The following is a 563,273-nucleotide window of genomic DNA, read 5'->3' as shown; positions in this document are numbered from 1 at the left end:
GAACCCTACTCATTCATTTACTCATTTACTCACATTTATTCAAAATAACAACTGTGATCATCAGAGCAATAGTGTGTGGGATGCAATGAAATAAACTGTAAAGGAAGTCATGCTGTCCCTTCAGCACACTTTCTACATCCTCTCTGACCTTCTGAAGTGCCTTGAGGCCTTGCTCCTCAGGTCCAGGGAAGCAGGAAAAGGGAGAATCTTGATTGATAAAAACCAATTCGGAATATTTCATCTTTTATATCAGTGATTCAGAAATCTAGACCTATGTCAATCCGAGTGTGGCATTTTCTCAGAGAAAAGGATTGGTTTAAGGATGGGCAATGACCCGACTCAGTCTGTTGAGGCCCAGTGAGTTAGACAAGGGCTCACAATGTGCAAGATACATTTGTCTCTCGTCTTCTGGACACTGTTGGGTGAGGAAGTGAGGCCAGCACTGAGGCTGTTTTCTCTACAAGCCTGTGAATGAAATCTAGGTGGGACTGAGCCAAGGCAAGTGAGGCAGGAGCCACCGGGTCAAATCAGACTTGAAGTCTACTCTAATCTCGACTCTTTCTTGGATTTGATTAGTTTCCACATTGTTTAAGTCAGTTGGGGGTATGTTTTCTGGTAAAAACAAAAACAAAAACCCAGGAGCATCCTAACTGGTATAAACATGTAGCCTGGAGACCAAACTAGCCATCAAGAGGCAACATAGGATCTTCCCAGAAGAGTAACGTGACCAGATCGAATGCTTTAAAAAGAGCCCTCTGGTGGCAGTGAGGAAAGTGAACGGGATTTAAGAGTAAAGGCAGGGCCATGCCGTAGGATGTCTGGTGTGGGCGTGGACCAAGGACAGTGAAGGTGACACTAGGACTGGAAGCTAAAATACACACATTGACGAGGATTATTCCTCAGACTCCAAATGCTCTGAGACTGTGGGACTGTATGACAGGCCAGGAGAAAATTTGGGAATATTTGTTCATTCATCCAGCATGTTTGTTTGAGCTCTTCTGTTTCAGCACTGTGCTAGCTGTTGGAGATAGAGCAGTGAACGAGACAGACACAAATTGCCGCCCTCGTAGAGCCAACATCTTAGTGGAGGAACAGACGATAAAGAAAATGAATAAGTACACTAATAAAATTAGTTATATGGTGCAGCAGGGAGTCTGCTTCTCCCTCACTCTCGGTGTGCGCGCTCTCTCCCCCCACCCCCTTCTCTCGCATATGAGCACTCTCCAATAAATAAATCTTTAAAAAAATTTTTTTTAAATATTTGATATGGTGATCCATCCTGTGAAGAAAAATTTTAAAAAGGGAAAAGAAATAACGAGTTGGAAGGGATTATTTAGCCAGAGGTTCCTAATCCATGCCCCTGAAAAGTAGAGGTTTTTCTCAACAAAAAGCCTTGAGTACCTTTCTGTATTCTGTGGCTGACCAGAGATACAAAAGTAATTACTATTATGATAAAATAACCCGAGTATTTATTGGGTGCCGACTATATGAAAACCCAAAGCATTATTCCAATCTGTTCACAAATGCTAATTTTACTTAGTCTCCGTTTTATAGATAAGGGAACCAAAAGCCAATAATGAAAAGTAAGCCACCCAAAATGGCATAGTGGCATTAGTTCTGGACCTGGGCCCATTCAACAGCACCCTGTTTTCCTTTTTGATTGTATGATGCTAACTTAGTAGGGTCCAAAGTCCCGTTTCTCAGCAGCTACTAGCGGTAGTATTAGAAAAGACAAGGAAAGAGAAAATGAATTCATTATGAAGGCTCTGTGTGATTAGATGAGTAAAATCTTTCAAAGGTATCCATGAGAGGAAGTATAAAGGTTTTTAAAGGGTGAAGATAGGGGCGCCCGGGTGGCTCAGTCAGTTAAGTGCTGGACTCTTGATTTCAGCTCAGGTCATGATCTCAGGGTTGTGAGATAGAGGCCCACGTGGGACTCTGCACGGAGCATGGAGTCTGCTTGAGATTCTCTCTCTCCCTCTCCCTCTGCCCCTCCTCACCCCTCACTCTCACTGTGTGTCTCTCTCTCTAAAAATAAAGTATTTAAAAACAAAGGGTAAAGGGGCGCCTGAGTGGCTCAGTCGTTAAGCGTCTGCCTTCGGCTCAGGTCATGATCCCGGGGTCCTGGGATCGAGCCCCACATCAGGCTCCCTGCTTGGCGGGAAGCCTGCTCTCCCTCTACCACACCCCCTGCTGGTGTTCCTGCTCTTGCTTTCTCTCTCTGTCAAATGAATAAATAAAATCTTTAAAATAAATAAATAAAGGGTAAAGATGTTACAGGATTTCTTTTCCTTAAGTGCCCAAGGCTCTTGGTCACACCGCTTCAAAGGACGAAGAGGTAGACCAGATGAAGAGTGGTGGGCAACAAAGCAAAGCTTATTGAGTGACAGTACAAAACTACCAAAGAGGGAGGAGAGACCCAAGGAGGTGGCCACCAGAGTTTCTAAGTCTAGGGGTTTTTATGGGCTTGTAGGTAGGTTGTTTTAATCTGATTAACCCTTCATGTGCCTGTCATCCAATCAGGTTTTTGCCATCTGTCACGAGGGAAAGGGTGGAGGGCTTCTTCCAGGGTGGTATAAAATCCTTTTAAGGGTAGTTTCCTCTTCGGGTGGGATGGGGGAGGCTTGTCCCTCCCTGCCTTTCTTCCAACTCTCCATCATCAAAGATAGTCAAGCCTGACCTCAAGAAGTGGCTAGTCTTTTCACCACAATTCTTGCTTATCTCTACCTCTGTGGCCCCCACATTTCCCCATTGAGCTCCCATAGTCATCGCCTCCAGGGGCTGCCTGGGCTTTGTCGGAGGACAGGAACAGACGCAGAAGGTGAAGAGTTTTGGAACTTGGAGTACTGAGTCAACCAGATTTCAGCGAAAGGACTCCTTGTTCCTTTCTCAAACAAACAAATATTGTTATGGAAACCCCTTGGGGGCAAAAGATTCAAGGGCAAAAAGAGCAAAGGGTGCTTTGTGGATACCCTTACTTGGGGCCACTTCACTCCTCTCTCACTCACATGTTTTTTTTTTTTATTGTGAGTTAAATTGTTGGAATGCTACTTTAATTGTATACATAATACTTGAATGGATTCTCCTTTTAAAAAAGAATTAGGGTGCCTGGATGGCTCAGTCAGTTGAGTGTCTGCCTTTGGCTCGGGTCATGATCCCAGGGTCCTGGGATCCAGTCCCGCATCAGGCTCCCTGCTCAGGGAGAGCCTGTTTCTCCCTCTGCCTCTGCCCCGCCCCCCAACTCGTGTGTTTTCTCTCTCTCTCTCTCTCAAAAATAAATAAATCTTTTTAAAAAATTTAAAAAAAAATTAAAATGTGACATATAAGGCTAAAGTCCCCTTTGGTCGCCATCATCAATCCTGAGCTTCTTTTCCCTGCCCTTGTTCAGGGTGTTTGGAGTATATCCTTTCAGATGTTTCTCTAAACAGATCCTTTTCTATAGAATCTATGTACTGTATGCTCTGTGCTTTCTTTTTTAAATTACACAAATAGTGTCATACTGTACATGTAATTCTGCAATTTCCACTCTTTAAGAGGTAGTCAACCCTAGGGGCACCTGGGTGGCTCAGTTGGGTAAGCCTCCAACTCTTTTTTTTTTTTTTTTTTTTTTTTAAAGATTTTATTTATTTATTTGAGACAGAGAGAATGAGAGAGAGAGCACATGAGAAGGGGGAGGGTCAGAGGGAGAAGCAGGCTCCCTGCCGAGCAGGGAGCCCGATGCGGGACTCGATCCAGGGACTCCAGGATCATGACCTGAGCCGAAGGCAGTTGCTTAACCAACTGAGCCACCCAGGCGCCCGGTAAGCCTCCAACTCTTGATTTAGGCTCAGGTCATGATCTCAGGATCATGAGATCAAGCCCCAAGTTGGGCTCCACGCTCAGTGGGGAGTCTGCTTGAGATTCTCTCTCCCTCTGCCGCTCCCCCTCCCATGCTTTTTTTTCTCTCTCTCTCAAATAAATAAATAAATATTAAAAAAAAGTAGTCAATCCTAGATATCTAACACCTCACCAGCAATTGTTCTTCATGAAGACCCAGGGAAGAAAACTAATATTTGTCACAGTTTCAATAGGTGCCAGACACTGCAGTGAACGTTTTATCGCAAATCCTAGAGGTCTCAGATTTGAGTCATTGCTGTATTTACCTGAGGGTAAATTGGTAAAGACATTCCCAACTGCTGTATGTTTAAAATAATAATTTAATAATAATAGTACTATGAAAAAGTAATAAACATACTCTTATGATAGCAAGGTAATTTAGTGAGCTGTGGAGTCTTAGTTTGTTCCCACGAGATTTTTCCCTCCCTTGCTCTAAGAAGAAAATCAGACTTTGTGTTCCCTCACCTGAAGGGGCTTGGGTAGTATGGAAAAAAGCAGAAGTAACCTCTAAACAACCCCCATCTCTGGCTTTGTTCTCCAAAATATTGTTTGTCATGGGACATATGTTGGGTCATCTCTGAGGATGAGGGGAGAAAGAAAAGTAGCTTAGATGGAGGGGAAGCAGGAGGCCCCAGGACTAGAAACGGGCTGGAAACTTGGCAGATCTTTCCACCCTGCCCTCCCCGCCATCCCACCTCTTAGGACACCTGGGAAGGAGGAAGTGCCCCAGGGGAAATGACCTCACGGGCTCGTTTGGACTGTGGCCTGGGGCTCCAGCTTAGCCAAGGCCCCCGTGCTCAGCACTGGAGCAGTCAAGCCCCTTAAAGCCACTTATCTTTAAAAAACCCAACACGTGGACTCAGACGTGGACTCAGACGGTGGTGCTAGCTACAGGGATCCAAAGGCCAGACCTGAGAGCTCTCTGAGGCCCAGCACCCACTAACGGCTGAGCTCACACTTCCAACAGGTCCAGCGAGCTGTTGGGGCTCCCAGGCCTTTCATGTGATGTAAGAAAACCCACAAAGTACTGTGACTTTCCTGGCACCTGAGTGTGCTGGGCCTGTCCCACCAAGCTGGCTTTCTCCTTTGGTAGCTGCAGAAACTGAGATTCTTGGAAGTAAGGTCAGGCAGTTAGCAAGTAGTGGGAGGACGAGTTAGCCTCCAGTTTGTCTGATGCGGGAGCCCTGTGTATAATCACCCCAGAGTACGATGCCTCCCTGTATGAGCTGCAGTGCTTTCATCTGTATTGTGTCACCTCATGAAATGGTCCAAGCATGCTGTACGTAGGTCACAAACCCTGTGACTCTTCTTTTTCTCTGAGTCTCCGTTCCACTTCCTCAGAGTTGGCTGGGTTTTCAGTTATGGTCACCTCCTTGGGATTTCAAGAGGGCGTCCTAAAGTTTCTGAAGCTGTGGCCGTCTTTGTTGACATGCAGCATGGAAAAGCAAGTTTCCTTCTCCAGCATTTCAACCCAAAGCCCTGGGTCGAGTCTTTTCAGCTCTGGTGATTGGTTTCACTGGTGAGGTTTGGTGGCCAAGATGAACATCTCTCCTTGATGCCCACATGCTCTCTCCTGATCCTCTAGGTGCCACAGTGCCCAAGAGGCTGCCACTGGGGTCACTCCCTGAGAACATCCTGGTAACATGCCCAGGTGTTCCCAAGGAGGGTAGCCCCTTTACCATGGGGCTGGGCTCATCAGATTGACCGCCTGTCAACCGGTAATGTCAGCCATTGTGTGGGGGTCGGGGGGAGGAGTGCACGGCAGCTCAGATCTCTTGGGACTCCAGTTCTGCTGACTTCAGCTCATCTATCAGAGCACCAAAAATGCTAAAGAGACTAATAATATGCATCACTGAATAAAAATAACGGGTAGATATGGGCACAGGAACTCACATCTCACAGTATCTTATTTCCAAAGGACATTGCATGGCTCAGAAGCATTCTTAGCCTTGACACTAGTTCCTCGTGCTAAAGCATAAGATTGGTCCAGTTTTCAATCCAATGATTGATTTGGCCCTGAAACAATCTCTAAAAAAAAAAAAAAGAAAAAATATTTAAAAAAAAAAAGAACCAATCTCTAGTTTATTTATTTATTTATTTATTTATTATTATTATTTTTAAAGATTTTATTTATTTATTTGACAGAGAGAGAGATAGCGAGAGAGGGAACACAAGCAGGGGGAGTGGGAGAGGGAGAAGCAGGCTTCCCGCCGAGCAGGGAGCCCGATGTGGGACTCGATCCCAGGACCCTGGGATCATGACCTGAGCCGAAGGCAGACGCTTAACGACTGAGCCACCCAGGCGCCCTATTTATTTATTTTTTAAAGATTTTATTTATTTGACAGAGCACAAGCAGAGGGAGAGAGAGGGAGAAGCAGGCTCCCTGCTGAGCAAGGAGCCTGATGTGGGACTCGATCCCAGGACCCTGGCATCATGACCTGGGCCGAAGGCAGCCGCTTAACCGACTGAGCCACCCAGGCGTCCCAAATCTCTAGTTTAGTGTTGTGGGGCCCACTGATCCAGCTTCAGTTACAGGCTCCACCCCTTGAGCCTGAGGTTGATCAGTTTGCCAGAGCATAGAGGGGTGCCATGAGGATGGGGTGTGGACGTAGTATCGCTCCCTCCAGGCAGTGTCACTGTGCTATTGCCTCAAGAAGGGGAATGGCTGGGTGCCTGGGTGGCTCAGATAGTTAAGCGTCTGCCTTCGGCTCAGGTCATGATCCCAGGGTCCTGGGATCGAGTCCCGCATCGGGCTCCCTGCTCTGCGGGGAGCCTGCTTCTCCCTCTGCCTCTGCCTCTCTCTCTCTCTCTGTGACTCTCATGAATAAATAAATAAAACATTAAAAAAAAAAAAAGAAAATAGTATTAAAAAAAAAAGAAGGAGAATGGCTGATTGAAGGGGGGGCGGTGTGGAGGGGTGTTCTCCACTGCTTTCTTTGTGTATCTGAGAGTTTGAGAAGCTTCCTGGGGAAGAATTCATGCTAAAAGTGTGTCTGGGCTCAAAGACGATGGGTCAGAGGTGAGACTTCTGAGACCAGCCCTCATATTATCCTCCCACCATCCCCCCTTAGACACAGACAGCCCTGAGCCTTGGAGGCAGGAAGATACTATTTTATTAATCCTGTAATCTGAGTGTGACAAGAAGTGCTGTGTCCAGGCCTCTGGGCATAAGCACAGATGGTGGCTGAAATTGCCGATTGCTTACCTAATATCCATTCTTCTCATTCTTCCCTGTTTTGTTTTGCGCAGGATTGTGCACAATCACCTCCTCATCCTTCCTTAAAACTAGTGGTGACCACATGAAGGCATTCTTTCCAATGACCTGTAAGCAGAGCTTTGCTAGAGGTGTGTGGGATAGCTTTGGCTTTTGTATTAAAAAGGTACACTCAGAATTGGCCCTCCCCTTTACCCATCCCCCTTCTTTTTGCCTTGATCACTGACTTGATGGCCGGAGCTGAAGCAGCCATTCTGTGGCTAAGAAAATCACAGAGACACAGATTCTGATAATGTTAAAATGTTAAACCAATGGCAGATATTACCTACCTCTTGGTATCTTTTCATTTTTCTTTTTCATACTCTTTCTAAAAATGTTTGTTTATATGCTTGCTTTTCACAGATTTCTGAGAAAAATAAATCCTTACTGTTTAATTTAGGTCCTTGTCAAGTAAGTGTGATCCGCAGACCCACAACATTGACATCACCTGGGAGCTTGTTAGAAATGCAGAATCTCGGGACGCCTGGGTGGCTCAGTCGGTTAAGCGGCTGCCTTCGGCCCGGGTCGTGATCCCAGAGTCCTGGGATCGAGTCCCGCATCGGGCTCCTTGCTCAGCGGGGAGCCTGCTTCTCTCTCTCTCTCCCTCTGCTTGTGTTCTCTCTGTCAAATAAATAAAAAAATCTTAAAAAAAAAAAAAAAGAAATGCAGAATCTCAGGCCTGCCCCAGATGCCAAATCAGAACCTACAACATCCTGAGTTGATTCATAGGTACATTAAAGTGTGAGAAGCCATGATTTCAGTAATGTGTAGGAGTGTGGCTGAATGCAATTTAACTAATACACAGAGGTTGGCTGGACCCCCGCAAGATTGCATTAGGCGCCATTTTTTAAATCATCATTAGTGGGAGATCATCACAGGCAGCTGGAGTGGGAAAGAGGTAACATGGCAGGGCAGCCAGAAGGACTAGTTTGTGGAGCATTTTCTGGATAAGTATTAAATACTTATATGGTGTTTACAGTTCCAGGCACTATTACAAGTGCTCTGCCCATGGTAGCTTACTTAATCTCCATGGCAACCTTAAGATTCATTTCACAGATAAGTAAAACTGAGGCACAGGTAGGGTAAATTGTAGAGCTGGTAAGGGACTGGAAAATTCTGTTTCTGGGATCTATGCTCTCCCCACTGTCTTTGGGGAGAATATTAAGGGAGCCGAAGAGCCTATTATAGAAAGGGTAGAGGGGCACCTGGGTGGCTCAGTTGGTTAAGCGACTGCCTTCGGCTCAGGTCATGATCCTGGAGTCCCGGGATCGAGTCCCACATCGGGTTCCCTGCTCAGCGGGGAGTCTACTTCTCCCTCTGGCCCTCCCCCTCTCATGCTCTCTCTCTCTCATTCTCTCTCTCAAATAAATAAATAAAATCTTTAAAAAAAAAAAAAGAAAGAAAGGGTAGAAGGTGGATAAGTATTCTTTTATGCTCCTGTTTTTACACCCAGCTAGTGTGGTCTGAGAGGCCTGGGCTAAACAAGTATTATCTCATGTCACCTCCAAAACTTCATTCCTTCAAGACGTATTTGTTGAGTACCTGGTATGTGCCTGGAACTGGGGACACAAGGATGAGCAAGACAACCCTCCAGCCTCCACAGACTTGGGGGGGGGGATGGGCAGGTAGAGAGTTCTGGGTGTGGTGTGATTAGTCCTATGCGGAGGATAAGCGAAGTGGGTAGCACTGTAGGAGTGCAGAAGAGGGACGCCTGACCCAGGAAGTCTTGCAGGAGATAGGAAAAAGCCAGCTGAGGCCTGAAGGATGACCAGGCGAGTTTCAGGCAAAGCTGGGTTGTGTAAAAGGGGCTTCTGAGGGCACAACAAAAAACAGATGGGCAGGAAAGCACCACACTGGAGGGCCACTGATACCATTTCTTCCACAGCCAGCCCTGAGGGCTACAGATTATTAATTCCCATTTTACAGATGTGGAAATAGTCTCCAAGAGGCTAAGCAATGTGCCAGATGTTAGTGTTATATGGCAAATAAGTAGCAGAGATAGGCTTTTAAATTTTTTTTTAAGATTTATTTATTTATTTGTCAGAGAGAGTGCACAAGCAGGGGGAGTGGCAGAGGGAGAGGGAGAAGCAGACTCCCCGCTGAGCAGGGAGCCCAATGCGGGACTCAATTCCAGGACCCTGGGATCACGACCTGAGTCAAAGGCAGACACTCAATGGACTGAGTCACCCAGGCATCCCGAGACAGGCTTTTAAATCTAGACCTGACACCAAATGCTATGTTCCTTCCACTACACTTTATCTAGCCCTTTCTAGAATCAGGGACCCTATACCTCCTGGTGTCCAGAGACTTTGACCGGCAGTAACCCCAGTATCTGATAATAACTGACATCAAAATTGTCCCTGAAGGGGGCGCCTGGGTGGCTCAGTCGGCTGAACATCCAACTCTTGATTTCAGCTCAGGTCACGATCACAGGGTTGTGAGGTCGAACCCCCTGTTGGGCTCCACGCTGGACGGGGAGCCAGCCAGATTCTCTCTTTCCATCTCCCCCTGCCCCACCCCCCCTTAAAAAAAAAAAAGAAAAGGTGTCCCTGACGGACACCTGGCTGGCTCACTTGGTGGAGTGTGCAACTCTTGGTCTCGGGTCATAAATTCAAGCCTCACGTTGGGTGTAGAGATTACTTAAAAAATTTGGGGGGGGCCTCCTGGGTGGCTCAGTCGGTTAAGCAGCTGCCTTCCAGTCATGATCCCAGGGTCCTGGGCTCCAGCCCGCCTTGGGCTTTCTGTTCAGTGGGGAGTCTGCTTCTCCCACTCCCTCTGCCCCTCTCCCACTCATGTGCAAGCTCTCTCTCTCTCTCTCTCAAATAAATAAATAAAATCTTTAAAAAAAATTTTTTTAAGGTATCCTGGAGATTTCCCTCACACTCTTCCCATTCTCTTGCTGCATTCCTGAACTCTCACTGGCTGTGGCTCTCCAGGGTGGAGGTGCTTGGTTGGCTGTGCTCAGTAACTAGGTTCAAGGTGATGGGTGCTGAGCCTATCCAGTGGGCCTTCCCAAATGAGATCCTGGCCCCAGGGAATATCCCACCTATGTGTTTCCATCCCTGATCCCTGATCTCACACCATTAGACATTCTCCACTTCTCAACACATTAATCGTCTTTCCCAGCTTCTTTAACAAAGCTCTGGTCTCCTCCCATCCCATCTTCTCCTGTGCCTAACAAGGAGGACTGACACATTATCACACAGACTTCCCTCTGCTCTTTGGATTTCTTTGGCATGGACCCAATGCCAGGAGGCTGCCAAATGGAATCTGGTCATCTCAGGCTGAATTAATGAAGGCATAGGGCCCAGAACCCGGGAGGTGGACTTGGATCCGTCCTCATCGGGCAAGAACATTCAGTTCTGGGAGGAAGGTTGCCAAAGGCAGCCAGTTCACAGGAGATTGTCCAGAGTGAGAGGCCCAAAGCCAAGATGTATGAGTAACACTGAAAGAATTGGGGTTGTCTGGCCTGAAGCAGAGATGACTCAGGAGGAGGTGGCTCCCAAACAAGGCTGCAGGGAACTGGAGGGGAACCCTTGAGGAGCTGGGTCTCCTGCCACTCCAGAATTCCTTCCTCTGCTGGCCACAGGGCCTCTGATGCTCCCCGAGTCCCCTCGAGTTCCCTACCCACTCCCCCTCCCCTTACTAAACTCTCAGCAACTTTCCGCTCTCCTCAAACCCACCATCCTGCTCTCTCTCCTCTCATTTTTGCAAATGATTGTGCCTCCTTTCCTGAGAAAATCGAGGCCAGTAAGGAAAAAAATTCTCTACACCACCAACTAATTAGTATCTGATCTCATCTGTTCCTCCTTCCTCTGGTCTTTTTTTTTTTTTTTTAAAGATTTTATTTATTTGACAGAGAGAGACACAGCGAGAGAGGGAACACAAGCAGGGGGAGTGGGAGAGGGAGAAGCAGGCTTCCCACGGAGCAGGGAGCCCGATGCGGGGCTCGATCCCAGGACCCTGGGATCATGACCTGAGCCGAAGGCAGACGCTTAACGACTGAGCCACCCAGGCGCCCCCCTTCCTCTGGTCTTATGGAAAAGAGACTGGACTACCTCCAAGGTGATTTCTTCCACCCAGACTCTGGGGTCCATCCATCAACCTCATGCCTATTCCTTCATCTCCCATTCTGCTGGTTCTTTCTCCTTCTCCCATACAGAAGGCCAGGCCTCAGACATAAACTCAATCAAATCTTTAGTCCACACCGGGGCGCCTGGGTAGCGCAGTCAGTTGAGTGTGTAACTCTTGGTTTCGGCTCAGGTCATGATCTCAGGGTCGTGAGATTAAGCCCCACGATGCGGCTCTGTGCTCAGTGGGAAGTCCGCTTGAGATTCTCTCCCTCTGCCCCTCCTGCTCATGCTCTCTGTCTCTCTCAAATAAATAAATAAATAAATCTTAAAAACAAAAACAAAAAACTTCAGGCCATGCCATAGTCTGCCACTGCTATTAAAGACACTGTCAAATATTAGGTTGAACCATATGAAATTGCCTTTTTTCTGGCAACAGCTTTATTGAGATATAATTCATATGCCCCACAATGCACACATTTAAAGTGTACAACTCACGGGCCATTATGGGTCAACTATACTGCAATAAAAAAATAAAGCAGGACACCTGGGTGGCTCAGTCGTTGGACGTCTGCCTTCAGCTTAGGTCATGATTCCAGGGTCCTGGGATTGAGCCCCCGCATCAGGCTACCTGCTCAGCGGGGAGTCTGCTTCTCCCCCCCCCCCCCGGCTTATGTTCCCTCTCTCACTCTCTCTCTGTCAAATAAATAAATACGATCTTTAAAAAAACTTTAAAAAATAAAAATAAATAAAACGTACTATTCAGTGGTTTCTAGTATATTCACAGAGTTGTGCAACCATCACTATCAATTTTGGAACATTTTTATCACCCCAAAAAGAAATCCCAATATCCTTTAACTGTCACCTCCCAGGCCCCCAACTCCCCACCCATACTCTAGGCAACCACTAATTTACACATCTCTATGGATTTGCTTATTCTGAACATTTCATATAAATGGAGTCATATAATATGTGATTTTTTTTCTGCCTGGCTTCTTTCCCTTAGCGTAATGTTTTCAAGATTCATTCATGTTGTAGTGTGTGTCAGTAATTCATTCCCCCCTTTTCTTAAAGATTTTTTTCTTTATTTGAGAGAGAGAGAGAGCACAAGCAGGGGGAGGGAGAGGAGGATAGGGAGAAGCAGACTCCCTGCTGAGCAGGAAGCCCAACACGGGGCTCGATCCCAGGACCCTGATATCATGACCTGAGCTGAAGGCAGCCGCTTAACCAACTGAGCCACCCAGGCATCCCCCAGTACTTCATCCCTTTTTATGGCCAAATAATATTCCATTGAATGGATATACTCCATTTGTTTATGCACTCATCGGTAACCATGTTTAACTTTTTGAGGAACTGCTACACTGTTTTCCAAAGTGGCTGCACCATTTTATGTTTCCAACCACAGTGTATAAGTGTTCCAACTTCTCCACATTCTTACCAGCCTTGTTATTATCTGTCTTTTTGATTATAGCAATCCAAGTGTGATGAGTGATACCTCACTGTGGCTTTGATTTACATTTCCCTAGTGACCAATAACGTTGAACAGATTTTCATGTGCTATTGTCCATTCGTATAACTTCTTGGTGGACTGTCCATACTGATCCTTTACATGTTTCTTATTTGGGTTATGTGTCTTTTTATTCTTGAGTTATAAGAGTTCCTTATATTTAATTTCTAGGTACAAGCCCCTCATCAAACATATGAGTTGCAAATGTTTTCTTATATGGGTTGTCTTTTCAATTTCTTGGTAGTGTCCTTGGATGCACCAAAGTTTCTAATTTTGATGAAGTCCAATTGATCTATTCAATTAATCTATTTTGTTCTTGTGTTTCTTGTGTTTTCAGTGTCATATCTAAGAAACCATTGCCAAATCTGAGATCATAAAGATTTACTCCTATATTTTCTTCTAAGAGTTTTACAGTTTTTAACCCTTACATTTAGGTCTTTGATCCATCTGGAGTTAATGTTTGTATGTGGCATAAGATATGGATCAAGCTTCATTCTTTCACATTTGAATATCCCGTTGTCCCAGCACCATTTGTTGAAAAGACTACTCTTTTCCCCACTGAATTGTTTTAACATCCTTGTTGAAAATCAACTGATCACAAATGTGAGGTTTTACTTCTGTATTCTCAATTTTATTCCATTGATCTGTCTATCCTTGCCTTAGTATCAAACTGCTTAATTACTATGTTTTGTGGTAACTTTTAAAATTGAGAAATGTGAGTCTTCCAACTTTGTTCTTTTTCTAGATGCTTTTAGCTATTCTGGGTCCCTTGCATTTCCATATAAATTTTAGGGTTGGCTTGTCAATTTCTATAAAGAATACAGCTGGGATTCCAATACAGACTGTGTTTTATCTCTTGATCAAGTTGAGGAATGTTGCCACCTTAAAAATATTGAGTCTTTTGGATGTCCTTCCATTATTTAAATCTTTTCTGATGTAATTGCTATTTTTGTAATTCCAAAACAGTTGAATATTTGCAATTTGATATGGTTCAACTTCATATACAGTGAAAAGAAAATCCTTCAAACTTTTCCACAAAGCCAGCATAATGTTGATATGCAAATCAGAATTAGTAGCACCTCAAAACCATAGTGCACCACAACCTGTTAGCAAGGACGGTGGTGGTTTCCTGTGGGGAGGGGTGTAGGGTTGAAGCTGGGAGGAGGATATGGGGATCTTCTGGGAGTGGAGTTGCATGTGTGTTATTAACTTTTATAGCAGTTCATCCAGCTTTGCACTTTCCCATAAATACATAAGTTTATTTATTTATTTATTTATTTAAGATTTCATTTATATATTTGAGAGAGAGAGAGAGCGCGCATGTGCACAAGTGAGGGGGAGGGGCAAAGGGAGAAGCAGACTGCCCGCTGCGCTGGGAGCCTAACACGGGGCTCAATCCCAGGACCCGGAGATCATGACCTGAGCCAAAGGCAGATGCTTAACCAACTGAGCCAGCCAGGCACCCCTGGTTGATTGTTTTATAAAGGAGGGGGCAAAGACACAGAAAAGCTAAGAAAGTTGCCAAGTGGGAAATTGTGAGATCTAGAACATGAACCAGACGGTGTGACCCTCAAATTCTTTGTCACACAGACTCTTTATTGATATTAGAGGAACCCTTAATAATGACTACTGGAGAATGACCACATGACCCTTCTTAGAGACTAAAAGAGTATTTAATAGGGGCAACTGGGTGGCTCAGTCATTGAGCGTCTGCCTTCGGCTCAGGTCATGATCCCAGGGTCCTGGGATCGAGCCCTGCATCGGGCTCCCTGCTCAGCGGGAGGCCTGCTTCTCCCTCTCCCACTCCCCCTGCTTGTGTTCCCTCTCTCGCTGTGTCTCTCTGTCAAATAAATAAATAAAATCTTAAAAAAAAAGTATTTAATAAATTTCAACATCCATTATTGACATGATAAAAACACATTTCAGTTTTAAAATGCATCATGTTTAAGATTGGATGCTAGAAGCATTTTCCATTAAAGCTGGCAATGAGATAAGAGGAATATATTGCCACTATTATTTAACATTATTCTAGATGTAACAAGATTAAAAAATAAGAAGTTTAAGAATTCCAAAGTAGAGACAATCTGATAGTTATTTTTAAGTAATAGAATTGTATATCTAGATAATCCAAGAATACTAATTGAAAGTTTCTTATAAATAGTGAATTTAGTCAGAAAGTTAGTTGGTTATAAAACGAATACCCCAAATCAACAGCATTTCTATGTTTCAGAAAAAAGCTAGGAAAAAAAAGAAAGAAAATATTGTACTTAAAAAAGCGCCAACACCACCTATTACCACATCAGCAACAACAAAAATGAAGGAAAATGAAAGAAGAAACAAATGAAAGACATACCCTGTTCACCAATAAGAAGATTTGATGGTGTTAAAGATGCATGTTTTCACTACACTAAACTTTACGTTAATTTTATATCAATAAAAAGTACACTATGAGGGTTTTTTTGGAAATTGACTCACTGAGTCTAAAGTTCAAATGGAAAAATAAACAAGTGAGACTAGCCAGGAAAATTCTGAAAAAGGAAAGTAATGAAGAAGGATTAACCCTAGTATATATCGAAGCATACTATAAAGCTGTGTTTATGAGAAAAGTTTGGTACTTGCACATGAGGAGAAAGGCAGATTAACAAAACAGATTAGAATCTAGAAATCAACCCAAATATATTTGAGAAGCTAGTATACAGTAAAGCTGTTTTTGAATCAGGGAGGAGGGCACCTGGGTGGCTCAGTTGGTTAAGCACCTGCCTTCAGCTCAGACATGATCTGGGGGTCCTGGAATCAAGTCCCACATTGGGCTCCCTGCTCAGCAGGGAGCCTGCTTCTCCCTCTGCCCCTCCTCCCACCTTGTGCACATGCCCCCTCTCTCTCTCAAAAATAAATAAATCTTAAAAAAAAAAAAAATGAATCAAGGAGGAAAAATAAAATTATAGTGCAGTAATTGGTGTTGGGGTGATTGGCTAGCCATTTGGAAAAACGTAAGTTAATACTGGATGCCTATCTGATTCCATATACCAAATAAATTCAAGACAGATAAATAATTTAAATGAAACAAGGAGGGGCGCCTGGGTGTCTCAGTCAGTTAGATGTCCGACTCTTGATTTTGGCTCAGGTCATGATCTCAGGGTTGTGAGATCGAGCCCCATATAGGGCTTCATGCTGGGCATGGAGCCTGCTTAAGGTTCTCTCTCTCCCTCTCCCTCTGCCTGTCCACCCGCCTCGTGTGTGCATGCACACATGTACACACACAGTCTCTCTCTAAAAAAAGTTTTTTAAATAGCTGCACAGTATAAAAATAGCACAGACTAGGGGCACCTGGGTGGCTCAGTTGGTTAAGCGCTTGCCTTTGGCTCAGGTCATGATCTCAGGGTCCTGGGATCGAGCCCCGAGTCAGGCTCCCTGCTCAGTGGGCTTCTTCCTCTCCCTCTCCCTCTGCCGCTTCCCTCCACTCCTGCTCTCTCTCTCACTCTCTCTCAAATAAATAAATAAAATCTTTAAAAAATAGCACAGACTAAGTTAAAATGTAGGTAGCAAGCTAGAAAAAATAGTTTTAAAATCCAGACAACAGATTAAAAAAACCCAATGTCCTGAATATACAAAGAGTTCTTATAAGTAAAAAGGAAAATAAGAATAGCTTTAAAATTGGACAAAGAATATAAAGATGTAGCTCAAAAAAAAGAAGAAATACAAATTGCTTATAAACACATAGAATGTTTCTCAACTTCACTAGTGACTAAAAAAATATAAATTTAAATGAGATAACAGATTGGCAAAGATACAGGTGTTTCATAGTGCCCCAAATAAGTAAGGAAATAGGTGCTTTCATAAATTGCTGGCAAGAGTATAAATTGGCACAATCTTTTTGAAAGGCAGTTTGGTAATATTTATTATATTTTTAAGTGTTCATATCCTTTGACCCAACTAGTCTACTTCTATGAATCTATGCCACAGAGATCTCAGAAACGATAGAATAATTTCCTTTAACCATCACAAACTAACAGAAAATTTGGAGGTACAGAAAAAGAACTTTTTTCTGGAACTAACTGCTGACACAATCTGGAAATAGACCCAAATACATGTCTCATCACCGTGGAATAAGTTATATTTCGTACAAGCTAGGAAATTCTCCTCAACACAATCACTGAAATCAGGAAATTAACATTGATGTTATCTAATCCTGAGACCACTTTTAAGCCCATAATTATCTTAATAATGTCTTTTTAGCAAAGGGATCCAGCTGAGAATCCCAACATTGCTATTTTTTTTTAAGATTTTATTTATTTATTTGAGAGAGAGAGCAGAGGGAGGGGCAGGAAGAGGGACAAGGAGACTCGAGGATGAGCAGGGAGCCCGAAGTGCTGCTCCATCTCAGGAGCCTGAGATCATGACCTGAGCTGAAATCAAGAGTTAGCTGCTCATTCGACTGAGCCACCCAGGCGCCCCTCCAACATTGCTTTTAGTTGCACCATCTTTCGTCTCTTTCAACCACAAACAGCTTTTCAGTCTTTCCTTGACTTTGATTAACCTTGACACTTGAAAGAATTACAAGCCAGTTATTCTGAAGAATGTGCCACAATTTTGTTGGTCTGAGCTTTCCTCACGATTAGGTTCAGGTTATGCACCTTTGAGAGGAACAGAGCTAGAGCTTCTCACTGCATCCTACCAAGTGCTGCTAGATTTTGAGGTGTCCCATTCCTGACGACATTCACTTTGATGGCTCGGTTAAGGTGGTGTCTCTCAGGCTTCTGTATTGTAAAGTTACTCTTTTCTCTTTAAGTGTCTTGTGGGAGGTGTTTCAATATTATATAAATATCCTGTTTCTCGTCAAACTTTTTGTTTGTGGAAATGGCCTATTGCATATTTTAAAATGTGTAATCTGGTACATTTTGACATATGTATACGGCTGTGGAACCACCACCATGATCAAGATAATAAACCTCCATCACCCACCAATATTTTCTCCTGCCTTTTTGTAATCTCTCTCACCTTTCCTGCGTCTTCCCCATCCCCAAGCAAGCACTGATATACTTTCCATTGCTACAGAATAAGTTATGTTTTCTTTTTTTTTTTTTTTTATTTGAGAGAGAGAGAATGAGAGAGAGCAAGCACATGAGAGGGGGGAGGGTCAGAGGGAGAAGCAGACTCCCTGCCGAGCAGGGAGCCCGATGCGGGACTCGATCCAGGGACTCCAGGATCATGACCTGAGCCGAAGGCAGTCGCTTAACCAACTGAGCCACCCAGGCGCCCCTAAGTTATGTTTTCTAGAATTTTATTTGACTTGAGTGATAGTTTCTTCTTTCTTGAGGTCTGAGTTCTTTCTATCAGCATCATTATTTTAAAATTCATCCATGCTGTGTACAACAATAGTTCATTCCTTTTAAGTGCTGAAGAATATTCCATTATATGGATATACACCAATTTGTTTCCTCTGTTGATGGACAGTCAGGTGTTCCTAGTTTGGGGTTATTACAAATAAAGCTTCTGTAAACATTCACACACAAATCTTTGTATGAACAAATGTTTTCATGTCTCTTGGGTAAGTATCTAGGACTGTAATGGCTAGGTCATATGTCAGATGTGTGCTTATTTTCTTAAGAAACAATCAAAATGGCTTTCCAAAGTAATGGAGTGATTTTACATGCTTCCCAGCGGTGTATGAGAGTTATAGATGCTTCACAGCTTCACCAGCAACAGTTACGACCAGTCTTTTTTTAATTTTGGACACTTTTATAGACGTGTGGTGTTATCTTACTGCGGTTTTAGTTTGCATTTCCCTAATTAAACTAAAGACGTTGAGCATGTGGGTATCTTATGAACTGAAGTGTCTGTTCAAATTTTTGGCCCATTTAAAAAATAGGTTGTTTTCTTATTATTGAGTATTATATCTCCTTTGTATATTCTGGACGCAGATTCTTTATTGGATACGTGATTGGCTGTATGCATATGTCAAAACTTACGTCCCAGTCAGTGGCTTGTTTTTTTCATTCTCTGAATAGTGTCTTTTGAAGAGCTGAATTTCTCAGTTTTTATGCATTATGGATCATGTTTTTGGTAACTATGAAATCATTGCCCAACTCAAAGTCACAAAAATTTCTCCTATATTTTCTTCTATAAATTCCATAGTTTTTGTTTTCATATTTAAGCATAAGGTCCGTTTTGAGTTTATTTTTGTATATGTATTTTGTATATGATATAAGGCACGAGTTGAGGTACTATTTCTTCCATATGGATATCCAGCAGAATTGTCTTTGCACCCTTTGCTGAAAACAGATTGACCATAGGTGTATAGGTTTATTTCTGGATTTCCTGTTCTGTTACATTGACCTATTTGTCTCTCTTGATACCAATAACCTACTGTCTTAATTATTATTGCTTTCCAATAAGTCTTAAAGTCAGGTTGTCTACATCCTCCAATTTTGATCTTTTTCTTTTTTTTCAATTTTTATGTATTTGTTTTATTTTTAAGTAAAGCTCTACGCCCTACGTGGGGCTTGAACTCATGACCCCAAGATCAAGAGTGGAGTGCTCTATGGACTGAGCCAACTAAGAACCCCAGTTTTGGTCTTTTCAAGATTGTTTTGGTCTTTTCAAGATTGTTTTGGCCATTCTTTTTTTTTTTTAAAGATTTTATTTATTTATTTGACAGAGACAGAGACAGCGAGAGCGGGAACACAAGCAGGGGGAGTGGGAGAGGGAGAAGCAGGCTTCCCGCTGAGCAGGGAGCCCGATGTGGGGCTCAATCCCAGGACTCTGGGATCATGACCTGAGCCGAAGGCAGACGCTTAACGACTGAGCCACCCAGGCGCCCCTGTTTTGGCCATTCTGTCTCCTCTTCAGTTCTATGTGAGATTGAGAATCAACTTGCCAATTTTTACCAAGCCAAAAAAAGCCAAGCCTGCTGGGATTTTGATTATTATTGCGTTAAATCTATAAATCAATTTGGGAAAAATTGACATCTTACCAGTATTGAGCCTTCTGATCCTTAAGCACAATATATCTCTCTATTTATTTAGGTATTCTTTAATTTGTCTCAGCTATATTTTGTAGCTCTCTGTGTAGAGGTTTTGCACATGTTTTGTCAGATTTATCTCTATTTCATATTTTTTGAAAATGGTTGTGCTTTTAGTCCCAATTTCTTTTTTTTTAAGATTTTATTTTTAAGTAATCTCTACACCCAACTTGGGGCATGAACCCACAGCCCTGAGATCAAGAGTCATACACTCTACCGACTGAGCCAGCCAGGCACCCCTTTAGTTCCAATTTCTGATTGATCATTTCTATTGTACAGAAATGCAACGGATATTTTTTTTCTGTGTTGCTTTTGTACTCTACAACCTCGTTAAAGTCATTTATGAAATCTAGTAGCTCCTTTGGAGAGGCCATAGAATTTCTGCCAAGATCATCATATCATCTGTGAATAAAGATGGTTATATTTTTCCTTTCCACTCTTCTGCATTGGCGAGAAGCTCCAGAACAATGTTGAATAGAAGAGGTTCAAGCAAGCATTTTTGTCTTGTTCCTGATATTATACGAAAAATATTCAGTATTTCTTCATTAAGTATGATGTTAATTGTAGAATTTTTGTCCATGTCCTTTACCATGCTGAGCAAGTTCCCTTCTATTCCTAGTTTTCTATGAGGCTTTTGCTTTTGGGGGGATTTTTTGTTTTTAAAGATTTTATTTATTTATTTTAAGAGACAGAGCGTGCACAGGCATGTTAGAAGGGGGAGGGGCAGAGGCAGAGGGAAAGAATCTCAAGCAGACTCCACTCTGAGCACAGAGCCCCACACAGGGCTCGATTTCACAATCCATGAGATCATGACCTGAGCTGAAACCAAGAGCCAGACGCTTAACCAACTGAGCCACCCAGGCACCCTGAGGTTTTTGTTTTTTTTAAATCAGTAATGGATACTGGATTTAGTCAAAAGCTTTCTCTGCATCTATTGAGATAAACATATGGTTTTTCTTTTATAGTTTTATAATATGATGAATTATGCCAATTGCATTTCTTTTTTTTAAAGATTTTATTTATTTGAGAGAGAGAAAGAGAATGAGTGGGGAGCGGAGCAAAGGGAGAGGGACAAGCAGACTCTAGGCTGAGTGCAGAGCCTGACACAGGATCCTGAGATCATGACCTGAGCTGAAATCAAGAGTTGGGCGCTCAACTGGCTGAGCCACCCAGGTACCCTAATTGATTGCATTTCTGGAATAATACCACTTGGCTGTGGAATATTGTCTGTTTTATGTAGGGCTGAGTTTGGCAAAACTTTTTAAATTTGTACATTTGTGTTCATTAGAGATATTGGTCTGTAGTTTTCTTTTCTTACAATATCTTAGCCTTTGTCACTGGAGTGATGTGGACCTCACTGAAGGAATTGGGAAAGAGTACCTTCTCTTTAATTTTCTGGAAGACTTTGATAGGATTTGTATTATTTTATGTCTTAAATATTTGGTAGAGTAAATGAAGCCATCTGGACCTGGAGTTTAATTCGTGGGAAGTTTTTAATCACAAGGTCAAATTTTTATTTTTATTTTTTGTTATTTTTATTTATTTTTTAAGGGGGGGAAGGGGCAGAGGGAAAGGGAGAGAGACAATTTTTAGCAGGCTTCACACTCAGCCTGGGCCTGATATGGGGCTCGATCTCATGACCCTGAGGTCATGACCTGAGCTGAAATCAAGAGTCAGATGCTTGACCAACTAAGCCACCAAGGTACCCCACAAAGTCAAATTTTTAAATAGATATGGGACTATGCAGGCCATCAACTTCTTCCCGATTGAGTTTTTTAGTTTGTGTCTTTCAAGGAATTTGTTCCTTTTACTTAAGTCACTGATTTTGTGGGTATAAACTGGTTCACAGTATTTTCTTATTGTCATTTTAGTCTCTACAGAATTTGCAGTAATATCACCTCACCTATTTCTGATATTACTACTTTGTGTCTTCCATCTTTTGTCTTGGCCAAAAGTTTGTAAATTTTATTGATTTTCTCAAAGAACTAGTTTTTTGTTTCATGGATTTTTCTCATTTATTTTTGTTTTCTGTTTCACTTATTACCACTCTGAGCTTTATTACTCCTTTTCTTCTCTTTATTTTGATTTTCATTTGCTCTTCTTTTTCTAGTGTCTTAGGGTAGAAACTAAAGTCATTGATATGAGACCCTCTTTTCTAATATGGATATTTAGTGGCTATAAATATCCCTCTACTGCATTAGCTACATTCTACAAATTGTGGTGTGCTGTGTTTTCATTTTCATATAGTCATACATTCTAGTTTTCCTTTTGATCTCTCCTTTGACCCTTGGGTTATTTAGAAGGGTGTTGTTTTGTTTCCAAATATTTTTTTCCCATCAGGGATTACTGTCTTTCATTACTTGATTTTCAATGTCTTAAAAACTGTTGTTTCATAAATTTTGTGTGGGTCTTTAGTTGTTTTAGGAGGGAGGGTAAATATAGCTTTGTTTGCTCCATCTCGGTTGGAAGTAGAAGTCTTTGTTCCTCATCAAACGTTGGATGGGTGGATGGATGGATGAATAAATGCAATACATTTGTATCTATACAAACATATAGTTTCCTATTTTATTGAGTGGGTTATAATCCCTTACTGTCCTTATTTTTTTTTTTAAGATTTTGTTTATTTATTTGAGAGAGAATGAGAGCTTGCACACAGAAGGAGAGGGAGAAGCAGACTCCCCACTGAGCAGGGAACCTGATGTGGAGCTCGATCCCAGGACCCCGAGATCATGCCCTGAGCCAAAGGCAGATGCTTAACCGACTGAGCCACCCAGGCATCCCCTTTACTGTCTTCATTTATTTTAATGTTAAAATTATCCCAAGTTTGGTCATTGAATATAAAAATTTTAAAATATAAAAATGTTTTCAATGTGACATTTCTCCACCCAAATGAATGGACTGAGAGTGAAGAAGATTGGCCCTCAAGGAAAAGCAGGATGCCATTATCACTTGGTCCATTCATAGAAAAAAAATCAGAAAACAACTGATTTTTTTTTTGAAAGATTCTATTTTTAAGTAATCTGTACATCCAACATGGGGCTCGAATTTACAGCCCCAAGGTCAAGAGTCACACGCTCTACCAACTGAGCCAGCCAGGCACCACAATAACTGATTATTTTAACAGCGAATGTCTGAGGGACTTAGTAAGGGGCAGAAGTGCCCACTTTCTTCTCAAACGGTGAAGGCACCTGGTGGATCTGATGGAAAACAAGTGCATTATAGAAAGAATGTTGTTTGCATCAACAAGATAAAGCAAACCCTAGAAGATCTAAGAAGCCAGGCAGATGTTTAGATGAATCTAGTTCTTGCTGGCAGTCAAGACGGTAACAAGCAAGTACCTGGGAGAACAATGAAGCTCCTTGACACCAGATTATGGAACTCCTTGGAACAAAGGTATTCATTCTTCATCATTCAACAAGTATTAATTCAATGTTTAATACCTCCTAGGCACTGCTGTAGGTCTTGGGGAATACAACACTGAACCCAACAGAGAGGTCCCCACTCTCTGGGGCCTTCCATGCCAGCAGTGTTTGGATAAAATGAGTTATCTCATGAGAACATGTGAAATTCCAGCCATAAATGCTCACGGGGTTCTTTCCAGAGGACTGAGTTTCCACCTGAATAGGAGGGGACAAGAGTCAGCGACGTCTACATTAGTACTGGTACTTGAATCCCATCTACATTGTTATGAGGTCCAGAGAATCCCGGGGAAGGCTAGTCAAAACATTTGAACCAGGCTTTGAAGTAGGAGTTTGTTAGGTGGACGTAATAAGGAAGGTGTTCCACTCGGAAGAAATAACATGTTCAAGTCATAGAGGCATTGAAAAACATGAGAGAGTAGGGATGATTCAGTATCACTGGAACACAAAACAAGAATTCTAAGAAATTGGGCAGGCTTGATTAGTAAGAATTCTTGAAAGGCCTTTTATGCTAGGCAAGGGGGTTCAGATAGTATCCTACAAAATATAGAAAGCCATTCAGGAATTTCAAGCAGCAGCAATACCTGACCAGATTTACTTATTGAAAGACCATTTCGGTGGCATTGTGGATGTTTAGTTAGAGGGAGGGGAGCAATGCATGGAAGAACCACTTCTTCACTTATTATTATTAAGAGCCTAATATGTAGTAGGCATTGTGATAGATGCTAAAGGTACAGTGAGAACAAGGCAGGCATGGTCCTTGCTCTCCTGGAGCTTACAAAGAATCCAGAGAATCGGGACAGTGGGTGGCTCAGTTGGTTGAGCAGCTGCCTTCGGCTCAGGTCATGATCCCAGGGTCCTGGGATTGAGTCCCGCATCCAGCTCCCTGCTCAACAGGGAACAGGGAGCCTGCTTCTCCCTCTGCCTGCCGCTCCCCCTGCTTGTGCGCTCTCTCTTTCGATCTCTCTGACAAATAAATAAATAAAATCTTTAAAAATAACCCAAACAAAGAATCCAGAGAATCAAAGATTAAACAAATAATGATGGAAATACTGCATCACAAATGTGCTCGTGCTTTAAAGAAGTAGAGAATGTCTTTAGAATATGTAACTGGGACACCTAACAGGTGGTGGTCAGGAAGTCCTTCTCGGGTGTGTTACAGAGGGGTTGGAGAATGAGTGGATGGCTAGCAGCGGCCTGGGTCAAGGAGCTGGGCACCTTTTAGAAAGTGAAAGAAGGGCCCTTGGATTACCTGGACTTAAGAGCAGGGGGAATGACCAGAGATACCACTGAGGAGACACCGCAGACCATATTAAAAATGTTAGGCTTTGAATCAAGAGCCTTGGAAAGTCTTTGCATTATTTTAAGCTGGAGAGTCAGATGATTAAGTTTTCATTTTAAGAAAAAATCATGAAGGATGCTATGTGGAGAACGATTTCAAGAGGTGAAGAGTGAACATGTGCAGTCCTGGCCAGGGATGCAGAGCAACAGAACTCTTCCCGGGTTTGGAAGGGTAACCTAGTGTAACCACTTTAGAAACATTCTAGAGTTTCTCCTAGAGTTAGACTCTCATATACACTTATCCTGTGATTCAGTAATTGTGTTCCTAGCTATTTATCCAAGAGAAATAAAAACATATGTCAAATGTCCACAAAAAAAGATGTGTACAAAAAAAAGTTCTTAGCAGCTTTATTCATAATAACCCCAAACTGGAAATAACCCAAATGTCAATCAACAGAAGATGGTGAACAAGTTGTAGTACATTCACTCAATGGAATACTTCTCAATAATCAAAAGAAACACATTTCTGATACTTTCAACATCAATATCTCTCATAGACATTGAGCAAGAGAAGCCAGGCACAAAGGATAGATACATTGTATGACTCCATTTACATGAGTTCTAGAACCGACAATACTCGTTTATGGGGATAGAAGTCAGAAGCACAGTTTGCCGGTGGCAGGCGTACGTATGTGTTGCGGGTAGCAGATGAGCGACTGAAAAGGAGCCCAAGGGAATATTCTGGGGTGATTGACGTGTTCTATATATTGACTGTGGTAGTGGTTACATGTATGTATTTATTTGCCAAAACTTACTGAATTTTTCAGTTCACACAGGTGCATTTTATTTTACAAAAACTATACCACAACCAAAAAATAAAAGAGGGAGAAAGGGGAGAATCTGTGGAGTTTTTAGGGAGGTGGCAGTGGAGAAACAAAGGAAGGGAAATATAAGAGAGAAGTTTAGAGACAAAATAATTTGTTGATGCATTGGGTGAGGGGGAGGGAAAAGTCAAAACTGACTCTTAGGTTTCTGGCTGGGCAGCTCAGTGACTAATAGTGTTATTACTAATAGTGTTATTACCCTTGGGGATATGTTTGTGTGTGGTGGAGGAAGGGAGCAGAGCAGGAAGAAGGAGGCTCAGCTTTGACATGTCAGTCTGAGATGTCTGGGAGGCATCACTTGACCCCATTATACTACACTTACCCTGTTTTTCCTCCTCTCTCATTGGTTTCTTCCCTGGAGTATGAAACTTCCTCAAGACTATTCTCATTCAATAGCAGTGGTTCTCAATAAAATAATACCTCACCTCCATTCCTCAAGGGGTTTGGGAAAACCATTAAAAGTGGTTTCGGTTGTCACAAAGTGGTGGGGGGTGTGCTAAATTTCAGTGGATAGGAGCCGTGGGTGCTGGAGTGTCCCACAAAATGGAAAACTCCCTCTCTCGCTGGACACTCACACAGGTGGAAGGTGTGTTTATAATTATCCGAGGACCTAACTCCTTATGTTTTCAGTTTTAATAGACCCTAACGTTAATGCAATTGCCACGTCAATTGAAGGAGAATTATTGCCTAGTTGTTCAGAACTTGAAAGTTGTTCTGTATTCCAGAAAAATTTTGCCTCCAACATCACTATGGTTCTTGGTGTGTGAGTAATCAATGTGACACCACCATGTCAGTCTGCATTTGTAGTAGGGATTCTACACATAGCTGCTGGCATCTGCCTGCTTCACTGAAGCTTTCAGTGGAGACCATTCCCAAGCATTTACCTAGTGAAGGATATTTCATTTTATACTTACTTTTCTCTTATTTCTCTTTTAAATTAGAGATAAGTCATTATATACATGTTTTGAAATTATGTGTTAGGTAGATTATATTATCTATGATGATCATTTTGGGATAGTAAGGGGTGGTGTTATAAAATATTTGTTATTGGGGCACCTGGGTGGCTCAGTTGGTTAAGCCACTGCCTTCGGCTCAGGTCATGATCCTGGAGTCCCAGGATCGAGTCCTGCATCAGGCTCCCCACTTAGTGGGGAGTCTGCTTCTCCCTCTGACCCTACCCCTTTCATGCACTCTCTCACTCTCTCTCAAATAAATAAAATCTTAAAATAAAATAAAATAAAATAAAATATTTGTTATCAAAGGTCCTGCAGAGTCTACTATGGTTGAGTTATAAACTAGTCTACAATGTAGTGGTTAGTGACATGGGCTCAGGAGTCAATTTGCTTGGTTTTACTACCACAATTTATGTGACTTTGGGCAAGTTAATTATCCTCATCTGTAAAATGGGGATCACATTCCTACCTCATGAAGCCATGTGAGGAAAACAATGAATGTTTAGTTAATATTTGTAAAGCACTTAGAACAATGCATGCCTGACATATATTAAGTGCCAAATAAATTTTAAGAAAATAAGTACTCTCTCCAGGAAATCTAATTCATGTTCATGCCTTCAACTCCCATCTATACATTATTGTGGAAAATTTTCTAAATTTAAAAATATTTTGAGTGAGCTTTGCCTAAAAAATACATATGTAGATATATCATGATGACATTTGGTAAAGACTTGGGAGGAAAAAAAATCATTTTCTTTCAAGCACATGATTTCCCAAGTCAAGGTAGTCATTTACTCTTCCCAGTGAGATAAAGAAGAGAGGGTTGGAGAACACTTATGTTCTGGTAACCTCAGAAACCAAAGAAACAAGAACCCAAAGAAAGACAAATGGAGAAAAGGTCTTATTTAAATTTAAATTTGTATAGCCTCTGTTTCTTATTATGCTCACTAAGAAGAAGCAAGAAGTTTTCTGAGATAGTTACAGGTTATTTCATAAAAAGTTATCGTTGGTTGTTAAACAAACAAAAAAAAGAAGATAGTAGGAAGGGAAAAATGAAGGGGGGGAAATTGGAGGCGGAGATGAATCATGAGAGACTATGGACTCTGAGAAACAAACTGAGGGTTTTAGAGGGGAGGGGGGGTGGGGGGATGGGTTAGCCCGGTGATGGGTATTAAAGAGGGCACATATTGAATGGAGCACTGGGTGTTATACGCAAACAATGAATCATGGAACACCACATCAAAAACTAATGATGTAATGTATGGCGATTAACATAACATAATAAAATAAAATTTAAAAAAAGTTATTGTTAGAAAGGCATTTCATGTTATATCCAAATTCTCAAACTGTAAACTTCAACAATGAGCCATGCAAAATATTCTAATATTCATTGAATCTAGGGAATATGCTTGTTGTAGGAAATGGCATTTGCTTACTTCAATGAGCAGTGGTAATGAAACCCATTACTCTATATACAAGACCTCGTTTCTGGTTTTGTTCCAAATTGATTATGCGAGTAAAAATAAAAATGGTGGCTCCAGTGGATTTAAAGCCAAATACAATGCAAAGCCTGTTTTCATCCACAAGGAGGACGCCCAAATGTAAACTTCCAGCCTGAGAACTTTCCTCTCCTGTTCCCTGGGTCCTGGTTGGCTGCCCCTCACCCTTCTGGTCTCAGGTGAAGCTTGACATTTTCAAAGAAACCTTCTTTGACCACATACTCTATGTTATGCTCCTTTGTTTTACACTTGCTTAGAACAACAGTCCTTCTGTGCAATTGTCATCGTTTGTAATTATACACTTTATAGTTTGCTTTAAAAAAAAAAACCTCTCTGCCCTGTTAGACTTACTCCACCAAAGTAGTCCCTCACATATGGCAGAGAACCAGGTCCTAACACGGTAGCTAGCATACAGTGGGTGCTCAATAAATATTTGTTGCATGGGTGATCCGTTATTTTGGCATTCTGGGGTATACACGTGAGATATGGGCTAAAGCTAGGAATTTGAAAATCATCTGCATTTAAACAGTGTTTAGACACAAGAGAATGTATGAGATCACCGATCCCAAGGAGAAAGTGGAGAGAGAGGGCGAAAAGTCTGGAACAGAGCCTTGGGGATCCCGACATTTATTTGGTATTAATCGGGAAATGCTGGCAAAGGATACAAAAAAAAAAAAAAAAGGAATGGATAGAGAGGTAAAAAGAAATTCGGGGAGAATGTGCTGCCAAAACAGCCAAGAGACGAGGCTCTCAAAAGAAGGTAGGAGTGGCCGGTTGTGGAAATACAGCTAAGAACTAAGACCAGGTGAGAAATATTACCATTGAGTTTGACAGATTCAAGGTCATTTGTGACATTGATAAGAGCAACTTGGGGGGAGGAATAGCAATGTCAGGTGAAAATGGGTTGGGACAGGAGGTGAGCAACTGGAAGTAGCTGGTGTAGAATACTTTTCCAAGAAGCTTTGCTCAGAAGGAGAGCAGGAAAACGGAGCTGTGGAGGAGTGAGGAGGCATCAACTGAGTTTTTTGTTGTTATCGTTGTTTTCATTTATTTATTTATTTTACTCTAACGTCTTTATTGTTTTAAAACAATTGTCTACATGAATTACAGAATGGTCAGCAAATCCATTCAAAGAAATAACCCATTTCTCCATGTGAGGAGCAAGGAGCATTTTTGGAAAATCACTTGAACATGTATCTTTTTAAAAATAAAGTATAATGAACATACGGTGCTATATTAGCATCAGGTGTATAATATAATGATTCAACAATTCTGTACTTTACTCAGTGCTCATCATGATACGACACGTGTACTTTTTTTTTTTTAAGATTTTATTTGTTTATTTGACAGAGACACACAGAGAGAGGGAACACAAGCAGGGGGAGTGGGAGAGGGAGAAGCAGGCTTCCCGCCGAGCAGGGAGCCCGATGCGGGGCTCGATCCCAGAACCCTGGGACCATGACCTGAGCCGAAGGCAGACGCTTAATGACTGAGCCACCCAGGCGCCCCGTGATATGTATACTCTTAATCCCCTTCACCTATTTCACTCATCCCTTTACCCTGTTTTGTATGTTTTCTTTTTAAATTTTAATTCCAGTATAGTTAATATACAGTGTTATATTAGTTTCAGGTGTACAATGTAATGATTCAACAATTCTATACGTTATTCAGTGCTCATTGTGTTAAGTATTTTTTTTAAGTGGAAGTTACTAGAATATGTATGATAATGCGAAATATTCAGTAGAAAGAGAGACTACTTATTTAGTAATGAGAAATGATAATAAGAAGACAACATTCCTTAGAAGTTTACTGATAAGGAATCCCTGCTGGTCTTACAAGGTCATTCTTCTTTGATCTACCTCTATGCATAAGAGCTCATTAAAAAGTGATTAGCATGACTTCATAATGCAGCCCTGGAGGGGTCATGTCAAATCACTCTGGAAAGATCATCAAGAAATGCTACTTTCTCAACTTCCCTGGGGCTGGGAATTAGCTCTAGGGTTTCCCAATCTTAGGTGCTAATGGCATTTTGGTTCAGATACTCTCGTGTTGTGGGGCTGTCCTTTGCATTGTAGGATGTTTAGCAGAACCCCTGCCCTCTACCCAGTAGATAGTAGTAGCTTCCAGTTGTGACAACCCAAAACCAGACATTGCTAAATGTCCCAATTGACAACCAGTGGGTTATTCAAGCCTAAGGAAGTCTAATTTTTTAAAAAATCAGCTAATCTTAACAGCTCTGTAAATGTTGGTAGTTTTCATTGTGTTACGCTGTCATGGAAAATTATTCATAAACCTGGTATGAAAGCATACTGTGCTATACATACATGTTCATATTTTTTAATTCCTAAAGAAGTGATGTAATATAATTTTTAACATTTTAAGTAGAAAGAACCATAAAAGAAAACCAAACCAAATATATGTATGGATGGACCTTAGGGATGATGGCCGGAAAAGGAAAGTCACTTAGCATTTATTTGGTGCCCTTTACATTTTACATTGTGTAAACCTGATTTTTTTAAAAGATTTTATTTATTTGACAGAGAAGGAGAAAGTGCACAAGCAGGGGGAGAGGCAGAGGGAGAGGGAGAAGCAGGCTCCCCACTGAGCAGGGAGCCCCACGAGGACTGAATCCCAGAACCCTGAGATCATGACCTGAGCGGAAATCAAGAATCCAGCCCTTAACCGACTGAGCCACCCAGGCGCCCCACCTGATTTTTTCTTTTTTTAAGGTTTTATTTTTGGGGCGCCTGGGTGGTTCAGTCGGTTAAGTGTTGGATTCTTGATTTCCGCTCAGGTCATGATCTCAGCATTCTGAGATCAAGCCCTGCCTTGGGCTCAGTTCTGGGCTTGGAGCCTGCCTAAGATTTTCTCTCTCCCTCTGTCCCTCCCTCCTCCCTCTGGCCCTCTCCTTAAAAAAACAAATTTTATTTTTTAAGTAATCTTTACACCCAATGTGGGGTTCAGAGTTACAACCCCAAGATCAAGAGTCACATTCTCCACCAACTGAACCAACCAGGCGCCCCTATAAACTTGGTTTTCTTAATTGTGTGTGTGTTTTAACATGCTCATTGTATAAAAATGAAACAAAACAAAAAAGCCAGATACATGAAGAAAATTAAAATCTTCATAATACCATCCCTGAACATTTTGGTGCATATGCTTTAGGACTTTCTGTGCAATCATTCATTTATTCTTTAACTTATTTATTACACATCTCCCTCAGAGAGGATAAAAACGGGGCAGTGAAAGGAGGTTTTGTTTTTTTAATGGGAGAGATTTGGGCATGTTTTAAAGCCAGTGGAAAGAAAGACCTAGTTTAGAAAGAGGAAAATGGGATGATCCTTAGAGTGAGGTTTGCGAGAAGGAATGGATTTTAAGCACAGAAAGGAGGGATCATTTTTTGATTAGAAAAAAAAAAAGGCGTTTTGAGAGGACGGAAAGGAGATCCACATAGACACAGGAACACATGTATCTTATTGTATCTACATGTAAGTATATTGCTGTATCTACCTGCAGGTATGTGTGAATCTCCCATGGACACTTAGGTATTTTTACTTTACTACACATATGTATCGTATTGTATCTACATGTTTCCTACCGTGGGAGCGAGTTTGGAACCCGCTTTCTCACTTACTCTATTGTAACCACTTGCCCCCACGCCGTTACTCTTCCCAACATTTTTGCAGTACCCTAACGCACGCCAGTAGTTCAGTTTTTAAAGCCACCTCAGTGTTGGACATTTTGGCCGTTTACAATTTTTCACCATCATCATTGCCGTGACTTAACATGTTGACGGTGAACTATTTGTAGATATCCAGGATTGTTTTCCGAACAGAAATTCGTGCCAGTGGAATTGCTGAGTCAAACAGTCTGCAAAATTCGGTGGATAAAAATCGCTTTTAAGCCTCATAGTCCGCCTCAGGTATGCATGCTTTACCTGAGGAGGAAGCAGAGGAGCAGAGAGGTTAAATAACTGGCCCAAGGTCAAAAATAATTACAAGTGGCGGGTTTCAAAAGCCGCGCGAGCTCATCTTGCTGCGGCAGGGGTAGAATTTGCGGTTTAGCCTTTTTTTTTTTTTTTTTGGTGTGTTTCGGTGGGGGAGGGGCCGGGCGGCAGGGAAGGAAACTTGTGTCGCAGCAAAGAAGGAGGAGGAGGAGGGGCGGGACTCCAGTCGGATCGCAGCCGGACGAGGCGACAGAGGCTGGGCCCGGGCTCGGCGGGCCCCCCAGCCGCTGTGCGGGGCGCCTCGGAGGCGGTGACCCCCCACTCAGGGAGGTCTGGCCGCTAGCCGCGAGCCGCACCCGGGCGGTTGCCAAGGGCCTGCCCCGGCTGCTGGGTTAGTTGCTACGGCCTCCATCTTGAGGCCGGTGGCCGCGGCGCCCCCGGAAGGGGTTGCCGAACAGGGCATTCACTTCCGGTCTGGGGCCTGCGGCGGCGGCGGTGGCGGCGGCGGCGGCGGCAGCGGGTCGGTGTAGAAAATGGCGCTGGTGCAGCGGCTCGGGCCTCTCCCCGCGGCGCTGCGGAGGGCTTGAGGCTCGCGAGCCTCACTCGCCGCGCCCCACTTGCTCGTGCACTTTACACACATGAGGTGAGTGGGGCGGGGGCCTCCATGCGGGCGGGAGGAGCCTGGGGCACTGCCGCAGGGCCCCGCGACCGCGGGCGGCGGCGGCGGCGGGCGTCCCCGAGACCTCAGGCCCCGGCTAGGGGGGTGCGGGGGCGCCGCTGCGGAGGCCGGGCGGGAGGCCCGGAGGGGCCGCGCTGCGCCCCTGGGGCCGGGCCGGGGGCTGCGGCTCGCCCGCGCCGCCTGCCCGCAGTCCGGGCTGCAGCCCCGCAGCTTTGTGAGCACCCCCGGGCTCCCCTCCCCCCCCATCCGCCCCGGCGCGAGCCTCTGCCGCAGCAGCTCCGTTTTCACGCGCATCTCTCCCTCTCTCTCTTTCTTTTCTCTTGCAGAGAATTGGAAGCTAAAGCTACCAAAGACGTAGAAAGGAATCTTAGCAGGTAAGATGGGCGAGCTTCCGTCTGTCGCCCCATTAATCGTGTGTTTCCACTCTGGTTCGCCCTTTCTGGGTTTAGAAGTTCCCCCGTGTCATTTTCTTTTCGCTCGCAGGGAATAGACATTCGGGAGAAGAGGCCGGAGGGAATATTGGATGGAGGGATTGCGGGGAGATGCGTAATTACGCGTGTGTTCTTTTCTTTGGGGGAAGAAAAAACAGCGAAAAGCAATTCTTGTAAACTTAGTTAAAGCATTCTCACCCTTTTAGAATTTAATTAGGGGACTTGTGCATTAATTACTATTGTAAATGGTTGCAGGCATTGTGTGACTCATGATTGAGGCGGCCCTTATGGCGGGCTGTCAAACTGTTTTGGCTTCCCCGTTATTACTTTGTAACTCAAATTGTTGCCTTTATAAGAAGATACTATGTTCGCATTTTCCCTCCCCAACACGTTGTAGTCAGGCAGATTCTGTTGCACTGGAAACAGTTTTGCCCTTGAACTTTACGGAGCATAAACTGCGTTTTGTTTTCTTTTGAAACTACATTTGTGTCTGTGTTCGGTGTGTGCTCTTTTTTATCAACTGGTAAAATAATTAAAAAATCTGTTCCCAGTAAGTGGTTATCGTTTCTACTGGGCCTGAGTGTTTTTGCACTGGTAACTTAAATCATCACCACAAAGGGAGTTTTTTTGGTTTTTAAACGTTGCCTTTATGGAAACGTTTAGCTTTAGTGAGCTGTAATTGCTTAAAGCTCTGATCAGAGTATTGCACCGTATTTAACTCTTTTTCAAATTCATTTTCTTACGGTCTTTTCTTTATTGGCCGTTTTCTTTTGAATCATATCGGGAGACTCAGAGAAACTTCTAGATGAACCTTATCAGTGAGCTGCTTTCTTTTTCACTTGGACAGGATAAAATAAAATCTCTCCTATCTCAGGTCTTAATGTAGTTTGTCCTTAACGATGATAAGTTTTAGGTTTATGGTGAGGTTAATAACACTCAGTTCAAATCATATGAATATTTTTCACCATATAAAATCATCCCAAATTGCTGGTCTTTTGAGTTTTATAGATATTAATCTGTTAAGGTGATAGTTAAAAATCTTTTCAGTGGGTGAAGGATGGACATCATTGGCTTACCGAATAAGAGATTTCCTTATAGTTATCATTTCTTATAATAATGGGGACTGGTTCAAGGAAATCAAGCCTGACATCACTGATTAAACAACTGTTCTTTGGACATTTAATAAGTTTTGTTGTCAAAAGCTTTAAAAAAAAAATGTTAAGATATGAGACCATTAAAGAAAACAGGTTGAATTTTCAGTAGCAGAAAGGAGCTTGGAGTCTATTTCTCCTCCCATTTTTGCTTTGTCAGGTAACTATATCAGTATAATTTCTATGGAGGTTTTCTGGGGCTTAATTAAAAATTGCCTCTACCACAGGTATAATTTTCATAATCTATTATAGTTGGAGAGAACTTAAGAGTCTCTATATGGGTTATGTATCAGAGTTTGAATCCCAGCCCTGCCACTTACAATATGACCTTGACTCTTGGCAAATCACTTAGCCTCTTTGTGTGTAATCTATAAAACGAGAGGTTTGGGCCAATCAGTTCCTAAGGTGTGTGAGCCCCCTTGGGTTGTATAAAAAGGAGTTAAATGTCATTTCTGGCCACAGAGAATATGTACAATCTGGTAGGAAGACTGTCATATGTCCATAAATAACTAATACAAGGTAGATGGTGTAGAGGTTAAGTTACCATCTCATCCCATATTTGAGGATGGCTCTACAGTAAGTCATCAGGCATGAAAAGGAAGAACAATTACTAGGAGGTTACAAGGCAGCACATCAAGACTGTGAGAGGGTAGCATTGCCTAAAGGTTAAAAGGTTCCAAGGAGGGAGAGGTGTGATTAGGTGGGCAAATGTTTTCCTTCTACTCCGTCTCTAGCTCTCTGCTTCCTTTTTTCCAAATAAGGAGAGTGTGTATGTCTTGAAGCATTTATGCTTTCCCAGGAAATCAAGGCCTTATTCTGTATTCCTTTAGCAAACATTTCTTGAGCATCTTCTATGTTCCAAATGCAAGGCTAGGCACTTGGGAGGGGAAGAGCAGAAATAGCTATATGTACTGAATGCTTACTATCTGCCTGGCGCATTCTTCTGAAGACTTTGCATGGACTCATCCGATCCCTGGATCACTGTGTGAGGTAGGTACTATTATTCCTGTTTTACAGATGATGACTTTGAGGCACAAAGAGGTTAAATAACTTTCAGGAAGCCACATCACTGGTATTGGAGGAGCTGTCAGGCTTCAGATCATATTGTATCGTCTCTTACTAGAGGCATGGTTCTTCATCTTGAAAAATTTGAAAATATCTTTGAGGAGGCAGAACCCACAGGTACATTCGATACTGCTAGATCAGAGTTTCTTAACCTGGGCTCTGTTGACGTTTTTGGACCAGAGAATTTATTATTGTGAGGTCTGCCCTGTGCCTTGTGGGATGGTCAGCAGCATCTGCTTGTAGCACTCCCCGCCCAGTCGTGACATTCAGAAATGTCTTTAGAGGGCACCTGGGTGGCTCAGTTGGTTAAGCGACTGCCTTTGGCTCAGGTCATGATCCTGGAGTCCCTGGATCGAGTCCCGCATCCGGCTCCCTGCTCAGCAGGGAGTCTGCTTCTCCCTCTGACCCTTCCCTGTCTCATGTGCTCTCTCTCTCTCATTCTCTCTCTCTCAAATAAATAAAATCTTAAAAAAAAAAAAAAAAGAAATGTCTTTAGATATTGCTAAATGTTCTCTGGGGGGCAAAATCACCCCCAGTTGAGAACCGTCATTCTAGATCTTCATATTCCCCGAAGATAACCAAACGTATGAACTTTTAATGTTAAATATTTAAATGTTAAATTAATTTTTACATCTTTAATACCATGGAAGTCCAAATCCTATTGTGTGGGCCCCTAGTTTGAGCCCTCTAGTTTCTGAATGTCAGTGTTGTGTTGCCATTCTCCTTTCCCTCTGCTAAGTGGCAAATCTTTTTTTTTTTAAGATTTTATTTATTTATTTGAGAGAGAGAAAGTAAGTGAGAGAGAGCACGAGTGGGCATGAAGCAGAGGGAGGAGAAGAGGGAGAAGCAGACTCCCCACTGAGCAGGGAGCCCGATGCGGGACTCAGTCCCAGGATCCTGAGATCATGACCTGAGCCAAAGGCAGATGCTTGACCAGCTCAGCCACCCAGGCGCCCCAGTGGCAAATCTTCAAGGCAGTGTGCCAGGTAGCCAGGGCCAGTTAAACAAAATTGGCACAAGAGAAATTTAGTTTACTACCTGGGGTAAGCTATATTTCTTAATTCACTGTTGGCCATTAAAATTGTCACTTTATGTCAGTATCATGGGCATTCAAAAGAGGGAACTGTAATGTCTAGATGGGGGTGGTCACCACTGGAACTGAACTTTATTTTTTTTTAATTTTTTTAAAAAAATATTTATTTGAGACAGAGAGAGTGCACAAGCAGTAGGGGCACAGAGGGAGAGGGAGAAGCAGGCTCCCCACTGAGCAGGGAGCCTGATGTGGGTCTCTATCCCAGGAACTTGAGATCATGACCTGAGCCAAAGGCAGACGCTTAACCAACTGAGCCACCCAGGCGCCTCTAGAACTGAACTTTAAAGTATGAAGTCAATTTTGAAAGGCAGAGAAAAGGGCAGTATAAAAACAACAGAACTAATGGCACAAAATCCAGGAAGTACAGGGAGTTTTTGTTTTTTTTTTTTGTTTTGTTTTTTTAAGATTTTATTTATTTATTTGACAGAGAGAGAATGAGAGAGAAAGCACATGAGAAGGGGGAAGGTCAGAGGGAGAAGCAGACTCCCTGCCGAGCAGGGAGCCCGATGCAGGACTCGATCCCGGGACTCCAGGATCATGACCTGAGCCGAAGGCAGTCGCTTAACCAACTGAGCCACCCAGGCACCCGTACAGGGAGTTTTGAAATAGCAGTGGGTGGTTTGGTTGGATTGACGTGGAACAGCAGGGGCAGATGCAGAGGTTCTTGAATATTAAGTTGGGGACTTCTGGCATAGATCTTTTCGGTAGTATGGAGCTATTACATGCTGTTGGGTAGGGTAGTGTGATATGATAGAATAAGGCAGGTGTTGATGAAGACCTGAATTACAGTGGTGGGAGAAAAGAGCTGAGAGTGGGAGATACTGAGGAAGTGGAATCTGGGATTTGGCAGCTAACTAAGCTGGGATTAGTTGTGAGAGGGGTCTAAACACCATCTTGGGTGAATGGGAGATTGACCCAGCCTCTGAACAGAAGAGAGGTTAGAACAGAAATAGGAGTTTGGTGAGAGAAGATGGTAAGTTACATTTTCTAGTTGTAAAAAAAATCTAAGACAACTGATATAATTTAAAAAAAATTATTTTGGAGGCCAGAGCCATAGAATCATTCAGTGTTTAGAGCCGGACCATGACATCAGAGAGACCGGCCAGTATTCTGATCTCTTCCATTTTACAAATGAGAAAGCTATAGGTAAGACAGATCCAGTAACTTAGTCAAGGTTATATTCTCTCAAGTGACAGAGCTGGGATTCCAACAGGCCTTTTGACTCTAACTACTGAGGTCTTACAAATGTGCAATATTTTATACGCACAATAGAAAAACAACTTTGGTTTCTCCTTTCTGAAAATGGAAGAACACTTATCTCAATGTATTTTGTTCCATTTTAGTAATTAATTACTATAATGTAGGGTATATTGTCTAACAAAAAAGTTACACACTTCATGTTAGCTGATTTTTCCCCCAAAACCAACTATTAAAACACCATCATTTAAGAAAAATTGTTAAAGATGCTGTAATGCCATATAATGTAGCATCTAAACTGGGACATTGTTATCTGAGGCACTTTTGCCTGGGACAGGTGCTAAATAAGAAAAGACTAGGGACAACAGGAATAAACCAGAGCATCAGGTCTCTCTAGTTAAGGTGGACCCTACTCTTGGAATTCATCAACCTTTATCTGAAAAAAGAAATATATATATTTATCTTCCAATTTTGTTAAGCTTTTCTGTTGCCTTCCTGCGATAACGGTTTGTAGGCCAACAAATTCATATTGGTAGGTTTCTTTCTAGCTTAATTTGGCAGCTATGTGGTAAGTCAATTGATAGAATAAATGAATCACAAACTGTAAGCTTAATTTAAAAATGCGTAACAACCCTCTGTGGAAAATTTAAATATGAACATCATTAAAAAGTCTGAGTACCACTCTGTAACCCCTTGTGTTTTTGGCATCTGAAGTAAGTCTGCAAGTATAAATTAAAGTCCCTTACAGCTCTGTTTTCTGACAACCTCAGAAGCATTTCCCATGATTGGAGAGACTAAAACAGAATGTGCTGTATGTTTTCTGCTCAGACAGACTTATGACAGTCTCTCACTCAAAGTCAAGAAAATGTCCTCCCATTTAAAATTTTTAAAAAATCATTCTAACCTTCAGCAAAATAGCAAGAATGAGGTGGTGAACACCTGTACCTCTCCCTAGGTTTACCGATTGTTCGTATCTTGCCGTATCGTTCTATCATGTCAGTTCATCCCCAAGTAGGACAACACCCATCTCCTGAGAACAAGGCATTCTATATAACAATCACATTATCACGCGTGGGTAAGTTTAACGTTGTCACAATGCCTTTCTGTCCATATTCAAATTTTCCCAACTGTCCCAGTAGTATCTTTTTAAATATGTTGGGTTTTTTTCCCCTTCATTCCCTTACCCAGGGTTGCTTTTAGTTGTCTGTAATTTCCCTACATCAGGAGCTGCTCCTTACCCTTTTCTTCCCCTTTCATGACATTGACATCTTGGAATAGTCCAGACTAGTTTTTGCAGGCTTCAGTTTGGATTCTTCTGATGGTTTCTGTAGGATTAGATTCAGTGAAACCTTTTTGGCAGGAATAGTGCATAGGTGATGTGCTCTAAGGACATCACGTCAGGCTCCTGCCCCCACTATTTTTAAGCAGATTAGCTGAAAGTGGACCCAGTACTTTACTTTTACCTTCATGCTCACTCTGTTTCTTTCATTTTCAGACATGCCAACAATTAGGTCAAACTGAGATACAATTTTAAATAGTTGAGGTTACAGTAATTACAGGTCTTCGTGTTTAAACTGATCGCTTGTAACGATTGCACTTTTTTGAAGGGTCATTCTGAAGGTAGCTCCCTAATTGTTAGACATAAAAGTTGCTTGTTTTCAACTTTCACCACTGATAAACTGATAACCCGGGAAAGAAAATGAAACCTAGAGCTTGGGCTTCTGATCTGCATCCTGAAAGGATGCCCCACTGAACAGAGATTCTCCTCCTGGATCCCATACGGGAATACAGATGGTATGAAGCAGTTGGAAAGATTGAATGTGTGCTTTAAAAAAAGAGATGGTCCTTAGCATTTATCTGGTTTCAAAGGGTCATGGCTCCCCAGAGAGTAAGAAACAACTTGTTACAGGGAGGATATCAGAGAAGCTGAATAGTAGCAACAAAAAGGGAGATTTTAAGATTGAAAGAGAGAAAGTAACGTTCGACAAAGGCGTAGTTTCTTTCTTAAAAAAAAAAAAAAAAAGAAGAGGACCCATGGAAATAAATATAGTTTAAATTTCCTATGAAGGTGGTCTTATTTTAAAAATGATTTGCATACTCTGGGCGTGTGAGTTGGCTATGAAGCAGAAATCCTAGCCTTTCTACTCTTGTAACTAGGGAAGAGCATTTTGAATCTGCAGCAGTATGTTGTATGCTGATGACTCAGCCGACTTCCAGCTTCAGATGGAATGTGCACAACAGATTGAAACCCGCTTAAGGAATTTTATACTTTGAACCTTACAAGATATTTTCTGCAAACAGCGATTGATTGGATTTGGTATAATAACCAACAAGATTAAACCGAGTCACTTGTTTGCTGTTCTTACTAGGGGTGTTGAGTCAGCTAGCATTTACTGAGCAGCTTGCTGAAGTGATAATTGAATATTTTTATAATTTTGACATCTGTGTTTTGTTGACTTTGGTCTTTTCTTATTCTTTTGAAGTATCCCTCTAAAACACAAGGAAATAGTACTATGTGGTGCTCAAATATGCACTGCTTTTAAATGTGTTTTTCAGCATTACCTCACTGTTTGATAACTGACCATACAAAGGATGTCAGAGAGAGAGGTTTCGCTCAGTATTCTCCTTGTGAAGCTCTAGGTGATGTGAGGCATATGCGTATGTGAGACTCTTCCCATGTGAAGATAGGAAGGGGCGTCATGTGCATCCTCTACACTGCTGCAACTTTTTTTTAAAGATTTTATTTGAGAGAGAGAGAGAGCATGAGCAGGGGGGAGGGGCAGAGGGAGAGAGAGAAGCAGACTCCCTGCTGAGCAGGGAGCCCGATGCGGGGCTCAATCCCAGGACCCTGGGATCATGACCTGAACTGAAGGCAGACGCTTAACTGGCTGAGCCACCCAGACATCCCTACACTGCTGCAACTGAATCAACCTCAAGCCACAGCTCTGAGCTTGTCCCTTGGTATTTCTTCGAAACCTTGGCTAGCTCCCCAGTGACTGACTGGAAGTTAAGCCCAAACTCTTGCTATGCTCAGCTTATCTATCTCTTTAGTTTTGTCCCTTCTACACTTGCCCTATCCTCAACTCTTCCTCTGAATGTTTCTCTCAGTTTCTCCCTCATTTTTTTTTTTTTAAAGTAGATTCCACACCCAGCATGGAGCCCAACATAGGGCTTGAACTCACGACCCTGAGATCAAGACCTGAACTGAGATCAAGAGTCTTATGCTCAACCGACTGAGCCACCTGGGCACCCCCATCTCCCTCAAAAAAAATTTTTTTAAAGATTTTATTTATTTATTTGACAGAGAGATAGAGCCAGAGAGCACAAGCAGAGGGAATGGCAGAGGGAGAGGGAGAAGCAGGCTCCCAGCTGAGCAGGGAGCCCGATGAGGGACTCGATCTCAGGACCCTGGGATCACGACCTGAGCTGAAGGTAGATGCTTAACCGACTGAGCCACCCAGGCACCCCATACCAGGTTTTTTTTTTAAAAGCTTTTCCTTGTTTATTTAAGTAATCTCTACACTCAGTGTGGGGCTTGAACTCACAACCCCAAGATCAAGAGTCCCATGCTTCTCTGATGGAGCCAGCCAGGCGCCCCACTATACCACATTTTCTTTATCCATTCATCAGTTGATGGGCATTATTAGGGTTTTCAGTTTAGGGCTATTATGAAAAACGGTGCTGTGAACATTCCTGGATGAGTGAACATAATGCTTTCAATTCTCTTGACCACATACCTAGAAGTGGAATTGCTGGGGCATATGGTAATTCTGTGTTTAACTTTGTGAGGAACTGCCAGACTGTTTTCAAAGTATCTGAGCCATTTTACTCTCCCACCAGTGATGTATGAGGGCTCTGGTTTCTCCTCACCAACACTTGTTACTGTTTGTTTTTATTGTCATCATCTTGGTGTGAAGTGGTATCTCAATGTGGTTTTGATTTGCATTTCCCTAATAACTAATGATGTGAGCATCTTTTTGCATGCTTATTGGCCCTTGTGTGTCTGATTGGGGGAAATGTCTATTCAGATCCTGTGTCCATTGTAAAATTTGGTCATTTTTCTGTTGTTGAGTTATAAGGATTCTTTTTTTTTTTTTTTTAAGATTTTATTTTTGAAGTAATCTCAAGGGACGCCTGGGTGGCTCAGTCAGTTAAGCGTCTGTGTTCGGCTCAGGTCATGATCTCGGACCCCTGGGATTGAGCCCCATGTTGGGCTCCCTGCTCAGCAAGGAGCCTCCTTCACCCTCTCCCAATGACCCTCCCTCCCTGCCTGTGCTCTTGCTCTCTCTCAAATGAATTAAAAAAAAAAAAAAATCTTTAATCTCTACACCCAACATGGGACTTGAATTTACAACCCTGAGATCAAGCGACATCAAGAGTCTCATGCCCTACAAACTAGCCAGCCAGTGCCCTACTATAAGGGTTCCTTATATATTCTAGATACAAGTCCTTTATTAGATACACGATTTACAAATATTTTCTCCCATTCTATGGGTTGCCTTTTTTCTTGATATTGTCCCTTGAAGCACAAAAGTTTAAAAATGTGGTATATGCAGTTTACCATCTTAACCAATTCTGAGTGTGCATTTCAATGACTTTAACTACATTTTCACAGTGTTGTGCAGCTGTCACCACTGTCTGTGAATTTGACTGTTCTAGGTGCCTCATATGAGTGGAATCATGTAATACTTGTCCTTTTGTGACTAGCTTATTTCCCTTAGCATAAGGTCCGCCAAGTGCCCAGGGGTGGGGAGGATGGCAGAGGGAGAGAGAATCCTAAGCAGACTCCACACCCAGCATGGAGCCGGGTGCTTGGCTTGATCTCACAACCCTGAGATCATGACCTGGGCTGAAATCAAGAGTTGGATGCTTAACTGACTGAGCCACCCAGGTGCCCCAATCAATTGATTATTGTATGTTGATCTTGTATCCTGCACCTGTGCTAAACTTGTTTATTATTTCTAGTAGTCTGTGTGTGTGTGTGTGTGTGTGTGTTTATTCTTTAGGACTCTCTCTCTACAACATCAGTGAATAGAGATGGTTTTATAACTTCCTTTGTGATCTCCGTGCCTTTTGGGTATTTTTCTTGCCCGGTTTTTCTGAATGGAACCTACAGTATTTGTGTATTTTTCTTGCCCAGTTTTTCTGAATGGAACCTACAGTACAGTGTTGGCTAGAAATGGCAAGAGCAGACATTCTTGTCTCAATTCTCATGTTGGAGGAAAAGCATTCAGTTTTAACCATTATGTGTGTTGTGAGCTGTGGGCTTTTTGTCGATGGTCTTTATTAGGCTAAGGAAGTTTCCTTCTATTTCTAGTTTGAGTGTTTTTATCTTGTCATGAAAGGGTGGATTTTGGGGCACCTGGGTGGCTCAGTCATTAAGTGTCTGCCTTGGGCTCAGGTCATGATCCTGGGATCGAGCCCCGCATCTGGCTCCCTGCTCAGCAGGGAGTCTGCTTCTCCCTCTCCCTCCGCTGCTCCTCCTGCTTGTGCTGTCTCTGTGTCAAATAAATAAATAAAAATAAAACCTTTTTTTTTTTTTTAAAAAAAAGGGTGGATTTTATCGAATGCTTTTTCTGTATCTAGTGAGATCATCCTGTAGTTTCTGTCCTTTGTTCTGTTAATATGTTGTATTACATTGATTTTCATATGCCAAACCAACCTTGAATTCCTGGGGTAAATCTCACTTGAGCATGGTGATTACTCCTTTTTATATGTTGCTCGTTCAATTTATTAGTCTTCTGTTGAAGATTTGTGTCTGTATTCATAAGGGTTACTGGTCTTGGAGTTTTGGTATCTTTGTCTTCTTTTGGTACCTGGTACTTGGTTTGGTCTGGTTTGGAATCTGGGGTCTTGAATTGTTCTGGCATCTACCTCATTCTTCATTGTGCTTTAATAATTTTTTTTAAAAGATTTTTTATTTTTTATTAGCGAGAGAGAGAATACAAGCAAGGGGAGCGGCAGACAGAAGGAGAGGGAGGAGCAGGCCCCAAATCCCAGCAGGGAGCCCGATGTGGGCCTCGATCCCAGGACCCCAGGATCATGACCTGAGCCGAAGGCAGATGCTTAACGACTGAGCCACCCAGGCGCCCTTAATAATTGTTTTTATGTATTGAGTTCTGTTTTCATTTTTGCTTTTTAATTTTTTCTGGTTTTATAAGGATATGATTGACGACTCATTTTCCCCCCAGTGGTTAGTGCATTGCCCTTGTGTGCTGTTTTTTTGTTTTGTTTTTTTTTTAAGATACTGGACTCTGTGTAAGTTGAAGGTGTAGAGTGTGCTGATACGATGTTTATGTATTGCGGTATGATTACCACCATAGTGTTAGCTAACACGTCTATCATGTCACGTAATTAGCATTCCTTTTCGGCGAGAACATTTGAGAGCTAGTCTTTGAGCAACTTGAAGTATATAATATAGTATTGTTGGCTATAATCACTATTCTGTTCATTAGATTTCTAGAACTTATTCCTCTTCTAGTTGCAAGTTTGTATACTTTGACGTCTCCCCTATTCCCCCATTCTCTAGCCCCTGGTAACCACTGTTCTGCTTTATTTCTGCAAGTTCAACTTTTTTTAGATTCCATGTATAAGTGATATACAGTATTTGTCTTTCTCTGACTTATTTCACTTAGCACAGTGCCCTGAAGGCCCATCCAGGTTATCGCAAATGGCAGAATTTCCTTTTCTTGTGGCTGAATAATATTCCATCGTGTGTAGAGACACATAACACAAGACACGCGTGCACCACATCTACATCATTCACTGATGGACACTTGGGCTGTTTCCGTATCTTGGCTATTGTGAATCATGCTGCAGTAAACATGGGAGGGCAGATACCTTTTTGATACGTTGGTTTTATTTCCTTTGGATATATACCCAGAAGTGGGATTAGTGGGTCATTGGTAGTTGTATTTTTAACTTTTCAAGGAACCTGCAAACTGTTTTCCATAGTGGGTTCACCAGTGTGCATTCCCAGCAGTGCACACAGGGTTCCCTTCTTCTGTGTCCTCACCAGCACTTGTTACCTTTTGTCTTCTTGATGACAGCCACTCGAAGACTGCATCAGTTCTGTTTTCTACTGTAGGTTCTCCCTTCAGTTGGAACCTTTGTGTCCTAACCTTAGCTTTAGTGCAGTGTTTGTACCTAAGTCTTGTAACTAACAATGAGTGTACACACATTGTGCATCTGTTAAGCACTTTCTCTGCGTTACCTAATTTAATTTTCACAACAGCCCTTGGGAGGAGGTACAGTTGGAGACTTCTCATAAATGAGGAGATGGAGGCTTAAGAAAAAAGAAGGAAGTTGCTTACACAAGTAGGTATTGGAGACTGAAGCCCTTAAGTAGGATGGTCCTTAAGCAGAATGTGGGTAGAAGAGTGAAAAAAAATGCCTCTTTGGTGGTTGGTGATAGGGTTAGAGTGTTAGTAAAAGCAAGGAAGCAGGAATTTAATTGCAGTGCACAATGCTGGGGAGTACAATACAAGTAGAACTGGTTTTTGCCCTCAGAGCAGCAATTAGTCCTATTTGGAAGAGTGAGATTAACATCTGAAATAATTAGAAAATGAGCATTGTTTAATGAGAGGTCAAGGGTGAGGTTTGTGGGAGTTGGAAAGAATCATGAAGGAACTAGTAATTAACTTAAGCCTCAGAAGAAGGTTAGAGTTTAGGAGGGTAGTTTAGCAAACTAGGTTTTGGGTCAGCCTTACCACTACCTTGTACCTACTATACAGGTCACTTCGACTTTCTGATCCTTGGTTTCTAAGTGTCAAATAGGAAGAACATCAGTTCTGTGTGTCAGCATTGTAGGTTCCAATGGATAATCTCTCAGAGCGCTTGCAAACTGTAGAGTGCTTCTGTCATTGTGGAGGGTATCTGTTTTCCTGTTTCTAATCTCACCCAATTGTCCTCCATGTAAGCTTATTATTTTATTTATTTATTTATTTTTAAAAAGATTTTATTTATTTGACAGAGAGAGACACAGTGAGAGAGGGGAACACAAGCAGGGGGAGTGGGAGAGGGAGAAGCAGGCTTCCCGCTGAGCAGGGAGCCCGATGCGGGGCTCGATCCCAGGACCCCGGGATCATGACCTGAGCCGAAGGCAGATGCTTAACGACTGAGCCACCCAGGCACCCCCTAAGCTTATTATTTTAAAATAATTTCAGATATAGAGAAATTTTGCAAGAATAGAGCAAAGAATTCCTGAATAGCCTTCACCTGTATTCCTCAAATGCTAACGTTTAACCGCATTTGCTTTATCATTCTCTCTTGTTACATACATACTGTTTTTTCCTGAACCCTTTTAGTGACATGAAGGCATGATGTTCCTGGGCCCTAAAAACTTTTAAATAGTTACTTCCTAAAATCAAAGACTTTTTATTAAGTAGATTGCCAACGCAGGGCTTGAACTCAAAACCCTGAGATCAAGACCTGGGCTGAAGTCAGATGCTTAACCGACTGAGCCACCCAGGCACCCCAAAGACATTTTCTTAGTAACTACAGTACCATTATCAAAATTGGGAAACTAATATTGGTGCAGTCTTAATAGCAAAGCTGTAGACCTTACTCAAATTTTGCTAGTTGTTTCAATAACCTTTTAGAGCAAATCAAAAAATTGTTTTCTTGTCAGAGATTCAACCCAGGAATACAGGTTGCATTTAGTTTTCATGTTCATTTAGTCACCTGCGTTCTGGAAGTTTCTTTGTTTTTGAAGACCTTGATACTTCTTGAAGAGTCCAGGCTAGTTCTTCCATAGGATGTCTCTCAGTCCATATTTGTGTGATGTTTCCTCTTTATTTATTTATTTATTTATTTGCGAGAGAGAATGAGTGAGAGAGAGTGCACATGAGAGAGGGGAGGGTCAGAGGGAGAAGCAGACTCCCCGCTGAGCAGGGAGCCCGATGCGGGACTCGATCCCGGGACTCCAGGATCATGACCTGAGCTGAAGGCAATCGCTTAACCAACTGAGCCACCCAGGTATCCCATGTGATGTTTCCTCTTGATCGGGTTCGGGTTATGCATTTATGGCAGGAGTAGCCCAGAACCAATGTTGTGTGTTAGCTAGTGCATCTATCAGGCGGTGTGTGGTGTTCATTTATCTCATTACCCGTGATGGTAACTGCATTTACTTGCTTAAGGTGCTATATGTCAGGTTTGTAACCATAAAGTTCAGATTTGTGCTTTTGTAATTAATAATTACTGTTGGGAGAACTTTGAGACTATGTAAAATACCTTGTTTTTCATCAGGATTCTTGCCTGAATCAATGGATCGCCAAATAGTGACTTTCCAGGGTCGTCATTCTTTCTACATTAGTTGACGTTCTGCCTCAAGATCTTTCCCTTTATCCTGTTCCTTCATCGACCCATCCATTTGTTAATATCGTAAGGACTCATGGATTCTTACTTTATTCTATTCAATGGGTTGTAATCCTTTATTTGCCTTATTTTGTTGCTCAGATTATGGGGCCAGTGGAAGCCCCCTTTATGCTCAACCTCTTTGAAGAGATCCAGACTATCATCAGATAAGACACTGCCATCTCTGTCCTATTTTCCTATTTTCCCTTCATTCTTAAGGGGAAGGTTTGCTGACTCTTCACTACCACCCGTGCCTCCAAAGCTAAGCTTTCAGTCTGTGCTTTATGGTTCAAAATTAGATAGTATCTAGAAATATACAGTATTGTTGCCATCCTTTCTCTGGTCCTTTTTGCTCCCCATATTCCTGCCACAAATAGGTATTATTTATTTATGTGTGTGTTTCCAGAATTTCTTCATACAAATACAAACACATGGGGATATATATTTTTATCTCTTCCTTCCTCTTAACACAAAACACAGTGTACTGCACCTTAGCTTTCTTCCAGTTAACTGCACGCCTTCCAGATCCTTTCCTACCAGAACATGGAGGTCTTCTCTGTTACATAGTTGCATAGTATTCCATTTTATGGACGCATCACTTTTATTGAACTCCTTCAGCATTTGTGGAGATTAAACTAGCTGTGACTGGAAACTAGCCTCTCTTGTGCCACCCTCTCTGCCACCACTTCCTCCAGCACTTTTATTCCCTGACCCCTTTTCTAACTACAAATAAGTATTAGTCGTCTTTATTTGTAAAACTTCATTTTTATTGTTTTCTTCATATCACTGCCAAAGGTTTTGAAAACTTCTCCAAACCTCTGAGTTCATTCTTGCCTATTTTTGCTGCAGCTGGGTTTCCGTCTCTACCATGTGGCGAGATCATAGTGTTGACGATTACCGGTGGCTTTGTACTGTGGGGTGCTAGACTGGCTTTGGTGATTAATTTACGTGTAGGAGGACGAGAAGGACAAAAAGAGAAGGGAGGGTTGGCAAGCAGCTAGAAAAGAGGAAGCAGGAAGGCTGGGAGAAAATAGAATAGAGTGTAAGGGGGAAAGTAGGAGAAGAGCATTTTTGGCAGAAGATGTGAAATGTATTTTCATAACCAGCTTGTCACCTAGAGCTGGCTTCTGCCTGGTGACGAGCAGCCTTATGGTAAGTTGCTGACTGATAGGCTAGTTGGGCCCTCTGGAATGCTGCCCTGGGTCTTCTGTTTCATAAAACAAGATCTAACCCCTCGTCCCATTACCGTATGATCAGTTTTAACAGCAGAGCCTCCATTTTTAAATGTTTGCTTTCTAAAATCTGGAGTTGTCATTAACCTAGCTCTCCTGTCGTTCTTAATACTGTCAACCATTCCAATTTCTCATGATTACCTTGGTGTTATTCTTTGCTTTTCTTTTCTTCTTTTTTTTTTTTAAGATTTTACTTATTTATTTGACACAGAGAGACACAGTGAGAGAGGGAACACAAGCAGGGGGAGTGGGAGAGGGAGAAGCAGGCTTCCCACAGAGCAGGGAGCCCGATGCGGGGCTCGATCCCAGGACCCTGGGATCATGACCTGAGCCGAAGGCAGACGCTTAACGACTGAGCCACCCAGGCGCCCCTATTCTTTGCTTTTCATTTCCAGTTCAGTCCACCATTGTGGCTCAGGGCATTGCACATTTACTCAAATAATTACAGCAGCCTTCTCACCCTGTTTAGCAATTTATGTCCTGCTTTTACCCAGCTTTTCCTTCCTTTTTCTTTCCCTGTCAGTCCTGCTCCCTGAAATCACCATGCTGACAAGTCTCCCTGCTTTGCTGGTGTCCGTGCCCTTTTGTGTTCCCTGGCCTGAAAAGGCCCGCCTGTCTATAGAAGAGTCTTCTTCAAGATCCTTTAGGATCAACTTCTTAACTGCTCCTTGAAGCCTTCCATAGCTGAAACAGCTCATGTGCATGTCTTATTTTCCTAAACTTGCTTACAGCCTCTACCAAAAGACTGCTTGTTTCCTTCTTTCAGGTGTGTCCAGTTGTTTCTACAAAATTATTGTTTAAAATCATGTTTTCTGCTTAGGTTCTCCCAGTACACAGAGACTGCTTGGCTTATAGGAATTCCTAAGCACAGTTTTATTGGTTTATTGACTGAACATTGCATAGGTTATCACTAAATAATTTTGGATTCAGAGTCAGCTCATCCAGGTACCTTGAGGGTCTGCTTCCCTACTTTACTGTGGAAAATGTGTACTTTTTAATGGGATTTTCCTCTTGTTTTTCTAACAAATGATACACTGATCTGAATATTGACCTTCTTTTGACTTAGCAGTGTGTCCTAGAGATCTTTATCTGTAAAGCTATATTTGTCAGGTGGTCCCCAAGACCACCCTCAGGTTTGATGATTTCCTGGGATTCATTCAGCACACAGTTATGCTCATGGCCATGATTTATTACATCAGAAGTATCAGCAAAGGGAAAAGGCACATTGGACAAATTCCAGAGGAAACTAGGTGCAAGTTGCCAAGAGTTCTCTCCTTGTCATGTCACACAGGACATGCTTAATTTGTCTAGCATCAAATTATGACAACATGTGTGAAATGTCTACCAGGAAAGCTCATTAGAAATTCAGTGCCCAAGGTTTCTGATAGGGGCCGGTCACGTATGCATCCTCTGTCTAACACGTACCAAAATTCCAGATTCCCAAAAGGAAAGGTTTTCAGCATAAACTGTATTGCTTGTACAGTTTACCCTTATCAGTTAGGGAATGGTGGGAACCTCTCTGAAATCCAGCTTCCTTGACACCAGCCAACGGCCAGCCTTTCTAAGGATCACAGTCTCACACCTGCTGTGTTAATTCTTCCGCACACCATGGAAATCTACAAACCTCCTTCCATTTCTTTGTTTCTTTTTTTTTTTTTAAAGATTTTATTTATTTATTTGACAGAGAGACACAGCGAGAGAGGGAACACAAGCAGGGGGAATGGGAGAGGGAGAAGCAGGCTTCCCGCTGAGCAGGGAGTCCGATGCGGGGCTCGATCCCAGGACCCTGGGACCATGACCTGAGCCGAAGGCAGACGCTTAATGACTGAGTCACCCAGGTGCCCCCCACCCCTTCCATTTCTTAAACTACTGTGTAGGATTCCATGGTATGAGTACATTATGGTTTGTTAACTTTCCTCTACTGACTGGCTGTTAGGCTATTTTGCAGTATCTATTTCTTTTTTTTTTTTTTTAAAGATTTTTTATTTATTTGACAGAGACACAGCGAGAGAGGGAACACAAGCAAGGGGAGTGGGAGAGGGAGAAGCAGGCTTCCCGCTGAGCAGGGAGCCCGATGCGGGGCTCGATCCCAGGACCCCGGGATCATGACCTGAGCCGAAGGCAGATGCTTAACGACTGAGCCACCCAGGCGCCCCAGGCTATTTTGCAGTATCTATTTCTTTACAGTTTCTTTTTTATGGGCTTTGATTGGAATTGATGGGTCATAACGTAGTAACATTTGAAAATCTGATATTAGATACTTCCAAATTCTTCACCAGTGGGCTTTATTAGTCCGTACTTCAACAGCAGTTTATAAGAGTACCCTTTGGAAGTGATTACTTACAATGATAGTCATGTTGGGGATGTAGAAAAAACTGACCCATCAAGCATCAGGAAAAGCAGGACAAGGAGGGGCATTCTAGGTCCCAGCTGTGTCCTGCTGCCATCATGGGCAACTTGCCTTACCCATTCTCTTCCTGCTCCCAGGACTCTTGGTTCTGACACTCTTTTGCTTCTTCCTTTGTCTCTAATCTCCCTTCTTGTTGCCTTTAATCATTCGTGTGGAGGCTTGTAATTTTTTGTCTTTTATTATGGAAAATTTCAAACATACACAGATTAGAAGAGAACAGAATCAGGAAGATACATGCACCCATTACCCAGTCTCAGCAATTGCCAACATTTTGTCAATCATGTTGCATTTTTCTCTTTTCTGTTTTTTTGAGCAGTGGGGTGGAGCCTGGATAGTGAAAGCAAATTCTGGACATTATGGTGTTTTAAACATTACTTTGGTACTAATTTACAAAAATAATGTACACGTAACACAACATTTCAAATTGAAATACATATATATTTATATATATATGTATATATTAAAGATTTTATTTATTTGACAGAGAGACACAGCAAGAGAGGGAACACAAGCAGGGGGAGTGGGAGAGGGAGAAGCAGGCTTCCCGCCGAGCAGGAAGCTGGATGTGGGGCTCGATCCCAGGACCTTGGGACCATGACCTGAGCCAAAGGCAGACGCTTAACGACTGAGTCACCCAGGCACCCCGAGATATATATTTTTTTAAGTTTATTTATTAAATAATCTCTACACCCAACGTGGGACTCGAACTCCCTACCCTGAGATCAAGAGTCGGATGCTCTTCTGACTGAGCCAGCCAGAGCTGAGATGCACTTTTTAAAAAACGTAATATTTCTTTAAATACTTGGTCCAGTTGTGAGGTTACTCTGATATTCCTAGTTCAGGAGGGTGTTGCCTCCTGTCCTTCTCTAAATTTGTATAAAGTTGTTCACATACACATACAGCTTGAATAAAGTATGGGATAACATGTTCACATTTCTGCAACTTGCTTATCATATTTTAAAAATGGAACATTCCTGGGGCACCTGGCTGGCCCAGTTGGTGGAGCATGTGACTCTTGATCTTGGGGTTTTGGGTTTGAGCCCCACGCTGAGTGTAGTGGTAACTTAAAAAAATAATAAAATCTTTAAAAATATTTAAAAAAAGAAATTTCCTTTGAATTAATAAACAGATCAACTCCTTTTCAGTACAACATGCTATGCTATACCATAGAAAAGCCATTTCTTTATTGAGGGACATTCTGTTTTTCTGCTTTTCAGCCCTTGTGAACCTTGCAGTGGACTTTGATGTGCACATGGCCTTGCATTCTAGGGGTTTATTACCATCAGATACATTCTGCAGAATGGGGTGGCTGGCTAGAATGTATATAACTTCAGTTGTTAAAATTCTTACCACATTACTTCCCAAAAGATTGTAGTAGTTTTCCACTGGCAATGTAAGAGAACCTCTTAACTCTCATTCTTGCCAGCACTAGATATTATTACTCTTGAACGTTTTTATCAATAAAATTACTAAAAAAAAAAAAAGAAAGAAAGAAAAATGGTATAACATTAGAGTTTTGTCTTTTAATTTGCATTTATCGAAAAGAAAAACTAGCAGTGTGTTTTTAAAAAATAGTATTTATTTATTTAAAGATTTTATTTATTTATTTGACAGAGAGAGAAAGAGAGCACAAGCGGGGGCGGGGGGGGGCAGTGGCAGAGGGAGAAGCAGACTCCTTGCTGAGCAGGGAGCCCGATGCGGGACTCGATCCCAGGACCCTGGGATCATGACCTGAGCTGAAGGCAGTCGCTTAACAGACTGAGCCACCCAGGTGCCCCAAAAATAGTATTTAGAATTTGGTTTATACTAACAAATGCAAGCTTGGTTCACTACTAGAAAATCGATCAATACAGTTAATCATATTAGCCATCAAAAGATGAAAATCAGATAACCATTTCAATAGATACAAGAAATCGAACAAAGTATAGCATGCACCCGTGACTGAATCTCCCAGCAAACCAGAAACCAAGCGAGAACAGTCTTTTACTTTTTAAATATTAAAATTTACTCATTTAATATTAATGCTTGAAATTTTTTTTAATAATTAAGTTTTTAAAAGATTTTACTTATTTGAGAGAGACAGAGCACAAGCCGGGGGTGGGGGGAGGAGAGGGAGAGGGAGAAGCAGACTACCCACCCAGCAGGGAGCCCGATGCGGGGCTCGATCCCAGGACCCTGAGATCATGACCTGAGCTGAAGGCAGACGCTTAACCTACTGAGCCACCCAGGCGCCCCTAATATTTAATTTTTTTAATGCTGTCATTCACAGATGAATCAAATTAAAATGTATGAAGAGGTTTGTACAGTGAGAGCCTTCCTCCCATCCCCTACCCACCCAGTTCCTCCCTCCTCCTCCCCACAGTCGCTGTTTGTTTCTTAGGTGTTCTTTCACAGTCATTTTGTACACATACAGGGAAAGGGGAGTGCATATCCTCTCTCTTGCTTTTTACACAGATGATAGCATACTATGTTCTCTGTCATGCACTTGGCATTTCCATGAATTTTTCCTCAAGGACATTTTATTTTTTCCTCATTTCTTTTTTTTTTTTTTTAAGATTTTATTTATTTGACAGAGAGAGACATAGCGAGAGCAGGAACACAAGGGGGGGAGTGGGAGAGGGAGAAGCAGGCTTCCCGCAGAGCAGGGAGCCCGATGTGGGACTCGATCCCAGGACCCTGGGATCATGACCTGAGCCGAAGGCAGATGCTTAACGACTGAGCCACCCAGGCGCCCTTTTTTTCTCATTTCTGGTACCATTCTAGCTACCTTTCTATTTCTCTCTCTCTCTTTTTAAGTTATTGAACTCCTCAGATGTGGGACCTTACAGCCATTCACTAGTTGTATCTAGTTGTTTCTCCCACATCGCCCTCCCACAGACATTCACAAAATAAATGCTGCAGTTCTCTCTCATTCTCTCTCTCTTTTTTTTTTAATATTTTATTTATTTGACAGAGACGCAGCGAGAGCAGGAACACAAGCAGGGGGAGTGGGAGAGGGAGAAGCAGGCTTCCCGCGGAGCAGGGAGTCCAATGCAGGGCTCGATCCCAGGACCCTGGGATCACGACCTGAGCCGAAGGCAGATGCTGAACGACCTAGCCACCCAGGTGCCCCTGCAGTTGTTCTCTTAAAGATCACCAGTGCCTGGTCCCCTCTTGAGACCAGTGGCTCTTCAGTCTTTGTCTTTGATTTTTTTTTCCCCCTGTTCTTGCTCCTGATCACATGGTTCTGGGAACTCTAATACTTTGTCTTTCCTGCAGTACATTCTGTTATAAGTGTTCTTGTAAAAGGTGGAAGGAAATAAGGAAAGGATTGTGGAGGCACACAGTCTGGGGAAAAGATATATTGTAAGTAAGAAGATCTGGCAGTTAATCTGTCTAAGGCAAAAGGATTTATTCTCTGTGGCTCCTAAAAGGAGCTAGTACTTTACTGTGGGAGGTTTCATGCTGTAGAGGAAAGACCAGGACATTGAGAGCCTTGATTTGAATCTTGTCTCTATCCTGTACTAGCTATATGACCTTGGACAATTCATTTCACTTTTCTGCACTTCAGTCTCTTCATCAATAAAAGGGTAACATCTTTATCATTTTTTGAAAAGTAATAATGAAATGGGAAAATATACATAAAGTGCCCAACATAGTTACTGACATTTACTTAAATTATTTATTGATAGAGGGAGAGAGAGGGGCGGGGGCGGGGAATCCAAGACTGGACAAGGACCTGTGTCTAATTCACGGGAGGACACAGAGAACAAATGCTGAAGATTCTGATGTTTTTGCATCATAAGTGCCCGTAAAATCTTGACAAAAGTAAAGACAGTCCTGGGTGCCGCTGAGAACTGGTGAGCGGAGTTCATAACTAGGCATTTGAGTGCTCACTAGAGACACTGTGTTAAGAAAGTTCTCTCCATTTAATCCTTAAAAAAATGTTATGAGGTAGAAGTACAGAAATTAATCTCCAATTTTAAGGACACTGAGGCTGTAGAAGGTTAAGTAATTAGAGCTAGTAATCTGCTTTTGATGGATGACATGACAGTGATGTAAGTTCATTTGTTTACTGATTTTACTTTTAATCATATGCTGTGGCTAGCTCGGTCCCTGACTTACCCAGGATTACAGTGTGAGCTCGCTCGCTCACTCTCCTTGCCTCCTTCACACGGAAGAGGCGAGAATGAGTCATGGTTGTGGTTGGCGTGAGTCTGTTTTGCTACTCCGTTTGCCACATGGCAGTTCTACTGGGAACAAAATGACAAGGGAATATAGCAACAGTTCTACTCTCCTTCCAACTTCTAACTGATTTTAGCAGTCACATTCTCAACCTTGCTGGATCACCGGCAGTCATCCAAGATGTCACTCAGTTTGTTTTTCGCTGCCTGCCTACCTGTGGCTCCTCTCAGTTCCTCCGTCAACAAGCCAGCTTAAGTTGAGTGTGATCTCATTGTGCTCCCCTTGTGGCAGCCCTTGCAGTTTCCTCTGTATTTGCTTGTCTTTCTCATTTTCTTTTCTGCATCCCCACTGCCATCTGCATTTCAGCCTTGATAAATTATTTGCAGTTCCCCAAATGTCTAGTTCATGTTCCTTGAACCTTGCCTTGTCTGTCTGTTATTTATAATGTTCCCTCTGGGAAGCTTCCTCGCTTCCTCAGGGCAGAGTTAGGTATTTTCTCTTTGTTGATTTTCTTCAAGTATCTGATTTTTGGTTGTCTGTTGATATTATGGATGAAGGTTTAGGTTCTAGAATCTAGGGTTACTAATGTAGGTAACTGGAGTGAGTCTCCTCTTAACTTTTCCTCCAATTTTCCGCATTCCCTAGAGGCTCCTGCCTTGACCAGAATGGCTGGTACTGAGCTCTGTGTCTGAGAAGTGTGGTGATTGGCAGGCTTCACTCTAGGGTGTGATGGAGGAGAGTGGTGGAAGTTTCCAATAAAAAAGACTTTGATCTGGGGCACCATACCCCTTGCAGGAGCCCTGCCTGCCTCCTGCGTAGGTTTTGTTTCTTTAGAGAGTGTTTCTTTGGTTTTAGGCTGGATCAAGTGTAGCTGCTATGCATGGCCATGTCGTCAAGGGGTGGAAGGTGGATAGGAGGGGTTGAATAGTTTCGGCCTTTCTATTCCTTAGGCAGTCTTTTTGCTCCACACCTCTTTCTGCTCTCCTAGCTCTGTTGGAGCCTCTTTAGAACTCCATGGGAGGATGGCACATACATCCATTTAAGACTTCTCTCCTGTTTATTCTTGGGTTGTAGCTTTCTTTGCTCTTGTATATATGCCTCAGCTCGGAAGAGATATATTACCTTGTTTCCTATCATTTCAATAAGGTGGAGTGGAAAGGAAGAAGCAGACCCATTTACCCAGTCTCTCTATCATTTTGAAATCCTGAACCAGGGGTTCTGTTGACAACTTTCAGCATTTGTGATTTTAAGAATTGAAACAAACTTATATAATGAGTGTATTATTGATTCCCAGAATAGTTTGGAATGTTTATAGGGTATGAAATTATTGTAAAGCTGAACTACGTGATTTTTTTAATGAATAACTTGTGTTTAAAAAAATAGTTAATAAAGCTTTTTAGAGCACGGAAAGCCAACGATACCCCCACATACCTGGGCAGAGAGGATTGTGGGGAGGTCTGAGGCATTGCTACTAGCTACTAATTGATAATTGGGGCCAGAAGCAAGGTAACTCTGGCTCACACGGTGTTTACATTCTAGAATCAGAGAGAGTAGCTTGTTTCCCAGAGTAAAATTTGCTCATTTTAGGTTGTCTTTGACATGAAGATCAAAGCTCTGCTACTTGTGACTTACTAAAACAGAGTACTAAATAGTAGCTCCAGAGTTAGGTGGAGGTTGCAAGCTGGGGTTTATTTCAATGAATGATAATAAAAAGAGTAATTTCCATGTCTTCTAATAAGAGTGAAAATGAATCTGTATGCAACATTATTTTTATTTCTTAATACATTTTGGGAAAGTTAATTGCAACTGTGTGGTTCAGGGATTTAGTGCAAGAAGAAGAACAGTTGATGGAAGAAAAGAAAAAGAAAAAAGACGACAAGAAAAAGAAGGAAGCTGCTCAAAAGAAGGTAGTATATATGTATCAACTATCTATATTAAGCGGTCTAAACAGATTTAAAAAGAAAACTACTCTTATTGGATTTTTTAAAGCATTTGATTGAATGTTTTAATTTCAGTGGAGATTCATTTTAATATTTAATGTTTCTGATTATGCATATGTAGTAACTTGTCAAGTGTGTACGATTTAATGCATAGTTATTTAATCTTGCCGATAGTTTTTTCAAAGGTAAGTGCTTTATATAGGTCATTATCTTTCAATTAGCTGTTCCTAGGTTTTCATGATATATGCATCTCTCTATACGTGAGAAGAACATGGAATTTGTAGCTGCATAGAGAGCTGCATTGAAATCTAGCTCTCCCACATGGCATACTGCATGGTGTGTCCTTCAGCTTTGTTTAGCCTCTCTGGGCCTTAGTTTCCTTATGTTTTGTAAGATGAGAATTTAATTAAATGAGATAATGTAATACACATAATGCACGTAATAGGAAATAAAATGTCAGTTTCATTTTCACTTTTTGTTTAGTACCTGGGCTGATTTCAAGAATTTGCTGTTTACAGTAAGATATTTGAAAATAACCCTAGGACATCATTTGCTGCAGAAGATCTCTAGCCCATATGTTGTCAGAAACTGTAACCAAAACAATACAAATTGTAGAAAAAGAAAAGATTATGTTCGTGATTATAAAGATTTTTTTACAAATTAATATGAATCCTGATGACAGCTGGGCACTCATCTCCTGCTATATCAAGGTTTCAAGGACCTTGAAAATGTTCTAAAAGATCACGTGAAATTACTGTTCCACTTCCGTATTCAGTGACAGTTCTGACTTTAATTTCTGACCTATACCTCTTTTGTGCCAGGCACTGTGTTACAGCCGCACACTTCTCTGCACATTATTTAATAGGGAAAAACACAGCAACCAAATCTGCGGTAGGTAGGGAGCTGTTGAAACACAGAGAACCGCTTCACTCAGCCTGGAATGGGGCCGACAGAAGGGAAAATTTTCTTAGAGTAGAAATTAGCCAAGTGAACAAGGAGTGGAATAGAAAGGGATTCCAAGCAGAGTAAATTCAGCGGTAAGTGCCCACGGCCTTATAGAAGTATGGGTTTTGATTGGTGGGGGTGGGACGCCAAGGGCAGAAGTGTCAGGATGAGACTGCAGAAGGTGGTGTTAGCTGTGGACTCTTATCTGGGTTTCAGCTGCTAAGTGTTGGGGAAAACACTGAAGGCATTTCAGTAGACTGATGTAAAAGTTTGTGCTTGAGAATGTTTACCTTAGCAAACTGTGGGCTTGGATTGGAGGAGGTAGAAATTAGAGGCTCAGATGCTGGTGGAGGGACTGTGGAAAGAACCCACAGAGTTTGTTGGAAGGATATGAAGGGAGAGTGACTTCGATTGATGCTCTGGTTCCAGATTGAGTGACGGGAGTATATCTCGGGAGCAGTTAACCAGGTTAGAGAATAGAAAGGGGAAAGAGAATTTCCGTTCTGGAGTGCTGAGCTGACAGCGTGATCAGCCAGTATTGGGGGGGGGGGACGGGGATTAGAACATAGAGCATTGGACGATTGAGAGTGAGGAGGTGATAGGTGGCCTTAGCATGTGGCCTTTTGCTTGCTCTCAGGAGTGACTGGGAGGGATGCATCTGTAATTGTCATAGTCATGGTTTAGCATGGGTTTCTAGTGCAGAGTTTTGGCATTGACGATGCCATAGACCTGTCAGAGGCCTGTTGATACAGGTTGGTCTTTGCAATGTGATAGTCTCTAGCTGAGGATTTGTTGTGGAAAACGTTGTATCCTCTGTGAGTTAAGGTTGGGGGAGGCTTATGAGACTCTTGGTCTGTGCTGTGAAGGCCATTTACTGAGTGAAGAGAGCTTCTAAGAAACTTCAGAGACTTGTTGAAGAAGATGCTCAGACGTACTTTATGTAGAATCGGTAGTTTGGCAAGCATCTGAGTGTTGCATTAGCCCCTGTTGATTCCTGCTTCTGAGGTATTCAGAATGTAGCTGGTAAGTTAGGATGTCTGCGAAATGGCTAGAGAAGAAGCCTAAGGTACTATATAATGAAGCATGTTTATTTAGGATTTACCCTATTTACTGAGAAAATTCTGAGAAAGGGAGGAGGTCACTGGAATGATTTTTTAAAATTTACAATTTTAAAATGTGTGATGTGAGTAAATTTTTTAAGGTTGTAACAAATTAGAATGGCTCTAATTGCTAAGGTTCATCTTTATATTCTTTCATAACTAAGTCTCTGACTCACCAAGTCAGTGTCTTTAACACGTGAATGATGACTTTTGTGTCATTTGGCCTCTCACCAGATCTGAAATGACAGCTTTTCACACTCTTTCCCACCCCATCCCTGCCTCACCCCGTTCCAGGCTCTCACCCTAACCACATTCTACTGGAATCATCACAGAGCCTTAGTGGTAATGGGGAGTGTTTTCTTCCTTTTCCAGATCTTCAGCATTGGTAGCGTATTCCTTGTGTATCCTGTAGACACAGTAATATCTAGCCACTGAAAACAATATATATATTTTTTAAGATTTTATTTATTTGAGAGAGAGAGCACAAGTGGGTGGGGGGGACAGAGGGAGAAGCAGACTCCCTGCTGAGCAGGGAGCCTGATGGGGGACTCCATCCCAGGACCCTGAGACCATGACCTGAGCCAAAGGCAGATGCTTAACTGACTGAGCCACCCAGGCGCCCTGGCCACTGAACACAATATAAAGGAAAAGTTTAATACCTCTAATAAATGTTAAGCATAGTAGGGGACACTGCCACTGTAAATAAGACTGTTCTTCAAATTCCAAATAATCAGTTTACAACTGAATTTGAATAATACACATTAGTGAAGCGAGGACAGCTGGTATTTCTATACGCGGTTACCAAATAGCTATTAAAAAAAAACAAAACAAAAAAGAATCCCAAGTTGGCACACTTACAGCCCATACGAAAGATTGTGAGTCACAAGAGTTTTAAGACAAGTTTACTCAAGCTTGTTTTTTGTCTGTAGAAGGAGCCAGCAGGTGTATGCAGGTAGGTGGCAGACATTACATAAGACAGGTAGGCAGGCCATTTATATGAATGTTGGAACATAAATTCACTACAGTAAAACAGTCTGCCTGTTTTATGTAATGTATGCTCATGTTAAAAACCTATATATTTTTATTTCTGAAGAAGACTTCAGATAACTATTCTGATCTGTTCATTTTTAATTTTTTTTTTAAGTTAGAAAGAGGTCAAGCATTAAAATGAGTTAAAGTGGCCAACCATGGTTTTGTCAGGGTGACAGAACTAGGAATAGGATGGTAAGCTGCTTAGACCCCCAGCTGACACTTTTCCAAAATTAGGTTGCCATGGTGTTGTCCTTTTTTTTTTTTTTTTAAGATTTTATTATTTTTTTTTTAAAGATTTTATTTTTATTTATTTGACAGAGAGAGAGAGCGAGAGAGGGAACACAGCAGGGGGAGTGGGAGAGGGAGAGCAGGCTTCTCACCCAGCAGGAAGCCCGATGTGGGGCTTGATCCCAGGACCCTGGGATCATGACCTGAGCCAAAGGCAGATGCTTAATGACTGAGCCACCCAGGTTGCCCCTTAAGATTTTATTGTTGAGTAATCTTTACAGTGCATCTAGGGCTGGAACTCATAACCCTGAGATTCAGAGTCGCATGCTCCACCGACTGAGCCAGCCAGGTGCCCCTATCTTTTATACTTTTTGCTTTATTTTTCACAACCTAAAGGTGAACTTTAAAGCCACAAATAATATATCGTGGTAATTTCTGTAAAGCATTTAACAAGTCTTTATTCCATGTGTACAGAAACTTGGTCCCCAGTGCCACTGTAGTATTTTTAAGGAATTCAAATTCAGATCACAGGTTATTTTCTATTTTAAATAAAAGCCAGGTAACACAGCTTCTATAGATGATGAGACATCAGCAAGGCTCACTGTAATGTTTTTACTATCATAGTTTTTTGTCTACTTAAATATAAATTTTAAGTATCTAAATTCCTCTTTGAAGAAATTGTACATGAAAATTACATGCTTTTCATTATATTTCAGCCTCGGTACATCTCTCACAATGAGATCAGTGACTGGATGGCTTTATTTTTAGTTTTTTTTTTTTTTTTTTTTAAAGATTTTATTTATTTCACAGAGAGAGACATAGCGAGAGAGGGAACACAAGCAGGGGGAGTGGGAGAGGGAGAAGCAGGCTTCCTGCTGAGCAGGGAGCCCGATGCGGGGCCCGAACCCAGGACCCTGGGATCATGACCTGAGCCGAAGGCAGACACTTAACGACTGAGCCACCCAGGCACCCCTTTTAGTTTTGTTTTTTGAAAAGCTTTCTATTTCATATCTAAGAGTCAGGGCTGTTTACTTATTTCTTCTAATTCCAAGACTTAGGAAATAATTTGATACAGTATGGGAATGTAGCTTCTGCACTTAAAAAGGGCAACAGTGGTAGCAGTAGCTTGTTACCATGGATTTATCTCCAGGTTCTGTTTTTAGAAGAAATTTCTAGAAGGAATCTTGAGAGAAATGTAGTGAAGGGAAAAGGAGGTTGAGAAATAGGTTAATTATAGAGGGATAATTTAGTATAACCTTTACTTTAAGCATGTAATTGTTCCTAGAAAGCGTATAATGGTTGAGGGGCCAGAGGGAAGCAACAATACAAATTGGGATCTTTTAGTGTTAAGAATGTTTTAAAGCCAGTGTTCATTACTATTTTTGTTACTGTGTTAGGAGCTGAGGGGATTGTTATAGGCTTTGTGGATTTAAATGTACTCAGTTTGGGTTTAAGCGAGACTTACATTACAGAAAATGTCGAACTTCCGTTCCCCTTTTCAGAAATTTTAGTATCAATCATCATGTCTCCCGAAGGCCATGTTGGTCTGAGGCTACGGATCCTGTTCAGCGGTGCAGGGAGCTAGGGTGGTAACATCATCAGGCCTGGAGCACTGCAGCCCTCTAGGGCAGCCAAGTGTTGGCTTACAGTCCTGCCGCCGATTTCAGCTCACTGGTCTCCACTGGTCTTGGTTCCTTTTTTTAAAAAAAAAACTCTGTATGCAGCCGACCAGAGGTCTAGGCTGAATGCTGCTTGCTAAGTCCTAGAAAAGCTTTCTGACCCCTAATTACCTTATTTAAAATAGGCGAATTTAGCCATCAATTCTTTATTCCTGATGTTAGTTTCTGATACCTGGCACTGTGAAGATACGGTAGATGATTAGGAAAAGAGAAAAAAAAAAATGGGACTTGGGAACCTGGAGTGTGTTTGAGTTGGGCCATTTCCCAGGGTGAAAAGACTGAGCCAGGGCACCAGCTCTTGCATGCTTCTTGCGTGCCAGGCAGGGTCCTTAAGCGTGCGCCCCCCCCACCCCAACTCTTCATGATTTAGATACTTCTAGGCTCACAACTGCTCTGGGGTAGGTGTTTTTGTTCCAGTCTTACAGATGAGGAAACTGAGCTTTGGAGAAGTTAACTAATTTTAACCAAGGTCACATCAAGTGGTGGAGCCAGGATTCAGAGTCTGGCTTCAGACACTGAGCTCTTAGCCACTCAAGTATGCTTAGGGAGCTTAGGGGTCAGGGGTTGGGACGAGTGGTGCGGAGCCTGACAGAAACAATGTGGCATGCTGCGTGTCTGCCAGTTGTCTGATACCTTCCTTTATGAACTGAGGCAGTTGTAGTAATTGCTTGTGGAATCACAGCTCAGGGTTTTTTTAAGTAGGCTCTACGCCCAACGTGGGGCTCAGACTCATGAGTTGCATGCTCCACTGACTGAGCCAGCCAGGTGCCCCTGTTTTTGTTTTTGTTTTAAGAAAAAAGATATTCAATATGGAAATAATTTTGCTTCTAGATTTGACAGAATTCTTTAATTCTGTTGTACAAGAGGACCTACAGTGATACCTCACATTTAAATAACATTGTAAAAAAAAAATCTTTCTGTTGTACTTGAGCCTCATAATAGCCCTGAAAGGTAAGCAGTACGTTGCCCCCCCCAACGCCCCCACTTGAGGAATTAGGAACCTGAGACCCAGAGGGTTTAAATGACAACATGTAAAAGTAATAAAGAAATTTGAAGTTAGTTTTAACATATTTTATATAACCAAATATATCCAGAATATTCTAACATATAATCAGTATCGAATATTATTAATGAGATATTATACCATTTTTAAGTATAAAAAGTAAAAATCTGGATTTTACACATAGCAGGTTGGACTCAGTTTACCTCAGGGGTCAGTAGCCACATCTGGACATGGCTACCATTTTGAACAGTGTAGACAGATACTCTGTTTTTCTTTCTTTTTTTTTGAGACAGATACTCTTAAAATCACTGATCCCCAGTTTGGAAAATTATCTTTTGAACAGTTTGAGTAATATGCTAGGTCCCTGGACTAACCCACAAAGACTTATTTTAAAGAAGTGGCACTTGCTGAGTTCTGTTTCCTCTTAATCTGTTAAGAGCTCTTGGGTTCTGTTACTCACATTCCTTCAGTATATGAGTCAGTATTCTGATGGGCCGACACCTTTGGATGTTTTCTCGATGCCATTCTCTGTAGATGACAGAATACTGAATGAGGTTGACTGTTGTTCTTAAGCAATGTGGACTTGTTTTGGAGTTGTTTTTCTGGCCTTTATGTTAAGGCCCGCGAGAGCAACACGGTTTATCTTGGGGATAATGTGATCGTGGCTTCTGTGTATTGTAAGTTAGTTTCCTTTCGAAGTAAACTGTGGAAGAGACTAGGAGAGTTTTTTAAAAAAGATTTTCAGCATGTAAAACAATTTTTGTGCTATAATGTTTTAGCTTCAGAAAATTATGTATTTTATTGTTTGCCATGGTACTTCTCGTAAAGTATTCATATACCAAGTTCTCTCTAATAAGACTGTTTTTTCTACCATCAGATTTTAAAAACAATTTCTCCAGAAGTAAATTAAGTGTTCCAGCTAGTTAACTGGTCTTTTGCCATTGTCCTTCCATCAGTTTTTTTTTGTTGTTTTTTGTTTTTTTTTTTAGTTTTTGATCCATATGAAGTAAAAGATGGGCCTCCATTATTTAGCATAACAGTAGTGCTCTAAAACTTGGTAAAGGAGCTCACTGCCTGACTCTCTGGCTCTCCAGGGAAAGATTGTTAGGTGTGGCTTCAGGATTAGGGTAATTGCCATGTAGTCCTTTACCATCTAGTTCTATAATGATCTAATTCAAAAAAATGCTATTTTTAGTAACAGTAATTTAATATGACTAAGCAAAATTATTGTGCCCCATGGCACTTAAGGAAAGCTTTATCTTTATTTAGGAACAATTCGTGGTTATTTGGCTACGAATTACTCAGTTTTTCCTGCCTATCCTTGTATCTTTTATTTTTAGGACTCCCATGTAATTGGTCTTAACTAAAAAGTTGATTTTTGCTTGTGGCCTCTGTCTGTAATCTGTTCCTTCTTTTTGGGGCCCTTGAAGTTTGAGTGAGGTACCTTGAGGCAGCCCTGTTCCTTGTTATGTCAGAGACAGTGGACAACGGGGCAGGCATGGCAAAGCAGGGCTGGTGTCCGTTTAGCTTCTGAACACAGTAATTTTAATGAATTATCAGATGTGTCAGAAGTGACAGTTTTGTGTGAAATTTTTTCCCCACTCAAAAATACTTAAAAGTTAACTATGTTTAACTGAAAGAGCAGCCTAACCTCCAGGAGTTAAATTTATTACTGATTTGTCAAAATGGTTATATTCAGCTTTTCTTCCAGAAAACTTAATTCATTTTTTTATCATTTAAAATAAGAATTTTTGAAGCCATTTTAAACTTATGCAAAACTCAGTAGATCCATCAAATGTTAAAGGTGACAGTTATAGAAAATTCTTTTAAAAACTAATGAGAAAAGTACAGTACCATTTTTTTTTTATTATTTACTGTCATACAATGATGTCTTCTCTGCTTTGTATCTAAAGAAACATTTCAAACTTTTTTATTAATAAACATTGTATCAGGGACAATGGGGCACATCTGTGGGAAAAGCATGCTTTCTTTGCATATCTTTTCCTATGCAGTTCACCTAAGTGACAAATTCCTTATTTAATAAAAGTGTATATGTCTTATGTAATAGTAAAATATGAACATTTTATCATTAACAATCCATTTCTTTCAGTTTCATATTTACATTGTTTTTTGTTTGTTTGTTTTTATTTTAGGCCACTGAACAAAAAATCAAAGGTACGTTGTTTAAAGCTACTTTTATCCTTTTTTTTTTTTTTTTCATTAAAGCAAGGTTGTTGATATGCATTTTATTCACCTCCAGGATTGGGAGAGCGAAAAGCATGAAAGAACAGAGGGGTGGGGACAGACTTCTTCAGTGACATCACCTTGGAGTCATCCCTTGGGGTTAATGGTTTACTATATTACCACTTTTAAAACATACCTACCTTACGGCTATCTCCTAGGATGGGCACCACTTCCTGATGTACTCCCTTGATTTGAGTCTTTGAGCACATGTACCTTCCCTTCAGTCTTCCATGTAAAAAAAGTCTTCTTGTCTGGGGTTATCTCTGGGACTCTCACCTCATCCCTTGCTTTATTCTTTGGTCTCTGTATTCAGTTGTCCCCCACTCCTTCCTGGAGGCAGACTGTGATACCCACTCTATATTTAATTACTGAGAATAGTATATTGCTAACCTGATGGTCATTTTGCCAGGCTGAACAGCTCCCAGTACACATCAAGCAGGAGCCTTCCGGCTGCTAAGGAAACAGGAACATCATTCCTCTCAGATTCTGAATCAGGAATTCTTCACCCTCCCAGGAGTTCACTGCCTGGTAATGAAAGGTGTAGGGCTCTCAGATGCTGAACTTGTTAGGCTTGAAGATTCTGAATTTTTACGTGTAGCTGAATCAGAAGTATGATCTCTGCATTTGGTTGAGATATACAGCTCAGTACTGCCTATTTTTATTTGAGGTCAGCATTTGTTAAGGTAACCATTTGCTAGGTGCAAGTATGTGGGAGTGAACAAGAACAGTCTTAGCTTATATTTTACCAGAGAAAGTGGCAGTAGAAGGACACACCTAAACAGCATAGTATGTGATTTGCTTCAGGTAGAAATGCCATTGTTGTCCTGGAGCACAGAGGAGTAATGAGTAGCTTATTTGACACAGGGGGTTAAGGAAAATCTCCTTGAGGTTATGAATCGTAAAAGATGAAACAGCCAATCCAAGAAAGGATGAAATGGCAGAGGGATCAATCAGCGTGATTGAAGGTACAAAGACAAGAAATAATTTGGTGATATTTTCAGTAGGTATTCCTAGAGCATTAAATATCCAGCAATAAGTGGATAGGGTAGAAGGGTTTTTCTGAAGAGATAGGTAGGGGTTAGGTCAGAGAAGGCCTTATATGCTCTGTGTACTAAGGAACTTGGACTTCTGTTTTATAGACAGGAGCCACTGAAGAGTTTAAGCAGAAGAGTGACATGGTTTGTTTTTTTTGTTCTTTCTTAAATGCTGTCAGTCACTGTGCATGGAAAGTGTTGGCTGAAAGATGGAGCGAAGAGAAAAAACGCACTCTCTGGGCAGAGGAAGCGGGTGGACAAGAAGAGGGAATATTCAGAGAATAAGTGTGGGGGTTTTGGGGGGAAGGGACAGAATATAGGCCTGGAGGTAGGGGGAAATCGTAGGGCTTCATGCTGGTTAGAGGGGAGCCAGCCTGAGTGATACATGGAATTGGTGAATCACTATATTATACACCTGAAACTCATGTAACACTGTGTGTTAACTATACTGGAATCAAATTAAGTAAACTATCAATTTGAGTCTTAAAAAAAAGAGTGGAGAGCCGGCAAAGGTCACAGTCATAAGCTATGCTTTAGGAGAGTTTCTTTATCAGTAATGTCTAGCATCCCCAACAGAGGCAGTACCAGAGAGGGAAGAGGGGGAGTAGAGAGGGTAAAGATGATTTGAACTGAGGTGTTGGTAGCAGGGGTAGGAGATGGATGGAAGATGTGTGAGGTCTAGAATTCACAGGATTGCAACTGGTGAGATCAGAGGGGGGAATTGAAGGTGACATTGTGGCTTTGAATCTGGACGTGTAAGAAAGTTACAGGGGTGTGGAATGATGTAGGGGGGAACATTGCCAAATTAATTTAGTAGGAACATGACCAAATCCAACTTCTTCAAGCTCCACTTTCTGCATACCACTCCCCTCTATAGGGATGTTAAGTTGTCCCTTTGCTCTGCTCTGCTTCAAGACCAAACTCCTGCTTGGCTTTCAAGGTCTTCTTTAATCTGACCTCTCATGATCTAACCAGCCTGTTGCCCCTCACTCCTTTATACTTTACAGAGCATTCTCATCTCTTTCATGTTCTTTCCTGTTTATTTTTCTTTTTGATCCAGCTCCTCAGCCAAGGAGGCCTTTCAGTGTTTCCAGACCTCACAGAGCTCATCTTCTAATGGATTGCTCCAATGGCCATTGATTCTCCCTTCCTGATTTCTCAGGATGTTATGATGAATCTTAAATTTGGGCCACTTGATTATAGTCCATCTTAGAGTTTTGACTGGCCCATGGGTATTTGTTTCTCCGGCATGATCTTTGAATGCCTACTGTTCATATCATTTCCAAATGTAAAATCATCCTTTTACATCCATACATAAAATATGAATATATTTGAATCTTCTTCATTTTAGACTTTCCACAGTTCTGAGTATGTTAGGCTAAGTGTATGAAAGTCGCTTCAAAATGTATTATGTTGTTTTGCCAGCTATTTTACTCCATCCTTCTTTTGATGACAGCTCCGTGATTGGTCACATTATTCTGATTTATGAAAATGTATTATTTATTTTTTGTGCCGTGTATAATATCTATATGGTATTTGTGATTTGGGGTTCATGGTGATTAGAGATTACAAACTGGAGACTTGTGGGACAGGTTTGGCACACACAGTTGTTACTGTTTACTAAATGTCTGGTTTCAGAATAATTTATGACTTACAGAAAAGTTGAAAAGGTAGTAGAGAGTTTTCCCACATACACCTCACTCCATTTTCCCATGATTGACATCTTGCATTTCTTTGGCACCTTTGTCAAAACTAAGAAACTGATACTGGTATTAATGGAACTCCAGACTTTATTGAGATTTCCCTCTGTCTCCCGTTAACTTATTTTTAAAATCCAGCGCCAGGTACAAAAACGCATCTAGTTGTCTTGTCTCCTCAGTCTCCTCTGGTCTCCACACAGTGTTTTTGTTATCCTTTATGTTTCCGATTGCCAACATTTACAAATCAGGAGGATCTGCGTAATCGAGAATTGCAGTTTCTCTTGCAGTTTTTACGGTCTACATCATTTTTTGTCCTTCCATAGTAGAGTCTGTATCAGGCCCGGGTCTAATAACTTCTGGCTATCAAGTACTTGAAGGAAATGGGGCTGCTGTGACTGAGGAACTGAATTTTTAATTTTATTAGAGTCTTTGTGATTGTCAGGAGTCCTGATCTTAGTGTTCAGACTGAGCATGACTAGTTAGGCTGCAGCACCCTCTATGAATTCTGCCTTCATGAGCTGTTCTTCTAAGGCTCCTGCCATTTCTGGTTAAGTAACACTGATGTTGCTTCCACCCAGTGGTAAGACAATTTGTATAAAAGTGGGATTTTTGTAAAGTATCATAAATTAAATTATTGACCAGCTTTCTTACATGAAGACCAGTCAGTGTTTATTTCTTGGTGCAATGGATTCATAACTCATCTAATGAAAATGTGGACCAACATAATGCGAGACATAATGAAATTCTTGAAAGTTTTATTCTTACCTTGTACTTGAACTTTGAAAAACTGTAAGGAGCATGCATATTTGAATGTTTGAATATGTGAAATGTCTTTTAAAAATATGTATGAGTATCTCCTTGAAACAGCAGGGGAGTGAAATGCTGAAAAATTTATGGTGAGCTATAGGAATAGATGGAAACATTTTAAGATGCCCTGTGGCCAACATAATGTAAAGGCAGGGAAGGAGTTAATATTCCCTCTTCAGAATGCCTATGGGAACTTGATTAAGAAAAGCAATTTTTCAAAAACATAGCTCTGACACTGGCTTGTTTTGGAAGCATGCTCATTATACATTTCTTGCAAAAGAATAAGCACTGTTAATTTTTGACAGCTAACACCTCTCTCTCTCTCACCCACCCTCTCACACCCGCCCTCGTCCTCTGTCTCATGCTGGTGCTTTCTTCAGGTGATTTTATAAGCAAGTTAACATTCCAGATAATAACAAACTCCAGAGCTCTGAAGAGATGAGAGGAGGCTGGAATGGAAGCAGGAATGGAGAATAGTGGATAAAGATTTTTTTGTTTTCTGGTGATCCCATAGGGAAGCATAGTTTATTGCTGCTATCCTCTTTCTGGACTAATTAAAAACTCTTAATGAAAATTGAATCAACATGTAAAACACATTTTTGTTCCTTTCCACATTTGGAAGCCATTATTCTTGCTCAGTTCTTCTTTTTTTTTTTTTAATTCTTACTCAGGTCTAGCCTCACAATTTTTTTCAAAGATTTATTTATTTGAGAGAGAGAGAGAAGAGAACCAGTGGGAGGAGGGAGAGGGAGAGAGAATCCCAAGCAGACTCCATGCTGAGCGCGGAGCCAAACACGGGGCTCGATCCCATGACCCTGAGATCATGATCTGAGCTGAAATCAAGAGTTGGACACCCAACTGACTGCGCCACCCAGGTGCCCCACATTTTTTTTTTTTTAAATCAAACATGATTTTATTGTTTAGCTCCATTGCTCCTGGGGAGTGATCAAAATATTCAAGAGCTATTAAGTCAGCGGCATGTCAAATCATATTGGAGACATCATGGTAACTAACTTTGAGCACCTACTATGTGTCAGGCACTGCTTTATATTTACTTCATTTAATCAAGGGGAATATTCTAAATATTTAATCACTAATAATGAATGGTTACCAGTGATTCAGAACACATACTGGAGCAGGGTCCTAAAAGCTTCATATGCTAAGAGTAATCTTTTAGCTATTGAATTTTGGGAAATGTTTGGGACTTAGGGGAGGGGCCAAGGCAGCAGGCTGGGAAGTCTGAGGCTTCATGAAGTAGGATATTTAAAAACTAATATGGGAGTAGGGCTTCATCAGTGTGTACTAGAACAATATAAATCTGCATTTAATCCCTTCAGCAGCCCTATGAAAGTGGATCGTATCATCACATTTAGAAGTCAAATTGAGGCTAAGAAAAGTGACTTGCATTTTGGTTATGCAGCCAGTGTGTCTGAGCCAGGATTTGATGACTAACTCTAGTGGGCTCTACTGCTGCTTTCTCTTTGAAAACAGTCCTGTATTTACACGGAAAACAAAGTAGGAAGGCTACGCCAGTGCTTTAATAATATTCAGGGAATGAACTAAAACAATGCATGTTTTAAAAATATTCCCAGAAAGATCTTTTAACAGGTTTTATGGTATTTCCCCGAGCACAAAGAAATAAATAAAAAGTTGTATCACCAACATAATTTTGTGAATCAGGGAGCATCTGACAACTGCAATGTGTAAAGTGGTTGGCTTTTCAGGAATTATTAGAGAAAGCTCTGAAACTGTTTACTTCATCTTTGCTGATGAAAAAGCGTAAGAGTTTTAAGGACCAAGCAAGAAGCTGATTTTCTAAAAGCTTCCTCCCTGTGTCAGACCTCTACACAGTGAAAACCAGTCCCTTTTTGGGACAAAACCTGACTTCTAATTAAGTTTGAAATGCCTTGCTCCGCCTCTTTTGGGGAGATGTAAAGAGACTTTGACAAAAAACCCACCAAAAAACCCACATCACCTCCATTTCATGCATTCTTCAGAAGGAGGGACGAAGTACCTTCTGAGGAGCTGGGCAACAGACAGGTCTCTGCTTTTCAGTATGCTTATTGACCGAGAAAGCTCATAAAGACGGAGGACACAGTTTAACTGTGGCAGTATGATTGAGATGACTGTTTGAGTCAAAGGAAGAAAGTGTTTAATTTGTTCCCTTCTCATTAATAAGTAAGCACTCTTTCCGTTTTCATCGTCACTGCCAATATCAGCTGTGTTGTGCAATCTCATGAGGTCATCTTGGGAAACAAAGATAAATGAAAAATAATTGTCTGTTAATCCATTCTTCCGAAGTAAGGATCCATAAAGTGTCATTGTTTTGTTTTGTTTTTTTTTCGTTTAACATTTGTGAAATATTTATTGTGTGCCGACCCTGTTTCATGTACTGTTGTGGTCACTGTTATGCATGAACAAAACCAACTCCCAGGTCCTTGTCCCAGCTGTGCTTCCATTCTCATCTTTGTTTTAGTTTAGTAGAGGTAAATATATTTACCTGTGGTCTCAGTGTATTACTTCATAAGGCCTTAAGTCTCTCAGTCGCAGTCCTCTGATAATGAAATTCAGGAACTTCAGTGGCTTGGCAAAGAATTCCTGTGCTACACAGATCTTTCAGAGGAGAAACTGAGGCCTAAATAGCTGTGATTGAAGTGTGTTGCCTGACCTTGTTCACATAGTGGCTCACGTGGAAATTGGTATCTGTGGGACTGTTAGGGAAACAGAAGGGGCTGCCCCCAGCTGACGCTGGCAGGCACTCCTCCCCTCAGCACACCTATGACCGTTTCTGTCACACAGGGAAGTTCTGTTAGAATTGGGGCTTCCGTGCAGTGTTTTCCTCCATAATAGTAGAAACATGACTTCTATGTTATAGGCAGGTATTAAGTAATATTGGGCAGACCAGGTTCTGATTCCAAATATGGCATCAAAGTACGTTCACTTTATGAGAAATGGGGAAGGCAAATGTGTGCGGACCTCTTTGAAGGAGAAGCAGAGTTTCTTGCTGGTGAAGAATTTACTAATGGCAAATGTCTTTCTTCCTATGGAAGATGTCTTTGAGCTTTGTAACTCTGCACTAACAGGAGGGGGGGGAAATGGCCTTCTGCTTCCAAGGGAAATAGTAGAGGTTTAGGTATATCAAAGTCACCATTTTTCCTTTACTTATATTGAGAAAGGAAAGTGATTTGTATAGATTTATATATAAATCTAAATTTATATACTCAATGAGGTAGTGAAGGATGCTAAGGACCCCTTTATGCTTGTAAGATAAGGGCCATTTTATTTCTAGCAGATGTAGGTGTGTTTGCTTATAAATACCAACAAATTAAATAACAATGAAAGATTTTGTAACTTCAGATGTTTGTGATGAGGCTGGGGTGGGGCAAAGACGGGGAAATAGGAGAAAAGCAGAGATCAGTGCAGTCAACAAAGCAAACTATTGTTGGAAAGTAGATTCAGGGACCAATGATCCCATAGTTGTTGGAGGCTTGTGGGAGTACCCTAAGTTGTGTCCTAAGCCCTGAGATTCTGCCTTGGCAACAGTCAGGTCTTCAGTTTCAAAGAAAACAAATCAGGGACGCCTGGGTGGCTCAGTTAAGCGTCTGCCTTCAGCTCCGGTTGTGATCCCGGAGCTCTGGCATTGAGCCCCATGTCCGGCTCCCTGCTCAGTAGGGAGTCTGCTTCTCTCTCTCCCTCTGCCCCTCCACCCCGCTCATGCTCTCTCTCTGGCTCGCTCGCTCTCAAATAAATAAAACCTTAAAAAAAATAAAAAACCTACGGAGGAACAAACACACCTTTAAAAAAACAAAACAAAACAACAGATCAGGAGTCTTCTGGTTTAAATTTTGGAGAAGTCAGGAGAGATTAGCAAGAATAGCTTTATCAGCTATAACCAGGTAAGAGAAAGCTCCAGACTAGGAAATAACACAGTATATGTCCTAATTTGCACTTTTATGTTCTTCAGTTCTAATAAGAGTAGTAGCTGTGCTTCAGAACGTGTACTGAGTGAGAGCGCTCTCTCGGCTATAGCCTCAGTGGAAATGCACTTGATAAAACCAGCTGCAAAGACAGCATTTGGCCTGAAGCAAAAAGTATTGAATCTTCTACTGAAGATGATAATCATGGAATTCTAGCATAAACACAGCATGGTGTTAAAAGTCCAGGCTTCTGAGTGAGATAGCATTGGATTTGAATATTGTCTTTATGATTCTTGTTTCTCTGACCTTGGGCAAGTTCCTTAACCTCCATGCCTCAGTTTGACTCTGTGGAAAGGAGATAATCCAGGCTACTTGATGTGGGAATGAAATAATATAGAACATAAATCACAGGACCGGAGGCTAGTAAATGCTGAGTATAGACATCTTATTATAGAAATTTTTGATTTGCAGCTTTCAAAGAGACTAAGCTATAATTAGTGACTTTCCTATTTTTGGATAGTTTGATTTTGCTCTTGTAAGTAAGGGGAAACTTAATTTATACTAGGAGGAACATTGGTTTGGGGGTCTAATTTGGTTTTAAATTTCAGCTCTGCCATTTACTAGATGTTTGATCATGGGCAGCCTTCTTCTAAGCCTTAATTGCCTCATCTGTAAAATGGAAATAATATTTCAAAATTACAGAATCATGAGGCTAGAGCGATATCAGATATAGTGCCTGGCATTTAGCTGATACTTAGTGAATTTTAATTCCCACCCAGTATTCTAGCAACCTTTCAGCCTCTTGACTGGGCATACCAGCAGTGTCCCTGGTCACTTCAGAGTTCCTCCTCACCCAGATGATGATTAGGTTTTTCCTCTCATTAAAGTAGAGCCCAACCCAGCATGGGTGAATCACAGTGCAGCGTCTCTGCCATAGTGCAAGGAATAGGTCTTGCAACACGAGAATGGGATATATCTTTATAAATTCGGCAGGCCCAAATTGGTACTTTATTGCTTTGATTTATATTTGTTTATTGGTAAAATGGAATATCATGTGTTTAATTACTTGTGCTTTTTTCATTTTATGAATTGCCCATTCTTGTTCTTAGCCCATTTACCTCCTGGACCTTAGAGCTTTTGTTACCAGTTTACATGAGGTCTTTGTATAATATGCTTATTAGCATTCTATCTCATATATTTGATGCAAATATTTCCAACATTATGGACTATATCATATGTTTGAAGTTGTTCTGAGGATGAGATACCAGGCAGAAATATCTAAATTTTGCTCGATAGTAGACCCTGCAAGGGGGTATATATGCAGAGAATGCAAATATATATTTCAGAAGAAGAAAAGCAAAATTAAATAACCTTTATACTTTTAGCTTAAACTCTGGCCCTAAACTCTAGTGACTCTGTGGAATGTTTCCTTGTGTTAGCTTTAGGGGCCTTACCCCAAAACAGTACCTCTTTTCCTTCTGTTAGGGAAAGTTGGGGTAGGCAGTGGGAGGGGAGAGAGAGTGAGTCCCTTTAACTTGTTTTAAAGGGCAAATATTTTTCCAGTTTGCCTTTTAATTTGGAATAAACGCACACACACACACCCTTGCAAAAATAAACTATACTGCATAATTTTATTTGGTCAAACTTAACAATTTTTTATTAATTACTTGACTGACTTATGCTGAGAAAACCTACCGTTTACCCAGATTTAGAAAAAATTTTGCCTGTGTTTTCTAAAAGCTTTTAAAAATGCCAGCATTTTATAGCATTATTAACTGTTTGATTTATCTGAACTTTATTTCATTTTTTTAAGAGAGAGCATGCAAGTGGGGGCGGGGCGGAGAATCCTGAGCAGGCTCCATGGGCAGCTTGGAGCCTGACACGGGCTTGATCTCATGACCCTAAGATCATGACCTGAGCTTAATCAAAAGTCGGATGCTTAACCAACTGAGCCACCCAGGCGCCCCCTGAACTTTTTTTTCTAATTAAAAAAAAAAAAAATCAACTAACCATCCTGTATTTCCTAAATAATTTGTTATCTTCAGTGATTTAGGACATTTCCTTTATTGCATAACTTTTGTGGTCCTTCTTGATTTTTTTTTTCCCCCCAAATTTCAGTGTTTTGGGGACTTTGGTTGTTGCTCCTGTTACTGACTTCTGGTTGAATTGTTAGGTGTTAATCTTTTTTTTTTTTTTTTTTTGAGTCACAAATGGAAGTCAGAAGCTCTCTAGATGTAGCTGCAGTATCTGCCAGAACAGCTTTCCAAATTTACTTAGACACGAGAACCACGTGTGACCCTTGTTTTAAGAAATACAGATTCTGACTTAGTAAATCTGTGAGGCTAAAGAATCTTTTTTTTTTTTTTAACAAGTATCCCATAGCAGTTATAATTAAACAAATTTAAGGATCACTTCTAGAATTGTAAGTTATGAAAGAGACTGCAGGGCAGTCTGACTTTTTTTCTTTTAAAGCATGTGCCTCTCTGCCTGAAAACTGTATCTTTTATCATCCCACTGTTCTGAATCTCATATATTTGGACAAGATGTGATGGATAGGTTAACTACAGATCTTGGAAATACCATGCTGTGAATATTGTGTGGATATCCTCCAGCTGTTAGAAAAGGTCCGTATTTTAGAACAGATTGCTCAGGCATTTTGCTGAAGAGTAGAGGATTGTATCGAGGCAAATCAGCTATGTTTCTCTTTGTGTTAGTAATTTGAGGTGGGAGATGTTTGAGTAGGAAGATCGAGTTCCCAGAGGGATTGGAGGTAGGTGCTTCCCTAAGACCCAGGAAAAGGTATGCTTCCCGTTTCTGGATGATTTGTGAAGTGAATTAAAATTAAATGAATTCAGTGTAATACTTATTTTAAATTCAGTATTTAATTTTGAATCGATTATAAGATATCTTGTTGCATGGTATTTTTCCTTACTTTAGGAACTTTTTAACCAAAATGTTAAGATTTTTTTGTACCTGTGTAAAGTATAAATACGGTGTGTTATATTTCATATTAGTTTTTAAGTCGTATTTTTCAAGTTGTCACAATAGCCATTTAGTTCAACCTACTTGCTAAGGATTAGCAGAAGTTAATGGATTGACAAGCATTTAGGTGTTTTCCAGGCTGACTAGTGGCACTTAAAACTGCAGCCGTTTGTCCACAATGAAAATTCTAGCATTACCTCTGTGTGTATCAACTTAAAAGCCACACTTGCCCCCTCTGTGCCCTTCAGCATTCCAGAACGAACTGAAGTTAGTATAGAACAGGGAATGTGTATCATACAGGGGAATTATATTATAAATCATCCAGGATGCTTATTAATGAATAAGAAGAGGATTTTTATAGTAGTACAATGTTTGGCCAAGTTGTAAATAAATTTGATTTATAGGCTCAATTTTAATCGAACAGTTCGCTCTTCGCATTGTTTAACCGGCTGGCTTCTTGTTTCCCCTCCTGTCCCTCTAAAAATACAAGGCGATGGAATTTGAGTTACTGGGCCTCAAATACAGGGGAAGCTGGTGAGCAGTAGCTCCGTAGCAGTGAAGTGACACTGTACCTTTCCTCCATTTTCTGTGGAAAGCTGTGGAGTTGGAAGGCAACAGAAGTTGGAAACCCCCTGTTTGGAATTTCTTGGTATAGAGAATTTTCTCATCTGCTTGAAGTTTTCATCAGGTGTGTGCTTTTTGAAGCTGTGTCCCGATGTGACATTGCTACTGCCGTTCATTAGGAAAGCTGGAGAACTGATTGTACCCGTGCTTGTTTGCGCTGACTCTGGTCCTGAGGCAGATTCTGTCAGGGGAAGACTAGTGAGAGGTGCAGGCAGCTAGAATGATTGGTTTGAGAGTTTAGGCTTAACAGGATGATTGATTACTTATTGGAAACATTAACTGTAGGGAAGAAAGACAAATCTTATATGTGGTGTTGCTTGATAATGCAGTTACAATTTAAATGTACTACTTGGTAGCATGTTAGCTTTTTTTCCAGAAGTTATTTTGTGGCTTTTAAAAGCATAAAATCATTCTCTGTGATGAAGATTTTAAAGAATGTTTACAGATGACTTTTATTTTTTAAAATACCCTTTGAGCAATGGTAAGGATTTTCCTAAGTATCAAGCATTTGGAGTTTAACCTAATTATTGACAGCTAGAAATGTTGCCTTTTATTTTCTGGAAACACTGGCTTGTTACTCAGTTGCTTTAGTACATTTTTATCTTGTTGATTACACCTACTCATATTTGTTTGAGAAGGTAGGAAATTTTCTCTTAATAAAAATAAGAAATTCTTAGGAAAATCCTGTACTTTTGCTTTTATGTGAGAATAAAACTAGGAGCTTTCATGGGTACTCACCATTTGCCTTCAAAGAGCTTAACATGATGGTTTTGTTTTTCCTGTATAATGACACATTTTGAGATTAGAAATAGTTACTTTTGGTAAATTTAGTTTGCCTAAAGCAGTCTTAAAAAAACACTGTGTATTCCATAGATGTGTATTAAGTATTATTTTAAACTGGTAATTTCAACTATTTCAATTCTTTTAAGAATTCAAACACAAATCTGTATACGGTTTTTATTTTTTGGAGGGCAATTTAATGTTTCATTCTGTTAAAATGAAATCATGTCTTAAAATGACATTTTTGTCTACTATGCTGTTACTTAAGCCAATATTTCTAGAAGATTTACAATGTAGCCAATATGAAAACTCTTACACAAAGCTAAGTTATAGACTTTGGTGGAAAGATACAAAAAAAAAAGGAAGGGCTTGAAGTATTAAGTGGTGGTAATTCAGGATGTTGATGGCTGCTTTATATTTAGACTGTTGTTTCTATTAAACTTGTAGATAGCCAGTAGGGAAGTTCACTCATTTACTATTTTCTGAAATAAATTTATATAAATGGCATTTTAAATGTTATTTTAAATCTTAAAAGAAGTAAATATTAATATAATTTTAATTATTAATAACAGTAAATAAATAAAATTTTTTTACAAATTGAGAACTTGGTATATTTAGGATTGGGGATATTAAATTGTCTCTTATCTAATCTTGGTTTTTTTTTTACCTGAACGTAAGACAGTTGCTGTGGGGTTTCCCCCCCAATTAATAGACTGTTTTTTCGAACAGCTTCAGGTTTACAGAATGATAGAATGTTTATACATAAGAAATATCAAATACATGAAAGTAGCAAAAGTTAATTTAATTGTAGTATTGGTTCTTTTATTGTTTTGCAAAGTGGGAAGTCTTGATTTGGATCATGATTTAGGAAAATGTTGGTTTGAATTCTTTGCATGAGTAATTTCTCCATTCTAAAAACAGTTTTTTTTTAATTGTTTATTTCTGGGCCTATTCAGATTTTGCCCGTCTGCTTTAAACTGTGCGAAAGACCAGTTGGGTCACAGTATGGCAAAAAATGTAACATAAAAAATTTGTAGTGCCTATGTGTGTTTTGTACTGACTGAATGAAATTCCTTTAAGATACTTTTCTGGTGTTATGGACAATATGATGTTATGGCTGATAAGGGTATCTTCCCAGATTAACAGTCATATTAACTTGTTCTCTGGATGCTGGCTTTGGTTGTTTTTGTTTTTGAGCAGAGATCTGTAACCACTGAGTTATCAGCAACATACTAACCAGCTACCATCATCTTCCTTACTCTTTCTGCTTCTCTTTATCATTCTCTCTCTTCTTTACTGGTTCTTAATTATTCCACCTCTTAAATGTTCACGTGCAATGTCATTCGGTATTGTTCTGTGGGTTCACTCATCTCATATGCTGGTAGTTCTTCAGTTGTTCATTCAGCTAGCAGTTCTTGGCCGTTTGCTGTATTTGGTGCTGGGAATGCCAGTGATAAAGGGAAGGAAAAGCCAGCACTTAAAGTAAGCACGTGCAGTGAAAGGGATACATTAAGAAGAGTTTTATGGGAATAGAGGAGGGGAAATTGCTTGTCATAAAATGCTTTTAAGATTAGCAGAACGTAGGGTGGGCGTGGGTGGCGATTAGTTGTGTCCTAGGAAAGGTGGACACAGATTTCCAAGAAATGCATCAAGTCATTTTAGACACAAAGAACATCATGAAAAAGAATGGTACCTTTTGGAGTGTTGCACACACTTGGTGTGAGAGAGAAGGAAACGTGTGTGGACGTAACAGGATATGAATCTGGCCAGGCCAAGGACTTTAGATGATTTCTGAAGTTACTTTAGTGATATAGATAACTTGGGCAGAGAGAAGAGAGATGTGGGGGAGAGGGTGAAGACTGGGGGGGGGGGTGTCAAGATGTAAGCCAAGGAAGACCAATCAGGAGGTTTTTGCAAGAGTAAATTGATGGAGGGCCAAAATCACAGCAGGGACATTATAGATGATAAGGATGCATTTGAATTCTATCAAGGAGATAATCTACTGGGGATAGGGAGAATTTGAGGAAGAAATCCCTGCTTGAGTAAATAGTGAGAGCATTTTCTAAAATAAATGACCCCTTCTCTCCTACCTCTAGCAGTCCTGACTTATCTTGCCTTTACTTCTCTTCTGTCTGCTGTTGGGAACCCATCCTTTAGGTCTTGCCATTTCTTCTCATTCTACTCTCATGATTTTTTTCCACCTGTATGATGAATCCTAAATTTATATTTTTAGTTCATACTTTTACTGAGCTTTAGAACCATATATTCAGTTGCATTCTACACATGGCTATCCTATATCAGTGGTTTTCAGAGTTTTTCTGAAGATTCCAGAGAGGCTGCCTGAAACTGTCATGAGATCCACAAGGTCGAATTATTTTCATAATGATAGGAAGACTTTGTCTTATTCACTTTTTTTCTCATGAGTACATAGTGTTTTCTAGAGGTTCCGTAATGTGGATGTTACAACAGATTGGATGCGGAAGCAGGTGTGAGACTGTACCTGCTTTTCTGTTAAGCCACATATTAAAGAAATTCAGAAGAATGTAAAACAGTGTATGCTTTTCACTGGCTTTCTGTTTTGGAAAATAGTTATTTCAGAAAATATATATTCATTCATGTAAGAGTTTATTTTTTAAATGAATTAATATTTTTTTTAATTTCCCTGTTTAAATATCAAATATGGTAAATATAATTGTAACCCATAGATGATTTTTGGTGTTTTCAATAACTTTTAAAAATGCAAAGGGGTCTTGAGACCAAAATGTTTGAGAGTTGCTGTCCTGGAGTAACAACAAACTAACACATTAAAAACTAAACTCATTCTCTCTCATGCATTTCCCAAACTCAGTTTTTGTCTTCTGTTTCATGTCTTGGTAAATGGTACCACTGACTACCCACCTTCCAGGCCAGAAACCTGAGGGTCATCCTTACTCCTCTTTTTTTAACCTGGGTGGTAATAGTGGTCACTCACATTTATTGAGGTGCCAGGTGCCAGGTACTATTCTCAGTTCTTTACATCCATTATCTTGTTAAAACCTCACAACAACCCTACATGGTAGAGGTATTCATACTTATCCCTGTTTTACAGATAAGAGAACAGAGGTACAGGGTGGTTAAGTACCTGGCCCACGGTTATACATCTAGTAAGATGCAGAGCCAGGATTTGAATCTAGTCAGTCTTTTGAACCTGCACTTCTTTGTTCTGGAACAGTTTATGTAGATTGATATGATATGTTTCTTGAGGATTTTATATGCACATTCCCTATAAAGTCATCTGGGCCTCGTGCTTTTTAGAGGTAAATCTTGGAGTTTTTCAGTGTCTTCTGTTATTATAGGATCTTCTCCTCTATAAGCTGATCTTAGTAAATTATATTTTATAGAGCAGACGCTGGGCAACTATAGCTTGCAAATTTGGCCCATTGCCTATTTTTGTATATCAGGTTTTGCTGGAACAGAGCCACATCCATTCATTTATGTGTTGTCTGTGGCTGGTTTTTGTGCTACAACAGCAGAGTTGAGTAGCTGCAAGAGAGACTGGATGGCCTGTAAAGCCTAAAATGCTTACTATCTGGCCCTTTACAGGAAAGATTTGCCAAGCCATGTTATGGAACATTGTTCCATTTAGCTGGTTTTCTGTTTTACAGGTATAGGTTATACACAGTATTTTCTTGTATTTCCAGAATCTCTACATTTGGAGTTACGTCTTTTTTTTTTTTTTAATCCCTGGAACTATTTATATTTCTTCTTTTTTCTCCCCATTGTTTGGGATTACTAAAATTTTGTCAGACTTAATTTGTAATAGTGTTGGTGTTCCATCTTCTGCTGTGCTCTTCAACAGTTTAAATAGCATTAGACTTAGAGTTCCATGTTTCTTAAAAGTATGCTAGTAAAAAAAAAAAAAAAAACGTATGGCAATATTGATCAAACTGTCTGATCCTGATGGGTGATTTCATCAATTCCTCCATTTCTTCTATGCTAATTAATCTTTATTTTCTTGCCTCTTGTGGGGCCAGTGTTAAATCCTTCCTCCATCTTTTCAAATTATTTATAGAGTTGAGCCTAAAGAAATACCTTAATTTTAAAAAATCATCTCATTTTTTTCCATTTTTGTTTTTTAAAAATTAGGTTAACTAGTTATTTTTTTTCATAAAGTCATGCCTTGGAGTTATTAGTTCACCTCTAAAGTCATTGATTGCTACTTTTATCTTCGCCAATTCCTTCTTCTGCTTCCTTTAGTTCATTTTTTAACTTGAGTAAGATGCTTTATATTCATTCTTGTTTGTTGAAAATAATTAAGACCAGGAGTTTTTCCCTTACTGCTGGTTTAGTCTTATCTTAAAACTTATTATGTGTGTTGCTTTCACTGGTATTTTCTTGATAAACCTGCAGTTCTGGTATTTCTTCTTCAGCTCAATACTTAAGGCATTTTTATTTGCTGGTTTTGTTGTTTCTAATGTGATTGCATTGTAATTCAGAAATACCATCTGTATTATTTGTACTTTTTGTAATTTAGTGATGTTTTCTATAGTGCTGTATGGGGTGTGTGTGTGTGTGTGTGTGTGTGTGTGTGTGTGTGTGTGTGTACACGTACGTACTTTCTATGACTATTCCATGGGTATTTGTCAAAAAAGGTGTTATCTGTTTTCAAGGTAGGTGGTTTTGCTTTTTTTTTCCTTCAGTTTTTCTGTCTCCCATTTGATTTACATTTGATACTAAAGTTTGGTACATAGGATTCTTAGCTGTTTATATCTTTTTAGTTGGTTTCTTTTATCAGTATGAGATATCTCATTCTTTATGATGCTTTTCTGATTGAAATTTTTAAACCTGACATTAATGTTGCTTTTATTTAAATTTTGTTAGCATTTTTGGTCCTATATCTGTCTTTGTACTTCCCCCCCTCAACTTCCTGTATTGTTTTATTTCAGGGCTGATTTTTGCAAAGTATTCCTTAAGTTTTTATTTTCTTAACAAACTAAAGACCCTTTATTAACAAGTGAATTTAACTCATTCACATTTATTCTGATTACAGATCTTTGGGGCCCTATGCTGGGCATCTTTTTTTGTAGTTCTTATTAACTGCAGTTCTGGAATAATTTTTTATTGCCTTTTCTGTATCTGTTGAATGGATCAGGTTTTCTTGTTTTCTCATTTTTTCCCCTCTTTCCGGTGGTTTGGATATTTACGGACATAATTAACCTAAATTTTAACTGCACATACACAATAGCCAAAATTATTCAGTAATTGTATCTGTTACCCAGCAACCCCATCCTTACCTCCCTACCTTACACACACTGTTAACTTCTCCTGTATTCTTCTAGTATGTTTCATGTTTACATCTGAGATTTCACTTCAGATTATTTAGTTCAGTTTTATAATCAATAGTTACATTGTCTTAATGTTTTTACTGGTTTTGGTGAAATTTTCTGGCCCCAGAAATGAGGCCCTATCTCAGCCTTACTTTCCCCCTGACATTTCATCGATAAGTACAGCAGCTCTCTGAATTTGAGGTAGGGATGGGGCTGCTACATGACAGACGTAAATCCTGCTTCTGAATTCCTGGTCATTTTTAAATGGAGTGTTGAGGTTCTTGTACATTCTTCGTGTAGGCCCTTCACAGTGTTTGCCTGTAGGTTATCTTCTAGTTCCTTGAATGTATTAAAGAACATGTTTCTGTTGCTTCTCCTATAAACAATATCTTGTTTGGGTTTTAAATTGTTACAATCTTTTCTTTTCCTGTTAGTAATAAAGTGGCAGGCAAGCCTGTATTTTAGCACTGGATAGTATTATAAGTGTTACAAGGTTACGTTCAGTTGCGAAATGCCAAGCTGAGCCTGGTACTAAACACCTAAAGGCTGAGTTCGAGTTTTTGTGTTCTCTGTGATTTCATAGTTACATGTACTTTATCTTTTTGTTTGTTTCAGAGGTACTTTAGAATATTCTAGTACCTTACTTGTGACAAAGGAATATACATTATTGGTACTTTCTGGAAGCATTAAATTGTCTGGGAGACAAAAGTTTCACACATTAAGTAATTAGACCTAGAGTGTACTTGACTCAAATTCTTAATGTGAGGCTTTTCAGTTGCCTTCAGGAGGAATGAAAAGACTCCAAGCCACAGATAGAATGCTTGTGACTTTTCAGTGCAGGTCCTCCTGAATGACAGTTTGCTTGTATTACTTCAGAAAAATCAGTCATATTTGAAAAAGGCCAGATCACGTATTAAAAATATATTAGTATTAGTGATATAGGCTAAGTCCACCAGTGGCTCAGAAAGAAGGCCATAGTGAGGCCAGACTGCTAAATGAAGGAGACTCTGGGGGTGAGGGGTTGGGGGGAGAGGAGAGGTGACATGGGGTTCAGGTGGCTTATTGGAAACAATACTGGTGACCTTTTGTTTCAGCATCATGCACATTGTAGGCATTGGACAAATATTGCCTTTATTTGGCCCACAGAATAGCTTCTATTTACTTAGTTTTTACAGTGTGCTGGGTACTAGACCAGGACTTCCTGTACTGTGCAGGCAAGGAGAAGGACACAGAGATAACCCAGTTCTGGGGGCGGGCTATTCAAATTTCAGGCCTGGGGCTCTCAACCCTTGAACGGTGCTTTCTCCGAGTGTCCTCACTGGTCACATGGAGACATTGCACTTATTTATCTGACAGTGGCATCTATAAAGATGCATCAGACTCACAGAAACGTTCAACTGTTAACAAAAGTGTAAGGTGGTATTGTGCCGATCATTAAAAAATACCCACTCTTCGTATAGCCTTGTATTTGGTGCTCTGTAAGCGGTAACATACTTAACTTTAGGATAGCCCTGCAAGGTATAGGTTTTATCCCCATCTTATGGAGGAGACCATAGGCTCAGTCAGGTATACACACCTTGCCCAAAGACACAAAGCTTAGTAAAGGCAGCACTGGGATTAAATCCTGGGTCCATCTGGCGCCAAAAGTTCATACACTATGCTGCCTCTCTGTAATTTTAGAGATTGGGTATATCTTCACCAGTTTAAGGCATTTCCATCAGTTTATTTATTTAATCTCTTCTAAGAGTCTAGAAATCCACTGTTTATAATTTCACATTGTTCATACAGTAGACAAATGGCTATTTCAGATTTGCTTAAGACAGGGTATCTAAGTTATTTCTCCAACTTTGATTAGTTTCATAGATTTCACTCTGTAATATTTGTATTGACTTCTGCATTCTGAGTTTGTCCTGTTTGATCCAGACTTTATGTTTTAACAACAAAAATGCTGCTAACTTTGCCTTTTTGTAAAGAAACGGTCAGATTGTTTTCTACCCTTTCTATCTGTTCTTGTGTTATCTTTCAAAGATGAAGAATAGGGACCAAACACATTAAAAATGAGGCAGGTTAGGAATAGTTTCCAGGGAATTGAGGATTCTTTGAGGATGAACAAAACTTGATTCGCCACTTTTGCTCTTTGAGCTGTTGTGAGTTCCATAGTTGTAGAACCAGTGCTTGTTCTCTGATCAGAATAACACAGGCCAGAGCTGGTGAGCAGGAGGTGCCACCCAGGCCAGGGGATGCCATGGCATCCGTGCCCTTGTTGGAGGGGTCGTTGCCGAAGTAAAATTGGACTCTCCCCTAAGACAGCCTGAGCCTGTGAATGAGGGTATCCTCGCACACTTGAACTTTCTGTTCCTTCAGGGTTGTTGTTCTTAGTGCCTTTTTACTTAGATGGCTTACTGTGGAGGTACACTTTACTGGCTAATCTTTTCCACCCCTTTTCTTTTGTTGGGATTAGTGCCAGAACAGATAAAGCCCAGTGTAAGCCAGCCTCAGCCTGCCAACTCTAATAACGGCACTTCCACAGCAACCAGCACTAATAATAATGCCAAGCGAGCCACAGCCAACAATCCGCAGCAGCCACAGCCGCCTCAGCCGCCTCAGCCGCCGCAGCCTCAGCCGCCGCAGCCGCCGCAGCCGCAGCCGCCGCAGCAGCCGCCACAGCCAGCTCAGGCCTTGCCTCGGTACCCTCGAGAAGTGCCACCGCGATTTCGCCACCAGGAACACAAACAGCTTCTAAAGCGGGGTCAGCATTTTCCTGTCATAGCAGCAAACCTGGGATCTGCTGTTAAAGTGTTAAGCAGCCAGTCAGAAAGCAGTGCTTTAACAAATCAACAGCCACAAAATAACGGAGAGGTGCAGAACAGCAAAAACCAGTCAGGTGAGAGAAGGCCTTTCTTACGAGACTCCAACCGTCCGCATTAGCAGCGCAGCAGGGTGACACGTTCATGGCTTGTTGGGGATCTGTCTGTGTCCGCGCAGGGAGAATCCTAAAATGTTCCCTGTGAGCTGACTGCCCATCCTACTTTTTAAGTGATTATTTTAATCACCTTCCCTCCAGGTTCTACCCATTTTCATAAGCAGCTTATAGCTTAAATCGATAAGACTACAGCTAAAATTGAGCACACACACCCCCCCCCCCACAAGCATATGTCCTAAGTGGTTGTACATATCATTGCAATGAATCCTCAACAGCCCTGTGAGGCCCAAGTTGTTCTTATCCTCACTTTTCAGTAGAGGAAACTGAGGCACCAAGACTTTCAGTCACTTGCCCCATGATCGCTCGGTTACCCTGTGCCCGAGAAAGACCACCGCAGGTGGAAATGGTATTCAGACAGCACGTGCATTCAGTGATGGCCACAGAAGGGCCTTTCTGAGCTCCGTAATGATGGGGAGGCAGAAAATGTGTGTGATTACAGTTTTCTCAAAGGCCAGTTTGTTTCAGTATGTTCTGATAGGTTCTGACGGTTTGTTTGTCCATTCTTTCTCAAACTGTTTTGAAGCATTTACTACAAGCCAGATAGAGAATTGAGGAGAATCAAGGTTCCCACGCATGAAACCACTCGCATATACTGGTTAAGAACAAAGTCTCTAGAGCCAAATGGACCAGGTTTTTAAATCCTAGCTCCACCTACACCAGCGTTTGTGACCTTGGTCACAACTTAATTGCTTAATTGCTCCATGGGTCTGCGTCTCATCTGAGCAGCCCTTGCTTACTGTCCCAGCAGGAGTTGCGCTCTGTCTCTGTGCTCTCTTCTGTGTATCAGGACCTCCTCTGTCCGTTCTATTACATACTGCACAGCTACTAAGTAGCAGAGCTGGCGTCACATCAAGATCTGCCTGACTCCAAAGCTGTGCTTGTAACAGCCTTGCTGTACTTTGGCAGCATACTGGATGTCGTAGGTACGGAGGAAGAGGACACAGATGTGATTTTTCTAGCATAGGTAATTAGAGCAGCACATTATTATTGGAAAGGATACAAACTTAAACTATGACCCTGAGTTAATACTACCCCTGTAGCCACTTACTACCGTATGTGGGCTTGGCCAAATCACTTAACTTACCTCAATCCTCTCCTAAGCTGTAAAGTATGGACATTAGTGCCCAACCTATATGGTTGCTTTGAGTATTAAATTATGTGATGGGTTTAAGCGCATAGCTTAGCAGCTGATATTTAGGTACTGAATGAATTATCTTCCCTCAAACTTTTACAGAAGGACCCGTACTTTTCAGGAAGAAGAGTCTGATTTAGACATATGACATGTAACACCAAGCAGTTAATTTGGCTTGACGTTCATCTGAGAAGTGAGATTGAAGGCAGATACAGTGAGTCATCAGTATGTTTTTTAAAAATGTGATCAAAGCCTTAGGAGAGGTTACTCACACAGCGAATGCTTGAGTACCTATAACAAGCTAAACAATCGTGGTATCACACTTAACAAAATGAACAAGGAAGTGGGCTTAAATTTAGAAAATGGTATGTTGAGTACCATTTTCAAAATTTGGAAGATGAAAGAACAAAGCTGTTTCTGAAATGGAAACAATAGGAGTGTAAGAAGGTTTCTCACAAATGGGTATGGGTCAAAAATCCCAAAAGTATTATAGATATGCATTCAGATGAAAAGAAGGCCTATGTGAGCATAGGAAGAAGTCTTCAACAAAGGCTGAGAAGGACAATTACCCTGCCTGTTTCTCAGAGGACTTTACGAGGGGGCACTGCGTTCATGTGGAGGTGGGGATAGAAGCCAGGAGGGTGCAGCAGTCTCTGGCTGAGGTCTGGAATTGATGTGGATGACGAAGGCAGAGCACTCTGCAAGAAAACCTGATTTGTGCTTTTGTCTTTTTTAAAAAACATTTGTGAATCCCCACTTACCAGCATATGTCACATATTTACATTAAAATATCTGTGTAGATGCTACAAGGAGTAGCAACTTGAGCCACATAAGAGGCCGTCGGGTGTCTGTGAACTAGGGAAGGCTTCTTAGACCGTTAGGTCTGCCCTGGCCTCTGAGGTTATTTACAGTGCTAAGGATCGTAGTGACCCTGTGACTAACCCTGCTGGGGTGCTCACTACAGCACACACACTATGTTAACACTCAGTCCTCACCTTACAGGCTAGAGATCGGTGAAGAGCAATGTCGTGTACATTATAAACAGCATCAACGATAGTCCGGAAACACAAAAGTTGTGTGTTGTGAATCACAGGTAGTTCACAACTGTGCAAACATAATCTTAACTGCTTTCATTTTTGTATTTGTGTTTCACTTTTTTGTTTCCTGAGCAAATACAGTTAATGGAGTAGATTTGACGGGTGGGTCAATACATACAGTAAATACATACACAGATATTTACTTACGTTTTCATGATAAAAGTGAGGGGTGCAGTGCTGGATACACCTCCCTTGTCCTCACATAATTCAGTTCTTGTTCATTCCGTGCAGAGAGCAGGGATAGTCCTTAGATGAGAGTAGGTACTTTATAAAATCAATCAGAGGTCCTAAGCTAAGCACCTTCGCAGGCTAGCAGGTAAGTGAAGTAGAAGATGAAAAGGAGTGATGGGAACAGGGGTAAAGATACTGACTTTGTACCCCACCTGAATACCTTTACACGCCTTCAGAGCCCTACTCTGGTCAAACCAGACAGCGCTGCAGGCTCAGCTGCCGGTTTGTGACTAGACCTCAGACACTTAGTGATGCTTTCAGTCAACATCAAGACTTCTCCTGGGCAGTTGATTTCTTAGAGCCTTAGGATGTTGGGCTCTGCTACCGCCCAAATAACTCTTCAAGCTGGGGGACTTCCAGGGCTTCATGTAATAGAGGATCTAGGAGGGAGGCACTCATACACCTAACAAGGCTGGCAGCAGTATTGTTCTTATGGTCTAGAGTGTCCCAACCCACATTTTATCATTCAAATGACATGTACCGTAAAGCTAAGAGTAGAGAAACAAATACCCATGTACCCTGCACCCAGATCCAGCAGTTAATGTTTTCCCATCTTGACTTCACACGCATACCTCCTTCCCACTCCTTCTTCCTTCACCTTCCTCATCATTAAGTACATACATATGCACACATGTGCACATTCATTATACTTCACCTTTAATTTTCCACAGGAAGTTCCCTAAGAATAAGGATAGTCTCCTATACAACCGTGATACCATGATCCACCCTTAGGCAAAAGGGGAGACACATTCAGCAAATCCTGTAATAGGTAGTTTGTGTTCACATTTCCACTGGTTGTCCCAAGAATGTCATTGTTTGTTTATAGTATGATACCATTTATATAAAATACAAAGCTTCTATATTGCTTAGGGATGAGTTCAGATTTTGAGTGGTTACCATTCAGTGACCCACTGGGGAAGGAAGGAGATGTGATCAGAGAAGGGGTACACAGGAGTATTCTTTGTTAGTGTATTAAGGGGAAGAGTATGTGGGTATTGTCTGTATTACTCTTTACAGCCTTTACTATGTTTGAATTTTTCTTTCTTTTTAAAGAACCTCAAGGACATTTGAGCTATATTGGTGAATGACCAAGAAATGGGGCTGTTTTAATGAAAAGAAATGTTAAGTTTCCAGAGACATTTAAAGGTGAAAATATTGTCCATCCGCCTGTGTTCTTTACTGTCTTTTCGCTGTAGTGTCCATCCTTCTTGTCCTGGAACTTCTGCTTCTTGCTCTCTACTTGGACCTCTTCCCCCTTAGTCTATAAACATAGTTACATTTGTATCATTAAAAAAATTAAACCCCCAGTCTCTTGAGGACATTATAGAATTTCTCTCCTCCCCCTTCTTACAGAATAGTCTATGTTTGCAGTCTGTAATACATGACTTCAGTCCTCTGTAATCTGGCTCCTTCCCACTTGACTAAAATAGCTCTTACTAGGGTCATTGGTTTTCTGAATGTCAAATCCAGGCTTAGTGATTTTCAGTTGTAGCTGTGGTAAAAAACAGCCTTTTCCATTTTCATCTTAATAGACACCTACATTTTTTTTATTGTTGATCACTTTCCTCTTCCTTAAAGCTCATTCTTGCTCTCCGACCAGTTTTCAGATTTTATTCCCTCCCATGACTTTGCTTCAGATCTCTCCTGAGTCTTCGATTCATGCCTTCCGGATGTCTTCAGCTGATGCCGGGCCCCTCAAACTCCACACGTCCAAAATTGAACTCCTCGTCTTGCCACATACCAGTGTCATTTGCTGAGTTCTCTTGCTCAGAAGGTTGGCACATCCAGTCACCACCCATCTGGCAATCTTAAAATCATGTTTGACTGGCCATCTCCGTGTCTCATAGGCCACTGGTTTCCCATGTCCTGCCGATTCCAACTCCAAAACGCCTTTCCACTCTCCTCTCTTGTGTGCACGGCCATCACCACGGACCCGACCCCGTGGAGGCCCTTGCCGTCCGGTCTGGAGGGGCAGCCCCTAGATTGTCTTTTATGGCTGTCTCCCCACCACCCTCACCTCATCTCTCAGACCAGAGACCAGTCCTGATCCGTGCCTTGCATTTGGTTGGGAGTATTGCTTTTGTTGTCTTTAGTCTAGAACAGAGGGTGGCTTGCAGCCCATTTTGGTCCGGTTTTATTGGAAGGCTGTCACGCCCACTCATTTACATGTTGTCTCCGGTGGCTCGCAGGCCACAGTGGCAGAGTGGTTGCCGCAGAGACCGCTCTGGCTGGCAAAACTGAAAGCATTCACTAATTGGGCCTTTACAGAAAAAGTTTGCCAGCCCCTGGACTAGAGGCCAGAATAACTGAAAGAAACATTTTGACCTTTGTCACTGAGTGCTGTTTGAAATGGGCATGCCAGGTTCTCTCATATTCCCAAGTGATACTATGTCATACTTCCCAGAAATACTCTAAAACCAGAGTACATTTACTTCTGAAGACTTTGCCCTTCTGGTGAGAATGAAAAGTCTTTAAGGCAGAAGGCACATGTTTAACTATTTTGTTTGTTACATGCTGTATATTTAATAAGAAAAATAAATTATTTTTCCTGTACCTAAATTCTTCCTGAGCAGATTATTACTGTTTCTTTACAAATCACTTGAATCATCGCCAGTCTTCGCTCTGCCTCCACATAACCCCTTTTGATCTTTGGGAATAGGTGCTATGAGATGCACTATTCTTTCTGAGGTGTGGTGCTCGAGTTTCCCCCAGTTCTCATAAGGTAATTTTATGTGAGAATAGGAGCTGATGGTATTATTTTGGATTTCCAGTGTTCTTTAGTAAGGCACAATCTTCCAAATCTTCATTTGCCTACATCAGTGCAGTGTGTGAAAATTTGTATTTTGCACCATGCTTAGTAAAACTCAGCTGCCCCCTTTCCTCCCACCAGCTTGGGGCTTCACAGTCTTACTGTTTCTCACTGTTCCCTGGAAAAACGTAACAGGATTGTTAATTATGTTCCTCTGTGTTTATCCTCTGGATCATTTGTGATGATGGGTTTTGGCTTCCTGTCTGTAAGGGAAACACTAAAATTTTCACCTCTCCCAATTCTGAAAGAGTCTCTGTCTCTGTGAAACGTTTTAGTTGCGATTGCTGAGGAGTCTTTTTTTCAAAGCTTTAGTTAGACTGGGATCTCCCCACCTCTGTCTGAGCTACACGTTTTTCATAACCAAAAGATCCTTGGTAAATGCAGTTTTTGATATAGCCTTTTAATTTTGGGTTTTTTGAAAGTAGCAAGTAGTTTTTAGATTAAAAATGAAATTAAAAAAAATTTTTTTAATGAAATTTTAGCTAATAAATGCTGATGGTGTCTCTCATTTTCTGAAAATACATAAGAATATATTAGCAAAAGACAAATTTAGACCATGCCCCGCCCCCTCCAAACCAGGTCATGACCAGATTCTGAGAGAAATTTTTACTAACATTAAAGGTGATAGAGTTTGGTTTGCAAAATGGATCCTGCTATTTGCTGGGGGTTTTTTGTTTGTTTCCTTGCTTGCTTTTGATGTATTTTGACATAAAATGACTTCACATTTTGGGTAAGTAGTCAAATCTATGTCATTTCTTTTGTGGTGTCTTTGCTTTTATGTATAAAATATTCTCATTCACTGGTAACTTCATGGTTTCATCTTTTAACACATTAATCAGACGAAATTATTTTTGATAAATTGATTTTAAGAAATCTTTTTAAAGTATCAAATATTCCTTTTCTCCTACTGATTTAAAATACTAACATTTGACAAACACTTGGGTCTGTCCCTGGCTTCCTGGTGCCGTTCAGCTGAAGCTTAGCTGCTTGGCCGGTGCGGCGCTCGTTAGCCGTGGCGTGACCCTGCGGCGCCCCCCGCACCCCATCCCACTACTGAGGTTCTCTTTCTTATTCTCTCATGTTTTATATGAATTTTTAAATCACTTTAACCAAGTTGCAGACTCTTGTTAGCGATTTCTTATAATTGAATTATACTTTAAGAAAGAATATTATTCTATCTTCCTATCCAGGAACAAGTTTCTGTACTTAATCAAGTTGTCTTCTGTGGCCTGCAATAAAACTTAATCATGTATGACTTTACATATTTCTGTTAGCTTTATTCCAAGTTGCTTTATAGTTTTTGTGGCTGTTAGGATCTTTTCTCGGTCACATTTTCTCGTCGACTACTTCTGGTATATAGGAAAACTATTGCTTTTTACATGTTAGTCTATTTTGTTTCTTTTCCACTATCCTTACCTTTTTTCTGGGTCTCCATTCATCGGTCAGTACTTCCAGCACAAGGCTGAGTATAAGTGTTGAGGACAAGTACCCTGCCTTTTCCCTGTCGGTATGAGAATGCTTCTGCTGTTTCACTGTTAAATTCCGGGTTTTGTGTTCAGCCTAGGTCGTTTTGTCTGACATTCCCAATCTCGCTTTCTTACTCCTGCTGGGTGGAAGTGGCAAGAAACACTGGCATGTGTGAGAAAACAAATAGTGGCAACAGGTACTTTTACTCACATCTTTGAGGTGATGATAATGGTGATGGTGGCTTGACTGTTAGATCTGGAGAAAAGTGGATGAATTTGGGGCTTGGTGGTGTTTGGGATTTGCCATGCACAGTAAGGTTTTAGGAAACTTACTGAGATGAAGAAAACCATAAAGAAACAGGATTTTTTTTTGGAGGGGGGGAGAGGCATCTGTGGGGGAATAATCCAGGAGTTAGAGTTCTGTTTGAGACCTTTAAGTAGAGACTTAATGTAAGCAGGTTGTATGATTTCTAATTTTGTTCTCCATGAGATAGACGTGGTGGAGTGGAAAATGTGCTTTGGAGACAGGACTGAAATAATCAGGAGAGTCGTCAATATGTATTAATTAGTGATAATAACAGCCCTCATTTATTAAGTACCTAATTTGAATCAGATATGGTTCAAAGCATTTTTAATTATTAACCACTTAGTTTTCCAGTGACTGTTTCAGACAGGTGCTATTATTGCTCCCCCTTTACAGTTGAGGAAACTAAGGTACAGAAAGATTGAGGATCTTGCCTGTGATCACACAAGGAAATGGCGGAGCAGCTTTTAAACGCAAGCAGTCTGGCTGCACAGTTGTGCTCTTAGTCACTGTACCAGACTGCCCATTGCAGAGCCCTTCTTTGAAGCTGGCACTGAGCTAAATACTTCACAAAGGACAGTATAGTTAACAGCTGGGTAAAGAGGTACCGTTGTAGCCCTGTTCTGCAGATTTGGGCATACAACTGCTACATAGAGCCCAGACATGAATCTTGGCGTCTGTGAGAGTTCCAGCCGCGTTCTCAGCCACCTTGCTTTATTATCCAATGCTGAGTCCTGCCTTCCTCATGTGATTTGCTGTAACTTAACCTCTGGGCCTCGATTTCCCCATCTGCAAAGTGAAGGTAGTATCTGTGCTCCAGGGTTGTTCCAAGGAGCCGGTGACAAAAGTGCATAGAGAACACGTGACCCGGGACCCGTGCTGAATGGTGTTGCTGGTGGTGCAGGTGCTGGCGTGTTGGTTTGTCTTTACCCCGCGAGACAGACTGTCCGGTGCCCTGTGTCGGGCACTGAAAGGTGACGCACTCCATTTGGCAGCTTAAAACAATGATTCCCAAACAGGGCGTGGAGATCAGAGTCTCTTATGGAACTTTAAGATTCATGTATTTGGTGAATTATATATACAGTTTTGGTCTCTCTCTAGTCCTTTTTTTCTGCTATTCTTTCTAGCTCATAGTGTTTTGCCGCTTGACAATTGTGCTTTGCGAGAAAATGATGCGAGGTGAACCTGATTTTCCATATTAGCAGTATACCGGTAGTGAGTTACATTTGTTTTCTAGGCCTGCAATCCCTGGCAGTTGGTTCATTAGGTCTGGGATGTGACTTGAATGTATGTGTTACTTAAAAGCACCACGGAGGATCCTGAGTACTACTCTTGTCAAGAACTACAATGTAAGCCACCCCCTAAAGACAGTCTAAAGGCAGACATCTTATGCAGGTTAATATCTCTGAGGAACTTTTAACTACCAGATCCTTAAACCGAAGGAGAGGAATGAATCTGGGGAAGTATTAGAAGCATGAGAACTGCTTGCCTCCTACCTGCAGGAAAACAACTAGATGATAATATATAGCGGTGAGTCCAAGATTATAGGATTCTGTGATTGGTCATTAATGGTGTTTAATATCAACACTTGATTTTTTAATTGTCATAATTCTGTGATCTCCTATAAAACATGGCTATGAAGGTAAATTAAGAATTTTTATGAAGGAGAATGCAACTAAAAATACTTGCGTGCAGTATTTCAGGTTGAATAAAAACACTAATGAAATGGAAATAAAATGGAAAAGGCTTTGTAGTTTTTATAAACTTGTTCTAATACCCAAAGAGTTGCGTGAAAAAGCTCCTCTAAGAAAGGGAAGACGGGAAAGGATTTCTGGTATGTTTCTAATACATGTAGTCAAGTTCATCCTGTTCACTTGTCCTCACACATCTCCTTCCCAGCCCCTTCTTTCCCATGTCAGGCCTCTAGGCTTGGGTTGCTTCATTATCCCAATACATTACTACCACCTAGTTCTTCTTCACACCAAAATTCTTTTACTTGCTGATAAATACCAGTTTGTTCATTCAGCAGTTATCTATTGAGAGGGCCTCTTATGTTCCAGGTACTGCCCTAGGCTCATAGGATAGCATCAGTGAACAAAGCAGCAAAATACCCTGCCCGAGTGGAATTACTAATTGGATAAGAAAAATTGGTGGCTGGGATATAACCAGTGCCCTTGTAACCATACTGCCAAGTTAATGTCGAGGAACCACATACGTTTATAACATTTATCGCCTTTTCAAACACTTCATAAGTTTTTGTACTTCTCCTTTATTCTAGATATAAACCACAATACTTCAGGATCCCATTATGAAAATTCGCAGCGGGGACCTGTGTCTTCTCCGAGTGACTCTAGCACAAATTGTAAGAATGCTGTTGTAAACGACTCCCCCGAAAAAGAAGCATGGCCCTCAGTCCCTGGCAGTGATCCAGAGTTGGCTTCAGAATGTATGGATGCTGATTCTGCCTCCAGTTCTGAATCAGAGAGAAACATCACTATCATGGCTTCAGGAAGCACCGGTGGTGAAAAAGATGGCCTTCGGAATAGCACTGGACTTGGTTCCCAAAACAAGTTTGTGGTTGGTAGCAGCAGCAATAATGTGGGCCATGGAAGTAGTACTGGGCCATGGGGTTTTTCCCATGGAGCCATAATAAGCACATGTCAGGTCTCTGTGGATGCTCCTGAAAGCAAATCAGAAAGTAGCAACAATAGAATGAATGCTTGGGGCACTGTAAGTTCTTCATCAAATGGAGGGTTAAATCCAAGCACTTTGAATTCAGCTAGCAACCATGGTGCCTGGCCAGTATTAGACAACAGCGGACTTGCCCTCAAAGGGCCTGTAGGGAGCGGTAGTTCTGGCATCAATATTCAGTGCAGTACCTTAGGCCAGATGCCTAACAATCAGAGTATTAACTCTAAAGTGGGTGGTTCTTCCACCCATGGTACCTGGGGAAGCCTTCAGGAAACTTGTGAATCTGAAGTAAGTGGTACACAGAAGGTTTCATTCAGTGGTCAACCTCAGAATATTACCACTGAGATGACTGGACCAAATAACACTACTAACTTTATGACCTCTAGTTTACCAAACTCCGGTTCAGTACAGAATAATGAACTGCCTAGTAGTACAGGGGCCTGGCGTGTGAGCACAATGAATCATCCTCAGATACAGGCTCCGTCGGTTATGAATGGCACTTCCCTTTCTCACCTTAGCAATGGAGAGCCAAAAAGCGGAGGCTCTTACGGTACTACGTGGGGTGCCTATGGTTCTAACTACTCTGGAGACAAATGTTCGAGCCCTAACGGCCAAGCTAATGGTGACACTGTGAATGCAACTCTAATGCAGCCTGGCATAAATGGGCCTATGGGCACTAACTTTCAAGTGAACGCAAATAAAGGAGGAGGCGTGTGGGAGTCTGGGGCAGCGAATTCCCAGAGTGCATCGTGGGGAAGTGGAAATGGCGCAAATTCTGGAGGAAGTCGACGAGGATGGGGAACTCCCGCACAAAACACTGGCACTAATATACCCAGCGTGGAGTGGAACAAACTGCCTAGCAATCAGCATTCCAATGACAGTGCAAATGGCAATGGTAAGAAGTTTACAAACGGATGGAAGTCTACTGAGGAAGAGGATCAAGGTTCTGCCGCATCTCAGACAAATGAGCAGAACAGTGTGTGGGCCAAAACAGGAGGTACAGTGGAGAGTGAAGGTAGTACAGAAAGCACTGGACGCCTCGAGGAGAAAGCAACTGGGGAAAATCAGAGTAGAGATAGGAGAAAAATTGATCAGCACACATTACTCCAAAGCATCGTAAACAGAACTGACTTGGATCCACGTGTCCTCTCCAACTCTGGTTGGGGACAGACTCCTATTAAGCAGAATACTGCCTGGGATACGGAAACATCACCTAGAGGGGAAAGAAAGACTGACAATGGGACAGAGGCCTGGGGAAGCTCTGCAACACAGACTTTTAACTCAGGGGCATGTATAGATAAGACTAGCCCTACTAGTAATGATACCTCATCTGTATCGGGGTGGGGAGATCCCAAACCTGCTCTGAGGTGGGGAGATTCCAAAGGCTCAAGCTGCCAGGGGGGATGGGAAGATGACTCTGCTGCTACAGGAATGGTCAAGAGCAATCAGTGGGGGAACAGCAAAGAAGAGAAGTCCGCATGGAATGATTCGCAAAAGAGCAAACAGGGATGGGGTGATGGACAGAAATCAAACCAAGGGTGGTCCGTTTCTGCCGGTGATAACTGGGGGGAAACTTCAAGGAGTAACCATTGGGGTGAGGCTAATAAGAAATCTAGCTCAGGAGGTAGTGACAGTGACCGGTCCGTTTCTGGTTGGAACGAACTTGGTAAAACTAGTTCCTTTACTTGGGGAAATAACATAAATCCAAATAATTCATCAGGATGGGATGAATCTTCTAAACCTAATCCTTCCCAGGGATGGGGAGATCCTCCAAAGTCTAATCAGTCTCTAGGTTGGGGAGATTCGTCAAAACCAGTCAGTTCTCCAGACTGGAACAAGCAACAAGACATTGTCGGGTCTTGGGGAATCCCACCAGCTACAGGCAAACCTCCTGGTACAGGCTGGCTGGGAGGACCTATACCAGCCCCAACAAAAGAAGAAGAGCCCACAGGCTGGGAGGAACCGTCCCCAGAATCCATACGTCGCAAAATGGAGATTGACGACGGAACTTCAGCTTGGGGAGATCCGAGCAAATACAACTACAAAAATGTGAACATGTGGAACAAAAACGTCCCAAATGGCAGCAGCCGTTCAGACCAGCAAGCACAGGTACACCAGTTGCTACCATCTGCAAGTGCCATCTCAAACAAAGAGGCAGGCAGTGGCTCCGGTAAGTTTTCATTTAGTGGAGTCTGACGGTGTTACAAAATACTTCACAGTATTGTTAGCCTCTTTTCAATGTACTGTTGCTGCTGTAAGATTTGTTTAACAGAGTACTTGGATATGCACACAAAGGGCTTTTCCCCTCTGATCCAGGAGGAGCTTCTAGGGAAGAAAATAATAGGGCGTTTAACATCAGGGAACAGAGCTCTGCCTATGGCCGCATTGGTTGTGGGTCTCACATGCTCTGTTCTCTGCTAGGAAGACTTCAGAAGGCAGAGTTGGGAAAGTGATGTCAAGTGGGAATGCCCTACACTTCTCAGTTCTTCTGAGTCAGGCCGTTACTTTTTGGTTTTGTTATTTGATTACAGTGTCCCCAGAAATAAAACAAGCATCCAAGTACAATACTCTCTAAATACCAGGTGCTGTATTTGGCCTTAGAAGGGATTTATTTAAGTAGGCATGAAATCCAAGTCTGTTAGTTATACTGCATGTATGTTTGTGTACTTACAACATTTGATAGTACCTTTCTGACATATTCCCACTCTCATAACAAGGAGCTAGTTCCTATCTGCAGATAATCTTGACAATGACATTTTCATTAAGTGTCATTGGAACGCATTATCTTTGTTAATGGACGTTTTATTGAGTAATAATCAGTCCCTTCGGAAGTAGTGATAGGAGTGTTTTCACGAGCAAACCTTTCAGCATCCAATTTTTTCCCCTCAAGTATAGTTTATTAATTTAGATTCAGTTCTTACAAGAAACAGGTATGTATCTAAGGGAAAGGCTGTTTTGGTTCTTTTGAACAATGTTTATGGCTTTGCTTTGGACAACCTGATACCTCAGAATTTTTAAGAAGCATTGTCCAGCATGTATAAAAATAGGGTGCCTAGGTATTTTTAGTCTTGTAGTTATTTTATTTTATTTTATTTTTGCCCCAGAACAGTGATGTTGAAAGGTTGCACTTCCGGTAAAAATTGTATACACATACCGTTACCCAGCTTGATTACCTGCTTGGAATCAGTAGGTTTGGCTCAGAATGACTTGACTTTTCCAGGAATTAAATTCATCTTCAAAGGAGGATGACTTGCCATAATTAAGGTCATTCAAAACAATCTGCTCTACACCCAGAGGGCAATTATGAAAGAAGAGGTGGGGAAAAAAATTCACACCGTGTAGTTAAATTATGATAATGGGAAATGATTTGTCTTCTTTGCATAAAACAGATGCCATTGTTTTTTGCCCATCGCAGCATCATTATTCGATCTGTGAATGTGAAGGTCTTCATCTTTTCCCTAAGTATTCCTTATTGCCCCTTATTCCACCGCACCACCCTACCATGTGCTGATGACTTCTTTTCCCACACTTTCTAAAGGCTGGGGTGAGCCCTGGGGGGAGCCTTCTACTCCAGCCACAACTGTGGATAATGGTACTTCAGCATGGGGTAAACCCATAGACAGTGGTCCCAGCTGGGGGGAGCCCATTGCTACGGCATCCAACACATCCACGTGGGGCTCCAGCTCTGTTGGTCCTCAAGCATTAAGCAAATCTGGTAAGTTATTGATAATTCCTGGTAGCTATTTTGTCGCAGTGGTGGTCTCTCATTGTCTATAATTAAATAATCGGATAATGCTTATATCATTGATAAATGTATCTGTGTATCATCATACTAGATGATTTCACTATTTGCCTCTTTGAATTTGTAACTTGGTTTGCTCTTTTAGCTTTCTGAATTTTCTTGTCTTAGAACTGTGTTAACTAATAAGGATTTGCATGTACTTCACCAAATCTAAGTTATTATTTTACCAAATAAGATTACCTATTCAAGCAACTTTCATGTTATCCAACATGAGAGACTGGATATATAATCGTGTGGACACATATCCAAACTGTCTGGCTCAGGTTCCAGATTACTCCCCGAATATTATACAGAAAATGAACAAAGTTCAGGAGGGACCTGATTCAGCATTTGGATGAACGTTGTCACTATCCCATAAGTTGTGTGTGGGGTACCCCATAGGAATTCCAAAGGCTGAGTCTAGAGTTGAGATACTTTCTGCTTATGACTTGCAGTACTTTGTGGCTATTCTCTTTGAAAATATATATCAAAATGAATTCTTTGAAATTTCCTCATTCCTCTTTGCCCTGTGTGTTGCCATGCAGATTGTTAAATGAGTATGAACAAGAAGGCCACCATTGTTCCATGTTAGGAGCCTTCTGTTTGTAAAAAGCATGGGAGATATTTCATTGATTTGATTTGATTTTTTTTAAGTAGGCTCCGCACCCAGTGTGGAGCCCAGTGCAGGGCTTGAACTCATGACCTAAGATCAAGACCTGAGCTGAGATAAAGAGTCGGACACTTACCTCACCGAGCCACCCAGGCACCTCTGAAATTTTTAATTTAAAAAAATTTCTTGCTTAGGCGTGCCTGGCTGGCTCAGTTGGTAGAGCAAGCGACTCTTGATCTCAGGGTCGTGGGTTCAGGGCCCATGTTGGGTATAGAGATTACTTTAAAAAAAAAATCTTGCTTAGTGGAACCTTCAACTCAGTATAAAACATACATTCCTACCATGCAGATTTGGGAAGGGAAATAGGGGTTTTTTTAGGGTCCCACCCCCATCCCGCCCCCTTAATGAGTGCTCATCCTCCAGAAAGAATTGTTTGATTAAAGCATGTTTCTCTTTATATCACGAATCCACGATCAGGGCCAAAATCTATGCAAGATGGCTGGTGTGGGGATGATACGCCATTGCCTGGACATCGCCCCACTGGCTGGGAAGAGGAAGAGGATGTAGAGATTGGAATGTGGAATAGTAATTCATCTCAAGAGCTTAACTCGTCTTTAAATTGGCCACCGTATACAAAGAAAATGTCATCGAAGGTAAACATTTCAAGGGCAAAGCCCTTGAAACTTTATTCCAAAGATAGTTTACCCTCAGAAAATTAACGTTCTTCCTGCCCATTTATGGCAGTCAGTACAGCCCAGGCAGTCCCCAGCTTAGGTATAGCCTCTTGTATGGGCAGCCACCTAGACAACCGTAAGACTGCAGGAACTTCCTGTCTCCCCACTGCTACAGCTTGGGATTTCTCTCTTCCTCCCCCTCCACCAGTGCTGGCTGGGACACTCCTCACCCCGGGGTGGTGCCTGCAGTGGTGGGGGTGAAGAGAAGGGCAAATCTCCTTGTTGACTCTTTCCATCGCACTGCCAGTTCATCTCCCGTTCCAACTCACCTGCAGTCCCCGACCTCCCCTTTACCCAGAATCACCATCTTCCTTTTTCATCCCCCGTCTGTAGCCCTTCCCTGCCCCCCCCCCGAAAGGTCCTATGACAAAAATCCCTAGGAATGAGCAGAGTTTGATTTTTCTCTTGTATGTGGACAAATCTTATTCCCAAACCTGTTGGTACATCAGAATCCTATGGCATTTGTTGCAAGTACAGCTTCCTGTACCCCAGGCCTACTATAGTTTTGGAAATTGGACCCCAAATGTCTCTGATGTAGAGCCAGAGCTGAGAAGCACTGATGCAGACCACTGGTTCTTAAGAGGTGGTACTGGATGCTGGTGTCAGATTCCCTTGGGGACCATTTTCAAAATACGTGCCCAGACCCCTAGGTGGTTCTCCCCACCCCACCCTATTTGAGAACCGGTCCATCTCCACCCCACCCCCACCCCCGTCCCCAGACCTTAGAGGTCAAATATCCAGGAGTTCCACTAGCTGCCCACCAGGATCCCTCCCTTTTAATCCTGGGATTCTCAGTCTAGGACCTACCATTTTCATTTAAAAAGATGTTTCATTTGGCTGAATTTGCCTATTGCCTCTCCATATAGCTTATGAAGTGCTTTCCCATATTTTACATAAGCCATTTGGTCCTCATGACCTTCCGAGGTAGAATACCGATGAGGAAATTGAGACCGGAGGTGACTTGCCCAAAGATGCATAACTAGTAAGTGACAGAGCAAGGACTCAAGTTTAGGTCTTCCGATTCCAAAACCTGTGTTCTTCCCACTGGACCATGCTGTTTTGTGACTTTGTCTTTCCTTACAGGGTCTGAGTGGCAAAAAAAGGAGAAGGGAAAGGGTGTGTAGCCTTTTTACTCTTTCTCCTTTGTTTCTGCTAGTAAAAATCTTTTAGAAAGCAACTGCAAACATTTATTTAGCCTCTGCTGTGTGCCAGGTACTGTGCTTGGTGCTGGGGGTTCAAAAACACTAGGAAATGAGCTGTACCCTCGAGGAGCTCAGAGTCTAGTGTGGGGCTGTAGGAGAGCGCTGAGGAGTAGCCACTTGAGTTTGGAAGATGCCTGTGGGTGGGATGTGCCAGGGAAAATAGTAGCCTGATATACTAAAGTGTAGAATTTCTGGAAAGAGGTAACAAGAGATCTGGCTCAATAGTTAGATTAATGGCAGATAGTAGAGTCTTTTCAGTACCATGCCAAAGATAATTTGAACTTTATTCTGTATAAAATATGGAGCCAATGAAATTTCATAGAAGGCAACATGAGTTGGGTTTTTTAAGTTACTTTCTTTAAAGAAAGCTAACCAGTGATCCTATGAAAGATAATTGGCACAGAGGAGGCACCAGAGTTGGGGGATCTCAGTCAGGAAGCTTCTGGTGAGAAGTGAGGGCCTGAATTGGGAAGCCAGAGTGGATATGTAGTGCAAGGGACTGATCGGAGAGGCATTTCAGAATAGAAGGGACAGAAGGCCTTGGCAGCCATATAGGCATAGGGGCGGGGGTGGGGGCCAGAGGAATCAAGGAGGACTTCAGAAACCTTGCAAGGGTTAGGTGCTTGCTTCAGAGACCTGCACTTTGGGGGGTGGGAGGGGGGAGTATGAAGCTGTGTTCTGTCCCACGGTCGGAAGGAACAGGCGGTAGCAACGGGAAAGGGGAATTCAGGCGACAGACCGAGAATGGCTGGCCCCGTGGTCTTCGTATTCACGGGTCTCGAGACCTTGGTCCCTGCGGTGTCCAGCCTCCCTGTCAGCCAGGCTCGTCGTCACGGACCATATCCCCTCAAAGAGTGTCTCAAAGTCGTTTCTGTACTGCCCATGCCCAGCCAGCCATGGCAGCCGGCACCAAGGCGGGGGGCTGGAGGATCCCCAGCCTCAGCTGCCGCTGGGGTACTGTGTTCTCGGCAACACGAATTAAAATTTTAAAATAGCTTTTCATTTGGAAACATGCGGTGCTTTTTCAGTACGGTGCACATAGCATAATTAAATTACAGGTTATGTTGGTTTCTTTGGGCTAACCTGTGGAACCTAACAACCGCTTTTACTTTAGTGTGGTGTCAGAACCCCACAAATCCAGATTATAATTAAGCTCTTAGAACACAGTCCATTTGTAAACTGGAAACCGTGATGAGCAGTTCTCCGCCCTTTGCTTCCGTCTTTTCCTTCTGACTGCTTGCCTTTAGAGATTTCTCTGTACGTTACAGCTATACCAGAGGACTGGAGCAAAGGAAGTTGAAAATCAAATAAGTTGATTTGTAATTGTTAACAACTCTACTAAGAGTTGGTTGGAGGAGAAATTAATTGGCTAAAAATGAGAGTTGGGAATTGTCTTGAAGTTTTATTAATCCATCACTGTACCCAGATAAATAGAGGTGGCCATGGCAGCTTTCTACTCTTTTGTTTTGCAAAGGGAACCATGAAAGGTGGAAACAAACAAGAAGAAGCATGGATAAATCCATTCGTTAAACAGTTTTCAAATATCAGTTTTTCGGTAAGTGTATTTTTCCTAGCAGCCCCCTCCCCTTTTAATGGTGGTCTGTAAATTTACCCTAAGTTCAGTTTTTTATTTTCTTAATAAATTATTATCTTTCAATCCTTATGAATATGCTGGAGGTTAGAGCAAAATTGACCATGAAGCCTTCTTTATTTTTATAGTTTTAGCTAAAAACATTGATCTTATATCTTATTTTTAAAACGTTTTCTTGTTAGGCAGTGAAAAGAGTTTTGCAGCCCACTTGATTTTTGACAAATAAATAAAATTTTTCATTTTTAATTTATTTTCATTGATAAATTAAGGACTGCTAACACGCTGTGTTTTCTTACTTCAGAGAGACTCACCAGAAGAAAATGTACAGAGCAATAAGATGGATCTTTCCGGAGGTAAGGAAAAGTTAAATCAGTTGGGGTTCGTATTCCTCATGGATGGACAAATGTATCTGTGACGTGATGGTTCTAAGTGAGCACTGACCTGGACCAGGAGAGGGGAGATCTGGGTTCCTATCACAGCATTCCTGTGCTCTCAGCGTACACTAGAGTGTGGTGGTGTATGAGTGGACTGCCTTCGAAGTACAAATCACTGTGCAGATCTAAGGTCATGGTGATTTTAGTCTTTGATTGCCTCAGATCTAGTCCTGTCAAGGAGGAGTTATTCAGGTTGGGTGATAGAGTCTTAGTAATTTAGGAAACAATAGGTGCAAAAGCCCAGATCATATGACAGAGACAACTTGAACCGTGCTGGAGAAATGGAAGACGTTACATGCAGTAGGAGAAGAAATGTAAATTGGTTGTGGTGGTGGGAGTGTGGTGAGGAGAGAAGCTTTGACTAGGGGAAGGTGCTAGAAAACGAGGCAGGTGCTGAATCATGAGGAGCTGGGGGGGGTTTGAACTTCTTTCTGAAAGTACGGGATTAAGTAATTTTAAGCAGAAGAATTACATGATTGGGATTTATGTTTTTTAAAAAAATATGGCTACAGGTTGAAAAGATCCTAGGACAGAAAAGATTGGTGGCAGAAGACTGACAAAAAAATACTAAATATACCAAAAGCAGTTCGAGATTTGTTGCAGTAGCCAGTGAGGATTTCAGAGCTCTAAACTAAGATAGTAGGTGGGAAGATTCTTAATTCAGTGGAGATGAGGGAATTAGAATCAACGAAAGTTGATAACCAGTCTGTACCAATTCATTATAGAGGTAGGGGAGTGGGTGTGGTTAAAAGCTGATTTCCGGCTTTTTCTTTTCTTTTTTTTTTTTTAAGATTTTATTTATTTGAGAGAGAAGGAGCAGGGGGAGGGGCAGAGGGAGAGATTTCCAGCTTTCTTGCCTGGATGCTTTAGTAGGTGGTAGTGTTATTCTGTTAGTCTGAGTCCAGTCAGGACAGCGAACTACACAGTGATTTGAACAGGAAGATTTATTGATATAAGTATAAAGAATTATTAGCATAATAAAGGTTTGGCTAGTAAGAGGTAAAGAGACCACAAAAGAAGATAGAGTAGCAGAGGTAAGGAGAAGTCACTAACCTTAGGACAGAGCTAGTGTGCCCATGGAGGAGGGCATCTGAGCCAGGGCTGAGATCCAGACTCCTGGACCGGGCCCTCTGCTCACTGCATGGCAGACACGTCACTGTGGTGCCACCGCATGGAACCGCAGGAGATCCGCCTTCTGGGGCGGTGTCTCACTTGAGCTCTGGTACAAAACCTCCAGAGCGGCTGCTGGGGGGAGCAGTGAGCCCGGCCAGGGCCTGCGGCTGGGGCAGCTGCCTGTGCTGCAGGAGAGAGCACCCGGACCTGGGAGGCGCTGTCTGTCTTCTGGCTGTGTCTCCTGCACCCTCTGCTGTCAGCTGGCAAAGGGAAAAATATGTGAAGGGTCCAGATCCGTTTTCTTTTTCAGGGCAGTGAGAGCTGAGAGGCAGTGGGTCGATGATTGGTGCAGTTCACCCCACCCTCTGACTGCCCATCTTCTGCCTGCACTTTGTTCCACTGTAGTGGCACAGCGACTCCGTCTCTCTTCTTAGCGAGTACAGCTTTCTTTCCTACAAGGGAGGAAGTCTGCCCTCTCACCAAACTGAGGAGACAGATACAGTCCCAAGGGTCGTTGCATTTACCATTGGCAGTGTTATTACTGCTCAGAGTCCGTCACAATTGAGACTGAAAGACTAAGTTGTAAAGCGAACTTTCAACAGCTTGTGAATAAAATAAAAATGGGAAAGAGAAGGAAGAAAGTGGTCAGCCTATACAGACAACCATGCTCCTGTAACGAGCCAGAGAGAGCATGCCGAGCGAGTCCTGCCCTCATTTCTGTCGTGATCACAGGCTGTGGTTGGTGGCCATGGCTTCTTTCTTGCAGCACCCATTCCTAGTGCCCCACTCTCAGCCACACCTCAGCATCCTGGGCTCCTCTGCTGGTCGAGTGATCCAAACCTCTGTTCCCCAGAGGGTCTGAGCCCTTATTCAACTGCCTTTTCTTGATTGCTGTAGTTTTTCATTAGCCTTTACTAGTGGGCCTGGAAATACTAAGGAGCGCCCCCCCCCGCCCCGAGAATCCCCCTGGGTTCCAGAGCCCTCGTGGCCTTCATTTTGTAATAGAAAACCCCTGTCCCCTTGGGATGAGAATCAATCACTCCAGCCAGTAGATAAGCCCCTTTTTGCCTCGTGCTTCAGCGGCACAAAGAAGGCAGAATGTCCAGGTGCAGTGTCCATCTTACAGTTCAGCAGCCTGATGTGTGTCCTGGTAGAAGCATTTTCTCTCTTGAGGAGTAAGATCTCCAAACTTGCAGAGTTGCTGGACCAGGAAGCAAGAATTCTCTGAGTGGCTTATGAGGTATGATGGTGAGAAAAGCCACTCCGACTCCCACCATTTGATTCCCAGACCTCTTTATTCTGGTGATGTGGGAGATACTGTGTCCTGTGAGACAGAAGCCTAACCCACCCCCCTCTTTTTTTAAGATTTGTTTATTTGAGAGAGAGAGCACAAACAGGAGGAGGGACAGGGGGAGAGAAAAACTCAAGCAGACTCCACATGAGCACAGAACCCAACATGGGGCTCGATCTCACAAACCTGAGATCATGACCTGAGCCAAAACCAAGAGTCGGATGCCTAACCAACTGTGCCACCCAAGTGCCCATTCTTTAAGGATGTTGTCCCCTGACTTGCTTTGTAACCAGTTCTACCTATTAGCTTGGCTAGCTGCTTTTGGGTGATGATGTATGCGGTCAGACCAGTTGATCCCATGGGCATGATCCCATTACTGTTCTCCTTTTGCTGTGGAGTGAGTTCCTCGATCAGACGCAGTGCTGTGAGAATAAGGCCTTCTGCGAGATCATGGATGGCAGAAGCTTTACAGGCAGGAAAAGCAAATTCATATCCAAAATATGGGTCTATTCCTGTGAGGACAACACTCTGCCTCTTCCATGGCTCACTGAATGGCAGAGAAGTTGCTGTGCCGCTGTCCTGGTGGAACTTGCTGGAAATCTGCCCTCTAGGGTGCTGGGAAAAGCTGTTCATAGAGAGGTGTCTCACCGTTTGGAGGTATGTGGGAATGCTGGGAGACCTGGCCAGGGGGTGTTGCTGAGCACCCTGCACAGCGGGAGTGGGGCAGTGGAGAAGCTGCCAACTGAGCACATTGAGCTTCCTCCTGCAGCAGCCCTCCAGCGCCCTCTACTGACAAAGCCTTGGTGCCAGGTGGCAAAAGAAAATACATATGTAGAGTCCAGATGTGCTTTCACTGAGCAGTCAGAAAGGGTGAATTTGGAGCTGAGAGACATTAAAGCAATCAGTAAGTCACCATTATTAGAGATAAGAAATATATAGGAATAATAAGCTTGGTAGACAGGAAATTGAGTTTAAAGTTGCAGAGAAATCAAAATGAGAGTAATGGACAGAGGAAGACCCGAGAGAGGGGAAAATGTGAACCGGTCTGGTCTGCAGTTACCTCATCTGCTAAATGGAGGTGATAATAGTAGCATTACCAGCATTAAATTCAACACACATTTCGAACAGTGCCTGGCACATAGAGTGCATCTACCTGATGGTGATTTGTCTTGGCTGTTTTTGTTATTTGTAACTGGGAACTATGTTTTTATTATTACATTAAGCAGATTAAAGATGACCAAAGAAGTCTTAACCATCTTATTACTGGTCTGTTTTCAAGTTAATGGGTTTAGTAAAATAATAGGATCTGCTAAACCCAACTTTACTTCTGAGGAATGCAAGATTTATTGAATCTATTTTTCACATGTTCTTGTCAAGGCAGAAGTCATCTCAGGGGGAGTGAATATTTTGCTTTCTGCTGTAAATTTATCTGAAGCCAATGAGATTGTCTTCCTACATGATAACATAGTTTCCTGCATTTCTTAGGAATGTTACAGGACAAACGAATGGAGATAGATAAACATAGCCTAAATATTGGTGATTACAATCGAACGGTCGGGAAGGGCCCTGGTTCTCGGCCTCAGATTTCCAAAGAGTCTTCCATGGAGCGCAGCCCTTACTTTGATAAGGTAAGTCATTTGTTTGTTTTGTTCTGTTTTACCCCTGTGGCTGATAAAACAGTACACTTAATAGCATAATTTTCCCGTTAGTTGTTTAGGGCATTTAATATAAGGTACTGTAATCCGGTGCTATTACTGGATTTGTAGTTCATTCTCCTCTTTATGTTTCAGTTTAGCATAGGGGTTGCATTTGTATTTTCTTCTTAATCCCGTAAAATGTGTCTGGTTCTTTTTATGTACTCTAGAATTAACACTGATCTCTTCTGTTTTCTACCCGTTTCCTGTTGGTGCTGCAATGTCACGTGACTTCTCTTCTGTTCCTGCAATGATTTCTCCCTTCTGCTTGTTTGCTTGGCTGGTGTTGCACATCTTTCTGTCTGTCCACTCAGGATGGCATTGTAGCAGATGAATCCCAAAACATGCAGTTTATGTCCAGTCAAAGCATGAAGCTTCCCCCTTCAAATAGTGCACTACCTAACCAGGCCCTTGGCTCCATAGCAGGGCTGGGTATGCAAAACTTGAATTCTGTTAGACAGGTAAGTCCACGTGTGTATTTTAGGCTCTCTGTTGATGATTTGTATAAGTAATGAAATCTCTCTTACATGTAGTTACTGTGTTTAAATCAATGAAACAGTGTGGTATTACGATGTCTGCCCCTAAAGAATCCCACTGGTATTCTGTCGCTGTTTCTTGGTTTTGTAGAATGGCAATCCCAGTATGTTTGGTGTTGGAAACACAGCAGCACAACCCCGGGGCATGCAGCAGCCTCCAGCACAACCTCTTAGTTCATCTCAGCCTAATCTCCGTGCTCAAGTGCCTCCTCCATTACTCTCCCCTCAGGTAATCACTCCCGCCCTACTCTCTTCTCTTGACCTGGAAAAACTTGATATTTGAATGAGGTGGCTAATTGCTCATCCTTGTGTCTTTGAGATGCAGCTAATTCAGGATCAGCTGTCCTTACGGAAGGATGTGGGTAGGGTGCAAAAAATGAGTCCAAGTTAAACCTAAAATTTACCATTACCTTCCGTAAAACATCTTAAGGGGAGGAGGACAATAGCAAAGTAAATTGGCTGGTTTAAGATTCACCCCATCATCTTTCAGTTAACCCAGGAAAGTGTACATGAACAATAAAGCAAAGGAAGACAGAACATAACCTGCCCTCCAAGTACTAGTCCAAAGATTTAATTGCTCTGTGGACAGTTCAGAATACACTGTACATTTAGTTAGTTTTGAGTTATTTGATCAACATTATTAACTTGCCGTTGTGATCCTAAGGTTCCAGTTTCATTGCTGAAGTATGCACCAAACAACGGTGGCCTGAATCCGCTCTTTGGCCCTCAACAGGTAGCCATGCTGAACCAGCTATCCCAACTAAACCAGCTTTCTCAGATCTCCCAGTTACAGGTAAGTAGAGTAACAGCCTGAGCCACTGTATGTGTATTGAGTGTCTGCCGTGTGCAGGAAGTGTCGCAGCAAACAGCCGGTGCAGTCGCCCCCAGGGAGCTTACGGTCTGTCGGTGAGGACAGATGGTGAACTCGAAGGGCAGGATGCTCTGCGAGCACCCCCAGAGCACCCCCAGCCGGGCGGGGGGGGCGGGGGGAGGGTGAGCGGGGAAAATGTCCCTGATGAAGTGCAAGTTTAGATCGAACAAGAGACCGAATTGCACAAGGGCTCGAGGCCAGGGAGGCCCAGGAAGAGGGGATGCCAGATGAGGCTGCGCCGTGGGTGCGGGTGTCCGCTGCAGTCGCCTGAAGCTTGCACTCTGGCGCCGCGACACTGACAGCCTTTTCGCCCTCTTCCCTCCAGCGATTGTTAGCGCAGCAGCAAAGGGCCCAGAGTCAGAGAAGCGTGCCTTCTGGGAACCGGCAGCAGCAAGACCAGCAGGTAGATGACATCCTTAACCGGAACTCAGTGCAGTGGAATTGTAACGAGACGCGAGATGTCTTTATTAAAATAGAATGAAATATGTGGTTTGTTAAGTCTCCTGTTTGCCCAGAAGTCCTATTAACTGGTATATGGTGACCGTGTGCCTTCCTGCCGAGGAGGAGGGGGTGAATTCGGCAGTGAGGGGGAATATGTGGCTGTCTGGGAAGCCTTGCTGTCCACCGGGTTTCCCAGTCATCTCGCTGTTTCCAGGGTCGACCCCTTAGCGTGCAACAGCAGATGATGCAGCAGTCCCGGCAACTCGATCCCAGCCTGTTGGTGAAGCAGCAGACCCCGCCATCTCAGCAGCAGCCGCTCCATCAGCCAGCCATGAAATCTCTCCTCGAGAACGTCATGCCCCACACTACACCCGAGCTACAAAAAGGGCCGTCACCAATAAACGCTTTCAGCAGCTTCCCAATAGGTGGGTTTCTCGTTGCCCTGAGCACTCAGCTGATGCTCAGGGGCCACAGGCTCGCTGGGTCTTCTCCCGGAGCGGCACGGTTCCGTCGCCTCAGGAAAACCACGCTGGCCCCAGGACCCGCTCCTCTCCGAGAGCTGCCTTGCCTCCTGCAGGTTCAGCCCATCTTCCTGCTTGGGGGAAGGCCTCTCTCCGTGCAAGAAAATGACACTGTTTCCAAAACTCTTTCACAGAGGGTTAGAATAAAGATGAGGTTGCTCTTAAGCCCCAGGTAGCTTCATCGTTGGGTAGAAGGGGGAGGGTTATCAGAAACCACGTGCCAAAGACACCCTGAGCCGCACTGCTCTGCGGGAGCAGCTGGGAACAGTCACTTCTGTGCTTTTGGAACCTGGAATTGTGAGTCTCGCCTACATACTTAGGGATGGTCTTGGTTTGAGTGTAGAAAATCGAGGCGAGAGAAGGATTGCCCTGGTTGCCCCTGCAGTTGCTCCCTCTTCCCTTTATTCGTTCTGTCCCCAGGCTTTTATTCCCTCTGGAAATTTCAGGCCTGGATATTTTCTCCTTCTTTGGGTCTCTTTTCTCCTTGTGCCTTTGATTCTCTTTTGAGCCTTGATTGTTCACACCCTCTTCATTTTGCTTTTCCTTTCTGTCTTTTCCCTTAACGGTGGTTTCTTGTAAATCAGCTTGGTTGGTTGCTGGCTCAACTGGGTCTAAGATGGTTAGTTAGCTCGCGTGTTCTGGGCTGTGGGCAGGGCCTGGGGCCTGCTGTTGCTTCACTCTGGCTGGACTATACACGATTTGGCTCTCCCCGGTATTGCTGTGGACTCTCAGCTAGGATGTAGGTTGCACATGGAGTCCTTGGGATTGTTAGCAATCTCTCTGTGTTTCTCGAAGGAGTTCCCTTGTCAGTTACCACTGCAGGTGAGTACCTTAGAACCCATTTGTTGGTGACCTGGTGATCCCGGAGACAATAGTAGAGTGGTGAAAGAATACTCAAGTACACTGAGATATTGTGATCTTACCAGTGAAGGGAAGTGACTCTTGCCTTTTGCATACTAGACATATAAATTAGGCCAGTGAGGAGATAAGTTTCTAAATAATGGGATCTCCTGTTCTGACTGGCTTTACAGCAAGAGATACTTCTTCCAGGGGTACCTGGGTGGCTCAGTCCAACTCTTGATTTTGGCTCAGGTCATGATCTCAGGGTGGTGAGATTGAGCTCCATGTCAGGCTCTGTGCTCAGCACAGAGTCTGCTTGGGATTCTTTCCCCCTCCCTCTCTCACCCCCTCAGCTCCTCCCCCTGCGTATGTTCACATGTGCACGCATGTGTGCCTGCTCTCTAAATCAATCCATCTCTATCTATCTTACAAAAAAAAAAAAAAAAAAAAAAAAGAGCTACTTCGTCCTGGTTAAGAAGTTTGCCAAACCCACACAAATGCATATGGTTGTCTAAATCAGGCATTGGCAAACTAGGGCCTATTGACCAAATTTGGCCAGCTGCCTGGTTTTGTAAATAAAGTTTTATTGGTACACAGGCATGCTCTTTTGTTAATGTATTATTCTGTGGAGCTTTTTTGCTACAACAGAGTTGCATAGAGACACTGAGACCTTGTGGCCCACAGAGCCTGAGATAGTTACTGTCTGAACCTTCCCAGGTTCGCAGAAAAAAAATTTGCCAGGCCTTGGGTCTAGTTGAGTCCAGAGAGCAGTAAATGTAATCGTTCTCTCCAAGAATGGGGATGATATTAGAGAATTCACATTGTTAAAGTTTTTAAGTTTGACTGACCTGATATCACATGGACTGTCATGAAACCCAAGTATTTAAAACCATTTGCTTTGAAATTTTAGAATAAGAACCACCTGGCTGTGTGTATTAATCAAAGATTCTGGTTCCCACTGAACTATTTTTTTTTTTTTTTTTTTTTTAACAAGCATCTCAGATGATTATCCTGGCTTAACGGCCAGTTTTCTGACCAGAATATCTAAGATGGAAATTTCCATCCTTGTTCCAAGAGAATATCTGAATTTGATGTGTGTCATCAGCAAAGTTCAAGGAGATTGTGCCTTGAGAGTCTTCTCACCATTAAGTATAATTGTTAGAGCAAGACATTTTTACTTTAAAATGACAGTGTTTTTTGTCTGGCCAGCCAGTTGAAAATTGTTGTTTACAAGCAAAAGATAGCAACTGAAAGTGATTATTAATATTTCTTCATGCGTGGTGCTCTTGGGGGAAAGCTAAAGAGATCTATTTTAGGGGCACCTGGGTGGCTCAGTTGGTTGAGTGTCTTGACTCTTGGTTTTGGCTCAGGTCATGATCTCAGGACTGTGATATCGGGCCCCGTGTCGGGCTCCACGCTAGGCATGGAGACTGCTTGAGATTCTCTCCCTCTCCCCCTACCCGCCCCGCCGCGCCTACCCGCCTTCCCCCATGCACACACTCTCTTGCTCTAATACATAAATAAGTCTTTTTAAAAAAATAAAGATCTGTTTTATTGGAGATAAACTTTAAAATTGTCTCTTTTATCAAGGAATTTAAAAATAATCAAAATTATAAGGAGAAATAGTTTACCACAGTTGATGCAATTATGGTTTTAACAGTTTTATGGTTTGAAAACATTGGGTTATTGAATATTAGAATAGCTGTTTAGGATTTCTATTTGTTGCTCTCTCTCATAATGTAGCCATGGCTCTCTCTTGATGTTATTTCTGCACAACCTTGGCCAGGGGCCCAGAGTGTCTGTTCTGCCTGCCTTGCCTTTGTCTGTAATCATTTGGCTGTGCCACATATGCAGGGTGGTATTTATTAAGGAACATTCACGGGATTGAAAACACATTAGTTACATGTGCTTTTCTAGAAAATGGAAGTTGTGGTATCAGAAGAAAGGAGGAGGAAAGCAAAGCTATAATAGTAGGTGTGGAGCAAATCGCAGACAACTATATTTTATAAAGTGGTTTTTCTATTAAAGTATTGTTTTATTTTTAGGCTTGAACTCTAACTTGAATGTAAATATGGATATGAACAGTATTAAAGAGCCACAGTCAAGACTAAGGAAGTGGACTACAGTGGACAGCATTTCTGTGAACACATCTTTGGATCAAAACTCCAGCAAACATGGTAGGAAATACATTCTTGCATGTTGCACTTAAAAAAAAGCCTGTAGAATACTAAATTTAGGCCTTTGTTTTATTTTATTTATTATTTATTCGTTTGGTTTTGGGGGGTGGTGGGGAGGGGCAGAAGGAGAGAGAATTTTAAGCAGGCTCCACACTCCGTGCAGAGGCCGGCTCAATCTCATGACTCTGAAATCAAGAGTCGGATCCTTAACCAACTGAGCCACCCAGGCGCCCCTAGGCCTTTGTTTTATTTTAAATGTCTTTTCGTAGCCAAATCCTCTTAGAACCTTTCCTCGTTATTAAAAAATGCTTTATTAGTTATTAAATCTTAGTTAAAATCAAAAAGCAAAATTAACCTTTATTACACTACTGCACAAAGTAAAGATTGAATATACATTTGTGTTTTAAAAATTATTCCCCCTTTGATGGTCATTTAGGTTTTTGCAATTGATTTTATTGTTCTAATGTTCTGCTTAGCATTTACTCAATTTACTATGATGGGGAGGGTATTAAAAACTCCAAGCATAATTTGATTTCTGCCAGTTTTTTGTATAATGGCACATTTTCTTCATACATTTTGTTGCTATGTATAAATTATATAGGTTCAATGTTATTGTTTTCTCATACGTTAATTTTTTTAGAAACCTTTTCATCTTATTTATTATCATCAGTGCATCTAGCAGATGTTGGAATATCGTCTTGCTTTCCAAGGACTGTGCTAGGTCACCTGGAATACATAGATACATACGGACACGCATGCACACAGTCGAGCATATGTAAGCCAGGAAAAATACTTACCCTGAAGGAACTCATCTTTTGGTCGCAAAAATAAGCATGTGAACAGCTTTAGTACACTGTGATAGGTGCTATAAACGTGAATCCATATTATGGTACAAGTAGTATGATAACGTGAAGTCCATTGGAAGATGGAGTCAGGAATGAGGAACTGTGAGTGTGGTGGGTGTGGAAGGCTTTACCACACAAAGAACTAGAGAAAGAATAACAAAGAGTATATAGCATTTGAAAAGTTCAAAAACAGGACAGCCTGGTGGGTTCTGTTGTGTGGGCCTATCACGAAGGTGAAGGGGTTAGAGAGGAAGGAGGAGGAAGGCAAAGCTACCATAGTAGGTGTGGAGCAAATTGCAGACAACTTTATGCCATCAATCATTTTAAATTTGAAAGTGGTGGTTATCCAGAGGCACAAAAGACTCAGAGCAGTGTGAGACAGAAGGCAGTGGACATGGAGGGAGTGCACCAGAAAGAGTCTTAGAATTAAGGACAGGAGGGCTGGGTAAGTAACCTAACTCCTTGGGCGAACACATGATCATCCGTGACGTACCTGCGCTTGCGTGGTCGCTCCACTGAGCACGCTGTGGCACTGTGAGCATTCTTGGGGCGGGGAGCGTGCGAGCTTGGGAGTGCAGGTAGTGTGGTAGAAATAGGGGAATCAAAGCAGGCGTGGTGGGACAGATACTGAATTGATGTTAGGCTTGTTGAGTGAAGTATTTTGGGGATGGCACAACATGGAAAAGCCCAGTAAGACATTAGGAATAGAGGCTAGCACTCAGAAGAAAAATCTGAGTAGAGTAAGGTTTGGTATTCATCAGAATGTTGAGGTCATGGGCATAGGTGAGGTTGCCCAGAGGGACAGAGCCTAGAAGAGAACAAGGACAGCATCCCGGAGCCGCTAGTGGTGAAAGGAGTGTCTGGAGAGGTCAGATGTGGAGAGCTAAGAAAATGCTTCTACCGTGTGGTTTTTTGTCTGCTCGAGTTAAAATGGATATTTCTATGTCTGCCTTGCTTATCTGAGCCTCAGTTTCTTTGTAAAAATGACCTGCCTCTTCCCTTCCTTGCGCTGCTGTGGTAGGTGCACCGTCCCTCATACGTTCTCCGGTGTTTGGCATCCTGGCGGATAGCGTGTCATATACAAGGGGTTCTCGGGCAGCGTAGGTTTTGGAGTCAGATAACATCCCCATTTCCACTTAAAAGTCTTTTTTAAACTTAATATCGATCATTTTTTCACTGCATTTTATTGCATACACTGTTTTCTTTTGCACAGATCCGTAGTGTGAGCGGTAAATTGTTTTTAGTAATTAGCTTAAACATTAAATATCTTTGTTCTTACATACATAGCAATCCAGTGAATATTCTAGGAATGTTCTTCTCTTCAGAATAGGAAGGAAGAGGTCAATACTTTTTTTTTACTTCAGTCTAGATCCCTCCCATTCTCCCTCCCGCCCCCCCCCCCCCCGCACTATTCTTCATGTACTTAATTTGACACTTGAAACTTAGTCATTCTTGGGCGCCTGGGCGGCTCAGTCGGTTAAGCGTCTGCCTTCAGCTCAGGTCATGATCCCGGGGGCCTGGGATCGAGTCCCACATCGGGCTCCCTGCTCAGCCAGGGAGCCTGCTTCTTCCTCTCCCTCTGCTGCTCCCCCCTGCTTGTGCGCGCGTGCTCGCTCGCTCTCTCTCTTTCTGCCAAATAAATAAATATAAATCTTTAAAAAAACAAAAGAAAGAAACTTAGTCATTTTTTCTCTTTGGTTTTTTTGTTTGTTTTTAAAGATTTTATCTACTTATTTGACAGAGACACAGTGAGAGAGGGAACACAAGCAGGGGGAGTGGGAGAGGGAGAAGCAGGCTTCCCGCGGAGCAGGGAGCCCGATGTGGGGCTTGATCCCAGGACCCCGGGATCATGACCTGAGCTGAAGGCAGACGCTTAATGGCTGAGCCACCCAGGTGCCCCTCTCTTTGTTTTTTAAAATTATTTTTCTGGGACACCTGGGTGACTCAGTTAAGTATCCGACTCCTGATTTTCGGCTCAGGTCATGATCTCAGGGTTGTGGGATCAAGCCCCACGTCAGTCTCTGCGCTCAGCGTGGAGTCTGCGTGAGATCCTCTCTCCCACTGTCCTTCCCCTGCTTGTGCTTGCTTGCTTGCTGCTCATACACTCACTTCCTCCCAGAAATGGCTCCTTCTTGATCAGTAGCTCCTCCTCCTCTTATTCTCTCTCTCTCCTGGCAGAGACTTAGAATCTTCTCAGGCACATTCTTTTTATTTGTTGGCTTTGTTTTCCCTTTTCCTTACATTAAAAAGAGAGAGAGAAATGTTGATCATCCTGTCCCTTATACTTTGGCATAGATTCCCTTACAAAAATAAAATTCACATCTAGCTGTATTCAGGAGAGCTCCCAAAGCTGCCAGCCCATAACTGATGTTTTGTTAGACCCTCACTATTTTGAAAGTCATCTTTTTGAACCAACATCTATGTAAACATGCAGGAACTTTCATGTACAGATTCAGACTTCTGGCATCTCTTTGGAAATACGGAGGTCTGGCAGCACCGAGCTCCGAAGCAATAAGCACCCAGAGCGGAGCAGCTGCGGCCCGTGTGCTTGCGGCTCGTTGCCCCTCCCCGTTGTCTTCTCTACTCAACTCAGTGATAGCGTCATTTGCTATTTGCCTTTGCACTTAACTGGGGAGTGTGGTTTGTTTTGTTTCATTTCTCTTCTCACTCCCCTCACACCAGTGCCCTCCCCTCCACTGGTGGAGAGAGATTTTCTTATGGTCCCTAACCAGAGAAATATTTGCCTATAGTCATGCTTCTGTTTGGGGAAGGACCGTGGGATTTGCCTGTAGCCAGCCTCCTTCACTTCTTTGTAAACCCCGAGCAGGCTTGTTGGCGTTTGTGTTTCCCTGTCGTAGAGAAGGGGGTCTGTTGTCCTCTGGCGTGGAGCAGTGTAGAGGTCTTTGTCAGGGGCGGTGTGATCGTGCTCTTCAGCCTCACACCAGACCTAAGCTGAGCCCGGGGAGGGGAGAGGCCTACGGGGAAGGCCTCTGGCTGGCACTGACCACTTGCAGTACAGTCTTAGGTGGGTTCTCTTTTTATCACCATTTAGTGAAGCTTAGAGAGCTACTAAGTTAATTGTGGAGCAGAGAAGAAAGGGCAAATGCAGGAGACCTTCTGTGTCAGAGGTCCCCAAGACCACTTTCAAGTTCAGTGATTTGCCAGAAGAATTGACAGAACTCAGAAAAGCTGTAATACTCATGGTTGTGGTTTATTACAGCAGAAGAATCAGATGAAAATCAGCAGTGGAAAAAGGCACATAGGGCACAGTCCAGGAGAAGTTTCCTATTGTCCTCTCCCAGTGGAGTTTCACGGACCTAATTTCTCCAGAAACAATGTGTAAAACCACGTACAAAGTATCGCCAGCCAGAGAAGCTCCCCCAAGCCTTGGTGTCCAGGGTTTTTACTGGGGGTCAGTCACATAGGCATCAGACACCTGCATGACTCAGTCCCCAAGCCCCTGCAGGCCTCTCAGAGGTCAGACATAAACACAGTGTGACCCAGGCCTCAAGCAAACAAAGACAGGCGTGCGCCAGAAGTCGTGTTGCCATAAACTGTCCGGCCTGGCTGAGGCCCAGGGTCTGCAGAGGTGCTCTCAGGCCTGTGGGATGGTCGTGGGCTTAGGGAAGCCCAGCAGTGGTTGAGGGCCAGGCCTGAAGCGCTTCACAGTATGTGTGCCAGGCCTACTGTGCTAGCCCTTTACTGCGCACCCTCCAGAGTAAGAAAAGCCAGATTTGTTAAGGAAAGTAAGGTGGAATGGAGGCCAGGACATCTGACCAGGAAATTGTGCGTCGCAGAAGGCTTGGACTGTTATTTGCGATGCTTTTTGGTCTTAAGGTCCTGTGACTAGAAGGCTGTTTATAAAACCTTTTCCCTTGTAAGCCAGCACCCAGCACAGTGTTCTGGGCAGGGGGCGCATATATAGAGATTCGAATATTTCAGTCTTAGGGTTGAGGGCATGGATTCCGGAAGGCCTGTGATCTCTTAAGCTGAGATACGAAAGATAACGGGAGTTAACCAAGCAGAGGTGATGGGAGGGGACCCCAGGGGTGGTGTGGAGTATGAAGACTTCTAGAGTGTTAGCCCCTCTGTCCTGGAGGGCTCACTGTTGCAGGGTGTTAGGCCGGAAGTGGCGTGATGTGTGTTTGGGGATTACTCTGGCTGCAGTGTGGCCGCCCGGGGAGTGGAGGGAGACGACTGTAGCCTGACCCAGTGTAGCAGTGCTCTGCCATCAAGAACCGTGCCTTCATTTCGCAGTATATGCAAATACCCAATCATCATGTTGTACACTTGAAACTAATACAGTGTTCTATGTCAGCTATATTTCAGTAAAAATATTTTGAAGACAAGATTAAACAAGTTAAAAAGACACCCACTAAAACAAAAATAGAAGCCCTCCACATTTTCAGAAAAGATAGAAACAGATACCATGTTTTCAAAGAGTTTTTAAAGAATCTACAAAGAAATAAAAGGCATCATACAAAATAATGAGAAACTGGGACCAAATATACGTCAAATTGATAAATATAAATGGGCTGAACTAATTTATTAAAAAAAATTCACATTGAATCATAAAGCAAAATCCAACTCTTGGCTGCATACAAGGGACCGAAAACAAAATAATTTAGAAATCTTTACAGTTGTGCCAAAAAACAAAACAAAACAACTGTAGGAAGCAGAATTGATAGGACTTAGTGATTTAAGATAATGGGAGGGGAGCCAGAAGAGCCTCTCTACTTTCAAACTTAAGCAACATCTGTTCCTCTGATTAATACCAAAAGGACATTTTTGTGACGTTCATTCCTTTCTGTTGGATTTTATCCTGAAACTTTATTTGACTAAACTTGGCTTAAAGGTCAGGTCAGTTTGCTGGTTTGTGAACATTGGACTGATGATTATTGGAAATTGAAGGTGAAATTGACATGTGGTAGAAAGAACATTGGACCCTAAATCAAACAGACCTGAATTCTAAGTTGAATTTGCCACTCGGTGGCACATCATATTTGGAATTTTTCTTTTTTTTTTTTTTAAGATTTTTTTTTTTTAATTTATTTGACAGAGAGAGACACAGCGAGAGAGGGAACCCAAGCAGGGGGAGCGGGAGAGGGAGAAGCAGGCTTCCTGCGGAGCAGGGAGCCTGATGTGGGGCTCGATCCCAGGACCTCGGGATCATGACCCGAGCTGAAGGCGGACGCTTAACAACTGAGCCACCCAGGCGTCCCTGGAATTTTTCTTAAGAGTGGGAATTGTAGGGACACCTGGGTGGCTCAGTTGGTTGGGCGTCTGCCTTCGGCAGATCATGATCCCTGGGCCCTGGGATCAAGTCCCGCATTGGGCTCCTTGCTCAGTGGGGAGCCTGCCTCTCCCTCTGCTCCTCCCCCTGCTTGTGCTCTCTCTCTCTCTCTCTGATAAATAAATAAAATCTTAAAAAAAAAAAAGTGGGAATGGCAGTTGACTCGGGTGACAAAATGGCAAAATAAATACAGACCCTGGATTTGAGAGCTTGCTGTGCTGCTTATTAGCTACGGTCAAGTAATTTAACCTTTATCTGCTAAATGGGAGTATAATATAGTACCTCCTGTGATGTTCGAGGATGAATGGGGCGTGTGACGCACTGACGCACTAGGATAGGGTAAGACACTAAGTGGCCCGTCGGTGGGGGCTTCCTTACTGTCGCCGCCTCCACTGTTGGCTCCCCCCCCCCGCCTGCCTCTAAGAACAGTGTGTCCGTGCGAATCCTGCCTGCTTGCATCCAGCTACCCCTGCCACCTGGACACACGTACCTTCCGTTTTCCGTACCTTCTCCCATGTTAATGGGAGCGGTTAATAGAATATGACTGGATCCTAGCTGCCTCTGGGTCAAGCCTGTTTTCCTTTTTAATAAAATCAAGTTTTAATAAGTAGAAATGGATTTTTTGTACTGAAAGGGAGGAATACTTTTATCAGCGCAGGTTCTTACAGTAGAATTAATCACTTAAAATGTGGCATCTGTGCTCGCTTACTGTATTGCTTGCAACTGCTACTTTATTCATACCACTGAGCTCCCAAGTGGTTTTAATTCACTTTACAGAAAAGATACACAGTTCACTCAGATAAAAGTAACTAGATAAGGAAGCCAGAGAAGAGAGGGGTTGGAATTGGTGGAATAACTAGGCCTAGTCACGGATGGGTTAGTGCCCACCAGTGATGGTGCCCTGAGGTCCCATCAGGCCGGCTCTGCCCCCGAATCACTGATACAGAAGCTTGGTGTTGTGACTGCTTCCAGGGGAGTCTTGGTCACTGAGTAAACGAGGCTAAAGCAACATTCAGGGCTCTGCTGTATTTCTCCAGGCGCTCACAGCATCTGTGACCAGGGCTTTTCCTCAGACCTGCGTCAAAGCTGGCACGAGTGGGTGGGTGTTTGGTTTTCCTCTTCACCCTGGCTCCTCCTCAGCTAACAAGTGTGCCTCCTTCTGTTGGGTTATTGAAGCTAGAAGCTTGAGAGAGATCCTCTCTCTCTCTCTCTCTCTCTCTCTCTCTCCTGTAAGTTTATTTACTTACAATACATATAATTTACATATAATACAGTTCTCTTGGTACAGTGTACCATCCGGTGGCTTTTGGTATACTCTTGAGTCGCGGGAGTCGAACGTTTCCCCGGTCCCAGGAGAGTCCCTGGGGGGTTGCTCCTCGCCCCTCCTGGACTTCCCTTCCCTCCCAGCCATGCAGAAACACAAGTCTGTTTTCTGTGGCTTTGCTTCGCTGGACTGCTCGCGTCAGTGGAAGCATGTATTACCCGGTCCTGTGTGACTGGCCTTTTGGGGGCATGTTTTCAAGGTTCATTGGTGTTGAAATGTGCATTAGTGCTCATTCCTTTTACAGTTGTGTTGGATGATGCCGCATTTGGTTTATCCATCCATCCCGTGCTGCCTGTCTGGGTGTAAGATGTTCTCGATTTCTTCCTTTCTCCAACCTCCACATCAGTCCATCTGTGAATAGTGCCCATTCTCCTTCCAAAATGCACAGTCCGAGCATCCGTAGCACCTCGCTGCCTCAGCAGCCGCCCTGCGGTCTTGGCCCCCCTGCTTCCGTTCTCCACACGCCAGCAGCAGGGACCTCAGACGAATCAGGTTGTCTCACTTCTCTTCTTACAGCCCTTGCTGTGTCCTGCAAAGCCCTGCATGAGGGTGTTGCAAAATCTGATGCCTTCAGGGGACAGGCAGGGCCAAGGGCAGCGGGAGCAGGCACTCCTCACCTCGGGACCTACCAGGTCATCCCTGCAGCGCTGTCGTGTCCTTCACTCTCCCGCTGACTGCTTTTCAGACAAAACAGCCTTTCCGTTCCTCACACAGGCCAAGCTGCTTTTCTCCTCGGGTCTTTGTGCAGGCTGTGCCCACTGCCTGGCATCTCCTCCCTGGACCCTTTTTTCACGCTGGCGCGGCCCCCCCACCCCTTCCGTTGCCCTGTCCGTGCTCGGCCCGCTCCCCGGGCTGTGGGGAGGGCCTGCCCCGTCGTCCGCCCGCCTTCCTGGGGCCAGCACTTAGCGTGGCTGCCGGAGCCGGCCCACTGAGGGAGGGGTGTGCTTGCTGCGTGTGTCAAGCTTTCGTCATTTTAAGATGTGTTCAAAGATGAGTGTGGAGAATAAATCGCCGGAAAACAAATGACCATTTCTAAGCGAAAATAAGTTGTCTTTTTGTGGGATTTCACACTCATTTGGATAACAGGTATCTTTACTGATGCTGTGTATAATCATAAGGGGGTGTGTATAGGTAGAAATGTAAACCTCCTGATCGAAAAGGTTATTTGCTTTCATTACATACAGGGGTCAGAGCCATTTCCTGGATTCTTGGGTACACCTCTCTGCCACTTACAACGTTCTCCACCACAATGCCTTCTTTACCGTTGCTGTATTTCATCCCTCTGGTGCTCCTCATTCACCAACAACACACGCAAAATACAGGTGTTTTAATGATTCGGAAATAAACTGGGGCCCATACTCTGGTCGCTTATTGATGATTATGGTCCTTCTTATCCTCCTTGAAATAAAATTCACTATGATAATGTTTAGATCTCAGGACGTAAGAGAGTTAAAAGTGATTGACGTCTGGAAGAGTTCAGAGCTTGCTTTCCTCCTTGACTTTTCACACTGTCTACAGGACGCAGTTTGGAACCCACAGATCTCATACAGGGTATCCTGGTGATATTTGAGAAACTACAAGAAATAAATTCACTCATGTATTTTGCCTCACATTCACTATCATTTTTTCTCTCTTTAGGTGCTATTTCAAGTGGTTTCAGGCTGGAAGAGTCTCCATTTGTTCCCTATGACTTTATGAACAGCAGTACTTCTCCAGCCAGCCCTCCGGGTTCAGTAGGAGATGGCTGGCCACGTGCCAAATCGCCTAACGGCTCTAGCAGTGTTAACTGGCCACCAGGTAAAGTGCTGACCGCGTCTTTCATGAGGCTCTGCTTCCCTTAGGTGTCATTACCGCTAGATGAGCTAGTGATGTAGGCCCGTTTGGGCGGACCGGCCTGAGCTCTGCCAGGGGTGGGAAGGATGCACACAGGACGCACGGAAAGCTGAGCATCGGGGCTCAGGCAGAGGAGCCAGTCTGGCCTGTTAGCAGTGCCTTTATGCTCCAGTCAGTGAAGGGGGAGGGAGTCCCACCGGCCGGTGTGAGGAATAAAATAAAACCTTTGTTCCGGGTTCCTCTTCATCTGCACCAGGGGACGGACTAGACGGTTTCATCTGGACTGAAGCATTACCAGGAATGGACTTACGGCCTTCTTTTCTGTTTGCTTTGCTATGGCTTGTGATTTAATAAAGCACTTTAAAATGTTACCGTTTAGGGGCGCCTGGCTGGCTCAGCCCATAGAGCACGCAACTCTTGATCTCCGGGTTGTAAGTTTGAGCCTCACATTGGGTGTAGAGATCACTTTAAAATCTTTTTTTTTTTTAAGATTTTATTTATTTGAGAGAGTGTGAGAGAGAGAGCACGAGCAGGGGGAAGGACAGAGAGAGATAGAGAAGCTGACTCCCCGCCGAGCAGGAAGCCCAGTGTGGGGTTTGATCCCAGGACCCCGAGATCCGAGATCATAACCTGAGCGGAAGGCAGGCACTCAACCAACTGAGCCACCCAGGCACCCTTATTATTATTATTTTTAAGATTCTATTTTTGGGGAGCCTGGGTGGCTCAATCGGTTGAGCGTCTGCCTTTGGCTCAGGTCATGATCTCAGGGTCCTGGGATCGAGTCCCGCATTGGGCTCCCTGCTCAGCAGGGAGTCTGCTTCTCCCTCTCCCCTTGCTTTTCCCCATGCTCATCCTCATGTGCTTGCTCTCTCTCTCTTTGTCAAATAAAATCTTTTAAAAATAAAAAAATAAATTCAAAAAGCAAAATGTTACTGTTTAAAAATATATAAACCCCGAGAAATGATTTCATTTGCAAAAATACGCAGGTTATTCATAAATAGCAGCTTACGTTACACTAATAGTAGTACTGAATCAGTCTCTTAGAGTGCTAGTATTAACTGGAAAATACTTGAGAATTGCATAGGCTTTAGGAATACAAGTTTTGCTTATTTAATAATGGATCTTTAAGTGATAATTAAGCTTGAACTAATTTTAAGTTTTCGTTTCCAGAATTTCGCCCTGGTGAACCATGGAAAGGTTATCCAAACATTGACCCTGAAACTGACCCTTACGTCACTCCTGGCAGTGTCATAAACAATCTTTCAATTAATACTGTGCGGGAAGTTGACCACCTCAGGGACAGGAACAGTGGTACGTAGGCGGGTACAAGACAGAATTTCTGAATGATGCCGGATGACGCTAAAGTTTAAGAATGGTTCACAGAGGATGTGATACTTTCAGCCCATCACAGCATCTGACATCCAAGGGAGTCATGAAAATAAAAAGTGAATTCTCAATTTTCCCATAGGTGGTTCTTTGCCACTTTAAAAATGATGAGGATTTATTATCATTTGATACAGTAAACATATATATTCACTTAACACAAAGGACCAACAAATAATTTGCTTTCCAGGAATTGTAGTAGCAACTGAAAGGTTGTTACCTACTTTATAACAAGTTTCAGTGTTGTGATTATTAAGAAATGGGTGTTTCATATAAAAGATGTTATATTATCATTCATTTATACACTCTTGTGTATAAAAAGGAACTTTTGTGTGAGGAAGCAATTTAGCTTTCTTTGTCTCTCCGAAAATGTAAATTAAGACCAATTGAAGGGTCCCTCCAGTTCAGATGCACTTTTTAATGGGTTATCAAACACAGTCATCCTACCACCTACCATATAGTTTTCCCTCACCCCAGTCATTTAAAGTATTCTCTGCATGCACCTGAAGGAAGGTGAGGGGAGTGAAAGAAAATCCTTTGTTTCCGTTCGAAACCTACATCCTCCTATTCCTCTAAACAGTTTATAACAAGACATAGAACAGCATTTTATGTTAAGTATATGATTCTGTTAACAGGTGTTTGCCATATCACCATGGTCAGGAAAGAATCCTCATTCTAAAATGGCTGAATTTAACAGACCACTGTGTAGAAGTAGTTAAAGTACCCGTCGCTGTCCCAGCAGAATAGCAGGGACAGAGCCAAGGGGAGAGCCTCCCAGCCTTGTATGTAGTTAATGGAAGAATCTGGCAGCTTGCAGAAACGGGCTTCTTGTTTGTGGAAGATTGTTAGTCAGGAGAGGAGTTTAGATTTGATGTTAGAAGACACGAACCATTGAAGGGATGGAGTGGGAGGCCAGGTCGGAGTTATTACAGATCCAGACGACAGTCCAGCCTGGAGTGGGGCCCAGTAGTCGGGGGTTTCGAACATAGGGGGAAGCCTAGGATTGGGAGGCTGCTGTGGGGCATGATGGAGGGTGGGGGCCTGCTGGTGCCAGGGTGCCCCGGGGGGAGGGGGTGGTCTGGTGAGAAGTCGCTGGAGTTCGGTCGGGGGTTTGGGGGCAGGAGGACCTAGCCCTCCTTCGGGAGCCCAAAGTGGGACACAGAGCCAGAGTGTCAGGCAGAGGAGGGAAGCTACCTCACTGAGCCACGGTCAGAGCAGTGAGCGGGCCCACTGGGCGCCCTGTCGTGAAGGCAGGAAGGAAGGTGCCGTCGTGGGCACCGTCCCGGGACCCCAGCGTCCGTTTCCTTTCTCCTGCACTGCAGCCTCACTGGAAGCTTCTGCTTATTCTTCAAGCGCCGTGCCCCTTGCTCTGGGGATGACTAACTGGGCTCTTCCCCCACATAGGGTCATCCTCATCCTTGAACACCACGCTGCCTTCAACTAGTGCCTGGTCATCCATTCGTGCCTCCAACTACAACGTTCCCCTCAGCAGTACAGCACAAAGCACTTCAGGTGGGCCTCGTCCTGGGCTTGCCGAGGCCCTGTCGGAGGAACGGGGTACTCACCACCGGGGGCTGGGGCTGTTGTGGGGAAGCCTTCTCTTTATCTGAAGTCTTCTCGAGGAGGTAGGAGGGTATATTTCTGAACCTGAGAAAAGACTTGTAACACCATTTGTCCCTTTCTAAAATTGACTAGACCCAGCAGTCATTTCTAAAACAATCCCCTTTCCCTGAGCCGCTCTCACTCTCTCGTCTGAGAGCCAGCTCGTTAAATGCAGCTTCATTCGAAGCAATTCTCAAATGAGGCAGTTTTTATTTTTGTAATTTCTAATCCTTTGCAGACTGATAGTTCTGTAGAGTGTAGCAAACCTGACCTTGGACTTGCTGGAAAAGCGATCATACTTGGGAGCTGTGGCCATGTCCGGTTGCTGTCCACTTATGAACGCTCGCTCTGCATTTCTGTGCTTGTTCTGTCAGAGACCAGTGAGAGCCCGCGTGGTGACCAGGCTTCCCACCACTCCGAGTCTCACTGACTTAACGGATGTTCACTTTATGAATCAAGTACAAACATAGTGAACGGTGACAGAAGTCACAAAATTTTCCATCCACTTCTGCCCCCTCATGGTTTTGTGGGATTATTTTGAACGAGTTTACCGTGTGCCCGCACACCCGCGTTGCCGTGAGGCAGCGCTCTCAGGAAGTGAGCTTTCTCCTCCTCCTCCTCCTCTTTTTTTTTTTAAAGCCAGACAGGCCTGGGGTTGAATCCTGGCTGTGCGCAGGACCCATAGGCAGGTTGTTAACCTCTCAGACCTCGGTAGGATGTGTGTCAGGATTAGAGCTAGTCTGCACCAAGTGCCGCTCGGCACAGAGAGGTGCCCAGGGAACGTCGGCTGTGAGGACTCCCTGAGTTGGGGCTACTTTTGTGGTCCTTTTTCCCGTGTGTAAACCAGAGAGTTCTAAAATCTATTTAATGACCTATGTGACGATCTCGAGTGACTCAGTTATGGTCATAAAGGTAAGGAGTTCCCAGTTGCTGTTTTAGAGCGATTGCAAGCAGTGGTTTTTGTTTTGATTTTGGTTGCAGTATGGTTTTGTACACTGGGCTAAGAATTTCATAAGTCTTGAAATTTTTAATAGACCAGTGGTTTGAGTGTTTTGAGTCAAGGGAGCAGCTTCCTTTTGGCTTTTGTGGGGTTTTTTTGGCAGTTTGAGTTGGGGACTTTTAATATTAAGAGTTTCTTTTTGGGGGAGAATGGGTGCTGTCGTTATTTAAATTTTCTCTTTGCTAAAAGCATTATCTCCCCCCCCCACCCCCCGCTGTTTTTTTTCCCTGTGAGTAGCCAGAAATAGTGATTCCAAATTGACATGGTCTCCTGGTTCAGTTACAAACACCTCTCTGGCTCATGAGCTGTGGAAGGTCCCTTTACCACCTAAAAACATCACTGCTCCGTCCCGCCCACCTCCGGGACTGACTGGTCAGAAGCCACCCTTGTCTACGTGGGATAACTCTCCCCTTCGTGTAGGTGGAGGATGGGGGAATTCTGACGCCAGGTACACCCCAGGTGAGACGAACATGATGCTCGGGATGGTTTCTTGTGGTTTCTTTGCTGAACAGGAATGCACAGTTGAGTCTAACAGAGACCTGTGCGTTACCCACTATAAAGTAGGATTCGAACTTAGACGTGCGACTCCCCGCACATTGCCATCTTCCACAATTTTTAGGTCTTTGTGAGTCTTAAATTTTACTTGAAATTGTACCTGGTTTACTTAAGAACACGTGGCCAAAGCCACACACAGTCAGTGGTCAGGTTAACGGAATGGACGTCACGTCTCTTTTCGGAAGTTCCCCGGAGCCTGAGAACGTCTCCTCACGTCCTGCTCGTGGCAGGCGCACAGGGTCACAGCGTGCCGGGGAGAGAGGCTGGGGAAGGGGGAGCAGCCCAGCTGGGCCTGTTTGGGTGGCAGCTTGGCCTGACCGTGTATAGTTTCAGCAGGGACGTGCGAGAGTGGAAGGAGGTCCTGGGAGTTAACGGTGCGGGGTCAGCAGTCCCAGGAAAACCGCCCCCTGGCGTCCCCTCCCTGCTCCTCCTGCACATGACTCGCACTGCATTTGGACTGGCATTGTGTCCCCACCCTGACACACACACAGGTCGAACTAGCTGTCTACCAGTTGTACCAGTAAACACGGTCTTGGTCTTCATTCTCCTCCGTCCCCGAACTGTAGCAGACTTTCTCATCTCTAGGCTGAAAATAGTAAAACTTCATAGCGATGTCCGAGCTTTAGATAGGTGATTGGCTGAAAGAAAGCTTGCCAGTGTTTCCTTTGGGAAAAAGTTCTAAGGGACGGGGAGTGGAGTTTTGATTCCATGAAAGAATGCAAGCTACTAAATGCACGTGAATGTAGTCGGTGTCCTGTGTGAGCGGTTCTTTCGGGCCGCGGGTGCTTCTGGGCGCCAGCTGCGTGGCCGCTGGTGGCACGGCGACGGGAGAGGGTACAGTGCCCGGGGCCCCGCGCTCAGGGGGCCTGGTGGAACCGAGTAAGGGTCGGCCAGGCAAAGCAGAGAGGACACGTACGCCAAGGCGAGCAGGCCAGGAAAGCGCTAGCACTCCTGTGGGGGTTGCCAGAGACTTGGGGGTGTGGTGAGCCAGTGCAGGGAGAGCTGAGTAGGCAGGCGCCGTGTCACAGCGCAGTCTTTCTCAGGCACGCCGACGCATTGCTCAGGTACCTCAGACGCTCAGGAATGATTGGATCCGAAAGTCTGTGCTGTGGGAGCTCGGGCGCCCTGGGGCTGAGCAGGAAGGCCAGTCTGGGAGCTCCTCGGGAGCCAGCCAGACACAGAAACGTCTGGGTGATTGCAAGCTCACTCTTTCCGATTGAAGTCCAGTGGACACACGGCGTACGGTAGCTTCAGACGTACGACTCAGTGATTCAGCAAGTCTCTACGTGACGCTGTGCGCACCTCAAGTGTAGCTACCATCTGTCCCCACACACTGTTCCAGTACCATCGACTGTATTCCCCATGCTGAACCTTTTCCTGTGTCGTCTTCATTCCCTAACTGGAAGCCTGGACCTCCCTCTCCCCTTCCCATTTTGCCCACCCCCAACCCCACCACCCTTGCCCCAGCAACCTTCAGTTTGCTCTCTGTATTTATAGGTTTGATCCGGCTTTGTTTGTTTTTGTTTTTTTTTAAATTCCACATACAAGTGAGATCGTATGGTATTTGCCTTTCTCTGACGTATTTTAGTTAGCATAATACCTTCTAGGGCCATCCATGTTGTCACATGAGGCAAGATCTCATCCTTGTTTGTGGCTAATACTCCATTGTGTATTTATGCCACATCTTCCTTATCCATTTGTCTGTTGAGGGACAGTGATTGAAGGTTTCTAAATCCCCTTAGAGCTTCACACCCTGTGAGGCATGCCTGCAGTCATCAGACCATACCTTAGATAATCACAAACGAGGCCTTTCCCCAGAGGTGCCATTTTGAGATCGTTTTAGCCTTATAAACCAAAGGATGGCAAAGGGATACGGCCTTTTGTGCTCCCTCGCCTGCTGTGTGATGAGCTGGGGGCTGTCTGAGCTCACTCTCCCCAGAGGCAGAGCCACCTGGCCCGGGAAGTAAGGCCTGGTCAGAGCTGGTGTGAGCGGCCCCCGGAGCCATGGGGAAATGGCCGCAGTAGAAGTGCAGGCGGCTGGGCGGGCAGGGCAGGGCACCAGGGGCCCAGGTGCTCCTCCCAAGCAGCCATCGCTTGACGGGGATGTGTTTGTCCTCAGTGTCATTCGGGCCTCAGCTGTGGAAAACTGACTTGCCCTTCTTTGTCCTTAGGTTCCAGCTGGGGTGAGAGCAGCTCAGGGAGAATAACAAATTGGCTTGTTCTAAAGAACCTTACACCTCAGGTAAGAATATCAGGCACCCTGGCCAATAGGCACAGGCCAGGTAGCACGGGAACAGAGGGTTCCAAGGCTTGTTTGAGAGGAGGTCCTACCCAGGCCTCCCACGGCTACTGAGTAGACCAGGCCGAGGAAGTCACAGAGGATGATCTTTGGATGCCTCAGGCAGGCTGTGGTCTGACCCAGTTTGTTTACACTACAAAATGTGCACGGAGCCGACCAAAATTGATCCCTCAGTCTCGCTGCAGAGATGCTGCTGGAGTATGATTAGGTCCGGGCTAGGATCGGGGTCTGTACTTTCATGCAGGTGGTCCTTGTACTGCAGTCGAGAAACCCTGGTCTGCCCTTGTAGATGAGAAAATCTCCTTAGGCCCCGGACCACCCCTCCTCTGGAGGCTGGATGTTAAGAGCCCACCCCCTCCTCTCCCAGGGAGCAGTGCCTTGATGAATCCTGTCCTCAGGGCAGGGAAGAGAGAAGACATGAAGCCACAGCAGGGGCATGGCTAACTAAGGAAGTGGGGATCTGGGGAGTGTCCAGGAATCTAGAGGCCACAGAGGTATGGCTCTGGGACCAGTGGAGGTGGGGAGGGGGGCACTGGACCCCGTCACAGCAGTGAGTCCCAGTGAAGAGTGTCAGCAGGAGTGCAGAACCTCGGGCAGGAAAGAGAGGAGCAGAGTCCCAGCCTGGGACGACCTCCCTGGATGGTCCTCGTGACGGATCATCTAATTGGCGGCACCCCACACTCTGTCTCCTAGATCGATGGCTCAACTCTGCGTACTCTGTGCATGCAGCATGGCCCACTGATAACATTCCACCTGAACCTCCCACATGGAAATGCTTTGGTCCGTTACAGTTCAAAAGAAGAGGTAGTGAAGGCACAAAAGTCTCTGCACATGTAAGTTGGCCGTCCGGTGCCCTCATGATTGGAAGAGTTTGGGTTCCCTTGTGTGTGGAAACACAGCTGATGACACTGTGTGTCATCTCCGGGCCAGCACGTGGGGCCCTGCGGTGAGAGTGCTTCGTAAGGTGGCAACCTCGCTCTGTCTTGGGTTCCAAGGTCAGTACTCCTAAGGGGAAGCGTCACCCCTCAAAATGGCCCTAGACAAATCTCTTAAATCACCTATAGGAGACAAAAAAGCCTTGATCTGTCTAGATACCACAACCACACGAGTGGGGCAGGTTTTGCGGTGGGCCCTGGAGAGCCCTGGGCCAGGCCTGGCGCCACCACCCCCCTCCGCCCCTCCCCCCTCCCCTTTTGAGCAGAGGCTGAGTGTTCCCCTCACTTCGAATCAGACCCTTGAGACGCCCCGAGTCTTCACCGCATCCCCTCTGTCTCTTCCCTCCAGGTGTGTATTGGGGAACACTACTATTCTTGCTGAGTTTGCCAGTGAAGAGGAGATCAGCCGTTTCTTTGCACAAAGTCAGTCTCTGACCCCTTCTCCCGGCTGGCAGTCTCTCGGGTCCAGCCAGAGCCGGCTGGGCTCCCTCGACTGTTCCCACTCGTTCTCCAGCCGGACCGATCTCAATCACTGGAATGGTGCTGGGCTGTCGGGAACTCACTGTGGAGACCTTCACGGCACTTCACTCTGGGGGACCCCACATTATTCCACAAGCCTGTGGGGTCCTCCCAGCAGCAGCGACCCCAGGGGAATTAGCAGCCCATCCCCCATTAACGCTTTTCTTTCTGTTGACCACCTGGGTGGGGGTGGAGAGTCCATGTAACGTGTCGACGTAGACTCACGAACTGTGACCTCAAGAAGCGTAAAGAAAGGAGCACGAAGTTGGGCTCGCCACCTGTGGGAACAGCTCTTCTCTGCACATTTTCCACTTTGTTTTCCCTGAAACATATCAGTTTGAATACTTGAATCATGCAGGCCAATATTATAATGTGAAAAGGTATCTATCTATTTACACTCCCAAATAGCGCCATACATGCTAAACCGTATAGAATGAGCTCACTTGTGTATATTCATCATGTTTAGCCTTTGGGTTCTTTTTTTTTTTCCTCCCCGCCCCTCCCCTTCTTCCCTTCCCGATTTCCCTCCCCATCCCTCACCCCCCGTTTTCCTTTCTCTCTCTTTTTCTTTTTCTTTTTTTCTTTCTCGCTCTTTTTTTTTTTTTTTTTTTTTTTTTGCGAGACCATTTTTTTGGGCTGATAATGTATGAGCTTTTAACTTTGCACTGAATGATGTTCTCTCGTCTAATCGGCAATATGGGGGGGCAGCTGTTCCGGTGTAAATGTTTACTCAAGGATGTTCTTAAAGGTGTGCGCTCTCTACTATGCCTTGATGTTTGCCTACCTTACTGTGGTGTCGTGGAGTTTAAAAGACCCGAGTTCTGATGCTGACGTAGGACTATAAATGAAAGTATTGCACCAGTGTTTTCATGTTCTAAAACTAAAGAATTTCGCTCTGCAGTTTGAAAAACTGTGGCCACAGCTGTGACTTGCAGCCCCCCTGCCACCCAGGACGGGCCCTGCACTTTGAATAGGCTTTCCATTTTGTTTTGAAGGTTCCCACGGTGAACCTTCTTGTTTACAGATTTTTTTGTTTGTTTTTTGAGAAAAAAAAATGTTTACTCTTCCATCATTTAAAAAAAATTTAAAAGACAAAAAAAAAAAAAACAATGGAGGATGATTTACAAGATGCTTTCTATCTCTGGGAAAAAGGAGCAGCATTTGGCCATGTTCTTTTGTTTTCTATTCCTGTCCTAAATCCAAGAGCATGGTTCTCAGGAAAACCAGTTCCCCAGTTAGGAAAAAAAAAAAAATTTTAAAAATAAAAAAATAAAAAAAATATCTCCTTGTAGTTTCTTATAGGAAAAAAAAAACGAAAACCCCAACTTTTAGCACTGATACTACATATTGGTCTGTTAAAGAAGTTTCTCTGCCAAAAAAAAGAAAAAAACAAAAAAACGCTTAAAGCTGGAGTTGACATTCTGCTTTCAGATGCTGTCTTTTTATTAGTGAGTGATGACGGTTTGCTAATAATCAATAGGTGATAATTTTTTGTAACCCCATCAAGTGGCTCTCTCCGTTTCTGCTCTCCTGTGACTGTGTTAATGTTGAATTGTTGTACCTTAAAGCCGGAATCAGTAACTATGCATACTGTAGCCAAGGTACCGGGCTTACAGAATTGTTTGTTGTATAAAGAAAATTTTAAATGTTGTTGCAAACTAACGAGTTACACCATTTTTAAACTTACTTTCTCCTCGCCCCCTTTTTTTGCCCACAAATGGTATTATAATGCTTGCTTAGTCAAAGAAGACGGGCCAAACAAGGGTAAACATTTTAACAGCGCAGAATTTGCCATCATTTCATTGCCTTGATCTAACTGTTTGTGTCCTAAGATGCAAAAGAAGTCAGTGGCTTTTAACTGTTTACAAATAGAATGTGATTGTAAAATGTACAGTTTGGTTGTGTTTGAATTATGAAATCCCTCCCGATATAATAAACCATGACTTTTTGGCTGCTCAACATTAATTGTCTCTTTTTTGTGAATTTCTTTGTACGCTCTTTTTTACAATGAACGTTCCAACGTTGCTGTATATGAGGGTCCTCATAGAGCAACCGAGTACAAATCTAAGCAAATATTTGAACATTCTATCCGAACTTCTCCACAATTTCACCCTGAAATAATGTGAGAACAATGGGAAACTGTAGCTTGCTCCTTCCTACCCTCTCTGAGCATCTTTGGGATCTTGTTGCTCAAAGCTCTCCTGTGACTTCATCTTCCCCACCATTTGTGCCCATCTCAAGCCTCAGCAAGAGACCATTTGGAACATGAAGCTTAATGACTTGCCAGTGTTCTAGTGTTAAACTCTCATACCTCTGTTACAAAATGAGAAATGCCACAACCTGGACTGGCCGCCTTCTTCCCCCTTCACGGCCCTCTCCTGACCGCGGGAGCTCTGGGGCAAAACCTGTGTGTGTATCCCAGTGTATGACTTCAGATCCTGCTCCGGCTTGCCAGGTGTGAGCTCATGTTGGACACCTTCCTATAAGCAAATGTTGTTCAATGCATTCAATGTATATTGACTTCCATACTGGTTTTTCCAAAAACCAAAGGTAGCTTTGAAAAACCACGTTTGGAAATGTTTGGAACGTTAAGCTGATTGACCTTTTGGGGCTTTGAGTAGTATATAATTGAATTCATAACTGCGTTAATTGTATTGTTAAAGTGTTTGGGAGTTTTTTGCGCTTGTTATGTGGAAATAAAGTGTTTGATTTAAAAAATGAAAAAGTGGTTTTGGTTTTTGCCTGGTCCTTAAATCATTACAGCTCTATTCCCTAAGCCGCCGTAACCTCTCTCAGCTGCTCGGGCCTTTAGTCCAGGCCCTTATTCTGCCCTCGACCTTCCCCTGACCAGGTGGTCTTGAGTCACGGCCGCCTGCGGGAGGCGCTCTAAACGCTTTCGCACATCAGGTCATGCGTTATTCCCACGTACGGCTCACAGCAGCCACGCGGTTCCCGCAGCGCCGGATGCGTGCCTGGCCCGGCTCGCCCGCCCGCGTGCGCGCTGTCCCCAGCACGAGCAGGCACCTCTGTCCCACCGCCAGTCACAGCCGCTTGCTACGGGAGCGTCATCCTCCCCTCCGGTCGGTACCTTGAGGCACTGGGCCAGGCCACCGGCTGGTGACTGAGCTCTTGCTCACCTGGGTAGGCCACATGCTCAGACGCATGGTGGGTGCTGAGTACTGGAAGGAATGACAGCCCGTCCCCCGTTGACTTTTGAAAACCGAAAATCGCCGTAGTGCCCCTGGTTGAACTGGGGGCGCCGGGGAAAGTTGAGGTGAAGTTCTTGACAGGTGGGGGGCGGGGAGTCCAATCCGGGTTCAAGGGTACGGAGAGAACAGCGTGAAGATGGGCTGGGGTGAAGGGGGCAGATGTTTGGATCACCCACAAATGGAGGTCACACTGAGTGAGTTGGCTCGCTGTTGGGTTAAAAGACCATTTCCGAGCATGGGAGCATCGGTCTCTCCCCCCTCTCCAAAGCTGAGACCAATTCCTGCGGAGCCTTTGATGCCAGATGTGGGCAGTGGGGTCACTGAGCCAGAGCCAGAATCGCAACCCCAGTGAGCTTTGGGGGCCCCTTCCAGACACCCAGCCCCGGGCCCTGGCAGGGCTTCCTCCGAGCAGGCATTCACAAGGTCATGGGAAAGGGGAACGACGGTGGTAAGTTAAGGGTCCTCTGCACGCCTGGTGCTTCTAACTCCTCTTTCTCCCCTGGACTTCAGAGCACCCCAGCCCAGCCCTGGAACTGGAAACAAAGTCCTAGCGCGGTGGCTCTCAGGTCACCTGCCAACACACCCCTAAAGGTCAGTAGAGGACGGAGGAAGTGCATCTTGGGATTGGGGGGCAGAGTTTTAAGCTCTGCATTTTAGAGTTAAAACCACACCACGTAGGAATGTTGCATTCTCCGTGGTATCTGTTTTCATCTAGAAATAAGTGTTTCGGGTAGCCAGTTACATTGCCCTGATGCTTGGGAGCGATGGGCCATGGTGAAGCCCAGGAGCCCCACTTTGAGAAGTAGGCTGGACCCTTGGTTCTGGTCGGCTTGAGCGGCAGAGACTGAGCTCCAGCAAAGGGGCAAGAGAGTGACTTCCCCGAGTCTGGGAGCCCCGTCTAAGCCTTGGAGATGCGCCTATCCTGGCTGGCTGTTGACCCGCTAGGTAGGGAAGCACCCCAACATGCTGGTAGAGCAGGACTCAGCTCTGGACAGTGAGGGGAGCTGCATCCGCGGTCCAGCCAACTTACAGGAAAAGACGAAATTCAGGTGACCCTGGGACCTGAGCAGTCCGTAGGCTGAATCCAACTCATGGACCCCCATTACGACATTACCCCACCACTGAACCACCCAGGGTTCCACTGACTTCCTTGGCTTTTTAACCAACTTTTTAAATCAATTTCTTGACGAAGTTGAAAATTGGCCATGTCGTTACTGTGTGGAAAATCAGTGCCGCTTGCCATACACAAACGGGGGCTGTCAAAAACTCAGGCACACAAAAATGTCCTCAGTTCTGCTGTATTCAGTCCAATTCGGTCAAAGTTAAAGGGGGAAATTAGAAAGTTGGGGAGAGAGAGACGTCCTGCCCGACGTGGCTAGACGCACGGCCAGGGCAAAGCAGTATTTGCGTGTGATGCAGTGTTACCTCCTTCGACTAAAAAGCTTTCAGGTTACCCTCAGCCCCAGGGGTGGTTCCCCTGCACTCAGCAGAAACCCCAAGCTGCTTCCCGCGGCCTGGGAGGCCCTGCGTGCCCTGCCCTGCCCCGCTGCCCTCCACTAGCTCAGTGCCCCGGGCCCTGCTGGCTTCCCGCCCATCCTCCAGCACTCCTGACCCTTGCTGTCCTGTAAACTGTGGTGGCCCCGTTGGTGAGGGCTGGCTGCTCCTCACAAGGGGCCTGGGGACCTCCTCCTCCTCCTCCTGTCACAGCCTTCGGGAGCAGCCCCTCCCTGCAAGACTTGCTGAGGAAAACGGACTCGGTCCATATTCAGGGATGGGAGAGATGCAGTTTCCCCAGCGATGCAAGGACCAGCTGGAGCTCCCGCTCTGGAGCTTCAACGGGCAGAGTGTCGGGGGTGAGGGGAGGTTGTAGGAACCCACAGAAGGAAACTGGGTCTGAGCCATCCCACTGTCCTAGAAAGGCAGCCAGCTGGGCGGTGTGTGCGCATGGTGGTGGGGGAAGAGGTCGAGCGGGAGAGGGGCTTGCAGCGAGAGCCTGACAGACCCTGGCAGAGCATGGCCAGGTGAGGGGAGGGCAAGCTGCCCAGAGGAGCCAGGCTTTGGAAGAGGCAGGAAACAGGGTTTCTGGAAACCAGAAGCGGAGGGAGGGTAGGCAGGGGAAGTTCCAAATCCAGATTGAGAGTAGAGTTTCAGAATAAACAAGATGGAATCTGGGATGGTTAATTTTATGTGTCAGCTTGGCGGGGCCATGGCCAAGTATTGTTCTGGAGGTTTCTGTGATGGTGCTTTTGCATGAGATTGACATTTAAATCAGTAGACTTTGAGTAGACTTGAGTAGAGCAGATTGTCCTCCTATCAGTTGAAGGCTTGACTAGAACAAAAAAGGCTGCCCTCCCCCGAGCAAGAGGGAATTGGGCAGCAGACAGCCTTTGGACTTGAACTGCACCATCTTCCTGGAGCTCCCGCCCTTGGACTACCCTGCAGGTTCTGGACTTGCCAGCCTTTATAATCATGTGAGCCAATACCTTAAAATAGGTCTCTTTCTCTCTCTATGTACACATCCTATTGTTTCTGAATTCCTGGAGAACCTTGATGAACGAATCCCAGAGTGAGACCGTTCTCAGAAAGCCGCTGAGCGTGTGGACACTGGGTCAGAACCGCTTGTGAGTTACGGGATGTGGAGTAGTTAGGAAAACAGTACTTAGCAAAACTGAAACTGTTTCAAGCGTATGTCTCCAGTAGGTTGTGACTTCTGCTCCCACTCCAAAAGCATTTACTTCTTTTTTTTTTTTAAGATTTATTTGAGAGAGAGAGAGCATAAGCAGGAGGGGCAGAGGGAGAAAGAGAGCATTTCAAGCAGACTCCGCGCAGAGCCCAACCCGGGGTTCGATCCCACAACCCTGAGATAATTACCTGAGCTGAAACTAAGAGTCGGACACTTAACCCACTGAGCCAGCCAGATGCCCCTACTTCTTCTTCTTTTTTTTTTTTTTATAAGATTTTTTATTTTTAAGTAATCTCTATGTCCAACGTGGGGCTCGAACTCACAACCCTGAGATCGGGAGCTGCATACTCCGCCAACTGAGCCAGCTGGACGCCCCTACTTCTCCTTTGTTAATAACAGCTTTATTGAGATACAATTCACCTGCCATACCACTTACCCACTGAGAGTGTATACACCAGTCACAAAGTTTGTGCCCTCGTGGCTTCAGTCGAGTTTAGGACCTTTCCATCACTGAGTCCTCACTAGAGCACTGACTGCATATTTTCTCTCCAACCGCCCAGCCCCAGGCAACTACTAATCCCCTCCGTCCCTAGAACTCTGCCTCTCCTGGACACTTCGTATCAGCCCTCGAGGGCCTACATTACGAACCTGCGTCCGGTGAGCACGGGTTCCACGGAGCATCGTGTTTTCCAGCTTCCTCCACGTTGTGCCGTGGGCCAGCACGTCCTTCCTCCGATTGCTGAGCAGTATTCCACTGGACGGATGGACCACATTGTGTTTATCCATTCATCGGTCGACGGACCGTTTGGGTTGTTTCCGCTTTTTGGCCGTCGTGGATTAGGCGGCGCTGAACATTCACAGTGCGTGAGCACAGTAGCTTCCCGAGAGCATGTGGCTGTCTGCTTCTCGGCCGTGTGGTTCATGGCGAGCGCGCAGCCAGCACGCAGGACACGAATGCTTGTCCACGGTCCCTAGTATTTCTGAGTCCGCTTCTTCAGCTGTAGACATACGAGCTGAGTCTATCTGAGATCCAGAGAGCGCTGGAAACCAGAGGCTCTTCGGTGAGTCCGTAGCAAACCGTTTGGGGCAAGACTGACCGGAGGCTCTTCACTGGTCTTCTTTATAGCGTGAAAGGTCCTAGGTCTCACTGCAGAAATAGAGATGTGCTCGATGATGGCTGATTGCCCGAGTCCTCACCGAGTGTTCTGTAAAATACAGGAAGCATGACAACAGCGGCATCATCACCACCACTCCCAATGATAATAACGGCGTTATCTGTACAGAACTGAGATGAAACGGAGTCTTCCAGATCCAGCCCCAACAGTTTGGAATGAGGATAAAGCCCACCTCTGGGGTGATGGTGCGGGGATTAGAGGAGCACCGTGTCAAGAGTAGCCATTGTCGGGGGCGCCTGGGTGGTTCCGTCGGTTGGGTGTCTGCCTTCGGCTCAGGTCAGGATCCCAGCATCCTGGGATCAAGCCCCGCATCGGGCTCCCTTCTCAGTGGGAAGCCTGCTTCTCCCTCTCCCTCTGCCTGCCGCTCTCCCTGCTTGTGCGTTCTCTCTCTGTGTGTCAAATAAATAAAAATAAAATCTTAAAAAAAAAAAAAAGAACAGCATTGTCGCCATCGTGGAGTTTGGTGTCAGGTGGGCAGAAGCTCCTGCTTGAGGAAGTTCACAGTCCGCTGGGGAGGATGGGGGAGGCATGCGGCAGGAGTTTTACAACTGAGTCCAGAATGCCAAGCAACAGATAAGGTGAGTAAACTGAGGCTTTCAGATGTTTATGTGCCTGGTCCCAAGTCACGTGGCTGGTGAGCAATGGAGCCAAGGGATCTGAACCTACATCTGCCTGACTTCAGAGCAGCGGTCTTGGGGAGAAGGTCAGAGAAGCCCCCTGAGCCACAGGAGCTCTGTTACCCGCTGGTGAGAATGTGAAAGGGCACGACCAGTCTGGAAAATGGTTTGGCAGTTTCTTAAATAGCTAAATACACACTGACCACGTGATCCAGGCTTTTCCCGCCTAGGTAGTTACTCTAGAGAAAAGAGGAGATGTTCTACTCGGAGACTTGTGCTGTTCGTAGCCCTTTATTTACACTCATCTGAAACTGAAAACAGCCCAGACATCTGTCGACATGGATAAACAAATTGTGTTATCTCCATACAGTGAAACTATTGATAAACATGATATGGATGAACCTCAAAATAATTACGTCAAGTGAAAAGAGCCAGAAGAAAAGAGTGCATATTGTATAATGCTTTGGCGGACAAAGGATCATATCTTGTGACGGTTTCATACATGCACGCATATGTCAAGACTCATCCATTGGACTTTTTTTTTAAAGATTTATTTATTAGAGAGAGCACGCGCATGCGGGCTGGGGGGGCAGAGGGAGAGAATCTTCCAGCAGACTCTGCTGAGCGCAGAGCAGGGCTCCATCCCAAGACCCTGAGGTCATGACCCCGAGATCACAATGTGAGTCCAAACCCAAGAGTCTGACACTTAACCGAATGTGCCCTCCAGCCCCCCCCTCCCCCCCGCCGCTGGACATTTTTAATGCATGGTTTGCGATGCATCTATTATGCTTCCACATAGCCATATTTTTTTAAAGACAAAAGAAAAAAAAACGCTCTCTTTGGTCAGTCTGGCATTATACTGTTAAAAGTACTGAGCAACACTTCTGTGACCTAATCGTTGTAGATGTTCTGGCGGGGAGTGGCCTTGAAGCCACCCAGCCAGCCTCAATGAGAGCATAACCCTCCGTTGCTGTGGGTATTTTCTAGCTCTTAGGTCTGGGATTGCAAGGTCTTTTAACCCAAGACCCACTTGCTTGTAAGTGGAGAAAGCGGCCACCAGGGGGCGCACTGTGACTCCCCTTTTCTGGAAGAAGCCTTGAGAAGCTAACTAGGAGATTAGCTAGCAGGCTTTCCCACACGATCCTACTTAAACCTTTGAAAAGACAAAATCAAAAACGGCCAAGCAAACCACGGTCAAAAACTTTTGTAAAGGGAGACGCCTGGGTGGCTCAGACCGTTAAGCGTCCGCCTTCGGCTCGGGTCATGATCCTGGGGTCCTGATTCTCCCTCTGCCTGCCGCTCCGCCTGCTTGTGCGCGTGCACGCGCTCTCTCTCTCTGACAAATAATAAATAAAACCTTAAAAAAAAAAAAAAAAAAAAAAAAAAACTTTCGTAAAGGGCCGTCTTCCATGGACCAGCAATCCCATGTGGAGGATCTGACCTAGAGAGGGATGCAATCTCTACAGAGCATATTCACTGCAAGAATGGAAACCTGCAAACTAGGGAAACGCCTTTCATTAAATGTATCAGAGCACTTCTTCTCAGACTGTAATGTGCATGGAATCTCCTGGGGATTTTGTTAAAGTGCAGTCGGGGGTCACCTGGCGAGTTCAGTCCGAGGAGCAGGGGACTCTTGATCTCGGGGGCATGAGTTCAAGCCCCATGTTGGGTATAGAGATGACTTAAAAAAAAGAAGAAAAGTCATGCTAGAAACAAAATTTCTCCCTCTTTAAAAAAAATGCAAAGTCGGGTTTCTCAGGTGTGGGGTGTGGCTCAGGCGAGCGAATGCTGCAGTTTGGAAGGCCACGTGCTGAGGGCCACGTGCTCCACCAGCCGGACTGGAGACCCCAAATTGCAGTGGCTTTGACAACAGAGAACTGAGGCCTCTCTGTCACTCAGTGGTCTGGCTGTAAGGAGTCCATGGCTGGTACCCATGCTCCCTCCCTCCTTGGTTTCCATCATCAGCAGGGACTGCGGTATCTCCCTCCCACAGTCACGTGCTAGCTAGTGAGAAGAGAGACAGCGGCCTGGGGAGGGCAGGACCCCGATGCGGACGCATCGATGATGCTCACGGCCCGTGAGGCAGAACTTCATGGCGCCCACCTGGGAGGCTGTGACTTGCGATCTTTATTCTGAATGTCATGCCCTGGTCGAAAATGTGAGTGTTCTGTTATTAGAGAAGAAAGGGGAACTGGATGTTTGGCGATAACCAGCAGTATTTGCTTCAAGAAAGGGCTGGTCAAATATGAACTATATTGTTCATCCAGAAGCTGGAATGTTGGGCCACTAAGTCAACGAGATGGAGCTACGTCCACTACTCCAGAAGGGGTCTCTGACATGGGTAAGCGAAAAAGGTCGTTGCAGAAGACCCTCTAAGTTTGATCTCATTTTTACTGGGGGGGAAATAAAACCAGTGGGTTGCACATGATCCTATGCCTATAGTCTTAGTGTAGAAAGAGTCTGGAAGGGTTCACAGGTGCGTATGGATCCCCAGGGGATTGTGTGCTAGGAAAGGAGTTACAGTAAGAAGATAAAGGCCTGTATCTATCTCAGGCACATCCATCCTCTCCCGGAGTCTGTGGACGTCCGATTTCCGAGAGGGGAAGGATGTGGCTACACATTTGTGGGAAAACCCATCACAAGCCGTGTCCCAGCCAGACGTTTTTCATTCTATCCTCTTAATGAGCCCTGAGCAAAGGCAGTAGATAGATATGCATTGGTTTTGTCTGCCCAGCATACCTTCCCCCTTCTAGAAATTCCTTGGGAACACCCCAAGGATCTCAGGGACAAAGAGCTTGCCTGCCGTGGCCCCAGCAATTGGCTCAGGAATAGGCATGTGACGAGGGTGGACCAGTAAGAGTCAGGCCAAGGACTAGAAGGGTGATTGTCAAGCCTGTTGAGGAAGCTTTGTTTCCTACAGGATTTGAAACTGAGTGGCTGTTAGCTGGGGCTTCTCAAGACCATGATGAAGAAAAAGGCTGCTTGAGGACAAAGATAAGGCAAGAAAGCACAGCTGGAGAAATCAAGTTCTGCTGACATGATCTGAGGCACTGGATCCTGCCGGACCTGAAGCTTTGGATGGTCCCACTGTGTGAGCCAGTATTTTTGCTTAAACTCCTTTGAGTTGGGTTTCTGTAGCTTGTACCCCGAAGAAAATTTAATGATACAACTCCCCATTGCCTGTAGGAAAAAAGGATTTTTAAAAAAAGATTTTATTTATTTATTTCAAGAAAGAGAGAGAGCATGAGGGGGGAGGGGCAGAGAGAGAGAGAGAATCTTTTTTTTTTTTTAAAGATTATTTATTTATTTGACAGAGAGAGAGAGGGAACAGAAGCAGGGGGAGTGGGAGAGGGAGAAGCAGGCTTCCCGCTGAGCAAGGAGCCCGATGTGGGGCTTGATCCCAAAACCCTGGGACCTTGACTTATGCCGAAGGCAGACACTGAACAACTGAGCCACCCAGGCACCCCAGAGAGAGAGTCTTAAGCAGACTCTGCACTCAGTGCAGAGCCCGACACGGGGCTCGATTTCACGACCCTGAGATCATCACCTGAGCCGAAAATCAAGAGTTGGACACTTAACCAGTAGAGCTACCCAAGCACCCCAAGATTTTTTTAAAAATCAACTCTACCCCCAACATGGGGCTCGAACTTGACCCCAAGATCAAGAGTCACCTATTCTACCCACTGAGGCAGCCAGGTGCCCCAGGAAAAAAGAATTTTTTTAAATTACTGCTTGAAAGAGCAGACAGCTAGACCCAGGGAAGACCTTCTTCTGGAAAACCCTACTGAACTTTTGCCAAAAAATAAAAGTATACTTACACACCCAAGGTTCCAGGAACAGAGGAGGGAAGGTAAACATGTGGGAGAATAAAATCCCAGTAGGGTGTGTCATAGGGAATTTGTCCTGAGGACAGTGGGAAGCCTTGGGAGTCAAGATTCTGGCATGAAAGAGAGATCACGCTCAAAAGAACTTAAGTAAAGATAATTTCATAAAGAGACTGTTTATTGAGATTTATACAGCGTTAGTAGCACCAACGAGGGCTGGTGAAGCACCTTTAGTCCAGCTCTCATGGGAGCAGTTATTCGGGGCTGAAGAGGGTTCAGGAATAACCTGCAGAGCCATGGCCTGGAGGAATGAAGCCACCCCCGAACCCCAGGGGGACAATGAGGGAGCAGGGCTGGTGTGGGGCAAAGGGAAGCACAAAATCCTCAGCTACCCTCCTCCACCCTCTGATCTCCTGCTGGTGCCTCCCATTGGCCAAATTTAACTGGATGCCAGATAGCAAAGCAAGGCCAGGTGACACAGCCCATGGGACTCAGCCTCCTGGGGCACAGAGCCCAGCAGGCAGAGCAGAAAAATGATCTAGGATGGGCAATGTGGTTGAACCGTGGAGATTAACCATCTCCCCCAGGATGGTTGTGGAGGAAGAACTGGGATGGGAGTTGAGGTTAACAGGGAAACGGGAATGGAATTAAGGCAAGATATTAGAGCAGTCTGCACCAGGACTGTGGTGTAGAGATGGAGGAGAAGCTAAATGCAGGAGGGAGAACCGTGAGATTGACTTGGCTCTGTGAAGAGTGAAGGAGAGGAATCTAGGGCGGCCCCCGAATTTTTGACTTCTCCAACTGCTACTATCTGGGAAGGGGTCCTTGAGGATAAGAGTGAGTTTCCTGGTGGAGGGGGTAGCAGAGAGTTTTGTTTGGGTCTGGATGAGTCAAGGAGCCTGGCGAAAAACCCAGTGGAGCTATCTAGTTGGAAGCTGGGTGGACACTATATGTGGACATTGTATTTCCTCATTGCTATATCCTTAGCTCCTAGCCCATGGCCTGGCACATAGTAGGTACTCAGAAAATATTTGTTGGAGGGGCGCCTGGGTGGCTCAGTCGGTTAAGCGGCTGCCTTTGGCTCAGGTCATGATCCTGGGGTCCTGGGATCAAGCCCCACGTCTGGCTCCCTGCTCAGCGGAGAGCCTGCTTCTCCCTCTCCCTCTGCCTGCCACTCTGCCTACTTATGCTCTCTATCTATCTGTCAAATAAATAAATAAAATCTTAAAAAAAAAAAGAAAATATTTGTTGGAAAGAAGGAAGGAAGAAAGGAAAACTGGAAGGAAGGAAGGAAGAAGGAAGGCAAGGAGGGAAGGAAGGACAGGTGGATGGATGGACTGGTGGATGGATGTGTGGGTGGATGGATGGATAAGTGGATGGATGGATGGATAGGTGGATGGATGGATGGAGGATGGATGGATGGATGAGTGGAAGAGTGGGTGGAGGGTTGGATAGATATATGTATGTATAAGGAAGAAGTCACAAGTAGAGATATCAGTTGCGGGTAAGGGCTGATGCTGTGGAAATGGCCATGAATGTAGAGTGAGGGTTCAGGTAACACCATCATCTGAGAAACAGAAAGGAGCCTAGATGCTGGAGAAGGGAGAATCAAAAACTCAAAGAGGCATGGGATGGAGGGATGGCAGGAGAAAATGGAATCTCAGAACCTGGGGGGTGGACGGACAAGTGGCCAGTGTAGACGAGCCTCCCAGGGAACTGGTCTACAGAGAGAGAAGAGGGAGAGACTGAGCAGCAGCTAGAGGGAGACAGAGGGCCAGAAAAGCTTCCTTGTGTTTCTGTATTTGATCGTTTGGGAAACACTCGAGTGTGGTTTTTGGCTGGAAGGAGGAGCCCCCGGAGAAGGACGATGCAGTGGGGCCCGTGAGCGCAGGTCTGCCCCGGGCTCTGCTTCATCCCCAGAGCTCCGAACGTGGCCTGGCACAGAGCTGCACTTACCACATGACTGAATCCATGACGAATCCATTCGGGACATTTTAACACTGAAGGAAGGAAACAGAGCACCAATACATATGCCGTTTAAATGTAGAAATGTACTGAAAAGAGGCACCAGGACACCCAAATCCTCTCCACCTTCATTACCATGCCTTGTGGCGTGCACACGACTCCATGGAAGCTCCTAGAAGCCAGGCAGGTACCCCAGCCCTGATTCTCCTATCTGGGCTTCAGTCCTTGCCCTTGTCTTTCATGCTGTGATGGTTTACGTTTCTAAGAATATGGTTATAGAAAGACTTTTATGGGGGCGTCTGGGTGGCTCAGTTGGTTAAGCCGCTGCCTTCGGCTCGGGTCATGATCCCAGGGTCCTGGGATCGAGCCCCGCATCGGGCTCCCTGCTCGGCAGGAAGCCTGTTTCTCCCTCTCCCACTCCCCCTGCTTGTGTTTCCTCTCTCGCTGTCTATGTCACATAAATAAAATCTTTAATAAATAAATAAATAAATAAATAAAAAAGAAAGACTTTTATGCTTCTTTTGTTAAGATTTTATTTATTTATTTGACAGAGTGCGCATGCACGAATGGGGGGAGGGGCAGAGGGAGAGAAGCAGACTCGCCGCTAAGCAGGGAGCCCCACGCAATGCGGGGCTCAATCCCAGAACTCTGAGATCATGACCTGTGCTGAAGGCAGACACTTCACCGACTGGAGCCACCCAGGCGTCCTTAGAAGAATTATATTTACATTAAAATCCTCAAAATAAGGGAGCCCGGGTGGCTCAATCGGTTGAGTGTCCAACTCAGTTTTGGCTCAGGTCGTGATCTCGGGGTCCTGAGATCAAGCCCCGCATCCAGCCCCATGTTGAGCCTCGCCTCAGGCTCTGCACTCAGCACGGAGTCTGCTTGAGATTCTTTCCCCCTTCCTCTCCCTCCCCTTCCGCTCCCCACCCCCTCCGCTCTCTAAAATAGATAAATAAATAAATAGATGATAGATAGATAGATAGATAGATAGATAGATAGATAGATAGATAGTAAGATCTTTTTTAAAAAATCCTCAAAATAACCATGTTTGTAATGGCCTCTTAGTCAAACCAGAGGCTTCCAAGAATGGCTTATTTTGTTCCAAGACAGTCGCTTTGGACTATGTTCCCCTTCCACTCACATTTCTACCCCGAGGATTTTACTATGTTCTGAGAGGAAAAGATGGGGACAAAAGTCTTTGCTGTCAGTGCCTTGTACTCTGGGGACACTAATCCACCAGGTGATGCTGTAGGCAGGAGCGCAGCAAAGGACCAGATAGTAAATATCTGTAGGCTGTGCAGGTCTCTGTCACAAGTACTCAACACTAGTCACTGTAGCACACAAGCTGCCAGAAGCAATATGCAAACAAATGAGCACGGCTGTGTTCCAATAAAGTTTTATTTACAAAAACAAGCAGGGGGCCAGAGCCAGTGGGGAGCTGGGGAGGAGGGCGGAGGCATTGTTTTCTGACCTCTGTAGGTAATGGAATATTGTGGAAAGCCTCCCCTTCTGCTGCTCATGATGGGATGGCTTTATTATGATGATGGGGGTTGCAGAATGTAAAGGACATTAGAGACAATGATATAATAGGTGACCTGAGTCAGGCTTGGATTAAGGTATAGACTAGCAGTGATGGCAACAGGTACTGTGAGCACAGTGACATTTCCTAAGGCATGGCCACTGGGTCCCATTGCCTACCTTCTTTATTTTATTCCTTGTCCCCATGGTCTGTGGCTATGTGGGGACAGGGAGGGACCTGGGACTGGAAGCCAGATGTCTCGGTGATCACCCGCTGGGCAAAACACCTGCTAGATTTGGTGATCAAGTAAAGATTCAGAACGACTGCAACAGGTGGGAATTTATGAGGCAATCTCTACCAGAAAATTCGAAAACAGTCACTAAAATAAGAACACTCACTTCTTTAGCATTTACACAATAAAACTCAACAGTTCACATGGATTATCTCATTGGAGGCTTACCACTATCGTGTGTGGGAGGTACTCTGACTTCTCCCTCCTTTAACAGATGATGAGACCAGGAGTAACTAGGGTAGGTCACTCACTCAGTGGAGTCTAAAAGCAATGTTGGAGGGGCGCCTGGGTGGCTCAGTCGTTAAGCGTCTGCCTTTGGCTCAGGTCATGATCCCAGGGTCCTGGGATCGAGCCCCGCATTGGGCTCCCTGCTCTGCGGGAGGCCTGCTTCTCCCTCTCCCACTCCCCCTGCTTGTGTTCCCTCTCTCGCTGTGTCTCTCTCTGTCAAATAAATCAATAAAATCTCTAAAAAATAAAAAAATAAAAGCAATGTTGGGGACTTCGCGCAGGAGTAAGAATGTGTCACTCATAGGTTTCCTGTAATGAGACAAAACTAGGTGTGTCCTTCTGGAGAAAGACAGCAGGGTCCTAACTGCAAAGTGCACTTACCCAGTGCTTCCTCCGCTTTGCAGAGACGTTGTAGGGTAAAAGGCTGGGCTGTCCTAACAGACCCATTTAGTGCGTGGGAGGCTCCAAGTCAGTGGCTTTTCTGCTCCGTTGGGAGCCCAGACTGCTGGCCTCCAAGGCCTTTCTCCAAGTCACCATCCTGTCCAATGGGAAGGCAGGAAAGAGTGGACGTTCAGGGCCTGGGGCTCCCTCTTAAGCAAGGGAGGCAGAAGTCACGTGGATCACATTGCTCTGGTTCCATCGGCCGCACCCCACCACACTGGGGCTGGCTAGTGGGGTCCGCGAAGGAAGAAGGGCAGATTTTGCTGACCAGACCCCACCCCGGATCATTCTCTTATTTAATCCTTAACAACAACCCCATTTGACAAGTGGAGAGCCCGAGAGGCACGGGTGGGGGAGGAAGTTGCCATAAACCACGGTTAGTAGGGCCGGAATTTAACCAAACACGGAAGGCAGAGCCCAGGCACCCGGATGCACCCCGCTCTGGAACTCACAGCGCCAGTGACAATGGGCCGACCACACAACTGTCTCTTCGAACCCAGGCTTGGGCTGGTGGCAGTTTCGGTCAGGCTGGCTTCCACAGGGCCCTGTTCTACTCTGATAATCTCCAAATGTGTAGAAGTGACGTTTCAAACATCAACCTCTCTGCTGTGAGTGACCCACTGTTAAAGCGTTTAGCAATTATGTTAAGTAGAGTTCTTGTTCATTCATTAACAATCCACTCCACACTGACCAGCTAGGTCTGTGCAGTTGCAAACATCTCTCCCACACGGACCCTCACACCACAAACAGGCTTTCCAAGGAGGGCTTACTTGCAGCAAGACACACCTTTTCACACCTTGCACGGGTTTGGGTTTAAACAGAGAGTTCACAAGAGTTTCCCCCCATGCACAGACTCCTACTAGCAGTTCTCAGACTTTCTCGTCTAGGACTCTTTACAAGAACCCCAAAGAGCTCCTGTCTATGCGGGTTCTGTCTCCAGCAACTTACGGAATTAGACATTTAAATGAGGAAGCAATGTAAAACATGCATTAATTATTTAAAAGTAACAATAACAAACCCATTGCATGTTAAATAACTTTTTTTTTTTTAATGAAAATCAACCATCTTTTCTTGAAAGATTTAGTGAGAAGGGTGGCATTGTTCCACATATTTGCAAAGCTCTTGAATGTCTGGTTTAAGGAGACAGCTGGATTTTCACATCTGCTCCAGCATTCTGTCCGTGGTGACATCTCATGTTGTGTGGCTTCCGGAAAACTCCACTGGACATTCGGGAAATAATGAGAGAAAAAAAGAAAAGTAGCATCTCAGTAGTATAAAGAACATTATAGGAGCGCCGGGGTGGCTCAGTCAGTTAGGGGTCCGACTCTTGGTTTCAGCTCTGGTCGTGATCTCAGGGTCCCGGGATGGGCTCCGCGCTCAGCGGGGAGTCTGCTTCTCTCTCTCTCTGCTCTCCCCAGCCCCCCACTGCTCATGAACTCTCTCTCTCTGACAAATAAATAAATCTTAAAAAAAAAAATACAAAGATGGGGCACCTGGGTGGCTCAGTCATTAAGCATCTGCCTTCGGCTCGGGTCGTGGTCCCAGGGTCCTGGGAATGAGCCCCGCATCGGGCTCCCTGCTCCGCGGGGAGCCTGCTTCTCCCTCTCCCACTCCCCACTTGTGTTCCCTCTCTCGCTGTGTCTCTCTCTGTCAAATAAGTAAATAAAATCTTAAAAAAAAAATACAAAGAACATTATAGGTATTATCTCATTGAGCCTTCCCGATAAAATATCTCAGCACTATGATGACATCTTCACTTTTCAGAGGAGAGAATGTGGGCTCAGAGCACTTGATTCATTTATACCAGAACACACAGCTAAGAGCAGAGAAGCTGGAATGAGGACCAGGGTCTGCCTGCCCTGCCCCCCGCCGCCAGCCCCTCCCTCCCCCCACAGTCCTGCAGCCACTCGCAAATAGAAGTCCACTCAGGTTTGTGAGAACCCTGACCTGGGGAACAACAACAACAACAAAAAAAAAAAAAAAAGAGAGAGGAGAAAAAATGAAAATGTACAATTTTTCCTCGTTGGATCCATCATAAAGAAAAAGGCTTTGAGATTCTCAACTAAATGCAAGGCAAGCAGCTCATGGTTTAACTTAGGTGGGGAGGAGAAGGACGGAGCCAACGTGGACCGAGCACCGTCCCAGGGGAGATGCTTCTCGGGGGATCTTGTTTAATCTTCATTTATTCCCCTGCGAAGTGGGCATTAAGAACATCCCTTTGCACCGGGAGGGAGCTGAAGGCTCCTGGGAGGCACAGAGACTTGCTCCAGGTCTCATAGTTACTAAGTCAAAAAATGTGTCTCGTTTTACTCTTGTGTTTACTTATGGACTTGGTTTTACTGGACTTACCGGGTTTCCTCGGAACCACCCCTGGCCGTCCGCTAGAAAAGCTTGCCTTATCCAGGGGGTAAGTGGGTGGGTGTTGGTGTCTCTAAAAGACTGTGGAAAACCTCAGGTAGGAGTCCCTACCTGGAGTTGAGGTCAGCCTGGATTTCATAGTAGGAGGGGGTGGGACATGAGGGTACTGAGTAAGACTGTGACCCCAAGCCCTCGACCGCATGGGTCTTTCCCCCACACCACCACGCAATTCCATGACACCAGCGGGCGTCCTACAGTTCAGCTCAATTTTGACACCGATCTACTTGGAGACAGTGTGTGAACTCACAGGTGACGGGCTCGGTCCCACGAGACTGCCCCCTCCCCCACTTTGGAAGTCCCAGTCCTCTCCTGTGCTTCTGACCCACCCGCTCTAGATGGAGGTTCCTAGAGCGGCTCACAGAACTCAGAGAAACATTTTACTTACTAGATTAGCTGTCTATCACGTAAGGATCCATAGGCAAGGCAAGGGGGAAAGAGGGGTGGAGTTTCCACACCCTCTCTCTCCACGGACCCCACTCTTCTCCAACCCCCATGTGTTCAACAACCCCAAAGATCTCCAAACCCTGTCCTTTTTGGGTTTTTATAGTGGCTTTATTACACAGTCACGATTAATTAAATCATTGCCACTGGCGATTTATTCAACCTCCAATTCCCTCTCCCGCCGTCCCCAGAGATCAGTGCGTGGGACGGAAGGTTCCAACCCTTTTAGACACAGGGTCCTGCCCCCACCCTTTTGGGTGGGTCCAAAAGTCACCTCATTAACATAACAAAAGTCACCTTGATCTCTCTTATCTGCTCAAAAAATTCCGAGGGTTTTAGGAGCTCCGTGCCCGAAATGGTGACAAAGACCAAGTATCTGTTATTATAAATTACAACATCAGTATCACACAGGGTTACAAATGACAATGTTTTAACTTCTTTTTGTTAATATCAAATTACTTGCCGAACCTTATAAATCAGGTGGGTTCACGTAAAACGCAGACTTACTTTGGCAACATTGGGACTGCATTCTCCAGTGGAGACAATAGGCTGGGACTAGCTCCTGGGAGGTAATATTTGGGCAAGGACCACAGCCTCTGCCACCAGAGAAGCATGGACTGAATTTGCACAACTCCTTGTTGGTACATTCTCTCCTGTTTTTGTTTTTGTTTTTTAAGATTTTATTTATTTGAGAGGGAGAGCGAGCGCATGCAAGCACGAAGGCAGGGGGACAGAAAGGAGAAACAGGCTCCCCACTGAGCAGGGAGTTGATCCTAGGACCCTGGGATCACCACCTGAGCCGAAGGCAGACGTTTAACCGACTGAACCACCCACCCAGGTGCCCCCATCTTTCCTGTTCTTGAATCTCATAGAAATGGAATTGAAAGAGGACTTCAACAACCTCCATTTTGACCTTAACTTTTCTTTTCTTTTTTTTTTTTTTAAAGATTTTTTATTTATTTATTTGAGAGAGAGAGAATGAGAGAGAGCAAGCACATGAGAGGGGGGAGGGTCAGAGGGAGAAGCAGACTCCCTGCCGAGCAGGGAGCCCGATGCGGGACTCGATCCAGGGACTCCAGGATCATGACCTGAGCCGAAGGCAGTCGCTTAACCAACTGAGCCACCCAGGCGCCCTGACCTTAACTTTTCTAATTGATTAAGTTCTTGGGCCTCTGGGTGGCTCAGCCTGCATCTCCCTCTCCCTCTGCAGCTCCCCCCGCTTGTGCTCTCCCTCTCTCTCTGCCAAATAAATAAAATCTTAAAAAAAATAAAATCAATTAAGTTCTTTCCAGCTTATCTCATAACTCAGGCAGAAGGCTGGGCAGGGAAAGCATCCTGCGTCTGACCTGAATCTACCCCCTCCAGCAGTAAGCACGACCCTGAGCCAGCAAGACCCCGCCCACGATTGACCCGAAGACACTGATGACCTGACCTTCACTGCCTACCTTTGTCTCACGTGTTCCTTATATAAACCTGTAAGTATTTTCAGCACTCTGGAGAAAGTTTCTCTGCCTTCGAAAAGATTTGGTCGGCGGCGAGCGGCCGGACCTGGTCAGCGCGGGGACCCTGCAGCCACAGCGCTGTGCCCCGGCTCCAGAATCACAAGGTACGTGTACTCCTTCACGTCTGCCTCAGCTTCTGAGGTCCACCCGTGGTGGTGCCTGCCAGTGGCTCGTTCCTGCTGAACACCAGCACGGTCTTCCCCATCCCTTCGCCCGTGGATGAACCCAGATAAACACCTGAGAGCGGAACTGCTGAGCCACAGAGTAGGGGTGTGTTCACCTGGGGAGTAAGAAACTTCCAAAAAGCTCTCCCAGCTGGTTGCGCCATTGTCCTCTCCTGTTCTTCACAGCCCCAAGAGAGGGTAGAAAATCAGGGTAACGGTCAGAGGGGATGAGCCCGTGGCCAGGGGGCCACGCCTGGCACACACAGATGAACAGTCATGTGACTATACAAAATTTTGGACTTATGTTTCTGGAACAGGTGGAAGGTGTGGCCCCATTGGGTCTGGGTTCCCCACATTAGAGCTGGGTCATGCCCCTCCCCTTCGGCTGGGACACATGCTCTCCAGTGCACGTCCAGCTGGCCGGCCCGGCTCACCCACGGGCCTCTTCTGTAAGTGCTCTGACCCCCAAACATGCCTGTGGCCCCCCACGCATGCGGTCAGGGCTGGGCCCCGGGCTGGAGGAACAATCACTTCTATAGCACCCACTGCCTTCCTATGGCCCCAGACCACAGGTGCAGGCTGGCCCTTCCCTGGCCTCCTGTCTGCTCCCCTTTTCCAGTCCCAGCTGTCTCCTCTGTATGCCCGTCCTTCCAAGGCAGACTCCCCCTTCTCCCCTGCTCCTGTAGGACTCTGGGTTCAGGTGCGAATCCTGCTGTTCACAGCTGGGTGGCCTCGGGCAAGTTACTGGCCTCTTTTTATTTGAGAGCGAGCACGTACGTTCACTTGTGAATGAGGTGAGGAGGGGCAGAGGCAGAGGGAGACAGAACCTCGAGCACATTCCACGCTGAGCGCAGAGCCTGACCCGGGGCTCGATCTCACGACCCCGAGATCATGACCCGAGCTGAAATCAAGAGTCAGACGCTTAACCGACAGAGCCACCCAGGCGCCCCGTTACTGGCCTGCTGTTTCAGTATTTCTTTTCCTTCGGTGCCCGGGGCTCTTGGTCAGCCCTCTTTGAAGAGCGAAGAGGTAGACCAAACGAAGAGTGGTGGGCAGCAAAGCAAAGTTTATTGATTGAAGTTTCTCAGTCTAGGGTTTTTAGGAGGTTATGGGCGGGCTGTTTAATCTGCTTCACCCTCCATGCACCTGTCACCCAATCACGTTTTTGTCCACGTGTTCATCTACATATCAGGTAGTTGTTCACATGGGAAAGAGGCGAGGGCTCCTTCTGGGGTGATGTTTCATAGCCTCCGGGACCAAAAGGGCGGAGGCCACACCTGCCCTAAGGCATGCCAGCCAGCCTCGGGCACCGGATCAAGCTCTTTGTTTAACCCAGTGGCTGTTGAGCTGGCCCCCCGGGGCTTGGGTTAGGCCGCCCAAGGCCATTCCCTTCCTTTCTGGAAAGCCTAGAACAGGATAGGGGGCTTTTTCCTTTTAGGAAAAGGGTAGTTTCCTCTTAGGACGGGGACCCTGGCCCCTGCCTGCCTGTCTTCCCACTGTCCTCCGTTACTGCCTTTACCTCTCCTTCCTCATCAGTGAAAGGGAGATAGTCGGACAATTTGTCTTAGAGGGTCATTGTGAAGACCAAGTGAGCAAAGACATGGAAAGCAAGCCCTTGGAAGGACCGAAGCCTCGTGTGTGGTGACCGTCACTGGCCTTTCAGAATCATGCTGTGCGGGCGGCTGCGCACCCAGGGCCCAGCTGGGGCTACTGAAGGAGACAGGTGGGCTTGAGGTGGCGGTCTGTGGCGACAAAGGGTGGCCATGACTCTGCTCTGGCCAGTTGCTGTCCTGTGACCATGTGGACCTGGCATGGCCAGATCTTCAGAATGTCCTGTGAACGTGGGAAATCAGAGCCTTGTTTCAAGTCTCCTGGTTTGTAAATGCTAGTACTTTTTTTTTTTTTCCCCGTGAAAGCCTTCTGCTGTCCTCCATTACCTGCCTGTCTTGGTGTCATGGGCCCCTGGCCGTGGCTGGGTCGCTCCTGACAGCTCCCCGGGGCTCCAGACGCCTTGTCTTTCTTTTGTCCTGCCTTGGTCTGGAGCACACCCAGGGAAAAGGGGCTGAACAAAGCTTGGGCACTGTCCCTGCGGCCGCGGTGGTGGGGCCCTGGCTGCAAGGGCCCTCCTGGGATTTTTCCGCTGTCCCCGGCCTCCCTCGGCAGCATTCCTCCCCCGCCTCCCGCCAGCCCGTCCCAAGCCCGCCTGTCCCCAGAGTGGAGGCGGGCCAGTGGAGGAGTGGGTGAGTGAAGCAGGACAGTGCGGGGCTCCGGCTCCCCTGCCCCTCCCTGCCATGGGCCCCCCTTCAGGTGAGGGCCCCCCATGGAGGCTGTGGAGGGGCGGAGCTCAGGGCATGCCCTCCTCCCCACACGGGCCTGCGTGGAGTTCAAGTTCAAGGGTTCAGCGCTAGGCCTAGCTACTCCTCTGCCTGGGGAGATCATTCTCTTCCTCTGATCCCTGCTGCAGTGAGGCTGGAATTTGGAGTTTGACCCGCAAGGAGGCTCTCAGCTGTAGGCGGTGCAGGAGAGGGTGGCCCTGTCCTCGCAAGCTCTGGCTGTGAGGGGAGAGGGAACCCAGGCATCCCCCCTTCTCGCAGCCCCCTCCTGCCTCCGAGGCCACGGACCGGCCCCCGGGCAGGCGAGCCCTGCATCTGGAGGAAGGTAAGATTCCTACCTGCACCCCGCCCAACCTGACAGCCATTCTCCAAACTGGGGAGGTTGGTCTGGGGACAGGAGGACGTGGTGGCAGAGAGGACTCCAGCTGTGAGCAGGGGGCCCCGGGCGGGGGGGCATGGCTCCTCTCCTTGGAGAAGGCGCCTCACATACCAGGCCAGTGGAGTGCGTTTGGCGGGGGTGGACAGCCAGGGGCACCAGGCATGGGTCCCTGTTCTTCCACAATCCAAGTTCAGAGACTCAGCTCACTGAGCCTCAGATTCTTACCGTTTTTTTTTTTTTTTTTTAAGATTTTATTGATTTATTTGACAGAGAGAGACACAGCGAGAGAGGGAACACAAGCAGGGGGAGTGGGAGAGGGAGAAGCAGGCTCCCCACCGAGCAGGGAGCCTGATGCGGGGGCTCGATCCCGGGACCCTGGGATCATGACCTGAGCCGAAGGCAGACGCTTAACGACTGAGCCACCCAGGCGCCCCTCAGATTCTTATCTGTTAAAGGGGATTATAAACCCCAGCCCAGCCCAGCCCAGCCCAGCCTCTAGGCGTGGCGTCTCGGAAGGACCCAAAGAGAAATGCGGGTGGAAATATCTATGTAACAGCAGAAGGCTGGCGGGATACGTTGCTGCCACCAGGGCAAATCTGAGTTTCACTGAAACGTGCTGGGCACGTGCAGAGGGCTTCCCTTCCCAGACCTGGTCTCACTGGACAGTCACCCTGGTCTCACTAGGACACAGCCACACTAACTCACAGACGGACGGAAAGCCATTAAGAAACATGCCTGAGTTTGCACAGATCGTGAGTGGCAAAGCCGAGACTCAACCATCAACAGCTGAGAGCTGACCCACAACGTCTGTGTTTCCAATAGTGTTCTGCTGAGTGATCCTGGGGACGCGGAGGAGAGAGGTGTCCTCCCCAGGTCCTGGGGATAGGACTTTGGGGAGGAGGGCCCACAACGTGCAGGGGTATATGTATATAGCAAAAGCTCTGAAAATCCCATATTTGTTACACAGATGTATATTGAGTGTCAGCTTTGGGGACACCAAGTGAGTAAGGCAGACACAGTCCCTGCCTTCAAGGAGCTTCCACGGTCTCGGGCACGGGCCGTGATGACTTCAGATGTGCCGTTTGTTTCTACAGACAGTGGGGAAAAAGTGTTTGCTATGATGGCAGATCACTTAAGGACCCGATTTAGATTGAGGCTGAGAGAATGCTCCTCTGGGGAAGGGACAGTTGGGTGACATCTGAAGGATGGGTCAAGCTGGTCACACTGAGGCTGTAGGGAAGAGCATTTCAGGCAGAGGGGAATGAATTAGGGGCCATCAGATTCTGGGAATCGAGAAAGAGACACTGTAAATGCTTTGGGGGTGTGTTGGCATTCCGTGGCCGCTGCCGTCCTCAGGCACATGGTAGGTGCTCAAGGACCACTGGATGGATGAGTCCGTGATGAACACAGGACTTTAGGCTCGCGAGTGTCATGTATGAGTGTCAGGGTGGGCGAAGTGGCCTCCTGTGTGGGATGGGGGTGTACTGAGGTTGAAGAGCATGGTCTCCAAATAGGATGAGTTTTGTTGGAGAGGCCATGTTTGCATTTGGATGCTCTGTTCTCTAGGAAATTATGAGACAAGGTCATCATCGAAGGTCATCACCCCTGGAATTTTCCCTGCCAAGGGTCCACGTGCCAGGCGGTGGTTATGAGCTCAGGGGTTAAGCCTGGGCTGGACCTGGGTTCAGTCATTTACCAGCACTGTGACCTTGGGCCCAGGGCCTCGGCTTTGTTTTCCTCACCTTTCAATGGGGTTAATCCAAGACCTGACCTCTTTGGGTGCTGTGCATTTAAAATGAGATTCACACATGTAGGTGGTCAGGATCTGCTGGACCACAAAGTCCAGGCTCTTTCTTTTTTTTTTTATAACAAGGACAGGGACAGACCCAAGTATTCTAGACCTAATCATGTTGTAAAATGAACTCACCTAATGCTCTTAACAAACCTGTGACAGGTCTGATTACTATCTCCATTTTTTTTTTTTTTTAAGTAGAGGCTTTTTTTTTTTTTAAGATTTTTATTTCTTTGTCAGAGAGAGAGAGGGAGAGAGAGTACAAGCAGGGGGAGCGGCAGGCAGAGGGAGAAGCAGGCTCCCTGCTGAGCAAGGAGCCCGATGCGGGACTCGATCCCAGGACCCTGACATCATGACCTGAGCCGAAGGCAGACGCTTAACTGACTGAGCCACCCAGGTGCCCCAAGTAAGGGCTTTTTTAATGCAGGGCTTGAACTCAGAACCCCGAGATCAAGACCTGAGCTGAGGTCAAGATCAGACACTTAACTGACTGAGCCACCCAGGTGCCCACAGTGTTTGCTGGCCCAAGATCACGGAGCTAGTAAGAGGTAGAGCTGGGATGTGAACCGGGCCATGCAGTTCTAACATCTTTATTAGAGCACATCTCCTTTCTGGAGAGTTCTTGTCTATAATTAAAACCTGTAGTAAAGCTGTCATCTCTGGTCCCTGCAGGGCCCCTCCCTAGTATCTCTCCGTCTCTCATTCTCTGTCCCCACTGATGTGTTTGACATTCTTCGGCAGATAAGCCTGCAACCTGGCAAAATACTTCCGAGCTATTTTGTGTCTTGGAATGTATTTAACATATGCAGATAGTTTTATGCTGTAAATTTTGTTCTGTTCATTTTTCTTTTGTTATGAAATGTTTCAAGATGCACAAAAGTTAAAGAATGATGTTGCACTCCTCCCCGCCCGCCGTGGACGCACACAGGGGAGCCAACCTACGGAACCAAATGCCCCCACCCCACCTGCAGCCGAGTTTCCCAGTCTTGTCCTCGCACTGGGGCGTGGAAAATTTCCACATCTGCTATGGCAAATTATGTAACGGCTGCAAGGAAAAGGGTGAGCAGCCGTCCCTGGGTGCTGAGCTTCCTTTGTTCTCTGGCCCATCGGTGACCGCGAGGCCAGGGTGTTCTGACAAACAAAGCCGATGTTACAACGCCGGCTTTGTCCAAAGCCAGACTCCCCTTAACCCGGCCCTCCCACACAGAGGGTCCCTCACAGGAGGGGAAGCCGGAGCCCACCCCCAGCTTGGCCATCCTGGAGCAGTGCAAGGGCCAAGGGCTGCCTGGGCCGGCGGAAGAACCCACCAGGACAGGGGACCTGCCCGCCTTGTTCACTACTTTGTCCTCTGCGTCTAGCACAGAGCTTGGCATGCAGCTGGTGCCTAATAAATGTGGAAGAAAACCAGAAGGATGGAGGGAAGGAGTGAGGGAGGGGAGCAGACGGGGAAGGAGGTTGGAAGGAAGGGAGGGAATAAAGACAGAGCAGTCAGTATTGGGTGATGGCGGTGTCTGCAGTTGAGGACCTGGGTTCGAATCCCACCTCCGGCAGTTCTGTGCCCTAGAAGCAAGGGGCTAGGACCCGAACCCCAGCTCACTGTTCCCTCTTCATGCCTCCCTTTCGCACCTGTAAGGGGACTGGTAACTGTGTCTGCCTCACCAGGGTGACCAGATGCAGTAAGAGGCCAGCTGTGAAGGGGGTTCCACGCCTGGCGCACAGTGCTCACGGAATCGCCGAGAAGGGGCGCGTTAGCCTGTGAGCGTGTGGCTGAAGCGGCAGCACCGGGGTTCCCAGCTTCGCTGGTCCCTGCTCCTAGTCCTGCCGTGCAGAAGGGCCAGTCCCTCCTGGTCCCTGGCAGGGCCCCCACCTCCCGGGCACTCAGGAAGAGCCTGGAGTCGGTGCCAGTTTGCCCAGAGCCGTGATGAATAGGTTGTTTATCCGCCCCCACCGCCCTCGGTGCCTGGCGGGCAGAGGCCTGCAAGGGGCAGCTGGGGGAGGGGCTGGCCCCACGGTCGGCCCACTGCCCGCCCCTCCTGCCTCCCTTTCAGACCTGCTGGGTTCTAGAACAATCTACCTTCCTGCCCAGTTCAGCATCAATCTCTACCTTGAACTGCTTCCCAAGCTCCTAGCCCTCACCTTCCCCAAAGCCCCCGGATTTGGAAGCAGCAGGTTGAAGTGTTTAAAAACACAGGCTATGAAACCACACAGATGTGGGTTCGAGCCCTGGCTTTGGACATGATGCCAAACCTCCCAGAGCCACAAGTTCTCACCTCGCCGGTAATGTGCAGTAACAGTACCTAATAGGGATTTCATTCCTGAGATAACCTGACGGACCATCTAGCCCCCTCCTCCCCGAGCCTCCAGAATGCCTTTCCCTCCTTTATTATTTTTTTTTTAAGATTTAATTTTAGAGAGTGTGAGTGGGGGAAGGGGCAGAAAGCGAGAGAGAGGGGGGAGAGAGAGAGAGAGAGAATCTCAAGCAGACTCTGCACAGAGTACAGAGCCTGTCTCGGGCTTGATCTCTTGACCCCAAAATCATGATCTGAGCCAAAACCAAGAGCAGGATGCTCAACCGACTGAGCCACCCAGGCACCCCTTTCCTTTATGGGCCTCTGTTCCCACCCTAGAAATTGCAGCCTCCTTCCCTCTTCCTTGCACAAAGGCTTTGGAAGTGTCTGGTCCAGTTGGGTTCGTCGGGAGCAGGTTATTACCCCATTTCATAGGTGGCAATGATCATGAAATCTAGACTGAGGGGTGAGGGGAATCCCGGCTTCTGCTACTTCCTCCCGCATTAGGGCACAGTAAGTGTCTGAGCTGGGCAAGCCCAGTAGCAGCTGTCTCCCCTCTCTCCCTCCCTCTCCCCCTCTGCCATCATTCCTTTCCATCAGTGCAGTGGATCCCTGCTTGCTTGGGTCCTCCCTTCCCGGGAGAGGGCCACCACGTCCGAGGTCTGAGCAGCCATGAGCTCCCTTGCAACAATACAAAGCAAGGTGCAAACCCCAGGGAGAAGTCCAGAGCTATACTCAGCGTGGGAAGGGAATTCAAGATCCTGGAGCGCCCCCCTGAGGCACCTTGTCTAAATGAACATCCAGCTGCCTCGTTTAGGGCAACAAGACATCTCGTAGCAGGAGGTTGTTAAACATCCTACAGTGCACGGGATAGCCTTCCCACCCCATAACAGAATGATCCAGCCCAAAATGTCAATAGTTTCGAAGTTGAGGGAATTTACTCTAGAAACAAAGAACATCCTGCCCAAGTAATTAGGTAGTTCTGTCTGCGGGAGGCTCTGATCAGAAGCACGAAAGAAGCATTACCCTGTCAACTAATCACCAAGCCTTACTGATTTTAACCCCAAATTACTTCTCAAATCCTCTGTTGCCCCTCTACTTCATCTCAAGTCTGAGTCATTACACCGTGACCTTCCTGCCCCCCTTCTTGCTTCTACTCAAGCCTCCCCCACCCCATCTGATCACACGACTCACTTTTCCTTTAACCTAGAGCACAGGCGTACAGCGGATGCATTGCTGCCCATTGGGAGATGCACTGAGCGTGTATGGGAGCATTTTCGGTTGTGACCATGATTTGGGGGTACAATGGAGGCCAGAGATGCTAGACTCCCTGAAATACACAGAACTGCCCCCATGCAATACAAACTTTCAGATATTCTACCAGACCTTCATGTGGGTGAACAACATGCTTATAACTGAGACTAGAACCTACCTCCAGTTTACGTGAAACACAAAATGTTGGCTTTTTAAAAAAAAAATTTTAAAGCAATGAATGTGCCCGCTTTTATCATGACAACATTGTCTCAGATATTTTTCAGAGTGCTTGGTCTTAAAAAGATGGCATATCATGGCAATTGCTTGGACTTTTTTTTTTTTTTAAAGATTTTATTTATTTATTTGACAGAGAGAGAGACAGCAAGAGAGGGAACACAAGCAGGGGGAGTGGGAGACGGAGAAGCAGGCTTCCCGCTGAGCGAGGGGCCTGATGTGGGGCTCGATGCGGAGCCCGACCCCAGGACCCCAGGATCATGACCTAATCTGAAGGCAGACGCTTAACCAACTAAGCTACCCAGGCGGCCTAGACTTTGGGGGCGCCTGGCTGGCTCAGTCAGTAGAGCATCTGACTCTTGATCTCAGGGTCATGGGTTCAAGCCCTCCATTGGGCATAGAGCCTCCTTAAAAAATAATGAAATCACAAAGTATGCTCACAAATGCAAGCATTTTGGTGTATATACACTCGACCCTTGAACAACATGGGTTTTAACTGCATGGGTCCACTGACACATAGTTTTTTTTTTTATATATAAATACAATGCGGTACTGTAAATGTATTTTCTCTTATGTTTTTTAATATTTTATTTTCTCTACCTTTATTGTAAGAATACAGTATATAGTACATATAACATACAAAATATGTGTTAATCAACTGTTATTGGTAAGGCTTCCGGTCAACACTAGCCTATTTGAAGTGAAATCTGGGGGAGTCAATAGTTACCTGTGGATTTTCGGCTCCACAGGGAGGGGTCAGAGGCTGTTCAAGGGTCGACTGTTCAGTTTCTTTGCTGGTGTTCCTTTGCAGATTCACTTTTTATTCTGAGTTTGGGGAATAAAATGGCTTCTGACTTTATTTATCTTAAATTCAGAACTTACTCAGCATCGTAGGTACAAGTGTGTGACTGCCTCTTAGGGTCTGCCCGTGGAGTGAGACAGAATGCAATTGCATGTTGATGCATTCATCATTTTATCATTAATTGATTTCCTTTTATTTCTCGTGGAGTTAGAGCATCGACTTTTTTTAAAAAATTAATTATTTGGGCGCCTGGGTGGCTCAGTTGGTTAAGCGACTGCCTTCGGCTCAGGTCATGATCCTGGAGTCCCTGGATCGAGTCCCGCATCGGGCTCCCTGCTCGGCAGGGAGTCTGTTTCTCCCTCTGACCCTCCCCCCTCTCTCTCATTCTCTCTCTCTCAAATAAATAAATAAAATCTTTAAAAAAAAATTAATTATTTACTTAATTTTCAATCTTTTTTTGTAGTTTCTTTTATTTAATTTTTTTGAAGATTTTATTTATTTGAGAGAGAGAGATTGAGAGAATGAGTGGGAGGAGGGGCAGAGGGAGAAGCAGACCCTCTGCTGAGCAGGGAGCCTGATGCGGGGCTCAAACCTAGGACCCTGGGATCATGACCTGAGCCGAAGGCGGATGCTTGACGACTGAGCCACCCAGGCGCCCTACTTACTTACTTTAGAGAAAGAGAGAGAGAGTGGGGAGAGGCAGAGGGAGAGACAGAATCTTAAGCAGGCTCCACACCCAGCATGGAGCCCGATGTGGGGTTTGAGCTCAAGACCCTGAGATCATGACAGGAGGTGAAATCAAGAGTCAGCTGCTCAACCGACTGAGCCACCCAGGCACCCCAGAATCTGGTGGTTTCTTAACTGTGACATGCTTAGTCACACCTCAGTGTGTAGATGCTGTTGTCTTGGCCTGGAATGCTCCCTTATCCCTGCTCTCACATCTAGAACCACCGACTCATTCTTCAAAACTCAGCTTTAAAAAAAAAATTTTTTTTAAGGTTTTATTTATTTATTTGACAGAGAAAGACACAGCGATAGAGGGAACACAGCAGGGGGAGTGGGAGAGGGAGAAGCAGGCTTCCCGCTGAGCAGGGAGCCTGATGCGGGGCTGGATCCCAGGACCCTGGGATCATGACCTGAGCTGAAGGCAGACGCTTAACGACTGAGCCACCCAGGTGCCCCCAAAACTCAGCTTTTATGCTACTGTTTGGATCTCTTCATTGACAGTGAGGTGGTCTTTACCTTACTCGCTGAATCTTGTAGAAAATCCTGTTAATCATGATAATAATAGCGGCCAAAATTTATGGGGCACAACTGTGCAAGCGGTGCACCCAGCCCTTCATAGGTATGAGCTCACTGCAGTCTCTCAATACACACTCTTATTGCCCATTTAGAGAATTTGTCCTGGTTCTCAGGATTGCTCAGTGGTGGAGCCAGCTCTGTGGCTTCTAAGCCCCCATTCTTAACACATCTGCCTCTAAGCACCTCTCCTATATGGAACATCTTTATGTTGTTATCTGATGAGTGAATTTCCCCATTACTGGGCTGCCCGTGGTAGAGGTCAGGGACTGAGTCTTTTCATTCCCAACCCCCCAGAGTGGAGTCACACATTAACACAGGAATAAGTCAATGCCTAAATCACTTATGGTCAAAAATCACACTTGGGAATTTTATTAGTTAACAATTACCAGCAGTGTAGCCACTTGAAACAACACAAGGTTATTATCTTATGGTTCTGGAAGTCAGAAGTTCTAAGTGGGTCTCACTGGGCTAACATCAAGGTGACAGCAGGGCTGAATTCTTTTTGGATGCTCTAGGATGGAACGCATTAATTTGTGTTTCCAGCTTCTAGAAGCCGCCTGAGTTCCTTGGTTTGTGGTCCCTATTTTTCCATCTTCAAAGCCAGCAACATTCAGCCAAATCCTTCTCACACAGTCATCTCTGGTTCTCTCTTCTGATTCCCTTTCACTTTGAAGGACCCTGTGGTTGCATTGGGCTCACTCAGATAATCCAGGAAAAAATCTGCAAATTTGATTGTCCTCTGGCCATGTAACTAACATATTCACAGGTTCTGGGGATTAAAATGACACATCCTTGAGGGGGGACATTTACCTGCCTACCACAGAAATCCCTTAAATTACACACAAATGCAGGATACTGAGAAACAGCTTAGGACAATGGTTCAAAGTATGGATTCTGGAGCAAGATCGTTTGCCTTCAAATCCCAGCTCTGCCACTTGAGCTGTATTACTTAAGCAAGTAACTTAACTTCCCTGTGCCTCAGTTTTACCATCTGTAAAATGGGGATGATGACAGTAGCGCTTACTAATAGTAAACACTTAGAATGATGCCCAGCACTTAGGAGGCGCTATATGTATCACTAAATACGTACAATTTTATGGGCCATCCAGCATTGGAATAAGACAGTAGTGTCTAGCTGACCCTCAGACAAAATGGTCAGCTTGACCTTCACCCAGCTCAGAGGTTCCTCAGAAATGGGGAGTAACTCAGGTGTCTTGCTTTACTTACACTCTTGGAGTGGGAAACGATCTGTACTATTCATGCTGTTTATTCTTTTTAATATTTTGCCAAGTGAGTGACTGAATTGCTAAAAAATCAGCAGTTGAGGGGCGCCTGGGTGGCTCAGTCGTTGGGCGTCTGCCTTAGGCTCAGGTCATGGTCCCAGGGTCCTGGGATCGAGCCCCGCATCGGGCTCCCTGCTCAGCGGGAAGCCTGCTTCTCCCTCTCCCACTCCCCCTGCTTGTGTTCCTGCTCTCGCTCTCTCTCTCCCTCTGTCAGATAAATAAAAAATCTTAAAAAAAAAAAAAGAATCAGCAGTTGATTGAACGTGACTTCACTGTATTTGCTGAATGAATGAGTGAACGGATGGACGGACAGATGGGTGGGTGGCTCTGCCTTCCCGGGGGAAGTGTCCCCACCACACATCCTCCCCCCTTGCTGTCCTCTGGTTTGGGTGCTCCGAGGAGGCAGCCGCGGAGAGGGTGAGAAAAGCGCCTCTGGTTCTGGCATCTGATGCACATTTGCACTTCCCGCAGGAGTGAACGTTTGCTCAGGACCATGGAGAGCAGCTCCAGCAGCCCTCAGCCCACCCAGTCAGATCCCCTGGAGGCTTTTCCCCAGAAGAACCTGGAGCCAGGTGACATCGCCGTGCTGGTTCTGTACTTCCTCTTTGTCCTGGCTGTGGGACTATGGGTAAGCCGCCAGGGAAGGCAGGGGAAGAAACTCGCCCAAGGTGATCAAGTAATCTGAACTTGACACTTGTAAAAACGGACCGAGTGTGGATCATAAATCAGGTGCTGTCTTAGGTGCTTGCAAATTTGTGTTACCCCATGTACTTTTGCACAGATGTCTACGAGGAAGACACTACTACTGTACCCATTTTATAAGCAAGGAAACTGAGGCTCAAAAATGTAAGCTCCCGGGGCGCCTGGGTAGCTCAGTCATTAAGCATCTGCCTTCGGCTCAGGTCCTGATCCCAGGGTCCTGGAATCGAGCCCCACATCGGGCTCCCTGCTCTGTGGAGAGCCTGCTTCTCCCTCTCCCACTCCCCCTGCTTGTGTTCCCTCTCTCGCTGTGTCAAGTAAACAAATAAAATCTTTTAAAAAAAAATGTAAGCTCCTTGTATGTTAGTTAGTAACAGAGCTGGAGTTAGAAGCCATATTTCCTTCACTTTGAAGGTCATGTTCTCTTTTCTTTTTTAAAGGAAGGTTTGTTTTTGTTTTGTTTTGTTTTGTTTTTTAAAGGCAATACAGCCTCATGGTTCAAAAATAAAAGCAACTTAAAGTGACATACAGTGAAAAGTCTCACTACTACACTTCTCTTCACAGGTAACTACTGTTGTTAACTTGTTTGCACGTTAGTTTGAGTTTCCTTATGGAAATCCAAGCAAATATTATTGTGTGTATTTACCTCTTTCTTAAATGGGAAATTGCTTATTATACACATTTTTTTTAAAGATTTTATTTATCTGACAGAGAGAGACACAGCGAGAGAGGGAACACAAGCAGGGAGAGAGGGAAAGGGAGAAAACAGGCCTCCCGCAGAGCAGGGAGCCCGATGTGGGGCTTGATCCCAGGACCCTGGGATCATGACCCGAGCCGAAGGCAGATGTTTAACGACTGAGCCACCCAGGTGCCCTGCATGTTGTTTTTTCACCTTGCTATTTTTCACCTATCATAGTCTCTTGGCTATTTTTTCATATCAGTACATAGATGCTTCCTCGCCTTCTTAAAAGTTGCACAGGATTCCATGAGATGATCGTACCGTGATTTATTTAGCCTGTCTTCTTCTGAGGGTCATTTGGATTGCTTCCTATCTTACTGTCACAAACTATGTTGCAGTCAACAAATCAACAAATCTTATACACTCATTATTTTAGATGTGTGCAACTATAATGTAGGATAAATTCCTACAACGTATGAGGTTGTCAGACTGAAGGATGTAGGAGTCTGTAATCATTGAGACCTGGGTCTGAATTCCCGGCCTTTCCGCTATCTAGAAATACGGCACAAGATAAGTAAGTTTGCTTCCGAGCCTCAGGGTCTTCATCTGTTAGATTGTGGTCTAATGACACCAACTTCATAGAAGTTGGTAGGGATTAACATGAGATGAGCTCTAGAAGCTTAGCGTGGTGTCTACCAGCTCTGTTACTGTGACGCTACGCTGCACTGATACTCAGGAAATGGTGCCCATCATGAGCTCTCCTACATAAGCCCTGGGGTGAAAACTCAAATACGTAGGTGAGCCGTAAGTATGCGAAGCAGGGAGTGGCAGGGGTTGTATTGACCCGAAGAATTTATGTCTCCTCTAAAGCATTCAAATTAAAATCCTCTTAAACCATGGGTTTAAAAAAAAAAAAACCTAAACTATATTTGATGTCCAAATCTGGCCTGCTGGACTCGCGGTTGGTAATCCATGGCTCAGGAGCTCTGGGATGCCTCTGATTGTTACCTGCCCTCTTCTTTGTTTCAGTCCACAGTGAAGACCAAGAGAGACACAGTGAAAGGCTACTTCCTAGCTGGAGGGGACATGGTGTGGTGGCCAGTAAGTGATCTTTGATTCAATTAAAGTCACTTCTCGAAGATTCTTCGAGGGCTGATGTTCTGTTTAGCCTTGGGTCTCGCAAGACTCTGGTTGTATGTAGTGTGAAAGTCACGGTCTAGAGAAGGCTTAGCTCCAATGCAAATGTTTGAACAAAAAAGATCCATCAGCTCACCCAAGGGAAAAATCTAGTTAGGCTGGTTTTAGGGATGGCTGAGGGCAAGGGCTCAAGTGATGTCACTAGGACCTGGTTTCCCTCCCCCCCATCCCTTCTTTCCTTCTTTCCTTCCTTCCATCTGTCCATATCAACTTCTCTTCTTCTGGATGGGCACTATTCCCAAACAGGGCCAACTTCATGGCAACAAGATGGCAGACACTGCTCCAGACTTTTCATCTTCTCAAATTCAGTCCAGTATGGGAAGAGCACCTACCTCCATGGCAGTATCCCCAGAAAATATCTTATCTCTGATTGTGTCCCATGCCCACCTCTGTGCCAGTCTCTATCAATCCTCCTGATTACATAAAAGAAAAATTCACAGTTTGGTACTAATATATCTTTATCAACCTTCCATCACTGGCTAATCTCTATGTTTAGCCAAGAGAATGCAGGCCTCAGTGATCGAAACTAGCTAGGATTTAGTAACAGAGATGGTGTCCCAGTTCCAGATTCCCAGGAGAGAAAATGTAATTGACCCAGCTTGGGCCAGGTGCCCAGGGCTGTCTGGTCCAATCAGTTGAGACCAGGGATTGGGATCATTGAATATAAGCTTGGCCACTTAGTGTTCTACCAGGAGGGCTATTTACATTGCTAAATTAGAAGCAGAACTGGAATAGAACACAGGCTTCCTGATTCTCATCATGAAGCACCTTCCACAATACCCATCATCCTTTTCCCTGGGGATGCTGCATACAGTTGTTCATGTTGTGCACTGCACAACCCTATGGCTCACAATTCACATTTTAGCCATCATAAATATACATGTTTATTATGCCAATTCTGATGGTTGGAAGTAAGTCTTGGGGAAGAAGAATCTTTTCCTAATTTGAAAAAAAAGGTGCCAGATAGGCTAGGGATGGCCCTGCCTCCTCTACTTCTCCTTCTGTCTTGGTCCCTCTGGAGCATGGGAAGAACTGAGGGTGGGGAGAAGGTACCATAGACCATCCCTCCAAGATCTGACTTGTCCATCTCCTAACAGGTGGGCGCATCCTTGTTTGCCAGCAACGTGGGAAGTGGACATTTTGTTGGCCTGGCAGGGTCAGGCGCTGCTGCAGGCCTTTCTGTCACTGCTTATGAATTAAATGTAAGTATTTTACCAGGGCGGGTACAGCTCACCCTTTGCCTACTAGGTAGATCCTGGGGGACAGTGTGAATGCCCCGTACTTTCATTTATTTATTTTTGTTAAAGATTTTATTTATTTATTTTAGAGAGAGAGAGCGAGAGAGGGAGCATGAGTGGGGGGAGGGGCGGAGGGAGAGAATCCCAAGCAGTCTCCATTGCTGAGTGCAGAGCCCGAGGTGGGGCCAATTCCCTGACCCCGAGATCACGACCTGAGCTGAAACCAAGAATTGGACGCTCAACTCACCAGGCCACGCGGGCGTCCCTACCCTGTACTTTTTAAAAATAGAGTTGTACTTCATGAGAAAACAAACAAGCACCAAAGGCACCGCTGGTCGGCAAAAATCAGTTTGATCTGCAAGCTTCAGGCTTGTCTGGGTTTGCTTGATCCTGGGACCAGAAGGCTGGGACTCCAAAACACCAATGTGTGGGAGAAGAGGACTCAGAACCTCTCCCTTGTGGATGCAGAAGATAGAAGGACCCGAGGGATACCAGTCGGCCATCACAAAAATGTAGTTCTGTGGTTCAGTGGTTCTTGCCCTTCCTGGCACCCCACAGATACCCCAGAGATAGGACACGCTGTCTTGTGTAGCAGGGCTCGTGCAGGGTATGACCTTCACTGACCGGGCAGGCATGCACTCTTAGTAGTGAGTTTCGTCTTCACAGCGACTAACGGTTTTTTTTAAAAACAAGCTTTATTTATTTATTTATTTTTAAGTCATCTCCATGCCCAGCGTGGGGCTCGAACTCACTACCCCGAGCTCGAGAGTGACTCACTTCACCCACTGAGCCGGCCCCTTAGTGACTAACATTTTTAAAATGCTCATTCTGTGCCGCACACTTAAGTACACTATGCATATTACTGTATGTTGGGGTTCACTTAGGGAGCCCATCCTGGCTCAACGAGGGAGGGCCCACGCCTGGATGAAGGGGGACGACACGAGGTTTTGGGGGACACTGAATGAGGAGTCACAGGAAAGCTTCTATTTCCACGCTTCCCTCCTTCTTCCCCTTCTCCCATTATCAGTGTGGGAATATGATAGCCCAGGGAGGATGAGGTACTGAACCCAAGACGGAGCCAGGCCAGGTGACCTCCAAGTGCAGAGGGAAATCCAAATCAGCACCTCGATGTAGGTGGGAGCTGAGTCCTGACTCTGTTTTCTCGGGCAGGGCCTGTTCTCTGTGTTGATGTTGGCCTGGATCTTCCTCCCCATCTACATAGCTGGGCAGGTGAGTCAGGGTGCTCTGGGATGGGGAGACCATTGGGGAGGGGCACCCTCGAGTTCCCCCCCTCCCACCTGAGGACATCCGTTAGCCAGTCCCTGGGAGCTCCTTGCATGGTGAAGGATGCTGCACAGGCGGGACCGGGGAGCCCTGTCCTCAGCACCTCCCACCTCCTGACCCATGATGAAGATGGGCACAGGCTTTCAGATGTTTCAAATGTTTCAGAAACATTTTTTTCAATGCCTCACACAGTGATAGGTGCGTATATCCGCCCGCACAGAACCCCAGTTCCTCCACACCCCACTCCTCTGCCCCTGTTTCCTCCTTCCTTCTTCTTCCTTTTTTTTTTTTTTTTAAGATTTTATTTATTTGAGAGAAAGAGAGAGTGAGCACAAGCAGGGGGAAGGGCAGAAGGAGAAGCAGGGTCCCCTCTGAGCAGGGAGCCCGACTCAAGACTCGATCCCAGGACGCTGGGATCATGACCTGAGCCAAAGGCAGATGCTTAACAGACTGAGCCACCCCTCTGCCCCCATTTTCTCCTCCCTTCTTAAGTCTATGATTAAGAAGACCGTCAGTGCTGCTGAGTTTGGAGAGGAAGGGGGAGGGGAGGGGAAGGGCCAGTGCCCTGAGGCCATTTGCCCCAAATCAGGTGGGTGGTGACAGCTCAGCTCTGGCCCCCAGGTCACCACGATGCCAGAATACCTAAGGAAACGCTTTGGTGGCAACAGGATCCCCGTCATCCTGGCTGTGCTCTACCTGTTCATTTACATCTTCACCAAGATCTCGGTAAGGCGGGGACACAGCCTGGCCACGTCCCTACAGCCTGGTGAGAAGATTGATTACAGCCATTGGTAGTGTGTCCTGCCCATGCATTTCCTCTCCTTGGGCAGGCTTCAGGGAGCTTGGAGGATGGGAGGGGTGGGGGAAGAGGGTAAGCATGGGGAGAGGAAGTTGGGAGAAAAGGTGGAGGGAAGGACACCTCTTTCCACTCCTGCTTTGGCAACATGTCAGGATGGTGCAGGTCGCACAACAGGACTCTTTGAGAGCCCTGCCAGGCCTTGGTGGGGGGCTCTTCTCTTCCTCCTGGGATCAGGCAGTCATCAGGTATTCATCAGGTGTGCTGAGGCCCATCGGGCCTGCCCCACCCTGGCCTTTGGTTGGATGGGCAGATCTCCAGAAAGAGGCCAAGAGCAGATGCATTGCAGCCTCCAGGCACGTGTGCTCAGCTGGCCTGACTCACGCTGATGCTGTCTCCGCTTCCAGCTGGGGCTGGGGAGAGCTTGCCCCAAGTGGGGGGGGGGGGTGCAGAGAAATTCCATTCAATCCAAACAACAATAATGGACTCTACACCAGCTGCAGGCTTGAAAGACAGACGTTCGATGACAACATCCTTTCAGAACTCTGCCTTTCAGTCTGGTGGGAAGCTATAGATGTGGGGAAGCTTTCACAGGGGAAGTTATGACCGAGGATGATTACCAACTGGGGAGAGGGGGACTGGCATTCCAGATGGATGGGCAGGGCTTGTTAGGGAAGCAGGGAATGTGAAGGGAGTGAAGGAAATGAGGCCAAGGGGCGAGCAGACTGTGGAGCCTGGCATGCAATTCTAATGTATTTATGTAGACGTTATCATGGTGGCCATGGAGGGGGGGCACTGAAGAATTTTAATGAGCAGGAGAAGGATGTTTGATCATGACAGTATTTGATAAAGGTTGCAGTGTTGAGGGTGGAGGGTGGAAGACCAAGAGTAGAAGCAAGAAGACCACTGAGGAGGTTGTTGTATTAGCCCAGTGAATGGGTGTCAAATGTAACAGCCCACAGGGCTCCAGTTGGAGAACCCTGATCTGGGAAGAGGTGGTTGAAGAAAGGGCAGTAGAGAACTCTTCCGTGTTTGCCAGAATCCAAGCTTAGCGGAGCCTGTGCTGAAAATGTCCCTCCTTTCATTCATCCGTCAACTTCCTGTCTCCCCAGGTGGACATGTATGCAGGCGCCATCTTTATCCAGCAGTCTCTGCACCTTGATCTCTACCTGGCCATAGTTGGGCTGTTGGCCGTCACGGCTCTGTACACTGTTGCAGGTGTGTCTGAACAAGGGGTGATGCTTGAGAGACTGTGGCCCACCACCCCTCAATCTTTTCCTGGCCCATCTTCTGATGTTCCCATGTGTTGAAACCATTCATTTATTACACCTCACTCCACAACCCCAGACAAGGTGATTTCTCTTAGCCATTGTCCAAAGGAAGAGGGCTTCCCAATTAGAAGGAGGATTTAAAAATGCACCACAACCGCATCAAGCTATTTCCCATTTGTTTATTGAAGAACTATTTACTGAGAACTATCAGTGCATGTTTATTCACATGCACTCTGTAAAGCTAGATGGTAAGCGGCCCTAATTCTGAGCCTGAGGTCAGGCAGCCTCCTCTTTCCCCGTCAGAGCTGCATTGTAGGAGAGAGACTGGCCTATAGTAGGGCCGGGACAAGTATCTGGTTTGGAATATTTGCCTTTTTATCTTCATTCTGCTCCAGCTTCACCCTTGTCTGCCTCCTCTTGGTGTAATATAATCCATTCTGCAAATATATCTGTATATTACCTAGCATGTGCGAGACATCGTGCTAGGAATGGGGCAGAGCAGTAAACAAAACAGACAAAACCTTTACCCGAAAGGACTTTATATTTTAATGGGGAGACAGACAACGAACAAGGAAATGAAGATATTTCTTGGTATATCATGGTATATCAGGATATATTAGTATAATGTGATAAGTGCTCTGAATGAAGTTTAAGCAGGGCAAGACGGGGAGTGATGGGATAAGGAGGTTTTGTTTTGTTTTTTCACATAGAATGTTCAGGGAAGGCCTTTCTAAGGTGATGTTTGAACCACATTTAAATGATACGAAGGAAGCTCTAAGGAGAAGTGCAGGGGAAGGGAAGTCCAGGCAGAGGGTACATGTAAAGACTCTTAGGATGAGAACATGCTGGTTTGGGAAACAAAAGGGCGGTCACTCTGGCTGACGCTGAGCGAGCAAATGGTGGTTCAGGCTGCGTCCCGCTCAGCTCCGGGGGCCGTTCCCACAAGCCAGAGAGGGATGCAAGGCCGGGCACTGTGTGGTAGAGCAGCCCTAATGAGGGAGAAAGACCAGCCGCCAGCGCCTCGCAGGAGACAAAATGCGCCTGGATTTTGTTCTAAGTGCCGTGGATCTCCACTGGAGGCTCTAAGCGGAAAAGCGACTAAATCAAACATATGCAAAGACCCCCCGAAGGATCTCAGGGGGGGTCAGCACTCACGGAGGCCCTGTGCCTGGAGCCCAGGGAAAGAGAAGGGCGAGTGGCAATAGCCAGTTTATCTTTGTGTTTCCTTGTTTGGGGGTCTCTGTCCCCATTACACTGATCTCTCTGAGGACCGGGGACATGCTGTTTTGTTTGCCTCTCTTTCCCTACCACATAGAGCTCGGCGGGGCGCTCACCAGAGATTTGGTGAACAATTGAATAAAACACTGAACCCAGTGCCAGGCGCATGATAAATGCTCACGCTCGTCAGTGTAGAGATGATGCTGGCTTTTAGTGGCAGGACCTCGCTGCGCTCAGGCTGGCTAATTGCAGCAGAGGGCTGGGGCCAGAACGGACCCTGGGCCTCTCTCCGCGTTTGTGACAGGGCCCTGTTCCCGCTGGCAAGGAGGGAGAATCAGAGTAGAACGCCACAGCTCTGTGCATGGTTTTGGGTTTTTTTTAAGATTTTATTTATTTATTGTCAGAGAGAGAGCATAAGGCAGGGAGAGTAGCAGGCAGAGGGAGCAGGGAGCCTGATGCAGGACTCGACCCCAGGACCCTGGGATCATGACCTGAGCCGAAGGCAGTGGCTTAACTGACTGAGCCACCCAGGCGCCCCTCTATGCACGTTTTTTATTGCACACTGACTTTGCCCACTAGTAAACGTGCTCATATCAGAGAAGCATCTCTTTCCCCTTTGGGAAGAAGGAAGAGGAAGGTATAGTACAGAGAAGAGACTGGAAAGATTGCCGGCAGACTTGCTGCCATTAATTATATGGCCATGATCAGATCTCACCGGGCTCCATCAAGAACAGGAGGTTGATGACATCTGGAACGGCTGCGTGGGGCAAGGTGGCCTCACTCAGGCGGCTGGTGGTTGGCATGGGCTCTCAGCTGGGCTTCCCCCCACCCCGTGTGAACCATCACCCTCCGGGAGGCGAGCATGGACTTCTTAAAGAAGCACGGTGGTCTCAGGACAACACGAGAGCAAGAGCAGAAGCTTCTGGGCCCTTGAGGCTTAGGCTTCGAGCTGCATAGTATCACTCCCGCCATGTTCTGCTGGTCAAAGCAAGCCATCTGGCCAAGCTCCTTGTTAAGAGGTAGAGAAATCAGCTTCATCTCAACATGGAAGGAGCAGCAAAACCACAGTGCAAAATGTGCATGCGCTCAGGAAGGTGATACTGTGGCCATCTTTGCAAACAACACTGAGAAATCTCCTCAGGCAGGGCTTGAACTTGCAGGTTCTGTCTGCTCCCCAGGGTAACTCCTCTCCACCATGGTACCCGACCCTCACCTCGGTGCTTATCCCCACCCCCACCCCCAGGTGGCCTGGCCGCTGTGATCTACACGGATGCCCTGCAGACCCTGATCATGCTTATAGGAGCGCTCATCCTGATGGGCTACAGTAAGTGGGGCCCCAGGGTCACTTGGGTGGATGACAACCCCTTCTCTCAGGGACATCTGCTTTCGTCACTGTGATCAGCAAGCCCAGGGTCAAAAGCATACCACGGGGGCATTCCAGTCATGGGTGATTTGCTTGAGACATGGTTCTTTTAGCTGGAAGAGAACTGGGCTTATGGAAACTTATTGTTTTGTTTTGTGTTTTTTTAAGATTTATTTATTTTAGAGGAAGGGGGAGGGGAGGGCAGAAGAAGAGAGAATCTCCAGCAGACCCCCTGCTGAGTGAGAAGCCCCATGTGGGGCTCCATCCCACGACCCCAAGATCATGACCTGAGCTGAAATCAAGAGTCAGCCTCTTAAGCGACTGAGCCACCCAGGTGCCCCTGAGTGGTATATACTTCTCTATCATTTTACTTTGAACCTATCTATGTCTTTATAAACATAGATATGTGTTTATACATATATATATGTATATATTTCCTATTCTTTATATTTTAAGTGGGTTTCTTGTCGACATCATATAGTTGGGTCTTACTGTTTTATCCAATCTGACGATTTCTATCTATGGGTCAATTACATTTATGTACTGATTGATAGGGATGATTAAAACCTACCATCCTGTCAGCTGTTGTCCATTTGTTCCAAATGTCCTCTGGTTCCATTTTTCTTCTTTTAAAAATTATTTTGGTGGGGCGCCTGGGTGGCTCAGTTGGTTAAGCGTCTGCCTTCGGCTCAGGTCATGATCCCAGGGTCCTGGGATCGAGCCCCGCATCGGGCTCACTGCTCAGCGGGAAGCCTGCTTCTCCCTCTCCCACTCTCCCTGCTTGTGTTCCCTCTCTCGCTGTCTCTCTCTGTCAAATAAATAAATAAAATCTTTAAAAAAATAAATAAATAAAAATTATTTTGGTGTTGGCCCTAAAGTTTACAATGTTCATCTCAGTCTTCCTTCTAATATTATCCTACTGCTTCATGTATCCTTTAAGAAGCTTACAATATTACACTCCCAGATGCTCCCTCCCATCTTCTGTGTTATCGTTATCATACATTTACACATGCCCTAAACCCCGATGCCCTGCTACAAGTTTTGCTTTAGACAGTAGATTATCTTTTAGAGTGATTAAAAAGAAGAAAAAAAGCCTTTTGGAGCATCTGGCTGGCTCAGTTGGAAGAGCATTCGACTCTTGATCTTGGGGTTGTGAGTTCAAGCCCCACATTGGGTGTAGACATTACTTTAAAAAAATCTTAAGGGCTGCTTGGGTGGCTCAGTCGGTTAAGTATCTGCCGTTTGCTCAGGTTGTGATCCCAGGGTCCTGGGATCGAGCCCTGCATCAGGCTCCCCATCGGGCTCCCCCCGCATCGGGCTCCCCCCGCATTGGGCTCCTTGCTCAGTGGGGAGTCTGCTTCTCCCTCTCCCTCTGCCTGCCACTCCCCCTGCTTGTGCGCTCTCTCACTATCTCTCTGTGTCAGATAAATAAAAATCTTTAAAAAAGAGAACAGAAACCAAATTGTTATTACAGGGGAGCCTGGCTGGCTCAGTTGGTGGAGTGTGTGACACTTGATCTCAGGGTTGTGAGTTCGAGCCCCATGCTGGGCATAGAGAGTACTTAAAAATAAATGAATAGTTATTAGACCTGCTGCTCGGTCTTACTGTTTAATGGAGCAAATAACTACTAAGCCACAGTTTTTGTGTTTTGATGATTGCCGTCGCTATATCTGTTTTCCTTTATAATCCTATGTATTTTGTATTATGCATTGGTTATTAATATTCTGAGAAGCAATACATAATCACCACCAAAGGCATAAAAACAAGGCCGAGAACCTTTAAGGTGACTAACTTTCTTTGTTAGCGCTGCTCGAAGTAGGATGTCACCCATCCAGCCATCCCCTGACCACTCCCCATGGATTGCTCTGAGTTTCTGGCAAATTTGGGTTTCCTCTGCGTTTTAGGTTTTGCTGCAGTTGGTGGGATGGAAGGCCTGAAGGAGAAGTACTTCTTGGCCGTGGCGAGCAACCGGAGTGAGAACAATAGCTGCGGGCTGCCCCGAGAAGATGCCTTCCATATTTTCCGAGACCCCCTGACATCTGATCTCCCGTGGCCCGGGATCCTACTTGGAATGTCCATTCCATCCCTCTGGTACTGGTGCACGGATCAGGTACAGGGCACCTAATGAGGGAGCGCCCTCCAGGACGCTTCTTTGCTTGGGGGGCTGGAGGCTGGGCTGGTTTCCTCCATCTCTTCTCTTGTTTGCTTCCCCCCCTCCCCCGCAAGCTCGACTACTCCTTCTTTCCTACTGCTCTACATTATTTTACTTCTTGAGCTTGCTCATGTAATGGCAAATCCAGGGCTACTAATATTTGCAAAGGGAAACTGTTTTTTGTTTGTTTTTAAAGATTTACTTAATTATTTTGAGAGAGAGAGAGAGCAGAGGGAGGGGCAGAGGGAGACAATCTCAAGCAGATTCTGCTCAGCGCAGAGCCCGATGCCGGGCTTGATTTCACGACCTTGAGATCATGACCTGAGCAGAAGGCAGACGCTTAATGACTGAGCCATCCAGGTGCCTGAGATGATACATTTTAAATGGAGTTTAAAATTGATATCAGGTATCATTTATCAACAAATACTCACTGGGTGCCCTCTGTGTACTAGACACTTGGAAATCATGAGTACACACATCAGACAGGGCTCTCTTCTCTCCTGGAGCTCACCTTCTTCTAGTGGGGGGTAGACAGACAGTAAGTAAATTATGTGGAATATTTAAAAATGATAAATGCAATTTTTTTTTAAAGCAGGGTAGGGAAAGAGGGGTTAAGAAGGTGGGAATGCAGTTTATTTATTTTTTTTAAAGATTTTATTTATTCATTTGAGAGAGAGAGAGAGCACGAGCAGGGGGAGGGGCAGAGGGAGAGGGAGAAGCAGGCTCCCCGCTGAGCAGGGAGCCAGACGCAGGGCTCGATCCCAGGACCCTGGGACCATGACCTGAGCCGAAGGCAGACACTTAACCAATGGAACCACACAGGTGCCCCAGGGCTGATGGAAGTTTAAAGTAACCATCACGGAGTAGGGCAACTGAATTTATGCAGGTGACCATGCCAAGAACAGAGCCCAGTTCCCCCCATGGGCCAGAGTTCCTCTACACCCGGGCAGTGGTGGGCACAATACACATGTCCCTTTAAGGCGAGACTATCCTTGGCAAATCTCCTCCCCCATCCCAAGCAAATCTCAGGTAGGAGAGACTTTGGGACACAGTACAAGATCTAGGCTAATAGCATGGGCTTTAAACGTCACAGGCCTGGAATCAAGTTCTAGGGGTATTGGAATACTAACATCTTGTTTCCTTGTTTCCTTACTAACAGTGTGGTTACTAATGGTTACAGAAGAGGGAAGCATGAGGAATTTGGCCATAATCCTTTGGTCACAGGGACAGTTAATAAACCATTAAAAACATTTACATTTTTGCGATGGTTTATGTTAGTGCTCTTGACACAGCTCACCACCAGCTGATACTTCTGAATTTGTACAAATATTTCCTTGAGATGCCCCAAGCCCTTCTTAGCTGGAATTCCAGCATGCACCCTGTGAAACCCACCTCCAACCCACCCGCGTTGTTCAGGAGCCTGGGGACTTAGTCACAGAGGACTCAGTCTCCTTCCAAACGCCAGGCAGGGCAAGAGGGCCTAGAAACCCAAGCCCTCTTGGTCACACGGTGTAGCCGCTGACCTGGGTTCTGCAGAGTCCCGAGACTGCATTGCTTCATTGTGCTGGTCCTGCCCTAGGGAACGTAGAGCTTTGCCAGCCCTATATCTAGGCTAATTTTAAGATTTTATTATTTATTAGAGGGGGAGAGAGAGCTCACGGGCACGCATGTGCGGGGGGAGATGCAGCGGGAGAGGTTGAGAGAATCTCAAGCAGACTCTGCGCTCACCACGGAGCCCCACACGGGGCTCGATCTCACAACCCTGAGATCATGACCTGAGCTGAAGTCAAGAGCTGGAGGCTCAACTGACAGAGCCACCCAGGTTCCCTTAGGCTAATTTTAGAGCAGGAGAAAGGCAAAACTAAGCATTTGTGATTCGCTGACAGAGAATATTCCAGATCTTCCTGGGTCGAGACTGAAAAGATAAGTAACAACGGACAATCGTAATGGCACTTAAACGTTTACTACTGTTGTGCTGTGGCCAGTCCCTGGTCTAACCATTCTACATGAATTAATTCCTTTTCATACCATCCCTCTGAACTGTGGTTCCGTTACTCGGGCCTGGGGGTTATCCTACAGGGGGATCCCCTTCCCCCCAGGCTTGTGGGTTTTCAAGGAACACAGATCTTTTCAGACTTACTCAGCTGCTTCTTAAATTGATGTTTGTATTCTCCACTTCACGGGAATTAAAGCCAGAATTCTTTTTGGTCACAGTTTTGGATCTCTAGTAGAAAGGGCTTTGTTTTCCAAAGCTATAAATGCTCTCCTCTCAGCTTCCAGAGGGACGGGCTAGGATTAAAGCCTGGGTGCCTCTTTGGACACCTTACTGAAGCAACCAGACGTATTCTATAGACCCTGATATCCTCACATTTTACTACCACATTCTAAAGTGTTCTAGAAGGCCGCCTGGGTGGCTTAGTAGGTTAAGTGCCTGCCTTCGGCTCGGGTCATGATCCCATGATCCCTGCATTGGGCTCCCTGCTCGGCTGAAAGCCTGCTTCTCCCTCTCTCTCTGCTGCTCTCCCTGCTTGTGCTCTCTCTCTGTCAAGTAAATAAATAAAATCTTTAAAAAAATTTTTAAAAGAAGTAAAGTGTTCTAGAAAACCTCAGTAGGTATATATCTGGAGTTCTAAAAAATAACATAACAGTTAAACCAAATTCTATAAATTTTTTTAAAGATTTACTTATTGATTTGAGAGGGAGAGAGAGAGAGAGAGCATGAGGTGGGGAGGGGCAGAGGGAGAGGGAGAGAGAGAGCATGAGGTGGGGAGGGGCAGAGGGAGAGAGAGAAACTCAAGCAGACTCTGCACTGAGCAGGGAGCCCAACGCAGGGCTCGATCTCACAACCCTGAGATCACGACCTGAGCCGAAACCAAGAGTCAGATGCTCAACTGACTGCGCCACCCAGGCGCCCCCATTAAACCAACTTCTAAACAAGGATGGTTAACTTCCCAGCTCTGGATTGAGGGCCTCCATGCTCCCCACTTTTCCTCATATAAGCCAATCCTACATTTTAGAGCCTTTCACTTTATGGCATCCAAACAAATATAATTTATGCCTGTCAGGGTACACTTGGTTGCAAGTGACCAAAAAAAAAAAAAAAAAAATCAAACTGAAACTACCTCAGAGAAAGGATGGGGGATATATTAGCTCATGGAATACAAACAGGAAGTTGAACGAGCCTTCAGAAACTACTGGAACATATTCTGGTTTCCCTCTCCATCATCCATCTTTATCGCCTATAACTGTTGCCTCTCACTGCAGACCAATAGGAAAGAAGCTGGGAACTCCCTAAGTCCCAGTCCAAAACTGTTGTAGAAGGGTCTAGCATGGGTCAGGTGCCTACCCCTGGATTAGGCAGCTGTGCCCAAGATGAGAGTGTAGCCATGTAGACAGGGCGTGGGTTTCAAAAGAAGGAGCAGGACACTCTAGGAAGACTACCCCATTAATGCCCACTGTCACAAAAACTGGGAAGAATCCCAACTTTGTCCTGCTCGTCACAGCAGTGGTAATGATGTGACATTTCATTCCCTTTGTCCATAGTTACTGAACCGGCTTGTAAAGGCTCTGGTAACTCAACAAGGCCTCTGTAGCTTCTGCAGATGCTTCAAGACTCAAAGCCGAAAAAAATAGGAGAGAAAGTTCTGGGCTCATGTCGATTCGATCTGAAGGCTGGAGGAGGATTTTGGGGGACCACTCTCCTACTCAGAAAACACTCTGGAACAAGTTATTCCTTTTGAGTAGATAAGGTTTTTTGTTTTTTTTTTACTTATGTGATATACATTTTTAAAGATTTTATTTGAGAGAGCATGAGTGAGGGGAGGGGCAGAGAGAGAGGGAAAAGCAGACTCCCCATTGAGCAGGGAGCCTGATGTGGGGCTTGATCCCAGGACTCGGGGATCATGATCTGAGCTGAGGGCAGATGCTCAAACAACTGAGCCACCCAGGCACCCCAAGATAACTTGAATTTTAAAGAATCTTTCCCAATATGATGGTGGAGGTGCAGCCAGTGGTCTAAGGTCCTCTCATAGTTGGCAATTCTAATGGAGGCTGTAGGTTCTTTCCTTTGCCTCTTCTAGGAAGAAGTTCTGTGGGAAGTTGTAACTGGCCCACCTTGGATTCATACTTTTCCTCAACTGATCATGGTAGCCAGAGAAGTGGAGAAACTCTATGTAGAAATCGAATTGGCCAGGTCCAGCCCCAGGATAAAGGAGTAGGGAGGGGATGGAATGGGGTTCTTAGCTTCCTCAACTGGACCACAGGGATTGCGAATAGGAAAGTGATGTTTCCTCAAAGAGAAGCTAGACAAACCAAGATCCCAAGTCTGCGATGCCTACCAAGAAGCTTTGCACACTTAGCCACTTCAGCCTCCAACCACCCCACTGTTTTCCAGGTGATCGTTCAGCGGTCTCTGGCTGCCAAGAACCTGTCCCATGCCAAAGGAGGCTCTCTGATGGCTGCCTACCTGAAGGTGCTGCCTCTTTTCATGATGGTGTTCCCTGGAATGGTCAGTCGTGTCCTCTTCCCAGGTGAGAAGACAGTGGGGAGAAGAGATCATCTGTCTTTGAGTTGCAGACCCTGTGAAGTGTTCTAAACATGTGACTGCCATCAGAGATTGGGACTGGAGTCCCTGCAGAGTGATTTGGCTGAGGCATCTCTATCCAGACATCTGACTCTCTCCTGTTTCCTAACAGGGCTTCAACAGGAGTGTCTAGTAGATGTCCCAGGCCAGTAGAGGGGAGACCCATTTGGGGCCTTGCCTCAAATGCATTTTTTTTTGAAGCCACAAACTACAGGCTAAGATCTTGTGGTTCCAGATGTCATTTTCTTAAAGACTAATGTGAGAGTTCCTGTTGTGCTTTTTAGTATTTCAGCTCAATGGTTTGGTTAGTTTGGCCCAGTGGAACCCCTTTGGGCGTACATAACAAAAACCAGGGATGTCAAAGCCTCTAGAATATTTGCCTTAGATTTTTTTTTTAATGTGGTAAAGTGATGAGATTTGCACTGTGTGGATAAACAGGACTGGGGGGAGGGTGTTATTGGGAGTCACCATGATGTCAGGAAGTGCTGATCTGTAGGGAAGAAAGCTCCTTTATTCCGAATCACTGAGCTTTCCTCCCGTACCCACCAAGGCTGTTATTAACTCAAAGGGGAGGGTAAGGTAGAGTGCTCCCTCCCCTGCGTTTTATCCTACACAATGTCATGCACAGGTAAAGAAAGGGTAGGATGGCCTAGAAGTTTTGTCAAAATAATTTAGGACAATAAGCCTTAGGAGCAAAAAGCTGGGGAAGGAAGGGGGCGGGGGGGGGGAGCTCTACATGGTGCTAGACTCTGGGCTTCCCGCTCCTCCAGCGCAGAGGGCATGAAGAACTCAGAGTCACTGGTCCTGGTTCCAGGGAAGGTGCACAAGACTTGGGAAAAGCCAGGTCAGAGTGAACTGGGATTTGGGATTTGTGGTGACTTGATGGAAAATACACAGCTTTTGGGTAAGGCTTGACATATGAACAAAGAACGTAGCTTTAAACAACCTACATTCATCATGCTAAGAGTCTTACAGAGAGTGTGGTCTTTCTGAATATGGACTCTGATTTGAATGTTGCAGCCAGAATCCTGGCTCTGCCACTTCCTAGCGGTGTGACCTTGGAAAGCCACTTGCCTCTGTTCCCTCACTCATAAAATGGGGATAATCCTTCATGAGGCTTAAAGCAGTTCTCGGCACGAGGTAAGCACTATAGAAGTGTTTACTCTTATTTTATGTATTATCTCATTTATTCCTCAAAACAACCTTATGAGGTAGGTACTGTTAGGGCTCTTTTCATTTACAGATGAAGAAACTGAAGTTCATCCACTCATTTATTCTTCCATGTGTCCATCAAAGATTCTGAGAGCCAATGATCTGCCAGGCCTTATTCTGGGAGACCCTGGGGATCCATAAGTGAACAAGACAAACAGTATCCCTGCCGTTGGTGGGGCTCACATTCTAGTGGTGGAGGAGACACAGAAAGATAAGGAAATAAGTAAATGAGACATTCATTGATTATGTTGAGAGCTGTGAGCCATTGATTGTGTTGAGAGCTGTGAGTAAAAGGCACAGGGAGACATCAGGGAATGCTTTGTGGGGTTTCTTTTGATAGGGTTTCCAGGGATGGCCTCTGTGAGGAGGATGAGGCAACAGTTGATCCATATGGGTCGTTTTTTTTTTTTCTTTTTTGGGGGGAAGGGCAGAGGGAGAGAGAGACAGAGAGAGAATCTTAAGCAGGCTCCATGCCCAGCACAGAGCCTGATGTGGGGCTCCATCTCATGACCCTAAGATCTGAGACCTAAGCTGAAATCAGGAGTCAGACACCTAACCAACTGAGCCACCCAAGCACCCTGGGTGGTTTCAAAATACATTTCAGAGTGGATCCAACAAGATTAATGATGGGTTGGATGTGGGGCATAAGGAAGAGCAATCTAGACCCCCTCCTAGGTTAAGTGACTTGCTAGAAATTAACCTGGCTAGTGCTGTGTGAGCTGGAATTGGAACCCGGGTGCATCTGCCTCCAAAGCCCAGCTCTTAATGATGTTATTGTCTCTCTTAGCAAATTACACCTTAAGCTTTGGGTCAGTGTCTGGAAGATCAATAGTAAGACCTTGACCATCATTCTTAATAGCCAACGATCATGTCAATCAACAATCATGATTAAGTGAAACATAATGCCATGTTCTATGTCCCTAAGGACTTTTTAATGTAACAGATGAGTATGGTACTCATGAAAAAGCAAGATAAGATATAAATCAAAACACTCTAGCATATGGTACTAACAATAAGTGAAAGGAATTTGAGAGTGAAGTAGGGTGGAGAGGGTGAGGTGGGCATGGTGTGTTTGAAGGCCTGGACAAGTTCTTCTCAAAGTGTGGTCCCCAGTCCAGTAGCATCGATGTCACCTTGGAACTTGTTAGAAATGCTAAGCCAAGATGTACTTCAGTGGATGAATGGATAAAGAAGATGTGGTTCATATATACAATGGAATATTACTCAGCCGTCAGAAAGGATGAATATCTACCATTCACATCAACGTGGATGGAACTGGAGGGTATTATGCTAAGTGAAATAAGTCAATCAGAAAAACGTAATTATATGGTTTCACTCATATGTGGAATATAAGGAATAGTGCAGAGGACATGAGGTAGTGGGGGGAAATTGAATGGGAAGAAATCAGAGAGGGAGACAAACCATATGAGACTCCAGGAAACAAACTGAGGGTTGCAGAAAGGGAGGTGGGTGGGGGGATGGGGTAACTGGGTGATGGGCATTAAAGAGGGCACATGATATGATGAGCACTGGGTGTTACACTGAACTGATGAATCACTGAACATTATATCAAAAACCAATGATGTATTATACCTTGGCTAATTGAATTTAAATTAAAAAAAAAAAAGAAATGCAAACTTTCAGGCCTTGTCCAAGACCTGCTGAATCAGAATCTCTTGAAGTTGAGGCCCAGCAATTTAATAAGCTCCCCAAAAGACTGAGAAGCCCTTGCCTAAAGTGCTAGGCTCCAGGCCAAGCCACTCTACCTTCCTGTTTCCATGTCTCCCTCTATGTCTGCTCTGCCAGTTCCCCCTGAATCTTCAATTGGGTCCAGAAACCACCCAAAAGGATGCTCTAATACTGAGCTATAATGAGCCTGGACAACACCTTCTTCCACTTATCCATCTGATAAATGGTACACACTTTGAAAGGAACCATAGCGGAAATTAAGAGAGAAGCAAAACCACCCTCAAAAACAGTAAAACACAAGTCTAGAAATGTACCCATTTACAAACCCAATCATCCCCACCTGAGCTCTGGAATACATTAAGGGTATGAGACCTATCCATGATATTTACTAGCTGTTTGATTTGGGGAAGCCTTTTCACCTTTCTGGGCCTCAAATTTACTTGTCCTTACAATAGGTGTAATAACCACATCTTCCCCATGGAGTTGTGAAGAATACAGTGAGAATTGTATTGAATTGAATGTTAGCATTTGGAAATAGGAGATTTTGTGTTGTTTGGATCTGACCTTGCCAGAAGCATCCTTTTTTTTTTTTTTTTAAGATTTTATTTATTTATTTGACAGAGAGAGACACAGCGAGAGAGGGAACACAAGCAGGGGGAGTGGGAGGGGGAGAAGCAGGCTTCCCGCGGAGCAGGGAGCCCAATGCGGGGCTCGATCCCAGGACCCTGGGACCATGACCTGAGCCAAAGGCAGACGCTTAATGACTGAGCCACACAGCACCCCCAGAAGCATCCTTTATGTCAACTATCAGAGGGCTTGATAAGAGAACCCACACTATATATGAAATGGTTGATTAATTAGCCCAAGACAGGTAGGTGGTTGTTACCCAATGGTGGGTTAATGATCCATAAGGCTGTTGGTTTCAGTTGTAGCTTAGCCAACTAATATCCTAGGATGAATATATTCTTTTTTTTTTTTTTTTGAAGTAAGCTCCATGCCCAGCATGGAGCCCAATATGGGGCTTGAACTCATGACCTTGAGATCAAGACCTGAGCTGACATCAAGAGTTGGATGTTTAACCGACTGAGCCACCCAGGCTCCCCGGATGAAGCTGAACAGACAAGGACAACTGCCACAAACATGCTTTGTAAACTGTGTATGTCACGTTTCATGGTTGAAAAGTGCATGTCTGGAAGGTTAAACAACCTAAGGTTAACAACCAAAGGTTAAACTATGTAGTTAATTAAATATCCCAGGGAGAGTCTTGCTCCATCTCAGTGTACCTTGAAGAGAGGAGCTTTTGGGGGCACCTGGGTGGCTCAGCTGATTGGGCTACTGACTCCTGGTTTTAGGTCGTGGTCTCAGGGTTCTGGGCTCAAGCTCTCCCTCTTCCTTTCTCTCTAAAGTAAATAAATCTTTAGAAAGAGAGAGAGAGGAGCTTTTGGACAAAAAGAGGTAAAGTCCATATGATCTGAATGTGAATAAGACCTTTGCCTGCCTTTACAATATTCTGGGCATGGGAATGAAACTATTTCCTTATCTTCTTTTAAGACTTCTTAGAAGAATCATAAAAAGCCAAGAACTTTGACCTGTCAAAAGCATTTTTCTCAAGATTGTTTCTGCTCAGGACTTCTCTTCAAATATCACTTTTGATCTACAGTCTTAATTTTGTCTAAGGCTTGAACCAGAGCTTTGGGGGCATCTACTTCTATTCTGTAGCAATTGTATTATTAATTGTGGCCACAACACCCATTGGTGGATGTTCGTGAGTCGAAGGGTCCCAGCCTTTGAGAAGACATAATAATGTGTGGAGAAATTTTATGAAGATCAGTTTGCCCTTGGACTTCCCAGTGGATGAAAGGGGCTAGGGCTATATCCATTTCTTAGGTCTTATATTACATTAAAAAGAAAATGAAGATAGAACAATACTGCATTTTAAAATTGTGGTGTCCTTTAAGTGGTTATAGTTATTAAATTAGCAGTTTCAATGCAGGTAAAAATATAGAGACTAAGTGTACAACCTCACCTGGACATACTGTCAAACATCTACACTTGGGGTCTCAGTTAAATGGTCATCATGACCTTGATAATGCACTGGAACCAGGCAGGAAGTTGGCATGAGCGGTGGAGGGCTTCACGTTCACTTGTAAACTGAGGTTCGAGATGGGCGGACAGGAAGCCCATCACCCTTCAAAATGAGGAGCAAGGACTGAAGACTTTGGATTGAGCAGAGGAGGCCCAGGAGGGATTTTTGGGAGTTATTTCTCAGTCCACCTGGTGAAGGAGACTTGAGAAGTAGTAAGTGCCCCAGCTGGGGTGAGTGGTGTTGGGTAGGCATTGGGGCGTTGGTGAGGAGCACTGGTTAACTCAGATGTCAGGAGCTGAGGAAGTGAGAAGGTGACAAGAAAGGTATCCTTCAGACGCAGGTGCCAAACCATTGAGACCAGAGTTCTGAAGGTCCCAGTGGCCAGGATTAAGTCTTGGATAGGGTGCCTGCCAGACTCATTAAAGACAGAAAAGCATATACTCTCTTGGTCTTCCTTCTCTGAAAAATTGGATTTCGAGTCAGGAGACATGGGTTTCAGTTCTGCCTCTGGCATGACCTTGCTGGGTGTTTATACTCAGGTCTCTCGCCCTGATTCTTCATCTGTGAAATGGTGGAAGTAAGCACTGTGATAGCTAGTTCTGTCCCATAGAAATTTGTTGAGCACCTGCTCCGCCTCACGCTCTGGACTCCAAGCAGGAGTATGGATGTGTATGCTTGGGACGTGTTCATCATCATACTAGGAAGAGATGACAAACTGCAGATGCCAGGAAGGCTGGGTGGCTTTACACCAGAAAATCAGAATGCTGTTCAGGAGAGCAAAGACCCGACACAGAAATGCAGGAAGAGGGGGAGAGAGAGATTCAGCTAGCACAGTTGGGTTGTTAGGAGCCTAATACGCGAACAGCTCTTGAGGAGCTGGGGGAAAAGAGGGATTTGGAAAATATTTGCCCTGTGTGGGGCAATGGCATTCTCCTGTGCATCCCCGAGGAACTGTAGGCAAGATATGAATTGCTTGTGTCCCCATTTCGGGGGCCCGGGGGATGCAGCCTGATGGGGGATGCTGTGGAGAACGGCCGCTAGGTGTCTCAGTTTTATTTGGGTGACAGTAATAACAGCCGAAGTGCATTCAGTGCTTCCTACATATCAGTTTCCGGGCCAAGCACATGACGTCTGTCATCTCGGCCAACCCCCATGATAATCATACAAAGTAGACTTACATTACTGTCCCAGTTTTACAGATAGGGCAAGGTTAAGTAAGAAGGTCATGGTTTATAAAGTCTAGGCTCCTTTTTTATTTCACTGAGCTATACAGGTATAGACAGTCATCCCGTCTCCCGGCACGGGCCTGCGTCAGGCCATGCTAGTGGCTCGGCCTGGGCTCACCCTGGGCCTTGTTGTTCCCACAGATCAAGTGGCTTGTGCAGATCCAGAAACCTGCCTGAAGGTCTGCAGCAACCCCTCTGGCTGCTCCGACATCGCATATCCCAAACTTGTGCTGGAACTCCTGCCCACAGGTAATGTCCACTCGTCCCTAAATGGAGTCCCCGTGGCGCTCCCGGGAGGGAAGACCTTGGCCGGGCCCTGATCTGAGGGAGGGACAGGATGGGAGGGCAGCAGGAGGGAATGCGCTCTGGGCTGAGGGACTGAGCCCCAGAGCCAGGGCCCTCAAATAAAACCCAGGTCCTGGCTATGCCCCCCCTCCAGCCCCCGTCCCTCCTCGTGGCTCCCACCCCTGAGTTCTGCTTCCTCCCGGTGGCACCTACTGGGATCAGCTGGTGCTGTGGGCCTGGGGTAATGGGGTCATGAGTGGAGGCAGCAGCAGTTAGCAGGAAAAGCCTGAGGCCCATAGACCTCCCTTTTGCCCCCAGGGCTCCGTGGGCTCATGATGGCTGTGATGGTGGCGGCGCTCATGTCCTCCCTCACCTCCATCTTTAATAGTGCCAGCACCATCTTCACCATGGACCTCTGGAATTACATCCGGCCTCGGGCATCAGAGAAGGAGCTCATGATTGTAGGCAGGTAAGGTTGTACTGAGTGGGACTGGGGAAGGAGAGTGAAAAGTTTAGAAACCCAGGGAGGAGAAAGCTGAGCCCACCCAGAGGCAAAGCCCGACCAGCCACTCATCCTGGAGGCTCAGCCTCCTCTGATGGCAAAGGTGAGGTTCCTTAAGACTCTGTATGAATAAATCACTCATTCAAGAGATGTTTGCTGAGCACCTACTATGTGCCAGGTGGCTGGACGCAGAGCAGGGAAAAGCAAAGATTCAGTTTCTGCTTTCACAAAGCTAAAGAGAAGATAATTAAAGAGAGAGGATAATTAAAAAGAAATTACAACCCCAATGAGTGTTATGAGGAGGAGCCAGGAGATGTAGGGATTCAGAGGAGTCCCTAGCCTGGACTGGGTGAGACCTGAGGGATGAATAGGAGTTAGCCAGGTAAAAGGGAGGAAGGGGTTCTGGGGACTGGGCTGGGGTGGGGGGTGGGGAAGGTTTCCCTACTAAGGCTTCTGTAAGGTCCTGAAATCTAATGGGGGGGGGGAGAACGGAAGGGACTGAAATGGATGGTATGCAAGTCTTATGGAAAATACATGCTAATAAGCATCTTGGGGCCCTGAGGGCTATCTTAGCTTTCGGTTAGGGAAACAGTTCTTAGGTCTGACACTGAGAACATAACTCATAAAAGAAAAAAGAAAAAAAAACCAAATACATTAGACTTCATCAAAAGCTAAAACTTTTTCATTTCAAAAGACACCATTAAGGAAATGAGAAGACAAGCCACGGATAAGGAGAAACTATTTGCAAGTCATGTAGCTGACAAAGGACTTTTGATCTAGAATGATCTGCAAAATGAGATCATAACCCTAGAAAACTGTAGGGAGATACCACAACGTGCTCACTAAAATGGCTATAATCAGAAAGACAGAGGGACGCCTGGGTGGCTCAGTCAGTTAAGCGTCCGCCTGCCATTCCCCCTGCTTGTGCTCTTTCTGTCTCTGACAAGTAAGTAAAATCTTAAAAAAAAAAAAAAAAGAAAGAAAGAAAGAAAGACAGACAAGGAGATAGAGAAGTTGGAACTTTCTTAACACTGCGGGTGGGAATGTAAAATGGTTCAACTGTTCAAAACAGTTTGGCAGTTTTTAAAAAAAATTAAACATACAACTTATCATATGACCGAGCAGTTGCATTCCCAGAAATGAAAACATATGTCTACATAAAGATTGCATTCCCAGAAATACATAAAGACGCAAACACAAATATTCACTTAGCAGCTTTTGTTTACAAGAGTGGAAAAATAGAAAAAACTCAAGTGTCCACTGACCACTGCAGGATACACAGTGGCATGTCATGGTAGATCCATTCAATGGAGTATTTTTCAACAATAAGAAGGAATGACATACTGTGATCATGCATGATGCATGGATGAACCTCAAAAGCATGCTCCGTGAAGGAAACCGGCTGCCAAAGACCACATGCTGTTGAATCTTATTTCTGTGCAATGTCCAGAAAAGGCAAACCCATAGAAACAGGAGCAAATAAGGAATAAATTGTAAATGGGCGTGAATGAACTTGTTTGGAGTAATGGACTTGTAAAACTTGATTGCATTGCCCGGAGTTACGGGATTGTACTCTTAGAATGGGTGAATCTTGTGGTATGTAAATTCTACCTCAATAAAGCTGTAACAGAGAAAGAGCAGTAAGTGTTTCCGGGGAAGACATGCTAACAAGGGGCTCTCTCCGCCTGGCACTAGGGCGTTTGTGTTGCTGCTGGTGCTGGTCTCCATCCTCTGGATCCCCGTGGTCCAGGCCAGCCAGGGAGGCCAGCTCTTCATTTACATCCAGTCCATCAGCTCCTACCTGCAGCCACCCGTGGCCGTGGTGTTCATCATGGGATGCTTCTGGAAATGGACCAATGAAAAGGTAGCTCATCACCCATGAGGATGTCTTAGTGACATGGGTGGCATTCCAGAGGATGAGTTCTGGGGACGGAGGTGTGGGGAGGGGGCCACCTGGCCTTTGAAGAGCAACCATGGGGGTTCTGTTTTGATGCATTGTGTCATGAAACAGGAAGCTAAATTCACAAGGAATGAGTAAATTATTCATGAATGATTAGTTATGTGTGAAAGATAAACAGATAAGTAGCTGCAATCCTTTTCAAATTACTGACGCCTGCATCGACCGTCCCTAGAAAGGCGGGCTCTTGAAAATGGCTCATCGAGGTCTGCAGAGGCTCAGGCTGGTCGCCCTGTAACCCTGGACGTCTCTAAGATGGCCTTGCTCTGATTTGCAGGGGGCCTTCTCAGGTCTGATCTTGGGCCTTCTCCTAGGCTTGATTCGGCTGGTCCTGGACTTCATTTACCCGCAGCCTCGGTGTGACCAGCCAGATGACCGCCCCACCGTGGTGAAGGATGTCCATTACCTGTATTTCTCCATGATTCTGTCTGCAGTGACTCTGATCACGGTGTCCATCGTGAGCTGGTTCACAGAGTCACCCTCCAAGGAGATGGTACCTTTGGGTTTGATACTATATAACCACTGAGATCCTTGGCCGCAAGCGACAGAAAACTGACCCAAACTGGCCTCAGCGAAGATGGTTTGACTGTTCAAGAAGCTGGGACATCCAGGGTTGGGCTTTAGGGACAGCTTGATTTGGGATGGAAGACCATCCGAATCCATCCTTCATTTCCGCCCCAATTTTCAGGCGCCGTGTGGGGCTGGCAGTTTCCAGGGATTTTATCTTTTCTCATGCTCATCAAGCAAAAGCAGAAACATGTTTGTCCCAGCATTTCCAGCAGGGTTCCTGATTCCCATCGATGCAGTCAGCTCGACACATGTTTACCCATGAACCAGTTCAGTTTCTGTGGCTAGAGAAATGCATGTGCTGAATGGCTGATGGGGGGGGTCCCCCAAAAGCCCCAGGCTAGGGTTAAGCTCTGGGGGGCCAGAATGAAGGAGGGTGAGATCCCAACAGAATTAGGGCTGCTGAAGAAAGCCAGGGGAATCGTGGGGGAAATGTCCATTGATTCTGCAGAGGGCAGGGAGCTGGAACTTGTTGGAGGTGCAGTGATGGGGGGCGTTCTCACATGTGAGGCTGAACATGGGTTCGAGCAGGGGACCCTAATCTGATCCATCTCTGCTCCTTAGGTAAGCCGCCTGACCTGGTTTACTCGTCATGACCCCATGGTCCAGAAGGAACAGGTACCACCAGCAACTCCTCAGACTCTTACCATCTCTCCAAATGGGACACCAGAGGCCAGCATCACCAACATCCAGTTGGAGATTGTTCAAGAAAACAGAGCCAAACCCCACTGCTGTGAGTTGCCTCTCCTCGGTTACATTAGAAGCCCAAGAAGCATTAGGTGTTTAAGGGGAGATTTTTCTACCAAATCACCAGCCAGAAGGGGGATGTCCTTGGAATGTTAGCATCCCCTGACCCCCAGTATCTGTTCTAACTTTCAACAGATGCTCAGTGGGGAGCAATAACAGCAAACGCATGTTGGGTGCTTGCTAAAACATGGCTCACTCAATCCCATGAAATCTCACCAGGTAGGCTGGAATGCTATTGGCTTTCTCTAAATTGCTGGTTTCAGATTGGCAGCTTGCAGACATACCGTGGTGTAGTCCACCTACCATTTTAATAAAAGGTGAGTTAACATTGAAAAATCAGGAGATTTCACATAAAATTCCAGATTTCCATCTCCTTTTGAAACATGGGAAGATGTAACAACACTGGGCCCCCATGTCTGCATGACTCACGTTGTCCGGAGCTTGGAAAGCAGGCCCTTCAGACCTGGGCTGTGCCCTTCAGTGAGCCAAGGTCCCCATCTGCCCCTATTGCCCCATGACCCTGCGGCCGTGGGCTGTCATTTACCATCACACGTGGCCTTTTACATCTACCAATATACATGTACATACGCGTACAAACGTTCTGTGGCTATGTATCCATGTCAACCTAACGAGATAGATCCAGAAGACCGTGTGTTTCAAGAAAAATGAGAGAATCTTTCCTGGTTCATATTTTGACAAGTTTAATAAGCAAGGTGGCTCCCCCTGACCACGTGCCTGGCTCTAAAGGCCGTGGAGCTTGCAGCCCCAGCTTCGAATGGGGAAATAGTGTCCCCACAAGAGTGCCCTTCTCTGCCTTGGGCCTCCTGGCAGGCAATGTGATAGAGAGGAGGGAGACAGATTTGGCTTCTAAACCCACCCCTGCCACTGCTTACCCACTACATGGCCTCACCCAAGTTAGTCAAGTGAGGCTCTGTCTCTTCATCTGAAAATGATAAGTCTGAAAATACCACTCTTCCGGATTAAGGTATTCATGAATACTTTCCAGAAAAGGTATGGAAAATACTCACTGGGCACGGAACACAGCTGGTTGGCCCCTCTGCTCCCTTCTCTGGGAGACACAGCCCACATCCTTATGACCTTCCTTTGGGTTCTTCTAGGTGACACGACCCCAAAGCGGTCCAAAGTGATGCGAGCCATCTTGTGGCTCTGTGGAATGGAGAGCCTGGATAAGGAGCCCCCGAGCAAAGCGGAACCCGTCATAGTTTCCTTGGAAGAAAACCCCCTCGTGAAAACCCTTCTGGACATCAACCTCATCGTCTGCGTTAGCTGTGCCATCTTTCTCTGGGGCTACTTTGCTTAACGTCGGGGGTGAACCCAGGGGTCCAGTCTGTTGTCCGCGCCCTCTTTTTGTAATGAAAGGAAGTAAATAATAAAGCTTCGTTTGTTTACTGTGAGGCTTCAAAGGAGTTCATGGGCCATTTTCAACGTGACATTTAGCTCTTTTCTTCTTAAAAGGGAATGGAGAGTAGAAGGTGGGGGAGAAAAGAAGTGTCAAGGCTGCCTCTTCTCAAAAGGCTATTCACTCTTCTTGTCTATTGTGCAACACCAAGGGCGAAATTCAAACTGATAAACAAATGAAGAGACCTGCCAGGCCTCCGAGCCTGGCAGCAGCCCCATCTCCAGGGCCGAGCACCAGCATTTGGACTTTGCCCGGCTCACGTTCAAAGCGCAAGGAATGGGACCCGCAGGCCACCGCTTGCCTCCACTCCTGCTGGCTTTGGGTGAAGGAATAGCTGGTCCCCAGAGCTTTCCTCGCTGTGACACTTGCTTTTCCATATGATCTCTGGGAAGTAGACCAGAGGGGGCACCCTGGAATCTTGTGCTTTAAGGGAATCAGGGAAATGTGTGCACTTCCCAAGTGCTGACGTCAATTCTCTTTCTCCGCTTAATTCCCACAAGGCTGCTTGCCCTCAAACAAGCGGCCAGAAGGATGGGCAACCCCACAGCAAATCTCTACTGACCGAGGGGCGGTGGGGCTTTGGACCTGAAGAGCAGCCACCCCTGTTCCACGCAGTCCCAGCCATCCTCCTTTCTGTGTTCTGGGCTCTGCTGGGGTCTGCCGGAATGACCCACACAGGCTGTTGGCTGCGTGCACGGCTAAGGTCAAGGGCAGGCCCACAGAGCCGGCCCTGGGGGAGCCTAGCGCCTCGAGTCGTGATTCTGGCCCTGGGATAAAGGGAGCTGGGGCGGACTGGAACCACTTACTGGCATAACAGAACTCGGAACTCTGTTCTCAGAGCAGTCTCTCCAGGGACCCCGATTTCCACACTTGAAAGGAACACGGACAGGAAACCCTGAGGCCGAAGGGCCACTGGCTTCACTTGGTCACCCAACGTGTCTCTGGAGTCCCTGCTGGTTGCTCTCAGGACCTGGGGCCAGCCTTGTCAGAGGCCTGGCTCTGCCACACTGGTCCCGAGGTCAGCGGGGGGTCGGGCGGAGGCACACCCCCGCCTTTGTGGGGAGCCGTTCGCTAACGTGGCCACTCTCCAGACCCTCAGGAACTGTCCCCCGACCGGAGCCTGGGATGGCCTGCGGCAAGTGGGCTCCAGGGGGAGGCTAAGCGCTCCTCTCCAAGGGCCCAAGGCGGGGAGGGGAGGCCCAGCAGGCTCTGCTGGGGTCCTGAGCTCCTTCCCCCTGCGGCCACTCAGCCAAGCCCCAGAGACCTCTGCTGCCACTGGTGGGGCTTGGAAGTGCGTCTCAGTGGGAGCCATCACGACGGACATGCAGGCCGATGCCATCTCTCCCCCGGGTCACTGTCACAGCCTCCTGACTGCTGGCCTTCCTGACTCCAGTCTTGCTCATTGTGCAGCCACGGGCAAAGACAGCGAATCCGACTGCGCCACTCTTCTGCCTAGAATCCTTCAGTGACTCTCCCAGGCTCCCGGGATGAAGCCCACATTCCCTGATGGGAATTACCCCTCATGGCCAGGCCCCTCTCTGGCTTTGACTCTGATCACTCTCCCCTCGCCGCTTTGCCATGCCAGATCTTTCCTTGTCCCCAGCACCGCCACTACGACATTCCAAAGTGGAGGCTTAGAAACATCCGCCAGTGAGCTGCTACCCCATGTGATGCAACAGACTGTGAGTCACAGATGTCACTTGGCCGGAATGAAGAGATGGCAGAACAGGGTCTACGGGAAGAGAGGGAAGGCTCTAGAATATGGTCACAGGCTGCCAGGGCCACGGCGCTGATGGGAAAATGGTGGGAACAGATGTCAGGTGGAGAAGCCGGTGGAGGGTCTGTCTTCATACCTTCAAATATGAGCACCTGTGGAGCTCACTGGACTTGAGGGGCACTGGGAGCTGGAGTCCCAGGAGGGGGACAAGGGTCTCCAAATGCTGCACCAAGAACGGGATAGATGGGTCCTGAATGCAAGGCATGGTGCGAGGAAGAGGGCCTTGACCCTGGTGTTGCCGTGGGTGGGGGAGCAGAAAGAGAAGGCCTGAGCACATAGGGCTAGAACGTTCTACGAGAAACTTCTGAGGGAAGGAAACGGAAACCAGCATCTTCCTAGACACCAGCACCTTCCTGGATGATTAGGGATGGCCACTATGAGTTTAGATTATAAAACCTCTCCTCTCTGATGGTGTTAGTGCCAGGAGAAGGGGACAGCAAGGTGGTGACTGTCCCAGCAGGGGTAATCACGTCTCTGCGGGAGCTCACAGATGCTTCCACCATGATGTGCTTGCGGTTCCGAACGCAAGCCGAGCCCCCATCCAGAAGATGGGCAGTAGCCTTGGTTTGGTATTTACCTTTGACACGCAGACAAAACCAAATTATCATCATTTTTCTTTAGATTGGAGCTGCTGGGGTTGGGAGATTTTAACAAATGAAGGAGAGTGAAAACTGAAACATTCTTCAAATAAAGAGGGTCTGTGTTATGTTTCAGAGCCAGCAATAACAAAACACGTGTGCCACTCTAGGGACAATGTCCAGCACGGACATTCCTGGTCCCCAGACACCCACACCACCTCCTCGGCAAGCACGGCATCTCCGTTTTCTCCTGAGCACCAGCGCTGCAGAGGAAGCACGTCCAAGGTGCCGCCGAGATGCCTCACGGCACACAGCGGGCTCCCTGGAGAAGGGGCTCAATGCCGATGGGCAACCGACACTGAGACCCTTGGTCTCTACGAGGAGCTTGATCTACAGCCAAGGGGGGATGGCTTCTGAGGAGGGAGACGGTCAGCCTTAAGCAAATATAAATTTAAGATACAGGGGGAAATGGGTTCATGGGTATATATTTTCAATGTCATTAGTAAGTGTAGGAAGTGCTTTGGGGACACAGGGATCTTTGATGTCTCACCCAAATTCTGTTTGGTTAAGTGACAAGACAACACGTGCGCGCACACACACACAAGCCACAGTTTTGTTTCCGAGAATTATAAAGTTTTCATATAAACCACAGAATATATTTAATTCAAATTAAACATGAAACTAGAATAATGTTCGGTCCTTATCAAGTAGCAATTACATTGTTTAAAAAAAAAAACACAGTACATTTCTTTCTACATTCTGGCAATCCAACAAGGCACAAGTCACATCCAGTTTGCTGAGGTGACGGATCCAGCAGTCACCATCAATGCTCGTGGGTTTGAGGGGTCGGGGGGGCACGACCATACTTCATACAAAATGATTCTGCAGCAGTTATGAAGGAGAGGAACCTCCCCCCTAATAGAATGAAAGTCCAAGTAGCAGGAAGTAGGCGATTTGCATAATGCATGTATTTTATTAAATAGATAGTTCATGCGCTGCTTCTTCTTCATTCCAAATTGCCTTTCATGCCACCTGCCTCAACGGCTGTGACAAAGATTCCTACACACATCTCGGCAATAATACTCTTTCCATTCTGGGTACTTCTTTTTTCTTTTTCTGTTTTTCTTTCTTTTTAATTTTTTTTTTTTAATTTTTTTGGCATGATTTCTTTCCCGTGTAAAGAAAGCCAACTTCAAGACACAGGTCATTCAGCTTAAAGTGTCAGCCTCCACCTTCTCCTGGGGCTGCGGGGAGGTGAAGGCCTGCATGCCAGACCTTCTTTTCCCTTCACTGAAAGCTCTTCACTGTTTGGTCTGCAGAGAGAAGCGCGCACCTGCCCCTGTTCTGCTCACCAGGGTGAAAGGGGGCGGGGCCGGGGGCGTGGCTTTCTTCACAGGGCAGTGCTTTCTGTATCGTTGTCTATATCCAACAGAATGCGTCCGGGCAGGTCTTTGCTGGCTGAGTCTGAAAGCATGTCAGGAAAGGTGCTGCGAAGCGGCTCTGAAACTCTAGAACTGGTGTCTGGACAAAAACAGGAGACATGCTGTCAGCGTGTGGTAATGCCCACGAGGCCGCCCGAGGGCGCTCTAGAAGAAGAGAAGCTGGACAGTCCGAGTCAGCCCATGCACACACACCCTCGATCACTACAGGCATCGTCAGCCCCTGGAAGTTGGGTCAAGCCTCTCAGACCCCAGGGCAGCCGAGTGGCACAGCCCTGCCTCCTGGCTCTGGTGGCCCTTCCCGGGAGCCCTCAGAGATGCAGCCCTTGCAGGGGGCGCTCGTTCTGACCGAAGAGAGGAAACCTCATTCTCACCAAGCCTCTCATGCACGAACTAAAACCTCCTCACAAATCAGGGCTGAGGGGATAGGTGAGCCTCACTGGAGAGAGCCCCCTCCTCTGGGACCCAGGAGTCTGTTCTCCTGTTACTCCTGCTATGCCAGCCCTGGCACCAGTGACATTTTGGGCTGGATCAATCTGGGTTGGGGGGTCGTCCTGTGCCCTGTAGGATGTGCAGCAGCCGTCCTGCCCTTCATGCATGAGAGGCCAGTGGCAGACAGCCCTCTCTCCCCCAGTGTGACAAAGATGTCTCCAGACACGGCCAGATGGCCCCTTGTCAACCCCTGGGTGACAATCCCTGAGGTAGATCACCAGCCTCTCACAAATACCGATTTCTCTTCTCCTTTTAATACTTATACTCCAGTTCCTTTTTCATGTCTTATTATGTTGGCCGGAATTCCTCTAGCGAGAGGGCAAATGCGGAATCCTCAAGCCGTCGGTCCCTCACTCCTCAACCCACAAGAGACATCTTCACCTGCCATGGCTGGCCTCCTGGTGAGGCTGGGGAGGCTCAGATGCATTCGTTCATGAACAAGTACTTACTGAGCATCTCCCTGAGAGGGCACAACAGTGAACAAGCCAGACACAGCTTTAATGAAGCCGGCAGTCCAGTGGGGGAGACGGCCCCTGATCAAAACAGAATCATTTGTTTCTCTAGGAGGTGTGTGTTTTAGCAAATTGTGAGGGCCTAGTTAGAGGTTTTAGGGCCAGTGCAGGAGAGAAGGGAGAAATTCAGATTTGCTGTAGTTTCACGTTGCCAGGCTGGAGTGTCCTGGGAGTCTCCCCAATATGTTTAAGAACTTCTCTTAACTTCTCTTTCACCTGCTCCTTCTCCACACAGGCTGGGGGCACACATAGGTGCGCTCTGGGGGGCTCACTGCTTTAAGACTGGTTCCTGCTCCTGCATAACCCTACAGTTCTGAGCTGCGAGATCTATTTACTCCCCTTTCTCACAAGGGCTCTTGGGTTGGCGGCCCCAGCCCTCCAAGTTTCCTATGCAACCACAACTCAAGAGAAATTTCTAGATTTATGGAGATGCCAAGGTATGAGAGGTTCAAGTGCTGAATGCACTTGACAGTTCCGGTCTTACAATAATTGTAAAACCAACTGAACTGTGCTGCATTGCACTGTCCAGTGGTGCAGTCAAGGGTGGGCTGTGTGCACAGAACAGGGATCCAAATGTCTCAGACTTGACCTCAGCAGAAAGGAAGTCACGAGAGCAGGGACCGTGTCTGTCTTGTTCAGTGCATCCCCAGTGCCTAGAACAGTGGCTGTTTAACGGTTCAATCTCAAAAAATTTTGTGGCTGGCCAGTTGGATGGATAGATGAGGAAGAGCCCTCCAACCCTCCCATTTTTCCAATCCTCCCCTCCTATAGTCTCAGGCAGAGTAGTCACGTCTCAAAGACAAGACTGGTACAAGAAATCCATTGCAAATTCAATCCCTAACCCAACAAGACAGATGGTGCAACCAGTCAGTGTCTCTTTTTAGCCTGAAGAGTTTACCAGAGACTATGGAACTGCCATGCCTGGTGGGGGACGTGTGATGCAAAGGCACTATACGTACTGATTAGATTTCTACTTGTTAATATGTGGATTTACATGCAAACCAACACCGATCAGCCACAGATCCTTTTCAGAGGACAAACTTTCTTTTCTTTTTTTTTTCCTTTTCTTTTCTTTCTTTCTTTCTTCCCTTTCCTTTTACTTCCTTCCTTCCTTTCCTTCCTTCCTTCCTTTCCTTCCTTCCTTCCCGTCACACATAAATAATTTCTGGTTTTGTACTTTCCTGAAATTCTCTATTTATGATGAATACACACAAATTATACACTCAGGAAAAAAAATGTGTGGTGGGAGCATAAGGGACGTTCCTTCCCTCTGCGTCCTGCCCGCTCCCCTGGTTTGCCTGAAGTTGGCAGGTACATTATTTCCCAGCCCTGCGCCCCCTTACACGAACCACTTTTAGTTTTTATTTTTTTAAAGGCAGTTGATTTAATTTTTATTTATTTATGATTTTATTATTATCTTTAAAGTTTTAAGTAGGTTCCATGCCCAACGTGGGGCCTGAACTCATGACCCTGATATCAAGAGTCACATGCTCCACTGACTGAGCCAGCCAGGCCAGCTGAACCATGTTTAAAAAGAAGACAGCAAATCTGTTCCCACACAAGAAATAGTAAGAATCAGCATGTGTGCAGAGCCAGCTTTCAGAAGGAGACTGCTCTTCATCACAATGGCTGGACAACTGAGCAGCTACCAGACATGGTGCAGGGGGCTCCACACATATCATCGCGTCAGTTCACTGGCCCCCCGTGAAAGGACCCCAAGGCAGCACTAGTGCCACCGTAGAGGTAGAAAGGGGGACTCTGAGAGACTCAGCTCCGCACAGAGGATCAGAGCCAGACAGGTTAGACCCTAGAGTCTGGTTCTTCATTGGCCTAGCGCTCTCCCTCCGCCCCGCAGTAGTCTGTGCATCCTCGGGTGAGGGTCCTGACAGAGAAGACGGCCTCTGAGGATATAATGCGTGAGTCTTAAACACTCTGGTTCATTGTAGCAAAAAGGTGGAAAAGGTTATTTTAGAAAGATTCTATTTTTTAGAAAATCTTTTGAAGGAATTCTATTTTTTAAAAATGCCTCTAGGGGCACCTAGGTGGCTCAGTCGTTAAGTGTCTGCCTTCAGTTCAGGTCATGATCCCGGGGTCCTGGGATCGAGCCCCACATCAGGCTCCCTGCTCAGCAGGAAGCCTGCTTCTCCCTCTCCCACTCCCCCTGCTTGTGTTCCCTCTCTCACGCTGTCTCTGTCAAATAAATAAATATTTTAAAAAAATAAAAAATAAAAAAATAAAAATGCCTCTAGGGGCACCTGGGTGGCTCAGTTGTTAAACATCTGCCTTCGGCTCAGGTCATGATCCCTGGGTCCCAGGATCGAGCCCCATATCGGGCTCCCTGCTCAGCGGGGAGTCTGCTTCTCCCTCTGCCCTTTACCCCACTTGCGCGCTCTCTCTCGCGCTTTCTCTCAAATAAATAAATAAAATCTTTTAAAAAATTATAAAAATGCCTCTAGGGGTGCCTGGGTGGCTCAGTCGGTTGAGCGTCTGCCTTTGGCTTGGGTCATGATCCCAGGGTCCTGGGATTGAGCCCCATGTCAGGCTCCTGGCTCAGCAGGGAGCCTGCTTCTCCCTCTCCCTCTGCCTCTCCCCCTGCCCCTACTCTCTGCTCTCTCTCTCTGTATCTCAGATGAATTAAAAATAAATAAATAAAAATAAAAATAAAAATGCCTCTAAAACCTTCTGGCTGCAAATTTACATAAGGCATCATTTTTCTTATATGCATTCTAAGAAGGGCTGGTCTTTGAGCATAGAGTTTGGAGCTAAGGTCACATGACTGATGTTATATTATAAAACCCAAACCAAAAAGACAGAGACGCCCAGCACGCTGCATCTCCTCTCAGGCAGAATGTTACCCCTGATCGGCAGCTTGGACAAATCTCACCGGGTTCCTTTCTTTTTTTGAGTATCTATATCAAGGAAGTTAGCCCCCCAAGGGCCAGAATGGGCCCTCTATAATTGCGGGTATGGTCCTACAAGGTTTATTTGTCACCTCAACAAGATGTGCTTGTCTAAGGTTATTCGAATGGTCTCTCTGAGAGGTAACGGACCCAAATACATCCTTGAAATTAAACTTTCCAGGCACAGCTGCAGGGCAAATCAATTTCCCCGCTTGACCAATCTGTAACCTGAGGTAAGGACTCCCTTCTGCTGCTCACCAGCGTGCTAGGGCTGTCAGAGCTTTGGCGCCCAGTTTTTATTATTTTAGTCAAAGGAGAGATTCTGTTCAGGTCTCACTGGATATTTACCTTGACATGATTCTGATGTCTAGTTATTAAAAATAAACTGCAAGTAGAAGCAGAAGCCACTGAAATGTCCGGCTATGAGCAAAAATACGCCTGCTTAACGTTAAGGAGTCATTTGAAAAGATGGTTGTCAAAACTCCATCATAACATGGGATGGAGCATATGATGCAAGATCAAAATCTATTTTTGCAAAATAATTATGATCAGGCACCCCCTGGACTTTTAGGGAAAAAAAAACTAGAGTAGAGAAAAAATAGAATATGAATAGCAAACTTCTTCAACTGTAGAAGAGTGCCTTCTTATTAGTTCTAGTTTCCAAATCTCCTTTCATATCCGTGATTAATTTTTTTAAATGTGTTTCTTTTGGGATATAAAAAGAGGTTAGTTTTTTTTTAATTTTTTTTTTAAGATTTTATTTATTTATTTGAGTGAGAGAGAATGAGAGATAGCATGAGGGGGAAGAGGGTCAGAGGGAGAAGCAGACTCCCTGCTGAGCAGGGAGCCCGATGTGGGACTGGATCCCAGGACTCCAGGATCATGACCTAAGCCGAAGGCAGTCGCTTAACCAACTGAGCCACCCAGGCGCCCTAAAAAGAGGTTAGTTTTAAAAAAGAACACTGTGAGAACCAGCAAAGTGTCGCGGTTTTAAGGACGATCCTGAGAGCGACATGGTGTATCCTTGCGCAGAAGATGGGTGTCTTGTGGGTATTCTCAGGCTCATGAAATATCATGAAATATTAAGAAATATCTTCTACTCCTGAGCATTGTCTTTTTCACCCATGAAAGAACCGATATTGGGAAAACCAAGTGGTGGCATCAGAATCTAAATATGGATGCCTGGGCCCCAGCCCTCCCGTGTCTGGGTTCTAGAAGGCTGGGTCTGGGCATATGAATTTTTAAAGCGTTGACCTATGAATCTAATACATAACTCTGAATATCTATTTTTTCCAAGATAAAAATGATCATAAATAGCTACTGTTTACTTAGGGCCCCGTGAATATTAAGAACTGTAAGATGTTTTCTTATTTTATCTGATTTAATCTCTTCAGGAGAAATTCTCACAAACATCACCCTCTTACTGATCAGCCAGGTTGTGCCTTATCTGATGTTACACAGAGAGCTGCAATTCTAATTCGGGCATGTCCGAGTCTACAATGTCTTCTTTCTACTACACCTCAAGCCTGCCTGGTATAGAAAAGAACAGAAGTGAGAGAAGTAACAGGGCCAGCCCCGTGAGCACCTGTCACACGTCTGTGAGCGCACTTCGTATCCAGGGTGATTGACAGCAAGCATGAACGAAGCCAGCCTCCTTCAGTACATGCACTGTTAGTAGGGATGCAAGCAGGCAGGGTTAGGGTGCCCAGTTAGTAACAGGCATGAGTGCACAAACATGATCATAAAGTAGCACAGATGCTTTGGCCAATCAGGTGCCTTTTCCTTACCATTAAATATTCCAATTTCAGTTCCTACTGAATATGGCAGGTCATACATCTAAATTATTTAATAAAATGTTGAAATTAGAACACTCTTGGCTAGAATCTATTATTTTAAAAACAGCAAGATGTAAACTCTCTTACTTTCGAAGCTAAAAGGCTTGTCGTGCTTTCTACAGTAATGATGAAGAAGAGATTCCAGTGACACCAGAATCCCTCTGTTCCCCCCGGGCCGGTGCTGAACTGCTACAGGTTGGCTGCCAAAGGTGCTTGGCAGCAACAATCTCCCCCAAGAGTTTATTCTAATCCCCAAGCCTTAATTCCACTTTTTTGGGATTAACTGCTCTAAACGAATAACCTGTTTCTAGGAATCTGTCTGTGGTTTTCCATGTAAAAACACACGATGTCGTAATAAAGAAACGCCTTCCTTGGAAGTTATGTTGAAATACCCAATAGCCGTATCGGAATGGTTAACACTAGCGGACTCGTGAGTCCTAAATGCTGGCCTTCTGTGTGCTTCTGCGGGTAGTCTGGGCATTTTTAAGCAATTAAAAGTTAATTCTGCAATACAAAGGTCATTGTGGTGACCTGGAATTTCTTGAGTTTAGGAGAATTCATAACATAGATTGGTTTTTAAATACTTAGCTAATATCTTAAGGAAAAGTAGTTTTTATATAAAATTTCCCGGACCTGATAATTATAAAGTACAGAGCCTTATGGGGCTGTACCGGATCAGTAAGATAGCCTTCTGGAATAAATACACCTGGGTGGAGAACGGTATTAAATAACAGACATGATTCTGGTTTGTAGTTTTCTGTCTAAAAAGAAGGAAAGATCTGGGTGGAGGGGGGGAATTTTGGTGTGTCCCAAGTATTGACATGTTAAAAGGCTCAGCCTTGATTAGGGCTTAGTTATTTTACTGTTGTGCATGACTTCCACACCCCATCGGGCAACCCCTGGCTTCTGGGTTATAAGGAGTCAGGAAGGGGGACTCATCCCTGTGTCCTCCTCCGCGTCCTAAAGGTCGCACTCTAGTTTCCCTTTCCGGTTTCTCCAGAAAGTCTTACTCAGACCAAAGCTGTGAATACTCTGTCGAAGTAGCCCACCAAAGGTTTAAGGCTCAGCTCAGTGGATGAGAGCAACAGTACACATAACGAGAGCCTTACGGTGTCCAAATGCGGACCCAAAGGCAGGATGTAGGTGAGCCTCACGGTGCCCTTGGAAAAGCTCATATGGTTTAAGAAAGCAAAATGTAAGCATGCTGGAATGCAAAGGAATTTAGTGTGGGATCTTTGGAGGAAGATTTTTTTTTTTTTTGGTCCGAGAATTTCAAACATCAAATTAAGAAGCTCCATGCGGTTAACTTGCACTTAAAATATACAATTAAAAAATTAAAGCTCAAGACACAGGGAACACAATTTTCTGTGCTGACTGCACCCGAGTCCTCTTTGGTTGGATGTGATGAGCCAATCTATGAGAGGTAAATCAGTGAGAAGAGCAGGACCCTTTAGGAAAGGCTTACCAACAAGAAAGAAGACACTCCTCATATCTTATGAGAGTAGCTTGAAATCGGGTTCTCAATCTACTGACATCTACCTCTTGAATTTGGAGCATTGCAGCTCGGGATGCTTTTGCTAAGAACATAAGGAATGTCTAATGCTACAGAACGGATGGCAGGGGCGTCAAGTAGCTGCTCCTGAGCACATAGTCACAAGCACATATGCAAAACAGGGCTAAGCAGGAGCATTTGGAGCTGTGGTAAGAGCTGCTTGGGGGAGTTACAGACCTTAGTCCTGGGAACCTTCCCCACCTGTGAGGGCATCTATTGGGAAACAAACAAACAAACACACCAATATGGCTTTGTTTTTTAAAAATAAATGCTGGAGTGTCATCAGAAATTATTAATCATTTATAATATGTGCACTTATGTAGTATATTCCTGGAAAAAAAAAATAGGGTTATCAAAAGATAGACTAGTTGGTTAACCCTCATCATTTGGGATACCAGTCCAGGGGATATTGTTGGCTCATTTCAGCAGAGAAGTTGTGCGATACAAACTAGCTCCACATAGGAAATTTAAAACTAAGCTGTTGTGATTCAAAGCTCCTAAGTGCCATTTTTAAAAACACATTAAAAACCCCCATCCACCCCATCCTTAAATCAAATAGTGTATTAGAGTCCTTGGGGTAGAACTTTTTAAAGAAATAATAATTAAATAAAATGATCATGTTCTAGACTACCTGTAAAAAACAAAACAAAAAACCACCCCATTAGGTAGCCCACTGAAATCTATAATCACCACCACCCAAAACAGGTTTCCACAGGAATTATGGGAAATTCTTGATCCTTCCCCTCCCTCACCACTTGAGGCTCACGCTCTGATGTGATCACGCCCCAAGACTTCTCTTCCCGGAGCATCCAAATGGGCACAGATCACGTTTTTTTAAAGTTATACCTGAAATGCTTCACTTACTATGAACATTTTTAGCTTTAGAAGGAAAATAAGTATTTTAATGAGGAATTCGCTAAGAGATGAATTTCATGCTCATGTTGTACAACACCTTCCACCTGCATTAGGTCATTATACTTAGAAGAAGGTAAAGGTAGATAGGTCTTAAACACATATGAAACTATAAATCAGAGGCCAGCTAACTTCAAGGGCCAGGTAGTAAATATTTTTAGGCTCTGTGAGCCAAATACTCTCTGATAGGACTATACCACTGTTACGTTAGCACAAAAGCAGCCAAAGACAGTATGTAAACAAATTAGAGTGGCTGTGTCCCAATAAAACTTTATTTATAAAAATGGGCTATGGGCCGGATCTGGCCAGTGGGGATAGTTTGCTGCCCCCTGCTGAAAACCAAGGCCTAAACTGAAAGGGGAGTCCAGAAGCAATGTAGCATGGATGGGGGGAAAGGTCTGAGCCGGTTTCTCACTTACCCGTTACTATTTTGGAAGCAGTGGGAGCTGCGTTGGTGAGGGTGCCGTCCCCAACCGAGTGGGCGCCAGGAGGATGTGGGGGTGGAGGCACACTGGGCCGGTTCCTCGGCTTTGGTACTGGTCTCGGTCTCGGTAAGGTTCCGGTGTGTGGCTGCGCCGTCTCAGGGTTACTCACCGCCTGGGTCTGAGAAGCTGGCAGGCTGGGGTTCTGTTTTCCTAAAGGTGGAGTCCTGGGGGGCGTTGGAGTCTGGGGAGGGGTGTGAGGCGGCTGCTCAAGTCCAGGCTCACTGGGCAGTGCCACGGGGGCAGGCGGGCCCTGGCTACTGGGTCTGCTGTGCCCCAGCAGCGCGGCCTGCGTCGGGGGCTGCGGCGGCGGGTGACTGGGGGCTTGTATCGGGCACAGGCTGCTGGAGTACCTCCGGGGCGCAGAGGGCTGCGAGGTGGTGCAGGGCTGGCCGGGGGCCTGGCCCGCGTGCTGGGCGGGAGGAGAAGGGCTGCGGGTGGTTGGCTTTGGTGACAGGCTGGGTGGGTGCGGAGATGTTCCTGGAGAGCTCTGGCCCCCGGGGTGGCCAGGAGGTGGGTTTCCTGGTTTCGGGGGTGCAGGAGCAGGTTTTTTAACAGCTGCACAAAGGGGGAAAACACCTTTCAGTAAGAACAGCACGGCGAGAGCCAACACCGCCTTTATCAGGTGAACCTCACCACGGCGGATCCCAAGCGCCCCGTGCAAGGATGCAAATGGGAGGGCACTTCACTCTGTGGTCTCCCTCCCCCAAGCCCCCAGGCCCAAGTCTAACCAGGAGAACAGCAGGTGACAAACTCGAATTGAGGACGTCCTTCAAAATGCCTGACCGGCCCTCCCCCAAGCCATCAAGGCCGCGAAAACACAAGGGAGGACAGAAACTGTCACGGCCCAGAGGAGACTCAGGAGATGAGGTGGCTGCATGCGCCGTGGTCTCCTGGATGGGAGCGAGCCTGGGACAGAATATGGACGTTGGTGGAACTGGTGAAATCTGAACAAAATACGGAGTTTTGTCCATAGTAAAGCAGTGGGGTTGGTTTCTGGGCTGCGATAAACGCACCCTGGGGACCTGGGACGTTAATAGTTGGAGAAGTGGGTGAGGGGCATATGGGGACAACCCACACCGCCTCTGCCACTTCTCTGGAAATCTAAAATTATTCCCAAACAAGAAGTTTATGGTAAAAAGAAAAAGTACCTTATACACATAGGGACCTTTAAAGACCTGCTGTTTATTTTTTAATTTAAAAAATTTTTACTGATCTGGGGTTTGAACTCACGACCCCGAGATCAAGAGTTGTATGCTCTACACACAGAGCCAGCCAGGTACCCCAAGACCTGTCGTTTGAAAAGTTCAATATGAAGAGAACTCAGTGAACGGCTGGGGGGCCGCCTCCCTACACGGAATCGCTGCTCTAAGCCCACTGAGCTGCCCACTTGTCAGTGTCCTTCCCGCGTGATCTGAGAGCCCGGGAAGAATCAGGGAGAAGCAAGAACAGCTAGAAGAGGGTGACCCCCAAGCATGACTGATCTGCCTATACATGCACCATGGCCCCTTGCCCTAAGCCGGCTTCTCTTAGAAGGCTTAGTTTTTTGTTTTGTTTTTTTTAAATAACAGGAATTCTACCAATTCCAGAATCATTTGAATTAACAGATATGCTCTGGATAGAAGTACAAGTAAGTCTGGAAGAGTTGCCTTAGCTAGATTTCTCTAAGGAGAGTTGAAGCGCATCACCATCCTTCTCATACCAGTTGAGATCAGTGTCACTAAGAGGGCTTGGGTGCAGAATTTGTACTGAGGAAGGAGAAATGGAAAACAATGGGTCTGGAGATCAGGTTTTGGGCTGGGAGAGGTGGGTGGAAAGGAGAGATGTTAGTATTTTTCAAATTGTACTGAGATCCTACTAATCTTCCCCAAAAGCGATAGGGAAATTAAGGAGGATCATTTACCCCACATCACCAGCGCATAAGTTAGGCCCCCTACATAAATTGAAGTCCCATTTAAGTCTCATATAAGTCCCATTAGCTCCCTGTAAGACAGGCATTGTCATACCCATTTCACGGTGGAGAAAACCGACGCTCAGAGGAGTCAAGTATTTGCAAAAGATCACACAGCTAATAACTGGCAGAACAGAGGCTCACAACCATGCTCTATGGACTCCTTGAACTCTTTTTCATCCCCTTCCTCCTTCCTACACTGCCTGGCTCCCTGCTCACAGGGCTCAGAATTCAGGAATGAAAAGGGTATAAAGTCTGCTCTGCTCTGCTGGCCTAGAACTTTGACCCTGGACCTTGGAAGACCTTTTCCTAAAGAAACAACCAACCAACCGACAAAGGAAGGACTCTGGAATAGTAGCCATTCTCTGGTTACCATAAGCAACTTAAAAAGAAAAATGTCTAGCTTTCTATTCTGAGCGATATTAATTGTAAATTCCCACTGGATGAAAGACCATTCCTGGCAGGAAAGGATGCCGAGGGAATTAGGAGAGGAGGCAGGAGAGTCGGGTGCCGGGGCCATGGGAGAATGGTGGACCTTGTCCAAGACCACCTGTGAACGTCTGGGGAGGCTGAGGCGGGGGCTGAAGGATCACACTCGTCCTGTGATCCGTGGTTTGAGGAAGCAGGAAAGACCCCAAAGGTGGCCATAAGGAGGGCCTCAACCTGGAAGCAGGGTTATACCCAGAAGCCAGGAAGAGAAGACCTAATTACCCTCCGGGATCAGCTGGGGTACAGATGACGATGATGGTGGCTCAGGAGAGAGGATCGCCTTAAGAAGGACCAGGTGGGGGCTGTAACCAAGCAGTGTCCCTGACTTTGCCTCCTTGCCTGTAACTTATAAAAATTCCATGCATATACGGCCAGCTGATCTTCGACAGGGCACTGAGGATATACAATGAGGAAAGGACGGTTTTTTCAATGGGTGGTGTTGGGAAAAGCGGACGTCCACAGGCAGAATAAAACTGGACCCTTATACCATGAGCAAAAGTCAACTCAAAATGGATTAAAGATTTAAACATAAGAGGGGCGCCTGGGTGGCTCAGTCGGTTAAGCGTCTGCCTTTGGCTCAGGTCATGATCCAGGAGTTCCAGGATCGAGTCCCACATCAGGCTCTCTGCTCAGCGGGGAGTCTGCTTCTCCCTCTGCCCCTCCCCCCTGCTCATGTGCGTGCTCTCTCTTGCTCGCTGCTCCCTCTCAGATAAATAAATAAAATCTTTAAAAAAAAAAAAAAAAAGACTTAAACATAAGACCTGAAAATGTCAAACTCCTTGAAGAAAATACAGAGGGGAAGGCTTCATGACATCGGAATTGTCAATGGTTTCCTGGATATGGCACCGAAAGCACAGGCAACAGAAGAATGGATGTATGGGTCCACATCAAACTACAAAGCTTCTGCACAGCAAAGGGAACGATTGACAGATGAAGAGGTAACCCACAGAATTGGAGAAAACAGTTGCAAACCATCTATCTGATAAGGGGTTAATTTCCAAAATATGTAAGAACACCTACAACTCAATAGCAAAACAACTAATAACCTGATTTTAAAATGGGCTAAACACTTGAATAGACTTTTCTCCAAAGAAGTCATCCAGATGGCCAACAGGCACAGGAAAAGATGCTCAACATCACTCATCGTCAGGGAAATGCAGATCAAAACCACAGTGAGACATCACCTCACCCCGTCAGAATGGCTACTATTAACAAAACCCCCAAAGACAACAAGTGTTGGCGAAGATGTAGAGAAAATGCAACCCTTGTGCACTGTTGGTGGGAATGTAAATTGGTGCAGTCATTATGGAAAACAGTATAGAGGTTCCTCAAAAAACTAAAAATAGAACTACCATATGATCCAGCAAACCCACCTCTCGGTATTTAGCCAAAAGAACTGAAATCAGGATCTCAAAAAGATATTTGCATTCCTGTGGTCCCTGCAGCATTATTCACAATAGCCAAGATGTAGAAACAGCCTAAACGTCCATCGACGGATAATTGGATTAAAAAAAAAATGGGGTCACCTGGGTGGCTCAGTCGTTAAGCGTTTGCCTTCGGCTCAGGTCATGATCCCAGGGTCCTGGGATCGAGCCCCACATCAGGCTCCCTGATCCTCGGGAAGCCTGCTTCTCCCTCTCCCACTCCCCCTGCTTGTGTTCCCTCTCTTGCTGTGTCTCTCTCTGTCAAAAAAATAAAATCTTTAAAAAAAAAGTGGGATATACGGGCAACGGAGTATTATTTAGCCTTAAAAAAGAAGGATATCCTGCCATATACAACATCGTGGATGAAGCTAGAGGACATTACGCTAAGTGACATAAGGCAGTCACAATAAGACAAATACTGCGTGATTGCACTTATATCAAGCATCTAAAGCAGTCAAACCCACAGAGTGGAATGGTGGTTGCCAGGGCTAGAGAGAGAGTACTGGGGAGGGGCTAATGGACAGCTGCAAAGCAACAGACATCAAGTTTCAATTATGCAGGATGAGTAAGTTCTAGAGTCTGCTGCACCACACTGTGCCTATAGTACTCTTAGAGATTTAAGAGGGTAGATCTCATTGTAGGTCTTCTGACCCCAGTAAAATTAAAAAAAAAAAAAAAAAAAGAACCACAAGAAGATGTTGTGGGTCAGAATGTTCCAGAAGAGAAAAAATGGAACGCAGAAGTTCTAAAGAGGGAATGAGGGACACCTGGGTGGCTCAGTTTGTTAAGCGTCTGCCTTCAGCTCAGGTCATGATCTCCAGGTCCTGGGATCAAGCCCCACGTTGGGCTCCTTGCTCAGTGGGGAGCCTGTTTCTCCTTCTCCCTCTGCCTGTTGCTCCCCCTGCTTGTGCTCTCTCTGACAAATAAATAAATAAAATCTTAAAAAAAAGAAAAAAAGAGGGAATGAGCTTAGTGCATCCCAGGAGCAGAGAGCAGACCAGCACCGCTGAAGCTTGGCGAGAGAGGGGGTGTGGTTAAGTGTGGGGCCCAAAGGCAGGGCGGACCACACCGGCCCCACAGGGGAGGTCTGCACAGAAGCCATCGGAGGGACAGTTTCAACGGAGAGAAGACACGATCTGCTGTGTTTTAGAGCAACCCCCCTAACTGCTGGGTGGAGGACGGTAGGGATATGGGTGGGAACCATTCAGATCATACAGCACTCAGGACCCAGAAAGCCCTGACCTCAATCTAGAGGTTACAGCGGCTTGCAGACCCGTAGAGCCTGGTTACGACAGAGGCTACAGTGGCTTCCAAGCAGAGGGACGGCTTGGAATGCCAGATTCCTGGAAAACTGGGAGTGTTGTTTCCAAGAAAAAACTTTTCGTTTGTTAGGCTTTGTGGCTTAAACATATTCTTAAATGCCTGCTTTTCTGCTCTCTATTATTTCATTTCCTTTTAATGATTTTGCTCTTAAACGACTGATTTTTCTGCTTGCCATTTTTTTTGAAGTTTTTTTTTTTTTTAAAGTAATCTCTACACCCAATGTGGGGCTTGAACTTGAGACTCTAAGATCAAGCGTCGCGTGCTCCTTCGACGAAGCCAGCAGGTTCCCCTCTGCTTGCCATTTTAAAACAGACATGGAGATGCTCTGTCAGAAAGCCTTGCAACGTGAATCCCTGTGCTAACCCAAGGAAGTCTGCACATCCCTCCCTAAGGGGAAGGAGTAAAGGTGGCTACTTACCTCGTCGCAGAGTGTGCGGGCTAGGGCCAGCAGAATTGTGCCCCGGGCCAACGGAGAGCTGATGGGAGCCGGCCGCCGTCTGCGCCTGGTTCTGGCCACTGGCCATCTGACTGCCATTTCTCCCTGGGGCAGGGGCAGGTGCAGAGTCCTTGGGTTTTGGTGGACTACGGAGAGCAGAAGTCAAGTTCGATGTCAGGCATTCCCCGCGAGAAAGCTAGTCAACATGCTATCAAAATACCAGATTCCACCCAGAGTTTTCACCTCGGCAGGCAAGGAGGTGATCGGGAATTTTCAACAATTCACACTGGGTCTGCAAACCCACTATTTATTTGTGGCCACACAGGGCTACTTTAGGAGATTCACTGCCTCAATTGTCTTCCAGCTACTCTGTCACTCGAATATCATGAGAGACACTATTTCACAGCTACCAATAAGAAATTTCTAGTTTGAGGGGCGCCTGGGTGGCTCAGTCGTTAAGCGTCTGCCTTCGGCTCAGGTCATGATCCCAGGGTCCTGGGATTGAGCCCTGCATCGGGCTCCCTGCTCAGCAGGGAGTCTGCTTCTCCCTCTCCCCCTGCTTGTGTTCCCTCTCTCGCTGTGTCTCTCTCTGTCAAATAAATAAATAAAATCTTTAAAAAAAAAAAAAGAAATTTCTAGTTTGCTTGTACTTCAATTGGGCAGTATTAAAAAACATGAAAGGGCTTTCGGACTTCAAAAGAACGAGATTTGACACACGCAGTGTACAAAACAAAGCAAAAGCTGTGGCAAGATACTAACACTGTAAATTATACAGTGCTAGGTTATTATCAATCATTTGGACTCGAGGAAAGAGTAACCCTGAGACTCAATGATGGCTCACAGCCCGGAGCTGGTTAGCAGCAGGGTGGACAGAGATCAGAACTCGGGCCGATTCCTGGCTCAGAACTTTGTATACTAAGCTTTACAGCTGCATCTTGTCAGGGTCACTAAAGTGTGAACACCATTCGTGAAAGTACACAAAATACCCACAGGGCACAAAGAACAAAAGCAAATTGAGGACTGACACTCCATTTGTCCTTCTGCAGGGCATCCTAATTATTGTCTTAATGTATTTAGCCTGATTAAGCAACCTGAAGGCTACAGGTAAATGAAAATGTGTGAGTCTGCAAATACTTTTTTTTTTTCCCTCAAACAAAAAAAAAATAAAAGCCCAAACAAAGACATGTGTGGAGCATCAGTTTCGACAAGACAACACGGAGTTATAATGTGCCTAGGAAGCCTTGGGAGGTGGAAGCCTTCGTGATTTTTAACCAAAACGTGAACTTCTGCAAATTCTGTGAGTCAAAAGGAACTCAGGAATATACAGAGCAGTCCGAATGCAGCTGTGAGGCTGGAATGAGATTTTTATCTCCTAAGCAGCTAGCCTCACATCCCACCAGGCACTCCCTCCCCATCCGGAGAAGCTGGATCCTTGTTCTATGCATTTATTTTACTTTATATGTGGTTATCTAGTGCTTTATAGATGGCCATGGTGAGAAAAGGACAAGAAAAATCGTAGCACATACTCTCTAGAGGGGCTCATCTGTCACAGCAGCTTCTAGTCCTGAACTGTCTGACATAGCACCTGGAGTAGGCTCCGGTGGAGAAGTGAATTCATGCAGAGTAGATGAAAATCTCAAGTTCAAAAGTACTCTTTCTTAAAGTTGCTATATATTTGTACCCCACTCCAGACAGCTAATCAAAAGGTTAAGCAACAAAAGAGCCTTTTAAGAAAGTCTATCATATTTTCTACCTTGTATTCACCTATCAATTTGCCTGTAAGACTGAAAGCTAGGGGTGGGGGAGGTCTCAGTCCACCAATTGTGTACTGCATCCGGCACTCAGTTATTCAGGATCTGATTGGACGGATGGACGGATGGATGGATGGACGGGCGGATGGATGGATGGATGTATGGACGGATGGATGGGTGGGTGGATGGGATGCACGGACTGACGGATGGGTGGGTGGATGGGTGGGTGGATGGGTGGGTAGATGGGTGGATGGGTGAGTGAATGAATACCAGGAATACTCTAACTAAGTAACTTGCTACATTCAAGTGTTAACTACTTAGTGTAGAAGATGACAAAAGCAAATGGTAAATGAACACTGAGTGCACATCAAACAGGGAAAAGAGCTTTATAGTACTGCTAGCTGCCTGTTGGCTTCCAGCACCGAAGCAGTATGGTAAAGAATGCAAACAAACGTTGCTTCTTTTGGAAAACAGGAAAGGAAGCAAGCAATTTGCAGTCTTTTCTCCCATCCTTTGCCAACCAGAAGAGTGAAGGCAGATCTGGTTCACTCCCTGCTGAGCGATTCTGTGGGCATGGAGGCCACGCCTACAGGCCAGAGCCTGCAAGAAGGCTGGGGCACTGAGCACCCGCTGCCAGCAGAAGCCGGCCTTCTTACCTGTCGCCCGGGCTTGGCCCCTGCTCCAGTGTGCCCGCAGAGGAGGGGACCGTCCCACCCCCTGCGCTGCTTTCAGCCCTAGAGCTCTGGGGAGGGGGCTCTGGGCCTGCAGGAGCCAAGGTGCTGCCATCTGCGGGCGGGAGTGGCGGCTGGAAAGCTGGGGATATGTGCTTTCTAGTTAGAGTGCCACCCCGCCGGTGGGCCTGGAAGTCCATAAGCTTCACACCAAAGCTACACAGAAAGAAGAAACAGTCAACACAGCATGCAAGCCAACTATAGAGACAGAAGTCCACTGTTCCGCATGTGTTAAAACCCGCGCACGGGGCGAGCCACCCGAGTTGCCCAGCATGCAGTGAGGCGGCGAGGACCAGACGAATGGTCGCTGCTGTTACCAAGGCAAGCAGCTCAACCTGGCTTTCCACCTGAGCAAACCAACAGACCTGGTACTGATCAATGTCCTTTCTCAATTCGGGTGTGAATGGCTGAAAGCACACAGGCAGGCCTCGTCCTGAGTGGGTGACATCGCGTTAGCGCGCCTACCTGCCTACCACCCAATGGCCGCCTTGCGTCTGTGCGTGCGGGGGACGGGGTGGAGGCTGCGGGCAGCGTCGGGATGTCACACCGCCCTGCCTCTACAGCTGAGCTGTACGAGCACTGGTGTGGGCGGATGCAAAGAATGTATCTGAGAGGATTCGTGACCCCGGAAAAATATCATTGCTTTCGGGAAGGAGACGGTGGTTGGAGGATGGGGAGGAGGAAGATTCACTTTTCACGTAAGCCAACTGATGGATGAACTCTCAAGCTTTTCAGTTTGAAAAACAGAGACATGTGGCTCCCTGAGCTCGCGTGTGCCGGGTCAGCTGGTGGGGAGAATCCACCCCGGGAGATAACCGAGAATCGTTTCCTGCGTGCCCACCAGGGCCAGGATGCTGCATTTCGTGACTTCAAATACATGAAGACTAATTGTGCGGTGGCCAGTGTGTCATCAGGAAGCAGGACCTAATGTGTGATCAGGGCTTCAGAGAAGTAAAACTTCTGCCCGTAAGAAATGTGGGTTTCAGAGGGACAGACGGAAAGTAAAGCATGGGCCTTTGCTATGGATTAAAAAACAACAATAAAGCAAAAGGAAACAAAAAAATCAGAGCTCACTATAAGATCAGGCAATGAAAAGAAGAGCTTGTTGTTTAGTTGTAAAACCACGTCCAGTGATATTATTCCGTGTGTACGCGAAAAGCACGTTACTCCGCAGGCCTCTCTGACGTGGCCTTGTGGGTGAGCACAGTGGCATTTCCTCGTACGGACTGAACAGGTTGGCTTCTGAGGGCGTAAGTCACAGACAGCCTTATTAAGTTTTGAAAATCCCACTAAAAGGGCGCCTGGGTGGCTCAGATGGTTAAGCGTCTGCCTTTGGCTCAGGTCATGATCCCAGGGTCCTGGGATTGAGTCCCGCATCGGGCTCCCTGCTAGGTGGGGAGCCTGCTTCTCCCTCTGCCTCTGCTTCTCTGTCTCTCTGACTCTCATGAATAAATAAATAAAACATTTAAAAAAAAAAAAAAAGAAAATCCCACTAAAATCGCCCGTGGAGCACAGTATAGAGACCTGCGTCTCGTCTACGGCCATACCACCCTGAACGCGCCCGATCTCGTCTGATCTCGGAAGCTAAGCAGGGTCGGGCCTGGTTAGTACTTGGATGGGAGACCTGCGTCTCTCACTAAGTCCAAATACGGGAGTATCTCCAGCTGAGCATCGGAGTCAGCGGCTGGCTTCCGCTGAGGGGCCAAGTCACACCCAAAATGTGTCTCTTTGAAAACCAAATCCGACAACTCACTGTGAGAGGTGGATTATTCTCCCATCTGTCCACAATACCTAACGTCCCCCTGCTTTTTCTCTCCCTTCCCCCCTCATCAAGTACGTTTAGGTGGCTTTGTAGCATGAGTATGATGCTTACCACAGACCAAGTGAAGCTCGGATGCATATGGAACAATGTGTACTGACAAGCTACAGAGCTGCCTTGTGGTCACGTTAATGTTTGGAATGAACTAGAGCAGAATTCCCGAAATATCGGGACCTGACAGTCATGGGCGCGCCGTGGGCCACTCTCGTACTACAGGTCCACTGATGCAGTACCAGATCCCAAGGGTTTAGGAATTCTTCTACATGACATCTGCTGTTGGAGGAAAGTGAACAGCTCTAAACACACCTCTCCTTCTTCACCAAGTCCCCTTCCATGACCGCCATGCTGGCAGGCCGCTTCCTCTCGAGGGTCCCTGAGTCAGAGTCATTTCCAGTGTGAGATGAGTGATTGGAATTCGGGGTGACGAGAGGGACGAATGCTTCCGATACGTTAAATTCCACCTCTGCAAGGAGACAGAGAAACAAGCGTGCAGGCACACCTCAGAGATAAGGTAGGTTTGGGGGCAGACCACTGCAATAAGGCGAGTATCGCGATGAAGCAAGTATCGCGATGAAGTGAACATCCCAATAAAATGAATTATCACAATAAAGCAAGTCAAATGACTCTTCTGGTTCCCCAGTGCACATAAAAGTTATGTTTATACTATGTGGCCATGTGTCATAGCAGTATGTCTACAAACACAAGGCACATACCTTAATTAAAAAATACTTCGTTGCTAAGAAATTGCTAACCATCATCTGAGTTTTCAGCGAGTCGTAATCACCGATCACAGATCACTATAACCAATATAATAAGAAAGAAAAAGTTTGAAATACTGCAAGAATTACCAAAATGGGACAGAGACATGAAATGAGCAAATGCTATCGGAAAAAATGGCACCAAAGGACACGCTCAAGGCAGGGTTGCCACCAACCTTCAACTTGTAAAATACTGCAGCATCTAGGAAGCGCCATAAAGTGAGGTCTGCCTGCACATGAGGTGTAGAGCATACGGGTGCATGAGGCTTTAAAACTCCCATCAGCCCTCCCTGTTTCATAGGTGCAACTCCCTGCCCCCTCATCTTTTCAAGAATGGTTTGCCACACCAGGGGGAGGTAAAATGAGGAAACTAGAGATAAGGAGGGGGTGTGATTCAGAATATAAGTTACACAATTCCTCTGCCTTCTTCTTTAAAAAAAAAAAAATCAGGGAATATGGAAGAGGACAATAGCATGGATTACTAAAAAAAAAATGAAAGGTATTTACAGTTTGATATAAAATACAAGTAAAAGGCAACACCAACTCCATAATGCCTATAGCAGTTTTTCTAAGACTTGTTTTCCCAAAGAAATCTTGGGCAAAATGCCGGTATTCATTCATGCATCACGTACTTGTTGAGAATCTACACGAGTGAGGTATGATTCTCGATGATGAGGGGACCCTGGGAAAGGAGAAACGAGCTTGCCCTGGGGTCATGGAGCTCACACTCCAGGGGAGGGGACAGCAGGGCCACAGGTCTGGACTCTCAAAGCTTGCCCTACCAATGCCCCCGAAGGGGGTCATGGAATCTCTGAGAACCCCAGGACTACAACAAACGTAGTCTGGAAACCTATCACCTGTCGGCTGAAATCCTCTTTCTCTGACACGGCCAACTCCCACCTTCACAAAATGGCTCCAGTCAACCTATCCGGCTTCATCTTCCACCTTTACAAAGACACAGCTCTCTGCCTACAGAAACAAAAAGCTGTTTTCCAAGCGGAAAACTGCACATTCAGTGTCACCTCTTCTATAAAGCAGTCCTGGTTCTTTGTGCCCAACATCTGAGTTTGTCAAGCCATCTGCCCTTCCTTCTAACTCGCCACGTACGATGATATCTGTTTATGTGGACTTCTCCAAGGGCCATGGTCCTCCAGGGAAGACTGCACATCTCAGCGGCAGACATATGGTGTCAATGGGTATTCAGTACACACTGGCTGAGTGGACAACTCCAGGGTGAAGGGAAACAAAGCGAAATACAAAATAATGTGGACGCCAATATGTCAAAGATGAAACCAATCACATCCTCACGAAGGGGCTACTGAAGCATTTTCTTCTTTAAAGAATTTTTTATACCGTTATTGTTCTGCTTGGGCGGTCTGTGAAATTGAAAAGGTACGTTACCTTCAGGGAAGAACCAGTCGGCGTGCTGGATGATGGGCTCGATGACTGCAACCACGTGGACCGAGGTGGCCGCTGCCATTTCAGCCAGCGTTCTGCGAAGGACATTCACAAAGTTAGACCGCTTCCCCCGGGCAGCCTCTAATTTCTGCAGGTTGTGTCAGAGCAATTTAATTACTTTATTTTGTTATTTTAAAAAAAAATATTTATTTATTTATTTTAGAGAGAGAGCACAAGTGGGAAGGGCAGAGGGAGAGAGAATCTCAAGCAGACTCCTTGCCGAGCATGGAGCCCAAGGCGGGGCTCGATCCCAGGACCCGGAGATCATGACCTGAGCCAAAACCAAGAGTCCGATGCCTAACCGACTGCGCCACCCAGGCACCCCCAATTGAATTACTTTAAAACAAGAAAATATTTAAGCACAAATGCAAAAACCAGATCCACGGGGCTCTGGCCTCAGCATGTGGCGGTGATGCCCCAGGAGGAAAATCACCCTGACTCAGCTGTCACTCTTTAGTCTGCATGCACTGTGTTAACAGCAAGTGAGCTGGTGAACAATGGTGTGTCCAAATGCTGATTTTAAGTTGGTTTGGAACAGATTTTATTTATTTATTTGAGAGAGAGAGAGAGCACATGAGTGGGGTGAGGGGCAGAGGGAGAGGGAGAAGCAGACTCCCCGCTGAGCAGGGACCCCAACGTGGGACTCGATCCCAGGACCCCGGGATCATGACCTGAGCCGAAGGCCGATGCTTAAATGACTGAGCCACCCAGGTGCCCCCAAATTATCTTTTTAAATGCAGTCTGATCAAGCTTAGAAACCTTGATGCCTCCCCAACCACTGATGACCCAAAATAAGTTCCAACACCTCAGCGAGATATGAGGCCGTTCAGAACCTGGCTCTGGCTTCATAATCCTCTGGCACAGTCTCCTGGCCCCTGCGCTCAGGTTATACAAGACCATGTGACACCACCCCCACCTCCAAATTAGCAACCAGTCCCTTTCACGCCCACACTGCCTTTGCTTATTGGGGTCGCACCTGCAGGGAGCTATTCATCCATCCAAGTACAACCCAAGCACCTTTTCCTCTGCAGGGCTCTCCCTGCACTTCTCAGCTTGAGCCGTGTTCCTTCGGTAAGTACTGTGGCCGTCGTACTTTATAACGTCTATGGCAGCACCCCCACGTGCACGGACATGTGTGTGGGGCTCTGTCACAGTGCCACGGCCGTTCATCTGCCTGACTGCCCAAGAGCGGGGCCCTCTGAGGACTGTGCGCGTGACCAGCATCTGGGATGGGACCCAGCTCACAGCAGTGTTCCGAGAATGTCGGCTACGTGGAAAGACCAGGTTCAGAAGTGCAACTCTGGAAGTGTATCTTACCCTGGAATGGGGGTCTGTCCCCCTGCGGTGCAAAGGGGAGATTAAAATACCGTGAGATGGGGAAAGGTCACTTACCCTTCAGTTTTGGCCCATAATAAGTTAGGGCCTAACACAATTGCAATGTTGCTGGGAGTCATTTTATTGACGTCGCTGGTCTGAGCAAGCTTTGCAAGGAACTTGATTAAATACCTGCGGGAGAAAAGAGAAAGGAAAATATTTGCAGGAACAGCATCCTCCCGCCCCAGTGCTCAGTCCCAGGTTGCTCAGGTGCTAAGTGCAGAGTGGCGCTGAATCAGAATCTGGCTCAGGTTCTGTATCTTACAAAGTCCTGTGCTCTCTGTTTCAGACAACAGGCTCTGTTAGGGGTTGGAAGAGGAAAACAGCTCACAAGAAAACCTCCACAATTCAATCCCTATCTGCTGTGTATTTCCAACCCATTTCTCCTTTATGCCCTATCTATCAACCCCTCAGTAAACTACAATCTGATTAACAGTGGGCTCGATATGTTTTAATACAAACATAAAAAAATACAAGCAGAGGGACATTGCTTAAAGGAAACTGTATTGGAAAATATTTTATGTGGTAATTATGAAAATCTCCAATTGATCATATAGTTATAGTCTCTCCTATACAAGCACAGCAGTATAAAAACAAAAAATTAAGAATAACCCCACTATCTATTAATAGGGGGCTGATTTAATAAAATATATCCATACAGCCATAAAAAATTGTTATGTACTGATATGGAAAAATCTTCAGGATGTCTACTCCGCAAAGAAGGTGAAGAGAATGATGTATACAATATATACTACCATTTGGTTTCAAAATAAAAGGGAGGAGTGTGAGAGCAACAAATATATGTATGTGTGTATATGTGAGAGATTTTTCACTGGACACCTTTTGAATTCTGAACCATGGGAATGTGCTCCCTATTCAAAAAATAATTAGTCAAAATTATAAAGAGTAAAACAAATAAAATAAGAGACCAAATCCCAAATTACCAAGAATTGTAATTCATTTTCCAACATAAGGCACGGAATAATCTAAGACTATCTGTAATTCCTAGCTGGGTGTGCTGAATGAATCAAAGAGGGATATTATAAATATTAACGTATTCGTTAAGGCAAAGTTGATATTTAAGCTGTCCAGAGGGAGTATTTAGCTTAATTTAGTGGTAGAACCCAGGACTGAAATTAAAGGTCAGGTAACATGACAGAAATTTCACCAGTAGAATATTTGTCATTTTGGACCAAGTCCTCTTATGAAATTTTCTTTGGTTTTCAATACTTTGGGCTTCTTCTCTTTATGCTTCTTCAAAGTCACATTTTAGGTCAAAAGGAAAATAGAGGTGAAATTCTAGAAATGTATTCCCCGGTAAATTTTCTTAGAAACAGTAATTCCACAAAGCAATACATAATCTCCAGTTCTAGACATTTCATTTAATAGGATGATTTATGCTCTATTAAAAATAAATTATATAGCATATATGAAAGCTATTGCAGAAAACAGAATTATTGATTAATTTTTTCCTTTCACATACTGGACAATTTATTTTTTTTTAATTTATTTAAGTAAGTTCTATGCCCAATGTAGGGCTTGAGCTCACGACCCTGAGATCAAGAGCTGTAGGCTCTACTGACTGAGCCAGCCAGGAGACCCCCATACTGGACAATTTAGACTCCAAAGCCATCACGCAGTGAAGCCAACTCTGCATGAGAACTTCCTCCTAGTAGCTGCAGTGGTAAACTGACCAGGGGACTTAGCTGTTAATGCAGACGCGATGCAGATGCACCACACGGTGATATGCGTCACAATAACATACATCAAATCCCATTCCCAGCAACCCCCAGTCCTCTCCAAAGCACTTGTTTAGTGGGCTTGGACTGAGTGACCTCTGTTGCAGATGGCACCATTCTTCGCTCCAGAGTCACTGTGGCTTGCTGGCTTAATTTGCAGGGTGCCGGTCATACATACCTAAAGTTAACAAAATTTTGTGGTGGCAACTTTTGACATGTTCTCCATAAATCCTGAAGTTTTTTGTCTTGATCCTGCACACTGAGGGAAAAAAAAAACCAAACCTGTATTCATAACCCTCCATTAAGACACATCATTAGTAACCCCTGAGTAAATAACAGGCTATGTTAACAGCGATGCTTTCATTGACAGAGAAAACACGGCTGGAAAATGGGATGGATTTGGAAGTAAATACATTTGGAGTCAAATACCAACTAAATCTTTCACTCTGAGCAGTGAGTTAGCCTTGCCAAGACTCGGTCTCCTGAAGTGCCCGCCTGGCGATAAGAATGTTGATTCTGGGGACGCCTGGGTGGCTCAGTCAGTTAAGAGTCTGCCCTTCGGCTCAGGTCATGATCTCAGGGTCCTGGGATTAAGTCCCGCATTGGGCTCCCTGCTCAGTGGGGAGCCTGCTTCTCCCTCTGCGTGCTGCTCCCCCTGCTTGTGCTCTCTCTCTCTGATAAATAAATAAAATCTAAAAAAAAAAAAAAGTTGATTCTGCCAAGTGATGGGGAGGTTCCAGAGGCATAACCTTAGAAACATACCTGGCACAGAGGAGACAGACACTGCTGAAAATTCTGTCTAGGCAGGTGCCTATCTCCACGGGCGGCTTGCTGGAGCCCAGATCTCTTGCTGGCCAGCCACAGGTGAGCTGGCCACACTCCCGGGCACCCAGATCCCCTGTGCCTTTCCCTGCCCTTAACTCTGCTCTAAGGCTCCAGGCCCAGCAGCCCTTTCCTGTCGTGAAGCAATCGCAGGGGCTCCTCTGCTCTACGGCTTCCACATGCAAACTTCCATCGACAAAAGAGGGCCAGGTGAGGTCAGTCACCGATGCCCGCCAGCAGGAGAGGGCTTTAGCCGTGGCCCACACAGCACACCCTTGGACCTAAAACGTCCTCCACAACTGGACCCATCTGGAGTGACAGGTAGGGGGTAAACATAATTATACGTTAGAGGCCAGTCGATGGGCCACCGGGATGCTGACATTTCTCACGTATGGAGAATCAAGACATCCATAAACAGATACCTGCTTCGAAGAGAGTATTTTCTCACGGGAACGATGTTGGGAGTCTCAGAGCCGAGAGACGAATCAAGGTGCAGGAGGAGTGGGGCAGGCTACCCAATAGAGGAGACCCCGAATGCTCTCCTACTTGACGCTGCTGTTAGGCTCCGTTTATTCAGCCCCAGAAACATGGACGCTGACAAGGGGCTGGGCCACACGCAGGTTCTAAGGATATGACCGTGACTACAAACGTACTCTGACTTTTTTTTTTTTTTAAGATTTTACTTATTTGTCAGAGAGAGAGAGAGCACACAGTGGCCTCGAGGAGCGGCAGGCTGAGAGAGAAGCAGGCTCCCTGCTCAGCAGGGAGCCCGACACGGGACTCGATCCCAGAACCCCGAGATCATGACCCGAGCCGAAGGCAGACACTTAACCGACGGAGCCACCCAGGCACCCCTTACTCTGACTTTAAAAGCCTTACCAACCAGGGTAGAGCCACCTGCCACTGAAGCCTAACTGAATAGACCCCACAGCCCATCTGCTGGGAACGGGTGATAGGGGAAGGGTAGGAGGGGAAGGGAGATCTGTTCTTCCTCCCTTAGGGCTGAGGAATTAGGCCCCTGAGGGAGGACGTGAGTCAGAACCATGAGGCACAAGCTAATAAGGAGGCAGCCTGGCCGGCCAGAGAGAAGCCTCTGGGACTTGGTGGACAAGGCTGCCAACAGCTCCTAGACACACGGAAGCCGGGGGCGGGGGAGAAGGAGCAAAGGACAGGGACACAGTCTTTGGGGCAGACAGGTCTGGGTCTAAATTCCCGCTCTGCCAATTACTCGCTGTTCCCTGGGCCCCGTGCCTCCCCCAGCCTCAGTTTCCATGTCTGGAAAATGAGGCTAACCACATCTGTCTTTTATGTCATTGATCATGGATGATAGGAGGTAACGGGTATCAAGATTAGTATGTACTGAGCACACAGTAAGCGTTAACAACCATAACTAGTACTGTCAACACTGTTTACTGCACAGCTGAGTTCCCGCGGCTCGCCAGGCACATCGCCGCTGGTCGGTATGACGCCTGTCCCCAAGACAGGGCTTTCTTCCATCTAAAAGGGGTCTATGAACGCAGGTCCCACTATATGTCTTCATCCATAACAGCACGCAAACTGAAGCCAATGCCTAAGTGCTGACTCTCCCACGCTAATAATAATACTCAATATTCTCACCCGACACGTAAGAACTGAGGCACATATTATTTAACACGTGTGCTATTTTAATGTTATTTTATGAGCCCTGGGAGTAAGATGATTCACAAAGGGGACGTAATATCCCATCATTTCCTTTAACTTTGAAAACTCAGTGTTCTTTAAACTTACCTTGCAACTTGTGTCCATTCTTCATACAGATTAAAAGTCATCAAAGGTTCAGGCAGTTCCCGTAAATAGGACTTTAAAGCACCTGAAATTGTTAACACTCACTTTGAGTATGTCAAGGGGTAAGCCTGGGAATCTCAGGACATATTATTTTTTACAAATTGAAATGATCTCAATTACAACCTGCCAAGAATATCTATAACAATCTATGAATCAGCAGGAGCGGTTAGAGCATGGAGTGTTCCTAAAACAAATTCCGGCCCTTGCAAAATAGATTGACGGGTCAGTAGAAAATAAAATTAGCTTCAAAGTCACCTTCTAATGGACATCATTTTCCCAGGCAGATCTAGACTGTGAAGGAGAAAGAAGGGAAGGAAATACAAGCAGGTCTCCAAATGTTTGGGTTAGAAGCTACCTTCATCTTTACTTAATAATCAGGAAAACAAAGAAACCCCCCAAAACAGGAAATGGGGTGTACGTGTGTGTGTACCCTTATTCAGTTTTATTTGTCATTTCAGTTTGTCTAGTTAAACCTACATAGGGAGACCATTTCAATTTTCTCTGAATCTGAAAATGAACATTGGATTTTTAACTGGTGATCTGTCTGAGACGGGACCCACCCCCCAGGGCGACTCCTTGCAGCTCACCTGCGACAGCATGGGGGTCAGAGTAGAACTCATCCAGGTGAGAAGTAGAACAGTCTAAAGCAGCTTTCAGTTTCTTTAACTTGGAGGCCCCAGCCCCAATTCGGAAAAGGCCCTAAAGACAACAAAAAGCCATGAGCATCAAGTTCAAGTTGTGGGCTTTATGCTGAGCAGCAGTACACACCTGATGGAAGAGGCTTCCGTCCCGGCCTGACTCCCACACACCTCATCTCTGAGGGCGGGCGACCGGGAAGGACGACAGGACCAAGCACAGGGCAGATGGACAGGCAGAGGGGCAGACAGACAGGCAGAGAGCAGTTCATTCCTGATCGGTGTGGGCTCTTGCCCTGTCCCGTTGCTAAATTATCTGTGCCTATTAGAAATCAATTTAAATGCAATATTTTATACTTCCATAAGGTTGATTGCTATAGATTTTCTAAATTTAGGATTTTTTTAAGTGACATCTCATTAAAAATTGTTAGACTAGGCTGCTTGTCACTTTCACTGCCCTAAAAATTACTTAGAGAAAAACACATGAAGGTCAAGCAAGAAAGGCAGGACTATGAAGACACTGGTCCAGGAGTTAAAAGATGTAGGTTTTAAGCAAAATTAACCTAGGCAGGGTTTCTCAATCTCAGTAATACTGACATTTCAGGCTAGATAATTCTTCGTTGTGGAGGCTGTCCTGTGCATTCTGAGATGTTAACAGCAACCCTGATCTCTACCCAGAGAGCAGTAGCAAACCCACCTCCAAAACTATGACAATCAAAACTGTCTCCAGACTTTGCCAAACATCTCCCGAAGGGGACAAAATTGGCCCTGGCTGACAGCTCTGATCTCGGCTACTAGAAGTTGGGGTCACATCAGTGGGAGACGGGGCAGTGACTGGAAACAAACACAAGGAGGGCTTCTGGGCTGTTCCTTGATCTGGGTGCTGATCACACAGGTGGGTTCAGTTTGTGGAAACTTATCAAGCTGTTCACTTATGATACATACATTTTCTATGTACATTATACTTCAATAAGGTTTTTAAAAGGGAAAAAAAAAAGACTTAGCGTTTGATTTTGATTGCCCCCTACCATGAACTCATTCACTTATTGACGCGAGGAGTTAACAAGACTTGCCCTGCTTGGTTCATGGGGTTTTGGGGAGTAAGGATTCCATAAAATAAGTATGTAAATACCCCCACCAAAATGCATAGTACTACCCAAATGTAAGATTCTGCTAAAGCTCAGAGAAGCTCTGGTCTATTTAGTGCATCTTGAAATTCAATGTCACAGGGGTGCCCGGGTGGCTTAGTCTGTTAAGCATCTGCCTTCGGCTCAGGTCATGAGCTCAGGGTCCTGGGATCAAGCCCCATGTCAGGCTCCCTGCTCAGGGGAGTCTGCTTCTCCCTCTCACTCTCCCTCTGTGCTCCCCCTCTCTTTCTCTCTCTCTCAAATAAAGAAATAAAATCTTTTTAAAAATTTAGGGGCACCGGGGCGCCTGGGTGGCTCAATTGGTTAAGCATTTGCCTTTGGCTCAGGTTGTGATCCCAGGGCCCTGGGATGGAGTCCCGCATTGGGCTCCCTGCTCCATGGGGAGCCTGCTTCTCCCTCTCCCTCTGCCTCCCTCTCTCTCTCCGTCTCTCATGAATAAATAAATAAAATCTTGTAAAAAAAATTTTTTTTAAATGAAATTCAATGTCACAAATCACAACCAGAGTCGAAAATGAAACAGTCAAGTGGGGCAAAAGAAAGTCAGAGTGTACCGCAAGCAGGAAAGGGAAATGTTCTGTGAAACTCATTTCATTCACAGTGTCTGTTCCAGGTATAGTGTGCAGGGTCCCCATTTAAAATGCGGGTCACGGCGACAGAAGCTGGGAAGCCGTCAGTGTACACAGTGTAGATGGCGACCCGCGGGGCCCCCGAGCACCGCTCACCTCCTCCTTCATGCCGGTCTCCAGGAGCAGCATGACGCAGGCTTCGATGGGGAGTGCGATCTCACGGCCGCTCCGCTTCAGGTGTTCTTCCAAAGGCGTCCCGAAGGCTGGCTTTTCCGCCCACTTATCTAGAGCAGCAAACCATCCATAAGACACCCAGCGATCTCACGGCATCATTGGGGAGTTTTTTTTCTCCCCAAACTAACAAAGGGGATTTTTTTTTTTTTTTTAGCAGACTGGCAGTTGAGGCTTTGGGAAAAGGGGAAGCATCTGTTCTGTTTGCTTTGGTTATTTACCATGTACTAGAGCAAGAGTAGGTCCCAGGCTGGGGGGTTACTTGCGGAACAGAGCCCTGAATGCCCTCCAGGGCGAGCTGCCGGGGCTGCCAGGAGCGCGACGGGGCTCCTGCACGGGACAGGTGGGCTGCCTGGCGCTACCCCGAGCATTCGTCTGAGCATACTGATTTCTCTGGAAGGAAATTTACTCTCGCCATGCAAAGCGGCACCGGCCTTCTATCTCCGGGACAAGAAACAGACTCCTTCCATGTGAAAAAGGAAATAACTTCTTAAGATTTTAAACACAAGCCAAGCATCATCACACAAGACCGGAAGATGGCCGATGTGAACTCATATGAAACGCAGTGTCTCCGTGACATGCCGAGCTTCCGAATGCTGGCGCCCCAGCCAGCTCCCGAACATTCTGAGTAGGAAACCACGCAGTATCTGCAGCCCCAAAGCAGCCGAGGCTGAAGCTTGCACCAGTAGTAAAGTGGTCGTTTATGTTATTTTGGGGTCACATACTCTGCTTCATTCCACAAGAGATGTGAGGCAGCTTAGCAGGAGTACACACAATAGAGCAGTGAAATGCAAACAAGAATTTCATGAATTCCATTAGAACGAGAAGTGTTTGCTTGGGTTTGGGCCGCCGGTGGGTGCGTACAGATCTCGTGCTGCCTGAGACGCCGACAGACGTAGAAGAGGGGAAACCGGTCCGTGGAAGCTACTCTGCTGAGCAACACTTAGGCCTTTCCAGTGACGGGAAGGGTTCATGTCCTTCTCGGCACCATTAATGGGGTTAACGTCGTGCAGCCACTTTGCTGTTCGAACCTTGGGTTCAAAGCAGGCAGGAGGACTCTGATGAGCCCCCTTACCCTCGGCTACACGGAAGAGCGGGGACAGGCCCCATTGCATGATCTGCACGCAGGGGAAGGAAGAGAGAACCCCCCAGGTCCATGGAGCTGAGAGCCTGTACAAGGTTAAAATCAGTGGAAAGAGCAAGTGGGGTCCAGGTCGAAGAGGGGTGAGGGCAAGGGAGGCAGGTGCCCTCCTTGTCTCTGGCCCCGGCCCATGTAATTCCTGGTAGCAAGAGCATCTGGGGGTCTGACCCTTCTCAGAAGACAGAACTCTGTGACAGTCCTCTCAGAGGCCAGTCCTTCCCCTGCATTTGTCCCTTTTATCTAAATGATTCTCAACACAGCAGAAAATGGCCATGAGACCCCTCCCCTGGGGGGTACATCAGAACACCCAGCAGAGTTCTGCAAATGGCACCTGCCATCGCTACCACCACATGCCTGACCCCATGGCGGCAAGATCCGGGCATTCTCTGAACCCCCACTGGAACTTTCTGGGAAACGCTCGGCAGTGTGCCCCACCCCCAACCTTGGAGTAACACTGGCAGAGGGCGGATGTGAGAACCAGTCATCTAGACGACTCCGGTGCCAAACTGCCCAAAGGATGCCGGCATCTCCAACAACGGACCTGCTAGGTGCCGGGCGCTGCAGCAGCGCCCCAAGTTCACAGAGACTCCCCACCCTTCTAACTGGGAAGAAAAGACAAGACATACACGTGAACATACAACAGTCATTAACAAAAGACAAGACATGTTTGCTAAGTCGTGGCCGGAAAATGGTACAGATCAGGGTTGCAGATGCGGGTGCCCACAGGGGCCAAGGAGGCCCCTGAGGTGCTGAGTCAGGCTGGGGGCAAGGGGTCCGCTGAAAGGTAGCCCCCCGCCCCCCCACTTCTCAGTGCCCAACGACCCGTGTCGCCAGACTTTCGTGACTTCAAGGGAAGCCAGAAATCGGATTGTTATGTGAAGGCGTCTGGTGTTCAAATGATGGCAAAATTTTTTGAAAAATGAGATACAGCTGTTTGCGACTTCTGGCGCAGAACACGGACACTAGGGCGACTCGGGAGACAGTGTTTGCTGTTGGCTTCAAGGAGGGGAGCTGGGGGGTCTGAATGAAACAGACCAGGAAGAAGGGCTGAGAAAAGACCAGGGATCTTGAGTCTCAGAATTTACACTTGATTCCATAGCTCTTGCCCAAGGTGACGAGGGCCCAGAGGAGGGGGGATGGTGTGGGCGGAGCAGAAGGCCCAGCAGAGGGCAGAAAGGACAGACCCCAGCTACAGGGTATGGGGAAGGAAGGACAAGACGGCTCCGAGGTCAAGCCTGGATGGTTTGGAGGGAGGTGGCGTCCAGGAGACATGGAGGAGAAAAGGGCAGCTGGTTTTGGGGTAAGAATCAGCTTGCTTTCTGGGATGCATGGAGTTTCAGGGGACAGCTGAAGGAGTCTCTGAGGGAACCAGCAGTGAGGTGGTTATGAGGGTGAAGACACGGGTGACATGGGGGCTGGCACCAGGAGGGGGCTCTGGGGACAAAGGGGTCAGGAGAGGACGTGCACAGCCCTAACAATGAAAGACAATCAGGTGCAATGAGGGGCACACATTCCATCAAGGAAGAGACAGCCCAAGGCACATCAGATGCCAGGATCTGACAATTAAGAGCCTCTGGTCCACTGGGAACTGCAGTATTTTTTTACTCTTAATAGAATCGTGACTGGGAGCAGAAGTGAGACTACACAGTGTGAAGGGCTGGCCGGTGGAAACGAGTCATTCAGAGAGCCTACCAGAAGAACAGAGGAGGATGAGACTTAACAGGGCACCATGTTGCAGATAGGCAGGTACCGAGTCCGGTCAGCTGACTGTGCGTGTGAGATCGGGGTGCACAGGGGTGTGGCAGCTGTGGGGTCAAGGTTTTTTTTTTCCTACTGTAAGGATGCTCTGAGTCTTTCTGAAAACAGAAGAAAAAGGGAGAGGAAGACAGGAACTAAGACAACAGGGAGATGGGAGGACAGGCAGAGGTGGAAGGGACTGAATCCCAAGGCTTGGCAACCTTGGAAAGAAAGATGGATCACATTTCCTTCGCTGGGTTTCTGCTCCTTGCTCCATCCTCAGCCTCCTCCCTGCCCTCTTCCTGTTCCCTGTCACTTGCTGACATACTTCTCTAGGGAAAATAGCCTTGGGAAAAAAATAGTTAAAAAAAAATAACTTGAGGGGCGCCTGGGTGGCTCAGTCGGTTAAGCGTCTGCCTTCGGCTCAGGTCATGATCCCAGAGTCCTGGGATCGAGCCCCGCATCGGGCTCCCTGCTCGGCAGGGAGCCTGCTTCTCCCTCTCTCTCTCTGCCTGCCACTCTGCCTACTTGTGTTCTCTCTCTCTGTCAAATAAATAAATAAAATCTTTAAAAAAAAAATAAATAACTTGGGGAAAAAGTAGTTAAAAAAAAAAAAAGTCCACAGGGTACTTGGGTGGCTTAGTCGGTTAAGCGTCTGCCTTGGCTTAGGTTTTGATCTCAGGGTCCTGGGATCGAGCCCCGCATCGGGCTCTCTGCTCATTGGGGAGCCTGCTTCTCTTTCTCCCTCTGCCCCTCACCCCTCTCGTGCTCTCTCTCTCAAATAAATCAATAAAATCTTTAAAAAAAAAAAAAAGTCCTGCTCATGAAACCCAATCTTCTCTTTTTTTTATGCTTGTTAGTCAGCTCCAAACCAGACTTTAATTCATTCAAAGGCTAAGATGATGATGGTTCCTATTTTGTCCTACACACAGCCAGGCACACGGTATGTATCCCACAGATACACGCTCTTGGCACTTGGAACTTGCCCGGCAGGAGCCTGCCCCTTGCAAGGCTGAATGTTGGCCAGCAGCTTCACTCCTTTGCACTGCGACTCGACCTCGTCATCCACCAACAAGGAGATTAGATCACTTAGGAAAGCGAGGGCAGCTCATCCTAGGAAGAGTCAATCAGACGCATTTACTCAAGATGGCCGAAGATCTGACGATGCAGGTGGGTCAAGATCTAGAATTTTCTAATTCTATCATCCAAAACCTTTCAGGCACAAAGCCAGAAGCTGTTGGGACCTCCTTAAACTGAGAGAAGTGACATTCTTGAGGATGCCAGTGTGTGTGCACACCCCCAACACACACATTCCACTCACACACCTGCTGACTCGCATTCCAGATCATGGAGTCGCCACACTCAGCACCTGGCTTGATCCTCTTCAGCTCAAGACCAAAGGTTCTGCAGGGAGAAATCTAAGCTCCCAATGTGGGGTCTACACAAGCAGAAGAGTACAATAGGGCCATAGAAGACAGAGCAACGTCTGCCTCAACTGTGTTTGCTGATCTCTGCTGGGAGATGCTCTGACAGCAAATCAGAGAATTAAGAGTCAAAAGCTTTAATGTGCAGGTAAAACTAAGCCTCAGGAGAAAGCTCAGTCCACTCACGACTTGTGGTGAAGTTGGCCGAGAGCTTGAGTACGGTGGGCAGAATGTGAGTGCTAAGATCCAGAGCCTTGTAGGACCGCAAGGAAGAGGGGGAAAGAGTGGTCATGGCCTTATGATTCAGTCATGCCGATGAGGGGCTAGCAAGCATTGGCTTCTAAAATTCCTTTTCGAAGGTCCACAATATTTTCCCCAGAATGTATGCTCTTGGAATCACAGGGTCAGAATTAAACCCAAGGGACCAAATAACTGACTCGGAAGAGGAGAAGACAGGAAGACATGTACAAGCACCAGCGCCCCCCACCCCGCACCACCAAGGGTCCAGCTTTCTCTTCAACTGAAGATGTCAGAAGAGCTGCGAATGTCCCATTAGTAGGTTAATTTGGGTTTGGAAGAAATTAGAGAATGCGGCAAGGAAGATGAAATTATGCTGGGAGATAGTACTCTCCTAGGCAGAGAGGCGTTATCCAGAGGAGATGCATGCAAAGGAGTCAGGGGGTAAGAAGAACAGAAGCGGAAGTGGCAGAGGCTTAGGAAAGGGGGCATCAGCCAGCACGCAGGTTACATTACCTTGATGGGCTCGCATTTCGGGAAGGGCCTTTTCTAAGACTGCTAATGCTTTTCTATGGTAATCTGCTTGGGCTTCTAATAACTGAGAACAGACCCACATTCAAAAACAAAAGTAACGTTAGCATCGGATGGACACACACACAATGGCTGAGCAAAACCAAAAATGAAATCTTTTGCAAAAAAAGCTAAAACAACTCAATTTTTACAATGCTTTCATATTTTGGCAAGGCGAGGGGCTTACCGTAACAAAGAATTTGCCATACTCCCCTTCTTTGGCCATAAAGTTGTACATATCTGCAGCAAGTTGATCCTGGTGAAGAGAAAACAGGTCACTGAAGAAAATGGAATCTGAGAATTAATATCCATGGGCCCTTAGAGCAAAATGTCACAGAAAGAGCCACGGATTAAATGTCCATCAACTGATGGGGCGCCTGGGTGGTTCAGTCAGTTACGCGGCTGCCTTCAGCTCAGGTCATGATCCCGGGTCCTGGGATCGAGTCCCGCATTGGGCTCCCTGCTCAGCAGGGAGTCTGCTTCTCCCTCTTCCTCCGCCGCTCCCCCGATTCATGCGCGTGCACTCTCACTCTCTCTCAAAAAATAAAATCTTAAAAAAAATAAATGTCCATCAACTGGGATGACAAAAAAAATAAATAAGGAAGCTTATTAGGGGAACGATGAGGGAGATATCCAAGATATATGGGTAATACTCCTTACCAAGAAGTGACGTATTGAGCATTACTTATGTTATGTTACCATCTGTGTAAAAATAGGGGAGAAAGAAATACTATATTTTTACTGCCACATGTGTATAAAAATATATAAATAAAAACTTGAAAAATAAATTTAAAAAAAAAGGAAGAGAAAAGGCCTGGCATAAGTGGAGCTCAGCAGTGCATGGAAAGACTAGAGTACTTGTGTTTTGCACTGGCTCTGGGGCTGGGAAAGTAGAAACATTTCCCTGGATTTTACAAACACAGATCTGCCTTCATGAGGCTCTGAAGTTTGATGGCCTCGAGGGGCGCCTGGGTGGGTCAGTCGGTTGAGTGTCTGACTTCAGCTCAGGTCATGATCTCAGGGTCTCGGGATTGAGCCCGGCATTGAGCTCCCAGCTCAGTGGGGAGTCTGCTTCTCCCTCTCTCTCTGCCCCTCCTCCCTGCTCATTCTCTCTCCCTCTCTCTCTGCCCCTCCTCCCTGCTCATTCTCTCTCCCTCTCTCTCTCAAATAAATAAATAAAAATCTTTAAAAAAAAAAAAAATGGCCTCAAACTGGTAATACTCTCTGGGGAGAATCACTCCCAATACCTAAGAGTCCCTTAGAGAAAGTCTCTCTTAAAATGAGCTCACAATACATTGCAAAACATATGATACAAAATTGCAAAACACAGGAGGCAACAATCCACCATGAAGCAAACTCCCACCAGTCTCATAGAGAAAAGAGAATTACCAGACTGTTACTATAAGTATATATAAAATGATTAAATATTAAAAAAGAAATAGGCACTAGAAAACAATAATGCACTATCAATAAAGGCTAACTTGGAAGAATTAGAACTGAAATATACAGTAAATGAAATTCAAACCTTGACGTTAGTTATGTAGTAGATGAGACCTAACTAAAGAGAAAATCAGGGAAAAAGAACTTAGATCCCAGGAAATTACCCAAAAGTTAGCCTAAAGAGAGAGACAGAAACTATTTTCACAAGTTTTCACCATCTGAAGATTTTTTTTTTTTTATTTGACAGAGACACAGTGAGAGAGGGAACACAAGCAGAGGGAGTGGGAGAGGGAGAAGCAGGCTTCCCGCGGAGCAGAGAGCCCGCCCCGACGTGGGGCTGGATCCCAGGACCCTGAGATCATGACCTGAGCCGAAGGCAGACGCTTAACGACTGAGCCACCCAGACGCCCGGGTTTCACCGTTTGAAATGCGAAGCTATGGCGTGGAAGTTGAGGGAAGACACATCAGCCAGTCCAGACTCCTAAGACCTCTGCCAAATTTAGGTCTGATAAGTAGCCGACAGCTGAGATCCAGGTTAGACTGGATGTGAGGAAAGCTACGTAAATGACACTAGTAAAGCTATGACTCTTCTGAACAGGAATAAGCCACTATGAAACTATTTTATCAGAAGCATTTATCTGAGTATCATTTTTTTAAATACAAAGGCTATGTATGGTATGACTTTATGAGTTCAGTTTTAATTCCTACCCACTATACACTATATTATTTTAAACAAGTCATTTTACTGCAGTTAACTGATCTTCAAGTTCACTATCTTGAAGAATGAATTACAGCATGACCTGAACAAACTAAAATATATATTCCTAACACTATCTAAAAGAATAGACACCATTTCAGAAAATGATGAATAATAAGAGGAAGAAAAACCCAGATCTTAAGATTCACCAAAAACCTGTTTCTTTACTACCTCAAATAACATTTGGAATAAAGATCTATCTTCACAGATAGATGTATAGAGAATGAGACCACTTAACCATCTGATCTGGAATTTATTTTATGAGATAAAAAATTATATTTCTCCCAATTACAAACCAGTTGTCCTAGCAACATTTAAAAATAATCCTTTCCTTCTCTGTGGATATATGATGACCCCCCCCCTTTACTATATATTCAATTTTTTAAAATGTTAGCATTGATTCTAGAAAACCTATGCTATTCCACAGATCTATTTTTGTGCCTCTTGTGCATTTTTTAAAAAGATTTTATTTTGGGGGGCACCTGGGTGGCTCAGTCTGTTGAGTGTTTGACTCTTGGTTTAGACTTAGGTCATGATCTCAGGGTTGTGAGATGGAGCCCCACGTAGGGCTCTGTGCTCAGTGGGGAGTCAGCTTTAGAGTCTCTCTCCCTCTTCCTCTGCCTCTCCCCCGGCTTGTGCTCTCTAAATAAATAAATAAATAAATAAATAAACAAATAAATAAAATCTTTTAATAAAATACAATTTTAAAAAATTATTTTAAATAATCTCTATACTCAATGTGGGGCTCAAACTCACAACCCTGAGATTCGGAGTTGCATGCTCCATTGACTGAGCCAGCCAGGTGCCCCTATTGTGCACTGTTTTAATTGCTGTAACTTTATATGTTTTGCTATGGTTTTTTTCCCATCCTTTTTTTTTTCACCTATTCTTTATTTTAAATAAGCTCGGACATTTTTGTCATTTTAAAAAACATCCTACTTGAATTTATTTTATTTTTTTAAAGATTTTATTTATTTATTTATTTATTTATTTATTTATTTATTTATTCCGGGGGGGGGGGGCACGAGTGCAGAGGGGAGGAGCAGAGGGAGAAGCAGACGCTCTGCTGAGCAGGGAGCCCGATGCGGGGCTTGACCTGATCATGACCTGAGCCGGAGGGAGACGCTTAACCAACTGAGCCACCCAGGTACCCTCTACTTGAATTTTTTTTTAAAGAATGTTTTATTCTGATTATAAAGTAATGCAGGGTCTTAGAAAATAAAGAAAGAAGAAGAAACTAAAACCCACGTTTCCTATCATTCAGAGTATTCTGATAGGACTTGTGTAAAACACTAAATAATCTGCAGTATTTGGCCTTTCATCTGTCATTTGCAGGAACCAGACTGATGCAACCCACATATTTATCAGGGAAGTCTTATACCTTGCACAGTTCTACTTTATTTCCGGCTTCATCCATCTCTTCCTTTAGGGTATCTATTTTTGACGGAAGCCCCTGGAAGTTGGTTCCTGAAGATTTGTGAGCCTGGTTCCACCTGCAAAACATGGGGACAACCAGCATCTAAGAACCAGCTGCACATTCTCGACCTTGTAGAGTCAAGGCCCTCAGGGAGACAGACTCTTTCTCCAGAACAGATTCTACCTGGGATAGGCAGCATACCTAGGATGTCAGCCTCTCCTGAGTTTATCCTCCAGGAATGGAAGCAAGCAAAAAGAACCAGGAGCTCCCCACCATGCCAGGACTCTCGCTCTGAGAGTCTACCACATCTTGTCTCACACACGCCCCACTGCTGGAAATCATGCCATGAAACCCCTTTCCCGTAGTGTCCAATTGTGATATCCTTGCCATGAAACACCCCTGCGCTTTCCTGCTTTGACCTGGAATGTTCCTGTGCCACTGGGAGTCAGTCCCACTCTTGGGTTCCTATGACTCTTCCTGCTACCATCCTCATCTGAGATTACTTCCAGCGAGTAAAACCTAGAACTTTGGTCAAGCAGCTAGCAATCCATAGCTAGGAAAGCACTTGTAGAATTAAAAACAGTTGTTAGAATTAATATTCTAAACACCAAATTTATAGCAAATCTGAAGCATAATGTGGAATATTTACATTCCCTTTACAGTAGGTCAGAAGGACTGAAAAAAAGGTTATATCATAGCAAGAGTAGGGGAGTGCAGGGGGGGATAATAATCTAAAACAATTTCTGTGTGCTTTGACCTTCTCTTTGAGTATGGATTATGTCTGCTATTCTGGAAAGTTCCAGCAGTGTAAATGTAAACATGGATATTACAGAGATGAAAACCCATGCTAGCAACTCACCAAGCTTCCCAGCTGCTGCACTGCCCCCCCCCAAACATTACACTCCGACTTCTCTCCAGTTCCTGATGTGAGGCACTCCTCCAAAGCGGGGCTTCGGCGAGTCTGCCAAAGCTAAGCTTGGCAATGCTGTGTAGTGTGGACAGAGCATGGACTTCAGAGTCGGACATGCTCGGGTTTGAAGCCTGGCTCTCCCATCACTAGCTGTGTGACCTTGGGCAATGACTTAACCTCTCTGTGGCTTAGTAATCTCATCTGTAAAACGAAGATAACAAACACGGTCTGCCTTGCAGAACCATCATAAGGAATCAGGGAGAGAACAAATATATATATATGTACGCGTATGTGTGTGCAGATAATATCTGCCATATAATGGATTCCTACTTAGAAAATAAGCAGTAATTAGTCATTAGCTATGATCATTTTCCTCCAGGAAAGAGCCACAGGAATAAGAAAAGAAGAAATATTCCACTGTTTGTTTCTCTAATACCTGCTTTGATTGGTTAAGTGAACAAGACCGTGAATGCAGATCAAGAATCTGTGTTGAAATCCCCTCCAGGATACAGGAACTGTAGATGTAAAATTTCTGGCAGATAAGCATCTATAATGTCACTCAACCAACTCCAGTGAGGGAGCATTCTCGGCCTCATTTAATTAACCATTAGAACACACTTCCTTATCTGGAGCAAAAAAAAATCGACCTCAGGGTGGCCTCTACTCCTGGTCCTGACCTGGAGGATTCTAATCACAGGTGTACACGTGATGAGGAGACAAGACGGTGGACTTTAAGACAGGCTCCTAGCCCAGACGTTTATCACCTCGGAAGCATGAAGCAAGTCATGTGGGTAACTCTGTGCAGGTTCCTCCCTGATCCATAAAAGAAGTCTCTTCTCGAGAGGAAGGGGTGTTACCTAACCCACTGACCCGTTCCCTCTCCAGTCCTCACCGAGGGGCCTCTGCACTTATACCCAGCATGGAGTCTGACACAGTAAGCACGCAACTGCGAGCTGTCAAAAATATGAATGAGCAAATGAATGGAAACGGGTGGAGGAATCAAACAAGCTGAGGTACCACGTATGGAGCTCAATGCCTCGCACGTGGCACGTGGCACGTGGCAAGTGTATGGTCGGTGGTGGCAATTATTTTTACCATGTAGCTAATTCCTAGACGTACCTTTTATGATCTCAACATTTCTTAAATCAGGACATGTCTTAACAAGGGATTTGTACATTGAGTGGAGTGGTGTTTCTCCCCCCCGACCAAAAGTAGGTATTAAATCAGTGGTGCATAGATACTCAGTGGTATCTTAGAAATGAGGAAAGGCTGCATTGTAGAATCGCTACCGACGTTCTAAATCTGCAATAAAAAACACGTGACAGGACAAGCTCAGGAAATGATGGCTGTCTCTCCATATATTTGCCAAAGAGGAATCATCATATCCATTTCACAGGACTGCAATGAGAACAAACTTACAAAATAAATAAGTCACAGAGATGAAGAGCACAGCATAGGCAATACGGGCAATAATAATGTTAATAACACTGTACGGGGACAAATGGTGACCACACTTATTGTGATGAGCACTGAGCAACGTACAGAATTGTTGAATCAATGTTGTGCACCTGAAATTAATGCAACATTGTGTGCCAATTATTCTTCAATAATTAAAAAAAAAAAAACCAGAGAGCTAACAACAAAGCCATTTTTTTTTTTTAAATAAAGTTTTATTGGAAGACAGCCACACTTTCATCTACTTATGGTCCAGGGCTGTTCCTGTGCTGCATCAGCAGAGGTGAATGGCTGTGACAGGGACCACCTGGGTTGCAATGCTGAAAATATTACTATCTGGCCCTTTACAGAAAGTTTAGCAACCTTGTGATAAAGTCTGAGAAAGGACGGGGCCGGGGCGGCTGCCTCCATATTCCCCACTCTCATCCGAGGAGAAAGCCACGTAAGTCACTGATACAAATGCCCTTGGGGACAGAGCTAGGCTGGAGTCCTGCCACGAGGCTCTGCAGACCGTCGTCAGGCATCAGCCCACAAGTCAGCAGCCCTCTGGGATGGTTACTTAGTTTTATGGGAGTTTCTCCCTCTTGAGCGCAGCATTCGATTATGAAAGTATCATAACCACATGGCGTCTGGACGTGGCAGGACCCTCAGAACTGCTAAGATCACAGATCTATTTATTCCTACGGTCCCCTATCCTAGCAACAAACACTCAGAACTGTTTGCCACTGACCCCTCTCCCCTTAAAACACTTACTTAGGTTTCTTTCTTTACCTTTTTTTTTTTTCTGTCTCCCTTTACTGCTGGTTCACTAAGAACAGGATGTTCTAACATCATCCCCATTGCCACGCTTGGGAGAATGAGCCCTAAAAAGAGGTGTAAGTGGGCGTGACTTGGTCTATGGGTCAAGTGCATGAATCTGGAAACCTGCATCTTGTCCACCGAGTGGCCTTTCTCTCATCTGTGCTGGGGACAAGGACGGTTGCTGGGGGAGTGACAATAATACTGCATTATTGGTTATTTTTGCAGCTCTACCTTACCTGGCTCTGACCGAATCCCAGTCCAACACCAATTTAGCGAGCTGTTTCCTCTGTTTCTGGATGTTGGGAATCTCCATCTAGAAAGAACATACCACATATCCAACGGCATAAGCTTTGGGGTTTTAAACTTAACATTCGAAAGGGCAATATTTATTCACATTTTTTTTTTCCTCTTAGGCATAGGATTTTGTACCCTCAACTTATTCCCCTTATTTCCAAAAAGAAGCTACGTCAAAGCCACTGGTCACTGTTAAACTTGTAGACGTAAGCAAACCATTCACCACGCAGCCCACACTAGTCTTGGCTCTTCTGTGCCGTCCGGCAAAAGCACCCACCTCTGCTATGCTGCCCAGAGGTTCCACGATCTCTCTCTCAACAAAGACTTCATGCTGAGCAAGTTCTAGAGCCAGCTGATTCTCGGCATCGCCACACGTCTCCAGCATCTTCCTTTAAAAACACAAGACACCCCACAACAAGCATATGGTCATTAAATCAGGTGCCTCATTACCATACTGGGCCAGTTGTGCTCTCTACATGATGGAAACACATTAGGGGGCTGCACAGTAGAACCTCAAAAATGTTGTAAGTTTTGGGCATCACCGAAAATATGAGTCCACAGACTTATGCTTTAAAATGAAAAAGACTGTTCATGTGCATTATGCCTCTGTTAAATTGATAACTATCTTGCTAGGTTAATGTTTCATCTGTTGTTGTACAAAATAGTAAATTTATATAGCCAAAGAATCTGTTTTTTATTTTTTTTTAAAGATTTTATTTATTTGAGAGAGAGAGCACGCGAGAGAGAGAGAGAGGGAACACAAGCAGCGGGGGAGGGCAGAAGGAGAGGGAGAAGCAGACTCTCTGCTGAGCATGGAGCCCAACATGGGGCACGATTCCAGGACCCTGGAATCAGGACCTGAGCCAGAGGCAAATGCTTAACCGACTGAGACACCGAGGCACCCCTAGGAAGTGACTCTTAAGGACCGGAAGGGGCTGGTCAGAGTTTGTAAACTTGAGTCAACAGCTGGAACAGGGAAGGGGTTTGTTCTTTACACCCAAGCTCAGGAGAATAAAAATTGACCCTACCAATGACTTTTGCTCGCAGCCCTTTCAACCCATCTCCAGCCTTGCTCCTACTAAATGGAAGATTCTCTACCATCCCAATGGCCCGGACCCCACTTTTTCCCCACAGAGACTGCACTGTTCTCCTGGGGGATGAGCCATGCCATCACGCTCACGGTCCCTCTGTCACACAGACAGCTGCCACACACCCCACCCGCCTACCCACTCCCACTGCCCCACAGGGCACAGGGCTCTCTCCCTAAAAGCAGCTGACTCTTACCCCAGCAGAGACTCTTCCAGTTGAGTCGATGCTTCTTGCATGTTCTGAGCGAGAGCGGTCAGAGGGAGTTTTTTCTGGAAGGCAGAAGACAGTGTGTTGGTTGCACTATTATTGACACCTGCATTCTCGATGACCTGCTTCAGGTCACCCTTCAGGGATTTCTCCTCCAGGCAAACTGCACAGGTAAGAGACAGCCTGTCTGGGTTCAGATTCTGGTCTCGAAGGTAGAAGCTATGGGACCTCTGTATCCGCGTCCTCATGCCTGGATGACACAGACGCATGGTAATAGCGCAGGTGTCCTAGGGCTGTCCGTCTACGGGGATATTCAGTGTCAAGTGCCCAGCACGTGGTAAGTGCTCAGTAAGTGCTGACTGCTAGTATTATTGTTGTGGTTGCTGTTAGCTGTTATTTTTATTTTTATTTATTTATTTATTTTTTTTTTTAAGATTTTATTTATTTATTTGACAGAGAAAGACACAGTGAGAGAGGGAACACAAGCAGGGGGAGTGGGAGAGGGAGAAGCAGGCTTCCCGCCGAGCAGGGAGCCCGATGTGGGGCTCGATCCCAGGACCCTGGGATCATGACCTGAGCCGCAGGCAGACGCTCAACGACTGAGCCTCCCAGGCGCCCCAGCTGTTATTTTTAATTAATCAAGTGCATGCTGTGTCCCAGACACTGGGAACAGAAGACACAGACTTTGCTCTCTGATGATCTTAACAAATAAGCGCAATAAAATACTCAATTTCAAAAACTTTTGCTAGAATACTCTCTTTTTTTAAGATTTATTTATTTTGAGAGAGAGAGAGAAAGAGAGTGGGGGCAGGGGCCAGAGGAAGAGGGAGAGAGAGTCTTAAGCAGACTCATGCTGAGCCCGACACAAGGTTCCATCTCATGACCTTGAGATCACGACCTGAGCCAAAACCAAGAGTCGGTCACTTAACCGACTTTGCCACCCAGGCGCTCCTAGACTACTCATTCTTAAACTGGCTCTTAATTTGGCTGTAATCATAACGATATAGCTTCAGTTAAGTATCTAAAAGTATCTGGCTAAATATCTAAAAAAGTTTTTTTTAAGGTATTTAAGCACAAAGCCATGCATTTTCCTATCAGAGATTTGTTGTTCAGCTGGAAATGACCATAAGGATCGTGTGATTAATGTTCTACTTGTCCAGTCAAGGGACCTGAAGCCCAGGGAGGTCAGGTGGACTGGCCGGGCACCCCAGTGAGGGGCAGCAGAGCCAGACCTCCGTGCCCACGGCCTGAGCCTCAGGTCAGCACCTTTCCACCACTGGCTGATGGCTCATCTCAGAATACGGGTAGAAGGGGCCTGGAAAGTACCAGGGGTTGGCGATAACACACAGTCTGTTAACAAAAAAATGGGTTCAGTGCTGCAGTGCTCCACGTGGTTTTGACTCCCCAGTAGAAAGGGCCCTCATGGCAAAGACGCAGGGTACATCCTGCTGTGGCGTTGTTGAGCCTTGACCTCTCGCACGTCACCTGCCTTTCCTGCTTTCAGAGGGCTCCATGCGATACAACTTGCACCGCATTTGCTTGCAGTGTAGAGAATATCTCTGGAAGGCTATACGAGAAACTACCAGCACTGGTCACTCTGGAGAAGGCAGCAGGGCGCCTGGGGAACAGGACCGGGAGAGACCTCGCTTTATGTTCTTCTGTGTGTACTGGATTTTGACCATGTAAATAGGCAGCCTATTCGAAACAGTATATTGAAATGCAAAGATAAATAACAGCAACTATATTTACCCATCTCTTGCCTTCTCAAGTTGTTTTCAAATAAGTAAATAACAGGCTTCACCTGCCTCACCTCCCCCACCTGCCCCTCAGTTTCTACACTTCCAGACCAGGAAGAGAGGAGAAAACGGGCAGCGTGCCTTGATCATAGTGAGGGTAATTCATACATTTTCGTAAGGCTGCCTGCCTTTTTTTTTAAAGATTTATCTTATTTTAGGGAGAGAGAGTGAGCGCGTGAGCAGGGGTGGGAAGGGGCAGAGGGAGAGGGAGACAGAATCCCAAGCAGACTCTACTGAGGGCAGAACACAACGTGGGGCCCAATCTCACGACCCCGAGACCACGACCTGAGCTGGACGCTCAGCCAACTGTGCCGGCCAGGTACCCCAGTAATGCTGCCTTTTGGAGGGAATTTAACTCTAGGATAAATGTAATAATCAGGAGAAATATACTTTGTGCAACTCTGGAGCTCTGGACAAAAAGAAATCATAAAAGAGGAGTCTCCATTGCAAGTATCATTCAAGCTCCCAGCTATAAACAGCCTTGCGGTTTCCAGGCTCTGACCCCAAAGCCGCAACAATCCTGTTTCCTGATGTATACAAATAAGGATATTCCGCTTATTTAACCCTGTGCTCCTTGATGAAGATGCTGTCTACCGCCGCCATGCTCCTCCACGAACACGGCTAAGCACTTCCTAGGCACCGACAGCTTTTTTATCACCAGCGATTCATTTAAAAAGTTCTAACGTCTGGGGCGCCTGGGTGGCTCAGTCGTTAAGCGTCTGCCTTCGGCTCAGGTCATGATCCCAGGGTCCTGGGATCGAGCCCTGCATCGGGCTCCCTGCTCACCAGGGAGCCTGCTTCTCCCTCTCCCTCTGCCCCTGCTTGTGTTCCCTCTCTCGCTATGTTTCTCTCTCTGTCAAATAAATAAATAAAATCTTTAAAAAAAAAAAGTTCTAACGTCATAATTTATAAAATGCATGCCAACTGCACAAAAGGCAGGCACTCCAGGTCTCACGTGACGCACGGCAGAAGCTCTGCCGTGTCCATGTCTTGGGCTGAGACCACCCCCTCCAAGTCTTGCCTCTGCACATGCATGGGAGCCTCTCGTGGGGCCTTTGGGGGCTCCTCCTGTGTATTCTAGAGCCCTAGAGGCTGCCGCCATTTTCTCCGCATTGTACGACCTCTGTGGTCGCCTATCTCCTATCGTTTCTATGGTGACTGCCCCTCCCATGTGCACAGTGTAGACAGCCGCAGAGTTCTGTCTTTGGCTCTTCTGTTCCAGGTTGGAAAAGGAAGCCTCAGGCATTAGGTTTTAGAACTGAGGGCCAGGCACCTTTGCCCCTGCTGCCTAGAATATGCCCATCACCTGCCGCTCATTGCCCTCCTTTATGGCTGGACCACCACCTCCTCCAGGCAGCCTCGCCTGACTACCTCTCTCCTCCCGTGATGCCCATTCTTGATCCTCCCATGGTATCCTGTGCACACTTTGTTACGCATGTCATTTTATAATGATCCCTTTGTGTGTCTCTCCCCACCAGGCTGTGAGCACCTTTAAGGTGGAGACTATCTCTTCTTCATTTTCTATCTCTAGCACTTGTACATAGTAGGTGTTTGATAAATACTCATTTAATTTGTTTTTACGGAGTATGTGGGACACCTGGGTTGTGTCTTCCAGCGGTCAGAGGGAGCGACCAGATATAACAACGTGAAGGACAAAGGCACACAGAGGAAGCGGGAGACACCAGGACGGTCAGGGGAAATGGGGTCAGATTATGAAGGGCTTCATGCTGAAGAGCTTAGACTCTAACCCTGCCAATGGGAAGCAGCCAGCGCCCCTCAAAGAGGCACCACGGGCATCGGGGCCACTTCCGGTGTGAAACTATCCCTCCAGGCACCGCAGAATGTTCGGCATCTCGGTCCCCTCCCTCCAAACACCAGTAGTGTCTCCCAGGTCCTACGGCAACCCAAAATGTCTCCACATATTTCCAAATCTCCCCATGGGTGTAATTCTGGTCCCTCTGGAGAACCACGAAGCTAAGACTTTTTTTCAGGCAGGAGGATGAGAGTACTGATGTGTATTTCAGAACATTCTGGTGATCTGGCTGGAGACACGCTGGAAAAAAAAGGAACCAGAGGCAGGAATTGAAGCTCAGGAGGTGACCACACCATCCAGGTGAGGTAATCAGGTTCTGCTTTAAGGTGAAGGTGGCAGAGATGGAGCGGAGGTGAGGAATTCAAAAGATACTCACAATCACAGGACTTGCTACTCAAGCAGCTGTGGGAGGGTGAGGATAAAAGGAAAGGGAATGTAAGGTAACCCTACAGTTTCTGGCTTGCATAATAGGGTGGGTGGAACTTAAGAGTCAACACAGAAGGAAGAACTAGTTACACACACTAAAATAGACATCTAGGGAAGGAAGTGTTTTTGCTTGGTTGAAATGGTTTAGATGTCCCTGGCATAAACACATCAGCTAGAAGCCATGAGAACAGAGGAGGTGGCCCAAAGAATGCGGCTGGGGGAATAAGGAGGAGGACAGAGCCTTAGGGCACCATGTGAAAAGGGTAGGTAGAACAGAAGCCGTGGCAAGAGAAGGAGAGGAGCCGTGGGGACAGGACCAGGGGATTGGGTCTGGTTCTGCGGGACTGGACCTGCAGCAGGCATTCCTGCCATCGTGGGTGCGTACAAAGCTCCACTCTTTGGTCTCTACCTACTGCAGCCAACTAAGTATTACACAAGAGAGGAATAACCCTGTTGTCTAGACATCCCATAAATGTCTGTAAGGAAATATAAAAGAAGGGCGACACAGATCATCTGCATGCTGGTTCTTCCTCGTGAGACATCCGGTGACAGACAAAACACTTTGGCAAATCATAGCTGCCCCTGAAACTATCACCTTAATGGCATGTGGGCTTCCAAGGGTTAGCATATGCTCCTGAGCTAGGATCTCGGAAACCCAAGGATGGGACTGCCCCATGAGCACTGCTGCTCGTGGCACAGGAGTCGGATGCTTTGACCAAATGGGCACATTCGATGGTTCTCCTGGAGTTCATCCCTCTTCCTCTCTACGACAGCATCCTGATTTCTCTTAGGGATCCACCCTGGTCTCAGTAAAGCCCGTGAGCTGTAGGTAGCTCTGCAGCCCACGCTCTAAGGCTGGGCCCTGATTAGCTCAACCAACCAGCACATCCCATTTCCTCACCAACCTCGCCCCTGCCCACGGTGATCAGGGTGGAATGGGAATGTTCCGGAATGGGAAATATGGCTCAGTACGGACCAACGCAATGGAAGGTGGTTTCTACCTGCCAAGGACTTGGAAAAAGAAGATTTCCCACTCCATTAAGAAAACTACTGGAAGACACACGTTCTATTCCTGCCGGACACGCACAAGGAAGCAAGTAGCCCATGGAAGTTGCTGGTAGCCAACCCGCGACCATGAGAGGAGCCCATTTAGGGATAAAGCAGACACTGAAGAAGGCAGAAGGGACAGAAGAAAAGAAAGTGGGGTTTTGGTTACACCACTGAAATGCTAGCCCAAGCTTCACCTCAAGTCCACCCCAGCTTCTGGACGTTTCGGTTAGTAAGCCAATAAATTATGTCCATTTTCTAAGTCCATTTAAGACAGGCTTTCAGCTTTTTTGCCATCAAAGCATTCCTAACAGACATCTCCATTGTCTTATCAACGACAAATGGCTCATTGAGTCTTTAAAAGCACCTGGAGAAAATTCAGTGTGAGCAGGGCTTTCAGCTCAGCAATGTCTTAAGCACAAAAGAATGTTCTGGTCAGGCAGGCGTCACGAGAGTAAATGGCGATATAAGGTACAAATCTGCAGGCAACAGCTGCTCCTGCCTGAGAAAAACCAAGGGTCTACAGGGTACAAAGCCTCACCGAGACGCAAGAACGACGGCCCTGGGTCACACCCGCTACTCACGTATCTCCTCTCGGTGTCGGTCCCATGCTGGCCCTGGAAACATGCCGTCAGACGCTTGTGCGAATGGTGGCACACTGACCGAACCGTGTCCAGGCGCCGCTCGATCTGACAAAACAGAGACAAACGAGCCATTTGCAGGGGCTGAAGAACACACCCAGCCTCCTCCTTTGTGGCGCCGGCCCGTAGGCAGAAAAAGCATCCCGTGGTCTAAGTGTTTAGCTCTGTGATGTACGTGGAAATGGTCCCCATTCACTTACACCAGGGGTTCTCATTATTGACATTTGGGGCCAGATAATTCTGGGGGGGGGGCTGTCCTGTGCATTATGGTGTGTTTAGCCTCATCTCTGGCCTCTCCCTACTAGATGCCAGTAGCACCCCATTCCCTGAGGTGTGACAACCGAAGATGTTGCCACACCTCGTCCAACATCCCCCCAGAGGGCGAAGGCAATAGCCCCTGGTGGAGAGCCTCGACCTCCCTTACACCGAGGGGTTTCGATCTCTCAAGGGCCAAGTCTGCGCACAGGGAGGGAGCAGAGTCCGGACTAAAACCTCCTGTCAGAAAGAGTGGCGGCCGCCGAGTTACACACCACAGGGCCAGCAAAGCCCCGGCTCCAGCCTGCAGGAGTGCAAATGAACACCTCAGGCCCAGGCCCACTGCCAAGTGGAAAAAGCCACAGGGACGTTCAGAAGCGACCTCCTGCACACGGCGACAGGGCCTTCTGCGCACAGGACATCAGGCTGGAGGATCACAGTCAATGTTCCACAGTTTCCACTCAAGGTCAGTGTCTTCACAATGATTCCTTATTGGGTTTAGGGTGGGTTGTTGGCTTTGTTTTTGTTTTCAATAAACCTCTAAAGCAGAAGGGACAGCCAACAGTAAGAAACACTGACTTAGGGGACCCATGCATTACGATTTAGTTTCCCAAAATATTACTGCTGGGATATGGCTGTTTATGGCAAAGAGAGCTGCTTTTCACGAGAAGGAATGCCAAAAATGTGTATTCTGATGACTCATTAAGACCGAGTGCAGGCCCTTAGGGATGCTTTCTATTTTAAAGAAAAATCAACAAATTCAAAGCAGAATGCGTTTTTACCCCACAACGTTTTACCCAGTGATATGGTTCTGTGCTTCTTTCTTGAAGGTCCTCACTGCCCCAGCAGCTTTTCTTCAGAGCCAAGGCCCGACCACCAGGACCCTGATCTGGCAGGCATAAAAGGAGCAGATGCCCCATCACCTCCCCCTAATCTTATAATGACTGGATTTTAAAACACTGGAAAACTAATACACACTCTTTATTTGCCATGAAAACAGGTAAAATCAAAACCAAAACCAAAACCAAAACAACCCTCCCCCCGCCCCCGCCAAACTCCATTTCACTTTGATTCTGATTTCTACTAGAAAACTGTCAAGTCCATAGGGATGGGGACCTTGGTCTGTTTTGTTCACTGATTTCTCCTGAGTGTCCGGAACACTGTCTGGTTCACGAACGGAAGGTGCTCATTTAATATTTGTTGAAAGGGCAAACATGTATCAAGTTCCCGTGCAAGGTATTACAAAAACAACAGTAAATAAGTTGTGCTTCTTGCCCTCCCAGGATTCATAGCCTCCCAGGGAAACTCCACATGAGCAAAATGAACTTACTTATGAGCAAAAAACCAGGCAAAATAGAGCCTCTTGAACTGATCTAAGTGGCAGGAGGACATAGAGCAAGTAAAGGGAAGTTTCACACCAGAAACAAACAAATCTCCGTGGCTTATCCGTCGTGCTCTCCTGTTTAACCCATTAACTCCTGCTAATAACCCAGAGGGGTGGATACAGCCATTATCCTCATTTTAGTGAAGTGGAAACTGAGGCACTTGGGTTTAGGGTGGGTTCAGTAAATCCCTGAGGCCACAGAGCAAGTCAAGGGCAGACCTGGGTAGGGAGGCTCCAGACTCCATACTTTCACCCATTACTCTCCTTCTTTATAGTCAAAGAAGGGGAAAACATCTGTAGCAATGATGGCAGATGTGGAGTAAGTATCCGTGTCATGAAATGAGGTGTTCCTAGAAACCGGCGAACTCTTGGGGCCCCAGTGGATGCTTGTCCCTCAAGCGCAGACAGTTGCCGCCTGCCTTCCACGGGAACTCTGCCATCCTCGAACTGCCTGCGAGGCCCCCTGGCCGCATCTTGGGGCTTCAAGGATTCAATGAGATCGTGTCTATTACTGGTGTGGGATGTGGGAGACAGAACACGGGCGTGAAAACCCAGTCGAGTTAAAGGTTAACTAAGACCGAACAACATTGCTGGAAGTCTGAAAATGAAGTTGAAATATGTGGTAAAAGCCAGTGAGGAAATATTATTAAGAATATGATTGTCTAATAAATCTGGGGGGAAAAAATACCTAATCCTTAATAAAGACTTCTGGTCCTTTAAAAATAGGGGGGGGCTCTTAAAATCTTATACCTGTGGCTGGCTGTCATAATCAAGAAGGATGTTCTGACACGGGGTGGTACAAGTAACATTCTTCTAAACTATGCTGGTTCCTTCTCTCCCTAGGGAGAGACGGGGGGGTCACCTGGGAGCGGATCTTTGGTCTTCAGGGGTCAAGTGCACACACCTGCTGTGGGTTATGGAAATGACACGAGCAAGAAGGCTTCAGAGAAACCTCAGTGCAGGAGGGGCTCTGTCCTTCCCGGTGTGCTCTGGGGTGGCGGGGACGCAGGGGGGCTGAGGTTGAGCGAAGGCATGTGTATAAAGGGTCCAGGCCTTCTGGGAGAAACTCACAGCCCCAAAGTTTGGGAAGCCTGTTGAGAGATAAGTGCAGCGGCCCTGGCTGAGGTCCCCACAGGAAACACCCCTCCCTACGGAGAGGAAAAGACGTCCAGGTGGACGACAGGCCACCTCAGGGCCTCAGAGTGGTTCCACCAGATCTGGTCACTGTCACCGAGACTCTAAGTCCCTGGGGACCCAGCTCAGCCCAGAACTGGAGAACAATAGCGTGAGAGGGAAGGAGAAGTGGAAACTCTAGGTTGGAGCCAGTGGGGCCCTCTGCTGCCACTGGCCGGGCCCGTGCCATCAAGGACGCCATCCCAGCAGTGAACGACGGTCCCTCCGCCTGCCCGGGACCCATGACCAGGCCGCAGTGCCACTGGACCGGCCGGGCCAGACAGGCCCCTCCCCAAACCCCACCCCAACACCTGGCACTTGAAAGCAGGACTAGCCCCATTTGAACTTCATAACATGACACCAAAGTTTCAGATCCCCTTTTTATCACCATGCAACCCAACTGCTTTTCTTTCCCACTCAGAATCACGCGGATCAATTTTATTCTGTTTCAGAGAATACATACACGCATCCACTTCAGTTCTCACCTATGAGGTTTGGTTTGGTTTGGTTTGGTTTTCCTCTTTAAACAAAGTACTTGAAAAAGATTTTTATTTTGTTACCTGTAACAGATCTTCACTGAGGACTTCTGTTTTCTCGGCTCTGTAGGGGAGGGAATCAAAAGTTCAGAGTTAGGAATCCAGAAATGCAAAGCAACTCAGGAAATTCAATAATTCTCATCCTGGAGTTTAAAACAAAATGGGCAGGAATGAATGATAACGTGGGGAGAAACTCCACCGATGTTGACATCAGAGGGCTGCTTAAGCAAAACCAAAGAAAAACCAAAGTTTGCGGAGAATAGCAACCCCAAACAAGAGCCAAGGATCGAGACCAGTTGCTCCCCGACTTGGGCTATACAGAATCCCTGGCAGGGGGGTGGGAGGGGGGTAGTGCGCTGACGTAAAATGCCAGTTTCCGGGACTCACCTCTATTCTAATTCAGCAGGTCCAGAGCAAGATCCTGCTGCGTTCTGAAGAAGCCCCTTCTGCCCAGAATTCCATGGCCCCAGACCCACAGACCACCCTTTGAGAAAAGCCTGCTTAGAGAATCTTAAACTTCATTTCTTAAAATGATCATTTCTGAGTTGCATGAAACAGGTTCGTCACAAATGCAGGAACATGAGTCAACAATACATACTCAAGATAGTAACAACTGAGCATTCCCTCCTTCAGGTATCTCATCCTGCCCTTAAAAAGAAACAAAGTATTTTCACAGCTTTCCCCCACCTATGCCTTCCAACCACCATTAACTACATTAACTCCGCAGACCTTTCCAGAAAGCTGACCTGCAATCAGCACAGGAGCATTCAGAGCTGCTTGAGCCTCTGGTGCCAGATCACAGTACTTTCTTAAGAAGACTTTCCTCTGCAATCCAAAAGGGCAGCATCGTTGCCGTACATAAACCCAGAATGACGGGAACCGAGGTGCCATATTGGGACTTCCGGTTTAAACAGTGATTGAAGCCAAGTCAATGAACATCCCTACCCAACTCCCATCAAAATGAACAAGGAACCTTTTTTTTTTTAAGATTTTATTTATTATTTGAGAAAGAGAATGAGAGAGAGAGCATGAGAGGGGGGAGGGTCAGAGGGAGAAGCAGACTCCCTGCTGAGCAGGGAGCCTGATGCAGGACTCAATCCTGGGACTCCAGGATCATGTCCTGAGTCGAAGGCAGTCGCTTAACCAACTGAGCCACCCAGGCGCCCTGAACAAGGAAACTTTTAAAGGGAAAAGGAAAAGTCTGTTTCAGCCTTGAACGTTGGGGGAGTTGGGGGAAGGGGAAGACCATCAATGAACCAGAATTTTGAAGCCTTTTAATAAGATTTATTGCAGAATGGAAGGCTGCATGATCTTGCCCATGAACGAATCTAATGCAAGAGAAGGAAAAGCCGTTTGGCCAGAAAGTGGATGGGACCCCCTCAGGATGACCTCAAAGCACTGCTAAGCTCAGAGCAGTGCCAGCCAGCTGCCTGAGGTGTGGTGGTACACACCTCCAGCCCACACCTGGCCAATGGCAGGTCAAGTAAAAGCTGGCCTTGTCACTAAGGATTCCAAGACCAGTTGTCACTGCAGTGTCCTCGTTAGCAGAGAGATGCCGATGGCAATGGCTCACGCACCAATTTCTGCAGGCAACCAGAACTCTGACCTAACTCAGATACCTCCCCGGTCCACAGGAGCAGAGCCTGGAGATGAGTTCAGGGCCCCAGCTTTCAGAGGAGGCCAACTTTCAACTCATGAATAAGTTCTGCAAGCAGCGGGCCCAAATACGCCATCCCAGCCCTTGCGTGGCATGCGTGGTGCCAGGCATTGTGGAAGCACCGAACATAAGCAGTCAGGCCAGTTAGGGAAGTGGAGAACGGCCCCAGCTGACTAGGAGCTCAAGCAACCAGCCTCAAAAAGAACCCTGACGGCCAGCCTCGCGGCTGAGCCCTGCGCTCAGTGGGGAGTCAGCTTGAGATTCTCTCCTCCCTCTGCCCCTCCCCCTGCATGTGTGTGTGTGCACGCGTGCTGTCTCTCTCAAATAAATAAACAAGGCTTTTGAAAAAAAGATATATTAGATTTCTTTCCAAAATTAATTTTAGAGACCTCCATAGCTTCACCGTGACTCCTGTTCACCAACAGCCTTGTCCCTCCTCTAGCAACATAGCGCCACTAGATTGTGTCACTTCGGCCTCGCCTTCTCTGGCCAGGGCCCTGTATACCTGGGACAGAACTCTGAAATCTCTTCCTTCTGTAAGTACCAGTATACACAGATAAAAGTCCCCAAGGCCTACTGAAACATTCAGAGTTCAAAAGAAGAGATTCAGAGCCAGTAAGTCCTTTGATGAGACAAAATTATTTTAAAAATATAACAGAAGAAGAGGAAAACTTAATTTTAAAATCCCAATGTGGGCCATTAGCAGGTATGAGAAAGTTACTAATAGCTGAGAACCAACTGTGTGCATCTTTTCCCAGCAACTTGTTCAGTGACCTCACACCGGTAATTTGAAATGAAAAATCAAATACAATACAAACAAATGCAAACAATACAAATCAGGGCTTTTTTTTCGGGGAAGGGGGGGTCCGAACATTTATGAGCATGGCACTGCAACAGCCATAAAGAAAATAAAGCAAATGTAAAAACAAATTAAGTATTAACTTCAGGAAAAAACAAAAAGTCCATTAGAAAGAGTCATAGTACACTACTATGTTTAGCTGCAAATAATTGATTGGATATAATAATGTAAATATCAAACAGAAATATATCCAAAAATTGTAATATAACTGTATTGGAAGGATAAGGGAGCAAAAGCAGAGAAAAAAATCACACAAGAGCACGAAACCCTCATTCATCATGACAGGAAACCAATAAGTAATAACTAAAACTTGATAACTTGAAGGATAGCAGTTTACATATTATCTATAAATGTAGATATGAGTGATAAACAGAAATTTGAAAATAGTTGCCTCTGGGGTTGGGCAATCGCACCTGGGAGAGTGGGATTAGTAGAGAGAGAACCCACTGTGAGAAATCTTTTACTATTACTTAACTTTTTAAACTATATGTATACATAGTTTCAAATTTTAAAAAACAGTATGTTAGTTACATTTTTCAGTGACATGCTTGATATGGTTTCAAGTGATGTGTAACTTCAAGTGAACCATAACTCTAACTTAAAACAGTGGGTCCAACTGCCAATCTGCACAAAAGTATAACAGAACACATACCTCAGAGTATCCAGAATACAAAGCAAATTTGCATAATTTACTGTCCTTTTTTCAAATTAACAACTAAACCCTTTGCTTTAAATTTAGAGGTACTTTACCTAAAAAGCTATCTGGAGGTAGAGATATATATGGAACATATTATATGAAAATGTTAACATATTGCTTAAAAATAAATTCAACCTATGTTTCCTGCCTTTGTGGACAATCTATATTACATTGATAAAATTAATTTTATTTTTTAAAGTTTTTTAAAGATTTCATTTATTTATTTGAGAGACAGAGAGAGAGAGCATGAGCAGGGGGGAGGGGCAGAGAGAAAGGGAGAAGCAGACTCCCCACTGAGCAGGGAGCCCCATGCAGGACTCGATCCCAGGACCCTGGGATCAGGACCTGAGTCAAAGGTAGACGCTTAACCGACTGAGCCACCCAGGCGCTCTGATAAAATTAATTTTAGAGAGAAATCTAATATATCTTTTTTTCAAAAGCCTTGTTTATTTATTTGAGAGAGACAACACGCATGAACACACGCACATGCAGGGGGAGGGGCAGAGGGAGGAGAGAATCTCAAGCTGACTCCCCACTGAGCGCAGGGCTCGATCTCATGACCCTGAGATCATGACCTGAGCCCAAATCAAGAGTTGATGTTTAACCGACTAAGCCACGCAGGCAGCCCCACAATGTATCTTTTTAACCAGATTTTAAAAATTCACCGAAATTATTAAAAATTACCTATTATCAGGAACAATTACTTTACTGAGCTTTACCAGCCTTACGGAGCTATAATTGACAAATAAAACTATATTTATATATATTATATATATGTTTAAAGTGTATAATGTGATAATTCAGTTTGCATATATATTGTGAAATGATTACCCTAATCAGGTTAATGAACACATCCATCACCTTCCACAGTTCCCTTTTTTCTAACAGTAGTTGTGAGAATGCTTAAGATCTACTCTCTTAGCAAATTTCAAGTATATAATATAGTATTATTATAATCCCCAAAGCCTGGATTTCCTTCTTTCTCATGGCTGAATAATATTCCAGTGTGTATGATGTATGTGTATACATATGTATATATGTATCACACTCACACTCCCCACATATTCTTTATCCATTCATCCATCAACCAACACTTAGGTTGTTTCCATATCTTAGTTATGGTGAATAATGCTGTAATGAAGGCAGGAGTTCAGATATTTTTGAGATACTGATTTCATCTTCTTCAGATATATATTCAGCAAGTGGGATTGCTAGATCATATGGTACCTCTATTTTTTAATTTTCTGTGGAACCTCTCTACTGTTTTCCATAATGACTATGTTCTCACCAAAGTATACATGGGTCCCAGTTTCTCCATATTGTCACCAACATTTGCTATCTCTTGCCTCTTTTATGATAGCCATTCTTACAGGTGTGAGGTGATATCTCATTACGGTTTTGATTTGCATTTCCCTGAGTATTAGTGACGTTGAGCACCTATTCATATACCTGTTGGCCGCATGTATATCTTCCTTGGAAAAATGTCTAATTAGGTCTTTCGCCCATTTTTAAACCAGGTTATTCGCTTTTTACCACTGAGTTGTATGGATTCATTATGTATTTTGGATATTAGCCCTGTATTTATAATTTGCAAATATTTTTTCCCATTCTGTATGTAGGTTGCTTTTTCATTTTGATTGCCTCTTTGCTGTGCAGAAGCTTTTTAGTTTGATGTAGACGACAGTGCCTTTGGGGTCATATCCAAAAAATCACTGCCAAGATGGATGTCAAGGAACTTTTTCCCTATATTTTCTTCTAAGAGATTTATGGTTCCAAGTATTACATTTAAGTCTTTAATCCATTTTGAGTTAAGTTTTTAGAGTGGTACAAGGTAGGGGTCCGGTTTGCATTCTTTTCCCAACACTATCCATTAAAGAGACTATCCTCTCCCCATTGTGCATTCTTGGTGCCCTCGCCAAAGATTATGTGACTATTTATATATGGATTTATTTCTGGGCTCTTAAATCTTCCATTGATTTATGTATTTTTTTATGCCAATAGCATACTATTTTGATACGACAGCTCTGTAACATACAGTGGACCCTTGAACAACATAGGAGTTAGATGTGTCGACCCCTGTACAGTGAAAAATCGGCATATAAATTTTAACTCCCCGAAAGCTTAACTACTAATAGCCCTACTGTTGACCAGAAGCCTCACTGATTAACATATTTTATGTCACCTGCATCATTCACTGTACTCTTAGCATAAATTAAGTTAGAGAAAAGAAAATGTTATTAAGCAAATTGTAAGAAAGAAAATACATTTACTGTACTGGGCTGTAAAAAATCTGTATGTAAGCTATTCAAACCCATGTTGTTTGTTCAAGGGTCAAGTAGTTTGGAATCAGGAAGCGTGAGGGCTCCAGCCTCGTTCTTTTTGCTCAGGATTATTTTGGCTATTTGGGCCTATTGTGGTTGCATGTGGGTTTTCGAAGTATTTTTCTCTTTCTGTGAAAAATGCCACTGGAATTTTGATAGGAACTGTACTGAAAGTGTAGACAGCTCTGGGTGGTATGGACATTTTAATAACATTAAATCTTGCAATCCATGAATACAGGATATCTGGGAAAGATTACTTTTAAGTGACAAATCATGATTCTGGAATCTAATATACAAATTGGGGTGGCTCCTTCACACAAAGATACCCCCACTGGCCTATGCTATCCCTACCTTAATTTTAGGGAACCACCACTGTCCCTACCTCCAATATGTGGTCCAAATGACTTGATCTTCCTCATCCCCACTGTGACTGGTCCAAGGCTCAGCCCTTTGTATGCTGAACTGTTTCGAAGTGTTCATCTTTACCAGAGACCTGGAATTTTTACCCAAGGAAAGTCCAGCCATTATTCAGAATACTGGCCAAGGTGCCCATTCAAAGGATTTATATTAGCCACTTGGCTTTTACTGAGATGTGATTTTTTTAAAAAGATTTTATTTATTTATTTACTTGAGAGAGAGCGAAAGTGAGAGAGCACAAGCAGGGGGAGCAGGCAAAGGGAGAAGCAGGCTCTCTGCTGAGCAAGGAGCCCGATGCGGGACTTGATCCCAGGACTCTGGGATCATACCCTAAGCCGAAGGCAGACTCTTAACCGACCGAGCCATCCAGGCACCCCATCTGAGATGTGATTTTTGATCAGATTTTAAAAATTCATTAATAAAGCAAAGAGGGGGAGCAACATATTAAACTTTTCAAGGCACCTTACAAAGCGATCCAAAGATTTAAAAAATAATACTTGCTAAATCAGATTGTTTTAAATCTGACATTTTGCTACGTGGACCTAAACTTTTTATATATGGGCCTTTTTTCTGCTTGGTCAGAGCCCTCTTTGTGTCCAGTGTTCTGTGCTTGAAAACACACTTGAATGTTTCCTGTCTGTAACTGGGAAAACAATACGAAGCAGGAAAGCACTTCCCGCCTGCCATTTTACTCTGGGGTTTGTTTTTTCCTATGCACTCCACCGTGCAATTTCACGAGTCATTCAAACAAGGCTTATAGCAGGCTGCAGTTTTAATTTCTTTATTACTTTTTGGGAAAGCATAACCTTCTTTCCTCATAATTCCCAAAGCCTCGCAGCAGCAGGGCTGTGCAGACCTCGATGTCCCCCCCCTTTCCCTTGGCTGCGGTAACGGCACACCTTGCAGCTGCGGCTAACAGGAGTCTCACTCAGCTCCCTCGCCAGGCCACGAAAAAACGGAAATGCTTCCAATCTGAAGTAGTTCAGCTCACCAAAAAAGACGGAGATGCTTAAACTAGGACACAGGGTCAAAGGAGAATCTCCAATCGGCCCGACAATTTCTAACCCTGATCGCAGACTGATTTCTGGAGAGGTTTCTGCCATGGCTACACTCAAACGCCCGACACCACGATTGTGAACTGCCGTCCTGTTTCCCAGGATACTGACTATGGCACTCGGGCCACCTGTGTGATGCATTTATTATGGGAGCCACGGAAATCAGTGCTCGAGTCCACACCTCCAATGCATGCCGTGATCTTCCAAGCACTACGCATTACTGACCTCATCCCCGCCAGCCAGAGAGTTCCATAGGGGCAGAGACCAAGTCTATCGTAGCCATCACTCCCCCGGCTCCAGCACCCTTCTTGCTAGCTGCCTGCCACACAGTAGGTGCTTCATAAATATACACTGAGTTAGTGAAAAAGTAAAATGGCTGTCCCAACAATAGAATAATGGCTTGAAAAAAAGATCTTCCTAGATTTCAAAAGAGGTAGCAAGTAAAAAAAAATCCAATAGCAGGAGGTAGAAAAGCAGACGTATGTGTAGAATTGCCTTCCACAGTAAAATCCACAATGACTAAAATTCAAAGGTGATAGCGCCTTCCAAAGTTTAATAAAAAAAAAAACCCACAGAAAGTAAACTATCCATATTACCAGGGGTCAGCAAACAATAGCCTACAGGTGCAATCTAGCTCACTGCCTATTTTTGCATGGCCAGTAAGCTGAGAATAGTTTTCACTTTAAAATGGTTGGGGGAGGGGCGCCTGGGTGGCTCAGTTGGTTAAGCATCTGCCTTCGGCTTAGGTCATGATCCCGGGGTCCTGGGATCGAGCCCCATGTGGGGCTCCCTGCTCAGCAGGGAGTCTGCTTCTCCCTCTGCCTCTGCTCCTTTCCCCTGCTTGTGCACTCTCTCATTCTGTCTCTCTCAAATAAAAAAATCTTTAAAAAAATGGTTGGGGGGAAAAAACTCAAAAGAGGAATATATAGTATGATGCGCGAGAATTACTTGACATTCAAGTTTCTGTGTGCACAAACAAAGTTTTATTGGAGCACAGCCAGGCTGATTGGTTGACGTGTTATCAATGGCAGCTTTCAGGCTACAACAGCAGAGCTGAGTTGCTACAACAGAGACCATACAGCCTGTGGAGCTCAAAATATTTACTATCTGGTTGTTTGCCAACCAGTGTGCCAACCCCGGGTGGACACCAGTGACTCTCACAGGGCGTGGTGCAAACCTCGCTAGGAGGGTTTTTGGAATCGCTCCGAGGACTGGTATGTGAGGCGGGGCTGGAGGTGTATTCCGTCTTCTTAGACATTCTGCCTCATGTCGGAGAAGCGGCTGCCCCAGTGAATGGGGGTGGCTGACTGTGTTAATACAGTCCAAATGTGGGGCACAGCCCAGTGCTGGTGATGCTGGTGACAGGGCGAGATGAGAAATTATGTCTCGCCTCCACCCACTCACCTCCCCCCAGACCACTGAAATATTATAACCATTGTTTTCTGATCCCCACTCATAAACATATTTCAGGGCAAGAGCTCAATAAATACAATTGCCTGTGTCAGGCGTCGGCCAGCTTTTTCTGGAAAGGTCAAATAATAAATATTTTCAGCTTGCAGGCCACGCCATCACTGCTATCACTGAGCTCTGCCGTTTTAACACGGTCGCCACAGACAACATAGAAATGAATGGACCTGGCGATGTTCCAATAAACTTGACTTATGGACACTGACAGGTGAATTTGCATACATTTTTTTTTTTTAAGTAGGCCCCACGTCCAGCATGGAGCCCAACACGGGGCTTGAACTCGTGACCCTGAGGTCAAGACCTGAGCTGAGATCGAGTCACATGCTTAACTGACTAAGCCACCCAGGTGCCCCATGCATTCACATAATTTTCATAGGTCACAAAATATTCCTCTTCTTTTGATTTTTTCCCCAACCATTTAAAAATGCAAAAACTCTTCTGAGCCGATTGGGGCTGGATCTGGCCCGCAGGTCACAGTTTGCTGACCCCTGACCTGTGTACAAGTGAAGTGTGGTTTCCCATGAAGCTTCAAGCCTTTCTAATCACTTACAAATTCTTCTTACTTTGAAGGGGGATTTCTGTGCTTTCCCAGCTCGCTCTTCCGAAGGCAAGAGAAGCTAGCTTTTCAAGACTTCACCAGATTGCTCCTTTCAACCTTGTAGCAGCTCACTCACCTCTTCCCACTCAGTCCATCTCAACCCAGCGATGGCAAACACACAGCCCGAGAGCCAGCACTAACTTCAAACATCTGTGTCTTCCCGTTGCCCCAGGATCCCAGTGCTGATGGTTTGGGTCGACAAATCCACACGAGAGATTGTAATTCTGTGGGTTTTTCACTTAAATAATCACTTAGATATATCAATTAAAATGAAAAAAAGGGGGGTGTGGAGAGATATTTTAATAAACTGATTTGAAATTCTGGTTACCTGCAAATATCTAAATGCATGTTTGGTAAGTGATATAAACTGTAACCAATCAGTTGAGGAAGCTCAATATTGTCTATGGGGCAACAACACACATGGTCACTGCCTGCAGTGAAATTTATATGTGCAGGGAAATAACAGGAGCCAGCCCCACAGCTAAGTGGTGTATTTCATCCTGCTGGGAACCAGATTTTGTGCAACGCTGTCATCTCCTGGTACAAGTGTTTACAAAATCCACTTGAGCCTCTGTGCTGAGTTTGGACAGCATTTCGTCTGATTTCACAGCAAGCCAGGGGACTGCTGGGTGAGTTTTTCCTGTTCTATCTCATTAGATTAGCTGTCTTCTTAAATTTCTGGGCAGGGATCTGAAGGCTACTTAATTGGATTTTAAAAATAAAGGAACCCTCTGACACTTTATAAATGAAACAATTTGTTACGCATTCCACAAAGCAGTTTAAAAAGTCTTACAAGAGGGTTTATAGAACTCTAAAGGGAAAGTATGGGAAAAGAAAAACAAAAGATTCCCATGCACTACACTGAAAAGAAAAAGGATATTTATCAGCGGGAAAATGATCAAACAGAAAGTATTTTGGTAATAATATGGGTGAAATACACCTAATACTCTACATTCTATGCTCTGAATTATTTCCCCAAATGATGGAACTCTGGCCACATATTTACAGCTTTTCTGAGTTAAGTAACATTTATTTTTTACTTTAAACAGCAGTAACAACACCCTTATCAATCTTAACTGACTCTCCACAATGTGATTTGAATTCCAATCCACGACTAAGATGAACGTTATATTTTAAAATCAACTGAATTGAGGTTTATTGTCTTCCTGCACATGTAAGCTTATGCTTACAGCTTTTTGTTTGGTCAGTTGGCTTTTCTCCCCGCCTCTGGCACACAAAATGGAATCTCTTTGCTGTCCCTGCTGTAACCACGTGCTAAGTCTGAAAGCTCCACCAACAATTTCTGCTTATGGCAAAGTGGGAAGGAAGCTCCCTGCCGCCAGCACACTGCGCAGACTCTGCCTTCAGTGGTCCCCGCCCAGGGCTGCTCGAGTCAATTACAGTACCCGCTTGGACCTGGAGGCAGCTGGGTTTGAGATTTCAGAATGCATTTAAGCAGGCAGAAATACGAGCGATTTGCAAAGGATCTCAGTGTGGACAAATGCATGTGGAGCTAAATCCTATGGGGGCGGGGGGAGACCCGGGAGGGGGTCCGGTTTACTGGCCAACACAAAGAGGCCGGGCCAGGCGGAGCTGGAAAGCCACACACAAAAATGTAAAGCAGAAGCACCAAAGGCAAGGCCACACAAATTCAAGGGCTCGGCTCTGACTCAGTGCTGTGGCCACTGGTGGGGAGGCCCTCTGCATCTTAAGACAGGTTGTGCAAGCCCTCTTCCAGATGCTTCTTCCTGAGTCAGCACATTTGGACTTTTCAAGGGCATGTTCCCATAAAAGGCAGGTTATAAACGATCATTAAGTTCTCAGGCCGGGATCCGTTTTGCTTGTAGCTTATCTGAAGGACCCATTATACTTACAGCTTATCTAAAAGACAGCCCTAGGAGGTGCCTATTGATTTCTCTGAGCCACAGTGAATCTAGGGAACAGTAGTAAAAAAAAAAAGTCTGAGATAACTGATTCTCAACGATGGTTACACATGGTTGTATGTGATTCCATTTTTAGGAAAAGGCCAGAAAAAGCAAATCTAGGGGCACTTTGGTGGCTCAGTCAGTTAAACGTCTGCTTTCAGCTCAGGTCATGATCTTGGGGTCCTGGGATCGAGCCCCGAGTCTGCTTCTCCCTTTCCCTCTGCCCCTCCCCCCACCCCACTTGTGCTCTCTCTCTCTTCTCTCAAATGAATAAATAAATAAATAAATAAATAAATAAATAAATATTAAAGAAAAAGAAAACCTATAGAGGCAGAAAATAGAGTAGGGCTAGCTGAGGGTGAGTCTGGGAATGAGAATGGACTAGACAGGAGCATAAGGAATCTTATTGGGGTGACTGAACTGTTGTCCAGTCAGATGGTGGTGATGGTTACACAATGCTGTCAGTTTACTAAAAAAAAAAAAAAATCACTGAACTGTAAACTTAAAATGGGTGAATTTTATGACATGTAAAGCATATCTCAATAAAGTTGTTTTAAAAATAATACCTGGAACCCAACCCAGAGTGACTGAATGGGAACCTCGTGGGGGGGAGGGAGGGAAGGGAGGGCCTGGCATTTTGTTTTAAAGCTTCCTAGGCCATTCCAAAGTATGGCGAGGGTTGAGAACCCCCGTGTCAGAAGAGGGTCAGGGTACCCACACTGGCAGGTGGCAGAGTAACCACCAGGACACGACAGAAAGAGGCTCCAGCAGTAAATGGTTGGCAGTAGCAAAAACAATCAGAGGTGTCCCTATAGCACCGGCCACAGACGTGCTTGGTCAAGACTGCCTGCTACGTGGTCTGATGTACGGGACTCATAATTGAGTTTACTCTCCTGCCTTCGCAGGAAGGCTGAGCTGAGTGATGAGAAGGCAGTGGACGGCAGATTCTAAGTTGCATTGTAGGCAAAGGAGAAGGAGACAGAATATGGTACGAGCTGAGTTAGGGCTCTGGGGTCAGGCAGATCTGGATCTGAATCCCATTGCTGTTGCTCGGGGGCTGCCAGTGTGAGTGTCCGTGTCCTCCCCAGTAAGATCGGAATGATGGGAATAATAATACCACCACCACAGTGATTGTTTAGGAACACCACTTATCTCGTTTCTCTCATTACCGTGGTCCCCAGCGCCCCGTGAGGGTTCCTGGTGCGTCAGCGGTTCTGAGCATCACCACGAACCACCACCACCTTTGGAGAACTCCCAAGCGAAGTCGTCCCTGGGAAGGACTTTTCCACAGTGACCAGGCTGTTCTGGCTTCTCCCAGAAGTTACACAAAGACACAGAGCAGCGTCGAACCTCCAGCGGGAGGAGGGCAGCCTGTTCCATCACAACAAAGGGATGGTTGTGGTAACCCCGCGTGGGCTGGAGGCCACCGAAGAGAAGCACGGGCACAGAATGCACAGAAATGTAGAGACCGGGTATGTGGTGAGTTAGCAAAAACCCTTCATCACAGGATCAACGTCTTAGCCCTCTGCACCCCACACCGCTGATCCTGAGGCTGTAAAAATCCCAGCTGCGGCCGTCCTCAGCGCTGCATTCACAGAGGGCCAGAGAGCTCTCTGGACAGAAACCATCTTAGGACGGCCTTGCTACGAGATACTCGGATCTTCATTCACTCAGCCAGTATTCATGGAGCCCTCTCTAAACGTCAAGAATTCGGGAGGAATGAAGGAGAAAAATGAGCCACAGTCCCCACCCTTGGGAGCTAATAGGAAAGACAGCAATGTAAACAACCAACTTCATTCAGCATTTCTAGGAGCAGAGAGAGAAGCCAGGAAAGGCTTCAGAGCGAAACAGCCTAAGCAGATCTCTGATAAGACAGAACACCCAAAGAGGATGGGAGAGGGAATGGGAAGAGGGTCCTGCACCTGGGCCCAGAATCAGGGCTGAAAAGAACCAGGGACTAGGAACTAGGGGGCCATGGGGAGCCATTGATGGTGTCTCCCTAGTGGAGTGGCATCAGATCTCAGTTTTCAGAATGCAAATTCTGACAGCACAGTACAGGCTGGAGGTAGGAGAACATTTGGAGGGCCTCTGCAGTTATTCAAGGAATGAATAAGAACATAGACACGAAGCCCTACCAGTCTGATCCTGGCCAATGTCGTGCTACTATTTCAACAGAAATGATACGGCTGAATCACTGACTATAAATCATCAACTTGAAAAACACTTCTAAAAGTTCAAGAAAAACCCATGAAACATGGAGGTCTCTCTGATCAAGAAATAAATCAGACATAGAAGCTAGAATTCATGGGCCATAACCTAGTTGACTACCAGATTTCAATACTAGATTAAGTTTGCATTTGTACACTTTTCTTTTATGAAAGCACTTTTGCACATACGATTTCATTTCATTATGACACGTACCCTTATGGTGCAATTTTCACCTCTATTTCATGGGTGTGGAAACTGGGCAGAAACCCATTAAATAAATTACATGTGAACCAAAGTCTTTGGACCCTCAGAAAGAGAGCAATTTTAAGGTCACTGACCAAAGCGGACTCTCTTTTATTTATTTATTTATTTATTTATTTATTTATTTATTTATTCATGAGAGTCAGAGAGAGAGAGAGAGAGGCAGAGGCAGAGGAAGAAGCAGGCTCCCCGCCCAGCAGGGAGCCCGATGCGGGACTCGATCCCAGGACCCTGGGATCATGACCTGAGCCAAAGGCAGACACTTAACCATCTGAGCCACCTAGGCGCCCAGCGGACTCTCTTTTAATTCGTTTTCATACTAGACCCTGGTCCTAGGTCCACCACAAACTAACCATATGCTCTAAAAATACAACCCCTGACCTTCCTATACCCCACTTTATTTATATTTCCACCAATGATCTCACACAACTTTTAAGAAACTAGAATAAAACACAATAGTTGAAAGAAAAGAGAATATTTGAAACCTTCAAAACTGTACTTTGTGAATATAGGGCTGTATCTCTATAAACAAGAAATGTTACACATTTTTAAAAGGCATGCAATGCTGAGAATTTGGAATAATTGTGGGTCCTCTAAGTTTCTACAAGGAATACACATCACAGATGTAGCCCAGAAAGTTCTATGATTAGAATGGTGCACAAAATGAAGGGGGAAAATGTTCACCTGGAAAAATGGGGTGAGGCTGCTTTTAACGGATGACAGATAGATTCTGGGTGGAGAACACCATAAATCTTCACTTGCCCTTTTTTAAAGGTCAAAGAAAAGAGTGTTCCAACACCACAGCTTGATGGATGGAAGGATGCTGTTGGTGACTCAAAATAGAATATTGATTTTTTTTTTTTAAATGAGGCTTTTTCTCAAAAGGATATTCAGAATAATGAAACGTTCTCTGAGTGGAGCTATGTGGCCCATCACTGCATTCAACCACAAGTGGGTGTCATGCATGCTTTGCCACTAACCTTTTCATTTGGTTAGTCACTGAACAAATATTTGTTGGGTTCCCTTCCGTGAGCCATCATGAGTAAGAGACACAGCCCCTGCTCTGACAGAGCTCAATGACTGTCGAGGAAAATCAGCAATGAGACTCCAGTGCAGTGAGTGCTCTGCCCCGGGAAGCACAGGGCCTCTGAGGGTAGATGGTTGTCATCACCACCATCACAGATGATGTTTAGTGAGCTCATACCCTGTGCTTGGCCCTGGTCCAGGTGCTTGGTAAGAATTAATCCCCTTGATGTTCGCAAGAACTCCATGAGGTAAGTATCATTGCCTCCGTGTTACAGATAAAGAAACTGAGTCACAGAACAGTGAATGGACTTGCTCAAGGCAGGCTCTCAATCTGGGCGATTTTGCTCCTGAGATCCTGTTCTTAATTTCTGGGTTCCAGGTGCTTTACATGTATTAACTCATTGAATCCTCAAGATAACTATGTGATCGATGCTATTACCGTGCCCTTTTTGGAGATTAGAAGCCTGGGCACAGAGAAGTTAATAACGTGCCAAAGGTTAGAGATCACGGGAGGACATCTGATGCAGACCTAAGATACCAGGAAGGTTTTTGAAACTGGTGATGGCTTTTGAGACCTAATAAGTGAGTTGGAGTTAGACGCTTGGATGTTGGATAGCAGAAGGGTATGTTAAGGCAGTGAGGACAGAGGTAAGAGAGCGAGCACAGGAAGGACACACACAAGGTGATAGTTGTGGGAGAACCCTTGCCCCCACCCCCGGACCCCCTTAGGCTTGGGTGCATGGGGCCTGCTTTAGTCTGAGGACCAAGTAGGAGAATTAAAAGGAAACTTCCAGTACTCAGGGCCTTACACAGAGTAGGATGTAATGGCAGTCCACCACTGAAGGAGGGGATGGGACAGCTGAGACATCCCCCACTCTGGGGCCACCCAAGGCTCAGATAGGCAGAGCCTGCTGAAGAGCAATGGGGACAATTGAGAGGAGCCCTGCGGACTTTGGGCCTTGTAATGAATCCCAGGCACTGGTCCTCTACACCACAGGGAGGGCAAGAGAGCTTGGGAAGTTCTCTTGATATAGGCACACAAGTCCTACTAAATTTGAGGGTAAGGCAGGAGAACTGAGATAAACAAGACCTGACCAGGGGGAAATTTTAATCCCACCCTCATATGAGTTGAAGCCTGTGGTGAACTGAATGTATCCAAAGCAACAAGAAAGCCCAGACTCATGCAACAACAGACTAGATGGATTTGAGTCCTCCCACGAATGGCCTGGCAGAAAAGGCCCACCACTCTCTGTTTCTACACATATTTGGCATTCCACAAAACTCACCACAGGAGAAAAACAGAAAATATGATGCATTAGCAAGACACACAGTCAATAGAACTAGATCCAAAGACAGCCAAGATGTTGGAATTATGATAAACACATTAAAGGATCTAGTAAAAAAGGTCGACAGGATGAATGAGTAGATGATGGGTTTCATCAGAGATCTGGAAGTTGAAACAAATTATCCAAACTAAAATACAGAGAGGAGGGCGCCTGGGTGGCTCAGCCTTAAGCATCTGCCTTCAACTCAGGTCATGATCCCAGGAATCGAGTCCCACGTTGGGCTCCCCGCTCAGTGCGGAGTCTGCTTCTCCCTCTGCCTCTGCCTGCCGCTCTGCCTACTTGTGCTCTATCTCTCTGTCAAATAAATAAAATCTTTAAAAAAAAAATACAGAGAGGAAAAAAATTGGAACAAAGTATCCAAGATCAGTGGGACAATATCAGCCTAGTATACCTGTAATAAGAGTGCCAGAGGGAAAAGAGAAAGAACATGGGGCAGAAGAAATATTGGACAAACAATGGCTGAGAAGTTTCCAAATTTTTAAAAATTCATTTATTGATTTGAGAGAGAGAGAGAGTAGGCATGCGCATATGCAGAGGGGGAGGGAGAGAAGCAGACGCTGCGCTGAGCGGGGAGCCTGACAAGGGGCTCGATCCCATAGCCCTGAGATCATGACCTGAGCCAAAATCAAGAATCAGACGCTTCACCAACTGAGCCACCCAGACACCCCAGAAGTTTCCAAATTTAATGAACAATGAACAATCCACTGATCCAAACTCAGAGAACTCCAAGCAGGATAGACACAAAGAAAACACACCTAAAAAGATCAAGGTCAAACTGTGGAGAAAGAGAAAATCTTGAAAGCAGACAGAAAAAAAAGGGCACTTAACAGGCAGGGGAGCAACATAAGAATGATGGCTGACTTATCATCAGAAACACTATGACCAAGTGACAATAGAATGACATTTTATTTTTTTTTTTTTTAAGATTTTTTATTTATTTATTTGACAGAGAGAGACACAGCGAGAGAGGGAACACAAGCAGGGGGAGTGGGAGAGGGAGAAGCAGGCTTCCTGCTGAGCAGGGAGCCCGATGTGGGGCTCAAACCCAGGACCCTGGGATCATGACCTGAGCCGAAGGCAGACGCTTAACGACTGAGCCACCCAGGCGCCCCTAGAATGACATTTTAAAGTCCTGAAAGAAAAAAAGTCAACCTACAATTGTACATCAAATGCAAATATTTCAAAGATGAAGGCAAAATAACAAGATTTTTTTTTTTAGTAATCCTATGCCCAATGTGGGGCTTGAACTCTGAGATCAAGGGTCGCATGGTCTTCTGAATGAGCTAGCGAAGAACCCCTAAAATAAAGACATTTCTTTCAGAGACAAAGCCTAAAGAGATTTCGTCTCCTGAAGACCTCACCACAGCACTGTTGTGGGGAGGGGAGGGAAAGGGAGGCAGAGAAGGAAAGAATTTAGGCGTTCGACATCTACACTGGACCAGTGTAGGGTGAGGAAATTTCTTAGGGAAGGTGGCAAGAGCTCTTACTTCCCATGCCAACGCTGATTAGTCATAGCTGTCTGCAGCCCTGGTAAAAGGAGAACTGGGAGGCTGCACCCAACCTCCCTGGGAAAGAGAACCAGACAGACTGACAATGATGACAGAAAGATGTACCAATCGTTCCAACTATGGATGTTCCCCCCTCCCCCAGGCTAAGTATCATTCTTGATGTCACATCTTCAGTTTCACTGTGCAGGCAGATTAGGCACAAGAAATGTTAGAAATTTTAACTACTTTCTAGTAAAGTATTAGGATAGTTTAACGTAAAGAAGACTGCCAATTTTCAGCGTGCAGCTTTTAACTTTTTTTTTTTTTTTTTAAGATTTTTATTTATTTATTTGTGAGAGAGAGGATGAGAGAGAGCACATGAGAGGGGGGAGAGTCAGAGGGAGAAGCAGACTCCCCGCCGAGCAGGGAGCCCGATGCGGGACTCGATCCCAGGACTCCAGGATCATGACCTGAGCCGAAGGCAGTTGCTTAACCAACTGAGCCACCCAGGCGCCCTGCAGCTTTTAACTTCTTATGTCTCTGCCATCTTGGGAGATTAAGGAGCAGTTCTGGTTGCAAGTGGCTAGGCAATTTAGAGTTAACTCTTTCTCCACCTTGGCACTTTTGACATTTTAGTCTAAATAATTCCTTCTGTGGGGGGGCTGTCCAGAGCACTGTAGACTGTTCACAGCATCCCTGGCTCCTACCCGCTCAGAAGCCAGGGGCAACATGCCCCCCTCCCCCCAGGGGTGACAATGAAAAATGTCTGGAGATAGTGCCAAATCGAGGGGGTGAGGGGGACCAAACTGTTTCCAGTTAAGAACCATGCAGATAATAATAACAAAAAAATCTTTATGGTTGCCAGAAAGGCAAAAAGATAGTCTTTCTGTGTGAAAATCAACATAACTTAGTCGCATTAATAGGATGGGAGGTTGGCAGGAAGAGGAGGGATGCTCCTCTGATTCTGTAATGACCTAATACATGATTCCTCTTTATTTTATTAGTGCTATTCCTGACAATGTACATTTGGGAGAGTCCCATATCCTGAAAAATGAAAGAACACAGAAACTTGCTTTACTTCCTTTCTAAAGACTGTTTCTTTTTTAGTTCCCTGAGACTTTTTATGAATTGTTGACAGATTTTTTTAAAAGATGTTATTTATTTATTTACTTGAGAGAGCGCACAAGCAGGGGGGAGGGGCAGAGGGAGAGGGAGAAGCAGACTCCCAGCCGAGCAGGGAGCCCGATGCGGGACTCGATCCCAGGACTCCAGGATCATGACCTGAGCCGAAGGCAGATGCTTAACTGACTGAGTCACCCAGGCTCCCAGTGACAGATTTTTTAATTTCCAAGAACTCTATGTCTTTTTCTCAGTAGCCTGCTTTTTTTTTTTTTAATGGACGTAATAGGCTTTCTGAGGATTTTCTTACATCCTATTGTCCTGTGTTGGACAATGAAAGAACAAATAAGGGACGCCTGGGTGGTTCAGTCGTTAAGCGTCTGCCTTCGGCTCAGGTCATGATCCCAGGGTCCTGGGATCGAGGCCTGCATTGGGCTCCCTGCTCAGCGGGAGGCCTGCTTCTCCCTCTCCCACTCCCCCGCTTGTGTTCCCTCTCTCACTGTCTCTCTCTCTGTTGAAAAATAAATAAAATCTTTAAAAAAAAAAAAAAAAGAAAGAACAAATAAAACAGCACTTGCTGCAGTCAACCATAGAGCTACTTCTTAAACAGTCATCTGGAAGCTTTTCTGAATGGCTTTCAGTACTACGTTTTTTAATTCCGAAGAATTTTTTTAAAAATAGCTTTCCTAACATTTCAATGGATTTCAAAGATTTATTTATTTGGGGGGGGGCAAAGGGTGAGGGAGAGAGAAAATCTTAAGCAGCCTCCCCCCTGAGCGTGCAGCCCAGTGCTGGGCTTGATCCCACGGTCCTGAGATCATGACCTTGAGCTGAAACCAAGAGTCGGACACTTAACCGACTGAGCCACCCACGCGCCCCCTCAATGGATTTTAATGAGAGAGAAGAAATATACACATGTTCAGTCAATCACCTCAAACTGTCTCCTGTAATGTCTTAAGTTCATGAGAGAATTTTCCTACCATGGATAATTTCAGGAACCTACCAGTGGAGACAAGAGGTCAACCTGCTGTGCTATAACATGCTATTATGATAGTTGTGTTCCTAAGGGTTCATGAAAAATTCCAAATTACGAAATCAATTCATACAGTGGCAGGAGGGAGAATAGTCAGACTGGAGCATGCTGAACTGGCAGAGGAATTTCTACGGCATTACAGGGCAACGCATTTCACTATTTCTGGATATCACTTGAACACGGTGCTGGTCTCTTATCACAAATGCTCCTATTAGCAAGAACATCTTTACACAAGTATACCTCCTTTGCCACCCACAATTCTAAAAGAACAGAGAAACACTCCTAAAAGTGTGAGTTCGGAAGGTGCTCGCTCCTTGCGGGAGGGTACATTGACTCAGACTGATAGCCTGGAGCACGTTTGCTGAGGGTCGAAGCCCTGTCCACCACCTAAAAGCTGTGCAACTGTGAGCAGTTTACTTAATGTCTCTGTGCCCCCTATTTCCTAGTCTGTAAAAACGGAAATATTAAGAACTTCTAACTTACAGAATTGAGTGGATTGCAAGACATAATATACGCAAAGTGCCAATTCCTCGAAAGCTCAAAACATGGTATTTATTGTTATGACATAAGTGGTTAAGAGTAGAGACTCTGGAGACAGACTTCCTAGTTCTACGACCTCAGACAAGTTATCAAATGTCTCTGTGCCTCTGTTTTCTCACCTGTAAAATGAGATAATACAGTATTGACTTGGGTATTAAATGAGCTAATACATGACTAGCACTTGGAGTAGCGCCTGGCACACAGCACCCAAATAAATGTAAGCTATCAGTATTATTATTTTTTTCGAAGGATCTTTCTGGCAACAGTGTGGAAGATGCGTGGAGGGGGAGGGCAGACATACTGGCAGGCAGGGAAACTGAGGGAGGTGAGTATTAAGAGACCCGAGAATATGAGATCCAAGTAAGAAAAGGGAGGGCCCACCCTAAAGCAGGGAGTAAGGAGAGGCGGGGACGGAGAGCTGTTACAAAGACACAACAAGCAGGACTTCGTGACCCGGCGTGGATGGGAAGGGAGAAGGAATCCCCTAGAATGATCACCTTGTTCCTATCTTGAGTGACTGGCTAGACAGTGAGGCTCTTCAACTGGAGGGACAGTTTGGGAGGCTCTGAGGGTAAGGTCAACAAGGTCAGCTCCGGAAATGCCGGACTTAAGGGGTCTGCCGAACGTGCCAGTGGAGATGTCCGGTGTGTTTTTTGCTGGGCGGTTCTGAAGCACGGAAGACGCGTCCGTAGAGAAAATTCCGAGCGTGCCGCCAGCAGGAGCAGCAAACACCGCTTTTTTGGTTTTGGTGGGGGGGGAAAGGGGGGGTCGCTCGGAATGCAGATCTGCAGAGAAGAGAAGAGCTGGGCGCAGAAACCTGGTGAGGAACACAGTGGGAGAGCAACCGGAGCGGCGAACAGCAGAGCAGCGTCTAGGGAGCGCGGGGAAGAAGCCGGCGTGTGGTGCCCCTCAAGCAAGGATGGCTGGCTGGCTGAAACTGCGAACGGTGGCACAGGGGACAGGAATGCTCACTGAGAGCCAACATGCAGGGCGCTGACGGCAGACGGAGCTGCAAAGCCCCGCGCGGGAGGAAGAGAGCCGAGGACGACAACCTGAACATCGCGAGTGGCTGGGAAGAACCCGTGGAGAGAGGGAAGCTGGAAATGCAGAGCGGACAGGGGAAGCACCTCCGCCCTGGGGAGAGTGGCTCGTGGAGGGGGGGGGGGCAGTGACCACTCAGACCACTTAGACTGATCAGCTTGAGCCTGAGGGACCTGGACGGGGTGGCAGTGGCCAGATTTCTCTGGAAACAAGGAGGCAGGTCATCCGAGGGGAGTGGGTGTGTCTGGAGTCGGGTGGAGTGGGTCTGAGAAAAGTCAAAGTCTGGCAAAAGCACTTAGGAAATGGGACAGGAAACTGAGCCAAGGGCTGAGAGGCGGTCTTCAGAGCCCAGCGGAGCTTGGAGGCCGGAACATCTTGGCCGCCCTGACCTGGGAAGTGGGATGAGCTTTCTGGACCACGCCCTGCATCCCAGGTACAGGCAGGAAGAAGTCCCTGGTGACCTAGTCGGGCTGTCGGGCAGCAGGACCGGTGAAGGAAAAAGGCCGGCTGGACAGAGTGCTGGAAGTGTGGTCAGAGACCCTGCCATGACTGACTGAGGTCAGAGAAGCAAGGGGACTTAAGAAAGCACAGAGGGGGACTCTTTGGGAAGAGGATCCAGAAGGATAAGAGATTGGAGGATGCGATGGACAATTTGGGTTCCGATCTTACAAGTGGTTCTTAAAACGCAATGGCAAATTTCTTTTTGGAAAAGAATGCCAGTTTATATTCCCACCTGGGTATGACTGGATAAACACGGCCCTTGTCAGCTCTCCCAAGACAGTAACGTATCATTATTTGAGCTTTGCCAATTTGGTAAGTGAAACATGCCATCTTGAAGCTTTGTGCTTCTAAAATTAGTTGTAGTTTTGAAATGAGTGTCATACACTTACTGGTCATCTGTGAGCGTTCTGTTGACGGTATTTGCTCATTAGAGTGCACTTCTTTAAACTGATTGATAAGAGAGCTTTATACACTAAGGACATTAGCCCTCCGTTGTGGCTGCTCTCAATTGTTTCCAACTAGTCATCTGTCATCATTTTAATTATGATATACGACAGGCAGAAGTTTAATTTTTGCATGGCTGAATCTATAGGTTACCTTTTATTATTTATTCTCTGTACTCTTGTGCCAGAGCATGAAGAACTTTCCATCTTTTCCTCTATTTTATGGTTCGGTTTTTTACTAGAAACCCTTAATCTGTCCGGAATTTATTTTGGCCCCTGGTGGTGAGGTGAAATCTAACCTGCCTATTCTTTCCAGTGCTAACCTGCTATCTCCTACTGCTTCCCAGTCTTAAAATGCCTCCCTACCTCATGCCAACTTTTTTTTTTTCTTTTTTTACGATTTTATTTATTTATTTGACAGAGAGAGACAGCGAGAGAGGGAACACAAGCAGGGGGAGTGGGAGAGGGAGAAGCAGGCTTCCCGCGGAGCAGGGAGCCTGATGCGGGGCTCGATCCCGGGACCCCAGGATCATGACCCGAGCCAAAGGCAGATGCCTAACGACTGAGCCACCCAGGCGCCCCTCATGCCAACTTCTTACACCTACCAGGGCTGGTCCCCGTGCGGTATCGGGAGCCCTGTCTGACCAGTGTGGGAGCGCAGCAGGGAGGCTGGGGCGGCCAAGGTCAGAGAGAGAGCTGGTGGACAGCACAGACTCACGTCCAGCTCAACTTTTACTATACTCCAGCTGCCCTATAGCGGTTTTAGTTTTTTATTTTTTTTAAAGATTTATTTATTTATTTATTTGACAGAGAGAGACAGAGTAAGAGAGGGAACACAAGCAGGGGGAGGGGAGAGGGAGAAGCAGGCTTCCCGCAGAGCAGGGAGCCCGATGCGGGGCTCGATCCCAGGACCCTGGGATCATGACCTGAGCCGAAGGCAGACGCTTAACGACTGAGCCACCCAGGCGCCACCGGTTTTAGGTTTTTAAAGCCCTCATCTAAAAGCTCTGAAAACATTCTGGAATGAAGTCACTGCCAAAAGGAGCCGATTATTCTAAGGTGACCGCCACATCTCATCATCCAGAATATCCCATTTTGGCTTTTCTGGGGGGGCTCCCACATAGAGGTCAAGTGTGTGTTTTGGAGAACATGTGAGGTGCATGCCTGTCATAGGCACGGGAACTGCAGTTACACATCTCTCCAGGAGCTAGCAGGATTCTTTAATCCTGGGGTTCTTGGCCCTGGGCTGGAAGAGGTGGGTGAAGGCTGGGAAATTATATGCAATTCGTGTGTGTGGATGATTTTTTTTTTTTTTCGGGGAGAGGGCTGTTAGAACCTCCATCTAAATCCATGGGTAGCAAGGTTTCTGTTCCTAAAGACTGCCCCAAGAGTTAAGGCTGCAATTAAGTCCACTTCCCCGTGACCTGCTAACCACTTCTTTAGAAGTTATATTAACATATTGCTACGTCTACTCCATTTCAAATTTCTCTTCCAGTTCCTTCCTCAGTCCAAGTGCACTGCAGTTGTTTTCTCCGTATGGTTGGACTACCACAAATTCAGTATTCTGCCTTTAAGCCACACACCTGCCAATCTTACGACTAAGCTCACACGTCAGGCATACTAAAAGGTGTGTGGCTCCAAGAAGACAGAGGAAAGGCCTGTAGATTTCCATCAGGAAGTACTCAGATTAGGACATCTGCATTTAAACAGGGCTTTACCAGTCCTTATCACATTTTTGGAATGCCTAATGGCAGTGAAATCACATGCCCTTTATACAATATTGCTGCAAACAATTATACAGCTACACATTATTTTGGAGTCTAACCCATTAAATGAGATGAAAGAAATAATAGGAAAAGAAGAAACAAAAACACGACGCATAATATTATATACACAGAAATTCAAAGAAGTAACAAAATGATCAGCTGCAACTAATTTAGTAAAGTAAATAAATATATATACAAACATGAACATCACTCATGTTTGCCAAATAAACTAATTAGGCACTATTTCCAACAATAACAAAATACTTAGGAAGCACATAAAAGCTTCATGTATAGGAAGAGATACATGGCCATGCTCCTGTTGAAAAGACATCAACTCTCCCCAAGGTTTAGCTTACGGATGTGCTAGACCATAAATACCTGGGATTTATTTGTTTTTGTATCCTCAGACCCTACACCATTGCAGGCACCCAATAAATATTATGTGGCCGAACGAACTCTAGACCAATCAAAATCATAAGGGACCTTTTCTAGGAGCTAGAAACAAAGGGATACCAAAATTCATTTCTATACAGAAAGAGGAGCACCTAAGAAAGAAAAGCTGAAGAAGACCAGCTCTGCCAGATTAAAAACACGTTACACATTGGTAGCTATTATTAGCACAGTGTGGTGTCAGCTCGCACACACACACACCCCCCCAAAGCCATACACCAATGAAAGGAAAGCCAACAAAAAGTCAAAGCCGGCATGAGAACTACATGTTTAAAAAAAGAGAAGCATCAGAAACGAACGGAAGTGAAGAATCACTGTGTGACCTATTTCAGTAGATAACATCCAGCCATAACCCGAATCACGTCAACCCTTCCCTTTCTCCCTTCTTCACCCCAAACACCATGGTGCTAAACAGGTTTGCAAGTCAGTCCCCATGCCACGGTCCTACTCCCCCCTAGCCTGTTACAACAGTTTCTTTCACTTTCCCCCCCTCTTCCCCTTCCTCCACAGTCCCAAGTCACCTGCCACCAGAGTGGTCCTCCTAGACCTCCTAGACCACCAACTTTGCTTTCTCAACCTTCTGCATATACGGGCTTCCCCCAATTCTACTGATCTCCCAAAACTGGCACGGAAGCTTTTCTAACCATGGTCTTCCACAGATGAGAACAAAAGCCAGTCAACACTGCCGATCTCTAAAAGTTGGAGTCCACAGTCATAGGTGCTCATGTGTTTTAGTCCTGCCATCCTGGGGTTGTTTGGGGAACGTTATGCATCCTAGTGGGTCTGAGAATGCAAAAGCAATGAGAGTATTGAAAAGGTTGTAAGAGGGGATGAACGAGTATGATGAAAATTAAAGAAATTAAAAATGGCACTGTGAGAAATGATGCCTCCATAGAGTTTCAATGTATAACAAAATTGTCTCTTTTGGAGAAGGATGGCTGTCAGTTTTTATTAGGCAAAGGAAATAAGAGTATGCTGCTTTTAAAGCTTTTTAAAACTTTGTAAAGAACCAACTTATCCATCTATTGGATGGGAATGCATCCAGAGGCTTGTGAATTAAAACACCACAGTCACTCTGGGCTTAAGTACATGTGGATCTACAAAAAACCATTAGTTTACTACCTACTTTGAAAATAAGAGCTAGAGGGGCGCCTGGGTGGCTCAGTCGTTAAGCGTCTGCCTTCGGCTCAGGTCGTGATCCCAGGGTCCTGGGATCGAGCCCCGCATCGGGCTCCCTGCTCCGCGGGAAGCCTGCTTCTCCCTCTGCCACTCCCCCTGCTTGTGTTCCCTCTCTCTCTGTGTCTCTCTCTTCAAATAAATAAATAAAATCTTTAAAAAAAAGAAAATAAGAGCTAGACAGAGTTTTCCCACTGCTAGCAATCAGATTTTGTATTATATTATATTATATATTATATATATTATATTATATTATAATTTATAGACAAAAATATATTATATATATTATATTATAATTTATAGACAAAAATATTAAGTTAATTTGTAGACAAAAACATTAAGTTAAAGGATAAAACTGTCAGTGGGTTAGGTTTCCCGAGAATTTTTCTTCCCTCTGGGAGTTGTCGGTCACCCGTCATCTCTACTTCCTGTTATCAAGATTGCTCAAGTGTCACATGTCAGAGAAATCTTCCAGAACCCCAAGGCAGTGTCCATGCTCCATCTATCTTAGCACCCACCGTATCAAGTGAAGCAGAAACACTTTGGTGTATTTCCCCAAGGTACAGATGGGCATGAGTTCAACTGGCCAGTCCAGCCCACGCATCTGAAAGTATCCAATGACCTCGTGAAATCCAAGCTGGTAGACTTAGAAATGTTCACACTGACAGGTCACAGGTAGCTGGTCATTGCTCAGAAGAATTTCTGGGCAGTTCTGAACATTTATTTATTTAAACTTTCATATCGTTTGAGTACCTATTTACTTAGTCTACCATTTATTATTTAAATTCTTTAGGTGTCATAAGTTTGGCTAACCCACCTAGAAACGATAGAAAACATGCTAATGAAACATTTAAGGAGAGATTAAGTGGACTACTAGACCAAAATATCTCTGATAAGGAAGACACCTAAAAGGAACTGTGGGAAAGGACAGTCAGAGAGAAACATCTTGGGACTATCAAAAGGAAGCAGCCTATGCAAATCATTAATAAGTTGTAATTAACAGGAAATAGCAAGACATTAGAAACAAGTCTTACACTGTTGAATCTCAGATCTGTACCTCTGAAACAAAAAATGCAATATATGTTAAGAAAGAAAAAAAGAAGAAGAATGTAGCAGGAGGGGAAGAATGAAGGGGGGGAAATCGGAGGGGGAGAAGAACCATGAGAGACAATGGACTCTGAAAAACAAACTGAGGGTTCTAGAGGGGAGGGGGGTGGGAGGATGGGTTAGCCTGGTGATGGGTATTGAGGAGGGCACGTTCTGCATGGAGCACTGGGTGTTATGCACAAACAATGAATCATGGAACACTGTATCTAAAACTAATGATGTAATGTATGGGGATTAACATAACAATAAAAAAATTAAAAAAAAAAAAAAAAGAAACAAGTCTTACAGCCCGGAGAGCTTAAGATGAACTTAATATTGTTTTCACATCACTGGCTACAAATAGGCCGACATATTCAAAAGCAGTGTCTTTGGGGCGCCTGGGTGACTCAGTCGGTTAAGCGTCTGCCTTTGGCTCAGGTTCTGGGGTGGAGCCCCGCATTGGGCTCTCTGCTCAGCGGGGAGTCTGCCTCTTCCTTTCTCTCTCCCTCTCCCTCCCCCTGCTTGTGCACTCTCTCTCTCACTCTTTCTCAAGTAAATAAATATGTTTTTAAAAATTTTTTTTAAAAAGCAGTGTCTTCTATAAATCACAGGGTTGGGTTTTCAATAGAATCCACTTTATCTTCTGAAACTTGTATCAAACGTGTACATGGTCATGAACTGGTTCCTTCAAGGTACCATCCCTGCACTCATTATGTAATGTACCCAAGGATGAGAATTTTCACTTGTTTATATTGTGATAAGTGAATAAATCAAGATATGGCATTAATATTTCCTTACTAACACCCAAGATCTGCTAGAATAGGTACAACAGGCTGTATTCGAATTATCTGCTCGTAGGTCTCTCTGCTGACTCAAGTTCCTAGGAATTGGTGATCTTTTTAACCCCAGCCTCTGACAGGTTCTCAGTAGACATTTGTTGAACCAAACTGGTAACAGAACAATGAAATTGACAATGGGACATTAATTCCATGGCAATTAAATGCACAAATGACACAGACAGAAAACTCATAAAGAAATACAAATACATTTCATTCATTTCAACCTTAGTGGAAAAAATTTAAATAGGTTGCAAATTTTTTTTATAAGGCGATATTGATTGCTACTAGCACAATGGTGAACTACAACATTCCTCATGGCGTGCACAATGACGTGCGTTCCGGGGGACATCATTTGTTGCACTAAAACTAAAGGACAGCGCTATCACGTAGAAGGCCATTTAGCAATACTGTGACCACATCCGTATTAATCTCCTACAAATGTCATGATTCTGGACTCCAGAGAATTCATCAGAAGAAAATAATTTAGAGAGGAATGGCTATGATAAAACTGTGACTAGCCATGCCAAGCCAGAGTGGAGGCCTAGATGTCCCACAAAAGGGATAAAATCCAGCTCAAGCTAGCTAAGCCAGTTGGAAGACAATTTCGAGTCCAGGTTTTAAAAAAAAATGAAAGCTTGAACTTAGGCCATGGAGAGGCAGAGACCGAGTCAAAGATGCTCCAGAGGCAGAGCTGCCAGATCATAGGGAGAGCCTGAATTTAAAGAACATGGAAGAGAAAGAGGGGTACTCAGGGATGACAGAGGAGGTGTGGCGTGGCACTCGATGCGCCAGGGCAGGTGTCCACAGACACTCCCTGTAAAGGGCCAGAGAGTAAACAGCATGGGCTCTGCGGGCGGTAGGGTCCCAGGGGAATGGTCTGAGAAAACAGGAGAGAAGGGGCATGTCTCTGTCCAAATACAATGGCCCTTCAGATCACTGGGGCCCTGGAAAGGTAGGAACATCATAGACTAACCCCCCCTTAACCCAAACTTTTTAAAAAGAGGCTCCTATTTTAACAGAGACAAAGCAGATAGGAGTGTAATAATATCTCTAAGTGGATTTATACTTGATTAATTACTGTGGCATCTACTTACATTTGAGAAACAGAAATAGAATGATATATGCCAAACTTCTACAGTCTGACAAGAATGCATGGTGCACATACTAATTCTGGCACCCTACACCAGAATGTCAAGTCCCTCGGGCGGGGGGACGGGGGTGGGAGGGTCTGCCAGGGACATACTGGGAGCCACTAACACAGAGATCATTTCAGATGAGAATAACATGCTGCCTTCACATGTAAAACCGATGCCAAAGGACCACATCTGTTTAGGGTTCATTTTTGTTTCAGTGAACAATGGGTTTTCACGGACCTATAAATACGCTGTTTGATATTCCATGATTTCACAATATGTGAAGTGTGTAACAAGGCCACGCAAGATCAGACTCAGAAGAAGTTGCAAGGATAACAGATTTCTTTCTCCCTCTGCTCTATGCAGACGCTGGATGGGATCCACTCAGATTGAGGCAAACAAAGCATCGCTACCTCCCCTTTCTCAGAAATCCTGTTCAGAGCTCCCCTGGAAAAGGCTGGGGAAATCAGTGTGTAGAGTAGGTGAGGGACGGAGAATGTTCCTGCTGACAAAGTGAAGGATATGGTTTGTGATGTTGAATACAGAAAGGGCTGTCTCATAGAAGAGAGATTGATTCTTCGTGGCACCAGAGGACTGCCCTGGGATGCTCAGGCAGAGATGCATTTTATTATTTTTAAAGGTTCTATTTACTTATTTGACAGAGAGAGAGCGCACAAGCACAAGCAGGGAGAGCAACAGGCAGAGGGAGAGGGAGAAGTAGGCTCCCCGCCGAGCAGGGCGCCCGATCCCAGGACCCTGAGATCATGACCTGAGCCGAAGGCAGACGCTTAACCACAGAGATGCATTTTGACTCGCTGTGAGAATCTGCGTTGCCCCTAATACAATGGGCTACCTCGGGAGGCAGTGAGGCTTCTGCTCCTCGGGAAGGTCATTAGATTTCTGTGATCAGGGAGGGGACTGCAAGGAATGTAACACAGGAAAGCAAGGCAGTAGGGAGTGGGGCAAAATGGATGGCTGACGTCCAGTCCAGAGGGGACGGCAGCTACTCACCACTACTGCTTGTACAAGGGAGCAACTCCTGCCATCGCCAGGTCTTCATGGTGGTAGAAGAACCTGGAAATCCAGGTTTTCATGGGAAAATACTGAATCTTTAAATATGGGCCAAGGATTGAAATAAATACATACTTAAGAATTCAACCAAACAACATATCGATGCCCTGCAAGCAAACAGTTTAAATCTTTGGTTTTGACCATTCGCATATTGAGAATGTAAAAGGACTAGACCAGGGTTTCCCAATCACAACACTCTTGACATTTAGGACCAGATCATTCTGTGTGGAGGCGGTCCTGTGCATGGTAGGATGGTCAGCAGTATCCCTGGCCTCTCTCAGCAGATGCTGGGAGTACCCTGCCCCCCAACCCAAGTCCTACCAACAAACATGTCTCCGGACATAGCCACATGCCCTTGGGGGACCATCCCTGGTAGGAGCTACTGGACTAGAGCAACATCCAACTCTGAGCTTCCAGGATTTTATGAAAGCGTCCCACATAACTCCAAAACGGGGTTTCTCCAAGAAGAGTTGCCCACGTGAAGTCCGGATTTACGGCTGATTTGGAATCCCAGACCTGGTTTCTGGTTCATGACAGCTCTGCCATGAACTAGCCTGAGGACCTCTTTTGAGTCCTCCCTTCCTCATCATTCAACCAGGAATAAATAACATCACCTCTGGGACTTGCTGTGGAGAAGGCAGTGAGATCATTTACGCAAAGCCTCTAGCCCAGCAGCTCAGCCAGCACCAAAGGCACTGAATCCACATTAACCCTTTCTGGTGAATCAGGTGAAAAGGCAGCCAGCCCAGGGTCTGTCCTCAGAAACACGTGGGATGCAGAGTCAGAAACCCTGGCCCCGAGTCCTGCCTCGGCCACTGAGTAGCTGGGCATACTTGGCAAGCCATTTTTCCTTCCTCATAACCTAGAAATGATAAGCACCAGTAGGCGAGAACCAAGCCAGGTGCTCTGGGACAGCACTTGGGAAGCTAACCCACTAGAGAAGTACTGACGAGTATGACTATCAGATCTTTGAAAGATATCTGAAAAGGAAAGAACAAGCTCTTCCACAAATCCAAGACCTGAGAGTGCAGTGGTATCAGGGTAAGGTACAGGAGAGAAAAGGAAAATTGTAACAGGAATCCTTCACCTCCCTATCCTTTTACACACGCAAATGCCAACTGGTGACCCACACACAGACCAGGTCTGGCCACGGACAGATTCTGTTGAGCCCCACGTCGTGTCATGGTGGCGCTTTAATTTGCATTAAATGCCACGAGTTTCACGAAAGTCCAGACTTCAGGCCTTTTTCGAAAACTCCAAAGCTCAGGCCACACTGGGCCCATATTCCCACACGCCCCTCTTTTGAGACAGACACTGGCGAGGTCCCCCTTGGCCCTCAACTGTTCGTCACTCTGCTTTCAGTAGCCTGCAGTCTATAACCTTGACTTCTCTAGAGGCTACTATCTAGGAAAGCATTCGGACCTGCAGGGAGTAGTCCTTCAACCTTGGCACAAACCGACACCCGAAGAGACACTCCCTTCCAGAGCCTCACCTAGGTCATCAGCTCTCCTAGGTGGTGGCTCAGATTCTTTTGCTCCTTGACACTTCTACCTCGCAACTCAACGTTCCTGGGTTTCCTCACCTTGGTATACACCTTCCTCCACTGAGGCTATCACCTCCCCCAAAAGAACCACCTGCATCTGATGGATTATCTGTCTGCACTGGGGATTTTCAAAATACATCTTTCTTTTTAGAGCAGGACTACAAAGACAGGACATGCTACTTACTGTATCCTGACCAGCATTCCTTCTCACCTCCTGCTGGTAACAGCACCCAGTGTTCTCTGGGGGGCCAGCAGTCCCCCATTCCCAGTCCCTGTGGTTTGGGTGGGGCTGACTCCATTCCCATTTCCAGGGCAAGGCATGGGACCCAGCTGGACACATTCAGAGTCAATCCTGCGGCTCTGGCCACAGTGAAAAGTAGTCTCTGTCCCTCTGGGACTTGAACTGAGGAGGAGGGACAACTGGGTGGGGGCGGGGATGTCCCCTTGTGGACACAGCCTATCTAGAGAGTGGAACCCCTGGATCTAGCCCTGGCTGCAGCCATACTCCCTTTTGGACTCTGTGGGTCACATACGAGCTAATGAAATTCCCATCTTGGCTTAAGGCAATTCGGGTTGGGTTCTCTTACAAGCAAAGGAGACCTAATCAATAGGAGAGAAAGTTGAAAGAAGTGCTTACAGATGGGGGGAAAGGCTCTGCTCCAATTTTCTCCTGGTTTGCTGGTTTGGGTTTGGTACCTCTCTCCATCCACTGAGAGTGGAGTGTTGCTCACTGTATTAGCGATCCCTCTCTAAGCACTTATCTCATGGTCTATAATTATTTCTTGTTTGTCTATCTCTTCCACAAATCTATTGAGCCCCTTCAGGGCAGAAACTGGGTTGTGTTCACTTTTGAATCTTTAATACCTTGAACAGTGGCACACAGTGTGGGCTCAACAAGTGCCCCTTGATGAATCAATCAACCATCCTAATTCTCTTCTCTGGGACACCCCTGTCATGAGACCACCGCATTAGCGTGGTGCCTGTGAGACACAAAACGTCTGCTGAAATACGCTCATCCTCCCATTGGAAATACATCGCATCATGAGGACTCCCTCCTTCCAGCCATTCCTGATTCTCCCCCATGTTCGTCCCACGGAACCTCACTGTGGGGTTGCTCGCAAGGTCCTCGATCTTGGGACGAGAACGTGGCCTTGCAATGCTCTATGAATGGATAACACACAGGATGGGCATGCCATTCACACACATGACTTCACTCGTGGGTGCAGGGGACCTTCTTTACCTTCTAGCCTTTCTCTTGTGTTGAATGCACCCAGAATCCTGCTTCTGATGTCTACCAATAGCACGATAACACACAATCACAATTCTAGGCTCTCTCCTGCCTCCGTGTTCCCTCCCGAGGCTTTTACAATGACTTGAGTGGAAGAAATACAAATGTGTTGAGGAAATCGACAGCACTGAACCAAAAGCTCCCCCAGAAAAAGTTTTGATTTGGGAAGCGTAACTGCCACACCCTTCATAGCTCTGTAATAGCCTCGGCTTCCACTGGCATCGAGCAATAAAGATTTTCAAACAGAGTCAAAGGTCAGGGCCGGAATTACAGTCCCAGTATGAATCACCATTGACTCTCTCCAGTTTTCATTTTCCCATGCTTGGGCTCACACCGCCAGGGCAATCTGGTAAGAACTAGATCTACACTGGATGTGACAATCTTTGTGGAGTTTCTACCCTATGCGAGGCGCCACAGCAGATGCTGGGAAATGAAAGAGAAAGACAGCAAGGGCTCTCAAGGCATTTCGTTTACTGGAGAACAGTAACAAGGAAAATGGCCACTGCATTATAGAAAATGAGGTGCTGTGTGGACTTCTGAAACTTCCCCGGGCTGGGGCCATCCAGTCTGTGTTGGAGCATCAGGGAAGGCCTCTTAGAGGCAGACACCTTTGCGTGGAGAGCTGTAGAATGAGTAGAAGGCAACTACAGGGCTGGTGCAGTGAAAGGGGCTCCGGAAAATTGCAGGTGGAGACTAACGGGTAAGAAGGCTCAGCCTGCCCTGGAAACTAAAAGTGGGGCACCTATAGCCGGAATCCAAGTGTGAAGAGAGAAGCTGCTACAGAGGAACTGGGGCCAAAGAGACCCTGCCTGGCTTGGTAGCTTGAAAAGGCTCAGAACTGGGGCATCTGGGTGGCTCAGTCGGTTAAGCATCTGCCTTCGGCTCAGGTCATGATCCCATCGTCCTGGGATAGGGCCCCAGGTCAGGCTCCCTGCTCAGTGGGGAGTCGGCTTCCTCCTCTCCTCCTGCAGCTCCCCCTACTTGTGCTCTCTCTCTGTCAAATAAATAAATAAAATAAAAGCCTCAAAACTTTGAGCAAAAAGAGCAAACACCCCTTTCCTGACAGTGTATAAACAGGCCAGAAAGGCAATGTGACAAATCTGTCTTGACACTCACCGAATATTGATTTCACAAGGCATGTCACTAAGAATATAAAGGAGGGCGGGGTAAGAAAACTCACAAGGAATTATCTTAGAATTCATTTACAGATCTCTGATGAAATGTTGGCCCCCACTACTACCCTGTCTACCACACTCTCAGCATTATTTCTATCATTTTCCTACAAATGACAGAAAAGTAGGCACTGCTAGGGTTTAGGGGACAGGCATCAACTCTGGAAACAGGATAAATGCACACTAAGATAATAGGGTGGCGTAGCAACAAAACTGAACAAAAAAACTAAGCCACTAAGCAAAAAGTTAGGGGGTGGGGAGGTGGGGGGAACCGAAACAGTAAAAAGCAAATTTAGAAAACGGGAGGGGAAGTAAAAGCATTTTGGTACACACACAAAAAGAACTATCTCCACGTGCTTGGGTCAAACCAAACTCCCCCTTTGACTCAATTGTTGAAAAAAAGAAGCAAAAGCTGTGAAAAACTCACACTTTCATATCTCTTCCCAGAATAAACAGTCAGTAGGTCCAGTACAGCCAACTGCCCTAAAAGACCTTGAAAGATATGCCCCAGATAATGGGGCACATGACAAGCACCTCCAGGAGCTCTCAAAACCACCAATGGTTCCTGTTGCAACAGCCTGATGCTCCACAAATTCCTGTCTATTCTGTCATTTCATAATCGATCATGTTTCCTGTCAAGCATTAAAGCAGTCCCAAAGAAACCTGGAGAAGAATCGGCTTCCAAATCCAAAGGGAGAAAGGCTTTTTAAAAACCTCTTCAAAGTTAAACTAAAAGTCGTCCCAAGGCGTTTCCACAGTTCTTTCCTCCCAGTGCCCAATTTCTCAATGTCAAGATCTCGGGCAGTCCGGTCATAGGGGCCCGGGTCTGGAGACCGCGGCACCTGTAGAGTCCCTGGATGGACGCCCGAACCTCCCAGGCGGATCCCAGGGGCTCTGATGGCCCCTTCCTTATTTAGTGCCATCAGACAGTGGGAGGTGGAGGGTCTGCAGCGGCGGGGCGACCCGGAAAGCCTGAGACCATCGCCCGCAGAGCACAGCGTCCGCTCGGCCTGGGGCTCACGGGCTACCCGAGTTTTCGCCCAGGGCAAACCCCGGGGGAGGGCAGGGGAAGGCTCGGTCCAGTTCCCCCAGGGCGATGCTCGGCGGGGCCGGGACAATGGGCGGCAGGGACCCGCTCCGGGGCCGTCTTGGGAGGCCGACCCACCCCGCTGCTCCCGGGAGCTCCGGCGGCGGCTCCGAGCTGGGCTTCAGGCCTCGGCGTGGCGCAGCCCCCGGCCCGGACCCCGCGTGCCTGGTGCGGGGCGGCGGCAGGGGACCGGAGCTGGCGACCCGGAGAGCAGCCGGACCGCCACCGCCCGGCCCCTTCCCCAGCTCCGGGCTCAGATCCCGTACGCCGGTCCCCACCCGGCGCGACCCCGGCCGCCACCCGGCGCACTCCCTGCGGGCCCGGATCCGCGCACTCGCCTGCCCACGGTCTGGTTGGCCAGCTGCTTCATGCGGTTGAATTGCTTCTTCATGGTGGCGGCGGCGGCCCGCGGGGCTCGGGCCGGGCAGCTCGGGGGACGGCCTGGCGCGGCTACATCGCTTCCCGGCCCAGGCGGCGGCGGCTCTCAGGCAGCGCCCCGCCCTCGCCGCGTCACTTCCAGCGGCGCCGCCCGCCGGGTCAGTGCCGGGAGCGGCGGGTCGACCTGCGCCAGGCCGGGGACGCGGTGCGCACTCGGGCCTCCGCCACCCGAGACACCGGCCGCCCTGTACAGACCAGGGGACCCCCTGACCAGGCACCGCAGCCGCCCCCGCAACCGCCTGACGGGACTAGGCCGCACACGGGCTGGAGGCGGCGGAAGGGCGGCGCATGCGGCAGCCAGGGAACCGCCAAATCCGGCTTTGGGGCGCGCTGTCCCCGCAGGGCTGACGGGGCAGGGAGGGCCAGGGCACTCTGCAGGCTCTGGACGCTGGAAATGCCCAAAGTCTCCTTGAGGGCCGTGCCTCTGCGCAGGTGTAGATATCTGTCAAATGCACCTGGGATCTGCTCTCCTAGGTGAATGGATGCGTGTGCCTGTGTACTAGTCACCTCGATTAAAAAGATACTGTTGTGTGGAAAGCACAAGCCGCAGGAGTTGTGTACCGAGATACCACTTAGGGGGAAAGTCCAGGGCCACATGCATTTTCTGTGGGCAGGCACCTGGGGGCAGTCAGGCAGGAGCACTCACTAGGGGCCCACCCAGGAGAGCCAGGAAGCAGGGGCAGAAGGGGAAGGGGCCCAGCCCTGCATGGGAAGTCGTGGGGCTGAGCGGCTGGGACCGGCACCAGTGGCCAGAGTCGGCCCTGGGAAGGCCCGAGGCCTCGGCCTTTCCTAGCAACGTGGCCTGCGCAGGGGAGGCGGGTGCCGGGCCCACGCAGGCGTTGCCTAGAAACGCCTATTGTCTTCTGATTCTTAGCCTGGCGCAAGCAGGGGTTCTGGGACACTTGGCGGGGTAGTCCGACTGCGCTGGACGCTTTTCCACAGCGGACCACGACAGTTCTATGACCCGCGGAGATGTGCTCCTGGGTTGGTGGCCTGGGCTCTGGCCTAGGCCATTCCCAGGGGGGAGTGGATGGCCGTGAGACTTCCTTGACCGGCTACAACTCGGATCTCACGATGGACTTTGCTGATGTCATATTATCTCAGACAGAAATCAATAGACTCCTCAACGAGATCAAAACACTGGAGGCTGATCTTACACTTTGGAAACATTTGTCCAAGGGACCAAATAGCTCAGACTCCAATGCCATCTGGAAACTGAAGAGCACCATCAGGGACCTAGAAGAGAGGCGGCTGAGGGAGATGGAGGAACATCAACTCAGAGTTGCGGTACTGCACAGTGTCCATCAAGAAAAACTGGCCGACATCATTGACAGGCACCGCAAACAACTCGTCGAGTATGAAAAACGGATAGAAGACCTGCAACATCAAGAGTCTGCCAGTCATGGGAAAGATGACTTACTTCAAGAAAGGGAAACTGAGCTTAGAAGGTTGAAGCAACAACTTGAAGAAATGGAGCAGCTGAATGACAATTTAAACAACGTTGCTTCTGAGCTCAGAGCAGAAAACCAAAAGTTGGTTTTGGCACTCCAGGATGTAGGACATCAACTGGAAGAATCTATTCTCCGGAACAATGAGGATTCTCTGGAAAACAACACTGCTGTGAGGGCTTTAAAAATAGAAAAAGGACGGTTAATAGCAAAATTGGCTCGGGCGGAAAAGAAGCTGTTGGAGGAAACAAACAAGTATGAGCAAACTATCAAAGAATTGTCCCCTTTAGAGCATGTGCATTTCATTCAACACAGTCAAGAGAAAGACCTGGAAATAGTACACCTCAAAAAGAGGATCGAGCAGATGGACGCCGACCATAAAGAAACGAAGGAAATGCTGTCCTCTGCTCTGGAGGAGCAGAAGCAATTGACACAACTCATTAAAGAGAAAGAGATGTATATTGAAGAACTTACAGGAAGTCCAGAGCTTCAGGAGGAATTCGGTCAGTCTACCCAAACCTTCAGAAGCAATGACATTTTCCAGCCATCCGTGGAGGACAAAGACAGGTGTCTCCCATCCGTGACAGGCGAAAATCATCATGTGAGAGAAGAACTGGAGAGCCTAAGACAACAGAGTCGCTCTGTTCCTGCGGTCGACCCTAAAATCCTAGACGAGATCATAGAACTAGAGTGTGAGGTGTTTCAACTGCAGGAGTTAAAGGATGATCTCGAGGAGGAAATCAGAGAGCAACAGAAGATCATTCACAACCAGCAGCAGGGGAAGATAGGACTGCTTCATTCTTTACAAGAGCAGAAGCAGAAAGTGGAGCATCTCCAATACCGGCAGGAGCAGATGAATATTGAACACGCTCAGCTCCTTTCAGCGAAAGACGAGGAGATTCAGCATTTGCAGGACACGATAGAACAAATGAAAGCCCGGTTGCCTGACAAAAGCCAGCACATTCCAACAGAAGACTGTGATGATGTGGAAGTCACAACCAGTCAGCCTCTTCCTAGAGAAAACGGAAGCGAAAAGCTTGATTCACATGAAGCCGAAACTCAAAGATTAGTCCTAGGAATCAAAGAACACGAACTGGAGATGAAGCTTCTAACTGAACAGAACATCCGACTGACGGAACAGATCGATCGGCTCTCCAAAGAGGAGATTGGTAAACTAACTCAGATTATCAAGCAGAAAGACTTGGAGATTCAGGGTCTTTCCAGCAGGATCTCTGCGGCTTCTCACAGCCAGAACGGGGACGTGGAGCGACTTCAGCGGCAATTGCAAGAGCATGCTTGGAAAAGCGAACAGGTCTTGGCTGTCTTAAATGAGAAAACGAGGGAGAACAGCAATCTGAAGACAGAGTATGACAAAATGGCAGATAGAATGGCTGCCACAGAAGCAGACCTCCGGCGGATGCAAGAGGAGAATCAAAAACTGTCCACTAGAATTGACAGTAGTGGTCAGGAGCTGTTTAGAGAAACGATTCAGAATTTATCACACATTGTTCGAGAGAAAGACCTCGAAGTGGATGCGTTAAGTCAGAAATGTCAGACTTTATTGACACTCCTGCAACCATCCAGCACTGGTAATGAGGTTCGAGGCGTTAATATGGATCAGTTCAAGCAGCTTCTACAGGAACGGGACACATTAAAACAGCGAGTGAAGATCATGGAAGAGTGGAAACAGCAGGTGATGACCACAGTCCAAAATATGAAGCGTGAGTCACCCCAGCTTCAGAGAGCTCTGGCACAACTCCAGGCGCGGGCTTTCGCCAGCAGCGAGAAGGATTCTGAACTAGAGACGACCTCTAGTGACCTGATCCAAACGTACAAAGGCAATGAAATAAAATTACAACATTTAGAGAAGGAACTGGCACAAATTCAGCTCAGCATCGGGGAGCTTTGCAATGCCAAGGATCTCCTTCTAGGGAAACTGGACGTGATTTTCCTCCAGCCCTCCCCCGACTCCTCAGAGTCAGCGGACTCTCTGGAGGCCATGAAATCTGACAGAGTGAGCCTTCTCAGTTGTTCCCAGAGGAGGTAGAAGAGCTAAGAAAATCAATGCAAGAAAAAGATACAATGATTCGAACCCTCCAGGAAGATAAGCAGAGATGGATTGATTCAGTGGCTGCCATGTGGGAAGAAGGCCAACAGCAGGAACACAGGGATTCCGACATCGAGCAGCTGAAGGAGAAACAGGCCATTCTACAAAACTTCATTCAGGATCAGGAGCTCTGAATCCAAGTGAAAAGTGAGGACTTGCTTTCTTTACAGGAGAACTTCCATAGCCAAGTGAGTGAAAATGAACTTTTGAGGCAGAAGGTCACCAATCTGAAGGCGAGAATAGCAGAGTTGGAAATGGATGTGTGTCAACTGAAAAAGGAAAATGCAAAAGTCGTGGAAACTTCTAGAGAAAAGGAAGTGGGAAATGAGGCATTGCAAGAGACAGGCTGCTTTCAGTGATGCGGAGAGAGGAGGAATCCCAGGGTGCTGCGATGAAAGAGAAGGCACTTGCTTTGGAGCAACTATTGCAAGAGAAAGAAGAGCACGAGACCGGGGTATTGAACCGGCTGGTCAGTGCAGTTACATCAATGCAGGGAAAGACAGTTCTGTGCCAACAGGGGAGAGATGTAGTCCTGTTGGCCCTGAAACAGAAACAAATGGAAACCTGTGCCCTCCAGAAGGAGGTTCACCATTTACGTGAGAGCGAATTACGCCTAACCCAGGAGCTGGAGAGACGGCGGACACCTCGCTCTAGAAGCCGAAGACGCTCATCGCCGGGAAGCTCTGGCCTCAGAAGACAAAGTGGCTCAACTCAGGAAGGAAGTGACGGTCTTGCAGGGAAAACTCGTTTTGTCTTCCACTGCCATGGAAAATGCCTCCGAGGAGCCAGTGTGCAGGTAGAGTCGCTGCAGGAGCAGCTGCACGTGGTGACCCAGCAGAAAGAGGACACCGCGCTCCACCTTGCTGCCTCCCAGGAAGAAGGAAAGCAGTATGGTCACATCCTAGCTGACCTCAAGTTGGAACTCGCCGAATGGATGGAAAAGGCAGACAGCCTAGAAGGAAAACTGAAGTCATTGCAGGGACGATTACATAAAACCAATGCTGACTTGGAGCTGAAGGAAGACCAACTCCAAGAATTCCAGAAACAGAATGAGGTCCAGCAGGAAATCCTGGAGGACACACAGAAGAAACTGATGAACTTAGTAAGTCCAAAGGAATGGTGGACTAAACCCTTCTAAGGAGACTCTTCCTGGGATCTTTCCAAGCACCTGATGCCGAACGGCAGGAAGCCTTAAGGTTGATGGGAAGCATGCTGGGGATCCGAGAAGACCAGATGCGGCAGCTGTTCAATGAAGGGCCAGGTGGTGTTACCAGCTGGATGACTCGTGAGCCTGGATCCAAAAGCGCCCCCAACACACGTGTGAAGCCAAATCACTGACCTATGGCCAAGAATTCTTTTTCAGGACTTTTCGTCCAGTTTCTAGAAGCGGAATCTCATTCAGCTTTGCCACCACCAAAGCCCTCTGCTCATGACGTGAAGCCCCCAGATTCCGGAGGAAGGGGAAGACTGGCTATGAAACAAGGTGCACCACGTCTGAACACTACCCTAGGATCCACATCCCGGAAAAAAGATGCGAAGCCCCGCACCACAACTGTGTCTCTTATTACCCCACCTGGACCGGAAACGGATGGATCGGAGCACCTTCTTCTAAATGCCGTCACTGATGCTTTGCCCACGTACACGCCCCAAATACTGTCACCTGCCAAGAAGGTTGGAATGGCGGCCAAAGGCCTCTCAAAGAAATAGAGGATTCTCAAGCCAGAGATGAGACAGCGCTCGGAAGACCCCAAGTCACTCTGTGTGTTTACCTATCCCAAAATGTCCTTTTGCAAAACGTAATATATTTGCAGTCTTGCTTTCAGCTTAATAAAAATATTCTTTTATGAGTTAACAAAAAAAGGGATCTTTTAATGACTACAGAGGTATTCACCAAAATGAAAACAGTGGCGTCTTCTTCTTCTTCTTCTTTTAAGAGTTTATTTATTTATTTGACAGAGAGAACACACAAGCGGGGGGGCAGAAAGGGAGAGAGAGAAGGAGGCTCTCCACTGAGCAGGGAGCCTGATGTGGGACCCGTTCCCAGGATCCTGGGATCATGACCTGAGCCAAAGGCAGATGCTTAACTGACTGAGCCACCTAGGTGTCTCAACAGTGGTAACTTCTTATGAGGGTAGACATTGGTGAGGTTGGAGGCTGTGGTCAAAGGATACTTAAAATATTGTTTGTATTGCTTTAATGTTTTCACAAGGAGCAGGTACCTACATATATCTTGGGTAAGGAACACATCAACTTGTTTTCATGTTCCAAACTTATCAAATACAGGAGCACACACTCCTTGTATGGGAAATGAGATGAATAGCGTGACTGTACAAGAATATAATTTTTTTAAAAAATGCAATTTGGTTTTCCCAGCTAAGTCCATTCCTCTTTCTTTTTTTTATTTTTTATTTTATATATATATTTTTATCATTTCCTTTTCTGTTGTCTGGGAAACCACTCTATGGGTAACCTGATTTCTCTCCAGCCTTTTAGAAATACATGTATATTTGTCTATTTGGGAGTATAGTATCCTGTAACTTGCTTTTTTTTTTTATTCACTCTGCTTTAGAGATCTTTAGAAATGTGAATGAATTCCATTTAATTCTTTAAATGAAAACCCAAAGTTTATGGATCTACCCTAAATTATTTAACTAGCTCCTATCGATTAACATTTAAGCAGTTTTTATGCAAAATGTCCACGGTCCACTCCCTTGTTCGTTTCCTCAAAAGCCACTCCAAATCTTCATTTGTAGTTCAAGGCTAATTGCTCCATTGTACTCTGGAAACAATTCATTCAGACTTCTTCTTCTTCTTCTTTTTTAAAAAGATTTTATTTATCTGACACAAAGAGCAGGAGAGCACAGGCGGGGAGAGGGTGGCAGAGGGTGGAGAAGCAGGGAGCCCGATGTAATGCTTAATTCCTGGGACCCTGGGATTATGACCCAAGCCGAAGGCAGACGTTAAACCGACTGAGCCACCCAGCGCCCCCCATTCAGACTTCTTTAAAGACCTCATTCCTTCCCTCCCTTTCTGTTGCCAGTGCTCTGGTTCACCCATTCCTGTCTCTTGCACAGACTCGTGCAGTAGACTGCCTACCAATCTTGCTGGTTCCACTCTCGGCCTCCCTTGAATCCATTCTCCACGCTGCTGTCGGGGCAAACTGAGATGAAAATCTGATGTTACTTCACTGCTGTAATTATTTGAGGGTTCCCTCATTGCTTGGAGTTCGACCTTTAAGAGACCTTCCAAGCCCTTGCTTTTGCAGCCTTCCCTTCTGCTCATCATTCACATACAGGCCGCCCTTTAGCCCCAGGTGAATTCTTACAAGCCCCAAATACATTATTACCCAAATAATTTCCAAGTCCATGAACCTCATCATTGTGCCTTGACAAAGGTACGGAGCAGAAGGATTTCATTTTTCTCCTCTTCACCCGTTGGTAAAGGGAGTGATTCCCACCCTAAAGTTATGGGATGTCCGGATGCTGAACAGATGAGCTCGACAGTAATTTATTACCCACGTATACTCATGGCCCACACCATGCAGGGCCACAAGGGGGTTGCACTGGGAGCAGAATGAACAAGGGCTGTGGGGGGGGCAGACCTTGTAGTAACCAGAGAGTGAAGGTGAGCCTTACTTCCTGCAGGAGGGAATGATTGACTTGCTGGATAATTCCACACACTGTCAGGGAAATGGACCTTACTCCTTGGGGAGAAACTGTGCCTGGTCCCTGGGATAAGGAGGGTCGTTTGGCCAGGAGACCTGATCTGTGGGAGCAGAGGGGGAAGGGAACATTGAGTGACGCCATTGGAGGCTCTCTGATGTTCCCTGATACCAAGACAACACTTCCTATTGAATCTTTTTTTTTTTTTTAAAGATTTTATTTATTTATTTGACACAGAGAGAGCACAAATAGGAAGAGCAGCAGGCAGAGGGAGAGTGAGAGGGAGAAGCAGGATCTCCCTGAGCAGGGAGCCCGACATGGGGCTCAATCCCAGGACCCTGGGATCATGACTAGAGCTGAAGGCAGCCACTTAACCGACTGAGCCACCCAGGCGCCCCCACTTCCTATTGAATCTTAATCTCAGGCTTTCCATCACAGTGGACTCCGATATCTGGACACCAATTTCAACCTGGGACTGAGACTTGTAAGGAGTAGGACAGGTGCTTCTCTAGGAAGTGAAATTGTCACGTGACCAAGAGGGGGAGTTGGTCTTCAAAACCAAAATGTATCAACTGCCATTGATGGTCACTCAGTTGATCCCAAGGGAATCCTGAGGTAGCCAAGGGGTAGAAGGAAAGGCTGACGTCCTCCAGCACCATGGAATCTGGCAATGGACTGTGGATAGAAGCAGCCACCCCCACCTGCAGGTTGGATATGCAGACTTTGGCTTCAGCCTGTAGCAAGAAGGCCTTGGTAACTACATTGAGCTGGTGGGGGTATCATGACCCGAGGAACAGCAGACAGCGGGATATGAAGGCTCAGAGTCTGTGAGAGACTCCGTTTCCAGGAGAGCCCAGTGCATGGCCAGCAATTTCTCCTTTCATGGTGTATAACCCAGGGCCAAGGAGGGCCGTTTCTTGCATTGGGAGCCCATGGACAATTTACAGATACCGTGGGTGGTCCAGGGACTCCAGGAAACTGGAGAGGCGGTTGCCTAAGCCTTTTCACTTAGGGCACTAACGGGTGATTTTTTTTTAAAGATATTATTTATGTATTTGAGAGAGAGCTCAAGCTGGAGGAGGAGGTCAAAGGGAGAGGGAGAAGCAGGCTCCCCACTGAGCAGGGAGCCCCATGATGCGTTGCATCTCAGGACCCTGAGATCATGTCCTGAGCCAAAAGCAGACGCTTCACCAACTGAGCCACCCTGTTGCCCTCTCACAGGTGATTTTAACTTGGACAGATCCTAAAGCCTTTTGTTGAGGGGAGCCCCACCCAACGTGGGCTCATTGACAAGTAACAGCCTAAATGGGCTTCTGTAAAATTTATAAACAAGGAATATGTCACCTCCAGAACCCAAAAAATACTGAAAGATGTAGGACTTGCATGTCCCTTTTTCTTTTAAAAGATTTTATTCAGTTACTTGAGAGAGAGCGAGAGCGCGAGAGTGAGAGCACAAGGGGCAGGTAGGAGCAGAGGGAGAGGGAGAAGCAGGCTTCCCAGTGAGCAGGGATCCCAGGACCCTGGGATCACAACCTGAACCAAGGCAGACACTTAACCGACAGAGCCACCCAGGTGCCCCTGAACTTGTATGTCCTTAACAAATGTGTCAAACAAATGTCCTCACAGTAGGATGTCATAATGTGATGTCATACCTATGTTCCTGAAGAAAGATGGGTGCAGTAAGATCTTGCCCGCAAAGATTGCAAGTGATAGCAGAGAGGTTTGGGTGCCCTGTGCATAACGAGGTAAAACGTGTCCCCTTCAAGGTCAAGGCACATGTGACTGAGAGGATGTTGAAATAGTCACTAAACAGAACATATTGGAAAATCTATAATAGCAAAATAACACCATCTTTAAATTTATTGGGATTCAGGGTGGTTTTTTTTTTTTTAAGGTTTTATTTATTTATTTTAAAGAGAGAGAGAGAAAGAGCACAAGCGGGGGCAGGAGGAGGGAAGGGCCAGAGGGAGAGAGAATCTCAAGCCAACACCACCCTGCGCAAGGAGCCCAACAAGAGGCTTGACCCTTGATCCTGAGATCATGACCTGAGCCAAAAGCTTAACCGACTGAGCCACCCAGGCACCCCTAGGGGTCTCAGATGTTTTAAGGGCGCCAGGAAGATATAGAAGTAACTGTCACAATGGATGAAGTTTTGTAGACTCACAGATCCCAAGAAAGGAGGTCCTTAGAGCCATGGAGGGCCTCCCAGGGAAGCACCAGGGTTGGTCAGGAGAAAGAGGGAATGAAGGGAAAATGTGGGCAAGACCCTTTATTGTGGTTTCCATGGGAAGGGACAGGTGAGGCAGGGTAAGCAGGCTTAAGACTGGCTAGTTTGAATAATTTCAGTGGGCTCCAGGCCATAGTGGTGTCTGGAGTAATCTGTCTCTGCCCCTGGGGTGATCAGGGCAGGGGATAGTGGCCTAAGTGTAAGAGCTTCCCGGAGGAGGTGGTTGGGGTGTAAAGGCTCTGTACTGGTTGGTTTAGATGTGAAAGGTGTGCTCACAGGCAAGCTGTTGACCATCTCTAGGAATCAACTAAGCCTGCCAGGGACAGTCCTTCCAAAGTCAGCAAGTCTGAGATGTCAAAGCATTAAATACAGAAGCTAGAAAATATGGTTATTTTACTAGGTATAACCATAATTGGAGCCCTGGTATTGAGTCCATGAAGGTTACCCAACTGGTACATCTTAGCAGACATTAAAGTTAATTCAGAACCTATGTTGTAGAGGGCCAAAAGCCAATCAGCCTCCTTTTATCTTTTGCCATATAAATTATCTTAGTAAATCTTGGTTTTCCAATTGGGTCAAATTGCGAACCTATGGTCAATTAATTTGGGGTGGGAGGGTTCCTCCTCTTGTATCCAGTTTTCTTTCTTCCATTCCTCCTTTTTTTTTGATTTGTTTGTTTCTGGGTATACTTGTGGGGTGGAGGAGGGTCTTTTTACCCTGCTCGTCTTTCTCTGTTTTTTTCTGCCAGGAAGATCATTTTGTCCATGGCCAGAGTGGGAGCCTCAAGCCCCTGGATCCAGAGATGAGTCCCTGGATGCGCTGGGAAGCAACAACACTAAGAGAAAGCAAGTGTGTGGAGGAGGGGTTTTGCACTGGGAGAGAAGTGGAGCACCAAAAGGCCCTCCCTCCACTTTTGTGTTTCTCATCAGCTCCTGAGCCCTGGGCTGCCATGGATGTGCACCTCAGAACCCTGAAGTCTCCAGAGGACACACGGTAACAGGGAGAGGAGCGGCAGCTCGGGAGTCGGGCAAGGCCACTCGCGTTGCCTGAACCACAGTGACTCAGGAGGCAGCCAGGGAACCATTCTTACATCTCCCTGGGGTCGTGGCCTCCTTCCTTTCCACCCACAACACAGAGGGTCATCCCCAGGACGGTGCGTGGGGTGCACTCTCCCCACCTGGATCTGTCTGTCTGCCCCAAGCACTGGCCCAACACCCAGTCAGTGGAACTCAAGCACACCAGTCAGCAGGTTGTGTGGTTGTGGACCTCAGCGGGGAGCCTTGGAGACCGATACAGGCCAGATGGAGGTCACACTGATGGCACCTCCCTCCTAGATACAGTCAATTCACATCTGTACTCACCTTGTTGGCAAGGATGGGACATTAGTTTGGAAACGGATGGCGACCTCCATTTGAGCTAACAGAATATGAGCTAACACACAAGCTGGCCAGGGTTTGCCAGTTCCCTCCCAGATAGTGGTTGTCACTTCTGAATCAAATCTCAGCAAAGAACAGAGGTGTCCTTTGCTTAGAAAATGACAGACGCGTATCAGTATATCCGCCTCCACCTTCTTCCAATTACCCTCAGCCTCACAATCCACACCTAGGGGATTGACACCTTATACTACTAGCCGTTGACACTTATTACTGACTAACACCCATGGGATGTGTCCACTGCCAAGCTGGGAGTCTGTGCTTATTAAGTGGTTTGCATTACCCTCTTGGAAGAGGACCACTCAAGGAAAGTGGTGTATTTGATCTCACCACTCCCCCTGGCAAGCCTCCCTAATCTCAGCCTTCCCCAGTCATTTCTACTTTGGCTGTCGATGAGCTCTTGTCCCTCCATAAAATACTAAGTAAGCTTTTGATATATGATCTTGCTCTAAGATATATACATTGGCTTTTTATTGTTATTGTGCTTGTGCTTGTGTGTGTGTGTGTGTGTGATCCAAGCTTCTTAACGTTTGAGTGGATCCATTCAGTGCTCCAGGCAGAGAAATGGAACATATAAATACACTTCTTTATTTTTCTAGAAAACGTTTTCTAAGAAGTGCAGTACAAAATATATATATAAGGAGCATCTTAAATATGCACAATAATGAAACACCTGTGAACCACCGCAACTTGAGAAATGATTGATGTGCCTCTGTAATCCTTCTCCTCCAGGGTTCTACCCTCCCCATTCCCTAAAGGTCACAATGTGGTAATTCTTGTTTCCCCCCCTCCATTCCTTTCTTCTACTGTACAGTATTTTATCATATATGTGCCTTTCTCTAAACATTCGTTTTGCTTGGTTTGAACTTTATAAAACTGTTCTATTCCCTTCTTTCACTGAATAGTATGTTTCTTAACTTCAGCCATTGATGCTTGTAACTGGCAGCTCTAGTTCGCTTTCACTACTACACAGTTTTGCATTGTACCAGTTTTCTGCACATTCCTTCCTCCAAATTTGAAAGGCGATTATGTGCGCAAAGCCCTTACTTAGCACAACTCCTGGCTCAGAGTCAGCGCTCCATGAACATTTGCTCAGTGGTTGAGACTGAGCCCCGAGTAACTGTAACACTAACACTTGTTTCCTCCAGCTGGATTCTCTGCGCTTCGCCCTAATGCTGAAGATCTTCTAGCTCTTCCCCAGTGAATGACAGGTAGAAAATGTTCTGACCGCAAGAAGAAACCCGGTGCACTCCCCGCGCACCCATGACTACAATTCCCGGAAAGCATTGCGGTGCGCCTTTACGCCCTTTTCAGTTTAGTTCAGCCACCAACCCCCACTCCCTGCCACCTTCCGGGTTTAGTGGGCGGGGCTACATTTTTATCCAGTGACCCCCGCCGCAGTGCCAGTGGGCGGAGAAATTGTCCAATCAGCGTCTGGGCAGAAGCACCAATGAGCGGGAAGGTTGTTAGGGCAGTTGACGTGAGCGGCGTCTCTGAGCCCCGCCCCTGAGCGCAGTGGAACCAAGCCGTCCTTCCTTCTCCGAGGCTGGCTCGTCCCCCCAGCGACTGTGGATCCGGTTTCGTTGTTCTCGGTGGGTACAGCACCCCGGAACCTCCACGGCCATGGGCACTAGTCTGAGGACGCCCTCTTTCAGCTCCTGTTCGTGCTCCTCGACAGACACAGACGACGAGGGAATGCGCGGCACTTGCGAAGATGCTTCTCTGTGCAGAGGTGCCTGCGGGGCGCGGGGTCAGGGGCCGGCGTCCCCGGGGGGCTGGGGCCTCGGTGGGAGGCGGGCCTGAGTCTCCGGAACACGCTTGTTCGCCAAAAGGTAGCCGTCACCTCGTGCGACCCTCGTTTCGTGTGAAGTGCACAGCGCGGGGCTTCATTCACGGAGCGGATAATTATCTCCGTTGTGCTGTGCGCCAGGCCTGGGGAGAGCGTGACTGGGAATGCGGCCTGAACCAGGCCGGCGGGGTCTTGGCCTCCTCGGGGCTAAAGTCTTTATGGAAGACCGACGAGAAGCAAGTAAGTCTGGTGTTGATAGGGGAGGAGGAGTTCAGGTTCTCCCTCTTGAATAGGTTACATTCCATTGGGGATGTCAGGGTCCCCATTGTGCACCTGAGATCAGGTCAGTCAAGGTGTGTTGGGGCGGGGGGATGGTCTGCCCCGGAGCACGTAATACTGGTGCGCAGAGCCAGGACTTTGCAGAGCTGTTGCGTGTCTGCCACAGGAGTCTACATTCTAGGGGTGTAGTGGGGGCAGCGTTGTGAGCACAGATAGGTGTCACATATCGGAAAGCCCAGGTGGAGTGTACTTCATTCATTCGTTCATTCAACAGAAAGTGTTGAGAGTGTACTTTGTGGTAGGCCCTTCCCTTTGGGTGGGTGGTGTGTGTTCAGCCATCGGGAACCCATGGTAAATAGGACAGATACGGTGTCTAACATATCACCACCTGGTTGGAAAAGACTGGAAGCAAATACCCATGAAATACGTAATTACAGTTTTGCTTTGAGTGCTGAGAAATACAGGGTGCATTATAGTTTATAATTTAGGCAATAATGTTTAAGCTGAGAACAGAAGGCTAAGAAAAAAACGGCGATGTGGGAGGGTGTTCACTTAGAGCAGGGAAGGAGTGTGAACTGTTAAAGGAATTGAGAGAATGCCCTTGAAGCTGGGGCCACGTAGGGACTGTAGGGTGGGAAAGCCAAGGTTTGGGGTTAAGACTTGCACTTTTTGTAGGTTCTTGGAGACTAAGCATAGAGATTTAAAACATGGAGTCCAGAGCCAAGCTGATCGTAGCTCTGCCTCTCATGAGCTGTGTTCCTAAACCATTCTGGGTCTCAGTTTCCTGATATGAGAAATGGGGATGATGATAATCCCACTTCATAGATGATTGTAAAGATAAATGATATTTAACGTTAATGAAACACGTGGAGCCATGTCTGACATGTAGTGGGTGTTAGTGGTGGTTGATTAAATAAATAGGTAAATACATACATTAGTATTGAAGACTTGAAGGTAGTGTGTGGTGAAATTTGTGAACCTAAATGCCTTCCAGCCGACTTCATTTCTTCTCCAGTGTTCAGGTGCTGTTGACCACATGTGTAGAACTGTTGAATTAGAAATAATTTTCACATATCGACTGCTACTTGCTAAGAGACTCTGAAGTGCCATTGAAATAATCAGAAAGTACTTTTCAGTAGCATATTATAATTTTATTTAAAATTTATTGATAGTATTGATTATTTAATATGTGTTGGTAAACGTTTTAGCAAACTTGCCTACTTAAAAAAAAGTAAGTTAACTGTAGAGTAATTCAGACACAGCCAAAGGACAGAGAAGTAATATAACTAGAGCTTTCCTTTTCTTGACTCTCTATGGGATAGTTTTTGTAATTTCTCTGTTCTTCTTTGCCTCAGTTTTCGATGCCCCCCTGTGTCTGCAGCCATCTAAACACGGTAGGGGAAGTTTGGGTTTGGAATTGCAGAGACTACAGTGGTACCCAGCCCAAAGTGCACATCAGCAGAGCCTGTGGGGCTCTTTAAAGAAAACACAGATGTTCACGTCCTCCTCTAGACTCACTGAGTCAGAATCTTCTGGGATAGGCCCCGGGCTCTAAAGACCACGTATATTTGTCATCTGGTTGCATTTCATGAAAGCTTTTTTTGCACTGGGCTTTCCTTCATCTGAACAACATGCAAGAAGATTGGGAGAATCCATAAGTTAATGTTTGAAGACATTTTGCAGGGCTCTGTCCTTCAAGTTCTATGATATCTGCGTCTTCCCTGTAGTGTGTTCAACCCTTAAACTTTGTCAGAAAGTCATGTGATTAATAACATAGAGAGATTCCTTGCATGAATCATGGGCAGATCACTTTGTGCCTCAGTCCTCTCTTTGGAATGGGGATGAGAATGGTAACCCACCTTTGGGATGTAAGGATTAAATGAGAAATAGATCCAAGGCAGTTAGCACCGGGTCTGACACAGAGTGAAGCCTTCCATAAATTATTATTCCTTCTTTTGCTTTCCCTCCATTATTTATTTATTTAAATACAGATTTTGTTTACTTCTTTATTTTAGAGAGAGAGTGCATGCCTCTGGCGTGGGGCCAGAAGAGGAGGGAAAGGGAGGGGGAAAGAATCTCAAGCAGAATCCACACTGAGTGTGGAACCCAACTTGGAGCTCAATCTCGGCACCCTCAGATCATGACCTGACCTGAAATCAGGAGTCGGACGCTGAACCAACTGGGCCACCGACGCGCCCCTTGATTTCCCTCCGTTCTGAATATTATCTGGTTCCAGTACTATGTCCTAGCTGTGGGTTAGGCTGGTTCCTGCTGCCCTAGGTTACAGCCATAAAGCCCCTAAAGTCACATTAAGAAAGCCAGTTAGCCTCTCAGGACACCTATGATTCCCTCCAAGAAAGGGAACCATCCCTTCCTCGCGTGACGGTGGTCAGCATCCTCCACAAAGGCCACTGGAAGCACACCTGTCGTTAAACACAGTGGCTTCGTGACTCATCCTGAGGGAGAACCCACGTCATGGGGACTGTGGGGCTGATCCGTAAGAAAGAGGGTGTTAGAAAGAACTTACAGGATTTGGGCTTTGGGCGGATGTTTTTGGGAGTGTTCGGGGAAGCAGGGGTGTGCTCTGGACTGGGTGCTGAGGCGAGGCGAGACAGTTCTGGGATCGGGTAAGTCCATCAGTGTTTTCTAGAAGGAGGTGTGAGGAGCGTGACGGACGGTGTCATTCAGAAGGAAGGCACTCGCTGGTATCAGCCGGGAGAGAGGAGGATTGGCATTTTGGGGCGGGCACGACAAGCTGGTTTTTGTCTGTTTGGACAAAAGAGCAAGTGGTCCTATTTGGTGTCCCTTCATCACCGGGGCCACGGCACGTCGAGCTGCTGTTCTGCGAGGTCATTTGTGTCCAACCGGAGAACCACGTGGCGTCTCCTTGAGCGCCAGGCCCGCTGCGACCAGCCGTGCAGCCCGGCTCATGGTGCCAGGCCGCCTCCTCGATGTCAGCACTGCTCTTCCTTCTTTCCCAGTGGAGGGGGGAAGCCTTCAAAAGACAAATAGGTGTTTGCAGGGCAGAAGAAACTAGCCTGGCCATGGAAGCCCAGGGCTGTGTCATCGGCACCTGACGTTGGGCCAGGGAGCGGGGAGCAAGAGAGAATTCTGGAGAGGTTGTCAGAGAATGATATGTGGGAGGACCAAGGGGTCAAGTGGGGGAGCTGACGTGCTCCGGGTTTTCGGACGGTCCCCAGGAGCCTCGTGGGAGATGCATTGGTGACAAAGAGCAGGTCTGTTCCCCTTTCCTTCCCTGTGGCCACAGCCCTGGCTCAGGTCCCTTCTCCTACCTGCTGTGTTGCAACAGGTCCTTCTTGTTCTGCCTGCTTCTCATCCAGCTCCCTCTCCCATCCACGTGCTCCTGCTCTGGCCAGGGTGATCTTCTTGGAATCCCACATCTTCTCCTGTTACTGCGTTCCTTGAAACCTTTGGATTCCCCATCAGCCACAAGGTGAGAATCTGCACTGCGTGGCGACTCACTTTGCTTTTCCTGATCCTCTCACGGTTCCCTGGGTGTCCCGCTGCCAACTGGAAATCTGTATTTCGATGTCTCAGAATTATGGCAAATCCATTCTTTCCAAAACTTCTCAAGATCTCCTTCCTGTATTTTCCTCCTCACCACCCCCACCCCCCCAACTCCGTGAGTCGGGCCACTGTGTCCTTCAGGTCCCACGTGCAAAAGGGAGGAGTCCTCTTAGAACTCTGCTTTTACTTCCTTACCCCCTTATGTGATCATTCTCCCAGACCTGTGATTTTATCTGCTAAATATTTCTGGAATCTACCTCCTTTTCTCCACCTCTGCTTTTGCCCTCTCATTCCGAGTTAAGGTCATTTGTGGTCTGAGCCATGGTTCTAGTCTGCTTACTGAGCTTCCAGGCGCTTCTACCGCCTCCAAATCCCTATCTCCCCCTGAAGCCAGAGGTTTGTGGAAGGCCTATTCGTTCACGTCACTGCCTAGTTTCGTTGCTTCTTGTTGCCGTTCGAGATTGACCCAAACGTTCCTTCTGTGTGTGCACGGCTGCTCCGTCCTTCTTCTCCAGTCTTTTTTTTTTTTTAATTTTTTTTATTGTTATGTTAATCCCCATACATTACATCATTAGTTTTCGATATAGTGTTCCATGATTCATTGTTTGTGCATAACACCCAGTGCTCCATGCAGAACGTGCCCTCCTCAATACCCATCACCAGACTAACCCATCCTCCCAACCCCCTCCCCTCTAGAACCCTCAGTTTGTTTTTCAGAGTCCATTGTCTCTCATGGTTCTTCTCCCCCTCCGATTTCCCCCCCTTCATTCTTCCCCTCCTGCTACATTCTTCTTCTTCTTTTTTTCTTTCTTAACATATATTGCATTATTTGTTTCAGAGGTACAGATTTGAGATTCAACAGTCTTGCACAATTCACAGCGCTTACCAGAACACATACCCTCCCCAGTGTCCATCACCCAGTCACCCCATCCCTCCCACCCCACCCCCCACTCCAGCAACCCTCAGTTTGTTTCCTGAGATTAAGAATTCCTCATATCAGTGAGGTCATCTGATACATGTCTTTCTCTGTTTGACTTATTTCGCTCAGCATAATACCCTCCAGTTCCATCCACGTCATTGCAAATGGCAAGATCTCATTCCTTTTGATGGCTGCATAATATTCCATTGTATATATATACCACATCTTCTTTATCCATTCATCTGTTGATGGACATCTTGGCTCTTTCCACAGTTTGGCTATTGTGGACATTGCTGCTATAAACATCGGGGTGCACGTAGCCTTTCGGGTCCCTACTTTTGTATCTTTGGGGTAAATACCCAGGAGTGCAATTGCTGGATCATATGGTAGCTCTATTTTCAACTTTTTGAGGAACCTCCACACTGTTTTCCAGAGTGGCTGCACCAGCTTGCATTCCCACCAACAGTGTAGGAGGGTTCCCCTTTCTCCGCATCCCCGCCAACATCTGTCATTTCCTGACTTGTTAATTTTAGCCATTCTGACTGGTGTGAGGTGGTATCTCACTGAGGTTTTGATTTGGATTTCCCTGATGCCGAGCGATATTGAACACTTTTTCATGTGTCTGTTGGCCATTTGGATGTCTTCTTTGGAAAAATGTCTGTTCATGTCTTCTGCCCATTTCTTGATTGGATTCTTTGTTCTTTTGGTGTTGAGTTTGATGAGTTCTTTATAGATTTTGGATACTAGCCCTTTATCTGATATGTCATTTGCAAATATCTTCTCCCATTCTGTCAGTTGTCTTTTGGTTTTGTGGACTGTTTCCTTTGCTTTGCAAAAGCTTTCTATCTTGATGAAGTCCCAATAGTTCATTTTTGCCCTTGCTTCCCTTGCCTTTGGCGATGTTTCTAGGAAGAAGCTGCTGCGGCTAAGGTCGAAGAGGTTGCTGCCTGTGTTCTCCTTTAGGATTTTGATGGACTCCTGTCTCACATTGAGGTCTTTCGACCATTTGGAGTCTATTTTTGTGTGTGGTGTAAGGAAATGGTCTAGTTTCATTCTTCTGCATGTGGCTGTCCAATTTTCCCAACACCATTTGTTGAAGAGACTGTCTTTTTTCCATTGGACATTCTTTCCTGCTTTGTCAAAGATTAGTTGACCATATAGTTGAGGGTCCATTTCTGGGCTCTCTATTCTGTTCCATTGATCTATGTGTCTGTTTTTGTGCCAGTATCATACTGTCTTGATGATGACAGCTTTGTAGTAGAGCTGGAAGTCTGGAATTGTGATGCCGCCAGCTTTGCTTTTCTTTTTCAACATTCCTCTGGCTATGTGGGGTCTTTTCTGGTTCCATACAAATTTTAGGATTATTTGTTCCATTTCTTTGAAGAAAGTGGATGGTATTTTGATGGGGATTGCATTGAATGTGTAGATTGCTCTAGGTAGGATTGACATCTTCACAATATTTGTTCTTCCAATCCATGAGCATGGAACGTTTTTCCATTTCTTTGTGTCTTCCTCAAAGAAATAGATGAAATCTTAAAAAAAATAAGAAGCAATAGGTAAAATTACCTTGTATTGTGTGGGAATTCAGCAAATACATTTCCAAAGAATATACCACTCATATGCCACTTAGATTTGCCATTTTCTTTCTGTCCCTCTTGCTATTGTAGAAGAATGGGGGAAGGGACCTCCTTCTCAGTCTCCCTGCCTCCATCCTTCCCTCCTCTGGGCCATCAACATAGATTCTGATCTTTTCCACTATACCATCCTACTCTTCTAAAATATTGTGTAAAAATGTGTGCATTTTCTTTTCACGTGTCAGGAAGTTGTTCACGCTCTCTCATTGTACAGTTTTCTCTTGGATCCGTTGGTGTTGAAGGATAGACCTTTGGAAGCAGAAGGCGCCGTAGAGTTCCAGACCCTTAAGCTTACAGAAGAGAAGGAAATAATAATCTATTTACCTTGAGAGGCTGTGAAATCAAAGGAAAAAGTCACCTGCTCCCACACCTCAATTGCAGTCAAGAATAACTGACTTTCCTGAGACAGATGTTTCTGAGGCAGATCAGACTTTCTCTGTACTCATATACCACATGAGGGAAGTTTTTTTTATTGTAAGATTAAAAACAAAAAGCAGGAGAAATAAAGCAGGATCTAAGATTATAAAAGCTTTCACAATGTGCCGGACAAGAGGACAAATGGAAACAAGTCCATTCATGAAGCTGCATTAAGAAACCCCAGATATTGTTTGAGTTGAGGCACTAGGAGAGACACATACGGAGAGATGTGTCTCGGATTATACTTTGGTTTCTAGGAACTTCCAGCAGCCACCATCAAATACTAATTTGGAGAATCCGGTTTGAATATTGCCTAGCTTAATGGTTTTCAAAGTATGTTTTGGGGATCTTTAGAATCAGAATCATTGTGGCATGCTTTAACTTGTTACCTTATTTGCATTATTTCTCTCATTATTTACATATACATACTACATACACATATGAATATATACATATGTTTGTATATGTATATACACACACATTTTTTTCTAAACCATTTATTTGAAAGTAAGTTGCAGACATTATTCTCTTCACATTTAAAGTCTTCTGCATTCATCCTTAAGACATAAGAAGGACATTCTTCTGTATAACAATAATACTATTTTCACACCTAAGACAATCATAGTTCCTTGATATCATTTATATCCCTTCCACAACTGAAAATTCTTTATCTCAAAATGTCTTTTCGAGTCTTTTTTTTTTTTTTGAAGATCCAGGATCCAAACAAGATCCATGTCATGCATCTTGTTCTTGTGTCTTGTTGGTCTTTTCTAACCTGGAGGAATTCTTCTGCTTTTATTGCCGTGACATTGCCTTTGAATCCAGGGGAGTTGTCCTGTTGAATATTTCACATACCGCACATGTGTGATTGTTTCCTCATTGTTGTGGTCTGAATCTTTGCGTCCCCTACCCCAAATTTATATGTTGAAATCCTAACCCCTGAGGTGACGGTATTAGGAGGTGGGAACTTTGGGAGGTTATCAGGGATCACCTAATAGTTTAATTGAGCCTACTAGTTTTGAGGCTAATAGTTTACCTTAATGAGGCTTTGCCCTCATGTATGGGATTAGCACCCTTACGACAGAGGCCCGAGAGCTTTCTTGCCTTTTCCACCGTGTGAGGATACAAGAAGAGGACCCACATCCAACCATGCTGGCACCTTGATCCCAAACTTCCGGCTTCCAGAACTCTGAGAACTAAATTTCTGTTGTTTAGAAGCCCACCCCAGTGTGTGGTATTTTGTTATGGCTTCCCAAATGGACTAAGACACTCATGGTATCATTTAACTTGTTAATGTGAATTGGAGATTAGGTTTAGATTGGAGTAGATCAGATTCAGGATCAATATTTTTGACGAGAACATTTCATAGGCAATCCACATACAATACATTGCATCATGTCACTAGGCCTATGTGTCAGATTGTTCCACTGTTAATGATGTGAAATGGGCTTACTTGGTTTAGATGGTGTCAGACACATTTCTCAATTGAAGGTACATTGAGGTAAGCATGTAATTTGTGGGATAATACTTGGCTCTGTGTGAATATCCTATTTCCTAAAAACTTTCATTGAGAAGAGAGAGCGTCCAATAATGATCCTTATCTGAATCAATCACTGCATTGGAGGTTACAAAAGGTTGATTTTCAAATTCTGTCATTTTTCTACATTTACTAACTGCCATTTTCTCTAAAAAGAACTTTACTTCCTCCTCCTAACCTCAGTATCACTACCGAGTCATAGGATTTTAAAACGTCGATGTTCTAAACAGTTGCAATGATTATTCTTTTTGATGTCTAAATTTTCTCAAATTTGGTCAGTGAGAGCCCTTTTAATGGACTTTTGTATTCCTTTGACACGCCCCCATCATTATTTCATTACTTCTTTACTTTCTCATCTAACGAGAGGTCCCAGGCTTACCTGGTATTCGCTCTGCTCTATACTTGGAAACATCAGTGTCTCATAGGATCTCCTTGAATAGGAAATGATCTTTAGAAGTCATGATGTACGCTCAATGTTGATTCATTATTATTAGATGCCATTGTTTGGAGGAACTTTTTAGTACATAGAACTGGGAAAAACAATTTCCAAATCCAATTTACCATTACAATTGCTTTTTAATGTTTGGGGAGCATTTGTTTCTATTTTCCTTGAAACTATCTATTCATGTATTTTGCTTATTTTCCTACCAAGTTTGGTCTTTTTCTTCTTTAAGAAGCCGGGATATATTAGGGATATTAGCTCTATGTCTGTTAGATAAGTTGCAAATATTTTCACTCCGTACCTCATTTGTAATATCTGACCCCCATTCACCAGCCTGGAGCTAACTTCTGAAGAAGGGCTCCTTATTCACACGAGCAAAACATGGACAGAAGAAAATGGAATTCCTGTTTTTTGGATGTCAGGCACTGTTTTGGGTGCTTTGTGAACATTTTCTCATTTGCAGCTTATGAAATATCTTTGAATATTATTTCTTGCCTGAAACCCCTGTGGCTAACGTGTTTTAGAATTCCTTGTTTTTCAGTTTTTATAAAGGTGATACGGTGTATAGAACCATGCTACTCCCCTAACAGGATCTGGAGCTGCATCTTGAAATCATACTAATAAATATTTCTGCATTGAAATATATGAATATTCCTACTGATTAGGATAAATAAATACTATGGGGAGGAGTTTCACTTGCTGATAGGTCAGGTTATGCAGCCAAATGAGATATGAAAAGCACTTTTGTTTTTCAGAGCTTTTCGGATTTTGGAATGGTGGATAAGAGATGTTGGAGCTCTATCACCTTTACTTTGTAGGCAGGGGAAAGGAGTTTTGGTGTTTGTTTTTTAACCAAATACATCCTCTGACTTTCACCCTCTTCTTCTTTTTCTCTTTGTTTTGTAAGGAAGGGAGGAGGGGGCAAGCTGGAGAGCTTGCGGATTCAAGTGAGTACCATGAAAAGCGTGGTGTCTCTCCACTTGTCTTCTCTCCACCTCCCTGCAGCCAGGGTGAGACTGAGACGTGCAGCCCCTCTGGTAGCCCAGTATTCTTTATAACCGATATTTAACCAATATTCTTTATACACTTGTTCAATATCTGTTTGGAGGAAAGGCTGTTTGCTGCATGGGGGAAGGATGAAAAAGAAAGATACAGGTGACAGTGTGCAGCCTCATCCCCAGAGTTCCAAGCACAGCAGCTCTGCCCCCAAACGTGCATGCCTCTCTCAGTCGGAAGGACACTCTGCAGTTGGTCTGATCTCCTCTCCTTAGGTGGGTGGTTAGCAACCACCTCCTTTCATTCACGTGTCTTTTATGGGATTAGTACATAGTATACCAAATTACTTCCAGCCACACACTCTCAGTCTCTCTGAGAGGGATTATGATACTACACATTTTTTTGGTCTTATTCCTTTTCTGGTTCCCTTAACAGACTATGCCCCAAACAAATATGCTGTAGGCCCTGGTCTGTAATGAAATATTTTGCCAAAAGTGCTTGTTTTGCTTCATTATCTCCACTTATCTGGCTGAATACGGCCTCCTTCTGTACTGTGGAGTGTTTCTGTTTTTTTTTCTTTTAAAGATTTTATTTATTTATTTGACACAGAGAGACAGAGTGAGAGAGGGAACACAAGCAGGGGTAGCGGGAGAGGGAGAAGCCGGCTTCCCGCCAAGCAGGGAGCCCGATGCGGGGCTCGATCCCAGGACTCTGGGATCATGACCTGAGCCGAAGGCAGACACTTAACGACTGAGCCACCCAGGCGTCCCTGTACTGTGGAGTTTTATGGTTTTTATATTCTGGTTTTTCATGACCTATCTCATTTTTCCATCAAAACCAAACTCTCCTGTCTCCTTGTGCCTCAGGGTGCTACTGAAAATCTAGTAAGTGATTTCCAGTATAGAGGAAGGACTGGATTCGTGATCCATTCCTCCCACAGTTTTGATCTTTGACATAATACCTTAACTCAAATGGCAAGCAGGTATTATAGGCCATAGCATGTAGGTGGAGGGACTGCAAATTGAGGACTTTTAATTTCATCATCAGCACACCACCCTATGCACAGTCTCAGTCAGCTAGGTGTCTAACTCTCGCTTTAATTTTGGCTCAGGTCATGATCTCATGGTTGTTGGATTGAGCCCTGTGTCAGTGTCAGGCTCCACTTGAGATGGGAGTCTGCTTGAGATTCTGTCTCTTCCTCTGCCTTCCCCACTTCCTCCCCTCCCCCGCCTCGATCTCATGCACTCTCTCTTTTGCTCTCTCTCTCTCATAAAGAAATCAATCTTTAAAAAAATGAGTCAGAGAAAGATAAACATTCCGATTTTAAAATGGAAAAAGGACAGTCGGGGCGCCTGGGTGGCTCAGTCGTTAAGCGTCTGCCTTCGGCTCAGGTCATGATCCCAGGGTCCTGGGATCGAGCCCCGCATCGGGCTCCCTGCTCCGCGGGAAGCCTGCTTCTCCCTCTCCCACTCCCCCTGCTTGTGTTCCCTCTCTCGCTGTGTCTCTCTCTGTCAAATAAATAAATAAAATCTTTAAAAAAAAAAAAAAAAAAGGACAGTAAACATAAGAAAAACTTCAATCTTACTAGTAATCAAAGGACAAAGAAGATTATTCACTTTTCACATTGGCAAAGACTTAAGACCTGATCATATCCAATGTTACTTGCTCCTTTACTGTCTGGAAGGGTTTTTGTAAGTTTCATGTTATTTCTTCCATAAATGTTTGATAGGATTTACCAGTAAAACCACTTGGACCTGGGGCTTTCTTTCTGGTAAGGTTGTTAATAATTATTTCAGTTATTAAAATAGATACTGGATCATTCAGATTTTTGTTTTATTTTGTGTGGTATGTTATATTTTTTGAGGCATCTTTCCATTTCATCTACATTGTTGAATTTGTTGACATAAAACTGTTCATAGTATTTTCTTGTTATTTTTTTTTTTAAAGCTTTATTTACATATTTTAGAGAGAGAAAGTGAGAGACTGGTAGAGGGGGAGAGGGAGAGGGAGAGAGAGAATCTCAAGCAGGTTCCCCACTGAGTGCAGAGCCCAACATGGGGCTCAGTCCCACGACCCTGAGATCATGACCTAAGCCAAAACTGGCTAAGGCCAACACTTAATCAACTGAGCCACCCAGGCACCTCTATCTTTTTAATATGTGTAAGATCTGTAGCGATAACTCCTTTTATATTTCTGATATTGGCACACAAAAATGTTATGTTAAAGGATGATCATCCAAGTGTTTTATAAAGTAAAAAATTGAAAAAAAAAATAAAATCATACCTCCAACAATAAGGGATTAGTAAAGTAAAAAACTTTATCATCTTGACAGAATGAACTACTACATGTCCCTTAAAATTATATGAAAACTATTATGAAATAATACTGCATGCTTACCAGGATGACTGAAGTTCAAAAGATTCATAATAACAAGTGTTGTTGAGGGTATGGAGCAAATAGAACTTTTCTTTTTTTAAAGATTTTATTTATTTTTTGACAGAGACAGCGAGAAAGGGAACACAAGCAGGGGGAGCGGGAGAGGGAGAAGCAGGCTTCCCGCAGAGCAGGGAGCCGGATGTGGGGCTCGATCCCAGGACCCTGGGACCGTGACCTGAGCCGAAGGCAGACGCTTAACGACTGAGCCACCCAGGCGCGCCCAAATAGAACTTTTTTAAAAAAAGTTTTTCTTTAAATGCCAGTTAACATACAGTATAATATTAGTTTCAGGTGTAGGATTTAGTGATTCAACAAACCAAACAACATCCAGTGCCCATCACAACAAATGTGCTTCTTAATCCCCATCACCTGTTTCATCCATCTCCCCACCCACCTCCCCTCTGGCAACCATCAGTGTGTTCTCTATAGTTATGTCTCTTTCTTGGTTTGCCTCTCTCTCTCTCTCTCTCTCTCTTTTTCCTTATGCTCATTTGTTTTGTTTCTTAAATTCCGCATATGATTGAAATCATCTGATATTTGTCTTTCTCTGACTGACTTATTTCGCTTAGCATAATTATGCAAATGGAACTTTGATTTGCTTCCACTGTGGTAGGAGTATAAATTGGGAATTAGAAAACTGTGGTAATATCTTAATCAAACTGAAAATATGCATATCTTATGATTTAGCATCTCCCCTCCTAGATCTCTCTCAATCATAAATCTTTGCATATATTCAGCCACAGACGTGTAGAATAATATTCAAAGCACCTTTATTCATGTTATCCCAGATTGGAATCAATCCCATTCTCTCACCAAAAGTAGAGTGGATCAGTAAATTTTAGGTGTATTCATACAATGGGATTCTACATAGCAATGAAGAAGAATGAACTATTGATACAGATACAGACAATGACGTGGATAAATCTCACAGGCATTATTTTGAGAGAAAGAAGTCAGACACAAAAGAGTACAGACGGGATGATTCCATTTGTATAAGGGAGCAGGCAAAATTAATCTATGGTTTTAGAAGTCAGAATAATAGTTACTGATGGAAAGAGAGGCTAAAGGTAAAACTTGAGACCAGTTAGAGGTGAAGAAAGGAAGTGCTTCATTCAGAGTTAACTCCAGTAGGGAATGCTCAGAGGAGAGACTTCCGGAGCAAAATTTAGTTGAGTTTTTTAAGCTGTGTCAAAACACTGGGAAAGCAGGTTTGCGATTTAGAGAGTGGGATGTTCAAATTGCTTGTCATATTTAACATTCCTGTGACTTTTGTGGTTGGCCAGTTCTGAATTGGGATGGCCCATGGAATCTGCTTGCAGTCATCTGCCACTCAGAATTGATTGCTCTTAGGATTTAATTGACTTTTCCCAATTCCTGAAACTGCTTTTAGGTACAGAAATTTACTTCTAAGTTCATAAAAGGAGGAGTTCAGTTTTCACAGAGGCATGAGGACATGAGGGAGCCTATTAGGGTGCTGGGAATATCTTATGCCCTAATCTAAATGTGATTACAGGCGCATAAACATGTAAACATTCATTGGGCTGTTCATGTAAGATTTGTGTACTTACTGAATGTATGTTTTACTCAATTAAAAATTTTAAAATGGTACTATGTAAGTATGCATTATTGCACAGAACAACATTTCTCTTATATTGCTGAATGAAAAAGACAAGTTATGCTAGAACATTTCTCCTTGAACTCACTTCTACTAAAAAAGTGTTTCTATATACGAAGAAAGAAGACTGGAAGAATATACAGCAAAATATGAGATGGTGAATGACTCTTATTTTTTTATTTTTGTTTATTTGCATTTTCTAAACTTTCTCTAATGCTTGTGTATCTGAGGTGGTCCAGAGCCCTCCCCAGACCACCACAGCCCCACGCTCAATAGCAGTAACCACAAGCATTTACCACCTCTGACCCCAACACATCTGGGACGTCATCAGCTCTACCAGTCCACCGGAGGTAACCATCTTCATCCATGATCCCTCTGTCCCCTGTGAGGTAAGCCATGTGGACTCTCGCTGAAGCATATTCCTCCCAGCTCACCTGAGAGAAGAACAAATTCCGAAACCTAAATTTACATAACTTCCACAATCATTTAATGGTATGAGCTGAGCACTGTGCTAGCCCTGAAGGGAGATAGAGAAAAAGAACACAAAATCTGCACTCTCCAGGTGCTTCCCAGAGAGAAAACACACATAGATCTTTGTTGGTGACTTCTGTTAGCATCAGGTGTTTTTTTTTTTTCTTCCCATCTGGAAACAGGAATAAGGATGGTACTTTACCCAGAGGTTTTTTCCTGAGGCTGAAATGATGCAATGCAAGCATAGCATTTAGCATAGGGCCAGTTGCCGTGTGTGCAAGGGACGCTGGCTGCTATTTTCTTAGGCTCATCATCCATCAAACACAATCACTGCTCTTAAATTGTGCCTTTAATTTCAACACTGTCCATGGCTTTCTATCAGAAGGTGACTTTGGATTTATGTTCTTACACCAGAAACACAATAGAGTGATTAGTACAAATACCCCTTAGCACAGACAACCTCATTTTGCTTGATCATTCTGTAGAGTATCCACAGATTCTTTTTTTAAAAAGATTTTAGGGGCGCCTGGGTGGCTCAGTCGTTAGGCGTCTGCCTTCGGCTCAGGTCATGATCCCAGGGTCCTGGGATCAGCCCCACATCAGGCTCCCTGCTCCGCGGGAAGCCTGCTTCTCCCTCTCCCACTCCTCCTGCTTGTGTGCTCTCTCTCTCTCTCTGTCAAATAAATAAATAAAATCTTCACACACACACAAAAAGATTTTACTTATTTGAGAGAGAGAGAGAGAAAGAGAAAGAACACAGGGAGAGAGCACAGAGGGAGTTGGAGAAGCCGACTCCCCACTGAGCAGAGAGCCCGGCATGGGGCTTGATCTCAGGACGCTGGGATCATGACCTGAGCTGAAGGGAGACGTCCAACCGACTGAGCCACCCAGTGCCCCAGATATCCACAGATTCTAACAGCACTTGACTTGACTGCTATTGAAACCACAAGACCAGTTAGTCTAGGTTCTTGTATCTAAAAAAAATCTGCTTATTAAAGTTCTAATGAATTTTGGTAAAACTCTGTGTAAGCAACTCATTCTCAAGTCGAATAATCCAAATAGGTGTCTGAGATACCGGAATCTCTTATTTGGAATCTCTATATTATGGGGGAGAAAGAGATTTTTTTGGTATCAGTGTGTCTGAGTTATCTTGTCAAAGTTTGAAAATATTAAGCATTATCCCTTAGAGAAATTTGGTAATATTAGAACTTTTAAAAAACAAGAAACAGAATCTTAATTATAGAGAACAAACAAATGATTACCCAAGGGGAGGGGATGAGTGAAGTAGGTGATGGGGATTAACGAATACACCTGTGATGAGCACCAAGCGTTGTATCAAAGTGTTGAATCATTGGGGGCACCTGGGTGGCTCAGTCAGTTAAGCGGTTGCAGCTCAGGTCATGATCCCAGGGTCCTGGGATCAAGCCCTGCCTCAGGCTCTCTGCTCAGCAGGGAGTAGAAAAAAATTACATAGCCTTTAACTCAGAAATTTGGCTTTTGATAATTTTTCATAGGAAATAATTAAAATGGCATTCAAAGAGTTAACAAGGTTACTCACTGAAAAAGTATGTTTAATAGGAAACATTGGAAATGAAGAAAATTTCCAATAATAGGGGATATGTTCAATAAATCATGATATTTCCTTTTGGTAGCATACTGGGAAATTAATAAAATTCTCTGTTCTATAGGGGCGCCTGGGTGGCTCAGTTGTTAAGCGTCTGCCTTCGGCTCAGGTCATGATCCCAGGGTCCTGGGATCGAGCCCCGCATCGGGCTCCCTGCTCAGCGGGAAGCCTGCTTCTCCCTCTCCCACTCTCCCTGCTTGTGTTCCCTCTCTTGCTGTGTATCTCTCTGTCAAATAAATCAATAAAATCTTTACAAAAATTTTTTCTGTTATATAAAAGGATTTACCTATATGTGAAAATCATAAGTAAAAAAGCAAGATTGATAGCCAGTAGGTAGAATGTAATTCCAATTTTATAAAATAATATATGTACATAGAAAACTAAGAGAAGGATATATATCCAAATGTTCACAGTGAGTAGTAATGGTGGGATTATGAGTGAAAAGAATTTTCTTTGCCCTTTTTCTTAGTTTTTCAAAGTTTTCTATATCTAACATAGAGTTTTATTATTAGAAAGGTTGAATAAATAATATTTATATTTAAAAATAATTAAAAGGAGGCTTCCCTTTACAGAAAAAATGGAAATCGCTTTATAGAGGAATGCCACCTAATTAATATGTAAGGAATGACAGGTTGAAAAGCACCATTTTGCATCCTCCATTTTCATAATTGATTCAGGAAAGAATCATTAATGCATGCTTAAAATCATTGGGTGAAAGTTGATTGGAGAATAAGATATTCAGCGAGTCTCAAATCATTACCGCACAGATTCCTTATGAAGTATAAAGGAGAAAATGTGCCTTTACCATGGAGAGAAATGGTAGTACTTTGTTAACCAAAGGACCCAAATTAATAGCTCCCAAAGCGGCACAACACAATGTTTCCCCCAAGATGAGGAAATGAGAAATATGCACCATCTATGAAGTATTTTTGTCAAAAATGTTGATCCCGAGACTCTAGAATGTGGGGCAGTTTACAAGACAGCCGTCCTCTATTCTTTGGAACTGTCTGTGCCATGAAAAACAGAAAAGTTGGCGGAACTTGATTTAGATGGAAAAAAACTCACAAGCCGTTAGAACCAATTAAATGCACAAACCTTGAGTGAATTCTGGATTTAGAAAAGCTAACAAATTTTGAGTAGAACGGGAAAAATATAAATACGGGCCAGATATTAGATAATATTAAAGGATTATTATTATTTTAAAGATTTTATTTATTTATTTGAGAGAGAGAACAAGAGAGAGAACCCAAATTTGGGGGAGGGAACAGAATCCCTGCTGAGCAGGGAGCCCTACTCGGGCCTCGATTCCAGGACCCTGAGATCATGACCTGAGTCAAAGGCAGACACTTTTTTTTTTTTTTTTAAGATTTTATTTATTTATTTGATACAGAGAGAGACAGTAAGAGAGGGAACACAAGCAGGGGGGCTGTGGAGAGGGAGAAGCAGGCTTCCTGCTGAGCAGGGAGCCTGATATAGGGCTCGATCCCAGGACCCTGCGACCATGACCTAAGCCGAGGGCAGATGCTTAAGACTGAACCTACCCAGATGCCCTCCTCTGAGGTTTCTTAAACACACATTCTTTTTTTTTTTTTTTAAGATTTTATTTATTTATTTATTTTAAGAGATAGAGACAGAGAGAGCACAAGCGGGGTGGTGGGGAGAGGAGGGTGGAGGAGCAGAGGGAGAGGGACAAGCAGGCTCCATGCTGAGCGCAGAACCTGATGCTGGGCTTGATCCCACAACTCTGAGATAATGACCTGGGCTGAATGTTCTATGCAACTAATGAATCATTGAACACTACATCAGAAACTAAGGATGTACTGTATGTTGGCTAACTGAACATAAAAAAAAAAAAGAAAAGAAAAGAAAAAAGAGTTGGACCCTTAACTGACTTAGCCACCTAGGCTTTATTTTGAGGCCAGTCCTCAAAATAAATGGTTTCATATGTTTTGGAAGAGTTTGTGAAAGATTGATGTTAATTCTTCTTTAAACTTTGGGTAGAATTTGCTAGTGAAGCCATCTAGGTCTGGGCTTTTCTTTGTGGGAGGTTTTCTTTTTTTTTTTTTTTACTATTTTCTATTTTTTTTATTTAAATTTTTTATTGTTATGTTAATCCCCATACATTACATCATTAGTTTTAGATGTAGTGTTCCATGATTCATTGTTTGTGCATAACACCCAGTGCTCCATGCAGAACGTGCCCTCCTCAATACCCATCACCAGGCTAACCCATCCTCCCAACCCCCTCCCCTCTAGAACCCTCAGTTTGTTTTTCAGAGTCCATTGTCTCTCATGGTTCTTCTCCCCCTCCGATTTCCCCCCCTTCATTCTTCCCCTCCTGCTACATTCTTCTTCTTCTTTTTTTCTTTCTTAACATATATTGCATTATTTGTTTCAGAGGTACAGATCTGAGATTCAAGTCTTGCACAATTCACAGCACTTACCAGAACACATACCCTCCCCAGTGTCCATCACCCAGTCACCCCATCCCTCCCACCCCACCCCCCACTCCAGCAACCCTCAGTTTGTTTCCTGAGATTAAGAATTCCTCATATCAGTGAGGTCATCTGATACATGTCTTTCTCTGTTTGACTTATTTCGCTCAGCATAATACCCTCCAGTTCCATCCACGTCGTTGCAAATGGCAAGATCTCATTCCTTTTGATGGCTGCATAATATTCCATTGTATATATATACCACATCTTCTTTATCCATTCATCTGTTGATGGACATCTTGGCTCTTTCCACAGTTTGGCTATTGTGGACATTGCTGCTATAAACATCGGGGTGCACGTAGCCTTTCGGGTCCCTACTTTTGTATCTTTGGGGTAAATACCCAGTAGTGCAATTGCTGGATCGTATGGTAGCTCTATTTTCAACTTTTTGAGGAACCTCCATACTGTTTTCCAGAGTGGCTGCACCAGCTTGCATTCCCACCAACAGTGTAGGAGGGTTCCCCTTTCTCCGCATCCCCGCCAACATCTGTCATTTCCTGACTTGTTAATTTTAGCCATTCTGACTGGTGTGAGGTGGTATCTCATTGAGGTTTTGATTTGGATTTCCCTGATGCCGAGCGATATTGAACACTTTTTCATGTGTCTGTTGGCCATTTGGATGTCTTCTTTGGAAAAATGTCTGTTCATGTCTTCTGCCCATTTCTTGATTGGATTCTTTGTTCTTTTGGTGTTGAGTTTGATGAGTTCTTTATAGATTTTGGATACTAGCCCTTTATCTGATATGTCATTTGCAAATATCTTCTCCCATTCTGTCAGTTGTCTTTTGGTTTTGTGGACTGTTTCCTTTGCTTTGCAAAAGCTTTTTATCTTGATGAAGTCCCAATAGTTCATTTTTGCCCTTGCTTCCCTTGCCTTTGGCGATGTTTCTAGGAAGAAGTTGCTGCAGCTGAGGTCGAAGAGGTTGCTGCCTGTGTTCTCCTTTAGGATTTTGATGGACTCCTGTCTCACATTGAGGTCTTTCAACCATTTGGAGTCTATTTTTGTGTGTGGTGTAAGGAAATGGTCCAGTTTCATTCTTCTGCATGTGGCTGTCCAATTTTCCCAACACCATTTGTTGAAGAGACTGTCTTTTTTCCATTGGACATTCTTTCCTGCTTTGTCAAAGATTAGTTGACCATATAGTTGAGGGTCCATTTCTGGGCTCTCTATTCTGTTCCATTGATCTATGTGTCTGTTTTTGTGCCAGTACCATACTGTCTTGATGATGACAGCTTTGTAATAGAGCTGGAAGTCCGGAATTGTGATGCCGCCAGCTTTGTTTTTCTTTTTCAACATTCCTCTGGCTATGCGGGGTCTTTTCTGGTTCCATACAAATTTTAGGATTATTTGTTCCATTTCTTTGAAAAAAGTGGATGGTATTTTGATGGGGATTGCATTGAATGTGTAGATTGCTCTAGGTAGGATTGACATCTTCACAATATTGGTTCTTCCAATCCATGAGCATGGAACGTTTTTCCATTTCTTTGTGTCTTCCTCAATTTCTTTCATGAGTATTTTATAGTTTTCTGAGTACAGATCCTTTGCCTCTTTGGTTAGATTTATTCCTAGGTATCTTATGGTTTTGGGTGCAATTGTAAATGGGATCGACTCCTTAATTTCTCTTTCTTCTGACTTGTTGGTGTATAGGAATGCCACTGACTTCTGTGCATTGATTTTATATCCTGCCACTTGACTGAATTCCTGTATGAGTTCTAGCAGTTTTGGGGTGGAGTCTTTGGGATTTTCCACATAAAGTATCATATCATCTGCAAAGACTGAGAGTTTGACTTCTTCTTTGCCAATTTGGATGCCTTTGATTTCTTTTTGTTGTCTGATTGCTGTGGCTAGGACTTCCAATACTATGTTGAATAGCAGTGGTGATAGTGGACATCCCTGCCGCGTTCCTGACCTTAGGGGGAAAGCTCTCAGTTTTTCCCCATTGAGAATGATATTTGCTGTAGGTTTTTCATAGATGGCTTTTATGATATTGAGGTATGTACCCTCTATGCCTATACTCTGAAGAGTTTTGATCAAGAAAGGATGCTGTACTTTGTCAAATGCTTTTTCTGCATCTATTGAGAGGATCATAGGATTCTTGTTCTTTCTTTTGTTAATGTATTGTATCACGTTGATTGATTTTCGGATGTTGAACCAACCTTGCAGCCCAGGGATAAATCCCACTTGGTCGTGGTGAATAATCCTTTTAATGTACTGTTGGATCCTATTGGCTAGTATTTTGGTGAGAATTTTTGCATCCATGTTCATCAGGGATATTGGTCTGTAATTCTCCTTTTTGATGGGGTCTTTGTCTGGTTTTGGGATCAAGGTAATGCTGGCCTCATAAAATGAGTTTGGAAGTTTTCCTTCCATTTCTATTTTTTGGAACAGTTTCAGAAGGATAGGTATTAATTCTTCTTGAAATGTTTGGTAGAATTCCCCTGGGAAGCCATCTGGCCCTGGGCTTTTGTGTTTTGGGAGATTTTTGATGACTGCTTCTATTTCCTTAGTGGTTATAGGTCTGTTCAGGTTTTCTATTTCTTCCTGGTTCAGTTTTGGTAGTTGATACATCTCTAGGAATGCATCCATTACTTCCAGGTTATCTACTTTGCTGGCATAGAGTTGCTCATAATATGTTCTTATAATTGTTTGTATTTCTTTGGTGTTGGTTGTGATGTCTCCTCTTTCATTCCTGATTTTGTTGATTTGGGTCATTTCTCTTTTCTTTTTGATAAGTCTGGCCAGGGGCTTATCAATCTTGTTAATTCTTTCAAAGAACCAGCTCCTAGTTTCGTTGATACGTTCTACTGTTCTTTTGGTTTCTATTTCATTGATTTCTGCTCTGATCTTTATTATTTCTCTTCTGCTGGGTTTAGGCTGTATTTGCTGTTCTTTCTCCAGCTCCTTTAGGTGTAGGGTTAGGTTGTGTACTTGAGACCTTTCTTGTTTCTTGAGAAAGGCTTGTATCGCTATATACTTTCCTCTTAGGACTGCCTTTGCTGTATCCCAAAGATTTTGAATAGTTGTGTTTTCATTTTCATTGGTTTCCATGAATTTTTTTAATTCTTCTTTAATTTCCTGGTTGACCCATTTCATTCTTCAGTAGGATGCTCTTTAGCCTCCATGTATTTGAGTTCTTTCCGACTTTCCTCTTGTGATTGAGTTCTAGTTTCAAAGCATTGTGGTCTGAAAATAGGCAGGGGATGATCCCAATCTTCTGGTACTGGTTGAGACCTGATTTATGACCTAGGATGTGATCTATTCTGGAGAATGTTCCATGGGCACTAGAGAAGAATGTGTATTCCGTTGCTTTGGGATGGAATGTTCTGAATATGTCTGTGAAGTCCATTTGGTCCAGTGTGTCATTTAAAGTCTTTATTTCCTTGTTGATCTTTTGCTTAGACGATCTGTCCATTTCAGTGAGGGGGGTGTTAAAGTCCCCCACTATTATTGTATTGTTGTCAATGTGTTTCTTTGCTTTTGTTATTAATTGCCTTATATAATTGGCTGCTCCCATGTTAGGGGCATAGATATTTACAATTGTTAGATCTTCTTGTTGGATAGACCCTTTTAGTAGGATATAGTGTCCTTCCTCATCTCTTATTACAGTCTTTGGTTTACTTTTTTTTTTAGAAGATTTAATCAGTTCCCTTAGAGAAATCTTTTTTTTTTTTTTTTTTTTTAAATTTTATTTATTTATTTGAGAGAGAGAATGAGATACAGAGAGCATGAGAGGGGGGAGGGTCAGAGGGAGAAGCAGACTCCCTGCTGAGCAGGGAGCCCGATGTGGGACTCGATCCCGGGACTCCGGGATCATGACCTGAGCCGAAGGCAGTCGCTTAACCAACTGAGCCACCCAGGCGCCCCACAGTCTTTGGTTTAAAATCTAATTTGTCTGATATAAGGATTGCCACCCCAGCTTTCTTTTGGTGTCCATTAGCATGGTAAATGGTTTTCCACCCCCTCACTTTCAATCTGGGGGTGTCTTTGGGTCTAAAATGAGTCTCTTGCAGACAGCATATCGATGGGTCTTGTTTTTTAATCCAATCTGATAGCCTGTGTCTTTTGATTGGGGCATTTAGCCCATTTACATTCAGGGTAACTATTGAAAGATAGGAATTCAGTGCCATTGTATTGCCTGTAAAGTGACTGTTACTGTATATTGTCTGTGTTCCTTTCTGGTCTATGTTGCTTTTAGGCTCTCTCTTTGCTTAGAGGACCCCTTTCAATATTTCTTGTAGGGCTGGTTTCGTGTTTGCAAATTCCTTTAGTTTTTGTTTGTCCTGGAAGCTTTTTATCTCTCCTTCTATTTTCAATGACAGCCTAGCTGGATATAGTATTCTTGGCTGCATATTTTTCTCATTTAGTGCTCTGAATATGTCCTGCCAGTCCTTTCTGGCCTGCCAGGTCTCTGTGGATAAGTCTGTTGCCAATCTAATGTTTCTACCATTGTAGGTTACATATCTCTTCTCCCGAGCTGCTTTCAGGATTTTCTCTTTGTCTCTGAGACTCATAAGTTTTACTATTAGATGTCAGGGTGTTGACCTATTTTTATTGATTTTGAGAGGGGTTCTCTGTGCTTCCTGGATTTTGATGCCTGTTTCCTTCCCCAAATTAGGGAAGTTCTCTGCTATAATTTGCTCCATTATACCTTCTACCCCTCTCTCTCTTTTTTCTTCTTCTGGGATCCCAATTATTCTAATGTTGTTTCGTCTTATGGTATCGTTTATCTCTTGAATTCTGCCCTCGTGATCCAGTAGTTGTTTATCTCTCTTTTTCTCAGCTTCTTTATTTTCCATCATTTGGTCTTCTATCTCACTGATTCTTTCTTCTGCCTCATTTATCCTAGCAGTTAGCGCCCCCATATTTGATTGCACCTCATTAATAGCCTTTTTGATTTCTACTTGGTTAGATTTTAGTTCTTTTACTTCTCCAGAAAGGGTTTCTCTAATAACTTCCATGCTTTTTTCAAGCCCAGCTAGTATCTTTAAAGTGATGATTCTGAAATCTAGATCTGACATCGTGCTAATGTCCATATTGAGTAGGTCCCTGGCAGTCGGTACTACCTCTTGTTCTTTTTGTTGAGGTGATTTTTTCCGTCTTGTCATTTTGTGCAGAGGAGAATAGATTAATGAGAGAACAAAATGCTAGCAGGGTAACAACGTCCCCAGAAAATATACTCTAAACAAATCAGAAAAGACCTGAAGCAGTGGGAAAAGAAAGGGAAAGAGAGAAAAAAGAAAAAGAAAGAAAAAAAGAAAAAAGAAAAAGATAAAGATAAAAACAAGAGCAGAACAAAACAAAACAAAACAAAAACAGAATGTGATCAAATATGATCAGGCTGGTTCATAGATCAGTGCCACACACTAGATTTTGGGTGTATTTTGGTCTGTTAAAAGAAAGTCCCTCCCAAAATTTTAAAGAAAGAAAAACTTCTATATGTACAAAAATAAGGGTTGATATGATGAAGGGATGGAATATGACTGTAAAGATGGAAATTATAAAAAATTTTAAAAAAGGATTTGATAAGTTGTTTGAAAAAAGAAAGAAGAGGATTAAAAAAAAAAAGAAAGAAAAAAGGGAGAGAATGTGATCAGGCAGGGGAGTAGAAAAAAACCATACACTAGAGATTTAGAGTATATTTTGATCTGTTAGAAGAAACTATCTCAAGATTTTAAAGAGAGAACAACTTATATATATATGCCAAAAATACGGGTAACTACTATGAAGGGATAGAATATGACTTTAAAAATGAAAAATAAAAATGTTTTTTTTTAAAAAAGGGATTGATAAGATGTTGGTTGAAAAAGGGAAAAAGAAAAATTCAAAAAAAAAAAAAAGACAGTTAAAAAAAATAATTAACTTTGAAAGACTAAAGAATCATGGTAAAAAAGCCATGAATTCTATGTGCAGTATTCCCCTTGTGCTGGAGTTCTGCCGTTCTCATTGATCGGTAAACTTGGTCTTGGCTGGCTGTTCTCGCTGATCTTCTGGGGGAGGGGCCTGTTGCCGTGGTTCCCAAATGTCTTTGCTGGAGGCAGAATTGCCCCGCCCTTGCCGGTCCGGGCTAAGTAATCTGCTCGGGTTTGCTCTCGGGAGCTTTTGTTCCCTGCAAGCTTTCCGTACAGCTTTGGAGGCGGAGAGTGAAAATGGCGGCCTCCCAGTCTCCGCCCCGGAGGAGCCGAGAACTCGGGGTCCCGCTCCTCAGCGAGCCCCCAGAGAAAAGCAGTCAGTCACTCCCGTCTCCCCGGTCTCCGGCCACACTCCGCGCTCACCCGGCCTGTGACCGCGCCTTTCTATCTGGCACCCGACCCCGGGTGGAGTCTCCAAACCCAGCAGATCCCCGCGGTGCGCTCCCGCACCTCTCCTCCCGGGGGAAGAAGGTGTCTCCCCGGATCTGCCGCTTGTTGGGTCCCTGCTGGAGGAGCAGTGGCCCGACTGTGCCGCGGATCACGGTTTATGGCAACCCCGAGCTGAGAGCCCGCGCCTGGGCTCCGTCTCTGCAGCCGGCTTCCCTGCTCCAGTACCTGGGAGCTCTGCCGCACTCAGGCCCCCCCGGTCTTTCTGTGACCCCGAGGGTCCTGAGACAACACTGTCCCGCGAGGGTTCCACCCCCCACTTCGCCACCAGAGTGACGTCCCTCAGCGGAGCCGACTTCTAAAAGTTCCGATTTTGTGCTCCACGGCTCTATCACTTGCCAGAAGTGCCGACGGAGGCCCCTCCCCCGCCGTCTATCCTCCCGAATATCACCTCGGATTCACTTCTCCGCACGTCCTACCTTTCAGAAAGTGGTCGCTTTTCTGTTCAGAGAGTTGTTGCTATTCTTTTCTTCCATCTCCTGTTGAGTTTGTAGGTGTTCAGAATGGTTTGATCCCTATCCAGCTGAATTCCTGAGAGGAGACGAAATCCAGGTCTCCTACTCCTCCGCCATCTTGCTCCGCCCCCCCATTTGTTAATCTTAAAGCTTCTACCAGAGAGGCAGGAAGTGGTAGGGACTCTCTATAGGGACGAAGGTGCTGGCAAGCACCATTTTTGCATTCTCCTGTCTTGTGGGTGACAGTGCTTCTGGGCACCATTTTTGCAAGCCCCACACTCCCAGCCCACTAACTCCTGTGGGAGGACCTTACTTGGCACATCCCAGCTGTAGCTGGCCATCCCAGCTAGGCTGACTGCACACCCTGTCCCCGTGCACCACAGCGTGGCCTGTTCTGCCACAGCCAGCAGGCACATGCAGCCCACACAGGAGATGCCTCTTGGGCACCTGGCTCTGGTGGCCAGGAAGGATTGCAGGGTCTGAAATAAAGAGAGAGTGCTTGACAGGCTATCTTCCCCAGGGCACTGCACACACAGCAGACTGAAACATGCCCCCAGTCTTTGTGGAAAAGGCCTATTTTCTTGTCCTGGAGCTTTAGTCTGAGGGGCAGGCTTCAGGGGTGTCACACAACTAGAAGTTACAGAGGAGCTCCCAGGGAACATGAGGAGGAAGATACCATATGAACATCCTCCCTTGGCCTTGCCACAGTTTGCTGATACGTCCCAGAAAGGAGCTTATCCATAGCTTTAAAGCCACAAGTTTTGATGCTGTGGCCCACAGGACACCCTAGAGCTCCTGTTCTGGAAGTCATCAGGGTTTACAATTGTGGACTCACAAGACTGTATATATTCACATCCTTGAAAAGCTGCTGCCTGAGGATCTGGCTTACAATTAGTCTGAAACTAGGTGCCACCTGAGATCCCTCCTTTTGGAACAGTGACAGGTCTTAGCACACCCTCAACAACCAGGATCTATCAAGAGCAATCAAGTTACTCGACAATTACAAAGGTCCAAGAAATCATCAAAAGCCAGAGCAAGGTTGAAAGATAACTTTCATCTTCTACACAGCCACTCCTTCAAGACTGGGAGAAATTGCTGTTTCACCTAATACATAGAAACAAACACAGAGAGTTAAGCAAATCAGGGGACAGAGGAATATGTTCCAAATGAAAGAACAAGAGAAAAGGTCAGAAATAGACCTTAATGAAATGGAGAGAAGTAAACTACCTGATAAAGAGTTGACAGTAATGGTCATAAAGATGTTCACCGAACTTGGGGGAAGAATGGATGAACACAGGGAAAATTTCAGTAAAGAGATAGAAAACATGAGAAACATGAGTATTAAACAAGTCACAGAGCTGAAAAATACGATAGCTGAGCTGAAAAAATACACTAGATGGGCTCAATAGCAGACTGGACAGAGAAGAAGAACAGATCAGTGACCTGAAGATAGGGCAATGGAAACCACCCAAACAGGGCAGTGAAAAGAAAAAAGAATTTTAAAAAGTAAAGCTAGATAGATTAAGGGAACTATGGGGCAACATCAATCTTAATAATGTTCGCATTATAAGGATTCCAGAAGAAAAAGAGAGAGAGAAAAGAGTGGAAAATTTATTTGAAGGAATAATGGCTGAAAACTTTCCTAACCTGGGAAACAGACACCCAGCTCCAGGAATCATAGAGAGTTCCAAATTAGATGAACCTCAAGAGATCCATACCAAGGCACCTAATTAAAATATCAAAAGTTAAAGAGAGGGTATTAAAAACAGTAAGAGAAAAACAATTTGTTACATGCAAGGAAACCCCATAAGACTGTCAGCTATTTTTCCAGCCCAAACTTTGCAGGGCAGAAGGGAGTGGCATGATATATTCAAAATGCTGAAAGGGAAAACACTGCAACCTGTGAAGGTTATCATTCAGAATTGAAGGAAAGATAAAGAGTTTTCCAGACTGTTATATATATGCAGGATGTTGTATGTGAAACTCATTTGAATCACAAAGCAAAAATCTATTAAATGTTTATGTGCCCGATATAGGAACACCTAAATAGAGGAAGCAAATATTAACAGACCTAAAAAGAAATTGACAGCAAACAATAAGAGTAGAGGATTCTTTTTTTTAAAGATTTCATATATTTATTTGAGAGAGTGGGAGTAGAGCAAGAGAGAGAGCACAAGTGGGGGTAAAGGGCAGAGGGAGAGGGAGAAGCAGACTCTCTGCTGAGCAGGGAGCCCAGTGCAGGGCTTGATCCCAGGACCCTGAGATCATGACCTGAGCCAAAGGCAGATGCTTAACCGACTGAGCCACTCAGGTGCCCCAGTAGTAGAGGATTCTAATACCTCTCTTATATCAATGGATAGATCATCCATACAGAAAATCAAGAAGGAAACATTGGCCTTCAATGACATTTGGAGCCGGATGGACTTATTTGACACAGAGAAAATTCCATCCAAAAGCAGCAGGATATACATTCTTCTCTAGAGCACATGGGAAATTTTCCAGGATAGATCATATGTTAGGCCAAAAAACAAGTCTCAATAAATTTAAGAGATTGAAATCCTATCAAGAATTTTTTTCTGACCACAATGGTATGAGACATGGAATCGATTATGGAAGAAAACTGGAAAAATCACAAATATGTGGAGATTAAGCAACATGCTACTGAACAATAATTGGATCAATGAAGGAATCAAAGGAGAAATTAAAAAAATATCTAGTGACCAAAGAAAATGGAAATGCAATAGTCCAAAATCTATGGGATGGAGCAAAAGTGCTTTTAAGAGGGAAGCTTATAGCAATACAGGCCTACCTCAAGAAACAAGAAAAATCTCAAATAAAGAATCTAACCATACATCTAAATGAACTAGAAAATTAAGAACAAATAAAGTCTAAAGTTAATAGGAGGAAGGAAATGTTAATCAGAATGGAAATCAGTGAAATACAGACTAAAAAGACCATTGAAAAGATTAATGAAACTAGGAGCTGGTTCATTGAAAATATAAACAAAATTGACAAACCTTTAGCTAGACTCACCACGAAAAAAAAAAAAAAACAGTGGGCTCAAATAAATAATGTCATAAATGAAGGAGAAGAGGTTACAACTGATATCATAGATAGAAAGGATCATAAGAGACTACTAGAAAAATTATACACCAACAAACTGGACAACCTAGAAAAAATGGATACATTTCTAGAAACACACAATCTTGCAAGACTGAATCATCAAGATAGGCTATCTGAACTTACCAATTAATATCAAGGAGATGGAATCAGTAATCAGAAACCTCATAAGAAACAGAAGTCCAGGACAAGATGGCTTCACTGGTGAATTCTACCAAATACTCAAAGAAGATTTAGTACCTATCCTTCTCAAACTCTTCTCAAATATTGAAGAGGAAGGAATGCTTCTAAACTTATTTTAGGAGGCCAGCATTACTCTGGTACCAAAACCAGATAAGGATACCACAAAAAAGAAAATTACAGGCCAACATCCCTGATAAACATAGGTGCAATAATCCTCAACAAAACATTAGCAAACCAAATTCAACAATATGTTAAGAGGATCATTTGCTATGACCAACTGGGATTTATTCCAGGGATACAAGGATGGTTCAACATCCACAAATCAATAAACATACACCCCATTAACAAAATGAAGGAAAAAATCATGTCATCATATATATATAGATATATGTATATATATCTATATATATATAATATCTATAAAGTCCTAAAGACTCTACCCAAAATTGTTAAAAGTCATAAATCAATTCAGTAAAATTGCAAACAAAATCAATATAGGGAAATCTGTTGTGTTTCTAAACACCAAAAATGAACTATCAGAAAGAGAAATTAAGAAAACAATCCCATTTACAGTTGCATCCATAAGAATAAAATACCTAGGAATATAATTAGCCAAGGAAGTAAAAGACCTGTATACTGAAAACTACAAGACACTGCTAAAAGAAATCAAAGAAGACCCAAATCAATGGAAACATATCCCATGCTCATGGGTTGGAAGAATTACCATTTTCAAAATGTCCATACTATCCAAAGCAATCTATAGATTCAATGCAATTCCTATGAAAATTCCAATGGCATGTCATGCAACCGCTTTCCTGGGATGAGAGCTGGGGTCTTGGTGTCAGCTGTCTGCTATCAACTGTGAACTATCACCTGGTCCTGCAACTGCTTTCCTGGGACTGGCTGGCAAGTGTGGCAAGATCCTCTCTCAGATCAACAGTGCGGGTGGACACCATAGGAGTCCCTGAAAGGCTCAGACATGGATGGGGTAAATGCAGGGTTCAGATGGAAACCGGGGACACAAATAGGGTGATTCATCGCTCTTCTGTGAGGGCTCACTGAAGAGTAGGGGTGTGAACTTTCAGCTCTTGGGCTTAAGAGCAGGGCGCAGCCATTTTCATCCTGCCCATCAGTGCTGAAAGCCTTCAGGGAACAAAACAGCCACACCTATGGAGGGCAGATCTGTGTACACCTAGCCCCGCCCCCCCGTGCCATGGAGACCATTTCCACTGAAACAAGTCAGCCTGAGAATCAGCACAACTGACCCCTCCCCCAGAAGACCAGCACAAACAGCTAGCTGGCACCAAGTTTATTGATCATAGAATGTTGCAAAGCTTCAGCTCTAGGGGAAATAGGATCTACCTTCCTTTTTTACTTTTATTCTTTTTTATTCTTTTTTTTCATTTATTTTCTTCTATTTTCCAATTCCTTTTATAATTTTTTTAATTTTTATTTTTACATATATAGTTTATATATTTTTAAAATTTTTTGGTTTACTTTTAATTTTTTATTTTGGGATCTAGAGTCTTTTAACAAGCAGACCTAAACACATCCAGGGTCTAGTTATTTTTTGTTTCCTTGTTTTTTGTTTTTTGTTTTCCTTGTTTCCTCCTCCACCCCCACCCCCACCCCCCACCCCCACTTTTTTGTTCTTTTTTCTCTTTCTTCTTTTCTTTTCTGGACAAATGACAAGGTGGAGGAATTCACCCCAAAAGAAAGAACACGAGGTAGAATTCATGGCCAGGGATTTAATCAAGACAGATATAAGTAAGATGTCTGAACTCGAATTTAAAACAATGATTATAAGGAGACTAACTGGGCTTGAAAAAAGCATAGAAGAGACTAGAGAATCCCTTAGTGCAGAGATAAAAGAACTAAAATCTAGTCAGGCTGAAATTAAAAATGCTATCACCGAGATGCAGTGAAGGCCATCAAAATGAGGATGGACAAAGCACAGGAGCAAATCAGTGATATAGAAGAGAAATTATGGAAAATAACGAAGCTGAAAAGAAGAGGGAGAGAAAGGTAATGGACTATGAAGGTAGACTTAGGGAGCTCAGTGACTTATTAAAATGTAATAACATTCATATCCTAGAAATCCCAGAAGACGAAGAGAGACATGCAGGGGCAGAAGGTTTATTCGAACAAATTACAGCTGAAAACTTCCCTAATCTGGGGAAGGACACAGACATCAAAATCCAAGAAGCACAGAGAACTACCATTCAATTCAACAAAAGCCGACCATTGCCAAGGCATATCATAGTCAAATTCATGAACTACACAGAAAAGGAAAGAATCCTGAAAGCAACAAGGGAACAAAGGTCCTTAACCTACAAGGGAAGAGAGTTCAAATTCACAAGGGATCTGTCCATAGAGACTTCACAGGCCACAAAGGGTGGAGGGAGGGCCTGGGGTATGCATGTGCATTTACCCTGTGTGGCCACCAGAGAGCAGTGTGGCCTCAACCATGTGTGACAGAACACGATGCTTGTGAATGTGGCTCGCAGCTGGGGCTGCAAGGTACTGAGCTCTTCCTACCTGCAGGCTCATTTTCCCTCATTAATTAAGGACGCTGAGACCCTTTTTTTTACAGAGAAAGAAACAAGCATAAGGAGATTAAATAAGTTGCCTGATCACAAAGCTGTTAAGTGGTGGAGCCAGAATGGGAATCTGAGCAGTCTGGCTCCAGAGCAAGCATTCATTGATTCACTGTGTGCTGAGCACCTACTCTGGACAAGGCCCTGTGCCCTGTAGAAGCGACACGAATAATAGGAACGCAGTTAATCACCACCATTGATTTAATGCCCACAGAACTCTACCTACAATAATAGTGAAAATGGTGATGATAATGATAGGAATAAAAATCAGTTGAAACGAGCTTCGTGGTTTATATGAATGATCTCGATGAATCTTGAGAGCCATGCCCTGAGGAATGAAGCCGTGCTGTCCCCACATCAGAGAAGGACATGGAGGCTGAGGGAGGTGAAGTAATTTTCCAAGGCAGAGAGTAGAAATTGGAAGTATGGACACTGGTCCTGTTCTTTTCCAGAGGCTCAACTGTCAACTTGTTTTTCCATTTACTTAATACACATTTACTTTTTAGACTCTACACTTGGTTGCCACTCCCCCTGAGCCTCCACTCTGGTTCTGTGCTGCAGGTGGTGAAGGCATTTATTGTCCTGACCCCGGAATTCCTCTCCCATGGCCGGGACCAGCTCACCAAGGAGCTGCAGCAGCATGTGAAGTCAGTGACAGCCCCGTATAAGTACCCCAGGAAGGTGAGTGAGGGCAGAGGGATGGGGTCTGGTCCCCTCCAGTGGGCCCTGGGCTCTGCTGCCCCAAATCTCCTAGGGTCGCTGAGGTGAAGCTGATGTAGCCCATGGAATGAGCATTTTTCTCTACTGAGGAAGCATTCAAATTAGGGATTTGGGGGGGCTCCAACTCAATCAGAGGGAACCTCTATCCTGTGTCAGAAAATGAAAAGGAATCCGTGGCTGGCAAGTCAACCTACATAAAAAATCAGACAAGTGCCTAGAAATATCCAAGAAGTTTATTTGTAATCTTTCTTTAAAAAAAAAAGAAAAAAAGATTTATTTATTTATTTTTGAGAGACAGAGAGAGGATGGAAATAGAGGAAGAGGAAGAGAGAGAATCTCAGGTAGACTCTCCGATGAGCACAGAGCCTGACACAGGGCTTGATCTCATGACCCTGAGATCATGACTTGAGCCAAAATCAAGAGTTGGCTTAAGCAATGAGCCAGCCAGGGACTCCTGAAGTCTATTTGTCATCTTTCCAAATCTGAAGAAGAAATTCAAATCAACAGATGCCACACTTTTTTTTTTTAAATATTAGTCGTAGTAAGAAATACATTTTAACTTGCAACCCAATATATAGAGAGAGATCCATAACAAAGGAAAGTTAACAAAGTAATATTTATTCTAGTCTACATTATGATAGTTTTTATTCTACTTCATTTGTTTTCCATGCCATGTGCAACTTATGAAAATGATCAATGATAGAGAAATGATTAAATTATTTGTGGTATTTGATATTATATAATTTAAAAAGTTGATGCAGACCTTTTATTTGTAACATGAAAATAGCACAGTATCTTATTGAGAGAAAAAAAGCTGTGAATGAATATATATATTATCCTACTTGTTGAAAAACAAAGTTGGAAAGGATATGTGTGCCAAAAATTGAACATGTCCTTCTTTTGTAATAATACGTTACTGAGCTTTCTGAGTGTTTACCTTTGAGACATAAAGGTAGATAGCTAATATTTATTGAACATTTACTATGTGTGGTGAATATTTACTGGACTCAAAGCTTTACATGAATTATTATTTCATTTAATCCCCCCCCAAACCTGAGATGGCATAAGCATCCATTTGTCAGACTGGAAATGGGGGAGGCTGAGAGACTCACAGTAAATGGCCGGAGGTTGGAGTGAAGAAAAGGGCAGAGCTGAACTCAAAGCCAGTGTATCTGAAAACGGAGTTCGTCCTTCACGTGTAAGGCTCTGCTGCCTCCTAGAGAGTAGACTGGAGGCTGCATGCCAGTTAGGATGGGCTGATGTTACTGTGAGGAACTAGGAGCCCCTCGTCTTAGTGGCTCCTACTAGGGAAGTATCTTTCTTGCTCCTGCCACATGTCCGCATGGTCTTCCTGGGACCAGGATAAAGGAGCACCCACCATAGGTAACTGCCAGGTGCTAGAAGAGATGGCCAGAGTGGATGCCAGACCCAGTTGTCCCAAGTGTTCTGTTCGAGGTGGCACGCCTCACTCCCACTCACATCTCACTGGTCAGAGCACGTCACAGGGCTGCATCCAACTTCCCGGGTCAGGGGACACCCTGACATGCCTTGGTGGAGCCTATTGGGGCCGCCACATGGTGCCAGCCCGTCTGGGGGACTGTGCAGGGGCAGAGGAGGAGCCTGGGGCATTGGTAAGAAATGACAGCAGGACTAAGTTGGGATGGGTTTGCTTTATCCTTGACCAGGTGGAATTTGTCTCAGAGCTGCCCAAAACCGTCACGGGCAAGATTAAAAGAAGTGACCTTCGGAACAAGGAGTTTGGTCAGATGGAATTAGCAAAAGCCTCAGAAACCACTGTGTCTTCTTCGCCACATCCCTGGCTGCCTCAGTTTCCTCACTATGGGGAGGGTGAGGAGGGGAGTGTTGGACATTGATTTTAAGAGCATCAGGAGTGCTCACATTCCAGCATTTTTGTTCTTTTAAATTACTATCCGTTACTCTCCTGCTTCCAAGTCCCCGAGTGAGCGCCCAGTATGTGGCTGGGGTAATAAACTGACATCAGCATCCAAGGGGACTCGTGTTGTGCTTTTATTCTGTGAATGAACCAGTGCTAAATGCTGTCCCTCCATGATTCTCCCCAAGCCCCATTGGAGAGGACTCTGGGGCCAGATTCTCCCCCCTGGTTCCAGGGTCCTTGGGTGACTCCTTTTGTCTGTTCAACAAGCACAACACAGAGGTCTGGGGAGGGACCCTTCCTTGGCCCCAGGTGTCCACCTCTGCCTGGCTTGCCCATGCCCTGCTGGAGGGTGAGGTCAGGGCCAGAGCTAGTGAGGTGGCTGGGGAAGGGGGAAGGCGCCGAGGGCAGCCCAGCCTGGTGATTCCACTTGCCTGCCAGACCATTCCTCACCGCTCCATCCAGCATCCCATGGATCTGCTGCCTCTGTATGCTGCTGCTTCCAGGTCCCAGCCTGCACCAGCTTAGGTGTGGGAGGGATCTGCCCTGTGGGGACCCAGGAATCTTGCAAGACTCCTCCAGCCCTTTCCGGGGTGCCCAATCCCCCATTCCTTCCATGGAGCCCAGGAGCTCCGTTCCCCAGCCCTCCGTAGGGTCCCCCAGTCACTCACCCTTCCCCAGGGCCCAGGAATCCCTCAGCCTCCCCAGGGGCCCGGAGCTCTCCCCGCACTAGGAGGTCCTCCTGCCATCTGGAGCCCGAGAGACGATGTGTGCAAAGGGCAGGGCTTAGCACAGGCCTGAAACAGGAGGGACCTGTGCTTGTCACCAGTGTCGCCTTTAGCACCTATGGACGTGAGGCACCGCATCTGGGAAGGCACTTGCCCCATGGAGATGATGCTGCTCATGTCCATAGGTGCTCAGCACGTGGCTTCCGCTTGTCCTCAGCACAGTTATGGACACAGGCTTGGACGCCCCCAGCTCACTGAAGGAAACCAGCCCAGGATCACACAGCTGGTAAGCAGCACAGCTGGATCTCACACTCTAGGCTCCCGGCCCTGTTTCCAGGGGCCACGAAGGGCTTCGTAGACGGGAGGCTGACGCTGGCTTTGGGGACACTTCCTCACCTCCACGAGTGATCTCACCTGTTCGAGGCCCCCAAACTCTGTTCACTGCTTCTTCTTTCCCTGCTCCCTGTTCCACTTATAATCAGGGTGACCCCGGCCATCCTTCCTGGAATTCCCTAGTCCCCCTTAGAGGCTGGGCCTCTCTCCTGTTCACTTTTGGGCTAGTCTGACTCCACCCCTTCTGTAGCTGGTCTCTCCTTCTATAACCAGGACCACCCAACTCTGGGGCTCTGGAAGCGGGCAGCAGCATCTAAACAGAATTTCATACAAATATTTTGCTATCCTTGTTTTGTTTTTGTTTGCGTGTTTTTTATGGTTTCTTTATATTTATGTTAAGATACTGCGTTCCTATTTTAGCAGTGCTAAAATGGTTCCTGTTGACAAGAAATTGACACAATAAGTGGTGGTTTGTAGAGCATTGATTTTCAGCTGCCTTGGACCTGAATGAGTTGGGGAAACATTGTGTTAGTCCTAGAGAGAAACAGTTTAGGAAGTTCAGCTCAGGACAGGGCCCAAGAGAGATGATCACAGGGGGTTTGTCTAGTCACCTGGGTCCCTAGCCCTGCCCACCTGCTTGGCTCTCCCTGCCCAGCACACCTGGAGCTGCCAGCTCTCTGGGTGTTGTCTTGGATCCCCCGGGAGAGAAGCTGGTGAATGTTTTCTCTTAAAATGCTCTCATTCCTGGAGGTCCCAAGAGATCCCATGAGAGTCAGCTTGGATTGTTTCCCCTGTGAGGTTCATAACGTAAAGCCCAAGCTAGTGTGTAGCAGGGTCACATAGGTAAGTGACAGATCTACCGCTGTTTGAGGTTAAAATGTCTCCGTCAATTAGGGATGATTTTGAGGCCATACAGTCTTCTCATACTAATATCCCAGGATATACCAGCCCAGAAGACATACTTGATTACAATTTTCTCATGCTTATTTCATTCGGTTCCAAGGTAGGTTTTTCTTTGGGATTTCTTTACTCCTATTTTATTTATAGAGGTACTTCTCAATTTCTGAACATATGGGAAATTCTAGTGAGCTTTTTATCCATGATTTCTAGCACATTCTATTACCGCAACATGCTCTGTGTGATTTCATGCCTCTGAAACATACTGAAATGTCCCTTATGGCCAAAATAGATCGGGTGCATTTTCGTAAGTGTACCCTATATGCCTAAAGTTAATGTGTCCTCCACAGTGGTATATGGATGTGGACAGACATACAGAGATAGCTGTGGGATTCAGATGGTTTGCTATCAAGGTCTACATGTTATGGATGTTCTGTGTGCTTTGAGTCACTGAGAGAGGGTTGAAACCTCCCACTCTGCTTGTGTATTTGCTTGTTGTTGCAGTTCTGTCCTCCTTTGCTTTATATGTTGTTCAGCCAATGGCTCTAGGATGGGCGTTCTGGAAGGAAGGAGATAGCGCCCAGAAGAGGGGAACAGGGACCCGGGTTGGGAGGGAGCAGAAACAAGAAGGATGGCCAAAGTTCCAGAGAGGACCTGTTATTGGGATGGCACGTGGTGGGGCGCCAGTTGGGAAGGGGCTCTTTAAGTATGAGGTCACGCGGGGTGTCCATTATGATCTAGCAGGGGCAAAGGCAGATGACTGGCTGAGAGAGAGTATAAAGCCTCTGGGTTGCTAAGGAACGGTTCAACCAGGGCAAGGCTTGGAGAAAAGTGTATCGTCCTCCAATCCCTTCACCTGCTACTGTTTCCTGCTGATCTAGTGATTTCCTAACTTGCTGACCTACTACCCTTTTTGAACCTCCCCTCGAGTACTTACTCTGACCCTGACACCGTCGCTGACCCCTTCTTCTCCTGACAAACGCCTTCCCCAATCCCACCCTTTATTTCTACCCTGCTCCCAACCCTCCTTAAAGCCCTGTCCCCTTCCCACCCCTTCCCACCCCTCCCTACCCCACCCATCCCTACCTCCACTCCACCCCCCATCTCCACCTCCTCCCTGACGCCCCAGCACCCCTTGGAAGGACCAAGACATGAAGGTGCAGAGGCTGTTGTTCCTGGTGCTCTTGCTCCGCTGTCCCGGTTCCCCAAACCCAAATGTGAGTAAACATGGCACTTCACTGGTATCTTCACAGGTGTGGGGGGGAAGGGCAGAGGGGGAGGGAGAGAGAGAATCCCAAGCCAGCTGTGCAGTGAGTCCAGAGCCTGAAGAGGGGCTCAGCCTCAGGACCATGAGATCATGACTTGATCCAAACCAAGACGTCGTCACTTAACTGACTGAGCCACCCGGTGACTCAAAGCTGCTAGTGGTGTCTTTGTTCCTCCTGGGTTCTTTCACATGGTGGTGAAATAATAGTTTTTTCATGGGGTCCTTGGTGGGAACTTGAGAAGAACTGCAGTTCTTCCTGAAGACCGAGGACCGCAGGGCAGTTTTCTCGGTCAGCCTGAAGGGGCTGTGGCCACAGCCGTCCACATCAAGTTCTGGGTCCTGCCTGTGCTGCTTGGTCCAAAAAGAGCAGCTCTGGCAGCATGGAAACCTGAAAATACTAGGGTTATGGTGTCAAGAAGGAAGGATTTGAGAAGATATGAAAAGCCATTGAGCTCTTTGTCTTCAATAGGGGGCTTGTATGATATGTACATTAGATCTCATTCAACTTGTCTTTGAAAATGTCAGGAATGCTAATGTCTAGGAGCTACGGGTATTAGACTGACTCCTGGAAGCCCAGTGAAGATCCTGCTTCAAGCCTTGTATGTTTAGGGTCCATCTTCTACATACTTTGATTTCATATCAGCACATTGTTCATATTTGTGAAGTTTGGCAGCCCTGGGAACAGTGGTATCTTAGGCATCGGTGTTGGGACTCGAGTGTTAAACAGTGAAGTGTCCTTTGTGCTCTGTGCTTCCTGGTTGGTTGACTTGTAACAACTTCTGAGTCAGCCCTTTCCTTCTGGCCTTGGAGGCTGTCCCCAGGGGCTCTGTGTCCCACCAGGTCCACGGGAGCCCTGAGAAGCCCAGCAGACACCAAGTGACCGCACCTTGCTGGGACGTCTGTCCCAGGAAAATCTGATGGATTGATGTCATCAGGAAGGGAATGAGTTGTTATCCATTCTTTGGCCCAGTATGTACAGAGTGTTGATTTCCCCAAAGTCAAAAGCTCCTGAATGTCCTTAGGATTGTCCTAATATAAAGAAATACCTAGTTCCTAGTGTGATATTTCACTCCTTAAAAAATAAAACCCTTACCGTCAGGAGAGAGAGACAGACAGGGAACACCCTAGAAATAAGCAGACTTCTTTAGATCCGGCCTACACCAGATTCTTAGAGAGGGCTCTGCAAAGTGGGAGTAGTCAGGAAGGACCCTAGTGTTGAGGCAGAATCATCCCACATGAATACCTCCAGTCAAAAGAGACTCGATTCTGTTTCTTTTGAGTCTTCAAAGGAGGGAATTTCTTGGTAGTCTTTATTGGAAATATTCCCCTCTACCGAGGCTGCATCTCATAGATCACTTGGACTTTCTCACCCTCCCTCATCTCTGAGCTCTTGCATAAACTACCTGGTCTTGCATTTCCCTCCTCCACCTGCTCATGGCCATTGTCTGTTAGAAGCCAGTGTTATTGGCCCCACTGGATGTCATCTAGTTAAGAGTCAGCTACTGGTCAGCATCCCGACAGCTGCCAGACGTACCACGTGGCCACAACTGGGGGTGTTTTCCATTTGTGACAAGATGGCCTCTGTCTTTTGTGCATTTGATCCCCATGATCAACCATTGTGCAGATAGCTAATGTTCTCTTTCAGACAGCGGCTGTTCAAAGACCGTGTATGTTTCCCACCAGCACACATGTTTGTGACCTCAGCTGTGAGGGCTGAAGATGACAATGTTATAGATTTCAGGGGTACTTTCTAGAGAGTTGTGTTTGCACGCAATCCAAGCTTGGTGTGAATGAGTATGAATTGCATTGTGAGCGTCTCGTCTCCTAAAATACTTGGAACTCCAGTTTTTGTAAAATGAGATGTGTTCTTTTTTTTGGTGTCCATATCCAGGAATTTTGTATTCTTTTAGAAATGAAATTTCATGGTCACCTGGGTGGCTCAGTCAGTTGAGCTTCTGCCTTAGCCTTGGGTCATGATCCCAGGGTCCTGGGATTGAGCCCTGCTTGGGCTCCCTGCTCAGCCGGCAGTCTTCTTTTCTGTCCCCCTCTACCCCTTCCCCTGCTCATGCTCTCTCTCTCTTTCACATCAATCAATAAAATCTTTTAAAAAATTAAATATTAGAGTTGGTCTTGACTGATTTAGTTACAATACTGAGAAATAGGAACATGAATGCCTTTCACTGGCTTTTGGAGATAGGTGTTCAAGTAATTTAAAATGTCACAGATATCATCAAAAGAAACAAGATCACCTGATCATGAAAATCTTCATGTACCCCTGAAATCTGACATTTTGGGCTGTGATTCTGAAGCAAAGTGGGCATTGAAAGAAAACATCACTGTTTTCAGAAACTAAGCAGTAATTGTAATTTATTTTTGTTGAAATACTCATCCCATATTATTCTAATAGAAGCCTCCTGTCTCTCTCTCACTCATGTCCTTATCGATAAACATCTGTCCATAGAACATTCTCATTTATATCTCTAGTACATTTTTTATTCTTGCTTTCTCTCATTCTTCCATAAATTTCGGGCATATTTTTGGAAAGGTTCCAGAGGAGTTTATCCAGGTCCTTCATGGATGTACAATAGAAGTCAGTGACTTCTTACCTACTGTAAGTTTACATTTACTTATCTTGTCTATTTTATGTGGGCTTATAAATTCTTAAGTTCTGTTAGCTATAGAAAATTTATTTGCAATGTGTTTGTAGGCAAAATCAAATCTCTTCAGATTTGCGTATTAGATTTTTCCTACAGCTTCAGTGTTCTATAATGTATATATGATCACAACACCTTTTTCAAGAATAGAGTTTGTTGATATTTGACATAGGTAAACACAGTGAAACCCATCAGCACAGTAAGATAGTAAACACACTCATCACTCCCAAAAGTTTGCCCCTGCTCCTTTGGAATTCCTCTGTGCTCCTTCTCCTCCGTGGGGAGGCAGTTGAGAGGTGTGCTTACCTGGGGGAGGCTGGTTGAGGGTTTGTAAAGTTGATTGTTTGGGACAGAGACATTGTAAATCTTTGAGATTCCTCATTGTCTCACGTGTTATTTCAGCTTGTCCATGTTGTGCCTGGCCGTTTCCCTCTTGGCCCTGATGGGGTTGGAGTTCTATGGAAACTTCCCATTATCACTGCCCCCTTGGGAGTTTGTGTCCTTCTCATTTATATCTGGAGAACCATCCTCGCTGTAAGTATACTAAAGTAGCTTATATATACTGTTCTTCATACATAAGCAGAAAATTTTATAGTCATTGGACCTTTTATATCCATTCAGTAATAGAAATATCCCTCTAATACATCAATTTTGATGATCACCTAGATTGAAATAGATTTAAATTTGTGTTGCAGTGCCTTCTGTGATCCATATGTTCTTTTTTTTTTAAAGTTCAAGCATAATTGGCCAACAGTGTAGTAGTCGTTTCAGGTGTACAACATGATTCAGCAAGTCTATACATTTCTCAGTGCTCATCACAATAAGTGTACTCTTAATCCCCTTCACCTCTTTCATCCATCCCTCCACCCTCCTGCCCTCCAACCCATGTGTTCTTTAGAAGTGTGTTGTTTCATCTCCATTTTTTGGTCATTCTCTAGCTATCTTTCGGTGCTTGATGTCTAGTTTGAGTCGTCTGTGGTCTGAGAACATACTTCCTGTGATTTCTTTTCCTTTGGTTGTTCAGATGTATCTTATGGCCCCGAATATGGCCTCTCTTAGTGAATGTTCCATGGGAACTTGAGAAGAATGTCTTTCCTTGGGTTGTTGAATGGATTATTCTGCAGATGTTAATGGATCCAGCTGATCGGTGATGCTTTTCAGTTCACCTGTGTTCTCATGGAATTTCTGTATCTGTTGGATCTGTCAATGACTGATAGAGGATTCTGAATTCCCCAGCTATAATAGGGATTCGTCTGTTTCCATCAGCAATTCTTTCAGTTTCTGCCTGATGTACTTGGACACTCTGTTGTTAATGCATGCACATGAGAAATTATTATGTCTTTTGGAGAATTGACATCTTTACCGTTGACGTCATTCCCATCATTATCCCCGACGGTTTTCCTTCCTCTGTAGTGTGTTTTGCAGGATCATTTCACTGGCCACAGGTTTCTAGTTGGATGTTTCTTTGAACACTTTAAACATTTCATCCTTCTTGATGGCAAGGTTTCTGAAGTGTGATGTAGTCCTTATCCTTATGCCTCTTGGGTAAGGGTTACTGCTCTCCTTCCCCCTTCCACCACCCACACCCAAGCCCTGCTCCAGATTTCCAGAATTGTTTCTTTGTCTTTAAGGACCTGTGACTGAACATTCTGGGTTAGGCATCGTTGGTGTTAGTTGTTTGTGTGTTTCTTTTGGTATTTATCCTGCTTTCCTTGTCTTGAGCTTCCTGGATCTGCGATTTGGTGGCTATATTAATTTAGGAAAATCCGCAGTCATTATTGCTCCAACTATCTCTCTGTCCATTCTCCTGCTGTTTTCCTATTATGTGTGTGTTACACGATTTGTAATTGTCCCACTGGTCTTGGATTTTCTGTGCTGTCTTTTTAATTTTTGTCTTTGCTTTTCTTTTTGGAAGTTTCTGCCGGAAATTCTTTAGGCACAATGATTCTTTCCTCTGGTATGTTGAGTCTCTTAATGAACCCATCAAAGGCATTCTTGATTTCTGTTATGCTGTTGTCCAGCATCCCAGTAAAATCTTAGAGTTTCGTATCTCTGCTTACATTCATCATCTCTTCTTCCTACTGCCCCCTTTTTGCTTAGATCCAAGATCAGGTATGGAAGGGACTTGAAATTCCCAGCCTGCCGATGCCATCGTCTCTGCCTTAGATGCCTCAGGTAGTGTGATTCTAGTGCTTGCTGGCGTGGTTTTTACCTCTAGTATGCCTTGTGAGGTTGTGTTGAAAGCTAGATCTCCTGTTCTGGTAAAGGAACTGAGGTAAATAGGACGTTAGGGTGAGGTTGTCTACTCATCTGTGTGGGGTTAGACTGAGTTTACTCCCACGTGAGACAGGGAGGAGATTGCATTGGAGTGGAGACTTTCCCCCTCACCTCTATTGCTTAGTCTTTGGGAAAGGCCCAGTTAGGCTCTGGGGACATAGTTTCACTTGAAGGCAGACCTTTCTAAGAAGAACAGAAAACTTCTGAGGTTATTTCTAAATGGAATCTCCCCCCCTCTCCCTGCCAATGGAGAAACCTTCCCTTCAAAAGGAAAACAAGTATGTGCTATGGTGAGCGCTGTGAATTGTGCAAGACTGTTGAATCACAGATCTGTAGCTCTGAAACAAATAATGCAATATATGTTAAGAAAAAAAGAAGAAGAAGATAGCAGGAGGGGAAGAATGAAGGGGGGGAAATCGGAGGGGGAGATGAACCATGAGAGACGATGGACTCTGAAAAACAAACTCAGGGTTCTAGAGGGGAGGGGGGTGGGAGGATGGGTTAGCCTGGTGATGGGTGTGGAGGAGGGCACGTTCTGCATGGAGCACTGGGTGTTATGCACAAACAATGAATCATGGAACACTATATCTAAAACTAATGATGTAATGTATGGGGATTAACATAACAATAAAAAAATTAAAAAAAAAAAAAAAGAACCACCATGATGAGGTTTGCTCTTATAAGGACTGGGAAGTATGGTTGATTTCACAGCGAGGTAATGATCACATCATTCAGCCCTGCCCTCCAAGATATGTAGCAAATCCCCACAAGATACTTGAGCGATGAAGGGCGATGGCTGGCCCAACTGTACAGTCCCTTCCTCTCTTAATGCCAAACGGAGCATTTTCAATGTGAATAGGGGAAGATGTGTATATATGTATGTATATGGATATATATATGAATGAAAGCCACTAAGAAAGTCATTTGTGAGTTCTTTGACTTGAACTCTTTTCCACTTTGCTTACTTTCTCCTTCTTCTATTATGCCTTAAGGGCTTTCTTTGTTGCACTGCATGATCCTGTCCTGTTAGGCGCCCTCACGTTGTTGTGTGATCATGATTTCCTGAATGTCTTTTCTCATATCTGTCTTAAAGGCCCAGGATGCATCCGAGGATGGAGAGCAGAGAGCCTTTAGGGCCAAAAAACGAGAACTGCAAGGTATGTTATTTTGGGGGAAGAAATCCCCATATGGTGGCAATGAGTTTGCATTGGGAAGGGAAAGAATGCCTTCCTGCCTTCAAGGTCTTGCCCTTCTCCTTTCCCTATCAAACCAAAGTTCTCAGGTCATGTGCACATACACACACAAAAGAAAACTCATCCTTTCCAGAATATCAACAATGGATGGAAGACCTTTGCAATGCCCTGAGTTCTTTGAAAACCACTCAAGAAGCCGAATTGAAAATACTGAGGAGGAAAGTGGATATCGTGGTGGATTTCTCTAAACAACGACGAGTGGCTGCCAAAGAGTAAGCTATTCTTGTGTGAATTGCCACAGATACTATTGTATGAATTTCTGTGACGGCCAGTCTAGATGATTGTATTTCTTTTAGAATTGGCTCTAGAGTGTTTTTGCCAAATGCATTCTGTAGGATTGTGCCTGCCCTTCCTGCCTTGATGTGTGTGACCTGCATTTCCCTTTGTGTTCTAACTGCTTGTCACGCTTGTTGTGTGACTCCTTGGAGTAGAAGAGGGAAGGTACCATCATTAAAAACTTTGATACCTGGATCCCCTCTGGGTCTGTCTGCATTGTCCTTTTGGTTTCCGTGTCATCCCATGTTCTTATTAGCCCTGAATTCAGTCACTTTTGGTTCAGTACGAGACTTGGGTCAATAATGTGGATAGAAAAATGGAATTGTCCTGCTGCAGAGACACTGGGAGTTTCTTTGTGGAAAGTGGGTTGGGGCTCCAGCAGTCCTGGATCCCTTCATCCAGTGTACAACTGACATCACTCACTGTAGCCCAGTCCCTAAGAAGGCCAGGGTATTTCCCATCCAGCTGATTTTTTTAGGTGTAACTCTCCTGGGTCCCAGCCAAAGCCTGCGGTTTCACTAGGGCTCACCTTTGCTGGCTGACCCTGAACTTGACTCGTTTCCTTCTAAGCCCATGCCCATAAAGTTGTTCAGCTTCTTTCCAGTTCACTTGCCTGTTCCAGAATGTATTGATGTGTCCTGGGGAGATTGGCTCCCACTGCCAGGCTGGCCTTCTCCTAGGCTTCCTTCTTCTCCATCTGGTTCTCGTGTTTCTTCATGTACTCTTTAGAAATTGGGTGCATTCACTCACGAGTTTGCTCTTTTGTCCAGTATTTCCTTGATTTTCTCAGGAGGAGATCAGGACCTTCGAGTCCCTCATTCACGTTGAAAAGCAAAACTGTTCCCTGTCTTCCCTGGAGACTCAGCTTTGTGTTATTCCTTCCCACAGCGGGGGTGGGGGCTGCTCTGTGTCATTGGCATCCTGGTTCTGTTCATTGGAAATTTCTTTTGGGGGTGGGTACAGTGTCCTGACCACCTTTCTGTCTTCTACACCTTACAACTGAGCCACTCCATTACAGCCGCTCCAGAAAGAATTTGCTGAAGGATTGCCTGAGAGACCAGAAGCAAATGCATGTGTCTTTCTCTGTCTGGAGCTTTTGACTCCGTTTCTAAGAGTCTTTTTGCATGTGATCTTGAGTAAATCAGGTGTCCTGTTGAAACCCTTTCAATCAACACCATGAACAAAAGAGTCTGAGGGCAACACAGCAAACCAGCCTTTCTAAGCATCGCACGTTGCTGCCTTCACTATCAGTGAACTCAGTCTTGTTCAAGTCGGTTGACTCCATGCAGTTGATAGTTTTCCATCTGAAATCTATTGCGTGGAGAGAACACACTGACTATGTGACAGTTCACAGCCTTTTACACTTGAGGACATATTGCCGCCACTAAGATTGGCCTCTTCAAAGGAGGAGGCAGGGGTTGTAGTTGTAGACCCAGAGATGTCTGGGAGTGAGTTGCCATGCTGATGAAGCCATATTCTGGAAGGCTTCCTTTCGGGTTCATTGTGTCAGGCACAGCCTTGGTCTGAGGATCAGGGCTCCCCGTGGAGGTGTACGACTAACGATGGTCCCCCGCCTCATCCTATAGTTGGTCAGGCTTGGTTTTTCACTTTGAACTGAAAGGAGCCTTCACCGTCTCCGACAAAAGACCAACTCTGAGAGGACACAAACTGCAATGTTACTTGAGGACTTGATAATGAAGTAGAGAAGTGTAAAGACAGCTCCGATTGTAAGGGACTTGGCAGCATCCGGAGTTTGATTTTTCTTGAACCCTAAATGGGACCTTCAGTTCATTTCCCTCCTTGTGTTGTCAGTCTGTGCATTTATGAGGGACACTGGAATCTAGGCCGTCCAGTGTGCTGGGAGGAATGACGGTAGAACTTCTGGACCTTGGCTACTGGACCATGTCTATACCTTTCCTGTCTTAGGAAGGTCGCAAAGACCTGCTGTGACCTCGAGGCAACAGAGAGTCAGCTGTCAGCTGCCGTGGAAAATCTGAAAGGAATCAAAGAAGAAACGGACAAGTACAAGTGAGTTCAGACACTAAATATTAGCGGCTCCTGACATCCCTGTTCACTTCGTATTTTTCACTTTTCTTCATTGTTTAGACTCAATTCCCATGTAATAGAAACAAAAATTCAGAGGCATATCCAGAGAGAATTAACAGACACAAAAAGTGAAGCTCTAGAAAGAACAAAACCATTTCATTACTAAACATGTCCTGATCCCCAGCGCTGGTCTGATTCTGTGGAAACTTCTTCCACGCCATCGTCCCTGGGGGTGGTGTCAGTTGTCCTAATCTTGAGGAAAGCACTTTGTCGTAGCATGAATCCTACCCATAAAGCCGGTAGTGCCATCTGATGGCGCTGCTCTTTGCAACCCTGGGAACCATGGCGAGGATAGAAGTTTCCCAGCACACTTGATGGCACACTTGTCATGTGATAAATTAGGGAAAGATTGAAAATGGGTAAGGAAATTATGTCAACTCTGAACCCTGCAGGGGAAGAAAAACGATTACGGAAAAGAGGTAACAATAGCTTTGATCCTACTGTGCATTATAACCATGTGAAAAGTGTTTCCTGTGTCAGGATCAATTGTATGAGGGGACAGATAAGAGGAGAATGGCCACGTGGGCAGATGATTTAAAATCACAGCCAATATTGGGTGTTATCTGACGAAAGCAATTATAACTCACAGGCGAGAAGTCGGAGCGTTGCAAGATCAGCTGCGGGAGGCAGAGCTCACCTTCAAACACAAGGTAACCTGAGTTGTGCCCCAACATCCAGGCCCCTTCGCGCCTCCTGCAGGTGATGGAAGTGGCCCTTAGATCCCTGAACATGGGCTCTTGGTGTGTTGACTTTTTCAGATCGCAGCTCATGAGAGAAGTGCTCTAGATAACTGGGTAAGTGTTTTCTTTTTCCTCCTCTTCGTTTGGGGCACAGTCCGGCACAGCTGAAGGCGGATGTGTTTTTCTCCCCCAGACTAAGGCTCGGGTTTGGGAGAGGAAGATAGTGCAGCAGAGCAGGGAGAACGCCTACGTGAGACACAGGTGTGCGAGTTTGACGTGCCCTTTTCTGGGTGTCTTGAGGGGTCAAGGCTAAGCTGTTTAGTGTCTAGTAGAGGACATGGTGTTGTAATTCTTGTAGACGTCCATTCTTTTTCTGTATTCAAGATTGCACATGATGAGGAGAGGGATGCTGCCTGAGGGATCCATGAGGCAGGAACCGATGCCGGGAAGACCTGAGACACAGAACCGTGTGCGGAGAGGTAGGGAGCGTGCTGTGAAATGCAGCAGCCTGATCTCTGCTGGGAAAGCACACGATGTCCTTCCCGTTCCTGTGGGTGATCACTGTGTGTCCTGGAGAGAATCACGAGCACTACCTAAGGACAGCAGGTCGTCTGAAGGGGTGACAGGAGGGTGCTTTCCTCAGGTGCCCACCGGCAGCAGGGCACCTGTCCCTGTGACAGGTGGAGCTCATGCCCCTCCCCTGACTGCAGACCCTCCCACCCCCTCTACCACCCACCTACTGAAGAGCTGAGCCTGGAGGAGTTGTGAGCCCGAGCTCCCTTCCCACCTTGACGCAACGGTGAAGACTTTTTGGAAAAAAACAAAAATTGAGAAAAATGGCATTTATTTACTCTTTATGGAGGTTCCTTGATTTTTGTTTTATTTGTCATCTACAGTAGTCTATTAATCCGTGAAAGTCATGCATTTTACTCCTCTAATGTTATCGGTATAAAGCCACAGCTTTACTTCTCAATCTGCCTATTTTTACTTTGCTCCTGACTGTACGATTAGTCTACTCCAATTCTTCTCTTAAATATTTACGTAATAGCCAGTCACACATGCTAGGCCTCATCTATAGACTGAAGGATTGAACCATCAACTGGCGGCCTGAGAAAAGAATGCATGCCGTTCATGTTGAGGGTTTCTCCATTTTTAGCTGGTTGACCCCAGAGCAGTCTACTGGCGTTCCCTTAGCTATGAAAACACCTGAAGCAAGCTGGGCGATGGTGGTCCCATCCTCGAGGGGGAGAGGCAGAGGTCTCCCCCTTGTCCTCAGGGGTCAGCAGAGACATTTGAGAAATGCTGTGTGTCTGAGAAGGGACCCAAGAGTGGGACAGAGGGGAACGTGTTAGGGGCGGGTTTGGAGGGTGGGTTTGAATTCTGCACAGTCGGTGCTGGTCTGAATCCACCTCCGTCTGTTCTAGGGCTTTGGTCTGATGCTGAAACTGGTGGGTCTCCCATGGGGAACAGGGGCACCGAGCCTCCTAGAGACCCAGGGATGAGCAAGGTAACTACTGTGGCCTCTACCAGGTGTTCCGGAAACTTCTCCCTTTCTGAGCAGCACCCTGTCCTGGCCTTGTGTCTGTTGGGTGGGTTAGGGTTTGTCTGTGGTGTCGTTCACCTTTCAAAATACAAGCAGTTCACCCAGGGGCTGACAGGCTTCTCCATTACAGATCCTCACCTTCGGTGGCACCTCCTGAAGCCACAGGTGCTTAGAGGTGAAGGATGGCAGGGCGCTCACTGTGTGTGTGTGTGTGTGTGTGTGTGTGTGTGTGTGTGTGTGAGTGTGTGTGTGAGTCGACCCCTGCCCACCCACAGTGCCCGGGCGGGGACTTAGCTCGAGGAGGATGACACGTCACTCCACAGTGAAGTCTCTGGCCGGCCTGACTGCCAGTCAGTAGGTTACGATCAGGTGCGATTGGTGTAGTGTTCATGTTGGGGTTAGATGATTTACCTGGGACAACGTCTGTGGTAATCCTCACAACTGGAAACTAGGGGAAACTCTCTCTTCATTTTATATTGCCTGTTTTGCAGTTTGGCATGTTCTTAGATAGGGCAAGTTTCATAAGTCATCCCTGTTTGACTTCTGCTGGTAAAAATGCTGTACAGAATCCCTCTACTTGTACCCTTTCGACGACTATTGTGAATTTCCAAAGCTGTTGGGTGTACTGGCACACACGATCTGAAGGGGGGATGTCGGTGATTAGCTGCATGACCCGGGCCTCACAAGCCCTTCAGTTGGGCTTCTAGGAGCAGGTCTTTTTGGTCTTATGTCACTGTGAGAGCTGGTTTCTTCTCTCATCACACGTTCTGGAGTTGTCCATCAGAAAACATAAACATTTTTGTGAATTCTGTTATTTAGCCTTCCCATCTTAATTTCCCACTGGACAAAATTGCTCTGGAACTCAGTGTGCGGAAAATTCCGAAGACTGTGTTTTAAGAAAAACACAGCCGCTGCACGTAAATAAGGGCTATTGGTATCATGTTCCTCTGGGAAAACCCTTTTCCAGGTCCACTATCAGACCACAGGCCCCTAATTCCTCAAGGGTCTTTGTGGCCTGGACAGAAACTGCAGAGGGTAGAAGACCGCTTTGTCAGGAAGTGAGGCAGGTGGGGACAGTCAGGGGCTTTGCGGGCAAGGGATTCACCTCGAGTGGCTCAGATCCCTTGTGGAGAAAGGGCATTCAGTTTCACCACATTCTGCCTATTCTTTTTTTTTTTTTTAAATATTTTATTAATTTGACAGAGAGAGACAGAGCGAGGAGGGAACACAAGCAGGGGGAGTGGGCGAGGGAGAAGCAGGCTGCCCGCTGAGCAGGGAGCCCGATGCGGGGCTCGATCCCAGGACCCTGGGACCATGACCTGAGCCGAAGGCAGACGCTTAACCGACTGAGCCACCCAGGCGCCCCACATTCTGTCTATTCTTAACAAACCCAAATCTTCTGCGGTGGTTGAAGAGGAACGATGAAGTGTTGTCCACAATGTCAATGCCTCCGTGTCTGGAGTGTGGGCTGCTTTACTCGTTTCCAGTGATCCCTTTTCACCCTTTAAGACACTATTTCTTGGTAGTGAACGTTGGCAGACATGGGTAGTGATGTTTGGTGACAGTAGGTTATTCCTGTAACATCCATTCTCCTTCCCCACCCCACCCCCCTTATTATAGTAGGCAGCTATTGGGAGGGATAAAGTTTTCTAGCACGATGTGGCTCTCCTGGAACATGGTATTGGAGAAGGAGCAGGATGCTGAGAGCTCTCTTGGGTTTCAGCTCTTGGTGTTGCAACTTTTGTGTGTCTTGCCCAGATATTTTCTCCTCTGTTCTGCAGGTCGGTACAGATGTGAGAGGGTTTCCTCATGCTCCAAGGCCCCCCCATATGCCCTACCACATGGGGCAGGGTTTACCAGGCTTCACTGGCTATGGGCCACCTCCACCTCCTCCACATGGGTGGACATGGGGGCCTCAAGCACAGCTCGTTCCTGCTACACATGGTAAGATGATCTGAATTGGATGACGTGAATCGTAAAGCCTATTCATAGTTTAAGGACTTCTGTTGGTGGAGAAGATGTAGAGGAGGTACCAGAAGGCTTTGCAATGCAAGGATTGACCTGAGTGAGGACATAGTAGCATTCCTCACCTTTCTGTGGACATCCATTTCATGGACTGTCTTGTTTCACCCTACAGAAATGGGCAGCAGGTGTCCGCCATCGAGAGGAAAAGTGACAGTTTGCAAAAGACAGACATAAAAGCTTTGCCCATGGGCACTGCCCAGACACAATGTTTTGGGCCCTGGGATGGATGAAGCACAACCTCAAATCACTGTGACTTGTGGAGGCCCCAGTTGTCCAGTGTTATTCATTAGCTCTGAAAACATCTGTCACTGGGTGGACTGATCACATCCTCAGGTGTGGGGGACTTGTGTCTCCTTTGTCCAAAGGGGTGAGAGGAGACCTGTGAGAAACGCTCTGAATCTGGAAGGGATGTGGGAGTGGGAGAGAGTGGAATAGGGTGGGGCAGGTGTAGAGGGTTGGCTTACGTCCTGCATGGTCAAGGCCAGTCTGAATCCACCTCCGTCCCTTGTAGGGCTTCGGTCGTATTCAGAAACCTGTGGCACTCAAGGGGACAACAGCGGCACCCCGCCCAAGAAGGTCCCACAGAAGGACCAGGTAAATACTGTGTCTTTCCTCAGTTGTAACCATTTCTGGAATCCTGTTCCTGTCTGGGCAGCACCCTGTCCTGACCTGTGTCTATTGGGTATGTCCTGGGATCTGTGTGTGGTGTCACTGACCTTTCAATATGCCAAGTCTTCATTCGGAGCCTACAGACTTCTCTGTTTCCAAATCATCACCTTCCGCGGGGCGTCCTGAAGCTCCAGGTGCTTAGAAATGAAGGAGAGAAGGACCCAGCCCTTGTGTGTGTGTGTGTGTGTGTGTGTGTGTGTGTGTGTGTGTGTGTGTGTGTGTGTAAACTCCTGGAGGAGAGCAGTATCTCACTCCACACTGAAGTCGGCCAGTCCCGCTGACTCCTTGCAGTTTGCTTTCCCGCGAGAGCGGTAGTGGTGTTGGTTTTCGGGTCAGGAGACTAAGCTGGGAGAATGTCTGCGGTAATCCTCACAGCTGGAAACGGGAAAAGCCATGCCCTGCCTCACACTTTGTGCCACGTGCTTTGGGCAGCTGTGAGTGTTGGTGGAGAAGGTGAGCTGTGACCTCACGTGCGTTCCATCTGTGTGGGTAAAGACGCGACCCGGAATCCCTCCAGTTGCACCCTGGGTGAGATGAAGGTGAACTCTGCCAGGGGCCAGGTGTGTGGTCGAAAACGCCCCCCGGAGCACAGCCGTGAAGAGGGAATCCCGGTGACTCCCTGCAGGGCCCACGGCTCACACACGTTTCAGTCGTGCTCCCGTGAGCGGGTTCTGATGCGCTTTGGTGGCTGTGCCAACTGATAGCGTCTCTCCTGATCCATCCTGGGAGGGTGACGCCTGCTCTCCAGACACATTGGTTTGCATCCGGGGATGCAGAATCGGCCCCTCAGTGGTTCTCGGCGCCAAGGACTACGACTACGCATTTGCTCTGTGCCTGAGCTGAGGAGCATCGGAATGCCGGTGACGCAGATCCACAGAGCTGGGTCTCACGAACTCCTCGGGATCGTGTTCTTCTCAGCACTTTTCCCGGTCCGCTGCAGGACTCCAGAAACTCCTGTCTCCTGAGCGGTGTCTGTGGCCATGGACAGCACTTGGGAGAGTAGAAGAAGACCCCTTTGTCAGGGAGGGAAGCGGAGCAGGGTCAGGCGGGTGCTGGTGGGAAGCAGTTGGACCCACGAGGGGCTGTGATTCCACGTGTGGACACTGGGCTTCTCCGGACTTCTCAGCGTGTTTTTGTTCTCACTGAGTCACATGGCAAGCCTCTGGGGCCACACTGGACGAGGGGATCAGAGTGGGCCTGGACGCAGATGCCTGCCTGTCTGGCATATGCTGCTTATGGGCCGTTTCTTGTGGCCTCTGGTCACCTGGTAGGAGAAGACGACTTGACGTCCCACCTTCTCAGACATGGATGGTGATGTGTGGGGACACTACGTTCTTTCCTTCCCTGGTCCCTGAGTGTGTGGTGGCACCAAGAGGGGGACTAGGGTTTAGTGGCACTGGTGCTCTGCTCCCTGGAAGCTCAGGGTGAAGAGAGGGCCAGGTGCTGACCCCTGCTTCTGTGGGTTTCAGGTTGGTGGGGGTTCTGCTTCTGTCTGTCATAGCAACATTCCTTTGGTTTCTGTTCTGCAGAACCCTGTGGATGCAAGAGGACCCCCTCCTGTACCCGGCCCACTGGGTCCACCGTACCCCACGGATCCCCCTTCATCACCATCCTGGGGCCCTGGGGCACACCTCCCTCCACCCACCCAGTGGTCTCTGCGTCCTTACCCTGCACCCGAACCTACAGCACAGGGTGGGATGATATGAATCGTATGAATTGACTTACAATGTGTATTGTCTTCTTTCTTATTGAGTTGGTGGGGCAAAGGCTGAGTTTGTGCTGAGGCCTTGACATTGCGAGGGGAAAACCGCCAGGGGGCGCTGTAACATCCTGAGGTTTCTCAGGACATACAGGTGTTGTGCTTGGCTATTTGCACACACTGAGCGGGGGGGGGGGGGGGGGGGGGAGGTGCCGTCGTTGGGAAGGAAGCGTCTCTATCGCACAATGGCGGACATATATTTCTTACCGTCGGGCACGTCCAGAGTCCACAGTTGTTGTTCTGGGTGGGATGAAACACACCTCTCACTTTGTTTTCAGCGTGTTGAGTTTGAGCTCTCATTTCCTTAGTTATAGAAACACCTGAAGCAGGGCTATGGTCCCTTGATTAATCATCAGGGTAGGGGTCTGTCCCTTGTCCTCGGCAGTCAGTGGATACTTGTGGGAAAGCCTCTTGTCCGGTAAGGGAGGTGAGAATGAGAAACAGTGGCAGATGCTGGAGGCAGGTGTAGACGGTTTGTTGGAATGTTGCTCAGTCACTTCCAGTGGGATGGTCTTCCGTCTTTTCTCTGACGTGGGTCAGATGCAGACGCTGGGGCATCCTCCATAAGGAAGAGCAGTCCTGCATGCAGGCCTCTCATGTTATGGGAGAGTGAATGTTGCTAAGGACAGGATCACTTTCTTCAGGTTGCTCAGGAGACGCCTTTGATGGACTTTGTCTTTCACTCACACTGAGGTGGTCGGCAGGGCCCTTTGTGGTGAAGGAGAGCCGCTCTTCTCCAAAAGCTGGGCACAGCAGGTATGCGCATGCACACTGTACAGAGACCATATTCTGTGCTCTGGGAGGGATGAGGAGGGAATTTCAGGGGTCTGAGAGCAGCGAGGGACACATTCATTAAACGACATAGATGTTGTGTTCCGTATAAGGGAAGCACCAGCGATGGATCTGAAGGACAAGAGAGGGAGCCATGAGTCACTAGAAACAGGAGGCTGTGGATGAGAAGGATGGAGGTGCTCAGGGGAGTGGATGGGCCTCTCTCGGGTAGAGCGGAGGCCGTTCCTGCAGGCCAGCAGCTTGAGCAGTGAGTGTGAGGACACCGCGAGATCCACACCGGGTTGCTGCCTGTGTCCGTCACACCGCGTGGATAATGCAGTTATTTGTATCAGAACGTCATTGTTGCCATAAAGCTGTTCGTTCCTAATCTATAAGGATTGTTGTTTCCTCTGAATTTCTGAAGGTTCTGAACTGGGTGAAAGAATGTGGTGGAGACTTGGGAAATTGAACTTGGTTCCTTTGGGGATTCTTGTGTGCCTGAGTTTGTGGGCCTCAGTGAGAAAAAGTGAAGACGGGACCAAGATCAGCAGAGTGGCTGCCTTGGCCTTCAGCCCGAGTCGGACTCTTGGTGGGGAATTCAGGATTGACCAGGAGCCACCCTCGCTGGATCCCTGTCACTACGCCTCTGCATCTGAGTCACCGCTCTGCCTGCACTTTGCATCTCCCTGAACTTTGGTCACAGTATCCTGCGGATTTACCTGTGTTCCTGCCCAAATGCCAGCTCTCCATGGGGCCTACTCAGAGCCTCAGCTTTGTTATCTGTGAAAGGGGAGCCTGTCGGATTCTGAGGTCATTAGAAGAATAGGAGTTGAAGTACATAAAGAATCTGCAGGGGCCCCTGGGTGGCTCAGTCGATTAAGCATCGGACTCTTGATTTCTGCTCAGGTCATGATCTCAGGGTTCTGTGATGGAGCCCCAAGTCAGGCTTGGCGTTGAGTGTGGAGCCTATCTAGGAATTTCTCTCCTCCCCACTCCCCACCCCCCGCCGCCTTTCCAGCACAAATTTGCCCTTTTTTGGTCTCTGTCTCTCTATCTCAAAAAAAGAGAAAGAATATGCAAAATATCTGGGCTGTTGGCCACTCCCCCTTCTCACTGTTTAAATGAAAATAGCTCCATCAGATGATCATCAAAAGATGTTCATTTAAGTCCACAACATTACACTGAGAGTATAACACCTCAGCCCAGAGATTGGCATCCTCATTTCAAAAATAAGGCAAAGACCCCCTTTTTTTTTCTATTAAATTTTAGGTCCTAGCCAAGAATGAAGTAAAAGATCATTCTGAGAACATGTACATGCAGAGATTTATATCTGAGATGTGAAGACAATTATTTTCTATTACATACAGACTCACGGAAGCAGCCACACACTCAGGTGTTCATTCAAGGCCTCAGATATACCAGAGGAAGCAAATGCATTTAGGAAAACATAAGGTCACAGTATACTAACCCAAATCTATCTGCCTTACAGGACAGTACATTTGATATTTGAAGACGTCCCTGAGCAGTAACAACCAGGCTGTGTGTGCATATATTTAGAAAATTGTCAGATCAGCCTAATGTCCTGAGTGTTGTCCCTGCCCATCCTGTCCCCTGTGCTCTGTCTCTCCTGGGATCCCCCAAATAAACCTTTCACGGCTCTGTCCCTGTGTCAGCATCTGCCATCAGGAGGCCCTGCAGTCGCTCCCCTTCGAGTGCACAGTGTGAAGCCGGGACACACAGAAAACAAACCGGCAGCAATGGTGGTGATGGAGGAGAGTAGCAAGATTCCCCTTTGTGGTATCTTTACTGCAAGGGGCGTAAGAAATCCTTCTGGGGAGGCGGACACAACATGTATTTAAGTCTGTTGGTGGTTGTATTAACTCTGGTGCTAGATACTCTTGAGCACATGGCGCCTGCTCGTTTAGGGGGTGTGTGGTGATCAGCAGGACAGGTGTCTGTCCCCAGGCAGTGGTCTGTTGTGATGGTGAGGAATGAATGAAGCATCCCTAGTGGCCCTGGGAGACCGGTGAGGAGGCCCTGCATTAATCCAGATTGTGTGCACTGGTTTCACCTCACCAGCTGCCCCCCAACAGCAGATGGGCTCTGAGCGGGGCTGATGGTGACAGTTTTCTTGGTAAGACCCACGATGCCCCATAATCCTCCCCCAGTTTCCTTGTTGAGGGATGGGCAGGGCAGAGGCCAATGACAGGAGACCCATTCCTCCCTCACCACACGGAGGAGTTGGGTGTATGCTTCTGTCACTTTTTAGGTCCTGTACTCCAATCCATTCTGCACCAGAACTCCTGGGTCTTGCAAAGCCCTCCTCCTTCCCGGCTTGTGGAAGCAGCCATCCCCCAGTAGCTTTGGGGTCGTGGCTGGGCCACCGAGGTGTCCAGGTCTGTCTGTCCACATGCTTCCCAGGAGTGGCTGGGAAGTGCACTGCTGTGGTCAAGGTCAGCCTGAGCAGCCTTTGAAAATGGGATTGCCATGCCCTGTGAGCAGGGTCTGGGCCGAATGATGGCAGGAGAGAGGGGGAGACAGGAGAGGTGGTTCCCTGTGGTCTTGGACAGGGCTGCACAGAGCAGAAGGCCCGAGGGCCTGGGGAGAGAGGGAAAGAGACTGTCAGGGAGAGAGACGCTGAGTGAGTGTTAGGGGGATTGGGCAAGTCCTAGAAAGCGAGAGGAACCAAGAGAGAGACACAGGGTAGAGAGAAGCAGAGACGAAGAGGAATTTCAAGGATGACAAGAGGTTGCTGGTCTAGGTGTATGGAAGTGGACCATGGACCAGGGTGCAGGAGGTCGATGTAGGTGCTTTGAGCATTGGGACCAGAGAAGGTGGGAAAGCCGGTGATCAGATTTCCCTGAGCCCAAAGCTCCAACCTTCCTAGGGCTGAGCTTTGCAGAGGCCGTTTCGCTTGGGAAGATGGGCACACCCCCTTTTGCATGGGGTTGTGGAGCCGAGCCTCAGGATCTGTCATGGAGAGAGATGGCTTGGCTGGACCTGAGCATGCTCTGTGCCTCCAGCTGAGGGGCCCTGGCTTTGAGCATTGTAGGGATTCCCAGTGCGGCCAGCAGAGGGCGCCCGCGCACCTCCACCGGGAGGGGGAGGTTTCTCTGTGTGTGCTGACCCAGGGCATCTCAGAGCAGGAAGGACTTCTGTAGCAGCCCAAGGATCCAGCCCCACTCTGGCTGCCCCACGATAGAGAGCCAGGGCTGTGGTTCCAGTAGGTTCTGCCACCACCCTGTGGGAGACCCTGGGGGCTTTGCAGCAACTTGGTGCCTCCTGATGTGCGACAGAGAAGCTGCTTTATTGGCTGAGTGCTGAGGAGGGGGCTCTGGGTGGCTTCCCAGGACATGCTGGTAGGTGAGCAGCACAGTCGCTTGCATTTTCTGAGCTGTTCCCCTGGTTCATTCGTCCTTTTCCCTGAGGGTATTTGAACAAGACGTATTTTACTCAGGGATCCGTGGATTGAGGGGTCCTGCAACGGCACATCAGAGATGCTGTGGTGGTTTTGTAACAGCTGGAACCAGAGCCCCAGGTAAAAGCACAGAGTGTCCTCCACTTAAACATGCTTTTACTGGAAATGACAAGATTTTGTGTTTTTTGATGGCTGCGTAACATTCCATTGTATAATGTACCACAGCTGCTTTATCCATTCATCTGTTGATGGGTATCTTGGCCCTTTCCCTAGTTTGGCTATTGTGGACATTGCTGTTATGAACACTGGGGTGCAGGTACCCCTTCAGATCACTACATTTGCATCTTTGGGGTAAATACCTAGTAGTGCAATTGCTGGGTCATAGGGTAGCTGAAGTTTTAAATCGTTGAGGAACATACCATTTTCCAGAGTGCCTGCCCCAGTTTGTATTCCCACCAAGTGTGTAAGAGGGTTCCCCTTTCTCCACATCCTCTCCAACATCTGCTCTTTCCAGCCTTGTTAATTTGAGCTATTCTGACTGGTGTGAGGTCGTATCTCATTGCGCTTTTGATGTGTATGTCCCTGATGCCAAGCGATGTGGAGAATTCTTTCATGTGTCTGTTGACCATATGGATGTCTTCTTTGGAGAAATGTCTGTTCATATCTTCTGCCCATTTCTTGACTGGATTCTCTGTTTTTTGAGTGTTGAGTTTCATACGTTCTTTATACATCTTGTATACTAGCCCTTTTTTAAAATTTTTATTTATTTATTTGGCAGACGGTGAGAGACAGCGAGCGAGGGAACACAAGCGGGGGGGGGGGTGGTGGGAGAGGGAGAAGCAGGCATCCGGCTGAGCAGGGAGCCCGATGAGGGGCTCAATCCTAGGACCCCAGGATCATGACCTGCGCCGAAGGCAGACGCTTAACGACTGAGCCACCCCAGCGTCCCGATACTAGCCCTTTAAAAAAATTTTTTTTTATTATGTTCAGTTAGCCAACATAGAGTACATCATTAGTTTTTGATGTAGTGTTCAACAATTTATTAGTTGCGTATATCAACTAAGTGCTCATCACAACACATGCCCTCCTTAATACCCATCTCCTGGCTACCCCATTCCTCCACCCCCTCCTTTCTGTAACCCTCAGCTTGTTTCCCAGAGTCCAGAGTCTCTTATGCTTTGTTGTCCCCTCTAATTTCTTCCCCTTCAGTTTTCCCTCCCTTCCCCTGTAGTCCTCTGTGCTATTCCTTATGTCCCACATATGAGTGAAAAAGCACATGATAATTGTCTTTCTCTGCTTGACTTCTTTCACTTACCATACTAGCCCTTTATCAGATATGTCATTTGCAAATATCTTTTCCCATTCTGTAAGTTGCCTTTTAGGTTTGTTGACTGTTTGCTTTGTTGTACAGAAGCTTTTGGTCTTGATGAAGTCCCAGTAGTTCATTTTTGCTTTTGTTTCCCTTGCCTTTGGAGATGTGTCTAGGAAGGAGTTGCTGTGGCTGAGGTTGAAGAGGTTGCTGCCTCTGTTCTCCTCTAGGATTTTGATAGATTCCTGTCTCCACTGGAGGTCTTTCATCCAGACTCTTAACTCTAGAGAACAAAGTGATGGTTCCCAGAAGGGAGGTGGTTGGGAGCATGGGTGAACTAGGTGATGGGGATTAAGGAGTGCACTTGTCCTGATGAGCCCTGGAGAATGCATGGAAGTGTTGAATCACTCCATTGTATACCAGAAACTAATAGAACACTGTGTGTTAACTATAGTGGAATTAAAAGAAAAGAAAAATAGTTGGCTAACTGTGCTATGCATATGGAAATGCTCGATACTGTCTTTCCTATTTGATTTTGTTGATAAATATAAACCTATTATAAAGTGAAAAGTTGATGAGTAATCATTGCTTTTTATTTTTTAACACATAATGTTGCCTAATTAGTCCTACCATTACTTCCTAGTAATGGACACATATTCTGTTCTATTGTTTCGTTTAAATAATAGAATTTATGTTACAGAAATTGAGTAATACACAACAATATAGAAATCACAGAATGATCTATTTTACATAGTTTATGTTCAGATAAAACATATAGAACATGTATTCTATCATAATGTAGTTGTCTAATCTATAATGGGTGTGTCATCACTCGGTGCTCTATAAAGTTGTTGCCTATCATTCTAGTGGCTAATTAATATTCATGGAGAGAAAAATCATGATTACAATAATAGAAATATTAATGCCAACAAGGGCTCTATAGAGGTTATTGGAGGGGATAAAAGATAGTTGATATGGGGGCGCCTGGGTGGCTCAGTTGGTTTAGCGTCAGACTCTTGACTTTGGCTCAGGTCGTGATCTCAGGGTCCTGAGACTAAGCCCCAAATCAGGCTCCACACTGAGCATGGAGTCTGCTTAAGATTCTCCCTCTCCCTCTAGCCTTCCCTACCCATTCACACTCTTCTCTCTCACTTTTTCTCTTTCTCTCAAAAAAAAAAAAAAATATATATATATATATAGTTGATTTCAAGACACACAGTTAATTGTTAATGTTTATAGGAAGAGAACATGATTAGATTTTTTTATTTTGTCACTAGTGCAACATACTATCAATTGCTGTTAAGCTTGGAAAACTGCACTTGGTTAACACTGATTTCAAGGATAGTGAGCACTCTTAAGCTTCAGGTCCCATGCCTCCTGAGACTCCAGGGAATGGGAATTTTTTCCTGGAGGAGTAAAGTGTTCACTGTTTTACACTCAAGGTATAGACTTTAGGTAGTCCTCTATCCCTTGTTCAAGGGGTATGTCTTTGTCCTTGGCAAGTTTTGAAGAGTGCTTATTAGAAAAGTTGCTTGAATTGAAACTTCTAGACTCCAATAGTGGAGTTGGGGTTTTCATGGGACAGAAGTTGTTATTTAGGAAGTATCAGTGTTGGGACTGTAAGTGATAATAAAAGTAAGGAACCATGCCAGTCATTTTGCGTATGACGTGGAGCACTGCACTGATTTCTCAATGTTTCAGATCCCAGGGGTCATGATATTGAATATACACATGTGAGGAGATGGTTGGTGCCCTGCTGTCTTCACTGGCACCCCCCGTCCTGCACACACAGTGACTGCCTACTGCAGTTGCCGGTAGCTCTTTGCCTGAGGGTGTCCATTGGCTTCCTAATGGCTTCTTTGGCTGGGGCAGTGAGCTCTTCTGCCGGGTAATTCATGTCCACGAGAGCAGCACTCATTCCATGCAGGTCTTTTCATACATGGGCGGGATGACTCAGGGCTGTTGTGCACAGTCTTCTGGACGTTCCCAGTAGACGGAGAGTTGCCCACAGCCGTGACCTCTAAACTAATACCGTCTTGTGTGTTGGCTCGACTCCTTCACGTCTTAGCTCCTGTCATTGCTTCCCGAAGACCCTTCCAGAGAAACTACTTATACCACATCCTTGTCTTAGAGTCACTTTCTGAGGGACCCAACCACTCATAACTCCTGGTGCTGCCAAGAATTGTGGGTATTGTCCCTCTGTGCCCCAGGAGAGAATCTGCTTTGAAAAGACACATGTTCTTGGGAGATCTCAAAGCTGGGTCATGAGAATCAACTTACATTTTTCCCTTGTGTGTGAAAACTTAAAAGCCACACATACAAGGTGGTAGAGTGACATCGATCATAGTGAGATGATTCAACTTGTCACACAAAGTGGAATGCTCAGGCTGGAAGGAGACATTTGTTGTAGGATCATTATCAGTGGCACTATTATTGAGTTCAAAGACCCTATCCTTTGAAGGTTCTTCTCTGACTCCTGTTTTGTCCATAAGGGTACTTCTTGGCTATATGCCCACCCTAGATACATCCCCAGTCCTTATCTTTGTCTCCAGTCCTAGACTCACTCTCATCCAACCCCACCTCCCCTGTTCCCACTTTCTGTGTCACATCCTCCTTTTCTGCTCCCCAAGGTTTCCCACGATCCGTCTTGGCTCCAGACTCCCACCCTTCAGATGTCAGAGGTTCCTTGGGTCCTCCGTCTCTCCTGATCCCCTCTGATTAGTAGGAGGGGATGTGAGTATGACTGAAGGTCCTGCTCTGCCTTTACTTAAGTCCTGGGACTGCACGAGGGAATGGGCCCCCGTCTGGAGTCCTGGATTGCCTGGATATTGACCTATGGCAAAGAAGTCATTGAATTCACAACAATTACGTTGAACTCTAGGCTTTTGCCAGGCACTGGAAAGAGCACCAGCATATTTTGGGGGGTGGGGGGTGGTGGTCGGGAGATACACCCAGTGGTTAGGCCTTGCCCTGAGAAATGGTCCAGTTATAAAGACAGTAGCGAAAAAATGCGAGGAAAGGAAAGGTAAGTAATAGGATGTCATACTTATTGAGTGCTTTATGTCAGGTGTGCTCCAATAATCATTCTGCTCTCAGGCGACAGTGCCCCACAGTACAAAAATCTCATTGTCATCCCCATTTTGGAGATGAGCATGCTGAGGCTCAGAGAAAGGCACACAGCTAGTGAGTGAGGGAGCTAAGAATCCAACCAATGGAGAGCCTTCCCTTCTCCCCAAGACTCTATGAGCTTTTATAGAGCTCCATGCCACTTGATTCTTTCTGGTGAAGGGAGCAAAGGGGTATTTAAATCCTCATAGAACTCAAAATATTCTGCATGGAGAAGAGAAAACAGAATCAAAGGCCTACCCAGGAAAGAATAGATTCAGAGGGCCTGTCTTGGGGGAAGACTCAGCATTGACCTCAGGCCAGTGGCTTCTTACTCCACCTCTGATGAGGTTATTTACCAAACAGAACCTTTATCAGACCCATCAGGTTGTTCCCCAAACTTACTGGACTCTGATGTAGGCTGAGTGATTTTTTTCTCAAGCAGATGTGTATCCTTTCTCAGGCTCTGGGTTTCCATGCCTGAACTTCTGAGGACCGAGAATGAGGACCTCTTCATGTGAAAAGGAGGCAGGAACCAGCTTGACAGGGTCACCACTGTCCAAATCAAGACAACCTGCAGATCAAAATGAATCATGGCAGGAATAGTTTCCCAAGACTGAATGATAATCCATGAGTCTAGAGTACTACTTAAGAAAAGCTTTGAAAATCAAGATTGAGAGAAGGGAAAGATCTTTACAAAAGATTGCTCAGAATTAAAGATAGAAGTAGACAGTGGAAAGAAGAAATCACCTTTAAAAAAACATAACAATTCAGCCACCAGTTATCAGTAGATGGTCTTTAGGTGGAATGATGTTAGGGCACAAGATATGGACTGTGGGAAGCACGCTGAACTTCACACCACTTACTTACAGTGAAACTAGACTGTTTCCATGTGGCTCATGAGGCAGGATCAAAGTGAAGGGCATAATATCAGATAGTAACAGATTTTAAAAAGAGAAGAAAGAGAAGTCTGGACAAATAGAACGCACATCATGAGATGGTCAATGTAAAGTCAAGGAGAAAAAGTCCCATTGAATGTGAATGGACAAAAAGATCCAGATAAAAATCCACAACTTTCTAAACCAACCAACCGACCAACAAGGGCAAACTTTTGCGGCGCCTGGGTGGCTCAGTCAGTTAAGCGTCTGCCTTCAGCTCAGGTCATGATCCCAGGGACCTGGGATTGAGCCCCACATCCAGCTCCCTGCTCAGTGGGAGTCTGCTTCTCCCTCTCCCTCTGCCCCTCCCCCCACTCATGCTTTTTCTCTCTCTGCTCTCTCTTTCAAATAAATAAATAAAATCTTTCAAAAAAAACTGCAGGAAAAATAAAATCCTCGAGTGGCAAATTTTCACAGCCCTCTCTCAGCAGCCCCCAAATTAGTAAGGATACAGAAGATTGGACAGTTAAAACATCTGAATGTAGAGGTAGATACATAATCATATCAAGTCCATATCATATAGAAGGAGATACAAAATAAAGACATCAAATATATGTATAATAATTATACATTTAGATATTAGATAAGATAAAATATGTTAAAAAATAAAACTATTCTACATTCGTATAAAATGAATATATAGATACAGAAATATGTATATATATTAATACATACATTTATACACAGAAATCTATAGGTTATTTTACCAAGAAGATAAAGGAGAGTCATTATTTTTAAGGACATATCATATGTTTATAAAATTTAACCATGAATTGGACATAAAGCAAGTTCAATATATTTCAGAAGAGTGAAACCCACAAAGGATGTTCTTTGATCACAGTTGCAAATGTGCTGGATCATTGAAGAAATGATAACTAGCATTTCCACATATGTTTGGTAATTGAATAGCCTTTTGAACAAAACTACAGAAGGAAATCTGAAAGGAAAAATCAGTGTGAACTGAATGAAAATGATACTGAATCTATGGCAGTAAAAGAGACCTCTTCTGTCTTGGGAATTTGCCTTTGGATAGAAAGCTTTATGGTGTTCAAATCATCCCATACTAACGGAGAAGGTGTCACACGTTAAACATCCCTAGAAATGCCACTTATCTCTGTCACCTTATTAGGTGTTAGTGTGGGGTTTAAATTATGCACATAAATGGAAAAATGCCAAGCTGAATCTCATGCTTGATCTGGGTGGGATCTCCATGACAATTTTAATTCATAAAGTTCATAAGCTTCTCTCTCAAGGGACTTCTGGACAACACCCAGGGAGTGTGGCACCACCAGGAACCTGAGAGAGGGTGAGGAAGAATCAGAGGGAGCTAGGGGTAGAGAGAAGAAGGGACAATGAGGAATTGCAAGGAGGAAAGGGGGAGGTGGTCCAGGTGTGTGGAGGCCATGGGCCAGGGAGCCCTCCTATACCAGAGGGGCCTTGCTCAATTTCCAAAACCAGGCCCCAGATCCTGCAGCCTGGAACCGGCACAGACGCATTGCTGATCTCGACCCAGAGTATTCGAGAATAAGGTCCGTGTTCTCCCTCTGGAGCTAGCAATGTGCAGCAGGATGGGGAGTTGCTCTCCTCATGTCCACTGTGGATCCTGATGCAGGATGGTAGGTGGACAGTTTCCAACCACAAGCATTCGGGGCGCCTGGGTGGCTCAGTCGTTAAGCGTCTGCCTTCGGCTCAGGTCATGATCCCAGGGCCCTGGGATCGAGCCCCACATCGGACTCCCTGCTCAGCGGGAAGCCTGCTTCTCCCTCTCCCACTCCCCCTGCCTGTGTTCCCTCTCTCACTGTCTCTCATTCAGAGTGACAGAGGGAACAAGTCAAAAAAAATCTTAAACAAAACCAAAAAAACGAACCCCAAGCATTCTCTTACATCCAAGCAGAAACGTCATACTTCACCAAGCTTCTAGTTGTGAGCAGATGGCAATTAGTATTTGTAGGTAAAATTGGTTCCTTACCAGACTGATGGAAACGATTGCATCCATCTTCCATGTCTAAATCACTTTTCATTGAAAACATTCTCTCAGGAGACATGCAGTCATTCAGAACGCATGTGTAGCTCCCTCTAGGTTTGCATTTGGACCCTGTCACCTATGTGTCCCCAAACACTTGATTGGCAAAGTCGAAAATACGCTGTCACGATCAAGATCATGGTGCTAGATGATGTCTTGTATAAATAGAAGTTCAATATCCTGACCTGACCAGAAATTATTCTGTTCTTAAGAGGGAGGAGATTGAAAGCAAAATTACAATAGTGTACTGGGTGTCAGTGTTTTATGTACTAGGAACCTTTTGGTGGGTAAACCCAATCATGTGAGTTTGCATTATGTCAATTTGCAGTCTGTATTTTGGAGGGGAGTGGTGCCAGCCCAAGCAGTTCCCTAGTGACCTTGACAAAATCGGTCTAATTCTTCAGTGACACAGAAAGGAGAAGGAAAAGATTTCTTTGTGTCTGAGGCACCGTCACAAAGACCTGTCCCAGTCTGGAGAAGAGGCTTGGCGGGACCGAGCACCCTCAGTGCCTGCAGCTGAGGGGCCCTGGCTTTGAGCATTGTAGGGATTCCCAGTGCGGCCAGCAGAGGGCGCCCGCGCACCTCCACCGGGAGGGGGCGGTGTCCCCGCGCGCGCAGCAACTGCCTGCTGTCAGAAGATGTCATGGCGTTATCTGAGCCAGGGTAGCTCAGGGCAGGAGAGGTTGCTGCTGCCCCCTGAGGACCCACTAGCCCTCCGAGAGCCAGAGCTGCGTTTACCAGCAAGTTCTGCCGCCGCCCTGGGGAGAACCTGGGGCCTTTGCAGCAACTTGGTGCCTCCTGAGGAGCGACGGAGAAGCAGCCTTGTTGGCTGAGTGCTGAGGAGGGGGCTCTGGGCGGCTTCCCAGGACCTGCTGGTAGGTGAGCAGCACAGTCGCTTGCATTTTGGGGGCTGTTCCCCTGGTTTGGTCCTTATGTTCCCTGAGGGTATTTGAACCAGAGGTATTTTCCTCAGGGGTCCGTGGATTGAGGGGTCCCGCGACGCCACGTCAGAGATGCTGTGGTGGTTTTGTTACACATGCAGGCTGGTTTCTGGGGAGAAATCCTGACTCCAATGAAGAGGAAGGGGAGCAGCATTTAGTTGGGAGGTGAACACACTCACTGCTGACTCTCAGGACCTTCTAGAAGAATGAGCTGGGATCCCACTGTCTGATTTCTGCTGGAACCGACCAGAGCCCCAGGTAAAAACAAAGTCCCGTCCAGTGTGTAACCTTAAAGGGAGAAACTCTCAGGGAATTATCAGCCACTGTCGGGTTTCCTTGGGAGGAAAGAGACTTGAATGTAGGACAGAGAAGCTGTGATGAAACCTCAGGCACACTGGGGACTATCAGAGAGGCTCACTGTTTTCAGGAGGAAAGGGGGCAATTTGGAAGGCTGTTAGGAACCAAAGGTCCATTGGCGGCATCTGGTAGTTCCAAGTGTTGTAGCTTCTCATGGGTGAGTCCTGTTGGAGGAGGTGGGGGGGGCATAGAGAGGTGAGAATCGAGTTCTGCTGGCTGGAATAGTGGCGTATCCGTGTGCGCGGTCAAGTCCATGTCTTCCTGTTGGGTCCCCACTGGATCTGGAGTGGTAGTGTGTGAGGGCTCCCCCTGCCCAAACCTCCTGCCTGTGTTTTGTGACGTTTCCCGTTATGAGTTTTCAAAATGACGCTTTTTAAAAAATTTTATTATGTTATGTTAGTCGCCATACAGTACGTTAGTTTTTGATGTAGTGTTCCACGATTCATTGTATTTGTGTAACACCCTTCCTCCTTCTGATCAAGATTTGCTTTGATGAGCAAAATACATCAGAGAAAGATAAATACTGTATGATTTTACTCATCTGTGGAGTTTCTAAGAAAAAAAAAAACAAATGAGCAAAGAGAAGAAAAAAGAGTCAAAGCAAGAAACACTCTTAAGTATAGAGAACAAGCTGTTGTTACCGAGGGGAGGTGTTTGGGGGAATGGGTTGAATAGGTGATGGGGATTAGGTCATGCACTTGTGATGAGCACCAGGTGTTGCCTGGAAGTGTTGAAGCGCTAGATTGTACACCTGAAATGACTATCATAGTGTATGTGGACTAATTGTACATAAAAACTTTAAAAAAGTTTCCTTGGGAGAATTTCTTTTTCTTTTTAGGATTTTATTTATTTGTATGTATGTATGAGAGAGAGAGAGAGACAGAGAGGCAGAGGGAGAAACAGTCCCCGCTGAGCAAGGATCCCAATGTGGGACTCAATCCCAGGACTCTGGGACCATGACCTGAGCCAAAGGCAGACGCTTAATCGACTGAGCCGCCCAGGTGTCCCCGGAAGGCTTCCTGATCAACAGTCAAGTTCTTTGTATTTAGTGGTTTTGTGTTTGAGTGCCAGCAAAGCTTTTTCAGATCGGCATGTCTCACGTTGGAGGGAATGTGCATCGCGGTTGGAAACTACTCAAGTGACACTTGAGGAACAGGGAGGGTTAGATGGGAGAAACTCTCACGAACTTCCCCTGTGAAGTCTGTATCTGCTCAAGATTGAGACCAGTGAGCCAGCATCACTTCATTGGAGACAGCGTTTCTACAGAGGATTGAGAGACAGCAAGTACAGAATCCAAAACAAGATGACAATTCCAAACCATAGGTTGGTTTTAATCCAGGACCCTAGGTCTGAAAGGAGCCAACTGAAAATATTTATTGGCACTTGTTTGGACTGAAGGCAAACCCGGAGTCCTGTATGCCTCCTGGAGGTGTCCTCCCCCAGTGGCTAGGAACAAAAGAGACCAATACTGCAGGAATGCACTGAATGAAATCACTGAGCACATTAGGGAACCTAGAGTACACTGAAGAACATGAAGCAATAGTTAGAGAACTTGTTGCAAGAATAGGAATACTTCTGGGACATTTCAGAAACAGTATTGTTCTTTCAAAAGAACTGTTGAGAACTCTATGGGTTATCAGTAGTGGTGTGTTATGTTGTAAATTCAGAAACCATGCATTTGGATTAGAATCAGGATTCAGTTAGTAGTTTAGGTAAAAGAAAGACTTGAATTCTGAACCTTCTAAACCTCTAGAAATGCTCACAAGATCAAAATGAGGCTATTTTAGGGAAGATCATAATCCAAAGAGGTTTCCTCCTTTTGCAAGAGACTGGGATATGCAGAAAATGGCATGTTCTTTGCACAAAAGAGGTAGAAGGAGCAACAGTGAGAAAAGGAATGCAGGCCTGGTCTGGACATGTGGGGAAAGCTGTCTCCCCAGATGTTTTCTATTTCAATTTGGGAAGTATTTACCTTCTTGTCACCAGATGGTGTACAGGTCCAGTCAGGGTTTGGTGCCTTCTTTCAATGTGTCCCGTGGACCCAAGAGTCCATTCCCTGGGATTTGGCAGCACAAGGTTTGGTTAACAGTATGTGCTAAGGGCCTCTCAAGGGAGGTTGAAGAGAATCTCTGTGGAGGTGTCTTTTCCGATAGAGAGACTCTCCAGGTTGCAAGGTGTGATGATCAAGGTAAGTGTCCCCTGGGAGTGGCCTGTGAAAAGATTGCTCTGCTACAACATGGTTAGTTTTAATAGAAGCAACTAGATCTTTGCACTATTGAAATACATCCCCCTTTCCCACCTGTGGGTCAAAAGGGGCAGTGGTAGAATGCATGGATGTCCAGTGACTGTCTCCAAGGGTGAGAGTCTGAGTTCCAAAGGATATACTCTCAGTGTAATGTTGTGGACTTAAATGAACATCTTTTGATGATCATCTGATGGAGCTATTTTCATTTAAACAGTGAGAAGGGGGAGTGGCCAACAGCCCAGATATTTTGCATATTCTTTCTCTTTTTTTGAGATAGAGAGACAGAGACCAAAAAAGGGCAAATTTGTGCTGGAAAGGCGGCGGGGGGTGGGGAGTGGGGAGGAGAGAAATTCCTAGATAGGCTCCACACTCAACGCCGAGCCTGACTTGGGGCTCGATCACAGAACCCTGAGATCATGACCTGAGCAGAAATCAAGAGTCCGATGCTTAATCGACTGAGCCACCCAGGGGCCCCTGCAGATTCTTTATGTACTTCAACTCCTATTCTTCTAATGACCTCAGAATCCGACAGGCTCCCCTTTCACAGATAACAAAGCTGAGGCTCTGAGTAGGCCCCATGGAGAGCTGGCATTCGGGCAGGAACACAGGTAAATCCGCAGGATACTGTGACCAAAGTTCAGGGAGATGCAAAGTGCAGGCAGAGCGGTGACTCAGATGCAGAGGCGTAGTGACAGGGATCCAGCGAGGGTGGCTCCTGGTCAATCCTGAATTCCCCACCAAGAGTCTGACTCGGGCTGAAGGCCAAGGCAGCCACTCTGCTGATCTTGGTCCCGTCTTCACTTTTTCTCACTGGGGCCCACAAACTCAGGCAGACAAGAATCCCCAAAGGAACCAAGTTCAATTTCCCAAGTCTCCACCACATTCTTTCACCCAGTTCAGAACCTTCAGAAATTCAGAGGAAACAACAATCCTTATAGATTAGGAACGAACAGCTTTATGGCAACAATGACGTTCTGATACAAATAACTGCATTATCCACGCGGTGTGACGGACACAGGCAGCAACCCGGTGTGGATCTCGCGGTGTCCTCACACTCACTGCTCAAGCTGCTGGCCTGCAGGAACGGCCTCCGCTCTACCCGAGAGAGGCCCATCCACTCCCCTGAGCACCTCCATCCTTCTCATCCACAGCCTCCTGTTTCTAGTGACTCATGGCTCCCTCTCTCGTCCTTCAGATCCATCGCTGGTGCTTCCCTTATACGGAACACAACATCTATGTCGTTTAATGAATGTGTCCCTCGCTGCTCTCAGACCCCTGAAATTCCCTCCTCATCCCTCCCAGAGCACAGAATATGGTCTCTGTACAGTGTGCATGCGCATACCTGCTGTGCCCAGCTTTCGGAGAAGAGCGGCTCTCCTTCACCACAAAGGGCCCTGCCGACCACCTCAGTGTGAGTGAAAGACAAAGTCCATCAAAGGCGTCTCCTGAGCAACCTGAAGAAAGTGATCCTGTCCTTAGCAACATTCACTCTCCCCTAACATGAGAGGCCTGCATGCAGGACTGCTCTTCCTTATGGAGGATGCCCCAGCGTCTGCATCTGACCCACGTCAGAGAAAAGACGGAAGACCATCCCACTGGAAGTGACTGAGCAACATTCCAACAAACCGTCTACACCTGCCTCCAGCATCTGCCACTGTTTCTCATTCTCACCTCCCTTACCGGACAAGAGGCTTTCCCACAAGTATCCACTGACTGCCGAGGACAAGGGACAGACCCCTACCCTGATGATTAATCAAGGGACCATAGCCCTGCTTCAGGTGTTTCTATAACTAAGGAAATGAGAGCTCAAACTCAACACGCTGAAAAAAAGTGAGAGGTGTGTTTCATCCCACCCAGAACAACAACTGTGGACTCTGGACGTGCCCGACGGTAAGAAATATATGTCTGCCATTGTGCGATAGAGACGCTTCCTTCCCAACGACGGCACCTCCCCGCGCCCCCCCCCCCCCCCCCCGCTCAGTGTGTGCAAATAGCCAAGCACAACACCTGTATGTCCTGAGAAACCTCAGGATGTTACAGCGCCCCCTGGCGGTTTTCCCCTCGCAATGTCAAGGCCTCAGCACAAACTCAGCCTTTGCCCCACCAACTCAATAAGAAAGAAGACAATACACATTGTAAGTCAATTCATACGATTCATATCATCCCACCCTGTGCTGTAGGTTCGGGTGCAGGGTAAGGACGCAGAGACCACTGGGTGGGTGGAGGGAGGTGTGCCCCAGGGCCCCAGGATGGTGATGAAGGGGGATCCGTGGGGTACGGTGGACCCAGTGGGCCGGGTACAGGAGGGGGTCCTCTTGCATCCACAGGGTTCTGCAGAACAGAAACCAAAGGAATGTTGCTATGACAGACAGAAGCAGAACCCCCACCAACCTGAAACCCAAAGAAGCAGGGGTCAGCACCCGGCCCTCTCTTCACCCTGAGCTTCCAGGGAGCAGAGCACCAGTGCCACTAAACCCTAGTCCCCCTCTTGGTGCCACCACACACTCAGGGACCAGGGAAGGAAAGAACGTAGTGTCCCCACACATCACCATCCATGTCTGAGAAGGTGGGACGTCAAGTCGTCTTCGCCTACCAGGTGACCAGAGGCCACAAGAAACGGCCCATAAGCAGCATATGCCAGACAGGCAGGCATCTGCGTCCAGGCCCACTCTGATCCCCTCGTCCAGTGTGGCCCCAGAGGCTTGCCATGTGACTCAGTGAGAACAAAAACACGCTGAGAAGTCCGGAGAAGCCCAGTGTCCACACGTGGAATCACAGCCCCTCGTGGGTCCAACTGCTTCCCACCAGCACCCGCCTGACCCTGCTCCGCTTCCCTCCCTGACAAAGGGGTCTTCTTCTACTCTCCCAAGTGCTGTCCATGGCCACAGACACCGCTCAGGAGACAGGAGTTTCTGGAGTCCTGCAGCAGACCGGGAAAAGTGCTGAGAAGAACACGATCCCGAGGAGTTCGTGAGACCCAGCTCTGTGGATCTGCGTCACCGGCATTCCGATGCTCCTCAGCTCAGGCACAGAGCAAATGCGTAGTCGTAGTCCTTGGTGCCGAGAACCACTGAGGGGCCGATTCTGCATCCCCGGATGCAAACCAATGTGTCTGGAGAGCAGGCGTCACCCTCCCAGGATGGATCAGGAGAGACGCTATCAGTTGGCACAGCCACCAAAGCGCATCAGAACCCGCTCACGGGAGCACGACTGAAACGTGTGTGAGCCGTGGGCCCTGCAGGGAGTCACCGGGATTCCCTCTTCACGGCTGTGCTCCGGGGGGCCTTTTCGACCACACACCTGGCCCCTGGCAGGGTTCACCTTCATCTCACCCAGGGTGCAACTGGAGGGATTCCGGGTCGCGTCTTCACCCACACAGATGGAACGCACGTGAGGTCACAGCTCACCTTCTCCACCAACACTCACAGCTGCCCAAAGCACGTGGCACAAAGCGTGAGGCAGGGCATGGCTTTTCCCGTTTCCAGCTGTGAGGATTACCGCAGACATTCTCCCAGCTTAGTCTCCTGACCCGAAAACCAACACCACTACCGCTCTCGCGGGAAAGCAAACTGCAAGGAGTCAGCGGGACTGGCCGACTTCAGTGTGGAGTGAGATACTGCTCTCCTCCAGGAGTTTACACACACACACACACACACACACACACACACACACACACACACACAAGGGCTGGGTCCTTCTCTCCTTCATTTCTAAGCACCTGGAGCTTCTGGACGCCCCGCGTAAGGTGATGATTTGGAAACAGAGAAGTCTGTAGGCTCCGAATGAAGACTTGGCATATTGAAAGGTCAGTGACACCACACACAGATCCCAGGACATACCCAATAGACACAGGTCAGGACAGGGTGCTGCCCAGACAGGAACAGGATTCCAGAAATGGTTACAACTGAGGAAAGACACAGTATTTACCTGGTCCTTCTGTGGGACCTTCTTGGGCGGGGTGCCGCTGTTGTCCCCTTGAGTGCCACAGGTTTCTGAATATGACCGAAGCCCTACAAGGGACGGAGGTGGATTCAGACTGGCCTTGACCATGCAGGACGTAAGCCAACCCTCTACACCTGCCCCACCCTATTCCACTCTCTCCCACTCCCACATCCCTTCCAGATTCAGAGCGTTTCTCACAGGTCTCCTCTCACCCCTTTGGACAAAGGAGACACAAGTCCCCCACACCTGAGGATGTGATCAGTCCACCCAGTGACAGATGTTTTCAGAGCTAATGAATAACACTGGACAACTGGGGCCTCCACAAGTCACAGTGATTTGAGGTTGTGCTTCATCCATCCCAGGGCCCAAAACATTGTGTCTGGGCAGTGCCCATGGGCAAAGCTTTTATGTCTGTCTTTTGCAAACTGTCACTTTTCCTCTCGATGGCGGACACCTGCTGCCCATTTCTGTAGGGTGAAACAAGACAGTCCATGAAATGGATGTCCACAGAAAGGTGAGGAATGCTACTATGTCCTCACTCAGGTCAATCCTTGCATTGCAAAGCCTTCTGGTACCTCCTCTACATCTTCTCCACCAACAGAAGTCCTTAAACTATGAATAGGCTTTACGATTCACGTCATCCAATTCAGATCATCTTACCATGTGTAGCAGGAACGAGCTGTGCTTGAGGCCCCCATGTCCACCCATGTAGAGGAGGTGGAGGTGGCCCATAGCCAGTGAAGCCTGGTAAACCCTGCCCCATGTGGTAGGGCATATGGGGGGGCCTTGGAGCATGAGGAAACCCTCTCACATCTGTACCGACCTGCAGAACAGAGGAGAAAATATCTGGGCAAGACACACAAAAGTTGCAACACCAAGAGCTGAAACCCAAGAGAGCTCTCAGCATCCTGCTCCTTCTCCAATACCATGTTCCAGGAGAGCCACATCGTGCTAGAAAACTTTATCCCTCCCAATAGCTGCCTACTATAATAAGGGGGGTGGGGTGGGGAAGGAGAATGGATGTTACAGGAATAACCTACTGTCACCAAACATCACTACCCATGTCTGCCAACGTTCACTACCAAGAAATAGTGTCTTAAAGGGTGAAAAGGGATCACTGGAAACGAGTAAAGCAGCCCACACTCCAGACACGGAGGCATTGACATTGTGGACAACACTTCATCGTTCCTCTTCAACCACCGCAGAAGATTTGGGTTTGTTAAGAATAGACAGAATGTGGGGCGCCTGGGTGGCTCAGTCGGTTAAGCGTCTGCCTTCGGCTCAGGTCATGGTCCCAGGGTCCTGGGATCGAGCCCCGCATCGGGCTCCCTGCTCAGCGGGCAGCCTGCTTCTCCCTCGCCCACTCCCCCTGCTTGTGTTCCCTCCTCGCTCTGTCTCTCTCTGTCAAATTAATAAAATATTTAAAAAAAAAAAAAAGAATAGGCAGAATGTGGTGAAACTGAATGCCCTTTCTCCACAAGGGATCTGAGCCACTCGAGGTGAATCCCTTGCCCGCAAAGCCCCTGACTGTCCCCACCTGCCTCACTTCCTGACAAAGCGGTCTTCTACCCTCTGCAGTTTCTGTCCAGGCCACAAAGACCCTTGAGGAATTAGGGGCCTGTGGTCTGATAGTGGACCTGGAAAAGGGTTTTCCCAGAGGAACATGATACCAATAGCCCTTATTTACGTGCAGCGGCTGTGTTTTTCTTAAAACACAGTCTTCGGAATTTTCCGCACACTGAGTTCCAGAGCAATTTTGTCCAGTGGGAAATTAAGATGGGAAGGCTAAATAACAGAATTCACAAAAATGTTTATGTTTTCTGATGGACAACTCCAGAACGTGTGATGAGAGAAGAAACCAGCTCTCACAGTGACATAAGACCAAAAAGACCTGCTCCTAGAAGCCCAACTGAAGGGCTTGTGAGGCCCGGGTCATGCAGCTAATCACCGACATCCCCCCTTCAGATCGTGTGTGCCAGTACACCCAACAGCTTTGGAAATTCACAATAGTCGTCGAAAGGGTACAAGTAGAGGGATTCTGTACAGCATTTTTACCAGCAGAAGTCAAACAGGGATGACTTATGAAACTTGCCCTATCGAAGAACATGCCAAACTGCAAAACAGGCAATATAAAATGAAGAGAGAGTTTCCCCTAGTTTCCAGTTGTGAGGATTACCACAGACGTTGTCCCAGGTAAATCATCTAACCCCAACATGAACACTACACCAATCGCACCTGATCGTAACCTACTGACTGGCAGTCAGGCCGGCCAGAGACTTCACTGTGGAGTGACGTGTCATCCTCCTCGAGCTAAGTCCCCGCCCGGGCACTGTGGGTGGGCAGGGGTGGACTCACACACACACTCACACACACACACACACACACACACACACACAGTGAGCGCCCTGCCATCCTTCACCTCTAAGCACCTGTGGCTTCAGGAGGTGCCACCGAAGGTGAGGATCTGTAATGGAGAAGCCTGTCAGCCCCTGGGTGAACTGCTTGTATTTTGAAAGGTGAACGACACCACAGACAAACCCTAACCCACCCAACAGACACAAGGCCAGGACAGGGTGCTGCTCAGAAAGGGAGAAGTTTCCAGAACACCTGGTAGAGGCCACAGTAGTTACCTTGCTCATCCCTGGGTCTCTAGGAGGCTCGGTGCCCCTGTTCCCCATGGGAGACCCACCAGTTTCAGCATCAGACCAAAGCCCTAGAACAGACGGAGGTGGATTCAGACCAGCACCGACTGTGCAGAATTCAAACCCACCCTCCAAACCCGCCCCTAACACGTTCCCCTCTGTCCCACTCTTGGGTCCCTTCTCAGACACACAGCATTTCTCAAATGTCTCTGCTGACCCCTGAGGACAAGGGGGAGACCTCTGCCTCTCCCCCTCGAGGATGGGACCACCATCGCCCAGCTTGCTTCAGGTGTTTTCATAGCTAAGGGAACGGCAGTAGACTGCTCTGGGCTCAACCAGCTAAAAATGGAGAAACCCTCAACATGAACGGCATGCATTCTTTTCTCAGGCCGCCAGTTGATGGTTCAATCCTTCAGTCTATAGATGAGGCCTAGCATGTGTGACTGGCTATTACGTAAATATTTAAGAGAAGAATTGGAGTAGACTAATCGTACAGTCAGGAGCAAAGTAAAAATAGGCAGATTGAGAAGTAAAGCTGTGGCTTTATACCGATAACATTAGAGGAGTAAAATGCATGACTTTCACGGATTAATAGACTACTGTAGATGACAAATAAAACAAAAATCAAGGAACCTCCATAAAGAGTAAATAAATGCCATTTTTCTCAATTTTTGTTTTTTTCCAAAAAGTCTTCACCGTTGCGTCAAGGTGGGAAGGGAGCTCGGGCTCACAACTCCTCCAGGCTCAGCTCTGCAGTAGGTGGGTGGTAGAGGGGGTGGGAGGGTCTGCAGTCAGGGGAGGGGCATGAGCCCCACCTGTCACAGGGACAGGTGCCCTGCTGCCGGTGGGCACCTGAGGAAAGCACCCTCCTGTCACCCCTTCAGACGACCTGCTGTCCTTAGGGAGTGCTCGTGATTCTCTCCAGGACACACAGTGATCACCCACAGGAACGGGAAGGACATCGTGTGCTTTCCCAGCAGAGATCAGGCTGCTGCATTTCACAGCACGCTCCCTACCTCTCCGCACACGGTTCTGTGTCTCAGGTCTTCCCGGCATCGGTTCCTGCCTCATGGATCCCTCAGGCAGCGTCCCTCTCCTCATCATGTGCAATCTTGAATACAGAAAAAGAATGGACGTCTAGAAGAATTACAACACCATGTCCTCTACTAGACACTAAACAGCTTAGCCTTGACCCCTCAAGACACCCAGAAAAGGGCACGTCAAACTCGCACACCTGTGTCTCACGTAGGCGTTCTCCCTGCTCTGCTGCACTATCTTCCTCTCCCAAACCCGAGCCTTAGTCTGGGGGAGAAAAACACATCCGCCTTCAGCTGTGCCGGACTGTGCCCCAAACGAAGAGGAGGAAAAAGAAAACACTTACCCAGTTATCTAGAGCACTTCTCTCATGAGCTGCGATCTGAAAAAGTCAACACACCAAGAGCCCATGTTCAGGGATCTAAGGGCCACTTCCATCACCTGCAGGAGGCGCGAAGGGGCCTGGATGTTGGGGCACAACTCAGGTTACCTTGTGTTTGAAGGTGAGCTCTGCCTCCCGCAGCTGATCTTGCAACGCTCCGACTTCTCGCCTGTGAGTTATAATTGCTTTCGTCAGATAACACCCAATATTGGCTGTGATTTTAAATCATCTGCCCACGTGGCCATTCTCCTCTTATCTGTCCCCTCATACAATTGATCCTGACACAGGAAACACTTTTCACATGGTTATAATGCACAGTAGGATCAAAGCTATTGTTACCTCTTTTCCGTAATCGTTTTTCTTCCCCTGCAGGGTTCAGAGTTGACATAATTTCCTTACCCATTTTCAATCTTTCCCTAATTTATCACATGACAAGTGTGCCATCAAGTGTGCTGGGAAACTTCTATCCTCGCCATGGTTCCCAGGGTTGCAAAGAGCAGCGCCATCAGATGGCACTACCGGCTTTATGGGTAGGATTCATCCTACGACAAACTGCTTTCCTCAAGATTAGGACAACTGACACCACCCCCAGGGACGATGGCGTGGAAGAAGTTTCCACAGAATCAGACCAGCGCTGGGGATCAGGACATGTTTAGTAATGAAATGGTTTTGTTCTTTCTAGAGCTTCACTTTTTGTGTCTGTTAATTCTCTCTGGATATGCCTCTGAATTTTTGTTTCTATTACATGGGAATTGAGTCTAAACAATGAAGAAAAGTGAAAAATACGAAGTGAACAGGGATGTCAGGAGCCGCTAATATTTAGTGTCTGAACTCACTTGTACTTGTCCGTTTCTTCTTTGATTCCTTTCAGATTTTCCACGGCAGCTGACAGCTGACTCTCTGTTGCCTCGAGGTCACAGCAGGTCTTTGCGACCTTCCTAAGACAGGAAAGGTATAGACATGGTCCAGTAGCCAAGGTCCAGAAGTTCTACCGTCATTCCTCCCAGCACACTGGACGGCCTAGATTCCAGTGTCCCTCATAAATGCACAGACTGACAACACAAGGAGGGAAATGAACTGAAGGTCCCATTTAGGGTTCAAGAAAAATCAAACTCCGGATGCTGCCAAGTCCCTTACAATCGGAGCTGTCTTTACACTTCTCTACTTCATTATCAAGTCCTCAAGTAACATTGCAGTTTGTGTCCTCTCAGAGTTGGTCTTTTGTCGGAGACGGTGAAGGCTCCTTTCAGTTCAAAGTGAAAAACCAAGCCTGACCAACTATAGGATGAGGCGGGGGACCATCGTTAGTTGTACACCTCCACGGGGAGCCCTGATCCTCAGACCAAGGCTGTGCCTGACACAATGAACCCGAAAGGAAGCCTTCCAGAATATGGCTTCATCAGCATGGCAACTCACTCCCAGACATCTCTGGGTCTACAACTACAACCCCTGCCTCCTCCTTTGAAGAGGCCAATCTTAGTGGCGGCAATATGTCCTCAAGTGTAAAAGGCTGTGAACTGTCACATAGTCAGTGTGTTCTCTCCACGCAATAGATTTCAGATGGAAAACTATCAACTGCATGGAGTCAACCGACTTGAACAAGACTGAGTTCACTGATAGTGAAGGCAGCAACGTGCGATGCTTAGAAAGGCTGGTTTGCTGTGTTGCCCTCAGACTCTTTTGTTCATGGTGTTGATTGAAAGGGTTTCAACAGGACACCTGATTTACTCAAGATCACATGCAAAAAGACTCTTAGAAACGGAGTCAAAAGCTCCAGACAGAGAAAGACACATGCATTTGCTTCTGGTCTCTCAGGCAATCCTTCAGCAAATTCTTTCTGGAGTGGCTGTAATGGAGTGGCTCAGTTGTAAGGTGTAGAAGACAGAAAGGTGGTCAGGACACTGTACCCACCCCCAAAAGAAATTTCCAATGAACAGAACCAGGATGCCAATGACACAGAGCAGCCCCCACCCCCGCTGTGGGAAGGAATAACACAAAGCTGAGTCTCCAGGGAAGACAGGGAACAGTTTTGCTTTTCAACGTGAATGAGGGACTCGAAGGTCCTGATCTCCTCCTGAGAAAATCAAGGAAATACTGGACAAAAGAGCAAACTCGTGAGTGAATGCACCCAATTTCTAAAGAGTACATGAAGAAACACGAGAACCAGATGGAGAAGAAGGAAGCCTAGGAGAAGGCCAGCCTGGCAGTGGGAGCCAATCTCCCCAGGACACATCAATACATTCTGGAACAGGCAAGTGAACTGGAAAGAAGCTGAACAACTTTATGGGCATGGGCTTAGAAGGAAACGAGTCAAGTTCAGGGTCAGCCAGCAAAGGTGAGCCCTAGTGAAACCGCAGGCTTTGGCTGGGACCCAGGAGAGTTACACCTAAAAAAATCAGCTGGATGGGAAATACCCTGGCCTTCTTAGGGACTGGGCTACAGTGAGTGATGTCAGTCGTACACTGGATGAAGGGATCCAGGACTGCTGGAGCCCCAACCCACTTTCCACAAAGAAACTCCCAGTGTCTCTGCAGCAGGACAATTCCATTTTTCTATCCACATTACTGACCCAAGTCTCGTACTGAACCAAAAGTGACTGAATTCAGGGCTAATAAGAACATGGGATGACACGGAAACCAAAAGGACAATGCAGACAGACCCAGAAGGGATCCAGGTATCAAAGTTTTTAATGATGGTACCTTCCCTCTTCTACTCCAAGGAGTCACACAACAAGCGTGACAAGCAGTTAGAACACAAAGGGAAATGCAGGTCACACACATCAAGGCAGGAAGGGCAGGCACAATCCTACAGAATGCATTTGGCAAAAACACTCTAGAGCCAATTCTAAAAGAAATACAATCATCTAGACTGGCCGTCACAGAAATTCATACAATAGTATCTGTGGCAATTCACACAAGAATAGCTTACTCTTTGGCAGCCACTCGTCGTTGTTTAGAGAAATCCACCACGATATCCACTTTCCTCCTCAGTATTTTCAATTCGGCTTCTTGAGTGGTTTTCAAAGAACGCAGGGCATTGCAAAGGTCTTCCATCCATTGTTGATATTCTGGAAAGGATGAGTTTTCTTTTGTGTGTGTATGTGCACATGACCTGAGAACTTCGGTTTGACAGGGAAAGGAGAAGGGCAAGACCTTGAAGGCAGGAAGGCATTCTTTCCCTTCCCAATGCAAACTCATTGCCACCATATGGGGATTTCTTCCCCCAAAATAACATACCCTGCAGTTCTCGTTTTTTGGCCCTAAAGGCTCTCTGCTCTCCATCCTCGGATGCATCCTGGGCCTTTAAGACAGATATGAGAAAAGACATTCAGGAAATCATGATCACACAACAACGTGAGGGCGCCTAACAGGACAGGATCATGCAGTGCAACAAAGAAAGCCCTTAAGGCATAATAGAAGAAGGAGAAAGTAAGCAAAGTGGAAAAGAGTTCAAGTCAAAGAACTCACAAATGACTTTCTTAGTGGCTTTCATTCATATATATATCCATATACATACATATATACACATCTTCCCCTATTCACATTGAAAATGCTCCGTTTGGCATTAAGAGAGGAAGGGACTGTACAGTTGGGCCAGCCATCGCCCTTCATCGCTCAAGTATCTTGTGGGGATCTGCTACATATCTTGGAGGGCAGGGCTGAATGATGTGATCATTACCTCGCTGTGAAATCAACCATACTTCCCAGTCCTTATAAGAGCAAACCTCATCATGGTGGTTCTTTTTTTTTTTTTTAATTTTTTATTGTTATGTTAATCCCCATACATTACATCATTAGTTTTAGATATAGTGACCCATGATTCATTGTTTGTGCATAACACCCAGTGCTCCATGCAGAACGTGCCCTCCTCCACACCCATCACCAGGCTAACCCATCCTCCCACCCCCCTCCCCTCTAGAACCCTGAGTTTGTTTTTCAGAGTCCATCGTCTCTCATGGTTCATCTCCCCCTCCGATTTCCCCCCCTTCATTCTTCCCCTCCTGCTATCTTCTTCTTCTTTTTTTCTTAACATATATTGCATTATTTGTTTCAGAGCTACAGATCTGTGATTCAACAGTCTTGCACAATTCACAGCGCTCACCATAGCACATACTTGTTTTCCTTTTGAAGGGAAGGTTTCTCCATTGGCAGGGAGAGGGGGGGAGATTCCATTTAGAAATAACCTCAGAAGTTTTCTGTTCTTCTTAGAAAGGTCTGCCTTCAAGTGAAACTATGTCCCCAGAGCCTAACTGGGCCTTTCCCAAAGACTAAGCAATAGAGGTGAGGGGGAAAGTCTCCACTCCAATGCAATCTCCTCCCTGTCTCACGTGGGAGTAAACTCAGTCTAACCCCACACAGATGAGTAGACAACCTCACCCTAACGTCCTATTTACCTCAGTTCCTTTACCAGAACAGGAGATCTAGCTTTCAACACAACCTCACAAGGCATACTAGAGGTAAAAACCACGCCAGCAAGCACTAGAATCACACTACCTGAGGCATCTAAGGCAGAGACGATGGCATCGGCAGGCTGGGAATTTCAAGTCCCTTCCATACCTGATCTTGGATCTAAGCAAAAAGGGGGCAGTAGGAAGAAGAGATGATGAATGTAAGCAGAGATACGAAACTCTAAGATTTTACTGGGATGCTGGACAACAGCATAACAGAAATCAAGAATGCCTTTGATGGGTTCATTAAGAGACTCAACATACCAGAGGAAAGAATCATTGTGCCTAAAGAATTTCCGGCAGAAACTTCCAAAAAGAAAAGCAAAGACAAAAATTAAAAAGACAGCACAGAAAATCCAAGACCAGTGGGACAATTACAAATCGTGTAACACACACATAATAGGAAAACAGCAGGAGAATGGACAGAGAGATAGTTGGAGCAATAATGACTGAGGATTTTCTTAAATTAATATAGCCACCAAATCGCAGATCCAGGAAGCTCAAGACAAGGAAAGCAGGATAAATACCAAAAGAAACACACAAACAACTAACACCAACGATGCCTAACCCAGAATGTTCAGTCACAGGTCCTTAAAGACAAAGAAACAATTCTGGAAATCTGGAGCAGGGCTTGGGTGTGGGTGGTGGAAGGGGGAAGGAGAGCAGTAACCCTTACCCAAGAGGCATAAGGATAAGGACTACATCACACTTCAGAAACCTTGCCATCAAGAAGGATGAAATGTTTAAAGCATCCAACTAGAAACCTGTGGCCAGTGAAATGATCCTGCAAAACACACTACAGAGGAAGGAAAACCGTCGGGGATAATGATGGGAATGACGTCAACGGTAAAGGTGTCAATTCTCCAAAAGACATAATAATTTCTCATGTGCATGCATTAACAACAGAGTGTCCAAGTATATCAGGCAGAAACTGAAAGAATTGCTGATGGAAACAGACGAATCCCTATTATAGCTGGGGAATTCAGAATCCTCTATCAGTCATTGACAGATCCAACAGATACAGAAATTCCATGAGAACACAGGTGAACTGAAAAGCATCACCGATCAGCTGGATCCATTAACATCTGCAGAATAATCCATTCAACAACCCAAGGAAAGACATTCTTCTCAAGTTCCCATGGAACATTCACTAAGAGAGGCCATATTCGGGGCCATAAGATACATCTGAACAACCAAAGGAAAAGAAATCACAGGAAGTATGTTCTCAGACCACAGACGACTCAAACTAGACATCAAGCACCGAAAGATAGCTAGAGAATGACCAAAAAATGGAGATGAAACAACACACTTCTAAAGAACACATGGGTTGGAGGGCAGGAGGGTGGAGGGATGGATGAAAGAGGTGAAGGGGATTAAGAGTACACTTATTGTGATGAGCACTGAGAAATGTATAGACTTGCTGAATCATGTTGTACACCTGAAACGACTACTACACTGTTGGCCAATTATGCTTGAACTTTAAAAAAAAAAGAACATATGGATCACAGAAGGCACTGCAACACAAATTTAAATCTATTTCAATCTAGGTGATCATCAAAATTGATGTATTAGAGGGATATTTCTATTACTGAATGGATATAAAAGGTCCAATGACTATAAAATTTTCTGCTTATGTATGAAGAACAGTATATATAAGCTACTTTAGTATACTTACAGCGAGGATGGTTCTCCAGATATAAATGAGAAGGACACAAACTCCCAAGGGGGCAGTGATAATGGGAAGTTTCCATAGAACTCCAACCCCATCAGGGCCAAGAGGGAAACGGCCAGGCACAACATGGACAAGCTGAAATAACACGTGAGACAATGAGGAATCTCAAAGATTTACAATGTCTCTGTCCCAAACAATCAACTTTACAAACCCTCAACCAGCCTCCCCCAGGTAAGCACACCTCTCAACTGCCTCCCCACGGAGGAGAAGGAGCACAGAGGAATTCCAAAGGAGCAGGGGCAAACTTTTGGGAGTGATGAGTGTGTTTACTATCTTACTGTGCTGATGGGTTTCACTGTGTTTACCTATGTCAAATATCAACAAACTCTATTCTTGAAAAAGGTGTTGTGATCATATATACATTATAGAACACTGAAGCTGTAGGAAAAATCTAATACGCAAATCTGAAGAGATTTGATTTTGCCTACAAACACATTGCAAATAAATTTTCTATAGCTAACAGAACTTAAGAATTTATAAGCCCACATAAAATAGACAAGATAAGTAAATGTAAACTTACAGTAGGTAAGAAGTCACTGACTTCTATTGTACATCCATGAAGGACCTGGATAAACTCCTCTGGAACCTTTCCAAAAATATGCCCGAAATTTATGGAAGAATGAGAGAAAGCAAGAATAAAAAATGTACTAGAGATATAAATGAGAATGTTCTATGGACAGATGTTTATCGATAAGGACATGAGTGAGAGAGAGACAGGAGGCTTCTATTAGAATAATATGGGATGAGTATTTCAACAAAAATAAATTACAATTATTGTTTAGTTTCTGAAAACAGTGATGTTTTCTTTCAATGCCCACTTTGCTTCAGAATCACAGCCCAAAATGTCAGATTTCAGGGGTACATGAAGATTTTCATGATCAGGTGATCTTGTTTCTTTTGATGATATCTGTGACATTTTAAATTACTTGAACACCTATCTCCAAAAGCCAGTGAAAGGCATTCATGTTCCTATTTCTCAGTATTGTAACTAAATCAGTCAAGACCAACTCTAATATTTAATTTTTTAAAAGATTTTATTGATTGATGTGAAAGAGAGAGAGAGCATGAGCAGGGGAAGGGGTAGAGGGGGACAGAAAAGAAGACTGCCGGCTGAGCAGGGAGCCCAAGCAGGGCTCAATCCCAGGACCCTGGGATCATGACCCAAGGCTAAGGCAGAAGCTCAACTAACTGAGCCACCCAGGTGACCATGAAATTTCATTTCTAAAAGAATACAAAATTCCTGGATATGGACACCAAAAAAAAGAACACATCTCATTTTACAAAAACTGGAGTTCCAAGTATTTTAGGAGACGAGACGCTCACAATGCAATTCATACTCATTCACACCAAGCTTGAATTGCGTGCAAACACAACTCTCTAGAAAGTACCCCTGAAATCTATAACATTTTCATCTTCAGCCCTCACAGCTGAGGTCACAAACATGTGTGCTGGTGGGAAACATACACGGTCTTTGAACAGCCGCTGTCTGAAAGAGAACATTAGCTATCTGCACAATGGTTGATCATGGGGATCAAATGCACAAAAGACAGAGGCCATCTTGTCACAAATGGAAAACACCCCCAGTTGTGGCCACGTGGTACGTCTGGCAGCTGTCGGGATGCTGACCAGTAGCTGACTCTTAACTAGATGACATCCAATGGGGCCAATAACACTGGCTTCTAACAGACAATGGCCATGAGCAGGTGGAGGAGGGAAATGCAAGACCAGGTAGTTTATGCAAGAGCTCAGAGATGAGGGAGGGTGAGAAAGTCCAAGTGATCTATGAGATGCAGCCTCGGTAGAGGGGAATATTTCCAATAAAGACTACCAAGAAATTCCCTCCTTTGAAGACTCAAAAGAAACAGAATCGAGTCTCTTTTGACTGGAGGTATTCATGTGGGATGATTCTGCCTCAACACTAGGGTCCTTCCTGACTACTCCCACTTTGCAGAGCCCTCTCTAAGAATCTGGTGTAGGCCGATCTAAAGAAGTCTGCTTATTTCTAGGGTGTTCCCTGTCTGTCTCTCTCTCCTGACGGTAAGGGTTTTATTTTTTAAGGAGTGAAATATCACACTAGGAACTAGGTATTTCTTTATATTAGGACAATCCTAAGGACATTCAGGAGCTTTTGACTTTGGGGAAATCAACACTCTGTACATACTGGGCCAAAGAATGGATAACAACTCATTCACTTCCTGATGACATCAATCCATCAGATTTTCCTGGGACAGACGTCCCAGCAAGGTGCGGTCACTTAGTGTCTGCTGGGCTTCTCAGGGCTCCCGTGGACCTGGTGGGACACAGAGCCCCTGGGGACAGCCTCCAAGGCCAGAAGGAAAGGGCTGACTCAGAAGTTGTTACAAGTCAACCAACCAGGAAGCACAGAGCACAAAGGACACTTCACTGTTTAACACTCGAGTCCCAACACCGATGCCTAAGATACCACTGTTCCCAGGGCTGCCAAACTTCACAAATATGAACAATGTGCTGATATGAAATCAAAGTATGTAGAAGATGGACCCTCAACATACAAGGCTTGAAGCAGGATCTTCACTGGGCTTCCAGGAGCCAGTCTAATACCCGTAGCTCCTAGACATTAGCATTCCTGACATTTTCAAAGACAAGTTGAATGAGATCTAATGTACATATCATACAAGCCCCCTATTGAAGACAAAGAGCTCAATGGCTTTTCATATCTTCTCAAATCCTTCCTTCTTGACACCATAACCCTAGTATTTTCAGGTTTCCATCCTGCCAGAGCTGCTCTTTTTGGACTAAGCAGCACAGGCAGGACCCAGAACTTGATGTGGACGGCTGTGGCCACAGCCCCTTCAGGCTGACTGAGAAACCTGCCCTGCGGTCCTCGGTCTTCAGGGAGAACTGCAGTTCTTCTCAAGTTCCCACCAAGGACCCCATGAAAAAACTATTATTTAATCACCATGTGAAAGAACCCAGGAGGAACAAAGACACCACTAGCAGCTTTGAGTCACCGGGTGGCTCAGTCAGTTAAGTGACAACGTCTTGGTTTGGATCAAGTCATGATCTCATGGTCCTGAGGCTGAGCCCCTCTTCAGGCTCTGGACTCACTGCACAGCTGGCTTGGGATTCTCTCTCTCCCTCCCCCTCTGCCCTTCCCCCCCACACCTGTGAAGATACCAGTGAAGTGCCATGTTTACTCACATTTGGGTTTGGGGAACCGGGACAGCGGAGCAAGAGCACCAGGAACAACAGCCTCTGCACCTTCATGTCTTGGTCCTTCCAAGGGGTGCTGGGGCGTCAGGGAGGAGGTGGAGATGGGGGGTGGAGTGGAGGTAGGGATGGGTGGGGTAGGGAGGGGTGGGAAGGGGTGGGAAGGGGACAGGGCTTTAAGGAGGGTTGGGAGCAGGGTAGAAATAAAGGGTGGGATTGGGGAAGGCGTTTGTCAGAAGAAGGGGTCAGTGACGGTGTCAGGGTCAGAGTAAGCACTCGAGGGGAGGTTCAGAAAGGGTAGTAGGTCAGCAGGTTAGGAAATCACTAGGTCAGCAGGAAACAGTAGCAGGTGAAGGGATTGGAGGACGATACACTTTTCTCCAAGCCTTGCCCTGGTTGAACCGTTCCTTAGCAACCCAGAGGCTTTATACTCTCTCTCAGCCAGTCATCTGCCTTTGCCCCTGCTAGATCATAATGGACACCCCGCGTGACCTCATACTTAAAGAGCCCCTTCCCAACTGGCGCCCCACCACGTGCCATCCCAATAACAGGTCCTCTCTGGAACTTTGGCCATCCTTCTTGTTTCTGCTCCCTCCCAACCCGGGTCCCTGTTCCCCTCTTCTGGGTGCTATCTCCTTCCTTCCAGAACTCCCATCCTAGAGCCATTGGCTGAACAACATATAAAGCAAAGGAGGACAGAACTGCAACAACAAGCAAATACACAAGCAGAGTGGGAGGTTTCAACCCTCTCTCAGTGACTCTAAGCACACAGAATATCCATAACATGTAGACCTTGATAGCAAACCATCTGAATCCCACAGCTATCTCCGTATGTCTGTCCACATCCATATACCACTGTGGAGGACACATTAACTTTAGGCATATAGGATACACTTACGAAAATGCACCCGATCTATTTTGGCCATAAGGGACATTTCAGTATGTTTCAGAGGCATGAAATCACACAGAGCATGTTGCGGTAATATAATGTGCTAGAAATCATGGATAAAAAGCTCACTAGAATTTCCCATATGTTTAGAAATTGAGAAGTACCTCTATAAATAAAATAGGAGTGAAGAAATCCCAAAGAGAAAGCTACCTTGGAACCGAATGAAATAAGCATGAGAAAATTGTAATCCAGTATGTCTTCTGGGTGGTATATCCTGGGATATTAGTATGAGAAGACTGTATGGCCTCAAAATCATCCCTAATTGACGGAGACATTTTAACACCTCAAACAGCGGTAGATCTGTCACTTACCTATGTGACCCTGCTACACACTAGCTTGGGCTTTACGTTATGAACCTCACAGGGGAAACAATCCAAGCTGACTCTCATGGGATCTCTTGGGACCTCCAGGAATGAGAGCATTTTAAGAGAAAACATTCACCAGCTTCTCTCCCGGGGGATCCAAGACAACACCCAGAGAGCTGGCAGCTCCAGGTGTGCTGGGCAGGGAGAGCCAAGCAGGTGGGCAGGGCCAGGGACCCAGGTGACTAGACAAACCCCCTGTGATCATCTCTCTTGGGCCCTGTCCTGAGCTGAACTTCCTAAACTGTTTCTCTCTAGGACTAACACAATGTTTCCCCAACTCATTCAGGTCCAAGGCAGCTGAAAATCAATGCTCTACAAACCACCACTTATTGTGTCAATTTCTTGTCAACAGGAACCATTTTAGCACTGCTAAAATAGGAACGCAGTATCTTGAACATAAATATAAAGAAACCATAAAAAACACGCAAACAAAAACAAAACAAGGATAGCAAAATATTTGTATGAAATTGTTTAGATGCTGCTGCCGGCCTCCAGAGCCCCAGAGTTGGGTGGTCCTGGTTATAGAAGGAGAGACCAGGTACAGAAGGGGTGGAGTCAGACTAGCCCAAAAGTGAACGGGAGAGAGGCCCAGCCTCTAAGGGGGACTAGGGAATTCCAGGAAGGATGGCCGGGGTCACCCTGATTATAAGTGGAACAGGGAGCAGGGAAAGAAGAAGCAGTGAACAGAGTTTGGGGGCCTCGAACAGGTGAGATCACTCGTGGAGGTGAGGAAGTGTCCCCAAAGCCAGAGTCAGCCTCCCGTCTACGAAGCCCTTCATGGCCCCTGGAAACAGGGCCGGGAGCCTAGAGTGTGAGATCCAGCTGTGCTGCTTACCAGCTGTGTGACCCTGGGCTGGTTTCCTTCAGTGAGCTGGGGGCGTCCAAGCCTGTGTCCATAACTGTGCTGAGGACAAGCGGAAGCCACGTGCTGAGCACCTATGGACATGAGCAGCATCATCTCCATGGGGCAAGTGCCTTCCCAGATGCGGTGCCTCACGTCTCACAGCTGTTAAAGGCGACACTGGTGACAAACACAGGTCCCTCCTGTTTCAGGCCTGTGCTAAGCCCTGCCCTTTGCACACATCGTCTCTCGGGCTCCAGATGGCAGGAGGACCTCCTAAAGTGCGGGGAGAGCTCCGGGCCCCTGGGGAGGCTGAGGGATTCCTGGGCCCTGGGGAAGGGTGAGTGATTGGGGGACCCTACGGAGGGCTGGGGAATGGAGCTCCTGGGCTCCATGGAAGGAATGGGCGATTGGGCACCCCGGAAAGGGCTGGAGGAGTCTTGCAGGATTCCTGGGTCCCCACAGGGCAGATCCCTCCCACACCTAAGCTGGTGCAGGCTGGGACCTGGAAGCAGCAGCATACAGAGGCAGCAGATCCATGGGATGCTGGATGGAGTGGTGAGGAATGGTCTGGCAGGCAAGTGGAATCACCAGGCTGGGCTGCCCTCGGCGCCTTCCCCCTTCCCCAGCCACCTCACTAGCTCTGGCCCTGACCTCACCCTCCAGCAGGGCATGGGCAAGCCAGGCAGAGGTGGACACCTGGGGCCAAGGAAGGGTCCTCCCCCAGACCTCTGTGTTGTGCTTGTTGAACAGACAAAAGGAGTCACCCAGGGCCCCTGGAACCAGGGGGGAGAATCTGGCCCCAGAGTCCTCTCCAATGGGGCTTGGGGAGAATCATGGAGGGACAGCATTTAGCACTGGTTCATTCACAGAATAAAAGCACAACACGAGTCCCCTTGGATGCTGATGTCAGTTTATTACCCCAGCCACATACTGGGCGCTCACTCGGGGACTTGGAAGCAGGAGAGTAACGGATAGTAATTTAAAAGAACAAAAATGTTGGAATGTGAGCACTCCTGATGCTCTTAAAATCAATGTCCAACACTCCCCTCCTCACCCTCAAAAAAAAAAACTGGGTGTTGCACGCAAATAATGAATCATGGAACGCTATATCAAAAACTACTGAAGTACTATATGGTGATTAACATAACATAAAACAAAAAACAAGAGAATGTGAAAGTCACTCTTTCTCCCATGAAGTCCACAGATAAACCGCTGACCCCAAAGAAGAGCAGAAGGGTCCTCATTTGCTCTTCTCCTGGGGTGGGCTCTGCAGGGATGATTTCCAACCTCACTGAGCGATAGCTTGTCTCTGTCTCTCAGGATATTTTGCTCGAGTCCAAGGCATTAGCCAGCTGCTAAAGGCATTTCTGCGGAAGACAGGATGTCATTATCAAATTCTAAATCTTGGCGCTGGGATAGATACCACCTTCTGGAGATTAAAGGTAAATGAAAATCCCCGTTTTCTTTCCCGAATTGTTTCATTTGTGAAGGTGCCCACCTGGTTCAAAAATGTTAAAAATATATTCAGAAGGAATGCAGTGACTGCCTGTCTCGCGCCCCTGTCCCCAGCTGCTTGCACCTGCTGCCACCCTCAGCCACATATGTGATGTCACCAGGGCCTCGGTGAAGGATAGGTGCCTGGCTTCCCATCCTTTGCTGTTGCAACAGGGGTTATGAAAAAAATCCTTGTAGACATGTCCTCAGCACGTGTGGAAGAGCCCTGCCAGTGGAATTGTGAGACCCAGAGCCCCTGCATCTGCCATATTGACGATAAGGAAGAGGTTTCCTTTTTTTTTTTTTTTTTATGCCTGTATTATTTTTTTTCCTTTTTTTAAAAATTTTTTTTATTGTTATGTTAATCCCCATACATTACATCATTAGTTTTAGATATAGTGTTCCATGATTCATTGTTTGTGCATAACACCCAGTGCTCCATGCAGAACGTGCCCTCCTCAATACCCATCACCAGGCTAACCCATCCTCCCAACCCCCTCCCCTCTAGAACCCTCAGTTTCTTTTTCAGAGTCCATTGTCTCTCATGGTTCGTCTACCCCTCCGATTTCCCCCCCTTCATTCTTCCCCTCCTGCTACATTCTTCTTCTTGTTTTTCTTTCTTAACCTATATTGCATTATTTGTTTCAGAGGTACAGATCTGAGATTCAACAGTCTTGCACAATTCACAGCGCTTACCAGAACACATACCCTCCCCAGTGTCCATCACCCAGTCACCCCATCCCTCCCACCCCACCCCCCACTCCAGCAACCCTCAGTTTGTTTCCTGAGATTAAGAATTCCTCATATCAGTGAGGTCATATGATACATGTCTTTCTCTGTTTGACTTATTTCGCTCAGCATAATACAAGAGGTTTCCTTTTTTATTATGTTATGTTAATCACCATTCATTACATCATTAGTTTTTTTTTTGTTTTTTTTTAAAAGATTTTATTTATTTATTTGACAGAGAGATTGACAGCGAGAGAAGGAACACAAGCAGGGGGAAGTGGGAGAGGGAGAAGCAGGCTTCCCGCTGAGCGGGGAGCCCGATGCGGGGCTCGATCCCAGGATCCTGGGATCATGACCTGAGCCGAAGGCAGACGCTTAACGACTGAGCCACCCAGGCGCCCCTCATCATTAGTTTTTGATGTAGTGTTCCGTGATTCGTTGTTTGTGCATAACACCCAGTGCTCCATGCAGAACGTGCCTTCCCTAATACCCATCACCAGGCTAACCCATCCTCCCGCCTCGCTCCCCTAGAACCCTCAGTTTGTTTTTCAGAGTCCATAGTCTCTCGTGGTTCATCTCCCCCTCCAATTTCCCCCCCTTCATTCTTCCCCTCCTGCTATCTTCTTCTTTTTTTTTCTTAACATATAATGTATTATTTGTTTCAGAGGTACGGATCTGTGATTCAACAGTCTTCCACAATTCACAGCGCTCACCATAGCACATACCCTCCCCAATGTCTTACCACCCAGCCACTCCATCCCTCCCACCCCCCACGACTCCAGCAACCCTCAGTTTGTTTCCTGAGATGAAGAATTCTTCATATCAGTGAGGTCATATGATACATGTCTTTCTCTGATTGACTTATTTCGCTCAGCATAACACCCTCCAGTTCCATCCATGTCTGATAACGATGATTTTATTGTCATCATGACAGTGTCCTTGGTACGGTTTGGGGATGTGCAAGGCTGGGTGATGGTGATATGAAACAAAGGCCTTTTGTAGCTATTCCCTGATTTGGTCCCTCACCTGCTCTGTTAGGGGGCAAGAACAGGTGTATGTAACTACGCTCATTCACAGGAAAGGCGATGGGTCTGGTTAGTGGCAGAACCAGGACAATATGGACTGCAGCTCCTGCAAGTCCGGGTTCCTTCCCTGTTCTCTACACAGGGCCTTGTGCTTGTTCAGGGGGTTCTTTGCGGTCTGTCGATTCACGGTGTGTCTGTACCTCAGGCCCCACGTCTGTGTCCCATGTCATAAGTCATAAAGGCACAGCCACGGCGCTTACTAGGGCAGGTCCTGCTGGGAGAGTCTCTCGTGTATTTATTTCCTCAGGAATCCTCACAACCCCGTGAGGTGCTGTCACTTTCTCTACTGTGCAGACGAGGAACGCTTGGCCCGGGGAGGTTAGTGACTTCCAGCGCCTCACAGCAGACACGTGGTGGAGCTGGGATCGGAAGCCCATTCCCCGGCTCCAGAGTGCCGGCCCTTTTCCCGCACCGTGCTCTCCTCTCACAGAAAAAGTAGTAGTACCACAAGACAGTGCTCGCCCTCACCGTGCCGGGTGCTTTGTGATATTTGCTCTTGTATCCTATTTGATCCCCTAAATGCTGGTCCCACTCCCCCCCCCACATTGGTTTCCTGACCCTCCCTAATCTGTCTCAGTCTGGGTTTTGGAAAACTCTGTTAGGTCCTACTTCCCCAGCACCTCTCAGTGCCTCCCCACGTCCATCCCAGTGGCGGCTCCCCCAGTTCAGGCTCCCCATGACTTCTTCCCTGGACCTTTTTCCTGGATGGCTGTGAGATCCTCCTAACTTTTGTCCTCCATCCGTTCTCCATGCGGAGACCAAAGTCACCTAAAAATACATTTCTGACCATAGTGTTCCTAATTTAAGGCGCTAAGTACACCTTTGCTGTTTGGGGCCTAGTGTTCAGTCCACGAAGATGGTCGGTCAATGTATGAGGGAATACAGAATTAGAAAACGTACTGTGGGGCGCCTGGGTGGCTCAGTTGGTTAAGCGACTGCCTTCGGCTCAGGTCATGATCCTGGAGTCCCTGGATCGAGTCCCGCATCGGGCTCCCTGCTCAGTGGGGAGTCTGCTTCCTGCTTCTCCCTCTGACCCTCCCCCCTCTCATGTGCTTGCTCTCTCTCATTCTCTCTCTCTCAAATAAATAAAATCTTTAAAAAAAACAAAACAAAACAAAAAAAAGAAAGAAAACGTACTGTGTATTCGTCCTCAGGATGAAGATCTTCTCCCAAGTAAGTATTCTGAGGTCGACTTTCCAATGATAGTCACGAGAAAGCTGCACAGCATCAAGTAAGTGTGGCTCGGACCAGAGGACAGAGCCGGGTAGATTCAGAGGCAGCGGTCAGTAGGGGACTGGTCTGCATGCCGGAGACCTCATTTTAGGGGGCTCTCCTTGCAGCCCCACGCCGCTTTCTTGCTGGCCCCAGGATCCTCATTCCAACCTGTCGAGCAGTCTTCCAAATGCAATACACACCCTTCTTTGCGACTGTTCTGTCCATGAACGTCATTTCTCTGAACCTTGAAAAGAAATGACCTACAGTAGTTTAATCATCGGAATTGTTCTGTGTCTTTTGTCTACCTGAATATCTCCAGGGCATAGAGAGGTGCCAGGCCCAGTGCAGATGCCAAGTAAATATTGTTCGTGTGAATGACGAGGAGGCTGAGCTTAGTCATTTACTATACGTGAGATATTCCAGGGACCACTCTGAGGCCAGGTTTTAAAAAGTCTGCAGAGTTGTAGAGGACGAGTTTGTGAATCTGTCTGGGACCTTTTGTAGCACCATGTGAAATGCTTCACTTGGATCATCATTCAGTGCTCAGAGCAGACTCGTGAATTCCGGTGGGGAAGTGAGGCTCAAAGCAGTGAAGCGAATTTCCGTCAGGGCACCTGTGGACGAAAGGGTGGAGCTGAGATTTAAACCCTGGCCTCAAGCCCAAGGTCAAGGTTTCTCAGTGGTTTTAACCTGTACTCCCTCCCTCTTTTTAAATGAGTGATTTCAATAAAATGCCAGGTCTTACATTAAAAAAATTTTTAGTGAACCTAAAAGTTTCAGCTTGTCCTTCATAGATGTCTGATTCTCATCATCTGGAAATAATTTTCAAGTATGAGGTGGTTCTACTTTATCCTATAAAAACAAGGTTTTCACTCTTTCCAAATACAAGATTCTGTTACAGTAAATATGCTTTTTACTTGCCTTCTGGCGTCTGAGGCTGGGCATGTGCCGAGGACAACCTAGCTTGTTGGATCCCCGAGTGAAGTAAGAGTAAGTGGGCTCTCACGTAAGCCCAGAGGTGGCTTCTGGGCTGAAAAATGCTTTGGCCTTTGTGTATGGTTGTTTGATAGAGGATTCGGCTCTCTGAGGTCTGATTTTTGCATATTGTGAAGGAGGAGACTCATCACATAAATGTTACTGACTTCAGGTCTGACTAGGAGTCCGTTTTTCAGTTAACTGTGAGCAATAAGCACTGTGTTAAAAATTTTGTTGGAGAAGAGGCAGGAAACTAGAGACGGCTTGGAAAACACTGGAACATTGGGAACATTCTTGATGACCTATCTTGATCGAGTTCTGAGTCTTCAGTATTTATGATCAGACTGTGACTGGATATCCGATTCGGAGTGTCCTGCTTAGTGACCTCGCCTGAGCCCCGATGCACGTGTGAGTGCGTGTGCCGAGGGCCAGATGTCATGAAGCAGAAGGCCCTGTGCACTGAGTGGCCCTTGCTTTGAACAGGAGCAGGATGTAGTTGCCGTTTCTGGAGTGGGTGTTTGCAGTTTTGCTGAAACTGAGCTCCTGGACTCATTTCTCTCCCTTTCCCATCTCCCCACAGAGTCAAGCCTTTCTTATCACAACCCATTATAGAATTACATTCAGAGGACCCACTTCAAAATGGCAAGTACCCTTAACCTACGTGGTGCAGTACGGACTACAGAACTCTCTTTGCTTTTTTTCCCCTTTTCCTTTGAAATATGGGGTGTGTGTATGTGTGTGTGTGTGCGCGTCAGAATGTGTGTGTGTGTGCGTGCGTCAGAATGTGTGTGTGTGTGTGCGTCAGAATGTGTGTGTGTGTGTCAGAATGTGTGTGTGCGCGCGCGCGTCAGAGTGTGTGTGTGTGCACGCGTCAGAATGTGTGTGTGTGCACGTCAATGTGTGTGTGCGCGCGTCAGAATGTGTGCGCGCGTCAGAATGTGTGTGTGCGCGTCAGAATGTGTGTGTGCGTGCGCCCATGACGTCACACAGCGGGTACTTCTGTGGATACATTTACACCGCATCGCATTTACCGTGGAGGAATTTAAAGCAGATGTCCATAGGTCCCCGTTCTAAAATCTTTTACAAAATGTGTTTCAATGATTTGCAAATGGTGCAAAAATAGATTTTTTTTCTGGAGAATCTCCGTTTCCAGCTTTCCTTGGGAACATCCAGTCTGGCAGCATCAGACCCTCCCTCCTACATGGCTGCCTCGTGGAGGGGGGCTGTCACCCTGCAGTCCCGCCCCCGCTGCTCCCCGCTGTGTGTACCTGACCTGCTCCACCTATTAGGTCACCTCCTTGGCCCCTGTGCTCGGGTTTTCCCCCCTCACGTTTTGATTATGAGTGTTTCCAGCAACGCTCTGCTCACTTCTAAGCCTTTCGAACCAAGGGCAACCTCTTCCAGAATGTTCCATGGTTTTCTGTCTGTGTCTGGCAGAGTAGTTCAAGGGACTTATTAATAATTCAGGTCAGAAGACCTGCCCAGAAGGATGGCCTTCTTGGATGGTGGACACAGATCCCACAGGAAACATCAGACAACTGGACAGGCCTCTGTGCAACCACAGTGCCATAGTCATGCTCCTCGTGAAGAAGCGCCCCCAGGAAAGAACATCTCCCCCATCCTTTGTTTCCTCCTACAAATTATAAGTAGAACCTGTGCAGCTTTGCCATGTGCTGGCCTAGCTGATTTCTCCACACTGGAGCTATAACAGTTTTCTGTGTATTTTGTGAGTACTTGTGTCAGAATGATTACCTGTAATAAAAGAGCTAACACTTTGCATCACCTTTGATCCATCAGTACACAAATGTGTGAAGTAGAAAGTAAAGACCCTCCACAATCTCTCCCCCTATCAAGATAACCAATGTTCAGAGTGTTTTCTCCTGTGGATGAACAATGCACCTAGAGACGGATCAATATCACACATGAGAAAACACACACATAAATAGAATCCAGTGCTGGCACCTAGAAGGTTCGATAAATTTTTGTTGGAAGAATGTATATACACATTGAATAAATACACAGGTTGTAGTTCAATATGTATCTGTTGAATGAGTGAATCTATAGTTCTCAAAATAAATAGATCTATGTGTAAATTTAATAAAGTGAGTAATTTACACATCCTGTTTTGTAACTCGCTCTTTCTGCATCGTTAGTGATTCGTGGCTGTCTTCGTGTCTTCATATATAGGTCTGCCTCATCATTTCTGATGGCTTTCTAGTTCTCCTTGGCATGGAAATTCCAGTTTACTTAATGTATTCAGTACCGATGGTCCTTTAGATAGCTGCATTTTTTATGGTTTTCTATTAAACAGTGTTGTAGAAAGCACAGGGACACGTGCGTATTTGCAGGAATTGCTGGTTCAAGGGATTGTCCTTTATGAATTCTAATAGCTACTGCCAAACTGTTCTTTGAGAACTTCTTCACTAATTTGTCTTTTCACGAGAGTAGATGAGGGTTCTCTTTCCCTACACCCTCACTGACACTGGCCGTTACCATTTAAAAAAATTTTCTGCCAATCTGCCAAACTTATTAATTTAAAATTTTTAAATTAACTTTGAAACTGCTCCTGAGATGGAGTATCTTCCTTCCTTTATCGGCCTGCAGGATTTCCTTGTAAATGTCCATCGGGAATATGTCCGTGGTATCGTTTCATTTTCTCCTCAATTGCTAGGAATCCTTTAGAACATAAAGATACATTCTTCGATAAAAATCCCTCGTCAGCCTTTTTTTTGGGCTGATTTTTTCTTAGTCTTTCATTTGCTTTTGAACTGTGTGTTTATGTCTCATGTAGGCACATTTTCTGGTCCTGTGCTTTTAGTTTTTGATCTTGCCAGCATACTGAGGAAGGAGAATTCGAATAAAAACAGGGGAAATACAAATGTGAGTGAAGGCCTGAGAAAAGTGATAGGTGATTATAAAACTGGCAAAATTCCATTGAAACATTACCCTCCTTCATCAAACCTATGAGGCTGTGATTTTAAGATTCACCGCTATTTCTTTATCATTAGGAAAGACAACTTGCTGGGAAATTAACTGGTGTGTTCTTGACTGTCCAATGCGTCCTGATTTCAGGAATGTTAAAGTGGAAAAAAATATGCATCTTTTGAATTGATACTTTTTAAAAGCTGAACTATGCACAGGTGGAAAATTCAAAGTATATAAATGGGCACACAGGGAAAAGTAAGTCAGAAGTGGTAAATTATGTTCTTAGACATAAGCAATGGACCAAACAACACATCGATACCCTGCAAGCAAACAGTGGAGATCTTTGGTTTTGACCTTACACATATTGAGAATGTAAAAGGACTAGACCAGGGTTTCCCAACCACAACACTCTTGACATTTAGGACCAGATCATTCTGTGTGGCGAGCCGGTCCTGTGCATGGTAGGATGGTCAGCAGTATCCCTGGCCTCTCTCAGCAGATGCTGGGAGTACCCTGCCCCCCAACCCAAGTCCTACCAACAAACATGTCTCCGGACATAGCCACATGCCCTTGGGGGACCATCCCTGGTAGGAGCTACTGGACTAGAGCAACATCCAACTCTGAGCTTCCAGGATTTTATGAAAGCGTCCCACATAACTCCAAAACGGGGTTTCTCCAAGAAGAGCTGCCCACGTGAAGTCCGGATTTACGGCTGATTTGGAATCCCAGACCTGGTTTCTGGTTCATGACAGCTCTGCCATGAACTAGCCTGAGGACCTCTTTTGAGTCCTCCCTTCCTCATCATTCAACCAGGAATAAATAACATCACCTCTGGGACTTGCTGTGGAGAAGGCAGTGAGATCATTTACGCAAAGCCTCTAGCCCAGCAGCTCAGCCAGCACCAAAGGCACTGAATCCACATTAACCCTTTCCTGGTGAATCAGGTGAAAAGGCAGCCAGCCCAGGGTCTGTCCTCAGAAACACGTGGGATGCAGAATCAGAAACCCTGGCCCCGAGTCCTGCCTCGGCCACTGAGTAGCTGGGCATACTTGGCAAGCCATTTTTCCTTCCTCATAACCTAGAAATGATAAGCACCAGTAGGCGAGAACCAAGCCAGGTGTTCTGGGACAGCACTTGGGAAGCTAACCCACTAGAGAAGTACTGACGAGTATGACTATCAGATCTTTGAAAGATATCTGAAAAGGAAAGAACAAGCTCTTCCACAAATCCAAGACCTGAGAGTGCAGTGGTATCAGGGTAAGGTACAGGAGAGAAAAGGAAAATTGTAACAGGAATCCTTCACCTCCCTATCCTTTTACACACGCAAATGCCAACTGGTGACCCACACACAGACCAGGTCTGGCCACAGACAGATTCTGTTGAGCCCCACGTCGTGTCATGGTGGCGCTTTAATTTGCATTAAATGCCACCTGAGTTTCACGAAAGTCCAGACTTCAGGCCTTTTTCGAAAACTCCAAAGCTCAGGCCACACTGGGCCCATATTCCCACACGCCCCTCTTTTGAGACAGACACTGGCGAGGTCCCCCTTGGCCCTCAACTGTTCGTCACTCTGCTTTCAGTAGCCTGCAGTCTATAACCTTGACTTCTCTAGAGGCTACTATCTAGGAAAGCATTCGGACCTGCAGGGAGTAGTCCTTCAACCTTGGCACAAACCGACACCCGAAGAGACACTCCCTTCCAGAGCCTCACCTAGGTCATCAGCTCTCCTAGGTGGTGGCTCAGATTCTTTTGCTCCTTGACACTTCTACCTCGCAACTCAACGTTCCTGGGTTTCCTCACCTTGGTATACACCTTCCTCCACTGAGGCTATCACCTCCCCCAAAAGAACCACCTGCATCTGATGGATTATCTGTCTGCACTGGGGATTTTCAAAATACATCTTTCTTTTTAGAGCAGGACTACAAAAGACAGGACATGCTACTTACACTATCCTGACCAGCACTCCTTCTCACCTCCTGCTGGTAACAGCACCCAGTGTTCTCTGGGGGGCCAGCAGTCCCCCATTCCCAGTCCCTGTGGTTTGGGTGGGGCTGACTCCATTCCCATTTCCAGGGCAAGGCATGGGACCCAGCTGGACACATTCAGAGTCAATCCTGCGGCTCTGGCCACAGTGAAAAGTAGTCTCTGTCCCTCTGGGACTTGAACTGAGGAGGAGGGACAACTGGGTGGGGGCGGGGATGTCCCCTTGTGGACACAGCCTATCTAGAGAGTGGAACCCCTGGATCTAGCCCTGGCTGCAGCCATACTCCCTTTTGGACTCTGTGGGTCACATACGAGCTAATGAAATTCCCATCTTGGCTTAAGGCAATTCGGGTTGGGTTCTCTTACAAGCAAAGGAGACCTAATCAATAGGAGAGAAAGTTGAAAGAAGTGCTTACAGATGGGGGGAAAGGCTCTGCTCCAATTTTCTCCTGGTTTGCTGGTTTGGGTTTGGTACCTCTCTCCATCCACTGAGAGTGGAGTGTTGCTCACTGTATTAGCGATCCCTCTCTAAGCACTTATCTCATGGTCTATAATTATTTCTTGTTTGTCTATCTCTTCCACAAATCTGTTGAGCCCCTTCAGGGCAGAAACTGGGTTGTGTTCACTTCTGAATCTTTAATACCTTGAACAGTGGCACACAGTGTGGGCTCAACAAGTGCCCCTTGATGAATCAATCAACCATCCTAATTCTCTTCTCTGGGACACCCCTGTCATGAGACCACTGCATTAACGTGGTGCCTGTGATACACAAAACGTCTGCTGAAACACACTCATCCTCCCATTGGAAATACATCGCATCATGAGGACTCCCTCCTTCCAGCCATTCCTGATTCTCCCCCATGTTCGTCCCATGGAACCTCACTGTGGGGTTGCTCACAAGGTCCTCGATCTCGGGATGAGAACGTGGCCTCGCAATGCTCTATGAATGGATAACACACAGGATGGGCGTGCCATTCACACACATGACTTCACTCGTGGGTGCAGGGGGCCTTCTTTGCCTTCTAGCCTTCCTCTTGTGTTGAATGCACCCAGAATCCTGCTTCTGATGTCTACCAATAGCACGATAACACACAATCACAATTCTAGGCTCTCTCCTGCCTCTGTGTTCCCTCCCAAGGCTTTTACAATGACTTGAGTGGAAGAAATACAAATGTATCGAAGAAATCGACAGCAGTGAACCAAAAGCTCCCCCAGAAAAAGTTTTGATTTGGGAAGCGGAACTGCCACACCCTTCATAGCTCTGTAATAGCCTCGGAGGCTATAACACTGGAGGCTGATCTTACACTTTGGAAACATTTGTCCAAGGGACCAAATAGCTCAGACTCCAATGCTATCTGGAAACTGAAGAGCACCATCAGGGACCTAGAAGAGCGGTGGATGAGGGAGATCGAGGAACATCAACTCGGAGTTGCGATACTGCACAGTGTCCATCAAGAAAAACTGGCCGACATCATTGACAGGCACCGCAAACAACTCCTCGAGTATGAAAAATGGATAGAAGACCTGCAACATCAAGACTCTGCCGGTCATGGGAAAGATGACTTACTTCAAGAAAGGGAAACTGAGCTTAGAAGGTTGAAGCAACAGCTTGCAGAAATGGAGCGGCTGAATGACAATTTAAACAACGTTGCTTCTGATCTCAGAGCAGAAAACCAAAAAGTTGGTTTTGGCGCTCCAGGATGTAAGACATCAGCTGGAAGAATCTATTCTCTGGAACAACAAGGATTCTCTGGAAAACAACACTGCTGTGAGGGCTTTAAAAATAGAAAAAGGACGGTTAATAGCAAAATTGGCTTGGGCGGAAAAGAAGCTGTTGGAGGAAACAAACAAGTATGAGCAAACTATCAAAGAATTGTCCCCTTTAGAGCATGAGTATCTCATTCAACACAGTCAAGAGAAAGACCTGGAAATAGTACACCTCAAAAAGAGGATCGAGCAGATGGACGCCGACCATAAAGGAACAAAGGAAATGCTGTCCTCTGCTCTGGAGGAGCAGAAGCAATTGACACAACTCATTAAAGAGAAAGAGATGTATATTGAAGAACTTACAGGAAGTCCAGAGCTTCAGGAGGAATTCGGCCAGTCTACCCAAACCTTCAGAAGCAGTGACATTTTCCAGCCATCCGTGGAGGACAAAGACAGGTGTCTCCCATCTGTGACAGGTGAAAATCATCATGTGAGAGAAGAACTGGAGAGCCTAAGACAACAGAGTCGCTCTGTTCCTGCGGTCGACCCTAAAATCCTAGACGAGATCATAGAACTAGAGTGTGAGGTGTTTCAACTGCAGGAGTTAAAGGATGATCTCGAGGAGGAAATCAGAGAGCAACAGAAGATCATTCACAACCAGCAGCAGGGGAAGATAGGACTGCTTCATTCTTTACAAGAGCAGAAGCAGAAAGTGGAGCATCTGCAATACCGGCAGGAGCAGATGAATATTGAACACGCTCAGCTCCTTTCAGCGAAAGACGAGGAGATTCAGCATTTGCAGGACACAATAGAACAAATGAAAGTCCGGTTGCCTGACAAAAGCACACCCCCCACTCCTATGCACACTTGCTTACTCATTCGTTATCTACATACCAAGCACGCATACCAGTGTGGCAGTGTCACTAACATACATATACACATGCATATACACGCGGAGAGAGGGTGGCCACAGAACCTGTCATTCTGACATTCTGCTCTGCAAGGTAGTGGGGATCACATCCCAGTCCTCATATGTCCCCACTCATTGGAGATGCCCCTTGTTCTGTGTTTAGGACACACTCCTTTTTCTGTATTCAGAAAGACATTCAGAACAAGATCAGGGGCTGTACAATGCAACAAAGTGTAAAACAAAATGAGATATCATGGAAGTGCCTATGAAGAGGACCACACCATACTCCACATCCGTAACCACTAGGGTCGCGGACATCTCACGCCATCTGATAGCAGTCTGCCTACTGCATGTTGGGGGCTGCACAGCACTCTAAGAGGACATATAAGGTGATAGAGCCAAGATTAAGAAGACCTCTAAGGCCAAGTGGTATGGGAAAGGCAGGAAAACTTAGAAGCAAGTCTGAGATATGGTCAAATACCCAGCAGGTCACTGCACATTGCCTGACACACAGTAAGTTCTCAGTGAATACGTATTGGATGGAAGGATGGATGGATGGATGGACAGATGGATAAATGGATGAACAGATGCATGGGCAGATAGCATGAACATTCTGTACCCTGCCCCCCCCCACTCCTGGAACTCGACCGCTGGCACAGCAGTAGGCATACAGTAGGTGCTCAAACAATAATTAAGCCAGCTGGATGGCAAATTGGATAGAGGAATAAATGATTCTGAATCTTCTCCATCCTTTTTCGAAAATGAGTGTTTGCTCCAAGCAACATTTTGGGTTAAGTAAAGTTAAGGCCTGGGGAGGGGAGGAAGCAGCATTACTGGTATTTATTCCAGGGTGAACATTTATGTGTGCCATCACATTCAGTTCTCAGAAGAAGCCTGTTAAGGCAGGGTCTATCTGATGAATCACTGACCTGTACCTCTGAAACAAATAATGCATTGTATGTTAAAAAAAAAAAAAAGAAGAAGAACATAGTAGGAAGGGAAAAATGAAGGGGGGGAAATTGGAGGGGGAGATGAACCATGAGAGACTATGGACTCTGGGAAACAAACTGAGGGTTTTAGAGGGGTTTGGGGTGGGGGGATGGGTTAGTCCTATGATGGGTATTAAGGAGGGCACATATTGCATGGAGCACGGGGTGTTACACGCAAACAATGAATCATGGAACACTACATCAAAAACTAACGATGTAATGTATGGTGACATAACATAATAAAATAAAATTTTTAAAAAAAGGAACAACAACAACAACAAAAGGCAGGGTCTATTATTATCTTCTCCATTTTACAGTTAGTTGATAAACCCGAGCCATAGACCTTGCCCAAGGTCACTTGCTCAAACTAGTAAATGGAGAGCAAGGATTTGAACCAGAGCTGTCTGACTCTTGCTTGCAACCATGCCGCACTGTAGAATGCTTTCCCCAAGTGCAATGCACTGTGGAAGCCCAGTTTATGAAACAAATGAGGGAGAAGCAGCTCTGGCTGTTCTGACTCGAGATCCCAGAGCTGTGCTGCACCCCATCACCCTGACCCTGGCTCCTAAGACACCTCTCTGGACCCACAGAGCCCCAGGAAGCATGTTGTGAAAACCACCGTTCTGTGGGATAGTCCGGTGCCCTTTCCTGTGCTCAGGGGCTTCCCAGGCACGACAGCTTCCAGCCCATAGGGAAAAAGCAGTGGGTAGGACACAATGAAAAGAATCCAGACAGACCTGAGCTTTGTTGCCTCACCATGTTGAGCGTCAGCTTCCTCCGATGTCAACAGGCAAAATAACACCTTCGGCCGGGTGACTGAGGATGAAAGAAATGATGCACGTGAAGTGCTGGGCTCTGTGCACAGTGCTCAGTCTAAGTGCTCACGGAAGGTCAGCTGGTGGTCACGGTCACGGAAGAAGCCTTAGAACATCCTAACTTTCTGAACCCTCACAGGTGGCAACTCCTTTTCTTTGTCTCTTTGACAGCAGAAGATGGTAAAAAAAAGAACTCAATTTGATTTAGAATGCCAACCCTGCTATTCACTAGCTGAGGGACTGACCCTGGGCCAGTCACGTCACCGCTCTGACTCTCCTTTCTGTTTACTTAAATGGGGAAAAGATGTCCTACTTCAGGTTGTAAGAATCCAATTAAATAAAGGATGCCACTCAGGAGAAAGAACACATGATGTATGTTTTTGTGCCCTATTTCCCAGGGACCTGGAGGCTTGGAGGGAGAGCTGACAGCACCCACTCTCACGAAGTCCACAGCTGTTTCCTTCAGACAGAGAGCTCCCAGCCGCTTCTCACCCCGGGGTTTACCATCCCTGGGTTGGACTAGCTGATTTTTAGCTCCGTTCCTGAACTGACATTTTACTCTAGGAGGTTTGTTCTCTCTCCATTTGAGGCTGCCTGAACGACTCGAGACAAGTCCCTGCTTTAAAAGTAATGACAAGACTGCCTGTCAGTGGAAATAAGCCCCACACACTATGTCACTAATAGAAGCAGGAGAATTTCTGAGATACCTCTGTGAGTTCGTGAGGCATGCAAGATGAAACGCGAATTCATCTCGGCTCAGTCATACGCGCTCTGAAACCGAATTGCGGGGGATGGAGTTTTCAGTTGTTCAGCTGGTTCAACACGAAGGTGAGGGGGCCCCGGACAAATAAGCAGAATTCTGCCCAGTGGAAGTCAGGGGCTTCTAGCTGCCAACAGCCCGGGACGCCCCGACCGCTTCAGAAACACAGCCCACGGGGTAAACATGCAGACTCTGGAGGTAGAATCTCCAGGTTCAAACCCAGCTCCACCACTTGCTAGATGAGTAGCCTCGAGCAAACTTCACTGCACTGTTCCTCAGTTTCCTCCTCTGTGAAGTGGGGTGAACGATAGAGCCCACACTATCAGTTATTGTGGAGAACAAAGAAATCAATGCATGTAGTTAGTGCAGTCCCTGGTATATAGGAAATGTTTAGTAATCTAAGTTGTACTAGTTATACAGGGCCTTTCCAAAAGTGTCTAGAATGTTCTGTTGCTCACTGGACACAGCTCAAACTCAGGATCATACTTGCATGACCCCATACACTGTGGCCTCTGATGATCCATCCCTGCAGCCTTGCCTCTTGCTTCTGGCATCCTCCCCCATCCCTGCACAATGACGTGCAGTCCCCCCAGGTGTCCCCCACTCTCTCTTCCCTTCCTCACAACTGCTGTCACATAGAAATTTCTGCTCACCTTTCTCCAGAACCCTCTCCCAACCTCCCCAGCAGGCAGGAAGACTGGATTGGGGGCTACAAGAAGAATCTCCATGCAGGTATGAGGCTTGGTCCTTCTGAGCGATGACAGTCCTGGGAAAGTGCCCTTCAATTCACCTCACCCCACTGTCAACACAGAGGAATGTGCTAGGTGTCACCAGGGACCCACCCTGGGTGGGCAGGCAGCCAAAGGGCCAGCTTCTCCCAAAATGTGAAGACGGAGCAGGATGCCCATGATGAGGACCAAAGGAAAGTTCCCTGAGGATCAGACAGCATCCAATTTCCTCTCGGACAGTATTACTGGTAGCTGGGTGCCTTTGTGAGAACGTGGGAGTTACATATCCTGTACGTGATTTTTCTCATTCAGTAAGATATTGTATCCTTTACCCACGACATCTGGCTTCTTCTCCAAACATACCAATGTCACCTCCATTACAACACGCGGTGCCTCTCTTCCAGGAGCGCCTGGCACCCTTGCATTTCTTCTCTTACAGTCCTTCTCATGCTGTATAGGCTACGTGTTGAAGAGTGTGGATTCAAGAACCAGACTGCTTGCGTTCCAATTCCCAATTCTCCATTTACCAGCTGTGTGACACCAGGCAAGTTACTTAACCTCTCTGCACTTTGGTTTCCCCATCTATACAATGGGTAATACTAATCATCCCTTTCTCATAGTGCTGTCGTGAGGGCCAAGTGAGTTCATACATGGGAAGGCCTCGGAATAGCACCTGGGACGCAGAACTTGTTTAATAAACACTAGCGATGATTAGTAGGACTACCAACTTGTGTCTACCTCCCCCTTCCCCATGGGGTTGTGAGGTCCAAGAGACCAGTGGCTATCTGCAGAGTTCATCTTTTGCCCCCAGCACAGGAGGTGACACAAACCAGGTACTCAGTAAATATCTGCGGAAGTCAGAGAAAGACAAAGAAGAGACGAGGGGAGGGTTGGAGTAGGCAGAGTGGAGGAGTGGAATGCCTTGAAGGTTGTTTAATGCAACCTCTATTTTACAAATAGAAAATTATGTATAACTGAAGAAAGCCAGATAAATCAATTTCCACCCAAGTGGAACTGATTACCCTTGTTTAGTCTGCCAAAATCATGTAACTATTTTCAATCACTAAATATTCATCATTCCTTATATGGAGTTCATTATTTGTTATTTGGCAGAGGGGGACCAGGACACATTAGCCGTTCCTTAAAAGACACACTGGATGGCACAAACGGACTCCCTCCTTTGGCCCAGGATTCAGCTGCTCCTTCGGAGAGCTTCGCTGTGGGGACATCTCAATCCCAGCTGCCGTCTCTAGAGGCCCGACAAAAGCCCTGGTCCCCTCAACACTTACCCTGCAGCCCCTCAGATCAACCTCAGCTTTGCAGACGGAATCCCTGATTTTACTACCAAGGGATCTGTTTTCCGTTGCACGTTCACATGACTCAAGTTCTCCAGATTAATGTTTAAAACCAAAAAGTTCATCGAATAGTGTTTCAGTGCAAAATCCTTACCATACGGATTGGCTTCCTCTAGCTCCACATAACCAGCACTTTCAAAGTAACATTCAAAGGTCATGTGATGATTAGCTACTCAGAGCGGCAGGAGCTGGATGAATCAAATCTCGGCCCCATCCTGATAAAAAGGACTGACACATCCATCTTAGAGTAACAGATGGTCTAGCCTCGTATTTCTTCAACTTTATTCAGGGACAATTATATGACTGTGTGCTATACCCACTGGTACTATTATTTACTATCTGCATACAGGGGTCCTGGACAATCCCTTTGTGCACGGGTGGGGCTAGGAGCCTCCAAACTAATACTTCTCTCAATCTAGAGGTTTTTTTTCACTTGCCACCAGATAGTTCCTAATATAGTTGAAGCTTATAGGTCTTCCTTAAAAATAAAACTGGCTCTGCAAGTTATTTTAATCATATGCTGATTGAGGGGAGATACCAGTTGTATGCTGAAATATAAGAATGTGCTTGCCTTTCAGAATTACGTAATGTTCAGGACGGCTGTTTTTATAAACCTGACCAGCCCCACACTGGGTGGCTACGGAGCCACCATTAATTAAGCTTAGGTACGCTCAGATGGCCAATATCCAGGGCAGCTAGAACCTCACCCAGTCCTTCCCATTACTATATAGTGTTCTCTCATACTGAGATCCACTGATAGAAATTCTGATCTTCACTGACTGGACACAGATAAATCACAAGCTTCTTTGGGGACTCACACAGTGTTAGAATGGTCAGTCTGAAGATCAAAAAATTATAGCTCTTTACTCCCCTCTTTGACTAGGGATCTCCCCTTCTTCCTCACTGGTTTTAGGGAAGTTTGGGGTATCATTAAACTTAACATATATTTAATCTACGCCTTACACATCTGCACTCCCTACACAAAGCCCATCTGTTTGGTAAGAAGAGACCCTGCTTCCAACTCCTCTGTGGGTACCAGAAAGTTAGTCCTCAGTCAAACTGATGCACTGACATGACTTTTTAAAGGTCAACTCTCTTGTATATTACTTGAATACACTTATTTTGTAAATAAAACGTTATCCCTCTAATCTATAATTATTTCACAGCTCTAAATAACTGGAAATCTATATCACTTTCCAGAAAAAGAAGGCAAAAAATACAAATAAAATAAGACAATACCATTAAACTCTAAATAGATACTGTCGTTTGCTAAAGGCACTGAAACCAAAATCGGCTCTCTCGTCATAAAAAAATTTAAAAATCACTTAGTGTTAGAAAAGTGTTAAACATGTAGTCGCACCAGACTGAGATGTCCTTGATGATATCATCAGAGGAACTGGAAAAGAATTTTGTGTGAGAAATAAAATCCTGCCAATGGAAGAGTGGGGACTTGGAGTTATTTAAATGCTGTTAGAATGCACCCTCTAAAATCATCTCACATACATGAATGGACATGCCCCACACTCTAGGCAGTTTTTGGTGCCAATGAAAACAGAATATTCAAACAGCACTGGCTGTAAGTCTCTATGTCCAACCTCACTTTAGAGACGGTCTTATCAATACAAAATCCACTGGTCACCTCAACATGATAAAGGCCATCTATGAAAAAGCGATGACTAACATTATACTCAATGATGAAAGGCAAAATGCTTTTCCCCTAAGATCAGAAACAAGACAAAGATGCCCACTTTTACCACTTCTGAGCAATGAGGCAGGAAAAAGAAAAAGGCATCCAAATTGGAAAGGAGGAAGAAAAATTATTTCTGCTTGCATATGTCATAATCTTACACGTAGAATGCCCTAAAGATTCCAGTACACACACACACACACAAATGTTAGACTTAATAAATTCGGCAAACTTGCAGGATACAAAATCAACACAGAGAAATCAGTTGCATTCCTTTGCACTAACAATGAACAATCTGAAAAGGAAATTCAGAAACAATTCTACTTACAATAACATCAAACAGAATAAAATATTCAAGAATAAACTTAACCAAGAAGGTGAAACACTTGTACGCTGTGTTTAAAAAGAGATAGTATGCCCCAAAGGGGGTCACTTGTACTAAACGCCAACACCAGCAAACCAAGACTGAACACCTAACCTAACTGCAGTTTCAACCCCCCAGGAATGTAACCTTTAACCAGTCAACATGAAATTACGAGGTCAGCATTAATGAGATAATCCACCCATTCGACTCCTGTTCCCCTTAAGAAGGTGACCTCCTCTGATACAAGCCATTCTTTGGTAATAATTTCTTTTTTCCACCCCCTTTCCACATTTAAAAACCTCTCCTTTTCCACAGCTCAGCAGAACTCCTTTCCAGCAGCGAGATGGGATGCCGTCTCTGGTGAATTGTTGAGTAAAGCCACTTTGATGTTTAAATTGACTCATTTGAGTCAGTTAAGCCTCTGACTCGGTTTCTGCTCAGGTTATGATCTCAGGCTCAGGTTATGATGTCGGGCTCCATGCTCAGCATGGAGCTTGCTTGAGACTCTCTCCCTCTGCCCCTCCACCACCCCTCTAAAATAAATAAATTAAAAAAAATAAAAAATAAAATAAAATAAATAACATAAAATAAGCACCCTTGTATGTTGAACTATATAAAACTATGTTAGTGTACTTTGGAAGATACAGATGATGTGGATTTGCTAGGTCAAACTGAATACATGATTTTTAGGAATATGTAAAATCAAATTTCTGTCTAGAAAGACTGCTTTCTTATATTCCCAACAATAGTGTATTGGAGGACCTATTGTTCCTATCAAACATTGGCTATGATTAAATTTTTACTGGTGACTAATATTATCTTTGTTGTTTTTAATTTGTATCTTCCTGATAAATAGTAAAGTTGAACTTCTTATTTAAAAAAATAAAAAATAAAAAAATAAATTGACTCATTTGAATTTTTGTTGTTTAACAGATTTGATGGCACCAGTGGGACCACAGGAGACTTCCAAGAGCTTCAGGGACAACAAGCAGCACAGGCGCAGTTCCCCACAGACCCTTTGACTTCATGGTCTTTTTCATCTTTTCCAAGGGTAAGTTCACACTTGATTCTGAGCTCCACTCTCTGTGTCAAGCTCAGAGCATTCTTCCAGCTTTGGGGATTCATTCTATTTGGCAGATGGAAGCTCTCCTGTTAACTCCTTTACGGGATTTAAAGAGCAATTTGGTTGCACTTAATTGCTACCTTAAAATAACTGCTGCCTGACCCTAGAGAGTTTATCCTCAGGGCCAGAGTGGAGGAAGAGGTGACAGTGGGTTTCCAGTGGGATTGAGTGCTTTCAAATGTGACCAGCTTAGGGAAAAGCACCCATCCCCCAGAATTCCCAGGTGGAAGGCAAAACTCCCAAAACCAGTGACGTCACTGGCTTGTTTTCACTGTTTTCAATAATCTGTCCCTATCTACGTGAGGTTGTTTGAATTCCTTCCCAACTGTTCCCGAACAGAGGGTTTTGGAAATCAAGAGGTTTTGAAATAATTGAGCCTCGCCTTCAACATCCATTCACTACGTATTTATTCAATATCTACTCTCTGGCAGACCCTGGGCCAGGCATGAAAGATATACGGCAATGGGTAACCCAGAGAAGGGTGCTGCGCTTATGAGGGCTATGGTCTAGCTGGGATATCAGACCTCCTCAGTAACTAAGCACACAATAAATAGTCATAACCGAGGTGCCTGGGTGACTCAGTTGGTTAAGTGTCTGCCTTTGGCTCAGGTCATGATCCCAGGGTCCTGGAATGGAGCCCCGCATGGAGCTCCCTGCTAAGCGGGGAGCCTGCTTCTCCCTCTCCCTCTGACCCTCCCCCCTGCTTGTGCTCTCTCACTCACCCTTTCTCTCAAATAAATAAATAAAATCTTTAAAAATAATAACGATTGACATAACATAATAAAATAAAAATAATAATAATAATAATGAGTTATTACCTAAGTACTATAAATGAGAAGTACAAACTGCTTAGGAGGGTGTCTTAGTCCATTTGTGCTGTTATAACAAAATACTACAGACTTGGTGGCTTATAAACAACAGAAATCTACTTCTCACAGTCCTGGAGCCTGGTTGTCCAAGATCTGGGGGCCAGCATGGTCGAGTGAGGGCCATCTTCTGAGTCACAGACTTCTCGTTGTATTCTCACAGTGTGGAAAGGGCTAGGTAGTTCTCTGGGGTCTCTTTTCTAAGAGCACTAATCCCATTCGTAAGGGCTGCACCCTCATGACCTTTTGCTGGAGTTTTCCAGGAAGACACATTAAGCCTAATGGAGACAAACCGATGGTCCCGCAGTGACCACAAGCCACCCCTCCATGGCTCGGCTGTTTGGATGGTACAATCATGGATGGAGGCTGAGCAAGTGGAGTCTGGGGAGACACAGTTCAGGTTAGTGATGTCTCAAGATCTTGCTTAGACACAGTAATTCTGAGAAAAGGATTTAGACAGTCCCCCTTCACTGTGGCTCCACACACTCCTCACCACTCAGCCTGGCCACCCAAATTGCCACCCCAGGCTAGACCGCAGGCTCTGGAGGAGCTGGGAGGGGCCAGGACAGACCAGTGCTCAGGAAAGTGGTTCTGGACTCTGACTACTGGATTTGAACAGCTGCTCTCCTACTCGTTAGTTGTGTGACTGAGCACAGCTACTGGGCTGCTCTTTGCCTCATGCCTGGGTGATGATCACAGTGGCTCCTCCTAGGGTGCTTGTGAAATCAAGGGAGTTAATCCATGTAAAGTGTGTAAAACAGTCCTTGGCTGTACTAAGTCCTCAATGAAAGACCAGAGAGACATAGGTACTCCCATGTTTGTGGCAGCATTGTTCACAAGAGCCAAGATATGGAAACAAACTAAGTGTCCATCAACGGATGAGTGAATAAAGATGTAGTAGATACATACAGTGGACTATGATTCAGCCAGACAACAAGGACAGAACTTGAGGACATTATGCTAAGTAAGATAAGTCAGACAGAGAAAGACAAATACTGTACAGTACCTCTTTTTTTTATTTTATTTATTTATAGAGAGAAAGAGAGAGAGAGAGCACGTGTGCAAGTTGGGGAAGGGGCAGAGGGAGTGGGAGAGAGAGAATCTCAAGCACACTCCACGCTGAGCTGGAGCCCAATACAGGGCTTGATCTCACGGCCCTGAGATCATGACCTGAGCCAAAATCAAGGGTTAGACGCTTAAGGGACTGAGCCACCCAGGCGCCCCCGAATGGTACCTCTATATGTGGCATTAAAAAAAACCAAACTTGTAAAAACAGAGTAAAATGCTGGTTACCAGGGACTGGGGCGGGGAAATGGGAGCGCTGTTGTTGAAGGCGCATATTTGTAATTAAAGGATAAATGAGTCCCAGAGACCTAATACACAGTACAGTGATTACAGGCAACAACTGTATCGGAAACATTAAACTTGCCAAGAGACTAGAATTAACTGTTCCCAACACTAGAAGAAATAAGAATTATGTAACATGGTAGAGGTGTTAGTTAACAGTACAATGACAACTGTATTGCAACATAAAAGTATCAAGTCCCCTTAAATTTACACAATGTTCTTTGTCAAATACAACTCAGTAGAAACAAGTAAACTGCAGTTGTTATTACACAATTCTGCATCCACAGGGCTGAGCATATAACCTGGTTCATGACTGGAGTTCTATAAGTAGTTGTTTCATATAATTTGAGGTCAACACCACCACCACCACCACCACCACCATCATCATCACTGAGCCCTTACCATTCCAGTTCTTTGTGAAGCATTTTGCAGACCCTTGAGTTTCTTGGCTTGTGGTGAAGGAAGAACTCTAAGAACATATGTCCAGCACCAGTTTTTCTCAGAGACTCACCACTTTTAGAAGCAGATTTTAGTCTGGCAGCTGGATATGGACAGTGGCAAAGCAAAGGAGAAAGGAAGAATAAACTAGGAGAAAAGGTTCTATAGACTATAGACAGCGAATAGCATTCCAACGGAGTTTAAACTCATGTTTCTTAAATTCTACACAAGTCATATAAACTGAACTAGCATCCTAGCAAAGCATAAACTATGGAGATTCTCTTCTTTTCCTTATTTTCTGTGTTTCCTCCTTCTCCAGCTAACACTAAGTCTGTTGGGGCACCTGGGTGGCTGAGTCAGTTAGGCGTCTGCCTTCGGTGCAGGTCATGAACAAGCATCCTGGGATCGAGCCCCGCATCGGGCTCCGTGCTCAGCGGGGAGCCTGCTTCTCCTTCTGCTTCTGACTGCCTGCCTGTCTGCCTACTTGTAATCTCTCTCTCTCTCAAATAAATAAAAATCTTTAACAAAAACAAAAACACTAAGTAATTGACCCCCACCAACGGAGACGTGAAACCTAGTGGTTAAGAGTGTGGGTTCACCTCTTACACTGTTGGTGGGAATGCAAGTTGGTACAGCCACTTTGGAAAACAGTGTGGAGGTGCCTCAAAAAATTAAAAATAGAGCTACCCTATAACCCAGCAATTGCACTCCTTGGTATTTACCCCAAAGACACAGATGTTGTGAAAAGAAGGACCATATGCACCCCAACGTTCATAGCAGCAATGTCCACATATAGCCAAACTGTGGAAAGAGCCGAGATTCCCTTCAACAGATGAATGGAAGAAGATGTGGTCCATATATACAATGGAATATTACTCAGCCATCAGAAAGGATGAATAACCAACTTTTACATCAACATGGATGGGACTGGAGGAGATTATGCTAAGTGAAGTCAGTCAAGCAGAGAAAGTCAATTATCATATGGTTTCACTTATTTGTGGGACATAAGGAATAGCATGGAGGATATTAGGAAAAGGAAGGGGAAAATGAAGGGGGGAAATTGGAGACGGAGACGAACCATGAGAGACTATGGACTCTGAGAAACAATCTGAGGGTTTTAGAGGGGAGGGGATGGGGGGATGGGTTAGCCTGGTGATGGGTATTAAGGAGGGCACGTACTGCATGGAGCACTAGGTGTTATATGAAAACAATGAATTGTGGATCACTACACCAAAAACTAATGATGTATTTTGTGGTGACTAACATAATAAAATAAAATTAAAAAAAAAAAAAGAGTGTGGGTTCAATGGAGCGCCTGGCTGGCTCATTTGGTGAAGCATCCCACTCTTGGTTTCAACTCAGGTCATGATCTTAGGGTCCTGGGATCATGCCCTACTTCGGACTCCACGCTCAGCAGGGAGTCTGCCTGAGATTCTTTCTCTCTCTCTCCATCTACACCTTCCCATCTCTCTCTCTCTCCATCTACACTTGTTCACTCTCTCTATATAAAATATATCTTAAAAAAAAAGAGTGTGGACTCAAGAGACAACCTATACAAGCTCTTGGTCAAATCATGTCAACCTTCTGTGCCTCAATTTCCTCATCTATAGAATGGGAATAAGGTAATAAGAGCACCAACTTCATAGGATGGTTCTGAGCATTAAATAAATTACTATTTAAAGTTCTTAGAACAGGGGCGCCTGGGTGGCTCAGTTGGTTAAGCATCTGATTCTTGGTTTTGGCCCAGGTCAAGATCTTAGGGTCGTGAGATCGAGCCCCGCACTGGGCTCTGCACTCAGCGTGGTGTCTGCTTGGGATTCTCTTCCTCTCCCTCTACCCCTCCCACCACCCGCACTCTCTCTGTCTCTGTCTCTCTCTCTAAAATGGATAAGTAAATAAAATCTAAATTTCTTAGAACAGTCATTGGCTCATATTAAGTGATCAACAAATGACAGCAATGGTTACTACTACTAGTAGTAGCGATAGTAGAGGTAGGGGTGGTGGGGGTGGTACAACTACTACTACCATCATTACCATTGTTATCCACCCAGACAAATCAAACTACCCAGACTAACATGAAGAAGTGTAAAAATTGGGAAGAGAAAAATGTCAGGTTTTAACTTCTTCAAATTCTGGAAGGAGAAAGTGAGTTACATAGGGAGGAGTTACATGGTTTCCATCTGGGACAGAGTAGATCACAAGAAACCTACGCTGGACAATATCACTGGGTATAATTTGAGGTGGGCCTTGGAACAGAGAGTGAATGTTCAGCCTCTTTATACAGAGAGTCTTCACTGAATGAATGAGTGGTCATGATCCATTTCAGAGAATCCTGGTGGGCAAGAGCTGAACCACCATTCAGGTGATTCCAGGAAAACACCCAAGGATGTGTTAGGAGGGAATTCTCCTGAAAGTAGAAGCAGAATTGCCTAGTTCTGCCTCTGCACCTCCCCCAAGGAGGGGAACTATTCTCCAACTGACCATTGGCTTAGCCTTTTAATGCAATCATGGAGAACAAATCTAGACAATGTTTCCAATGACAGTGTGTTTCTTCCCTGCTCTGCTCACATTTCTGCACTCTTCCTCAAGAGAGAAAAGAATTCCTGCCCTTCTGTACCCATCATCTGTGTGTCACCCAATCCCGGAAGCAGACAATGGCTCATCTAATCTTCATTGGGCCAAGTGTAGCTGCAGGTCACTACACTGAAAGGCAACGTACTTTCTTCTGCTTTATACAATAGACCCAGGAGACTGCTCCTAGAAGTGCTTTCTCTCCACTTTCTCCTCCTCCATCTGCAAGATGGAGAAAGGGTCTTACCTGTCAGAGTAGGCTGGATGATACTCTAGCCTCAGTGGAGAGAGGCCCAGACATTCCCTCTTCCTTTTCTTTTCTCCCTGGGCCTCCATGTGGCCAGCTCCCAGGCAGAAGTCAAAGCCAGCGTCCAAGCCCTGCCAGCTCTGCCTGCACCCAGTGTGGAAGGCCAGTCCACCATTCCCATCTGGGCCATACTATGTGACCCATGCCTCCTCCCCTGTCCACCTCTCGCCCTCCCAATTGTCCTTTGGCTCTTGTTCATGGTATGTAGAAACACATAGTTCAGACCACCTGTGGGAAAGTAGAGATGAGTGAGAGCATCTAGTTACTCAGAAAACCTGACATCAGAGGGCTGATGGGAAGATAAAATGACACTAACTACGTAAGAGGTGGAGACACTCAAGAAGTGGCACCCATTTCCCCTCCACAGGACTTAGGACAGCTGTCACATTAGGATATGCTGATCCCATCATGTGCTTCGTATCTGTCACCCTGGCCAGATTTTGAGCTTGATGAGAGCAGGAACCATCTCTGACCATTTGTCACTGTCCCCAAGTCCCCACCAGAGTGGGTGCTCAAGAAATTGTGGAGCTTGAACAAATGACTAAATGAGGACATCAGCTCCTACCTCGAGGAACTGTGGCAGCAGGAGAGGAGATCACACGCAGGAGAGGTTATTGTAAGTCACTGAATGCCACGAAAACAAGAAAAATGGTTATTTCCATCATCTGTGAGGTGCCGAGGGAATCACAGACCACTGGGTGGGACAGGGGTGAGAAAGAAGAGAATTAGAACTGGGGCAAAGATGCCAGGAGGAGCCGTGAGGAGGTGGCCTGGGGGAATGGAAGGGGGAATGACAGAGAGAGTGGCATCATGGCTTTTGCTAAGCAGGGGCTGAGCATCAATCCATCTGTGCCAACCATGAAGCTGAGGTATTTGTTCATCTTTCCCTCCTGAACAGTGACCTCCACAGAAGGATTTTTTCATTCATTCATTCATTCATTCATTCAATAAATAGGTATTGGTTTCCCACTGAGTGCACTTTACTGAGCACTTACTAATTTCACTTCAAAGTGCAGTGAATATAGCAATGAATAAAACAGACCAAGTTCTGTTCTATGGAACTTCCATGCCAGTGGAGATGGACAAATAATAAATAAATTAGCCCCTACAGATATCATGTCCAGGATAAGTGCCTTGAAAGAAAATAAAACTGCAGAAAGGTATAGGGAATGATGGGAATTGGGGCTATGCTATTGAGAGAGGTCAGAAAAAGGCCTTTCTCAATAGACATGAGCTGTGAGGAAATGTGAGGGAACAACATTCTGAGCAGATGGAACAGCAGGTGTAGAGGCTCTTGAGTGGAAGTATGGTTGACGGGGTGGAGTGAGCAAGGCAGAAGTCGGAGGTGAGATCAGAGAGGTGGTAGGGCACCTGATCATGTGGGGCCTCATTCTCCATGACAAGGAGTAATAAGATGAGTGTGATTATCTGATATATTCTTTACCAGATCACTCTAGCTGCCTTGTGGGAGAACAGATGGAGGGCAAGAGTGGCCGGAGGAGACCACTGAAACAAGGGGATTGCTGTAGTCCAGATGAGGGATGATGGTGCCCGGAACCAGGGTGTGATGGAAGAGGAGGGCAGTCCCTGAAATGAGGCTTTTTTCTACCTGTGAGGACATTCGAGTTGTATCAGAAAGCAGAGGTGGAACTAAAGGGGACCTTGAACCTCAGCTGGTCTAAGCACCTTCATCTGTGGTCACATGGGTAGACACTGCACAGAACCTGGCATGAACCCCCAGTTCAACACTCTTCCACCTCGTGGCTCCTGTTTGGTCATTGTCACTATCCCTTCTATTTCTGTGGCTTTGGAGAAACAGAGCCACAAAGAGCTACTGCACTTTAGAGGCTGAAAGTAAAATTAAGAACAACTTATAATTTAGGCATTATACACCACCTACTTCCCAGAAGAATTTGAGACAGCTTACAGTAACAATCATCTTTAAACCATCTGCACAGCCACTGAAAAACATGTTTTCAGAGAATCCTTAAAGGCACAAGGAAACATTCAAAACACAACGTTAAGTGAAAAAGCTAGAACACGACACTTTCTTTACTATCGTATTGTATAATGTATAATATAAAGACTGAGAGAGGAGAGAGGGAAGAAAGAGAGGGAGAGGGTGGGCAAGAGGAAGGGAGGGGAAAGGCAGGGAATAGAAACAGGGAGGGAAAAATAAATGGAAAGAAATATTTACAGTGGTTATTTCCCTTCTTAAAATTGTCTGGAGAGACCTCATTGTTAATAACATGGTTCCCTGAGATGTTATAACTAAGATGATTTTGAAGGGTAGTAACATCTTTTTCATGTTAATAGTTATACATTTATAGATCGAATATGTATTTTCAAAATATAGCCAATACATCAAAACCATGTGCGCTGGCTCAATCTCATTTGTCCCTCCAGATCCATTCTCCACTTCCCTCTGCCCTGCTCTGTGCAGAAGAAGTTCCTTTCTCCTCTAGCCTTTGGCTGGTTGGAGACAACAGGGACTCCAGTGAAAAACCAGAGGGCAGAAGAGAGGGGTGAGGGTATTCCCTCCCCTCCCCACCCCATGACCTTCCTGCCTTACCCCAGCTATGGACTTACTGTGTCCCTCAGTTGCCTCCTAGGGCTCCAGCTGTCCTTGGGTCCCACTAATACTGTCTGGTTTCCTCTTTGCTAGTTCCTAGTGTTCACTGTCCTTTGCTGCTTCTCTCAACCCAGCCCTCAACTCAACAGCAGTCCCTTTATTCAACTCTCTTTAGTACTTCTTAAAGTTTAATGTGCATCAGAATCCCTTGGAAGGCTTGTGAAAATACAGATTCCTACTCACCCCCCACCCCCAACCCCAACCTGAGACTCTGATTCTGTAGGTCTGGGCAGGGCCTGAGAAGTCTTATTTCACACATGCTCTCAGGAGACACCACACTCCCTATGTGTTGTCTACTTCCTGCCTACCCATACTTGAGCAGAGCAGTCCAACAGAAGTTTCTGCGATGGTGGAAGTGCTCTATAATATTCGGCACTCTCCAACGGGGTAGCCATATGTGGCTTGTAAGTATTCATAAGTGGCTAGTGCGATTGAGGAATTTTGTTACATTTTAATTTTATGCCATTTCAGTTAATAAAAATAATCAGCTCTGAGCTAATAAAAGTAGTTGGCACTCTCAACATTCAACTTGGAAATTTCCTTAATCAGACTGACAGGTTCATTAGGTACTATTTCTACCTCCGTGTTCTTGCAGGGCACATTCTGCTATTGGTTCTGGCAGTTCATTCTTCAAGTCCCATTTTCTTCTGCCTTCAAGAGCAGTGTTCTCACTGCCCTTCCAGCCTCCGTTTACAGTCTCGTTGAGGTACTCCAGCCTCCAACTGATGCCTGGTTATAAGGCCATTGCCATCTGTTTTACATTTATGTGACCTCAGCGCCCTACATCCAGGTACCGATTTCTCTTTCAGTTATGTATTGATGCTCGAGACTTAGTGACTTAAATCAACAACAATTTTACTATCTCTCCTGATTCTGTGAATTGACTAGGTTCGGCTGGGCGATTCTTCTGCTCTATATGGTGTCGGCTGGGGATACAGTTATCTGGGGGGCACAACTGGGATGGAACATCCACGATGGTTTACTCACCTGGCCAGCAGCTGGGGTCAGCTGGACACTCAGGTGGGACTGTCAAGCAGAGTGCCTCACTTCTTATCCATGTGACTTCTCCGTGGAGCCTGAGTTTCTCATAGCATGGCAGCTGGGTTCTGAGAGGCAAGAAGTGGAAACTGCTCAGAAATCTCAGGACATCATTTCTGGTGCCTTCTAGTGACTAAAGAGAATCATGGAACAGCACAGATCCAAGGGACACAAGTTCCGCCCCTTGGTGTGAGGAACGGCACCTGCACAGGGAGAGGGGAGGGATGGCTGGGGCCATCTTTGGAGACGGGCTGCCACAGTGCCTCTACCCTTAGCGAGTGTCCTTCACAGCCAGGATGAACTATGCAGACCACTGCTTCTCAAACGTCAGTGTACCCATAATACCCTGGAGGTTGCGTGACAATGCAGCTGTGATTTACTGGATCTAAGTGGGTCCTAGGAAGCCACGTTTACAAGTTTCACGCGATTGTAGATGCTGCTGGTTCAAAGATCACATTCTGAGTAACAAGGATGCTGTTTCCATAGTGGAGGTAGCCAAGGGTTAAAGATCACAGACCTAAGGTCAAAATCCATCTCTCCCACTTTTTTTGTGGGTCCTTGAGTATCCTCTGGGCTCAGTTTCCCCATCTGTTTAAATGGAATAGTGAAACAATTGCGAGAACCAATAGGAAGAAGTACAATACGGTACCACTGAGTCTCTTGGTAGCTGTGTGTCAGGGGCACTTAACTTCCCCTCTCTGAGCTTTAGTTTCTTTACCTAAAATTAAAGTGGGAATGGGAATGATAGTACCTACGACATACAGTCATTATAATATTTGGGAAAACGTGGAATTAACATATGGTGAATATGTGAGAAGATATGGGATATATACTTGTTTCCCCTTTTGCCTTTCCTCCCCCTCAGCCCCATCAAACATATCCCAGGTCAGCATTCGTTACAATTTGGTGGACAGACAGGGTGGAAGGAAGCAAGGGCTGAGGTTCTGAGGTAAGTGAAGTTGGGAGCTAATCCATGGTCTACATCTAACAATGACCCACTCCATGGAAAAGTAGGAGTTTGCTTCTCCTTCTCCCCCTAGTGGGTTGGAACCAAGAGAATAAGCAAGAACCGTATTTGTCCTACATTGTGGCAAATAGCCTGAGCTCCGTTGTTTGTGGTATCAGTGCCTGGTGTGCATAATGATCCCTGCTGGGAAATTCAGCTGTGGCATGATCACAATGAGAAGAGTCATGAGGCACCGAGTCCCACAATGCTCCTGAGCTAGTTCCATGTGTGCTATGCCCCCATGGGGATCCTTGAACCATTACTGGGAATCAGATGCTCCGGACCACTGAGGACAGACAGTTCAAGTCTGTTTGGTCATGTATTTGGGCTCTCTTGTATTCACTGAAATCTGTACAAAAAACAAAATGCCGGGGGCAGAGCAAGATGGCGGAGGAGTAGGAGACCTGGATTTCGTCTGGTCCCAGGAATTCAGCTGGATAGGGGCCAAACCATTCTGAACACCTACAAACTCAACAGGAGATTGAAGAAAAGAAATGCAACAACTCTCTGAACAGAAAAGCGACCACTTTCTGGAAGGTAGGACGTGCGGAGAAGTGAATCCGAGGCGATATTCCGGAGGACAGACAGCGGGGGAGGGGGCCTCTGTGCGCCACTTCTGGCAAGTGATAGAGCCGCAGAGCACAAAGTCAGAACTTTTAGAAGTCCGCTCCGCTGAGGGACGTCGCTCCACTGGCTAAGTGGGGGGTGGAACCCTCACAGGACAGTGTGGTCTCAGGACCCCCAGGGTCACAGAAAGACCGGGGGTGCCTGAGTGCGGCAGAGCTCCCAGGTATCGGAGCGGGGAAGCTGGCTGCAGAGACGGAGCCCAGGCGCGGGCTCTCAGCTCGGGGTTGCCATAAACTGTGATCCGTGGCACAGTCGGGCCACTGCTGTACTCCAGCAGGGACCCAACAAGCGGCAGATCCGGGGAGACTCACCTTCCTCCCCCGGGAGGAGCGGCGCGGGAGTGCACTGCAGGGATCTGCTGGGTTTGGAGACTCCGCACTGAGTCGGGTGCCAGAGATTGGAACACTCGGTCACAGGCCGGGTGAGCACGGAGTGCGGCCGGAGAATGGGGAGACGGGAGTGACTGACGGCTTTTCTCTGGGGGCTCACTGAGGAGCGGGGCCCCGAGTTCTCGGCTCCTCCGGGGCGGAGACTGGGACGCCGCCATTTTCACTCTCGGCCTCCAAAACTGTACGGAAAGCTTGCAGGGAACAAAAGCTCCCGAGAGCAAACCCGAGCAGATTACTTAGTCCGGACCGGGCAAGGGCGGGGCAATTCCGCCTCCGGCAAAGACTTCTGGGAACCACGGCAACAGGCCCCTCCCCCAGAAGATCAGCGAGAACAGCCAGCCAAGACCAAGTTTCCGATCAATGAGAACGGCAGAACTCCAGCGCTAGGGGAATACTGCACATAGAATTCATGGCTTTTTTACCACGATTCTTCACTCTTTCAAAGTTAATTTTTTTTTAACTTTTTTTTTTTTGAATTTTTCTTTTCCCCTTTTTCAACCAACATCTTATCAATCCTTTTAAAAAACATTTTTAGTTTTCATTTTTAGAGTCATATTCTATCCCTTCATAGTAGTTACCCTTACTTTTGGTATATATATATATATATAAGTTGTTCTCTCTTTAAAATTTTGAGATAGAGTTTCTTCTAACAGATCAAAATATACCCTAAATCTCTAGTGTATGGCTTTGTTCTAGTCTCCTGCCTGATCACATTCTCTCCCTTTTTTTTCTTTTTTTTTTAAATCCTCTTCTTTTTTTTCAAACAACTTATCAATTTCTTTTATAAAATCTTCTATAATTTTCATCTTTACAGTTATATTCCATCCCTTTATATTATTAACCCTTATTTTTGTACATATATAAATTTTTCTTTCTTTAAAATTTTGGGAGGCACTTTCTTCTAACAGACCAAAATACACCAAAATCTAGTGTGTGGCACCGATCTATGCACCAGCCTGATCATATTCGATCATATTCTATTTTGTTTTGTTTTGTTCTGTTTTTATCTTTTTCTTTTTCTTTTTTCTTTCTTTCCCTTTCTTTTCCCCTGGTTTCAGGTCTTTTCTGATTTGTTTAGAGTATATTTTCTGGGGACATTGATACTCTGTTAGCATTTTGTTCTCTCATTCATCTATTCTCCTCTGGACAAAATGACAAGACAGAAAAAAATCACCTCAACAAAAAGAACAAAAGGCAGTACCGACTGCCAGGGACCTACTCAATACGGACATTAGTACGACGTTGGAACTAGAGTTCAGAACGATGATTTAAAAGATACTAGCTGGGCTTGAAAAAAACATGGAAGTTATTAGAGAAACCCTTTCTGGAGAAATAAAAGAACTAAAATCTAACCAAGTCAAAATCAAAAAGGCTATTAATGAGGTGCAATCAAAAATGGAGACTCTTAACTGCTAGGATAAATGAGGCAGAAGAGAGAATATAGAATAGCGATATAGAAGACCAAATGATGGAAAATAAGAAGCTGAGAAAAAGGGAGATAAACAACTACTGGATCACGAGGGCAGAATTCGAGAAATAAGCGATACCATAAGATGAAACAACATTAGAATAATTGGGATCCCAGAAGAAGAAGAAAGAGGGAGAGGGCCAGAAGGTATATTGGAGCAAATTATACCAGAGAACTTCCCTAATTTGGGGAAGGAAACAGGCATCAAAATCCGGGAAGCACAGAGAACCCCTCTCAAAATCAATAAAATAGGTCAACACCCTGACATCTAATAGTAAAACCTACGAGTCTCAGAGACAAAGAGAAAATCCTGAAAGCAGCTTGGGAGAAGAGATCTGTAACCTACAATGGCAGAAACATTAGATTGGCAACAGACCTATCCACAGAAACCTGGCAGGCCAGAAAGGACTGGCATGATATATTCAGAGCACTAAGTGAGAAAAATATGCAGCCAAGAATACTATATCCAGCTAGGGCTAAACCAGCCCTACAAGAAATCTTGAAACAGGTCCTCTAAGCAAAGAGAGAGTCTAAAAGCAACATAGACCAGAAAGGAACACAGACAATATACAGTAACAGTCACCTTACAGGCAATACAATGGCACTAAATTCATATCTTTCAATAGTTACCCTGAATGTAAGTGGGCTAAATGCCCCAATCAAAAGACACAGGCTATCAGATTGGATAAAAAGACAAAACCTGTTGATATGCTGTCTGCAAAAGACTCATTTTAGACCCAAAGACACCCCCAGATTGAAAGTGAAGGGGTGGAAAACCATTTACTATGCTAATGGACACCAAAAGAAAGCTGGAGTGGCAATCCTTATATCAGACAAATTAGATTTTAAACCAAAGACTGTAATAAGAGATGAGGAAGGACACTATATCCTACTTAAAGGGTCTATCGAACAAGAAGATCTAACAATTGTAAATGTCTATGCCCCTAACATGGGAGCAGCCAATTATATAAGCCAATTAATAATGAAAGCAAAGAAACACATCGACAACACTAATAGTGGGGGACTTTAACACCCCCCTCACTGAAATGGACAGGTCATCTAAGCAAAAGATCAACAAGGAAATAAAGCCTTTAAATGACACACTGGAACAAATGGACTTCACAGATATATTCAGAACATTCCATCCCAAAGCAACAGAATACACATTCTTCTCCAGTGCCCATGGAACATTCTCCAGAATAGATCACATCCTAGGTCACAAATCAGGTCTCAACCGGTACCAAAAGATTGGGATCATTCCCTGCATATTTTTAGACCACAATGCTTTGAAACTAGAACTCAATCCCAAGAGGAAAGTCCGAAAGAACTCAAATACATGGAGGCTAAAGAGCATCCTACTAAAGAATGAATGGGTCAACCAGGAAATTAAAGAAGAATTTTAAAAATTCATGGAAACAAATGAAAATGAAAACACAACTGTTCAAAATCTTTGGGATACAGCAAAGGCAGTCCTAAGAGGAAAGTATATAGCAATACAAGCCTTTCTCAAGAAACAAGAAAGGTCTCAAATACACAACCTAACCCTACACCTAAAGGAGCTGGAGAAAGAACAGCAAATAAAGCCTAAACCCAGCAGGAGGAGAGAAATAATAAAGATCAGAGCAGAAATCAATGAAATAGAAACCAAAAGAACAGTAAAACAGATCAACGAAACAAGGAGCTGGTTCTTTGAAAGAATTAACAAGATTGATAAACCCCTGGCCAGACTTACCAAAAGGAGAGACAAATGACCCAAATCAACAAAATCATGAATGAAAGAGGAGAGATCACAACCAACACCAAAGAAATACAAACAATTATAAGAACATATTATGAGCAACTCTATGCCAGCAAATTAGATAATCTGGAAGAAATGGATGCATTCCTAGAGATGTATCAACCACCAAAGCTGAACCAGGAAGAAACAGAAAACCTGAACAGACCTATAACCACTAAGGAAATTGAAGCAGTCATCAAAAATCTCCCAAAACACAAAAGCCCAGGGCCAGATGGCTTCCCAGGGGAATTCTACCAAACATTTAAAGAAGAATTAATACCTATTCTTCTGAAACGGTTCCAAAAAAATAGAAATGGAAGGAAAACTTCCAAACTCGTTTTATGAGGCCACCATTACCTTGATCCCCAAACCAGACAAAGACCCCATCAAAAGGGAGAATTACAGACCAATATCCTTGATGAACACAGATGCAAAAATTCTCACCAAAATTCTAGCCAATAGGATCCAACAGTACATTAAAAGGATTATTCACCACGACCAAGTCAGATTTATCCCTGGGCTGCAAGGTTGGTTCAACATCCACAAATCAATGTGATACAATATATTAACAAAAGAAAGAACAAGAACCATAGGATCCTCTCAATAGATGCAGAAAAAGCATTTGACAAAGTACAGCATCCTTTCTTGATCAAAACTCTTCAGAGTATAGGCATAGAGGGTACATACCTCAATATCATAAAAGCCATCTATGAAAAACCTACAGCGAATATCATTCTCAATGGGGAAACACTGAGAGCTTTCCCCCCTAACGTGAGGAACGTGGCAGGGATGTCCACTATCACCACTGCTATTCAACATAGTATTAGAAGTCCTAGCCACAGCAATCAGACAACAAAAAGAGATAAAAGGGATCCGAATCGGCAAAGAAGAAGTCAAACTCTCACTGTTTGCAGATGATATGATACTTTATGTGGAAAACCCAAAAGACTCCACCCCAAAACTGCTAGAACTCATACAGGAATTCAGTAAAGTGGCAGGATATAAAATCAATGCACAGAAATCAGTGGCATTCCTATACACCAACAACAAGACAGAAGAGAAATTAAGGAGTCGATCCCGTTTACAACTGCACCCAAAACCATAAAATACCTAGGAATAAATCTAACCAAAGAGGCAAAGCATCTGTACTCAGAAAACTATAAAATACTCATGAAACAAATTGAGGAAGACACAAAGAAATGGAAATACGTTCCATGCTCATAGATTGGAAGAACAAATATTGTGAAGATGTCAATGCTACCTGGAGCAATCTACACATTCAAAGCAATCCCCATCAAAATACCATCCACTTTTTTCAAAGAAATGGAACAAATAATCCTAAAATTTGTATGGAACCAGAAAAGACCCCGAATCGCCAGAGGAATGTTGAAAAAGAAAAGCAAAGCTGGCGGCATCACAATTCCGGACTTCCAGCTCTATTACAAAGCTGTCATCAAGACAGTATGGTACTGGCACAAAAACAGACACATCGATCGATGGAACAGAATAGAGAGCCCAGAAATGGACCCTCAACTCTATGGTCAACTCATCTTCAACAAAGCAGGAAAGAATGTCCAATGGAAAAAAAGACAGTCTCTTCAACAAATGGTGTTGGGAAAATTGGACAGCCACATGCAGAAGCATGAAACTGGACCATTTCCTGACACCACACACAAAAATAGACTCAAAATGGTTGAAAGACCTAAATGTGAGACAGGAGTCCATCAACATCCTAAAGGAGAACACAGGCAGCAACCTCTTCGACCTCAGCCACAGAAACTTCTTCCTAGAAACATCTCCAAAGGCAAGGGAAGCAAGGGCAAAAATGAACTACTGGGACCTCATCAAGATAAAAAGCTTTTGCACAGCAAAAGAAACAGTCCACAAAACCAAAAGACAACCGACAGAATGGGAGAAGATTTTTGCAGATGACGTATCAGATAAAGGGCTAGTATCCAAAATCTATAAAGAACTTCTTAAACTCAACACCCAAAGAACAAATGATCCAATCAAGAAATGGGCAGAAGACATGAACAGACATTTTTCCAAAGAAGACATCCAAACGGCCAACAGACACATGAAAAAGTGCTCAACATCACTCAGCATCAGGGAAATCCAAATCAAAACCTCAATGAGATATTACCTCACACCAGTCAGAATGGCTAAAATTAACAAGTCAGGAAAAGACAGATGTTGGCGGGGATGCGGAGAAAGGGGAACCCTCCTACACTGTTGGTGGGAATGCAAGCTGGTGCAGCCACTCTGGAAAACAGTACAGAGGTTCTTCAAAAAGTTGAAAATAGAGCTACCATACGATCCAGCAATTGCACTACTAGGTATTTACCCCAAAGATACAAACGTAGGGATCCAAAGGGGTACGTGCACCCCGATGTTTATAGCAGCAATGTCCACAATAGCCAAACTGTGGAAAGAGCCAAGATGTCCATCGACAGATGAATGGATAAAGAAGAGGTGGTATATATATACAATGGAATATTATGCAGCCATCAAAAAGAATGAAATCTTGCCATTTACAACGACGTGGATGGAACTGGAGGGTATTATGCTGAGCGAAATAAGTCAATCAGAGAAAGACATGCATCATATGACCTCACTGATATGAGGAATTCTAAATCTCAGGAAACAAACTCAGGGTTGCTGGAGTGGTGGGGGGGTGGGAGGGATGGGGTGGCTAGGTGATAGACACTGGGGAGGGTATGTGCTATGGTGAGCGCTGTGAAGTGTGCAAGACTGTGGAATCTCAGATCTGTACCTCTGAAACAAATAATGCAATATATGTTAAGAAAGAAAAAAAAAAGAGGAAGAATGTAGCAGGAGGGGAAGAATGAAGGGGGGGAATCGGAGGGGGAGATGAACCATGAGAGACTATGGACTCTGAAAAACAAACTGAGGGTTCTAGAGGGGAGGGGGTTTAGGAGGATGGGTTAGCCTGGTGATGGGTATTAAAGAGGGCACGTTCTGCCTGGAGCACTGGGTGTTATATGCAAACAATGAATCATGGGTCACTACATCAAAAACTAATGATGTAATGTATGGTGATTAACATAACAATAAAAAAATTTAAAAAAAAGATGAGAATATTGTTGTGGAACACTACGAAATGAAATTGGAAATTGATCTAAAATATGAATTATCAAAAGCAATATTGATTTCAACATCACAATCAAGGAAAGCCGAAAAAATAGTTTTACTTTGTTGTTGTTGTTGTTGTTGTTGTTAAAGAGCTTCTATGAAACAGCATGTACCTTAATAAACTTGCAGAAGTTGAGGTTGCTTTGGACATACTCTGAATTCAATCAAATCAACAGTGCAAAATGGAAGAAATGTTTTTAACATCTGGGATACTTGTTGTGAAACAAAGATCAGGATTATTAGATGGATCAATTAATGTTTTGTACTTTAAATTTTCATTTTAAGAGTACTAACTTTTAAATATTAAATATTTAGCAAAAAAAAAAAAAAATGCCTCTCAAGACTTGGGGATGACGTCAGGATATGAACTAAAACTACCCTACCTGGGAATAAGGCCACAACTGACAAGGCAAGAAACAATGCTTAATGTTCATTTTGCCCTTCATGCTCTGTTCTGAGAGATTGTGTACACATGCACTACCTCATCTTTACAACTTTAGGAAGACAGCATAATAGCCCCCATTTTATTTATAAGGAGACTAAGGACACAGAAATGAGGTGATCTACTTCAGGGCGTACAGTGACGGGATAGCACGTGGACTTGAAATCACATCTGCTTGATGACAAAATCTGCTGCAGTGTGTTCTGAGGGCTGGAGGCAGGTAGCATCTCACAGATAAAAATAAGCTTTCTCTCCTGCTTCAGTGACTCAGATGTTGATCCCTTGTTCCAACACACACATATACCCCTTGGGAAGAGAGAGCAGTCATAATAAAGCAGGACTTTAGGAAGCTACCTCCTCTAGTTCTATTGACCAAGGCAGAACTGGAAGAATCTATTGATCTGATCCGATCTGATATGAATACACTGTTCCCTGCATATGTGACTTGGCACCATGTACCTGGGTGACCAGGTGTTCCAGGCTGGATGCTCTGTGCCTCTGAGGTTTGGCACCGTACTGCATCATTTTCCCTCCCTGCAGGCCTCTTCTTCCCCTGTGTCTTCCTTGAGGACCCTTCTTCCTTGAGGACCCAGACCTTATCACGTTCTGCTTCAAACCCTCTGCATTGCCTGCCGTGATCCCTGAGGCAAGACCCGCCTCCTCTGGAGCCATTCCATCTCTACTCTGGTCCTCCTCCAGCCTATCCTCTGGAATGCTCTGAAAATGCAATTTAAATGAGGTCACTCCCAACTTCAAAATCCCTCAGGAACTCCCACTCCCTTTCAGGTCAGAGCATCCAAAGTCCTTCCTAAACTCATCCCCTGCTGTTCCCTTACCCACATCTGGCTCCCCAGCCACGCCCAGTCACCTGCAGCATCACAGCAGGTTCTCACTTCCCCGCTTTTACTCATGCTGTTTCCTAGGCCTGGAATGCCTTTTCCTCAACTCACTTGCCTACCAGTAGGCCTTCAGCAAGTCACCTCACCTCTCTGAGATTCAGCTGACTCATCATTACAATGAGGCTAACTACGCCTTCCTCACACGTGGTTGGACAATTAAGGGGGACAAGATATGCAACGTGGCCAGAACAGTCTGGCAGCCATTAGTGACTCCACCTGGCTATGGTGGGGAGGAGGTCTAATCCTTGGCCCAGAATCCTCCCTGCCAATAGCACCTTAGTCACTTTTATGTTTTCCAAGGAAGCTTCTCTCACTATCCGGTCCTCTACCCAAGGCTTTTTCCTTCAGAAAACCAAACTCTGAATGATTTACAGGGAGTAAAGAAAAGTGGTGCTTTCTTCTCTCCTATGGCCAAGAGGGGAAAGAGAGGGAGAGTAAGGTAGCCCAAGGAAGTGAAAACTTTGGAATGGTCACTGGGCTTGGAGAGATTCAGACCCAAACTTGGGGATGGGGGACAAGGGGATTGATTACTTCCCTTTCTCTTAGAGAGTGACTTGAAGTTGTAAGGACAGTCTCATTCAGGACCATACACAACACTTTCTTGGCAAACTACTACCCTTGATTGCCCTTTGGGAAAAGCATGAGCAGAAGGGGGAAAATAGTAAAGTATTTTACCCTAAAAGCCCCACAGCCTTTTGGACGAATTGCCTGCCATGGCTAGAGCCGCAGGGAGGTTTCAAGCAGTTACCTGCCTAAGATCCTCATAAATTGTCCACTTCGACAGTCGGATGCTAAACTGAACTTAAGGGACAAGAGAAAGAGGCATAAACATTAAATACATAATCTTTCAAGTGTGTCCCTTCATTTCTCATCTGATCCTGTTTCTTCTTCAAAGGGAATCGTTTTCTCTTGTCTTTCTCCTTTTTTTTTCCCCCTCACTTGACATTGCACGGAGGAGTAAGAGATCGTCAGTGAGATTTCTGATTCACCACACTGACAATGGAACTCTAAGAAAGAGAGAGCAGTTCAGCGGAAAGCAGAGTGAGAGGCAGCCGTCTTGGTTGCTTCTCACCTGCTCTATCACTTTCCCGGGACAGGTCTTCTGGTGAGGGGCTGAACCTCTCCAATTCCCACTTCCTTCATCTACAAAATGGGTAAAAGCATGCCAACCACTCGGGGTTGTTGGGAAATGTAAGTGGAGGAAGACATACACAAGGCAGTATGTAGTATGCACTCAACACATGGCTGTGATTGTTGTTCTGACTGCTGTTCTTTTACTGGAATACACTTAAAATACTTCTGTAGCCACCTAGACATGTCCTCTGTGCCTTGACACTCTGATTTCCCTCCCCTGCTTCATTTTTCTCCATAGCCCTCATCAATGCCTGATAGACAACACGTATTTCCTTGTTTGTAATTATCTCTTTTCCTCATAAGAATGTAAGCTCCTTAAGGACAAAGATCTTCAACTACCTCCTTTTATTACAAAAATCCCAATAGTTATCAAATGCTTAGCACACAGCAGATGCTCAATCAATATTTGTTGGACGAATGACTCAACTAGGGCCAGAGATGGTTCCAAGAGGGAGCACACACAGGGCTGGCAGTTGATGCCGGCTGTCAGCTGGTAGCTCAGGGGGCCCGTCCCCAGGCGTACCTCCCATGACCTCTCCAGCATGGCAGTCTCAGGATAGTTCCATATCTTACATCACAGTTGGCTTCCCCCAGAACAAGTGCCTCAAGATGACAAGGTGGAAGCTTTGCCTTTTATTGACCCAAGGCTCAAAAGTCAGAGTGTCACTTCTGCCATAGTCTATTAGTCAAAGCAGTCACAAGCCCACCCAGGGCAAGAGGAGGGAACACAGACTTGACTTCCTGATGGGAGGAGTGATAAAGGATTTGAAGCCATGTTTTCAAACCTCCACTGACATGATCTCAAATGCCTACAGGGACTAGCCAAGTATAAGAAGTAAGGGAAGTGGATGTTGATGAGTGAGTAATAGAGATGGTGGGAAGTGTGGGGGAATGAAGCCTTTTGCCCTATCCGGAATGACCGTCCAGAACTTAGCTCAAGTGAACGGTGGAATTTCCCAATTTTACAAACACGACGTGTGCCAAAGAGGGTATGTCTCAAGACCCATGGGTTTTCACTGGTCGACTCCAAAGATAAATGACCTGAAGTAGTGCTTTGTGTGAACAACGGGTCTGCCACTTATTCCTTCCTATTGGGTGAACTTGAAGGAACTTTGGAGTACCCCTCTCCAAAACAGGAAACAATGGGAATCAGATAAAAGACCTCTTTGGTAGAAATGGGTTGTTCTGGGTGCTAGGAAAAAAGAGTAAGTAAATGGAATGAGGTGAAACATTTCTTGACACACCTCCCATCATGTGCCAGGCATTTTATATGTATCATTCCATCTAACTGTCCCCAACAAGCTCAAGGGATAGCCCAAATTACTTTCCTGTCACAGGGTGATTAGGTCCCGAGTCACACGGGTAGAAGGTGGTGGAGTCCAGGTAGCCAGGACCCAAGAGCCCAAACACACAAACCCTCCCCCACCAGACCAGGCCCTTGGGAGCTACCAACGCTGCATAATTAATGTGCTGGCCCAGATGGGGTCACCCAAGCATGAGATCGCTGAGCTGATGAGTAAGTGGCATCATGGGAACCGCAGGCCCTCAAAAGGTTTACCATCCTCTGTATCGAGCATCTCCTGCTTGGTGGTCTTTACACCGGAAGAACTTCCCTATGATAATATTAACCACAATGTTTAGTAATAATAAAAATACCATTTCTAGAGTGCCCCCCATGTGATCTTCTCTTTGTCTGTATGCATGTATATATATTTTTTTCATTTAATCCTTAAAATAGTCCGTTTTACAGATGAGGAAACTGAGGCATAGAAAAGTTAAATAACTTGCCTGAGGAAACACAGGAGCACGGGGTACAGTCAGGGTTATAACCTAAGGCTATTGACTCAAAGCCTGTTCTCTGAAAACCGAGGCTACCCTGCCCGTACATTCTCCCACCTTATAGGTGCCGCCTTCATCAGTGAAGTTGGAGTGGGTTGTGTCCATTAGTATAGGACCCACCAGTCTCTCAATGGGCCCCACTGGATTCATTCATTCCTTGTGCCTCACAAACCCAAGGACTGAGGACACAAGCCCACCCAGGGCAAGAGGAGGGAACACACCAGTCAGTGGTGTTCAGAGAGACTGAGGCATGCTGGCAAAACTCACAAGAGACTGGCACATACACCAGAATGAACTCTCAGTGTGTCTACTTACAATGATTATTTGAAATGCCAAGAATACCAGAATGCCTCTGCTGGCATGAACAGCACATTCGTCCCTGGTCTGGAGCCAAATGACAATCATGTGTCCATTAGACAGATATTTGTGGAACATCTGCACAGGGGTGAGCAAAAGCAGGGATAGGAAAAAGGTGGTTAGGTGAGCATGTCATCATCTAAACTATGCTGAGCTTGTTTGGGTTGTAGGTGACAGAAGACCACTTGTATTTGTTTAAGTAGAAAGGAGAGTGTATATACTAAAGAAATATGGGGGTGTCTCATATTACCCCTGGACAAGAATTAAACTGTGGTCTCGAGAGGGATAGAAGTTAAGAACAAGGAAAACAGAAACCATGAGATCCTCTTTCTCTCAAATATATTATATATATGCTATATATACTATGTAACTTTTACTTGTTATATATATAAATTACATATATATTTTTATGTATCTATTTCTCCTAATTCCTCTCTCTCCTCCCATGGTCTGTCATATCACCTTTTCTCTATACATCTGCTTCATTCTTTTCTTGTGTAAGTCTTCACAGAGACTGAATCTTGAGTGAATTAAACAGAAAAAGCATTTATTGAAAGGATATTAGGAAGCCCAAAGAACAAGACAAAAAAACACCACAAACCAGGGATAAGGAGAGGCTAGCCAGGCAGACACGGCCAACCTCATACTACACACCGAGCCTGGTAAGGATGCTATTGCTGCCACTCCTGCAAACCCACCATCTCAGCTTGTCCACCCTCCCCACCTGCTGGCACCAGGCGCCACGTACTGCTGCCACGCTGCTCCCAGAACACAGGCTCTACCTCGCCTGGAGCAAGCTTGTGAGCCTTTCTTAACGGAAATTTACAATTGCATATACTATACCCACACACATACTCACACACACACATATATATACTCTATACACATACAGACACAGATAAATAGATACACATACACCCAAGTAGAGAGAATAGTATGAGGAACTCCCATCACTAACTTAAATAACTCTCAACTCATGGCCCATCCCCACATCCCCCATAATATTCTGAAGCAAATATCTTCATCTTATCATTTTATCTGTAGCTACTTCAACATGTATCTCCAGAATAGGGTTTCACAACCTTGGCATTACTGACATCTTGGGCCACGTCATTCTTTGCTGAGGCGGCTGTCCTGAGCATACTACAATGCTTAGCAGCATCCCTGGTCTACCCACACTACATGCGGGTAGCCTTCCTCACTCCTACTTATGACCCCAAATTTGTCCTAGACATTGCCGAATGTCTCCTAGGGAGCAGAACTGCCCTTGATGGACACACACACACACATATGTGCCCACAAAACTATCATCACACTTTAAACATTTAAAAATAATTTCATAATATCATGACATGTCAAGTCAGAGTTCAAATTTATATGATTGTCTCATAAATATTTTGACTCTATGTATTTGTTCAATACTGAATGAGAATAAGACCCATACCTTCCAACTGGTTAACAGGTCTCACAAGCCTCTTTTAATTACAGGCTTCACTTTCATTCTTCTCTTTCTTTACCCCTTGCAATTTATTTCCCTAAGACATCAGGTCCTGTAGGGGTGCCTGGGTGGCTCAGTTTGGTTAAGCGTCTGACTCTTAATTTTGGCTAAAGTCATGATCTCAGGGTCCTGGGATCCAGGCTCTTGTTGGGCTCCCTGCTCAGCGGGGAGCCTGCTTCTCCCTCTCCCTCTGCTGTTCCCCCCACTTGTGCTCTCTGGCTCCCTCTCTGATAAATAAATAAACAAAATCTGTAAACAAAACAAAACAAAAAACAACCCAAAACTTTCTGACAAGATTTAAGGGTTTAACACATTACAGCGAAGATGCAGATCACGTATCACAGAACTTGAAAGACAGAGCCCTGCTAAATGTCTTCAAACATTCATTTATGGATTCTCCCAATCTCGCTGCATGTTTTTTCAGATGACAAAAAGCCCAGTGCAAAAAAAAGCTTTGATGAAATGCATCCAGTTGGCAAACATGCCTGGTCCTTATACCTGGGGCCTATCCCAGAAGATTCTGACTCAGTCTAGAGTAGGACATAAGCATCTGTGTTTTCTTTTCTTTTTTCTTTTTCTTTTTTTAAGGAATTCAAGACACAGTTTATTTAATGTATAGTTAAATGCAAATAATTTTTTTTAATTTTATTTTATTATATTATGTTAGTCACCATACAGCATCTGTGCTTTCTTTAAAAAGCCTCAGGTCATGATACTGGAGTCCAGGAAATGAGCCCTGCATCAGGCTCCCCTCTCAGCAGGAAGTCGGTTTCTCCCTCTGGCCCTTCCCACCACCCCCCCCGCCCCCCAGCTCCTGTTCTCTCTCTCACTCTCTCCCTCAAACAAACAAACAAATATCTTTTTTAAAAAAGCTCCTCAAGCTTTGCTGATTTGCACTTTGGCTGGCTCCTACTGCCTTAGTCTCTGCAATTCCAAACCCAAACTTCCCCTATGTTGTTTAGATGTCTGCAGACACGGGGCCATTGGAAACTGAGGCAGAGAAGAACAGAGAAATTATAAAACCTATCCAACAGAGAGTCAAGAAAATGCAAGCTCTAGTTATACTGCTTCTCTGTCCTTATTCTGTGTATGAATTACTCTATAGTCAATTTACTTTTAAGTAAGCAACTTTGCACAAACTGTTACCAACAAATATTAAATAAATTAAATCATCAACAAATTTTAAATACACCTAATTGTGATATGGTACTGAAACTTATTTATTTCCATCTGATCATTTAAGTGGGACTTCAGATTCTCTTGGCAAATGGCAGTCGATAATGAAAAAAATTATTTCTAATACAAGAGTTCTACACATGTGGTCAGCAGCAACTGAAAACTGGACAAGAAATGAACTTGGGTGGAAGGCATTTAAGTTCACACATTTCACCACACACTGCCTCCAAGTCTTCCATACTTATGTATGTATCTATCTATTTCTTGAATCAACCACCACTAACACCCACTACATGTCAGACATGGCTCCACGTGTTCCATTAACGTTAAATATCATTTATCTTTACAATCATCTATGAAGTGGGATTATTATCATCCCCATTTCTCACATCAGGAAACTGAGACCCAGAATGGTTTAGGAACACAGCTCATGAGAGGCAGAGCTACGATCCGCTTGGATCTGGACTCCCAAGTTTTAAGTCACTATGTTTAGTATCCGGGAACCTACAAAAAGTGCAAGTCTTAACCCCAAACCTTGGCTTTCCCACCCTACAGTCCCTACGTGGCCCCAGCTTCAAGGGCATTCTCTCAATTCCTTTAACAGTTCACACTCCTTCCCTGCTCTAAGTGAACACCCTCCCACACCCTGTTTTTTTCTTAGCCTTCTGTTCTCAGCTTAAACATTATTGCCTAAATTACAAACTCTAATGCACCCTGTATTTCTCAGCACTCAAAGCAAAACTGTAATTACGTATTTCATGGGTATTTGCTTCCAGTCTTTTCCAACCAGGTCGTGAGTACATCGCACACCATGTCTGTCCTATTTACCATGGGTTCCCAATCGCTGAATACCCACCACCCACCCAAAGGGAAGGGCCTACCACAAAGTACACTCTCAACACTTTCTGTTGAATGAACGAATGAATGAAGTACACTCCACCTGGGCTTTCCGATATGTGACACCTATCTGTGCTCACAACGCTGCCCCCACTACACCCCTAGAATGTAGACTCCTGTGGCAGACACGCAAGAGCTCTGCAAAGTCCCGGCTCTGCGCACCAGTATTACGTGCTCCGGGGCAGACCATCCCCCCGCCCCAACACACCTTGACTGACCTGATCTCAGGTGCACAACGGGGACCCTGACAATCCCCAACGGAATGTAACCTATTCAAGAGGAAGAACCTGAACTCCTCCTCCCCTATCAACACCAGACTTACTTGCTTCTCGTCGGTCTTCCATAAAGACTTTAGCCCCGAGGAGGCCAAGACCCCGCCGGCCTGGTTCAGGCCGCATTCCCAGTCACGCTCTCCCCAGGCCTGGCGCACAGCACAACGGAGATAATTATCCGCTCCGTGAATGAAGCCCCGCGCTGTGCCCTTCACACGAAACGAGGGTCGCACGAGGTGACGGCTACCTTTTGGCGAACAAGCGCGTTCTGGAGACACAGGCCCGCCTCCCACCCGGGACCCAGCCCCCCGGGGACGCCGGCCCCTGACCCCGCGCCCCGCAGGCACCTCTGCACAGAGAAGCATCTTCGCAAGTGCCGCGCATTCCCTCGTCGTCTGTGTCTGTCGAGGAGGACGAACAGGAGCTGAAAGAGGGCGTCCTCAGACTAGTGGCCATGGCCGTGGAGGTTCCGGGGTGCTGTACCCACCGACAACAACGAAACCGGGTCCACAGGCGCTGGGGGGACGAGCCAGCCTCGGAGAAGGAAGGACGGCTCGGATCCACTGCGCTCAGGGGCGGGGCTCAGAGACACCGCCCACGTCAACTGCCCTAACAACCTTCCCGCTCATTGGTGCTTCTGCCCAGACGCTGATTGGACAATTTCCCGCCCGCTCGGCCCGCGGACGCACTCATTCGATAACTCTTTTGGCCCCGCCTACAGAGCCCTGGGCACAATCTATCCCTCCTTGCCCATCACCACCTGCTAGGACCTCAGTCAAACCACCATCTTCTCTCATGGTGCTGTTTTCTGAGTTTGGCGTCTGTGTGTTCATCACAAGCTTTAAATGGCTATAGTCTATTGAAAGGCCAGCTTTCCCCCATTGAATTGCTTTTGCACCCTTTTCAAAACTCAGTTGAGCATATTGGTGGGGACTATTTCTGGGTTCTTTGTTCTATTGATCTATGTGTCTGTCCTTCTGCAGATACCACACAATCTTCCTTATTAAAACTATCTAATAAGTTCTGAAATTGGGTAGACTGAATGTTCCCACTTTATTATTATTTTCAAAATTGTGTTTGAAACTACTCTTAATTCCTTTGTCTATCCACATACACTTTAGAATAATTCTGTCTATATCTACAAAAGAAAACAAACCCTGACTGGGTTTTGACAGGAATTGCATTAAATCCATCTATCAATCTGGGCAGAATGAACATCTTCACTATGCATAGTCTTCCAATTCACAAACATGGTATATCTCTCCATTTATTTATATCTCCGATTTCCTTTATCAGTGCTAATAGCTTTCAGCATGCGAGTGCTGGACATGCTCTGTTAGATTTATCCCTAAGTATAGTTTTACTAGTAATTGTGAACGTATGTTTGATAGTGGAGCCCACATGTTCATGGCTAGCATACAGCAATACAACTTTTACATGTTTCTTCTGTACACTGTTTCACTGTGAAATTCCATTATTACTTCTAAGAAGGATTACATTTTCATAACCTCTTGGGGCATAAGGCCTGAAATTAAGATTCCATATTAAGGGCTGTCTTCATACCAGGGAAAATCAAGGAGGGACTGAAACAGCCTAATGCAAGTTCTCCTCTCCCTCCTCCCTCACAGGTAAGGTCTCCTAACCAAAAACCCTTCTCATCACAGGGACCAGACATAGTGCCTGTTGATTTTTGGGAGCAGCGTTCAGTTCCCTAGAAGCCCACTGAATTCTTCAAGCAAGCCACTCATACCCTCCCACAGGAACCAGGACTTGCCACACCTTCTTGTTAGGACAAAGTCTTGCCTTCCAAGCCCCTGCTTGTTCCCTCTGTTCCCAAGTGCAATTCCCATGCAGCCCTGCACAGTGTGTGGTATCCTCCTCCCTTGAACCGTGAGAATATGTGACTAGCCAACTGCTGTCAGTCACATCTGTCAGGTGTCAAGGGATCCCTACAAGCCTAGAGCAGGAATCTCTCTCTCGTCAGGGAACTGAGGAGAAGTCGAATAAAAGCAAGTGACAAAACAAACAGGGTGGCCCCACATTAACTGAGGACACGGGGTCAGCTTGACGTGCTCCTTCGCTAACTAACTGGCTTCAGAGGTGACAATCACGATCTGGGACGGAACTGGCAATTGCGGGCCAGCTTGTGTGTTAGCTTGGGTTCTGTTGGCTCAAATGGAGGTTGCCATCCGTTTCCAAACTAATGTCCCATCCTTGCCAACAAGGTGACTACAGATGTGAATGGACTGTATCTAGGAGGAAGGTGCCATCAGTGTGACTCCACCTGGCCTGTATCGGTCTCCAAGGCTCCCCGCTGAGGTCGGCAACCACACGACCTGCTGACTGGTGTGCTTGAGTTCCACTGACTGGGTGTTGGGCCAGTGCTTAGGGCAGACAGACAGATCCCGGTGGGGAGAGCGCACCCCACGCACCGTCCTGGGGATGACCCTCTGTGTTGTGGGCGGAAAGGAAGAAGGCCACGACCCCAGGGAGATGTAAGAATGGCTCCCTGGCTGCGTCCTGAGTCACTGTGGTTCAGGCAACGCGAGTGGCCTTGCCCATCTCCCCAGCTGCCGCTCCTCTCCCTGTTACCGTGTGTCCTCTGGAGCCCTCAGGGTTTTGAGGCGCACATCCATGGCAGCCCAGGGCCCAGGAGCTGATGAGAAACACAAAAGTGGAGGGTCGGCCGTTTGGTGCTCCACTTCTCTCCCAGTGCAAAACCCTTCCTCCACTTGCTTTCTCTTAGTGTTGTTGCTTCCCAGCGCGTCCAGGGACTCATCTCTGGATCCAGGGGCTTGAGGCTCCCACTCTGGCCATGGACAAAATGGTCTTCCTGGCTGTGGACTCCAACGCTGGGGAGATGGACTGGCATGCCCGCAGGAAGAGGACACTCATCTGTGGGGCCGACCCACCCAGCTCCCTTTCCCCATAAACACCCAGGACATGTGCACCATGTCTGAATAGCTGGAGACAGAAACAAAAACCCATGACTTTATGGGGCTAGAAATGAAATAGTCTCCTGAGGGAATCTGTAGAGTGGGAAAAGGGGGGAGGGGAAGCAGTCCACACTGAGAGAAGGTAGGGCTGTAGCAGAAGATGGTTTGGCTTTATCAATGTCTGCGCTGTGGGTCCTGTGCTCTTTCACTTACCACTCCACTGCCTAAACCTCTTTGGCACAAGATCGCCATCCTCAGGGTTATGGGGGAAACATCCGTGGCACCCTGTGGCACAGTGAGGGTATCAATTCACACCCTGACTTATGCCAGGAGACTTGAGACCATACGACCATTGCCACGACAGAGGCTCCAACCCTGATGATGCTGATTTGAGACTCTCTGGAAGAAAAAACGGAGAAAGATGAACAGGGTAAAAAGACACTCCCTAACCCAAGCATATATCCAGGACCAAACAAACCCAAGAAAAGGAGGAATGGAAGAAAGAAAACTGGATACAGGAAGAGGAACCCCCCAAATTAATTCAACATAGGTTCACAATTTGACGCAATTGGAAATCCAAAATTTACAGGGGCGCCTGGGTGGTTCGGATGGTTAGGCGTCTGAATTCGGCTCCAGCTGTGATCCCGGGGTCCTGGGATTGAGCCCCATGAGAGGCTCCCTGCTTGGAGGGGAGTCAGTCGGCTTCTCCCTCTGCCTCTGTCTACAGCTCCCCCTGGTTCCTGCTCTTTCACACTTGCTTGCTGTCTCTCTCTCAAATGAAGGAATAAACCTTAAAAAAAAAAAAGAAATCCAAAATTACTAAGATAATTTATATGGCAAAAGATAAAAGGAGGTCAATTGGCTTTTGGCCCTCTAAAACATAGGTTCTGAATTAACTTTAATGTCTGCTAAGATGTACCAGTTGGGTAACCTTCATGGACTCAATACCAGGGCTCCAATTATGGTTATACCTAGTAAAATAACCATATTTTCTAGCTTCTGTATTTAATGCTTTGACATCAGGCCTTGCTGACTTTGGAGGGACTGTCCCTGGCAGGCTTCCTTAATTCTTAGAAAAAGTCAACAACTTGCCTGTGAGCATACCTTTCACATCTAAACCAACCAGTACAGAACCCTTACCCCCCAACCACCTCCTCTTAAGAAGCTCTGGGCCACTATGCCCTGCCCTGATCACCCCAAGGGCAGGGACAGACTACTGCAGACACCACTATGGCCTGGAGCCCACTGAAATTATTCAAACTAGCCAGTCTTAAACGTGCTTATCCTGCCTCACCTGTCCCTTCCCATGGAAACCACAATAAAGGGTCTTGCCCACATTTTCCCTTCACTCCCTCTTTCTCCTGACCAATCCTGGTGCTTCCCCAGATGGCCCTCCATGGCTCTCAGAACCTCCTTTCTTGGGATCTGTAAATCTACAAAACTTCTTCCATTGTGACAGTTACTTCTATATCTTCCTGACTTATCATACCTGATTAAAATAAATCCTGGTCCCCTTAAAACCTTGAGACCCCTAGGGGCACCTGGGTGGGTCAGTGGGCTATGCTTTCTGCTCAGGTCATGATCTCAGAGTCATAGGATCCAGCTCCATGTTAGGCTCCATGCTCAGGGTGGAGTCAGCTTGGGATTCTCTCACTCGGCCCTTCCGTCCCCCCTCCCCCCCCCACTGGGCTCGTGCACTAAGTGTCTCTCTCTTTCAAAGAAAGAAATAAAATCTTTAAAAAAACACAAGGGAGCCCAACAAATTTAACGATGGGGAATATTTTGCTAATATAGATTTGGTCAGTATGTTCTGTTCCATGCGTATTTCAACATCCTCTCAGTCAAATGTGCCTTGACTTTGAAGGGGACACATTTTACCTTGTTAAGCACAGGGCACCCAAACCTCTCTGCTATCACAGGCATCTTTGTGGGCAGGATCTTCCTGCACCCGTCTTTCTCCAGGAACATAGGTATGACATCACATCTACGACTACCTACGTGAGGACATCTGTTTGACACACTTGTTAAGGACATACAGGTGCAGGGGCCACTGGGTGGCTCAGTCCATTAAGCGTCTGCCTTCGGCTCAGGTCACGAACCCAGCGTCCTGGGAACAAGCCCCGCATCAGGCTCCCCGCTCACTGGGAAGCCTGCTTCTCCCTCTCCCTCTGCCCCTACCAGCCCCTTGTACTCTCACTCTCGGGCTCTTTCAAGTAACCAAATAAAATCCTTAGAAACAAAGAAGGACGTAGAAGTTCAAAGTCTGTCAGTATTTTTTTTTTGGTTCTGGAGGCAACATATTCCTTGTTTATAAATTTTACATAAGCCCATTTAGGCTGTTACTTGTCAATGAGCCCATGCTGGGTGGGGCTCCCCTCAACAAAAGGCTCTAGGATCTGTCCAAAACACCTGTGAGGGGGCGACTGGCTGGCTCAGTTGGTCAAGCGTCTGCCTTTGGCTCAGGTCATGATCGCAGGGTCCTGAGATCCAGCCTGGCAGGGGACTCCCTGTTCAGTGGGGAGCCTGCTTCTTCTCCCACTCCCTTTGACCTCCTCCTCCAGCTCCAACTGTCTCTCAAATACATAAATAAAATCTTAAAAAAAAAAAAAATCACCCGTTAGTGCCCTAAGGAAAAAGGCTTTAGCAACTACCTCTCCAGCTTCCTGGAGTCCCTGGAATTGTCCATGGACTCCCAATGCAAGAAATGGCCCTCCTTGGCCCTGGGTTATAGACCATGAAAGAAGCAATTGCTGACCATGCACTGGGCTCTCCTGGAAACGGAGTCTCTCACAGACTCTGAGCCTTCATGTCCTGCTGTGTGCTATTCCTCGGGTCATGATACCCCCACCAGCTCAATGTAGTTACCAAGGCCTTCTTGCTACAGGCTGAAGCCAAAGTCTGCATATCCAACCTGCAGGTGGGGGTGGCTGCTTCTATCCACTGTCCATTGCCAGATTCCATGGTGCTGGAGGACGTCAGCCTTTCCTTCTACCCCTTGGCTACCTCAGGATTCCCTTGGGATCAACTGAGTGACCATCAATGACAGTTGATACATTTTGGTTTTGAAGACCAACTCCCCCTCTTGGTCACGTGACAATTTCACTTCCTAGAGAAGCACCTGTCCTACTCCTTACAAGTCTCAGTCCCAGGTTGAAATTGATGTCTAGATATCAGAGTCCACTGTGATGGAAAGCCTGAGATTAAGATTCAATAGGAAGTGTTGTCTTGGTATCAGGGAACATCAGAGGGCCTCCAATGGCCTCGGCCTCACTCAAAGTTCCCTTCCCCCTCTGCTCCCACAGATCAGGTCTCCTGGCCAAACGACCTTCTTTATCCCAGGGACCAGGCACACTTTCTCCCCAAGGAGTAAGGTCCATTTCCCTGACAGCGTGTGGAATTATCCAGCAAGCCAGTCATGCCCTCCTGCAGGAAGAAGGGCTCACCGTCACTCTCCTGTTACTACAAGGTCTGCCCCCGCCCCAAAGCCCTTCTTCATTCTGCTCCCAGGTAAAACCCCCTTGTGGCCCTGCATGGTGTGGGCCATGAGCATACATGGGTAATAAATTACTGTCGAGCTCATCTGTTCAGCATCCAGACATCCCATAACTTTAGGGTGGGAATCACTCCCTTTACCAATGGGTGAAGAGGAGAAAAATGAAATCCTTCTGCTTTGTACCTTTGTCAAGGCACAATGATGAGGCTCATGCACTTGAAGTTATTTGGATAATAATCTATTTGGGGCTTGTAAGAATTCCCTGGGGCTAAAGGGCGGCCTGTATGTGAATGATGAGCAGGAGGGAAGGCTGCAAAAGCAAGGGCTTGGATGGTCTCTTAAAGGTCGAACTCCAAGCAATGAGGGAACCCACAAATAATGACAGCAGGAAGTCACATCAGATTTTCATCTCAGTTCGCCCTGACAGCAGCATGGAGAATGGATTCAAAGGAGGCCGAGAGTGGAACCAGCAAGATCAGTAGGCAGTCTACTGCACTAGTCTGTGCAAGAGACAGGAATGGGTGAACTAGAGCACTGGCAACAGAAAGGGAGGGAAGGAGTTAAGATATTTGGCAGGCGGAAGATACAGCAGAATGGAAAATTAATGGAATCAGATCTTTAAAGAAGTCTAAATGGGAGGCGCTTGGGTGGTCAGTCAGTTTAGTGTCTGCCTTTGGTTCAGGTCATGATCTCAGTGACCCGGGAATCAAGCACCACATCAGGCTCCCTGCTCAGCAAGGGGCCTGCTTCTCCTTCGCCCTCTGCCACCCGCCCTGCCTGTGCTCTCCTGCTCTCGCTGTCAAATAAATAAATAATATCTTAAAAAAAAAAAAAGAAGAAGAAAAAGAAAAGAAGTCTGAATGGATGGTTTCCAGAGTATAGTGGAGTAATTAGCCTGGAACTGCAAATGAAGATTTGCAGTGGCTTTTGAGGAAATGAACAAGGGAGTTGACCATGGACATTTGAAGTAAAAACCGATTAAATACTGATCAATAGGAGCTAGTTAAGTAATTTAGGGTATATCCATAAATGCCTGCATTTCCTTTTAAAGAATGAATTGGAATTCATTCACATTTGTAAAGATCTCGAAGGCAGAGTGATTTTTTTTTTTAAAAGCAAGTGATAGAATACTATACGCCCAAATAGACAAATATACATATATTTCTAAAGGCCTGAGATAAATCAGGTTACCCATGAAGTAGATTCCCAGGCAACATAAAATGAAATGGAAAAAACAAAACTAAAAAAGGAGAAAGAGAAATGGGACATAGATGGGAAAATCAAACTTGCATTTTTTAAAAAAATGTATTCATCTTAAACTTTCATGCTATACACCCAGTTTCTCAAACAAGGCGTGGGTGCTCATGTATTTGATAAGTTTGGAACATTAAAACAAGTTGATGTTTTCCTTACCAAAGGTATATGTAGATAGGTGCTCCTTATGGAAACATCAAAGCATTACAAACAATACTGGAAGTACCATTGACCACAGCCCCCAACCCCACCAGTGTCTACTCTCATAAGAAATAACCACCATTTTCAGTTTGGTGAATACCTCTGCAGTCATGAAAAGATGCCTTTTTTTGTTAACTCATAAAAGAATATTTTTATTAAGCTGAAAGCAAGACTGCAAATATATTACGTTTTGCAAAAGGACATTTTGGGATAAGGTAAACACACAGAGCGACTTGGGGTCTTTCGAGCGCTGTCTCATCTCTGGCTTGAGAATCCTCTATTCCTTTGAGAGGCCTTTGGCCGCCATTCCAACCTTCTTGGCAGGTGACAGTATTTGGGGTGTGTACGTGGGCAAACCATCAGTGACGGCATTTAGAAGAAGGTGCTCCGATCCATCCGTTTCCGGTCCAGGTGGGGTAATAAGAGACACAGTTGGTGCGGGGCTTCGCATCTTTCTTCCGGGATGTGGATCCTAGGGTAGCGTTCAGATGTGGTGGGCCCTGTTTCATAGCCAGTTTTCCCCTTCCTCCGGAATCTGGGGGCTTCGCGTCATGAGCAGAGGGCTTTGGTGGTGGCAAAGCTGAATGAGATTCCGCTTCTAGAAACTGGACGAAAAGTCCTGAAAAAGAATTCTTGGCCATAGGTAGGTGATTTGGCTTCACACGTGTGTTGGGGGCGCTTTTGGATCCAGGCCCCCGAGTCAACCAGCTGGTAACACCACCTGGCCCTTCATTGAACAGCTGCCGCATCTGGTCTTCTCGGATCCCCAGCATGCTTCCCATCAACCTTAAGGCTTCCTGCCGTTCAGCATCAGGTGCTTGGAAAGATCCCAGGAAGAGGCTCCTTAGTAGGCTTTTGTCCACCATTCCTTCGGACTTACTGACTAAGTTCATCAGTTTCTTCTGTGTGTCCTCCAGGATTTCCTGCTGGACCTCATTCTGTTTCTGGAATTCTTGGAGTTGGTCTTCCTTCAGCTCCAAGTCAGCATTGGTTTTATGTAATCGTCCCTGCAATGACTTCAGTTTTCCTTCTAGGCTGTCTGCCTTTTCCATCCATTCGGCGAGTTCCAACTTGAGGTCAGCTAGGATGTGACCATACTGCTTCCCTTCTTCCTGGGAGGCAGCAAGCTGGAGCGCGGTGTCCTCTTTCTGCTGGGTCACCACGTGCAGCTGCTCCTGCAGCGACTCTACCTGCACACTGGCTCCTCGGCTGGCATTTGCCATGGCAGTGGAAGACAAAACGAGTTTTCCCCGCAAGACCGTCACTTCCTTCCTGAGTTGAGCCACTTTGTCTTCTGAGGCCAGAGCTTCCCGGCGATGAGCGTCTTCGGCTTCTAGAGCGAGGTGTCGCCGTCTCTCCAGCTCCTGGGTTAGGCGTAATTCGCTCTCACGTAAATGGTGAACCTCCTTCTGGAGGGCACAGGTTTCCGTTTGTTTCTGTTTCAGGGCCAACAGGACTTCATCTCTCCCCTGTTGGCCCAGAACTGTCTTTCCCTGCATTGATGTAAGTGCACTGACCAGCCGGTTCAATACCCCGGTCTCGTGCTCTTCTTTCTCTTGCAATAGTTGCTCCAAAGCAAGTGCCTTCTCTTTCATCGCAGCACCCTGGGATTCCTCCTCTCTCCGCATCACTGAAAGCAGCCTATCTGTCTCTTGCAATGCCTCATTTCCCACTTCCTTTTCTATAGAGTTTTCCTCGACTTTTGCATTTTCCTCTTTCAGTTGACACATATCCACTTCCAACTCTGCTATTCTCTCCTTCAGATTGGTGACCGTCTGCCTCAAAAGTTCATTTGCACTCACTTGGCTATGGAAGTTCTCCTGTAAAGAAAGCAAGTCCTCACTTTTCACTTGGATTCGGAGCTCCTGATCCTGAATGAAGTTTTGTAGAACGGCCTGTTTCTCCTTCAGCTGCTCGATGTCAGAATCCCTGTGTTCCTGTTCTTGGCCTTCTCCTTCCCACGTGGCAGCCACTGAATCGATCCATCTCTGCTTATCTTCCTGGAGGGCTCGAATCATTCTATCTTTTTCTTGCATGGATTTTCTCAGCTCTTCTACCTCCGCTTGGAGCAACTGAGAAGCCTCACTCACTCTGTCAGATTTCATGGCCTCCAGAGAGTCCACTGACTCTGAGGAGTCGGGGGAGGGCTGGAGGAAAATCATGTCCAGTTTCCCTAGAAGGAGATCCTTGGCATTGCAAAGCTCCCTGATGCTGAGCTGAATTTGTGCCAGTTCCTTCTCTAAATGTTGTAATTTTATTTCATTGCCTTTGTACGTTTGGATCAGGTCACTAGAGGTCGTCTGTAGCTCTGAATCTTTCTCGCTGCTGGCGAAAGCCCGCGCCTGGAGTTGTGCCAGAGCTCTCTGAAGCTGGGGTGACTCACGCTTCATATTTTGGACTGTGGTCATCGCCTGCTGTTTCCACTCTTCCATGATCTTCACTCGCTGTTTTAATGTGTCCCGTTCCTGTAGAAGCTGCTTGAACTGACCCATATTAACGCCTCGAACCTCATTACCAGTGCTGGATGGTTGCAGGAGTGTCAATAAAGTCTGACATTTCTGACTTAACGCATCCACTTCGAGGTCTTTCTCTTGAACAATGTGTGATAAATTCTGAATCGTTTCTCTAAACATCTCCTGACTACTACTGTCAATTCTAGTGGACAGTTTTTGATTTTCCTCTTGCATCCGCCGGAGGTCTGCTTCTGTGGCAGCCATTCTATCTGCCATTTTGTCATACTCTGTCTTCAGATTGCTGTTCTCCCTCGTTTTCTCATTTAAGACAGCCAAGACCTGTTCGCTTTTCCAAGCATGCTCCTGCAATTGCCGCTGAAGTCGCTCCACGTCCCCGTTCTGGCTGTGAGAAGCCGCAGAGATCCTGCTGGAAAGACCCTGAATCTCCAAGTCTTTCTGCTGGATAATCTGAGTTAGTTTACCAATCTCCTCTTTGGAGAGCCGATCGATCTGTTCCGTCAGTCGGATGTTCTGTTCAGTTAGAAGCTTCATCTCCAGTTCGTGTTCTTTGATTCCTAGGACTGATCTTTGAGTTTCGGCTTCACGTGAATCAAGCTTTTCGCTTCCGTTTTCTCTAGGAAGAGGCTGACTGGTTGTGACCTCCACATCATCACAGTCTTCTGTTGGAATGTGCTGGCTTTTGTCAGGCAACCGGGCTTTCATTTGTTCTATCGTGTCCTGCAAATGCTGAATCTCCTCGTCTTTCGCTGAAAGGAGCTGAGCGTGTTCAATATTCATCTGCTCCTGCCGGTATTGGAGATGCTCCACTTTCTGCTTCTGCTCTTGTAAAGAATGAAGCAGTCCTATCTTCCCCTGCTGCTGGTTGTGAATGATCTTCTGTTGCTCTCTGATTTCCTCCTCGAGATCATCCTTTAACTCCTGCAGTTGAAACACCTCACACTCTAGTTCTATGATCTCGTCTAGGATTTTAGGGTCGACCGCAGGAACAGAGCGACTCTGTTGTCTTAGGCTCTCCAGTTCTTCTCTCACATGATGATTTTCGCCTGTCACGGATGAGAGACCCCTGTCTTTGTCCTCCACGGAGGGCTGGAAAATGTCACTGCTTCTGAAGGTTTGGGTAGACTGGCCGAATTCCTCCTGAAGCTCTGGACTTCCTGTAAGTTCTTCAATATACATCTCTTTCTCTTTAATGAGTTGTGTCAATTGCTTCTGCTCCTCCAGAGCAGAGGACAGCATTTCCTTCATTTCTTTACGGTCAGCGTCCACCTGCTCGATCCTCTTTTTGAGGTGTACTATTTCCAGGTCTTTCTCTTGACTGTGTTGAATGAAATGCACATGCTCTAAAGGGGACAATTCTTTGATAGTTTGCTCATACTTGTTTGTTTCCTCCAACAGCTTCTTTTCCGCCCGAGCCAATTTTGCTATTAACCGTCCTTTTTCTATTTTTAAAGCCCTCACAGCAGTGTTGTTTTCCAGAGAATCCTCGTTGTTCCGGAGAATAGATTCTTCCAGCTGATGTCTTACATCCTGGAGCGCCAAAACCAACTTTTGGTTTTCTGCTCTGAGATCGGAACCAACGTTGTTTAAACTGTCATTCAGCCGCTCCATTTCTGCAAGCTGTTGCTTCAACCTTCTAAGCTCAGTTTCCCTTTCTTGAAGTAAGTCATCTTTCCTATGACTGGCAGACTCTTGATGTTGCAGGTCTTCTATCCGTTTTTCATACTCGAGGAGTTGTTTGCGGTGCCTGTCAATGATGTTGGCCAGTTTTTCTTGATGGACACTGTGCAGTATCGCAACTCCGAGTTGATGTTCCTCCATCTCCCTCATGCGCCTCTCTTCTAGGTCCCTGATGGTGCTCTTCAGTTTCCAGATGGCATTGGAGTCTGAGCTATTTGGTCCCTTGGACAAATGTTTCCAAAGTGTAAGATCAGCCTCCAGTGTTTTGATCTCATTGAGGAGTCTGTTGATTTCTGTCTGAGATGATATGACATCAGCAAAGTCCATCGTGAGATCCGAGTTGTAGCCGGTCAAGGAAGTCTCACGGCCATCCACTCCCCCCTGGGAATGGCCTAGGCCAGAGCCCAGGCCACCAACCCAGGAGCACATCTCCGCGGGTCATAGAACTGTCGTGGTCCGCTGTGGAAAAGCGTCCAGCGCAGTCGGACTACCCCGCCAAGTGTCCCAGAACCCCTGCTTGCGCCAGGCTAAGAATCAGAAGACAATAGGCGTTTCTAGGCAACGCCTGCGTGGGCCCGGCACCCGCCTCCCCTGCGCAGGCCACGTTGCTAGGAAAGGCCGAGGCCTCGGGCCTTCCCAGGGCCGACTCTGGCCACTGGTGCCGGTCCCAGCCGCTCAGCCCCACGACTTCCCACGCAGGGTGGGCCCCTTCCCCTTCTCTCCCTGCTTCCTGGCTGTCCTGGGTGGGCCCCTAGTGAGTGCTCCTGCCTGACTGCCCCCAGGTGCCTGCCCACAGAAAATGCATGTGGCCCTGGACTTTCCCCCTAAGTGGTATCTCGGTACACAACTCCTGCGGCTTGTGCTTTCCACACAACAGTATCTTTTTAATCGAGGTGACTAGTACACAGGCACACGCATCCATTCACCTAGGAGAGCAGATCGCAGGTGCATTTGACAGATATCTACACCCGCGCAGAGGCACGGCCCTCAAGGAGACTTTGGGCATTTCCAGCCTCCAGAGGCTCCAGAGTGTTCTGTCCCGCCGTGCCCTGCCAGCTCTGCGGGGACAGTGCGTCCCACACCGGGGTTTGGCGGTTCACCGGCGGCTCCGTGCGCTGGGTGCATCCGCTGCCTCGCGGAGGTGTGCGGCTTGACCCGGCAGGGGGTCGCGGGCGGCGGCGGTGGCGGTGCCGGATAGGGGGCCTCCGGGCCCTGCACAGGGCGGCCCCGGGGTTCCCGCCATGGGTGGAGGAGGGGCTGGGTACCGCGTCCCGGGTCTGGCCTCCCAAGGCCCCGACCCGCCGCGCCACTGGATGAGAGGCGGCGAGGGCGGGGCGCCGGCCCCAGAGCCGCCTCCACTGCCGCCTCGGGTGGACATGAAGCGATGTCGGCCCCCCTCCCCCCGGGCGATTCCTCGAGCTGCCCAGCCCTGGCCGTGCCGGACGCCGCCGCCGCCAGGAAGAAGCAATGCAGCTGCATGAAGCAGCTGACCCACCAGACCGTGGGAAGGCGAGTGCGTCGGTCCGGGTCGGCAGGAGCCCGTACCAGGCGCGGGCGCGGGAGGGCCGGCTGCTCTCCTGGTCGCGCGCTCTGGTCCCTCGCCGCCGCCCCACATCAGGCCTCGGGGTCCGGGCCTGGGGCTGCGCCACGCAAGACCTGGAGCCCGGCTCGGTGCCGCTGCCCGAGCCCCTGGGGAGCAGCGGGGTGGCTCGGCCGTCCCCGTCGCCCTCTGTCCAGGCCCCACCCACCATCGCCCTGGGCGGACTGGACCGGAGCCTTCCCCTGCCCTCCCCCGGGGTTTGCCCTGGGTGAAAACTCCGCTAACCAGTGAGCCCCAGGCCGAGCGGACGCTGTGCTCTGCGGGCGATGCTCTCAGGCTTTCCGGGTCGCCCCGCCCTGCAGACCCTCCACCTCCCAGTGCCTGACGGCACTAAATAAGGAAGGGGCCATCGGAGCCCATGGGATCCGCCCAGGACGTTCGGGCGTCCATCCAGGGACTGTAGAGGTGCCGCTGTCTCCAGACCCGGGCCCCTATGACCAGACTGCCCAAGATCTTGACATTGAGAAATTGGGAACTGGGAGGAAAGAACTGTGGAAACGCCTTGGGACGACTTTTAGTGTAATTTTGAAGAGCTTTTTAAAAAGCCTTTCTCCCTTTGGATTTGGAAGCCGATCCTTCTCCAGGTTTCTTTGGGACTGCTTTAATGCTTGACAGGAAACATGATCCATTATGAAATGACAGAACAGACCGGAATTTGTAGAGCATCAGGCTGTTGCAACAGGAACCGTTGGTGGTGTTGAGAGCTCCTGCAGGTGACTGTCATGCACCCCGTTATCGGGGGCACATCTTTCAACGTCTTTGGGGCAGTTGGCTGTACTGGACCTACTGTTTATGCTGGGAGACATATGAAAGTGGGAGTTTTCCACAGCTTTTGCTTCTTTTTTTCCCCAATAGTGGGGTCAAAAGGGGAGTTCAGTTTGACCAAAGCACGTGTGTGAATGGCACGTCCATCCTGTGTGTTATCCATTCATAGAGCATTGCGAGGCCACGTTCCGTCCCAAGATCGAGGACCTTGTGAGCAACCCTTGTGAGGTTCCGTGGTGCTGTGCAGCTTTCTCGTGACTATCATTGGAAAGTCGACGTCAGAATACTTACTTGGGAGAAGATCTTCATCCTGAGGACGAATACACAGTAAGTTTTCTAATTCTGTATTCCCTCATACATTGACCGACCATCTTCATGGACTGAACACTAGGCCCCAAACAGCAAAGGTGTACTTAGCACCTTAAATTAGGAACACTATGGTCAGAAATGTATTTTTAGGTGACTTTGGTCTCCGCATGGAGAACGGATGGAGGACAAAAGTTAGGAGGATCTCACAGCCATCCAGGAAGAAGGTCCAGGGAAGAAGTCATGGGGAGCCTGAACTGGGGGAGCCGCCACTGGGATGGACGTGGGGACGCACTGAGAGGTGCTGGGAAAGTAGGACCTAACAGAGTTTTCCAAAACCCAGACTGAGACAGATTAGGGAGGGTCAGGAAACCAATGTGGGGCGGGGGGGAGTGGGACCAGCATTTAGGGGATCAAATAGGATACAAGAGCAAATATCACAAAGCACCCGGCACGGTGAGGGCGAGCACTGTCTTGTGGTACTACTACTTTTTCTGTGAGAGGAGAGCACCGTGGGGGGAAAGGGCCGGCACTCTGGAGCCGGGGAATGGGCTTCCGATCCCAGCTCCACCACGTGTCTGCCTCGAGGCGCTGGAAGTCACTAACCTCCCCGGGCCAAGCGTTCCTCGTCTGCACAGTAGAGAAAGTGACAGCACCTCACGGGGTTGTGAGGATTCCTGAGGAAATAAATACACGAGAGCCTCTCCCAGCAGGACCTGCCCTAGTAAGCGCCGTGGCTGTGCCTTTATGACTTGTGACACGGGACACAGACGTGGGGCCTGAGGTACAGACACACCGTGAATCGACAGACCGCAAAGACCCCCCTGAACAAGCACAAGGCCCTGTGTAGAGAACAGGGAAGGAACCCGGACTTGCAGGAGCTGCAGTCCATATTGTCCTGGTTCTGCCACTAACCAGACCCATCGCCTTTCCTGTGAATGAGCGTAGTTACATACACCTGTTCTTGCCCCCTAACAGAGCAGGTGAGGGACCAAATCAGGGAATAGCTACAAAAGGCCTTTGTTTCATATCACCATCACCCAGCCTTGCACAGCCCCAAACCGTACCGAGGACACTGTCATGATGACAATAAAATCATCGTTATCAGACATGGATGGAACTAGAGGGTGTTATGCTGAGCGAAATAAGTCAATCAGAGAAAGACACGTATCATATGACCTCACTGATAGGAAGAATTCTTCATCTCAGGAAACAAACTGAGGGTTGCTGGAGTCGTGGGGGGTGGGAGGGATGGTGTGGCTGGGTGGTAAGACATTGGGGAGGGTATGTGCTATGGTGAGCGCTGTGAATTGTGGAAGACTGTTGAATCACAGATCCGTACCTCTGAAACAAATAATACATTATATGTTAAGAAAAAAAAAGAAGAAGATAGCAGGAGGGGAAGAATGAAGGGGGGGAAATTGGAGGGGGAGATGAACCATGAGACACTATGGACTCTGAAAAACAAACTGAGGGTTCTAGGGGAGCGAGGTGGGAGGATGGGTTAGCCTGGTGATGGGTATTGGGGAAGGCACGTTCTGCATGGAGCACTGGGTGTTATGCACAAACAACGAATCACGGAACACTACATCAAAAACTAATGATGAGGGGCGCCTGGGTGGCTCAGTCGTTAAGCGTCTGCCTTCGGCTCAGGTCATGATCCCAGGATCCTGGGATCGAGCCCCGCATGGGGCTCCCCGCTCAGCGGGAAGCCTGCTTCTCCCTCTCCCACTTCCCCCTGCTTGTGTTCCCTCTCTCGCTGTCAATCTCTCTGTCAAATAAATAAATAAAATCTTTAAAAACAAAAACAAAAAACAACTAATGATGTAATGAATGGTGATTAACATAACATAATAAAAAAGGAAACCTCTTCCTTATCGTCAATATGGCAGATGCAGGGGCTCTGGGTCTCACAATTCCACTGGCAGGGCTCTTCCACACGTGCTGAGGACATGTCTACAAGGATTTTTTTCATAACCCCTGTTGCAACAGCAAAGGATGGGAAGCCAGGCACCTATCCTTCACCGAGGCCCTGGTGACATCACATATGTGGCTGAGGGTGGCAGCAGGTGCAAGCAGCTGGGGACAGGGGCGCGAGACAGGCAGTCACTGCATTCCTTCTGAATATATTTTTAACATTTTTGAACCAGGCGGGCATCTTCACAAATGAAACAATTCGGGAAAGAAGAAGGGGAATTTTCATTTACCTTTAATCTCCAGAAGGTGGTATCTATCCCAGCCCCAAGATTTAGAATTTGATAATGATTCTGTCTTCCGCAGAAATGCCTTTAGCAGCTGGCTGACGCCTTGGACTCGAGCAAAATATCCTGAGAGACAGAGACAAGCTATCGCTCAGTGAGGTTGGAAATCATCCCTGCAGAGCCCACCCCAGGAGAAGAGCAAATGAGGACTCTTCTGCTCTTCTTTGGGGTCAGCGGTTTATCTGTGGACTTCATGGGAGAAAGAGTGACTTTCACATTCTCTTGTTTTTTGTTTTATGTTATGTTAATCACCATATAGTACTTCAGTAGTTTTTGAAATAGCGTTCCATGATTCATTATTTGCGTGCAACACCCAGTTTTTTTTTTAAAGCTGTTTGAACTCAAGTAAGTACAATCTACTTGATGGTGGAATTAACCATCTTTAAAAAAAGTCTCATAATTTTACATAAGAAAGCCAAGGGTTTTACATAAAAAATCAGATCTAAATGTTCCTCTTGGAAATGTACTTTCTCTTGGTTAGGTGTAAGCCTCTCAGGACTCTGTCAAAACTCAACAGTGTGAGATCATGACGAAAATAAGATTCTGGGGTCAGGAAATGGGGCAGATAAATGTCAAAGCAAAAAAAAAAAAAAAAAAGAAAAGCCGTATTGCCACCACGTTCCCTTCCTCTCCATCCTGTGTGGTAAGAGCCCCTGTTTATAAAGTGGCCTCATAGACCGTCTGCGGGAGGGGAAGGCATGAGCAAACGTTGCCGAATAAATGGACTGGTTCAGCTGTGGGGTGGGGAGCTGGAGTGAAGGCGATGAGAAATAAAAGAGGGGAAAATGGAAAATAGTATCTGTTCTAAGAGGGGGAAATGGAAGATAATATCTGTTCTAAAGCCCTGTTGCTTAAAGTATAACTACTTTAAGAACAAAATCTCAGTAGCATTTAGAAACTTACTGCAATGGGGGGCACCTGGGTGGCTCAGTTGTTGAGCATCTGCCTTTGGCTCAGGTCATGATCCCAGGGTCCTGGGATCGAGTCCCGCATTGGGCTCCCTGCTCAGCGGGGAGACTGCTTCTCCCTCTCCCACTCCCCTTGCTTGTGTTCCCTCTCTCGCTGTCTCTCTCTCTCTGTGTCAAATAAATAAATAAAATCTGTAAAAAAAAAAAAAAAAAAAGAAACTTACTGCAATGGGACATAGGAATTCTATATCTATTGATTCTCCTAATAAATAACTTGAGCTTCTATTTTATGTGTCTCTTGCATTTTATTTTTGTAGGAAATCATTTTTCATGTATGTCATAGAATATCGTCCACAACAGATAGATTATTGGAACAAAACTTTAAAGATGCTCACCACATGTTGCCTGGGAAGCCCTCTCCTAGTGGGTCCGGTCTGGAGATGCCAGCCCATGCAGAGGAAGAAGGAAGGAAGGCCGGCTGACACCCTGCCTGGGGCGTCCAGCTCCCAGGGCCCCAAGGTGGGTTCCCACCTCTGTAGCACTGGTTAGGAAAGCTGCCTCAGGAGCCTGGGAGACAGGATTTCAGGCCTCTTAGCCAGGCCTGGCCCCATCTCCCTGATGCCTGGGTTCACCCTCAGCTCCAAGTAAGGTCCATGGCCTTATTCTCAGGAACCACCACTTTACACTTTCATTTCTTACAGAATCTACCCATAGGCTCCATCTTTAGGGTGAGGATTCCCTGCATGCCCAAGGACTGTGGTCATTTGGTCAATTTCTCAATCTGACTAAGTCACCCTCCCATCTCAAATCCCTTCACTGCCTTGATAGAAAGGACTTCAGAGCCTAACAGTGTTACCATCATTTTACTAAGGTCAAGAAAGTAATTCCTTACTTGACCAGACAGTTCACAGTAAAAGATAATATAAATGGCTCTTAAACATATAAAAACGATCTTCAACTTCACCCCCAAAAGAAGAGGAATATAAAATAAAATTACTGGGGCACCCGGGTGGCTCAGTCGTTAAACCTCTGCCTTTGGCTCAGGTCATGATCCCAGGGTCCTGGGTTCGAGCCCCGCTTCGGGCTCCCTGCTCCTCGGGAAGCCTGCTTGTGTTCCATCTCTCACTGTGTCTCTCTCTGTCAAATAAAGAAAGAAAATCTTTAAAAAAATTATACAATAAAATTACTGAAGACACCATCTTTCACATATCAGATTAACCACGATGAAAAGGTTTCTAATACACTGTGTTGGTGAGGATGTTGGGAAATGAGCACTTCCATTCGCCACTGGAGAGAGTGAACACTGGAACTCCCTCTTTTGAAGAATGAATCCCTAAAAGTTCATCTACCTCCAAAGGCTAACAGAGGCACGTCTGGTACTCCATTACAAATGTCGGCAGACTCAGCCATCCGCCTTGGTGCTCACACACATGGCCCGTCACCGTCCCCATGGCAGCCATTTCTTCCCTTTCTTTACTCATGCGCCTACCTCCTTCCCCAAGACCCTAGACAGCACAGAACCTCACCTCGTCCCTCACCTAGAAAACCTGCCACCACTTATTCCCTCAGCAAACCCACTGGTGAGAGCCAGTCAGAGAACTCTGCTCGACCGGAAGTTCTGTGTCCATAGGAAAGGAGATCCACGATTGTTCCGGAAAACTCACGATGGACTACCTAAGTATTTCCCCCGGCTCTGGATTAGGAACCAGTCCTTCCACACCCTTTAAGCAAGTCATAGTGGGAAAACCAGGAACAAAGAAACACAACAGCTACAACCTAGAAAATGTTATAGTAGCCTTCACTTTCTGGTCTACACTATAACCTGGAAAATGCTATGGTAGCCTAAACTCTCCCCAGTCTACACTACAAGGAACCAAAATTTTAGTGTTCTAAACCAGGGAGCTGAAGCCCAGATTACCACTGAAGGGCTTCTGACAACCGTTGAGGGAACCAGCCTTAGGACAAGGAGAAGTAGGGGAAGGAGACTGGATCCCTAAAACCATGCAAAGCCATTGTGGGCCTATAACCTGCTCTGCCCCTCGTCGGATAATGTGAATTAATAAATGCCCCTCATGTGAATTAATAAATGTCTTTACCATTTCAACCAAATGGAGGGGCACCTGAGTGGCTCAGTCAGCTGAACGGCCAACTCTTGGTTTAGGCTCAGGTCATAATCTCAGGGTCCTGGAATCGAGCCCCTTGTCAGACTCTGCACTCAGCGGGGAGTCTGCTTGCTTCAGGATTTTCTCTCCCTCTGCCCCTCTCCCCCCACTCTCTAAAATAAATAAATCTTTTAAAAAAAGGAATAAATCGAGGGAGGGAGGCAAGATGGTGGAACAGTAGGGGAGCTCGTTTCATCTGGCCCCATGAATGTAGCTAGATAACTATCAAATCATCCTGGACACCTATGAATTTAGGAGCATATATATTTATAATTGTTATATCTTCTTGTTGGGTAGACCCTTTAAGTATGATATAGCATCCTTCTTCATCGCTTACTCCAGTCTTTGGTTTAAAATCTAATTTGTCTGATAGGAGGATTGCTACCCCAGCTTTCTTTTGAGGTCCATTAGCATGATCAGTGGATCTCTACCCCCTCACTTTCGACCTGGAGGTGTCTTTAGGTATAAAATGAGTCTCTGGTAGATAGCATATGGATGTGTCTTGCTTTTGAGCAGCCAATTACATAAACCAATTAATAACCAAATGAAGGAAACACAATGAGAATAATACAATAACCGTAGGGGACTTCAACACCACACTCACAGCAATGCACAGATCATCTAAGCAGATGATCAACAAGGAAACAAGGGCTCTGCATGACACACTGGACCAGATGGACTTCACAGATATATCACAGCATGCCATCCTAAAGCAACAGAATACACATTCTTCTACAGGGCACATGGAACATTCTCCAGAAGAGATCCCATACCGGGGCACAAATCAGGTCTCAACCGATACCAAAAGATTGGGATTATTCCCTGCATATTTTCAGATCACTATGCTTTGAAACAGGAACTGAATCACAACACGAAATATGGAAGGAACTCAAACACTCGGAGGCTAAAGAGCATCCTACTGAAGAATGATTGCATCAACCAGGAAATTAAAGAAGAATTAAAAAATTTCATGGAAGCGAATGAAAATGAAAACACAGCTGTTCAAAACCTTTTGGATACAGCAAGTGTGGACCTAAGAGGAAAGTACATAGCAATACAAGCTTTTCTCAAAAAACTAGAAAAGTCTCCAATACACAAGCTAACCTTATGCCTAAAGAAGCTGGAGAATGAACAGCAAATAAAGCCTAAACCAAGCAGGAGAAGAGAAATTATAGAGATTAGAGCAGAAAACAATGAAATAGAAACCAGAAGAACAGTAGAACAATCGATGAAACTAGGAGCTGGTTCTTTGAAATTATTAATAAGTTTGATGAACCTGAAGCCACACTTATCCAAAAGAAAGGTTCGGAAAGGACCCAAAATAATAATGTCATGAATGAAAGAGGAGAGATCACGACCAACACCAAGGAAATACAAACTATCTTCAGAACATACTATGACCAACTATATGACAACAAATTAGGTCATCTGAAAGAAATGGATGCATTCCTGGAAACTTATAAACTACCAAAACTGAATCAGGAAGAAATAGAAAACCAGTGGGTGAGCACGGAGTTCGGCCGGAGACCGGGGAGACGGGAGTGATTGTCTGCTTTTCTCTGGGGGCTCACTGAGGAGCGGGGCCCCGAGTTCTCGGCTCCTCTGGGATGGAGATTGGGAGGCCGCCATTTTCGCTCTCATCCTCCAAAGCTGTACCTAAAGCTTGCAGGGAACAAACGCTCCCGAGAGCAAACCCGAGCAGATTACTTAGCCCGGATTACTTGGTGGGGCAATTCCATCTCTGGCAAAGACATTTGGGAACCATGACAACAGGCCCCTCCCCCAGAAGATCAGCAAGAACAGCCAGCCAAGACCAAGTTTACCGATCAATGAGAACGACAGAACTCCAGCGCTAGGGGAATAATGCACATAGAATTCATGGCTTTTTTACCATGATTCTTCAGTCTTTCAAAGTTAATTTTTTTTAACTGTCTTTTTTTATTTTTTTGAATTTTTCTTTTTCCCTTTTTCAACCAACATCTCATCAATCCCTTTTTTAAAAAACATTTTTATTTTTCATTTTTAGAGTCATATTCTATCCCTTCATAGTAGTTACCCTTATTTTTGGCATATATATATAAGTTGTTCTCTCTTCAAAATTGTGAGATACAGTTTCTTCTAACAGATCAAAATATACCCTAAATCTCTAGTATATGGCTTTGTTCTAGTCTCCTGCCTGATCACATTCTCTCCCTTTTTTTTTCCTCTCTTTTTTTTAAATCCTCTTCTTTCTTTTTTCAAACAACTTCTTATCAATTCCTTTTATAAAATTTTTTATAATTTTCATCTTTAGAGTCATATTCCATCCCTTCATCATATCAACCCTTATTTTTGTACATATATAAGTTTTTCTTTCTTTAAAATTTTGGGAGGCACCTTCTTCTAACAGACCAAAATACACCCAAAATCTAGTGTGTGGCACCGATCTATGCACCAGCCTGATCATATTTGATCATATCCTGTTTTTTGTGTTTTGTTTTGTTCTGTTTTTGTTTGTTTTTATCTTTATCTTTTTCTTTTTCTTTTTTTCTTTCTTTCCCTTTCTTTTCCCCCGGCTTTGGGTCTTTTCTGATTTGTTTAGAGTATATTTTCTGGGGATGTTGTTACCCTGTTAGCATTTTGTTCTCTCAGTCACCTATTCTCCTCTGGACAAAATGACAAGATGGAAAAACTCACCTCAACAAAAAGAACAAGAGGCAGTACCGACTGCCAGGGACCTACTCAATACGGACATTAGTATGATGTCGGACCTAGAGTTCAGAATCATGATTTTAAAGATACTAGCTGCGCTTGAAAAAAGCATGGAAGCTATTAGAGAAACCCTTTCTGGAGAAATAAAAGAACTAAAATCTAACCAAGTCAAAATCAAAAAGGCTATTAATGAGGTGCAATCAAAAATGGAGACTCTAACTGCTAGAATAAATGAGGCAAAACAGGGAATTAGTGATATAGAAGACCAAATGATGGAAAATAAAGAAGCTGAGACAGAGAGATAAACAATTACTGGATCACGCTGGCAGAATTCAAAAGATAAGTGATACCATAAGATGAAACAACATTAGAATAATTGGGATCCCAGAAGAAAAAGAAAGAGAGAGGGGGCCAGAAGGTATATTGGAGCAAATTATACCAGAGAACTTCCCTAATTTGGGGAAGGAAACAGGCATCAAAATCCAGGAGGCACAGAGAACCCCTCTCAAAGTCAATAAAAATACGTCAACAACCCGACATCTAATAGTAAAACTTATGAGTCTCAGAGCCAAAGAGAAAATCCTGAAACCAGCTCAGGAGAAGAGATATGTAACCTATAATGGTAGAAACATTAGACTGCCAACAGACCTATCCACAGAGACCTGGCAGGCCAGAAAGGACTGGCATGATATATTCAGAGCACTAAGAAAAATATGCAGCCAAGAATACTATATCCAGCTAGGCTGTCATTGAAAATAGAAGGAGAGATAAAAAGCTTCCAGGACAAACAAAAACTAAAGAAATTTGCAAACACGAAACCAGCCCTACAAGAGATCTTGAAAGGGGTCCTCTAAGCAAAGAGAGGGCCTAAAAGCAACATAGGCCAGAAAGGAACACAGACAATATACAGTAACAGTCACCTTACAGGCAATACAATGGCACTAAATTCATATCTTTCAATAGTTACCCTGAATGTAAATGGGCTAAATGCCCCAATCAAAAGACACAGGCTATCAGATTGGATAAAAAAAACAAGACCCATGTATATGCTGTCTGCAAGAGACTCATTTTAGACCTAAAGACACCCCCAGATTGAAAGTGAGGGGGTGGAAAACCATTTACCATGCTAATGGACACCAAAAGAAAGCTGCGGTGGCAATTCTTATATCAGACAAATTAGATTTTAAACCAAAGACTGTAATAAGAGATGAGGAAGGACACTATATCCTACTTAAAGGGTCTATCCAACAAGAAGATCTAACAATTTTAAATATCTATGCCCCTAACGTGGGAGCAGCCAATTATATAAGTCAATTAATAACAAAAGCAAAGAAACACATTGACAACAATACAATAATACTGGGGGACTTTAACACCCCCCTCACTGAAATGGACAGATCATCTAAGCAAAAGATCAACAAGGAAATAAAGACTTTAAATGACACACTGGACCAAATGGACCTCACAGATATATTCAGAACATTCCATACCAAAGCAACGAAATACACATTCTTCTCTAGTGCCCATGGAACATTCTTCAGAATAGATCACATCCTAGGTCACAAATCAGGTCTCAACCGGTACCAAAAGATTGGGATCATTCCCTGCATATTTTCAGACCACAATGCTTTGAAACTAGAACTCAATCCCAAGAGGTAAGTCGGAAAGAACTCAAATACATGGAGCCTAAAGAGCATCCTACTAAAGAATGAATGGTTCAAACAGAAACTTAAAGAAGAATTAAAAAAATTCATAGAAACCAATGAAAAAGAAAACACAATTGTTCAAAATCTTTGGGATGCAGCAAAGGCAGTCCTAAGAGGAAAGTATATAGCAATACAAACCTTTCTCAAGAAACAAGAAAGGTCTCAAATATACAACCTAACCCTACACCTAAAGGAGCTGGAGAAAGAACAGCAAATAAAACCTAAACCCAGCAAGAGAAGAGAAATAATAAAGATCAGAGCAGAAATCAATGAAATGGAAACCAAAAGAACAGTAGAAGAGGTCAACGAAACTAGGAGCTGGTTCTTTGAAAGAATTAACAAGATTGATAAACCCCTGGCCAGACTTATCAAAAAGAAAAGAGAAATGACCCAAATCAACAAAATCATGAATGAAAGAGGAGAGATCACAACCAACACCAAAGAAATACAAACAATTATAAGAACATATTAGGAGCAACTCTATGCCAGCAAATTAGATAACCTGGAAGTAATGGATGCATTCCTAGAAATGTATCAACTACCAAAACTGAACCAGGAACAAATAGAAAACCTGAACAGACCTATAACCACTAAGAAAATTGAAGCAGTCATCAAAAATCTCCCAAAACACAAAAGCCCAGGGCCAGATGGCTTCCCAGGGGAATTCTACCAAACATTTAAAGAAGAATTAATACCTATTCTTCTGAAACGGTTCCAAAAATAGAAATGGAAGGAAAACTTCCAAACTCGTTTTATGAGGCCACCATTACCTTGATCCCAAAACCAGACAAAGACTCCATCAAAAAGAAGAATTACAGACCAATATCCTTGATGAACGTGGATGCAAAAATTCTCCCCAAAATACTAGCCAATAGGATCCAACAGTACATTAAAAGGATTATTCACCACGATCAAGTGGGATTTATCCCTGGGCTGCAAGGTTGGTTCAACATCCGCAAATCAATCAACATGATACAATACATTAACAAAAGAAAGAACAAGAATCATATGATCCTCTCAATAGATGCAGAAAAAGCATTTGACAAAGTACAGCATCCTTTCTTGATCAAAACTCTTCAGAGTATAGGCATAGAGGGTACATACCTCAATATCATAAAAGCCATCTATGAAAAACCTACAGCGAATATCATTCTCAATGGGGAAACACTGAGAGCTTTCCCCCCTAACGTGAGGAACGTGGCAGGGATGTCCACTATCACCACTGCTATTCAACATAGTATTAGAAGTCCTAGCCACAGCAATCAGACAACAAAAAGAGATAAAAGGGATCCGAATCGGCAAAGAAGAAGTCAAACTCTCACTGTTTGCAGATGATATGATACTTTATGTGGAAAACCCAAAAGACTCCACCCCAAAACTGCTAGAACTCATACAGGAATTCAGTCAAGTGGCAGGATATAAAATCAATGCACAGAAATCAGTGACATTCCTGTACACCAACAACAAGACAGAAGAAAGAGAAGTTAAGGAGTTGATCCCATTTACAATTGCACCCAGAACCATAAGATACCTAGGAATAAAACTAACCAAAGAAGCAAAGCATCTGTACTCAGAAAACTATAAAATACTCATGAAAGAAATCGAGGAAGACACAAAGAAATGGAAAAACGTTCCATGCTCATGGATTGGAAGAACAAATATTGTGAAGATGTCAATGCTACCTAGAGCAATCTACACATTCAATGCAATCCCCATCAAAATACCATCCACTTTTTTCAAAGAAATGGAACAAATAATCCTAAAATTTGTATGGAACCAGAAAAGACCCCGCATAGCCAGAGGAATGTTGAAAAAGAAAAGCAAAGCTGGCGGCATCACAATTCCGGACTTCCAGCTCTATTACAAAGCTGTCATCATCAAGACAGTATGGTACTGGCACAAAAACAGACACATCGATCAATGGAACAGAATAGAGAGCCCAGAAGTGGACCCTCAACTCTATGGTCAACTAATCTTTGACAAAGCAGGAAAGAATGTCCAATGGAAAAAAGACAGTCTCTACAACAAATGGTGTTGGGAAAATTGGACAGCCACATGCAGAAGAATGAAACTGGACCATTTCCTAACACCACACACAAAGGTAGACTCAAAATGGTTGAAAGACCTAAATGTGAGACAGGAGTCCATCAACATCCTAAAGGAGAACACAGGCAGCAACCTCTTCGACCTCAGCCGCAGCAACTTCTTCCTAGAAACATCGCCAAAGGCAAGGGAAGCAAGGGCAAAAATGAACTATTGGGACTTCATCAAGATAAAAAGCTTTTGCACAGCAAAAGAAACAGTCAACAAAATCAAAAGACAACCGACAGAATCGGAGAAGATATTTGCAAATGACATATCAGATAAAGGGCTAGTATCCAAAATCTATAAAGAAATTCTCAAACTCAACACCCAAAGAACAAATAATCCAGTCAAGAAATGGGCAGAAGACATGAACAGACATTTTTCCAAAGAAGACATCCAAATGGCCAACAGACACATGAAAAAGTGCTCAACATTGCTCAGCATCAGGGAAATCCAAATCAAAACCTCAATGAGATACCCTCACACGACTCAGAATGGCTAAAATTAACAAGTCAGGATAGGACAGATGTTGGCGGGGATGCGGAGAAAGGGGAACCCTCCTACACTGTTAGTGGGAATGCAAGCTCGTGCAACCAGTCTGGAAGACAGTATGGAGGTTCCTCAAAAAGTTGAAAATAGAGCTACCATACGATCCAGCAATTGCACTGCTGGGTATTTACCCCAAAGATACAAATGTAGGGATCCGAAGGCATACGTGCACCCCGATGTTTATAGCAGCAATGTCCACAACAGCCAAACTGTGGGAAGAGCCAAGATGTCCATCGACAGATGAATGGATAAAGAAGATGTGGTATGTATATACAATGGATTATTATGCAGCCATCAAAAGGAATGAGATCTTGCCATTTGCAACGACATGGATGGAACTGGAGGGTGTTATGCTGAGCGAAATAAGTCAATCAGAGAAAGACATGTATCATATGACCTCACTGATATGAGGAATTCTTAATCTCAGGAAACAAACTGAGGGTTGCTGGAGTGGGGGGATGGGAGGGATGGGGTGGCTGGGTGACAGACATTGGGGAGGGTATGAGCTATGGTGAGCGCTGTGAATTGTGCAAGACTGTTGAATCACAGATCCGTACCTCTGAAACAAATAATGCAATATATGTTAAGAAAAAAAAAAAAGAAGATAGCAGGAGGGGAAGGATGAAGGTGGGGAAATTGGAGGGGGAGACGAACCATGAGAGACGATGGACTGTGAAAAACAAACTGAGCGTTCTAGAGGGGAGCGGGGGTGGGAGGACAGGTTAGCCTGGTCATGGATATTAAAGAGGGCACGTTCTGCATGGAGCACTGGGTGTTATGCACAAACAATGAATCATGGAACACTACATCAAAAACCAATGATGTAATGTATGGTGATTAACATAACAATAAAAAATTTAAAAAAGATCCATATGATCCTCTCAATTGATGCAGAAAAAGCACTGAACAAAATGTAGCATCCTTTCTTGTTTAAAACACTCTACAGTGTAGGGATAGAGGGAATATACCTCAATAACATAAAAGCCATCTATGAAAAGCCCACAGCGAATATCACTCTCAATGAGGAAAAACTGAGACCTTTTCCTCTAAGGTCAGGAACATGACACGGATGCCCACTCTCACCACAGTTTTTCAACTAGAGAAGTCCTAGCCTCAGCAATCAGACAACAACAAAAAAGAAATAAAAGGCATCCGACTGAGCAAAGAAGTCGTCAAACTCTCACTCTTTGCAGATGACATGATACTTTATGTGGAAAACCCAAAAGATTCCACCCCAAAATTGCTAGAACTTATACAAGAATTCAGCAGGATATAAAATCAATGCACAGAAATGAGTTGCATTTCTATACACTAACGATGAGACCGAAGAAAGAGAAATGAAGGAATCGATCCCACTTACAAGTGCACCAAAACCCGTAAGATACCTAAGAATAAACCTAACCAAAGAGGTAAAGGATCTGTACTCCAAAAACAACAGAACACTTACGAAAGAAATTGAAGAAGACACAAAGAAATGAAAAAACGTTCCGTGCTCATGGATTGGAAAAACATTGTTAAAATGTCTATGCTACACAGAGTAATCTAACCATTCGATGAAATCCCTATCAAAATACCATCAACTTATGCATCCGTTTGACAGACCTGGAGCAGTTCCTGTCTGCTGCTAAGGTTTCCACTAGAGATGCAAGAAAAAAGTGTCCTTGCGCTTTCTGTCTGTCTCATTATGGCAGTCAAGATTGAATGGGGGAGTACATGGAAAAACCAGAAGAATTTCTGCAACTCAGAAGTAACCTTGTCAACAATGAAATCTTGTTTTACTCCAAAGTATCTGAAATTTGAGTTTATGAGAAGTGTTGCAAAAGGAAAAAAAAAAAAAATACCATCAACTTTTCTCACAGAGTGTAACAAATAATCCTAAAATTGGTATGGAACCAGAAAAGACCCCGCATCGCCAGAGGAATGTTGAAAACGAAAACCAAAGCTAGTGGCATCACAATGCCAGACTTCAAGCTATAGTACAAAGCTGTAATCATCAAGACACTATGGTTCTGGCACAAAAACAGACACATGGATCAATGGAACAGAAGACAGAACCCAGAAATGGACCCTCAACTCTATGGTCAACTAATCTTCGACAAAGCAGGAAAGAATATCCAGTGGAAAAAGGACAGTCTCTTCAATAAATGGTACTGGGAAAACTGGACAGCCACATGTAGAAGAATGAAACTGGACCATTTTCTTGCACCATACACAAAAATAAACTCAAGATGGATGGAAGACCTTACTGTGAGACAGGAATCCATCAAAATACTAGAGGAGAACACAGGCAGGAGGTTCTTCGACCTCAACCACAACAACTTCTTGCTAGATACATCTACAAAAGCAAGAGAAGCAAAAGCAAAAATGAACTATTGCAACTTCATCAAGATAAAAAGCTTCTGCACAGCAAAGGAAAAGGTCAGCAAAACTAGAAAAGGCAACCTACAGAATGGGAGAAGATATTTGCAAATGTCTTATCAGATAAAGGGCTAGGATCCAGGATCTATAAAGAACTTATCAAACTCAACACTCAAAAAACAATTAGTCCAGTCAAGAAATGGGCAGAAGACATGCACAGACATTTCTCCAAAGAACACATACAAATGGCCAAAAACCCATGAAAAACGGCTCCACTTCATTCGGCATCAGGGAAATATAAATCAAAACCACAATGAGATACCACCTCATACCAGTCAGAATGGTTAAAGTTAACAAGAAAGGAAATAACAAATATGGGATGCGGAGAAAGGGGAACCCTCTTACACTGTTGGTGGGAAGGCAAGCTGGTGCAGCCACTCTGCAAAACAGTATGGAGGTTCCTCAAGAAGTTAAAGATAGAGCTACCGTGGGGCGCCTGGGTGGCTCAGTCAGTTGAGCGTCTGCCTTTGGCTCAGGTCACGGTCCCAGGGTCTGGGATCAAGTCCCGCATCGGGTTCCTTTCTCAGTGGGGAGCCTGCTAATCCCTCTGCCTGCTGCTCCCCCTCCTTATTTCTCTCTCTGAGAAATAAATAAAATATTAAAAAAAAAAAAAAAAAAAGATAGAGCTACCCTACAACCCAGCAACTGCACTACTAGGTATTTACCACAAAGATACAAATGTAGTGATCCGAAGGGCCATGTGTACCCCAATGTTCACAGCAGCAATGTCCACAATAGCCAAACTGTGGAAAGAGCTGAGATGTGCAATGACAAATGAATGGATAAAGAAGATGTGATAGATATATATATATATATACAATAGAACATTACCCAGCCAACAGACAAGATGAATACTTACCATTTACATCCACACGGATGGAACTGGTGGGTATTATGCTGAGCGAAATAAGTCAATCCGAGAAAGTCAATTATCAAATGGTTTCACTCATATGTGGAATATAAGAAACAGGGCAGAGGACTGTAGGGGAAGGGAGGGAAAACAGAATGGGAAGTCATCAGCGATGGAGAAAAACCGTTAAGAGACTCTTAACTCTAGCAAACAAACTGAGGGTTGCTGGAGGGGTGGTGGGTGGGGGGATGGAGTAATTCGTGATGGACACTAAGGAGGGCATGTGATATGATGAGCACTGGGTGTTATATGAAACTGACAAACTACTGAACACTACATCTGAATCTAATGATGTACTGTAAGTTGGCTAATTGAATTTACATTAAAAAAAGTAATAAATAAACCAAATGGAGTTGGTCTTCTGTTACACCCTGAAACATCCTAAGTGGTATTCTGAGCGCATTAGTTCATTTCCATTTGCTTGATGAGTAAGCTGAAAGGGGTAGGGGGTGTGTGTGGGGGGAGGGGAGGGTGTGTGTGTGTGTGTGTGTGTATGTGATGTCACCCAGCTGGGTTCTGAGCTCCCAGAAGCAGACAGATAATATATCTTCTCTTCATATCCACTGACAAGGCTTACTGCTGCCTTGACTACAGTAGCTGCTAATCCTGTACAAACACGTCCCCCGCCATGTCCCACGTCCATATTCCCACATCCACAGACACCCATAAGGAAGCACATACCTACTGCTACTCAAGGCAGCAGCTCAACACAGAAACACACCAAGTACTCACTAAGGGACACAATTTGCCACAGCCCAGACTGTCAAGGAAAACTAACCCACAGACTTTTACAAGGGTGAACAGGCTGCGTTGTCTAAAACAGTGCTTTTCAAACAGTGAATTGTGACCCATCCATGTCATAAAATCTATGTAATAGTTTGCAAATCCCCGTCTTAGAAAATGCAGTCAGCTAGAGTAAAATAGAAAAAATCAGTACGCGTTAGGTACTGTAAGAGCTAAACACTGTTTTTGTGAAGTTGTTGAAGTGTGTGTTTGGGGTATAAGTGCCATGAAAAATCTGTTCTCTAAACAAACAAAACAAAATAGACTCTTCAACACAGAAAGCAAACTGATGGTTGCCAGACGGAAAGGAGGGGGAGCGAAATTGGTAAGGGGAATTAAGAGTTACAAGCTTCCACTTATATAAATAACTCACAAAGATGAAAAGTACAACATCCGGAATATAGTCAAATAATATTGTCATAACAACTGTACCGTGACAGATGGTGACTATACTTAATCGTGGTGAGTGCTGAGTAATGAACAAACTTGTGGAATCACTATGTTGCACACCTGAAACTGACATAACATTGTACAGATCAACGATACTTCAATAATGGAAAGAGAAAAAATTGTGTTCTCACTGTTGGTGGTTTGAGGAGCACTGTCCTCAAAGCCTTCATCTAGTGCCATCTAGTGGTAAAAGCCCTATCTGCAGTTGAGAAAGAACCACAGACCAGTGAGAAGAGTCCACAAACATGGATGTCTGGTTGGAAGGGGCCTTCCAAATGACCTGGTCAACCCTGACGTGCAGGGCAAGCACCCTTCAACAACACCGAGCTACTGCCTGAGCACGCCCCACAAAGAAGGCACTCGCTCCCCCGCTGAGCAGCTCTACCTGCTGAAAAGCTGACCAAGCCGCCTTCCTCTAGGAGCTCCTCCCTGTACTTCCGACTGCCCTCTCCTGGATGACAAGGAGCAGCTTCTGTACTCGCCCTCAGTTTAACATTCTTGATCAAGTCAAGCAATACTTGTTGAGTGTCTGCTAAGTGCCAGGCACTGGGGATACAGTGGGGAACCCGGGAAGACACAGAGACAGAGACAAAGAGAAGTAAGAGCTTATGCCAGATGAAGGACAACAGCATGGGGGCAGGAAGCGCCTCGGAATGTTCCAGTAGCAGAAGGTATACAGGGAGGTTGAAGAACAGCAGAGAAACAGGAGAAACCTCAGAGATTTCTGGGCTGTATGTGTTTTAATTCTCTCTGTTTTAGAATTTTCTACACTAACCATATGCCATATTTCATTCTAAGACACCATCAATTGTAAGACTGAAAAAAGAAAAAAGAAACACTGCCAGTTAGTCCAGGTCTTTCTTATTGCTTACAATTCTAATTTTGTGTTTATGAAAAAGCCCTTTCAGACTTTTTGAACAGAACGAAAGGGAAAGGATGAGTGACATGAGTTGGTTAAGTCTTCCCTTTCAGGAGATCTGTGAGTTTCCACACAACATTGACCTTCGAGCCGCCAAGGGCACTGGCGAGGCTGAGTTTCTGAAGAGATCGCCATCATTGGCTCTGAGATTGCTTTCCAAGGTCCCGACCCTCCAGGTGTAGGCTGTGTTCCAGAGTCTTTCTTGATCTCGTCAGAAGGTATCAATGGATGGTTCTGGAATAGCAATCGGGATTTGTGCTCCTTCTTCAAATGGCCCTTAAATGGTACGTGGACTGAAGCAGGCAGGGGCTGCAGGTGCAGCGGTCCAGCCACACCACGAGGAAGACCGAGCACGTCCACATGCACAGATAATGACAACTCCAACATGATGCACAGTGACTGCAGGACACATCAAGAGTGAATCTGGGCGCCTGGGTGGCGCAGTCTGTTGGGCAACCGACTCCTGGCTGAGGCTCAGGTTGTGATCTCAGAGTCTTGAGATGGAGCCCCACGTCTGGCTCCGCACTGGGCGTGCAGCCTGCTTGGGATCTTTCTCTCTCCCCTCCCCTCCCTACCACTATTCACACGTGTTCTCTCTCGCTAAAACTTAAATAAATAGGGGGCACCTGGGTGGCTCAGTCGTTAAGCGTCTGCCTTCGGCTCAGGTCATGATCCCAGCGTCCTGGGATCGAGCCCCGCATCGGTCTCCCTGCTCAGCGGGGAGCCTGCTTCTCCCTCTCCCACTCGCCCTGCTTGTGTTCCTTCTCTGGCTGTTTCCCTCTCTGTCAAATAAATAAATAAAATCTTTAAAAAAAAATGTAGTTTCTAAAACAGCATGTGTCATATGATTCCATTCAGGTAAAATTAAATACATATACCAGGTGTGAGTGCACGCTGAGATTCCTGAAATAAGGTCACCTGTGCATTAATTGTCACTATCTTTGGATGGTATAAAAGATCTGTTTTAAATTCTACTGGTGGCCACAAAAGAGGGCCTAATGAAACAGGAAGACGTCATGTTCCATATTGTAATGATATTAGTTCTCTTTGCGTTATGAATTTAATGCCACCCTAAGAAAGACAACAGAAGTTTGGGAGAACTCGTAAGGTGATAATAAATGTGTTCTAATAACACTAGCTGCCGTGGCACACAAACGTTTCATTTCAGTGGCTAAACGCATTACAAGTGTGGTGGGTTTTGTTGCTGTTGTTTCTTATCACCCCTGAGTGTTCAGCAGGGGGCCGTCTCTGCAGTGATTCACAGACCAGCTGCTTCCATCCTGTGTCCCCACGATTATAAATTTTTGGCTTCCAAGGTGGTCAGAAAAGGAGAACAGGAAAGGTAGACAAGGAGACCCACTTCTTAGCCACATCAAGGGCAACCAGACCTGTATCATTTCCCTCACATCCCATTGGCGAGAATTAGTCACATGGCCACATCTCAGAGGCAAGGGGGACTGGGAAGTGTAGTCTGAGTCTGGCCAGTAGCTTCCCCACCCCCATCTTCCCAACACTGTAGGAAGAGGAAATGAATATTCGGGGGATAGCTAACTAAACTTGCCAGTGAATTTCCTAAAGAAAAGTCCTATGAAAATATCCAGGAGAGAAATAGGAGAAGTAGAGGGAACTGACTCTACCAGGTACCAAATAACAATAATTAAAATAGATTCAACAGTTTCGAAGTAGAGAAGAAATAGAGAAGCCACTGGAACTGAATGAAGAGCCCAGGAATAGCCACAAATATTTTTAGGAATTTCGTTTATGAGAAAAGTGAAGTTTCAAAATCGGTGGGAGTACAAGGAGAGTGGGGACAACGGGTAACCTTTTGGGAAATAAAAGAAAACTAGATCATTATCTCTTTCCTACCAAAAAAAAAATAATAATAATAACTTTCAGAAAGAGCAAAAATTTAGAGGTAAAAAATATAAGGGAATGTGGATTAATTAATTTTTACTATTGAGATGGGAATGACCTTTCTGAGCAGGACACAAAACACATACCATTTACTGAAAATGACTGACAGTTCAACAAGGTTGAACAAGCAATCCAAAGGAAAAAGCCTTTCCAACAAATTATGCTGAAGTAATTGGACATCCACAGGCAAAATAAATAAATAAGTAATAAATAAATAAATACATAAATAAATAAATAAATAAATAAAAGGAACCTCAGCCAAAGTCTTGCATTCAATGCCACTCTAAAAAAAAGAAAAAAGAGAAAAAAAGATCTCACATTTAGAAAAACCTTTTCTCAGTGTTCATTCAATCCACTGTTGCCCTGAAATTTTCATGATGTTCACATACCACCTGCTCCATTTAATATTCCTTATTTTATATTTTTTAAAAGATTTATTTATTTCAGAGAGAGAAAGTGAGGGAGAGAGCCCAAGCAGGGGCAGTGGCAGAGGGAGACGGAAAGGGAGAAGCAGGCTCCCTGCTGAGCAGGGACCCCGAGATCATGACCCGAGCCGAAGGCAGACGCTTAACCGACTGAGCCACCCAGACACCCCTTAATATTCCTTTAAATCAACTCACTTCTTTTTAGTACCCAGGTCTGACATGTTAAAGAGCGTCTGGGTGGCTCAGTCATTAAGCGTCTGCCTTTGGCTCGGGTCATGATCTCGGGGTCCTGGGATGGAGCCCCGCATCAGGCTCCACGCTCAGTGCAGACTCTATTTGGCTCTCTCCCCCTGCCCCCCTCCACTCTCTCTCTCTCTCAAATAAATAAATAAAATCTTAAAACAAAAAACAACACTGGGCCTCAATTAACTAAGACTCATAGGCTATCATTTCCTCCCAAAGGAAGCTACTAGTATTGCTTTCTGGTTTCATCTAATTGCCAGTTACTTCACAAGGATCAATAGGATCTAAAATCTACTGTCTCTACTGCAAGTAGTCCCTGAACACTGGGCAAGACATGAATGGAAAAGAAACCAACATTCACCAGAGGGTGAATAAGGAGGAGAAGCCAATCAGAAATATCCCATGGTACAATGTCTCATATCTGACTTAAACAAACAAACAAACAAACAAAAAAACAGTTAATAAAGAATAGAATAATAAGATACCATAGATCTGAATAATGTTAAAGTACTTTTGGAAAAAATGAAACATTTAGGAACATGTATTCTGAATATTTTCTCCCAGTCTGTCTTGCCTGTTCATTTTCTTAGTGTACCTATTTTTCCTTTCTAATTAGAGCTTTCTGTGTTCTGTATACAAAACATTTGTCTACCTCAAGGTTGTCAAGATATTTTCCCATGTTTTCATACAAAAGTTTTATGGTTCTAGTTTTTTTCTTTTTTAAGATTTATTTATTTGAGAGAGAGCGCGCCCAGGGGGAGCAGTAGAGGGAAAGAATCTCAAGCTGACTCCTCGCTTAGCGTGGAGCCTGACACAGGGCTTCACAGGGAGCTCAATCTCATGACCCTGAGATCATGACCTCAGCCAAAATCAAGAGTTGGACTCAAGCGACTGAGCCTCCCAGGCGCCCCTGGTTCTAGCTTTCATATTTAGGTTTATGATCCATCCCAAATTAATGTCTATATGTCAGAATGAGGGAGGGGTCAAGGTCCATTTTCTTTCCGCCTGAATGTCCAGGTCACACAGAATTATTCATTAAAAAGACTTCCCTTTCCACCACTGAACTGACTTGACGCTCTAGGAAAAAATCAATCGACAGTTCTTGTGTTTGGTCTATTTTTTGGACTCTCTGTTCTGTTCATTGATCTATCTTTATGGCAAAGACTTGGATTACTGTGGCTTTGCTATAAGTCTTAAAATTAAGCAAGAATAAGCAGTGTAAGTTCATCCACTGTGTTCTTCTTTTGAAGACTTTTTTGGCTATTCCAGACCCTTTGCATTTCCATATACATTTTAGAATCAACTTGTTCATTTCTTCTAAAAAACATGGCTAGGATTTAACTGGGATTGCATTGTTTGCATGAATCAAGGCGTGGAGAACAGAAATCTCCATGACATCAAATCTTCCCCAACGCATGAACAAAACAGATCTCCCATTTATTTCAGTCTTCTTGAATTCCTCTCAACAAGGTTTTTTACTTTTCTGTGTAAAGGTGTTTCATGTCTTTCATGAGACTTAGTCCTAGCCAGTATGGGGTTTTTTTGTTGTTGTTGTTTTTGTTTTGTAAGTAGGCTCCACACCCAGCATGGAGCCCAATGCAGGGCTTGAACTCACAACCCTGAGTTTAAGACCTGAGCTGAGATCAAAAGACAGATGATTCATCAACTGAGCCACCCAGTCACCCCAACTAGTTTACATTTTTTGATGCTACTGTAGGTATTTAAAATTTTTATTTTCCTATACATGTATTTTTAAAATACATCTGTAGGACAAAGAATTCCTATTCAGAATATATAATAAACTCCAATAAGTCAAAACCAAAAACAACACTAACAACAAAAATGGGCAAAAGACTTGAACAGACAGTTCACAAAAGTTGTAGGAATGCCGAATAAACACATGAAAAGGTGCCTAAGATCATTTGTGACCAGGGAAATGCAATGTGAAACCATAATGAGATGCTATTTCACCCTCACTGACAACACAGAATGTTAACGAGGATGCTGAACAACTGGAGTGTTACTATATTGCTGGTGGGAGCTGTAAACTGATAAACCACTTTGGAAATTAGTCTAGCAGTTCAATATATCCCTTCCCTGTGACTAAGCAATTCCACTAAGCAATTTCAAGAGAAATTTAAGACTGCTATAAGAATGTTTACTGTAGCCTATTCACAATGACCAAAAAATTGGATACAACAAAATGTCTAATCATCAGATGAACAGATGGACAAATTGTGGTATATGCACACTACATACAAAGGACCAAACTATTTTACGCTCACAAAGACTCTCTCCTTAACCAAACGCTAGCCAGACTCCTCTGAGCCCTCTTCTCAAAGGGGCCTCAACCTTGGCTTATCATATGCAGACTCGCCCAAACACTAACATACTTTCTAACAGCTCAAGACCCCACCCCTAGGGTGACTCCAGTCACCCTTAGTCCCTGCTGAGAAAACTCAAGGCATCTACGGTTTGTTCAGCCAACAATGAAAAGTCTGGCCTCTGTCTCCCAGTGAGTAAATCCACGTGGTTTCACATGGACTAACACCTTTCCCACTTTTTGTAATCTTTTACTTCTCTGACTTTATTCACCTCTGGTGTTACTCCCTCATTGTCTCTTTAATATGCCCTCTGTGGGGTGCCTGGGTGGCTCAGTTGTTAAGCCTCTGCCTTCAGCTCACGTCATGATCCCAGTGTCCTGGGAGCCTGCTTCTCCCTCTCCCACTCCCCCTGCTTCTGTTCCCTCTCTAGCTGTCTCTCTCTGTCAAAAAATAAATAAAATCTTTAAAAAATAAAATACCCTCTGTACAAATCAAGGTTGAGTTTCATTCATGCTGGACTCTTTTCCTGATTGCAATAGTTATTACTGATTAAAATCTGTCCTCACCACTTAAAGTAGGATCTGGCTTTGTGTATCTTTGATAAGTGCACACAACATTGCAAAGAACACACTGAGTGAAAGAAGACAAAAGGATACATATTGCTTGATTCCATTTACACAACGTACAAGAAAAGGCAATTATAATCTATCATAGATTCTGAAATCAGAAAATGACCAGTGGAGGTAAGGAGACTAACAAGAAAGAGATACAAAGGAAACTTCTGGAATTTCAGATACAGTTTATATCTTGTTTTTGGGGGTGGTGCACAGACATACAGTTGGCCCTTGATCAACCCAGGGGTTAGGGGCACTGACCCCTGTGCAGTCAAAAATTTTCATTTCACTTTCTTTTAACTGCCCAAAAACTTCACTGCTAATTGCCTACTGATGACCAGAAGCCTTACCGATAACATAAACAGTTGATTAACATATATTTTCTATGTTAGATGTATTATACATTGTATTCCCTCAATAAAGTACACGAAAGGGGTGCCTGGGTGGCTCAGTCGTTAAGCGTCTGCCTGCGGCTCAGGTCATGGTCCCAGGGTCCTGGCATCGAGCCCCGCATCGGGCTCCCTGCTCGGCGTGAAGCCTGCTTCTCCCTCTCCCTCTCCCCCTGCTTGTGTTCCCTCTCTCGCCTTGTCTCTCTCTCTCTGAAATAAATAAATAAAATCTTCAAAAAAAAGTAAAGTACACTAAAGAACATACTCAGAAAATCATAAAGAAAATATGTTTACAGTACTGACTATATTTATTGAAAAATCTGCATATAAGTGGACCCATGCAATTCAAATCCATCTTGTTCAAGAGTCAACTGTATACATTTTTTTTTTTTAAAGATTTTATTTATTTATTTGACAGAGAGATAGAGAGAGAGCACAAGTAGGCAGAGAGACAGGGAGAAGCAGACTCTCCACTGAGCAGGGAGCCTGACGCGGGGGTCGATCCCAGGACCCTGGGATCATGACCTGAGCCGAAGGCAGCCGCTTAACTGACTGAGCCACCCAGGCGCCCCTGTATACATTTCTTAATGCTCATCAAACTGAACAATAAGACCTGAGCATTTTATTTTACAAATTATCTCCTTTTCTCCCCTGCCGTCCCACCTCTGTCACTTAAGAATACCTGAGATTCTTGTCTTTTTTTCTTTTTTTTAAATAGGCTACACACCCAGCATGGAGCCCAATGTGGGGCTTGAACTCACAACCCTGAGATCGAGATCTGAGCTGAGATCAACAGTCAGAAGTTCAACCTGTCTGAACCACCCAGGCACCCCTACCTGGGGTAATTCTAAAGGGAAAAAAAAAAGATGAGAGATGTAGCTGACCCACAAAGTTCCTCTTTCAATATCCACTTACCCCTGCTTCCATACTAAGAGGGCCCCAATTTTGTTCAAGGTATCAATCTGCCCTGTGAGAAATTCTCCCCTCCCCCATGTCCCTGCAGCTAGGGGTAGGGCCACATGACTACCTCTGGCCAATGACACGTATGCTGAAGTCTACATGGTAGGACTACCTAAAAAGCTATTGCTTTCACAGGCTTAGACACATGCTTTTTGTCAGTGTTCCTTTCTTTTCTTCCTTCCTGGAGTACAGCTGCTCAAATGAACTAAGAAAAGGGGGCTATTCCCTGGTACAAACCTATTCTTACTCTAGAAGCAAGCTATAGGAGCTCTCAATCAATTCACAACTAAGTTATATCGCAAGTCAAAATATTCAGGCATCAAAATGAAAAAAGCAATTCCAACTGGAAGTGAAGAACAATATACCCATGGCTATGTTAAAGTATATATAAGAATTTAGTAGCTAAGTGCTGTTTCAAATCCTTGGGCGATATAGACCATCACTAGATGGTGTAGGGACAAAAACTGCTACCTTATAACATACAAAATAATAAAGATAGATGAATGGTCTAAGCAACAGAAGCCCAAACCATAAAAGTGCTAAAAGAAAAAGTAGTGACTGAAAATGGTCTTTTTAAGCATTATCCGAAGCCACAAGCTATAAAGTTAGACTATGAGATTTGGCACCATAAAGATTCAGAATGAAATGTATCATGAAATGCATGGTACAAGCTAAACCAAAAGACAAACAATAGTTTGAGAGAAAATACTACAACAAGTACACAGGCAAAGGACTACTACCCTACATATAAAAAGTTCCTACAAATCAATAATAAAAATATAAACACCCAAACAAAAAGACAACAACCCAGTAGGAAAATGATAGGGAGCGAGGATTCATGTAAAAAAGTATCAGTGATAGTGACCAACTAAAAATGCTCAGTATTACTAGTGATTATAAAAATATAAATTTAAGGGGCACTTGGGTGGCTCAATCGGTTAAGCATCCGACTCTTGATTTTGGCTCAGGTCATGGTCTTAGGGTTGTGGGATCCAGCCCCAGTCAGGCTCTGCGCTCAGCGGGCAATCTGCTTGAGATTCTCTCTCTCCCTCTCCCTCTGCCCTTCCCCCGTGTTCACTCTCAAATAAATCTTTAAAAATATATTTGTATATGTATAAATATATATAGCTACATATATAAATTTAAATACATATAAATACATATTTAAATTTAAATATAAAACATACATTTATATATATATATATAAATTTAAAACAGGCATTATTTTTCCCCTGCCACTTGACAAAAAATTTAAAAGACTGAGAAATATTCTGTGATTAGCATCTCATTTACCATGGGTGAAAACCAAAAATGACATAACCACTCCTGAGGATCATTTTGCAGCAGTTTGTACCCTGAAATCCATCTTGCTGGAAAACTCAAACACACATGCAAAGATGTTTATCACAGCCCTATCTTAATAGCAAAACCATAGCCACCCAAATAACAAACAGAAGAATCGTCACATAAAGTACAACCACACTGTGGAATACCATTTGGCCATTAAAAAACACATAAAAAATTGTATGCACAGTATATTCAAATTAGGCTGCTTGGGGGAAATGTATTTACTTCTGTCATTTAAAAAGTTAATCCTAAAGGGGCACCTTGCTAGCTCAGTTGGACGACCATGTGACTCTTGATCCGGGTGTTATGAGATTGAGATCCAGCCCCAAGTGAGGTACAGAGATTCCTTAAAACTAAAATCTTAAAAAAAAATTAACCATAAAAGAAAAATAATTAGTATTCTAGATCTGAGACCATTGCTTTTCACAGATACTTTCGAAAATTTAATTTGTTCCCTTTTGGAAAAAATGGGGGGGAGGCAGCGAAAATCTAGTAAAGCCACGATTTATTCGACTTTCTTGATGGGCAAATTTGGCAGCTAATTTGTCCTCACCAGAATATTCTCATCCTAAAGTGACATGTCTTCTCTGGGGAGGGAAAGCAGCAGCCCCCACCTTCAGAATATTTGAGATCACAATCTCAGCCCTGGACTCAGCAGAGCTGGGAAGATGCTAGCAGTGCACGGGCAAGGCCTAGGCCCTCCAGAAAATGCTGCCTCTCCCAAGAGGTGACCCTCTGACCTACTTGCAGGTCAAAGGGAACGTTTTTCGATGCGGTTGACATCAGAAAAACTTCTGGAATTCTCACAGTAGAATTTCAGTCTTACAGCCCCTGGCCTGGTTTCTAAAACACACAGACCACTCAAAACCAGTGAGAAAGAACATGGGAATCTGGAGACCTCATCAGGAAATAGAGCCTTGAGCATCTACATTCAGTTCCTCATCACTCTGCCAGCTCAGAAATACTTACTAGGGGTCTACAAGGCACATGGCACTGAGACACACATGGTCCCTCTCGGCACCATTATTCCCACGGGGGAGACAAACATTAAACGAGATGTCTGCATTGCAATGGGACTGACTGCCACAAAGGAGATGCACAGAGAACAGGTAACGGGCTGGACCTTGTCGCAGGTGTCAGGGGCCTCTGGAGGGAGCCGTATCTCACATGAGCCAGAAGGTTGGGCACCTTCTTTTGACTCATTGTCTTCACACACATCCAATCTGTCAGTACATCCCATCAGCTCTCCCTTCAACATATACCCAGAATCTGCTCGATTCTCAGCACTTCCACTCCTACCATCCTGATCCAAGCCCAGCAGCATCTCTGACTTGGAATATTCCAGTAGCCTACTAACTGATCACCCTGCTTCCACCCTCACTGTTCTCAACAGAGAAGCTGAAGTGATCCCATTTAAACCCAAGTCAGCTCACCTCATTCTTCAGTTCAAAATCCCCCAATGGCCACCACACCAGGTCCCTAACACCCCATCTGCTACTCTGCCCCTTCTCCCTTACTGTGGCCTTGTCATTCCTGGAACAAGTCAAGCCAGCTCTCTCCACAGAGGGCTTCCTACTCCCCCTTGTCTGCCTGGGACACTGTTCCCACAGACATGCACAGGCTCACTCCCTCACCTCCTGCAAGGCTTTCCCCACCCTTGTCCTCAGGGGGCCTTCCCTGGCCATCCCAGCTCAGATGACAGCCCCTTGCAACCCTCCTACAGGATCCAGCACCCCTGACTCTCTCTCACTGGAAGAAAGGCTCGCCAACAGCTCCACCGAGGTCTGTTTGACACCGTTCGTCACGCTCCTCACACCTCCTTCTAGGAGAGACTGATGGAGCTACACAGTCCCAGAACTGTCTTGCCTCCCCTCAGCACCCAGTCCAGAGCACACCCCTGCTTCCCTGAACACTCCCAAAAACATACGCCCAAAGCCCAAATCCTGTAAGTTCTTTCTAACACCCTCTTTTTTTTTTTGTATAAACTTTTTCTTTTTTTTTATTATGTTATGTTAATCACCATACATTACATCATTAGTTTTTGATGTAGTGTTCCATGATTCATTGTTTGTGCATAACACCCCGTGCTCCATGTAGAACGTGCCCTCTTTAATACCCATCACCAGACTAACCCATCCTCCCACCCCCCTCCCCTCTGGAACCCTCAGTTTGTTTCTCAGAGTCCATAGTCTCTCATAGTTCATCTCCCCCTCTGATTCCCCCCCCTTCATTCTTCCCCTCCTGCTACATTCTTCTTCTTCCTTTTTTTTTTCTTAACATATATTGCATTATTTGTTTCAGAGGTACAGATCTAAGATTCAACAGTCTTGCACACTTCACAGCGCTTGCCATAGCACATACCCTCCCCAGTGTCTATCACCCAGCCACCCCATCCCTCCCACCCCCCACCACTCCAGCAACCCTCAGTTTGTTTCCTGAGATTACGAATTCCTCATATCAGTGAGGTCATAACACCCTCTTTCTTACAGATCAGTCCCACAGTCCCCATGACGTGGGTTCTCCCTCAGGATGAGTAACGAAGCCACTGTATTTAACGACAGGTGTGCTTCCAGTGGCCTTTGTGGAGGACACTGACCACTGTCACGGGAGGAAAGGCTGGTTCCCATTCTTGGAGGGATCATAGGTGTCCTGGGAGGCTAACTGGCTTTCTTAAGGTGATTTTAGGGGCATTATGGCTATAACCTAGGGCAGCAGGAACCAGCCTAACCTACAGCTAGGACATAGTACTGGAACCAAATAATATTCAGAATGGAGGGAAATCAAAGGGCGCCTGGGTGGCCCTGTTGGTTACGCATCTGACTCCTGATTTCGGCTCAGGTCATGATCTGAGGGTCCTGAGACTGAGCCCCAAGTTGGGTTCCACACGCAGTGTGGATTCTGCTTGAGATTCTTTCCCCCCTCCCTTTCCCTCCTCTTCTGACCCCTCCCCAGGGGCATGCACTCTCTCTCTAAAATAAATAAGTAGGGGCGCCTGGGTGGCTCAGTCGTTAAGTGTCTGCGTTCGGCTCAGGTCATGATCCCAGGGTCCTGGTTTCGAGCCCCGCATCGGGCTCCCTGCTCCACGGGAAGCCTGTTTCTCCCTCTCCCACTCCCCCTGCTTGTGTTCCCTCTCTCGCAGTGTCTCTGTCAATAAATAAATAAAATCTTTAAAAAATAAATAAATAAATAGGGCGCCTGGGTGGCTCAGATGGTTAAGCATCTGCCTTCGCTCAGGTCATGATCCCAGACTCCTGGGATCGAGTCCCGCATCGGGCTCCCTGCTCAGCAGGGAGGCTGCTTCTCCCTCTGCCTCTCTCTCTCTCTGTCTCTTATGAATAAATAAATAAAATCTTTAAAAAATAAATAAATAAAAAATAAATTAATTAATTAATTAAATAAGTAAATAAAATCTGTAAAATAAATAAGTAATGGGGGGAAACAAAAGAAGTAATAATAATTTATGGAAGGCTTCACTCTGTGCCAGATCCTGTGCTAACTGCCTTGGATCTATTTCTCATTTAATCCTTACATCCCAAAGGTGGGTTACCATTCTTATCCCCATTCCAAAGAGAGGACTGAGGCACAGAGTGATTTGCCCATGATTCACGCATGAATCCCTATGTTATTAATCACATGACTTTCTGAAAAACTTTAAGGGTTTAACACACTACAGTGAAGATGCAGATCACGTTATCACAGAACTTGAAGGACAGAGCCCTGCAAAATGTCTTCAAACATTAACTTAGGGATTCTCCCAATCTTCTTGCCTGTTGTTCAGATGAAGGAATGCCCAGTGTAAAAAAGCTTTGCGAAATGCATCCAGATGGCAAATATACCTGGGTTATAGCCCAGAACCTATCCCAGAAGATTCTGACTCAGTGAGGCTAGAGGAGGACGTGAGCATCTGTGTTTTCTTTAAACAGCCCCACAGACTCTGCTGATGTGCACTTTGGGCTGGGTACCACTGTAGTCTCTGCAATTCCAAACCCAAACTTCCCTTACAATGTTCAGATGTCCGAAGACACAGGGGGGAATCGAAAACTGAGGCAGAGAAAACAGAAATTATAAAAGCTATCCCACAGAGAGTCAAGAAAAGGAAAGCTCTGGTTATATTACTTCTCTGTCCTTTTGCTGTGTCTGAATTACTCTACAGTTAACTTACTTTTTTTTAAGTAAGCAGGTTTGCAAAACGTTTACCAACAAATATTAAATAATCAATATTATCAATAAATTTTAAATAAACTTAATTATAATATGCTACTGAAAAGTATTTTCTTTCTCTCTGATTATTTCAATTGGCACTTCAGAGTCTCTTAGCAAGTAGCAGTTGATATGAGAAAATTATTTCTAATTCAACAGTTCTACACATGTGGTCAACAGCACCTGAACACTGGAGAAGAAATGAAGTTGGCTGGAAGGCATTTAGGTTCACAAATTTCACCACACACTACTTCCAAGTCCTCAATACTTATGTATGTATTTATCTATCTATTTAATCAACCACCACTAACACCCACTACATGTCAGACATGGCTCTAAGTGTTTCATTTAGGTTAAATATCATTTATTTTTATACAATCATCTATGAAGTGGGATTATTATCATCCCCATTTCTCACATCAGGAAACTGAGACCCAGAATGGTTTAGGAACACAGCTCATGAGAGGCAGAGCAACGATCAGCTTGGCTCTGGACTCCATGTTTTAAATCACTATGCTTAGTCTCCAAGAACCTACAAAAAGTGCAAGTCTTAACCCCAAACCTTGGCTTTCCCCACCCTACAGTCAACACGTGGCCCCAGCTTCAAGGGCATTCTCTCAATTCCTTTAACAGTTCACACTCCTTCCCTGCTCTAAGTGAACACCCCCTACACACACACATCCCGGTTTTGTTCTTAGCCCTCTGTTCTCAGGTTAACCATTATTGCCTAAATTACAAACTACAATGCACCCTGTATTTCTCAGCACTCAACGCAAAACTGTAATTATGTATTTCGTGGGCAATTATTTGCTTCCAGTCTTTTCCAACCAGGTCGTGAGTACATCGCACACCATGTCAGTCCTATTTACCATGGGTTCCCAATCGCTGAATACCCACCACCCACCCAAAGGGAAGGGCCTACCACAAAGTACACTCTCAACACTTTCTGTTGAATGAACGAATGAATGAAGTACACTCCACCTGGGCTTTCCGATATGTGACACCTATCTGTGCTCACAACGCTGCCCCCACTACACCCCTAGAATGTAGACTCCTGTGGCAGACACGCAAGAGCTCTGCAAAGTCCCGGCTCTGCGCACCAGTATTACGTGCTCCGGGGCAGACCATCCCCCCGCCCCAACACACCTTGACTGACCTGATCTCAGGTGCACAACGGGGACCCTGACATCCCCAACGGAATGCAACCTATTCAAGAGGGAGAACCTGAACTCCTCCTCCCCTATCAACACCAGACTTACTTGCTTCTCGTCGGTCTTCCATAAAGACTTTAGCCCCGAGGAGGCCAAGACCCCGCCGGCCTGGTTCAGGCCGCATTCCCAGTCACGCTCTCCCCAGGCCTGGCGCACAGCACAACGGAGATAATTATCCGCTCCGTGAATGAAGCCCCGCGCTGTGCCCTTCACACGAAACGAGGGTCGCACGAGGTGACGGCTACCTTTTGGCGAACAAGCGCGTTCTGGAGACACAGGCCCGCCTCCCACCCGGGCCCCAGCCCCCCGGGGACGCCGGCCCCTGACCCCGCGCCCCGCAGGCACCTCTGCACAGAGAAGCATCTTCGCAAGTGCCGCGCACTCCCTCGTCGTCTGTGTCTGTCGAGGAGCACGAACAGGAGCTGAAAGAGGGCGTCCTCAGACTAGTGGCCATGGCCGTGGAGGTTCCGGGGTGCTGTACCCACCGAGAACATCGAAGCGGGGTCCGCAGACGCCGGGGGAACGAGCCAGCCTCCGGGAAGGAAGGAGGACTTGGTTCCCCCGGGCTCAGCTGTTGGGGCTCAGTGACGCCGCTCACGTCAGCTGCCCTAACAACCTCCCGCTCATTGGCGCCTCTGCCCAGACGCTCACTGGACAATTTCTCCGCCCACTGGCGCCGCGGAAGGGCTCATTGGATACAAATGTAGCCCCGCCCACTACCCCCGGAGGGCGGCGGGGAGCGGGGTGGGGGGGCTGAAGTAAACAGAGATGGACGTAAAGGCGCATCGCAATGCTTTCCGGGAATTGTAGTCATGGGTGCGCGGGGAGTGCACCGGGTTTCTTCCGGCTGGTCAGAATATTTTCTACCTGTCATTCACTGGGGGCGGGGGGTGGAGGGTGATCTAGAGATCTTCAGCATTAGGGCGAAGCGCAGAGAATCCAGCTGGCGGAAAAAAGTGTTAGTGTTACAGTGACTTGGGGCTCAGTCTCAACCACTGAGCAAATGTTCATGGAGCGCTGACCCTGAGCCAGGAGTTGTGCTAAGTAAGGGCTTTGCGCACATAATCGCCTTTCAAATGTGGAGGAAAGAATGTGCAGAAAACTGGTACAATGCAAAACTGTGTAGTAGTGAAAGCCAACTAGAGCTGCCAGTTACAAGCATCAATGGCTGAAGTTAAGAAGCATACTATTCAGTGAAAGAAGGGAATAGAACATTTTTATAAAGTTCAAACCAAGCAAAATGAATGTTTAGAGAAAGGCACATATATGATAAAATACTGTACAGTAGAAGAAAGGAATGGAGGGGGGGAAACAAGAATTACCACATTGTGACCTTTAGGGAATGGGGAGGGTAGAACCCTGGAGGAGAAGGATTACAGAGGCACATCAATCATTTCTCAAGTTGCGGTGGTTCACAGGTGTTTCATTATTGTGCATATTTAAGATGTTCCTCATATATATATTTTGTACTGCGCTTTTAGAAAACATTTTCTAGGTAAATAAAGAAGTTTGTATGTTCCATTTCTCTGCCTGGAGCACTGAATGGATCTACTCAAACTTAAAGAACCTTGGATCACAGCAATTGCACTACTGGGTATTTACCCCAAAGATACAAAAATAGGGACCCGAAAGGCTACGTGCACCCCGATGTTTATAGCAGCAATGTCCACAATAGCCAAACTGTGGAAAGAGCCAAGATGTCCATCAACAGATGAATGGATAAAGAAGATGTGGTATATATATACAATGGAATATTATGCAGCCATCAAAAGGAATAAGATCTTGCCATTTGCAACGACGTGGATGGAACTGGAGGGTATTATGCTGAGCGAAATAAGTCAAACAGAGAAAGACATGTATCATATGACCTCACTGATATGAGGAATTCTTAATCTCAGGAAACAAACTGAGGGTTGCTGGAGTGGGGGGTGGGGTGGGAGGGATGGGGTGACTGGGTGATGGACACTGGGGAGGGTATGTGTTCTGGTAAGCGCTGTGAATTGTGCAAGACTGTTGAATCTCAGATCTGTACCTCTGAAACAAATAATGCAATATATGTTAAGAAAGAAAAAAAGAAGAAGAAGAAGGTAGCAGGAGGGGAAGAATGAAGGGGGGGAAATCGGAGGGGGAGAAGAACCATGAGAGACGATGGACTCTGAAAAACAAACTGAGGGTTCTAGAGGGGAGGGGGGTGGGAGGATGGGTTAGCCTGGTGATGGGTATTGAGGAGGGCACGTTCTGCCTGGAGCACTGGGTGTTATGCACAAACAATGAATCATGGAACACTATATCTAAAACTATGATGTAATGTATGGGGATTAACATAACAATAAAAAAAATCACATAAAAAAAAAAAAAGAACCTTGGATCACTTACACACACAAGCACAAGCACAATAACAATAAAAAGCCAGTGTATATATCTTAGAGCAAGATCATATATCAAAAGCTTACTTAGTATTTTATGGAGGGACAAGAGCTCATTGACAGCCAAAGTAGAAATGACAGTGGGGAAGGCTGAGGTTAGGGAGGCTTGCCAGGGGGGGTGGTGAGATGAAACACACCACTTTCTTTGAGTGGTCCGCTGCCAAGAGGGTAATGCAAACCACTGAATTAGCACAGTCTCCCAGCTTGACAGGGGACACATCCCATGGGTGTTAGTCAGTAATAAGTGTCAACGGCTAGTAGTATAACGTGTCAATCCCCTAGGTGTGGATTGTGAGGCTGAGGGTACTTGGAAGAAGGTGGAGGCAGATATACTGATATACCTCTGTCATTTTCTAAGCAAAGGACACCTCTGTTCTTTGCTGAGCTTTGATTCAGAGGTGACAATCACGATCTGGGAGGGAACTGGCAATTGTGGGCCAGCTTGTGTGTTAGCTCGGGTTCTGTTGGCTCAAGTGGAGGTCGCCATCTGTTTCCAAACTAATGTCCCATCCTTGCCAACAAGGTGAGTACAGATGTGAATTGACTGTATCTAGGAGGGAGGTGCCATCAGTGTGACCTCCACCTGGCCTGTATCAGTCTCCAAGGCTCCCCGCTGAGGTCGGCAACCACACGACCTGCTGACTGGTGTGCTTGAGTTCCACTGACTGGGTGTTGGGGCAGACAGACAGATCCTGTTGGGGAGAGTGCACCCCACGCACCGTCCGGGGGATGACCCTCTGTGCTATGGGTGGAAAGGAAGGAGGCCACGACCCCAGGGATAAGTAAAAATGGCTCCCTGGCTGCTTGCCCATCTCCCCAGCTGCTGCTCCTCTCCCTCTTCTCATGTGTCCTCCAGAGCCCTCAGGGTTTTGAGGTGCACATCCATGGCAGCCCAGGGCTCAGGAGTTGAGGAGAAACACAAAAGTGGAGGGAGGGCCGTTGGTGCTCCACTTCTTTCCCAGTGCAAAACCCCTCCTCCACACACTTGCTTTCTCTTGGTGTTGTTGCTTCCCAGCGCGTCCAGGGACTCATCTCGGGATCCAGGGGCTTGAGGCTCCCACTCCGGCCATGGACAAAATGATCTTCCTGGTAGACAAAAAAAAAACAGAGAAAGACGAGCAGGGTAAAAACACACTCTTCCACCCCACAAGTATATCCAGGAACAAACAAATATGAAAAGAGGAGGAATGGAAGAAAGAAAACTGGATACAAGAAGAAGAACCCTTCCCCCCCCCCCAAATTAATTGACCGTAGGTTCACAATTTGACCAATTGAAATTCCAAGATTTACTAAAATAATTTATATGGCAAAAGATAAAAGGAGGTCAATTGGCTTTTGTGCCTCTACAACATAGGTTCTGAATTAACTTTAATGTCTGCTAAGATGCACCAGTTGGCTCACTCATGGACTCTATACCAGGGCTCCAATTATGGTTATACCTAGTAAAATAACCATATTTTCTAGCTTCTGTATTTAATGCTTTAACATCTCAGACTTGCTGACTTTGGAGGGACTGTCCCTGGCAGGCTTAGTTAATTCCTAGAGATGGTCAACAGCTTGCCTGTGAGCACACCTTTCACATCTAAACCAATCAATACAGAGCCTTTACCCCCAAGCACCTCCTCTAAGAAGCTCTTACACTCAGGCCACTATCCCCTGCCCTCATCACCCCAGAGGCAGAGACAGATTACTCCAGACACCGCTATGGCCTAGAGCCCACTGAAATTATTCAAACTAGCCAGTCTTTTTTTTTTTTTTTTTTAAGATTTTATTTATTTATTTGACAGAGAGAGACACAGCGAGAGAAGGAACACAAGCAGGGGGAGTGGGAGAGGGAGAAGCACGCTTCCCGCGGAGCAGGGAGCCCGATGCGGGGCTCGATCCCAGGACGCTGGGACCATGATCTGAACCGAAGGCAGACGCTCAACGACTGATCCACCCAGGCGCCCCTCAAACTAGCCAGTCTTAAACCTGCTTACCCTGCCTCACCTGTCCCTTCCCATGGAAACCACAATAAACAGTCTTGCCCACATTTTCCCTTCACTCCCTCTTTCTCCTGACCAACCCTGGTGCTTCCCTGGGAGGCCCTCCATGGCTCTCAGAACCTCCTTTCTTGGGATCTGTAAATCTACAAAACTTCTTCCATTGTGACAGTTACTTCTATATCTTCCGAACTTATCATACCTGATTAAAATAAATCCTGGTCCCCTTAAAACCTCTGAGACCCCTAGGGGGACCTGGGTGGCTCAGTGGGCTACGCTTTCTGCTCAGGTCATGATCTCAGGGTCACAGGATCCAGCTCCATGTTAGGCTCCGTGCTCAGGGTGGAGTCAGCTTGGGATTCTCTCACTCGGCCCTTCCCTCCCCCCCCCCCCGCCCGCCCCACTGGGCTCGTGCACTAGGTGTCTCTCTCTTTAAAATAAAGAAATAAAATCTTTAAAAAAAACACAAGGGAGCCCAACAAATTTAAGGATGGGGAATATTTTGCTAATATAGATTTGGCCAGTATGTTCTGTTCCATGCGTATTTCAACATCCTCTCAGTCAAATGTGCCTTGACTTTGAAGGGGACACATTTTACCTTGTTAAGCACAGGGCACCCAAACCTCTCTGCTATCACAGGCATCTTTGTGGGCAGGATCTTACTGCACCCGTCTTTCTCCAGGAACATAGGTATGACATCACATTTATGACATCCTACTGTGAGGACATTTGTTTGACATATTGTTAAGGACATACAAGTGCAGGGGCGCCTGGGCGGCTCTGTCGGTTAAGTGTCTGCCTTGGCTCAGGTTGTGATCCCAGGGTCCTGGGATCCAGTCATACCTTGGATCCCTGCTCAGTGAGAAGCCTGCTTCTCCCTCTCCCTCTGCCCATACCCACCCCTGGTGCTCTCACTCTCGTGCTTTCAAGTAACTAAATAAAATCTTTAAAAAAAAAAAAAAAAGGACATGCAAGTCCGACATTTTTCAGTATTTTTGGGGTTCTGGAGGTGACATATTCCTTGTTTATAAATTTTACATAAGCCCATTTAGGCTGTTACTTCTCAATGAGCCCATGTTGGGTGGGGCTCCCCTCAACAAAAGGCTCTAGGATCTGTCCAAGTTAAAATCGCCTGTTAGGGGATGACTGGTTGGCTCAATTGGTGAAGTGTATGTCTTTGGCTCAGGATATGATCTCAGGGTCCTGAGACGGAGCTCAGCATGGGGCTCCATGCTCAGTGGAGAGCCTGCTTCTCCTTCTCCTTTTGACACACTCCTCCAGCTCAAGCTCTGTCTCAAGAACATAAATAAAATTAAAAAAAAAATATCACCCGTTAGTGCCCTAAGTAAAAAGGCTTTAGCAACCACCTCTCCAGCTTCCTGGAGTCCCTGGAATTGTCCATGGGCTCCCAATGCAAGAAACAGCCCTCCATGGCCCTGGGTTATAGACCAGGAAAGAAGCAATTGCTGACCATGCACTGGGCTCTCCTGGAAACGGAGTCTCTCACAGACTCTGAGCCTTCATATCCCGCTGTCTGCTATTCCTCGGGTCATGATACCCCCACCAGCTCAATGTACTTACCAAGGCCTTCTTGCTACAGGCTGAAGCCAAAGTCTGCATATCCGACCTGCAGGTGGGGGTGGCTGCTTCTGTCCACAGTCCATTGCAAGAGTCTGTGGTGCTGGAGGACGTCAGTCTTTCCTTCTACCCCTTGGTCACCTAGAGATTCCCTTGGGATCAACTGAGTGACCATCAAAGGCAGTTGATACATTTTGGTTTTGAAGACCAACTCCCCCTCTTGGTCACGTGACAATTTCACTTCCGAGAGAAGCACTTGTCCTACTCCTTAAAAGTTTCAGTCCCAGGTTGAAAATGATGTGGACACATCAGAGTCCACTGTGATGGAGAGCGTGAGATTAAGATTCAATAAGAAGTGTTGTCTTGGCATCAGGGAATATCAGAGGGCCTCTAATGGCCTTACTCTAAGTTCCCTTCCCCCTCTGCTCCCACAGATCAGGTCTCCTGGCCAAACAGCCCTCCTTATCCCAGGGACCGGGCACAGTTTCTCCCTAAGAAGTAAGGTCCTGTTCCCTGACAGCCTGTGGAATTATCCAGCAAGCTAATCATTCACTCCTGCAGGAAGTAGGGCTCACCTTCACTCTCTTGTTACTACAAAGTCTGCCCCCCACAGCCATTGTTCATTCTGCTCCCAGGTAAAACCCCCTTGTGGCCCTGCATGGAATGGGGTATGAGCATACATGGGTTATAAATTACTGTCGAACTCAACTGTTCAGCATCCGGGCATCCCATAACTTTAGGGTGGGAATCACTCCCTTTACCAATGAGTGAAGAGGAGAAAATGAAATCCTTCTGCTCTGTACCTTTGTCAAGGCACAATGATGAGGCTCATGAACTTGAAGTTATTTGGGTAATAATCTATATGGGGCTTGTAAGAAGGGCTAAAGGGCGGCCTGTATGTGAATGATGAGCAGGAGGGAAGGCTGCAAAAGCAAGGGCTTGGATGGTCTCTTAAAGGTCGAACTCCAGGCAGTGGGGGATCCCTCAAATAATGACAGCAGGGAAGTAACATCAGATTTTCATCTCAGTTCGCCTGACAGCAGCGTGGAGAATGGATTGAAGAGAGGCCGAGAGTGGAACCAGCAAATCAGCAGGCAGTCTACTGCACGAGTCTGTGCAAGAGACAGGAATGGGTGAACCAGAGCACTGGCAACAGAAAGGGAGGGAAGGATTTAAGATATTTGGCAGGCTGAAGCTACAGCAGAATGGAAAATTAATGGAACGAGGTCTTTAGAGAAGTCTGAATGGGGGGCCGCTGAGTGGCTCAGGCGGTTTAGCCTCTGCCTTCGGCTCTGGTCATGATCTCAGCGACCCGGGAATTAAGCACCACATCGGCCCCCTCCCCAGTAGGGGGCCTGCTTCTCCCTCTCCCTCTGCCACCCGCCCTGCCTGTGCTCTCCTGCTCTCTCTGTCAAATAAATAAATAAAATCGTTTTAAAAAAGAAGAAGAAGTCTAAATGGATCGTTTCCAGGGTACAATGGAGTAATTAGCCTGCAACTGCAAATGAGATTTGGAGTGGCTTTTGAGGAAATGAACAATGGACATTTGAAGTAAAAACCGATTAAATACTGATCAATAGGAGCTAGTTAAATAATTTAGGGTATATCCATAAATGCCTGCATTTCCTTTTAAAGAATAAGTTGGAATTCATTCACATTTGTGAAGATGTCGAAGGCAGAGTGATTTTTTTTTTTAAAAAGCAAGTCAGAGAATAGTCTATTCCCAAATAGACAAATAGACAAAATAGACAAATAGGCAAATATACATCTATTTCTAAAAGGCCTGAGAGAAATCAGGTTACCCATGGAATAGTTTCCCAGGCAACAGAAAATGAAATGGAAAAAAAGAATTAAAAATAAAAAAAGAAAGACAAAAGGGATGTAGCTGGGAAAATCAAACTTGCATTTTTTTTTAAAAAATGTATTCATCTTAAACTTTCATGCTATACACCCAGTTTCTCAAACAAAGCATATGTGCTCGTGTATTTGATAAGTTTGGAACATTAAAACAAGTTGATGTTTTCCTTACCAAAGGTATATGTAGATAGGTGCTCCTTATGAAAACATCAAAGCATTACAAACAATACTGGAAGTACCATTGACCACAGCCCCCAACCCCACCAGTGTCTACTCTCATAAGAAATAACCACCATTTTCAGTTTGGTGAATACCTCTGCAGTCATGAAAAGATGCCTTTTTTTGTTAACTCAAAAAAGAATATTTTTATTAAGCTGAAAGCAAGACTGCAAATATATTACGTTTTGCAAAAGGACATTTTGGGATAAGGTAAACACACAGAGCGACTTGGGGTCTTTCGAGCGCTGTCTCATCTCTGGCTTGAGAATCCTCTATTCCTTTGAGAGGCCTTTGGCCGCCATTCCAACCTTCTTGGCAGGTGACAGTATTTGGGGTGTGTACGTGGGCAAACCATCAGTGACGGCATTTAGAAGAAGGTGCTCCGATCCATCCGTTTCCGGTCCAGGTGGGGTAATAAGAGACACAGTTGTGGTGCGGGGCTTCGCATCTTTTTTCCGGGATGTGGATCCTAGGGTAGCGTTCAGACGTGGTGGGCCCTGTTTCATAGCCAGTTTTCCCCTTCCTCCGGAATCTGGGGGCTTCGTGTCATGAGCAGAGGGCTTTGGTGGTGGCAAAGCTGAATGAGATTCTGCTTCTAGAAACTGGACGAAAAGTCCTGAAAAAGAATTCTTGGCCATAGGTCGGTGATTTGGCTTCACACGTGTGTTGGGGGCGCTTTTGGATCCAGGCCCCCGAGTCATCCAGCTGGTAACACCACCTGGCCCTTCATTGAACAGCTGCCGCATCTGGTCTTCTCGGATCCCCAGCATGCTTCCCATCAACCTTAAGGCTTCCTGCCGTTCAGCATCAGGTGCTTGGAAAGATCCCAGGAAGAGGCTCCTTAGTAGGCTTTTGTCCACCATTCCTTCGGACTTACTGACTAAGTTCATCAGTTTCTTCTGTGTGTCCTCCAGGATTTCCTGCTGGACCTCATTCTGTTTCTGGAATTCTTGGAGTTGGTCTTCCCTCAGCTCCAAGTCAGCATTGGTTTTATGTAATCGTCCCTGCAATGACTTCAGTTTTCCTTCTAGGCTGTCTGCCTTTTCCATCCATTCGGCGAGTTCCAACTTGAGGTCAGCTAGGATGTGACCATACTGCTTCCCTTCTTCCTGGGAGGCAGCAAGCTGGAGCGCGGTGTCCTCTCTCTGCTGGGTCACCACCTGCAGCTGCTCCTGCAGCGACTCTACCTGCACACTAGCTCCTCGGCTGGCATTTTCCATGGCAGTGGAAGACAAAACGAGTTTTCCCTGCAAGACCGTCACTTCCTTCCTGAGTTGAGCCACTTTGTCTTCTGAGGCCAGAGCTTCCCGGCGATGAGCGTCTTCAGCTTCTAGAGCGAGGTGTCGCCGTCTCTCCAGCTCCTGGGTTAGGCGTAATTCGCTCTCACGTAAATGGTGAACCTCCTTCTGGAGGGCACAGGTTTCCATTTGTTTCTGTTTCAGGGCCAACAGGACTTCATCTCTCCCCTGTTGGCACAGAACTGTCTTTCCCTGCATTGATGTAAGTGCACTGACCAGCCGGTTCAATACCCCGGTCTCGTGCTCTTCTTTCTCTTGCAATAGTTGCTCCAAAGCAAGTGCCTTCTCTTTCATCGCAGCACCCTGGGATTCCTCCTCTCTCCGCATCACTGAAAGCAACCTATCTGTCTCTTGCAATGCCTCATTTCCCACTTCCTTTTCTCTAGAGTTTTCCTCGACTTTTGCATTTTCCTCTTTCAGTTGACACACATCCATTTCCAACTCTGCTATTCTCTCCTTCAGATTGGTGACCGTCTGCCTCAAAAGTTCATTTTCACTCACTTGGCTACGGAAGTTCTCCTGTAAAGAAAGCAAGTCCTCACTTTTCGCTTGGACTCGGAGCTCCTGATCCCGAATGAAGTTTTGTAGAACGGCCTGTTTCTCTTTCGGCTGCTCGATGTCAGAATCCCTGTGTTCCTGTTCTTGGCCTTCTCCTTCCCACGTGGCAGCCACTGAATCGATCCATCTCTGCTTATCTTCCTGGAGGGCTCGAATCATTCTATCTTTTTCTTGCATGGATTTTCTCAGCTCTTCTACCTCCGCTTGGAGCAACTGAGAAGCCTCACTCACTCTGTCAGATTTCATGGCCTCCAGAGAGTCCGCTGACTCTGAGGAGTCGGGGGAGGGCTGGAGGAAAATCACGTCCAGTTTCCCTAGAAGGAGATCCTTGGCATTGCAAAGCTCCCCGATGCTGAGCTGAATTTGTGCCAGTTCCTTCTCTAAATGTTGTAATTTTATTTCATTGCCTTTGTACGTTTGGATCAGGTCACTAGAGGTCATCTCTAGTTCAGAATCCTTCTCGCTGCTGGCGAAAGCCCGCGCCTGGAGTTGTGCCAGAGCTCTCTGAAGCTGGGGTGACTCACGCTTCATATTTTGGACTGTGGTCATCACCTGCTGTTTCCACTCTTCCATGATCTTCACTCGCTGTTTTAATGTGTCCCGTTCCTGTAGAAGCTGCTTGAACTGATCCATATTAACGCCTCGAACCTCATTACCAGTGCTGGATGGTTGCAGGAGTGTCAATAAAGTCTGACATTTCTGACTTAACGCATCCACTTCGAGGTCTTTCTCTCGAACAATGTGTGATAAATTCTGAATCGTTTCTCTAAACATCTCCTGACTACTACTGTCAATTCTAGTGGACAGTTTTTGATTTTCCTCTTGCATCCGCCGGAGGTCTGCTTCTGTGGCAGCCATTCTATCTGCCATTTTGTCATACTCTGTCTTCAGATTGCTGTTCTCCCTCGTTTTCTCATTTAAGACAGCCAAGACCTGTTCGCTTTTCCAAGCATGCTCCTGCAATTGCCGCTGAAGTCGCTCCACGTCCCCGTTCTGGCTGTGAGAAGCCGCAGAGATCCTGCTGGAAAGACCCTGAATCTCCAAGTCTTTCTGCTGGATAATCTGAGTTAGTTTACCAATCTCCTCTTTGGAGAGCCGATCGATCTGTTCCGTCAGTCGGATGTTCTGTTCAGTTAGAAGCTTCATCTCCAGTTCGTGTTCTTTGATTCCTAGGACTGATCTTTGAGTTTCGGCTTCACGTGAATCAAGCTTTTCGCTTCCGTTTTCTCTAGGAAGAGGCTGACTGCTTGTGACTTCCACATCATCACAGTCTTCTGTTGGAATGTGCTGGCTTTTGTCAGGCAACCGGGCTTTCATTTGTTCTATCGTGTCCTGCAAATGCTGAATCTCCTCGTCTTTCGCTGAAAGGAGCTGAGCGTGCTCAATATTCATCTGCTCCTGCCGGTATTGGAGATGCTCCACTTTCTGCTTCTGCTCTTGTAAAGAATGAAGCAGTCCTATCTTCCCCTGCTGCTGGTTGTGAATGATCTTCTGTTGCTCTCTGATTTCCTCCTCGAGATCATCCTTTAACTCCTGCAGTTGAAACACCTCACACTCTAGTTCTATGATCTCGTCTAGGATTTTAGGGTCGACCGCAGGAACAGAGCGACTCTGTTGTCTTAGGCTCTCCAGTTCTTCTCTCACATGATGATTTTCGCCTGTCACAGATGGGAGACACTTGTCTTTGTCCTCCACGGATGGCTGGAAAATGTCATTGCTTCTGAAGGTTTGGGTAGACTGGCCGAATTCCTCCTGAAGCTCTGGACTTCCTGTAAGTTCTTCAATATACATCTCTTTCTCTTTAATGAGTTGTGTCAATTGCTTCTGCTCTTCCAGAGCAGAGGACAGCATTTCCTTCGTTTCTTTATGGTCGGCGTCCATCTGCTCGATCCTCTTTTTGAGGTATACTATTTCCAGGTCTTTCTCTTGACTGTGTTGAATGAAATGCACATGCTCTAAAGGGGACAATTCTTTGATAGTTTGCTCATACTTGTTTGTTTCCTCCAACAGCTTCTTTTCCGCCCGAGCCAATTTTGCTATTAACCGTCCTTTTTCTATTTTTAAAGCCCTCACAGCAGTGTTGTTTTCCAGAGAATCCTCGTTGTTCCGGAGAATAGATTCTTCCAGCTGATGTCTTACATCCTGGAGCGCCAAAACCAACTTTTGGTTTTCTGCTCTGAGATCAGAAGCAACGTTGTTTAAATTGTCATTCAGCCGCTCCATTTCTGCAAGCTGTTGCTTCAACCTTCTAAGCTCAGTTTCCCTTTCTTGAAGTAAGTCATCTTTCCCATGACCGGCAGACTCTTGATGTTGCAGGTCTTCTATCCGTTTTTCATACTCGAGGAGTTGTTTGCGGTGCCTGTCAATGATGTCGGCCAGTTTTTCTTGATGGACACTGTGCAGTATCGCAACTCCGAGTTGATGTTCCTCCATCTCCCTCATGCGCCTCTCTTCTAGGTCCCTGATGGTGCTCTTCAGTTTCCAGATGGCATTGGAGTCTGAGCTATTTGGTCCCTTGGACAAATGTTTCCAAAGTGTAAGATCAGCCTCCAGTGTTTTGATCTCATTGAGGAGTCTATTGATTTCTGTCTGAGATGATATGACATCAGCAAAGTCCATCGTGAGATCCGAGTTGTAGCCGGTCAAGGAAGTCTCACTGCCATCCACTCCCCCCTGGGAATGGCCTAGGCCAGAGCCCAGGCCACCAACCCAGGAGCACATCTCCGCGGGTCATATAACTGTCGTGGTCCGCTGTGGAAAAGCGTCCAGCGCAGTCGGACTACCCCGCCAAGTGTCCCAGAACCCCTGCTTGCGCCAGGCTAAGAATCAGAAGACAATAGGCGTTTCTAGGCAACGTCTGCGTGGGCCCGGCACCCGCCTCCCCTGCGCAGGCCACGTTGCTACGAAAGGCCGAGGCCTCGGGCCTTCCCAGGGCCGACTCTGGCCACTGGTGCCGGTCCCAGCCGCTCAGCCCCACGACTTCCCACGCAGGGTGGGCCCCTTCCCCTTCTCTCCCTGCTTCCTGGCTGTCCTGGGTGGGCCCCTAGTGAGTGCTCCTGCCTGACTGCCCCCAGGTGCCTGCCCACAGAAAATGCATGTGGCCCGGGACTTTCCCCCTAAGTGGTATCACGGTACACAACTCCTGCGGCTTGAGCTTTCCACACAACAGTATCTTTTTAATCGAGGTGACTAGTACACAGGCACACGCATCCATTCACCTAGGAGAGCAGATCGCAGGTGCATTTGACAAATATCTACACCTGCGCAGAGTCACGGCCCTCAAGGAGACTTTGGGCATTTCCAGCCTTCAGAGGCTCCAGAGTCTATTGATTTGTGTCTGCGATGAGATGACATAAGCAAAGTCCATCGTGAGATCGGAGTTGTGGCTGGTGAAGGAAGTCTCACTCACTCCTGAATGACCTGTCCCTCCCCTCCCGGCCAGGTCTGTGAGGACAGTGTGTCCCACAACGGGGTTTGGGGGTTCATAGGCTCTCACGAGCACCCTGCAGGTTAGCTGCCTCCCTCTTCTGTGCTGACTAGTCCCGGCAGGGGGTCGCGGGCCGCGATGGCGGGCCGGGTTGGGGTGCTACCCGCTGTGCGCAGGGCGGCCTCAGATCTCCCGCTGCGGAGGCCAGGGTGCTTGCTGCGCCCCTGGCCTGGCCGGACAAGGCTTGGCGGGCGGAGCTTCTGGATGGACGTGGCGAGGGCGGGTTGCCGGCCTAGGTGGGGAATCCGTGTAGCTGCGTTGGTGGGCCCCAGAGCTGCCTGGCCCGAGCCCCGCAGGTCGCCGCCGCCACCATAAAGAAGCAATTCGACCACATAAAGCAGCTGGCCAACCAGACCGTGGGCAGGGGATTGTTCAGATCCGGGCTGGCCTGAGAAGCGCCCGGTGGAGACCGGGCCAGGTGCTGGGGGTTGAGGGGGTGGGGACGGAGGGCGGCCGCTCCGCTAGCCCCCTATTCTGGTCCTCCGCCGCCTCCCCGCGCCAGGGTCGCCGGCGGCCCGTAACCCGGAGCTGTGCCATATGAGACTTGTCGCCCAGCTCTTGGCCGCCAACCGGGTCCCCGCTGCCCATGGTTCTGGACCCGCCAAGCATGGCTGTTGAGTTCATTACCTCTCAGTGTGGACTGCTTCCCCTCGCCCCTTTCCCCCCGCTCTACAGATTCCCTCAGGAGAGTGTTTCATTTCTAGCCACATAAAGTCATGGGTTTTTGTTTCTGTCTGCAGCTATTCACACATGGTGCACATGTTCTGGGTGTTTATGGGGAAAGGGAGCTGGGTGGGTCTGCCCCATAGATGGCTGTCTTCTTCCTGCGGGCATGCCAGTCCATCTCCCCAGCGTTGGAGTCCACAGCCAGGAAGATCATTTTGTCCATGGCCAGAGTGGGAGCCTCAAGCCCCTGGATCCAGAGATGAGTCCTTGGACGTGCTGGGAAGCAACAACACTAAGAGAAAGCAAGTGTGTGGAGGAGGAGTTTTGCACTGGGAGAGAGTGGAGCATCAAACGGCCGACCCTCCACTTCTGTGTTTCTCCTCAGCTCCTGGGCCCTGGGCTGCCATGGATGTGCGCCTCAAAACCCTGAGGGCTCCGGAGGACACACGATAACAGGGAGAGGAGCTGCAGTTCGGGAGATGGGCAAGGCCACTCCCATTGCCTGAACCACAGTGACTCAGGAAGCAGCCAGGGAGCCATTCTTACATCTCCCTGGAGTCCCGGCCTCCTTCCTTTCCTCTTCTGTACAGTATTTTATCATATATGTGTGTATCTCTAAACATTCCTTTTGCTTGGTTTGAGCTTTATAAATATGTTCTATTCTTTCACTGCATATAATATTGCTTAACTTCAGCCATTGATGCTTGTAACTGGCAGCTCTAGTTCGCTTTCACTACTACACAGTTTTGCATTGTACCAGTTTTCCGCACATTCCTTCCTCCACATTTGAAAGGCGATTACGTGCGCAAATCCCTTACTTAGCAGAACTCCTGGAGCAGATTGGGCGCTCGAGGAACATTTGTTCAGTGGTTGAGACTGAGCCCCGACTAACTGTAACACTAACACTTGTTTCTTCCGGCTGAATTCCCTGTGCTGACGATCCTGGTACCTTTTCCCCTTTGTGAATGACAGCCTAAAATGTTCTGAGCAGCAAGAAGAAAACCGGTTCTCTCCTGGGGCACCCAAAACTACAATTCCCAGAAAGAATTGCCGTACTCCTTTGCGTCAATTTCAGTTTACTTCGCCCCTGAGCGGGCTTCCGGGTTGCGTGGGCGGGAACGAAGAATTATCCAATGATCGCAAACGCGGGTGGAGGGGGCGTAGAAATTGTCCAATGAGCGTCTGGATTGAGGCGCCAATGAGCCGGACGGTTTCTGCGTCATTGAGCCGCGCGAGCTGAGCGCGTTGGAACCCAGCCCATCTGTCCTATCCTCCAGGCGGCTGGCTCGTTCCCTCCGCGTCTGTGGGCCCCGCTTCGATGTTCTCGGTGGGCGCAGCACCCCGGAACCTCCACGGCCATGGCCACTAGTCTGAGGACGCCCTCTTTCAGCTCCTGTTCTTCCTCCTCGACAGACACAGACGATGAGGGAGTGCGCGGCACTTGCGAAGATGCTTCTATGTGCAAGAGGTGTCTGCCGGGCGCGGGGTCAGGGGCCGGCGTCCCCGGGAGGATGGGGCCCGGGTGGGAGGTGGGCCTGTGTCTCCAGAACACGCTTGTTCGCCAAAAGGTAGCCGTCACCCCGTGCGACCCTCGCTTGACACCTGTGAAGTGCACAGCGCGGGGCTTCATTTATGGAGTTGATAATTATCTCCGTTGTGCTGTGCGCCGGGCCTGGGGAGAGCGTGACTGGGAATCCGGCCTGAAACAGGCCGACGGGGTCTTGGCCTCCTTGGGGCTAAAGTCTTGCTGGAAGACCGACGAGAAGCAAATATGTCTAGTGTTGATGGGGGAGGAGAAGTTCAGGTTCTTCCTCTTGAATAGGTTACATTCCATTGGGGATTGTCAGGATCCCCATTGTGCACCGGAGATCAGGTCAGTGAAGGTGTTTGTGTGTGGCGGGGCGGGGGGGGGGGGGGGGGCGGTGAATGATCTGCCCGGAGCACGTTATATTGGTGCGCAGAACCAGTACTTTCCAGAGCTCTTGCGTGTCTGCCACAGGAGTCTACATTCTAGGGGTGTAGTGGGGGCAGCGTTGTGAGCACAGATACGTGTCACATATCGGAAAGCAAGAGGCTGGAGTGTACTTCATTCGTTCACGGAAAGTGTTGAGAGTGTACTTTGTGGTAGGCCCTTCCCTTTGGGTGGGTGGTGGGTATTCAGTGATTGGGAACCCATGATAAATAGGACTGACATGGTGTCCAATGTACTCACCACCTGGTTGGAAAAGACTGGAAGCAAATAATTACCCATGAAATACATAATTACAGTTTTGCGTTGAGTGCTGAGAAATACAGCATGCATTATAATTTGTAATTTAGGCAATAATGGTTAACCTGAGAACAGAGGGCTAAGAACAAAACCGGGATGTGTGTGTGTAGGGGGTGTTCACTTAGAACAAGGAAGGAGTGTGAACTGTTAAAGGAATTGAGAGAATGCCCTTGAAGCTGGGGCCACGTGTTGACTGTAGGGTGGGGAAAGCCAAGGTTGGGTTAAGACTTGCACTTTTTGTAGGTTCTTGGAGACTAAGCATAGTGATTTAAAACATGGAGTCCAGAGCCAAGCTGATCGTAGCTCTGCCTCTTATGAGCTGTGTTCCTAAACCATTCTGGGTCTCAGTTTCCTGATGTGAGAAATGGGGATGATAATAATCCCACTTCATAGATGATTGTAAAGATTAAATGATACTTTAATGAAACACTTACATTAATGAAACACTTAGAGCCATGTCTGACATGTAGTAGGTGTTAGTGGTGTTTGAGTCCATAAATAGATAAATACATACATAAGTATTGAAGGCTTGGAGGCAGTCTGTGGTGAAATTTGTGAACTTAAATGGCTTCCACCCAACTTCATTTCTTCTCCAGTGTTCAGGTGCTGTTGACCACAGGTGTAGAACTGTTGAATTAGAAATAATTTTTCTCATACCAACTGTTATTTGCTAAGAGAATCTGAAGTGCTATCAAAATGATCAGAGGGAAATAAAATACTTTTCAGGGGCATATCACAATTAGGTGTATTTAAAATTTGTTGATGATTTGATTTATTTAATATTTGTTGGTAATAGTTTGTGCAAATTTGCTTACTTAAAAAAAGAGTAAATTAAGTGTAGAGTAACTCAGACACAGCGAAAGAACAGGGAAGTAGTTTAACTATAGCTTGCATTTTCTTGACTCTCTATTGGATAGTTTTTATAATTTTCCTGTTCTTGTCTGCGTCAGTTTCCAATGGCCCCCTGTGTCTGCAGCCATCTAAACGTGGTAGGGGAAGTTTGGGTTTGGAATTGCAGAGACTACAGTGGTACCCAGCCCAAAGTGCACATCAGCAGAGCCTGTGGGGCTCTTTAAAGAAAACACAGATGTTCACATCCTCCTCTAGACTCACTGAGTCAGAATCTTCTGGGATAGGCCCCGGCTATAAAGACCAGGTATGTTTCCCATCTGGAAGCATTTCATGAAAGCTTTTTTTGCACTGGGCTTTCCTTCAGGGGAACAACATGCAACAGGATTGGGAGAATCCATAAGTTAATATCTGAAGACATTTTGCAGACCTCTGTCCTTCATATTCTGTGATATCTTGATCTGCATCTTCACTGTAATGTGTTAAACCCTTAAACCTTGTCAGAAAGTCGTATTATTAACATCAGGATTCCTTGCATGAATCATGGCCATATCACTTTATGCCTCAGTCCTCTCTTTGGAATCAGGATAAGATTGGAAACCCAGCACAGAGTGTAGCCTTCAATAAAGTATTATTACTACTTTTGATTTCCCTCCATTCTTTTTTTTTTTTTTTTTTACAGATTGTATTTATTTTAGAGAGTGACTGCATGAGTGTGGCGAAGGAGAGGCAGAGGGAGAGGGAGGGGGACAGAATTTCAAGCAGAATCCACATTGATTTTGGAGCCCACGTGGGGCTCGAACTCACAACTCTCAGATCATGACCTATGTCAAAATGAAGAGTCAGACGTTCAGCTGACTGGGACACCCATGCGCCCCTTGATTTCCCTCCATCTGAATATTATTTAGTTGAAGTTACTGACTGTGGGTTAGGCTGGTTCCTGCCGCCCTAGGTTACAGCCATAAAACCCCTAAAATCACATTAAGAAGGCCAGGTAGCCTCTCAGGACACCTAGGATTCCCTCCAAGAAAGGGAACCACACTTCCTCCTGTGACGGTGGTCAGCATCCTCCACAAAGGCCACTGGAAGCACACCTGTCGTTAAACACAGTGGCTTCGTTACTCATCCTGAGGGAGAACCCACGTCATGGGGACTATGGGGCTGATCCGTAAGAAAGAGGGTGTTAGAAAGAACTTACAGGATTTGGGCTTTGGGCGGATGTTTTTGGGAGTGTTCAAGGAAGCAGGGGTGTGCTCTGGACTGGGCGCAGAGGCGAGGCGAGACAGTTCTGGGATCGGGTAGCTCCATTAGCCTTTTCTAGAAGGAGGTGTGAGGATCGTGATGAACGATGTCATTCAGAAGGAAGGCACTCACTCGTATCAGCCGGGAGAGAGGAGGATTTGCGTTTTGGGGCGGGCACGACAAGCTGGTTTTTGTCTGTTTGGACAAAAGAGCAAGTGGTCCTATTTGGTGTCCCTTCATCACCGGGGCCACGGCACGTCGAGCTGCTGTTCTGCGAGGTCATTTGTGTCCAACCGGAGAACCACGTGGCGTCTCCTTGAGCACCAGGCCCGCTGCGACCAGCCGTGCAGCCCGGCTCATGGTGCCAGGCCACCTTCTCGATGTCAGCACTGCTCTTCCTTCTTTCCCAGTGGAGGGAGGAAGCCTTCAAAAGACAAATAGGTGTTTGCAGGGCAGAAGAAACTAGCCTGGCCATGGAAGCCCAGGGCTGTGTCATCGGCACCTGACGTTGGGCCAGGGAGCGGGGAGCAAGAGAGAATTCTGGAGAGGTTGTCAGAGAATGATATGTGGGAGGACCAAGGGGTCAAGTGGGGGAGCTGACGTGCTCCGGGTTTTCGGACGGTCCCCAGGAGCCTCGTGGGAGATGCATTGGTGACAAAGAGCAGGTCTGTTCCCCTTTCCTTCCCTGTGGCCACACCCCTGACTCAGGTCCCTTCTACCTGCTCTGTTGCAACAAGTCCTTCTCGTTCTGCCTGCTTCTCATCCAGCTCCCTCTCCCATCCACGTGCTCCTGCTCTGGCCAGGATGATTTTTTTGGAATTCCACATCTTCTCCTGTTACTGAGTTCCTCGAAACCGTTTGATTCCCCATCAGCCACAAGGTGAGAATCTGTACTGCGTGGCGTGACTCACTTTGCTTTTCCTATCCTCTCACGGTTCCCTGGGTCTCCCACTGCCAACTGGAAAACTATATTTCAATGTCTCAGAATTATCGCCCATCTATTCTTTCCACAACTGCTCGAGATCCCCTTCCTATGTTTTTCTCCTCGCCACTCCCACCCCCCAACTCTGTGAATGGGGCCACTGTGTCCTTCAGGTCCCACGTGCAAAAGGGAGGAGTCCTCTTGGAATTCTGCTTTTACTTCCTTACCCCCTTATGCTATCATTCACCCAGACCTGTGATTTTATCTGCTAAATATTTCTGGAATCTACCTTTTCTCCACCTCTGCTTCTGCCCTATCCGTCTTAGTTAAGGTCATTTGTGGTCTGAGCCATGGTGCTAGTCTGTTCGCTGAGCTTCCAGGTACTTCTACGTCCCCCAAATCCCTATCTCCCTCTGAAGCCAGATGTTTGTGGAAGGCCCATTCGTTCATTTCACTGCCTAGTTTCCTGGCTTCTTGTTGCCATTTGAGATAGACGCAAAAGTTCCTTCTGTGTGTTCACGGCTGCTCCTCCTCCTTCTCCAGTCTTGTTTCCTGCTCACCTTCCCTGCCCTACACGATCCGGTCAGTCCTTCCAATGTGCCCTGTGCCCGCCGGCCTTGGGGCGGCTCGGCTGCTCCCTCTGCCCAAGATGCTTTTACCCCCACCCCTCTTGCCTCACGAGCTCTCATATTCCCTCAGATGACTGCAGTCACTCCACATTCTTTATTGAACGCCTACTCAGTTGCCAGAGGCTCGGTTCTTGTGTGCTTCCATATGTGACCCAAACAGACCACGGTGGAGCTGTTAGCGAGCCTTTCTTCCAGTGAGAGAAGCAGCCAGTAAACACAGAGCCAAGGAATCCAGCGTGTCAGGGGTGCTGGATCCTGTAGGAGGGTTGGAAGTGGTTGTCATCTGAGCTGGGATGGCCAGGGACGGCCCCCTGAGGACAAGGGTGGGGAAAGCCTTGCAGGAGGTTGAGGGAGTGGGCCCTGTGCCTGTCTGTGGGAACAGTGTCCCAGGCAGAGAGAAGGGGGAGTAGGAAGCCCTCTGTGGAGAGAGCTGGCCTGACTTGTTCCAGGAATGACAAGGCCAGAGTAAGGGAGAAGGGGGAGAGTAGCAGATGGGGTGTTAGGGACCTGGGGTGGTGGCCACTGGGGGATTTTGAAGTGACGAATGGGGTGACCTGACTTGGGTTTTAATGGGATCACTTCAGCTTCCATGTTGAGAACAGTGAGTGTGGAAGCAGGGAGATCAGTTAGTAGGCTACTGGAATATTCCAAGTCAGAGATGCTGCTGGGCTTGGATCAGGATGGTAGGAGTGGAAGTGCTGAGAATCGAGCAGATTCTGGGTATATGTTGAAGGGAGAGCTGATGCGATGTGCTGACAGATGGGATGTGTGTGAGGACGATGAGTCAAAGAAGGTGCCCAGCCTTCTGGCTCATGTCAGATGCGGCTCCCTCTGGAAGCCCCTGACAGCTGCAGACAAGGTCCAGCCCGTTATCTGTTCTCTGTGCATCTCCTTTGTGGCAGTCAGTCCTGTTGCAATGCAGACATCTCGTTTAATGTTTGTCTCCCCCGTGGGAATAATGGTGCCGAGAGGGACCATGTGTGTCCAGTGCCATGTGCCTTGTAGACCCCTAGTAAGTATTTCTGAGCCGGCAGAGTGATGAGGAACTGAATGTAGATGCTCAAGGTTGTATTTCCTGATGAGGTCTCCAAATTCCATGTTCTGTTTCAGTGGTTTTGAGTGGTCTGTGTGTTTTAGAAACCAGGCCAGGGGCTGTAAGACGGAAATTCTATTGTGAGAATTCCAGAAGTTTTTCTGCTGTCGACCGCATCAAAAACGTCCCCCTTGACATGCAAGTGGGTCAGAGGATCACCTCTTGGGAGAGGCAGCATTTTACGGAGGGCCTAGGCCTTCCAGCTCACTGATGGCATCTACACAGCTCTGCCCAGAGTGCAGGGCTGAGATTGTGATCTTAGATATTCTGAAGGTGAGGGCTGCTGCTTTCCCTCCCCAAAGAAGACATGTCACTGTATTTATTTATTTATTTAGATTTTATTTATTTATTTGACAGAGAAATAAAGAGCACAAGCAGGGGGAGCGGCAGGCAGAGAAAGAAGCAGGCTCCCCACTGAGCAGGGAGCCCGACGTGGGGCTGGGTATCAGGACCCTGGGATCATGACCTGAGCCGAAGGTAGACGCTTAACTTTTTAAATGACAAATATGAAGTCATTTTCCCCACTTAGTAATCTTATTTGAATAGACGGTGCATGTAATTTTTTGCATTGTTTTTTTTAATGGTTGAATGGTATTATACAGAGTGGTTGTACGTTATGTGACCATCCTTGTGTTCATGATTTGGGTGGCTATGATTTTGTTATTAAGATAGGGTTCCAAGGGGTGCCTGGGTGGCATAGTTAAGCGTCTGACTTCGGCTCAGGTCATTGATCCCAGGGTCCTGGGATCGAGCTCCGCATCAGGCTCCCTGCTTCGCAGGAAGCCTGCTTCTCCCTCTCCCACTCCCCCTGCTTGTGTTCCGTCTCCACTGTGTCTCTCTCTGTCAAATAAATAAATAAAATCTTAAAAAAAAAAAGAGATAGGGTTCTGATGAACATCTTTGCATGTGTGTTTGAGTTTTCCAGTGAGATGGATTTCAGGGGAGAAGCTTCTGCAAAATGGTCGTCAGAAGAGGTTTAGTCACTTTCTGTTCTCACCCATAGTAAATGAGATAATAATCACAGAGTATTTTCAGTCTCTTAAATTGTTTGTCAACTGGCAGGTAGAAAATAATGCCTCTTTTAAATATATATATATTTCAATGATGTATTTATATGAGAGCACAGGGGGAGGGGCAGAGAGAAAGGGAGAGAGAGAATCTCAAGCAGACTCCAGCTGAGTACAGAACCTGACTGGGGCTTGATCCCACAAACCTGAGCCAAAGTCAAAAGTCAGATGCTTAAGTGATTGAACCACCCAGGTGCCCCTTGAATTTATATTTTCATAATCACTAGTAACACTGAGTATTTTTAGTTGTTCACTATCACTGATAGTTTTTTACATGAACCCTCACTCCTTACCATTTTTCTGCTGGGTGGTTGTCTTTTTGTTTGGTTATTTATAGTTTTATTATCGATTTTGAGGAACTTTTTATATGTAGGATAGTAGTCCTTTGCCTCTGTAATGTTGCAGTATTTTCTCTCAAACTGTTGTGTATCTTTCAGTTTAGCTTGTACCACACATTTCATGATATGTTTCATTCTGAATCTTCATGGTGCCAAATCTGGCAGACTAACTTTATGGCTGGTGGCTTTTGGATTCTGCTTTAAAAACCATTTTCAATCACTACATTTTCTTTTAGTACTTTTATTGTTTTGGCTTCTATTGCTCAGACCATTCATCTGTCTTTATTATTTTGTATGTTATAAGGTAGCAGTTTTTGTCCCTACACCATCTAGTGATGGTCTGTATCCCCCAAGGATTTGAAACATCACTTAGATACTAAATTCTTATATATACTTTAATACAGCAATACCTGTATCATTCTTCACTTCCAGTTTGACTTGCTTTTTTCATTTTGATCCTTAAACATTTTGACTTGTGATGTAACTTATCTGTGAATTGATTGAGAGCTCTCATAGGTTGCTTCTAGAGTAAGAATAGGTTTGTACTAGGGAATAGCACCGTTTTCTTAGTTCATTTTAAGCAGCTGTACTCCAGGAAGGAAGAAAAGAAAGGGACACTGACAAAAGGTATGTGTCTCAGTCTGTGAAAGCAATAGCTTTTCAGGAAGCACTACTGTGTAGACTTCAACATATGTGTCATTGGCCAGAACTAGGCACGTGGCCCTACCCCTAGCTGCAGGAACATGAGGGAGGGGAGAATTTCTCACAGGGCAGATTATTACCTCGAAGAAAATTGGGGTCCTCTTAGTAAGGAAGAAAGGGCAAGGGGATATTGACAGGGGAACTTAGAGGGTCAGCTACATCTCTCATCTTTTTTTTTTTACTTTTAGAATTTTCCCAGGTAGGGGTGCCTGGGTGGCTCAGTAGGGTTAAGCGTCTCTTAATCTCAGCTCAGGTCTCGATCTCAGGGTTGTGAGTTCAAGTCCCACACTGGGCTCCATGCTGGGTGTGGAACCTCCTTAATAAAAAAGAAAGAAAGAGGGGCGCCTGGGTGGCTCAGATGGTTAAGCGTCTGCCTTCGGCTCAGGTCATGATCCCAGGGTCCTGGGATCAAGTCCCGCATCGGGCTCCCTGCTAGGCGGGGAGCCTGCTTCTCCCTCTGCCTCTACCTCTCTCTCTCTCTCTCTGACTCTCATGAATAAATAAATAAAACATTAAAAAAAAAAGAAAGAAAGAAAGAAAAAAGAGAAGAATTTCCCCAGGTATTCCTTTTTTTTTTAATGTTATGTTAATCACCATACATTACATCATTAGTTTTTGATGCAGTGTTCCATGATTCATTGTTTGCGTATAACACCCAGTGCTCCATGCAGAATGTGCCCTCTTTAATACCCATCACCAGGCTAACCCATCCTCCCACCCCCCTCCCCTCTAGAACCCTCAGTTTGTTTCTCAGAGTTCATCGTCTCTCATGGTTCGTCTCCCCCTCCGATTTCCCCCCCTTTATTCTTCCCTTCCTGCTATCTTCTTCTTTTTTTTTTTTTTAACATATAATATATTATTTGTTTCAGAGGTACAGGTCTGTGATTCAACAGTCTTACACAATTCACAGTGCTCACCATAGCACATATCCTTCCCAGCATCTATCACCCAACCACCCCATCCCTCCCACCTCCCACCACTCCAGCAACCCTCAGTTTGTTTCCTGAGATTAAGAATTCCTCATATCAGTGAGGTCATACGATACATGTCTTTCTCTGATTGACTTATTTCGCTCAGCATAACACCCTCCAGTTCCATCCACGTCGTTGCAAATGGCAAGATTTCATTCCTTTTGATGGCTGCATAATATTCCATTCTATATATATACCACATCTTCTTTATCCATTCATCTGTCGATGGACATCTTGGCTCTTTCCACAGTTTGGCTATTGTGGACATTGCTGCTGTAAACATCAGGGTGCACGTACCCCTTCGGATCCCTACATTTGTATCTTTGGGGTAAATACCCAGTAGTGCAATTGCTGGATCATATGGTAGCTCTATTTTCAACTTTTTGAGGAACCTCCATACTGTTTCCCAGAGTGGTTGCACCAGCTTGCCTTCCCACCAACAGTGTGGGAGGATTCCCCTTTCTCCACATCCCCGCCAACATCTGTCATTTCCTGACTTGTTAATTTTAGCCATTCTGACTGGTGTGAGGTGATATTTCATTGAGGTTTTGATTTGGATTTCCCTGATGCCGAGTGATGCTGAGCAATTTTTCTTGTGTCTGTTGGACATTTGTATGTCTCCTTTGCAGAAATGTCTGTTCATGTCTTCTGCCCATTTCTTGACTGGATTATTTGTTCTTTGGGTGTTGAGTTTGAGAAGTTCTTTATTGATTTTGGATACTAGCCCTTTATCTGATATGTCATTTGCAAATATCTTCTCCCATTCTGTCAGTTGTCTTTTGGTTTTGTTGACTGTTTCTTTTGCTGTGCAGAAGCTTTTTATCTTGATGAAGTCCCAATAGTTCATTTTTGCCCTTGCTTCCCTTGCCTTTGGCAATGTTTCTAGAAAGAAGTTGCTGCGGCTGAGGTCAAAGAGGTTGCTGCCTGTGTTCTCCTTTAGGATTTTGATGGACTCCTGTCTCACATTGAGGTCTTTCAACCATTTTGAGTCTACCTTTGTGTGTGGTGTAAGGAAATGGTCCAGTTTCATTCTTCTGCATGTGGCTGTCCAATTTTCCCAACACCATTTGTTGAAGAGACTGTCTTTTTTCCATTGGACATTCTTTCCTGCTTTGTCGAAGATGAGTTGACCATAGAGTTGAGGGTCCATTTCTGGGCTCTCTATTCTGTTCCATTGATTGATGTGTCTGTTTTTGTGCCAGTACCATACTGTCTTGATGATGACAGCTTTGTAATAGAGCTGGAAGTCCGGAATTGTGATGCCGCCAGCTTTGCTTTTCTTTTTCAACATTCCTCTGGCTATTCGGGGTCTTTTCTGGTTCCATACAAATTTTAGGATTATTTGTTCCATTTCTTTGAAAAAAGTGGATGGTATTTTGATGGGGATTGCATTGAATGTGTAGATTGCTCTAGGTAGCATTGACATCTTCACAATATTTGTTCTTCCAATCCATGAGCATGGAACGTTTTTCCATTTCTTTGTGTCTTCCTCGATTTCTTTCATGAGTATTTTATAGTTTTCTGAGTACAGATGCTTTGCCTCTTTGGTTAGATTTATTCCTAGGTATCTTATGGTTCTGGGTGCAATTGTAAATGGGATCAACTCCTTAATTTCTCTTTCTTCTGTCTTGTTGTTGGTGTATAGGAATGCCACTGATTTCTGTGCATTGATTTTAATCCTGCCACTTGACTGAATTCCTGTATGAGTTCTAGCAGTTTTGGGGTGGAGTCTTTTGGGTTTTCCACATAAAGTATCATATCATCTGCAAAGACTGAGAGTTTGACTTCTTCTTTGCCGATTCGGATGCCTTTGATTTCTTTTTGTTGTCTGATTGCTGTGGCTAGGACTTCTAATACTATGTTGAATAGCAGTGGTGATAGTGGACATCCCTGCCGTGTTCCTGACCTTAGGGGGAAAGCTCTCAGTTTTTCCCCATTGCGAATGATATTCGCTGTAGGTTTTTCATAGATGGCTTTTATGATATTGAGGTATGTACCCTCTATGCTTATACTCTGAAGAGTTTTGATCAAGAAAGGATGCTGTACTTTGTCAAATGCTTTTTCTTCATCTATTGAGAGGATCCTATGGTTCTTGTTCTTTCTTTTATTAATGTATTGTATCACATTGGTTGATTTGCAGATGTTGAACCAGCCTTGCAGCCCAGGGATAAATCCCACTTGGTCGTGGTGAATAATCCTTTTAATGTACTGTTGGATCCTATTGGCTAGTATTTTGGTGAGAATTTTTGCATCCATGTTCATCAAGGATATTGGTCTGTAATTCTCCTTTCTGATGAGGTCTTTGTCTGGTTTTGGGATCATTGTAATGGTGGCCTCATAAAACGAGTTTGGAAGTTTTACTTCCATTTCTATTTTTTGGAACAGTTTCAGAAGAATAGGTATTAGTTCTTCTTTAAATGTTTGGTAGAATTCCCCTGGGAAGCCATTTGGCTCTGGGCTTTTGTTTGTTGGGAGATTTTTGATGACTGCTTCAATTTCCTTAGTGGTTATAGGTCTGTTCAGGTTTTCTATTTCTTCCTGGTTCAGTTTTGGTAGTTGATACATCTCTAGGAATGCATCCATTTCTTCCAGGTTATCTACTTTGCTGGCATAGAGTTGCTCATAATATGTTCTTATAATTGTTTGTATTTCTTTGGTGTTGGTTGTGATCTCTTCTCTTCCATTCATGATTTTGTTGATTTGGGTCATTTTTCTTTTCTTTTTGATAAGTCTGGCCAGGGGTTTATCAATCTTGTTAATTCTTTCAAAGAACCAGCTCCTAGTTTCGTTGATCTGTTCTACTGTTCTTTTGGTTTCTATTTCATTGATTTCTGCTCTGATCTTTATTATTTCTCTTCTCCTGCTGGGTTTAGGCTTTATTTGCTGTTCTTTCTCCAGCTCCTTTAGGTGTAGGGTTAGGTTGTGTACTTGAGATCTTTCTTGTTTCTTGAGAAAGGCTTGTATTGCTATATACTTTCCTCTTAGGACTGCCTTTGCTGCATCCCAAAGATTTTGAACAGTTGTGTTTTCTTTTTCATTGGTTTCCATGAATTTTTTTATTTATTCTTTATTTCCTGTTTGACCCATTCATTCTTTAGTAGGATGCTCTTTAGCCTCCATGTATTTGAGTTCTTTCTGACTTTGCTCTTGTGATTGAGTTCTAGTTTCAAAATATTGTGGTCTGAAAATATGCAGGGAATGATCCAAATCTTTTGGTACCGGTTGAGACCTGATTTGTGACCTAGGATGTGATCTATTCTGGAGAATGTTCCATGGGCACTAGAGAAAAATGTGTATTCTGTTGCTTTGGTATGGAATGTTCTGAATATATTTGTGAAGTCCATTTGGTCCAGTGTGTCACTTAAAGTCTTTATTTCCTTGTTGATCTTTTGCTTAGACGATCTGTCCATTTCAGTGAGGGGGGTGTTAAAGCCCCCCAGTATTATTGTATTGTTATCAATGTGTTTCTTTGCTTTTGTTATTAATTGGTTTATATAATTGGCTGCTCCCGTGTTAGGGGCATAGATATTTACAATTGTTAGATCTTCTTGTTGGATAGACCCTTTAAGTAGGATATAGTGTCCTTCCTCATCTCTTATTACAGTCTTTGGTTTAAAATCTAATTTGTCTGGGGGCGCCTGGGTGGCTCAGTCATTAAGCGTCTGCCTTCGGCTCAGGTCCTGATCCCAGGGTCCTGGGATCGAGCCCCCCATCGGGCTCCCTGCTCTGCGGGAAGCCTGCTTCTCCCTCTCCCACTCCCCCTGCTTGTGTTCCCTCTCTCGCTGTCTCTCTCTCTCTGTCAAATAAATAAATAAAATCTTTAAAAAAAAATAAAATAAAATCTAATTTGTCTGATATAAGGATTGCCACCCCAGCTTTCTTTTGGTGTCCATTAGCATGGTAAATGGTTTTCCACCCCCTCACTTTCAATCTGGGGGTGTCTTTGGGTCTAAAATGAGTCTCTTGCAGACAGCATATCGATGGGTCTTGTTTTTTTATCCAATCTGATAACCTGTGTCTTTTGATTGGGGCATTTAGCCCATTTACATTCAGGGTAACTATTGAAAGATAGGAATTTAGTGCCATTGTATTGCCTGTTAGGTGACTGTTACTGTATATTGTCTGTGTTCCTTTCTGGTCTATGTTGCTTTTAGGCTCTCTCTTTGCTTAGAGGACCCCTTTCAATATTTTTTGTAGGGCTGGTTTTGTGTTTGCTAATTCCTTTAGTTTTTGTTTGTCCTGGAAGCTTTTTATCTCTCCTTCTATTTTCCCCATTAACATATGGGATAGGCAGTGGTGGCAATAACCTCATATGACAGCCTAGCTGGATATAGTATTCTTGGCTGCATATTTTTCTCACTTAGTGCTCTGAATATATCCTGCCAGTCCTTTCTGGCCTGCCAGGTCTCTGTGGATAGGTCTGTTGCCAATCTAATGTTTCTACCATTGTAGGTTACATATCTCTTCTCCCGAGCTGGTTTCAGGATTTTCTCTTTGTGTGTGAGACTCGTAAGTTTTACTCTTAGATGTCGGGGTGTTGACCTATTTTTATTGATTTTGAGAGGGGTTCTCTGTGCCTCCTGGATTTTGATGCCTGTTTTCTTCCCCAAATTAGGGAAGTTCTCTGCTATAATTTGCTCCATTATACCTTCTGCCCCTCTCTCTCTTTCTTCTTCTTCTGGGATCCCAATCATTCTAATGTTGTTTCATCTTATGGTATCGCTTATTTCTCGAATTCTGCCCTCGTGATCCAGTAGTTGTTTATCTCTCTTTTTCTCAGCTTCTTTATTTTCCATCATTTGTTCTTCCATCTCACTGATTCTTTCTTCTGCCTCATTTATCCTAGCAGTTAGCGCCCCCATATTTGATTGCACCTCATTAATAGCCTTTTTGATTTCTACTTGGTTCGATTTTAGTTCTTTTACTTCTCCAGAAAGGGTTTCTCTAATAACTTCCATGCTTTTTTCAAGCCCAGCTAGTATCTTTAAAGTGATGATTCTGAACTCTAGATCTGACATCGTACTAATGTCCATATTGAGTAGGTCCCTGGCAGTCGGTACTACCTCTTGTTCTTTTTGTTGAGGTGATTTTTTCCATCTTGTCATTTTGTCCAGAGGAGAATAGATTAATGAGAGAACAAAATGCTAACAGGGTAACAACGTTCCCAGAAAATATACTCTAAACAAATCAGAGAAGACCTGAAGCAGTGGGAAAAGAAAGGGAAAGAGAGAAAAAAGAAAAAGAAAAAAAAAAAGGAAAAGAAAAAGATAAAGATAAAAACAAACAAAAACAGAATCAAACAAAAAAAAACAGAATGTAATCAAATATGATCAGGCTGGTATATAGATCAGTGCCACACACTAGATTTTGGGTGTATTTGGTCTGTTAGAAGAAAGTGCCTCCCAAAATTTTAAAGAAAGAAAGACTTATATATGTACAAAAATAAGGGTTGATATGATGAAGGGATGGAATATGACTGTAAAGATGGAAATTATAAAAAATTTTATAAAAGGAATTGATAAGAAGTTGTTTGAAAAAAGAAAGAAGAGGATTTAAAAAAAAAAAGAGAAAAAAAAAAGGGAAAGAATGTGATCAGGCAGGGGAGTAGAAAAAAACCATACACTAGAGATTTAGGGTATATTTTGATCTGTTAGAAGAAACTATCTCAAAATTTTAAAGAGAGAACAACTTAAATATATATATATGCCAAAAATAAGGGTAACTACTATGAAGGGATAGAATATGACTCTAAAAATGAAAAATAAAATTTTTTTTTTAAAAAAAGGGATTGATAAGATGTTGGTTGAAAAAGGGAAAAAGAAAAATTAAAAAAAAAAAAAGACAGTTAAAAAAAAAAATCAACTTTGAAAGACTAAAGAATCATGGTAAAAAAGCCATGAATTCTATGTGCATTATTCCCCTAGCGCTGGAGTTCTGCCGTTCTCATTGATCGGTAAACTTGGTCTTGGCTGGCTGTTCTTGCTGATCTTCTGGGGCAGGGGCCTGTTGCCGTGGTTCCCAAATGTCTTTGCTGGAGGCGGAATTGCCCCGCCCTTGCCCGGTCCGGGCTAAGTAATCTGCTCGGGTTTGCTCTCGGGAGCTTTTGTTCCCTGCAAGCTTTCCGTACAGCTTTGGAGGCGGAGAGTGAAAATGGCGGCCTCCCAATCTCTGCCTCGGAGGAGCCGAGAACTCGGGGCCCCGCTCCTCAGTGCGCCCCCAGAGAAAAGCCGCCAGTCACTCCCGTCTCCCTGGTCTCCGGCCACGCTCCGTGCTCACCCGGCCTTTGACCGTGCGTTTCTATCTCTGGCACCCGACCCCCTGTGGAGTCTCCAAACCCAGCAGATCCCTGTGGTGCGCTTCCACGCTGCTCCTCCCGGGGGAAGAAGGTGAGTCTCCCCGGATCTGCCGCTTGTTGGGTCCCTGCTGGAGGAGCAGTGACCCGAATGTGCCGCGGATCACGGTTTATGGCAACCCCGAGCTGAGAGCCCGCGCCTGGGCTCTGTCTCTGCAGCCGGCTTCCCCGCTCCCATACCTGGGAGCTCTGCCACACTCAGGCACTCCCGGTCTTTCTGTGACCCCGAGGGTCCTGAGACCACACTGTCCCACGAGGGTTCCACCCCCCACTTAGCCACCGGAGTGACGTCCCTCAGCGGAGCAGACTTCTAAAAGTTCCGATTTTGTGCTCCGTGGTTCTATGACTTGTCAGAAGTGGCTGACGGAGGTCCCTCCCCCGCCATCTACCCTCCCGAATATCGCCTCAGATTCACTTCTCCGCACTTCCTACCTTCCAGAAAGTGGTTGCTTTTCTGTTCAGAGAGTTGTTGCTCTTTTCTTCGATCTCCTGTTGAGTTCGTAGGTGTTGAGATTGGTTTGATCCCTATCCAGCTGAATTCCTGAGAGGAGACGAAATCCAGGTCTCCTACTCCTCCGCCATCTTGCTCCGCCCCCTCTATTTATTACTTATTTTTATTTTTATTATTTTTTTTATTTATTAGTTTTTTTTAAAGATTTATTTATTTTAGAGAGAGAGAGTGCGGGGCGGGAGAAGGGCAGAGGGAGAGAGAATCCTGAAACAGACTCCTGGCTGAGGACGGAGTCTGCCACGGGGCTTGATGCCAGGACTCCGAGAAAATGACCTGAGCCTAAACCAAGAGTTGGCCGTTCAACTGAGCTACCCAGGTGCCCCTCCATTTGGTTGAAATGTTAAAGACATTTATTAATTCACAAGATATCCATTGAGGGGCAAGGGCCAAAATGGCTTCATATGGCCTTAGGGATCCAGGCTCCTTTCCCTACTTCTTGTTGTCCTAAGGCTGGTTTCCTCACGGTTGCCAGAAGACCTTCAGTGGTAATCTGGGCTTCAGCTCCCTGGTTTAGAACACTAAAACTTTGATTCCTTGTAGTGTAGACGGGAGAGAGTTTAGGCTACCATAGCATTTTGCAGGTTGTGTAGACCAGAGAGTGCAGGCTAGTATAGCATTTTCTTTCTTTTTTTTTTTTTTATAAATCTTTTTTGTACCAAATTTGACTTATATTAGGTGCTGAAGCATCTGAAGTTCAATGTCCTATTATTTATTAGTTCTTTTTTTTTTTAATTTTATTATGTTATGTTAGTCACCATACAATACATCATTAGTTTTTGATGTGGTGTTCCACGATCCATTGTTTTCGTATAATACCCAGTGCTCCATGCAGTACATGCCCTCCTTCATACCCATCACTGGGCTAACCAATCCCCCCTCCCCCCTCCCCTCTAAAACCCTGTTTGTTTCTCAGAGTCCATAGTCTCTCATGGTTCATCTCTCCCTCCAATTCCCCCCCCATTTTTCCCTTCCTTCTCCTAGTGTCCTCCATGCTATTCCTTATGTTCCACAAATAAGTGAAACCATATGATAATTGACTTTCTCTGCTTGACTTATTTCACTTAGCATAATCTCCTCCAGTCCCATCCATGTTGATGTAAAAGTTGGGTATTCATCCTTTCTGATGGCTGAGTAATATTCCATTGTATATATGGACCACATCTTCTTTATCCATTCATCTGTTGAAGGGCATCTCGGCTCTTTCCACAGTTTGGCTATTGCAGACATTGCTGCTCTGAACATTGGGGTGCATATGCCCTTCTTTTCACTACATCTGTGTCTTTGGGGTAAATACCCAGTAGTGCAATTGCTGGGTCATAGGGCAGCTCTATTTTTAAATTTTTGAGGCACCTCCACACTGTTTTCCAAAGTGGCTGTACCAACTTACATTCCCACCAACAGTGTAAGAGGGTTCCCCTTTCTCCACAACCTCTCCAACATTTGTTGTTTCTTGCCTTGTCTATTTTTGCCATTCTAACAGGTGTAAGGTGGTATCTCAATGTGGTTTTGATTTGAATTTCCCTTATGGCTAATGATGATGAACATTTTTTCACGTGTCTGTTAGCCATTTGTATGTCTTCTTCAGAGAAGTGTCTTTTCATATCTTCAGCCCACTTTTTGACTTGATTATTTGTTTTTTGGGTGTTGAGTTTGAGAAGTTCTTTATAGATCTTGGATACCAGCCCTTTATCTGTAGTGTCATTTGCAAATATCTTCTCCCATTCTGTGGGTTGTCTCTAGCATTTTCTAGGTTGTAGCTGTTGTGTTTCTTTGTTCCTGGTTTTCCCCACTACGACGTGCTGAAAGCAACGACTGGTACCTAATACAGAGCTGGGGGAAATGCTTAGGTAGTCATTCGTGAGTTTTACAAAACAATCCTGGATCTTCTTTCCTACAGACACAGAACTTCTGGTCGAGCAGAGTTGTCTGACTGGCTCTTGCCAGTAAGTTTGCTGAGGGAATAAGTGGTGGCAGGTCTTCTTGGTGAGAGATGAGGTGAGGTTCTGTCCTCTCTAGGGTCCTGGGGAAGGAGTTAGCCACATGAGTAAAGAGAGGGAAGAAATGGGCGCCGTGGGGAGGGTGAGGGGCCGTGTGTATGAGCACCAAGACGGATGGCTGAGTCTGCTGACATTTGTAATGGAGCACCAGACGTGCCTCTGTTGGTCTTTTGAGGTAGATGATTTTCCTTCTTGACCTGGTTCCTGAGAACTGGGTCAGATCCTACTGACCTCAACTCACCTGCCTCCTTTCCTCATTTCCAGGTTTGCAGTAAGCCTTGGCTACTGGCATGACCCTTACATCCAGCATTTTGTAAGACTGTCTAAGGAGAGGAAGGCCCCCGAAATTAACAGAGGCAAGTGACCCCCTCCCTCCCAGCGTCCCCTCATCAGCCCAGAGACCTGAGCTTTTAGGGATTCATTCTACAAAAGAGAGAGTTCCAGTGTTCATTCTCTCCAGTGGCGTATGAAAGTGCTCATTTTCCAACATCCTCACCAACACAGTGTATTAGGAACCTTTTCATCATGGTTAATCTGATACATGAAGGATGGTATCTTACAGTAATTTTATTTTATATTCCTCTTATGTGGGGGTGAAGTTGAAGATCATTTTTATGTGCTTAAGAGCCATTTATATTTTTTTTACTGTGACTGTTCAAGTAAGGAATTACTTTCTTGGCCTTAGTAAAATGATAGTAACACTATCAGGCTCTGCAAGTCCTTTCTATCAAGGCAGTGAAAGGATTTGAGATGGGAGGGTGTCTCAGTCTCAGCGAGATTGAGAAATTGACCAAATGACCACAGTCCTTGTGCATGCAGGGAATCCTGGCCCTAAAGATGGAGCCTATGGGTAGATTGTATAAGAAATGCAAAGAAAGTGTAAAGTGGTGGTTCCTGAGAATAAGGACATGGACCTTACTTGGAGCTGAGGGTGAACCCAGGCATCAGGGAGATGGGGCCAGGCCTGGCTAAGAGGCCTGAAGACTCCCTCCCGGGCTCCTGAGGCAGCTTTCCTAACCATGCTGCAGAGGTGGTAACCCACCTTGGGGCCCCGGGAGCTGGAAGCCCCAGGCAGCGTGTCAGCTGACCTTCCTTCCTTCTTTCTCTGCCTGGGCTGGCATCTCCAGACTGGGGCCCACTAGGAGAGGGCTTCCCTGACAGTGTGTTATGAGCATCTTTAAAGTTTTGTTCCAATAACCAATCTGTTGTGGACGGTATTCTATTACATACATTAAAAATGATTTCCTAGAAAAATAAAATGCAAGAAACACATAAAATAGAAGCTCAAGTTACTTATTAGGAGAATCAATAGACATAGAATTCCTTGTCACATTGCAGTAAGTTTCTAAATGCTACTCAAATTTTGTTCTTAAAGTAGTTATACTTAAGCAGCAGGGCTTTAGAATAGATATTATCTTCCTTTCCCTCTATTTTTATTTTTCATTGCCTTTGTTCCAGCTTCCCATTCCCTTGGAGCTGAGCAAGTCCATTTATCGGCAATGCAGATGGTCTGTGAGGCCATTTTATTTATTTTTGTTATTTTTTGAAAGATATTATTTATTTGAGAGAGAGCGCAAAGGAGGGGGAGCGGCAGGCAGAGGGAGAAGCAGGCTCCCCATTGAGCAGGTAGCCCAACATGGGGCTGGATCCCAGGACCCTGAGATCATGACCTGAGCTGAAGGCAAACAGTTAACCGCTTTAGCCACCCAGGTGCCCCGTGAGGCCATTTTATAAACAGAGGCTCTTACCCGCACGGATGGAGATGAAGGGAACACGGTAAGAAATACGGCCTTTTTATCTTTCTTTCTTTTTTTTTTTGCTGTGACATTTGTCTGTCCCATATAATGACCCCAAAATATTATTTTCATCATGATCTCGTCATTTTGACTTTTTGCAGAGTCCTGAGTAGCTTTCACCTAGCCACAAAAAAGCACATTTCCTGAAGGAATATTTAGATCCAACTTGTCTTTCATAAGTAAATTTACGGACCATTTTATTTTTAAGATAGTTAATTCTACCATTAAATAGATTGTACTTACTTTGGTTCTAGCAGCTTTAAATTAAAAAAAAAGGAAGAGAATGTGAAAGTCATTATTTCTCCCATGAAGTCCAGAGATAAACCACTGACCCCGAAGAAGAGCAGAAGAGTCCTCATTTGCTCTTCTCCTGGGGTGGGCTCTGCAGGGATGATTTCCGACCTCACTGAGTGATAGCTTGTCCCTGTCTCTCTCAGGATATTTTGCTCGAGTCCATGGCGTCAGTCAGCTGATAAAGGCATTTCTACGGAAGACAGAATGTCATTGTCAAATTCTAAATCTTGGGGCTGGGATGGATACCACCTTCTGGAGATTAAAGGTAAATGAAAATTCCCCTTCTTTCCCGAATTGTTTCATTTGTGAAGGTGCCCGCCTGGTTCAAAAATGTTAAAAATATATTCAGAAGGAATGCAGTGACTGCCTATCTTGCCCCCCTGTCCCCAGCTGCTTGCACCTGCTGCCACCCTCAGCCACATATGTGATGTCACCAGGGCCTCGGTGAAGGATAGGTGCCTGGCTTCCCATCCTTTGCTGTTGCAACAGGGGTTATGATAAAAATCCTTGTAGACATGTCCTCAGCACGTGTGGAAGAGCCCTGCCAGTGGAATTATGAGACCCAGAGCCCCTGCATCTGCCATATTGATGATAAGGAAGATTTTATTGTCATCGTGACAGTATCATCGATACAGTTTGGGGATGTGCAAGGCTGGGTGATGGTGATATGACACAAAGGCCTTTTGTAGCTATTCCCTGATTTGATCCCTCACCTGCTCTGTTAGGGGGCAAGAACAGGTGTAACTATGCTCACTCACAGGAAAGGAGATGGGTCCGGTTAGTGCAGAACCAGGACCGAAGCGCTGGTCTTGGATTCTGGGCTGGAATTGAAGTGCCCAATCTGTTCCCGACGACACCCTCACCCATTGCATTTTCTTTCCTGTACATTTGTACAGAATTTTCTGTTTTTTCTATTAGGTCAGTCATGTGGCAGTGATGGGTTCGGGAGTTTCCCCAGAGTTCTTGCAGACATACACCAAGATAAATTAGAGCGTGTGGGCCTAACGCGACCTGCATATGTGTTTTGTCCCTAATGAGCTCTCCTGATAAGAAGGTTTTCAGTCATCAGTGTTCCCGACCTTTCTGTTACTCAGGAGAAAACTCAGCAGCCTCAGCCTGGCCTGAGTATCAATCATTTGCCTCTGCCTTTTTCATTCAGGTTAGGAGAGCTCACGTTTATGAGGTGCTTGCACTTCCATGACCTCATGAATTAACTTGGGAGCTCTGTGGGGCGGTGGGTTACACAGATAGGGAAAGGGGGGGCATGAGAGCCTGTGTCTCCCCCAAATTGGACAGCCAGTGGGGCTGGAGCGTGGAACAGACAATGGACTGCAGCTCCTCCAAGTCCACGTTCCTTCCCTGTTCTCTACACAGAGCCTTGTGCTTATTCAGGGGGGTCTTTGCGGTCTTCTGTCCGTGTTGCGTCTGTACCTCAGTGACCATGGTGTGGTGGAAGGAGCTGGAACAGAATGCAGGGGCAGAACGTGTGCAGTGTGAGCAGAAGCCGCTGGAGAAAAGCCTCCTCTCGGCCCAACTCCCTTTTGCCTTGGTCCCGAGGTTTGGTTTCCCCCCCTGTCATGTAGGTCGGTTAATAATGAATAAGTCTGACATTTTTATTTCTGGTCAAGGTACACTGAGACCTAGGTACCCCTTCCAAGAGAAAGGTTATCTGTCAGGAGTGAGGAAGGCTAATAGCATAGGGTCTAAAAGATTTTATGGAGGAATTTTGGTTTGTTTGATAATTATATTGGTCCAAAGGTTTTTTTTGTTTTTGTTTTTTTTTAAATCTAAGTTTCTTTAAAAAAAAATGCTTGTTTGCTCTTTGGAGTCTAGGTCAAATGGGTGAAACTTGCCTGCCCTCACCGTGCGGGGTGCTTTGTGATATTTGCTGTTGTATCCTATTTGATCCCCCAAATGCTGGTCCCACCCTCCCACCACATTGGTTTCCTGACCCTCCCTAATCTGTCTCAGTCTGGGTTTTGGAAAACTCTGTTAGGTCCTACTTCCCCAGCACCTCTCAGTGCCTCCCCACGTCCATCCCAGTGGCGGCTCCCCCAGTTCAGGTTCCCCGTGACTTCTTCCCTGGACCTTCTTCCTGGATGGCTGTGAGATCCTCCTAACTTTTGTCCTCCATCCATTCTCCTCGTGGAGACCAAAGTCACCTAAAAAATACATTTCTGACCATAGTGTTCCTGATTTAAGGCCCTAAGGCCCTAAGGCCTTTGCTGTTTGGGGCCTAGTGTTCAGTACGTGAAGATGGTCAGTCAATGTATGAGGGAATACAGAATTAGAAAACGTACTGTGTGTTTTTCCTCAGGATGAAGATCTTCTCCCAACTAAATATTTTGAGGTCGACTTTCCAATGATAGTCACGAGAAAGCTGCACAGCATCAAGTAAGTGTGGCTCGGACCAGAGGACAGAGCCGGGTAGATTCAGAGGCAGCGGTCAGTAGGGGGCTGGTCTGCATGCCGGAGACCTCATTTTAGGGGGCTCTCCTTGCACCCCCTCCCTTCTTTCTTGCTGGCCCCAGGATCCTCATTCCAACCTGTTGAGCAGTCTTCCAAATGCAATACACACCCTCCCTTGAGACTCTTCTGTCCATGAATGTCATTTCTCTGAACCTTGAAAAGAAATGACCTACAGTAGTTTAATCATTGGAATTGTTCTGTGTCTTTTGTCTACTTTGATATCTCCAGGGCATAGAGAGGTGTCAGGCCCAGAGCAGATGCTGAGTATATATTGTTCGAGTAAATGATGACGAGGCTGAATTTAGTCATTTACTATACGTGAGATTTTCCAGGGGCGACCCTGAGGCCAGGTTTTAAAAAGTTTGCAGAGTTGTAGAGGACAAGTTTGTGAATCTCTGCTGGGACCTTTTGTAGCATCATGTGAAATGCTTCACTTGGATCATCATTCAGTGCTCAGAGCAGACTCGTGAATTCTGGGGGGGACCCGAGGCTCAAAGCAGTGAAGCGAATTTCCGTCAGGGCACCTGTGGACGAAAGGGTGGAGCTGAGATTTAAACCCTGGCCTCGTGCCTAAGGTCAAGGTTTCTTAGTGGTTTTAACCTGTACTCCCTTCCCTGTTTTTAAATGAGTGATTTCAATAAAATGCCAGGTCTTACATTTAAAAAAATTTTTAGTGAACCTAAAAGTTTCAGCTTGTCCTTCATAGATGTCTGATTCTCATCACCTGGAAATATTTTTCAAGTATGAGGTTGTTCTACTTTATCCTATAAAAACAAGGTTTTCACCCTTTCCAAATACAAGATTCTGTTATAGTAAATATGCTTTTTACTTGCCGTCTGGCGTCTGAGGCTGGGCATCTGCAGAGGACAGCCTAGCTTGTTGGATCCCCGAGTGAAGTAAGAGTAAGTGGGCTCTCACATAAGCCCAGAGGTGGCTTCTGGGCTGAAAAATGCTTTGGCCTTTGTGAATGGTTGTTTGATAGAGGATTTGGCTCTCTGAGGTCTGATTTTTGCATATTGTGAAGGAGGAGACTCATCACATAAATGTTACTGACTTCAGGTCTGAGTAGGAGTCTGTTTTTCAGTTAACTGTGAGCAATAAGCACTGTGTTAAAAATTTTGTTGGAGAAGAGGCAGGAAACTAGATATGGCTTGGAAAACACTGGAACATCGGGAACATTCTTGATGACCTATCTTGATCAAGTTCTGAGTCTTCAGTATTTATGACCAGACTGTGACTGGACATCCGATTCGGAGTGTCCTGCTTAGTGACCTCGCCTGAGCCCCGATCTACTGAAGTGTGAGTGCGTGTGCCAAGGGCCAGATGTCATGAAGCAGAAGGCCCTGTGCACTGAGTGGCCCTTGCTTTGAACAGGAGCAGGATGTAGTTGCCGTTTCTGGAGTGGGTGTTTGCAGTTTTGCTGAAACTGAGCTCCTGGACTCATTTCTCTCCCTTTCCCATCTCCCCACAGAGTCAAGCCTTTCTTATCACAACCCATTATAGAATTACATTCAGAGGACCCACTTCAAAACGGCAAGTACCCTTAACCTACGTGGTGCAGTACGGACTATAGAACTCTCTTTGCTTTTTTTCCCTTTTTCCTTTGAAATATGGGGTGTGTGTAGGTGTGTGTGTGTGCGTCAGAATGTGTGTGTGTGTGTGTGCATGCGTCAGAATGTGTGTGTGTGTGTGTGTGTGTGCGCGCGTCAGAATGTGTGTGTGTGCGTCAGAATGTGTGTGTGTGCGTGCGTCAGAATGTGTGTGTGTGCGTCAGAATGTGTGTGTGTGTGCGCGCGTCAGAATGTGTGTGTGTGCGTCAGAATGTGTGTGTGTGTGCGCGCGTCAGAATGTGTGTGTGTGTGTGTGCGCGTCAGGTGTGTGTGCGTGTGTGCGCATCAGAATGTGTGTGTGTGTGTGTGTGTGTGCGCGCGTCAGAATGTGTGTGTGTGCGTCAGAATGTGTGTGTGCGCGCGTCAGAATGTGTGTGTGTGCGTCAGAATGTGTGTGTGTGTGCGTGCGTCAGAATGTGTGTGTGTGTGTGTGCGCGTCAGGTGTGTGTGCGTGTGTGCGCATCAGAATGTGTGTGTGTGTGTGCACGTCCGAGTGTGTGTGTGTGCGTGCGTCAGAATGTGTGTGTGTGTGCGTCAGAATGTGTGTGTGTGCGCGTCAGAATGTGTGTGTGTGTGCGTGCGTCTGAATGTGTGCGCGCGCGCATCAGAATGTGTGTGTGTGTGCGCGTGCGTCTGAATGTGTGCGCGCGCGCATCAGAATGTGTGTGTGTGTGCGCGTGCGTCTGAATGTGTGCGCGCGCGCATCAGAATGTGTGTGTGTGTGTGTGCGGGCGTCAGAATGTGTGTGTGTGTGCGCGTCAGAATGTGTGTGTGCGTGCGTGCGCCCATGACGTCACACAGCGGGTACTTCTGCGGATACATTTACACCGCATCGCATTTACCGTGGAGGAATTTAAAGCAGATGTCCATAGGTCCCCGTTCTAAAATCTTTTACAAAATGTGTTTCAATGATTTGCAAATGGTGCAAAAATAGATTTTTTTCCGGAGAATCTCCGTTTCCAGCTTTCCTTGGGAACATCCAGTCTGGCAGCATCAGACCCTCCCTCCTACATGGCTGCCTCGTGGAGAGGGGCTGTCACCCTGCAGTCCCGCCCCCGCTGCTCCCCGCTGTGTGTACCTGACCTGCTCCACCTATTAGGTCACCTCCTTGGCCCCTGTGCTCGGGTTTTCCCCCCTCACGTTTTAATTATGAGTGTTTCCAGCAACGCTCTGCTCACTTCTAAGCCTTTCGAACCAAGGGCAACCTCTTCCAGAATGTTCCATGGTTTTCTGTCTGCGTCTGGCAGAGTAGTTCAAGGGACTTATTAATAATTCAGGTCAGAAGACCTGCCCAGAAGGATGGCCTTCTTGGATGGTGGACACAGATCCCACAGGAAACATCAGACAACTGGACAGGCCTCTGTGCAACCACAGTGCCATAGTCATGCTCCTCGTGAAGAAGCGCCCCCAGGAAAGAACATCTCCCCCATCCTTTGTTTCCTCCTACAAATTATAAGTAGAACCTGTGCAGCTTTGCCATGTGCTGGCCTAGCTGATTTCTCCACACTGTAGCTATAACAGTTTTCTATGTATTTTGTGAGTACTTGTGTCAGAATGATTACCTGTAATGAAAGAGCTAACACTTTGCATCACCTTTGATCCATCAGTACACAAATGTGTGAAGTAGAAAGTAAAGACCCTCCACAATCTCTCCCCTCATCAAGATAACCAATGTTCAGAGTGTTTTCTCCTGTGGATGAACAATGCACCTAGAGACGGATCAATATCACACATGAGAAAACACACACATAAATAGAATCCAGTGCTGGCACCTAGAAGGTTCGAAAATTTTTGTTGAAAGAATGTATATACACATTGAATAAATACAGAGGTTGTAGTTCAATATGTATCTGTTGAATGAGTGAATCTATAGTTCTCAAAATAAATAGATCTATGTGTAAATTTAATAAAGTGAGTAATTTACACATCCTGTTTTGTAACTCGCTCTTTCTGCATCGTTAGTGATTCGTGGCTGTCTTCGTGTCATCATATATAGGTCTGCCTCATCATTTCTGATGGCTTTCTAGTTCTCCTTGGCATGGAAATTCCGTTTTACTTAATGTATTCGGTACTGACGGTCCTTTACATAGCTGAGTTTTTTATGGTTTTCTATTAAACAGTGTTGTAGAAAGCACAGGTACACGTGCATATTTGCAGGAATTGCTGGTTCAAGGCATTGTCCTTTATGAATTCTAATAGCTACTGCCAAACTGTTCTTTGAGAACTTCTTCACTAATTTGTCTTTTCACGAGAGTAGATGAGGGTTCTCTTTCCCTACGCCCTCACTGACACTGGCTGTTACCATTAAAACAAAAATTTCTGCCTATCTTCCAAACCTATTAATTTAAAATTTTTAAATTAACTTTGAAACTGCTCCTGAGATGGAGTATCTTCCTTCCTTTTTTGGCCTGCAGGATTTCCTTGTAAATGTCCATCGGGAATGTGTCCGTGGCATTGTTTCATTTTCTCCTCAATTGCTAGGAATCCTTTAGAACATAAAGATACATTCTTTGATAAAAGTCCCTCATCATCTTTTTTTGGGCTGATTTTTTTGTTAGTTGTTTGCTTGCTTTTGAACTCTGTGTTTGTGTCTCATGTACACACATTTTCTGGTCCTGTGCTTTTAGTTTTTGATCTTGCGGGCATACCGAGGAAGGAGAATTCGAATAAAACAAGGGAAATACAAATGTGAGTGAAGGCCTGACAAAAGTGATAGGTGATCATAAAAGTGGCACAAATTTCATTGAGACATTGCCCTCCTTCATCAAACATATGAGGCTGTGATTGTAAGATTCACTGCTATTTCTTTATCGTTAGGAAAGACAACTTGCTGGCAAATTAACGGGTGTGTTCTTGACTGTTCGATGCGTCCTGATTTCAGGAATGTTAAAGTGGAAAAAAATAAGCATCTTTGAATTGACACTTTTTTAAAGCTGAACTATGCATGGGGAGGAAAATTCAAAGTATATAAATGGGCACCCAGTGAAAAGTAAGTCAGAAGGAGTAGATCAGGTTCTCTTACTCCCCTGCTTAAATCTTCCCGCTGGTTGGGAACCACACGGTTAAGCATTCCTCTGTCTGCCTCCTGATTTTACTTTTGACTACAGTAACTCTGATCTGGCCACACTGTCCTGCTGTTGCCTGTCACCTTCGGATCTTCCACTTCCTTCTACCATGGAACTCTTTTCCCCTAATTTTGCCTGCCAGGCTCCTTCTGATCACCTCTGTCTCAGCTTAGCTACTGCCTCCTCTGAGAAGCTCTCCATGACCACCAGGTGAAAGACTGAACCCTGTCCCTTCTACTCTTTTTTCTTTTTTAATCACCTTTTATTTGCTTCTTAGCACTTAATACTCTGATATTCTCTTAATTCTTCCTTTCTTTAATGATTCATTGTCTCTCTCCCTCCTCTGGGGGGGTAAGCCTTATGAGAGGCAGCGACCTGTCTCTTGTTCATCACTCTGTCCCCAGCACCTAGAACAGTGCCTGGCACGCCGAGATTGTTGGTTAAATAAATACACACCTGAATGGTCAAATGAACGAATGTGTTGGTGTTTTTGTAGTAATCTCAACTCTTTTTTTTTTTTTTTTTTTTTTGATCAGGGATGGAATAACTCACTCCAAGCACACTTTTTAGTAACATGTTCACTATTTGCAAGAAGGGCCACATGTATTTATTATTTATTCTCATAATAGGGCAAACAAGTGCCTTCATAGTCTTTATATTCCTTTTCTGACTTGGGCATTGTGGCACCTGGGGCTCCGACTTCGGGTTTCCCTGCTTGCCTGATATCTAGCAGGTGCCTAGGAGGTACATCTTTTAGCTTATGGTGTGTGGCCCAGTGTATTTGAGTCAGCTGAATGGGGTTATCAGCATCATGAGAGTTTTCAGACACTGTGGTTTAGCCTCTTTCCCTTTTTCTACTGTGACCTCTCAGAGCTGAGAGAACCTGAGCTATTAGCAATGATATAGAATGGCTGTTGGATGTTCCAGTTCCTTCCATGGTTTGTACCCTTGAGGAAGCTGAGCAAGCAATGCTTCGGGTAAACAACCAAGCAGTTTCCTTTTTTAAAAAATTACAATCCATTTTTGGGGCGCCTGGGTGGCTCAGTCGTTAGGCGTCTGCCTTTGGCTCAGGTTGTGATCCCAGGGTCCTGGGATCGAGCCCCACATCAGGCTCCCTGCTCCGCGGGAAGCCTGCTTCTCCCTCTCCCACTCCCCCTGCTTGTGTTCCCTCTCTTGCTGTGTCTCTCTCTGTCAAATAAATAAATAAAATCTGTAAAAAAAAAATAATAAAATAAATTACAATCCGTTTTTTAAACTTTTAATTGACAACATTTTTAGGCATACATAGAAATAAATCAGTGAACCTCCACGTGCCCAACATCTAACTTTAACTATGACCAACTTCATCTGTACCAGTGGTTCTAAAAGTTAGTCCTAAACTAGGGGCATCAACACGGCCTAAGCACTTGTTAGAAATACAGGTTTCTAACTTTTAAAAGAATTTGAAAAAATTTCTACTTTTGAAAGATCTGCTGAATCAGAAACTCAGGGAGTGGAGCCCATCAGCCTATGTTTTAACAAGTCCTCCAGGTGATTCTGATGGCTGCCAAAGCTTGAGAACCAGTATAAAAACCATTCCATCCAATCTCTGCTGGAGTATTTTAAAGCAAATGTTATCATTTTATTTGTAAATACTTTAGTATAGAGACAATTTTCCTTCAAACACAGTATCTCACAGATTGGCACAACATTTAGAGAGCAGCCAGCCAATCAGTACCATTATTTTCATAGGCTTACCCTTTGACCTCCTAATTCCACTCAGAGAGACCTACTTGACAGGTGCTTCATGATGTCTATATAAAGATGTTCATTGCAGTGCCTCAGATGGAGAAAACTTGGAAATACCACATGCCTGATAGTGAGAGATTGGTTGAGTAAGTTGTTTTATCCACTCATGGAATTCTAGGAAATCATTACAGCGAATGATGTCATTGATATTACTGTTAAATAGGAAAAGCAGTTTCTGAAAGAATTGGCCCTGTTTGCTTTTTTCTGTGTGAGGTGTGTGTGTATGTTTGTGTGAGAATGTGTTTATGTTGTATATATGAGTTTAAGCACATAGAAAAAAGGACCGGGATGTTCTACACTCAAATACTAATAGTTATCTCTGGAAGGTATGATTTTAGTTCATTTCTCCCCTCTCCATTCCTGACTTTTTTTCCCCCCCCACAACAGAGCATGTATTTTTATAATGGAGAAAAACAATAAGTTTACTTTAATTTTGAAAGAACCATACCCATTGAAATTATAATCTCTCGGTTAATTTCGGTTGAAATGATAATCTCTTCTTGGATTTGCAGATGGACACCTGTTGGATTCAAAGAGATACGCCATTATTGGGGCAGATCTCCGAGATTTACCTGAACTGGAAGAGAAACTAAAGAAATGTAACATGAATCCACAGTGAGATTTTTTTTTTTTAACCTCTTCTGCATTTGTGACTTCTTGCTAATATGAAATAAGGCCAGTTAAAATTGCAGCGTTATACCTGTGTCCCATTTTTTATTCTGAAATGTTTATCATTTCATTGCTACTGAGAGTGGTGTTCTGAAGTATTTTTAGAGGCGAAGTTTCTCAAGCTTGTTTTCACGTCAGAATCACATGTATTGCTTTTGTAACATACTGAGGCCTAACATCATAAAGTTTGAGACAAGATAATTATATGCATAGAAATGTATAATTGCGATATATAAAGGATTAGTATGCAGAATAAAGGTAAGCTACTATTAAAAAAAAAAGTAAGTCCCATATGAAAACAGGCAAAAGAGAGATGACAAGGTAGCTCAAAGAAGAAATTGAATATCATATGAAAAAGGTATTGAACCTCAGTGGTGATGAGATGGAACTCTATTTTACTCCAACCAAGTTGGCAAAAATGTGAAAGTCTGACATTATCAAGTGTTGGCAAGGTTATGTGAGAATGAGAATGGTCGTGCGCCACTGGTGCAGGTGAATTATGAGGAACAATCTGGAAGTATCTACTAAAATTGCAAGCATGTGTACCATGTGATTTAGTAGTTTGTTCCACTTTTGGATGTGTGCACTCTGAGGAAGGCTGTGTGCCTGTACAAGGAGGATGTTCATTATAGGCACTGTTTTTAGTAGCAGAAAATTGGAAACATTCTAAATGTCCATCAGGAGAAGAATGAGTGAGCAACATGTAAAATGCATGACCTAGATCAGCATGGAGAGAGCTCAAAAGGGTAATGTTGTGTAAAAAAAAAAAAATCAAGTTGCAGAATAATATGCATAGTGTGATACCAAATGTGTAAAATCAAACCCTCAAAATACAGTACTTCCATGATTATACCTATGTATCACAGAAGTATTTTAAAAATGGACCAGAAGGGTTCACACCAAATTCTTGGGAGCAGGCGCCTTTGGGGAGCAGTGGAAGGGAGTGAGATGTGTGGTTTTAGCACACTGATGCTAGTCAAAATTAGATTGGAATTTGACAGTAGTGGGGGATAAAGACATGTCTACACAGATTACTGTCAGTGAAGATGACACTTTCAACAATATTTGGGGTGAGTAACTCAAGAGAGAGGCTTGAGGGGAAGGTGGGGAAAACAGAAAGTTACTTTAAAAATAAATTGAAGGCAAACAATCAGTGGCCAGTGATTAAAGAGAGTACCTAGTAGGGAAATCCCTGGTAGAGAAGAGGCCGTAGAGCCCACAGAGGCTAAGAGCCTTGGAGGGAAGGGAAAGCTGTCGTTCTTCTGAGAGGAGAGGAAGAGGGTGAGGACAGGTGCAAACACAGGTGAGCTTTGGGCGATGCAGGGCAGGAAATGTAGGGAGTTGAAGCTTGACCTTCTGGATACATCTTTTGTTAAAGTGGTGATGGCTGTCCCCTCTGCACTTTGAAGTTCTTGTTTACGTGTTTAGCCTAGAATCATAAACCAGGTTATCATCGTTGGGATTGTATGTCCACCTTTGCAGATGTCAGGGATGGTGCTTACTGACCCAGTACTTATTTTCTAACTCTTTGTGTGTCTCACTGAGTGTTCAGAGAGCAAGGTCAGTGCACTGTACGGAATATGCCTCTTTTTTCCTTTGGGGAACCCTTTAGATGGTTCCCAGATCATAGCGTGTAGGGGGTTCTTCTTTCAGCAGAAGGGAAGTTTCGACGTTCAAGGACACCACTGGTTTTCTTGGGGGCAGGTTAGTGAGTGGTCAGTAGATTGCCTCAAGGTGACGCTGGTAAGCCTGGAGCCCTCTCAGAGTGAGGAGAGCCCGAGTGTTGGAATCTTATCCTGGATTCCAAGCGACCTCTCCTGCTTACAAGTTATTTAATAGGGGCAGTTTTTTTCTTAAACAAACAAACCCCCTCCAGAAGCCTCTTTGAGCCTCAATTTCTTCATTTATGAACTGGGGTAAAAACTACTTCACAAGATGGTCCTGAAGATTAAGTTAAGTATGCTGTGAAAGCAGTTGAACAGAAATTGGCACATAGACTACAGTCTCCTTTAGATTACTATGGTCACCATGGTAACCAGCTGCCACCTATTGCCACCATAGTAACCCGCTGTTGGAGCAAATCTGCTGAAAGATCAGGGAAATAATCAGTTATAAATCAGGCTAGCTCTTGATAGGGAAGTTTGCCTCGCTTTTGGACATCTACAAAATGGATGAAGAGCAGTGGCTAGAACAAGTATTAGAATTATACATATAATTCTGTGGGGCTTCATTTGTGCTCTGCATTTTCCTTTACTACTGTCTTTGCTTTGCTTTGCTTTCACTTATATTTTGAAAAGTATTAATCCGATTTTTAATATTGCCAATGGCTATCTCTTAAAACTACACTGACAAATATTTAACTTTACATTTTCAAATAATTTGAATCTACAACAAAGTTGCAAAAATTGTACAAAAAATTCCCACATAGCCTTCTTCACCTGGCTTCCCCACTGTCTTAAGTAAAATTGGGCACCTTTTGCATTAAAAAGGTTTTGGGACCTGTAGTTCTCTAATTATCAATTATTAATTGAGGTTTTGGAACTTTTTCCCCACTCATTTACTTTTTCTAATAATTTATGTTGATATAATCTGGGGTTTTAAAACTTAGGTTATTGCTAATTTTAAGACAATTATTTTTTAAACAATTATTCTTTCTGATTTTCAACTTTGTTTGCAACTCGGACTTCATTGACTTTCCTCTGGATTTAGTGCCCTCAGTTTCTTTATACCATGTTCCAGTTGGGTCCAGAGAGCATTTGGATATCTATTCTTAAATAACTTGAGTTATATACCATTTCATTGTCAAAAAAAAAGGAAATCCGGATGAACAGTAACGGTGGATAGTTGGTGCTACGATCAGGTCAGAGCCGGCACTTACTGGTGGGGAGCCTTTCTCTCTAGTGATTGTGAATCCAGGCCCTGAGCCCAGCTGTACATTCTGATGGTAACATACACCGTGTTCTTTTCAACTACTTTCCTGGGTATTCGAGTTCAGACAATTTATTTGTTTTGAGATCCCTCGCCAATAAACATGGACAGAAACAACCTACTTGCAGTGTGCCTGGGTGGCTCAGTCAGTTGAGCGCCTGACTTTTGATTTCAGCTCAGGTCATGATCTCAGGGTCATGGGATTGAGCCCCGTGGCAGGCTCTGCGCTCAGCGGGGAGCCTACTTGAGATGCTCTCTCTCCCTCTGCCCCTCCCCCATCCCACGTGCACACACACTCTCTCGAAGATAAGTAAATCTTAAAAAAAAATTTTTTTTTAAAGTAACCCACTTGCTTTGTGAGAAAAATAGCAACTAGCCATGAGGAACAGCGATATTTAGGGGCAGAGAAAGAAAGAGGATACAGTGAAGGAGTCAGAGAAGGAGCAGTAAAAGAACCAGGAATAAACCAGCAGAGCTCATATAATTTGGGGCTGTCTGTGTTCCCTTTGAAGAATTAAGGCTTTTGGAGATTTCTCTAGGAGTTTATTGCTTTTCTTATTTCATAATTTGTTCATTACTTCGGGTCTTATCAATCAGAGTGCTTACTAACAAATGTAATTTCCTGAAGATTGTTCTTGTTGTTGTCAATTCTTGATGATAAAGATTTATATAAGAATTAGATTTGGTTAAATGAGTATCACTATTTCTGCATTGTATCTGTCAGTTTTTGATGTGTAACAAAATCTCTCCAAACTCAGTATGTACATCTCCTTTATCCATTCATCTGTCGATGCACATCTGGGCTCTTGCCATAGTTTGGCTACTGTGGACATTGCTGCTATAAACATTGGGGTGCAGGTGCCCCTTTGTTGGATCACTATATTTGTATCTTTGGGGTAAATCCCTAGTAGTGCAATTGCTGGGTCGTAGGGTAGCTCTACTTTCATCTTTTTGAGGAACCTCCATACTGTTTTCCAGAGTGGCTGCACCAGCTTGCATTCCCACCAACAGTATAGGACGGTTCCCCTTTCTCCACATCCTTGCCAACATCTCTCATTTCCTGAGTGGTTAATTTTAGCCATTCAGACCGGTGTGGTTTTGATTTGTATTTCCCTGATGCCGAGTGATGTGGAGCAGTTTTTCATGTATCTGTTGGCCGTTTGTATGTCTTCTTTGGAGAAATGTCTGTTCATGTCTTTTGCCCATATCTTAATTGGATTATTCTTTGGGTGTTGAGTTTGATAAGTTCTGTATAGATTTTGGATACTAGCCCTTTATCTGATAAGACATTTGCAAATATCTTCTCCCATTCTGTCGGTTGTCTTTTGGTTTTGTCGACTGTTTCCTTTGCTGTGCAAAAGCTTTTATCTTGAAGTCCCAATAGTTCATTTTTGCCTTTATTTCCCTTGGCTTTGAGACATGTCTAAGCAAGAAGTTGCTGTGGCTGAGGTCACAGAGCTTGCTGCCTGTGTTCTCCTCTAGGATTTCGATGGATTCCTGTCTCACATTTAGGTCTTTCGTCCATTTTGAGTGTATTTTTTTGTATATGGTGTAAGGAAATGGTCCAGTTCCATTCTTCTGCATGTGGCTGTCCAATTTTCCCAACACCATTTGTTGAAGAGACTTTTTTCCATTGGATATTCTTTCCTGCTTTGTCGAAGATTAGTTGACTGTCGAGTTGAGGGTCCATTTTTGGGTTCTCTCTTCTGTTCCATTGATCTGTGTGTCTGTTTTGTGCCAGTACCATACTGTCTTGATGATGACGGCTTTGTAATAGAGCTTGAAGTCTGGCATTGTGATGCCACCAGCTTTGGTTTTCTTTTTCAACATTCCTCTGGCTATTTGGGGTCTTTTCTGGTTCCATACAAATTTTAGGAATATTTGTTCCAGCTCTATGAGAAAAGTTGATGGTATTTTGATAGGGATTGCAGCAAATGTGTAGATTGCTCTAGGTAGCATAGACATTTTCACAATATTTGCTCCTCCAGTCCATTAGCATGGAACGTTTTTCCATTTCTTTGTGTCTTCCTCAACTTTCATAAGTGTTCTGTAGTTTTTGGAGTAGATCCTTTATCTCTTTGGTTAGGTTTATTCGTAGGTATCTTATGGTTTTGGGTGCAATTGTAAATGGGATTGACTCCTTAATTTCTCTTTCTTCTGTCTCATTGTTAGTGTATAGAAATGCAACTGATTTCTGTGCATTGACTTTATATCCTGCCACTTTGCTGAATTCCTGTATGAGTTCTAGCAATCTTGGGGTGGAGTCTTTTAGGCTTTCCACAATTTGTCATCTGCAAAGAGTGAGAGTTTGACTTCTTTGCCGATTCGGATGCCTTTTATTTATTTATTTATTTATTAAGATTTTATTTATTTATTTGACAGAGAGATCACAAGTAGGCAGAGTGGCAGGCAGAGGGAGAAGCAGGCTCCCAACTGAGCAGAGAGTCTCATGTGGGACTTGATCCCAGGACCCTGGGATCATCTCCTGAGCTAAAGGCAGATGCTTAACCGACTGAGCCACCCAGGCACCCCTACCTTTTATTTCTTTTGGTTGTCTGATTGCTAAGGCTAGGACTTCTAGTACTATGTTGAACAGCAGTGGTGAGAGTGGACTTCCCTGCCGTGTTCCTGACCTTAGGGGAAAAGCTCTATTTTTCCCCACTGAGAATGATACTCACTGTGGGCTTTTCCTATATGGTTTTTATGATTTTGAGGTATGTTCCCTCTATTCCTGCACTGTGAAGAGTTTTAATTAAGAGAGGATGCTGTATTTTGTCAAATGCTTTTTCTGCATCTGTTGAGAGGATCATATGGTTCTTGACTTTCCTTCATTTATGTAGTATAACACATCAATTGATTTGTGGATGTTGAATCAACCTTGCAGCCCAGGAATAAATTCCACTTGGTTGTGAATAATCCTTTTAATGTACTGTTGGATCTTATTGGCTAGTATTTTGGTGAGAATTTTTGCATCCACGTTCATAGGGATATTGGTCTGTAATTCTTTTTGGTAGGGTCTTTGTGTAGTTTTGGAATCAAGGTAATGCTGGCCTCATAGAAAGAGTTTGGAAGTTTTCCTTCCATTTCTAGTTTTTGAAACAGTTTCAGAAGAATAGGTATTAATTCTTCTTTAAATGTTTGGTAGAATTCCCCTGGGAAGCCATCTGGCCCTGGGCTCTTGTTTGTTGGGAGATTTTTGATTACTGCTTCAATTTCCTTGCTGGTAATGGGTCTGTTCAGGTTTTCTATTTCTTCCTGTTTCAGTTTTGGTAGTGTATACGTCTCTAGGAATGCATCCATTTCTTCCAGATTGCCTAATTTGTTGGCATATAGTTGCTCCTAATATGTTCTTATAATTGTTTGTATTTCTTTGGTGTTGGTTGTGATCTCTCCTCTTTCATTCATGATTTTACTTATTTGGGTCCTTTCTCTTTTCTTTTTGGTAAGTCTGGCCAGGGGGTTATCAATCTTATTAATTCTTTCAAAGAACCAGTTCCTAATTTCGTTGATCTGTTCTACTGTTCTTTTGGTTTCTATTTCATTGATTTCTGCTCTAATCTTCATTATGGGCTCTATTTGCTGTTCTTTTTCCAGCTCCTTTAGGTGTAAGGTTAGGTTGTGTATTTGAGACCTTTCTTATTTCTTGAGAAAGGCTTGTATTGCTATATACTTCCCTCACTTTGCTGCATCCCAAAGATTCTGAACAGTTGTGTTTTCATTTTCATTTCCTTCCAAGAATTATTTTAATTCTTCTTTAATTTTCTGGTTGACCCATTCATTCTTTAGTAGGATGCTCTTTAGCCTCCATGTATTTGAGTTCTTTCCAAATTTCCTCGAGTTCCAGTTTCAAAGCATTGTGGTCTGAAAATATGCAGGAAATGATCCCAGTCTTTTGGTACCAGTTGAGACCTGATTTGTGACCCAGTATGTGATCTCTTCTGGAGAATGTTCCATATGCACTTGAGGAGAATGTGTATTCTGTTGCTCTGAATATATCTATGAGGTCCATCTGGTCCAGTGTGTCATTCAAAGCCCTTGTTTCCTTGTTGATCTTCTGCTTAGATGATCTGTCCATTGCAGTGAGTGGGGTGTTAAAGTTCCCTACAATTATTGTATTGTTATCACTGTGTTTCTTTAATTTTGTTATTAATTGGTTTATATAATTGGCTGCTCCCATGTTAGGGGCATAAATATTTACAATTGTTAGATCTTTTTATTGGATAGACCCTTTAATTATGATATAGTCTCCTTTCTCATCTATTGTTACAGTCTTTGGTTTGAAATCTAATTGGTCTGATAAAGGGATTGCTATCCCAGCTTTCTCTTGATGTCCATTAGCATGATAAATGGTTTTCCACCCCCTCACTTTCAATCCAGAGGTGTCTCTGGGTCTAAAATGAGTCTCTTGCAGACAGCATATTGATGGGTCTTTCTTTTTTATCCAATCCGATACCCTGTGTCTTTTGATTGGGGCATTTAGCCCATTTTCATTCAGAGTAACTATTGAAAGATATGAATTTAGTGCCATTGTATTATCTGTAAAGTCACTGTTTCTGTAAAATGTCTTTGTTCCTTTCTGGTCTGTGTTACTTTTGGGCCCTCTCTTCACTTAAAGGATCCCTTTTAATATTTCTTGCAGGGCTGGTTTAGTGATCACAAATTCTTTAAATTTCTGTTTGTCCTGGAAGCTTTTTATCTCTCCTTCTATTTTTTTTTTTTAATTTTATTTATTTATTTGAGTGAGAGAGAATGAGAGAAAGCACAAGAAGGAAGAGGGTCAGAGGGAGAAGCAGACTCCCTGCTGAGCAGGGAACCCGATGTGGGACTTGATCCCAGGACTCCAGGATCATGACCTGAGCCGAAGGCAGTCGCTTAACCAACTGAGCCACCCAGGCGCCCCTCTCCTTCTATTTTGAATGACATCCTAGCTGGATAAAGTATTCTTGGCTATATATTTTTCTCATTGAGCACCCTGAATATATCATGTCAGTCCTTTCTGGCCTGCCAGGTCTCTGTGGATAGGTCTGCTGCCAGTCTAATGTTTTTACCCTTGTAGGTTATGGACCTCTTGTCCTGAGCTGCTTTCAGGATTTTCTCTTTGTCTCTGAGATTTGCAAGCTTCACTATTATATGTTGGGCTGTTGACCTATTTTTACTGATTTTGAGCGGGGGTTCTCTGTGCCTTCTGGACTTGGATGCCTGTTTCCTTCCCTAGATTAGGGAAGTTCTCTGCTATAATTTGCTCCAGTATACCTTCTGCCCCTCGCTCTTTCCTCTTCTTCTGAGATCCCAATTATTCTAATATTGTTTCACTTTACGGTATCACTTATCTCTCGAATTCTCCTCTCGTGATCCAGTAGTTGTTTATCTCTTTTTCTCAGCTTCTTTATGCTCCATCATTTTGTCTTCTATATCACAGGCTAAGTAATCTGCTCAGGTTTGCTCTCTGTGGCTTTTGTTCCCTGAAGGCTTTCTGTACAGCTTTAGAGGATGAGAATGAAAATGGCGGCCTCCCAATCTCCGGCCCTGGAGCCCAAAGCTCGGGGCTGCACTCCTCAGTGAGCCCTCAGAGAAAAGCAGTCAATCACTCCTGTCTCCCTCGTCTCCAACCACACTCCGTGCTCATCCAGCCTGTGACCGAGCATTTCTGTCTCAGGCACATGACCCCATTTCAAGTCTCCAAACCCTGCAAGCTCCTGCGGTGTGCACCTGTGCCGTTCCTCCCAGGGGAGGAAGAGGGGTTTGTGGTGGTTCTGCCACTTGCTGGGTCCCTGGTCCGAGAGCAGTCACCTGACCGTGCCTTGGTTCACAGTTTATGGCAGCCCCGAGCTGAGAGCCCACTCCTCGGCTTGCTGATTACAGCCGTCTTCCCCGCTCCGATGCCTGGGAGCTCTGCCACACTCCGGCACCTCCTGAGGTCACACTGTCCCACCTAGGATTCTGCCCCGCTTCACCACCTGAGCACCTTTCAGGCAGGGGCGTCACTCACAGGGGCAGACTTCTAGAAGTTCTGATTTTGTGCTCCGCCGCTCTATCACTTTCCAGTGCCAGCTGATGGAGGCTCCCTCTCCCCATGGTTTATCTTCCCATATACCGCCTTGGATTCACTTCTGCACACCTCCTACCTTGCAGAAAATGGTTGCTTTTCTATTTGTAGAGTTTCATCTATTCTTTTCTTAGATCTCCGGTTGAGTTTGCAGGTGTTCAGAATGATTTGATAGCTATCCAGCTGAATTCCTAGGATCAGATGAAACTAAGGTCTCCTACCCCTCCACCATCTTGGACTATCTGGGGGGGGGGGCGGGGGCAGGGGGGGGGGAGGGGAGAATTTGTAGCCGTGTTTACACACTACCACACGCCTTTAACACTGTTTCACAAGCCAGACAAATCGTTGCTCATTGCTAGGGACGCCTGGATGGCTCAGTTGGTTAAGCGACTGCCTTCGGCTCAGGTCATGATCCTGGAGTCCCGGGATCGAGTCCCGCATCGCGCTCCCTGCTCGGCAGGGAGTCTGCTTCTCCCTCTGACCCTCCTCCCTCTCATGCTCTCTGTCTCTCATTCTCTCTCTCTCAAATAAATAAAAATCTAAAAAAAAAAAAAAAAATCGTTGCTCATTGCTAACCTTTTTACAGTCTAAAACTTTGGGTCATGATGGTATTCTACATCTATTACTACATTGATTGTTGATGTGCTTGTTCAGTGCGTCTTGTTTTCCTGGGCTGTGAAAAACAGGGTTTTCCTGCCCCGCCAGTACTGCCCCATGTGTGCCATGAGAGAGTGCATGTGCAAGGGGGGAGCATAGGGAGAAGGAGGGGGGAAATCCCCAGCACACTCCCTACTGAGTGGGGAGCCTGATGCAGGGCTTGATCTCACTACCCCGAGATCATGACCTGAGCCGGGTTCTTACCCGACTGAGCCACCCAGGCGTCCCTAGAGAGTCCCAGTTTGATGAATACATATGTATGTGCCTTTTTTTCTTCTCTTAAGATTGCCAACACTCCTGATAACTGAATGTGTGCTGGTTTACATGACTCCAGAGCAGTCGGCCAACCTTCTCAAGTGGGCAGCCAGCAGTTTTGACACTGCCATGTTCATAAACTACGAACAGGTAAATGGGAGCACGAGACATTTGCATTCTGCATATATGTCCGTGGTGGCTTAATACTCTCCGAGCAACCTCAGTACGTATTCCCACTTATTCTTTTCCTTCTGCCTCTGGCCATTCACATACCTCCTTTTTCATTGATTCTAGCAATCCCCAACATCCCTCATTTCTTGATTTCCTATAAACTTACAGCCAGAGTTTTTGGAACTTCTATTTGGCCTCTTTAAAAGTTTTTTGAGTTCTTCTTTTATCGTTGTATTTACTGTAGAGTCATAGACCTTGGTAGAGGGAATTTGGGCTGTCCTGTGGGTATAGGGGGTAGCAAACTCAGAATCCTTCAGAGGCAGGCCGGTGATGCAAATGGATGAAGTTGGCTAGTATAGGGCAGGCGGGAGTGGTGGGGACTATGGGGAACCAGAGCATCCAGGTCCCATCTCACGGGAGGGGCCCCTGCTCAGTGCCAGCCAGTTGTTACCATGTAGGTGTCTGAGCCTAGAGTTGAGAACTCTCAGTTTTTCAGGAGAAGTTACAATGCAGGATTTTAAGATAAAATTTCCTGATTTCTAAGATAACTGAGTTTGGACCACTGGCTGCCTGTTTTTTTCTTCTGATCTAGTGGAAAGGGTTATGCTTTAGAGGTTTGGAATTACTCAGCTTGGGTCTGAATCCTGGTCCTGGCTTTTATCCGTGGCTGTGTGACCTTAGGAAGAATTGCATGGTGATTGGGAGTCCGTGCTCTGGAGGTAGACTGCTTAGCTGTGTGACCTGGACAAGTTTCATAACCTCTCTGTGCTGGTCTCCTTATCCAAAAAATGAGAATAATAACAGTCCCAACTTCATAGAGTTGTAGTGAGAAGTAAGTGAGTTAATTTGTACACGAGCATTTACAGCATTGCCTGGCTGTTAGGCAGGCATGAGCTGTTCTTTGGATCTCTCTGAGCCCCAGGTCCTTGTTTTTAAAGGGATAACTTCTCTGGATTATTATGGGAACTTGTGAGATGATGTGTAGCAGTGTGCATGTGACAAGTACTAAATACACGGTAGCTATTTTTATTGCTTTTATTTTGCTTTTATTGATTTTACTTTATTTTTTTTATCTCATTTTATTTTTAAATTTTATTACAGACAAGAACAGTAAAGACCTTACCCACTGCAACATACTTACAGACAGATCTAAGGCTAGACCTGGTTGACCTTTTTGCCACCCCGTGCCCCAGGCCAGATTCTTGTATAGGTGGTTCTTGGTTGAGTTTTCTTCCTTCCCTCTCCTTAATTGGGGGCACTCCTCAGACTCAGTCTGCAGTCCTGGTGAATGGGTGTAACAGTAGCCAGGTTTCACTCCGTTGTCCACAGCCGTCCCTAAACTGGCTCAATTCCCACCTCCCATCCTCACTTGGTGAATAATAAACATTTAACTTAATTTTCTAACAAAGACAAAATTATCAGCATCCTCACGTGTGTTAATTACTCCCATGCCTTCCATGGTTTTCTGATCAGTAGTTTAAAATGACAAAAACTGCATAAATATAAATGATGAACGTGTCAATACTGATGTAAGAAGGATAGCAACTTTGTAGAATTTGCTGACTAGCAGGCACATCCCATAAGTTTTACATGTGTTAACTTACTTGATTATCACAATAGCCCCGCAGGTTTTGTGAGTAAGGGGACCGAAGCACAGAGGGATTAGGCAGCTTGCCCACAGCCACCCAGCCTCACAGCTAGAGAGAGTCAGGCCAGGATCCACCCAGGCAATGAAACAACAGAGCGTGTATTCACAGACACCCCTCGATCCTGAAGGAATAGGGGGCAGTGTGACCTTGGTACCCCACAAGCCTCACACATCCACCAAAAGAGAGTAATACTGGGTCTTGTCTGGCGACGTTGTCACGGGAACTCTGGGCATCATTTTATATACTACAGCGATGAAGTTTTGATACCTTGCGCGTGACAGGATAATAGCACATACGCTAGGATAATGTACACTGTGTTCTCTCTTGTGGCATTTGTGTGTATATACACATTAATGGTTTTTTAAACTGGTTTAAAATGGTTCTTTATGCAAAAAGTAACAGCACATGCAAAATTTTTTAAAAATCAAATAGTACAAAAGGATAGGCAGGGAAAGGCAAGTCTCTCTCCTACCCTGGACTTTAGCCCTCTAACGTGGGAAGCGACATGGCCAGATTCCAGAATTATTCTGGGCATATATAAATGTAGACAGAGTTGTGGTTTTTTTTTTTTCTTAAAGGCAGATAGGAGCATATTGTACACATTCCTCTGTACCTTACCTTTCAAAAGTTTATTACCTAAGAAATCATTCCGTATCTGTGTCTGTGTCTGTATCTACATGTATATCCTCTTCTTTTCCCGTTTTCATGGCAGTGCAATGTTCCATTAAATGACCATGCCAGAATTCCTTTGACCGCAGATGATGGGCATTTAACTTCTTCCCAGATCCTTCCTGTTATATGTAACGTTGCCGTAAACATTCTCGCACCGCTGTGTGCGCACACAAGTAGACCTGCGGAACAGCGTGCTAGTGGGCCGAGCACAGCCCATCCAGCCGCCCTTCTCTGGGGGCTGTCGCAGTGTACGCCCTTGTCAGCCCTGCGTACTGTGCCTGCACCCGACTCCGTGACCTGCCCTGGGTATCAGCCTTGACTGGTTAGAAATAGAGTGGTAGTGTCTTATTTTGCACATTCGAGAAACAGAGAAACCCTTGTGGCCGTGCCCAGCCTCCTCTTTCCCTTCCCAGGTGAACATGGATGACCGGTTTGGACAGATCATGATCGAGAACCTGCGGAGGCGACAGTGTGACCTGGCGGGAGTGGAGACCTGCAAGTCGTTAGAGTCACAGGTCAGAGAGTGAGGACTCTGGTGCCCTGAGCCCCCAAGGGAAGGGCACCTTCCCTTCATACATCTGAGAAGCTGGGGCTCCACGGGGGCCGCTAATTCATCAGGCTAGGGAAGTCCAAGCCCTTGGTGTGGAAAATACACATGGACGTTTCCTATACACTAGGATTTAAAACTTTCATCAGGCGGATTTTCAAACAACATGAAAGTAGAGGGAATAGTAAAAGGAACAGCGTGTGCCCATCAGCCCATTTCAGTAATTCACATTTTGTCCATATTGTTTTATTTATCCCCAGTTTTTGTTGGTGTTGTCACTGGAATATTTTAAGGCAAATCCCAGACAGTATATCATTCTGCCCATAGATGCTTCAGTGTGAATTTCCTACCAGTAAGGACTTTCTTCCCCCTGGGATCATGGTAATACCATGGCCACACCTCACAAATCAATCAGAACTCCTTCAGAGCACACACGACGCAGTGTGTGTTCCGATCTCCCGAGTTGTTTAAAAAAAAAAAAAATTCTATAGTTGGTGTGTTTGAAATAGGATCCAGACATGGTCCAATCTTTGTACTTGACATGCCCCTTAAGTTTTAAGATCAAGTGAAGTTTCTTAGAATCTTATAGACCTTGTTTTGAAGACTTTATTTATTTATTTGAAGCGAGACAAAGACAGCATGCACGGGAGGAGCAGGGGGCGGGAGGCGGGAAGAGAGAAACTCAAGCAGACTCCACATTGAGTATGGAGCCCAACTCGGGGCTTGATCCCAGAACCCTGAGATCACGACCTGAGCTGAAACCAAGGGTCAGATGCTTAACCGAGTGCGCCACCCAGGCTCCCCACCGGAATCTAATAGATTTTTCTAAATATCTTCTTTTTTTCTGCCTCCATTAAATAGGTTAGATTTTACATATCTTCGTCACATTACCACTCGAATGCTTTCAAAAACTGTTGCTCCTAGAGAAGTTTCTTTATTTCTCTTTAATATATACTTTAGTGACTTCTCTCCCATTATAGCAATGCATGTTTGGTGCAGAAAATTGGAAAATAAGAAGGAAGATAGGGGCCAGGATAGGCTTCCGAAAGAGGAGTCGTCTAAGAGAAATTTTCATGTGCTTAAAGAGTGTCTTGGATTTGTATGCCGGTGACTTGTACCTTCTCCGTTTCTCTCCACCATACATTCTAGAAAGAACGGCTGCTGTCGAACGGGTGGGAAACGGCATCAGCAGCCGACATGATGGAACTGTACAGCAGATTGCCTCAAGCTGAAGTGAGCAGGTGCGGGATCGCCAGTAGTTAGCCTCACGGTGAACAGTGACGAGTTAAAGACGTAACTGTCTTTAATGTAAAAGCAGCAACAACAGACCCTCAAACCCTAACTAGACTTATTTTGAAACAGGTTAATCTGCTAATACAGACTGACCCCTAATAGCACCTTGAGAGTAACTCATGAGCCACTCACTGAGATAGGGTTTATGCCAACACAGATTATTTTAGTCAAAACAAGCAATCGCACCTGTAACACTCCCAGAGCACCCTCTGCAAGTGGAAATTTTGCACAATCCCTGTGTTTTGGAGGAGGAGGAGAATGATGTTGTCCAAGGGCTTCAGGGAAAAGTCTGCTCGCAGATTTTTAAACGGACTTCTCCCCTCCTCATAAAATAGATTGTTTGAAAACAGTTTTCAAGCTACGTATGATGTGCCTGAAATAGAAAGTAGTTTCGCACTCTGTAGCTGCACCTTCAGAAATTGCTGCTGTTAGTAAGTCGAGGTGCGTTTTTCTGTGTGTAGATAAAGGTGAATACTTATTGATATATAGGTTTCTGGTTTTTGAATCAGTAGATTGATATTACATGCGTTGGTCTATAAATCACCGTCCTCTTTTAGAAACTTAACAATTGATTGTATTTCTCTTCACATACCAAAATACACCCAAATATAGAAGGTTCCCGTGTCCTGTTCAATGATGCATAGTATTTATATTGTTATGTGGATGGATTAATTGGTGAAAATAATTTTATAGTAATTAAAAAGTAGCGTATAGAGCTGGGCATTTAGTTGTGCCTTATTGTGTATTTTGTCGTGCTTTAATTTCCCTGTTACAAACAACACCACATTTATCTCTGGGCAGTGTTCGTGCCAGCTTTAATTCAGTTCTTGTTTTATCGTTACTTTATACTCCCTGGTTTGTGTTTCCTCTTGCCTCTGGGGACCTACAGGTATAGGTCTCTTCCAAGATAATCAGAAGAATTTTAGGCCTTGCTTCTCCACAGAAGTTGCTATTAATTTTTTAGAAGTATGACTATTTTTTCCAAATGTTTACATCAAGGCCTTGACGGTTTGTGAAAGAGATGTCTCCATGTGATCGGGTCCATGTTTTCTGTAGTCTTCTAGAATTTTCCTTTCCCACAGGCTGGTTTTCTTTTGCTACATGTCTAGGTGCTGTTTTGAATAGCCCTGGTCAGGCATCTAAAGTAGAAATGCTCTAGTAGCTCTTCTGGATGCCCAGGGGGGAGTCCGTAACTGGTGGCAGCTGTCACGGGAGCAACTTTTTTCTAGGCCGTCATTTGTCTTGTGTTGCCATGGCCTAGTGTAGTCAGCGCCGTGTATCCCTGACAGAGGAGGGGAATGAGGTGGGATGGCTTTGGTCTGTCTGCCCAAGGCTGCGCGAATAGCCCTCCCAGGTGTGGGAATGCCTGGTAGTTTGTGTCTGCATTTGCCCCAGGGCTTCTGCTGGATACTACGTATAAAAAAGAAGTCTAAGGCGAGCCTGTTTATTTAACAAATACGAGTGCCAACTGTGCACCATGTACTTTCCTAAGCACAAGGCATACAACAGAGATCAAAATGGTCCAAAAGATACGCCTGCCTTGGAGTTTCATGTTCTAGGGAACAGCTTCACAATCTAGTGTCTCCTAAGAGCTGAACTTGGTGCTAAACATCCTGGAGCCTTCATTATGGTGCTGGTGTTTGTAGAAGCAAATCTGCCTCGTGTGTCTTCTGGTAAGATGAGTTGGGAGACAAGTCAAGTACCTTATGCATAGTCACCCTCAGTTCAGATGTGACCCTTAGGCCTGCCTACCAAGACAGGAACAAAAACACAAATACAGAAACGTGTGTAGCAAATGCACATATGTACGCCCCTCCCTCCACCCCCAGCCTGGACTAATGGCAATACCTGAATGTTAGCAATGACTATTATGAATAGTGGACATATGGATCATTTTAAATTTTCTTCCTAATACTTTTTGGAAATGCCTGAAATTTCCCCCAGTGTGCCCATATTTTAACAGAAAAAAATTTTTAAGCTATTTTATATGTTTTGCATATTTCTTTGTGTGTGCGTATGTTTTAAAGCTTACATTTTAAATGCTTTTTTGAAAAGAAATCATACGCACATGATAAAAGAAAACGGACAGAATAAAGTAATGTAGAGTAAAAACAAAAACCAACCCTTCAATCCTGTTCCCCTCACTACCAGTCTACTACATTCCTTCAAGAGACAAGCACCATTACCAGTTTCTTCTGTATTTTCCAGAGGAGAGCTATGCATATACAAACGTGTATATCCCCCACTTTTTCTTTCATAGATAATAGTATGCCCTGCACACTATTTACTACACAACTTAGTTTTTGAACTCTGTGGTAAGCATTAGAGGCTGTTCTGTGTCAAGGCATATAGACCTATTCCATTCTCTCAGATGGGTGCGTATTATCCTATTGTATGAATGTGCTTTAATTTATTTAACCCAGCTCTTCTGGTTTAAGGTTCTATGCTATGATGCTGTAGTGAATATTCTGGAACATACCTCTTTGTACTCATAGGGTAAAATCTTTTTTAAAAAATTTTTTAATATATTTATTTGAGAGAGAAAAAGAGCAAGAGAGAGACCACGAGCTAGGGGAGGGGCAAAGAAAGAGGGAGAAGCAGACTCCCCACTGAGCAGAGAGCCTGACGTGGGACTCGATCCCAGGACCCTGAGATCATGACCTGAGCTGAAGGCAGACGCTTAACCGACTGAGCCACCCAGGCACCCCTCATAGGGTAAAATCTTAAAGGCAGAATTGCTGAGTAAAAGGATGTGCATTTTCAACATTGATAGAGGAGATCAAGTTGCGTGCAGAGAGGTTGTACCATTTTGTAATCCGACTAGTAATGCAGGAGAGCACCTTTCCCCCATGTCCTTGCTAAAGTGCATATCAGCCTTTTTTTGATCTTTGTCAATCTGATAGTTGAAAAAGTATCTCGTATTTTAATGAGATTGAGAGCGTCTTATTTTTCTTTTTTGGTGAATATGTCTTTTACCTGTCTTTTAAATGAGTTTTAAAAGTTTTTCTCATGAAATACAACAACTCTTTACAGAGCAGGGAATCTACCCTTTGTCATTTGTGTTGTAAATTTTTTTCTAGTTTGTCATTTGTCTTTTGACTTTATTTATGGTATTATTTTTATAATAAAGATAAAATGGAACCCCACCATACATACTATATTGCACCCTCTTCTTCTTTCCTCTTAGTATAATATGAACATCTTTCCATATTCATAAACTTTGGGTCATCATCTTCATTTTTAATTGTAGAGCTTGTTATTGTCCTACTTTTGTTCTCCCCACAGAATAGAGTCACTTGAATTCCTGGATGAAATGGAGCTTCTCGAACAGCTCATGCAGCATTACTGCCTTTGTTGGGCAACCAAAGGAGGACATGCACTAGGTACGTGATTTTACTTTTGTTGATTTGCCCTAGAAGTGGGGATCTGTTTGTCTCCAAACTCCATAAGGCATGCCTGGAAAGAACTAGAGTATCGGACGCATGTGTCCAAGAGCAATAGGCAGAAAATGAGCTGTTGTATCCTCTGGTTTTGTAGCACAGATACCAGGTGAATTGTTCAGGTAAATCACGTGTACCAGCACTAAGAAACCAACAGCCCTTTAGAGGTCTCCTCGGGCGTTTCCTCTGTTGGAGGGGAAGAGACCTTGAGAGTTTAGAGCAGTAATCTTAATAAAAGTAACCGATGTTTGTCTTTTGAATCACCTTATAACCAGGTTTCCTAGAGGTCAGGCACACAAATCATTCTGTGTGTCTCCAGCAAACCCATGCAGCTGTGGGTCACATTTCTCCCCTTACCTTCTGTGATTAAGGTGGAGTCCCCTCGCCTGGCAGAGGAGGGCTGTGGCGGGAGCGTGGATCCTTGTTCAGTGTTACTCGCTTCCTCGGTCTTGACCCAGTTCCTCCTTTACAGCTGCCCCACGTGGGTCTTGCTTCCTCAGGGGTCCTCCCTTGGGCATCTCTCTGGCCCCGTGGAGACTATTTGAGATCCCAGTGTGGCCTTAACTGGAGTAGCTGCCGTTCAGGTGTCCCGTGGACGGCGTCCTGCAGACTCGTCCAATGACATACAGCCTTAGGCAGGGAGCCCAGACAAAACACAGAACATGACACAGCAAGGGCGGCCTCCCACTCGAACATTCCATGCTGACGTGAGACTGTTAATCATCCCCCTGGGGCTTAGCCATCCAGTAGTTTATAAATTTACCCAACAGTTCAGCCCACAAAATCCTTTTAAATTTGTCTTTTTATTTAAGAGAATTTATTAGTGGGGTTTTATACTGTTATCCACACACCCCCCCAATTTTAAAAACAACGTCATCCTTAATAGAGACTTTGGAAGCTTCTAAAAAGTCCAGTGAAGAAGAGAAAAATCAGCTGCGTGCCCATCACTCAGAGATAAGGTCTGGTAGCTTTTTCCTTGCACTCTTTTTCTAGCTATGTTTTGTTTTTAGCAGAATTGAATTTCTGCGCTTATGTACTTGGAGTCCTGATCTTTTCCACTTAAGTATCCTAACAGCCATTTCCCCTCGCTGTGAGAAACGCTCAGTGAGCATAGTTTTCACGGCATTATAAAACTTCTGTCATGACACTATGTCCAGATTGACTCAACTTTGCCACACTTTTGGAAATGTAGCTCTTTTGTAATCCTATTAAGCTGGTTCTAGTTTTTATAAAGTAACAACACCGGGAACATTTTTCTGTTGGGGGCTGCTGTGTGATGTCAGTACTGTACGTGTGAGGTGAAGATCGCCCGTCTCTGCATTTGCTCGGGGCTCATTGCTGAGTGGGTGGACTTCTGGAGTTAGCCGCAGAGCCCATAAGCTGTGACAGTGCTTTCTGAATCCCTTCAAAACCCCCATAAACACAGCCTCGTCCAACCCCTTGCTTCCTTGTGGATGATCTCCTCTTGCCACGCAGGAGAGCAGAGCTGCGTGAGGAGGTGTGTGGCCTGTGTTCCCGAGCCGGTGGCCGTGGGCCTGGGGTTCGGTAGGGCCTTGTTCTCCCACCTTAGTCTGCTTGCTCTGCTCTATGGTGTGAGTCTCTTAACAGCGTCTGTGTGTTTCCTTCCCTCAGGTTTGAAGGAAATCACTTACTAATCTGTTGGAGGCCTGTGCTGAGCCAGGAGCTGAAGCCACTGACCTTCCCAGAGTTGCTGGGCCACGTTTCCTGGGTGGTGGCCAGACCTGGCCCGCCAGCCTCATCCCACACCCTGAGAAGCCTCAGCGCCTAGGGCTGTCACATCACCTTCTGTGCCCGTTGACTTCTCGTTGAAATAAACCTGTTGTTGCCAATCGCCCGCGCGTTGGTCCTCCGCCGTTCCTCGCTCCCCTGGGTGGGCTCTCGTTTACCTCCATGTCAGCTGAAACCAAAGATCCTGAATCTTCCTCCAGCCTTGGCTTGCTCCCTCTGAGTCAGCCTCAGCTCGGGCCCCAGCATCCACGTGGGGGTTTACCTTGACCTGGGCCTTCACCTCCACCCGAGGCCAGAGCTCTTCTCGGCTCCTGGCTCTGCCCTGGCCGGGATCTGCCTGCTTAAGTCCTTCTTGTTTATTGCAACCGACTGGATGATGGCCCCTAAAATGTCCCCTCCTGTCCCCCGAACCTCTGAATGTGTTACCTCATACGGCGAAGGGGATCTGCAGGTATGATTAAGCTAAGGACCTTGAGATGGGGAGATTACCCAGGAGTATCTGGGTGGGCCCAGTGCAATCACAGGGTCCTTACAAGGAGAGGCGGGAGGGTGGGAGGAGAAGGAGGTGTGCTCATGGACCCAGAGAGGAGCAGTGCATGTTGGAGATAGGGAAAGGGCCAAACCAACTGTGTAGGTGGCCACCAGATGCTGGGAAGAGCAGAACAGACTCTTGGAGCCTCCAGAGGGAACCAGCATTACTGACAACTTGAGCCCAGTGAAATGGATTTCAGATTTCTGGCCTCTTGAACTGTAAGAGAATATTAGTGTTTTAAGCCACAAGGTCTGTGCTGATCTGTTACAGCAGCTACAGAATACTAACAGAGTTAGACAGATGTGTAGGGCCCAGGGCACTTATCCTGTGATTCAGAAATGTAAGGCCCGTCCACCCCTGACGAACCTTCTGGTTATTGACTGGGGCCGTGAACCTGATCCTGTGTGTGCAGGATGGCAGTGAGGAAGCCCCCTGGCCCTCCGCTCTCCTAGAGAGAGGACAGCCCCGTCTCCCACCAGGCAGAATCCCCGGTCAGTGTTCTAGAGAGTGGGACAGCATGCCTGTTGGTGGGGTTGACTGATAGAGTGTGAAATAACATCGAATCGCCCCTTGAAAAAGTAACTTCCTTTTCAGGGGTCTTTCGAGTCTTAAGAAGTTCAAGGAGAAGCTCTCAGGCTGGTACTGGTATGTCTTTAACACTCCTGGGGACCACTAAGAGTCCTGGGGACTCTTGGGACCAAGCCATTAGTGGATGGATGGTGAATCCATTTAGTGGATCATGTCCACTATTTTAGAAAAATATAGAATAGAAAATTTTAGCCCATAACTAGTAGGAAAGGTGAGTATTGCTTTTCGATACTTATTTCATTTTTTTTTTTAAGATTTTATTTATTTATTTGTCAGAGAGCACAAGCAGGGGGAGTGGCAGGCAGAGCAGGCAGAGGGAGAAGCAGACTCCCCGCTGAGCAAGGAGCCCGACGCGGGGCTCGATCCCAGGACTTTTTCCTCCTCTCCGTGCCCAGTGCTTCCTCCTCTTCCTGGAAGCCCAGGACTTGGTGTTCATGGGTCACCATAGGCTTCTTCCTCCCTCCGCCTCCCTCCTTCTCCCACATTTTGGTTATTCATTCATCCATCAAAGGACATTTAGATGTTTCTAACTCTTGGGTACCATGAATAATGCTGCTGTGAACATTGGGGTACAAATACCTGTTTGAGTTCCTGCTTTCAATTCTTTTTAGTGTATATCCCCAAAGTGGAATTTTGGATTATATGATAATTGTTTTTAATTTTTTGAGGAGCCTCCATACTGTTTTCCATTTTACATTCTTGTCAGTTAATGTAAAGGTTCCAGTTTCTCCACAACCTTGCAACACCTGCTATTTTCTGGGTTGGTTTGTTTTGCAAATAGGCATTCTAATGGGTGTGAAGTAGGATCTCAAGGTAATTTTGTTTTGTGGTTCCCTAATGGTTGGTGACCTTGGGCATCTTTTCAAATACTTGTTAGCCATTTGTATATTTATAGTTTCAGGTCTTATATTGAGGTCTTTCGTACATTTTGAGTTAATTTTTGTACATGGTAGGTAAGGCTCCATCTTCATTCTTTGCATGTATCTATCCAGTTTTCCCAGCACTATTTGTGGAAGAGACTGTCCTTTCTTTGCCTACTGAATGGTCTTGGCATCTTTGTCAAAAATAATTTGACCATATACAGGAGGGTTTATTTCTGGGCTCTCTATCCCCTTGGTCTATTTGTCTGTCTTTATGCCACTGTTTTGTTGTACCTATGTAGTAAGTTTTTAAGTGAGGAAGGATGAGAATTCCACCTCTATTCTTTTTCAAGATTGTTTTGGCTATCTGGGTTTCCTTGAGATTCCATATGAATTTTTGGATGGGTTTTTCTATTTCTGCAAAAAACATTGTTGGGATTTTGATAGGTACTGCATTGAATCCGTGGATTGTTTGGGTAGTAATAACATCTTGACAACATTAAGCCTTCCTATCCATGAATATGGGATGTCTTTCCATTTACTTATTGAAGTCGTCTTTAATTTCTTTTTTTTTTAATTTTATTATGTTAGTCACCATACAGTACATCATTCGTTTTTGATGTACTGTTCCATGATTCATTGTCTGCGTATAACACCGAGTGCTCCATGCAATACATGCCCTCCTTAATACCCATCACTGGGCTAACCGATCCCCTTCCCCCCTCCCCTCTGAAACCCTCAGTTTGTTTCCCGGAGTCCATAGTCTCTCATGGTTCATCTCCCCCTCTGATTTCCCCCCCTTCATGTCATCACCTTTAATTTCTTTCAGTCATATTTTATAGTTTTCAGTGCACAAGTCTTTAGTCTCTTTGGCTAAGTTTATTCCCAAGTATTTTGTTCTTTTTGATGCTATTCCATTGCAAATGGAATTTTTTTAAATTGCTTTTTGGATTATCTTTAGTGTATAGAAATGAAACTGATTTGTGTGTATGGGTTTTGTATCCTTCATCTTTGCTGAATTTGTTTATTCTAATAGGTTTTTTGGTGGCATATTTCCTATTTCCTATTCTATTGAAATAGAGACAATTTTCTTTTATCCTTTGCAATCTGGATGCCTTTTCTTTCTTTTCCTCACTTAATTGCCCCAACCCAGACCTTCCAAAACTGTGTGGAATAGACGTGGCAAAAGTGGGCATCTTTGTCTTTTCCTGATCTTAGAGGAAAAGCTTTGTTTTTCCCCATTAAGTGTGATGTTAACTGTGGGTTTTTTCATATAGAGCTTTTATTATGTTGAGGTAGTTTTTTAAATTCCTATTTTGTTAAGCATTTTTATCATGAAAGGATGTGATTTTTGTCCAGTACTTTTCCTGCATCAATTGAGATGAATATGTGGTTTTCCCCTTCATTTTGTTACTGTGGTGTATTACATTTATGGATTTTAATATGTTGAACCATTCTTGCATTCCAGGAATAACCTCACTTGGTCATGGTGTATAATCCTTTTAATGCACTGCTGCATTTGTTTTGCTAGTATTTTGTTGAGGACTTTTGCATCAATAATCATAAGGGGTGGGGCGCCTGGGTGGCTCAGTCGTGAAGCGTCTGCCTTCAGCTCAGGTCATGATCTCAGGGTCCTGGGATCGGGCCCCACATCGGGCTCTCTGCTTGGCGGGAGGCCTGCTTCTCTCTCTCCCACTCCCCCTGCTTATGTTCCCTCTATCACTGTGTCTCTCTCTGTCAAATAAATAAAATCTTAAAATAATAATAATAATAATAATCATAAGGGATATTGGTCTGTAGGTTTCTTACGGTGTCTTTGTCTGGCTTTGGTACCAGAGTAATGCTAGCCTCATAGACTGAGTTAGGAAGTGCTCCCTCCTCTTCAATTTTCTGGAAGAATTTGAGGATTGGTGTTAATTCTTATTTAAATGCTTGGTAGAATTCACCAGTGATGCCATCTGGTCAGACTTTTCTTTGTTTGGAGGTTTTAAATTACTAACTCAATATCCTTACCATTTATATGTCTATTCAGATTTTCTATTTCTTCATAATTTGGTCTTGGTAGCTAGTGGGTTTCTAGGAATTTGTTTATTTCTTCTAGGTTATTCAACTTGTTGGCATATGGTTGTTTATAGTACTCTCATAATCCTTTTTATTTCTTTAAATTCATTACAGAAATCACTAGTAACAATTAGTAAAATCATTAGTAATGTCCCCACTCTCATTTCCAATTTTAGTCATTTGGATCCTCTCTTTTTTTTATCAGTATAGTAAAGGTTTGTCAGTTTGGTTGATCTTTTTCAAGAATATGTTTTTGGTTCTGTGTATTTTCTTTGTTCTTTTTCTATTCTCTGTTTCATTTGTCTCTGCTGTAATCTTATTTCCTTCTATTAGCTTTGGGTTTCGTTTGTTCTTTTTCTAGTTCCTCCAGATGTAGATTTAAGATGTACATTTTTTATTTGAGATCTTGCTTCTTTTTAAAAAAATGTTTTTTTCTCTCTCTTTTGGGGGCTTGCACTCATGACCCTGAGATCAAGACCTGAGCTGAGATCAAGAGTCAGACACTTAGGGGTGCCTGGGTGGCGCAGTCAGTTAAGCATCTGACTCTTGGATTAGGCTCAGGTCATGATCTCAGGGTTGTGTGGTCGAGCCCCACATCGGACTCTGTGCTCTGCATGGATTCTGCTTGAGATTCTCTCCCTCTGCCCCTCCTGCTGTGCTCTCTCTCCCCCTCTCTGAAATAAATAAATCTTAAAGAAAAAAGAAGAGTTAGACACTTAACTGGCTGAGCCACCCAGGCGCCCCACATCTTGTTGATGTGTTTAGAGTTATATATGTCCCTTTTAGCCCTTATTTTGCAACATTCCATACATTTTGGGGTGCTGTGTTTTCATTTTCACTTATTTAAGGGTATTTTCTAATTTCCTTTCTGATTTCTTTTGTGGTGCATTGGTTAAACATTTCCATATATTTGTGAATTTACCAGTTTTCCTTCTGCTGGTAACTTCTAGTTTCATTCCATTTGTGATAGGAAAAGATATTTTCTATGATCCCAGTCTCTTAAAAATGTATGTATTAAGATTAATCTTTGTAGCCTAACATATAGTCTATCCTGGAGAACATTCCATGTGCACCTGAGAAAAATGTGCAGTGTTCTATTACTGGGTAGAATGTTCTGCAGATGTCTGTCGGGTCCCATTTGTTTACAGTGCTTGTTCAAGTCCTCGATTTCCATCTTGATCTTCTGTCTGGTTGTTTTCACCATAAGCTTTTGATTCCCAGAGCTTGTCTCCTGCTTTGTGTCTCCTGGACTGCTTTTCCAGGTGAGCATCTTACATCTCCTCTTAAGTGACTGAGTTACTGGCTCCGCAAACTCAGCATTCCTAAAAGCAGCGACATCCCTTCCCCCTCCTACATAGGTCTTCTTTAGAAGCTCTGCCTTCTCTGCCAGTAGACCCCCCACTCCACTCAGCGTCCTCAGAGTCATTGATTCTCTGCTTTTTCTTGTTCTGTTCATCGACTGGGGAGCCGCATTCTGTTGCTCTCTTATAAGCAGCATGAGTTCTCATGTCCATCTCCCCGGTCCTACTGCCCCCTGGTTTGGTCTTCCACTGTCTGACACCTGGGCTTCTGGGCCTTTGTTCTCAACCTCCTGCACTCCTGTATGCCACCCCGAGCCGGTCCGCCCTGGCCCTGAGCACCTCGCCCCCACAGTCGAAGGCCGGCAAGGAGAGCATGCTGGGATGGAGCCTCATCCTGCATTTATAGTCTTACTCTCCAGCTGACCATCACCGGGCCTTAGGTAATGCTCTTGTCTCTCTCTTTGGATTGTGCTTTTTCTGGGTTTCGTTTCCACAGCACACCCTCACAGTCCATCCCCAATGCAGACTTCTTTGTCCCTTTCTTCCTTCCATCAACCTTTTTTTTTTTAAAGATTTTATTTATTTATTTGACAGAGAGAGAGACAGCGAGAGAGGGAACACAAGCAGGGGGAGTGGGAGAGAGAGAAGCAGGCTTCCCGTGTAGCAGGGAGCCCGATGCGGTGCTGGATCCCAGGACCCTGGGATCATGACCTGAGCCGAAGGCAGATGCTTAACGACTGAGCCACCCAGGCGCCCCAACCTTTTATTACTATATTCAACAAAAGACCAGCAGGACATGATACATGCCCTTCAGGAGCTTCCATTCTTGAGAAGACACAGTTAAACATGACTTGCCATCCAGCGTGGCAAACATGTGGGATAGCCACAGATTCACGTAACTGAAGCAGCTTAGCCATTGTAAGCTGGTCAAGAAAGCTTTCCTGAGGAAATGTCACACAAAGAGGTGAGGGAAGAGCGCCGTTGGCTAGATGATCAGCCACGTGCGAGGGAGCATGCCTGCATGCTATCTGGGATCACTAATAGATTATGTATTTGTGTTTCTAATTGCTTTACTTGTATTAACTCATCCTGTCCTTATAACATGTCTATGTCACGTTCTGTTTTCATCCTCATTTTAGATGGAGAAATAAGGGCACATGGAGATTTGGTAATTTGTCCGAAGTCATATAGCCAATAAATGATAGAAGTAGATTTGAAGCCAGGCAGGTTGGCTGTAGAGCTTGTACTTTTGGTTTTTTGTTTGTTTTCGTTGTTGTTGTTGTTGTTGTTTTAAGATTTTATTTATTCATTTGAGAGAGAGTAAGAGCAGGAGGAGAGGGACAGGGAGAAGCAGGCTCCCCACTGAGTGGAGAGCCCCATGTAGGGCTCGGTCCCAGGACCCCGGGATCATGACCTGAGCTGAAGGCAGATGCTTAACCGACTGAGCCACCCAGGCACCCCTAGAACTTGTGCTTTTGACTGCTGCATTATATGTATCCCCTCTATCCCTGCCCCTAACAGCGCAGGAAAATCCCCTGCCATCAGTATTGCTTAAGGGTGTGGTTACCCTGCTGCCTCATTTACTCATGTATTCCTGATAAATTTCCACATTTATGAGATTGGATCGTTTCTAACTTTGGGGCTGTTCCTAGATGTCAGTGATGAAGAGTGGCTCTTTTTCTCCAAAATTATAGTTCTTAGGCTTTTGAGTATTTAGTAGCAGAAATGGCTACTAACAACAAGCAACAAACAAACAACAAACAAACAACTCAAACCCACCAAAACACCAGTGGGTATCTAGAATGCTTTCAGTTTCAGTAATAAAATATTGAAGAATATCATTAAAGACCTCAGTTTGCTCTTTATGCTCTGTCTTCATCAAGATGTTGACTTTTAATCTTCTGTTACCTTATGATCATAAAGTAGCTGCTAGACTGCCAGGCATCACAGCTGCATTCCTGGTAGTAAAAAGATGGGTCTTTTCTTCAGTGGTCTCTGTCTTTTTATCCAGAATAAAATTATTCCTGAATGTGCTCCAATATACTTCCCCTATATCTCATGGTAGGAATCGGGTAGGATTGCCAAATAAGATACAGGGTGCCTAGTTAAATTTGAATTTCAGGAAAATACCACAGAATTTTTAAAGTATAAGTAACATTACATGGAACATACTTATACTAAAAAAGTTGTGTGTTGCTTATCTGAAATTCAGATTTACCTGGGTGTCCCTTATTTTTATTTGCTAAATCTGGCCACCCTAGAACTTGGTCTACTTGCAATAGGGGCTGGCAAACAGAATAGCTGGATTTCTGGCTTTTGTAATCCAAGATGGGCAAGAGAGAAAGAGATTAGAAAGCTTTTAGGTCATCAGCCACCCAATGTGGAGTCATTCTGATTGTGTTTGCTCTACTGCACAGAGAATATGTTTACATAATATCACAAAATTTACGAAGTTCAAAGCAGAATCAAACTATATTTTCATTTTAGAGTTTTTTTACTTTCTTTGTGTAGGGGGAGGTATAGATGGTTATGAATAAAATGCCTGCCATGGGCAAGAATTTTTTTATTTTTTTATTTTTTTGTTTTCTTTTTTATGTCCCTCCTTGTTCCACGAAAGGAATTGAGAGGGTTAATAGAACTACATCACCACAAAAGGCAAAAATAAATACGGGAGTGGAACATGAGCTCAACAAATTACAAAAGGCCCTGAGTTGTGTGTATTTTATTGTTCACACAGGTACTGGAAGCAGGCTGCAAATCTGACTTCCCCGAGTCCTCACAGGGATGGAAACATGCTCCAGTTTCCATAAAATCACAGCCAGCCTCCATACTCAAGAGAGGCTCCTCCTCCATGGAGACCCGAGAAGCTTCTCCAGAGCATCTTCAGTGAGATCTCTGTGAATGCTGGGGTTCTGGGTGTGCAGCTGCTTCCCCAGGACCCTTTGGCATGAGCCTGTGCCTTAATACTGAAGTTCCATGGGGCCAAAACAGTGCGGTCCAATTCTACATCTCTGGGACACTAGATCAATTCAAGAGTAGAAGTTGGACAATCTGGGGACAGTGAGAGAGGCTGCAGAACTGATGTGCCTAAGCATTGTTCTTGAAAGCCGGATATTTTATACAAGATTCCCCAGCAGTGAGTTTGAGGTCAGAACCCTCAGCGAAGACCTGGAGGTCAAATTGACTGAGTGGTCCAGATCCAAACGCTTTGAAGAGCCAGCCAGGTGGAGGGGCGCAGGTCTTCATAAGGAAGTATAAGAGCTTGTACAAGGAGCAGAGCTTCGTTCCGAGCTAGTTGCCTCAAATATAAAACGGACCATTTCACGACCACACCCCCCCCCCTTTAAGGCCCCAAGGACCCTTCTTCCCCTTGGTATGAAATCCAATTCCTTCCCCTGGCCCACAGGACCCAAGACCCTATGTGGTCTGGCCCCTCCTCCCATCTCCCATGCCATCTTCCTCCTGCCTATGACACTCCCAGCCTTGCCTTCTTTCTTTCCCTTAACCTGCCCAGACTCTGCCTCTGCTGTTCCCTTTCCTGCCTCAGCCTTCCCCCTTGAAGCTTAGTGGGAACATCACCTCCCCAGAAAAGCTCTCCCCCATCACCCTGTGTAAACGTCCCCTGTTGCTGGAACTCAGCACCTTCTTTGTCTTTCATGGTCCTTCCCTGAGCTTGTCATCACTCTTAGGCATTGCACAAGTATTTATCAAGCACCTTCTATGTATCAGGCACTGAGAGTGAAGCCGATGAACAGATAAATAAACCAATATAATTACCATGCTAATTGAGTGCTCTGATGACTCAGTAGTCATGGTGTGAAGGATGATGTAATCCTACCTTATTAAGGCATTTGATTTATAGCTACTTTAGGTAAACATGCTTAGAATTCAGTTGAGGGGGGAACTCAGGCACTATCCTGAATGATGGTCACCCCAGTAGGTTACAAATATGGTGACACTTGGTAGGCTGTTACTTAACGTTTGTCAGCTTAAAGATCCGAACAAGGAGTGGGTGGGCTGGGAGGGGCAGGGGAGATGGCTGCAGGAGCAGCAGCACCTGCAACGATGCAGTAGGGCTTAAGTGAGGCGCCTCTCCAGGCTGGGCCTCAGATGGCTGCTGAGCCCCTGGAGAGAAGGAGAACAAGATCCAAAACCTGGCTAAGCTCAATGGGGGAGAGATCGCCTTGCTCTGTCTGCAAACAGAGAACTTGTTATGAACTTAGTGATCGAGTAATCAAGTGACCTGGGAGAGCTCTGGGAACTGGGTAAGGCTCATTGTTCCAGTTTTACCCACCCATTGTTTCCCAATTGTGGATGAGTTTGAGTGCTGGAGGTCTGAACCCTGAAGGGTGGATCACGGCTTCCAGAGCGCAGAGGGGAGAGAATTTAGAGACCACAAGGAGATGGGAGCCATTGAGGGAGTGAGAGGTAGGACTGGTCCTTGGGGATTGAGAGGCAGGGAATGGGGCTCTTGGAACATCCTGGCGAAAGCTGCTAGAAGGAGCATCGCAGGAAACCAAGTCTAGGACAAAGTCACGAAGGGCAGTAGCTCTTGCTTTGGTGTGGGTGGTGCGGTGTGGCCGATCACAGAGGAGGGTCGTAAAGCCTTCCCGAGTCTCTAGGACTTGAATCGGGAGTGGCCAGGCAATTCACTTTGGCCCATGGGACGATAAGAAACAAGACGCGAGCAGCAACTTGAAGGTGCTCGCGCACTGGGGTTCTCTTTCTCTTGCTGCAGAGGAACCCTGTGGTGACCAAGGTGTGAATAAGCCAGCTTGCCTGTGGGATGGGAAGACCACATGGAGCAGAGATGAGCTGTCCCAGATGAGGCCCTCCCTAGACGCAGGCCCCAACCAACACGCCAGCTGATCACAGATGTTCAGGAGAGTCCAGATGAGATCCACCAAGGCAGCCCAGACTAGAAGAACTGCCCCGCCAGCTTGCAGAATTGTGAGCTAAATGAATGGTTATTGTTCTAAGTCGGTATGTTTGCGGACAGTTTGTTACCCTTCAGTAGCTAACCGATACAGGTGTGTGTGGGGGGTGAGGGTTGTAGGGAAGAAGGCAAGTCTCAGTTGCTCGGTTCTTCCATTAATGCTGATTCGGTGCCAGGCTGTGTCCTAGCTCTAAAGGTTTCACGATGGACACAGCAGACACGGGCTCTGATGGGGCAGAGCACCAGCCAGCAGTGGCCCCTGACAAGGAACTTAGCCATTTCAGTATCTTGTGGCAAGTCCAGGAGGTGCTGTGGGAAGTGCTGGGGATGAAAGTGAGTGGGACCTAGGGTAGAGGTGGTGAGAGAGAGGGCGGGTAGAGACTTCCGGGCCATAAGAGAGTCTGGATGGTTGAGGAAAGAACACTGCCACTTGGCAGGAGCAGTGTGCTTCAAAGGGGCACACGTTTCCTCCGGAGTCACGGAACACTCCCAGGGGGACCCCAAGGATACTTGCAAGGCATCCATTTCCAAGGAGCTGAAGTACATAAATAAAGGTAGTGTATCAGTGGTATTAAAACTTAATGGAGGGATGCCTGGGTGCCTCAGTTGGTTAAGCATCTGCCTTCAGCTCAGGTCATGATCCCAGGGTCCTGGGATCGAGTCCCACATCGGGCTCCTTGCTCAGCGGGGAGCCTGCTTCTTCCTCTTCCTCTTCCCCTCCCCCTGCTTGTGCTCGCTCACTCTCAAATAAATAAATAAAATCTTAAAAAAAAAAACTTAATGGAGGGGTAATTAGGAAGAAAACAAGTCTCGAAAATCTCCATAGAGGGGGGACAATGAAGAAAGGTTGAGAAACTGTTTGAGGGACTCCGTTTCCAGATCCTCACCTTGTGTGATTGGCTCCCTTTCCCCATTGTTCTCCTCCTAGCTCACAGAAGAGCTTCCTTCTCACCCCAAATCCTGCCTGGTGTCTGCCCTGGGAAGTCAAACCTGGGGTGAGGGAACACTTAGAAGAACTGGTGTGGGCATTGAAAAAGTCAACAATGACAATGATCACGTGGCAAATCCTTTTGTAGGTATGAGAAGGTTTCTTCGCTTCTAACAAAATTGAAGGGGATTCGATAGCATTGTCAGCTTGATTAAAACAATAGAGAGAAAGATTTTTCCATTGTAAATTACTCTTTCTTACTGCCTTCCCATACTGTCCTCTTTGGAAGGAAGTCACCATGCACAGTAATGCTTCACCTCCTTGAGGACAGAGTTTCTACAGAAATTACCTGGAATTCTTCCACTCGAGAGATTTCTTTTTCTCTCTCATTTATTTATTTATTCATTTATTTACATCAGTATGAATTCATGGATATTTATTCCATGCTTTGCTTTATAATCCAATACTACTTTATTCATTTTGTCATGTGTAGGTTTTTAAAACTGTCAAGCTGTTTTCCCATGTGACAATGTGCTGCACATTCTGACCAGCAATTGTATGAGTGATCCAGGTTCTCCATGCTCTTGTCAGCATTTGGGGTTGTCACATTTTTTTTCTGAAACTTTAGCCATCCTGGTAGCTATGCAGGGAGATCTTGTCGTGGTTTAGATTTGCATTTCCCTCATGCCTAACGCTGTTCAACATCGTTTCATGGGCTTATTTGCCATTTGGGTATCCTCTTGGGTGAATTGTTTCTTTCGTGTCTCTTGCCCATTTTCTAACTGGATTTTGTGTTGTTTTGGCTTTTGGTTTGGAGGTTTGGGTTTTTTTGGGTTTTTTTGTTTTTTTACTATTGAGTTTTGAGAGTTTTTTTATGTAGTATAGACATTGGTCTTTTGTCAGATTTCTGGTTTGAAAATATTTTCTCTCAGGCTAAAGCTGGTCATGTCATCCTCCTAACAGAATCCTTTGAAGAGCAAAAAAAAATTTTTTTGGATCAAGTCCAATTTATTAATTTTTACTTTTATGGATAATACTATTGGTATCAAATCTAAGAACTCTTTGTCTTGCCTAGCCCTAGGTCTAGAAGATATTCTCCTATTTTTTTTCTAAAAGTTTTATAGTTTTAGAATTTTAATTATTGTTATTTGGCACCTGGTAGAGTCAGTTCCCTCTACTTCTCCTATTTCTCTCCTAGATGTTCTCATAGGACTTTTCTTTAGGAAATTCACTGGCAAGTTCAGTTAGCTATCCCCCGAATATTCATTTCCTCCTCCTACAGTGTTGGGAAGATGGGGGTGGGGAAGCTGCTGGCCAGCCTCAGACTACACTTCCCAGCCCCCCTTGCCTCTGAGATGTGGCCATGTGACTAATTCTCGCCAATGGGATGTGAGGGAAATGATACGGGTCTGGTTGCCCTTGATGTGGCTAAGAAGTGGGTGTCCTTGTCTACCTTTCCTGTTCTCCTTTTCTGACCACCTTGGAAGCCAAAAATTTATAATCGTGGGGACACAGGATGGAAGCGGCTGGTCTGTGAATCACTGCAGAGACGGCCCCCTGCTGAACACTCAGGGGTGATAAACAACAGCAACAAAACCCACCACACTTGTAATGCGTTTAGCCACCGAAATGAAACGTTTGTGTGCCACGGCAGCTAGTGTTATTAGAACACACTTATTATCACCTTACGAGTTCTCCCAAACTCCTGTTGTCTTTCTTAGGGTGGCATTAAATTCATAACGCAAAGAGAACTAATATCATTACAATATGGAACACGGTGTCTTCCTATATCATTAGGCCCTCTTTTATGGCCACCAGTAGAATTTAAAACAGATCTTTTATACCATCCAAAGATAGTGACAATTAATGCACAGGTGACCTTATTTCAGGAATCTCAGCGTGCACTCACACCTGGTATATGTATTTAATTTTATCTGAATGGAATCATATGACACATGCTGTTTTAGAAACTACATTTTTTTAAAAGATTTTATTTATTTATTTGACAGAGAGAGACACAGCAAGAGAAGGAACACAAGCAGGGGGGAGTGGGAGAGGGAGGAGCAGGCTTCCCACTGAGCAGGGAGCCCGATGCAGGGCTTGATCCCAGGACCCTGGGACCATGACCTGAGCCGAAGGCAGACGCTTAACGACTGAGCCACCCAGGTGCCCCAGAAACTACATTTTTAAAAAGATTTTATTTATTTGAGAGAGAGAGAGTGTGTGCGTGAGCAGGGGGAGGGTCAGAGGGAGAGGGAGAAAGAGTCCCAAGCAGACTCTGCACTGAGCACAGAGCTGGAAGTGGGGCTCAATCTCATGACATGAGCCGAAATAAAAAATCGACCACCCAACTGACTGAGCCACCCAGGTGCCCCTAGAAACCACATTTTTATTCCAAAATTTCTATAACACTACATAGAGATCTACATACAGAAGCTGACAATTTTTTTTAATTTACATATAATATATTGTTTCAGGGGTACAGGTCTGTGATTCATCAGTCTTACACAATTCACAGCGCTCACCATAGCACAATCCCCTCCCCAATGTCTATCACCCAGCCACCCCATCCCTCCCACCCCCCTCCACTCCAGCAACCCTCAGTTTGTTTCCGGAGATTAAGAGTCTCTTAGGGTTTGTCTCCCTCTCTGGTTTCGTCTTGTTTCATTTTTCCCTCCCTTCCCCTATGATCCTCTGTCTTATTTCTCAAATTCCTCGTATCAGTGAGATCATATGATAATTGTCTTTCTCTGATTGACTTATTTCATTTAGCATGATACCCTCTAGTTCCATCCACGTTGTTGCAAATGGCAAGATTTCATTTTTTTGATGGCTGAGTAATATTCCATTATATATGTATACCACATCTTCATTATCCATTCATCTGTGGATGGACATCTGGGCTCTTGCCACAGTTTGGCTATTGTGGACATTGCTGCTATAAACATCGGGGTGCACGTACCCCTTCGGATCCCTACATTTGTATCTTTGGGGTAAATACCCAGTAGTGCAATTGCTGGATCGTATGGTAGCTCTACTTTCATCTTTTTGAGGAACCTCCATACTGTTTTCCAGAGTGGCTGCACCAGCTTAGAAGCTGACAATTTTTTTTAAAGGGCCAAATAATTAATATTTTTGACTTTGTGGGTCAGGAGGATATTATGGAGGTTTAATAACCCTTTAAAATGTAAAACCCTTCTTAGCTCTTAGTCAGTAAAATAACAGGCAACCAGCCAGAGCTGGGCCATAGGCCATAGGTTGCCAGACTCAAGTACACGTCATCATTTAAAATAACTACTTACTTAAGTAGTCTTCTGTTAATACACATTTATATGGCTTCCATATTAATTTGCTATGATAAATACTGTGGCAGGCAACAATGTGTGTAAATCCTTTCATATTTATCTATTTACCCCCAAAGGGTAAATTCCTAGAAATAGAATTGATAGGTTGGAGCATATGATATTTTACTCTGTGATACATATTGTCAAAATATTCTCATTTATATTTACATTCTCATCCATTATGTTCAAGAGAGCCTGTTTTACCATGTACTTATCAACACTGGATATTATCAAACTTCTAATTTGTCAGTCCAGTAAGTGGAAAAAAATGGTATCTCACTGATGTTCTTACACTTACTATGACTGTCTTTTCACATATTATTGTGAATTTATTATTTACAAATTCCCTGTTTGTGCTTTTTGCCCATTTTTCTCAACGACTGAGCCACCCAGGCGCCCCAGACATCTTTTTTTTTTTTTTTTAAGATTTTATTTATTTATTTGACAGAGAGAGCACAAGCAGGGGGAGTGGGAGAGGGAGAAGCAGGATCCCCGAGGAGCAGGGAGCCCAATGCGGGGCTCGATCCCAGGACCCTGGGATCATGATCTGAGGTGAAGGCAATTGCTTAACCAACTGAGCCACCCAGGCGCCCCTATTTAGACATCTTTAATCCATGATTTTGAACCCCAATATAAATTTCCATGCATAAATTGAGCCTAAAAGGACTCATTAAAAAAAAAAAAAACAACTCACAAGGTATCAAGGAACTGAGTATTTTGATTCTAGCAATTTATTTACTCCTGGCCTTAAGTGAAGAATTCCTTGAAAAACAAGGTATGCTTTATCTTTAACTGGAAATTTTTTAACTGATAACAATCTGTATATCAAAGATAAAATTCTTATTATTCGGGTTGATAGGATTGTTTGTGTTTCCCCTGAGCAGAAGGACAGTTATTTAGAACTGAGAAATATAACTCTACCAGTGCTGTGCCTTTGTACTTTATCTGTACATATGTGTGACCACCATTCCAGACAGAAAATAATTTGCACAAACCTAAAGAGTAAAAAAAAAAAAAATCATAGGATGACATTTTACCAAGTTTAAAGAGTAAAAAAGGCACCAATTTGGACGCAGTCTTGGCTGAATTCCAGCTCCAGAGTTCACAGGTGTGCGGGCCCGAGAACGGCCCTTCCCCTCCATGGGCCTCAGCTCTCTCTTCTGTAAAATGGGCTAATAGTCAGAACACCTGCCTCACACCGTTGTTGGTGTGACTTGAGGAAGAAGGCAGGAATCCACTGCGCCTGGGGTTAGCCATTGCTCTCCAAGGATCTTCACACCTGTGGTCCTAACTTAAACTCCCTCCCCGTCTCACACTGACACCTCCAGTTTCTGTTTTTTTATTGAACAAAGCCAGGGCCTGACTGCAGAGCACACTTAGCTGAGTCCTTGACCTTGGCTTTGTTCCTGTCCACCCCTACCCCACTGCTCCCGGGGTCCTGTGCCTGTTATGGTCCAGTGCCACTTGACTTCCATTCTTGTTCCAGCCCAGAAAGTCCTGGCCCAGCCGTGGGCGCGACCTTGTAGCTCCAACCAGAGGTTGCCATGTCTTTTGAGCCCTCTCCATTGGGCTGCTGGCTGGGGTCCCACTTGGTCCCGCCACCTTTCCCTTCCCCTTGAGGATACTTAACTCTAACCGAGGTATTTGCACTCCCAGAGAGGATGATTGGGAATGCAAATGTTTGCTCTTACTGTCAGAATTTCTGGCATTGTGACAGAGGGCACAAGGTGTCTGACGGTCTGGGGGCCGGTCATCATGGTGGCAGCCATAAACGTTTGCCATGGTAGTTCATCTGAAGGTGACTTTTGCTCTCACATTTTGCCTTATATAACAGTTATTTATGTGTCTGACACATATCCCTGATTTAACTGTAGAGTTCATGAGAGATTATCTCTTAATCACCTCTATTCTGGGTAGAAAGGTGGCCACCCCAGGACTAAGGAGTTGCCCTGCCCCTCACCTACCAGCAATTGTCTGTGGTCCTGAAACACCAAGGACAGTTTTGCTTGCTCAGATTTCAGGATTCTGAAATGAAAGCTGTGGAAGAAAAGAGAGTGTGTTTAGTGGATTCTTTGTTTCTTTCGTGTAAGGGAAAGAAACCCAGCTCCAACTGGCTGAGGAAAGAAGACCTGAAAAGGCCAGGGAAAGTCCAGCATGGCTGATTCGGGGGTTGGGTGGGGGCGCGGGTGGGCATAATAAAGATGTCACCCACCTTGTTCTCCCAGTTTGTTCTCTTTGCCTCTGTGTGCTTTCCATTCTCTTCAGGCTCATCCCTCACGGTGGCAAAGACGGATGCTGGTGGCTCCTTGTGTCTTGCCCCCATCCCCGCCCCCAGCAACTCCAGAGAAAGAGCACGTCTCATTCCCAAAAAGCTCCAGAAAAAAATGCCCAGAATTGCACGTTCATGGTCATGTGGACCATAAGCTCATCCCTGAGCCAGTCAGGATGACCTGGGGCTTGGAGTGTCTGCTTGGCTGGACCCAGGTGGATGTCCACCCCTTGGAGGGGTGGAGAGGACAGGTTGGGGAGCAGAATGGTGGAGGGAGGCTACCAGCTCTGCCAAAATCATGTAAACTGAGAGCCAATGGAAGACCTGTGGTTTCCCCCAGGAAAATCAAGAGGCTGTCACCAAAAGAAAGAGGAATTAGCTCTTAAGCAGATGCTAATGCCAGATATCCATTACAGGGGCAGAGAGGTGAGAGAGCAAGTGAGAGAGAGAGAGAGATGTTAGGGAAGCCAACCACTGATACAGAGGAAAAAGGCAACTTCTGTAATTTTAAGGAAAAAAGTTCTTTTTTTTTTTGGTTAGCAATCAAGAAAGCATTATTATATCCATATTCATAGTAGCATTATTCACAATAACCATAAGGTGGAAACAACCCAAACATCCATCCATGGATGAATTAGGATAAACAAACTGTGGTCTATCCATACAATGGAATATTATACAGTCTTTAAAAAGAAGGAGGTTCTAACACCTGCTACAACATAGATACACCTTGAGGACATCATGCTAAGTGAGCTAAGTCAGACATGAAAAGGTAGATACTATATGATTCCACTTATATAAGGTACCTGGGGTAGTCACATTCATAGAGACAGAAGGTGGAATGCTTGTTGTCAGGGGCTGGGGGAGCAGGGAGCATGGCGTTATTGTTTATTGGGTAAAGAGTTTTGGTCTGAGAAGATGAAAAAATTCTATAGATGGCTAGTCCTGATGGCTGCACAATAATGTGAATGCACTTAATACCACTGAAATGTACACTTACAAATGGTTAAAATGGTAAATTTTTAATGCTTAAGACAAGCCTCAGACCAGGAGAAAATATTGCTGTACGTAAAGTAGAGAAAGGATTTGTATCCAGAGTATTCCCAAAACTAAATAACAATAAAACAAGGAACCAAAATTTTAAAATATGGGCTTTCAAGATTCGAACAGACATTTCAACAAAGACATGTTGGTGGCAAATAAGCACATGAAAAAAAAAATGTTCAACAAAATGAGTCATAATTAGTGCAAATTAGAATGTCTAAATTCCAAAAGACTGGTCATACCCACTGTTGGTGAGAATAAGGAGGCACTGGAAGGCTCATACGCTGCAGGTGGGAATGTACATCCATTCCAGAAAACAGCTTGGCAGTTTCTTAAAAGTTAAACTCACACTCACTATTCCTCTCTGAGGAACTCACTCAAGAGAAATGAAAGCACACGTCACCAAAAGACTTGTTACAAAAATGTTCATAACAGCTTTATTGGCAGCATCCCAAAATTGGACCATGTCCCTCCGCAGGGGAGTGGGTAAGGAGGTTGTATATAAACCGTACAATGGAACATTCCACAGCAACCAGAGGAAGAGGACTCCGTACATGCTAGAATGTGAATGAATCTAAAATAAATACAGCCAGGAAAAGAAGCCAGATGAAAAAGAGCATATACTGGTTGATTTCACTTATGGAAAATTCTGGAAAACCCATACTTATTTATAGTGTCAGAAAACAGATTTGTGATTGCCTAGAGACAAGAACAGGGTCACAAGGGAACTTTGGGGGATGACACATATGTTCATTGTGATGATGGTCTCATGGGTAGATACATACATCAAAACATCAACTGCATACTTTAAATATGTGTAATTTATTGTCCATCAGCTATACCTCAGTAAAGCTGTTTAAGAAATAAGTTTTAAAAATCCAAAAGATACTTCTGGTTTCTGTTTTGAGATAGTTTACCTCTTTTTTTAAAAAAATATTTATTTATTTATTTGAGATAGAGCGAGAGAGAGAGTGAGAGAGAGAGCACAAGTGTGGGGAGCAGAGGGAGAGGGAGAAGCAGGCTCCCCGCTGAGCAGGGAGCCCAACGCAGGGCTCCATCCCAGGACCCTGAGATCATGACCTGAGCCGAAGGCAGACGTTTAAAGACTGAGCCACCCAGGTGTCCTGAGATGAAAAGCATAGGCGCTCCAGTTAGCAACTGACTCTGAGCCCAGTGACTTAAGACTTTCAGTGAGTTGCCAGGTCTTTGAACTTTTGATTTCCTCGTCCACCAAATGAGGACAGGACCTGCCTCACAAGATTGCCATGAAGAGTGAGGAGTCAACAGGGTCATGTTTGCTAAATGCTCCCTATGACGTCTGGGATAGGGCTCGTTGACCCCTAAACTTTGTCGTTATTGACCACAATTTCAATTACTGGAATAATAAAAGGCGTAGTGAAGCCTTCTGTTTTTTTTTAAAAGGCGATTTCTAAATGCGCATATTCTTATATTTTATAGGCATAAAATGTGGCAGCCCACGACCTAGAGACTGAATTCGGTGCTCTCTTCTAGGGACCCCAGATTGACCTGCAGATTTCCTCCTGGTTTTGTCCAGAAGGTAACTTCCTAAACACAGACTGGTTTATTTGTAACTTTTTATTGAAGTGTAATATACACGCAGAAAAGCACACACTGTAACAGCTCAGTGAATTTCCTAAGGTGAACTCACCTGTTGGGAGCATCGAGATCAAGAGACAGAAGATGGGCAGCACCCTGGAAATCTCCATGTGCCCCGTCCTCTGCTTACTTTTGAACGTCACATTGTATGACGTGTACTCTTTTGTCTCTGGTTTCTTCCACTTCGTGACACTCATCTAATTGTTAGCCAGCCTACATGATTTACATTTTCCATGAAACTTTCTTACTCCCTTTACAAACATTATCATCTCTTTTTTCAGACTTGAAGGATGAGTAAGATTTTGCCAGATTTAGGAAGCAGTTGTGGGTAAAGGAAACAGACCATCCAAAGGCTTGAGGGTATGTAGAACTATGGGATGTTCCGGACACTGAAAAGAGACATGCGTTCTGGGGAAGATATTTTCTACTTAGTTCAACGGTTTTCATAATTATGATCTTTCAGGGAGTTCCCAGAGTTTTCTACAATAAACAAGGATGAAATCAATATCCCTGTACATATACTCCTACTTATTGGAGCTTTTATTTTATAGGATCGATTTTCAAATATGAGGCTTGCTGGGTCTGTGAATTTAAATATCTGGTAAATATTGCAAGATTGTGTTACAAAATACTGTAGCCATTCACATTTCTACCAGCAATGCGGGAGCTGTTTTATCCCCACCCCACCCCCTCACCCCCGCCCTGTCAGCTTTGGATGTTAATCAGTTTTTAAAAAGTTCCTGTTCTGTTGCTTTCAGTTGAATTGTGTTGTTTTTTGTTTTTTGTTTTTTTCTGGCTATTAGAGTGATTGTCTTTTCATGTTTGATGGCCATTTGGCTTTCCTCTCCTGTAGAGTTATCTAATTTGGATAGCAGACAAAAGGATAACAGTGGAAGCAAAAAAAGATAAGATCATGCGTGTGGATTAAGCTCTCGGTGCCAGCTCACAGGAGGTCCTTAGTAAATGGTGGCTGTTATTCTCATTTTAATTATTGTTCGACATAAACAGATGGTGACAAATGAATGCTTACCGATGAGACTGAGTAGTCTGCATAGTCCAATGCCCTCCTGGTTATAAAGGGTTCTAAGTAACCGACATGTCCATGTCTGGTTACCAGTGATTCAAAAGACATCAACATCTGGGGGCGTCTGGGTGGCTCAGTCAGTTAAGACTCAACTCTTGGTTTCAGCTCAGGTCATGATCTCCGGGTTATGGGATCGAGCCCCAAGCTGGGTTCCCTGCTCAGCGGGAAGTCTCCTTCTCCCTCTCTGTCTCCCTGTTTGCTCTCTCTCTCAAATAAATAAATAAAATCTTTAAAAAAGACATCAATATTTGAAATGGACGCTGCAGGGGAGAAAATAGGGTGCTGGTGGCTGCTACGGGGAAAGAACAGGCTCAGGTTCCAATGAAACCCCCTGCTCAGCAGAGAGAAGGAGGAGCAGACTAAACTCCTTTCCAACAAGTAAGTTGCCCTGAGCTCCAAGTAACCATATGCTGCAAACGGCAGCACCGTGATTTTGAGAGAGAGAAAGTCACAGCTTCAGAAGAGGCTGAGAGGTTCTGCTCTTAAGTTTCTGTGACTGTCCATCTCAGTATCAGCCTGAATTATGAAACATCTGCATTACAAATAGTGGCCGGTTTCAGGAAGAAATTATTAACTTGAAAGCCTAGTTTGGCCAGGATTTTGGGAGGGAGTGTATCAGCTGGAAATATTCTCTGCTACAAGTGATATGAAACTCAACTCCCAGTTCCTGAAACAGGACATACATTGTTTATTTCAGAGGCTCCCAAATTTTCTTGGTTCACGCCGTTCCTGGGCCAAAAGGAAGACCTAATAGTCCTATTTATTAAATAAATAGTTAGGTCCAAAAAACATCATATTTATGTCTGAACAACTTAGTAGCCATTTGAAAAAAAAATAATACACATATATTGAAAGGAAAACCATTTTACTTCTATTTTTATTTCATTCTCAAATGACTATAAATAACTCAGTTGAACTGAGTTCTTAAATAACTTCCATTCTTAAATGCTACAGGTGGGATGTGGGTACCTCTGGGCACTGCACAATTTCCCAGACCTTGAAATTGGACTGGACACTACCACCTACCTTTCCTCTTCCACATTGATTTTTATGTGGTACTTAACTTTTTACTATGGCAACCCCCATAAAACCAGCTTTGCAAAGACATGAGGTTATTGGAAGGACTGTAGGGCTATTTAATATTACGACTTTGAACAACCTTGAGCTAGTCATTCACATGGTGTCTGACAGATACTGAGCATCACTGTATTTCCCTTGAAATTTTATAATACCCTGTAGTCCCTCTGTGAGTTCAGTGCGGCTCTCTGGGGTGCCCTGGTACACAATCTGGGAAGTACAGGTTTATTTAACAAGAAAGCCTGAATGAAGTAGTTGATCTTGGACTTACTCTGGGGGCTTGGTGGTATCATCAAAGATCCACCCTTCTGGCAAGTTGTACCTCATGGTCTTAAGATAGCTGCCATGCAGCCAGCATCATATCCTTGCACCACAATGCAGCTATCAGAGTGAGAAAGGAAGGAAGGGCAGTGCGACGGGATAAAACAGACCTGCTTTTATACTCCATCTGGACCTGGTGGTGGCTGGCAGACAGGTACCTACAGTTGTAGAGACATCTTGAACTAAACGGGGATCTAAACAGGGATAAAAATTAGAGGCCTCAGTCATGTCAACCAGACCCGGGATTGGAAGACTGAAAAGTTGGCCAAGCCAAACAAGTTCTTAAGAAGACACTATCTCCCTAGCCCACCAGTTATTTTAATGGTTTGGGGAGACCAGGGCATTGTGTATGGGGACATCAGGCCAGGCAAGAAATCTTGAGTTGTAGAAACACGTTGTTTTGCCGAATGATATTCAGTTTTCCCCTGGAGAGCCGCTGGTTTTGGTGCTACTGAGACCAGCCCTGGCTCGGGCGAGGGAGGGCATGTCTCAAGGACTGACATCTAGTTGGCCCAGGGGTCAGGGAGGGTGGATGCCGGAGATTTGAGTGCGGAGTAGAAGCTGGCCCAGGGGGCAAAACAGGACTCCGAATATGGGGAACAGCATGCGCAGGGAGGGGTGCGGGCGCCTGGCTTATCTGACACATTGTTTAGGGTTCATGTGGCAGGAGATGAGTCAGGGGTTGGACTTGATGTAGGAAAGATAGGGTCCGAGGTCGATGGCCAAGAAAGAATTCCTGAGACATCTTTGGTGCAAAAAGGTGGTTTTATTAAAGCACGAGGACAGGACCCGTGGGCAGAAAGAGCTGCTGTACCAGGGTCATGAGGAGCGGCCCATTATATACTTTCAAGTTGGGAGGGGTTTAGGGATAGTGCAAGCCTCCCAGGTATTTTGGAAACAAGTTTTCCAGGATCTTGAGGGGGCTAGCTATTGTTGGGAAAAGGTCATTTATTACTGTTTGGTAAAAACTCAGTCATGAGACCCTTCAGATGTATATCGGTGGGTCATATGCTTGGGGGATGATTACCAACGTGTATCTTGGGGGGTAGAGATAAAGGAAGTTTCCAAAGGAATTTTTGTATGTTAAAGTAGACTTACAAAATCCTGGGGGTCAGGCTAGGATTGCCTTTTGCCCCGAGCGAAGTATCAACATTGAGGCAGCAGAGCTCCTGGAGGAATGTCACTCTGCCTGTTTTAAGGACTTGTCAGTGGGCTGTAGGTTGTCAGGAAATGTAATAATTTCTCTTCTGCCTTTGTTTCCCACATCAGGACTCACAGCCTCTGTGGCTGGCTCTAGGAGTTTGGTTTTGCCCTGAAAGCCACAGCAAGGGCTGACAGGTTTTGATGCAGGGAGGGATGTGATTAGGTGGACAGTCCGGGGAGCAACAACAACTGCCCTGTGGCAGAAATTTCCGGTGCTCACGAAACGCCTTTCTTTTGCCTCCTGGGCACACAGACTACATTTCCCAGACTCCTTTTTTTTTTTTTTTTTTAAGGTTTTATTTATTTATTTGACAGAAAGAGACACGGCTAGAGAGGGAACACAAGCAGGGGGAGTGGGAGAGGGAGAAGCAGGCTTCCCGCTGAGCAGCGCGCCCGATGTGGGGCTCAATCCCAGGACCCTGGGACCATGACCTGAGCTGAAGGCAGATCCTTAACCGACTGAGCCACCCAGGCGCCCCTCCCAGACTCCTTTGTGGTCGGGTGAAGCCACAGGACTGAGTTCTAGTCAATCAAATATGGATGAAAGTGCTATTTGCCAATTTAGGCCTAGCTCATAAAAGCATCCCGAAAAACCCCCATGTCCTCTCTTTCCCCATCTGCTGGCTGGTGACTTAGATGGTGAGTCCCCAAGGTGGCAGTGGCCTGGATCCCCGAGTCACCATGTCATAAAGGGCCTGCTATGAACTATTATGTCAGCAATGAATCAATTTGTATTATGTGAAGCCATCAAAACGTTGGGTTTTTTGTTGCACGGGTTAGCCTACTCTGACGGATAGGTACTCCGACAGACCATAATAATAGGGATTATTGATGGGGCACCTGCTCTGAATTGAGCCCTGTGCTCAGTGCACTGTCTCATATTAGCTCACTTTTCCAGAAGAAAACACTGAGGCTGAGAGAGAAGCCAGCAGGCGAAGGGAGAGAAGCCTAACCCCCCCACCTGGACCAAAGTGCCCAACTGTGCCCTCCTGGTTCCCAGTATGGGAGGAACAGATTAAAATTGGGTGAAGCTAGGGTGATGAGGAGCTAGGTGATGAGGAGTTATAGCAGGCCCAGCTGGGAGTTCCTGCCTCCTGTGAAATGGGGAAGATACTAGATGATTGTAAATATTAATCGACGGAGTGCACGTGAGGTGTCCAGTGCGGGGCCTAGCCCCTGGCTGGTGTATCATGGCCATTTGATTTTTTTTTTTCAAGAGACTAAGCAAGAACTGATGGAGGCCTGGGTGAAACCAGGAGAGAAATGTTCTGGAAGCAGCTCTTGGCAGGACTGGGGCAAAGTGTGAAGAAGATGGGGGAAGCAGAAGATTGGACAGTTGTCTCGTGTTGCCATTTGCAAGGACACGGGAGGAAGGGTGTAAGAGACATCATGTACAGTGTGCAGTGGGCACAGAGGAGGGAGGGTACGGGTCTTAAGATAATCAACCCTAAACTTTCCGAAATGTGCAGATATTCAAAAGAGGGGCTGCATTCTGGAGCCTCCAGCTGAAAAGAGCTTTCAGCAAACTGTCATACCCTTGATGCATCTTCTCTGTCCTGAAACAAATACTTTTTATCTATACAACCTTGGGCAATTTCTTCAACTTCTCTGTGCCTTGATTTTGTCATCTGAAGATAGGGATAAGAAATCATAGGGTTGTTGTGAATAGATGCGGGGGGCTTAGCACAGTGTTGGATATGTAGGCATTTTCATTAAATTCTTTTATCGCTGACCTATTTCTCTATGCATCTCTATCTGTACAGAAAAACACTCAGATAATAGTTATGAGCACTGAAAGAATCTTCGCCTGCCTTATTCATTGCTACACTTCCAGTTAGCTCTTAGAACTAGTTCATGGTAGGTATTTAAATATTTGTTGAATGGACGAATAAAGAAACCCATCTCTCTCCTCTTCTTTCCTTCCTCCGACCCTCCCCCATCCTTCCCTTTGTCCTTCCCTTCCTTTCTTCCTTCTTTCCCTCCTTGCTTCCTTCCCTCTTTCTTTCCATCCATCATCCATCCATCCACCCATCCATGCATCCATGCATCCATCCATCTTAGAAAGGCGGTAGACTGCAGCGGCTTAACCCACAAGTTGTTTTTTTTCCCCCCAATTGTGGTTAAATACACACAATATAAAATTCACCATTTCAACCACTTTTAAGTGTATAGTTCAGTGTCATTAAGTACATTCATACTGTTGTGCAACCATCCATCTGTAGAACTTTTTCATCTTCCCAAACTGAAACTCTGCATCCATTAAAAAACAACTCCCCAGTCCCCTCTGCCCCGCCCCCACCCGTCAACCACCATCTACTTTCTATCTCTATGAATCTTACTGCTCCAGGGACCTCATGCAGTATGTGTCCTTTGTGACTTAGCCCACCAGTTTTGCAATCACAAAACCGAAGTGACCCTGGGAAACATAACTTTCCTGAATTTCCACTTCCCCGTGTATAACATGCTATAATAATAGTACCCACCTCACAGGGTTGCTGTGATGTTTAAATGAGATACTACATAGAAGGGACTTAGCCCAGT

At 45.4% G+C, this 563,273-nt stretch overlaps 7 protein-coding genes, 4 long non-coding RNA genes, 1 other non-coding gene and 3 pseudogenes across 46 annotated transcripts; 10 read left to right on the top strand and 5 right to left on the bottom strand.

The window, feature by feature from the left end:
- The first annotated feature begins 31,902 nt into the window (after window positions 1-31,902).
- Window positions 31,903-132,668, top strand: TNRC6A (trinucleotide repeat containing adaptor 6A). Of its 10 annotated transcripts, none has more exons than XM_036112483.2 (25): window positions 31,904-32,352; window positions 32,715-32,762; window positions 56,305-56,392; window positions 64,566-64,587; window positions 84,268-84,690; window positions 94,107-96,689; window positions 98,058-98,234; window positions 99,388-99,563; window positions 100,728-100,760; window positions 102,321-102,401; window positions 102,739-102,790; window positions 106,761-106,903; window positions 107,284-107,430; window positions 107,597-107,734; window positions 108,239-108,298; window positions 108,702-108,779; window positions 109,032-109,242; window positions 112,224-112,355; window positions 121,456-121,614; window positions 122,821-122,961; window positions 124,438-124,545; window positions 125,873-126,094; window positions 128,362-128,432; window positions 129,183-129,322; window positions 129,774-132,668. In XM_036112483.2, the coding sequence occupies exons 1-25, from the start codon at window positions 32,348-32,350 to the stop codon at window positions 130,147-130,149; spliced, it is 5,814 nt and encodes a 1,937-aa protein (XP_035968376.2). In that variant the 5' UTR covers window positions 31,904-32,347; the 3' UTR covers window positions 130,150-132,668. The 10 variants fall into 10 exon arrangements, with proteins under 10 accessions (XP_035968380.2, XP_035968376.2, XP_077930803.1 ...); XM_036112484.2 differs by having other exon boundaries at window positions 31,905-32,352; window positions 84,268-84,555; window positions 108,170-108,298; XM_036112482.2 differs by having other exon boundaries at window positions 31,905-32,352; window positions 108,170-108,298.
- A 19,934-nt stretch (window positions 132,669-152,602) lies between these two features.
- Window positions 152,603-190,254, top strand: SLC5A11 (solute carrier family 5 member 11). Of its 5 annotated transcripts, XM_036112499.2 has the most exons (16): window positions 152,604-153,082; window positions 162,563-162,719; window positions 164,499-164,570; window positions 165,764-165,868; window positions 167,075-167,134; window positions 167,810-167,914; window positions 169,097-169,202; window positions 171,717-171,797; window positions 173,741-173,946; window positions 178,382-178,517; window positions 184,925-185,032; window positions 185,387-185,537; window positions 187,266-187,434; window positions 187,805-188,020; window positions 188,659-188,827; window positions 189,960-190,254. In XM_036112499.2, the coding sequence occupies exons 2-16, from the start codon at window positions 162,585-162,587 to the stop codon at window positions 190,160-190,162; spliced, it is 2,022 nt and encodes a 673-aa protein (XP_035968392.1). In that variant the 5' UTR covers window positions 152,604-153,082; window positions 162,563-162,584; the 3' UTR covers window positions 190,163-190,254. The 5 variants fall into 5 exon arrangements, with proteins under 5 accessions (XP_035968393.1, XP_077930801.1, XP_035968394.1 ...); XM_036112500.2 differs by lacking the exon at window positions 167,810-167,914 and having other exon boundaries at window positions 152,603-153,082; XM_078074675.1 differs by lacking the exon at window positions 173,741-173,946 and having other exon boundaries at window positions 152,603-153,082; window positions 185,457-185,537.
- A 2,973-nt stretch (window positions 190,255-193,227) lies between these two features.
- ARHGAP17 (Rho GTPase activating protein 17) lies at window positions 193,228-280,879 on the bottom strand. Of its 5 annotated transcripts, XR_004923653.2 has the most exons (22): window positions 280,720-280,879; window positions 245,794-245,833; window positions 242,365-242,469; window positions 236,687-236,760; window positions 235,680-235,791; window positions 235,345-235,421; window positions 231,907-232,018; window positions 228,516-228,584; window positions 228,275-228,356; window positions 223,145-223,272; window positions 221,227-221,338; window positions 220,583-220,664; window positions 218,172-218,252; window positions 216,273-216,386; window positions 214,824-214,915; window positions 212,971-213,127; window positions 210,771-211,001; window positions 208,346-208,509; window positions 202,678-203,298; window positions 201,524-201,559; window positions 199,747-199,795; window positions 194,008-194,137 (listed from the first exon to the last, which is right to left on the bottom strand). XR_004923653.2 is itself a non-coding variant. In XM_036112494.2 (21 exons), the coding sequence occupies exons 1-20, from the start codon at window positions 280,770-280,772 to the stop codon at window positions 201,525-201,527; spliced, it is 2,541 nt and encodes an 846-aa protein (XP_035968387.1). In that variant the 5' UTR covers window positions 280,773-280,879; the 3' UTR covers window positions 194,006-194,137; window position 201,524. The 5 variants fall into 5 exon arrangements, 4 of the variants coding, with proteins under 4 accessions (XP_035968386.1, XP_035968389.1, XP_035968387.1 ...); XM_036112494.2 differs by lacking the exon at window positions 199,747-199,795 and having other exon boundaries at window positions 194,006-194,137; XM_036112495.2 differs by lacking the exon at window positions 201,524-201,559.
- A 912-nt stretch (window positions 280,880-281,791) lies between these two features.
- On the top strand, window positions 281,792-286,228 carry LOC118548589 (thyroid receptor-interacting protein 11 pseudogene; annotated as a pseudogene).
- Window positions 286,229-293,160: 6,932 nt separating this feature from the next.
- Window positions 293,161-327,318, top strand: LOC118540957 (acyl-coenzyme A synthetase ACSM3, mitochondrial-like). Its single transcript, XM_078074674.1, has 4 exons — window positions 293,161-293,428; window positions 293,529-293,725; window positions 325,151-325,270; window positions 326,995-327,318. Exons 1-4 carry the CDS (start codon window positions 293,320-293,322, stop codon window positions 327,181-327,183), a joined length of 615 nt encoding a protein of 204 aa, XP_077930800.1. The 5' UTR covers window positions 293,161-293,319; the 3' UTR covers window positions 327,184-327,318.
- Window positions 327,319-329,123: 1,805 nt separating this feature from the next.
- On the top strand, window positions 329,124-345,638 carry LOC144382242 (uncharacterized). The gene is made up of 13 exons (XM_078074673.1): window positions 329,124-330,378; window positions 333,485-333,616; window positions 336,453-336,516; window positions 336,686-336,824; window positions 338,815-338,916; window positions 339,584-339,644; window positions 339,753-339,788; window positions 339,868-339,935; window positions 340,059-340,153; window positions 341,099-341,181; window positions 342,999-343,161; window positions 343,754-343,836; window positions 345,441-345,638. Exons 1-13 carry the CDS (start codon window positions 330,313-330,315, stop codon window positions 345,615-345,617), a joined length of 1,269 nt encoding a protein of 422 aa, XP_077930799.1. The 5' UTR covers window positions 329,124-330,312; the 3' UTR covers window positions 345,618-345,638.
- A 12,618-nt stretch (window positions 345,639-358,256) lies between these two features.
- LOC144382244 (uncharacterized) lies at window positions 358,257-488,032 on the top strand. The gene is made up of 3 exons (XR_013448809.1): window positions 358,257-358,433; window positions 381,625-381,746; window positions 487,733-488,032. It is a non-coding gene; the product is annotated as an uncharacterized LOC144382244 (long non-coding RNA).
- LOC118550307 (uncharacterized) lies at window positions 362,911-477,000 on the bottom strand. Of its 16 annotated transcripts, XM_078074672.1 has the most exons (22): window positions 473,802-474,342; window positions 457,627-457,746; window positions 446,162-446,293; window positions 445,552-445,723; window positions 444,195-444,314; window positions 427,629-430,114; window positions 410,297-410,415; window positions 384,750-385,441; window positions 380,296-380,396; window positions 378,138-378,225; window positions 374,901-375,032; window positions 372,015-372,078; window positions 371,707-371,845; window positions 369,615-369,716; window positions 368,887-368,947; window positions 368,743-368,778; window positions 368,596-368,663; window positions 368,378-368,472; window positions 367,350-367,432; window positions 365,380-365,542; window positions 364,705-364,787; window positions 362,911-363,108 (listed from the first exon to the last, which is right to left on the bottom strand). In XM_078074672.1, the coding sequence occupies exons 9-22, from the start codon at window positions 380,355-380,357 to the stop codon at window positions 362,932-362,934; spliced, it is 1,353 nt and encodes a 450-aa protein (XP_077930798.1). In that variant the 5' UTR covers window positions 380,358-380,396; window positions 384,750-385,441; window positions 410,297-410,415; window positions 427,629-430,114; window positions 444,195-444,314; window positions 445,552-445,723; window positions 446,162-446,293; window positions 457,627-457,746; window positions 473,802-474,342; the 3' UTR covers window positions 362,911-362,931. The 16 variants fall into 16 exon arrangements, 1 of the variants encoding a protein (XP_077930798.1); XR_013448793.1 differs by lacking the exons at window positions 362,911-363,108; window positions 364,705-364,787; window positions 365,380-365,542; ... (9 more) ...; window positions 378,138-378,225; window positions 380,296-380,396 and adding exons at window positions 381,198-381,671; window positions 475,819-477,000 and having other exon boundaries at window positions 473,802-475,023; XR_013448795.1 differs by lacking the exons at window positions 362,911-363,108; window positions 364,705-364,787; window positions 365,380-365,542; ... (11 more) ...; window positions 384,750-385,441; window positions 410,297-410,415 and adding exons at window positions 381,198-381,671; window positions 427,332-427,528; window positions 475,819-477,000 and having other exon boundaries at window positions 473,802-475,023.
- Window positions 395,819-404,251, top strand: LOC144382243 (uncharacterized). 2 transcript variants are annotated; one of them, XR_013448807.1, is made up of 5 exons: window positions 395,819-395,959; window positions 397,078-397,163; window positions 400,959-401,076; window positions 402,278-402,414; window positions 404,119-404,251. It is a non-coding gene; the product is annotated as an uncharacterized LOC144382243 (long non-coding RNA). The 2 variants fall into 2 exon arrangements; XR_013448808.1 differs by having other exon boundaries at window positions 402,241-402,414.
- LOC118552941 (thyroid receptor-interacting protein 11 pseudogene) lies at window positions 435,289-440,748 on the bottom strand (annotated as a pseudogene).
- Window positions 455,933-456,066, top strand: LOC118525402 (small nucleolar RNA SNORA31). The gene has a single exon (XR_004912154.1). It is a non-coding gene; the product is annotated as a small nucleolar RNA SNORA31 (small nucleolar RNA).
- On the bottom strand, window positions 481,112-486,194 carry LOC144382241 (thyroid receptor-interacting protein 11 pseudogene; annotated as a pseudogene).
- A 715-nt stretch (window positions 488,033-488,747) lies between the features above and the next one.
- On the top strand, window positions 488,748-537,670 carry LCMT1 (leucine carboxyl methyltransferase 1). Of its 2 annotated transcripts, XM_036090480.2 has the most exons (11): window positions 488,748-488,995; window positions 506,734-506,825; window positions 508,703-508,824; window positions 510,877-510,953; window positions 512,500-512,561; window positions 518,004-518,106; window positions 528,076-528,196; window positions 530,952-531,053; window positions 532,235-532,326; window positions 535,664-535,761; window positions 537,451-537,670. In XM_036090480.2, exons 1-11 carry the CDS (start codon window positions 488,886-488,888, stop codon window positions 537,471-537,473), a joined length of 1,002 nt encoding a protein of 333 aa, XP_035946373.1. In that variant the 5' UTR covers window positions 488,748-488,885; the 3' UTR covers window positions 537,474-537,670. The 2 variants fall into 2 exon arrangements, with proteins under 2 accessions (XP_035946373.1, XP_035946374.1); XM_036090481.2 differs by lacking the exon at window positions 506,734-506,825.
- LOC144382245 (uncharacterized) lies at window positions 533,794-536,460 on the bottom strand. Its single transcript, XR_013448810.1, has 2 exons — window positions 536,176-536,460; window positions 533,794-534,126 (listed from the first exon to the last, which is right to left on the bottom strand). It is a non-coding gene; the product is annotated as an uncharacterized LOC144382245 (long non-coding RNA).
- Window positions 537,671-543,800: 6,130 nt separating the features above from the next.
- LOC144382066 (uncharacterized) lies at window positions 543,801-546,694 on the top strand. The gene is made up of 2 exons (XR_013448457.1): window positions 543,801-543,873; window positions 545,647-546,694. It is a non-coding gene; the product is annotated as an uncharacterized LOC144382066 (long non-coding RNA).
- Window positions 546,695-563,273: the final 16,579 nt, after the last annotated feature.

Source organism: Halichoerus grypus, chromosome 6 (genome assembly GCF_964656455.1).
Source record: "Halichoerus grypus chromosome 6, mHalGry1.hap1.1, whole genome shotgun sequence".
NCBI classification, from domain to species: Eukaryota; Metazoa; Chordata; class Mammalia; order Carnivora; family Phocidae; genus Halichoerus; species Halichoerus grypus.
This window is presented reverse-complemented; position numbering and strand designations above follow the sequence as displayed.

What these genes read in the sequence shown, in the direction of transcription:
- TNRC6A (XM_036112482.2), top strand. An exon ending in TGACGCCAGGTACACCCCAG is followed by an intron (nt 126,095 to 128,361) that starts GTGAGACGAACA and finishes CTTTGTCCTTAG; the next exon opens with GTTCCAGCTGGGGTGAGAGC. An exon ending in GCACAAAAGTCTCTGCACAT is followed by an intron (nt 129,323 to 129,773) that starts GTAAGTTGGCCG and finishes TCTTCCCTCCAG; the next exon opens with GTGTGTATTGGGGAACACTA.
- SLC5A11 (XM_036112499.2), top strand. Translation starts at nt 162,585, where the DNA reads ATGGAGAGCAGCTCCAGCAGCCCTCAGCCCACCCAGTCAGATCCCCTG. An exon ending in ACATCTTCACCAAGATCTCG is followed by an intron (nt 167,915 to 169,096) that starts GTAAGGCGGGGA and finishes CTGTCTCCCCAG; the next exon opens with GTGGACATGTATGCAGGCGC. An exon ending in GCTGGAACTCCTGCCCACAG is followed by an intron (nt 185,033 to 185,386) that starts GTAATGTCCACT and finishes TTTTGCCCCCAG; the next exon opens with GGCTCCGTGGGCTCATGATG.
- ARHGAP17 (XM_036112493.2), bottom strand. Translation starts at nt 280,772, where the DNA reads ATGAAGAAGCAATTCAACCGCATGAAGCAGCTGGCCAACCAGACCGTG. An exon ending in TTATGGGCCAAAACTGAAGG is followed by an intron (nt 214,916 to 216,272) that starts GTAAGTGACCTT and finishes TGTCCTTCGCAG; the next exon opens with AACGCTGGCTGAAATGGCAG. An exon ending in GGGCCAAGCCCGGGCGACAG is followed by an intron (nt 208,510 to 210,770) that starts GTAAGAAGGCCG and finishes TGCTCTCCGTAG; the next exon opens with TCCACCAAAACCCAAGGACT.
- LOC118540957 (XM_078074674.1), top strand. Translation starts at nt 293,320, where the DNA reads ATGGGCACTAGTCTGAGGACGCCCTCTTTCAGCTCCTGTTCGTGCTCC. An exon ending in AGATGCTTCTCTGTGCAGAG is followed by an intron (nt 293,429 to 293,528) that starts GTGCCTGCGGGG and finishes GTTCGCCAAAAG; the next exon opens with GTAGCCGTCACCTCGTGCGA. An exon ending in GGAAGACCGACGAGAAGCAA is followed by an intron (nt 293,726 to 325,150) that starts GTAAGTCTGGTG and finishes TCTGTGCTGCAG; the next exon opens with GTGGTGAAGGCATTTATTGT.
- LOC144382242 (XM_078074673.1), top strand. Translation starts at nt 330,313, where the DNA reads ATGAAGGTGCAGAGGCTGTTGTTCCTGGTGCTCTTGCTCCGCTGTCCC. An exon ending in CCGGTTCCCCAAACCCAAAT is followed by an intron (nt 330,379 to 333,484) that starts GTGAGTAAACAT and finishes GTGTTATTTCAG; the next exon opens with CTTGTCCATGTTGTGCCTGG. An exon ending in GCTCGTTCCTGCTACACATG is followed by an intron (nt 343,162 to 343,753) that starts GTAAGATGATCT and finishes CGTCCCTTGTAG; the next exon opens with GGCTTCGGTCGTATTCAGAA.
- LOC118550307 (XM_078074672.1), bottom strand. Translation starts at nt 380,357, where the DNA reads ATGGACACAGGCTTGGACGCCCCCAGCTCACTGAAGGAAACCAGCCCA. An exon ending in ACAGAACCGTGTGCGGAGAG is followed by an intron (nt 367,433 to 368,377) that starts GTAGGGAGCGTG and finishes CGTCTGTTCTAG; the next exon opens with GGCTTTGGTCTGATGCTGAA. An exon ending in GCTCGTTCCTGCTACACATG is followed by an intron (nt 364,788 to 365,379) that starts GTAAGATGATCT and finishes CGTCCCTTGTAG; the next exon opens with GGCTTCGGTCATATTCAGAA.
- LCMT1 (XM_036090480.2), top strand. Translation starts at nt 488,886, where the DNA reads ATGGCCACTAGTCTGAGGACGCCCTCTTTCAGCTCCTGTTCTTCCTCC. An exon ending in GGCCCCCGAAATTAACAGAG is followed by an intron (nt 506,826 to 508,702) that starts GCAAGTGACCCC and finishes TGTCTCTCTCAG; the next exon opens with GATATTTTGCTCGAGTCCAT. An exon ending in CCACCTTCTGGAGATTAAAG is followed by an intron (nt 508,825 to 510,876) that starts GTAAATGAAAAT and finishes GTTTTTCCTCAG; the next exon opens with GATGAAGATCTTCTCCCAAC.